Source organism: Mastigoproctus giganteus, chromosome 5 (genome assembly GCF_048544385.1).
Source record: "Mastigoproctus giganteus isolate SK-2022 chromosome 5, ASM4854438v1, whole genome shotgun sequence".
NCBI lineage: Eukaryota > Metazoa > Arthropoda > Arachnida > Uropygi > Thelyphonidae > Mastigoproctus > Mastigoproctus giganteus.
Window position 1 is genome coordinate 52,867,225 of NC_143579.1, and position 480,873 is coordinate 53,348,097.

Genomic DNA, 480,873 nt, shown 5'->3' on the forward strand with positions numbered 1-480,873 from the left:
GCCCCCTTACTATTTGGTCTGTACCGACAGTTTCTATCTATGACGGGGCTATTTATAACTTTCGGAGTAAGAGCCTAGTGGAAGGTGGATCAGCATATTGCAAGTTTTCGATTTTTCGTGGGAGGCGTGGTGGATATTCGAGGATAGACTAAAAGGTGCATATTTTTCTATTATGAACTTCGGGTATGACTTCGTGAGGTCGATGAATACGCGCGTAAATACGGTGTTATGATTTGCAATAAATGAAAAGTAGTGCAATATTTTACATTAGCACACAATTGAAATAATGATGATTGAATCTATTTCAAGTCTAACCTGCACTCAATGATTTACAGTTAATGAAACCAAATGGAAGGAAAGTTTTGCGACAAATACTGACGATATTGAGTACAACGCTTAGACAAGCCAACCGACATGAAGTAAGCAACAACCGTTGTATCAGAGAGCAGCTAATCTCTGATAATAGTGCTAACTTTATCTTTTTGTGCATTTAATTTTTTGGTAATTCATAATTTTTAAATTAAATGAGCAGCCAAACTGAAATTATATAAACCGGCAGGCCAATTCGCAGTAGTATTCAGTGTTTTAAACACGAAGAACAGCAATATTTGAAACGGAAAGGAAGTGTAACTTAATCCTATCTCAGGTTATTTTTTGTTTTTATCTTACAGAATTTAAAGACGAACTTAATGTTGAAGGCCAACCAATCACATTCAGTGTGCTTCTTTCAGTGTCTGGTTCATTGATCATTCCAAACTCCGATGGCGCGAGGCGTTATCTTTTATCAAGACGCACGATGCATCCCACACCATCTATCTTTGTATATTAAAGCAAAGCAAGTCGTTAGTCTTAAAAAGTTCACCGGCGATCAGATCAGTGACTTTTTCACCTTTCTACAGTTGCCGTGACGTTGCCATGGTTACTGTAGTGTACTTTCTATGATGCACTAGGTGACGTATCGCCTCCTTAATGAAATAAAACATTTAAATAAATAGAAAAGGCATTAGATTCTGATACTTTTTTCTTGCTAGAGACACGTAGGCTTTTAACAATCAAGAGGGTGGCCCAAAATGATTCTGTATTCTCGAAAACTTATTTCGCGTGAAGTACTATAAAGAAAAATATGTTGGCAGTAAGGATGTTGGTACTACAGTTTTGCTTTGAACTTTTCCTGTGAGCTACTATCCTTGATTACTGTTGCCTATAACTTAGGATAAAAGCCAATTATTATGCGCTTCGTGTATTTCTTAAGGCAGTTTATTTTTTTAATGTCTTGATTATTTTATATGAAAATATCCTTTTAAATTTCTCTACTCATCCATGGGACACTTTATTTATAATATGGTTAGAGTAGTAGTAGTAGTGGTAGAGGCGTGTGATGTAAGAGAGCAAGCTTATGTAGTATCAGCCAAAAAAAAAAAAAAAAAAGCATTTCACACATCCATTCCTTCTAAATATTTGTCCAGTTCCTTCTTGAATTTATTTAAGCTATCAACTTCCACAACAACAGATGGAAGTTTGTTCCAGCAATCAACTACTCGCTGGCTAAAGACAATTTCCGCACATCTGTTCTATAACTGTGGTTCCTCAATTTGAATTTATGCATCCTCAGGTTCGTAATCTGAGCAATAGGAAGAATCCCATCAGAATTGAGCCTGCTCAACCCATTAAAAGCCATATACACCTCAATCAGATCACCTCGCAGGTGCCTAGTCTCCAGATGCTGCAATTTTCAGAACTTAAGATTCCCTTGATATTTTTGTTGTTTATTCAGGTTTTTCAACCCGCACAAAAAGAAACGTGTTGCAGACATTGGTGCAATATGTCCTAATATGGCTTCAGTATATAGCGCTCTCCGTTCATCAACATTTATAGCGCAAAGCAGTTCACAAGATGTGAGTGATTTAGAGACAGCTTTAATTTCCATGTTTTGGAATTGTACTCGCACATAGTACAGTACTTCTAAATAAAAAAAAAAAAAAAAAAAAACAGCTCCTGAAAAAAATTTACCTCCTTCTAGCTGAAAAACTTGGGAATTTTTCTATATAAAATCCGTATCAGCAGAATCATTGCATGTACATGTATTGGATTCTACAACTTACATTCAGAACTGGTACGCTGCAGAACCCAATACAAGTACTGTACTGTACTGTACTGTACTGGTGCTATTATTACGGACTTAATATGTTTTGAAGTCGCTTAACCATATAATTGCATATGCAGTATCTCCGGTTTTACTTGCGGGAATAGCACGTAACTTGGTTGGCGTGCATATCTGAAGCTTAATGGCAGATGGCAGCACACGTCACGCGCTCGCGAAGTCACTCGCAAACTAACGCTATTTGCTTCCCGAGTAAGTATGACATTAACCCTACAACTGAGATGCATTATTGCAGAGCGATATTTCAAACTCAGTTCCTCTGTAGAAGTCACACAGGAATACAGACAATATTTCAAAGCACACAGGTGATCAAGTAAGTCAGCTTATGGGAGTTGATTAAAAAAAAATTCGTGTGATTGGCTGTACAGCCGACAAACCGTAAAGCGGTAGCGATAATTGTTGGTTCGTGCGTGTTTGGCACAAAATGGCAGACACTTCAAACAAGCCTTATCACTCATTGTGACCTTATACAACAGATCTACATGTCCACTAAATTATAGGTTCTAGCAAGTATAACGGGAGATAGCTACAATGTTATGAGCTTAAAAATATCTTACAAATATTTTCGGTAGTCGTACTGAAAATATTTAGAGGGGGGGCTCAAAATTGAATTGCGCCTGGGGACTCTCAAGTGCTAGTCCGCCACTGAGTATCAGTGCCCACAAGTTGCAGATATTCTGAACTCATCAGTTTTCCAAAATTTTTTCGGCATTTTACAATAATTAGCAAAGCTTCGCACAGTTGTAACTTCTTGATAACATGGAAGATGTTACACGCACCGTCAATTCGTGCTTGCATGTCTCCTCGTATCATGACTTTCTGAATGCTGAAAAACATACTCAATCCAGATCAGTGTCATAAAACTTGATCGTAAAACCCCAAGCCTGTCTATCTTAAGTTGAATTTGTGCTTTTGTTCAGCATTCAGGGTATTTTAAGTGAATCGGACTTTTACGGTACTACTAAAATTATTAAATCGAGATAAAGGTCACTTCACATGGACAAACGAGGCAAAATGAAGGTAGTTTGATGAACTACAGCATGTTCCTTCATACAGCAAGCTGGTTGATAAAATTCAATGTTGGATTTAATATTAGAATTTAAAAAAAATACTTTCACTTTCAGTTTTTATATTTAGATCAATTTTTTAACAACGAGTAAATACTAATTTTAAAATCTAGGATTTTTCAAATGCCTTTCCCCAATCCTCTCTGGCCCACCCTCTGCCACCGCGGTTAGCACAGTGGTTATAATCACTATTTTTATCCGAGTGGAAAAGGCCTCGGTTCGAATCCCATTAATGACTCAAGGAATTTTTATCGGTTTTTTTCCCACAAGGTAGCTGAATGAGTTGGTCTCAGGCAATGGCTGCGGGTTGCTTTTTTTTGTTTTGTTTTTTTTTATTCCGGAAACTCGGGGTTTTCGTCCAACAAAACGACCGAAGAATACACCCAATAACAGCCAATATACTGACACCTCACAGGCTTAGTTGCCATGGTGCTCAACGCGTGCGCGCGCGCACACACACACACACACACACACACACACACACACACACACACACACACACACACACACACACACACACACACCTAACCTAATAGCTATTCCACTTTGTGCATCCTTCTCATGAAGGATGTTCTAAGCGCCATTTCAGATAGCATGTGAAATTTTCCTTTCACAGGTTTGAACACAAATAAAATTTTAACTAGTAAAACAAACAATGTAGACTTCAAATACTATTAATTTTTTGGATTTAGAAGACTAGAGTTTAATTTTATAATCTGGTTATAATCACGACATGTATTCCGCGCTTCCGTAGCCAGGTGGGCAGGAGCAGCAGTGCGTAGCACACGCTTCTTGATTAGATGGGGGTTGGAGCCTGTGACCACCAAATACGGAGGATGCGGAAAGGTCAGGGAATGACCACCGCATATTCCCGGAGCAATATGGCCTTAGTTGCTAATGCTCCTAAAAACCAAATAATAACAACATAACAACATGTATTCCGCATACAGTCATGAATTTAATAATTCTACACGTAATTTAAAACTGGCACTCTCATCCAGAGATTTAAAACTATAAACCTTGTTTATCAACAGAACACATACAGGAGTGCGTAAAATGAAAATGAGAATCTTTTTTTTTTTTTTTTTTTTTTTTGGTAAAACTCCAGATTATGGGTCACCTCCGGAGGAGGTGGCTTTTTTTGCTTGAATCCATCCCGAATTACTGGCGTAAACTAACCTAACCTTGTTTTCACTAGCCAAAAATGAAAGTCTATTAAAAAAAACCACACTTCTTTTACACGAATCCGTCCTGAATTTGGCCATGCCAGCAACGCGGTGACAAGGTGTACTGGAATTCAGTATATAGATTACCTTGTCAATGCGGGGACAAGGTAATCTGGAATTCAGTATATATATAGGGTGTCTCAAAAATACACGGCAAAACTTCAGGAATGAGTTCCTCATATGTAGACAATAAAAATATTTTATATCAACATAGTTCCGGAAATGCTTGGTTCCCGAGTTATTAACCGAAATGTCTTATCTCCCGCAGGTGATTTCCTTCATCACAAGGTACTGACAGAATCTGGTGGTTTTCCATTCCGACCATGTACTCAAATCAGGAGCAAGCGGATATGCACTTTATGTGCAGTTTGGCGGAAGGCAATGCTCTGGAAGCTCGTCGTTTGTATCACGAAAGGTTCCCAGAATGAAGATGTCCACAGAGGAAAACGTTTGAAGGTATCCACTGCCGCCTTTGTGAACATGGGACCTTTACACCTCGTGCTGCCGACAGAGGACGACCAAGACGATGCCAGGAATTTGGCATCGTCTTCGCGAGTCCATGAGACGTAGATGTGAGGCCTATATTCAGGCAGAAGGTGGACATTTTGAACAATTACTGCCATCCATGACACACACACACACATATATATATTATATATATATCATATCCATCTCCCTAGCTACATCATCAACTATAGCAAACCAATCCGGTGTGATGACGTCTGTGACAACCGTATGACCTTGTCCTGGGCGAGGGTCATCCTCCAAAGTTTTTCTTCTTTCACAGTAAGCCCTCATGGGCAGCAGTGGTTATATTCTTCACACAGCGTGCAAGAGGTCTGGGTTCGAATCGCTCAAAGAATGCGAGGAACTTTTATGGGCTTTTCTTACACTATGGCAAGAGCAACATATGTTATTTATTTTTCCCTGAATCTCAGATTTTTTCGTCCAGCATATAGGCAAACTGACCAGCGATTGTTTTCGGCTAACTTTTATGCACCCATTACCGTAAACGCCATATTGTCTCTGCTGCATTACTGTTCGGCAGAAGCATTAATGCCAACTCCAAATTTACACCCATGGCGACATAATAATTTAAATACGACGCGTAATTTAAATTTAGACAATAGAAATATCGTTTTCATTTTATTCACCCTCGTATATAAGGGTGAACAAAATGAAGGATCGGTGATGTTTCGTTTGATTATAGTTTGAGTATATTCGATGTTATGCAATTAGAACACAAAAACAGGCGCTAATTTAACTGTGTTGAAATCAGGTGCCGACTGGAGCCTTACACAGAAAATTGCAAGTGTGCTATAGAAATTAGTTGTTTCAGCTACTGTGAATGCGATCGACAGTAGAGAAGGCAAGGTTCTCACAGAAAGTGCTTGATAAATCGTGTAGGTCTCGAGAGGCGTTGGTGCCACGTTGTGAAATATTGCGGTGGTTCAGATCGATCAACTGGAGGTCCTGCAGAAGATTAGATGGATTTATTGTAAGCTGAGATAAGGAGTGTTGAAAGTAGTTTTTCTGTGTAGAGAGAAAAAAAGTTCTTGCATGCTTGCGTCAAAAAACATTACTATCTGATACTGGAATAGGTAAGAGAGTCAGAAAAGCTTCTAGTGATGAATAATCACTACGTTGACCTTCATGAATGCCTGCGAACTTCAAATGAAGTAATCCATTATTAGGTAACAGCGAATAAACAAAAACAATATGTATTTCATTATCGCTGATAATTTTCAACCGCTCTATAATTTGCTACTTAATATTTATTTGAAACGTTCACTTTACTTAATATATAAAATAATTAAGGATTATAAATCCTTGTCAAATATTCTGTAATAATAATAATCAATAATGAAATGTTTTTTATATATTTCTACTCACTTTTCAGTAGGAAATCGTAATGAAATTACTTACCTAATGTTAAATTATGCCGCAAAAACTAGTGCTGTTGCTTCAGAAGTTAGTAGAAAAAGCCTTCCTTAACAAACGTTAATAAAAACGAAAGCTTACAAATTTCGAGAGCAACTTTTATTTAAAAATAGATAAAAATACGGATAGAAATAAAAGCCATTTGCACCGAAAGTTAAAAGACACTTCTGGAATTTGTGACGTTTTCAGCCAAACGACAAAATAAAGGAAAGGTGAAGAAAGCCCACTGGTGGCGATATTACAAAATAACTTTCTAAATATCAAAAACACGAAAAATAATTATAAATAACACTAAAATAAAGCATAAGACCAAAATTAAAGCGATATGAAAAGTAGGATGGTATTTTAATAGAATTCCTAAATATGGGAGGTAGTACAGGCGTTGTACACTTATGAAATTTAATTTTATTTTATTAATTGCATTTCTTGAAACTTGGCTACCAAAACTTTTATATTTACTGCCTTCAATCTCATAATAAAAGTTATTCAAAATTCAATTTAGCAAATAAATTAAATTAAAGCAATTAAAATAAATTTCAATTATTTAAAAGTCAATCAAATCAATTTAATCGAAATCGAGCTATCACTTTAATATGAACTTATCCGCACAATAAGCTACGCCAATTATATTTATATCTGCTCCTCCTAATTTGCATATTCTTGGAAAGCTTTATTATATCAGTGTATTAATTACAATTAAAGTCATTAATTGAATTAATGACTTTTAAAAATAAAGGTGTATTTGCCTTGAGTGTCATCGCACAAATGGCGCATGAAGTGAATTCTGCTTTAAATAAATTCTGTGATTTCGGGTTAGAACTCATTTTAAAAAAAGTGAATGACTCGAAGAAAGGATGTTTCACAACTCTGCTGCTTGAAGCAGGTAAGATAACGCTTATAGCACTGAAAATTTTAATTTTTTTTTTCTCCTTGAATATATATTTTGTAAACGACTTTAGTATGATGTATGGTCCCCATTAACCACAAGACATGTTTCGTATTGATAGATCCCCTCATCATATTCGAGACATGTTTCGTGCCCTCGTGGATAGCGCAGTTGGTATAATCACCGTCATCTTCACACCGAATAGAAAAGACCTGAGTTCGAATCCCTTTCAACTACGCGAGGAATTTTTAGGGGTCTTTTTAACGACACAGCTAAGTTAGTTGGTCTGGGGAGGGGGAGTATGGTTTTTCTCCAAGAAACTCGGGTTTTTTGTCCAGCAAATTGACCACAGACACACGCAATTTATAGACATATTATATATGCCCTGAGTATGACTTTAGTTGCTGATGCGCTTGAAATCCTACAACAACAACAACCATGTTTCGTATCGATAATATCAAGTTATGGATGAGGAATCGATCGCTGTTCTTGTGTAAGTGCTGTTTCCACTGATTACTGGACAGTTCGGACGAGCTAAAATAGATCCTCTTAGGACATGAGATTGGGATTCACGTCGGAGGAGTAAAGTGACCATTCCATACAGACATACCTCCCTACCTTCCAAATATTGTTGATCAGTACTGCCCTATTGGGCTAAGCGTGTCATCTATCCGAACGAACTCTTAGCTTACTGCACCAGCATAAGGAATGACCTTGAATCGCACATCTCATCTCAGTACCAGAGCACAGTCAGGTATCCCTTTCCTGATGATCTAGACTAGAGGTCTGCGGAACCACAAAAACTAATGCCACCCTATATTAGCAATCCACCTCCACCGAACCGTCTTATATTCTTCTTTATACGCAGGGTTGTTGGTTTTAAGATTTACTTTTTCGTGTTACACTAGAACCTGACGAGAATCAGACTGCAAGCCGTACCTGGACTCATCTCTCACACAGCACAGCGCCATTTCTCGTCAATGCAGGTCTGGAGACCTCATTTTAGTGAAGAATGTGGATTTCTTGGAACAGATTACCAAGTAAAATTTGAGTTCTGAAAATTCAGGGCCTAATAAATAAACACTCCAAGAAGACCTGATTGAATTGTTTAAAGCTTTAAATAGATTGAGTAAACGAAATTTCAGTGGCATCCTTACTCTTTTTTCTGATGACACACATAAAGAGACAGATTTAAATTGAAAAAGGATGGCTGCAGGATAGATGTATAAAATTTTCTTTCAAATGGAACAAACTTCCATCTATTGCTGTGAAAGTGGGTAGTTAGTATAAATTTAAGGAAGTATTGGAGAAATTATATATTGTTAATTATATATTGTACATAATTATTAGAGGGATGGGCAAATGATGTGTTTTTTTTCTTTTGTTTTCGATCTGAATTAATTTGAGAACTTGGTTATTTACAGGTCACTCCATTATGACAGTAATGATGCTATCATTGTGGCCACAATGGATATTGATACGATAATTTCCAATAACCTGGCCAGAGATCCACGAATTGTTTTGACCAGTATTTACGATTCACTTCAACCCAAGAACACACTCAATTATTACAACTAAAGCTTCATTACCTCTTTCCCTGCTTCCTTTAATATAATTGAATACATATTGTCTAAGTGCTGTTTCCAGCTAATTGCAGAACAACCCGAGTTTCTTTTTAAACAAAAAAAGTCTCTTTTTATAATTCAATATGAAAAACGTCGGGAGTTTACATCTTCATTGTACCTGCATATGTCCCGATAAGCCAGCCCTGGTGAACAGTGGGCGGTACATTTTGTTGCTGTTGTAGTGTGTAAACTCTCTTCCCAGTGTTCACATATGCAAATAAATTTAGATTTAGGCGAGAATCAAATCTATGAATAGATTCCCGGCTACGAATTCCTCATAACTTTTTAGGAGAAGAACGTATCTGACTAATGTGATTGGCTACTGCGAATTTACTACAAAAGAATTTGACGTAAAGAATAGTTTTGACATAATTTATATAGATTTCAGTAAAGATTTTAATATATCATGAACAGTTGTATAAATTAGGACAGTGTAGTTAGGAACAAGTTGCTGAAATGAATAAAGGGATGTTTAAGTAATGTAAGACAAAGAGCAGTTACAAATCGTTGCTGCTGTTCATGAATTAATGTGACCAGTGAAGTTACCACAAAGTTCAATGTTAGGTTTCTTACCATTTCTAACATTTATTAATGATATTAATGTAGGTATTTCAAGTTTAATGTGTAAGTTTGCTGATGACACAACGTTTAGAAGGATAGTTAATGACAGTAATCAGTGTAGGTTAATTCAAGTTATTCGGCAGCTCGTGCATAACACTGGAAAACACAAGATCTTGTCCATGTCGATGTCTTGTACATTTTATATCATTAGCAGTAATTCTACAGTAACGTAATGAAAAGGACATGGTAGAAGGTAATATATATAGCCATATTTGAAGGTCTCTTAATAATGTAGACAGGCTTCTAAGTCAGCTTATATTCTATCAGTGATATACAGGAACTTAACTAACAGGGATGAAGAAATGACTATTCCCCAGCACAAAGTGTTTTTGAAAAGTTTCAATACACTTTAGACGCGTGTTCTATCGAGCACTGGAATAGAAAACAGTTCTTATAAACTATCAGTTATTATAGATAAAGGTTTCATTACTGTAACAGTTCCAGGAACTCTTCCTTTCCGAGTTATAGACTGTCTTTTTTTTTATTGGGTGAAAGTAAATAATCCTGTCAATTAGTAATGGATAGGTAAATATGAATCATTTGCATATCTGACGGTGCTATACCTGCATGCAAATTTGGAACGAATCTGTCTACTTTGGGAGAGGCAATTGTTCTTAAAGTGAATCGTCGGTTCTGTTTATCAGTTATCCTGAGGTTATTCTAAGTGAATAAATGTGCCTATTGTTATTTTCAATCCAAGTGTTATTTTCACTTTGACCATCAATAATCGGTATTCTCACGCTGAAATCGCAGACATTCATTTCATTCATACACGAGCGAACGGGAACAGCAGTGATGCTCAACATCTCTACTAGGAAACTTTTCCGGAACTGCGATGTCTAGCGGAGGATACTTTTGCAGCCATTCCGGCGTCTTCCAGAGAGAGGATTCTTTTCGTCCTTTATCGTTGACTGGGGAAGAACCAGAACCAGAATTGTCCGAACACTTGCTTCTGATAAACAGGCGGAGAACACTATCGAGGAGGATCCTAGGACTGGTACGAGAAATGTAGCAGCAGAATCAGGTGTTACACATTCAACTGTATGGAAAATTCGCAAGAAGTAACCATACTCGTATCACGTACAGTGCAAGCCCTCTCGTGCAAGATATTTTCATCCGCGATTAGTGGTTTGTCAATGGCATCTGCAGCATTGTATTGAACCTTCTTTTCTCCATTGTTTACTATTCACGGATGAATCACAATTCGCAACAGATGCCGTTATGAATTTTCACAACTACCACCAATGGCAGGGGTCAGCAACCTTTTCTGATTGAAGAGCCATTTTTGATCTAATTTTAAAAAAAAAGAATCCGAAGAGCCGCACCTTTGCTCAAGCTGGAGTGGGGGAGGGTTTAAGAAATGGAACAGAGTGGGAAGGTGTTTTATTAAAAATATATTTCTTGAAATATTATTTATTAATACTGAAAAAACGTAAAAAATATGCAATTAGGTACGAATTAATATGACTTTTTCTGCTGAACTTCTTGAGCGAATCTCTCAACATCAGGCCATTTATGCCATAATTTTCATCTGTTCGAAAATATTTGCCTGCAGGATACGTCGAACCAAACACTGAGAGTCCAAACGCAAATATTTTCAAATTTATATACATGTCCGGAAGCTTTTTCAACTCGTCTATCGCCGTCCGTTTGTGTAGAATTGCAAGGGCAGCCTTTTGCCTCTCCAAGTCCTCAATTTCAGTTGTAAGGCATTTTAGTCTTGCACTCCACACGTCCTTGATTTTTAAGTCCTCTAACTCCATTTCATATTGTGCTTCATGTGGGCTAAAAGTTAAAAGAGCCGCAGTTACATGCTCAAAAAGTAGCAGGTTGCCAACTCCTGACCTATGTGGAACGGGAGAACCTTCATGTTATCGCCTAGTGTCAGAATCAGCAGCAGTTTCACTGGAACATTCAGGCCGATATTATTGGTGACGATCCTTTGGTCCATTTTTCCTGCTACTACGCTGAATGGCAAAATTACTCGGAGGGGAACCTGCATTGCTGGAAGAAGTTCTATTACAAATAAAATTTGTAATAAATTGCAATGTTCATTGAAAAAAAATAGTGTCTCGAAACAAGAAATATGAGGGTTGATTTGGTTGAGGTGTTAAAGGTTTAAAAGAGTTTCGGTTTATAAACTCTGACGGCATCTTTATACTCAGACACGTGATATATGTAAACGGGCATTAATTTCAATTAAAAGAAGGTAATTTTAGAATCACTGTTGTTGTTGTAGGGTTTTAGGAGCATCAGCGACTAAAACCATATTACTCCGTGTATATTGTCTGTAAATTGCTTGTGTTCTGAGGTCGATTTTATGTTTACTGGACGAAAAATCTGAATTTCCCGCCTGAAACCGACTAACTCACCCACGTTGTGTAAGAGGCCCATAAATATTCCTCACATCATCCACGGGACTAGAACTCAGGTATTTTCCACCCGGTGGAGGAAGGACGGCGATCCTACCAACTGTACTACTCACGAGGGCTATAATCACTGTCCGAAAATATTCTGTTAAAACCTAGAATATATATAGGAACAGTGTTGTTGAGGGGGCCCATCTTCGGTAGTTCTTGACTAACAAAAGATCACTGCTCTTAGCTGCTACAACTTAGAACTGTACACACACACACAGGAAAGCAGGTACGGTAACATTTTCAGTTGTTAGGCTTATCAGGGAGTAACATAGAATGGCTGGGCAGGACTATTTTAGAATTAGCGCAAAGGAAACCCGGGACATGGGACTGGGCTCTGTTAAAAAAAAGCATCAATAAGTTCCTGACTTCATCGAATCCTGACCTTTAAAAACAAGTGGCAAATGATAAATCCATTCAGCGACTGGAGCTCGAAGGTAGAAAGAGTGGGAGAAGAAGACGAATAAGAAGAAAAGTTAAAAAATAAAGGAAGCGAAACATATCAACTTCTACAGCAAGTTGATTGGCAGATTGATTGACGGCACCGCAAGCACGTGCTGTTCTGTTATCGTTACATCTAATTGGATGTTATTTTTATTAAAGCTGTCACTGTTTTCATAGAGTATTTTTTATTATTATTATTTTTTTGTCTACAGCTCTTTGAATTAGTTAAATGATTAGAAATTTTAATTTGAATTAGCTGATTTGTAAGCGGTCAAAAAAAAACTGAAGTGGGCAGAAATTTCATTTGGAGATTTTCAAAATGTAGTGATGGAATTTTTAAATCAAGAGTTGTCAGTAACGGATCAATTTTTTTTTTTTAATTTTGTTTTTATGGTTCCTAATTTTTTTTTTCTTATTTTATATTTTCTTTTCTTTTGCTTTATGCTGATTACCGCAAAATATACTACCCCAAAATATATTGCCACAAAATGACTTGAAGGTGAAGTTTTTATTGGCTTCATGAATGAAAAAATTCGGATACTGAAAAATTACTTTAATTTTCAGTAATTTATTGATATTCAACTAGAGTTATAGATAGTGTAAACGTATAATTAGATGATTTTTAACGTATTTTTAGATTACATTTCACCGAAAGGTGGCGCTTAGCAGCCAAACACTGTATAGAATGATGCGGGTTTCGCTGTTGAGCCTTCATCTAAAGTTTAGAGTAGACTCTAAACTAGACCAATCCATCTTCTTAATTTACTAAAGTTCTCACTTTTCCTGTCCGTAACAGACATCCATCACTATTTTTTTTTTTAGATAGAAATTTCTTCTCGTTTTATGCTGACAGGTTATTTATAGAATACGCACGCCACTGACACATATAACTTACGTAGGGTAATAGCTAATACATATACGCATCCATTATTTCACTCAAAGAAAAAAGACTTTAAATGAAGCAATTTTCTTGTTGATATGTAATTATTCTCTCTAATATTTCAAAACCTTATAGATTCTTATCTTACATTTTATTTAACTTATATTACTTATGTTTTATTATCAATAATAAAAAATAAACTTTTTGTTTTTTTTTTTAATTGAAAATAAAATCTAATTCAGATGCAAAATAATAAATATTTATAATTTAAAAAAAAATCGTTTAAATATTTAAAAATCTATAAAAAATCAAAATAAATAAAAATCTCCATCTCTGCATTTCATAAACAATCGCTGTCCTCCCATGCTGTGTGTAAAAAGGCCTGGATTCGAATCCAGACAAGACAGCGGGTATTTTGATGGGCTTTTGCCTCTGTGGCTGAGTTAGTCGGTCTCTAGGGAGGATTCTACGATTCTTTCAACCTTCAGAGAAATCGGAATTTTCGTAGAGAAAAACAAGCAAATCAAGTACGGAATACGTAAACATAATATAATGAAACTTTATAGCCTTTGGAGAAGAAAAAACAAAACGGCATCATTTCATACATACATTAAAAAGATTATGGTAAAATTTACAAACTACACTTATACTCAAAAGTCAACGAATACACAAATACAATTTTAAATTATAATAAAAATACAACCAAATATTCATCATTCATTAAAAAATACAATCTCTCTATTTCGCTTTGTATCGCTGGCAGTGTCGATTTAAAGATAGCTATCATTTTGCAAATGAAACAAAGATGCCGTTTGGATGATTCTTAAATTGGAGAACAATAGGAAGAATGGAGACAGGACAAAGTCAAGACGAAGTGGCCCGGTGGCTGAATGTATCTTGCAGTGTTGCAAGAGCAAGATGTGCCTGAAGTCGTCCTCGTGTTACTTCCATGCAAGGTGGCCATTATCTTGCCCTAAATGTGAGACTTCATGGAGACTTACCAGCACGATAAATTGCTTCAAAGTTTACTGGATTTACAGGACGGCTTGGCTCTAGGCATGCTGTCTTCATAAGAGCCTTTATGAATAGCAAGTTTTCTGTATTATATCCCTATACAAAAAAAGTCCGTTTCAATTGGTAACGACAGCAGCATGTCAAATACATCTATGAGCAATAGGCACGATGTTATTCACTAATCTTGTCGCCATATGGCCCACTTCATAATATCGTATAATATTATGAAGTGGGCCATATGGAAATCTCGGCTTTCCCCTACACCAAGGACCACCCAGATGGCGGCAGCTCTCAACATGAGACGTCTTCCTGCCATCATTCGCGAGAGAAGACTCGTCTTTGCCATCAAAATGATGGTCGGCATTATTTCAGTACCAGATTTCTGGGCTAACTGCGGATGGAGGATCCCGGTCCCAAGCCTTAGGGCTAATCCAATCTTACAGGCCATTCCAAACCGGTTAAAGCTAACTGATCGGTTCCTACCAGTGCAAATGCTGCAAGACATACAGTCCTTCGACGGCGACCTCTACAAATTCGCAGTCGACAAGGAATATAGGCAGAAAGTACTCGGTCGACTTCCTTCCCAGGACCACGTCAGAGGACATTAGAACCTGCTCCCGGAGACCTATTCATCACTGCCTTGAATCCATCATCCCAGTGTTCAAACCTTTCAGGAGTCATACTGCTTTTTTCCCTTTTTTTTTGTGTTATTATGTTGTGTGATTTCTTTTATGTAAACCCCTGGCTTGTAGCCGTGAAGGGAGTTGTATACAGCAATGTGCTTTCTGTATATAATAAAGAGTTCTTCTTCTTCTTCTAATCAGTCCAGAAGCCTGTCTTTAATCCGATTCCTAAAGCACTTTCATCTGGAGGCAATGGGGAACCAAATTCCATCCAGCCAACAATGCGGAAAGATACATGCCTGGATATGGACTGGAATCATTATCAGTATCCGATTCGTAATATTAGGAGTTCGTATGCAAAAAAAATCGGCGCCCCAATCGCCAATTCTCCAACAAAAATTTTATATACTTACTTCGTTTGTGTGTTAAGGAAGAATATGAAAATTATATTTTTACAAATTAAATTACAAATGTATATAATTAAATTATTATTTATTAAATTACTCGAAAATGAGCATCATATAAATATTACAATATATGTATTACTAACGAGAAGAACCTATACATCGACCACGGACATCTAAGTCTAGCGCGCCCCTATCATGCTCGGCGCCCGTGAGCACTACACACGGGCGCCGAGCATGATAAGGGCGCGCCTTGGACCGGCAATGTCAGTGGCCGTGCAGATCTCAAAGTATTCTCGTGAAGAATTCTCTCGGCTGAAAGGTATCAAGACGAGATCCTTGATCCTTATATTCATCATTTTGTAGAAGTAACTGATCCAGACTTTCTTTTAATGGACTATAAAAGTCTTCAGAGAGTAGATGTGGAAGAGCATAGATTGCAAAATATCCAGCCTCACATTTCACTTCAATAGAGCATGTCTGCGAGCCTTTAGGAAGAAGGCTTTCCAGGCATAGGTCACCTCCAAAAAAACCTTACTGAGTTCTCTTACTCAATGAGAATTGATAAGTTTCACTAGTTAAACAAATAAGTTGTCAGTATAAGAAATCGATGTCACACACATTGTGATTTCCTTGCATAGCAAGGAAATCACAAACTTATTAGGTTATGTTTCCATGGGCTATTTTTGACTAGTAATGAACTCAATTGCATAACTAATTTAACTAAAACACACATTGGCGTGTCACAAAAAAAGCTTGTTGCATTCGTCGCTCTAGGTTCACCTTAGAATACACTGCTATGGTTGGTTATTTAAATTCAATGCTGGGACCAACGCTGAGGTGAAGGTGTCGGTAAAAATTTATATGTGGTGAAGGTGTCGGTATTAATATTTGAAAATTGCGTTCATTCTATGGTCGGTCGGTCTGCTTTGCTGGATGAGAAAGCAGTGTTTCCGGATGAAGAAACCATCAACCTTATCCCAGGGAGCTACAAACTCGCAACGGTGTGAAAAAATCCATAAAACTTTTCTCTCCATATCGATGGCATTCGAACTAGGCCTTTTTCACATGGTATGAAAGGGGACGGACAATAATCGTAACCAGTGTCCTAACCGCGGGAGCACCCATATGTGGCATTCCTGAATGAGAAGGCTGTGTTTCCGGATGGAGAAACCATCATTCGAATTAGGCTTTTTCCACGTGGTATGAAAGGGGACAACGATCGTAACCAGTGTCCTAACTACGGGGGAACCCATATGTGGAATAAAATTCTTTTCAGCGTCTTCTCACACAGGTTGAAGTCCACACAGAATTTGATGACTGTCATTCACCCTGCATGTCCACTGTTACAGAAGATGCCATTGAGTAAAAGTGCAACTGAGGATCATAACAGGTTAATGAAATTAAATGTTCACCATTGCTCATCCATTCTCTTACATCGACTGGCTACAGCGATGTCTTTATTCACGATAAGAATAAACTAGTCAAAACTTTGGCGAAAAATCAGTCTGGTAAAATTTTCTCCCCTTTTAATGAATTTAATTGAAGTGAAAATGAAATATTTAGGGTCGCATCTTTAATCTCACTTTGCTTCCTAAGACGCCGTTCTACATTTACACCAGTTCAGTACTCGTTATTTTCTGGTCCTTGGCTCTCTTTATATTTCTCTACCTACCACTTTCACTAATGAGAAACTACCAGTCTCCTTCCATTCTCCCAAGACGAAATTCGAAGTAGTGGGTTAACACACCAAAATATAATATTCAACATGGAGTGAACAATTTCGAACTTTAAACTTCCATAATTTTTTCAACAGTTTTTAGATAAGTTTTCCATTCACTTAGCACATCTCGTTAAGGAGGGTTCACTGAAAGCCTTACCATGTGACACTAATCATTGTTTTGCCAAGTGGCTTTCTGATAAACTCTTGACGCCAAACGTCTTCTTCCATGTCAGTTAGAACCACATAGAGGGAGTTGACGGACGGTCGCCCCGGCGGGAACTTGTTGCTTTAATGCTAGCTGTCACTCAGCCATCTTTCATCTGGCACTTCTTTCGTCTCGCATCGGAAAGGGAAGTCAAAACCCTATGCGAAAAGAACTGCTCCCGTTATAAATACGTCTGTCTTCTTACTAAGTTTATTAAAAAAATCCAGTGTTTATTTCTAAAGCTACAGTTAGAAGCATGGAACTTAGCTTCGTACTCGACAACCACTTGAGATTTAAAAACTGGTTACTAAGGATTCAATCAATCTCCGTGCAATCTCGAGTGAAAAACGGTTTCAGTCCGTCGTATTGTAACATCAGGATGAGATAAAAGGATGAGCGATACTCATATTTTTCATATACTGACAGTGGAAAGTGTTTGTTTATAATCATTCGCCACCTGGTGGCCACTTGTGTAGTTAAATGATATGCAGACATATCCTTTCAAAGAATGCGATGTAAAACAAGAATCATGTTACCGCTTCTCACTGGTGGATATGTTTATCCAAATCTGTAAACTGTTAACAGATAGGACAACTCTTTCTTTTGCTGACGTCACGCATTGAAATATAAGATTTGTAAGTACAAGGTAGAAAATAAGCAAGGAAGCTACTTATAAATTAAAATACAATATATGTAAACAATCAATAGGTAAGAAAACGTTACAAATTGGATGAATTGCAACAGAGTTGCTTGCTGTTCAGCACATGTGCATCATTTAAGTTGTTCTGATGGCTACTCTCAATCTAGAAATTCTCATTCCAATTGCTTTAAAGTGGTTGGTCCTAGGAGACTCGGATCTCCTTTCCCCACGAAGTTTTCTTGATATAATTGGCCAAAGATATTTTCTTGATCTTCCTTTTAGACTGCTGAAGTATGTATATACTCCCTACTAAAAGTATCCGGACGTCTCTTCCAATGTAGTGAACCATCAGAATGAATCGCAATGCAAACACAGGCAATAGTAGAGATATCACAAACAAGCAGAAACAAGTTTCATCATTGGATGTTATATCAGCAATTTGTCACTGTGGGCCACAGCCGTATGTTTGAACTCTGAAAAGTCAACTATAGCAGATGTAGTGAAAATATGGCGAAAAAAAAAAGTCTTATTCGATCCTCATCCATTCATTTGTGTTATGTCTATAAATTGCAGGTGTTCTCACGTCGGTTTGCCGTTTTGCTGAACGAAAAACCAGTTTCCAGCAGAATCTCGCCTAAGACTAACTAACTCAGCTACGTAGTTAAATAAAAGCCCATAAAAGATCCGGGGCCCTTGACGGAATTAATGAAAAGATGAAAAGACGAGGGTGTTGCAGAAACAAGTTCCTATGGCGCGAAGAGTCGCAATGATCGTCGTTGAATGCCTTCTTGAAGAGAAAAATACGTCGCCATATTGTTCACAGAAGAAAATCTGCAGCCATCGTCTCTTCCCTTGCATTGAATGTCCGATGATGGATTTAATAATAATAAGCATTTGAACACTGCTTATTATTATTAAATTCTTTATTGCATATTTCTATCTTTAAATAAAGACTGCTCAGGAGGAAGTATAGCAATATTACTAAATTTGTGGGCAGGGGTTCATATATACAGTATAACTAAACATTTACATACAGATAATAATAGAAATGAAGGACAACAGTCAAAGGATTACAGCTTGATACGCGGAAAGCAAAAGCAATTGCTGAGCAAGAGTTAAACGAATTGCAATAAAACAAAACAATGAAATTAATTAGGATACAAAAACATGAAACAAGGAAATAAATGAAAGAGTTTTACATAATTTATTCTTGTTTACCTCCTTCACTGAGCTCTCATGAAGATCTTGAGCGTCAGAGAAAAGATGGCTTCCTGGACCATTTGAAGCAATGAGTGTCATCATTGCATCTCTATTTACACAACAAATATTTATGTGTTTTATTTCATATTTAAACATTGATCTGAAGGCTTCCAAAAATGAGAATAACAAAAAGAAACACAGGTGATATTAAATACTAAAAATATAATTTCATTTTCATTGAAGTGTCGCATTTTGTTTACCAGTAGGGTGGCATGATACAGTCAGCTAAGGATATCTGCACAGTAACTGTGGTGAGATAAGAGTTCGTTGATGAGCTTCATCGTTGAGTTGATCGAGAATACATTTGCTATAGCTCGGCTCTTTGAAAAATATTACGAGATCAAAATCTAGTTGTTGGACTAAACTTAACATGAGCTGGGATGAACCTGTCTCTGAGATGCAGTCAGTATTTGTTACAGCACAGGGACGGGAATAGACATTATGTCATGGATAGGATGCCACAGTGGCAAATGTCCCAAGCTTTGGGAACATCAGTAGTACCAGCAAGGAGTTTCACAGCTGTTACTCTGCTGTCTCTGATTTTATTTGGCAGTCTACGAATTTTTATTCGGACTCAGTGCTTATAGGCATCCATCTCAGCAGCCAGAATTCCTCTACAAACAGGCACTTCAGTAGTAGGGTGACAGATCCAACCCCACAGCTCCATCCATATATAATGGGGGAGTAAATGTTGGTGTTAATGTAGCGTGCTTGTTTATGTAAAAGACATCGACACGTAGCAAATATTCCTCTGCCTTCCATTTCAGATTTTGCATTCGTGCTGTGATGAGATGTGTGAGCTTTCGGACAGAAACAACTTCTAAATCAGTGTGCTGTTCAGCTGGGGAGATGGGTATGTCATCTTGTGAGTGATAGAACTTAGTTTGGCATCGTCTCAGGCAGAAGACCACTGTAGTGATTTAGCTGTTTTTATCTACATTACATAGGGGCAATGTATTCTGGTAACTGGCTGAGCTCATGGTTAATTAGCTGGGTTGTGATTTGTAACTAAGAACTAATAACCACTAAGAATTTTCAAATTTGAAGGGGATGGAGCAGATCAAAATAATGGAGCATATATCAATAGAGGATAATAAACACTTTCAGATCATTTCTACATTAGATATTAAAGTGACATCTTGTTTTTGAATCCACTTATTTCAAAGTAATTTAATGTGAAGAAACTCGTGGTAGATTTAAAGTAATAGCCCAGTGGTCAGGAGCGAGAGTGCATCGCACGCGTTCCTTGAATGGACCGGGGTTCAAGCCCGTGACTACTAAATACGATAAATATTTGTATTTGACGATTTATTGTGAACTCTACTGACTTGGTTGTCGTGCCGGAGTATAAACAGAAAATTTATTTATTTATTTATTTAATTTAATGTGAAGAAAACCCGATGAGTCCAGATTTACGCTTTTCAACATCGCTGGAAGGTTGTATGTAAAGCGGTGGAGCCATCATATTGTCAGCTGATAGTATAGGCTGCTGGCCGAGAGAATCCAAACACCTGCACTGCCCAGCCAAATCCACAGATATCAATCACATTGTGTATCTGTCGGATAAAAGGGAAAGGCTTATTCGACTACGCAACGTTCTGCCCATATCACTCTAATTTTGTTACATGAGTGGCCCAAAATTCCTCGTGTGACTTTTCAAGTTTCATGCCACTTCGTATAACTCAGCTTAAAAATATGCTCCTATTTCTATGCGGTCGCGACTATCGAAAACCGAGGGGGTAAAATGGCATGGGTACGCCACTGCTGTCAGGATGATTGTATTCCCCATTGATTGGGGAATACAAGCACCCTGACAGCACTGGCGAAACTCCCATACCGACAGGTTTCCACCTGGATGGTTGGTTTGACGTGGTTGTTAAAGAGCACAGGGGCCCGTTCACCAACCCTACAAAAGGCCCAAAATATTTAGAGTCACTTTTGCCCTACAGCCACACAACCCTCACAACAAACCATAATGTTTACAATGTAGACGATAAGATCATAAAGTAATAAATCCCGTTCCTTTAGAAGACTAGATCTTAGTGCACGGAGGGTTCAGCAAGTCTTGTCCAAAATCGTTTCCCTAAAGTAACTTATACAAACTAAACAGGATTCAGCTCCAGAGATCTAGTTGACCATTCAATCTAAGGAATATCCTCACTTTAAAAGAGAGAGAGATTCATTTTTGTGGCCTTCCACAAAAATGAATCGTGGTTGCACCGGAGAATAGCACCATGTAGGGACTTGGAACAAAGGACCTTGTTTCTTCTTTAAAAGTTGTGGAGCTCTGAACCTGTTCATTAGACGACTATTGCGGGGAGTGGTTTGATTAGGCCAACATCGCAATAGCGATCCTCTATGTTATAGGGAAAAGAGTGAATTCTATTATGGCTACGAAAAAAAAAAAAAAAAAAAAAACACGTCGAGAATCGGTTTCAAGACTAGATTTCGACTCGTATGTAAAGAGAACTAATCTTGACTTTAGATACCCAGTTGCTGCATCGCAACAGATTCTCCAGACACATCCCCATGAGTTTTGCTTTGTCCACCTCTGACAATTGTCGGGGCAGTCAGCGGCAGCACACCTTTCGAAAGCCAAGGACATCGCGAATAATTTCGTGAACAGTCAACTTACTCACGTTCACTATTTGTGCAATTTCACTAGCCTGTTTTCAAGAATGATGCCCTTAATGCGCGAAATGTTGTCTTCTGTCTTACTCGATGAAGGCCTGCCCGCCCGATGTTGATCTTCAATGTCAACATGGCCCGCTTTAAATTCATAGCACCGAAAACACACTTGCTTCTTTGTCATACCTTTTTGCCACACACAGCAACCCATTCACGGTGAATGTCACTTGGTGAAGACCCTTTTGCTTGCAAAAAGCGAATAACTTCACGAACACTTGTTTTGGACCACACTCACAAGGTAGCCGCCAGTTGGCAACTGGAATCTGCTGTGAGGCGACAGTACCGCAACACTGCACTGATGGTCTTTTTGAACGTTATTAACGGGTCTATCTGTCCACCGCGTTTCATCTCATTCCCTTTCACCATTATTAAGAAAAAAAAATGTGTTACCTTACTTTTCGGAAACCTATCGTAGTATTTCTTATTGTATTAATACAGTAATCAATTTTCTATTAGGAAAAATGCACTGGTAAATTTGTAAGGAGCACCAAGATACGATGATGTTGTTGTAGTAGAGTTTGAGGAGCATCAGCGACTGAGTCCATATTACTCCTTGCACATTGTCTGTAAATTGTGTATGTTCTATTGTTGATTTTCTGTTTGCTGAATGAATAATTGGTTTTTCCTCCCTTTCCGGGAGAAAAAAATCAATCTATCCTCGCCCGACTAACTCAGCCACGTTGTGAAAAAGGCCCATAAAAAATTCCTCACGTCATCGACAGGACTCGAACTCAGGACTTTTCCGACCGGTGTGAGGAGAACGGCAATTCTACCAAATGTGATATCCACGAGGGGGAGACACGAGGACGTTATGCCGTGATTATGCTTGTATGCTGTGGCTTATTAACAGTCTGGGCATCTTAGCATAATAAAGTTTCCATAGTGATTAAAGATAAATGGAATTCAATGAAAGTACTTTCTTATAAACGCAAACTATTAATAGACGAGCCATAATTTGTAGTCAAACTTCCATCTAATTTACAGATTTCATGCAAAAGGGTCATTAGCGATTAAATGGTGCCAATTAAAGTAGCTACAGATATTAAACACTTTAAACCGATAGAGGTTCCACCAATGTAGCATCATCATCATGCTTCCTTCTCTTCCCCCTGACCAAACTCTATCCAGTTCTACTTAGCTAACTTGTGAATTCCTCTTATTTAAACTAGTTTCATTGCTCTGTTTTCACTCAACTAATGACAAAAACGAAAGTTGTTTGTTCTAGCTTGTGAACGATTTTCATCTTTTAATGCTCTCATCAATTTGCAGACGAAGCGTGATGAAGTGTGCAACTTTGAAATAAAGAACGGAGATTCGCATAATTAGTTATGTTATAAAAGTAATATTTCTCATTCTCCATCTGTTTAGTAAATGCTTTCCTGTCATTCTAGTACAATAGTTAGTTATCATGAGTTTAGAACATAAGTTGAGTCTAGTTAAAAATAATACAATTTTCGAAGTTAAAATTTCTATTGGAATTGTGTGATGCATATTACATACTTCTATTTACTGAATGGAAAGATATGAACAATATACGTCCAGTCAAAATCGCAGTATACGAGGTGCGACCAAAAAGTTCAAGGACTGAACTAATTTGCGAAATGATAAAACTCACTGGCTATTTTGATAGATATCCTTCGAAGTAGCAGCTCGACACTGCACACACCGATTTCAATGCCTTTGTAACTGCTGTAAGTATTCCTGATCGGCTTCTTTTTGAAATGCTAATAGTTCTTGTGTCTCGCTCTGAATGAAGCACGATAATTTCCTTAGTCGTTGCAAACATGTGACTTTTCAAGGAGGTTTTAAGCTTGCAGAAGTATGGCGGATGGGAGACCAACAGTGATAGTGCGTTTTGCAAGAAATCCTCAAATGTAAAGCGCGGCGTGTGCAGAGGCGTTGTTATGATGCAAACGCCATATCAAGAAAGCCTACGTTTCCGGCCATTTTCTCCGAACAGCACCGCACAATCACAATTGAATTGTTTTTGGTATACCCGGTTCACTGTTTGACCATGCAGGATAAATTCATAATGAATAATGTCTTGGGAGTCAAAAATTATGATAAGCATGATCTTCACATTTGATGGAAGTCGTCTTGATTTTTTGGGCCTTGGAAACGACAGAATCTTCCATGGAGAGCACTGGGCCTTTGTTTCCAGATCATAGCCATACACCCACAATTCGCCACCAGTAATGATAGAAAAAACAAAGTGTGAGTCAGCAGCAGCATGTTGACGAAGTTCCCGACATGGAAGGACTCGCGCTCACTGTGAATAGCAGTGGATGTGAGGCACGAACTTTGCTGAAACGCCTCGCATTCCCAGTGTAAAAATTGATTGGCATGTCCCATAAATACTGATTTCACTACCAACTTCGCGGGTAGTTAAATTCCTGATCTGATCAAGCGTGAACGCTGTTTAACACTTGATCAGATCACGAGTGATTGAATCATTAATTTTTGAAGCTGAAGGACGGCCAAAGTGAGGATCATCTTCGACAGCCAACCAGCCCTCTTGAAACTTTGCGAACGACTGAAAATCCTTCGGAAGACATATCATCTTTTCCGAAAGCTATTTTTAACATTTCGTGGATATTTCGCAATTTCCATAATTTGAAACAGAATTTTATGTAATTTGCTGCTCAGTAAAATCACCCATTTTAAAATGATACAAAACATATAAAACATCTTCAATTTCACGCGCGTGCCAATTTATACTGACTGTGTGTGTGTGTGTGTGTGTCGGAAGGGGGGGGTATTAATGCATTACTACGTATAGATGAGCTGATCGCACCTCGTACAAACATATCAAATACACCACAGTATCCTTCATATAACTATAGGAAATATACACAAGATGCTTTCTTTGCATATCCTTTGCAAACAGCGTAACTCTTGAAAAGTAGGAGAGCTTATTCTTCATTATGTATGAGATGAAAGAGATACGGGTGCTCATTTTTAACATTAAATAATGAAATTGCACAATCTTTGTGTTGACATAAACGTGAAGTTTGGACAGTGTGAGGAATCTGAATGGTTTATCATTCCATGTCATAATGAATGAACTGAAGGGTGTAAGATTATTCTTAAACCGAAAGCAGAAACAATGTGTACACTGAACGAAATCATAGCGACCTTGGTTTAGATAAAAAAGGTTAGAAGGCTCGTTGCAATAGCCCGTGTCTTGTATTCGTATTATTTAACGCTGACGATTAGTCTTATTTCATCACTGATTCTGTATTCGTATTGTTCAGACCATATGTATGATGATATATGGGGTGTGTAATTTAGCAGTGCTGAACACAGTTTGGTCAGGAAGTGGGTTAGCATAAACACTGACTAGACCGTGAGCCTCCTCCGAGGCCTGTATAGCGCGTCTCTTACGAGGTCCGAACACTCGGAATGTCGCAACATTTTTACGACTTTGAAAGCAGACGTTTTTACGAGAAGTTTCCGACTGGTTAGTCACAGTCCACAGCACAGAATACCTTCAGAAAAATAAGCAAAGCTGTCTCTGGCGATATATTTGGTGGCGAAATGGGTGAGCAGACAAGCGCACACTGCCCATCGGCAGCAATAAAAAGTGGGCTGCAATAAAAATGGACCCGAACGCTGAGAAACTTTACTGAAGGGGCCTGTAGTAATTCCAGTCAATGACATCCGGCCGTTACTGCAGCTCCTACACCAAACTTGGCATATGATCAGCACAAACATCGCTTGAAAGTACTGCTGTTGCAGGTGTGAGAATAAAAAAAAAAGGAGAGGGGGCAAAAACCATTTCGTAAAATATAAACTGTTAGTCCTAACCTTGATCTTATTACTTGTGCTGATAACACACATATATGGTTACAGCACGAATGTAGTAAAATGGGCGAAAAGAATGCCATGTTCGATGATTTACTGCAATATTTATATTTTTGCACAGATGGTGTCCCCATCTATTGGGAATATAGGCAACTATAATAAGATCAAAATAAGCAGTCGTTAACTAATTTCAAAAGAGAAAAAAATAATATGTAAATAAATTTAAAGTTTTCTTTAGAAAACTTTTTGACTTGTTCAAGAAAAAAATATCCATTTAATTTTCGAATTTTTATAAATCATAATATTATTTGTAATATTTCATAATATTTCAGAATCCATAATTCTGAAAAAATTTCAAACTACAATGAGCCAATTAAACAACTTCAAATATTTATCGGAATGGATTTTTGTTTTACATTACTAACAGGTTTATATTAATTTTTTTTTTCGGATTTGTGCTAATTGCATTATTAGCAATCAGTTCCTAACCACTTTCAAATCTAATTTTTTTAAACAAATATAAAACTTTTGAATTAAGACCCAGGTTCATGCAGAAATTTAGGCACCTGCCTATGGCATCAAATAAGTTCCACACCCCCACGACATTGCCTAGAAAATGCAAAGGATAACAATAAGGCACAAAGGCATTAAAGGGGGAGGGAGAACATAGTAATTGCATCCTGGAAATTTATAATTTATTACTTATCTCAGATAAAAAAAAAAAAGGTAAGGTAAGCAGCAGCCATTATCAATCCACTGTAGAATGGACGCCTCCTCAACAATTCATGTTGAGGGAAATGGACCATAGCTTGCCACACTGGTCCAGTGCAGATTGGCAAATCGACTGTATTTAGCAGTCAGGAGTCAATAATTATTCATGTTAGAGGTCAACTTCCCCCCCCCCCCCAAATTCCTGGCAACACCAACAGTTAAGTACGCCTCTTATAATTTTTCATATAGTGAATGCATATATCAGCCTAATATATCTAAAACACTTTATGGGGAAATTCCATTTGTCAATAATTAAACAGAAAAAATTCCATTCTGTAGACTGCTTTATATATATATATATATATATTTATATAATAAATATATATATATACACTGAGTGATCACTGAATTATGACTACCCCTATGAAAGCTAAATGCGACTCATTGACCACGTGAGGTATGAGAGTGTGGATTTAGTCGATCTATGTAGCATAGATAAGGTGTCGGTGGTTCAGTATATAGTTAAATTCTGAGCGTAATGGGTAAAAGGAAGGATTTAAAGGACTTTATATTATAGAGGTCAGATTGTGGGTGCTCGACAAGCTGGTGCCAAAATTACCAAACAGCTGAACTGGTGGGGTGTTCAAGAGCCGTTGTAGTTAAAGTGAACCAGGACTGGCGTCAAAATGGTCAAACTCGATGGCAAAACTGAAAAGGTCAGTGAAAGGTTGATATTATGGTTGAGCATCGGGTCCAATGACTTGTATAGGCGAACAGGTGCAGCACTGTTGAAGATTGACTACCTAATACAACATGAGCCAACCTGGAACATCTGGCATGACCATGCATTGCACACTCGCACATATGGGCTATACCAGCAGACAACCCCTACGGCATCCTCTCCTACCAAGCGTAAAAGACTCGCCTGGTGCAAAGAGCATGCAAGTTGGACATTAGAAGACTGGCAGAAGGTGTGCTGGTCAGATGAGTCACATTATTTACTCCACACCGTGGATGGCCGTGTATGTGGCTCTTCATCCATCATGCATGGTATCAAAAGTGCAGGCGGGTAGAGGCAGTTGTATGGTGTGGGGCATGTTTCACTGGCAGGAACTTGGACCCCTGGTGCATGTGGAACAACATATCAGTGGTCTCTGCTATCGTCAACTGCTTGCTGATTGTGTACGCCCTGCTATATTACACTTTTTCCTGAATGGCAATGGTGTCTTCCAAGATGACAATGTGCCTAGCCATCGGGCGCTTGTTGGGCAGAAATGGTTTGAGGAACATGGTTCTGACTTCCAGCATATCAATTGGCCTCCAAACTCCCCCAATATCAATCCCATAGAGCACTTGTGGGACACTATGGAAAGGCATATCAGGCATCTGGATACACCAATCACCTCCATACCTGCATTGCTGACCGCATTACACACAGCTTTGATGGCCTCCTGAACGCTTTCCAACATCTTGTCGAATCAATGCCACGTCGGATAGCTGCTGTACTAAGGGCAAAAGGAGGACCTATGCAGTATTAGGTAGGTGGTCATAATTCAGTGATCACTCAGTCTATATAATAAACTATTATATATTTCAGCTTCTAAATAAGTGTTCTCATTTAGTGCCTACGGAGACCAAAATCTTAAAATCTGCTCAAAACAAAAGAACAAAGTTTTAATATCCAGTACAGATTAAAGACTGTTTGGCATATGAACAATAGCAAATTAAGATCTTATATGTCTATTACTATCTGCAAACTGGAGAATTCCAGTTTTTGCTTTACTAAATTCTGTTTCTTTTTTACAGCTGGTCACGATCATAATCTTGACTGATATACACATGGATATCATTTTGTTAAAAAATTGTATGTGTGGCTGCCATGACAATGAAATAATAAACTTCTGTTGAATTTAGGTGGGTGGCTCAGAATATAAAGCTAAAAAAAAAAAAAAAAAAAAAAGAGAAATAAGGATGGATGAGAAGTATCAAAAAAATATTTACATAATCTGATTATGTAGTTAAAGCTTTGGAAGGGTTAAGCAAACTAAACATTGAAGCTATCTTTCCTCTTTCTTGGGCAACACACACATGCATGTGTGTGTGTGTGTGTGTGTGTGTGTGTGTGTGTGTGTGTGTGTGTGCGGGAACACTGCTTTAAATTAAGAAAAGATAACTGCAGGTTTAAGATGTAAGAAAATTTTGCCTTTAGCCTAAAAGATTACTAATGTCTCATCTAACTGCATGGAATTGAAAAGTTTATGCAATTTTAAAGAGTGGCTTTCACAGTACTCAGATGAAAGTGATAAAAGTGAAGTATATGTGGGTTACATAATACTTTTTTTTTTTTGACCGATGCTGCATAAGCTCATACACATGCTTTCTTGCATCACATGCCACTACTACTACTACTACTACTACTACATTTAACAGAATTTTTATTTATTTTGTTGCTACTGATACTCCATATGCTTTGTATCTTTAGGTCAATATTAATATGGGGTCATCAAAAAAAGGTGTCCATGATTTCTCTTTTTAATTATCTTCGAAAATATCTGATTGATTGCTGTGATCGTAACAGCAAACAGTGTGGTAACTCACTAAGTTTTATTTGACACCTCAACAATGACCTTGGCTGTGCTGTGAGTGTGCACAGAATGAATCTTATGCGCACTACCTCAGTCAGTGTCAGTAAATGGCCATACAACAGAAAGCACAGTGTGTGTTGTGACGTTTCACTGTTATGACAGATTTAAATTCAGCATACCACAAAACATACACACTGTGCTTTCTGTTGCACGGTCATCTTATTGACACTGACTGAGGTAGTATGCATAGGAGTCATTCTGTGCACACTCACAGCACAGCTAAGGTCATTGGTTGAGGTGTCAAATGAAACTTAGTGAGTTACCACACTGTTTGCTGTTACGATCTTAGCAATCGATCAAATATTTCTGAAGATAATTAAAAGGGAAATCATGGACACCTTTTTCGATGACGCTGTATATACACACACATAAAACCAATCTTAAGGTTTAAGCTGATTTTCTGTTAAATACAAATGAAAGGCATGTAGTCCCTGAAGTTACTAAAAAGTTATGAAAAAATTCAGTACTATGAAATAAAAAAACTTTCAAAAAATATTAACACTGTATTTTAATGTTTAAGCTTTTCTTTGCTCTTATGAATATCAGAAACTTTACTCCTCACGTATGTTAGCTTTCAATACACCAGAACTTATTATCAGAAACACTCAGATTTACATTTTTCTTATAGTAGTAGTAGTGGCATGTGATGCAAGAAAGCAAGTGTATGAGCTTATGCAGCATCAGGCAAAAAAAAAAAAAAAAAAAAAAATCCCACCATTCCCTCCAAATGCCTGTTCAGTTTCTCCTTAAATTTATTCAACCTATCAACTTCCACAACGACAGATGGAAGTTTGTTCCAGCTAAAGAATAATACATGTATTATTGATGCTTTCGCACTATACTTATGCATAGTCTAGACTTTTCCATAGCTTGAGGCTTACGCCCTAAATGCTTTATAGTCTAAATACATCACACACCAGGCATCTCTCATATTGTGGAGTTATACTTCATAACTGTTTTGCCATCATTGCATCACTCGGGTATCTACCCACCCACCGAAGAAGGGTCAAATAGCCCTGAAACGGCACCAGGGGGAACCTGATGATGTCCGGAGTTTCCAAGAATAGGTAACAACAGCCTTCTCCACTGGGGAAGCTTTGCCTATTTGAGGAGTTTATGAGTTTTTGAGTGGTGCGAGTTGAAGGAGTTACTGTCCCTTTCATTCTTCTACACCGTTTCTTTTCCTCTTCCACTCCTACTATTACTTTCCCTCTACCTTTTTTCTTTTCTAAGTCTAATAGGGACAAGTGGATAGTTGAGTTATTATCCCACACATATACAAAATAGCCCTGAAACGGTGCCGTCTGGGTGGTGGTATCCATCTGAGAATAAGTAACATTAGTCTTCTCCTCAGGTGAAGCGTTACTTATTTGAAGTAGTGCAATATCATGGCAACTCATTGTGAAGGTATTCACAATATGAGATATAACTTAAAATGATGCCGCTTTGCTAATATTCTGTTTATTCAGATTTGGCTATGTATTATTGATGCTTTCGCACTATACTTATACATAGGCCAGTGACTCCATTATTTTACCCGGAACAGAAGTTAAACTAACTGGTCTGTAATTACTCGTGTCACCCTTCGATCCCCATTTGTGAATTGGGGATACATTTGCACATTTCCAGTCCGTGGGGACCTCCCCCGAGTCCAAGGATGCTCTCATAATTATGGCTAAGGGTTTGCTAGTTGCTTTGCCACCTCCTTTAATATAACTGGATAGATCCTATCCACCCCATGTGCCTTTCTTATGTTTAACTTCAACAATTTCTCCTCCTTATTTCACTGCTTACTTGATTTGGCCATTCTGCTAATGTATTCTTAATTCATACATTTCAATTCTGGCAACTTGCAGTTGGCAATGTGTCATAGCCGTTGATGCTTGTCTTTTTTGCCCTTTCTTACTTTATTCTTTTCTTTATTATATTATTTATTCAAGTTATTTATTCAAAAATAATATATTATTTTTCAATTATATAATAGATAAAAGCTTGCTATCTCTTTGTAAGGAATAGTTATATAATATCTAAGTTTTTCAGCTGATTTGAAATGAGGAACTTCTGAAATGAGAAACTTCTGAAATGAAAGGTAACTGCACCAGGAAGAAAACTATGATTGGAAAATTACAAAAAAAAAAAAAAAAAAAGAGAGAAGAAGTTTAATGGGAACTGAGTAATTGATAAAACTTTAAAAAAAGCAGCTAAACACATAAGTACTGAACTTAGCAGCCCTTGCTGAATACAATGTTAATCACTATTCTTTGCTGCTGGATTCAAAACCGACTACAAATGTTAATTTAAATTTGATTTTGATAAAAAAAAAATCAGTGATAACAAAATGTTGGCAAAACATACTATGGATATATAAACAGTGATACAGTGATTATAATACTCTGATATCCTGATATCAATAATCATTGGAATAAGAATGGTGAGAGGATGCAGGTAAAATTTTATTATGTGTTAAGGCCATATTGCAATATGACAGCAGGAGTTGTTTCTTTAACACTTTTGAAAATGTTACTTTATATCATTATCTGAATATCTAGTGAAATCTAGCAATGACTTTATTGACTTTGCACATGCCTTGTTGTTTTGTTTGTTATTTGGTTTTTAGGAGCATTAGCAACTAAGGCCATATTGCTCTGAGGATATGCGGTGGTCATTCCCTGACCTTTCCGCATCCTCCGTATTTGGTGGTGATGGGCTTGAACCCCGGTCTAATCAAGAAGCATGTGCTACGCACTGCTGCTCCTTCCCACCTGGCTATGGAGGCGCCTGAGAAAAGAGTAAGGATACCATCAGCCTTTAGTTTATTCAATTTATTTAAACTAAATGGATTGAGTAAACGTCCCCCCACCCTTTGTGTAGAAATCAAATGCTCACCTATGCAGACTCACATATTCCTCTTGGTTTGATCTAATTTGCATTCATTGGAGTTGGGGGCACTCTATATGATAAATCACCCTGTTCTTCATTAAAAGCAGAAGGATAGTTTCATCTGTGAGACCACTGACAAGATATGGATTGGAAGTTGAATGTACCCAACACCTTCCACCCATAGAATCCATGAAATAATACAGGAAAAGCCTGTGTATAAAGGGATGAACTTGACCTGCATTCATAGCTAACAGCAACAAATGCAGGTCAAGTGGGAGGGAGGGAGGGGTGCTAAACTTGTCCTGTACTGTCTGAGGAAAGGCACATCTGCAGAGATTGTATTTTTTGAGATTGATCTCTTGTCTAAGTTTGGCTGTACTACAGTGGGACCAGGTGTGATGTAACAAGGCACAAGTGGTGGAAACCTTATGTGCATATGCATAAGCTGTGAGAAAGTATGTGAATTGACTTGCACAAATTGACTTCCTCTACACTAAGGTTTCAGTGCTGAAGCCCACATGCTTGATTAGTACATCTCAGAAGGGGGGGGGCAAAGAATTTACCTCCTCCAATATAAACTGAAGGCTTAGGGCAAATGTGTCACCCACATAACAGCAGCAGGAGGACAGGGACTTAGAGGGACAAGGTAAAATCTTAGTTTCAAGATCTTGCATTACTAAATCTGTCACTATAAAAGTGATGGTCAAACCTTAATTTGACAAAACATGCAATAGTAGTAGTAGTAGTAGTAGTGGCATGTGATACAAGAAAGCAAATGTATGAGCTTATGCAGCATCAGCCAAAAAAAAAAAAAAAAAAAAAATCACACCATTCCCTCCAAATGCCTGTCCAGTTCCTCCTTAAATTTATTCAACCTATCAACTTCCACAACGACAGATGGAAGTTTGTTCCAGCAATTAACCACCCGCTGGCTAAAGGCAAATTTCCGCACATCTATTGTACATCTGTCCTCTCTTAATTTGAATTTATGTCCCCTTAGGTTCGTAATCTGAACAAGTGGAAGGATCCCATCAGAATTCAGCGTGCTCAACCCATTCAAGGCCTTATACACCTCAATCAGATCACCGCGCAGGTGCCTAGTCTCCAGCCACTGCAATTTGCAGAACTTAAGCCTCTCTTGGTAAGAGGATCCCTTCATTCCCCTCGCCAATCTTGTTGCCCTTCTCTGTACACGCTCAAGTAAATCTACATCCTTCCTAAAATGAGGCCTCCAGACCTGTACGCAGTACTCAAGGCGTGGCCTGACCATTGCCTTATACAGAGGGATAATCACCTAATTTTCCCTGCTAGCAAAATTCCTATATATCATTGACAAAACCCCATGACCTGCCCTGGCAGCCTGTCTGCATTGCTCAGAAAACTTCATATCTGACACAATTACTCCCAGGTCTTTATCATTTTCTACCACCTTAAGTGTAGTACCACACAGTTGGTACGTTTCTCTGGGGTTACTTCTACCCATATGCAGTACTTTGCATTTGTCAAGGTTAAACTTCAGTTGCCACTTCTTAGCCCATCTGCCCAAATTATCTAGATCCTGTTGCAGTAGCACACCGCCATTACTGTCATTAACAACCCTGCCAACCTTTGCATCATCTGCAAACTTCGGCACTAAGTCTGATATACCTTCATCAATATCATTGATAAATATACAAAACAACAGTGGACCCAACACCAAACCCTGTGGGACTCCACTAATAACATTAGTCCAAGAAGAGCAGCACCCACTGATTACCACCCTCTGTCTTCTCGCACTTAACCATCCTTTTATCCATTGTAGCAACTTACCCTTAATATCATTCTGCTCCAATTTGTACAATAGTCTTCCATGCGCAACAGTGTCAAAAGCTTTCCTGAAATCCAAATATATGATATCAAAATTATTTTTTGCATCCAGTTTCTTTGTAACCACATCATAATAACCAATCAAATTTGTCAGACAAGACTTTCCCTTAACAAATCCATGCTGTGTCTGAATTATTGCTGCAGTCTTGTCTAGATGATCCTGCAATGCATCTTTAACCAGCGACTCCATTATTTTACCCGGAACAGAAGTTAAACTAACTGGTCTGTAATTACTCGTGTCACCCTTTGAACCCCCTTTGTGAATTGGAGATACATTTGCACATCTCCAGTCCGTGGGAACCTCCCCTGAGTCCAAGGATGCTCTCATAATTATGGCTAAGGGTTTCCTTAGTTGCTTTGCCGCCTCCTTTAATATAACTGGATAGATCCCATCCACCCCAGGTGCTTTTCTTACGTTTAACTTCAACAGTTTCTCTTTGCTTTGCTCTCAGTTATTACAAAATCATTAAGTATCCTGCTACAATTTGATAACCTTCTGCCATTTTCAAACCTTAATAATTCCTCATGTGTGAATGTAGATGCAAAATACTCATTCAGTTTGTTTGCTATCTGAGCAGGATCATCAACAGTCGAACCATCGATGTCAAGTGGACCAATCAGATTCATCCCCTTCCTTTTAGAGTTTATATAAGTAAAGAAATCCTTGCTGTTTTTCTTAGTATCTTTTGCCAAGGATTTCTCGTAATCTGCCTTCGCCTGCCGAACCTCCTTTGTGATCTGATTACAGATTAACTTATATCTGCCATAGGCTTCTGAGTCGCTTGATAATTTATATGCATCCCATGCATTTTTCTTCTCTGTTACGAGTCTCATTAGTTCATTTGACAACCATTTAGGCCTAAACCTTGAACAATATTTCTTAATAGGTATGAAACTTTTAGTAGCATCAACGATTAATTCCTTGAATGCTTCCCACTTAGAATTTACTGTTGGTAACATCGTCAGTTGATCCCACTGTACAGAATTTAAAAACTGTCGGAGACCACTGTACTCGCCTTTACGGAAGCAAAAACCCTTTCCTTTACCCCTGATTGTAATTAAATCTTTAAGTAAATCCCACATCAGTACACTGTGATCCCTGCCACCTAGTGGTTCTTTTATCTGCAAATTCCTAATACATGAATGATCATTGCTGATAACCAGATCAAGAGTATTACTTTCTCGGGTTGCCTCTCGAACATTCTGCTGCAGAAAACAATCATCCAATAAATCCACAAAAGTCTGACTAGTGTGTGAGTGCCCAACCCACAAGTTCCAGTCAATATCTGGGAAGTTAAAATCCTCCATTATAAGACATTCCGATTTACTAGCCCACTCTATTTCTCTGTACAATTGTTCATTGTACTCATTCGAGTCATTAGGCCTATAACACACTCCTACTCTTATTTTTGCTTTCTCAGTGCTTATGTCACACCAAACTGACTGAACAGTGCACTGTTCATCTATATCAACTGGATGCACTTCTTTTGATTTTATGTTTTTCTTAATTAACAGCATAACGCCTCCTCCCTTCCTATCCTGTCTACCTTTCTGTACACATTGTACTCCCCAAATTCCAGTTCGGCATTCCTTATATCAGTGTGACACCATGTCTCTGATATCCCAACAATATCCGCCTTTGATGTCTTGACCAACACTTCAAATTCATCAAATTTATTTACTATACTTCTAGCATTGGTATACATGCAAGTATACATGCTCCTACTCCTATTCCTAGTTACATTAACACATCCCACATACCCACCTGTTTCACGATGACTGCCACCCGTCCCTGAAACCCCCAACACCCCTCGCTCCAGGTCACTACTTATTCTAATAGAAGTTGTGCAAGAATCACCTTCACCTCTGCCTACGGCTACTGTTAAACTGTTAGTCCTTGTATCCCCCCAAACTATCAGTTTTCCGACCCACCCAACGCTGCCTCGATAGCATCAGCAAATATTCTTGCACCCTTTCTATTTAAGTGTATCCCATCCCTGTAGAAGCAGTCTCTCCTGTTAACAAGTACAGTCCAGGCTGAAAAAAATTCTATCCCTTGAGCCTTGCACAATCTTTCCAGGACCGAATTGATCGACAAGGCTCTCATCATATACTCCTTCCTATCGTGTCTGGGCAGAATTGCAGACACTTTCAAATTCACCCTAATTCACGGCTTTTTTTCATCAGTGACCTGTACTTGTTAAGTAATTCTGCTGGTCTCCTATTCTTGATATCATTAGTGCCAACATGTACAACTATATCACCTTTTGTGCCCTTAAAAGATGATATCCGCTCTACAACGTCATCAACCTTTGCCCCTGGCAGACATACCCTGGTCCTGTTCCACCTTTCCTTTTTACAAAGGATGTTTCCCGTTTCCCTGACAATAGAGTCACCAACAACTACTAGTTCCTGAGGGACCAGCGCATTCTGCCTTGGGGGTTGCTACTGTGTTGCATGATGACCAAGTGCAAGCTCTGGCGTTGATGTGGGCAGCTGAGAGCCTGATGGGCCCCTCAATTTAGATCTTTCGAGGGCATCCACCCTGTCCTTCAAACTCTCATATAGGCCCATAACAATGCTGAGTTGTCGTCTGATTTCCTTACACTCCTTACATCGCGCACACACAAAGACATCCCCCATGGCAATATCATGTTCCGTTCCAGATAGTTCGGCAAACATTTCACAAGTTGCACATTTTTTTAGGCTGTGATGCGTTGGAGAATCGTTCCCCTCAGTTCTCCCCCGAGTCACAGCACTCCTGCCACTTTGTGCCCTCGACTACTGCAATGTTACTGGCCAGATGAAGTTGAAAGCCCACACACATATCAGTAACTTATTAGATCTGAGCTAAGAGTGAAGTCATTCTGTAAAGCGTTTCTGGCATGTCTAATGGGCAGTTCTATGAGAATGGGTGTAATGTGGATACAACATCCGTTCATACCATGACATAATTCTTAGGAATATACAAGGCATGTGGTGCCTCCGTAGCCAGGTGGTCAGGAGCAGCAGTGCGTAACACACGCTTCTTGATTAGACTGGGGTTCGAGCCCATGCCCACCAAATACAGAGGATGCGGAAAGTTCAGGGAATGACCACCGCATATCCTCAGAGCAATATGGCCTTAGTTGCTAATGCTCCTAAAAACCAAATAACAAACAAAACAACAACAAGGCATGTGCAAAGTCAATAAAGTCATTGCTAGATTTCACTAGATATTCAGATAATGATATAAAGTAACATTTTCAAAAGTGTTAAAGAAACAGCTCCTGCTGTCATATTGCAATATGGCCTTAACACATAATAAAATTTTACCTTTAAAATTTCCCGGAGCAATATGGCCGTATTTTCTAATGCTCCTAAAAACCAAATAACTAACTAACTAACAAGTATCCTTACTCTTTCCTGAATGATGTGAGATGGTTGCAGGATAGATGTAAAAAAATGTGCTTTCAGCCAGAGAGTAGTGACTGTTGGAAGAAACTTCCATCTGGTGTTATTTATTTAAGATATAAGGAAGGATAATACAAATTATTAGAGGGGATGGACAGATGTGTGTGTAGTCTCCTTGAGGATGATGCTATATAAGCTTGCTTCCTTCCATCATATGTCACTACTAACAATGCACTGACAGAATTGCAGCGATAATTTATAAATCCCTTATATCTGTTTTAGAGTCTAAGAAATATCACATTCTAAAATATTTTAAGCTTACACTAAAAAGGACAGTGACTGATTGGTCAATTGCTGTGTTCCTTATCATAAAATTTAGTTTATGACATTTATAGATCTTTGAGGTTGTCTGTTGCCTTCACAATATTTCTCTAGTATCCACATGTTCTACTGTTGTCAGTCTACAGTTATATTCTGTTCTGAGAATTTCTATATCATTCTTAATGCAATATTCCTCTCCCTCTCTGCCCCTTTACAATTTCATCACAAGGATCCTCTATGGCCAGCCTAACTGAGTTTGTTGCTTTTGATATTGTTCAGAGATTTTTGGTACTTTTCAAGGATTTCTTTATTTTTAAAGGTGTGCAGCTTTTTTTCCCCTCTTTAAGAACCATTGTCTAGAGCAGCGTTTCCCAAACTTCTTTAGTCACGGAATTCTTTTCATCTCACAATATATTTACAGAACACTTACAAAACACAAGTTTAGCAGGAGCCAAAGAACTGTTTGCTAATATTTTATTGCATACACTGTGCATCAGGAGCATCTTTATTTCTCACACATGTAAAGCCGAAATTCAAATAACCGTAATCATACTTTTGTTTTGGTCTTTTATTAGTTGGTTCCTGTTTTTTCACTTTGGATTTTTGGGAATCAAAATGCTGCGATTGTTCATCCTCACTTTGAAGTGTGACAATATTGTGTTCGTTTTCATCGACCACAGCTGCACTACCAGAAGTATTTGATTTTAATTTTAAAGTTTGTTTTTTTTTTCAACCACAAATCCATGGTCATTTATTTTAATAATAATACAAAGGGTACTAGGAAAGTTTTGCAATACAGCTTTGTTTATTTAATTTTTTCAAAGTAATTTCCTCTACATTCAATACACCTCTCCATCCTCCGAAACCAATCTTTAAACCAGTTCTGCCAAGTTTCACTAGGGAGTAAAGCACACTCGTTGTCCCAAGCCCGTAGAAGGTCCTCATCACTGGAAAACCGCCTCCCTTTTAGCTTCATTTTCACATGCGGGAACAGTGCAAAGTCGCAGGGAGCAAGGTCTGAACTGTAGGGAGGGTGCTCAAGAAGTTTCAGTCCTGTCGTGGTCAAATATTCGGTGCAGGCTTTGGCACGGTGAGCTGGAGCATTTTCGTGATGGAGGTACCAGGTGTCCATTCTTGACTTTGGCCGCAGGTTCTTCATAGATCCAATGACTTTAGGCAGGCATTGTTCAGTATATCACTTAGCTGTGACTGTCTTCTGCGTGTCCAAAACGACACGTTCCACAATTCCACTCGATTTGAAAAATACAGCTATCATTTTCTTCTTTACAGATCGGGATTTTCTGACAATTACGGGTGTGTCGTCATCATCAAAGACCCAAACTTTGTTTTGAGCCTTGGTCGGCAGATCGTAATAGTACAGCCAAGTCTCGTCACCTGTCACGATGTTGTTCACATACTGAGATTGTCCCTTATCAAACTTTTTTAACATCTCCCGGCACCAAGTCACACGTCGTGTCATCTGCTCTTCAGTCAGTTGATGTGGCACGCAGAGAGAACAAAGTTTCTTCACGTGCAAATGATCTTGCAGAATCGAACGAATTGCTGGTGCATTTAGGCCCAAAGTATCCTCTATCTATTGGTAGGTCACTCGCCTGTTTTCGTCAAGAATTTTCCTCACAGCAGTAACGTTTTCCTCCGTAACTGACGTTCGTGGCCTTCCCGGCCTCTCAGAATCCTCCGGAGTGAAATTTCCCCTTTGGAATTCTCTATACCACCTGAATATCGTTGTACGATGTGGACAATCATCATCTAGTGCAAGAGTCATTTCTTTTAAGCACTGGTCTTTGGTTAAACCACGCACGAAATTATACCGCAAAACTGTCCTTATCTCATTTCGTGACCACGATGCCATCGCAAGCACTTTACACTCTCACTACTAATGAATAACTGAGCCCATCGACTTGACGCGGCGGCTACTATGCACGTATGAACATGTCTCAACATGCAGCAACAAGTAGCTTCCTGTGATTCATTGTTGCGTCATATTGCAAAACTTTCCTAGTACCCTTTGTATTTTGAAATACTGATAATTAGCAAAAAATATATATATACAAGGAAGTGACTTTAGTTATGATATCGGTTCACTTCCCCCTTTCCCTCAAGGAGAGGGGGAAGCGTTCCAACTAAAGTGTTCCAAGGTCTATTTGATTATTAGTCTATACCAGTATATTAATAACCAAAAAAAAAAAAAGTGAAAAATTATAATGATACAAAAATGGTGTATGCTACAAATATGCTAAATTTATTTATTTTATTATTATTTTTTTTATTTATTAATTACGATTTTTCACAGAACACTTTTTCACATCTCACAGAACACAGCTTGGGAAACACTGGTCTAGAGCAGTGCTTCTCAAACTATCTGTGGTGAAGGACCAGTTTCTTTTATTTCCAATTTGTCGCAGGATGGTACTTTTGTAAAATACAAATATCATGGAATGGTAATGGATGAATAGTTGAGGACCGGTAACATCCACGACCAATTTCCAACTCGGTGCCAGACCACACTTTGAGTATCACTGGTCTAGAGTGTTGATGATGGTTGAGTATAATTCTATTAATTTTTAAATTCAAACAAGTATAGAAATCTGTCCTGCAGCATTCTAGTTCAAATTTTATTATTGTTGATGATAAGATATGAAGTTCTCTGAGCAGTGCAGACGGGCTGCAAGAGTAGCTCATGGAGTATTGTCAATGATATACAGGAATTTTTCCAGCAGGGATAAGGAGGTGATTATTCCATTGTATAAGGCGATGGTCAGGCCACACCTAGAGTACTGTATACAGGTCTGGAGGCCTCATTTCAAGAAGGATGTAGAGCTGCTGGAACGAGTACAAAGAAGGGCAACAAGATTAGTGAATGGAACAAAGGGGTGCTCTTATGAAGAAAGGCTTAAGTTTTGCAAATTACAGTGTCTGGAGACTAGGCACCAGCGAAGTGATCTGATAGAGGTGTATAAAGCCTTGAATGGGTTGAGCATGCTCAACACTGATGGGATTCTTCCTCTAGCTCAGAATAATCACCTGAGAGGGCATAAATTCAAATTGAGGAAAGACAGATGTAGGATAGACGTGCGGAAATTTGCCTTTAGCCAGCGGGTGGTTGGTTGGTGGAACAGACTTCCATCCCTTGTGGTGGAGGTTGATAGCCTAAATAAGTTTAAGGCTCAGCTGGACAGGTATTTTGAACGAACAGAGGGGTGAAGTGGAAGTGGGGTTTTTTTTTTTTTTTTTTTTTTGGCTGATGCTGCATAAGCTTGCTTTCTTGCATCAAATGCCTCTACTAATGCTAATGCTAATGATAAAATGACTAACATAAAAAAAAACATTCAAAGAAAAATATTTAACACAATAATACAGGTGATATGTTTTAATCCAAACACATAAACAGCAAAATGTGGTCAAATATTTTGCAATATAAAGTTTCCAAAATAGCAAGCTCTCTAATCAGCTACTGTTATTGTATTTTTGGTGCATCAATATCTTAGGCCATATTGCACCATTATATTATGCTGTTAAAGTGTGCATCCAAAGATCAACCTGCATGTTACAAAGCTGATAAACCTGAATAACTCACTAAGAAACCAATCAACTCTACTTTCAAGAATTATTATATGGTTATAAATAATTCTGTAAAAACCTGAGTGTCACTAACACTTGCTGCAAAATTTACAAATTTAGAACATTAATGTTTTGTTGTTCAGTCTTAAACTCATAAATAAAAGACATTTAAAGATGTAAAAAAAAAAAAAAAAAAAAACGATAGGCAAAATATTTTCCACAAAAACCAAAGCATGATGTGAAACATTTCAGCATGTTCACTAAACATAATTTAAATAATCTTCTAGAAGAAACACATCAATGTTATTTATCAAATTAACACGAGTCTTAAAATTTAAACAGTTGCTAACCAGCCTGTGACTTTTCACATGTTTGCTTTGCTCAACAAAATTATTTTTAAGACTCAATTTAATATATAATGATTATTTAAATTAAGTATTAAAAACACTTACCATTACAATTTAGTTTTCATGGGAAATATCTTATCTACATTTATTTTGTCTTTTCACTTTTTTATTTCATTGGTTTAAGAATAAGTTTCTGGCTGAACAACAGATGTTAAGATATTGAGCATTAAGGTTATAAGTATGCTAAATTTCTAAATTCCACCAGTAAATGTGAGAGGTGCTCTAACTTCACAAGGTCATTTATAGTAATGTAATTAATTACTAATGTTATAAGGCATGTGTAAAATTGTTCAGCATACTTTGCAAATTAAAGAGAAGTTTAAAAACACAAATATTTTATTTTGACAAAACATACAAAAAGAAGAAAAAAAATATCTATTACATTTCTCCACACTGAGATATAATTACAGGAATTTTTGGCTTGTTATTTGGTCCAGTTGGCACATTCTCAATTTTCCTCATCACTAAAAGGCCATCTAATATACGACCTACAATTTAAAAATATTCAGTTATACTTTTATGCAAAGCAAAACAAATATTAAAATTTAGTCATTTCTCAATTTATGTAGTAGGTGCATCCCTGAAAAACTATGTGCAACTGAAGAGCTAATTTATTATAAAAAATAATAGACACACAGAAATTGCATGCAAGAGTTAATGTGCACATTAAATTTGGTTAACCCTCAAACGAAAGATAATTATACATTATAGATGTACTTATTTAAAATATGTGTCAAGTAGTATCAAAAATCATTTTTACAAACTGATTTTAAATTCATGCTGAACACAGAGATCTTTTTCATGTAATTTCAATCACTTATCACTGATGAAGTGTAACAGTGTCTCAGTATTGGTCCATAGTTACCCGACACATGCTCTGTTAAATCAAGGGTTCAAGTCTCTTAAATTGAGAAGCAACATATTGATTTTGTAAACTGAATATGTAAAATGAAATTTGTGTAAATCAAGAAATGACTATAGTTCTAAGGTAATAAGTATAAAAAAAAGTCAATATATGCAAAACAAGAGAAATACTAGTGAGCACAAATAAAAAATTTAAAAAAATATTCAGAATTAACAAAACTACAAAGAAACCTTCAAAATATTCTAAATGTTATCTCTCAATTTACTATAATTATTAATTTGTACTAAAGTACAGAATTTTCCAAAAAAACTTATGATGTAAAAAAGTTCTACATCATTTGAAATGATTGATAATATATACATAATGTAAACTCCCATTACGATGCTCCTGCTTATAATGCTAATTGGCTTTTAACAGTCTCTTCTTTTACCATATTACTCCTTTGAAGTGCAGGCTTTTTTAAATATCTCTAGTACTCACATTTAAAATGTTTTCCCAATTATACTGCCTTTTTACAAGAAGGAATAAATCCAGATATAACCAAATATCCTACAGAGTTCTGGTTTAGGGGAAAGACTAAATTATAGGAATCATTTCCAATGCAAGTAATATTTATTTCATATTCAACTCAAAGTGTTAAAGAAGGCAAGACCACATTTAAAATTAAGTGCCTTCCCATTTAATGGCACATTTGCACACTCTTCAGCTTTTTTTAAATTTAATTACACACACAACTCTCAATATCCTGTGTGTGAAAAAAAAATGAAAATAAAATAAATAAATAACAATAATAATAAAGGGGGTGTGTGCGATGGCCCACCCCCTTTATTATTAAGACACTGGACTACCAGCCTAATGGACCAGGATTTGAATCCCGCCTTGGTGGAAGTTACCGCGGCTCTATTATGCTTGGACACCAATATAGTAATAATAATAAAAAAAAAAAACATCATGAAAGTTGCTCCGAAGCCATCACTCCAATCTTGGGGAAGGTAAATCCTTCCTTCATTATCCTTTTCCTAAGAAAGGACTTATCTTCCTGAAGATAGTGGTGCCATCTGGTGTCACTTGCGAGAACTTTTAAAAATCTATGGAGGTGGATTTGTTTAGCTTCGGCTATAGATGGATGATGTCGCTGAGAAATATTAATCATACTGCATCGAGTGTGATGCAGGATAAAGTCACTCGCGTTCAGGCCTTAGGAGAGTGGTTGGCTCGAAAAATTGGAGACAGTCTCTCGAGCAAAAGACATCAATGCATGAAGTGCAGCATCAAAAAGAATACATACATCATATGAGCATACTATGAAATAACCAGGCTAGAGACTGATATCACAATGTAAGGTCGTGACTACATACCAAGTGGTTGGAACGATTCCTGGATATTCAGGTCACCGAACAGCGATTAGCAGACCAAAGAAGGACCATCATTAAGAAGAACCTAATAGTTCCTGCCATCTAGGAAAAAATCAAGCAGGATGTGAGCAATCAACTACAAAGAGTTGGTCAATATGGAATCAGAGGAGGAACAGCATACTGCAGAACCAGAGGAGGAAGAGCTAGAAGAAATACAGCCCAGAGTAGCTGAAGTTAAAAGAGACAAAGTCATGATATCCAGAGTGGAAGAAGGCCTAAGCAGAGGTAAAATAAAATTCTGTGGAGAGTAACAGACCAACACAATTGGCAAATAATACCACATTATCTTGACAACAATGGTGCAATGCTGGAGGCTATCCATTCAGCCGTATACTGTGCTGCCACTAGGATTAATGGAAAAGAAACAAGACCACCAGCAGAAGAACCGATAACAGAAGGACCTGTCAGTTTACGAGTCAAGATAGGTCAGCTGACCTAGTCCCAACAGGGTAATAGAAGAAACAAATTGATTGGAAAGGTGAATAGCATCCTCAAGAGAGACAGTTGTCCACAGCAAACATAAGCCTAGAAATCAGAGAATAGGAAAATACTTGGACACACTGAAGCAGAACCTCCTCGCAAGAGACTATGCCAGTACAAAGAGAGAAATTTTCCAGAGGAAAATAAACAACTGAATCTTCAATGAGGACGAAAGAGCCTTCTACAGGAAACTGGGAGAAGATGAGAAAGCAGGAAACAGACCACCCGAGAAGAAGATGATCGAGGAGTTCTGGGGAAATATCTGGAGCAGTGAAGTAAGACATAACAGAAAAGCCCCTTGGATAGAAGTAGAACGGAAGAAAACCAAGGTTGAGAGAGTGGGAGATTCGAGAAGAAGTAGTAAAACAGTCTATCAGGAACACCCACAACTGGGGAATCCCAGGAATTGATAACATCCACAATTACTGGTACAAGAAGCTCACTTGCATACACCCAAGCACATAGCAGAACAATTCACTCGAATGATAAGGCACCAAGAGACAATCCCAAAGTTTCTCACTGAAGGAGTCACATAGCTGAAGCGTAAAGATGAAGATACAAGAAACCCGGCGAAATACAGGCCAGTCACCTGCCTCCCAACGATGTACAAGATCCTGACTAGCTGCATAACCAAGAAGATATCAGACCACTTAGGGAGAACATAATGGCTGAACAGCAGAAAGGATGCAAGGAGCAATTAACCATAGATGCCACAGTTATGAAGCAAGCTTACAAGAAGCACTGCAATCTTTACACTGCCTACACCGCAAGGCCTTCGACTCTGTACCTCATAGCTGGCTAATAGAGACCCCAAAGATCTACAAGGTCAATCCACTAGTGACAAACTTCCTTGGAGCAACAATGGCAAAATGAAGTACTGCCATTAAGGTCGAGAACATCACAACCAGGCCAATCCCATCAATAGAGGAATCTTTCAGGGAGATGCTGAGCCCACTGAGGTTCTGTCTAGCACTCAACCCGCTATCCACGATGCTTAACGGCAGCAAGTATGGATATAACCCCAAAGAAGGAAGAAATAACCTGTACACCCTCACCCACCTGATGTATATGGATGACAACAAGCTCTATGCGGTAACCGAGAAGCAACTCCAGCAACTATTCTGGATCACCGAAGAATTCAGCAAGGACATCGGGATGGAATTTGGTCTAGACAAATGAAAGAAACGCTACACTAGGGAAAATTAGTCGGCCAGAACTACCAGCTGCTGACTGGTAAAGATATCAAAGCTATAACAGGAGAGACCTATAAATACCTATGGATGATGCAGGCTCAGCAGTTATAGCACAAAAAAATCAAGAAGTGCCTGACCGAAAAATATCATCAGAGACTCAGAAGCCTGCTGAAAGCAAAATTGAATGGAGGGAATGCAGTTAAAGCCATAAACACCTATACAGCTCCAGTACTAACATACTCCTTTGGGGTCATAGATTGGACTAACACAGAGCTAGAGGATATCATATGAAAGACATGAATAATGATGACCAAGAGCCGCCAACACCACCCGAAGTCAGCAGTGGAGAGATTAACAATTGCTCGAAAGCAATTTTTGATAGAGCAATAAAAAACAGCAATAGTTAACCTGAAAGATTACTTCGAGAACACAGCACCACTCTACTGGGCCATAAGGAAGATAGATAAGTGGTATACCCACTTAACACGGCCTACATCGATTACTGCAAGACCTTTGATTCCGTACCTCATAGCCCCCTCCAACCCAGATGGCACAACAAAAGAAGCTAGAAAAATGGGCAAAGAAGACACTCCATGGCAGACACTAACATTACTTCCAATGCATAGCTCACAAGCGAGATGCTCTTCCCCAAGACTGAAGGGTTCATGCTAGTCGAAAAATATCATCAGAGACTCAGGTAACCAACTCCAGAAACTATAGAAAACACATCGCAAAGGAGCCCGGAATGTCAGATGACACATGTCAACAATGCCACCTGGCCTCAGAAACGATTCAACACATCACGGTGGGGTACAAGGTGATCACCCAGACTGAGTACACTCATAGACACAACCAGGTAGCCAGGATAAAACATCAGAAGCTAGCAAGAAAATACCAGTTGACCAAAGAAAGTGTACCATACTACAAGTATGAACCCCAGGCAGTACTAGAGACCAGAACCCACAAGCTGTACTGGGACCGCGCCATAATAACGGATAAGACCATCCCGCACAACAGACTGGACATAACCCTTGTGGACAAGATGGAAAAGGCTACCTACCTGATTGACATAGCGGTGCCCAACACTAGCAATGTCCAGAAAACCCACGAGCAAAAAATTAGGAAGTACACGAACCTGAGACATGAGATCAAGGAGATGTGGCATATGCAAGAAGTAACCACCATTATGGTGGTTACTTCTTGCATATGGGTGGTCACCAAGTAACCACCAGTATGGTGCCAAAGACCCTACATAGCAATAGGTCTCCCAGAGAACATGTACAAGGAACTCCAGAAAGTTGTCATCCTGAACACCTGTAGGATAGTCAGAGAGTTCCTTGATATCTAATAATAACACCACACATTACAACCACCCTGTGTACTTGGTAACAGTACCCATCACAGAGTGGAATCCCCCAATCAGGGAGAAATAATATAAGAGTATCAACAATAATAATAATAATGCTGCCATAAATTTCATTAATGACAGCATTATCATTATTATATAAAAAATTCTTTATCTCCTTTATGGGATTTTTTACCCACTGGTACCAAGTGCATGGGGTAGGTGGCTATTTCCAGATATTATTATTATTATTACTGTTGGTTTAGGAGCTCTCTTACTATCTTACAGGTATTCAGGATTGTGGCTTTCTGGAGTTACATGAAACCGTTCTCTGGGAGGCCTATTGCTATGAGGTTCTTATGGAGGCTCTTTGACTCCATGCCCCATCACTGTGCTAGTGATTCGGATGGTCATTACTTGTTCCATGTGCCACACATTTCTTTAACTTTCTGTCTTAGGTCTGAATACTTCCTGATCTTTTCCTCATATATTTTCTGGAGGCTGCTGGTGTTGGGCATCACTATGTCAATCAGGTAGGTAGCCATTTCCTTCTTGTCGATGAGGGTTACATCTGGTTACATCAGGACTGTCTTGTCCATTATTATGGCACGGTCCCAGTATAGTTTGTGGGATCTCGTACTGCCTAAGATTCGTACTTGTAATAAGGTACACTTTCTTTGATCAGCTGGTGATTTTGCACTAGCTTCTGATGTATTATCCCGGCAACTTGGTCATGTCTGTGAGTATACTCTGTCTAGGTGATTACCCTGATGGCATCGTCAACATGTGTCATCTGTTACTCCAGGGTCCTTGTAGTTTTTTTTTTTTGGAAGACTGGTTGCCTAGGGACTTCGGGCATACAGAAATGATGGCGTAGGCTGATGATCTTGTGCTGCTCAATGAAGGAGATTCACAGTTTCACAGTTCAAGCAGGTTTTGCTTGAATTTAACTGGTGTGGGTTACATAAACTAACTGTATCAGGAACCAAAACAAGGACAATGGTCTTCAATGGTCATTTTTTGGGTAGAAGACCCCCAGTTGTGAGAAGGAAAATCGGCAATGCAATTAAAATATCTAGGCATTATGTTTGATGGATCTTTGACTTTCAACTCACGTTACACATCTATCAGAAAAGGTGAGGAAATTTATTGGGATGACTACTCGAATCACTAGGAATTGGCTGGGGAATAAAAGGTAAAGGCACTGAACTTGTTATATGAATGCGCATTTATCCCCATGGTAACATATGGTGCACCAATTTGGTTTGAACGTGTAAGTGGAAAAGTATTTACTAGAAAGTTCAGATCCATTCAAAAAGTAATGCTCCTTAGGATGTGCATGGCATGGAGAACTGTGTCGACCCCAGCTTTGCAGGTTGTGACTGGAAATTTGCCTATTGATCTGCATTTGGTGTATTGTGCATTGGCTTACTTCGTCCGCCATGGCATTCCCTGTTCTTTTCTGAATATAGAGGTGGATCTGGCAGATCCCAGGAAGGAAAAGGCAAGAATCTGGGATGCTCTGGTAAAAGGCTGGCAGGAGTGTTGGAGTATTTGTGATAAAGGGCAGATTACACTAAAATTTTTCCCAGACATAAGATATTCAGCCTCAATAAAGTTCAAATCATTTGCACCAAACTTACAAACTATGTTCTTATTGACTGGTAATGGTTCGATTAATGCAAAGTTGCATGATTTAGGAATCACTGAAAGATCTAGTTGCCATTATGGCAAAAGAGAATCATGGGAACATATTATCTACGAATTGAATTGGTATCTTGGATGAGTAATCTCAATCTTATGGCAGAAGGCTGCAAGATGATTCTAGTTGATAAACAGAACTTCTTGGCTTTTCAAGCCTTTGCAACTGCAATATTTCTTAGGCGGACGACTCTTCTGCATCTGGAAGCCATGGATTGGTAATGTGGTATGGTGTAGTGCTGAATTACCTAAAGTTCTGTGGAATCGTTCTGAAAGGCTTTGCTTTGGTGGAAGCATGTCTGCTATATCTAATGTAACCAGCTTCTTGTGCTGCTGGCATTCCAACAGACTAAACAGATGTAGCTCTTTGTGATGAAGTTTGGACTTTGTTTGAAATTTAATTATATGTATATTTATTTTTTATGTAATTTGAATATTCTCAGCTTTTTCATATCTGTTTTGGTCATGGCAGTTTTTCCCTTCCTGTACTTGGGAAACAGGAGAGGGAGTATATCAGAGTACTGCTAAATTATGTGTAACTGACAGCAGGGTTTCCATAGGCTGACTGGGACCGCTTTAATTAATAAAAAAAAATAAAATAAAATGTAGTTTCTGGTTTTCATTACCTGGTCTAGGATGGCAAACATGAATCCTTCGGTCTCAGGAAAGAGCCTTCCCTTCATGAGCCATGCTTTAGAAGCCATCTTATCTACACTGTGCTGCCACTTTATTAGTACACCTACCTAGTAGCATGTTGAGTCACATGATCACATGAATTTGTCTAAGCATGGATCGAACAAGATGTTGAAAACATTGTGCAGGAATAGAGTACCGTGCAGACGTGTGTCACGCAGTTCCTTGAGATTTGACAGAGATGTAGGCCTGCAGCGAACAGCCTTTCCAGCTCAATCCTACTGAACATCCCAAAGGTGTTCAATAGGATTGAGATCCATGGACTGAGTGGGCCACTGAAGCAAAGAAAAGTCATTGTCATGTTCCTGGAACCATTCCATAGTGATTCGGGCTTTGTGCACCGATAACCATCTGACTGAGGATAAACTGTTAACACGAACGGATGCACTTGGTCAGCAATGATGTTTAGGTACGATGTGGCATTCAGATGTGAAACTATGGGTATCAATGGACCCAACGTGTGCCAAGAAAACATTCCCCACATCATAACACTGCCCCCACCACCTTGCACAGTAGTTGTCAGACATGACGAGTCCATGGATTCATGTGGTTTTTGCCAAATTCTGAGCCTTCCATCCACATGATGCACCAGGAACTTTGACTCATCAGACCAAGAAACTGTTTTCCAATCCTCGATAGTCCAGTGCTGGTGTTGCTGTGCCCACAGGAGGCATGCTCTCTTGTTCTTCACTGATAACAAAGGTACGTGATGTGGCTGTCGGCTGTTGTAGCCCATTTGCGACAAAGTGCGACTGATGGTCCATTGCAATATTTTGTTCTGAGCACCAAGGTTATATTCTGACGTGGTGTGTGACATTGTGGCCCATCTGTTTGCTTGCACAATTCTAGCCATCCTCCTCTGACCTCTCTCATCAACAAGCGATTTTCTTCCACAGGAGTGCCATTGAGAGGATGTTTTCTGTTCGTTGCACCATTCTCAATACACCCTTGAACCTGTGGTGCATGAAAAGTTCAGAACTGCCGTTTCAGAGATGCTTTGTCCAGCACGTCTTGCACCTACTACCATGCCACGTTCGAAGTCCATTAGAAGAGTCACATGATCATAACTGTGGTCATGTGACTTGCAACGTTGTGGGACAAACCATTTGTGTGCCTAATAAAGTGGCAGCACAGTGTATGTAGTTTTGATGGAAGTCATTACTTCCATCAAGACTACATAGGCATTATGTTAATACTTTAATTTATAAAGTAATATTCATGATATATTTACTTTAATAAAATCTTCAAAATTTTCATTCTTTTTAACAGCATGCAAAAAAACAGTAGGTACCAAAAAGTAAGTGTAGTAACATCAAGTGTGCAGGTTTTCAACTTAGATATAAACTACTGTTTCATAAATACTAAAAAAACAAAAAGCTAAAAAATCAGTGTTATATAGCAAAATACTGATTACAAATGAAAAATAGCCTCCAAAAGAAAGGGGAGAATCCAGCTTTGTGCATGCAAGGTCTTTTCAAAAAGTTCCTGGAATTTCACTTGGTGAACAGTTGGGCTTACTACCCAATAATCTTCAAAATATCTTCCTTCTGTGCACGTGCATATACCTGCTCCGTCAACCTTCCCAATCTTTAAAACATTCTTTAAAATAGTGTTTTTTTAGCACATGTAGGGCAGTGTTAGCATTTTCTTTGATGTCATTCACTGCAGTGAAACAACAAACCTGATGCTCCAATTCAGTTTGGGGAAAAGCCATAAGTCAGATGTGCATGATCACTGGAGTAGGGAGACTGCTGTATGACTGATTTTTTTTAACAGCCAAGAAGTGCTGAACTGCCATTACCATGTGACTGAGTGCATTGTCTTGGTGCCAGATCTAGCTATCCTTCTATTTCTAAGGTTATCTTCATCTCACATTCTCAAGAAAACATCAAGACCTAGTAAGCAGCAGTACTGCTTCTCCCCCTAGTTACAAATTCATGGTGCACTATGCCCACATCGTCAAAAAAAGATCAGCATGACTTTGACATTGGATTCTGTTGCATGAGACTTTCTAGGCAGTGTGAACTTTTGTGCCATTCAAAGATTCCACCTTGATCTCAGGGATCATAGGCAAACACCCAACTCTGATCTCTAGGGACCACTTTTCATAAAAAGCACAGATTCTGTAGATTTTTCAAACTAATCACCTGCAATAGTTTTTCTGCAGTCTATTTGATCATCTGATAGTAAGTGTGGAACAAACTTTGCAAGCATGTGGCACATTCCTAAATCTTGCATTAGGATTGTGTGCACTGGGCCTACACACAGTTCAACTTCATGAGCAATCTCAACAACGGTCATTAGCCTATCATTTCACATGTGTGCTTTCATTTTTGCGATGATGGTGTCCACTGTGACGTTCATCTTCCAGTGTTTCTTTCTGGTTTTAAACTGATTCAACCACTCATAAACTGCTGTTTTCTTCAAAGCATCATCTCCACAAACTTTCTGTAATGGCTGCAGCATTTCTGTAGCACTTTTACAGTATAAAGAAGAACTTAATGTTAGCATGCTCTTCAAACTATGACATTCCACAATCAATCAGCTGTGGCACATGAGTGAAATGGCCAAACCAGTTCCCACTTGGCATGTGTGCACACCAAGGTTAATGTCAACGTCCCATGGAACCTTATGGCTTTAGCGCAAACTATTTAAATATCAGTGTGCGATTCCAGGAACTTCTTGAATGTACTATATGTATATATCTATAAGTATGCGTGTATATATCTCCCTATATTAATCTTCCTTTAGCTTTTTTTTAGGTGTTATTAAATTAATTGTCTAACTTTAGACGATGTCTTCTAAAAACTAAAATGACTTACCAAATACAACATGTTTTCCATCTAAAAAATCACACTTTGCACACGTTATGAAAAACTGACAACCATTCGTGTCCTTGCCACTATTTGCCTATATGGGAGATTATGGATATTAGTATTTATAAAAACATAACTACAGTTGAACTTAGTTATAATGAGCATCAAGGGACCGACAAAATTTCCTTGTTATAACCATTACTATATCAGTGGTGAGTTAAATCTAACTCCTATTTTTTTAAATTCTCAATAACTTGATAAAAAGATAGATTCAAAAAACAAAAGAAATACTAGAGAAAAAAATAAAAAATAATATTAGTATATACCTACATATCATTTGTATTAATATGCTTATATTCGGTCATAAATTGGTCCAGCTGACCGTCGTTACATGCAAAATTGTTGCCAATGCATTATTGTACAGTCCCCGTCCCCGAAAGGACAAGGTCATAAACTGGTTTCTAATCCGATATGAGTGGTCATAAAAGCCAAGTCACCCTTTTCATTTTTGTCTATTCCAAGAATTGAGTTTTTTTGACTACCCGAGCAATTAAGAATATTTGCATAGTTACCAAAATTTGTATGGTATATCAGTGTAGTACGCTCGTTATAACAGTGAGTGATTGCATGGGAATACATGTAAATTAAAATCATTATGGTATTTTTGCTCATTACAGCCGTGATCTCATTATTTCCATGCTCGTTATAACCAAGTTCGAGTGTAGTTCATTAAAAATTTGATTTCTGTGCAAGAATTTAATTGTAAATTAATATTTGTTTTAAGTTATTAATATGATATAATACAACAAGATTTATAGATATATATGTCTTGATACTCACGATAATTCGGAGTGAGTCTCAATACTCACAACAGTTAAGCTCACCTCAGAGTGAATTAAGTACACTTGTGTACTTAATTTACTCTGAGGCAAGTTGAACTTGATAATGCATATGACACTATAGAGAGGCATAGGATATATGGGTAAAATCTAAAAATCACACTTCAAAAAACTTCATGAATTAAAACAAAACACTTGATCCAGCAACTAACAGATAATTAAAAATATTAAGAATAAAGGAGGAAATATGACTGGCTATATATTTCATTAGTTTTCTGGTAAAATGGATAGCTGAATTAATCAGGCATTTCTGTTTGTCACTATATTTTTATTACTCTTGCTTATGGCAGAGTGGTAATAAATGAACATTGCTCTAGTGGACTAATGTTATTAGTCCACTAGACTGGGGACTCCACTAGTGGAGTCCCCAGGGTTCAGTGTTGGGCCCATTGTCGTTTTCTATATTTATCAATGATGAAGGTATGTCAGGCTTAATGTCCAAATTTGTAGATGATACAAAGGACAGCAGGGTGGTTAATGATAGGAATGACAGTATGCTACTACAACAGGATCGAGTCAGGCAGATGGGCTGAGAAATGGCAATTAAAGTTCAACATTGAAAAATGCAAATAACTGCATATGGGTAGCAGTAACACCAGAGTAATGTACCAACTATGTGGTACTATACTCAGGGTAGTAGAAAATTAAAAAGACCTGGGGGTAATTGTGCAATCAGATATGAAGTTCTCTGAGTAGTGCACACAGGCTGCAAGGACAGCTCATGGGGTTTTGTCAATGATATACAGGAATTTTGGTAACAAAGATAAAGAGGTGATTATCCCCTTGTATAAGGTAATGGTCATGCCACACCTTGAGTACTGCATATAGGTCTGGGGTCCTCATTTTAGGAAGGATGAACAGAGTAGGGCAAGGAAGTGAGTGGAACATAGGGTTGCTGTTACCAACAAAAGCTTAAGTTCTACAAATTACAGCATGTGGAGATTAGTTTGGAGGCACCTGTGAGGCGATCTAATTGAGGTGTATAAGGCCTTGAATGGCTTGAGCAAGCTCAATGCTGATGGAATTCTTCTTCTTGCTCAGATTACTCACCTGGGCAGACATAAATTCAAATTGAGGAAAGACAATTGTAGAATAGATGTGTGAAAATATGCCTTTAGCCAGCAGGTGGTTGATAGCACTGTTCAACAAAAAAATTATCTGAATTTGTTTCCTTTCTTAATATAGGCAAACTTTACTAATTTTGGGTTGAGAAAACGAATACGACTTCAGAAATTTTTTATTAGCTCTAGTTTTTGAGATACAGTACTTTCGCTATTGTCTAAAAATATAGTAATTTCAGTAGTAGTCGGAGTGAAAATTAATATTAAAACAATCTCATATTTACATTTTCTTGATACAACATAAATTACGGTTGTTTTTAATTAAAATGAAAAAAAAAAAAAAAAAACACACAAGAACACTGCACAGGAACTGAAAGTACTTTCTCAAAATGTGGCCTATTCATGACAGCACCTTCTTTTCGCTTGTATTTCACTTCCGGGGCATCTCTTGTTACTGTCCCCCAGTAGTCAGCAAGCATAGAAGCATTCCACCTACCCTGATATCTCTTTTCCATTGCTGAAATGGTGGAATGGTTCACCATGCTCGTCACTCACTGCACCACATTTGTCAGGGAAGAGGTCCAGATGAGAGTCAAGAAAGTGGATTTTCAGTGACATGTTGTAGCCTAATTGATGATACTTTTCTAGAAGGTTGTTCAGTCGCAACATAGTTTCCAGATCTTTGGTTACCCAGGAAGTCATGCACAACACTTTTAAAGGCTTCCCAAGCTGCATTACCACATTCTCATTACCCTGGAGGACTTGCACAAAGTTTTCATCTTTTAAAAGTTCACGAATTTGCGGACCAAGAAAGATTCCTTCCTTAACCTTAGCTTCACTCAACAATGGAAATTGTCCCTTCAGGTACCTGAAAGCTTCTCCAGCCTGGTTCATCTCCTTAACAAAGTCCTTCACGAGTCCCAGTTTGATGTGTAAAGGGAGCAGAAGAATTTTGCTTCAATCAACCGGAGGATTGTGCTAGACATTTTTTTCCCAGGGGTGCAGATTTTTCCTTAGAGGCCAGACTTTTCCCTTGTAGTGGAGGGCCTAGCCAGACTGTTCCACTCACACTGGAAACAGCAATACTTTGTGTATTCCAACTGCATGCCCAGCAGTATTGCAATCACCTTCAGGTCTCCACAGATCTGCCATTGGTGGTCTTTGTACTTCATTGCTCCCAGAATTAATTTCATATTCTCATGTCTCCTTCGTGTGAACATTTCCATTTATTTGTACACATAATTATTTACAACTTACAAACAAAACTTACAAAGAATATATATATACAATTTTGTATACATTAGCATTCTCATTATGCATTAAGATAAGGCGCCTCCGTAGCCAGCTGGGAAGGAGCAGCAGCGCGTAGCACACGCTTCTTGATTAGACCGGGGTTCGAGCCCGTCACCACCAAATACGGAGGATGCGTAAAGGTCAGGAATGACCACCGCATATCCCGGAGCAATATGGCCTTAGTTGCTAATGCTCCTAAAAACTAAATAACAAACATATGTAAGATACTATGTTATATGTGACCTCCTGTTTCTTTGTGTACGTGTATCCCAGAATCGATGGCGGCTCTAAGGCAAAAGCCCATCTCCACCTAGTTATTCTGTTCTGGCGTAGAACCAGTACGAAGAATTGAGGGGTGTTCGATGGTTGGAATCAATTTTTTTGCCAAAAATTACTTAATGTTGACGGCAGAATTTGCGGGTGCATTGTCATGCAACAACAACAACCAATTTTTGGAGTTGAACATTTCGTGTCTCGCCCGACAAATTCAATCCCAAACCTCTTCAACACCTCCTCACAGAACTTTTTCATGACTGTTTTCCCTCGAGGCACAAATTCTTGATGGACAATGCCCTTGATATCAAAGAAGACAATCAACATGGTTTTCACTCGCAATTTTTCTAACCGCACTTTTTTCTGTCAGGAAGAGGATAGCGAACCATTCTGAACTCTGACATTTTGTCTCAAAATCATACTGAAATACCCAACTCTCGTCACCGGTAATGATTCTACTCAAAAATGTTGGGTCGTTGTCAACACAAGCCATCAAATCGATGCAACACTCGACTTTCTTTTCTCGTTTTTTCAAAACTCAATGAATGTAGTACAAAACGGGAACAAATTTTTCTTACCCAGATCTTCTTTTAGAATTTCTCATACAAATTCCTTATTGCTACCGATCATCTCAGCAAGCAACCTTGTTGAAATTGATCTGTCTTCAGTCACAATTTTTCTAACCTTTGTGACAATCTCCGGTGTTCAAACAAGATCAGTTGGCCAGGCCGGGGATCATCCTCTAACAACTCACGTCCTTTACGAAAATGAGAAAACCATTCAAACATTCATCAGCATAAACTTTTTTAAATCGTCAAAAGTTTCCGGAGCACTTTTTCCAAATTTACAATAAAATCTGATAACTGCTCTTTGCTCCATTTTCAATTTTCTGATGCAATGCACAAAACTACTATTACTCTTTCTGTCGTAAATCACGAACTACTGACCGGACAAGTGTCAACTTGCACTAGTTGGAAAAGCACACTCTAGCACCACGGTCGCCAACCTTTCGGACCTCACGGACCACTAAACTCAAAATTTTGAATCCTGTGGACCATTACCACGATTTTTTCCATAAAAGTAACATTCTAAATATGAAATGGTACTTACACTTGTTTTTGCACTCCAAGTTATTTGCAAAAAATTGGATATCATTAATGTTAATATAATTAATAAAATGGCCTTATAATGATAAAAAAAAGTATAATAAATAAATGCAGATATATTCATTATGAAAAATGCAAAAAACATTTTAAATTTCACTTTATTAAAAAAGAATTAACAGAAACAATTAATATTAACAATTATCAAATATCGAGTGAACCTCGACATAGAGGTGTATAAAGGATTAATTATAGCAAAATAATCAGTGTGACATTTGTTGCTGCTTGTTTGAAATAAGCTGTTGGATTCTTGGCTCCAATGGTATTACTGCAACACAGAGCCATTTGTATTTCTAGCCGACAGCGGTACTTGTTTTTAATTGCCGTAACTGATGAAAATGTCTTTTCACACATATATGTAGTTGCAAATGGAATTAAAATTTTGATGGCCTTTTCACTCAGCATTCAATACCTACTTTTTACGGAAAGCCAAAAATGAGATCTTGTTAGGGACGAGTGGAATTTACCTTTGAGACTGTCGTCGGATGATAGATCGATTAGGCTTTCTTTTTCTTTCATGTTCAAATTACTATCCTCGATTTTTGCTGAAAATGGATTTATTATCCACGTATTTCCGTGTCTGGGGTCCTCTTCCTTTGGGTAATAACGACCAAAAGAGTCAGTGAGCGACTGTAAGTGCAATCGAACAAGAGTTATTACCTGTCGGTTGACATCCTCCTATTTCATATAATTATCAAAATTTGGGAACATTTGCAGATCTTCTTCAGCCAACCGCGTTTGCCACAGCAATATCTTCCTTTGAAATGCATCCATTTTGCCTCGCAGTGTGAACACGCCTGTAAGCTGTCCTTGCAAGGATGTGTTCAGCTCGTTTAACAGAGAAAAAAATATCTGCCAGGTATGCAAGCTTGGCTAGCCAATCATTGTCGGACAAGAGATCATGGAACCTCGAATTATTTTGCTGCTGGAAGAATAACTTGACTTCTTGGTGCAGGTCGAATAATCCAGTTAGTACTTTGCCCCTCGACAGCCATCTCACCTCAGCGTGAAGAAGAACATGAGTATGCTGAGAGCCCATTTCTTCACAAAGTGCCTCAAATATTCGAGAATTGAGCGCTTTGTGGCGAATTTCGTTTACAGTTTTAATTACATCAGAGAGTACTTTGTGCAGTTCTGGAGATAATCTTTTTGCCACAAGTTGCTCACGATGTATAATACAATGAGTAAACAAGATGTCTGGGTGTCCAATGTCTTTCACTTTTGCAACACCTCCTGAACGATGTCCAGTCATGCTTGCGGCACCGTCTGTGCATATCCCAACACATTTCTTCCATTCAATACTGTGTTTCAGGAAATAACCATTAAGTTCATTGAAAATTTCAGAGCCTGTTGTTCTACCCGACAAGATTAGCGAACAGAAGAGCTCTTCCTTTAATTCTCCTTGGCAATCAAACCTCACAAAACAAAGAACTGCCTTGTTAGTTATGTCTGTTGATTCATCAAGTTGAATTGAATAAAAAGTAGAATTCTTCACAAGTGCAATCACTTTATTTTCAATATCTTCGGCCATGTCTTCAATTCTGCGCTTCACAGTGTTAGCGGACATAGGAATTCCTTTCAGTTTCTGGACAGCCTGTTTCCCCAAAACCTCTTCACAGGCTTGTAACAAGCAAGGCTTAATTAATTCTTCTCCAATTGTATACGGTTGTATACGGCTGTTTACATCTTGTGATTTGAAGTGCTATCAAATAAGAAGATTTTACTAAGGACTTATCTTCAACAATCATCGTTGCTAATGAACTTTTTTGCTTTTGCAAATTTTCACGCATCCTTTGGAAGTATTCAACTGGCTTTTTAGCTAAATCTAGGTGTTTTGACTGCAAGTGCCTGCTGAGTTTCGAAGGTTTCATAACCTTTGAAAAAAACAAAGCGGTCGTGGATCCAGTTCACTTCCAGGTTCTTGAATAAATCCAAATTTCAAGTAGTCCGCATCATATTTTCTTGAAACTTTGAACTTTTTCTTCTCTCCGCCTTCAGTTCTAATGTCCTTCCTGATGATGCCTTGCGGTGGCTGCGGAGGCTCTGATTCATTAACCAACTCATGACAACGCGATGTATTACCTAAGAAGCGCAAAATGCTTGCTTGCTTTTTCTCACTCATTGGGGTTATTTTATTTGAATCTAAAACCAAACAAGGAAGCTCTTTGATGCCATTAAATATCACATTGTGCACAGTTAAAATTAAAATAGCACTGCTCACTTACCTAAGAACTGAGAACTGTGCCATGTCCAGGCTAGGCCATCGATAAGAAATAGAAATAGCTTTCTATATTTTTTTACAATAAAAGCATCGCTAATACCGAATATTGCACTGGGCCTTTTATAAACATACAATGTAATAAGGTGAAAATTGCAAAAAAAGTAGAATCAGAATATAATGAAACATTTTAATAAACACGAAAATTGCAAATATATTCAGATTACTCTGCGGACCACCAAAATTCTCTCGCGGGCCACTGCTCTAGTGGATCTAATCATGTACTATTATGGCCTCTTACATTAATACTAAATGCAGCCTCGCTATTTAATTGGTGCACTGTGTATTATCGAATTTCATTTGAAATAACTATATTGGCATACATGTAAAAATGATATTTTCATATATATGGTCTTTGAATTTCATAAAAACTGATAATGAAACCACGACTATTCTCACCATTGAAAGAAGTCCTGGCGCATCATGTTTTAATCTGAAATTTTCATCAACAAACGTACTTCCTCCATATATACTCATTACTCCTGTTCCATCTCCCTGGAAAGTAGTTATACCATATTATAATAAAAGAAATAAAAAATGTAATTAAAATACAGTAACTTTCAGAAAAAAACTCTAAATTAAAACCAATTCTAATATTATCTATTATTATTTTTAATTTTAGTTTAAAATCTAAGTGTCATGTACAACACACACCTGCATTTATTATTAAAATAAAATACACACTTAATAAATTGCGTGTGTACCCTGTATGCACAAAAGGTGTTTTATGTGTAAACATCTTTGATGACACCTACAAAATTTCAAACAGCTAGAACTGAAATTATGAACGATGTAATTTACACTCACACCCACTACTTACTCTACCAAATCAATGTTAGTGATAAATAGGACACGCACGCACACACACACATGCATGCACGTTGTTTACTCCACAGAATCAACGTTTGGAAGAGGATAGGCCAATAGCCTAATTACCCATTTGATTGTAGCCATTTGTTGTATAGTATGATTGCAACAATACAAATATTTGTATTGTTACAATCATACTATCATGTTGGATCTTGCAACTCTGTCATGCTTTGTTGCAAATTACACATACAGCGCTAACAAGATCTGCAAGAAATGACAGTATCCATGCATAATATGCTATCGAAACTATGACTTGGCTAAGGATCTCAACTAGTACAAGTGCGAGATGGTAATGCTGCACATTCCACTTCACAATGAGAAAACAGAGATACTGTCAAAGATGAAATATGTCAAGATCTACAACGACAATGAAGAGCTCACACTAGATTGTAAATTGGACATTCACAAAATGATTGAAATATGTAAGACGATGTGTCATGACAATGATGAGTGAGCCTGACAAAGCATGCAGTAATGACGTGCATAGCCTTGTAACGCAACTATTGCGAAGAGCTTCTAACGCGAGAAGAAGACCCCTTTCAAAACTTTTACAATCTAAAACTCAACGCACTCAGCACAATTGCAAAGAAATGCGAAAACTTGATGACCAACGAGGACTTCTGCAACTTAATGAGAATGGCCAATGACAAGCAAAAGATTCTATTCAAGCATATAATTTGGAGTCTGTTATCCCCCAATTGCAAACTGATTCAAATATTCTTGATTGGCCCAGCTGGTTGCGGAAAAACGTTTATGATTCGCCTCTTGATGTAAATATAAAACCATGTCAGTAATACAGACAGCACTGTAACGTCTACATTACATGTGCTTCAACTGGTAAGGCTGAAGTGCATGTAATGTAATGATCTTGGATGTGCTCAGAGCTGGTTTATGCCAGCTCTGAGCACATCCAAGATCACTGCCCTCAAGATATCCATTTCTCTAGTTACCAAAAGATTTCTGCCATGGGTAGCAATGGTTAGCCCAACGCCACCTCAGTGGCATACCCCAAATCATAAATGTTTTTCTGCAACTAGCTGGTTTATGCCAGCTCTGAGCTCATCCAAGATCACCTCCCATGGTTCTTTGTGTGATCTCCTCTCCTGACTCCATTTTTCTTTGTTATGAAACAGAAATGACATTTCCACGTTGCAAAATCGTGAAAAATTGATTTTACCACCGTCCAAAATTTAGTAGGTGTTGCCAAAGATGTTTACACATCAATAATATATGTAATTTCCATGGACCTGTTTAACAGCCAGGAGCTGTCATAGGATGGACTTAGGATGAACACCAGAAGTATGGCTAGTCATCGTAAAGTGTTTCAAAGTTAGTGTATATTTCAGCAGATAAGTTGACCTCTAAAGCACAAAAAAATTATCTAAAATTTTAAGGTTGACTTATATGCTGAGTATAAAATCCTGAATGTAAATTAAAGGCACATGCTTAGGTTAGAAAGATATGAATTAATACTAATATATTTACAATTTATTACATATATATTTTTACACAAATATACATGTAATATATTTACAATTTATTACATATATATTTTTACACAAATATACATTGTTGCTCACTCTTAAAACTCAAGGATCTGTTCATCTTCTTCGTCAGGTGTTCATCAGATTTGTTAGGGCTTATGCTTTCAAGTTTATTTTTCAAGAACTTGAAAAGTAAATTTTTGAGATTGTTAATTTCTCATAGCAAACATGTTTCCATATCGAAGCATAATTTACAGAGAAACCAATTTGCATTGTTTACAGTACAGTACTAAATAGGATGTCATAGGTGATGATGTCACATCATCATCACCTACGACTGTAGGTTTGGTTTCATGATCTTCCATATAAGAGAATACTGTACGTGCTTACTTACAACTTTCTTTAGTGTTTACTGTGGAGTAATAAAATGTGACAATGTAAATGTTTAATAGCAAAGGCAGAAATAATTAAATTAAAAAGTAAACACACAAAGTAGTACAGTGCTCTGTTCACTTTTTAATATGGGATAGTGGTGGACTCATAACTTGAACAACTCATTTTGTATGCAGCCCACAGCCATTTTTATAAATGTGAAGAAAATCTTTGTTCAAATTTTATAGAATCATAAGACTTGTGTACTAACTACAGTGGAAACCAGTTAATATGAAATGCACAGGACTTTCACAAATATTTCCTGTTAACCAAATTTCATGGTAAAATTTTTGATGACCAATTCCAAGTATGGAGAAAAATGGAGGGAAATGGGCATATAGGCGGGGATTGGTTCACAGGAAATAATTAGCTGACTGACAGGCACTGCAAAAATCCCATCACAGTCACAATAACAAGATGCACCTGCAAACCCTTCTCTTTCCAAACATTCTTTCATGAGAGAATGGTAGTGATATCACAGCATTAACCCGATATACAGCCCACCCACAATTCATATCATCATATTTTCATCAATATTAGCCAATAATGAAAAAGTTTGAAACCACTGCCATAGACTATGTCTTTTCACTGACAAGGCATATTTTATTCATCTGGTAATGTATATAATTAAAATTATTATAACTGGAGTTCTTTGATTCCCCACACTATTTTTGATGGACACTTGCACCTGATTTTAATCAGAGTATGCTATACCATAAAAGTGTAGCGCTGACCCAATGATTTTTGATGAAATATAATAAATGATGATGAATAATAAAGGAGACTGTCACACATTTTGTTGCTTTGATAGAAGATGAAAGATGTTGGTTCAACAAGACAGTGACACTTGCCATATGGCCAATTCAACTACAAGGAATTCCATTAGAATTTTTTGTTCAGCACAATATTTCAAAAGGTTTGTGGCCACCACATCTCCCAAATTGTAACCTCAGGATTCTCTTTTGTACAGAACACTAACAGAAAAAATATCCACAATCATTGGAGGAATTTAAACAGAACACTGACATTGTGACAGACCTTGTGACATTTTAGCAAGTGACGGGCAATATGATAAACAGAGCAGATGCATGTTTATGTGCACAAGATAGACATTTCCAACATTTATTGTGATTAATGTATACTTATATAAAATAATTATTATTAAATATGCCATTTCAAATTATTTAAAATTATATTATTTTAACTCTAAAATACATGGTTTAATTTTAAATAGTAATCTTGTATAATTTATAATAAATAATAACAGACTAGATTTTTAAATACCACAAATGCCCACACACTTTTAAATGACCCAGCTTTCAATAAGTACAAACTGACTGAAATACATTACAATATTGCCAATATAAACTTCAAAGAGATGCTACATATACAATACAATATGATAGAACAATTATGATATTTAAATTTATGTTATATAACTCATATATTTATGTGATATAATTAATCAATTAAGATATATAAATTTTAGGTAATTCAATAACACGATGAAATTACTTACATTTACAAAATCACCACCTTGAATCATAAAGTCTTTGATAACTCTAAGAAAAAAGAAATCAAGGTAAAGAATTTTTATTATATTAAAATTAGTAAATTAATAAGAGGAGTTTACCTCAATATAGTACGTAGAACACTTCCGTATGATACCCTCCAGAAATTAAAACGGAAAAAACGAAAAAATCGACAACTTACCGGTACATTAAAGTAAAATATAAATAATTAAATAATCAATTTAACACAATTCAAAATCAATTTAACACAATTGAAAGGAAGGAAAATTGTTTTGAATATTTTCGTTAGATTCTTTTAATTGCATTAATTTGAATTTTAATTGTGTTAAATTGATTTTGAATTGTGTTAAATTGATTATTTAATTATTTATATTTTACTTTAATGTACCGGTAAGTTGTCGATTTTTTCGTTTTTTCCGTTTTAATTTCTGTAGGGTATCATACGGAAGTGTTCTACGTACTATATCGAGGTAAACTCCTCTTATTAATTTACTAATATTATTATCAACGTAGAACATATTGAGTATTACAGCTCTGATTCATACTATCTAATTATATTAAAATATACTACAGTAGGATCTTGCCATTTGCAGAGATTAAGTCTCTGAAAATGTCTGCAACAGGTAAACAGTAAATCAGTAAACAGCAGGAGCGGATTAAGGTCGGTTGAGACCCCGGGCGCCGGAGAGAATATTGGGGCCTTTAAAAAAAAGAGAGAGACAGGGAAAATAAAAATACATGTTAACCATTTTTTTAAATAAATAAAAAATATTATGTACTATTAATGTTTTATTTCCAATAAAATTTGAATATAATATATGTATAATATAATTATAATAGCATAATAATAATCACAAAGTTTTGAACTAATAGTTGAACATATTAGTTTAACTATTAGTTGAACTAATATGTTCAACTAATTTGTTGGGGTTTTGCGTGGGCCCTTCAGAAGTCGGGGCCCAGGGCGCGCACGTCCGGTGCGCCTGCCGTTAAATCCGCCTCTGGTAAACAGCAAGGTTAAAGTCCCTTGAGAAAAAGGTTAGGCTTGCAAGATATGTTTGTATAAAATACAGGGTGTCTGTAAATTATTTACCTGATTATGAAGCTAGATTAAAATTTTATTGTAATAGGTACTGTAAAACAGTTTTCTGCACTTAATAAAGCAATTCAAAGAATTTCTTATCACACAAACGCTCTACAGTAAACCTCCACATGGGCACCTTTGGAAATATGTAGAACGTCAACATGGTAGCTGATTTCATTCCAAGTGTTTTGAAGCATCTCTTGAGAAATGGAAGTCACTGCCTGTTCATTCTGGTCTTTTAACTCTGTGACATTTTAAACTGTTTTGCATATATATCCTGTCCTTTAAGTAGCCCCATACAAAGAAATTTTTAGGTGTGATATCTGGAGAATGAAGAGAACGTTGAATAGGACCTTCCCAGCCAATCCACTGGTTAGGAAATTGCTCACATGCAAGGTCTAGTGTGGTGATGCCCCATCTTGCTGATAGAACACATGTGGCTGCATATCTTCTAGATGAGGTGCAGCATACAATTTGAGCATATCTAGGTAATTTGTGGAGTTCACAGTGTTTTCGTGGAAGATCAATGACCTTCACTTGACTGAAGGACAGTGCATACCACATGTTTACCTTGGGACTATCATGTTCGATTTCACAAACCGAGTGAGGATTTTCAGATCCATTTGTGACAATTGTGTCTGTTAACTTTACCAGACTGGTGGAATGTTGCTTCATTCCAGAAAGTGCCCATCTTTGTCCATACCGTTGAGAACGTGAACAGCGAATTCCTCTTATTGTGGTTTGCCATGAGACTTAATTTCCTGGACAATTTGCACTTTGTAAGCATAAAGTTTCAATCTCTCACAAACCACCCTATGCAATGTTGCTCATGAATATTTGTAGCTGCAGGCTTACCTAGCAGACAGATTTTGTAGGACTTTGGGTAAACACTTCTGAATTTTCAAAACTTTATCTGCAGATACACTAGGCATACCTGCTCCTTTCTGGTCCAGTAAACTGTTGGTTTCTTGAAACTGGTTTAGCTATTGCTTAACTGATTGTTCTGTAGATGAATCTTTTCGGAATTTCCATTGAAAATGTCTCTTTACAGTTATTGGAAATTTGGCATCCTACAGCTACAACATGCACATTGCTTTATCCTGCACTGTTGCAATGCTTGCTAGGATCAAAGCTGCCAACCAAATGAGGGAAAAAACTCATTGAATTGCTTTGACAACTACATTTTACAATAAAATTTTAATTAAGTTTTATAATGAGGTGAATAATTTATAGACAAACTGTATACTATATTACCATATTAATAAATTTTATGCATATTTGTGGTAAAAATTAATATACCCATACATGCAAACACTCTGTCAAAAACAAAAGTTAGACACCATACTTGCTTATAAGGAAGATAACCAAAGACTGTGTTCCAAATTTTAACCACCAGACCCACACATAGAAATAATTTAAAAGCCTTTTCTTCATGTGCTTATGTTATGCTTTTGTACTGCTGTCATGCTCTGCTAACTGAAAATTTGCATTTTTTATTGGTTGGAACAGTTGTACAGCTATTCTCAGATTTTAATTTTATATAAATAGATAATATTTACTTATTTTAATGATTTACACATTTGCCATCCATCACTGAACATATAAATTATCAGAATGCATGCCAAGCAAATAAAATCATTTGAGAAATTGACTGATTGATAAGCATTTCCAGGCCAATGAAGGAAGAGCTCCAGCAAGGTATCTTGTGGATGCATATTGCCAAGCAAGGTTCAGTGATGGAATGATGGGAAAAGCATGATAAAAGAACAAACTGGGAGTAGTAAAAGCAACTTCCTGTGATTCAAAATACAGGAACTTAGCTGTGAAGAGCAAATTTTTGAAAAAGGTACTCCTGTATAATGTAACATAATGGAAAAATACTTAAACACTAAAGCAGGCATAGTAAGCTAAAGAATTCTAAAAGCAAAAATGTTAAAATGATAAAATTTAATGTCAAATACTTAAAAATCTAACCTGTGAAATGTTGAGCCTTTATAACCAATAGGTACTCCATCCCTTTTATATTCACCAGTACAAAATAACCTGAAATATTTTAAAGAAAATAAAAATAATTTAAAAAGAAAGAAATTTTAATTTTCATAATTTTCTGTTTTTATAAGTACTGTTTTGTAGTCCTCCTCTTAACTTTAAAGACAAAACTATCACATAATAATAAACAGAATATACACAAACCTCCTTTACAAAACTAAAACATTATTGTGTGCATAGGATACACATGATACAAATCTAAAACCACTTACAGATCATGGAATTGAGGATAACTTCAAGTTTTTATTCATTAGTCAGAAAACATGCATACTGTAGTAGATGGCAGAATAATTGCAAAACTGTAATCATGGCAGAGTTTGCAAACAAAATTCTATCCCCTTGGTTTTATTGCTAATTAACAGTTTCTATGCAAGCTATAAATTGTATGTTTTCATTCTCAGATGGCAAGGTAATACGTCATACACTGTTGACCTTGGCATATTAAGCTCATGATTGTCATATGGATATCTTCTGGGCTTTGTGCAAAACTTAATCAAACCAGCTCCACTGTGCCCTTGCTGATTTTTGTTCGGCACTACCTTGGCCAAGATGATTGTACAAACAGCAGTCCTTTTTGGATTTTCCACACACTGCAGAATTGTAGGTCTACTTGGTGGATACTTTTTAAACTGTGTTTGAAATTTAAGCATAACAGCAGTGGCAGACTGCAGCTTGTTGAACTACACTGAATCTTCTCAGGTAAATTCCACAAGCTTGCTTAATCATACAATATAACACAAGATAAGAGAAGAGTAAACAAAAGTTTCACTTTTGGTCTATCACCAGAGATAAATCCAGGCAAATAATATATGTAGAAACCTCAAATTCAAATCTGTAGGTAGTGATAAATTTTAACTCTTCTTGGAATAATTCTCACCCTGCTTAACATCGACATAGTGCAAAAAACATTATGGGAATCCTATAGTATCAAAACTTTATTAGACATGTTGAACAGACAAAATGTGTAGTCGAGACCCGATAATTTTTGTAAAATTGGACAAATCTTAACTTATTTTGATTTTCTCTTGTAGAGGATCTGCATCCTCATTTTGAATTTAAACTAAACAGGATAGAGTGATAAACAGAATACAGAGGTTATTAAGAAATATTTTTGGAATATTAAATTTTAGAAATATATTTTAAGTCAGAAATTCTCTTACCTGAGATTTTTGTTCAGGAATGACTGCATCTGGGTAAGATGAATTTAGGGATGTATCCAGGTAATAGCATTGAAATAAAATCAACCTAATAGGAGGATGAAGGAATGAAAGCAAGCTTTAATCCTAAATCCACGCATGGGGCAATAATTAGAAATATAAAGGCAGATGAATTCCCGAAATTCCCAGGCACGTTCCGTTCCATTGCCATATTTCAAAAGTCTGGTGGTGGGATGTATGAGTAGGTGAAAGGAAGAGAAGACAGATAGAAGGAAAAATTCTCACCCCATATATTTCACTAATAGCTTGGGAATTTGAAAATTTTGAGATTTAGAACAGCTTAAAGGTTTTTTTGGAGAGAGGATATGAAAGTTTCTGCTCGGGAAATCTGGGTGCATGACTATCTGTCCCAGTTAAAATCCTGGATGGGGGGATTGTTACGTTTTGTTATTAAATTTGAACTTGTAGGGTAAAAGAAAAACCGTCTGCACTATATTCACAGAGTCAAAAATCGACTAAAATCACTTGTGAATGAGGACTTATGGAATACCTTCTTCCACCATCTACATGATAGAATCAAATTTCATACTGAAATACAGCAAGACTCGAGAAAAAATGGACCACAACCTGTGGGTATGCACCAAACAGATTCTGTGAATGGTGAATTCGTAGCCAACTTTTCCAACTATAACTTAGCAAAAGATGGACACAATCTCCTCCATAAAGGCCTCAATTACAGTGTGACCCCAAAAAATGCCACATACAACGAATATGTAATAAAAGTCCAAACAGGTTTAGATAGCCACAGCAATAGAAAAAAACCAATTAAGCAAATAAATAATGTAACAAATAAAAAAGCCAAATCTTACTCCTAGCCTTTCAAAAGAGGAATTTCAGTGCATCAAAAAATTAGCCACAAATAAAAACATCATCATTCAAAAGGCTGATAAAAGCGACTCAATAGTATTAATAAATAAATCATATTATGACAACAAACTGGCAAACCTCCTACAAGATACAAATACATACCAGAAACTAGATAAAAATCCTATCCCCACCATCAGATCAAAAATTGAAAAAGAACTAAAAAGATTACGCTCTAAAAAAAAGACTGCAAGCAATTTGTACACAGACCTCTTAGCCCATACAACATGTTCGCCCTACATATTTGGTATCATTAAGTTACATAAACCCAAAAACCATTAAGGTTCATAGTAAGTTTAAAAAATACATCAACAGCAAACTATTAGCAAAATTTGTAGTTGACTTACTAAAACCTCTAAAGAATTATTCCAAATATCGCATAAAAAATACAGACCACCTATTTTCATCAGTCAAAAATATAAAATTAGAACCCAATAACAAATTATATTTCTTTGATATAAAATCACTATACACGAACGTACACCCTCAAAAAGCAGTGAAGGCTACTCAGGATTTGTTATGCAATGATCGCACACCAAAAAATCGAACAAAATTAGAAATCATTGATATAGGACAAACTTACTAAAGATACTGTTATCCACCAATTATTTCACCCATGAAGGAGTTTTTTTACCAACAAGTATTTGAGATACCAATGGGTAGTTCCATAAGTGGACATCTCTCTGAATTTTACCTCCTGGAAATAGAAAACCACATCATTTTTAAGGAATATCCCCCATCCCTTAAATTTTATAGAAGGTTGTTTGGTTTTTAGGCGCATTAGCAACTAAGGCCATATTGCTCCGGGGATATGAGGTGGTCATTCCCTGACCTTTCCGCATCCTCCATATTTGGTGGGCACGGGTTCGAACCCCAGTCTAATCAAGAAGCGTGTGCTACGCACTCCTGCTTCTGCCCAGCTGGCTACGGAGGCGCCTTATAGAAGGTATGTAGATGATTGTCTGCTTATAGGCAAACCAGATACCATAAATACAATCATTCATGAGTTGAATAATGTACATGAATGGCTACAATTCACAATAGAAAATGAAGAAAACAACAGCACAAACATCCTTAACTCTAACATTAACAAGAGATGCCACCAAAATCAACACTAAAATATAACACAAACCTACAAATAAAGGAAATTATTTGCATTTTAACAGCTACAGACCCCTTTCTCACAGAAAATAGCCCAGTTTAATAGCCAGTTCTACAATGCTTTCAGGTACTCATCTATAGAGAATGATTGCAAACAAGAAATCGAATTACTTAAGGACAGATTCTCCAACCACGGTTACCCAAAATGGCTCATAAACAGTCCCTTAAATACTGCCGAAAGAAACAGTAAAGAAAAACCAAAATGAGAAATGATAAAAAAACAAATAATGGATTGGCCTTCCGTATATTGAAATGTACCAACAACTTTTGAAAAAAAATTTTTAGACTCCGGATTAAACTTAGCCTTCAACCGTTCGAAGAAATATGGGCATACCTTAAAATTTGACAAACAGTGAAAAAACAATAGATTTTAAACAACAAACAAACAGTTTATGCAATTCCTTGCACACCAGACTGCGATTGCAAATACAGGTTGTCTCAAAAATACAGGGCATAACTTCAGGAATGAGTTCCTCGTATGTAGACAATAAAAATATTTTATATCAACATAGTTCCGGAAATGCTTGGTTCCCGCGTTATTAAAAAGAATGTCTTATCTCCCACAGGTGATTTCGTTCATCACAAAGTACTGACAGAATCTGGTAGTTTTCCATTCCGACCATGATCTCAAATCAGGAGCAAGCAGATATGCACTTTATGTATGGTTTGCCGGATGGCAATGCTCTGGAGCCTTGTTGTTTGTGCCACAAAAGGTTCCCAGAATGAAGATGTCCAGACAGGAAAAGTTTGAAGGTATCCATCACCGCCTTTGTGAACATGGGACCTTTACACCTCATGCTGCCGACAGAGGATGATCAGCCGACTGGGCTAGCCGGGTGAGTAAAGTGCCTGCCTGGCAACCCAAAGGTCGCAGGTTTGAATCCCACCTTGGGCTTGGATCACAGTAGAAAATGCAAAAAACCTTGGAGGTGCAATATGGCCACAGAAGCTGATGCGCCAACAACTACCAAAAAAAAAAAAAAAAAAAAAAAAAGGAGGATGACCAAGATCTACGACTCCTGAAGTAGAGGGGTGGACCAACTGCCTGGCCTCCACACTCACTGATTTAAACCCACTAGGTTTCTTCTTGTGGGGCCACTTAAAGTCATTCGACTCCGGTAGCTGATGTGGAAACTCTCTACAATCGAATTGTGGCAGGTTGTGAGACAATACAAAAAATTCCAGGAATTTGGCATCGTCTTCGCGAGTCCATGAGACATCGATGTGAGGTCTGTATTCAGGCAGAAGGTGAACATTTTGAACAATTACTATAAGGTGATGTGAACAGTTAAGTGTCATAGACAGACCTTCAAAACTTGGAAACTAAGCATTTGCAGAACTATGTTGATATTATTTATTTTTTAGTTGGACCTTGTTAATAGAACAACCTTGGAGTTAAAAATGTACTATACTTTGCTGTAACATTTGGGAACAAACAGGTTTGTAGTTCTGTTAAGTTCGGGATACCTTGCAGGCTGCCATGATTTTATTAACTCATTAGGTAGTATAACAATAATGTGGCGATTTAGTTTACACGTATGCATTTTTTTATAGAAAGTAAAGAAAGTGATCAGAGAAAAGACCACCTCGAACTTAAAAAATATTGGCATGTTGTAAAGGAAAACCCATCAGATTTTACAGGATGGACATATTTATTGCAGTAAGTTGAACAGGAAGTAGGTAATCATTTAGCATTTTATTAAACTAGATACAGTGAAATTCTGATTTAATGTTTTTCCAATAAAAATTGGTTTGAATTTTAAAAAATTGAAAAACAAGGTTCATAATATGTTTAAATAAATGTAACATATTGCCGTTGTCAGTTTTTAATAATGTCAGATTTAACCACTTTTCTAGTTCAGGCATATTTAATATGATATTGTCTGCTCTGGAAGTAATTAAACTTCCAAAACAAACTGATGGCACAAGGTCGGAACTGTACGACAGATGTGGCAAAACAGTCCACCTGAATTCTGCAGTGGTCCGTTTTGTTAGGATGCTTGTATGGGGTCTGACATTGTGCTGAAGGAGAAATTTTTCTTTATTCTCTGGCCTCATTCTTACTCTGTCTGTTTGGAAGATGAAGGATAATCTCCTTTCTTTAACCACAAAACAGAACACATGATTTTTCCAATGAATAGCTGAGCTTTAAATTTCTTTATTGGTGAAACCTTGTGTAGCTACTCCATAGATTGCCGCTTTGATTTTGTTTTATAGTGGTGTACTGAAGTCATCTGTGACAATGCTGTCAAGAAAACTATCCATTATCTCATACCAGTCCAAAAGATTGGCACAAGCTAGTATTTTTGCTCTTTGAGATTTGGCAATAGCATGCCTGAATCCATCTGGCACAATTTCTCATATCCCAGATTGTCCAGAATTGTTTTCAACACATTTAAGTATACTACTACTACTCCTGTGTACATTTTTTGGATCTTAATGGGTTAGCCTTCATGAATCAGTTTATCCACATCCCCCTTATTTTCCATCATCACTTCAGTGTGAGGATGGCTTGACCTTGGTTGCATCCTTCAGCCCATCCTACCCTCATAACTGACACACCTAATCCACTGTCTAACTGTGCTTATGTTGGTCATGTTAGCACAGTTAATGGTTTGTTAGACCATTATGGCCCCATAAATATTCTTCCATTGTTAGTGAATCTCAGTGAGCACAGGATGACTGATCCCTTCATTTTCACATTATACAGACTTCCCGCCTGGCATGCATTATTAAAATGTGCAAGATTTTTAAATTTTCATTTGATACCATTACACCTTCTATTTGCATGGTGGTGGGAGGGGAGCTCAAGCCAGCCAGATAAGTGTGTTAAGAACTATGGGAGGTTCTTAATGAACAGATTTCATATAAAATTAAGTTATGAGTATATATACTTTTATAAATGAATGTATACTTCAATATATTTAATCTTTACAGATTGAAGTAAAATACAAACTCCCAAAAAACCAAATATCACCCCGGGGGCTCACATCTGGTGAGTAGGGACTTGGCACACCCAGGGTCCTGAGCTGGATATCATCATTCTTCTCTTTCTTGGTGATTCCCTTCTACTTTTCTCTCTCTCTTTCTCTCAGGGTAACTTGGGATTTTTTATTTTTTTTTTGGCTGGTGCAGCATAAGCCTCAGGCTTCCTTGTACCATATAGCTAATAATAATAATAATAATAATAATAATAATAAAATATTTTTATTGTCTACATATGAGGAACTTATTCCTGAAGTTATGCCATGTATTTCTGAGACACCCTGTATATAGGCAGCACGAGAACATCGTCACATACGAGAATCCGAAAGTACAAAAGCTTCAAATAATAAAGAAAAAATAGACTGGACAGAAAAAATTAGTTCTGAATTGGTAGCTCACCACTTAGACACAGGACATTACCCATCCTTTGAAAACACCCTAATAACAGACAAACAAGACACAAAATTTAAGTTAGATACCAGTGAGACTAGTAATAACCAACAACCAAATCAATAAACATACATATACCAATAATAATTTCTGAGGAGTGGTATCTAAAACAAATATCCTACAAGTTCAAATTTAATAACAAAACATTACCTCCCCCCCATATCCAGGACTTCACTAATGGGAACGATTAATCATGCACCCTGATTTCCAAATGGAAACTTTTATATCCTCTCTCCAAAAAAACCTTTAAGCTGTTCTAAATCTCTAAATTTTCAAATTCCCAAACTATTTGTGAAATATGAGGGGGTGGGAATTTTTCCTTCTATCCTTCTTCTCTTTCTTTTGCCTACTCAACCCCCACCATGCTTTTGGAAGTACAGCAATGGAACGTGCCCAGGCTATAAATATGGCCTTCGACACGTGTTCTTCGCATCCCCTTTGAAGAGATGATATAAATGAACAGACCCTATCAAGCTTCGGGAATTGATCTCACTCTATACTTCTAATTATTTCTCCGTACATGGATTTAGGATCAAAGCTTGCTTTCATTCCTTCATCCTCCTACTAGGTTTATTTTATTTCAATACTATTCTAAATACATCTTACATGGATGCAGTCATTCCTCAAAAAATCTCAGGTAAGAGAATTTCTGACTTTAAATATAATATTTCTAAAATTTAATATTCCAAAAATATTTCTTAATAACCTATACATTCTATTTATCATTCTATCCTATTTGGTTTAAATTCACACCATTGATTTCAAATTCAAAATGAAGGCAGATCTTCTAAAAGAGAAAATCACAATAAGTTAGCATTTGTCTGATTTAACAAAAATTTGCAGGTCTTGACTATACAGATTGTTTGTCCAACATGCCTGATTAACATGATGTGTTCATGACTCTCTTATCCTCTTCTTTGTTTTATTTACTCATTTTACATTATTATTTTTATTTTATTTATTTTTTGTGGGGGAATCTCCTTGGAGACATTTGCTTTGTTACTACCAGGATGGTAGTAAAAAATCTGAAACCATGTGATTGGGGGTTAAACTAAAACCACCATAATATTTACTGATTTATAATGGTATTTTACTGTTAGATATACAACAGCATTCACAGTTGATTAACAGATATCTAGATCTGAATGCTAACCATATATGTGAACCAATCTTTGTAATTCATTACACAAAAATTGCTACTTACCTCCCATGAAAAGCTGTAGAAATTAATTGAAATCTTAATATTTAACAGATCTTGTATTAGATCTCCACAGTAGCCATAATCACTGAAAGCAACTGATAGATCTACTCTTCCATTATTAACCGATAATAGAATGTAATTTGTTAGGAAATAATAAATGATGTATTTTTTGCAATCGTACCCTAAATAATTAGTTAACACAAAGATATAATTAGCAATCATTACCTAAAGTTTTCTGCAGTTTTTGGAACCACATCATTAAACAGCTCCATTTTCATCCTTCCTACTTCCTATTATAAATAAAAAATATTAAATATTAAAAGAAAGGAAATCCAGCAATCTAAGACCTCCAATGGAAAAACACTTTTAAGAAAGTATAAGGGGTGATCGGGATTATCAAAAGCAATAAATTACAAAATTCAGTTTTGTCTATATGGTAGTATTTTATCAAGTCAATTTGGCTTAATGAGACAATTCACAAAAGAAAATGAAGAAAACAACAGCATGAACTTCCGACCCATCTATTAGGTGGGTCGGAAAACTGCTAGCTTGGTGAGATACACAGACTAAAAGGTGGCCACGGTCAGAGGCAAAAGTGATTTTGCACTGCTTCTATTAGAATGAGCAGCAGCATGGAAAGAAAGGCAATGGAGATTTCCATGACTGTTGGAAATCATAGTGGAACAAATAAATACATGGGCTGTGTTTAGGTAACTAAGAGTAGAAACAGGTGCATGTATACTTGCATGTACACCAATGCTAGGAGTATAGTTAATAAATTTTATGAGCTTGAAGTGCTAGTCAAGACATCAGAGGCAGATATTGTTGGGATATCAGAGATGTGATGTCACACAGATATAAGCAGTGCCGAACTGGAATTTGGGGAGTACAATGTGTACAGAAAGGATAGACAGGACAGGAAGGGAAAAGGGGTTATGCTGTTAGTTAAGAAACACATAAAATCTAAGGAAGTACATCCAAATGATGTTGGTAGACAATGCAGTGTTGAGGCTGTTTGGTGTGACATAAGCACTGGGAAAGGAAACACGAGAGTAGGTGTGTGTTATAGGCATAATGAATCTGATGAGTATAATGAGCAATTCTGCAGAGAAATAGAGTGGACCAGTAAATCAGAATCTTATAATGGGGATTTTAACTTTCCAGATATTGACTGGAACTTGTGGATTGGTCACTCGTACACTAGCAAGATTTTGTGGATTTATTGGATGACTTTTCTACAGCAACATGTTCAAGAGGCAACTGGAGGGGGAGTAATACTCTTGATCTGATTATCAGATCAAGATTAATATTCATGCATTAAGAATTTGTAGGTAAAGGAACCACTGGGTGACAGTGATTACAATGTACTGATATGGAAATTACTTAGCAATAGCATTGGCATACAATGCAAGCTTATGCATCATCAGCAAAAAAAAAAAAAAAAAAAAACCCACTTCCATTTCACCCCTTCATTCGTTCCAAATACCTATCCAGCTCAGCCTTAAATTTATTTAGGCTATCAACTTCCACAACAAAAGATGGAAGTCTGTTCCACCAATCAACTACCCGCTAGCTAAAGGCAAACTTCTGCACATCTATCCTACAACTGTCTTTCCTCATTTTGAATTTATGCCCTCTCAGGAGATTATTCTGCGCAAGAGGAATAATCCCATCAACATTGGGCATGCTCAAACCATTCAAGGCTTAATACACCTCAATCAGATCACCTCGCAGGTGCCTGGTCTCCAGACACTAATTTGCAAAACTTAAGCCTTTCTTCGTAAGAGCAACCCTTTGTTCCATTCACTAATCTCCAACAGCTCTACATCCTTCTTAAAATGAGGCCTCCAGACCTGTATACAGTACTCAAGGTGTGGCATGATTACTGCCCTGTACAAGGGGATAATCACCTCCTTATCCCTGCTAGAAACATTCCTGTATATCATTGACAAGACACCATGAGCTACTCTTGCAGACTGTCTACACTGCTCAGAAAACTTCATATCTGCCTGCACAATTATCCTCAGGTCCTTTTCATTCTCTACCAATGTCATGGTAGTACCACAGAGTTGATACGTCACTCTGGGGTTACTGCTTCCCATATGTAGTATTTTTACATTTGTCAATGTTAAACTTCATTTGCCACCTCTCAGCCCATCTGTTCAACTTTTCTAAATCTTGTTGCAGCAGTGTACTGTCATTAGTGCCTGTAACAACCCTGCCAACCTTCGTATCATCTACAAACTTGGACATTAAGCTTGATATACCATCATCAATATCGTTTATAAATACAGAAAACAACAATAGACCTAACACTGAATCCTGAGGGACTCCACTAATAAATTAGTCCACAAAGAGCAGTGTCCATTGATTACCACTCCCTGTCTTCTAACACTCAACCATCCCTTTATCCATAGCAGCAATTCCTTGAATGCTTCCCACTTAGAATTTACTGTTTGTAACATTGTCAGTTGTCCTGTACAGAATTTAAAAACTGTCTGAGACCACTGTACTCCCCTTTACGGAAGCAAAAACCCTTCCCTTTACCCCTGATGGTAGTTACCTCTTTGAGCAAATCCCATTTCAGTACACTGTGATCACTGCAACCTAGTGGTTCCTTTATCTGCAGATTCTTAATGCATGAAGAATTACTACTGATAATCAGATCAAGAATATTACTCCCTCTAGTTGCCTCCCGAACATGGTGATGTAGAAAACAATCATCCAATAAATCCACAAAAGCCTTGATAGTGTGTGAGTGACCAACCCATAAATTCCAGTCAATATCCAGGAAATTAAAATCTCCCATTATAAGATTTTCTGATTTACTGGCCCACTCTATTTCCCTGTACAGTGTCTTATTATATTCATCAGAGTCATTAGGCCTATAACACACTCCTACTCCTACACTCCAATTTTGATCTCCCAGTGCCTATGTCACACCAAACTGATTCGACACTGCACTGTACAGCGATGTTGACTGGCTGCACTTCCTTGGATTTTATGTCTTTCTTAACTAATAGCATAACACCTCCTCCCTTCCTATCCTGTCTATTCTTCCTGTACACATACTGCCTAAATTCCAGTCCTGCATTCCTTATATCTGTGTGACACCATGTCTCTGACATCCCAACAATATCTGCCTTTGATGTTTTGACCAACACCTCAAATTCATTTGCCAAACTTCTAGAATTGGTGTATACGCAAGTATTATTATCTGTATAATATCGGTGTAGATACGCCATAGATAACTCTTAAGAAACTACGATGCTAGTGTGGGAGGCATCATTTGCTTTATATCTCATATTGTACTCTTCCTTCACAACGAGTTGCCATGGAATTGCACTACTACGAATAAGTAACGCTTCACTAATTGAGAAGACTATTGTTACTTATTCTCAGTCAGTACCACTACCCAGACGGCACCGTTTAAATAAACTCTTACTCTTAACGTATTATGCCTCGTGGATTTAGTTATTTTTAAATATTATCACAAACCTTTTGGCGTCTCTCATATTGTGTGAATATCTTCACAACTGGGTTGTCATGTCTGCAATACCAGGGTACCTACCCACCCACCGATGATAGGCCAATAGCTTTGAAACGGTGCCATCTGGGTGGTGGTTCTCACTGAGAATAAGTAACAATAGTCTTCTCTATTAGTGAAACTTTACTTATTCGAGGTAGTGCAATACCATGGCAACCGTTGTGAAGGAAGAGCACAATGCAAGTTACACAGAAAATGATGTCTCCCACATTTTTTTTATTTTTATGAAAACCCCAAACACAAGAGGTATTAGAACCTATAGTACTTAGTACTGTGCTTGGGTTGGAGGTTGAGAAGACGAAAGAAGGTATTTGTTGACATTAGACTTGAACTTCATTAGACTATAATTTTCAGGAAATATGTACAAAGGAAGATTATTCCAGGAAACGGCAGTTGAATGAATAAACGAGGAAGATGAAAAGTTGGTTCTGTGAGTTTGAAGTTGGACAGTAAATGGATGTTGCGGCACATGTTCGGACTGTTTTGAAGGAGAGAGCGGGAATTATAGAAGCCAATTCAGAAGGACAGTGGCCATGGAAGTATCTGTAGAAAAGGCATGCAGTAGAAACAGTATGTCTATGAGACAGCGAGTGGAGAGACTCTGTTAGAGAGGAGTCATTAATTAACCTAACTGCCCTCTTCTGAATGGAATCTAGAAGCCTGAGAGAAGTTTTGGGGGCATCGCCCCATATGTGGGAACAATATTCCATGGTAGGGCAGATTTGTGATTTGTACAGAGTGAAGAGCTGTTTGGAAGAAAAGTAATGTGGAGTGAAAGAGAAAACCAATTTTTTTAAATGCAGAGCAAGCAATATTTGTAATGTGCTTGTGCCAAGAGAGATAATCCCCAAAAGGGATATATCAACTTGCCTAGAAATTGGAGTGTCACCAAAGATAAGCATAGAAGCAGAAGAATCCTTTTTGCAAGATATGACAGGACTGAGTTTTAGAAGGATTGAAATCAACTAAGTTGTCTTTGTCCCACTGGAGAATTATCTGGACATCGGCATTTAAGGAACTGGTAGCGGATATTCGAGAAGTAACGGCCTCCGTAGCTGAGTGGGCAGGAGCGGGAGTGCAGTAGCACACACTCTTTGAGTAGACCGGGGTTCAAGCCCCTGACTGCTGAATATGGTCGCCAACCCGCACTGGACCAGCGTGGCAGATTATGGTCCATTTCCCTCAGCATGAATTGTTGAGGAGGCTTCCATCCTGCAGTGGATTGGAAATGGCTGCACTTTACTTTTTTTTTTTTATTTGAGAAGTTGAAGCTAATTGAACAGGGCAAGGTTTCTCAAAATGGAAAGTGGAATGCAATGTGCTATCATCGGCAAAACTATGGATAGGATTTGCAGTCAATGGAAGAAGGTCATTAATATACAAGAGGAAAAGGGTGAGGGGGGGAAAGAACTGAACCTTGGGGGACACCAGCATTAGTGGAAAAGTTAAAAGACAGAGAGCCATCTACCATAACCCTCAGTGAGCGATCAGACAGAAAACTGGATAACCAATTACAAAAAACAGTTGGCAAACCATAAGATGGAAGTTTGTTTAGGAGACCTTTATGCCAAACACGATCAAAAACCTTTGAGATGTCAAGAGCAACTGCTTGTGTTTCACTGCACTTTTCCATTGAATTTGTCCATAAATGGGTAATATAAGCCAGAATATTACCAGTGGATCAACAATGACGGAATCCATACTGGTGACCAGACGGAAGATTTCTAGGTAGTTTAAGAGTTGGTGGTTAATTGATTTCTCCATTACTTTAGAAAGAGTAGAAGTAATTGCAATGGGACGATAACTAGATGGGAGGGATTTGTCACCCCTTTAAGGCACTTTAATATAACTGGATAGATCGCTCACGGGATCTATCCAGTTATATTAAAGGAGGCAGCAAAGGAAGTAACCTAGCCCTTAGCCATAATTATGAGAGTTTCCTTGGACTCAGAGGAGGTCCCCATGGACTGGAGGTGTGCAAATGTATCACCAACTCACAAAGGGGATTCAAAAGGAGACACAAGTAACTATAGACTTGTTAGTTTAACTTGTGTTCTGGGGAAAATAATGGAGTCACTGGTTAAAGAAGCATTGCAGGATCATCTAGACAAGACTGCAGTAATAGGTAAAACACACCATGGGTTTGTTAAAGGGAGGTCTTGTCTGACCAAGTTGATTGGATACTATGATGTGGTAACAAAGGAACTGAATGTCAAAAATAATTTTGATATTCTATATTTGGATTTCAGGAAAGCTTTTGATACTGTTGCACATGGAAGAATGCTGTAAAAATTGGAGAGGTATGGCATTAAGGGTAAGTTGCTACAATGGATAAAGGGATGGTTGAGTGGGAGATGACAGAGAGTGGTAATCAATGGACACTGCTCTTCGTGGTGCTGGTCCCATTGTTGTTTTGTGTATTCATCAATGATATTGATGAAGGTATATCAGGACTACTCTCCAAGTTTGCAGATGATACTTCGTCACATGGCTTGGAGCCTCATCATATTTCAGATGAGGTCTCAATGATAGTTTCACTGCTGTCACTTAGACTAGTAACAACAGTCAAACTACCATTGTAGGGGAAGGTGGCTAGTCTAGCATGTTCAATTAAGATCATATGGACCATTAGGAAATTTCATAGGGGAACCCAATTTATAGTTTTACCTGTGGCTGGTGGATCATCCATATTAGTAAAATCAAAAGTTAAAAGCTCAGCTTCCTTACAGAGACAAGGAAGCTGGGCTTTTGCAGCATTCAGCCAAAAAAAAAAAAAAAATCTATAAAACTTGTCCTTTTTATCATACTCTTTCCACTACCAAAAGGTACTGGTCCAATTGCCCCTTAAATTTCATCAGACTGTCAACTTCAAGTACCCAAGAGGACAATTTATTCTAGTGGTTGGGAGCATGTTGACCAAATGTCAAGTGGTGCTGGTGGTACAAAAGCATCAGTTCCCTGAGCTTAGAGAGGGCCCAGTAGAAAAAGAGAAAAACAAAAGTTAGATGAAAATAAAATAAAATAATGTTGCATCAGGAACCATTTTTGTTACTTACATATGTGATGGATACAGACTCAGTTTTGAATATTACTGAAATGCTTATTGTATATATTTTCTTTCTTACTTGCTTTTTACAAATTCGAAAATTTACTCAATGTTTCAATTTTTTCTTTATTTCAGAAATTGTTTAGATTGCAATAAAAAAATAAGCACAGAACCACACTATGATAGTTAGCCATTTATTGTAATACACACTCAATCAATCACTCAAACACCATGATACAAACCATAACTTGCAAGATTTTAAAATAAATAAATAAATTATTTATTTATTAATCTTAACCAGACTTGCAAGCCAACATTATATACTTAACTCCTTGTTGTTCATTGCACTATTTTCTTGTCTCCCATATGGACACCATGGTCAAAGAATGCCCACATTGGGTCAAACTGAAGTTAAATTGTTGTATTAAGAAAGTTGTGCTGTGCATTTATTGAGGATTTATCAAAATTTCTTATAAATTTCATTGCAATCTTAATGTTACTTTCAACTGTTTAAATATTTTCAAGAATAATTTGAGAATTTTGAAAATATCTTCAGATGTTTTAATACACTTTTTACTATAATTAACCTTCTGTCACTCACATCCTCAATTTAACAAAAATGCTTGCATGGCATCTGTGGACCACTCATTTTTTTGTTTTAATTATAAAAAATTAATTTTTAATAAAGTGAGTATTGTATTACATTTTTTACTGAATTTAAAATGGTAACCTATTAATTATGATCTGATAAACTAAATTAAAAAAGATGGAATGAAAATAAATAAGAGCAACCAATAATAAAATTTTTTATCATATATTTTTAAGGTCTCATCTTCTGGACTGAAACAAACACTCTGTGGCATCTGATAAATGAAAAATGAACATTATTTTTTTCAGCTGTGTGCGTTTAGCTGGCAAAACACAAGCACTACAAAAAGATTAGATACTTGTTGCTGGCATCTCACAGATCCACATGGTAATGGGAGTTCTCTAAAAGAAAGATGCATTTTTTTCTCTGCTTCTTTTGCCTTTGTGAATCTGTTAAATGCCAAACAAAATAATGTCTTGTAATTCATAGTGGTAATAGTGGCAAATGATGTAAGAAAGCAGGCTTATATAGCATCAGCCAAAAAAAAAACTCCCTCCAAGAATTTGTTTAGTTCTTCCTTGAATTTATTCAAACCATCCACTTCCATAAAAAGGAAGAATGCCATTAACATTTAGCTTACTCAATCCACTCAAGGCCTTAAACATCTCAATCAGATCTCCCCATAGGTGCTCAGTCTCCAGATGCTGCAATTTACAGAACTGAAGCCTTTTTAAGTAAGAGCACCCTTTTGTTCCCTTCATCAACCTTGTTGCCATTCTTTCCGCCTGTTCCAGCAGATTTACATCCTAAAGAGAAGGCCTTCAGAGCTGTATACAGTACTCAAGATGTGGCTTAACCATGACCTTGTACAAAGGGATAATTTCCTCCTTTGCCCTAAAGGCAAAGTTTCTGTATATCATTGACAAAACTCCATGAGCTGTCCTAGCAGCATATCAGCACTGCTCAGAGAATTTCATATCTGACTGCACAATTATCTAGCATTACCATTAGCATTAGTACAGGCATTTGATGCAAGAAAGCAAGCTTATGCAGCATCAGCCAAAAAAAAAAAGAAAAAAAAAAAAAAAACCCACTTCCACTTCACCCCTCTGTTCGTTCAAAATACCTGTCCAGCTGAGCCTTAAACTTATTTAGGCTATCAACCTCCACGACAAGGGATGGAAGTCTGTTCCACCAACCAACCACCCGCTGGCTAAAGGCAAATTTCCGCACGTCTATCCTACATCTGTCTTTCCTCAATTTGAATTTATGCCCTCTCAGGTGATTATTCTGAGCTAGAGGAAGAATCCCATCAGCGTTGAGCATGCTCAACCCATTCAAGGCTTTATACACCTCTATCAGATCACCTCGCTGGTGCCTAGTCTCCAGACACTGTAATTTGCAAAACTTAAGCCTTTCTTCGTAAGAGCACCCCTTTGTTCCATTCACTAATCTTGTTGCCCTTCTCTGTACTCGTTCCAGCAGCTCTACATCCTTCTTGAAATGAGGCCTCCAGACCTGTATACAGTACTCTAGGTGTGGCCTGACCATTGCCTTATACAAGGGAATAATCACCTCCTTATCCCTGCTGGGAAAATTCCTGTATATCATTGACAATACTCCATGAGCTACTCTTGCAGCCCGTCTGCACTGCTCAGAGAACTTCATATCCGCCTGCACAACCACCCCCAAGTCCCTTTCATTCTCTACCACTGTCAGTGTAGTACCACAGAGTTGATACGTTGCTCTGGGGTTGCTGTTTCCCATGTGTAGTACTTTACATTTGTCAATGTTAAACTTCATTTGCCACCTCTCAGCCCATCTGCTCAACCTTTCCAGATCCTGTTGCAGCAGCATAGTGTCAGTAGTGTCCTTGACAACCCTGCCAACCTTTGTATCGTCTGCAAACTTGGACATTAAGCTTGATATACCATCATCAATATCATTTATAAATACAGAAAACAATAATGGACCCAACACTGAGCCCTGAGGGACTCCACTAATAACATTAGTCCACGATGAGCAGTGTCCATTGATTACCACTCTCTGTCTTCTCCCCCTCAACCACCCCTTTATCCATAGCAGCAATTTGCCTCCAATGTCACACTGCTCCAATTTGTGTAGCAGTCCTCCATGTGCAACAGTATCAAAAGCTTTTCTAAGATCCAAGTATATAATATCAAAGCTATTCCCTGCATCCAGTTCTTTTGTGACTGCATCATAGTATCCAATCAAATTGGTCAGGCAAGACTTCCCCTTAACAAAACCATGCTGTGTCCGAGCTATAACTGAAGTCTTGTCTAAATGATCCTGCAGTGCTTCTTTAACCAGTGCCTCCATTAATTTTCCTGGAACAGAAGTTAAGCTCACAGGTCTATAATTACTTGTGTCAGCCTTTGATCCTCCTTTGTGAATTGGGGTAACATTTGCACATTTCCAGTCTATGGGTACCTCCCCTGAGTCCAAGGAAGCTCTCATAATTATGGCTAAGGGTTTGCTTACTTCCTTTGCTGCCTCCTTTAATATAACTGGATAGATCCCATCCACCCCGGGTGCCTTTCTTGTGTTTATCTTCAACAATTTCTCCTCCACTTTACTCCCAGTTATTTCAAGATTCTGTAGCTTACTGCTAGAGTTGAATACACCTCTGGCTTTCCCCTCGCTGAATAACTCCTCATGTGTGAATGTCGATGCAAAATATTCATTTAGTTTGTTAGCTACCTGAGCAGGATCATCAACAGTTGACCCATCAATATCAAGTGGACCAATCTGATTCATCCCCTTCCTTCTAGAGTTTACATAAGTAAAGAACTCTTTGCTGTTTTTCTTTGCATCCCTTGCCAAGGATTTCTCGTAATCTGCCTTCACCTGCCTAACTTCCTTTGTAACTTGGTTGCATATCAACTTGTATCTATCATAGGCTTCTGTGTCATGTGTTAATTTGTAAGTATCCCATGCATTTTTCTTCTCTGCCATATGCCTCATTAGTTCATCTGACATCCATTTTGGCCTAAACCTTGAACAATATTTCTTAGTTGGTATGTAAAGCCTAGTAGCTTCCAAGATAAGTTCTTTGAATGCTTCCCATTTTGAATTTGCTGTTGGTAACATCATCAGTTGGTCCCACTGTATAGAATTTAAATACTGTCTCAGTCCATCGTAGTCGCCTTTACGGAAGCAATAACCCTTCCCTTTACCCCTAATGGTAGTTACCTCTTTGAGTAAATCCCACTTCAGCACACTGTGATCACTGCCACCTAGTGGTTCATTTATCTGCAGATTCTTAATGCATGAAGAATCACTACTGATAATCAAATCAAGAGTATTACTCCCTCTAGTTGCCTCCCGAACATGCTGATGTAGAAAACAATCATCCAATAAATCCACAAAAGCCCTGCTAGTGTGTGAGTGACCAGCCCCCAAATTCCAGTCAATATCTGGGAAATTAAAATCTCCCATTATAAGACTCTCTGATTTACTGGCCCACTCTATTTCCCTGTACAGTTTCTTATTATACTCATCAGAGTCATTAGGCCTATAGCACACTCCTACTCTCAATTTTGATCTCCCAATGCTTATGTCACACCAAACTGACTCAACACTGCACTGTCCAGCGATGTCGACTGGCTTCACTTCCTTGGTTTTTATGTGTTTCTTAACTAATAGCATAACCCCTCCCCCCTTCCTATCCTGTCTATTCTTTCTGTAGACGTTGTACTCCCCAAATTGCAGTTCTGCATCCCTTATATCTGTGTGATACCACGTCTCTGATATCCCAACAATATCTGCCTTTGATGTTTTGAGCAATACCTCAAATTCATCAAATTTGTTTACTAAACTCCTAGCATTGGTGTACACGCAAGTATACCTGCACCTGTTTCTATTCTTAGCTACCCTAACACAACCCATGTGTTTACTTGTACCGCAATGGCTCCCAGCAGTCTCTGAAATATCAAGCATCTTGTTTTTCAGGTTTCTGCTAATTCTAATAGAAGCAGTGCAAGAATCTCTTTCACTTCTGCCAGTGGCTACTGTCAATCTATTGGTCTTTGTCCCCCCCCCCCAAGCTAGCAGTTTTCCGACCCACCTAACACTGCCTCGATAGCATCAGCAAATAGTCTTGCACCCTTTCTATTTAAGTGTATCCCATCCCTGTAGAAGCAATCTCTCCTGTTAACAAGTACAGTCCAGGCTGAAAAAAATTCTACCCCCTGAGCCTTGCACAATCTTTCCAGGGCCGAATTGATCGACAAGGCACTCATCATATACTCCCTCCTATCGTGTCTGGGCAGAATTGCAGACACTTTAAAATTCAACCCTAATTCTCGGCTTTTGTTCAACAGTGACCTGTACTTGTTAAGTAATTCTGCCGGTCTTCTACTCTTAATATCATTAGTGCCAACGTGTACAACTATATCACCTTTTGTGTCCTTAAAAGATGATATTCGCTCTACAACTTCATCAACCTTTGCCCCTGGCAGACATACCCTGGTCCTGTTCCACCTATCCTTTTTACAAAGCATGTTCCCCGTTTCCCTGACAATAGAGTCACCAACAACTACTAGCTCCTTCGGGACCAGCGCATTCTGCCTTGGGGGTTGCCTCTGTGTCACGTGATGCCCAAGTGCAAGCTCTGCCGCTGATGTGGGCAGCTGAGAGCTTGATGGGCCCCTCAATTTAGTTTCTTCGAGGGCATCCACCCTGTCCTTCAAGCTCTCATATAGGCCCACAAGAACGCCGAGTTGTTGCCTGATATCGATACACTCCTTGCATCGCGCACACACAAAGACATCCCCCATGGCAGTATCATGTCCCGGTGTTTCAGGACAAGTCACTGCAATGGATAAGGGATGGTTAAGTGGTTAAGTGACAACTGTATGATACTACACTGCACTGAGTGTAGTATCATACAGTTGGTAAGTTACTCTGGGATTACAGTACCATTATTTGTTAATATTAAACTTCAACTGCCATTTTTCAGCCCATCAACCTAATTTTCCTACTAAGGTGAGCTACTGCAACAAATCTTGTTGCAGGTAGCCCATCCGGATTACTGTCATTACTCCCCTGCCAAACTTTGTATCATCTACAAACTTAGACATATAGCTTTATCAACATCATTAATAAATATTGAAAACAACGATGAGTCCAGCAGTGGACTCTGGGGACTCCACTAAAAACATTAGTCCATGAACAGCAGTTGTTGTTGTTGTTATTTGGTTTTTAGAAGCATTAGCAACTAAGGCCATATTGCTCCGGGATATGCGGTGGTCACTCCCTGACCTTTCCGCATCCTCCGTATTTCGTGGTGACGGGCTCGAACCGCGGTCTAATCAAGAAGCGTGTGCTACGCACTGCTGCTCCTTCCCACCTGGCTATGGAGGCACCATGAACAGCAGTGTCCGTTGATAACCATTCTCTGTGTTCTTCCACTTAACCATCCCTTATCCATTGCAGTGACTTGTCCTGAAAGCCACATTTCTCCAGTTTGTACAACAGTCTTTCATGCAACAGTATCAAAAGCCTTTGTGAAATCCAAGTATATGATATCAAAATTATTTTTTGCATCCAGTTCCTTGGTCACTGCATCATAGTAACCTATCATATTGGTTAGACAAGGCCACTCATTAACAAATCTATGCTGTGACTGCAATAGAACCTATCCAGAGGTCCTGCATTACTTCTTTAACTAGTGACTCCATTATTTTCCCTGGAACAGATCTTAAGCTAATAGGTATGTAATTACTGGTATCACCTTTTGATCTCCCTTTATGAATTGGGAATATATTCGCACATCTCCAGTCCATAGGGATCTTTCCTGAATCGAAAGATGTTCTCCTAATTATGGCTAGGGGTTTGCTTATTTCCTTTAATATAACTGGATGGATTCCATCTACCACAGACACCTTTTTTATGTTCAGCTTCAACAATTTCTTTTCCACTTTCCTTTCAGTTATTACAAAGTCATTTAGATTCCCATTTGAGTTTGATAAACTTCTGACATCCCCTCCCCTAAAGAATGTAGATGCAAAATGCCAATTCATTTTGTCAGAAAATGAATTGGCATTTTGTCAGAAAATGAATTGGCTAACTGTTGATGACTGAGCATGGTCATCAACAGTTAGCCCACTGACATCAAGTATATGGCCCAAGAGGCCCTTGTGCCAGAAAACCCAAATACAACGACATCAAGTATTCCCATCTAATGTGATTCAACTCCTTCCTTCTACTGTTAACATAAGCATAGAAATCTTTGCACCGTTCCTTTGCATTCTTTGCCAGAGACTTCCTATAATCTGCCTTAGCTTGCCTAACCTCCTGTGATTACTTGATTACAGACTAATTTATATATCCTATAAGCTTCTGTATCACCTGATAATTTATATGCATCCCATGCACTTTTCTTCTCTGCCACTTGTCAACAGTTCATCTGATATCCATTTAGGTCTAAGCCTTGAACAGTATGCCTTCTTTGATATGAAAAGGGTAGTAGATTCTATGGTTATTTTCCAAAATGCTTCCCATTTAGAATTTGCTGTTGGTAACATCATCAGTTTGTCCAACAGCATTGAATTTTAACTGTCTGAGACTTCTGTAAATACCCTTCCAAAAGCAGAAGCCCCTTCTCTTTACCCTTGACAGTAATTAAGTCTTTAAGAAAATCTCACATTAGTACACTGTGATCACTACCATTCGGTGGGTCTTTTAACTGAAAATTCTTATTGCATGAAGGATCACTGCTGATAACCAGACCAAGAGTACTGCTTCCTCTTGTTGCCCCTTTAACATGCTGCTATAGAAAACTGTCTTCTTAGTGTGTGTGTGTGTGTGACAAACCCACAAATTCCAGTCAATATCTGGAAAATTAAAATCACCCATTATAGGACATTCTCATTTACTAGCCCACTCTATTTCTCTATATAACTGGTTTGGTATACTCATCATAGTCATTAGGTTTATAACACATTCCTACTCTCAATTTTGTTTTCCCAGTGCTTACATCACACTAAACTGACTCAACATTGCACCTGTATGTCAATTGGATGCACTGCCTTAGATTTAATATGCTTTTTAATTAAGAGCATAACCCCTTCTGTCCTGTCTTGTCTGTCTTTCCTGTACACATTGTACTCCCCATATTTAAATTCAACATTGCTTATGTCTATGTTATACCATGTCTACTATTCCTACAATGTCTTCATTTGATGATTTAATTAGTACTTCGAATTCATCAAATTTATTTACAATCCTAGTATTAGTGTACATGTTCTTACTCTCAGCTACCATAACACAGCCCATGTATTTACTTGTTGCATGATGACCTACAGCAGGGCCTGAAATCCCAACATCTTGCTTTCTAGGCTGCTGCATGTTCCAATAGAAGCAGTGCAAGAATCACTTTCACCTCTGCCTGCAGCTCTAGTTAATCTATTAGTCTGTGTACCCCCAAGCTAGCTGTTTTCTGACCCACTTTGCAGCAGCAAAGTGGGTCATTCTTGCACCTCTTCTATTTAAGTGTATTCTATTAATATTTAAACAGTATAACATAATGAAAGCATAAAATGCTGTGTAACCAGTTAGAGAATATTGGTGGGCAAAGGTACACAGGAAAATTTGATTTAATTTACAAAAAAATAACAAAAACATTTTAAAAAGTGGCATCTGTCAGACACCATACTAGCAGAAGAAAGCTAATGAAATTAACACAAAAGAGGAATATACTGGAACTTTTCAAGTCATGACAGAAAAGAGATGATATCCATCCCAGTTATTCTTTAATGTAGATGATACAGCAATATTTTGGAAGCATATATATTTTCACCCTTTTCAAAATCAATTATATTGATGATGCATCTATCTCAGTGGCGGATTACCCATTAAGGCAATGAGGCACGTGCCTAAGGGGGCCCCCCAAGCCAAGACATTTTCTTATAGTGTTTTAAAATAGATTAATGTTTTCGGTAAACATCATAAAAATCTTGATTAATTTAAGCGAAAATTTAAGCAAAAAATTCAAAAGTACAAAATTTCATTTATTTGCCACCTAACTTTTATTTATTTTTTATTCTTTTTTTTATTATTATTATTTTTTTGGGGGGGGGACCCCAAATATAATTTGCCTAGGGGCCCCAACTATCCTTAATCCGCCACTGATCTATCTACCCGGTTATAGGAATGTGGCTATGACGCACAGCGAGGGCATAAGCCCATTATTTTCCAAAGGAAGATTTTCAGATTAAATAGTACTGCTTACCGTGGTTCCAATTGTGATATCAAAAAATACCACAGGATTATTGGGATGACGCAACTGTTGTTGAATCTGATTCCACGTAGACATAATTCTCTCTTTTCACCATGAAAAAATTCAAAAATGTAATTTGATTTCACGACAGTAAAAACCACAGCGCAGTTAGTTACTTTGTGGTATAAGAGCACATACAACAAATACACGTGGAAATACTCTCGGTTTGTTGTGGTAACCAAAGTTGCCAACTCATAACTATGTAGTAATATACCAGGCACCGAGGAAAAAAAACGCACCAGAAATTTCCAGATTTTCTTAAATGTAAATAAATAAATAAATAAAAATAAACAAACGAACACCTCTTTTTCCCAAAGATGTGTTTGTTTAAACACATGTGAAAGCTGCATAGACTATTTTGTTACCCTTTATACTGAAAGCCAAATGCACAACTTAGTCTGACAATATGCACATTACAGTTGATTGATTTTATGAAGTGGAAAAAACGTCAGAGATCAAAGGCTTTTAAAATGCATTGGGCAACTATAAGAATGCATAGGGAGACTATAGGAATGCATTGATCAAATTTCCTGCTTAACTACTTTTGGCAATTAATAGGAATAACATAATTTCTATTTTGTCTATAAACACACACACAGACAGACAGACACACACACACACACACGTTTCTTAATTCCTTGGCTATCGTTACACTAACTATCTCCTCTATATTCTTGTTCTTTCGGTGTGCTGAAATTTAAATGTCACAGAGTGTTATAAGAATCTTCATAAGTGTTGTGAGTCATTAGATCTCGTATTTTATGCAAGAGAGAAATACATAATATATATATATATATTTGTAATATACTTCTGTGCAAAACTTAAGGACCAACACTATTTATAAAGGTTACACACACAAAATCTTTTCTTAAGGTACTCTTTACTAATGAGAGTAGATTCAGTCTCAGCAGCGATGCTGGACGTCAGCTAATCTAGCGAGAGGTTGACACACGGTATCACCCCGCAAACATCACTAAAAGGGATCGATATGGCGGTCGAGGTGTTCTCGTCTGGGGAGGCGTTATCTTGGATGGATGTACACAACTCCAGACACTGGAAGATGGTACTGTAACCGGTGCACGCAACTGTACTGAAGTAATGCTTCTCCAGGTACGTCTGTTCCGAAGTGCCATTGGCCACAAGTTCGTGTTTATGGATGATAACGCCATACCTCATTGCCTGCAGCTGTTGATATGCTTTTGGAAAGTAAGGACATTGTTCGTATGGATTGGCCTGCCCGTTCCTGCCATCTTACCCCAAGGGTTCACATCTGGTGAGTATGGGCCTGGCACACCCAGGGTCCTGAGCTGGATATCATCATTCTTCTCTTTCTTGGCGATTCCCTTTTCTCTCTCTGGGTAACTCAGGAATTTTTTTTTTTTTTGGCTGGTGCAGCAAAAGCCTCAGGATTCCTTGCATCACATTACTAATAATGATAATCTAAATCTCATCGAACACATACCATGGGAGGTTCTGGGGAGACGTCTAGCGGCAAGTCCACACCCACTAGAAAATATTCACCAGCTGACGATGGCGCTGACAGAGGAATAGACGATGTTACCGCAAGAACTTATCATTATTATTATGATAATAATGATGTTACCGCAAGAACTTATCATTATCATTATTATTATGATAATAATGATAATGATAAGTTCTTGCGGTAACATCATTGTTCTAAGTATGGACATGCGGAGCAAAGCCTGCATCGACATTAGGGTTGGCCATATCTCCTACTGATGATCACCTCTTCCCTCTGTTCCATCTTTGGCAGTGTTGTGTCGGTATTGTTTCCTTCTTCATTTCTGTACCTCACGAGGTTCCTTTGGTATGCTTTTTCTATATCCAGGCCACTCCTATGAGAAGCTACAGGTGAAAACCTGACTGGTTCTTAAATTTTGCACACCAGTGTAATATAGGTGTACTCCCCGCTTGTGTAGCCAGTAACCACGTCTGGTCTAACTTATTGGCGCAGTTGGAGACATGATTTCAGGAATTCTCCCCCTTTTCCCACTGGGACCGTTTTTTTTTTTTTTTTTTTTTGTTGTTTTAGTCAGTTTCAGGTTAACAGTGACATCAATATCAAACTGATGTGTGACTGAGTATTATTTTTTGGAGGAGAGTTGATGACAGCTGACTGTACTGTGGAAAAAGTCTTCACCAGACATCGAACAAACTCGACAACGGTGTGGTACAATTCTGATGAAATACGAAGTAGAAGCAGTTAGAAACTGCTATATTAGGGCTACTCGAAAAGCAACTCATTGCCCATATGCAATATGTTCGTAAACTGCAAGTCTCTGGTGGATTTGCCTGGGTAAAAAAACCCAAGTTTCCGGGAAGGGAGAAAAATTCTGTCCACGCCTGAGACCATCTAACTCTGCAATGGGATGAAAAAATCCCATAAAAGTTCCTCGCATCATTGACGGGATTCTAACCTGTGGCTTTTCCAGCCGGTGTTGGGAGATCGGTGATTATAATCACCGTGGTAGCCACATTAAGTGGGCACCACAGGGCTGGCCACAAGCATATTCACCGGTTTTGTAGAACAGGGTCCCGCTCTCAAATGGCCTAAATAATAATATCATCTGCATCTTTTCCCCATTTCGATCAACGAACCGACCGCTGTCTAGTTACCCACATTATTGTCAATCCAAGAGCGCTTGCTCGAGTCGACTTGAAATGTAGAGCGTATACTTAATTCTTAATGTGTGTTTCGTTTGATATCGAACATAGAATGTTATTTAAAAATGTAATTTTTACGTTATACTCACTTTCATGGGCGCAGGCAGGATATTTTTCAAGGTGGTACATGTGAGAATAAATTTTTTGTGTACCAATTTTTCGAATACATGCAATATCTTAAGTATTATTATTATTGTTGTTGATCTTATATTTTTTCTCCCCGATTGGGGGGTTTCCACTCCGTGACGGGTACTGCTACCAAGTACACAGTGTGGTTGTAATGTCTGGTGTTACTGTCGGTCGAGGAAATCTCTGACTATCCTACAGGTGTTCAGGATTGCGACTTTCTGGAGTTCCTTGTAGGTGTTCTCTGGGAGATCTATTGCTGCTAGACTGCTATGTAGAGTCTCTGGTACCATACCGGTGGTTGACACGATGATTGGAATGGTTGATACTCCTTGCATATTATTATTATTATTATTATTATTATATTGCATGTATTCGAAAAATTAAGTTAAGATTGGCCGATTTACATGTAAAGGCGAGCCAACGTTTTGCGATCAATTGGAGAAAGTCCTTGTATTTTGAAAGAAAGAATTTGTATCGTTAAATGTTTCAATAAATTAATGAAAATATTAAAAATTGTGTATTACTTCGAAATCCAAAGCTAGTGCACTTGCACCATGCTGCCTGCTCATTTTCAGTAATATCTGTATAGTTTTTAACTTCTGCAGGTAAGAAAATAACAAACAGGGCTCCGCAAATTTTGGGGCCCGCTCTGCGGCCACATAGACACATACAAGCAGTTAAGAAGATAGAAGCAACTTGCCCAGCCAGGGAGGTCATAATATATTGTTGCCTCATAGCCTTAGTTGCTTTGTGCGCACGCTTGTACACACATATACACCCACACAGAACCAATTTCATTTCGGATCTGACCGATGATTAGTGAAAACTTTGAACTGCTAAATAGTAAGATCACTTTAAAACTAATATTTCCTTCTGCTAAATAGTAAGATCACTTTAAAACTAATATTTGGAGGTGGTAGATGACTTTCATCAACTGGTGAAATACCACCACTTTGCTTATTGGAGGCTTGAAGTGGTGAAACCCATGTTTAGTCTCTAGAGCAAAGTTTCCGACATCCCCCCCCCCCCCCCAATACTTCTCCTTCAACCCATGCACGGTACTAAGTACTATAGGTTTTGATACCTTTCGTGTTTGGGGTTTTCATAAAAAAAAAAAAAAAAAAAAATTTGCTTGAACCTATATCCTCATGGGTAGCACATTTTATATAATCACCGTTCTCCCCTCACCGGGTGGAAAAGACCTGAGCTCAAAGCCTGTGACACGGGGAAATTTTATGAGCGTTTTTCTCAACGTGGCTATTTAGTCGGTCTCAAGCGAGGGTATGTTTTTTTTCCCTCCCGGAAACTCGGGTTTTTCTTCCAGAAAACGGCGAATCAATACGGTGCAATATAGTCTATGTTGCTAATGCGCCTAAAATTATACAAAAACCAACCAACTTTGAATCTACCTGTGAGGACAATCGATGAGCAAAGCTTCAACAAAAAAAAAAAAAAAATAATAATAATAATAATAATTCTTTCTTATGGGAAAATGCGTATTCTGTTTCTGTGTTTACATTCGTGATCTGTGGAATTCCACAGATATGATAAATGCATATAAAGTTTCGAGGGAGCGTAGTAGTATATCTGCGGTGTCAGTACAGCTGTTTTCTGTGTGGATTTTTTGTAGTTTGCTAAACAGTGGAGCGTAATTATGATAGCTATTCGTTTTTTTTCTGTATTTTTTGTTTAGGGGTTGGTCAGAATTCTAAGATTCATGTATGAGCGTGTTATAAAAACAATTAACATTCACATAAAATGGACAGTGAGAAAAGTCAGATCGTTAATGCTTTACGCGGCAAACTATCAGAAGCTGAAAAATTACTATGTCAGTGCAAAAGTCTACCTGTAAAGGCAGGAAAAGAGAAACTACAAAAGAAAATCGAAGCAGAGTTACGATTTCTTCGAAAGGTAAGACACTGAAGTTTATTATTTTTTCCTTTCTTTTCTTTTTATAGTAACGCGAAAGATTACTTGATGCCAGAATTTACCTTGACAACCTCACGATAGCTGAAAGGTCGTATGGTTACGTAACCGATTATATAATGAGCGGATTGGATTTTCGCTTAATAACAAATTTTAGTTTTTGGCTGTGCATGAAATGATGACTTCATTTGAACAAAATCGGTTTTACCAGTCCGACGAAAAGTGCACGGTGTAGAGCCACTGACTCATGTTATGCAAACTAAGAGAACGTATCACTTGTAACACATACTCCTATGAAATGTTATGTAGTAAAATAAAATGAGTAGCATTAACCCTATTACAAAAAAAAAAAAAAAAAAAAAACCGGTACAAGATACTGATATATCTTAAAAGGTTGTAAACTTTTCAAAAATTTCTAAGGAAAACATTTATCAATTTCTCAAAATTTTAAGGAGTACCAACCAAAACAGCTTGAACACCCAAATCATTAATTTTTTTTGAGTGAACAAATAATATATTGTGAAATAATAATATATATTTTTCATAATAAAATTATATGAATGGTATTTAAATTCAGAGCCATACTTATGAACAGGCCTATGAGGCTCTAGCCTTGGGTCTCACCATAAAGTGATTTATTTGTTTAATGCCCTGATCTAAACTAGGGCCCACTTGTACCTACCATGTAAACAGAGACAGGTGAAAATTACTGAAAGTGTGGGTGGCTCATTTCTGAAAAAGAACAGATTAATTTCCAGAATAAAGGAAAATCACTCTCTCCTTATTCTCTACAAGGTGTAACAGTAGAACGCAGGTTGACCCTGGCATATTATCCGTGTTGGGAATATCTTTTCCACTGGATATGAACACAAGAAAGCAGTTGACCAGTGCAACTTCTCGGTACAGTACGTGGGAATCGATTGTAAATCTGTTATGGACACAAAAAATTGTGGAATGCCCCTTTAGTTCTTAATCCCATTATTTCTTAATTCATGCATTTACAGCAGCAGCTCTATTGCCTAAAGGCCAGAGGTGCGATCAATGAGTACCCAGGTCTCTCGAATTCCGTTCATTATATGGAAATTTTATTCGTTCTACAGAAACTGTTTTAATTGGACTGCTCATAGATTTCAAAATCTATATAAGCTGAGACCTGAAAACTGTGAAATTTAATTTAATTGAGCAGTAATGATGCAGCAAAAATATGAATCTGGAGCATCTAAATGAAAGAGGCAACGAGAAAAAGATCAAATTCGAAAACAAGTTCAGTGTTCTTTATGTGTCACAGTACTGCAATATTTGTGTGTAAACAAATCGTAAAAATGATTTGTTTTTTTCTGATTATGTTTATATATAAAGGTTTTTTTTTGGACTCTGGTATCTTTAAAGGGGACCTTGCAAGAGCTTAGTGCCTCGGGCCCTGAGAAGTGGAAGTACGGTCCTGTTTAAATTAGGTAATGCAGGTGGCCGGAAATTATAAATAAAACAAGCACAGAAAAAAAAAAACATTTCATAGAAGTCAACCATAACATTGACTGTTCTCTTTGAGAATAGTCAATGTTTCGTGATCAATGGGAGAAAGTCCAATTCTGCCTGTACACGTTAAAATATTTCTATTTGAGAAATATTTTAATGTGTACAGGCAGAATAGGTTTGATTTCTTCATTTATAATTTCAGTTTACCTGGATGCCAACAACACTTAAAGAACAAGGAATGTCATTTAACTGTAAAGTATCAACGGTATAATTTTGAACAAATTATCAAGTATTATTAGGATAGATAAACACTATGATACAGTGTAATTCAAAGCATATTCATAGAAAAAAAATAAAGAGAAAATATTATGTTGCTCAGTTGATAATGTTTTGAGAAATTTTTGTGAAATTATAAATCGTAAAATTATTAGCCATACACTGAATAATGGCCCAAAAATGGGAAAGTATGCAAATTCTTCCATATTGCAATGTTTGCTCCTAAACTTGATTGGCAGAGTGACATGTATGGTTTATCTTTGTTCATAGCAGTTTATGGTTAGTCAAATGGTATACCTTTATAGAAATTATTGTAACCTATTTTATAACATAATCCATTACTCTAATTGCAAAGTAACATCATGATTCAGTAACATAACCTGATGTGTCTGTTTAATGTGCTTAAAGCTTAACTTTTAACTTTAAAAAAATTCATAACTTTATCTGTTGTTTTTAAGGTAGATTACCTAAAATAGGATATTCATTATAATTAACTCTCAGAAATGACACAAAATTATAAGAATGACTGCAGCCAGTGGTGTAATTTTTGGGGATCCAACAGAAAATATATAAGAAAAACTTATGTATCACAATTTATTAAACTAAATTCAATTTTATAAGTTTTTTGCTTAAATAGACATTGAAGGCTGCTGTAGATGAGTGGTCAAGCATGAAGATACAGCAGCAACTGCATTTTAATGACTGTGGTTCAATCTTATGTGGCTACTAATTGTGATGTTCTTATATTCTCTATATTGTGAACTCCTCTGACCCAATGTGGTTGCCCTGAATAAAAAGTATAAACAGAAATTTATGATTAAAATTAAATTGAAGGAGATGCATTAAGCTTTGTTTAATTAAAATTAATTTCTGTATACTTGGAAGAACTTTGCAACTTCACATGAAAGCACTGTCAGAATGAACACTTGCTAGTAGCATGTATAGTTACTGATACTAATTCTGGGTTTGTTAACATGTGGATTGTTGCCAAAACTTTTAATAGTAAAGTGATTTTTATAAATAATTTATAGCCTGAGAAAGTGTTTGTTGGTTTTAAAGCCATTTTTTTGGTGAAAAATTAGTGGTTCTTGATAATAAATAAGAGTTTTGAAGGTGGAGGCACACAGCAGCCCAATATAGCTAAAGGATATTCCTTGAGCGGTATGGTGCATAGGTAAATTTTGTAATCTGAAGATAATAAAGCACTGAAACCTGCATTGGTTTAATTATGTTTATTTTCGAATTGGAAATATGTACATATTTTCTTACCACTTCTTCAGTAACAGCTGCCTTTCAATATCACTATTACAAAAGGTCACTTGGGTCACAAGAACTTGTTGTAAACTCTTGGAACTCATTCAACAAGTTCTTGTGACTTAGGTGACCATTTGTGATGGTGATATTGCAAAGACAGCTGTCACTGAAGGTGTAAGAAAATACCACGAAACATTTGACTCCATTATGTACATATTTCCAATTTTTATAAATAAACATAATTAAACCAATATAGGCTTGAGTGCTTTAAATTACCTAGAGGAATGCTGACAGTCATATTAAATTATACCTTAAAGGTCACCAATTTTAGGACACTTATACATATACTCTGACAAAGTAGCCAACATGAACATAGTATATCTATGGGTAAAAAATAGTAATTACAGTATACAGGGTGATTCACTACCAGTGCGACAAACTTGCAGGAGGTGTAGGGGGCACAAAGACGAATCGGAATCACATAGCATTGCAGGATCCGAAATGCCTTTGTCATGCGGTAGAGGACGTTGAACGGGAGGTCACGTGAACAGCGATCCCGCTGGAAGTCAGCATTTGCGAACCGGTTCCCGAGGCAGTAGGATGGACGAGTATTCAAACGTTGAACTGGCCGACATGCACCTCGTGTATGGAACTGCGGACTGTAATGGGTGCGCCGCTCTGCAATTGTACCAGGAACGTTTCCCGCACAGGCATGCTCCTCATCATGATTTTCGCACATGTGCACAGAAGGTTACGTGAGACTGGTTGTTTCACGAAAGGTACTATGAATCGAGAGCGAACGATGAGGACGCCAGACAATGAGGAGAATGTCCTATGTCTTGCAGAAGGCAATCCGAGTACGAGTACTTGAGCAATAGGCCAACGATTGGGTATTTTCCAATCCACTGTATGGAGGATACTGTCAACAACCCAAATGAGTTCATACCATCTGCAATGCATCCAATCATTGGAGCCTGCAGATTATCCACTCCGGAGGACTTTTGCTACTTGGTTTCTTCAACAGAGTGCAGCAGACAATGCATTTGCTGCGTCCGTATTGTTCACGGATGAAGCAAGTTTCACAAGAGAGGGAACCTTCAATCAACATAACGCCTATTTGTGGGTTTTGGAAAACTCCCATGGTACGCGAACACCAATGCTGTCCAAATGTAATGTTTAGGTGTTGATGGACGTCATTGATGTAATGTGGGGAAGCCCCATCATGCTGGAACCACATTGAGCGGCGCAACGACTGAGGAACATGTGGAGACTCAACGCCGTTTCTCTGTCAATGTTTGGGCCTGCATTGTTGGAGACCACTTCATTGGACCATACCTTCTGTCCCCTCGTCTGGACAGTAGGGCATACTTGATCTTCTACAGCAAGTCCTGCCTGAGCTTATTGAAGAAGCACATGTTCCTCAGTCGTTGCACCGCTCAATGTGGTTCCAGCATGATGGGGCTTCCTCACATTACACCAATGACGTCTGCCAACACCTAAACGTTACATTTGGATAGCATTGGATAGGTCGTGGTGGTCCAGTTCATTGGCCTGCTAGATCGCCAGATCTATCATGCCTGGACTTCTTCTGCTGGGGTCAAATGAAGAAATTGGTGTACAAGACCCCTGTTGATTCAGTTGAAGACCTCGTCGCTCGCATCTCTGTAGCTGCCGTGGAGATTCGAGACACGCCAGGAATCTTCCAGAACATTAGGGATTCCATGCGGCGGCGCTGTGAAGCCTGTGTGACTGCTTCTGGTTGAACTCTCAAACACCTTCTGTAGCATGGCTTTTTGCCAATGTAAAACTTGTCATTAAAATGATTTCTGTTACACTAACGAGTTGCTGTTCCTGTTCTTTTTCTTTGCTTCTTTGTTCACGCGACCTCCTGCATGACAAAGACATTTCGGACCCTGCAATGCTATGTGATTCCGATTCGTCTTTGTGCCCCCTACACCTCCTGCAAGTTTGTTGCACTGGTAGTGAATCTCCCTGTATATAAATATTAAAAATATATTCCACAAGTATAACATGTGGCCTTCTCCTTAAGGTTTTGCACAAGGCTCAGGATTTCTTTTTTCTGGAGGAGGACATCAACTATGGTTGCCAACTGCTTGAAAAGAAGACCATTTTTGGCCCAAATAAACACTAGCATATTTTGGGTACAAGAATATGGCATCAAGACACAGTAAATAAATAAATTTTCATTTATTCACAATGGCTGAGACCTGAAGAATTTACATATTTATTGTGACTGCATACATTTTGAATTAATTATTGAGTGCAGCCAGATTTTTTTTGGTGCCACAACCACAATGAGCCATGCATTTTTTTATTTTTTCTGGTAGTGCATGAACTTGAACCTGCATAGTATATGCAGTCACCTTACCTGTGACTGCGTATCCTAATTATGGAACCATGGCTAGCCCAAACGTTGTTACTATAATACAAGCGCCTCCGTAGCCAGGTGGGCAGGAGCAGCAGTGTGTAGCACACGCTTCTTGATTAGACCGCGGTTCAAGCCCGTGACCAACAAATACGGAGGATGCGGAAAGGTCAGGGAATGACCACCGCATGTCCCCAGAGCAATATGGCCTTAGTTGCTAATGCTCCTAAAAACCAAATAACAAACAAACAAACTATAATACATTACAATAGCCAATAAGCATGTAATATCACAAGACACTTTTCATGGTACAGATTCCTATTTTACGTATGGTTATTATTAAAGGTTCTGCCTGCCCATCAAACTGATTTTATTAATTATCTTTTCTCAATTTTTACTATTAAAGCTCTAATTTCATCAAGTAACAAAAATTACAGAAAGAAAGAAAATAAAAGATATTGAGAAATCATGCATGGATAATCCACAAAGCATATTGTTTAATGAATTGAAAATAACTTTATCGTGACAACTAGAATGCATTATATCTGCCTAATGCATTTTGATTTTCATGTTTGCAAACAGTGTTGAAACAGCTTTTGTTGATCTGTATTTGATTAAGAAAAAATAAAAATCTGAAGATTATTCATTTGCATTATACCAGATTGGGCCGAATGCACGATCTGAAAGCATCTGACGGTCTGGAATTTTTCAGCTGTGCATCCAGCTAACCAACTAGTGACCGACTCAAGGAAAATATATATCAGAAGTACCAACTCAATAGAAAAAATCAGAAACACCAGAATACTGAAGTGCCACCAACTGTCGGCTGGCGAACTAAATTTATGGATTGTGCCGACGTGGGAATTTCTCCCACCTTACCCCAGCCTGGCATACAAGCATACAGTGACAAAGTCAAAGCCCCAACCTATTCATTCTATCTCTTTTTCCTTCAATAGCAGTCGCGCACATAAGCTCAGTCCATATCTCTGTCTCTAAAACTATAAGCACCGTATTTACAACAAATACATAATTGAAATGTATTCGCGGGCCTTGTAAAATTGCTTCGGGGGCCGCCAGTTTGAGACCACTGCATTATACTATACAATGTATTAGGGTAGAATGAAAAAAATTCTTTCTGAAATTCAAATTTTGATGCTATGGAAAAGTTGCGCCATATAGTGTCCAGCTGCCGTTAAAATATCATTGAAATTTAAAAAAAAAAAAAAAAACCATGTTGTGGTGTCCCAATGTTCTTTAATGCAATGATATTCCATTATACAGATTTCCCATTTAATACTTTAACACTGAATATTAAAGTATTTGATTATTATCTTCTGGTTGATATAAGCTGCATAAGAACATATTGGTAAGTTGATAAATACCAAATAGGAATGGGGAATTAGTCACTGCTTGGTGGCTTGGCTGATTTTAACAAAATTTTCCTTTTTTCCAGTAGATTTTCAACATGTAAAGATAAATTAATTCAGTCACCTGCTGTAGTTTTCAATAATGCTATTGAATAAATGTTTATTTGACACAGCATTACATTGTTTTCGAAAAGTGTTCTGTTTATGCTCTAGCATGATCACAAGAAACAAAAACCTAGAATAAATGTGATGGTGATTAAACTGGTGAGAATGAAATGTTATCTGAATTTAATGCCAATAATGGTTTTGTTTTATCCAATTACTACTTGTGGCAAATTCTGGAAACTGGTGATGAATAATGACCTTCAATATCAAGAGACCAAACAAGCGCATCTCAGATGAGGCCACCATTAATAGCATTTTCAGGAGCCTGCAACAGGGATGCAGTCTGTTGACAGATAAGTAAGACAGCCACGACATAAACAATCTAAATTACAAAGAAAAAAGGCGCCTCCGTAGCCACGTGGGAAGGAGCAGCAGTGCATAGCACACGCTTCTTGATTAGACTGGGGTTCGAGCCCGTCACCACCAAATACGGAGGATGCGGAAAGGTCAGGGAATGACCACCGCATATCCCGGAGCAATATGGCCTTAGTTGCTAATGCTCCTAAAAACCAAATAACAAACAAACAAAGAAAAAAGTTACTACAAAGTAGAATTAGGCCCCCGACGTCTATTCTTCAATGGCCCAAAAAGACTAAACTCAGAACTCAGAAACAATAAAAAAAACAAAGCTTCCAGATATTATAAAACAACAGTTATGGAGGAACATTTGGCACTACTTGGGGAACCTAGATTAGAGCACTTGTTTGTGTATTTAGTATATACAGTACCTGCGTCTAGCATCACAGAATATTTAATGGAAAACAATACAAATATTAAAGAAATAGGAGATGTTGTTTTCAGTGAGTACTGGGCCAAGGGGAAATCCTCCAGCTACTAGAAAAAAAATTTATTAGTATTATTATTAGTAGTAGTGGCATATGATGCAAGACAGCAAGCTTATAAAGCATCAGCCAAAAAAAAAAAAAAAAAAAAAATTCTACATCACCTGTCCATCCCCTCCAATAATCTGCCTAGTTCTTCCTTAAATTTATTCAAACTGCACACTTCCACAACAACAGATTGATATTTGTTCCAGCAATCAACTACCCTCTGGCTGAAGGCCAACCTCCACACATTTATCCTACAACCATCCTTCCTCAATTTGAATTTATATCCCCTCGTGTGTAGTCTAAGCAATAGGAAGAATGCCATCAGTATTGAGCTTGCTCAATTCATTCAAAGCCTTAAACACCTCAATCAGATCACCTCGCAGGTGCCTAGTCTCCAGTTTCTATTTGCAGAACTGGATCCTTTCTTGGTAAGACCACCCTTTCATTCCCTTCACCAATCTCATTATCCTTCTCTGTACCCATTTCAGCAGATCTGGTCTGTAGACCTCATTTTATAAAACCATTGCAATGGCTATTATCCATGCCATGAAGAAATATTGCAGCATCTTTTGCAACAACTTGCAAAATGCAGACATGAGAGAGAGTCTTTATTGAAACAAAAGGAAGATATGTATATAGTTGATGTTACAAATGCCCTTCACTGCATCAAGGCCAGAGAATTCACATCAAGAGAATACAAGGGGTTAGTGTTATGAATAAAATAAACTTTCAAACCGTTTGATTTATAAGATTGCTTGTCATACTATGACAGAAATAGAGCTCTGCTGTAGGATAATTTGATCAGTTGATACAAACTGCTTGTCTAACAGGAAATACATAAATTGAAGAGAAAAGAAATACATGTACTGTGATAATACTTGTCATTATTATATTACTTGTGATTATTATATCATCACTTAGTGTGATAATATAATAATCGGTACAGTAATTAGGTTGGTGAGAACAAGAAAATCGACATTTAGAGAATTTACATAGGTAGTTACTAAATATAAGATTGTTTATTATTCACATTACTCAGTAAAGAGTTCTAGAGGACATTCATTTATCAAGCACCAATTTGATAATAACAACACAAGAAGGTGACAGTCATTTCAAAGTCTGCTGCAGGATAGGCTCTAACACACTGTTGGTGATAAATAAGAGGATCTCCCTCTTTTGTGGAGTATCAGTGTTGTAGTTGGCGTACCCTCTGGGTCATCAGGACTTTCAGTTAATTCAGGTTCTACTGGCAAAAGTTTGGTAGGTTGTGAATGTTACCTATAGATGTCTTTCAAAAAAAAAAAAAAAATTGAAGTTCATTTATTACCAGTTGATACCAGAGATTTAATTACAGATCAGCTCCCAAGCCATTGTAAGTGGGTAAAGTTCAATGAATTGCCCATAGAGCCTCGTAGGCTGGTTGATGTATGATCGAGAACAAATGCAGACTTCTTTGTGTGTACATATCAGCTGAAGAATTTTTAATGAACTTTCAAATTCTTGTTGCAATAAATAGTGTATGCATCTGTATGGTTTGCTGTCAAAGCCAATCCATCATGCATAGATGGTGCTAAACATCTGTGAAGACCAGTTCCCTTCTCCCACTATCTCAATGATGAGTACAAACATACAACAGATACAGATGGATGCCTTTTTTGTCACCTTGAAAACATTTGCTTAGCTATGATTACAGATGACTGACAATGCATCAGAAAGTTAGGGCTAAGAATAATCATGAAAACAAGTTAAGACAATTAAAAATACTTTCACTTGGGTTTGATGCAGATGATTATGTAAAATTAACTGGTTGGTAACATAGCACTTTCACAGAGCTACCTTTAACATTGAAACTTTCAGACAAAGATTTGGGCCTCTATTGAAATCAAAAGATATGCTGATTGTTAAAACGGCATGGTTTCCATGCCATATACAAGCTGCTAAAAACCATATTACACTTGTGACTGAATCATCAAGTGCTGTTTGTGGATAAAATTTAAGGTAAGTAAAGTAAAGTAAAGTAAAGTGCAGCCATTATCAACCCACTGCAGGATGGAAGCCTCCTCAACAATTCATGTTGAGGGAAATGGACCATAATCTGCCACGCTGATCCAGTGCGGGTTGGCAGATCGACCGTATTCAGCAGTCAGGGGCTTGAACTCCGGTCTACTCAAAGAGCGTGTGCTACTGCACTCACGCTCCTGCCCACTCGGCTACGGAGGCCGGCGCCTCCGTAGCCAAGTGGCTACGGAGGCGCCGGTTAATTAAATATTAAATATTTAATATTTAATTTTTAATTTTTAAATTTAATACTGTTACAGAAATTTAAGGTATGGAAATGTATCTACAAAGCTGTAATTCAAATAGTTGATGTTCCCCCCCCCCTGCCCCATATGAATTTAAAGGTGAATATTGTACCTCACTATAGACAAGACATATTGCTTACAAGTTTGGGCTGGATGTGCTGGGCATGGGAGGAACTCGATATGACGCCACCTCCTTCTGATCAGGTGTGGGTTGCTTCAAGAGATAATCATTGTTGAAACAAGCAAGAGTGCTACAAGAAAGGTGATGTAGTTCAATATAAATTATGTTTATTGCATATTTTAAGCTTCTTGGAGGACTGCAAGATAATTGCTGATGTCAATGAAACTCTTCAGTAATACTAAATGTCCTGTGTGGCAACTTTTCCACACTATTGAAAATCGATTCAGAAAAAAATATTTAATTTTTTTTCTGAATATAAAAAATTTGCTCTGCCCAGGTAGGGTATATCTTATGTGTGGCTTTTTGTATGTACAATGTTCATAATTTGAGGATTTAAGCCATAATTTACCTGTTTTGTTTTTTTTTTTATTTGTGTTTTTTCAGTCTATAGCAGTCTGCATTAGCCCAATGCATAAAAAACAAAATTTAATACTGTTTTAAATTTATGTCTATATTTTTCTTTTCTAATCAAGATAAAAGTAAATTTATTATATTATTTTTTGAAAATATTGATTATAAATAGTGTAAATAAAATTATACATAGCCAATAAACTTATGTTTAATTATTCCTTGAATTTATTCAGGCTACTCACTTTAACAACACCAGATGGGAGTTTGTTCCAACAATCAACTATCTGCTGGCTAAAGGCAAATTTCCACACATCAATCTTGCTTTTAAACTTCTTTGAAATTTGAGAAATAAAAAGATTTAAATTATCACAATAGGAACACACTAAATCCAACCTTTCTCCCATGTTGTCACCAAAAAAAGCTGTGTATGTACAGAGCCATACACCACTTCAGAAGGTTTACAGTTTTTTATTGTAGTTGTAGTTTTTATTGTAGTTGACTGCAGAAGCCACAATCATACAAATCTAGATACAAACTAGATTATCTTTTTTTTAATAAAGGCTTTTTTTTGTTTAAAAGTGTTTGTCATAAAACATTAAATACATTAAAAAATAAAAGAGATTTAAGAATTATTGTCTTGTCTTTTCTGTGATTTTTGTGAGAACATTGTATTTTTAGTTAAGTTGCCTGGAGATTAATATGTAGGTTAGTTCAAATGCATCATTTTAACATAGCTATCTACCAAAGTAGTTAAATTAATTAAATTGGCATCGTTTTGGTTATATCTCATATTGTGACTGCCTTCACAATGAGTTGCCATGGTATTGTACTACCTCGAATAAATAACACTTCACCAGTGGAGGAGACTATTGTTATTTATTCTCAGCGGATACCACCACCCGGACGGCACCGTTTCAAAGCTTGTTGGCTTCTCTTCGGTGGGTGGGCAGGTACCCTGGTGTTGCAATAGTCATTCTACCTCGTAGCATGAGGCCTTTGCCCTTAAATACTTTATTGTTGCTTGGGGAATAATTTTATTTAGCAATATGTGGCAAGAGTAAAGTCGTGGCACCTTTGATCATTGGCATAGACTGCAGTATAATTACATCTTTATTTTTTTTTAAGCAATCTGAAGTTATACAATTGCTCTTGCACCATCTCTAGAATTGTTTCTTAATGTTGCTAGAAAAGTTATTAATTGTTAGGTGTTTGCTTTTTATTGTAGTTGAGCACCAAACCAAATGCTGTCAAAGAAGAGCATCTCAGAAGTTCAAACCTGTTTCATTTGTCATCTATTGTTAATTGCTGCCATAGGATGAATGGAGTACTAGAGATTTTAAAACCATATATATTTCATACTAATTTAAATTCTGAATTGGAAGACTGCTCTCGACTTATTGTAGATGTGATTGCAGACTATGGAAAGACATGGGTAAAGGTTGTAGCTCGTAATCCACAAGCATTGCTTCAGTCATCATTGGGTGAGTGCCTTATGAATTTACACTTCATTCAGTACTAAAGTGTTGTTTTTTTCTTTTTCTTCCATATTCTTCAAGGGTGTAGAAAATTATACACGTATAGAAATCCTGGTTGCCAGGATTTTGTACCGCCTTGCATTCAACTTTTTTGTAAAATAGGTTTTCATAAGCACCTTCAGAACACTGCTTTTGATCAAACATAATTAGTCAGTTACACAATAATCGTGTATAAACATTAAAATGAAAGAGTTTCTACATGCTTTTCTTAGTAATGTTGGTAATGATTTAGAAATGCTACTTATACTGCTTTCCTGTGAATTTAGAATGTTTTGCCAAATGATCTTATAAATATAATGTGTTGACAAACATATATTTGAGAAAGAGATACAGGCATTAACTTAATGCTTCCATTTTTATGCTTGTATGAAGTAAGATTTAATTGACAATAGCTGTCAGTAATTATTAAATTTTAGTGATAGTAGAGAGAAACATCACACAGTTGATTGTTGCATAACTGAACCAGTCACATTTGAACAATAGCAAATCTTCCTATGAGACAATTTGTATACTTTTTTCCCAGTGATTCTTAGCAGTGGTTATGATCACCATTACTGAAAAATTATATATATTTTTTAATTATGAAATGTGTAGCAACAAAAGCAAAGTACAGAGAATGAAATAGCCTTCACTAATGAATTTCTTCACTGTTGCACTGTAAAAGAATTAGTCTGTTTATATGAGAATAACAAAATAGCCGGACAAACATGCAGTTAATTGCAACAGATCCAAAGGCAAAGAGACATAAGATATAAGTTTAAAGAAGAGTGGTGTATGAGATTGAAGTGGCTTAACTTTATTCACACTGCCAGTATATAAGGTTACCAAAAATGGTACACTTATACAAGTAACTCATTTAAGGCTGTTAACCAAACTGTAGAGTCCACTGATCCTTTAATCCCCTTATCCTTTTAATTACCTATGGAATGAATAGCATAGTAGTTTATCACATTAATATAAGTTAAAGTGAAAGTAATTCCTGGTTCATTCACTTTTTCATTTTTAAACAAGAGCATGGGGGATATATCTCTACCTCTTTCTGTCCCCCACAGAATTTTTTGGGTAACATTCACTATATTTGGAGCATGTAATATACAGTACTTCAGTCAGATATGGAAATTTTGAACTTTTACCAATTTGCCATGGTCAAAGTCTGAATTTCATGCTTTTTCATAGAATTTACCACAGTAAATCAGTAAATATTAGGATATACTGGATTTCGGGCTTTCACAGTAACATGCAAGTTTTTTCCATTTAGAAATAGTTGTATCCAGTAGCATTATACACTCTTGAATAGTGATCAGCACTCTGCTATTATGATTATAATATTTTAATATTATAGAACAAAGCAGTGCATTGAACAGACAAAAACAATTTTATGAGAAATATTAAAAACCTCCATGCTATTTAAGCATTTTAAGATGGAGTGGATTTCTATACCACAGTAACATTCATGTTAGAGAATTTCATGCTGACACTGATGGGTTATAAACTCATACCTTAGAATGAAGAAATATTTACATACTTTTATTTCCTTTTACAATACTGAATGGCAAATGTAGATAAAATCTTATCTTTTAGTATAACAAAGCTTATTTCCAGGGGCTCACATCTGGTGAGTATGGGCTTGGCACACCCAGGGTCCTGAGCATATCATCATTCTTCTCTTTCTTGGTGATTTCCCTTCTCTCTCTCTCTCTCTCTCTCTCTCTCTCTCTCTCTCTCTCTCTCTCTCTCTCTCTCTCTCTCTCTCTCTCTCTCTCTCTCTCTCTCTCTCTCAGAGTAACTCAAATTTTTTTTGACTGGTGCATCATAAGGATCAGGCTTCCTTGCACCATATGGCTAATAATAATAATATTTTTTTTTTTTTTAGGAGCTGGTAATTTTGGTAGACGGACACTACCAGAACAAGTGGAAGACCTCGTGTCATGTTCTTCTCAAAATCCATGGCTTTACGAGGTACCAAAAGTAAGAGTCTGGTTTGCTGCTGGAGTAACTTTTCATTTGAAAGACTTGTTGGAGCGAAAGGGAGTTGAAGTATGGGCTGATTCTGTAGAAGATGATCTTTATAAAAGCGATGAAGATTTATTAGAGGTTAGTTATCAAAATGAAGTTCTGTCTGAGAATAATGTGGATAAAACCTCCTCTCAAAGTGAATCCACAGTATATGAACCACTAATAGGTAGTGCATCAACATCTTCCCTTGATATGTCAGAAAATGAGAATTTAGAAGTAGTGACTCATCACTTGGAAGAAAGTTTTTCATCAGAGTTTTGGCAGAAAGATTTAGTTGCAGTTAGCAATCCAGATACTTTTCCTTTAGTTCCAAGGGATGCTGTGCTTAATTTAGATGTATCAACAATGATAGCATATGTCTCAGCATTAACTAATGGAAGCTGCCATTTTGTTTATCAGGAAGCTATTCTAACTCAGCAAGCTGAAAGGGAAAGGATAGCTCCTGTGAGTGTCATATTGCATCATCTGATTGGAGGTAAGTCAGGTGTTACTTAGAGCCTTATGTAATTATTGTAGCATAATTAATTGTATATCGATCAATAATACCAAAATCATATTTTAATTGCTTTATTCTGCAGAATAATTTTATAAAAGCTATGTTCTAAGTCCAGACAAACAGGAAAGTTAATATATCTACTGATGATAATTTACTTGTCACCAACATGTTTATTCAAAAGAGATGAATCAGTTGAACTTTGATAAGATGAGAAAGATTGAATTGACTTAATATTTCCTCATTAATGTCATGAATGTGCATTCCTTGGTATTACTACAAAAACAATTTTTTGACTTTGACTGTAACTTGGCAAGTATGTACAGACTTGCTGATTTAGTTCTGAAGCAAAGCTTGTAATAACTCTTGTAGTTGAAACTAGCAGAGGAAAACTGGAAATTTGCTGTATTGTTCCTGATTAATCCCCTCAGTCACAGGCACAGATTACTCATGATGAAAAGAACCAGATGTGTGAATGTCACTGTTGCAAAAGGCAGTCCATTAGTACTTGATATAAGTTTTCAGTATTTTGTGCTCTATTAGAAATGACTAGAAGTTATAATCAAGGTATTAACAAGTTAAGTGTAAGGATAAATAATTAGAAAGTAAGTAAAGAAAAATAAATTAGACATCAGGATATGCTGTGCAATCACAGCTGCATGCTGTTGGAATATAGAACGACAGTTTCTCAAACTGTGTTCCGTGAGATGTGAACAAGTGTTTTGTGAAAAATCGTAATTAATAATTAAAGAAATAAAATAAAATAAAATAAATTTTGCATATTTATAGCATACACCACTTTTCTATCATAATTTTTAACACTTTTTTTTTTTTTTTTTTTTCTATTATTAATATACTGGCATAGACTAATAATCAAATAGACTGCGTAACACTTTATTTTTACAGGCTTTTGCATAAAGAAGTATGCATGGAGGTAATGACATCTACGAAAAAGTAGCAATGTAGTGGTCTAATATGGCATTTGTATGTGATTTAGACTGGAGTACATGGGTTGAAGGAGAGGGGGAAGCGAGCCGATATCATAACTAAACTCACTTCCTTGTATAAATCTTTTTTTATAATTACCAGTATTTCAAAATACTATTATTAAAATAAATGACCATGGATTTGTGGTTTAAAAAAGGAACTTTAAAATGAGGATCAAGTACTTCTAGTAGTGCAACTGCGGTTGATGAAAACGAACACAATATTGTAACACTTCAAAGTGAGGATGAACAATCGCAGCCTTTTGTTCCCCAAAAATCTGAAGTGAAAAAACAGGAACCAACTAATAAAAGACCAAAATGAAAGTACGATGACAGTTATTTGAATTTCGGCTTTACATGTGTTGGAAATAAAGATGCTCCTGATGTGTGTTGTATGTAATAAAATGTTAGAAAACAGTTCTTTGGCTCCCGCTAAACTTGTGTTTCCTAAGTGTTCCATAAATATATTGTGAGATGAAAAGTGTTTCATAAATATATAAGTATTCTGTATATTGTGAGATGAAAAGTGTTCTGTGACTAAAAAAGTATGGGAAACACTGATATAGAGTAAATTAAAAGTTACTATATTTCCTGCCATACTAAGACACTTTTTATTTTTCAGAAATCTATCTCAAAAAATCACCCTACATCTTATAAGGTGACATGGCTATTATAAACAAGTATGTTTTTATGCCTTGTCTTGCCAATGATTTTAGAGTTTTTACAAATATACTAGTAATTTTAAGTAACTCTTCTAAAATGTTAAAAATGTCCAAATAAAAATTACCAGTAAATTTGACCTTTGGGAAGAAAACTTTGCTGGATGTGTTAAGGTACTGTAATGAATATTTTTATAGTGTAGCTGTAATGAATGTTCTCAGGTAGACGTAGTCACTGTGTGCACACCGCACACTTATTCAACTTTAACCATAAATTTCAGATTACCAATACCCTATTATGATAGCATTAACAAAGAAAAGGCTTGCTTACACAATTGGCTACAAATTACAGGTTAAGCAAAGAAACACAGAAACAGCTGAAAGACATTTTGAGCCATCGCCAATGTAGAAGATGATCTGGGAGAGGCAGCAAAAAGAGGTTAAACTCAGCATGGCAGTAAATAATACTCAGAATAATCGCCTGAGAGGGCATAAATTCAAATTGAGGAAAGACAGTTGTAGGATAGATGTGCGGAAATTTGCCATTAGCTAGTGGGTGGTTGATTGCTGGAATAAACTTCCATCTGTCGTAGAAGTTTATAGCTTAAATAGATTCAAGGCAGAACCAGACAAACATTTGGAGAGAGTGGATGGGTGAAATGAGAAGGGTTTTTTTTTTTTTTTTTTTTTTGGCTGATGCTATATAAGCTTGCTTTCTTGCATCATGTGCCTTTACTAATGCTAAAAGCAAGCATAATCTTTGTCGACCAATAGCAATATGGGTGAGACTTGAGAAAGAACTGAATAGCTGGGTAGTAGAGCAGAGAAACTTTGGTATATCTGTGTCAACAAAAATAATCATTTTTGAGGAAACAGTCAGGGCAGTGGCTAAGGAACATGATGATTTTGTTGGCACGACATTTGGTGTTACAAATTTATGAAGCAAAATGGCTTAGCTATGAGGAAACAAACATGGATAGCCCAGAAAATGCCAGAACAATATGAAAACCAAATCCTGGAATTTCACAGATTTATAATTAATGCTAGAAAGCACACAAACTACAAACTTGGACAAATTCGTAATATGGGTGAAATGCTTTTAGCATTTAATGTACCTTCAAATAGAAGTGTGGATGGTAAAGGTACAAAATCAATAATTGTGAAGACATCAGGCCATGAAAAAACACACTATAGTGCTGTTTTGGCTTGTTATGCTGATGGAATGAAACTTCCACCTCTTCTTGTATTAGGCGCCTCTGTAGCCAGGTGGGAAGAAGAAGCAGTGCGTAGCACATGCTTCTTGATTAGACCGGGGTTCGAGCCCGTCACCACCAAATACGGAGGATGCGGAAAGGTCAGGGAATGACCACCGCATATCCCGGAGCAATATGGCCTTAGTTGCTAATGCTCCTAAAAAAAAAAAAACCAAAAAAAAAAAAAAAAATCTTGTATTCAAGAGAAAAACTCTGTCAAAGGAAAAAATTCCACCAGGTACTTTTGTCCATGTTCATCCTAAGGGGTCAATGGAAAGATGGAGTCAAACTATGAACAGAAAAAGTGTGGTCACAGTGTTCTGGTGGCTTTCTCAAGAAATCAGCCCTAATGGTATGAGACCAATTTCATGCACATGAAACAGAGGCCACAAAGAGGAGGGTAGAAAAGTTAAAACACAACTTGCTGTAATTCCAGGTGGATTTACTGGCCAACTACAACCACTGGATGTTTCTATTAACAAACCTTTTAAAGCTTTATTGTAAGAAGAATGCACTAAATGGATGAAGGCACCTCAACACAGCCTAACACTTACTGGTCATATGAAGAGACCAACAATTTCTCAGGTGTGCCAGTGGGTAAAAAATTTTTTGGATGCAGTAGACTAAGAGAGCTGTGAAGTTATTTAAGAAGTGTGGCATCAGTAATGCCTTGGATGGCACAGAAGATGATATTCTGTTTGACAAGAATGACAGTTCGCTATCAGACAGCAGCAGCAGTGACTGAGGATGAGGAGTGTGATGATCATCATGATGGCGATGACAGCAGTGATGAATTTGTGAAGAGAAACAAAAACTTGCTTTTTTCTTATATTACCTCATTTTCTTATTGTTCTTTAAAGATGAATTAAAATAATATATTTTTGTATATCAATTTATAGATGATTAAAATATTTTGGGTTAACCATAGCATGTACAGTATTATAAAAATGTGTAATAAAATGTTTTTGTTTAAAAAGAATTAGTACTAATGTTATATGTGCAATAAAATAAATCAGTTTCTCAAAAATATGTCGAATGTTCCTTAAAAAGGTTATTTCCCAAATCTTTGCTAAATTATGGGTGTGGTTTATATGGTAAACAGAATGGCAAGGGTATGAGTATAACCAAAACAGGTATAAATAAAAGAAAGAAACAGAAGACAGAAAGGGGAGGAAGAGCCTAAATAGCAAAGGATATATAACAAACCAATTAAATTTAGCTAGTTCCATTGATTTCATAACAGCACCGAAAGTAAAAGTATCCAGTCAAGTGAAATGGATACTGTAGAACAGCAGTTCCCAACTGGTGGTTCGCGAACCCCCAAGGGTTTGCGAAAGTGTTCCAGGGGGTTTGCACTAAAAATTCTATGATGGCGTCTGCTTAGATTTACATAGGTATATTATTGTAAACTACAAAATATAACTAATAATAAACAATAAAGTAAAATCAAATTAAATAAAAAGTAAAGAATTGCCAAAGAAAGAAACCACTCTCCCACAACTCCTTATAATTAGTTTACTATCTTACAGTATATCATGTTAAATAAATGTTTTCCATACTAAATTTTTTTTTGATTCTCAAGTTCCATTGTTATGTATAGGTAATTTTTTTTTTTTTTTTAGAAATAGAATCTATAGTAATACCGTGCATAGGTTTAAAGAAGATACTTGTTGATATTAGACTTTCTGTTGATTGTAATTTTCAGGAAATACAAAAGAAGAATGGTTGTTCCAGAAAACATAAATTGAATGAATAAATGAGGAAGAAGAAAAGTTGGTTCTGTGAGTTTGAAGTTGGACAGTAAATGGATGTTGGCTGGTTGCGGCACATGTTTGAACTGCTTTGAAAGAGAAAGCGGAATTATAGAAGCCAATTCAGAAGAACAGTGTCCATGGAAGTATCTATATAAAGGTCTATGAGACAGAGTGGAGAGACTGTGTTAGAGATGAGACTGTTACGCGGGTAGCACAGTGGTATCGTCACAGTCCACCACACACCGCATGGAAAAGGCCCAGGTTCGAATCCCATCGATGACACGAATTTTAATGGGCTTTTTTCACTCCGTGGCTCAGTTAGTTGGTCTCAGACACAATAAATATATGGGTAGATGTAATTATTTACTGGTGAACCTAATATCATCATTTTTTTTTTTTTTTTTTTTGTAAGAGATAAGACATTAATTAACTTTTGAATGGAATCTAGAAGCCTGAAAGAGGTTTTGGGGGAAATTCGAGAAGTTGAAGCTGATTGAGCAGGGTGAGGTTTCTCAAACTGGAAGATGGAATGCAATGTGCTATCATCAGCAAAACTATGGATAGGATTTCTGGTCAATGGAAGGAGGTCATTAATATACAAGAAGAAAAGAGTGGGAGAAAGAACTGAATCTTGGGGAACACAAGCATTAGTGTAGACGTTAGAAGACAGAGAGCTGTATACCATTAACCAGTGAGCGGTCAGAGATAAAAATGGACCCAATTACAAAAAACAGCTGGTAAACCATAGGATGGAAGCTTATTTAGAAGACCTTTATGCAAAACACGATCGAAAGCCTTTGAGATGTCCAGAGCAACTGCTTGTGTTTCACCGAACTTTTCCATCGAATTACCATAAATGGGTAACATAAGCCAGAATATCACCAGTGAATCGACACTGATGGAATCCATACTGGGATCGTTGATCAGATGGAAGGATTCTGATAGTTTAAGAGTTGGTGGTTAATTGATTTCTGCACTACTTTAGAAAGAGTAGAAGTAATTGTAATGGGACGATTATTGGATGGGAGGGATTTATCATCCTTTTTAGGAACTGGCTGGATATGGGCAAATTTCCAAGCAGAAGAAATACCACCTTTGGTATAAGAAAATGAAAAAAACGGCAAAAAACAGGATTAAGTTCAGAAGCATAGATTTTGAGAACAAGAGGAGAAATACCATCAGGATCTGGAGCTTTTTTTAGCATCAAGATTCGTCAAAATCTTTCTGACATCCTTTTGGTGGAAGACCACAGGCGGCATTTAATAGAGCATGTTGTGAATGGTGGGAGATGTTTTACCAAGATCATTAATACATGAGTTGGAAGAAAAATGGGATGCTAGCAGGTCAGCTTTATCCTTGGCTGAAGTGACAATAGAACCAGATGGTTCTATTGTCACTTCATCTGGTTTTGACAGAAGTGGGAGCAGAGATGGGCAAAAATTGCAGCCAATAACATTCGAAAGAGACCAGAATGCTTGGCTACCATTAGGGCAAGAAGCAAGTTTTCTGCAATTAGCCTGTTCAAAATCTAGTTTAGTTGATTAATAACTGTAGGCAGAAAATGAAACTGAAGAATTGGAAACAAGCCAATTACGATATGCAACATTCTTCTCTTGAACAGCCTTAGCACAGCTATTGGAAAACCAAGGTTTAGATAAAGGACCAGATTTTAAAGTCGAGTGGAGTAAAGGATTCCATTCCTACAAGGATAATTTCACTGACGCGATCTGAGCAAACATTGACATCGGAGGTTTTGAAACAGTGATCCGACCAAGGAAATGAAGAAAAGAAATCTTGCAGGTCATCCAATTTTGCATTCTTGTAATGCCAAACAATGAGGTTGGGAATAGCCATGAGATAAAGGTTCCATTGGAGAAGAGACAGTCACCACATTGTGATCTGAAGTGCCTAATGGACCACTCACCTCGACTGTGTACTTAGAAGGGTTGTTTGTGAGAAAAAGATCAAGGATGTTGGCTGTATGGTTAGGATTGTCCGGTATTCTGGTAGGTAAATGTACAATCTGTGTGAGGTGATTAGTAATTGCAAAAGCCTCAGCATCATGACCACCTGGGTCAGTGTGACTAGAAAACGGAAGCCAGCTGGAGTTGTGAACATTAAAATCACCAAGAAAAATTACCTCACTTTTAGGAAAGTTGGACTGGAGAAAGTCAAGTTGCAAAGTGAGGAAGTCAAAGAGCTCCAAGTGATTAGTGGAGTTGGGAGAACAGTAGGGACAATGAGGTAGAGAGATTTTAAGCCAGAGAAGGTCAAAAAGGGGAGATTCCGAATTACCAAAGTCACTGACAGGGAATATTGGAATGGACATATGCACAAGTACCACTTTTGAGATGAAAGGAATCATACAGCGAATAATTTGGGCAATTGAGATGAGCAGTGGTTGAATCAACTGATAACTGAGATTTTGTCAGAAAAAGTACATGGGGTTCGGCAGACTGCAAGTGGAAATGGCCATTGTTGAGATTAGAACTGAGACCATGTATATTTGTGAAATGGACTAGGAAGTGTCTGCCATAATAATTTGCCCTTGGGTGCAATTATTCAGGCTGACAGGTCATATGAGACAATCACCAAAGAATATTGGTCCAATAACACTTGCACATACCTGAAGATTTTTTGTTTGTTACCACAGCAGAACATATTAGCAAGATGTTCTGAGGGCAGAAACGTTTCAAATGAGTGGGCAGCTAATGCTAGTGAAGGAAGCTTAAATAACTTTAAGGGGTGTGTCAGGGTAGTTAACTATACAAGAACACTTAAGTCTTAATTGTTTATACAGTAATGTCAGAAGTGTCGTCAATAAAATGAGTGAATTCGAACTGCTGGTTAGGGCAAGTAACGCTGGCATAATAGGACTTACAGAAATGTGGTGCCACCCTTAGATAGGGGATAGGTGAGTTTCAGTATGGTATGTGCAGTGTATTTAGGAAAGATAGGGAAGATAGAAAGGGTGATGGGATCATGCTTCTTATAAAAAAAACAGCATGAGCGCGACAAAAACTTTCCCGGATTCAGATGTTTCGCATGATAGTATAAAATCTGTATGGTGTGATATAGTTGGAAGCAATAGTATAATTTGAGTGGGAATTATATACAGGCGAGGTGATTGTGAAGAGTATGATGAGAGCCTCTACATGCAAATGAATGGGCAAGTAAGTATGAATTTCTTATTATGGTAATTTTAATTTGCCTCTAATTGATTGGAGCAAATGGGAAGGAAAAGCCTAATGGGGACAAAATTTTGAAATCAACTAGATCATTGCTATTTGTATCAACATGTCAGGGAAAGCACTAGGGGAAAAAATACTCTAGACCTCATCACCCATGAACTGGATGACATAATAGGCAGTACAGGAATCAGTAGCAAGGAGTTATCATGGAGTTCTACAGTGGATGATGAAGAGAGAGAGAGAGAGAGAGAGAGAGAGAGAGAGAGAGAGAGAGAGAGAGAGAGAGAGAGAGGTAGCAGTAGCTAAAGGCAAAGTAATAGGTTAGAATTTCAGAAGTTGAAGATTTTTTTTTTTTTATGAGAACCCCAAACACGAAAGGTATCAAAACCTATAGTACTTAGTACCGTGCATGGGTTGAAGGAGAAGTATGAGGAGAGGGGGATGCCGGAAACTTTGCTCTAGAGACTAAACATGGGTTTTGCCACTTCAAGCCTCCAATAAGCAAAGTGGTGGTATTTCACCGGTTGATGAAAGTCATCTACCACCTATGTTATGAGGAATATTGTTGCATCTGAAAGAGCAGGACTAAAATATTTAAAATACAGTATTTACAAATATACAATAGCATTAGTAGAGGCATTTGATGCAAGAAAGCAAGCTTATGCAGCATCAGCCAAAAAAAAAAAAAAAAAAAAAAAAAAATGTATTATGGAACCCGAAGCAAAAGGCCTTTTCCTAAGTGACCTATGTAAATGCAAGTAAATAATTACATAGTGATATTGGCTGAAGAACAGGTTAGTATACACTGGCATATACTTCGATTAAAGCAAGGAAGATGGTGATAATTGACAGGTGAAGGCACTTCCCATTTCTGGTTGTTTTATGTCATCGAGGAGGGGAGCTTAGCTTAGGTAGGGTGTTTATTCCTCCATCCCACTGTTTTAAAATGGGAAAACGAGTTCCCGATTTAAAAACAGCAGCAAATGTGGGGAAAACACCCTAGGCATATCAACCTAGAAGGACAGTGGGCAGGGAAAGCAGTGGCATCTGACAATCACTGCTTTGTTCCTGTCCATTTGTCGAAATATGGGAGTCACAACTTGTCAGTCACTGTTTTGCTTGATGCCATGTTGGAGGATGTACACCATTCTGAAGTTTTACTGTGATAATTATTTGACCTTGAGAATGCAGCACACTACAAATGCACAGGTAATAACTGATAATTACATAGGTCATTTCCTGATTAGATATCAACCAGCGCATTTTGACAGGTGTGTCTTTTACGTAGACAAGATTTAACTTACTCCATATGGCTGATGCTGTATAAGCTTGCTTTCTTGCATCATATGCCTTTATTAATGCTAATGCTAATATACCTCTACATTTCACGTAGAAAAGCGCGTGGGGATGGGTGAGCATGGGCAAAGCCCCCTAGTTTCCATTATTATTCTTTGTGTGATTTTTCTTAGACGTAGTATTGCAATTATCGTGCAAAAAAGAGACAAGCAAAATTTATAGTATGTATGATGATAAGTTTGAGAATGCCAAAAAATGACTAGAATTTTCTAACGGAATCCTGCTTATGTTGCAGTTTGATTCTTTGGACCCCCCCCCCCCCATTCATCACATTATAATGAGTTTCACCTATATTAGCAAGTACAGTAACATTTTCTACTGCACTTACTAATACTAAATATTACTGAAATGGCTGTCTGGGAAGGGGGTAGTTGTCACCACATTCAAATATATTAAATTTCAAATATAAGTAGTATTGTACCCCTCTTTTTGGGGAGTGCTGCTTATTTATAGTGTTAGCAGTTAAGGAAACTTGGGCAGTAAACTCATAATTTTAGAGATCTGTGTGCCATTTAAGACTATCTTTTTTTTTATAGCAAGCTCACTTTTATTCACCCATTTCATTAAGACGCACACACACACACACAAGTGCTGCTGTGTAAGAGCTGAAAAAAAAGATGAATATCTAAGTCATACATAAGGTTCTATGTATGTAACATTTTTTTAAATATAACTTTTCATAAATGTCATAATTTGGAAACTCATAACAATCCTGTAGAGTAATATTGCTGTAGAGTAATACTGGTATGGCCTATGAGTTGTTCTCTTAACTGTTAGTGAAATTGAATACAAAATTCATTTAACTGTAATAATACAATACTTTGGATTAATATAGGAACAAATCACACTTCATAAGGTTGCTACCTCTTTAACTTGAAGGTAACCAAGAGAATGAACTGTTTAAAGTAAAATGAGATGGGTGGCAGGTAGAAAAATAAACTGGTGTGGCCTATGATTGTTAAAGGCTAACTGAGGAAATAACTGATAAATGTTTCACTGTTATTATCTATTCCCTTAAGTTTGTGAAGGTGCTGTAGGTAAACATTATTAGAAGTAAAGTCGGGTAATTTTTGTATTCATTTTGCATAAATTACTAATGATATTTTCAGTTTTGAATGCTAATAGAGTTATGATGAAGTTTTAATTTACTACTACTCTGGTATGAGTTCCATTTCATATAGATGCAAATTACTGTTAATCCTTTCACAAGTGAGTTACCCAAATGTGTGGCCTCCCCGCGGTTATTTTTTGATAGAGGTGGGTTCTGTGGAGGAAGTTTCTTCGAGAATTTTTGAAGTTTTGTGTGCGAATGCTTTTAAATATTAATTTCTTCTTATTTTGACTTAGTTGCACTCAGCATTAGAGTGACATTATTCTCAAAAATCAAACCAGAATTTTTTTTTAAAATTGTAAAAATGGTTAAAAAAATAACCTCCTCATTTTATTTTTATTATTTTTTAGAGGATTAATATCCTCTACATCTGTTTAGGTATCACTTAATTTGATTCTATCGACTTCTAGATCCGAAGTCCAGAGAATTTTTTAAATTTAAGCTTTTGTGATCCAAAATCATATAACAAGGATTTAGAAGTGTGATGCAGTTTCGTGCTGCCATCTATTAATATTGTCTGCTATTAGTTAGAAGCACAGATAAGACATAGAAGTATATACTGGAAAAAATTCAAAATGATTCATATATAAACATACGCATTATTTAAAATGTATTTGGCCTTCAAAATAATGTAGATGCACATTCCTGGGAGCCTACACATGAAAAACATATATCTAAATATGTGCTTGTGAAAAGCTTAGTGAGGTAGAAAAAGTTTAATTTTAATTAGTTTTAATCATATTTAACCTTTGATTGTTTTTGATGAGTGCTTAAAAAACCAAATAAAAATATTTCCATTTCTAGGATATAAACTGTTATGTTCTGCCACAGCCTATAAAGATTTCCAGGATATATTGTGTACAGTGGGAGGAACACAAGAAAAAAAGAGAGCAGAGCAGCTGATTTCAAAAGTTACTTTTGTTTCTGATTGTCCTTCACAAAGAGCATTAAATCTTCAAGCTAGTTCAAAAATTCGGGCTCGTTCACAGGTATGTCGTTCTGACAGAATAAATTATAGCAGTTTCCTTATTTAAGAGTATTATACATTCCTTAAATAAATACAATATAAGTTAAAAGGACTACTAAAATACATATACTGCCCTACTATTAATATCCGGACACCTGCCTTTAGACCAAAAAAGAGCTCTTATTGTGTCATTTAATATTTTGTGCTGAAACCTTTTGCTTTTATGACAGCCTTCAATCTTCACGGCATACTCTCAACCAGCTTTTTATAAATGTCAGGTGATATGTTCCTCCACTAAGCCTTTAACGCAGCCACCAGTTCAGCCTTGTTCTTTGGGTGATCTCGACCTGCACGCACCTGGCGATACAATTCATCCCAAAGGTGCTCGATAGGATTGAGATTAGGACTCTGGGGTGGCCAATCCAACTTTTCCACACCCATGTCCTCAAACTACTCTGTTGTGACCGAAGCAGTATGGCATGGCATGTTGTCTTGCTGATACAGGTATGGGCTTTCCCTGAAGTATTGCCATAATGTTGGAAGTGCATAATTGTCCAGGATGTCCTGATATTGCATTCATGGTTTTGTCAATAATGACTAATGGGCCCAAGCCAAACCATGAAAAGCAGCCCCATACCATGGCACAGCATCCACTAAATTTCATTGTTGGGAGGATACAATCAGGAAGGAACTGTTCCCCTGGCATCCGCCACACCCATGAACGGCCATCAGACTCAGAGTGCAAACCTTGACTGTCCATAGAACTGTTTTCCACTGCTCTACAGTCCAGGATTTGCTCCCCTTACACCATGTTAATTGGCATCTAGCATTTGTTGAGGTGATCAATGGCTTGTGAACAGCTGCACGACCATTGTAACCCATATCATAGAGTGTCCTTCATATTGTACTAGTGTTGACATTAGTCACAATACTCTCATAGAGGGTTTGTGTGACTTGAGACAATGGCATATTATGATTTGGCACACAGTTCTTCGCAGAATTCTCTGTTAGTTTTTGGGGTTTACCAGGCTGTTTTTTGGCAGATTCAGTCCCATTCCTCTTCCATTTGCATATGATTTCACTAGCCATTGATCTAGGGATCCTCATAGTGACTGTCTCATACAGAATGCTTGCTTATGTGGCATCCTACTATTATTCCATGTTGGAAGTCTGTTAATTCCGTTGAATGTGTCATCTTGCACGCCCACTTTTGCAATTATCTGTTCAAAGCCCAGTGTGCATATTTATAGTAGGTTCTGTGACATGTTTTAGCATTAGTAGAGGCATTTGATGCAAGAAAGCAAGCTTATGCAGCATCAGCCAAAAAAAAAAAAAAAAAAAAAAAAAGCCCACTTCCACTTCACCCCTCTGTTCGTTCAAAATACCTGTCCAGCTGAGCTTTAAACTTATTTAGGCTATCAACCTCCACCACAAGGGATGGAAGTCTGTTCCACCAACCAACCACCCGCTGGCTAAAGGCAAATTTCCGCACGTCTATCCTATCCTACATCTGTCTTTCCTCAATTTGAATTTATGCCCTCTCAGGTGATTTTTCTGAGCTAGAGGAAGAATCCCATCAGCATTGAGCATGCTTAAACCATTCAAGGCTTTATACACCTCTATCAGATCACCTCGCTGGTGTCTAGTCTCCAGACACTGTAATTTGCAAAACTTAAGCCTTTCTTCGTAAGAGCACCCCTTTGTTCCATTCACTAATCTTGTTGCCCTTCTCTGTACTCTTTCCAGCAGCTCTACATCCTTCTTGAAATGAGGCCTCCAGACCTGTATACAGTACTCTAGGTGTGGCCTGACCATCGCCTTATACAATGGAATAATCACCTCCTTATCCCTGCTGGAAAAATTCCTGTATATCATTGACAATACTCCATGAGCTACTCTTGCAGCCCGTCTGCACTGCTCAGAGAACTTCATATCTGCCTGCACAACCACCCCTAAGTCCCTTTCATTCTCTACCACTGTCAGTGTAGTACCACAGAGTTGATACGTTGCTCTGGGGTTGCTGTTTCCCATGTGTAGTACTTTACATTTGTCAATGTTAAACTTCATTTGCCACCTCTCAGCCCATCTGCTCAACCTTTCCAGATCCTGTTGCAGCAGCATAGTGTCCGTAGTGTCCTTGACAACCCTGCCAACCTTTGTATCGTCTGCAAACTTGGACATTAAGTCCGATATACCATCATCAATATCATTTATAAATACAGAAAACAATAATGGACCCAACACTGAGCCCTGAGGGACTCCACTAATAACATCAGTCCACGATGAGCAGTGTCCATTGATTACCACTCTCTGTCTTCTCCCCCTCAACCACCCCTTTATCCATAGCAGCAATTTGCCTCCAATGTCACACTGCTCCAATTTGTGTAGCAGTCTTCCATGTGCAACAGTATCAAAAGCCTTTCTAAGATCCAAGTATATAATATCAAAGTTATTCCCTGCATCCAGTTCTTTTGTGACTGCATCATAGTATCCAATCAAGTTCGTCAGGCAAGACTTCCCCTTAACAAAACCATGCTGTGTCCGAGCTATAACTGAAGTCTTGTCTAAATGATCCTGTAGTGCTTCTTTAACCAGTGCCTCCATTAATTTTTCTGAAACAGAAGTTAAGCTCACAGGTCTATAATTACTTGTGTCAGCCTTTGATCCTCCTTTGTGAATTGGGGTCACATTTGCACATTTCCAGTCTATGGGTACCTCCCCTGAGTCCAAGGAAGCTCTCATAATTATGGCTAAGGGTTTGCTTACTTCCTTTGCTGCCTCCTTTAATATAACTGGATAGATCCCATCCACCCCAGGTGCCTTTCTTGTGTTTATCTTCAACAGTTTCTCCTCCACTTTACTCCCAGTTATTTCAAGATTCTGTAGCTTACTGCTAGAGTTGAATACACCTCTGGCATTCCCCTCGCTGAATAACTCCTCATGTGTGAATGTCGATGCAAAATATTCATTTAGTTTGTTGGCTACCTGAGCAGGATCATCAACACTTGACCCATCAATATCAAGTGGACCAATCTGATTCATCCCCTTCCTTCTAGAGTTTACATAAGTAAAGAACTCTTTGCTGTTTTTCTTTGCATCCCTTGCCAAGGATTTCTCGTAATCTGCCTTCGCCTGCCTAACCTCCTTTGTAACTTGGTTGCATATCAACTTGTATCTATCATAGGCTTCTGTGTCATGTGTTAATTTGTATGTATCCCATGCATTTTTCTTCTCTGCCATATGCCTCATTAGTTCATCTGACATCCATTTTGGCCTAAACCTTGAACAATATTTCTTAGTTGGTATGTAAAGCCTAGTAGCTTCCAAGATAAGTTCTTTGAATGCTTCCCATTTTGAATTTGCTGTTGGTAACATCATCAGTTGGTCCCACTGTATAGAATTTAAATGCTGTCTCAGTCCATCTTAGTTGCCTTTACGGAAGCAATAACCCTTCCCTTTACCCCTAATGGTAGTTACCTCTTTGAGTAAATCCCACTTCAGCACACTGTGATCACTGCCACCTAGTGGTTCATTTATCTGCAGATTCTTAATGCATGAAGAATCACTGCTGATAATCAAATCAAGAGTATTACTCCCTCTAGTTGCCTCCCGAACATGCTGATGTAGAAAACAATCATCCAATAAATCCACAAAAGCCCTGCTAGTGTGTGAGTGACCAGCCCCCAAATTCCAGTCAATATCTGGGAAATTAAAATCTCCCATTATAAGACACTCTGATTTACTGGCCCACTCTATTTCCCTGTACAGTTCCTTATTATACTCATCAGAGTCATTAGGCCTATAGCACACTCCTACTCTCAATTTTGATCTCCCAATGTTTATGTCACACCAAACTGACTCCACACTGCACTGTCCAGCGATGTCGACTGGCTTCACTTCCTTGGTTTTTATGTGTTTCTTAACTAATAGCATAACCCCCCCCCCCTTCCTATCCTGTCTATCCTTTCTGTAGACGTTGTACTCCCCAAATTGCAGTTCTGCATCCCTTATATCTGTGTGACACCACGTCTCTGATATCCCAACAATATCTGCCTTCGATGTTTTGAGCAATACCTCAAATTCATCAAATTTATTTACTAAACTCCTAGCATTGGTGTACACGCAAGTGTACCTGCACCTGTTTCTATTCTTAGCTACCCTAACACAACCCATGTGTTTACTTGTACTGCAATGGCTCCCAGCAGTCTCTGAAATACCATGCATCTTGTTTTTCAGGCTTCTGCTCATTCTAATAGAAGCAGTGCAAGAATCTCTTTCACCTCTGCCAGTGGCTACTGTCAATCTATTGGTCTTTGTTGGTCCTATGTTGCATACATAGGACCTGTTTCCCCATCCATGGAGGGCTGTCTGGATATTAATGGTAGGGCAGTGTATGAACAGTGGACATAGGGGGTTACTACAGAGAAAATGATCACAACATATCTAAGTAGTAATTTAAATGATTCAAAAACATATCCATTATATATATATAATGGATTCTTTCTGTATAGTAGCACACATCTACACTTATGCCAATACGATACAACTACGGCCTGTACTCCAAAATATCTCACATGTGCTTTTGACTTGCGCGGGCACACTAGGCTAATTCTGGAGGATTTTACTAGGTTTGAACTATTAATATGCGCTACTACACCATTAAGAATAACAAGATACTACGTCGGTTGCGTAGAATAAACTGTACCGCGGATTTCACTGGGGCTCTGGGTGATCCGACAATTTACTCCTAGCCACACAGCATCTAATGCTATTGGCCCTCAGGAGGTGCATGAGGCCAGCAATGTTACACACACACACACACGGATATGACTACAAAACCATAGGTTATATACTGTATTACTGAGCCAGACACAAAGAATAATCCTGTTAACAACCACCTAAAATTCAATATCTGCAACAACCAGCTTTGCCAGACTTGCCCACATATGAATACTAAACATCTCACAAATAATGTTCACGCTCCAGCATTCTGCCACACCAGTGGGGTGGTTTACCTCATTAACTGCGCAGAATGTGAAGCCAAATACATTGGACAAACAGGTGGTGAAATGTACATCAGAATTAATGTACATGGATCATTAATTAGAAAAAAATTTCATCAACTTAAAAGACATAGAACTACAACACTTCCAAACACACTGCTTTAATAATATCTCCATCACTATCCTAGCCATAGAGAATAACTATACCACTAGGCTAGAGACAGAAAATATCAGCATACTAAAATATAAAACGCTCTACCCTTATGGACTCAACAGTAAATTTAACGGACATTGCCATATCAATAATGTACAAGACACCTGTGTCTACAATCTATTTCAAATGGTTAAAAGTCCCACACATAAACCTAAAAAAGTAAATAGTAACAATAAAAAAACTCGCACCAATAATATAACTGGTAGCTTTACAGATATGCTTGTATCTTGGGATACACCTAATATACATATCAAACATATTCATAACATTATCTTTGGATTAAAACATAGCAAAATCAGAGCTTTAGCCAAATTCAACACTGCCTATAACCACAACAACTCACACCTTAACCACCTACTCAAGGACATCTTTAAATTCTTGATTGGTAAAAACACCACAGTCACCAACGAATATATTAGTATCAAATTCAGTAACGCTGCATTGGATCATATCTTCTTAAACAAACTCATCAATATATACAAAGATGACTTACCCATTAAAAACTCACACATTTGCACCAGGTTCTATTACAACAAACCATTCGAATTTACTGTTTGCAACTACAAGCAGACTGCCTGTAACCTAGATAACAGTGATACTGAGGCCGAATGTTTTTGTCATTTGCCTCAGTATCGTGCTTACGTGGATAAGCACCACAAACACATCATCACTGGAGATCTCAGTATCATAGATCACCCACAATTACGCAAATTGCTATCTTGCGGTTTCAAATTTAGACTTACTACCATCAGCAACATTAAAAAGATTAATAAACAATTACATGATGATCTAATGCATTTTTGCTCAAAATTATCATATAAACACCATATAACTTTCGGCACATTATAGCCTTAGTTGCTAATGCACCAATAAAACCCAACAACCAACCATATACCTTTAGAAGCATTCCGCATCTGGCTAACTCGCACATACCAAGCTATCGAAAAACAGATATTTTCAACTCACCACAAATTAATACCCACCAAATTTTTCGATTTAACCACAATTAAGCAACAATTAACTAAGCTACATAATAGGTTTATCATAACCACATTAGACAAAGCTGCCAACAACTACAGCTTTATATGTAAAAAAATTTTATACAGCTACACTGAACTAAATAATAGCAGCATCTCTCACAATTTTATAAAGGATGTGCCAATAAAAGTGGTTATAATACGTAGTGCATACAGATCATGGATGACCTATCCAAGGTCATCCAAGATCTGTATGCACTACGTATTATAACCACTTTTATTGGCTGACCTATCCAAGGTCATCCAAGATCTGTATGCACTACGTATTATAACCACTTTTATTGGCACATCCTTTATAAACTTATTAATGCAAAATTCATGGATGACCTATCCAAGGTCATCCAAGATCTGTATGCACTACGTATTATAACCACTTTTATTGGCACATCCTTTATAAACTTATTAATGCAAAATTCATATCTAAATTTGCTTTCACAGCACGTGGCAACCACACGTGCACAATAGCATACAGATCATGTCAGAAATAGAAGCAAGAACATTGCTGTCTTTTTCATAATTTTGGTGGATGACCTCTGATGATGACACTGAAATTGTGAGAGACACCGCAATGTTGGTCCATACACACCAGGGATTCTAGTTCTTGTCAGCAAAACATGCACCATATTAAGCAAATACCACCACCTGCCTGGATAGTGGGCACCGTGCACGATGGACCCATAGACTAGTGTTGCTTGCCCACACACACACACACACACACACACACACACACACACACACACACACACACACACACACACACACACACACACACACACACACACACACACACACACACACACACACAAGGCATCCATCAGTATGTTGCACCAGGTGTTTGGACTCATCCGACCAGCACACTAATTTCCAGTCCTCCAGTATCCAACCAGTGTGTTGTTGGCACCACAACATTTGCCATCGATGATGATCAGTAGTGAGGAGAGGGTCTCTTGAGTCATCTGCTATGGAACTCTGTACATCTGAGTGTGTGGCACTTCTTCATTTTGGATATTGTTCATGCTTTCTGCATATTGTATTGCAATGTAAATTGTTGCATAGTGATCTGTTGTTGAGGCCACACAACGTGCTGCACCCTTCATTTACCACAAACATTCACCTTTTGTAATCCTTTATAGTTCTGTCGACAGGAGATGGTTTGTTCTGTTTTTACCATAGTGGGCTGTGACAACTGACAAGACATGCTGTTTTGGAAGCACCTGATGCATTAGCTTCCACTATCAGTGCCTTTTTTTGAAACTCCATGATATCTTTACTATGCTCCATAACTTCTGCTTTATCATTTTGATTTCATGACCCGATGCAGATTACCACTGCTCTAGAGTAGGAAGCTGTTCAGCTTTTTATACTGTGAGCTATGCGACTTAGTCCATTATGGATGGGATGGTCATACTTCAGTGAGCACTGGGTGTATGTGCGTTATAGTAAAAATTAAGAGATACCCCAGAGGTAATAAAGACATGGCCAAATATAGCAATCAAGCATAGCATCACCAAGAGGCAACAGTTTTGAATGCTTTTTTGTTGTATTTCTACAATATTGGTGAGCTTAATATCTAATAAATGATCACTGTACATTCAAGACCATTCTCAGATGTCAGTTGAAGTTTACCATAACTGTAGTTAGTGTTTCTTCAGAGACTCTCTACTGCAGCTGCAATTTCATCTTTGACTTTTTCAGTGGCATGTGGATTATTCCTGTAGACATTGTCCTTTAGGAAAAAATTGCAGGGATTCAGGTTCAGCAAGTATGTTGATGAAGACAGTTTTTTATCCTATATCATCTAGGATTTCAATTTGGAAATGACCTCATCATTAAAATGTTCTTTTGGGAAATGAACTTGTTCACCATATATAATATGGCAAATAAGGTTCATGGTGCATGGGAGTAAACATAGGTGAAACAATGTTTCTTCCCATGCCTTGAAGAGTTGGAATGTCGTCTTGAAGGGTTCAGATAGCTTTCTGTATTAATTGATTAGTCAAAAAAAACTGGTCTGACAATTACACCTGATGAAATTATGTCACGTATTTTTTTAAGGATGCAAAGTGTCTTCATGGCTGCATGGGTGGGGGATCTCGTTGCCTTGTGCATATATTATATTCTGTTTATTTATAATATAGCCTCCTCTCTCCGAGATGCTGTTTAAATGCTTATTTGAATTTCTTATTGGTGGGACATGGACACTAGACATGATTAAGTCGACATGTGTCTGTTCTTAATTCCTTGTTTCCTTTTTTCTTTTCTTTGGCTTTTTTTGCTTGATCCTAGTCAAAATGAAGGGGAAAAAAAAACATAAAATTAACAATGATATAAAATTAAAATTAAGAATTTCAATGTTTTAAAAATATTTTTGACATATGTCTCTCTCACATCTTTGCTGCACAAGCTGATGTAAACAGCCCTTTACTGGATTCTAGTATTCCTGGAATACCCTTTCCCTTCTATTGTTTCCTTGATTGTTTCTCTGTTATATCTGTTTGGGGTTCCCTCCTATTTCTTATGCTGATGTGACTTTAAATAAGGGCATGAACCATTTTCCATACTTTAGAGGATGAGGAGGTCTCTACTAACAATTTAACTTTTATGGGAAGAGGTAGCCAGTGGTTATTTTTCAACTGTTAGACTTCAGATCAGTGCACAAAGTCTGCACATCTCATTTACTAAAAAGTAGGATCCTTTTTGTTTTTATTTCTCCATAGTAAATCTATTTCTTGTTTTGCAATTCACAAGGATTTTTCAGTTTATTTTGATAAGTTAAGACTTGTTTACAAAAAGCAAGGATTGTTTTCCCAAGAAAATGTGGATTTTTAAAACCTAGTTCATATTTATTGTACCAATCTTATTAGTTGTTCCTTATTCTTTTTCTTAGGTGGGTTAACCTTACATCAGATTTCATTATGCTCATTCAAGAATCTATTTGTATTATAATCTTAAGCATTTCCTAATCAAAATTGTATGGGTCAAATTGTTACTAACATTTTCCAAGCTTTTCAGTCAGATCTAGCTCACCCTGTCCATTTGGGCAAAAATTGCATTTTCCTTCTTTTACTCAGGAAAAGTAGTTCAGAGTTCTTAATCTTAATTGAAAACAGAATTACGTATTGACAATTTTTTTATATTTCCTTCACTTGTCCTCGCCAACCTTTCCCTGAGTGTGTTATGTACATATTTTTCATGTGTAGACTTAATGGAGTATGTATATGTTCATCTTGAAGGTTGTTTCATATGTCTGTCATTGGGCAAATTGTCTTGAAATCATCTATTATGTGCAGCTATATATTTCAGAATGCATCTCTATTTCATTTCAGAACGCATCTACATTCACACTTGAGGAGTTATTCAGGGAGGAGAATGCCAGAGGTGTATTAAACTCTGACAGTAAGCTAGATAATCTTGTAAGAGATAAGAAATCTTTATTGCAATAATAATAATGATGATAATACAATTCAATACATTGCAATGTTGTCCATCGCAGCCACCAGGCCAGGGGTTAACAGTAATAATACAATATAATAATAATATAGAGCATTGATATATAAAACATAGGAAATGCATATGTGGAAGCACAGCTCAAAATTCCAAGTATAATACAGTTATTTATAGAACAATATATAAAGAAGATATTAGCGGGAACAAATAATTTCATATACATTCTTTGCACTGAACAGAAGTAGTTAGTTCATCATTACTCACTGTCATACTGAAAAGTTAGTATGCCATCTTCACATCAGGTGGTACTGATGGCTTGCAGCATTAAGACGAGCTTCGAGGAGAAGGATCAGGGACAGGGAAGTACAATTCAATGATGAGACATCTGTATTCCCTGTCAGAAGCGAACTTATTAAGGTCAGCATCAAAGGACTGGGCACATGAAAGTAGCTGAAAAGGTAAGAGTCTATCGGATAGGTGGAGATAGCTGAGATGTGGGCATAGAGTTGGAGTTGCTCTGAGGGACTCTCCATGAGCACAGGTCCCAGAATGATGGTGCTGAAATCTCGCCAACCATCATTTTTATAGTCGTGGTAAGACTTTCACCCTAATCAGCGTGGGGAGTCTGTGAATTTGAATCAAGATGGCCATTTCAGTTGTCCTTAGCTGTGGTGGAAGTTTGTTTGTTTATGGCCCATTTTAAGAGCCAAAACTCAGCGGAAAAAAGTGGCCTGATTGTGCTAGTTGCAGCTGATGCCCATACCTCTGCAGCATATAAAAGCGGAGAGTATACTATGCTATGGTTTTTATATCTTTTCTAGTAGTTGTGACTTCATTGATATACTGTAAATGCTGTTTGGCAATCCATCGGAGTCAAGCTGCCAGGGTGAGGAGCTTGTCTATGTGGTAAGTGAAGCAGAGCTTGGGTTCAAACACAATCCCGAGATCAGTATGCTTATTAACGATGGAAACAGGAGTTATACAGAATTGGCTGAATATAAGAAGGAATTTTCTTTAAAGAGAATATCATAAATTCAGATTTTTCTGGGTTTATTTTTAATCCGAACTAGTTGAGGTAGTTTTCAATTTCTGTGAGTGTATTATTAATTGATCCTGTTATCATGAGAAGATCATTGTATGGAGAAAACAGTGTGAGGAGCTTTATATCATCTGCATAACATAAGATATCATACCTGGACTCAACAAGTGGAGAGATAAGTGCAAGAGCCCAGATAAGGGCCCAGAACAGGGAAGAACAAGAGCCCAGATAAGACACCACCCTGTGGCATGCCTGAAGAGATACGTCGCTTGTATATGTGCCAATGGATAGTAAGCTGGATTATTCTGTTTTGAAGTGACGTGAGGAACTGTAGAGTGTCTCCCTTGATCTGGTAGTGGTCTGAAAGTAGCTTCGCATTGCGGGAATGTTTATAGAGTTGAAAGCTGCTTCAACGTCTGCATAGGTGACTGCAAGCTCTGCTTGGGATTCAAATGCAGAGAGAGAGAGCGAGAGCGAGCGCGAGCTGGTCTTCTTCACCACATTGTTTGTGTGAAAACGATGACCTAAGCACCTTCTTCAGCAGGCCAAAAAGGACGTGGTATTCTTTTTTGGTTGGTTTGCTGAATGAAACATCCAGCAAAGCAGGCAGATATTGTAGAATACTCATTTTACAGACACTACACTGACTCCTCATGGTGCTAGTTGCTTTGGTGAGAAAAAAGAAACAAAACCACCACCATAAGTGGTCCACAGACCAAAGGTTGGATATACTGCTCTAATTAGTTACACTTATTTAATTTATATGTTACCAAATTAAGGTAAGAATTTAATTTTAAAAAAATATTATGAACTAATGAGTTTTGAATATAAGGCAAAAAACAAAAAAACAAATGCAACATATTTTTTTCTCTAGATAATTTTTGGAACAGGTGATTCCTTAAAAGCAATAACAGTAACAGCTAATGGAGGATTTTTGAGAGCAGCAGAATCACAGGTAGATTGGAAATATTTAAGTGTAACATAGATAAGCTTTCATAATTTTATTCAATTTTAGATTTTAGCTGAATTCTAAAACAAGAGCACAAAACGGAATCTTGGAATGAATGTGACATATTATTTGCATGTCAGTGAAAAATCTAAACACCTTGGGAATATTTTATGATTTATGAATTTTATATCTTTTCACTGTAATATTGTAGTAAGTTAATAAAAATTCAGTAGATATCTGTGATACATTTTCAATTTGCAATATCTCTCTCTCTCTCTCTCTCTCTCTCTCTCTCTCTCGTTAGTTTTCATTATGTAAGAGGAGAGGAGTTTTCAGTACATGAGAGGAGACCCTTTGTCGTTCAAGTTATGTCTAGCATCTTGCTAGCAGATTTGTGATTTTTGCATTTTGTTATTCCTTTTCCCACCAGTCATCTCCAAATGATTATGCAGCATAGATCACGTGAGGTTAACTGTTTAATAGATGCTATGCCATGTGAGTATATAATCTAATTTTGGAAGTATGTATAGACATAAAAATGAAATGTTCCAGAGTAAGTGGTTAAATACACGAAAAATATATCTTTGTATAATAGGCTATCTCAAATTGGGGCCTATTGTACCCATCATATGTAATTTTCTGTTTTTTTTTTCCCTCCCCATCCTGGAAACAGGTAGTTCAATTTTGAGAAATGCAAAATCCAGTGCATGTTAGTATTGGAAAAATGATGTAAGGAAGCAAAAGTAGGAAGTGTCAACAAATTAAAAGAAAAAAAAAAGTGAGAGAGGAAGTATCGTCAGATTAAAAGGGGGAAAAAAAAGTGAGAGAGGGAGAGAGAGAGAGGGAGAGAGAGAGAGAGAGAGAGAGAGAGAGAGATCAATTTTACTTTCCCTCATTTTTTCCAAGTATTTGTCCAATCCCTTTCTAAACTTAGACAAACTTCCAACCTTCACAAAAGTGGGCAAGAGGTTTGTTCAGAAAAGGAAAATTTTTGGAATTTATTCTACAATTATAACCTCTTAATTTAAATTTATGCTCCCTTGTGTATGTCACATGACTAAGTATAAGGCGCCTCCGTAGCCAGGTGGGCAGGAGCAGCAGTGCGTAGCACACGCTTCTTGATTAGACCGGGGTTCGAGCCCGTGACCACCAAATACGGAGGATGCGGAAAGGTCAGGGAATGACCACCGCATATCCCCGGAGCAATATGGCCTTAGTTGCTAATGCTCCTAAAATCCAAATAACAAACAAACAAACAAACTAAGTATAAAAATTTTCTGTGTTTTGTTTGCTCAACCCTTTTAAAGCTTTAAACACCTTGATCAAGATACCTTCTCTAACATGATCATATTTTTCTTAAAATCTTGCTTTTAGACCCTTATGCCATATTCAAGATATGGTGTAACCATTTCTTTTGTTATGGAATAATTACTTTTAATCTCTATTGGCAAAGTTCCTTTATATCATTGTCAGAACTTTGTGGATCTTCATAGTGTCTCTATATTGTTCAGAGAATGTTATATCAGATTGCATTGTTACTACCAGGTCATTTTCATTATCGAAAATCTTGAGTGTGGGATTCCCCAAATACTGGAGGTTTCTACGTAGCTTTGTAGCAGTGTAATCAATATCAGGAAAGGCTTATAAACTATAATTTATAGCACTACATAGGTGTTTTAATAATGGAACTTTATCACATAGTCCGTAATGTATGACATTAATATCCTTACTGATTTTAGTATCAGTGATTTGGAGTAGACATGATATCGCAAATAGGTCGCTTGATAGTTTGAATCACGTAGGTTGACAATAGAGAGTTAAATTTATTATCTACGATAACTACTGAGAATTTACAAACATAACACTGTAGAAGAATACATATAACTTAAACTTGATAGGAGATATGGAATTCATATCACAAACTTTGTAGGAGATATGAAATACATATACCGTAAGCTAGATATTGAAATATATATATATATTCAAGAACATAAACTTCATAGCATAACTGGTGCATAGTGTAATTGTTGCATTAGAATATAAGTTTAGTATAGTATTTTTAATTATTGAATTTGAACTGAAATCATGTCTCAGAGCAAAGCAAAAGGCTCAAGGTAGTGGGAGTACTGTGACTTGGAGGAGGACTGAGGTGGGTGGTTATCATCTGAATCACAGCCTTATAAAATGTGCTGCTTGTTTGATGTTTGTAGAACTATCAGGAATGGGATATGATATTTCATGGGGGGGGGGTGCCTTTGTGTGCTCGATGTAAGTATGAGGACATTAGGTGCCAACTCACTCTGTTATGGGCCTTTGTGAGAGCTTGAAGAACAGAATGGATGCCCTTGAAGGATTTAAATTGGAGATCCCATCAATGAGAGAGCTTGCATTAGGCAATGCAGTGGCAATCCCCAAGGCAGAATGTGCTGTTCTCACAGGAGCTAGTTGTTGTCGGTGACTATTGGCGAGGAAATGGGAAATGTATTGTGCAAAAAGGATAAGTGAAATAGGACCAGGGTATGTCTGCCAGGCACTAAAGTTGATGATGTTTTAGAGCAGGTATAATCTTTTAAGGGCACAAAAGGTGATATTGTGTACATGTTGACATTAAGAATAGATCTGTGGACTTATTAATAATTATAGGTTAACATTGATCCCACTGAAGTCTCCATGGTCAATGTTGAGCCTACAGTAGAAGAAGTGAAAGCAGCCATACAATCCCTAAAGAATGGCAGGGCACCAGGAGTGGACCAAGTCACCACAGAAGCGATCAAAGCTGGGGGAGATGTACTGCTTCGCCGACTACACTCACTGCTCAAAACCATCTGGTGCACTGAACAAATTCCGCTAACATGGAGGAAAGCCATTATTGTACCGATCCACAAGAAAGGTGATAACCGGGATTGCAAGAACTACCATGGCATCAGCCTCCTTTCCATCATCGGAAAGGTCTTTATGAAGATCATCCAGTCAAGGCTGCAAAAACATCGCGAGCAAACCAGTCGAGAAGAACAGGCGGGATTTAGACCCGGGCGAGGATGCTGTGATCAAATCTTTACCATCCATCAGCTGATGGAGGAGAGGATCTGGTGTGGACAGCGAACCGTCATTGTTTTCATTGACTTGAAGTCTGCTTTCGACTGTGTCCATCGGCCTGCCTTATGGAAACTACTAGAGGACGAACATGTACCTCGAAAAGTCATCACACTCCTCCAAACTGCATACAATGGTTTAACCAGCCAGGTGCGCATCCAGAACGATTTATCTGAGGAATTTACCATCCAAACTGGAGTCCGCCAAGGGGATGTAGCCTCCCCGTTGCTTTTCAACATTGTGGTCGACGCCATTATGAGGCAAGCATTCAGAAACAGACGGGGCATACAATATGACAAGGATCACTATGTGACTGACCTGATGTTTGCCGATGATAGTGCTATCTTTGCTGGTAACGATTCTGAAGCCACGGACATCCTCTACGACATTGCCCGCATTGCCCGGCCATACGGTTTGAAGATCAATGCTGATAAGACAAAGGCCCTGACAACAGATGGGTCGCAAGCCACCATCTATCTCGAAGGCCTCCAGATTGAGCAAGTGCAGGACTTTAAATACCTTGGGTCGCTGGTCCAGGAGAAGAAAGTTGCATCCACCATGGAAATCCACAGCAGAATTGGACAGGCGGCCACTGCGTTCGCCTCGCTCAAATGGTGTCTGTGGAAGAGGACCAACATTTCCTCAAAGACTAAAATCCGACTCTTCCGGACTTTGATCCTGCCCATTCTCCTTTACGGATTAGAAACATGGATTTGTCTCAAGCTAGATTTAAACAAACTTGAGGTATTCCAAATGCGATGCCTGCGGCAGATTTTGGGCATCTCACTTCGCATCACTAATGATACCATCCGCGCCAGATGCCAACAGCAACCAACCATTGCCGACCAAATCCAGAAGCGAAGGCTTAGATGGTTTGGCCACGTATGTAGAATGGGCATGAACAGAATACCATCCACACTCCTTTGGAGACAACGACCCACCCAATGGAGCATCCAACGGACCGCGCCTAGGAAAACGTGAGCCAAGCAAGTGGAAAATGACTTGAAGAGCCGACTTCTCGACCTTAACCAGGCCAGGACTGACGCCATGGATCGCAAAGTATGGAAGAACATCACAGAGCAAGTCAGAAACCCTGCGGCACCTACAGCAGCATACTGGTTGCGTGGCCAACCGCCTCCCCCAGCTGCCAGCTAAGGACCAAGAAGAAGAAGGTTAACATTGAAAAATGTTGCGAGTTAAGGTTAAATTTGAATGTGTCTGCAATTCTATCCAGTGATAGGAGGGAGTACATGGTGAGAAAAATTGCACATCCTGAGAACAATTGTACGTAGGTTTTTACTAGTCCTTAAATTTAGAAATTTTATGGATATCCCCCCCCCCCCCCGGACCATTATCCCTTTACTATTTTTTTTTTTTTTTTTTTTTGTTGTGCATGACTTTTTATTTAGCTTTAAAAACAAATTGAACGTAGATAAATAAAATAACAAAATAAATGTCTTCACAAACTTTATTTCAAGGATCTACAATAAAAAATAAATAAACATGTTATACTCTTCACAAAAATAGGCAAAACTGATGTAAAACCATACATTTGTATTTGAACACAAAAAAAAAAAAAAAGCCTTTTATACTCAACAAAATACTAAGTGGGTGTTAGAAATGTAAACTAGTTATATACAGAGTTCTTAAAATTAAAGCATCCCTATGTAGATGGCTCTGGAGTGAGTTCTAAGGCTTATACTGAAGAGACATTTGAACAACAGGTACAATAAAGAGCTCGCCATTTATTGGGAAAAAAAAATGGTTACAAAATTTGTCACTATATGGCGCTGTGGCAATACAAATCACTTTGAACAGCACTACAATTGTTCAATGTGTCCTCCATTTTGGTCAACAATAGTTTCCATTCGAAGAACAGCATATTCTACAGTAGAATGTAACATGTCAACTGGAATAGCCAGCACATGATGTCTAATGTCCTTCAGATCTGCCAGAATTTGACATCCTTCCCGATACACCTGGTTCTTCAAAAAACCGCACAACCAGAAGTTGCATGGGGTGAGTTCCGGTGATCAGGGTGGCCACCGGAAACAACGTCTGATGACCTGTTCATCTGTAAAGTGATGCCTTAGCAATCTTTGGATACAACAGTGGATGTGGGGTGGCGCACCATCTTGCATGAATATATTGTATCCCGAAGGCACCCACGTTATTGCAGCTCTGGTATTGCAAAATTTGCCAACATTTCATAATATGGTTTACATACGGTGGCACTCTCCCGCCGGGACAGCCTATTGGTGACCCAAATCCGCACTCTCTTGAGCGGATCTTTCTTTCCAAACTCCTGGGAAGGACAGGCTTGCCTCCCCAATTTTCTCACTCTGGTGGGGCATGGGCATGCCTCACTACCTGCAGGGGCCATCTACTCTGTTAGCCCCTTATTTCCAATTTCTTCTCCCAGTCTTCATCCTCCCCCCAAATTTTTTTCTTGCACAGCGTTTAGCCCTACATTTCAAAATCAAAAGAGAACATAAAAATTTTTGCCCAAACCTATTTGGTTTTTAAAACTCACTTTCACTGCACAGCTCCACATCGCATACTATTAATACTAACTTGTTAAGTATCACTAATATGAACCTTGATTTTTTTTTTTTTTTTTTTGGTCCTAGCCACTGAAATCCCAGGTAAGTAAGTGGCAAGACCAGCCAGGGTACAAATATTGGTAACACCTGGGCGGCCTCCCTGTGGCGGGTATTGGTAACGTCGGGTCTCACTAGGGGCCCGGCGGCTAACAGGCTGGACAAACAATGGGCACAACAAACTACATAGTACATATCCCACACACTTTTAAATCTCTGGCTTGTCCAATACAGAGAACATATGCGGAGGTGAGAGAAATCTCAGGTGCCGTCAGACCCCGAACATACCTAATATGGTTTACACCTGACGGAAAAATTTTCAACGCACAAGATAGATATGGCCGGAAGCGGAAGTAGAGTATCTCAAGCAGCAGTACCGAACGGCAAGAAATGAATACACAGCCCTGTTTAAAGAAAGGAAGAAGCGCTCCTGGGAGCACCTAGTCTCCACAGTTGGAAGTTCTGCTCCATGGGGAGTGGTCTACAGAGTAATCACAAACAAACTCCCCAGGGGAGAAGTCATCCCAGCCACCAAGATGCCACAAGGCACGTATACAAAAACATGGTCGAATCTATAAATAACATCCTTGACGCCATGTTCCATCAACACACGCCACCAAGCACCGCAGAGCAAATATACTATGTGAGGAAAACAGCACATACACCATGGCCCAAGTGGAAGACAGCTTCACCAAGGAAGAACTGGACACCACTGCAGCAAAAATAAAAAACAAGAAATCTCTAGGAGAAGATATGCTGGAGCCCGAGATCGTAAAGAAGGCTGTTGAAACCATCCCAAATGAGATCTTAAACCTCTTCAACCATTGCCTTGAAGAAGGCCATTTCCCAGCAGTATGGAAATCTGCAAAATTAAGGCTTATTCTCAAGAATCCGACAAAACCACAAGACCTTCCAGAGTCATACCAGCCCATTGCTCTTCTATCCACACTAAGCAAACTCCTAGAACATCTTCTAAGCAATAGAATAGAAATTCATTACTCCAAGGCTGGCCTTCACTCTGAAAACCAATACGGCTTTAGAAGCGGATGCTCCACGGTGGATGCCTTAGAGAATATCGTCAAAGCAGCTACCACTGCCAGCCATAAATACTTCTTTGTCATTTCAGTGGATTTTGCTGGGGTGTTTGACTCCCTCTGGTGGCCAAGCGTCCTCGGCAGACTGGAAAGCAAAACTACCAGCTAATTTGTATAATTGTATAAAAACCTATCTCGCAAACAGAACAATAACCGTCAGTGCTCCGTACTGTTCAGTCACACGACCAGTCTATAGAGGATGCCCACAAGGCTCAGTACTTAGCCCACTTCTCTGGAACATGGTGCTCGACAGCTTTCTAAACCTCGACCTTGGTGATGTGAGGTCACAGGCCTATGCAGATGACCCGATCCTGATGCTGGCGGCAGACTCAAGAACTCAACTAGAGATCTCTACAAACCATGCTATAAATATCCTACAAGACTGGACCACCAAAACCATTTAAAGATATCCCCAACAAAAACCTGCTCCATCCTACTTAAAGGTTCTCTCAATATCAGAAGGCCTCCCCAGATAAAGATTTAGGAAACAACAATTAAGCTTTCCACTGAACTTAAATATCTTGGTATTCTGCTGGATAAAAATCTGTCATTCACACCCCATCTTACTTACCTCTGAAGCAAAATCAAAAAATACTCTGCACTATACTAGTCACTCGTCATGACTGAGGGCTTAAGAAGAGGACCCTAGTCCTCTTCTATAAGGCAGTTTTCTTACCAGCAGTAACATACGCATCAGGAGTCTGGTTCCACAAGGCAGTAACAGCAGTAAACAAAAGGAAGCTAGAGACCATTCAACGTTCAGTCCTACTGACAATCTCGAGAGCCTGCTGTACTGTAAGCACCCACGCCCTCCAGGTCCTCTTGGGCGCTCTACCCCTGGACCTGGAGATCGTTCACTGTGGGTTGCTTTATCAACTATCCAAAGGCAGAGCAATCGCCTGCCTAGACTACACAACTGATCCGGCAAACGATCGTAAACTCGAGAAAAAACGCCTTCTCACCCACCTACAGCAGGCCTGGCAAACCTGCTGGACAACTTCAACAAAAGAGGAAGTCGCCCGAAGATTCATACCTGATAATCAACTAGTGTTTCTCAAAAGCCCAAACTGGTTTTCACCGGGACTGCTGGCATCTTACCTACTCATGGGACACGGTGCAATAAGAGCAAAACTCTCCAGTTTCATTTTGAGTGACACCCCTCTCTGCCACTGTGGACAGCCAGAGACGTGGGAGCACCTCATGCACCACTGCCAACTATACGAAGACCTCTGCTGCCTCTTAATAGCCAGAATACGTTTCTCATCCCAGAAATCGCCAATAAACCAAGAACAATATCCAGGAGATATTGTTCTTGGTTTATTGGCGAGGACAATTATAAAGCCTTAACGGAGTTTGCACAGGATCTTTTTACTAGAAGAACATACCCACAACCTTAGTAGGAATTTTCCTACAAACCAACCACTCGTCATCCATAATAAAGATCCTTAGATGTGTCAACCAAACAAAAACCTAACAGCTACAATCCGAAGAACAACTAATCATTAACTTAACCTGGATCTGACCACTGGCTTAAACTGGAGTCATTATCTGGACTTGACCACTCACACGGACGGGACAACATGTCCCAGGAATGGCATACGAAGACCTGACAAAGACATTATGCAGTTTGCTGCCGAAACATCATTAGGCGATCTGAACCGGGTACCCTCACTCGGTTCACTTCCCTTCCCTTGGCAGGGGGATGGATACTCTGTACCCTCCCCCTGCCATCCCCTATCTTCACTTGGTGAGGCATGGGCCTGCCCCACTGACTTTTGGGGTTATCTTCACTATTGACCCCATATTTCTGTCTTTTACCCCCCAGTCTCCCTTCCCTCTCTAGCTATCTTGTGACTAGCATTTGACCCTTGTCAAAACTACACAAGTTCCACACTAAAAAAAAATAATAATAACTCTACCCCGCATAACTTATTAACTCGAGTTAACTTATCTCTTTCGGCCTGACCCAATTTCTAGCGTTTCTCCTCCCCACACACTTTTTTTTATTTTTTTAGGTCCTAGCCACTGAAATCTTAGGAAATTAGGTGGCAGGACCTGCCAGAGTAAATAGTAAATCTCTAAAATACTGGTGTACCTGGTCTGCCTCCACGAGGTATAGTGTGGGCAACGGTGGGTCTCATTTGAGACCCAACGGCTAAAAGACCAGATGAACAACAGTACAAAACATTACACACCACAATATCCATACACTTTTAAACCTCTGGCCTCTACAGTGTTCTGTATCACACCACAATGTATACTACGTGGAGATGGGGGAAACCCCTGGTGCCGTTAGACCCTAAACACACTGTACACTATAATATCACTGTCCAGTGACGGAACAGGTGCAGGGTCCAGTCAGTGTTACCTGTTCAAAAAAATATGGCCCAATCATGAATGTGGCCATAAATCCACACCACACTGTCACTTTTGGAGAATGCAACAGGACCTCTTGGATAACTCGAGGGTTTTCTGTTGCCAAAATGTGACAGTTGTGCGTATTCACTTGTCCATTTAAGCAGAAATGGGCTTCACATCACTCCAAAGGATGTTTCATGGCTAAGTGATATCCACTGTCATTCGTGCCAGAAACTGAAGTGCGTATGTGAAACGAATATCTGCATCACCATGCTTTAGCTGCTGTAGCCTGTGCATCTTGTAAGGATAGTACCGCAACACCTGATGCCTTACAGTGGAATACAGCATGTCCACTTCACGAAAAACAGCTGGCACACTTGTACTACCACACGGAGATTGATTTGATAAATCCACGACGGCCATAGCCACATCTTCAACATGAGAGGAGTCCGCTCATTTTTGACCTCTACCTGGTTGAACACCAAGATGTCCTGTTGCTTCAAATTTCACAATCATTTTGCAGACAGCACAAAGTCATAGGTCCATGCCTTATGTGCTTCTTATGCCAGAATTCTCTGATAGCCGCAGCTGCATTGTTATTGTTCTGATAGTACAGCTTCACTAATAGCCTTTTCCTGCAATGTTGTTGGCATTGCTGCTGCTGTAGTGCAGGCAAACGTCTACTGTATTTTGAAGAGACTGCTTTGCTTTTATACAGAACAGTAGAGCTGAGTAGTGGCGCTGTGACAATTACTTACGATTATGCAAATAACGTAAGTTATTTGCCTAATCATAACTAAGATAGTTATGCGCCATACAGTGACAAATTTTGTAACTAATTTTTTTTTTATAGAAAAAATTTTTTTTCTATAAAAAAAAAAATTTTTTTTATAGAAAAAAGTTTCTGTTTTCTGATAATGCATTGACAATCTTCATTATTATTCTCTTTCGATAATGAAATTTAAAATTTTTAATAATGCCTTGGTCCATTGGCTGGAGTTTTGACGTTACGTTTGGTGGTAAAAACAACAACTTCAGGCGCCTCCGTAGCCAGGTGGGAAGGAGCAGCAGTGCGTAACACACGCTTCTTGATTTTTCTTAAAACCCTGGTCAATATCATAACAATCTTTGCTTTATCAGTAATACTTTAAACACTTTCTCTTCGACACTGTTTCTGCAATTCTAAAAATTCCTGGACTGCAGCTCTTGCCGATACATACACCGCAAACTTCGCTGCGCTGGCCATATAGTGAATTGTTAGTACTGCCTACTCAATGATGTTCACTCCAATTCAACAGTATCACGTGACCTTTCCTATCAGTCACTTTGAAGAAGTATACGACTTTGTGAATTTCTTTTATTCTGCTTTCATTCATATATAAATGAAAGAAAATTTATGGTTAATGTATGCTGTATGTTACTTTTCAGAAAAAAAAAAATACAAGAGCATATAGCCTATGTGATTGATGACAAATTGTTCTAAAAGAATGAAATAAAAAAAAAAAAAAATTCATGAAACCATCTACTGGGAGTCCAGTTAGATGAGAATGGACATATAATGATTGACAGGAAGGTCACGTGGTATGGTTGAGGTGAGAAGCAAATGTCACTCAGTAGGCATTACTAAAAACCTACTATGGTAGCATTCTATGTATTGCCGCCGCAGCATTCTAAAGGTTTGCCACAGCGAATTTCGTTTTCCCCTTAGCCAACATCAGTTAACAAATCTACCCTATTAGATTAGATGTAAAGTTTATGACCACTTTTAAGAAAACCTATTTGGTTTCATAACTGTAACAAAAAAAAAAAACTGTAACAAAGACCCTCCTACGGGCGTAGGAGGGTCTTTGTTACATTTGTGGTGTTACATTTACATTTTAGTGAACACTTGTGGTCATTGACGCTCCTATGGGCATCAATAGCCACAAGTGTTCACTAAAAGGATGATTATTTAATTCTAGATGCTAATGCGCAATTTCGGAGGGAAGGAGGCAGTATATTTGAGCGGCTGTTTAGCAGTAAATGCTTGAAAATCTTCAAAAATGCTTTTACTAATTTTTTTAAAAATTCATTATAGAGAGACTAACACTTCGTTATATGGGGTTAATTTTACATGTAATTTTGTTTCAAGATGCGATGTTTTGCGAAAACATTCGTAATATATATATTTTTTTTTTGGTAGTTGTTGGCGCATCGGCTTCTGTGGCCATAGTGCACCTCCCAAGGTTTTTGCAATACTTTGATCAAAGCCCGAGGTGGGATTCGAACCCGCGACCTTTGGGTTGCCAGGCAGGCACCTTACCAACTTGGCTAGCCCGGTCGGCCATTCGTAATATAGAGAACTTCATTAAATAGAAGTTTATAATAGAGAAGTTCCACTTTATATCTTTATTACATATTGCTAGATATTCTATGGCAGTCAGAGTATTTTGTAGTTTTTCAGCACATTCCTTCTTCCAGAGGTTATATTCAGAAATTAACATATTTTCGTTAACAAAGTTCTCACTATTTAAAAGGTCATCTGCATAAAACTAAAATAGTTTTCTTAAATTTTGAATATAGATATTTTCAGTAACATTACTTTTTGGAAGATAAAACATCCTTGTGTTAAAAAACGAGACTCGATCTGATTTAAGAAATTATCTAAAAATGGCACAAAAGTCGAGATCCGATAATAGTCCTCTGCATTATCGCATGGTATATTAGTGATTGGTGTGACGACCTGTAATTCGTGGTACCTTCAAACTTATTTAGTAATTTTTACATAAACCGTGAACTTCTAAAAAAAAAAAAAGATAATTGTTTGTCAGCATCTGATCTCATTTCTTGTAGTACTATTTTTAACAAATTAGCCAGTTCAGTTGCTTTCTTTAGATATTAATGGTTTATAAGTATTTACTCAAGCCAATACTATTGCTGAATACTTTTTTAATAATATATAAAGCAACCAAAATATTACCATTTGGATGGAATTGAGAAGTAATTGTGCATTTGTTGCTGTATCTTTATCTTCCCATGAGCTTATTACTGTTAATTCTGCAAATGTTGGTTCTAACAATTCAATGAATATAATTACAGATTCGTGCCTGTCCACCCATCTAGTGGGGCACATTTTTTGAGATGTTTTTTCTTGGAATTAGGACACAATTCTTCTATCTGTTCTATACCAACTGCCTCTTTTTATACTGAAAGAATGCGTAAACATTTTGAATGATTCCCATGCAATTTCGGATATCTTGCAAATCACATGAATCCAAAATTGCTAAATTTAAGCAATGAGATGTGCAGTGCATGTAGTGCTTTTGGGTTTCATTCTTGTATATGAGCCTGGACACCATTTTATTATGCCACTCATCAGCGCTGTCATATCCTTGTCTGTGGATATTTTTTATACATAGCCCAAATTTTTCAAGTTGATTAATTATTTCTTTCGCTATATTTTCACCACTTGCAGAAATTAGAGGGGCAAATGAAAGAAAATTTTCGCATATTTGAAAATGTTTTGTCTACGTATCTGACAAAGCGACATTTGTTAAAATGTCTCTAGTTTCATCAGCTAACACAGAAAAATATTTAGCTTTCTTCATTTTGTTCACAATATGTTTCTGAATTATAGAATCACAACATTCAATTATTTCGTTCTGGATGCCCATACTAGCGTATAATGAATTTTTACCGGCGGTTCTTAAGTGATTTTTCTAAAACAATGCCCCTGGCATCGACTTGTCCCCTTAACAAAGCTCAAATTTCTAATAAGTTAATGGGTCCACTGTCTCGATGACTTCTTAACGGTATTCCTTGTTTTTCCACAAAGAATCGTTTTAATTATTGGCACCAGTCTTTTCCGATTTTCCATTCATTCTTTGTATTTTGCTTTATCCAGCAATTCTTGTACGGATAAACATTTGCCACTAAGAACTTGGTGGAAATCATTAGCTTGACGTAAGGATATTCCATGATAGTGTATAGTAGTATGCAAGTTAAAATCTCTAGTGACATGTTTCCACTTATTATACCCAGTTTTAGTCTGATTATGACCTACATTTGTACTAGAAAACAGAACACAATATTTACAATATACAGCATTTTCTATTTTTGAGTAGGCTAACCAGTCGTATTTTCTCAACCAAGAAAATTGAAAACGTCTATTAAACTCTTCTGTTTTTTTATCGGTAGATCCAGGAAATTTATAGTCAGAATCGGGAACCCAAACACTACCTAAAGTCTTGATCCACGATAAACATTTTTTTGTCTTTAAGTAACGCGATGTTATTAACTTCACACTTTTCATTGATTTGAACTTTAATTTCCTCTGCATTTGCTGACTTCACATCCTGGACTTCAACAGAATTTTGATGCTCAGATGCACCATCATCACTCGTTTTGAATTTTTTTGCCCAAATTGCAACATTGAACTTTGTTTTTGTTTTTCCATTTTATCTAAAAAAAAAAAATTATAAAGTCAAGCGAAATTTTATATAGGAGTCCTCAAATTTGAGGCTAAGCACGAGGATCTCAGAAACAGAAATAGATGCAAGGTTGGTTAAATTGGTGTAAATTGCATAATTGGAGGCCTAATCTGTTGAAAAATAATTTTTTTTTTGTTTTTGAGAATTTCAAAAAAATGTGAAATTTTGAATTTTCGCCTTTAACTTCTGAGGAAGATTTGTTTATAGTTTTTCTGTCGAATAAAAATTGCACCACTGGTCAGATAGTTCTCAAATTTAATTCTCTAGTAAACTTCTCTATTCATTTTTCAACAGATCATTATTAGCACAAACTTTGGGATTGTAACTCTATGTATGAAGAAAAAAGTGAAATGTAATGTGGAACATTTACTTTTAATGAAAAAAGCTTATCTTTTATATTGAGTAATTTAGTATGCTGGTAAATTAAAGCCTAACAAAAGCAATTGTGAGAATCAACGAAATGAAATCTAAATTTTTTACAAATACTCAATATAAACTTTATACACCAATTTAAAATTTAATTACCTCCTTTCTGTTTTTTGCCTCTTGCAATTAAATTTATCCAAGAGTGGATTATAAATTTTCACAGAAACACAAATTGTAACTATACCAAAGAAACACTTACAAACTTACTTAAAAAGCTTACTTAAGCACTTACTTAAAAAGCTGCAAATCGCACTGATGTCACTTTACAACTAAGCCAAAAATCTTGTTAGGTATTAGCCTACCTACTTATTACGCATATTTACAGTTGAACCAGCTGAACAAAAACCCGCGAAAGTCAGATGCACGGTGGCAAAAGTATGTGGAGCTCGACCTGATAACTTCAGTACAGTAAGGGACATAGTTGAACTTTCATCTGTGGGGTGTTGTCAAATAGTAATTAAATTGAAATTGGAATAGTGTTTTCAAATATGGAAAATAGTAGTCATAGTAAAAATATCAGAGTAGAGTATAGGCTCTGAGGGGACTGCAGCCCCATCCTAGTTATGCCACTGCTGGGGTGGATGGTATCTATCCAGTTATATGAAGGGAGGCAGCAAAGGATGTAAGCAAACTTTTAGCCATAATTATGCAAGCATCCTTGGATTCAGGGGAGGACCCCATGGACTGGAGAAATGTGAATGTATCCTCAGTTGACAAATGGGGATTAAAGGATGACATGAGTAATTACAGACCTGTTAGTTTAACTTGTTCCAGGGAAATAATGGAGTCAGTGGTTACAGAAATAATGCAGGATCATATAGACAAGACTGCAATAATAGTTCAGACACAGCATGGGTTTGTTAAGGAGAAATTTTGTCTGACCAATTTGATTTTTTTTTTAATGAAGACCCCAAACACGAGAGGTATTAGAACCTATAGTACTTAGCACCATGGTTGGGTTGGAGCTTGAGAAGACGACAGAAGATATTTGTTGACATTAGACTTAAACTTCTGTAGACTGTAATTTTCAGGAAATACGTATGAAGGAAGGTTGTTCAAGAAAATGGCAGTTGAATGAATAAATGAGGAAGTTGAAAGGTTGGTTCTGTGAGTTTGAAGTTGAAAAGTAAATGGATGCTGGCTGGTGGCGGCATGTGTTCGGACTGTTTCGAAAGAGAGAGTGGGAATTATAGAAGCCAATTCAGAAGAAAAGTGCCCATGGAAGTATCTGTAGAAAAGGCATGCAGCAGAAACATTATGTCTATGAGACAGCGAGTGGAGAGACTCTATTAGAGATGAGTCATTAATTAACCTAACTGCCCTCTTCTGAATGGAATCTAGAAGCCTGAGAGAGGCTTTGGGGGTACCGCCCCAGATGTGGGAACAATATTCCATGGTATGGCAGATTTGCGATTTGTACAGAGTGAGCAGCTGTTTGGAAGAAAAGTAACGCTGAGAGTGAAAGAGAAAACAAAGTTTTTTAGATGCAGAGGAAGCAATATTTGTAATGTGCTTGTGCCAAGAGAGATTAGAAGTCAGGATAATCCCCAAAAGAGATATATCATCTTGCCTAGAAATCGGAGTGTCATCAAAGATAAAGATAAACATAGAAGCAGAAGAATCCTTTTCGCAAGATATAACAGGACTGACTTTTAGAAGGATTGGAATCAACTAAGTTGTCTTTGACCTACTGGAGAATTACCTGGAGATCGGAATTTAAGGAATTAGTAGCGGATATTCGAGAAGTTGAAGCTGATTGAACAGGGTGAGGTTTCTCAAACTGGAAAGTTAAATGCAATGTGCTATTTTCGACAAAACTATGGATTACAATTTCTGGTCAATGGGAGAAGGTCATTAATATACAAGAGGAAAAGAGTGGGGGAAAGAACTGAACTTTGAGGGACCCCAGCATTAGTGGAGAAGCTAGAAGACAAGAGGGCCATCTACCATTACCCTCGGTGAGCGGCCAATTACAAAAAACATTTGGCAAACCATAAGATGGAAGCTTGTTTAGAAGACCTTTATGCCAAATACGATTGAAAGCCTTTGAAATGTCAAGAGCAACTGCTTGTTTCACTGAACTTTTCGATTGAATTCGTCCATAAATGGGTAACATAAACCAGAATATCACCAGTGGATGGACACTGATGGAATTCATATTGGTGATCTTTGATCAGACGGAAGGTTTCTAGATAATTTAAGAGTTGGCGGTTAATTGATTTCTCCATTACTTTAGAAAGAGTAGAAGTAATTGTAATGGGATGATAAATGGATGGGATGGATTAGTCACCCTTTTTTGGAACTGGCTGGATATGAGCAAATTTCCAAGCGGAATGAAAAACACCTTTGGAAAAAGAAAATGAAAAAAGGCAGCAAAGAACAGGAATAAGTTCAGGAGCACAGGTTTTTAGAACAAGTCGAGAAATAATATCAGGACATGGAGCTTTCTTAGCATTAAGATTCGTCAAAATCCTTCTGACATCCTTTTGATGGAAGACCACAGGAGGCATTGAATGGAGTGGTGGAATACAAGGTGGAAGAAAAATGAGATGCTAGCAGGTTAGCTTTATCCTTGGCTGAAGTGATAATAGAACCATCTGGTTTTGACAGAGGTGGGAGCAGAGATGGGAAAAAGTTGCGGCCAATAGCTTTGGCAAGAGACCAGAATGCTCGGCTACCATTACAGCAAGAAGCAAGTTTTCTACACTTAGCCTGATATCTAGTTTGGACTGCTGATTAATAACTGCTTTAAAATTGCGAACTATAGTGTAGAAAGACAATGAAACTGAAGAATTGGAAACAAGCCAATTATGATATGCAACATTCTTTTCTTGAACAGCCTTAGCACATTTATTGGAAAACCAAGGTTTAGATAAAGGACGAGATTTTAAGGTGGAGTGTGGAATAAAAGATTCCGTTCCTACAAGAATAATTTCACTGACACGATCTGAGCAAACACTGACATCAGGAATTTTGAAACAGTAATCCAACCAAGGAAAAGAAATCTTGCAGGTCATCCCCTTTTGCATTCTTGTAATGCCAAACAGCAAGGTTGGGAATAGCCATGAGATAAAGGCTCCATTGGAGAAGAGACAGTCACCAAGTTGTAATCTGAGGTGCCTAAAGGATCACTTACTTCGACTGTGTACTTAGAAGGGTTGTTTGTGAGAAAAAGATCAAGCATGTTGGCTGTATGGTTAGGATTGTTCGGTATTCTTGAGGGTAAATGAACAATCTGTGAAAGGTCATTAGTAATTACAAAAGCCTCAGCATCATGACCAGCTGGGTCAGTGTGCCTAGAAAACGGAAGCCAGCTGGAGTTGTGAACATTAAAATCACCAAGGAAAATTACCTCACTCTGAGGAAAGTTGGACTGGAGAAAATCAATTGCAAAGAGAGGAAGTCAAAGAATTACAAATGATTAGTGGAGTTGGGAAAACAGTAGAGACAACAGATGAATTTGACAGAATGAGGTACTGAGATTTTATGCCAGAAGAGATCAAAAAGAAGAGATTCCAAATTACCAAGTCTCCGACAGAGAATATTGGAAAGGACATATGCACAAGTACTACCTTTGAGGTGAAAGGAATCATAGAGCAAATAATTTGGGCAATTGAGATGCATTCAATCAACTGATAACTGAGATTCTGTCAGAAAAAGTATGTGGGGTTTGGCAGATTTAAAGTGGAATGGACATTGCTGAGACCACGTATATTTGTGAAATAAACTTGGAAGTGTTTAGGAGGTTTAGATCTTTTCGCAGATAAGTTTATTCTTTTAATTTGACAATTTCATGATGTATTCAAGAGTAAGAAAAGGTGGCAAGGACATGCAGTATGAGGTAATGAAATTTTTGGATATGGCGTACACATGGTAAGAATGTCCTCAGATCCTTGACATACCATGGCCTCGACAATGCCCCCCCCCCCCCACATACACACTATGACTTCCTCCAGTCACCATCTGACAGAGTAGAGGTAACAAGATTATACACTAGCTGATCCGGAAGCCTCCTAGAGAGTTACCAATAGGTTCAGTCCAGTGTACTAACCAGTGGCCAGCCTGCGAATACTGTTTTAGAGCTGTACCCTTGAAATGTAAGAAAGTTTGGATCTCGTCAAGGTGTTCATCATAACCTGAAAGGACATCAGTCATGGAAGAGATGGGAGGGGTTGACTGGAACTATGCTCTGGTGACTAAACATGGGTTCCACCACTTGAAGCCTCCAATAAGGAAAGTGCTGGTATTGCACCAGTTGATGAGAGCCATCTACCACATAGTATTGCCTGGTAACACAGAGGGGTGGCATTCCTCCATGTGGTGTGGGCACAACACCTCGATCCCTGCTTACGTTGGTTCACACCTGGGTGCCCACAATGCACTTGCACATGGGGGTTATACCCGGATTACTAATAGTCTCATCATCATGAAGGTATAAGCAGAGGATTTGTCTGTCACAGGCTGTCCAGACTTCACCGAAATTAGGTCCACGTGATTTAAGTGTCACCCGAATATCAGCATTTTAGACTCCCAGGTAGCAAGCACGGCGTATCTGAGAGAATGTCTGCAACAGCCTCAAGGATTGGATACTGCGATGCGGTTGCAAAGGGACTGGATGCAAAAAATAATTTTGATATCATATACTTGGATTTCAGGAAAGCTTTTTATACTGTTGCACATGGAAGACTACTGTACATATTAGAGCAGTATGGCATTAAAGGCAAGTTGCTGCTATGGATAAAGGGATGGTTGAGGGGAAGAAGACAGAGTGGTATCAATAGAGTGATATCAAGGAAACTGCTGTTTGTGGACTAATGTTATTATTAGTGGAGTCCTCCATGGTTTGGTGTTGGGCCTATAGTTGTTTTCTATTTTTATTAGTGATATTGATGAAGGTATATCAGGCTTAATGTCCAAGCTTGCAGATGATACAAAGGTTATCAAGGATGTTAATGACGGTATGCTACTGCAACAGGATCTAGAAATGTTAGGCAGATGGGACAAAAAGTGGCAACTGAAGTTTAACATTGACATATGTAAAGTATTGGATATGGGTAGCAGTAACTGTAGGGTAACATACCAACTGTGTAGTACTACATTCAGGGTAGTGGAAAATGAAAATGATCTGAACATAATTGTGTAGTCAGATATGAAGTTTTCAGATCAGTGCAGACAGGTCAGCCAGAACAGCTCATGGGGTCTTGTCAGTGATATGCAGGAACTTCACTAGAAGGGATAAGAATGTGATTATCCCTTTGTATAAGGTAATGGTCCTGCCATGCCTTGAGTACTGCATACATGTATGGACGCCTCATTTCAGGAAGGATGTAGAACTGCTGAATGAGTACACAGAAGGGAAAGAGATTAGTGAAGGGAACAAAGGGATGCTCTTACCAAGAAACACTTAAGTTCTGCAAATTGTAGCATCTGGAGACTAGGCACCTGCCAGGGGATTTGATCGCGGTGTATAAGGCTATGTATGGTTTGAGCAAGCTCAGTGTTGATGAGATTCTTCCTCAGATTACACTCTAGAGGGGGCATAAATTCAAATTGAGGAAAGACGGTGGCAGAATAGTTGTGCAGAAATTTGCCTTTAGCCAGCCAGTGGTTGATTGCTGACTACAAACTTCCATCTGTCAATTTGATAGCTTAAATAAATTCAAGGAATAACTGGACAGTTTTGGAGCAAATGGATAGATGAAATGGAATTTTTTTTTTGTCTGATGCTATATAAGCTTGCTTTCTTGCATCATATACCACTTTATACGCTAATGCTTTGTACACTAATGCTAAGCTAAGATTACTGCTACCCAGATATTTCAGTGTTAAATCTCAGCCGATCCAAATAATATATGTAGATCTTGTTAAAGTAGCATACCCAGTTCTCATATGGAAATGTTTTGTAAATATGTAGTTTCTGTGCTGTTTTGCTTGAAAAAGAGAAGTATTCTCCAAGATTTTGTTTTAAATCTTGATCCGAAATAAGCATCTGTATAAAGATTAGAATGCAATGGTATATCATTAATTGAAGACTGGGCAATTTTACACCCCATAAATTATGGAATTCCTTTTGAATTATGGAATACCTTTAAAGCAAAAATCACTAAAGCCATGTATGCATTATACATACAATCAAGAAAATATTGCACGAGGAGAATGCCAAAATGGGTGAATGCAAAGCTGGCCAATCAAATAGAGCAGAAAAAGACAGCACGGGATAGTTATAGAATGACAAAATGTACCAAAGCCTACAAGGTACAAGTTGATCTGCAATAGTATCCCAAATAAGGTGAGAGATGCCAAGGCTGTGTATGAGAAGGCACTAGTAAGAGATTAAAGAATGGGGACAAGGAATTTTTCATGTATGTGAATAAGAAAAACGAAGAAGACGAATCAGATAGAATCCACGTGCACTGGGTGTGGGAAAGCCTTAAATAACCCAGCTGATGTGGATAAACTGAATAGGTACTTTGCATCTGTTTTTACTTATGAAAGACCCTTCATACAGAGAAAGAGCTGTGCAAGTGAAGCTGAGCCATATGAAATTAGTTATTTTGAAATTATGACTGTTTATTAAAAAATCTTTCAAGGATAAAGGTAAGGAAAGCTCCCAGAATAGAAAGCATATACCCAGTAATTTTGGGGGAGGCTGCCAGGGAGTGTATTGAACCACTGGGGTTAATTAAGGTTGCATCTTTGGGCTTGGGAGAAATTTCTTTTGAATTTGAGAAGTGCCAATGTATCACCAATACATAAAGGCTGTTCTAAGAGCGAGGTGAGTGGTAACTACAGACCAGTTAGTCTCACTTCAGTGGTAGGGAAAATCTTAGAAGCAATCTACAACATTTAGATAGATGTGACATTCTGAAGAACGTACAAGGTTTTGTTGAGGGAAATAGTAGTAGTAGTAGTAGTAGTAGTGGCACATGATGCAAGAAAGCAAGTGTAGGAGCTTATGCAGCATCAGCCAAAAAAAAAAAAAAAAAAATCACACCATTACCTCCAAATGCCTGTCCAGTTCCTCCTTAAATTTATTTAACCTATCAACTTCCACAACGACAGATGGAAGTTTGTTCCAGCAATTAACCACCCGCTGGCTAAAGGCAAATTTCCGCACATCTATTCTACATCTGTCCTTTCTTAATTTGAACTTATGTCCCCGTAGGTTGGTAATCTGAACAAGTGGAAGGATCCCATCAGAATTCAGCGTGCTCAACCCATTCAAGGCCTTATAGACCTCAATCAGATCACCGCGCAGGTGACTAGTCTCCAGCCACTGCAATTTGCAGAACTTACGCCTCTCTTGGTAAGAGAATCCCTTCATTCCCCTCACCAATCGTGTTGCTCTTCTCTGTACACGCTCAAGCAAATCTACATCCTTCCTAAAATGAGGCCTCCAGACCTGTACGCAGTACTCAAGGCGTGGCCTGACCATTGCCTTATACAGAGGGACAATCACCTCCTTTTCCCTGCTAGCAAAATTCCTATATATCATTGACAAAACCCCATTACCCGCCCTAGCAGCCTGTCTGCACTGCTCAGAAAACTTCATATCTGACTGCACAATTACTCCCAGGTCTTTTTCATTTTCTACCACCTTAAGTGTAGTACCACACAGTTGGTACGTTTCTCTGGGGTTACTTCTACCCATATGCAGTACAGTAATACCCCGAAGTTACGCGATAGGTGGGTCCGACGAAAATCGCGTAAGTCGAATTCGCGTAAGTCGGGGTACAACTTTGCATATAAATACATATAAATTTTGCTTAATTGGGACCAAGGACTAACAAAAAGACTAGTTTAGAAGAAAAATATTAATAAAATTGCAGTTCTTTATACATATTAATACAAAATATGTATTAAAAAAACAAATGACTTACGTAAAAAAGTTATTTCGATGTCGATGGCTTCATAAAATCTAACAAATTCGTCTGACGACACAGCGCGTTCTTTTTTTCACGCAGAATTTCTTCGTTGCAAGCTAATAATTTTTTTATTCCTTGCTTTGTAGCTATAATGCGTTCTTCGTTGGAGTCTATGTTTTCTAAAATTTTTAAGCCCTTTACAATTGAGCCCTTTTCAATTTTCAACCTGTCAAGTTTGCAATTGTCATGTGCTTTTCGCCGTTGCTTCATTTAGGCCTATAGCACGTGCAATATCACATGGTCTTTCATTTCGCTCAAAGCGTTTCACAATTTCATATTTTTTCTCTATCGACAGAGGTGGACTGGCCATAAGCCCTACCGGGGAAACCCCGGTGGGCCAGTGTGATTTTGGCCATAAACCATAGTATGAGGCCACTATAAATTTTCCCGGGTAAGAATTTTTGACCCAGTCCGCCTCTGTTTATCGATAATTGCTTTTCTTTTTCTCTCTGAATCTGCAGTGTCTTCACCAGGATGCTTCCTTTTCACACCTTTTAAGCATTTTACTCATTTTTAGGGAATAAAGCACAATTACAAAACGAGGAGGCACGCTTGATACGCATAAACAAAGCTGCGCGCGTGTAGCAACTGAATAAACAACACCATAAAGGCAGAGATACACTATTAACACCTCACATTTCTAGGGGTTACTACCATAAAACAATAAAAATCCAGTTGCGTTTCTGCTAGTGAACTCGATCTAATTGCAGTTGCGATTATACCGATAGCTGGAATTGTGTTGGTTTTTACGTTATTACGGTGAAATGTGTCATAAAAGCAGCAAAGTTGAATTTTGTTCATCTTTCGCTCTCATTCTCCGCCGTCGCACCGCATATCGATAACATATGAAAAACGACCTTGAAGATAGTGGGCGGCCAAACGAAAAAAATCAAGAACCGCGTAACTCCGAGTTCGCGTAAGTCGGGGTATTACTGTACTTTGCATTTGTCAAGGTAAATGTTTAACAAAGTAGGCTATTTTGACACAGTTATAAAGGTTAATTATATCACTCCATCCCTAGCTCAAAAAGTGCAATGGGAATAGATGGGGGAAGTATCAAACTGCACTAACTTGGCAATTGTGCCCAGTCACAAATATATATATGTTCCTGAAACATCATTTGAGATTTAAGTGTAATCACTGCTTTTTTTTTTAACAACATAAGTCAACCACATATGTTACTACTGATCTGAAAACCAACTTCTGTTGGGTGGGGACATTAGACAACGCCAAGATATTAAACCAAGATAATCACTGAACTTATGTCAGTTTATTGTAAAAGAATACCTTTCTGTAATTTTATGTATTTGTTCAGTTTGAGCTCTTTCTGAAATTTGGATGTGTTTTAGACTGACTGATTTTTGTAATGGTAGAAGTCAGAATCTTTCTTTTATAAATTGGTTGCTTCTTGTCCTTCCATTAACTGAATTCATAGAAATGAGACAAAAAATAAATAAATAAAATAAAATAAAAAATAATGAATTGTTTGCTTTTTGTTTTACAGGGGGTCAAGTTTGCTGCTTTTGTACACGAATCACGAGCTCTCACAGAGGCAAAGGAGAAAACTGCTATTCCAATAAATATACCAGTTATGTGAGTAATGCAAATGGTTTCAATTTTGGAGTTTTATTCCATGAAGGACTATTAATTAAAAGAAAAATTCACGAAATGCACATTTTGCGATGAAGAAAATTGGACAGCTAAGCCAATTTTTTTTTTTTTTTTTTTTCTCCATTCAAAACCATTTCGACTGTAAATATATTTTTGTATTTAAAGAAATAAAATCTGTTTGTTATTCTTAAGTAATCATTTATTCTTTAGCTGTACATTTTAAATAAAAACAGTCTCAGCCGATGAAGACTAGTAAAATGCAGGTTCAAATCAATTTCAGTTAAAAGCAAATGTTCTTCCCCTTATTTATATAATCATACAAGCATGTTGAAACTGTTGTACTTTCATATGATAGCTATTCATGAAGGTTGCTATGAATTAACTAACCTTTTATTTAAAAAGGTTAGGCCTCCGCCAACCAACACTTACAAATATTTTAAAGCTTTGCTGGTTTCTTGAAAGGTTTTGATAAAAAAAAATCTGCATAAAATACAAATGAAAGTGTGTTTTGGGTATTCAGGCATTACTTTAGAAGAAAAAGTTAGGTCAAGACCAGATTTTCAGCATATATTCTGTTGATTCCTGTGACAGTTTCAGACCCAATGCCAATTCTATAACGCTATCACCCACTCACATACAGTAATGCTGTAAATTTGGAACACTAGTTCCATTCCTATTCTTCTGTAGGCGCCTCTGTGGGCAGGAGCAGCAGTGCGTAGCACACGCTTCTTGATTAGACTGGGGTTCGAGCCTGTGACCACCAGATGCGGAAAGGTCAGGGAACGACCACCGCATATCTCCGGAGCAATATGGCCTTAGTTGCTAATGCTCCTAAAAACCAAATAACAAACAATATTCTTCTGTACCTATGCACCAGGTTTCATGTTGATAAAATGTACTGCTAGATGAGAACCCTCCTCTTCACATGAAGTTTTGGTGATCACTTTTTGAGTAAAGATGTTTTTAACCACCGGAGTACATCATTTGACAATACAGGTAAATGTTTTTCATCAGGGGAAAAAAAAAAAAAAAAAATGACCAGATAGCTCTTTGGATGCTGATTTCTCTAACATATAGTTTTTGTAATGAGATTGATTTTACTACTTAAATATTCACTCAGCTAATGAACGTAATTATTATACTAAAATACTTTTAGGGCTTAAAAGTATTTTAGTATAATAATTAGGCTGTGTGTGAATGTTAAACTGATGTTCAAGTTTGTGCAATAGCATCATGTTAGTATGCAGCAAACTCTAAAATAACTGAGAATGGCATCGTTTTAGGTGTATCTCATATTGTGAAACCTTCACAACAATTTGCCATCGTATTGCACTACCTATATTGTTGTAATGATTCCAGATGGCACCGTTACAGCAACATAAGTAACAATAGTCTTCTCCACTGGTGAAGTGTTACCACCAATATCATGGAAACTTGTGAAGGTATTCACAATATGAGATACACCTAAAACAATGCCGTTCTCAGCTATTTTAGAGTTTGCTGCTATTGCAAAAATTTGTATGTCATATAATTATTTATTTATACATTTATCATCATTCCTCAAACAAATTCACTACAATCACTTCAACAAATTCTGCTATGTGTGAATTTCTTTCTTAATAAATCTCTATTGCATACAATCATGATGGATATTCAGAAAATTTACCAGTTATACTTTCTTTGACTGTCCTCTAGATGACCAGAATAAGGAGTGGGCACCAGATGTTATTTGTACTGCTTATTCAAGTGGATTGTGACATTTGAACAAAAGGAAAAAGTGCATGCTATACCTATGATGGGAGCGAAAAGACCACAATAGTGAATGTAACTGGATTCTCAGTGAAGATTTAGCATAAGATTGTTTATCTGAAACTGGATTCAGTAATGAGACCAATCCCTTGTGATGACAAGATGTCAATTTTTGTATCCACACATCATGGACTAGATTCTTTAGAAGATGAAATGGAATGGGATGAAGGTGCAACTGGCAGAGATTTGAGAACTTCAGCTGATCCTGGGTACATACCCGACAAAGAAACATTGTAGCCAGTCAGAGCTGTACCCAATATGAGTTGAATGACCTCATTCCAGCTCTCTCAAAAGGCAAAGTCAAACGTCTCAAGACTAAAGTAGAAAAATTTGGCTAAGAAGAACATCAAAGCGTCTTGCTATCAGAAAAGAAACCAAGTTTTGGTGACATTCTTTATGGTGAACTGTCTGTTCTGCTACCAATGGAGTTTTTAGTGAATTGTTGCAAGTACACATTACATCTGAATAGTGCCACTTCACTGGCTCCTCACAGTGAAGTTAAAAGCTATTCTCTTACATAATGAGAACTTCAAGTTATCCATCCCCATTGCCCATTATGTTCATCTAAGGGAAATATACTATAACATAACACACTACTCAAAGCATTTCAATATAGCACTCATCAGAGGGATATCTGCATGAGCTTAAAGTCATTGGTATGTAAATGGACATGAATGGAGGGTTCACAAAAAATAGTTTCCTATGCTGTCAACTCATGGTCAGCCGTGGTTAGTACCTACTGAAAGTGGTCCGAGGACTGTTACAGCAGACGTGACTGGCCTCAAAGTATACACCGATAAACCAAAACATTATGACTGCCTACCTAATATGATGTTGGTCCTCCATGTGCAGCCAAAACAGCTCGTACCCAGCCAGGCATAGATGCTACAAGATTTCTAAATGTGTTTTGTGGTATCTGGTACAAACATGTAACCAGCAGTTCCTTTAACTCCTGTAAGGTCCGCGGTTGAGACGCGGCAGATTGGAGTTACTGTTCCAACACAAACCACAGATGCTCAATGGGATTGATGTCTGGGGAATTTGGAGGTCAGGGCAATACCTGGAAGTCTTCCTCGTGTTCTGCAAACCAGTCTTGAACAATCTGGGTGGTGTGGCATGGCGCATTATCATGCTGAAAGACGGCACTGTCAGAGGGAAGATTGTTGCCGTGACAGGGTGTACCTGGTCAGCAATGATGTTTAGGTAGGTGGTAGAGTGCCTGGCACATGGATGACTGGACCCAGGGTATCCCAGCAGAACATTGCCCAAAGCATAACACTGCCGTCACCAGCTTGTTTTCATTCCATGTTGCATCCAGGCACCATCACTTCTCCAGGTAAACAATGCACATGTACCCGGCCATCCACATGGTGCAACAGGAAATGTGATTCATCGGACCAGACAACCTTCTTCCAATCACTCAAGGTACAGTTTCGATGCTCACGTGCCCATTGCAGGTGCTGTCACTGGTGAACCATGGTTAGCGTGGGCACTTGGAGTGGCCTGCGACTATGCAGCCCCATTTTTAGCAGGGTTCGATGCACTGTGTATTGTGACACATTACTCCTGTCACCAGCATTCCAATTACCAGTGAGTTGTGCCACAGTTGCCCTTCTGTTGCCACATACCATCCGGGAGAGCCTTCACTCATCTTGAGCATCAATGAGCCGTGGTCATCCAACACCTCATCGGCAGTTCGTGGGTTCCCCCTCCCTAGACCTCTTTCAGTAGGTACTAACCACGGCTGACTGTGAGCATCCCATTTCGAATATGCTCTGACCCAGTCGTCTGGCCATTACAATTTGGCCTTTGTCAAACTCGCTTAAGTCTGCTGCCTTTCCCATCTGAAGAACAAGAGTAACACTGATTAATGGAGCTGAGTATCGGGTGTATTTTATACCATATCACAACCTGCGGCATAGTTCACCTGCAGTTGCTCCGTGCATAACTACTCGCTGGTCATAATGTTTTGGCTCATCGGTGTATATGAGCCAGTAATAAGTAACGTGCAGCATGTTCTATTAGTGAATCCAGTGACATTTTCCCTTCTACCTCTGCACATTAAACTTGGCCTAAAGAAAAGTTTTGTGAAAGTGATGGGCAAGATGAATTTGAGAGTATTTCACAAGCTAAAGATTTCCAAAGATCAGTGCCACAAAGATGAAAGGATGATCAGAAAGGCCAGAAGTCTGATCTATGTAATGAAGTAATACAAGAGTACACCATGAAAAACATGATTCTGATCTGTATGAATTTTCAACTGGAAATAAACAGATATTCTAATTTAGGTTAAAGTGCTTTATTCCTCTTTTGACAAGTTTTGCATTACCTATGTATCATTCCACTCAAGAAACATGTAATTCAATCTTCTCAAGATGTTTTCCTATATTAAGTACAGAACATTTTCTACCTTTGAAAACAACTGATGTAGACCACATCATATATTTCGTGAAAAATACCAATATACTACTACTACAGAGTGCCTCACAAAGATGGCACACATTTACACATATTTTTGGTGAAATTTGAGACAAACTGTATAAGACTGATAAGTAACAGATGAAAGTAGCTGGAAATATTAGTCACTAAAGGAATTTGACATGGACAGGTTATAGCTACAAATTTGTTTTACTGAAACAAAGTATCTTTTGTTTGAAAAAAAAAAAAAAAAAAAATTGTTACCAGTGCATGGGTTAAGTGTCTCCTCATTTATAATACTGTGAAAATCCCCACAAATGTCCTTTAGTAATTATACTGTAATAACAAAGATAATTGAAAATTTAAAGTAATTTTCTTGAAATATACTTGCCAAAATAAATATTTTTGACCTTGTAAGTTTTTTTTATTTGTGTTTGGCCAAAAAGACAATGGGTAGATACTAAGAATTATATATAAATAATCCCTCAGATAATTAAAAATAAGTCCCCCTGTGGAGCCAAGTAAGTGAAGCAAAGAATAGAACTCAATTCATTTTATTATGCATGATTTACATTATATGGTGTAGTATTTACATAGCTGAAATTTAATTTTTTTTTTTGAATCCATTTGGAACATGATGAACAAACGGAATAAAATCATATAGTAAAAGTCATATTGCACATTTACAGTTTTTAATAAAATTATATTCAGGTGTATATTCCAATCACTTCCACACCTTAACAACACCATCCATGGATGAAGACAAAAGGAAACATTGTGATGTTTGAAGTACTGCCAAATCACTGATGCAGTCATGATGTCCTACTGGAGGTACTTCTGGATAGCGACGAGGGGGATCTTCACTAGGTTGGGGTACAACTGCACTACGCATCTCCTGTATGACATCAGTGCCATCTATAAGACGTGACCTATAAAAATATTTAGAGTCAAAGTTTTCATATGTAGCTAATGCTTCTCTCTCACTCCAAAGTCACAACACTATTATTATTTCCTAAGCTTGTCAACTGGTATTTAAAATATATAAAAATGGCATCACATCATTGATTGCATGAATTATATTTTATACAGCAAACTTCAGAAACACATTATATAGCCCTATATAATGTGTTTGGCCCTATATAGAGCCAAACTTCTCAAATCAGGCAACCTTGGGACCTGATTCTTGCTGGATTTTGGATGGTTATATTATAATCAAAAAAATTTAAAAATAGTCTTTTAGGTGGAAAATATGAACAGATGAAAGTTGCTGTGAATGATTGTTTACATATTGTAAACATTTATTTGTATACAAACATTGTTTACAAATGATAAGCTGAAAACAATCTTCAAACAAACTGTTCTGAAAACAATCTCTAAGCAGTAAACATATTTAGTGAATCATTAATTTGTACTCAGAAACTGAATGTCACTGCTTATTAATCAGTTCCAAATCTTGTTCATGAATAGCTATCAGACAGTCCCATGATCTAAAAAATTTCTCAATGTAGCTAAAATGCAGTAAAAACTTATTTCTCTGAGGTGAAATCTCCACCCTGTACAATCAGCTGTGATGCTGGTTTGGCAAATCCAAGAATTTGCCTAATACTGCATAATAAAAATTTAGTTCTTTGTATGAGTATCTGCTAGTAGTGCTTGCAGTTAGGTCATGAAGAGAGACTGAAGTATCCTGTGTGAACAAGCAGTTAAATCACTGCTGCCCAAAATGAGCTGTTTCATTTGCAAAATAAAGTATTCGATGAAGCTCTGTATATTTGTTCCCATTAACAAGAGAAATGTCTTTTTGTCATAGACAGTCACATATGCAAAACTTTCTTCCCAATTATTAAATGTAAGGAACAAAAGTCATTGCAAAATGGGGATTGTAATTTAAGAAGCAAGTGGTAGATTTTTGAGAAGTTTTAGATCCTTGTGCAACTTAAGTTTTGCCAAACAGGGTTGCAGATGCCATGCATCTGCTATCAGCAAAAATTTGGATCACATATGCAGCTAATGTAACCCAGTGATTGATATATTAAAGGAAAAGAGTAGGTGAGAACATGAAACCTTTAAGTACTGATCAGCCATTAGCTAAGAGCTATCAGCATGCAGCGAGCCATATTTGGAAAAGGACAGAAGACAGCCTAACAGGTCTACACAAGACGATCCCTCTTAGAATCCCTTGTGCATGTGGCACAGCTATTTTCAGATTTCCAAACTTCTGGAACTTTACTACCTGAGCTTAAGGATACTTCCATTGTTACAGACAGGGTTTAATGATCCTCTTAGTCACTTCTTTCAGTACAACTGGATAGTTTTGATCATCTACTGTCTGTGTTTTTTTTTCTCAATTTTAAACGTGATAACTTCTCTTTCAGAGCTTTTTCATTTATTACATATTCATTTAATGCTAAATAATTGTTACCTGAACTAGTAGTCTTTTTGCAAAGTTTACTCTTTTGTTTACACAATAAGAGAGTAAACTTTGTAAAGTTTACTCTATTATTGTGTGAAAAGAACCTATTTATTTCATCAGACATCTACTTGGGGTTATCTACACTGATCTCATTGCTTCCTCATAGTGGTCAAATATGGTTTCTTTCTTTTCTTTTAGTGTTCGCATATGCAAAAAATCCTTTAGTATCTTACTTCGACCTTCTTTCAAAATCTGTCTTGCCCCATATCACCCCCTGATTACATACTTTATATGCTCCATATTAAATAGGTTCTCTTGATAAACTTTAGATATCCCAAGAAACCATTTTTTCTAATACAAATTTCATCAATTCTTTGATTATCAAAGAATTGATGAAACTTGTATTAGAAAAAATGGTTTCCACTTGTGTCATATTTTTTTAAAGGTATGAAATGTGTGTACTTTCTGAAACATTTAGTACATGTGTACCTTATTAATTTTTAAGGTACTCCCATTAAATTGAATTCAAATAATGTCTGTGGCCAACATAACCTTCCTTTTACATTTAATAGCTATGATTTTCTTGGATAATTCCTACACCAAAACATTCTGGTCACTGCCAAATAGCTGGTTCCTTAACTCAAAGAATTTTAGTAGCAGATGAATTGTTATAATGACGAAATCAAGAACACTGAGATCCCCTAGCGAAATCCCTAAAAGTCAATGTAGAAAGAAGTCATTTAGATGGTCCAAGAACTGACTGATGCTAGGCAAGGATGTGATCCAGAAGTCCCTATTAATGTCTGGATAGTTAACATCTCTTATAATGAGACAATTTATTCTGATTTGTTTGCCCATTTCTTGAATCTGTATAGCTGACCATCACACTCATTGCACCAATCAGAAAACATGTTGCACAACCAAACTCTCAGTTTTCTTCAGTGTTTATATAACACCAGGATGTTTCCTGTCCAATGGATAACAAAAAAGCACTTGCTATGAGAGCAAAGTACAGGGACAAGGAGTTTTTTTATGTATGTGAATACAAAAAGGAAAGAAACAAATCAAATCAGATCCTTGTATAATGGGTGTGGGAAAGTGTCAGATAACCCTACTGATGTTTCTCATCAAAATTTCATCGTAATTACAGGTGATTATTAGAAAAAAACTTTTGAGCCTAAAAACAATGAAGGCTCCTGGAGTTAAAGGCATACATCCAGTAATTTTGAAGGAATGCACTGAACCACTGAGGTTAATTATGAGGGCATCAATGGATTCAGGAGAGATTCCTTTGGACTGGAGAAGTGCTAATGTACTGCCAATATATTGGCAGTACTATCAGACTGGTCAGTCTGATTTCAGTGGTTGTGCAAATCTTGGAGGCAATAAGTGCAATTCAGGGATATATATATAGATAGTAATAGCATTCTGAAGAACGTACAACATAAGGAAAAATCATGTTTTTACTAACATGTTTTTATCTATTTTAACTATTTTATCTATTTTAAAGCATTTGACTCAGTCCGTCATGAGAGATTACTTCATAAACTGAAATGGGTGGGGATCAGAGATTCCAAAATGGGTTGCAGGATGGCTACATGGCAAAAGGCAGATAGTTGTGATTAATGGATATTCTTCTGATTGGTACAATGTCAGAAGTGGGATTCCTCAGGGCTCAGTTCTTGGACCACTGTTGCTTCAGATTTTCATAAAAGACATCAAGGGGATATAGGGCATGAAGTCAAATTTGCAGATGATATAAAGACTGGAGAGTGGTTAATGATCAGTGTCAAGCAGCACCCCTTCAGGATTTTCATAAAAGACATCAAGGGAATATAGGGCATGAAGTCAAATTTGCAGATGATATAAAGACTGGGAGAGTGGTTAATGATCAGTGTCAAGCAGCACCCCTTCAGGTAGACTTGAATAGGCTTCAGGCCTGGTAAGAAAGGTGGCAGCTATGTTTTAATGCAGAAAAATGCAAGGTACATTTGGTGGAACTGAATTAAAAACATTAGAGGAGGAAAGGGATCTTGGAATCATGATACGGGTAGATACGAAGTTCTCTGAGCAGAGTAGATAGGTGGCCAGGAAAGCTCATGGCGTCCTATCAAGGAGTTATCAATCAACAGCCCCTAGAGATAGGGAGGTTATAATCCCACTGTAGGCAATTGTAAGACTGCATTTGAAATACTGTGTCCAAGTATGGTGATATCTGTAAAAGGGTGACTGTATGGGGAAAGACTTCAATTATGTGGGCTACAGAAATTGGCAACTAGACAACTTAGAGGAGATCTAACTGAAGTCTATAAGGCTTTGAGAAAAACGAATAATGGTGAAATTTTCACTGTTATAAAAGATTCCAGGACTAGAGACCACAAATTCAAGTTACAGGGAAGGGGTTTAGGCTAGATTGCAGGAAGTTTTCATTTAGCTAGTGAGTTGGTAATTACTGGTTACTTCTACAGGTAGTTCAGGCTTGGAGAAATTCAAGTCAACTGCATAATTGACAAGAGGAGGGAAGCACAATAATTAGTCTATTTTCTCATCTACTTCTGATTTTCATAAGTATGTATTTTTATATATATACATATTTATGCTTTTTTATAATTTTTCTTTTATTTATCTTGTTTTATGTGTCAGTGCAGCAAAAAAGCCTGTGGCTTCTTTGCATTATATGGCTAACACTAATACTAATATCAGAATGACATCATGTTCCTGATATCCTATATTGGGATTTGTTGATGTAACTAGTATTAATTAAGCATTAGTATACAAAAATATAAAAAACAGTGAGAAATTGTATTTTTATATATTTTTTCCCTTTAACACATCCAATGTGTGGCGCCTCCGTAGCCAGGTGGGAAGGAGCAGCAGTGCGTAGCACACACTTCTTGATTAGACCGGGGTTCAAGCCCGTCACCACCAAATACGGAGAATGCGGAAAGGTCAGGGAATGACCACCGCATATCCCGGAGCAATATGGCCTTAAGTTGCTAATGCTCCTAAAAACCAAATAACAACAAACATCCAATGTAATTAAAGGTACAAAGAATGTAGTTGCTTATGGCAGTGCTTTCCTCCAGAAATTGTTAAAATGGATATTTGATTAGTTCCTGCATTTTCTGACCTCTTCAGTAATTTTCCATTATTTCCCTGTAGTCCTATAGTGTTATACAGCTAGTTCCAGCTCTTTGTAGTAGTATTATAAGAGCCGGAGGGAGATTCTATACTATCCCTTCTATTTTTACTCTACAACTGAGTAGGACACAGTTCAAAGTAACATAAGCATCTTGGTTGATGCAGGGCCGGACACAAGCATGTTCAACTGGTTCTGTCGAACAGGGCGCCATGCTCAAATGGTCTAAATAATAATATCATCTGCATCTTTTCTGCAATTCTATCAACGAGCCCACCGCCGTCTTAATGGCTAGTTATCCACATTATCATCATTCCAAGAGTGCTTGCGCAAGTTGACCTGAAAATTGCTAGAAGTAGAGCATATACTTCCTTCTCAATAGGTATGTTTCATTTGGTATTGAACATAGGATGTTATTTAAAAATGTAATTTTTATGTTATATTCACTTTCAATAATATTTGTATTGTTTTTAACTTCTTTTTAACAAACAGAACCCGCAAGTAATTCTTGAACAGAGCCCCCCCCCACAAATTTTGCCGCTGGCACTGGGTTGATGCTATTAACCTGTACCTTTTTTCAATGACCATTTCCCTCAATTAATGGTTTAGCAGAACTATTAAGATTAGAAAAAAGCCCTAAGCTTCGGGCTGCATATCACTATATACTTTTAGTAACGACCGACAGTTTGTTGGTTATTACTGAAAGCGTTGACTATTCACATGACTAACGTCAGTGCTCATGGCTTGAAGCACTGCACACAGTCAGCTGTAACATACCTCACCCCCATTATGAAGTTTGCGATATTGCAGTGCGATGAGCGTTGGTGTTCCTTATGCATGCATAATACTGTGTTACCAGCACCAGAGTTGTGATTCATGATCATGCCCAGTCTGCTTCTGAGCATGATCACAAATATTTTACCCAATGTATATATACTCAGTATTTGTAAAAGAATAAGAGTTTATCTCAATATGATACATAGAACACTTCTGTATGATACTCTCCAGAAATTAAAACGAAAACAATAAAAAATAGAAAATCTTACATTACAGTAAGAAATAATTAACAATAATTAAAAATCAATTTATTGCAATTAAAAATTAAGTTAAAAATTAATTTAACAAAAAAATTGCAAAATGATTTTCCTTCCTGAAGCCGACAATGCTTTTCAATTGTAAGTCGTGATCACAAGAATGAAAATTACTGAATAGGGGAGAGCATGGAGCTTAAATAGGGATTATTTGTCTTTGCACGTGCACGTAAAGAATCACGAGTCGGAGATTAGATATGGCCATTGAACAGTAACAGAATTATCGTGCAATTTAATTTCGACGGTTTCTGCAGTTAATAGTCTCGTATAATTACATTGGAGTATTTTGGCCTTGTTAAATAAAAGTGTTTTTCATTAACGGCATGAAAGGCTAATTCTGACACTGCTGAACGAGAAGCATGAACTGAGGCCGCATGTTGATTAACATGAAAATTCAGAGGAAACTGCATAGAACCCTGATAAGACGCAGTTTCCTCTGAATTTTCATATTAATCAACATGTGGCCTCATTTCATGCTTCTCGTTCAGCAGCGTCAGAATTAGCTTTTCATGCCATTAATCAAAAACATACTTTTTTATTTAACGAGGTCAAAATACTTAGTGTCCAATGTAATTATATGAGACTATTAATTGCAGAAACCGTCTAAATTAAATTACATGAGAATTCTGTTACTGTTCGACGGCCATATCTAATCTCTGACTCGTAGTCCTTTACGCGCAAACGCGAAGACAAATAATTCCTATTTAAGTTCCATGCTCTTCCCTATTCAGTAATTTTCATTCCTGTGATCACGACATATGGTCAAAAAGCACTGTCGGCTTCAGGAAGAAAAATCGCTTTGCAATTTTTTTTGTTAAATTAATTTTTTACTGTAATGTAAGATTTTTGATTTTTTAATTGTTTTCGTTTTAATTTCTGGAGAGTATCATATGGAAGTGTTCTGTGTATCATACTGAGATAAACTTCTCTTATTCTTTTACAAATACTGATATCAACGTTGAACGTATTGAGCATTATAGCTCTGGTTCATACTCAGTACACCATTCACCGACTGCTGATGAAGGGACACCTCACCCCAAAAGCTATTCTATTTTATTGCATTTTACTTATATATTTTACGCTTTTATGTATTTTATTGTTATTAACGTTTTTATTTTATATCTGTTTTAGTATTTTATTTGTGTATATATATATATATATCTTTATTTATTTTAATAAAGTTTAACTTAAAAACCAGTTCGCCAGTCATTACTGAAAGTATATAGTGAGAACCATTAAGGTCCCTTCTGTGACGTATTTGCAAAGACCCTTAAACCTCGCCTAAGTACAAGTGAATTCCATGTTGAGAAAAATTTTCTCCCCCATAACACTTGCATAATTCTAGACCCTCAAGTTCTAGAGTTAATTGACAAGGCTCTCACCATATAATTCTTCCTCATGTGTGGGCAGAATTGCAAACACAGTACCATTTTGGTCTATCATGTGACATTTTTCCAGCATCACCTAATTATACAATGTATCACCAAAGGTGTTCAGACACACAGGTAGTTGCAAAAAAGGCTTTTAATTCGAAAATGTAATAGAAAGTAGGTCCACTCTAGCCTATGTGATAGCCTCAATCATCCTGGGAACATTTTCTACAAACTTCTGGTAGCTATTGGTATGACAATTCTGGTAAGTATCAGAATTTGTTTCCATTCCTTCTAGAAAGTAGCTGCCACAATCAGTTTGGAAAATGGCTGTCTTGGCTACAGCCTAATCTGGAGTTCCAATTTGTTCCACAGGTACTCACTGGGATGGAGGTAAGTCCAACTTTTCAATGTCATTGTCCACAAACCAATCCTGTATGACACGTAGCATTGTCATGCTGACACTGACATGTTTCGTGGACCTTGTGGTTTCAGGCACCACCGCCAACAGACCAAGTCTGAACCAGCAGAAACAACCCCATACCATCAGACCAGTTCCACTAAACTTCATGGCCAATGCAATACACTCCAATAGAAAACATTCTCTAAACAATCTTTACACCCAAATTCATCCATAAAAATGAAACTGTGTAGATACTTAGATTACTGAACTGGGACACATTTTATAATTAAAATAAAGTAAAAGAGATCAGCATAAACTGGCAGCCTCCCAGTTTCTGCTCATCAGCTTAAGAGCTTACAACAACCACCCTCCACAAGCAAAAGCAGCCAATGTAGGTAACCTTTTTTGCTTATGATCCTGATTTTCCACTGCTTTTTTATTTTGTTATTTCCTTACAGCAGTTGGAATCTCTTCGCTTAGATTTAAATATTATTTTAGCAGCACGGTGTGCAGGTATATCAAGAATTGGAATTTGGTGAAATAATGAGCATTTAAATCTGCATGGAATGTAATATGCCTTTAATTTCTTAAAGAATTAGATTATTCTCAGACGTTTCATGGTACTTACTCTACCATGTCTTCAATGATTATAAAATATCAGTGGTATAGGAAGTGCCATGAAACATCTGAGAATAATCTATAATTCTTTAAAAAATTAAAGGCAGATTACACTTCACATGGGTTTAAGTGCTCATTATTTCTCTAATTTCCAATTCTCTTAGATTTATTAGAGATATACCATCAGAGGTAAAGGAAAGGGGTTTTGCTTTTGTAAAGGCGACTACGGAGGTCTGAGGCAGTATTTAAATTCTATATGGTGGGACCTACTGATGATTTTACCAACAGCAAATTCAAAGTGGGAAGCATTCAAAGAATTAATCTTGGAAGCAACTAGGCTTTTCATACCAACTAAGAAATATTGTTCAAGGTTTAGGATTAAATGGATGTCAGATGAACTAATGAGACATGTGGCAGAGAAGAAAAATGCATAGGATACATATAAATTAATTGGTGACATGGAAGCCTATGATAGATATAAGCTGGTCTGTAACCAAGTCACAAAGGAGGTTAGGCAGGCAAAGGCATATTATGAGAAATCCTTGGCAAAGGATGCAAAGAAAAACAATAAAGAGTTCTTTACCTATGTAAACTCTAGAAGGAAGGGGATGAATCATATTGGTCCACTGGATATCGATGGTTCAACTGTTGATGATCTTGCTCAGATAGCTAACAAACTAAATGAATATTTTGCATCTACATTCACCATGAGGAGTTATTCAGGGAGGGGAATGCCAGAGGTGAATTAAACTCTGGCAGTGAGCTGGATGATTTTGTAATAACTGAGAGCAAAGTGGAAGAGAAATTGTTGAAGATAAACATAACAAAGGCACCTAGGGTGGATGGGATCTATCCATTATATTAAAGGAGGCAGCAAAGGAGGTAAGCAAACCCTTAGCCATAATTATGAGAACTTCCTTGGACTCAGGGGAGGTACCCATGGACTGGTGATGTGCAAATGTGAGCCCAATTCACAAAGGAGGATCAAAGAGCGACATAGACCTGTTTGTTTCACTTCTGTTCCAGGAAAATTAATGGAGGCACTGCTTAAAGAAGCACTGCAGGATCATCTAGATAAGACTTCAGTTATAGCTCAGACACAGCATGTTTTTGTTAAGGGGAAGTATTTCTGACCAATTTGATTGGATACTATGATGTGGTCACAAAGGAACTGGATGCAGGGAATAACTTTGATATTATATATTTGGATCTTAGGAAAGCTTTTGATACTGTTGTACAAATTGGAGCATTTTGGCATTGGAGGCAAATTGCTGCTATGGATAAAGGGATGGTCTAGTGGTAGAAGACAGAGTGGTAATCAATGGACACTGCTCTTCATGGACTAATGTTATTAGTGGAGTCCCTCAGGGTTCAGTGCTGGGTCCATTGTTGTTTTCTGTATTTATTAATGATATTGATGATGGTATATCAGGCTTAATATCCAAGTTTGCAGATGATACTAGGTTGGCAGGGTTGTTAATGACACTAATAACAGTACGCTGCTGCAACAGGATCTAGAACAGTTGAGCAGATGGGCTGAGAGGTGGCAACTGAAGTTTAATATTGATAAATGTAAAGTACTGCATATGGAAAGCAGTAATCCCAGAGTAACGTATCAACCATGTGGTACTACACCGAGAGGTGTAGTACCACAGAGTTGACAAAGGACCTGGGGGTAATTGTGCAGGCAGATATGAAGTTTTCTGAATAGTGCAGACAGTCGGCAAGAGTAGCTTTATGGTGTCTTGTCAATGATATACAGGAATTTTTCTAGCAGGGAGAAGGAGGTGATTATCCCCTTGTATAAGGCAATGGTCGGGCTACAACTTGAGTACTGTATACAGGTCTGGAGGCCTCATTTTAGGAAGGATGTAGAGCTGCTGGAACGAGTGCAGAGAAAGGCAACAAGATTAGTGAATGGAACAAAGGGTTGCTCTTACGAAGAAAGGCATAAGTTTTGCAAATTACAGTGTCTGAAGACTAGGCACCTGTTAGGTGATCTGATTGAGGTGTATAAAGCCTTGAATGGTTTGAGCATGCTCAATGCTGAAGGGATTCTTCCTCTTGCTGAGAATAATCACCTGAGAGGGCATAAATTCAAATTGAGGAAAGACAGTTGTAATACAGATGTGCAGAAGTTTGCCTTTAGCCAGCATGTGGTTGATTTCTGGAAAAAACTTCCATCTGTTGTTGTAGAAGTTGATAGCGTAAACAGATTCAAGGCAGAACTAGACAAACGTCTAGAGCAAGTGGATGAATGAAATTAGATTTTTTTTTTTTTTTGGCTGATGCTATATAAGCTTTCTTTCTTGCATCCTGTGCCTTTACTAATGCTATTTGCCATTAGTTTTGTATTACCGATTTTTCCAATTTTAATAATTTATTTTATTTATTTTTTTTTTTGCTGCTTTTACATTTTGCTTCTATGCTTCTTAAATTTTCGTATCTTTTTCTTTTCACTATATTTTTCAACTTTAAAAAAATTATATTCATGATACTAAAAAAACAAAGTAGTAGTAATATGAAATCATTTATTAGATTAGTATTTACGCATTTAAATAAATTCACATTCATTAAGTATAAATGTTAAGAAATATATGTATTTCCTGAAAATTAATCTATATAAATTCAAGCTAACAAGTATCTTCTTTCATCTCCTCTACCTTCAACCCATGCACAGTACTAGTACTACAGGTTATAATACCTTTCATGCTTAGGGTTTTCAAAAAAAGGGGGGGGGGAAATACTTACAAAAAACTAATTGGAATCAATTTCAAAATCCAAAACTTTTTAAAAAAAAATTATCACACAATGAAAGGGCAAAAATACTGCTTATTAAAAACAAACTACACCAATTAAGTAGCATGATATTATGTCTCTAAGGAATAAAAATTAAAATATCCATGGAAGCAAGAACAATGAAGGTTTCAAAAACGCTATTTAGTAAAGTAAAAAACCTGAATTACAATACTAAAATACTGATAGAAACGATATTGCTATCTTATATGTATTTGCAAAAGCACATACTGGTAGGTGACTACAGAGGGACTGAGTGGGTCATTAGCTGCTCCTGCCACAATGTAAGAATTGGGAGGAGACTCTAAATCCCAGTAACGAATCCGCATGTCTGAACCAGCAGTCAATAAGAAGTTCCCACTTTTTACAGGACTCATGTACATGGAAAATACAGCAGCATGGTTAGAAACCTAAAAAAATGAAAAAAATTAAACACAATGTAATTTAAGTGGCCAAAGTAAAATCCTGATTATTTTGTAAATCTTCTGCAAATTGTGTATTAAATTGTAAATTGTATTTTGTAAATATTCTGTAAATTTTGTAATTCTGTTAATTTAAATGAAATTAATAACCTTAGTTTCACATAAAGGTGGAGATGCACTGGCCCACAGAGTTAATAATCTGGCTTGTGTTTCCATATCCCATAATGACACTTCATTGTTACCCTGGACTGCAGAAAATGCTGCTGACTGTTGATGAGAATGTAATAACAGTCGACGCACTCTAGCTCCTATAAATAATAAAAAAAAATTAGTATTACCAATATATCTAAAAGAAGTTACACATATACTACTTAATTAAGCTTCTAATACAGCTTAGTAAGAGTTTATAAAATGTTGCTAAATAATAATATAATACAATACAATACATCTTTATAGTTTCTGAAAAGCTACATCAAAGTAACTCATTACGGGAATAAAATTCTGTATTAACAAGTTATAAGTTAGGTTTTTCCATAGATAGTTAATCATAAATGAGTTACATGACAAAAATTTTAGAAGTTAATGCAATTAACAGGAATTTCTAAATCCCCCCCTCAAAAAAGGGTCTGATATAGCTGACTGGTCATGAGCGGCAGTGCAGTAGCACATGCTCTTTGAGTGGACTGAGGTTCAAGCCCATGACTGCTAAATACGATTAACATTTGTATTGACAATTTATTGTAAACTCCACTGACCTGGTGGTCATGCCGGAGTATAACAAGAACATTTTAACCTCTGGCAGCATGCCGTGATGGGTACACTGTATCGTACCTCTACGTACAATAAAGATTAATTAATTATATAAAAAAAAAAAGGATTATTTGGAATTATAAATTTCTCTATAAAAATATATATGAATATCATTCTTCCACACGATAACCTTCATTGTTATTATCAACAGGTAATAACAATGAAGGTTATGTGTCATTAAAGATGACACATAACCTTCTACAATTTAATCTGAGAAATAGGATGCGCTTATATTAAAAGTAATATTATATAATCCATTCAGGGAAGTAATGATAAAAGTTATTAATTTTTTATACTAACAAAGATTTAGACCTAAATGGATGTCAGATAGATGAACTGATGAGACTAGTGACAGAGAAGAAAAATGTATAGGATGATTATAAATTAGCAGGACACATGGAAATCTACAATAAATAAGTACAAACAAGCCTGGAATCAGTCACCAAGAGGGTTAAGCAAGCTAAGGCAGATTATGAGAAGTACTTGGCTAAGAATGCAAAGAAAAGAATTCTTTGCTTGTTAACACTAGAAGGAAAGGGATGAACAATTGGCCCACTCGATATGAACTGTGTAACTATTGATGATTCTGTTCAGGTTGCTGACAAACAATAAGTATTTTGTATCTACATTCATGTGTGAATTTTTTTAGGGATAGAAAAACCAGAACTATATCAAATTATAATTGGGAGCTCAATTACTTTGTGACAACTGAGAAGAAAGTGGAAGAGAAATCGATGAAGCAAAAAAAGTAAATAAAGCAGCTGGGGATGATGGGATCTACACAATTATATTAAAAGAGACAACAAAAGAGATAAGCAAACATTTGGCCACGAAAGCATCCTTGAATTCAGGGGAAGTTGCTATAGATTGGAAGTGTGTAAATGTCTCCTATTCACAAAGGGGGGACCAAATGGCAATATGAATAATTAGAGACCCATAAGACAGACTTCTGTTCCAGGGAACATAATGGAGTCAATGGTTAAAGAAGTATTGTATCATTTTAACAGGAATAGAATTATATGGAATCACAGCATGGGTTTGTTAAGGGATAGTGTCCTGTCTGATCAATCTGATTAGCTACTATGATGCCATAACAAAGTAACTGGATGCAAACAATAATTTGACATCATCAGATTTTAGTAAAGCTTATGACAGTCTTCCACACAAAAGACTACTGTACAAATCGGAGCAATGTGGCAATAGGGACAAGTTACTGGTATGGATAAAGGGACGGTTCAGTGGTAGAAGGCGAGGGTGATTATAAATAAGCACTGCTCTTCTTGAACTAATGTAATTAGTGGAGACTCTCAGGATTCAGTGTTAACAATATTTATTAATGATATTATTGTCAAGTTTTCAGATGATACAAAGGTTGGCAGGATGGTTAATGACAGGAATCAATGTGCAGGCTGGCCTCGATTAATGCGATTAATTCGTCCCGTGAGCGCATCGCGCAAAATGGAAACACGTTAATCGAATATAATAATCAATAGGAAAAATTATAATTGGTCCTTGACCTTCTGGAATGTCCATAAAGAATTTTAAAAATAACTTTTTAACTGTATACAATGTAAAAGATAATGAAAATAATTATGGAATTAAATGTTTATTGCATAAAACAGCGGTTCCCAAACTGTGCACCGCGGAATATTTTAAATTTTCGAGGGAAACACAGCGATACTCGACATCTGTCGGACACCGCGCGAACTACTAGCTCGAGGTAGTTTACAGTTTCAGCATTCCTTATTAAGTTGTTTGGACCTAACTACTAAACGGAACTGTTAGGTATTTCTTTTGGTCTGAGTGCACCTTGAAAAAATTACTGAGACACTAATTACTGTGAACCGAGAAAGTTTGGGTACCACTGACATAAAATACACAATGAAGAAATGACTGTTGCGGAAATATTTGAACAGTGTTGACTTTCTCTTTTCATTAATCAATTTCCGATAGCCAACAACAATCTTCTCTGGGCCCTGGCGAAATAAATATCGCAGAAAACCTCAAACCTTTTGTTTGAGGTTCTCTACGATATGAAAGATTTCATTTAATTCTTTTACCGTTATCTCCTTCGCGGTAACATTTTCATCTGGCTCATTTAAAAATTTGAATTTTTATGCAAGTGTGCATTGACTTTATTAGCAGGAGACAAACAAGTAACGTCTTCTTCCGATGGTTGATGGAACACACCGAGGCGGGCAGCAGGCAAACGTTTGTTTATTGACCGTATGACTCGCGGTAAGCTTAATGCGCAATTCAAATCTTTTTCAACTATCACATAAAAAAAAAAAAAAAAAAAAGATCGCGTTAACTGGAAATTTCCATTGTGTAAAATGAAAAGCGGTATAATTTTTCAAATAGCGTTAACTGAAAATCGCATTAATCGAACTCGCGTTATGCAAGGCCTAGCTGTATACTATTGCAGCAAGATCTAGAAAAATTAGGCAAATGGGCAAGAAGTGGCAATTCAGGTTTAACATTGGTAAATGCAAGGTACTACATATGGGCAGCAATAATCCCAGAATAACAAACCAAATAGGTGGTACCACAATTAAGGCAATGGAGAATGAAAAAGACTTATGGGTACAGTCCAACATAAAGTTCTCTTAGTAGTGCAGACAGGCATGAGGTTCTGTCATTGATATAAAAGGTAATGGTTAGGCCACATTTTGAGTACTACATACAGGTCTGGAAGCTTCATTTTAAGAAGGATGTGGATTTCATGGAACGAGTGCAGAGAAGAGCAACCAGATTAGTCAAGAACAAAAAGGAGTACTGTATTCTTACCATGGAAGACTTCAGTTTTCCAAACTGCACAGCTTGGAAAGTAGGCATTTGTGAGGAGATCTGATTGATGTGTTTAGAGCTTTAAATGAATTAAGTTGTTATTTCGTTTTTAGGAGCATTAGCAACTAAGGCCATATTGCTCTGGGGATATGTGGCGGCCATTTGTTTACCTTTCCGCATCCTCCGTATTTGGTGGTCACAGGCTTGAACCCAGTCTAATCAAGAAGCATGTGCTATGCACTGCTGCTCCTGCCCACCTGGCTATGGAGGCGCCATGAATTAAGTAAACTTGATGATGGTATTCTTACTCTTTCTTGGACAATACACACAAGGGGACATAAATATATAAATTGAAAAATATATTTGCAGGATAAATGTGCAGAAATTTGCTTTCAGAGTAATCGATTGTTGGAAAAAACTACTGAGAAGTGGGTAGAACAGTTTTTTTTAAATGTATAAGCTTGTTTCTTGCATCATTTGCCACTACTACTACTACTACTGATAATAATAATGTAGTTTAACAATGAAAAATATGCCTTTCTCCATATTTATTAAAAACAGGTGGATGATCAAAATAAATTACTTATGCATTCCTGAAATATATGGACGTTTTAAAGAAATTTCCCATTCTCTCAATAAATTAAACTTATAGGTTTTCCCACACACACACACACACACACACAAAAGATATTTCACTTTTTAATCAGAAAAAAAAAAACAAGGTTATATTTCAACAAAAAAAAATTTCTTTACTGCTTATAATCGGTTTTAAAAAAAGGGAGAAGTAGATATCTATATATATTCATTCTTATATAGCAAGTGTATTGAAAGTAGAATATAAAATACATGCATTCATCTGATATTAATACAAACATGCCTTCGATAATAAAATGTGGGCACGTAGTTTACGCACATCATCTCTCTATCTCACAGTGAAATGAGACAAACAATTGTGCAGAATTAAGTATTAGTTCAAATAGTACTGATGAAAAATTTTGATGTATCCACTGCATAGTCCAGAACCTGCTCCTTAGATTACCATCTCTTTGGGCCATTAAAATGAAGAAAAGTCAAGCGAAATACTTGAAAGCAAGCTTATGTAGCATCAGTTAAAGGGGAAAAAAAAAAAACCACTACAGACTTCATCCATCCATACCCTCCAAGAATTTGTCTAGTTCTTTCCTGAACCAGATAAATGGCTTGGCTATTATCCCCTGAACTTGATTTTTTTGCAGCAGGTATTTATGCAGCTGTTCACCAGTGTGACAAGAGCGAGCCTAAATTGTGGTGGTGGTGATCATACAGAAAAATAGTTATAATATTCATGAAGCTTTTAAATTCATGAAGGCTTTTTAAGCCTAAATCCTAACTCATTATACCTTGAAACGCCTGGAACCCAGTGGCCTCCGATGATCAAGGCACTAAACCCTGAAGTGGATTTAAAGTCAAATCAATGAGAAATTATTCTATAACCAACAGTGACGCAAATACCACATGGATGGAAAATAACACAAGAAAGACCCCACAAATGCCAACAAGCAAACCCAGGCCTTTTGACTGTAAAGACTGCAGAACGGACGGGAACCATACCATGAACGATCACGCTTCGGTCCGATCTCTGCTGGGAATGGACTAGAACCACCAGCAGTTCTGCTGCCAAATACTATATGGCAATCTAAATGGGATACCCTAACCCTATTCATCTTTAATTCCCTATCCCTGGCAGGAGGGAGAGGAGACATGCTCTGTTTCCTCCCTCCCCTGCCAACCCATCTCTTCACCTGGTGAGGCATGGCCTGTCTCGCTGACCACCTGGGGTCGCCTTCTCTATCGTCCCCATACTTCTGCCTTTCAGCCTCCCCCCGACTCTACCTGTATACTCTATCCACGGCAGGGGGAGATAACTTTTCTTCGTCTCCCCTACCTGCCATCCAAACTTCCCTCTGGTGTGGCATGGGCATGCCACACTACCTAACAGGGGTGATCTCCTCTTTCGACCCCTTACTTCTACTTCTACCCCCAGTCTTCAGCCTCCCCTCCCTCCCACTATTATCTTTCATCTAGCATATAGCACACACGTCTAAATTTAATAACAACAAAATTTTGCCTGACCTATTAGGTTTTTTAACACATCTCTCTAGCGTTCAACCCCAACCAGCGATTTCCAAACAGCAATCGAATTAACGTCAAATGCGTGGATTTTTTTTTTTTTTTTTAGGTCCTAGCCACTGAAATCCCAGGAAACTAGGTGGCAGGACCGTGCCAGAGCAACTTGCCATGAATCTGGATACACCTGGCTAGCCTCCACGTGGCGAGGTATGGGCAATGTAGGGCCCCATTGGGGCCTGGCAGACAATAAGCCGGGCAAACAATGGGCACAACACATCACACTGCACAGACATGGCCCACACACTTTCAAGTGTACTGTCCTTGACAGTACACTTGAAAGTGTGACAGTGTACTGTCCTCAATACAGCGAACACACGTAGAGATGGGAGAAATCCCAGGTGCCGTCTGACACGAACATACCTTATATACCTCGAAAAGTATGAGTTGGGCAACTTGAGAAGGAATTCACAATACGAGATGTTATGTTATGTTATGTTATGATGCTAATGCACTAACTTATATGACAGTATCGTACGTTGGCATTCAAGGTGAGCGGACGCGCTTAGACAGGGCTCCTCAGTTAAGTGGTTTACTTTTGGATAGTGCTTTTAAATATTTGATTTATTTAAATATTGTTGGATTATTTTGTTATAGGTTTTCCTGTAACTGTTTGATTTTAATAATATTATAGATATAATTTTTTAAAGTTACTTTCATTGATATTTATTTAATTTTATAATGGTTGTTACGAGATCTGCCTTAAACACGTCACAGGGTATCGTGAGTCACACGGAAATAGCAGATGGCGATTTACGGGTGAGTCATGATTTAATCCATTGTGGAACCTGTGGAATGTTTTCCAAGGTCGACCTGGTGACTAATCCTACCTCACCTGGGGATTCTTTTCTTTGTGATCGATGTAAGGAGTGCACCGATCTTAAATTACAATTTGGTGCACTGATGGAACAATTTGAGTCCCTGAAAAAACGAGTGCTTGCCCTTGAAAATAATGCTTCTGGGAGCTCGTCAGGGACTCAAAACTCCAGCAATCTACCAAGTGATGCACACCCGATTCGAGCCTCAAAACAGAAAAACCAAGTGCAAACTACCCTGGTTAGAAAGGACATTGTTTTATTAGGAGACTCCATTGTCAGGGAAACGGGGAATATTTTTTGTAATAAAGATAGGTGGAGCAGAACCAGGGTATGTATGCCGGGAGCAACTATTGATGATGTCACCAACAGACTGTCAGATTTTAAAGGGAGTAAAGAAAATATTATTATTCATGTGGGGACAAACGATATTAAACGTACACGATCTGACGATTTGTTGGAAAAATACAGGACCATGCTGAGGAAATGTCGCGAGCTAGGCCATAATATCTATGTGTCTGCAATTCTGCCCAGACACGATAGGAGGGATTATATGTTAAGAGCCTTGTGGATTAACTCAAGACTTGAAGGAATCTGCAAGGCTTTAGGGGGTAAATTTCTATCAGCATGGCCCACACTTGTAGGTAGAAGGAATTTGTTTTGTAGAGACGGGATACACTTAAACAAAGGTGGTGCAAAAGTTTTTGCCAGTATTATTGAGGATACCTTAAAGGCTCAGGGAAACTGCTAGTTAGGGGGAATGTGGGTAATACTGACACGCGTTTATCTGATAATATTGGTCAATGTAACTCTTGCACATACCTTAAGAGTTCTTATCTGTTACCCCAACTGGACGTATTATCTAGATGTTCTGGGGGCAAAGACGTTTCACGTGAGCAGGTAGCTAATATCAGGGAAGAGAGCCTAAAAAACTTCAAGGGTTGTGTTAGGGTTGTTAAATATACAAGAACAGTAAATCTTAATTGTTTATACAGTAACGTTAGAAGTGTCGTCAATAAAATGAGCGAATTCGAACTGCTGGTTAAAACAAGTAACGCGGACATAATAGGGCTTACGGAGACGTGGTGCCACCCGGAAATTGGGGATGATGAGTTTCAGTACGGCTTGTATAATGTATTTAGGAAGGATAGAGTAGATAGAAGGGGTGGTGGGGTAATGCTTCTTATCAGAAGCAGCCTGAGTGCGACGATAGCTTTCCCAGATTCAGACATTTCACATGCTAGTATAGAGTCTGTATGGTGTGAGATAGTTGGAAACAAAGGTACAATGCGAGTAGGCATAATCTACAGACCAGGTGATTGTCAAGACTATGACAAAAGCCTCTACATGCAAATGGAATGGGCAAGTAAGCGTCAATGCCTTATTATGGGTGATTTCAATTTGCCTCTAATTGATTGGAGTAAATGGGAAGGAAACTCGACATGAGGAACAAAATTTTTAAATCAACTAGATGACTGTTATTTGTATCAACATGTCAGGGAAAGTACTAGAGAAAAGAATATCCTAGACCTCATCATCACACATGAATCAGATGACATAACAGGGCTGACAGTAGAGGAACCAGTAGCAGGAAGTGATCACGGAGTTCTACGGTGGATGATGACGAGAGAGGTAGCAGAAGTAAAAGGCAAAGGAATGGGTTTTAATTTCAGAAAAGGAAATTACGATGCCTTAAGGTACTACATGGCCTCTATTAACTGGGTAGATATCGCGCAGAGAATGAATACAATTGAACTGTGGTACGCTTTTAAAACATTAATCACAGATGCCTTGAATGCGTATATACCATTAAAAAAATTCTCCACGAGAAGGGTTCCAAGTTGGATGAATAGTGAAGTTGCCACATTACTTGAGCAGAAAAAGGTGGCATGGAAACGTTACAGAGCAATAAAAAGTACTGAAGCCTATAACAGCTACAAGGTGATCTGTAATAGAGCCACAGAAAAGGTTCGACAGGCAAAGGCAGTTTATGAGAAATCACTAGCAAACAGAGCAAAGAGGGGGGATAAAGAATTCTTCACATATATAAATGCCAAGAAGAGCAGGACAAACCAGATCGGACCTTTACGTAAGGGAAAGGGGATAGTAATAAATACACCAGCTGCCGTTGCAGATGAACTCAACAGTTATTTTGCATCGATATTTACAAATGAAAAGCCTTTTGTGGCAATGGGAAATTGTGGGAGCGAAGTTAAAAAATATGTAATTAATGATATTGAAATTTCGCAAGATTATTTAATGAAAAAACTTTCAAGCCTACAGACTAGTAAGGCTCCTGGAGTTGATGGAATATACCCTATAATCTTGAGAGAGGCGGCAAGCGAGTGCATTGAACCACTGAGGCTGGTTATGCGAGCATCACTAGACTCTGGGGAGATTCCCTTGGATTGGAAAAGTGCAAATGTATCTCCCATACATAAGGGTGGCTCTAAAAGTGAAGTGGGAAATTATCGACCTGTCAGTCTGACTTCAGTAGTAGGGAAAATCATGGAGGCATTGATCAAGGGTGGAATTCAGGATCATTTGGATCGAATTGAAATTCTCAAGGATACTCAGCATGGTTTTGTAAAGGGAAAATCATGTTTAACAAATCTGGTTCGCTATTTTGAAAGGGTCACTCACGAGCTGGATTTAGGGAATAATTTCGACATTGTTTATTTAGATTTCAGCAAAGCTTTTGACTCAGTCCCACATGAGCGGTTGCTTTATAAGCTGGAACAGGTTGGAATCACTGGGAAAATCCTTAGATGGATAGAAGGATGGCTTCAGGGCAGGAGGCAGAGGGTTGTGATAAATGGCTATTCCTCAGATTGGGTTGATGTAAGAAGTGGGGTTCCCCAAGGATCAGTATTAGGACCACTGTTGTTTTTAATTTTCATAAACGACATTGATGAAGGGATAGAGGGCGTGATGTCTAAATTTGCAGATGATGTTAAAATTGGTAGAGTAGTTAATGATCACTGTCAAGCTGAGCTTCTTCAGAGAGACCTAGATAGACTTCAAGAATGGTCAGAAAAATGGCAGCTGTGCTTTAATCCAACAAAGTGTAAGGTATTACACCTGGGAAACAGTAATCCCAAAATAACTTATTCACTTGGTGGAGTTCAACTAAACCCAGTACTGGAGGAAAGGGACTTGGGTGTTACGATACGGTCAGACATGAAATTCTCTGAGCATTGTAAACAGGTTGCAAGGAAGGCCCATGGTGTCCTATCGATGATCTATCGAACTTTTGCAAGTAGAGATAGGGACGTGATAATCCCATTATATAAGGCCTATGTTAGACCACACTTGGAATACTGTGTTCAAGTATGGAGACCGCACCTAAAGAAAGACATCGAGCTTCTTGAAAGGGTGCAAAGAAGGGTAACTCGCCTAGTGAGATCGGCAAAAGGGCGTCCTTATGAAGAAAGACTTCGAATATGTGGGTTGCAGAGTTTGGAAACTAGACACCTTAGAGGAGATTTGATTGAGATGTTTAAGGCTCTGAGAGGCATCAGTAAAATGAATGAGGACAAAATTTTCAAGATTATAAATGATGCTAGAACTAGGGGACATAAATTCAAGTTACGCGGGGAAATGTTTAGATTGGACTGCAGGAAGTTTTATTTTAGCCAGCGAGTTATAAATTACTGGAATAAGTTGCCTTCATGGGTGGTAGAGGCCGACAGTTTGGGGAAATTCAAAGGTCATCTGGATAGTACTTTCGGGTAAGGGAAGCGCATAGGATGATAGGATTAATTTCCTTTTTATTTAATTTTTAATTTCATTTTATTATTTTTATTTATTTATTAATTATTATTATTTATTTATTTAATTTTTGTTTTTATCATTGTTTTGTTCGGATTTTTTTTTTTTTTTTGGCTGGTGCAGCATAAGCCATAGGCTTTCTTGCACCATACGGCCGTTACTAATACTAATACTAATACTAATACTAATCTCTATTTTATTATGCACACTATTGTATCAATGTGTCAATAAATGAATCAACGTAGCAGTCTTGAATATCTTAGTTTTGGGACATCCTGATAAAGTCAACAGAAACAAAAAAGGCATGCAAAAGCCTGTGACTGCAATATGAGAGCGGACCGAAAAGTAATGCATCTTATCGCATAACTTTTGAAGTAAAAGAGATAAATAAAAATAAATAAATGCACTTATAGATAAAAAAAAAGGTTATCTCTAATTTGATGTATCAATTTTATACATATGCTCTGCTCAATACACTTCATCCAGTTCATACACTTCATTCAAGCAAAATTCTTTTGGCTGAGAGGCGAGACACTGCTTTAACTTTTTTATTGGAGTCATATCTGTTGCCTTGAAGATGTTCCTTAAACTTTGGGAATAAAAAAAAAAAAAAAGAGTCGCTTTAGGAAAATATGGGATTATAGAGGATAAAGAACAACTTCAAATTCTAGCAACAAAATTATTACCAGTGTTGCATAGCTGCAGTGAAGTGTTGTTGTGCTGAAGCAATCTTGCTTGTCCCAAAAAAAAAAAGAATCAAGGAATGCACTGGACTGAACTGATTTTGTGGTTTCTATGATAGGTTTAATCTAGAGTCTTCATTCTTATTAATATCAGGTCTATTTCATATATAAATAGCCTTGTTTTCAAAAATTTGATGTGGATAATACAAAATAACAGCCAAAAACTGCATGGTGCTTGAACCAAGCATTCAAAAATGCTTCCATTTAAAACAGTGTAATTTGTAAATGAAAAACTGATAAAGCTAATGCTTTCTAGTTAGTATGTGCAGAGTACAGCTACTGTGTATGTACTAACTATTTTTTTTTTATTATTATTTTTTTTTATGTGTACCCCAAACACGAGAGGTATTAGAACCTATAGTACTTAGTACCGTGCTTGGGTTTGAGGTTAAGAAGATGAAAGAAGATATTTGTTGACATTGGACTTTGTCAAAATTATCCTTTGCTTCTAGTTACATAATGGATATTTCAATATTAGGCACCTGCAAGGTGATCTGATTGAGATGTTTAAGGCTTTGAATATATTGAGCAAGCTCAATACTGATGGTATTTTTCCTCTTGCCTACACACAGGCGGGGCATAAATTTGAATTGAGGAAAGATGATTGCAAGATAGAGTGCAATCATTAGCAGAAGGCAGTGGGAGGGTGGGCCTTCTGGATAAATTACCCTCCCCAACTGCAGTTGTGTTGTGGGAATTGGCTCCTGTCTAGTACAGGCACTCCCTGGCTTACATAACACTCAACTTATGGATATTTGACTTTATGTAAGTGTTTGCCGGCTGGTGCAAACTTAAAAAAATCATGGAAAGTATTTTGCATCCCATAGGAATAAATGGTTGTTGTTATTTGGTTTTTAGGAGCATTGGCAACTAAAGCCATATTGCTCCGGGATATGCGGTGGTCATTTGCTGACCTTTCCGCATACTCCGTATTTGGTGGCGACGGGCTCGAACCCCGGTCTAATCAAGAAGCGTGTGCTATGCACTGCTGCTCCTGCCCACCTGGCTACAGAGGGGCCAGGAATAAATGGAGGTATTGTGAAAATATCATAATGTGGACCCAATAACACATTGTTTTTTTTTTTTTTGGTAATTCGTTCCAAGGCCTTGGAAGTTGAAATTTTCGCTATACGGGCAGTTCTCTCTTTACGAGTTCCCAGGTTTACAAGTTTTTTTGTTTTTTTTTCAAAGTATCAAGTATCAACAAAATTGAAAATATGAACATTAATTGCAAACAAACCAACGAGTGCTGAGCCAATAATAAGTGATCAACGAGTGTGCATTTAGTTGATGATGAAGAATAAACATTCTTTAAAATTTGCAAGTCATAAATAATTTCTTTATTATTATAATTTGCTTGATTTTACATGCTATGTTTTAATTTCTTTTGATAAATCAATCATTTGTTAAACATAAACTAATTAGCTAACTAATTTCACTGTTGAGAACGTAACCCCTATTTTTAACATTATGTCTATGGGATTTAATTCCTGCAGTACGAGCGTGTGCTAGGAACAAATAACTCGTAAAGTTGAGAACTACCTGTATAACTAAGCTATTTATCTCTCTAAAAGGTCATTTTTATAATGGAAATTGCACTACACTTTCACTGTTATCATATGTTCTGTTATAAGAATCAATTTTGAATGATTTTGTGATATTTTTCAAAAACACATTACTGGAGGTAACTACCATAAAACAATAAAAACAATTTGCAATTTTGGGTTTATTGGCTTTTCTGTTAGTGCAATCTATTATAAATGGGTAGTAAACTTGATCTTATTGCATTTGTGATAATACCAATAACTGGAATTCTATGGGTTTTTATGTTACTGTATTATGGTGAAATGAGTTCCCCTTCACTGAAATCTTCAATCATATAAAAAACATTAATAAATTTTCAGAATCTTCTCTTCATTCCTATTTACTTATTACAATGGTGGAAGGAAAGCAACCAACAGAATGTGCAAGTGGTGGCAGGGCTAGGAAACGCAACAAAATTGATTTAGAAATGAAGATGATTAAGAAGTACAAAGCAGGATAAAGTTTTTCATCTATTGCACAGGAATTACGCCTCACTGCTTCAACAGTAAATACTATTTCAAAGGACAGCGGGTGTATAAAAGAACATGTTAAAGGATCAACGCATTTAAGATCAACAGTGATCACAAAGCAGCATTCAGGTGCTATATCAAAGATGGAAAAGTTATTAATAATATGGATGGAAAATCAGATTCAGAAGCAAGCAAAAGCAAGAAGTATTTATGAAGACATTAAGGATAAGTACAGCAAACCCAAGTCAAGTCTGTGGTAAGCAATGAGTGTTTTAATAGGTTCAAGCATCGTGCTGGTTTCCAAAAAATTAAAAAGTATGCAGTGAAGTCGCCAGTGCCAATTCTGCCGCAGCAGCAGAGAAATTTTGTGATGTGTTGGAAAAAAAACCTCTTCTAAATTTCACGGCCCTCAATCTCCGCAGTGGCATACTTATCAGCTGGAGATGTTGATTCTGGCAACAATGTTCGAAAGGTAAAACTTGCTGATGTCCCCTTCCTTTTTTTTGTAATTTTGTACACTTTTGTAATTTTTCCTGCGCAATGAGATAAAAAATATTGAATAAATAATTCTATTTACATGTTCGTCAAACATTTCTTTTTTGCTTCAATCAAATTCAGCACGCATAGTTGCGAGTGCTGCATAAGCATTTAGGAAAATTCTGACTTATGTAGAGTTCCGTGGAACGCAACTCTTACATAAGTCAGGGAGTTCCTGTACTAGGACACAACACATTCACACAGCCATACACTCTGAATATGAGACATCACATTACATACACTTAAAAAAAAAAAAAAAAAAAAGTCACACCACACTCATTTGGCATTGCAAAGTTTACACACATGACTAATTCATTCACACAAGGTACACACCTTAACCTATAGTAAGAGTATTTTTTTTTTTTATATAAATACATATCAAGAGTGCACATTCATGATGTTTAATAGAAAAGGACATTCCCATTCACCCATACATTTACTCACACGCCGACCGGGCTAGCCGAGTGGGTAAAGTACCTGCCCGACAACCCAAAGGTCGCGGGTTCGATTCCCGCCTCGGGCTTGGATCACTGTACTGCAAAAAAAACCTTTGGAGGTGCAATATGGCCACAGAAGCCGATGCGCCAACAACTACCAAATCAAAAAAAAAAAAAAAAAAAAAAATTTACTCACACACTCAATTTCTCTTGTCACAGCACTCTGAACAACAACACACACTTCTCTTTTTTTGTGCAAGCTAAGTAGTTCCACTCTTGCACTCAGAACATATTTATGCATAAACTACTCAGGTCAACTTGCACACATACATTCATTTACCCATACTCACTCATACATGCACCCAGTCATAAAGACACTCTTACACATCAAATGCAGTCACTCAATGCATTCAAAAACAGGCCCACATTCAGTCATTTCATACAAACTTAGGGCAATCTCACACACACACACACACACACACACACACACACACACACACACACACACACACACCCCCCCCTTGGGTCAGTTCAGGAAAAAAATGTTATATCCTAGCTCACATCAGTTTAGCCTGGGTGTCAAAATTAGTCAGGCTGGGTTTCCTAGCGTGTATAAGCAAGTAGATTGTATTCATTTGAGTGGTGGTGAGGGGCAGAGCCAGCCCATCCACACACCAGTCAAGTTCGGAAGTAAAGTGTTTCTTGTGGTCATTATTGATATAGCCCAGGGTATCCATTAGCTCCTTGGGAAGTATTTTGCTACCAGTGATCAACAGGGAGGATGGGACCAACATGTGAGATGTTTCACAATGTAAGGAATAGGTAGTCATTTACTTTTAATGCTGGGGCTAGTGTTACATTATTATTCATGGCCTGGCATTGGGTTGTTCTGCATAGTTCAAAACAGATTTTGAATATTCTATTTATGCCTTGTAGTAGACTTCAGTTTTTGGATAACCATTCTCATATAATGTTCAGTCATACATATTCCAAATACTTATTTAAAATATTGCTTTTCAATGTCCTTGATGCTGTGGTCTGCCGATGTAGATATCTTCAAAATAATCAGTTATGGAGAACACAGTGAGTGGTAATACCTCAGACACCTCCTGAAAATCTGCAATTTCATTATGTGAAGGAACAAAAATAAGTGCTGCAATCATTCTCATTTTAAGTGAAAATCCTATATCATCTTGGTATTGTGTTGTTTTTGTATCAATGTAACTTAATATTTCTATATACAGTCTGTCCTCGTATAGCACGATAGTTGCGTTCCTAGAAACCCTCATGCAATGCAAAATCGTGCAATATAAACAACAGCCCCTATGGGAAAAGTAGGGTTAGGTTCCGACCACCCAAGATTGAACACACATTTGGAACCAAAACATTACCAAACACAATAAATAATCGGATAATTTTAATCGTTATAAAATACTTACGTATTTTATAACGATTAAAATACGTAATAAAAATAATATTATATTATAATAAAGTATTTTTTACGGATAAAATATGTATTTTATTCGTAAAAAATTTATTATATTAAATAAAATAGTCGTAATAAAATACTTACGTATTTTATAATACGTAAGTATAAATTATAATACGTAAGTCGTAATAAAATATTGCTAATGCTTTTGCTTCTATCGTAAGCAAACTTGTTTTTTGTTTGATTTTCTATCCAAAGAGATGACAGCCGTTCCATCTCTTCCAATTCTTTGTGTCTTAATCTAATGGATTTTAATTACACTTTAAGTTGTTCCCGCTATGAAAGTTGTTTTTATTTTCTCTGCATTCTTTGTAATTCTCCGCATTGCCTCATTTAGGTCTGTAGCACGTGCAATATCACATGGTCTTTCATTTCGCTCAAAGCGTTTCACAATTTCATATTTTTTCTCTATAGACAGAAGCGGATTGGCCATAAGCCTTACGGGAGAAACCACGGTGGGCCGGAGGTCGGTGTGATTTTGGCCATAAACCGTAGTATGAGGCCACTACAAATTTTCCCGGGTAAGAATTTTTGACCCAGTCCGCCTCTGTTTATCGATATTGCTTCTTTTTTTTTTTTCTCTCTGAATCTGCAGTGTCTTAGCCAGGACGCTTCCTTTTCACACCTTTTAAGTATTTTACTCGTTTTTAGGGAATAAAGCACAATTACAAAACGAGGAGGCATGCTTGATACACATAAACAAAGCTGCGCGCGTATAGCAACTGAATAAACAACACCGTAAAGGCCGAGATACACTATTAACACCTCACATTTTACTAAAGCACATTTCTGGGGGTTACTACCATAAAACAATAAAAACAATTTCCAGTTGCGTTTCTGCTAGTGGAATCTGTTATAAACTGGTAGTAAACTCCATCTAATTGCATTTGCGATTATATCGATAGCTGGAATTGTGTTGGTTTTTACGTTATTATGGTGAAATGTGTTTCCCCTTCACTGATATAAAACACATAAATACATTTTCAGAATCTTCTTCGTTCCTATCGTGTTGCGTTCAGTTGGGGTGATTCCGCATTCGACTGCCATTTCTTGTAAACACAAAGGCGAATCGTGTATAAGCGAATTCGGTTCGTGTTATATAAGATAACGTTCCCCTATTTATAAATCGTGTATGATCGAATTCGTGTAATGCAAACACGTGTTATACGAGGACCGTCTGTATATTTTTGTTAGGGAAAAAAAAAAAAAACACTCATAACAGATAACAGTTTCAGGAGAAAGATATTTCGTGCTATTAAAAATGGATTTTTCACAAACAACCATTATACTAATCAGTGTTTCATATTAATAATGAAATTCATAATTACCTGCTCAAGCAGAGCAAATTGCTTCAGTCTGATCTGTCAGAAAAGAATATATGCAAAGAATGCCATACCAACTGACAAAGGCATTTATTGTAAAGAGTTGACAAAACATATAAGGTGTGGTTTTAAATGTTCTATCAAGGAACCGTTAGAAACACTCTAAATAACTTGCACTTTTATGGGTTCGAAAAACTGAGATTCTTTTACATGCAGGTGTGGAGAATCATATAAAAGGAATTCTGGGCCATTCTTGTAGTCTTGAATGATCAGGTATAGCAAGATCTTCATCTTGTAATGGCACAAAGAGATGGAGTACATGCATGTCGTCTTTAACATCTAATATCATGTTGTAAATGGTGATGGAAAGTAATTTAAACATTGAATCTTCAGTTACTATTGAAATGTGTATATTGTGTGTCTATTTGTTGCAATACTTCTTGCATATTAACAGTAGACATCTATATTTTTTGTAAAACAGTAATAATTTCCCTTCTAGACAAACCCATGGCATGGGTATGGTTATGCCAACACCCAATGCAACATTTTTTTTTGTTTAATATACAGAATATAAATCCTACAAAATTATAAGCTTATCTTTTTCAGCTCCCACAAATTCCATTATGCTTTAGGATGGAAATCTGAACTGTTTTAGAATAGGGAAATTCATAAAATTAAGCAAACTGTAAAATGTAAAACTGCCCTAAGAATCTATCAAATAGAATATTTTCAGAAATGAATAGGTTGACTTGCACAACTAAGCATGTTGCAAAATATAATCCTGCATTGCAGCTACCATCCTAATGCTAATACCTTTGATTTGTATAATAGAATATTCCAACTCAAATGTCTTTAAAGGGAAGCTATCAGAATTTCACTCTAAATCTAAAAGAATATGATAATTTAAAATCTGCTATCTATCTTTATTATATTTTCAACCTCCATAATTACCTATATATATATATATTTTTTTTTTTTTTCATATTTTAATACTTACCTTTTGGATGGGAGACAGTTGTGATAGGTAGCTGAAACCTCATATCCCAACATATCAGGTTTCCTTTAGCTGTTCCTACTACAAGCCAACTTAAGTGGGGATCCACAGAGAAAGTTGTTATTAATCCTAAAAATAAAAAATAATAATAACATAAAAATAGAATAAAATGGTATATACTGTATGTATTAATTTTTACATTATTAAGTGTCACAGTTGTATTACTTCTTTTTTTGGAAAACCCTGTATTTTCACTGATGCCATAAACTGATTAGAAAGTGTTCCACGAAGAATATGAGCAATATTACAAGTCAGAGGAGGCCCCTATTCCATATCAAAATCTGATTTGTAAACTTCCAAATGCTGCAGTACAGTATATAACAATTGCTAACATTCATAAAATTGTCTTTCCTTTTAGTGTCCCAGAGCTTTTGGTAATAAAATGTAGTTTACATTTTGTTATAATGATATAGTTTTTAGTGGATAAAAACTGCATCATGAAAATTTGTACGCTAGGCTAGTTAATACTGAAGATAGCTAGCACATAATAACATTTTAACTAATCACATTTGCTTAATGACAAATTAACTAATCACATTAACTACACTTAATATTAGATTTCCTTTTAGCTTTACAAGTGGCATATTGCTTTAAACAACTAGTTATGACAAATACTGGAATGACGAAGTGAGATTTAGAATCACTTATCTATAGTTTACAATACTTTTACCATAAATTTACTTTTTTTATAGTAGGATAACACTGTTTCATGATATTTTGACATTTTCACACTCCTTACCATGATGTGCATCATTCTGCAATTTCCAAGCTCTACTTTGTGAGCGCAGATCCAATCCAATAATACTCCCATGAACTGTTGCATAAGTTAAAACAGACTGCATACCTAAGGAATGTAAAAATATCACTTTGAAATAGATGTTGAAGTTAAGATTAATACAGGTATTCCTTGAATTATACAACAGTTATGTTCACAGAAACTCTTATTTATATTTAAATCATGTAAATTCTGTTTCACTATAAACTTACTATATTAGAATGGGGATGTGTTCTTTATACTCAATCTTTTGAAAACAAAAATAAAAATAGAAGTACAACATACAGAAACTATGTAGAAATAAATGTTTACATTAACAATAAATACAAATTCTTCTTCTTCTTTATGTTCGCCTTCCTCCCACGTTTATATGGGGTCAGCATTTCCGTCCTTAATTCTTTCCCTCCATTCCTCCCTATCCTGGGCCTCTCTCCTCCATCCTCTCTCTTTTAAACCCTCTGCCACCTTGTCCTTCCATCTCAGCTTAGGTCTCCCCCATTTCCTCTTCCCTATCACCTCCAACTTTTCACACCTCTTCCCCACATACTCCTCACTTCTTCGTTCCACATGTCCAAGCCACCTCAACCTAGATTGCTGCATTTTTTTACTCAGAGGCCCACCTTAACCGTACCTCTGATGTAGTCGTTTCTTATCCTGTCCTTACTCGTCACACCACACATTCATCTTAGCATCCTCATCTCTGCCACTTCCATCTTTTTCTCCTGGGCCCTTGTAATCGGCCATGTCTCAGTACCGTACATCAATGCGGGTCTAATCATAGTTTTATACACTCTTCCCTTCATTTTACAATTTACTTTCTTATCACACAGCACCCCACTCATCTTTCTCCAGTTCAACCATCCACATTGCACTCTATGCTGTATTTCTGCACTCAGTCCTCCATCCCTCTCAACGTTCGATCCCAGATACTTAAATTTCGAAACTGATGGTAGCTTTTCCTCCTGCAGTTTTATAGAGCTCTCATACAATAACAATAGTAATTACAATAAATACAAATTATTAATTACTATTAACAATTATAAATTAATCCAATCTAGCTTTAACTGTGTAGCAGTTTGCAGGTATTAAAATGGCAGAATAATACAAGAAAGCAAAGCTTAATAGTGACTTTAGTCAAATAAATAAATAAAAATGAAATAAAGACAACCAAACTCTTGGATCAAATAGTTTGGATGAGTTTTCTAATCTGGAAAATGCATGAATACATTCCACATTAGGACCATTCTCTGCAAAAATTTTGTTGGCTTCCTTGAGAAGGGAGAATGAATCAAAAAGCCGTTTGATGGATGGGTTGTTGTTTGTAGGTTTATTGGTTGAAGCATTACTTTGACCATATTGTGCCACTATTGGGGGGGGGGGGCTGATATTATTTCTTCAACATCTTTTTCAGATTCCCATTTTTGTTGCATTTGTGCTGACATTTAACAGACCTTCTAAATTAAGCTAGCAGTTTTTTGACATCATCATCTACGATAGCCTTCAAGGAAACTGCATCATGTCTAAAAAAAAATTAAAATATTAAAACAAAGTTATGCATACATCTTATATCAGATATTTCTCAAACAAGCATGCATGCATATATGATGCAGTATTAACAGTTATTACATCATCTGGCGTGTAGCTATAAAAGTAATTCTAAGTAGCCTAGTATGTTTGTGCTAATGCTGAAATGGGAAGGTATGTGAAATTAACACCATACAAAAAAGAGTGTGGCTGTTCATTGGGTAAAGAAGAATTTTTCTGTACATGAAATAACTATTTTCATCTGCACTGTAATTAATCTACAATTTTGTAGCTACTTAGAAAGCAGCCACAAAATGAAATGAGCTATGTTTCTAGGAGAAAAGGTAATAAGAGAGTAAGAAGGTTTATAGCATTCCAACACAGAGTACTAGTGTTTGGACCCCAGAAACCAAATTTTTTTATTTGTAAACCTAAAAACAAAATGGGAAGAGCATACTGGAGTAGTAAAGGACAATTCTGTGACTATTAGATGAAAATACCAAAATGCAAGGAAATACCAATGGTGGTTCCAAAAGTTCAGGTCTACAGTTCAGCTGATGAAACATATTCAATTCAGTGATGACATACTGACAGCCATACTTCAATAATCCTAGTGTAACTGTTGCAGAGTTGAAGAACTTACCCAGGAAACTCAAATTGATCCATTCCACCATTTATCACCACTTGCAACAGGTGGGAAAATTGGCAAAACTTGGAAAGCAAATTCCACATATGTCTCCATATAATCATTTACCAGAGAGCACCCATTTTTCATACTACTGGGAATGAAAAATGGGTGCTTATCACAATATTAAGTATTGGTGATAGTGGGTTAGTGCCAGAGAATCTGCTACACTACAGTGAAGCAGTGGTTCACCTCAACTAGGCTTTTATGTGTGTGTATGGTAAGATATTTAGAACACAGTTTATTTTGAACTGTAACAGTCCAATAAAATTATTACCAAAGTCAACTGCCAGTAATTCCAAAGTCATTAAAAGTCATTACATTACATGATAAATGTCTTTCTCTAATGCAAGAGTTTTTGTGTTCCATCAGGTCAATGAATATTAAACAACCACGTAGAACCCTACAATAGTATCCCAGTGGAAAAGGACTTAAAAGTTCTATAGCTGTCAAAAGTGCTTCATAATTCTTCAAAGAAAAAGAATTTTACAAACATGGTATTGAAATGCTTTCAGGAAGATGGCAGATGGTCACAGAAGACAGAAAAATACATATTTGATTAAAACTTGATTATAGTAATATCTATAACAATATAGTTTCATTTTTATTTTAAAAAGGGGAAAAAACATTACTTATGGGATGACTTTATATAAGAATATATGCACAGTTTTTAAACTTTAATATGCAAAATTATTCATTTTCTACAATTACTGATATATCTAAGTTATGCTTGGTCATATCTAAAGGATGATTTTGATATATTTTATTTGTTTCCATGGATTTATGCTCATTAATAAGACAATTTTCAATTACTAAAATTGTAAATTCTATTTTTCCTTAGGGGGGGGGGTTATTGATTATAATAACATGCATCATTTTTTTTCCCATCTGGCTACATTTTATTTGATTTATTATTAGTCATTAGACTAATAATAAATAATTTGGTCATTTATTTAGAGGATGTCTAACATCTTTCATGATTCACAAAAGCTTTCATGCTCTGTTTTTCAACTTTCTGAAAAACAGAGCATAAACATAAAACAAGGGATTCCCACCATTTTAAGACAATATGGTGGAAGAAAGTTTAGCAATTGATGGATGTTATGCTTGAAGTTAAAAATGATTTCTTCAACAAGTTAAAAATGGCAATATACTGTTATCTGTTATAGTATTTTAAGATAGCTGTTTAACAATTGAAGCTGTATTATATAATGTGAAATGAATATTGCTAAACATAAAAGAATAATAGTACTATACTAATGATAAAAAGAGAAGTATATTTATGATAGTCATTTTTGCTCAAGTTTTAATCCTCTAAATATGCACACTTATTGTAAAAAGCAAATATGCTCTCATTGCAATGAAACTAATCAAGCTGTGTGTGTGTGTGTGTGTGTGTGTGTGTGTGTGTGTGTGTGTGTGTGTGTGTGTGTGTGAGTGAGTGAGTGAGTGAGTGAGTGAGTGAGTGAGTGAGTGAGTGAGTGAGAGAGAGAGAGAGAGAGAGAGAGAGAGAGAGAGAGAGAGAGAGAGAGAGAGAGAGAGAGAGAGAATGTGATTGTGACTAGAGCAATATCATGGTTTTGATGCCAAAAGAAAAGAGTATGGAAAGATTATGGAGTAACTTTAACTAGAGAAGTGTAAATAAAAGCTGTATGGAAAACAGCTGTGGTGAATTTGTCAAAATTCATTATTTGATTTTTTTGTGTTGAAAATTTATTTTTAAATTATGTTTGCAATGTTTATGTTTAAATTATATTAATTATGTCATGGAAGATGGAAAAATATGAACCAAATGCTAATGAATTGCAGTAAATTTGAAGCAATGTTGATTGTTCAAATGAAACTTATACCAGCATCTTATACTTATACCTTATACAAAGTAACAATATACATTTGAATGAAGTCATTCTCTTATGAAGGAACCTTAATTCTTGCCAATGACACTGAAAATTCTGATTTTAGCCAATTTCCTTGCTGTAAGAACTGATGCAATTTGCGAGCTTGTATTCTTTTGAGCTTGAGGTGCATGTTGTTAATATGCTGGTTGTTCATACAAGATGTATGAACAATCAGTTCAAGCTTTTGTAAATTGTAGTGTCTCGAGATTGGCACCTATGAGAAGATCTTATTGAGATGTTTAAGGCCTTGAATGAATTGAGTAAGCTCAATGCTGATGACATTCTTCCTCTTGCTCAGACTACACACAATGAGGGGACATAAATCCAAATTGAGGAAGGATGATTGTAGGATAGATATGTGGAAGTTTCCCCTTCAGCCAGTAGGTTTGTTATTTGTTTTTTTTTTTAGGAGCATTAGCAACTAAGGCCATATTGCTTCGTGAATATGCGGTAGTCATTCCTGACCTTTCCGCATCCTCTGTATTTGGTGGTGACGGGTTCGAACTCCGGTCTAATCAAGAAGCGTGTGCTACACACTGCTGCTCCTTCTCACCTGGCTACGGAGGCGCCTCAGCCAGTAGGTGGTTGATTGCTTTGTGGAAGTGGGCAGTTTGAATAAATCCAAGGAAGAGCCATACAAATTACTGGAGAAGATGGACAGGTTGTGTGGCAATTTTTTTTTTTTTTTTTTTGGGCTGATGCTTTATAAGATTGCTTTCTTGCCTCATTTGCCACTACTAATACTGATACTGATATTTACAAAAGTAAAAAGTTCTCTTGTGATATTGAGTTCTTTATTCTATGTTAAGATGGAATCACCTGAGTAATGGAAACAATGGTTATATAAACAGTAAAAATATATACATCTTTAGAAATAATAAACAGTCTTTTTCTTTTTTAATAATCTTTCAAGTGTTTCAGTTTAGCTAATACTGGTTGGCACCAATTTCCTCCCTGAAATAATTTCGACACTTCTCGTAGGAAATATGTTCAAAAACTCAGATATGCGCTTAAAAAGTTCTCATCACTCAAATGTAGATTAATGACTGAAAACCAAGACCTGCAGTTGGTTTAATCATCTTTTCCATCTATTTTATCTATTTATTATTTTTTCCCCTATAACATTCAGAGATTTCTAGAGCATTCAGGAGCTTCTACAATGTTCAAGATGGTTCCAGAACATTCTAGAATATTATTACGTGCAGAAGAAAGGTAGAGATGTTTTTAGAAGGTTATAGAACTTTTATTGGAGTTCTTTAGAAAAATTGTAACCCTTCTAGAAACTTCACTATGGGTATACACAGCGCGCCAATTAAATAAAAAGACTGCATGCACTCTGAGTTTAGTATTAATGGTAGAGGCCAAAATAGTACACGATTAGATCCGCTACAGTGTGCTCTTTCCAACGAGTGCATGTTGAAACTTGTCTGGTCAGTAGTTCATGATTTATGATGGAAAGGGTAATAGTAGTTTTGTACATGTCATCAGAAAATTGAAAATGGAGCAAAGAGCAGTTATCAAATTTTATTGTAAATTGGGAAAAAGTGCTACAGAAACTTTTGATGATTTAAAAAAAGTTTATACTGATGAATGTTTGTCATGATCAAGAGTGTTTGAATGGCTTTCTTGTTTTCATAAAGGACGTGAGTCATTAGAGGATGATCCCCGACCTGGCCGACTGATCTCTGTTCGAACACTGTAGATTGTCACAAAGGTTAGGAAAATTGAGACTGAAGACAGATCAATTTCAAAGAGGTTGCTTGCTGAGATGATCGGTAGCAATAAGGAATCTGTACAAGAAATTCTAAAGATATGGGTAAGAGAAAAATTTGTTCCTGTTTTGTACGGCATTCGTTGAGCTGATTCAAGCAATGAGAAAAGAGAGTCGAGTGTTGCATCGAGTGTTTTTGGAAAAAAATCAATTCCAGGCATTGAATACCACCATATTCTGTGGATTTGGCTCCCACAGATTACTTTTTGTTCCCCAAAATCAAAACAGCCACGAAAGGAATGCGATACAGGACGATGAGGACATCCAGGCTGCAGTGATTGTCCAGCTGAAAGCGGTACCAGAAGGAGTTCTAGAAGCATTTTCAAAACTTGTATAAAAGATGTAACAGTGTGTACACATCAGAGGGGATTACAGCCAGGCCTCGCATAACATGAGTTCGATTAACGCAATTTTCAGTTAACGCTATTTGAAAAATTATACCACTTTTCACTTTACACGATGCAAATTTCCAGTTAACGCGATCTTTTTTTTTTTTTTGATGCGATAGTTGAAAAAGATTTGAATCGCGCGTTAAGCTTACCGTGAGTCATACGGTCAATAAACAAACGTTTGCCTGCTGCCCGTTTCGGTGTGTTCCATCAACCATTGGAAGAAGACGTGTTACTTGTTTGTCTCCTGCTAATAAAGTTAATGCACACTTGCATAAAAATTCAAATTTTTAAATGAGCCAGATGAAAATGTTACCGCAAAGGAGATAACGGTAAAAGAATTAGATGAAATCTTTCGTATCGTAGAGAACCTCCAACAAAAGGTTTGAGGTTTTCTGCGATATTTATTTCGCCAGGGCCCAGAGAAGATTGTTGTCAGCTATCGGAAATTGATTGATGAAAAGAGAAAGTCAACGTTGTTCAAATATTTCCGCAACAGTCATTTCTTCATTGTGTATTTTATGTCAGAGGTTCCCAAACTTTCTCGGTTCACGGCGCCCTTAGTGTCTCAGTAATTTTTTTCAAGGCGCACCCAGACCAAAAGAAATACCTAACAGTTCCGTTTAGTAGTTAGGTCCAAACAACTTAATAAGAAATGTTGAAACTGTGAACTACCTCGAGCTAGTAGTTTGCGAGGTGTCCGACAGATGTCAAGTATCACTGTGTTTCCCTCGAAAATTTAAAATATTCCACGGCACACAATTTGGGAACCGTTGTTTTATGCAATAAACATTTAATTCCATAATTATTTTCATTATCTTTTACATTGTATACAGTTAAAAAGTTATTTTTAAAATTCTTTATGGACATTCCAGAAGGTCAAGGACCAATTATAATTTTTCCTATTGATTATCATATTCGATTAACGCGTTTCCATTTTGCGCGATGCGCTTGTGGGACGAATTAATCGCGTTAATCGAGGCCAGCCTGTACTTAGAAAATATATAACCTTACTTTGTCGTTAGTGTTATTCTCTTTTTTTGTAGTAGCATCAGTCTTGTTATTTAATTGGCATACTGTATACATGAGTGGGTTCAGTACCAAGCAAGCATTTTTTTTTGTTTGTTTTTCCAAGTGTATTTTTTAAACTGTGTGAGTGTATTTCAGGAAAAATGGTGAAACTTAGTATTGGTAAGGACCATATGGTGCAAGGAAGCCTAAGGCTTATGCTGCATCAGCCAACAAAAAAAAAAAAAAAAGAAAAAGAAAAAATAATATTAATAAAAAATAAATTAAATAAAAAAATAGACAACCTATGTGTTTCCCTCCTCCCACAGGTAACTATCCAGCTGATCTTTGAATTTTCCCAAACTGTCAGCGTCTACCACCCACGTAGGTGACTTATTCCAGCAATTTAAAACTCACTAGCTAAAATCAAACTTCCTGCAATTCAGTCTAAACATCTCTCCCCGTAACTTTAATTAATGGCCCCTAGTTCTAGAATTATTTATAACCGTAACAATTTTGTCCTCGTTCATTTTACTTATGCCTCTCAGAGCCTTAAACACCTCAATCAAGTATCCTCTAAGGTGCCTAGTTTCCAAGTGATGGAACTCACATATTCAAAGTCTTTCAATGAAGTCTTTCTTTCCTCATATGGATGCCCTTTTGCCGATCTCACCAGGCAAGTTACCAGTCTTTGGACATTTTCAAGAAGCTCAATGTCTTTCTTTAGGTGCACACAGTATTTCAAGTAGTCTAACAATAGCCTTATATAATGGGATTATGACGCCCTTGACTCTACTAGCAAATGTTCGATAAGTCATCGATAGGACACCATGGGCCTTCCTTGCAATCTGCCTACAATGCTCAGCAAACTTCATGTCTGACCATATCATCATACCCAAGTCCCTTTCCTCCACTACCAGCTTTAGTTCAACTCCATCAAGTATATAAGTTATTTTGGGGTTGCTGTTCTCCAGATGTAAGACCTTACACATAACTGGATTAAAGCTTAGCTGCCACTTTTCTGACCATCCCCGAAGTCTATTTAGGTCACTCTGAAGAAACTCTGCTGCTTGGAGGTGATCATTAACTACTCTACGAATCTTTACATCATCTGCAAATTTAGATATCACACCCTCTATCCCTTCTTCGATGTCATTTATGAAAATCAAAAACAAAACAGTGGTCACAAGAATGATCCTTGGGGAATCCCACTTCTTACATTAACCCAATCTGAGGAATAACCATTTATTACCAACCTCTGCCTTTTGCCCTTAAGCCACCCTGCTGTCCATCTAAAGATTTTCCCTGTGATTCCAACCTGTTCCAGCTTATAAAGTAACTGCCCATGTGGGACTGAGTCAAATGCTTTGCTGAAACCTAAATAAACAGTGCCAAAATTATTCTCTAAATCCAGCTCATGAGTAATCCTGTCAAAATAGCTAACCAGATTTGTTAAACATGATTTTCCCTTTACAAAACTATGCTGTGTATCCTTCAAAATTCATTTCTGTCTAAATGATCCTGAATTCTACCCTTGATCATTATCTCCATGATTTTCCCTACTACTGAAGTTAGATTGACAGGTCAGTAATTTCCCACTTCAATCTTAGAACCGCCCTTCTGTATTGGAGATACACTGGCACTTTTCCAATTTCAACTTTATCTCCCCTGAGTCTAGTTATGCTCTCATAATTAGCTTCAATGGTTCAATGCACTCACATGCTGCCCCCCCACTTAAGATTATAGGGTATATGCCATCAACCCTAGGAGCCTTACTGGCATGTAGGCTCGAAAGTTTTTTCATTAAATAATCATGTGAAATTTCAATATCATTAATTAGATATTTTTCAACTTCACTCCCATAATTTCTCTTTGCCATAAAGGCTTTTTTCTTCTGTAAATATTGATGCAAAGTAATTGTTGAGTTCATCTGCAACATCAGCTGGGGTATCTAATACTGTCTCACAGTATGTCACAGACATTGTACTTGCTACCTGAGAGTCTAAAACGCTGATGGAACTGATATTTGGGTGACACTCAAGTCAAGTGGACCCAATTTCGGCGAAGTCCGGATGGTCTGTGACAGGCAAATCCTCTGCTTGCACCTTCACGATGGTGGGACTGTTAGTAATTCTGGGTATAACCTCCATACACAAGTACATGGTGGATGACCACCCAGGAAGGTAGTAGGTGGGTCACCACCCAGTAAAATGGAAGTAGAATGTACATTGCATTCTACTTCCATTTTGAGAAACCTTGCCCTGCTCAATCAGCTTCAACTTCTCGAAAATCTGGTACCAATTCCTTAAATGCCGATCTTCAGATAATTCTCCAGTGGGGCAAAGACAACTTAGTTGATTTCAACCCTTCTACAACTCAGTCTTGTCTTATATCTCGCAAAAAGGATTCTTCTGCTTCTATGTTTATCTTTAGTAACACTCCGATTTCTAGGCAAAATGATATATCTCTTTTGGAGATTACACTGACTTGTAATCTCTCTTGGCACAAGCACATTACAAATGCAATTCCTCTGCATCTAAAAAAACTTGATTTTCTCTTTCGTTTCTCGGCGTTACTTTTCTTCCAAACAGCTGCTCACTCTGTATAAATTGCAAATCCGCCCTGCCATGGAATATTATTCCCACATCTGGGGTGGTGCTCCCAAAACCTCTCTCAGGCTTCTTGATTCCATTCAGAAGAGGGCAGTTAGGTTAATTAATGATTCATCTCTAACAGAGTCTCTCCACTCGCTGTCTCATAGACATACTGTTTCTGCTGCATGCCTCTTCTACAGATACTTCCATGGGCACTGTTCTTCTGAAATTGGCTTCTATAATTCCCGCTCTCTTTCAAAACAGTCCGAACACGTGCCGCCACCAGCCAACATCCATTTACTGTCCAACTTCAAACTCACAGAACCAACTTTTCATCTTGCTCGTTTATTCATTCAACTGCCGTTTTCTAGAACAACCTTCCTTTATACGTATTTCCAGTCTACAGAAGTTAAAGTCCAATGTCAACAAATATCTTCTTTCGTCTTCTCAACCTCCAACCCAAGCAAGGTACTAAGTACTATAGGTTCTAATACCTCTCGTGTTTGGGGTTTACATAAAAACATCCATTACATAAGTGTCCAATCTAGTTTGTCCGCCTGTTCTTTGCATTTATGTGAAGAATTCCTTATCCCCATTCTTTGCCAGAGATTTCTCATAATCTGTCTTTCCCAGCCTAACCTTTTCTGTGGCACTATTACAGATCAATTTGTAGCTGTTATAGGCTTCAGTACTTTTTATTGCTCTGTATAAAGTATTTCAAAAAATGTATGTGTTTCAGAGAGCGAGTGGTGAACAAAGTGAACCACTCGCTCTCTGAAAAGTGAAGTTTAGGGAATTAGCGCTTGTACAAAAATATGCAATTTTTTTACAAATAAAAATCCACAATTTATTAATTGTGTTCTTATGTGATTGTACCTCAAATGTACATGAAACATGTTGCGTTCTTTCTGAAATAAGCCTGAGAGCTTTTGCTGCATTTGCAGAGAAGTGGTATTAAAATCGCAGCCGAAGCCTTTTGGATGTAAAGTCAGAGATCAAGATAAAGCATGGGCTCCAGATATTTCCTGTAGGTCATGTTCAAGGATATTAACAGGCTGGATGAGAGGTAGTCATAAATTGATGGCATTTGCTGTTCCAGTGAAATGGCGGGAATCTCAAGATTACATAAACGATTGTTACTTTTGCATGACCAATATTTCTGGTTTTGTTGGGAAATCCAAGCATAAAGTAGAGTATCCCAACATACCCTCTACGCTAAAACTGGTTCCTCACAATGATATAATGCCAGTGCCAAAGCCACTAGAAACTTATGGACTTGACTTTCATTCAGGATCAGAAAAGGCATCTCCAGAAGATGCAGAACCCAGAACAAGTACAGATCCAGACTTTACAACTTTTGATACTGCAAAGCCACATGTAATCACTCAGGTAGAACTGAGGGATTTTGACCTCTCCAAAACCAAGGCTTAATTACTAGGATCATGGTTTCAGCAGTAGAATCTTCTTGAAAAGGGTGTCAAGATGTCTTTTTATAGGAAGGGGCAATCTAGCATAATAACCTATTACTCCGTGGATGGTGCTTTGGTTTACAATGTCCAAATGAAAGTTACATCTGGAGCACATCCCTGAGCAGTGGAGGCTTTTCACTGATTCATCCAAGGTTAGTTTGAAAGCAGTTTTAATCCATAATGGAAATAAGTATCCAGCTATACCATTGGCCCATGCAGTTCACATGAAGGAAATATATATATGAGAACTTACAGGTTCTTTTGCAAAAAATATGCTATCAAGAATACAAATGAAATATCTGTGCCAACCTAAAAGTGGTAGCTTTGTTGCAAGGTGGATACACTGTACTGCTGCTTTTTATGTGAGTGGGACAGCCGAGCGAAGGATTCCACTACAGGGTAAAAAAAATGGACAGACCGTTCAGAAACTACACCAGGCCAAAAAAATGTAGCACATTGGTGGATAAGTCAAAAATCTATTTACTTCCATTGTACATCAAGCTAGGTTTGATAAAAAATTTGTGAAAGCGATGGACAAAAAAGGAGAATGATTTTCCTGTTTGAGACAAAAGTTTCCCTGAATCAGTGAGGCCAAGATAAAAGAGGAAATTTGTGTTGGTCCTCAAATCAAACTCCAATTGAAACTCAAATTCCAAGATGAGGAATTCACTAAAAAATTAAATGCTAAAGAAATAAGAGCCTGGAAGACATTCGAAAACATCTGCTGGAACTTTTTAGGCAATGAGAAATTACAAAATTACAGTGAAATTGTGGGTGAGCTAATTTTAGCATAGAGAGTTAGGATGCAACATGTTAAAGCTTTGTTTCCTACATTCCCATTTAGACTTTTTCCCGAAAACTTGGAAGTGGTCTCCGATGAACCCAGCGAAAGGTTTCACCAAAATATTTCTCAAATGGAAAAAAATACAGGAAAAATGGAGTCCAAATAAGTTGGCAGCAGACTACTTTTGGAATCTTGTACAGGAGACACCAATGGACAACTATAAAAGACGAAAATGATAAAATAAGTGTTTTGTTATCAGATAAACATTTTCTTAAAATACAATAAGGTTACCAGTTCTATTGTTCAATATTTAGTACTGTATGTAACATTTTCTTAAAATATCTGAAATCTTTTTTATTATAAACTTAGTTTTTTATTTTAATCCCTTCTCCCTTAAAATTGGTGGGAGGTCTGTTTAAGACTCAGTATTCAGAGAATGTACTGTGGTGTGCCGTACTTGGCACACCTTGACTGTGACACAGTCGGAAACGATTGTGGGGTGATGCCAGAGGGCAATCGTGGACTGTTGTGAATGCTACCTGGTTGATCCTGCCAGTAGTCATATGCTTGTTTCAAAGATTAAGCCATGCATGTCTAAGTACATGCCTAAGCAAAGTGAAACCATGCGGCAATACAGTTGCCAGATTTGAATTCTGCAATGTCAAATCTACAAGAATCACCCTGAATTTTAACAGGGAGCAAAAAAAAAAAAAAAAAAAATTTTTTTTTTTCAACCAGTGTAATTCAAGGATCTGAATAATGCAGATTAGGCCAATAGGTTTCTTAGTGGTTTGCATGTTCTTAGTTTGTTACTGTGCCCCTGAGGGTAAACAAAATGTAGAACACATCCATTACATTATATGTCTTAAAATGTTAAAGTGGCACCATATTCTTAAAGTTATCCCATGTTCAATGTTGTGCTGTGAGTTTAATAATTTATGTAAAGATAAATAAGGATGAAGCTTTTAACATATAATGCTAGATGAACTCTGACTGAAACAAGAAATATTACTTTCAAATGTGAAGCAGATAATGTGCAAAAAGTAACCGTGAATGATTGCATAAACTGTTCTGAGATTATATAGTAAAACTTTCATAATGATTAATAATAAACAGTAAACATTTTACCTGTATCAAAGTGATTCATATCCACAATATGACCATCTTCCTGAATATTTAATTTTGTAGCAAACAAGGTATTGGACTTCACAGAACTATATTCTATTCTGAAGGAGGGGGGGGGGGAAGAAAAAACATTTACACAATTCATATAAAAAGAAAGTTGTTTTTCAGGAAAGATTTGTCAAAATTATACTTATATCAATTATAACCTACTAAAGAAAGAAAAAACAAAACACCAGATCAAATCTTTTTTCTCTTTGCATACCTAATTACCTGGAGACTACCACTGTCAGATGCTGCAGCTAAAGATTGAAGGTTCTGACAAACTGTTAAACAATTGACAGGCCCATCTGGAAATAAAGGAAAAATATATATATATATATATATTTTTTTTTTTCTTTTTTTAATTAAATAGCTCCTATATTTTTTCTAAACTACAGTTTTATGGGAGAGGTGAAACTATATTACGCTATGAACAACATTCTTGTTGAAGAATGCTGTTTGTAGTGACTTAAAAATCACTGAAAAGACAGGAAAAAATTTTGATTTTAAAATTTTTTAAAACAGTAAAACAAAGTCTGCTTATACAGAAAAAAAGAACAACAGGAAAAGAAGGATAATGCAAAAGCCAGTGAAAGAGTAAAATTACATGTCTCCTTGACTAGCTAAAGCTGTCACAGACTGAAACGAAAATATCTGAAAAAGAACGGAGGAGGAATTTGCCTGTCAATGCCTCATCTTTTCAAGGGGAAGACACAAGGCACTTCAGCAGGTGAAGGATGAATGTAGCATTTAAATAATCCCTCGACCCAGAAGGACACAACCAACAAACATATTGTTGGTTGTGCCCCCCCCCCCCCCACACACACACATGCACAGACTCCCTCAAAACACAACTGGCAGAGTAGAGATTACTACTGACTATAAGTTGTAGCAGCAACCGATGAAATGAGGTAAAAGTTGGAGGGTGGGATGTGTAAACAGATGAAAATTTTAAATACACAGCTCCTTAATATAACATATTGTTGGTTGTGTCCCCCCCCCATGCACAGACTCCCTCAAAACAAAACTGGCAGAGTAGAGATTACCACTGGCTATAAGTTGTAGCAGCACTTTCTAGGAGACATTTGTTTTAGTTAAAAACAGCTTTTCTGACATAATGAACACACTCAATGTTAAGGTGGGTGAGGGGATGTGTTTAACAGTGAACATATTTCAAACTATACTACACTGTGCTAAAATCAGAAAGAATTTTGGAAGACAGTTATGAAGGTACACAAGGTTTACTGAGATATTCTCATCTCTCCAGCTGGTGCTTTTTAATGATGTAAAATTTTTAAAAAATCCGATACCAAAATAATCAAATAAAACAGAAAAGAAATGAAATATAAAGAAGGCATCTGCTGGGGCCTCATCTCATCAGGAAGCACAAGGCATCAGTGAATGACAAAATCTAAAGGATACAGCATTTTTATAACCCCTAAATTCTGCCATAGGCCTGGGCTGAGTGGCTATGGTTCTATGATCTGACAAGTCAGATTGCTATGCTTAACAAGACAACTAAGACTAAAGGAAGTAGAGAGAAGCTTTTGAACCAGGCTGTTAAATACCATCAGTAGTACCTTCTCAATGGTTGTTGTTGTTATTTTTGGAGCAAGGGCTGCTCAGGCCATATTGCGTCTATCAGCGATGTGAAAGATACTCATGATGACTCCTCAGTCAGAAACGATCATATAAGTTTATCCGTATGATAAATGAGAAAAATTCTGTGAGGTTGGCATCGTTACCTACGATATTACAGAGCTTCAAAGATTCTTTAAGATTAGGAAGAAAACTGAAAGAGAGTTGCCTGGCATGTGAGTATAAGGTGCATTCAACAAGAATGTGCTTCATTGTGAGTGGAGTATTGCAGTGTGTACACTGAGGAGGATCATTACCTGTGAGGAGAAATAGATGGGTAATGTGACTGTGACCAATTCTTGCTCTGGCTAGGACTACTTCTTCCTTTCTGTTTTCCCGGAAGCTGGAGGCCCATAACTGCGGATCTGGTTTTATTTGAAAGAGTTTATTATCTGTATTAGTTTGCCATATAAGTGTCCATTGTTCCTTATACATTCTTTGTATATTGGATTTGTAGTCAGCATATGGAACGAGAGCACATGATGAATCTGAATTAGAAGGATGTTTGGCAGCATAGTCTGCACATTCATTTACAGATATCCCAGTGTGGCCTGGGATCCAGCAAAAGATAACTACTAACTGGCATTTCTGAGTATGTATCAACATACATCTTATAGTTTTTATTAAAGGATTCTTTGGTGAGGAGGTGTTTTGTAAGACTATAAGTGTACTCTGCAAGTCCATATATATACTCTTTTTGATGGACAGATGGAGAATATTTTCTAGGGCAAGCTTGATGGCAAATAACTCAGCTGCAGCACCATCTATGTGATACAGAGATGGTGCTGCAGCACCTACTCCACTATCAGACTTTGATCCATCGGTATATATTTATGTAAAAAAGAGGATAATTTTCTCTGTGAGCAGTATGGAGTTGTATATTGATATTTGAAAGGGAATGTTTCCCCAGTTTAGGAAGTAATTGTCGCAGGATGGTTTAATATAGGCCCACGGGGCGACTGAACAGGTTGGATCTTGGAGGACTTTTTCGAGATGCACATTCCAAGTTTCTGATAGTGCCTGTAATCTGATACCAGTAGGCTGAACTGCACTGGGTTTATTTCTATAGAAAATTTTAAACTGTGGATCACTAAGTATAGGCCAAATTGGGTGGATAGGCACGCTTTGAATTTTAGCTGCATAATTCAGAAGTAACACCTTTCTTCTGAGACAGAGTGGAACTTCACGGGCTTCAATATAAAGGCTTTGTACTGGTGATGTCCTATATGCTCCTGTAGCAATTCTGAGGGCAGAATGTTGAATAGGTGCAAGGCGTGTTAGCACGCTTTCCCTGGCAGAGTCATAGACTGGGGCACCATAATCAAGACGAGACCTAATTAAAGTTCTATACAAATGAAGCAGGGTATAGTGGTCTGCACCCCATGTTGTTGAAGAAAGAACTCTGAGTATATTCATTTTTTTTCTGGCAAGTAGTCCGCAGATATCTGACATGTTCTAAGAAATTAATCTTACCATCAAAAATCAGGCTGAGGAGGCGAATACTTTTCATGACTAATATAGGATGATTCGGTAAGTGAAGCTCTGGTTCAGGATGCATCTTTCATTTGTTACAAAAATGAATGACACTATATTTCTGTTGTGATAGTCAGTATCCATTCTGTGTCACCCATAGTTCAATACTGTTAAGAGAGATTTGTAGTTGCCTTTCGATGAAGTTCATATTCTGTGAACTGGAAATAGTCAGGTCATCGGCATAGAGATATGTATTTACAGGGTCGGGTATGCATTTGGTTATGTTATTTATTCTTATTGCAAAGGTAGAACTCAGAACTGAGCCTTGTGGGACTCCTTCTTGAATACAGATTTGCGAGAGGACTTGCTGATAGCGAACTTGAAAAGTTCTATGCTGAAAGAAGTTTTGTATGAAATATGGTAAGTGGCCTCTGAGGTCAAGGGAATGAAGATCTTTCAAGATGCCAAAATGCCAAGTGGTGTCAAAGGCCTTCTCTATGTCAAGGCATACCATAATGAGATGCTCGTTTCGGATAAACGCATTCCTGATGTTCGTTTCAGCTTTGACCATGAGATCCAGGGATGATGGATTTCTCCTGAAACCAAATTGGCTCTCAGAGATTAGATATTTGGAGTCAAGATACCAGGTCAGTCGGCAGTGTATCATTTTTTCCAGGGTTTTACTCAAGCAGCTGGTAAGAGAAATAGGTCTATAGTTGTGAGGAAAAGAGTGATCTTTCCCTAGTTTGGGAAGTGCCAGTACATAGAAGTGATGCCAGCATGAGGGGAATGAATGTTCAGTGAAAATACAATTGTAAAAAGTCAGCAGCAAGGATAGTGCTTTGTTATCTAAGTGTTTAAGCATTATATAATACACTCCGTCTGGACCAGCAGCACTGTTCTTTGAGGTATATATAGTTTCTTGAAGTTCAATCATAGTAAGAGGCCAATTGTATGATAGACATGATTTGGTTTTGAAGTTCAATCGAGATTTTTCAGCTGAAGCTTTAATCTTCTGAAATGACTGATCATATGCAGTCGACGCAGACCACTATGAGAATACAGAGCCTAAAACATTTGCAAATTCTGCAGGAGTACACAGCTCCTGTCCATTACAGTTGAAAATTGGGGAGGATAGAGGAGGAAATATGCCATTTAGTTGTTTTATTTTTCTCCATATTATTCTAGAATCTGTATTTTTATTAACTGAATTTGCAAATCGGACCCAGGAGTCTCTTTTTGCTTTCTTCCTGATATGGTGAGTCTTGGCTCTGAGTTTTTTATAATTTATAAGATTATTGGTAGTAGGATGTTTGTGGAATATATTCCAGGCTCGGTTTTTTTCTTTTTTGGCACTCTTAGTCCTCATTCCACCAATTTATGGATCTACGGAAGCTTGACTGTGACTGTGGGATGGCAATAGACACAGCTGCTAGGATTTGTTTAGTGATATGGTTGGTGACTATGTCAATTAAACAAGATTCAATGATCTGATTATGAAAGGATACATGATAAGTATATTTTGCCCAATCAGCCTTGGAAAATTTCCATTTCATGCAGTTTTCTGAAGTCACAGAGTGTCAAGTTTGAATTTTACAGATTAGTGGATAGTGGTCACCGTTGAACGGATCATCCAGAGCTGTCCACTCAATACAAGGAAAGAGGATCGGAGAGCAGATAGATAGATCTATTGAGGACACAGTTCCTGTTGGGAGATGGATGTAAGTTGGTGAACCAGTATTTAAAATGGTTAAATTCTGCCATTTTAAATGTCAATGAGCATTTCAATAAGTTGTCCCCATCCATCTGCATTGGGAGGGCCCTTCAATGGATGGTGTCCATTGAAGTCGCCTAATAAACAGAAAGGGGTTGGCAACTGTAGAATTAAATCTTCAAGTTCATGAATAGTGCAAGGCTGATTGGGTGGCAGATAGATAGAAACAAGTGTTATAGTGACTCTATTGAAGCTGTTGCTATTCGCATAGCAACAGCTTCAATAGAGGTCTGCAAAGGAATACATCTGCAAGGGACTCACGAATCTATGAGAATAGCTGTTGTTGTTGTTATTTGGTTTTTAGGAGCATTAGCAACTAAGGCCATATTGCTCCAGGATATGCGATGGTCATTCCCTGACCATTCTGCATCCTCCGTATTTGGTGGTTACGGGCTCGAACCCCGATCTAATCAAGAAGCGTGTGCTATGCACTGCTGCTCCTGCCCACCTGGCTATGGAGGCGCCTATGAGAATAGGAACCCCACCATGAGCTTTATTTGTAACCAGTCTATCTTCTCTGAAAAGAGTATAATTTTTGATCGAGAGAGATACCTTAGGAGTTAAATGTCTCCTGTAAACAGATGCCAACTGGATTATGAAATTTAATTATTTCCTGGATGTCATCAATATTGCTACGCAAGCCTCTGCAATTCCATTGGACTACGTTGTTCATTGCTTAGATTTAGATGGAGGAGCTGAGTCTGTCTGTTTGACGCAGTCACTTTTAATTTTATCTCTTTTTGAGAAAACTGATCTTGTGTCTATTGCATCCTCTGGATGGATCTCCAGAATGGTTTTTGTTTCATCTTGACTGGGGATTTTATTGGCATCGATAAAGATGGAGTCTACTGGCTGTTTGCTAACGGGATCTGCATGGGCAGCAGGTGGTATGGTGACTGGCGTGTTGTTAGCCCTGCTAAATACGTTGCTTTGATGACTGTGGTACAGAAGAGAGCAAGGATCAAGCCCATTCAGAAATGGGGATGTTTGGTGGAATTGATGTATCAGTTTGGATTGATACCGAATGAGATTTTTTAGAGGCTTCGGCATATGTACGTCTAAGCATCTGTAGTTGCAATTGCTTTCGTGCTTCTGGGAATGAGACTTTCTTTTATAATTTGTATTTCTGGATTTTTTTCTCGTATTTCCACTGTTCACAATTTTTGGAGAAGACTGGATGGTTGCCTTTACAGTTGGAACAAAGCGAAGACTGGGCATTACAGTCAGCTTGTGTATGCTCTTTCGATCCACAGTTTGGACATACTGAGTCACCTCGACAGACTGTTTGTGATTGTCCAAATTTCTGACACGTATAACATCTTATTGGGTTTGGAATATATGGGCGAATGCGACAATGCAAATACCCTGCTTTCAATGACGAAGGTAGGTTGGGTGAGCTGAATGTTAGTATGATGCTCCGAGTTGGAACTAGCTCACCATCTTTTTTCATCATGATTATTTTGGCCTGTGTGACTTTCTGATCCTCCAGTTTCTGAAAAATTTCTTCCTCTGAGACATTCATTAGGTCCCATTCTGAAATTATGCCTTTGGATGTATTTAGTGTGGCATGTGGGGGACACCTTGACTAGAATTCCACCACATGAGTTGAGTCTAAGTAGAAACTCAGAGTGTTTAGAGCTGGTGGTCTCTACAAGCAGGTCGCCAAATTTTAGTCATCTCATCATTTTCGGGGAACCAGCTAAGTTCTCAAGACATTTTTGAATGAGAAATGGTGATAGATTGCCTAAGGGCTGGTTTGTCAGTGAATGAAAAATCAGAAAACTTGGGTGTTCAATTCAAGGAGCATCCGTCTTCAGTTTCTTTGGATTGGTAGAGTTAATATCAGGTTGATGCAAATCCGTATGATTTGGATTTGCAGTCTTAATCAGGAGGAAATTGTCATATTCCATGTTTTGCTCCTTTTAGTCCTGGGGGTTTGCTTTACCACCCAGATTTCCGGCCCCGCCACGGGGAGACAGGAGAAGTGCCACTAGGTGACCAAGCGGCTGAGTTATTTGGTTAGTACTGTTAGAAATAGAAACAGAAAGGTGGCCTTCCTTTCTGGGCTTTTGCCTACTTCTTGTAGTGTGAAAATGCTACAGTAATTTATAAATAAAGAGAACGGTAGTTGGAACGGCAGTTGGATATAACGCTTTTTGGAACGCACAGAAATCGCTTGGTCACAGAATGCTTGGCACCCGGGGCCTTTATCAATGGAAATACAATCATAATGTTAAAATAATGTTTGTCAGAAAGAACAAATGGAGGGAAAAAAAAAAAATAAATAAATTAAAAAATGGAAATAAAACTGCTTGTGTTGGGCATGAGTTAAACCTGAAAATCCTTTAAATCCACCTAGATGCAAACTGAATGTTTAGAAATGAAGAAATCTTAGATTGTGAAACAAACAACCAAAAAAAAAAAAAAAACTGAAGACAATAAACTGATTCCTTTTAAATCTTTGATCAACAGAGGAAGAAATAAAACACAATGAATGATATGGAAATGTTTGCCGTATTTTTCTGACATTTATTTCACTGTGCAATAATTACTTATTAAATTGGATGAATTAATTCATTAAAAATTTACAGATTTGTAGTACGGTATGCAGAACTAATTACCTAATTTAAATGTGTGTCTAGACCGATTAGCTACATTGCGGCCTTCCATCCTTCCACAATCCCATACCTTCACAGTTTTATCAGATGAGCATGTAGCAAATAAAGTAGTTTCAGGAATAACTTGCATCCTAGGAATAAAGGAAAATTAAATAGTTACTCATAATTCAACTTAAAAAGTTTTATTTATAACCATGAGGAGTTATTAAGGGAGGAAAATGCAAGAAGTTTATCAAACTGTAACAGGGTGCTTAATGATTTTGTAATCACTGAGAGCAAAGTGGAGGAGAAATTGTTGAAGTTAAACATAAGAAAAGCTCCTGGGTGGATGGGATCTATCCAGTTATATTAAAGGATGCAGCAAAGCAACTAAGCAAACCCTTAGCCACAATTATGAGAGCATCCTTGGACTCAGGGGAAGTCCCCATGGACTGGAGATTGCAAATGTGTCCCCAATTCACAAAGGGGGAACGAAGGGTGACACGAGTAATTACAGACCAGTTAGTTTAACTTCTGTTCTAGGTAAAATAATGGAGTCAATGGTTAAACATGCATTGCAGGATCATCTAGACAAGACTGCAGCAATAATTCAGACACAGCATGGGTTTGCTAAGGGAAAGTCTTGTCTGATAAATTTGATTGGATACTATGATGTGGTTACAAAGGAACTGGATGCAAAAATTAATTTTGATATCACATAATTTCGATTTCAGGAAAGCTTTTGACACTTGTACATGGAAGACTACTGTAGAAATTGGAGAAGAATGGTATTAAGGATAAGTTGCTACAATGGATAAAAGGGTGGTTGAGTGGGAGAACACAGAGAGTGGTAATCAATGGATACTGCTCTTCGTAGACTAATGTTATTAGTTGAGTCCCACAGGGTTCAGTGTTGGGCCGGCTGTTGTTTTGTATATTTATCAATGATATTGATGAAGGTATATCATGCTTAGTGTCGAAGTTTGCAGATGATACAAAGGTTGGCAGGGTTGTTAATGACAGTAATGGCAGTGTGCTACTGCAACAGGATCTAGATAATTTGGGTAGATGGGCTGAGAAGTGGCAACTGAAGTTTAACATTGACAAATGCAAAGTACTGCATATGGGTAGAAGTAACCAGAGAGAAACGTACCAACTGTGTGGCACTACACTTAGGGTGGTAGAAAATGAAAAAGACCTGGGAGTAATTGTGCAATCGAATATGAAGTTTTCTGAGCAATGCAACCAGGCTGCCAGAGGAGGTCATGGGGTTTTGTCAATAATATACAGGAATTTTGCTAGCAAGGAAAAGGAGGTTATTATCCCTTTGTATAAAGCAGGAGTGGCCAATTTAATATGTGACGCAATACACTTTTTCCTTCAAAATGCACCACGATCTACTATTTCAAAAATTTCATTGCCCAAGGTGCACAAATCGAGGGATGACTGTATATTTAAAATTCGTCGTGATAAACTGAAATTAAATCCGCAATCGACTCGTTGGCCACCCCTGGTATAAAGCAATGGTCAGGCCATGCTTTGAGTACTGCATACAGGTCTGGAGGCCTCATTTTAGGAAGGATGTAGATTTGCTTGAGAGTGTACAGAAAAGGGCAACAAGATTGGTGAGGAGAATGAAGGGGTCATCTTACTAAGAGAGGCTTAAGTTCTGCAAACTGCAAAGGCTGGAGACTAGCCACCTGTGAGATGATCTGATTGAGGTGTATAAGGCCTTGAATGGGTTGAGTACACTGAATTCTGATGGGATTCTTCTGCTTGCTCACATTACAAACCTAAGGGGCATAAATTCAAATTGAGGAAAGACAGCTGTAGAATATATGTGTAGAAATTTGTCTTTAGCCAGCGGGTTGTTAATTGCTGGAACAAACTTCTATCTGTCGTTGAAGTTGATAGCTTAAATAAATTTAAGGAGGAACTGGACAAACTTTTAGAGGGAATGGTTGTGTGAATTTTTTTTTTTTTTGGTTAATGCTACATAAGCTCCTATGCTTGCTTTCTTGCATCACATGCCTCTATTACTATTACTATCATGCTTATATATTTCTGTCATTTTTTTTTTTGCTAATAAAGAAATAAAAAGAACAAAATAAATAGTCCATAAAACCACTACAGCCAGTGAACCAGGAAAGACAATTTCCAATAGTTTAAAAGGGATAATACTGATAATACATAAAGTTGGCGGGGAGGGAGGAATCATAGCAACTTAATCATGTGTGCATGCACACTGCTCGAGTTTTTCCTGACTTAAAATTACTATCCACCAATGATCCTTACACAGATTCTATACATAAACAATATCAACAATATCAAACATAAAAAATATCAATTGTGCTACTAGGAGTTTAGGCAAAGCAATATACTACAGAATATTTTAAAGTTGACAAATCCAGTCAATTGCATATATCTTCATTTATACTTGTGGGAACAATATATAATTTTGCCGATATGTACATCAGAAGCTGAGCAATAGAGGACAATACATATAATGTACATGCAAAGTGTCTTGTGGAGTAATGCCATTCACTTTATGAGTAATCCATGACATTAATGTTGTAGTATCACTACAATAGAGAAGAACCCAAGCTAGTAGGAGGATTTATTCTAGTTCTGTTATGGGATGTTAGCTCTTCCCAAATTTTGACAAATGGTTTGCTGATATTTGTGGTTTAATCAATCAGGGGTGATTTGGATGTTTCTGATTTTAAATCTGGACAATTAAGCATTCTGTCCAAGGTGTTCTGTGATGGAAAAAAAAAAAAAAAAAAAGATGATTAACTTGCTATTGGACAGATCGGCAATTTTGAGTGGGAGGAAGATCTTATTTTGAATGCTTGCTTTAAGGTGACTAGTTATTTTTTGTCATCTTGATCTACTGGGTAATTCCTGTTCCTTAGAAATATAACAGTAAGTTGGTTTCAAATTTCCACCCTTAGCTATTTCTTCACCATTTCTTTAAGTACTGGAAAAACTATTATTGCTGTGGTTAGTTAGACAGGTTTTTGTTGACAGAGTACCCACAGTTCATTAGATAGTCATGTAAATTAACAATCACTTGTTTTAATCAATTTATTACTCATATCCATTTTGCATGGGAGCAAAGATTGAATTTGCATGTTCATTTCTTGATGTTAGCACTGCTTTTGATTCAGTACAAGTTTGGAACTGAATCAAAAGCAGTTATTTGTCTTGGAGTCATATTTCTGTATTACTGGAATTGTTCTCGATAAAAGGTAAAGTGCAGCCATTATCAACCCACTGCAGGATGGAAGCCTCCTCAACAATTCATGCTGAGGGAAATGGACCATAATCTGCCACGCTGGTCTAGTGCAGGTTGGCAGATTGACCGTATTCAGCAGTTAGGGGCTTGAACCCCAGTCTACTCAAAGAGCGTGTGCTACTGCACTCCCGCTCCTGACCACTCGGCTATGGAGGCCGTTTACTAAAATTAATACTAACTTGGGTCTTAGAGATGGGTTTTGTTTCAGGACACTCCTGAATCACATATTTATGAAGTAAAAACTGGTATTGCTCCAGGGAATTCATTCTCCACTATTTCATTCTCTGCAATTCTGGTTCCATTCTTTTTTAGTTCATAATATGAATACTGTGTTTAAGTATGGAGACCTCATCTTAAAAAAGACACTGAGCTTCTTGAAAGGGTCCAAAGACAGGCAACTAGCATGGTGAGATCAGCAAAAGGGCAACCATATGAGGAAAGACTGATTATGTGGAATACAGAGCTTGGGAACCAGGCACCTCAGAGGTGACCTCATAGAGGTTTTAGCAAAATGAATGAAGGTGGAATTTTCAACATTACAGAGAATTCCAGAACTTAGGGGAATAAATTCAAATTACAGGGAAAGAGGTTTAGACTAGATTGTAGGACGTTTTCTTTAATCTAGTCTAAACCTCCTTTGTTTTTTTTTTTTGTTTTTTTTTTTTTAATCAGAAACTGGAGGTATTATGTATACATGTTTAAGTGCTTTTGGATTATTCATCAACTGAAAGAAGTCCTATATAAATTTTTCTCTTGTGAATAATCCTGGCTTTTTAATATATTTTTGAATACCGAAGTCATAAAGACTGTTCCAGTTGTAAAATATTTTGATGTTACTTTAGATTTGACACTTAACTTTGTATAAATGTACAGATAGCTTATGAAGGCAGATTAGTTACTCAAGACAGATCTAATTTTATTTTTTATTTTTTTTATGAAAAACCCAAACACAAGAGTAAAGATGCTAGCAACGTTTAGCTTACTCAATCCATTCAAAGTCTTAAACACATTGATCAAGTCTTCTCAATATGTAAGTTTCCACTGCAATTTGTCAAACTAAAGTTTTTCTTGTACCCTTTTGTTCCCCTCATTAATCTTAGGATTGACGTAGCTGAGTGCAGTAGCACAACCGTGGTCCACTCTTTGAGTGGACCGGGGTTCAAGCCTGTGACTGCTAAATTCGATTAGCATTTGTACTGATTGATTTATTGTAAACTCCACTGACCCGGTAGTCGTGTCAGAGTATAAACAAGAACATTTATTGCCCTTCTCCATTCCTATTCCAGCAGCTCTACATCCTTCCTAAAATAAGACCTCCAGACCTGTATGCAGTACTAAAATGAGGACTAACCATTGCCTTGTACAATGGGATAATCACCTCCTTATCCCTACTAAAAAAGTTCCTGTATATCATTGACAAAACCCCATGAGCTGTACAGCTCATGGAGTTTTGTCAATGATATACAGGAACTTTTTAGCAGCCTATCTACACTGCTCAGAGAACTTCATATCCGACTGCATAATTACCCACAGGTTTTTTTCATTTTCCACTATGCTGAGTGTAGTACCACACAGTATGTTAATCTGGGATTACATACTGTGTGGTACTACATTTATGAAGTTCCTTGCATTTGTTCATTTATGAAGTTCCTTGCATATGCAGTTCCTTGTATTTGTCAATGTTAAATTTCACCTGTCATTTCTCAGCTCATCTGCCTAAGGTTTCTAGATCTTGTTATAGTAGCTTACCTTGATTTCTGCCATTAACCACCCTGCCAACCTTTGCATCATCTGCAAACTTACACTTTAAGCCTGATATACCTTCAGCAATATCATTAATAAATACTGAAAACAACAGTGGGTCCAGCACTGAACTGCCTTCCACCATATGGTGGCTATGACCATCCTAAATTGGGTCCTGTATTTTTGGAATGGCAGTAACCCATGGTGTTTCCATTGCATGGACTCCTGTTTTGCTTCTAGATCCCAGTGATGAATCCTGTGTTTTCCTCTGGGTTGATTACTTTAAATGCCTTCTGTTATTCCATACTTGGAATAACAGAACTGGACCTGTGCAAATTACACCAGTACTGAAGTGGACCTGTGCAAATAAAATAAAGACATTGATGAATATATGATAAAACTACAGTTTTCCATAAGCATATTAATAGTCAAAGTAGTAGCTTGTTGATTGCTCATTGTACTACCACTACTGCTATTGTCAGGTAACATTCATATCAAACAAATACTACTTATTAGTAAATTTCTTATTAATTTTTTATTAGTTTCTTATTAGTAAGTTTCTCCACCAACCTATTGACAGCTCCATGGTGCTCACAAAGATGAGCAACCAAGGTTCCACGAGGACGCCACTTGGTTGGTGGAGGCCGATCATCTCTATTAGCATTCCGACTTGCTTCTCTTAAAACATCGTTTCTAGCTAGTTCATCTAGCTTTTTCAGAATAAGACAGTGAAGCTCTTCTTGGCAAGGCAGACAATGATCTGAAAATTACTGATAGATGAGAGAGATAAATAGGAAGGGGAGAACTGAAGTCTAAACTAGCAATGAAATAATAATCACATGTACCAATAATGAACAGCAAGAAACTATTACAGTAAAAACAAACAAAAAAAAAAAAATTAACAAATACCATTAGCAATTAATTACTTTAATACTAGGAAGTAACGATCTGTTCCTTATAAAATGTGGGGTACACATGCACAGTACTCACCCTGTTATAAGGCACATCCTTTTTTAATTAAAATTTATATGATGCATGGTACCACCCTTTTTCACAGTAACCATTCCGGGAGGTGCTGTTAGCATAACATCTCTGACCTTTACTCCCAATTAGCTGTTGAGCAAACAGGCAGATGGGCCTTTTAAAACAATTTTCAAAAATAGTAATGAATGACCAACCAACTATAGACTTTTATAGCTGCCAAGAAACTTTTCAAAACAGCCCTAATTCATTCTTAAAATACTGTATTTACATGTGACAGGCTAATATACATTTGACAAATGTCTTTAGTTCTAACTGTTTGATAACAGCGAGAACTTATTCCACAAAAAAAAAGCTATTTGCTATATCCCTCACCCAAGTCTGTTTCTAGCCTTTCCTTTAAACAAACATCTGCAACTGATGAAGTTACAATTGGAATACAACATGGAACATTAAAGCTACTAACCAAACTAGTTGGTTGTTGCTTGCAACCTGTTAGCCTACTGGACAATCCCTCAGATCTCCTCTCAGTCATTTCAATTCTCCTGTGTCAGGTGATCAATCACATGATTGTGTTGTTGTTGTGGGACTTACTGATGCAAGGACTGCTATGGCCAAACTGCACCTATTACTTTGGAATGTTCATCAATACATTAGGGATGGATCTAGAAGTGGTTGTATACACTGATCATTTTTAGATAAATAAACAGTTCTGACAAATTGGCATCATCTCCAAGTATATGGCTTAGTTGCAGAGGTTTTTGTCAGTTTAGTAGAGATCTGAAACATGCAATCCTAACTGAATGATAATGTGCACAGTCGATGATAATATGCTTCATGGTAAGTATGGAATTACAATGTGAGCAGAGTGGAGGATCTTCTCCTAGCAGTAAAAATAGGTGTGTTAGATGCATATTGCCAATTCATGCTCTTCAAGTACAACCACTTCCTGCCTGTTTAATCGGGAACTGGATCTCCATAGCTGTGGATTCTGTTTTATTTGAAGAAGCTTGTTATCTGTTTGGTTATGACATATTTCGGACCATAGCTCAGTGCATATTTGCCGCATGATTGGTTTGTAGTCAGAATAAGGAACAGAGATACAATCGAAGCAAGCAAGCAGGGTGTTTTGCTGCTTCATCTGCACACTCATTTCCTGGTCCAGCATGGCTGGGTATCCAGCAAAACATGACAGTCTGCTTATTTTCATTGAGGTGACATAACTGAGATCTGATTTATGGGAGAAGTGGATGGAAATTTTGTGATTTATTCTGTAGGGCATTCACAGCACTTAAAGAGTCTGTATATATTATGATCTGGGTGTTTAGAGTATCATTAAGGACATTTAAAGCCATTTTGATTGCACACTGCAATAGGACTGATTACTGCAGCTCCCACGGATATATCAGTTTTGGAGTCATCTGTATATATCTGAAGACTGCAAACATGATTGTTTGGATGCTCAGTATATTTGTTTGCTTCTAATAAATCACTTTTGTGTAGTTACACCAATCAGCTATTACTTCCTGAAACGCACCCTCAAAATATTCATTTTAATGTATATCTTGGGCTCTGTTTTTCATTAACTAAAATGAAAGTTCATGGACAAGAGTGCTGGCCACAAATTTCAACTGTTTGCTAGATTACTGAGGTAAGGACATTCTAATCAAATGCACCTGGTACACACACACATGGCATTTGATTTAAATAACCTTATCTTAATGGCACAGAACTTTAAACTTTGTTCTTTATTTCATTAAGTACCAGATTCTACTTCCAAACATAGTTACAAGTAAATAAATTTCTATCTAAAGTTTTTGCTATCTTTTTATATAGGCGTTTGTAACCCTTATAATGTACATAAGTTATACAGTGGTGCTAAAAAAAATTGCATTGTCTTATTTTTTAAGCTCTTTGTCCTTATACTGCCAGCTAATCTTTTAAAAATATCTGAAAGAACATCAATAAGTAATAATAACAATACACATATGAAACTATTAATTGTAAAAAAAATGGACCAGATGAACCAGAACTCTGTCTTGTGCTGCAGAAGATACTTGTGAATATCCATTTCCTTTCTTTCTGTTTAGATTGCCTTTCTTTCTGTTTAGATTGTTTAGATAATTGTCTTAATAAAAGTGCCACTGTTGACTGACTAGAGTAAATCCTTTAACTATTTCATGCAAAGAATGTCCCTCTGCATTTAATGCAGCAACAAAAATTTTCCTATGTGGTGTTAATTGTGAGAACTTAGCCATTACAATAGCACAGAATAGTGGGCTCATGGCATATACACTGCATTTATATTGCAGCTAGGGTGATACAATCATGTATGGCACATGACATCATCTAAGATAACTTGCTAGAGATGGATGATACAACACAGTAATACTATTACAAAACATATATGATATATTGCCAAATTTCACAGAAATTTAGTGAAATCTGCAAGTGATGCAATTTTTTGAGCATCACTGCACACATGCGCGCGCGCGTTGTAGTAAGAAACATTAATACAGGGTCTGCAAAGATGGATACGAGAAGTACACTAGTGCCTGAAATAAATGGGGGTAAAGGATAGCAGAAAAAAGAAATGAAGTAGTAATGAAAAGGTGAAAGAATGTTAAAATCCTAGTACAATTATGAATTAAGATTATTATTAACAAGCCAATAGGAAGAAATGGAACTGTGGAAAAAGAAAATAAATAAAATAAATTACAATGGGAAATACAAAAATTACAAAGGGGTTTACAAAATAAATTATAAAGGGAATAGATTATAACTCTATTCAGATTTGCCTGGCCATGTATCAATTTTTCTTTTTAACTGTCTTCAGATTTTGTATATTTGCCATCCCTATATTCAACCTTCTTTCTAAAATTGCCCACCCTTATCTGAATACAGTTATAACCCTTTACGGTTTATTTTGTAAATAAACCCCTTTGTAATTTATTTTGTAAACCCCTTTGAAGAAAAATGCATGGGATGCATATAAATTATCAGGCAACACAGAAGCCTATGGCAAGTATAAGCTAGTCTGTAATCAAGTCACAAAGGAGGTTAGGCAGGTGAAGGCAGATTAAGAGAAATCTTTGGCTAAGGATGCTAAGGAAAACAGCAAGGATTTCTTTACTTATATAAACTCTAAAAGGAAGGGGATGATCACATTGGTCCACTTGATATCAATGGTTCGACTGTTGATGATTCTGCTCAGATAGCAAACAAACTGAATGAGTATTTTGCATCTACATTCACACGTGAGGAGTAATTAAGGATTAAAAATGCCAGAAGGTTATCAAATTGTAGCAGGGTACTTAATGATTTTGTAATAACTGAGAGCAAAGTGGAGGAGAAATTGTTGAAATTAAACATAAAGGCACCTGGGGTGGATGGGATCTATCCAGTTATATTAAAGGAGGTGGCAAAGCAACTAAGCAAACCCTTAGCCATAATTATCAGAGCATCCTTGGACTCAGGGGAAGTCCCCACAGACTGGAGATGTGCAAATGTATCTACAATTCACAAAGGGGGGGGGATCAAAGGGTGACATGAGTAATTACAGACCAGTTAGTTTAACTTCTATTCCAGGTAAAATAATGGAGTCGCTGGTTAAAGATGCATTGTAAGATCATCTAGACAAGACTGCAGCAATAATTCAGACACAGCATGGGTTTGATAAGGGAAAGTCATGTCTGACAAATTTGATTGGATATTATGATGTGGTTACAAAGGAACTGGATGCAAAAAATAATTTTGATATCACATACTTGGATTTCAGGAAAGCTTTTGACACTGTTGAACATGGAAGACTACTGTACAAATTGAAGCAGAATGGTATTAAGGGTAAGTTGCTACAATGGATAAAAGGATGGTTGAGTGGGAGAAGACAGAGGGTGGTAATCAATGGGCGCTGCTCTTCGTAGACTAATATTATCAGTGGAGTCCCACAGGGATCAGTGTTGGGTACACTGTTGTTTTGTATATTTATCAATGATATTGATGAAGGTATATCAGGTTTAGTGTCGAAGTTTGCAGATGATACAAAGGTTGGCAGGGTTGTTAATAACAGTAATGGCAGTGTGTTACTGCAACAGGATCTAGATAATTTGGGCAGATGAGCTAAGAAGTGGCAACTGAAGTTTAACCTTGACAAATGCAAAGTATTGCATATGGGTAGAAGTAACCCCAGAGGAACGTACCAACTGTTTGGTACTACACTTAGGGTGGTAGAAAATGAAAAAGACCTGGGAATAACTGTGCAGTCAGATATGAAGTTTTCTGAACAATGCAGACAGGCTGCCAGGGCAGGTCATGGGGTTTTGTCAATGATATACAGGAATTTTGCTAGCAGGAAAAAGGAGGTGACTGTCCCTCTGTATAAGGCAATGGTCAGGCCACGTCTTGAGTACTGCGTACAGGTCTGGAGGCCTCATTGTAGGAAGCATGTAGATTTGCTTGAGCGTGTACAGAGAAGGGCAACAAGATTGGTGAGGGGAATGAAGGGATCCTGTTTCCAAGAGAGGCTTAAGTTCTGCAAATTGCAGCACCTGGAGACTAGGCACCTGTGAGGTGATCTGATTGAGGTGTATAAGGCCTTGAGTGGGTTGAGCACGCTGAATTCTGATAGGATTCTTCCACTTGTTCAGATTACTAACCTAAGGGGGCATAAATTCAAATTTAGGAAAGACAGCTGTACAACAGTTGTGAGGAAATTTGCCTTTAGCCAGCGGGTGGTTAATTGCTGGAACAAACTTCCATCTTTGGTTGTGGAAGTTGATGGTTAAATAAATTTAAGGAGGAACTGGAGAAACATTTAGAGGGAATGGTTGTGTGAATTTTTTTTTTTTTTTTTTTTTGGCTGATGCTACATAAGCTCACACGCTTACTTTCTTGCATCACATGCCACGATTACTACTATTACTATTAATACAGGTTCATCCTGATAGGATTAAGGTATCCTTAATGCATCACAACATGGGTTTGTGAAGGGGAAGTCCTGCCTGACCAATCTATTTATTTATTTATTATAATGAAGTCAGAAAACATGGATGCAAAAGAAACAACTCTGATACTGTTTTCTCTGACTTCAGTAAAGCTTTCAATATCATTCTCCAAGAAAGACTATTGCTTAAACTGAAGAAATCTGGAAGAGGATCTGGCAAGATCCTCTGTTGGATCAGTGACTAGTTAAAAGATAGGCGACAAAGACTAATCCTAAATGGGTATACCTAAGGGCGGACTGGTATAGCAAGCAGAAGCCCTCAGGGAACATTGTAGAAGCTATTTCTGTTTTTTGATGTGAAAACATCTACGGTGGCACTGGAGTAAAACCGACTGGTAACAAAATTTTCTTACAGAAATGATGCAAATGAGGTCATTTCTTATTAGGTGACTGATAGATTTTAAACGATGCAAATGACGTCACTTCTTAAATGGCACTAACAATGCTATGCTAACTCAGTCACTAACGTTGATTCAATAGAGCAAGTAGCAGGCATGAGAATAAAACCATTTAAAAATTTAAACAGTTTTAATTCAAGAACACAACAATAAAACAATCACTTCTTGCAGTAGTTTTTGGTTATGACATCACACTAAACTACAAATGGATTTCTCTAACTACTAAATTATAAAAACTACCAAATCTTATTTCAGTTAACAACCTATAAGAGTATTTCGAAAATGGCTAAAACTCCAGCTGAGCAAAATCAAGAGAAGTATGCAAGAATAAAAGCTTCAAATCCACCGAAGCAGCCTCCCATGTTGACAAAAGAACAAGTTCAAAACAATAGAGGAAAAAAAAAAAAAAATGCAGAGTTTAATAAATTCTGCCTCTCAAGATTTTGAGAAGCAGATTTTATTAAACACTGAAGAATACAGTTGGGGCCCGTTACCTCTAGAATTTCCAACTGCACACGTAACAACTATGAAAGCTTGTAATACTTGTCGAGCATCTCTCAAAAATTATTCCAGTCCAATATTTTTGAAGAGCAACAGTTTCATTAATCCTACTATTCCACCTCATCTGCCTTGATTGGATTTAGTGACAGAAGGGCTCATTTCTCCTCGTATACCATTCGTGCAAATTCAAAGACTAAGACATGGTTTCGGCCAGTACGGAATTTTTGGCCAAATTATAAAAGTTCCTGTAAATGTTAATTCGATTGTTTGTTTGTTTGTTTGAGAATTTTTTAGGTGCATGGGCATCTATGGCCATAGTGTGCCATGTTAATTCAATGATTGATTATTTGCCTTTGAGAATAGATGACAATTATTGTGTTAATGTGTAGGAGAATTCTTCAATGAAAACATGGAACAAGACGATGCTCCTACACGTGATGAAATGAGTGAAGCTATACCCATTGAAGAACATTTAGTTTCTCAACAACAAACTCTAGTGTGGAGTGATGACAAATATTTATGAATAGCTTCTGGTGAACAAAATGTTCCACAAAGTTTACTTTTTGACGAACATGACGAAGAACTGTCCTTTCCTAGCATTTACCTTGGTCAGTAGTGAGAGTTTACAGATAATTTAAAAGTTACACTGTTTATGATGGCATTGAGTGAACTTCGTTGTTCAGATCGGCGTGGAGTGACGCCTTATCATCTTCTTTATATGGCCATGGAAACAACGAGACTAAGAACTCGAGATTCGTTAACAGTTACTTTTAAATATGTTGGAAAAGACACTAAACTCACCAAAGAACAAATCCAATCTCGAGAATATGTCAATAACTGCATTGAAAATAATTTTAGTGTTTTTGAAATTGACTCCTAATTCAACTTATTACTGGACACAATGTAAAAGAGATCTGTTTGCAATGATCAGACAATTGGGTAAACCTACGTTCTTAACATTGAGTGCAAACAAAATCGGTTGGCCTAAATTGCTAAATATTTTATAAAAATTAAAACACAACAGTTTGGATATCCCTGATGAGAGAGCAAAAACTCTTCATTTTATGGAAGAGGTGACATTAGTTAATGAAGATGCTGTAACGTGTGAAATTCATTTTAATATAAACTTATGGATTGTATTTTAACTTTACTTCAGTCTAAGCGTTTCAGTTCATTTCAACAATATTACATTGTCAACTATTTTAAACGGATCGAATTTCAATATCGTGGCAGTCCACATGCTCACATTCTTTTGTGGCTTAATAATGGTTCTAAAGAACTTATGGGAAACAGTATGAATGCAATGATAGCTATGATAAATCAGCTTGTGTCCATTTCTAATGCAAAGGCCTCTGGTAAACTCAAATTCATAAACATAGTTTTACTTGTTAAGGAGTTTGGAGTTTTGAAGCTCCATTTATGCCATTGTAGATCGTGATGTGCCATCACGATCTACAATGATTTTAATTCCCATACCAAAAGCAGACGCTCGACGATCAAAAATAATGTTGAATATAAGAAATTGTGGAAGAATCTAGAGGACAACGAATATACTAGCATCAATCACTTCTTTAAAGAAAATCGCATTAGTTCTGAATCATATTATATTGATTTACTTCGAGTTGGTATTACTCGGCCAAGTCTTTCTGAAATGAGAACCTCATCAAAAATGGCATAACCCCTTCAATCCTTTTGCATTTAACATTTTCAAGGCTTGTGCTGCTTATGTTGTTGAATACATAAATAAGACCAATCACGGAATAGCAATTTACGTTAAATTATTGAGATTATGAATGGGTATCCTGAGTTTGGCATCACTGAAATTACAAGAAAATTAACCATTGATATGCTCAATTCTGTCAAAATTACTAGTCAAGAGACTAGTAATTTGTTTCGTTAACCCATGTCTTAGAGTTCAATTGTTGTAACTTATATACCTACCATGTCAGCTATCGAGCAACAGCATAATAGAAAATTGAATGCAAAAATGGAAAGAGAAAACATGGGTAACAATTCTGTCGACATTTGGAAAGAGAACTGGTTTGATACGTATGAGAAAAGGATGACGAGGAACAAGTTGAAACAGGCTGGAATTGATAACATCTTTGACCTTCCATTGGTAAGTTCGGGCTCACGCCCTCTACTTATTTTATGAAATAAACATTAGTGACCACATTGACATAATTTAGAAAGTGATGTAACTGACGTCATTTCTGTTTCACATTTTTGTCAAAGATGTTTTCACATAAAATATCTTTTGTGCACACAGGGTACACACAGGCTTTTTGTTTATCTTCCCTAATAACATCCGTGAGATAGTGCAGGGGAGGTTGTCAAAGTCTGCTGATGGTTTAAAGGTAGGGAGATTAATGACTAGAACCAGGCATTTTGCTTCAAAATGATTTAAATCAGTTGAACAAATGGTCTGAAAAATGACAACTGAACTTTATGCTTATAAAAGTAAGATTTTGCATTTAGGGAATAGAAATTCAGGAGTTAATTTATATGTTAGGGGAAATGGAGTTAAAAGTGGTTCAGGATGAAATAGATTTTTGAAGGTTATGATTTATTTCCTAGTCAAACATGAAATTTTTCCAAACAGTGTAAACAGGCAGGTAGGAAGGCCATGATGCCCTGTCCATGATATATACAACCTACGTGAGATGGGAAAAGGATGTCACTGTCCCCTCATATCAGAAAATGGTGAGAAAACAATAGCAATATATTTTTTCACTTGCAAATAGTTACTTTTCTTAATTATTTGCTAATAATATATAATTTTATATATTATTAGCCCATTATTAGCAAAGTATTATTATCAAGCAGTCTCTTGACTAGTAATTTCAACAGAGTTGAGCATATCAATGCTTAATTTTCTTGTAATTTCAATGATGCCAAACTCATGATACCCATTATCAATCTCAATTATTTGCTAAAAATATATAATAATAATATATTTTCAGTGGGAGAAAAAAGAAAAACTACAAAGCACAAATACAAAATTTTGGTTAGTAATAGAAGGCAGAATCTCATGAAGTTTACTTTTGGGCAGTGTGTTGTGAATCACTGGAATGTACTGCCTGCCAAAGTGGTCAAGGGAGATAGTTTGGTAAAGTTCAAAGCAGATTTGAATGGACATTTTTTGGGAATAAAGGAAGAATCAATGACAGAAAATTGCTTTTTTTTTGGCAGATACAGAAAAAAAGTCTGCTTCCTTGCATCATTTAGCCAGTTTAATACAAGCTTGTTTGGAAAGCAAGATTCATAAATGAAACTTTTTTAAATTTGAATGTTAAAGAAACACAATCTTATGAATTTTACAACGGATATAAATTCTCTCTCCTTGGGAAATACTAACTTGCATCTATCAGATTTTGTATATAAATTGACTGGTATCAAACATAGCTAGCATTAACACAACTGTTCAGAAGTGCAAAAAGAGAATGCCATCTAATAATGTACGATTTAACAAACTATTTGATTGTGACATTAAGAAGATCTTGAACACGAAGGACAACAATTGAAGAAAAATGTACTGAATGAAAAATAAATAACACTCACCACCTATAAAATTAGACTTTCCTCCCTCCTGCAGAAGTATCTGCTAGTTGATGCAATCAGCGAAAACAATAATCAGAGAAAAGGTAAATCACCAGGCAAGCTGCACATTTACAAAAATATTTTTAAAAGCAAATAATTAAGAAAAAGTAACTAATTACAAGTGAAAAAATACCATACAAATGCTGATACCACTACTGTCCAAGAGAGAGACTCTGAAAGCATATTCTTTGTTCTAAACAAGGGAAGAGCTATGCAATAAGTTCACACTGACAAACAAAACTTAATGCATACGTATTTGCATATTGGAAAAATGTTAAAAAAAACAAAAAAAAAAAAAAAAAAAAAAAAAATTGACTAAAATCTGACAGAAAAGTAAACTTATCAGAAAACCTAAAAGACACATAAAATGCTGGAAATTTCTGGAAAAAGTGAAAAATTCAATGCATGCCTTCATCACTATTCAATGCCTTCACTTTCAGAATGAGACATGAGACATCATGGAGCAAGGACCCTTCGGAAAGGAGATTATGCTTCATATTAGTATCCTTCTCTAACTGATATTTATTGACCAATAAAATACTGATAAATTTTTATATAAATCTCTATATATCTGATTCATATCACAGCAGATTTTATAAATATTAATAAAAAAAATATCACATGTATTCTGAAATATGTTTTATGTATTTGTTTCTTAATTTTGGACACCAATGTTGTAAACAGAAGGCATAAAAAAAAGTTCATACTGGATTTAGAAATTTTTTCTTCAGGTAACAGCTGCTGATTAGATGACATTTTTGCTGCTGGTGGTGTAAGCTGTTTCTGATCAGTGTGGATTCCTTCAATAGGTGCTGAGATGCCTTTACTTATCTGTGATTTTATTGACAAGGGGGTTGGGTCAGATAAATGATGATGCATTTTAGGAGAGGATGGAGCTCTATTTTCAGCAGATCCAAACATATGCTGCCATTCTTCATTCTGGACATTTAAATAAAGAAAAATAATAAAGATAAAAATATTTCTAAAGTTTTTCTTAGAAGCAAGCATAAATAACAAATATTTACTTGTATTATCATTTAGGATTGTCGGTTGATAGTTTTCTCTGGAGCAATGTTCACTACCTCAAGCTTACCATTACTATCATCACACAATTTTAAGCTACAGTGTTTACTGCTTACTACGCAGTCACAGCAAAATTTGCATTTCTGATGTTATATTGAGATTGAAATAGTACATCAGTATTTTTGCTTTAGAGATAGACTTTTCTCAAAAATTTTTACCAGTACAGTTGATCAGTATTAATTAGAACAAAAAAAGAGTTATTATAGAATAATACTTCATATTATGAAGAATGCTGGATCAATTAATAGAATTCCCTATTTTCTATCATATATATTAGTGTTTCTTAACCTGTAATCAGCGGGCACTTATCAGTTACCTGTACACTGATCACAGATCAGCAAATTGAGCCTATTTTTTTAAAAAAGAGACAGATAATTTATTTATTTTTATAAGCATCATAGTTCCTTTGTTGATATCTGTCCAAATTCATGCTAGTAATACTTCCATAATAATAAAGAATATGTCTATTATTTTAATAAAATAAAAATCATGAAAAAGATATTGGCACAGACTTCATAAAACTTGAAAAGGTCCAAAGATATGGTGAGCCATAGTGTTGAAAAGGTAAAGAATCACTGATTTATATCATCAATGCATGGGTTCATGCACACACATCATTTATACTATCAAGGTAGTTTTAATGCATCCTTTTGATTATATCTCATATTGTGAATACCTTCACAAAGAGTTGCCATAGTATTGCACTACCTCAAATAAGATGGCAGCACAATGCAGTATGTCACACTGATTGCAGCATCCTAAACAGTATACTTTGTTTATAATAATTAAAATGGTGTCCTACACTCATCAGGAAGACACACTTAAAGAAACAATCATGTGAACTTGTGTGAAGCAATGCTCACTTGAGATGTTGCCCTAAATCGATCTTTGTTTTTCTCAATTGTCATGATGGATGAGATGTGGGTTAGTGCAGAGAAAATGATGATTGCTATTTCTAGGATACTGATGAAATAATCCATACATATTGTATGGATTAAGTCCTTTGGGTACATTGATTACGTACCCAAAGGACTTTACTGTGACAGGAAACTCATATGAAGAAGATCTGAAGAAAAAGTTCCTCCCAGCACTTCAGAAAAAATGTGTACACAGACTGAATCATATTCATTTCCATCAAGACAATGCTTCACTCTGTTGTTCTGGAAGTGTATAAATTTTTTTTAAAGAAAATGCTGAGGTTATCCCACATCCTCCATACTTGCCTGACTTTGCAGCTAGTGACTTCTAGTCGTTCCGCATGCTTAGGGATGCTCTTCATGGCAGATTTCCTAGCTCACAAGCAGCTGCTACTGCCATTTACCTGTGGGCCAAACATACTTCCAAAGAAAGCTTTGCTGCAGCCTTCACAGCTTAGAAGAATATGTGTGAAAAATGTGTGCAGCTTCTAGGAAACTACGTAAAAAAGAGGAAAGTGTCACTTCTGTATCTTGTGTACTTTATGAGAAATAAATTGGAAACCTCATATAACGTAAATACACCTTGTAATTAATTAATTAATTAATTTGCACCTAATGACTTTTGGTTTTTCCTAATGATTAGGGATGCTCTTCATGGCAGATTTCCTAGCTAGAAATCTCCTTCATGGTAGATTTCAAAGTAGTTCATATGATATACTAACAGTCTTTGTAAAAATGCTGAAATTATTTAAAATTGTATATTATATAGTATATCTTATAAAATATTGTAATTAAGACTCATAATAATGTTGAATGTTATTAAATTACCCTCTGAACACAAAGTTGAAACCAAGCAACTGTAACCCCATTGGTAACCTTACAACTTTAATTAATTATTTAACATAATTAGATTATTAATAGAATTTTGTAAAACTTTCTAGAAAATTGTACCTCAAACCAACATTCTAACCCCAAATAGTGAGTTCTCAAAACATAGCTAGAGTTGTTTAAGTGTTTGGCACTGAGGTGTTTCAGTAGTTTTCAAATTGTAGCATTTAAATAATAAATCTACCATGTGATATAATAGTGTAGTGTCAATTAATTAATTATCTCTCACTACTAGTAAATGCAATGTATTATATTATGAGTAAAACATTGCTGATCAATAAAAAAATTATTCAACTAAAAATCTTTGCTAGCAGGTGTATTATAAAATGCCTGTAAATGTTGAGATATGAAAGTCAGCCAGTGGAACTATTTAGTTTTCAAACGACTATTGGTGTTATGCATTTAATATTTTATTACTGGACTGTCAATGGTGTTGTTCATACTAGGAAAAGCAGAATAATGAAAATTTAAATTTCAAAATTTGAATTTTTTTTCCAAAATATTTTGAAAAAGTTTAGTCCAAATTTTTAAATTTGGGCTCAAAATTGAACATATACCACCTTTCAAAATAAAACAAATATTATACTATTTTTATGTACTCATAAGATATTTCCTTATTAACCCAAGTTTTAATACACCTCATTTAGAATTGTTTGGAATTTTCATTTAAAACTGACAGATAGGCAAGCAAATAAAATAACATCATAAATAAAACAGTTTCTAGTATGTAATCATTAAACACTTGTTTCTTTCTCACCACTTTTTCACAAACTGAGCCAGATTAGACAAGACTTACATTACTATTGAAAAACATGAAATGAATTCTATCTTATAAATCAATTATGAAATAGCCAAGGGCATTTTTATGTACTCTCCTTATCAAACTGCAGAATATAATGCTTATAAAGCCTTATGGTAAAACAACTGGAGTATGATGTGATAAATGTATAAAGAAAACAGTACTTAAGAGGATTAAAAAGTAAACAAAAATTATCCTCCTTTTTATCAAAAAAGTGCACACCTTTTCTTTATATGGTTCATCAATAAATGATAAAATAATGAAAAGTGTTAAAATTGTTAAGAGCTGAAATTTTCATAACAATCTTCAAATAATAATTAGAAGATGGTATACACATGAAGGAAGTTTAAATCAGAACAAATGGCATGTTGGATAGGTGATATGGAAAAAAAAAAAAAAAAAAAAGGGTGAAAAAATGCCATACTGGTGAGATATTTATCAATGTAAAAATGTCTGTCATTAAAAAAGTTGGGGTCATTTTTGATGTCAATGAATATACGGTCCTTGAGGTTGTCACAGACATTCTCTCAGATATGCCAGACAAGCTGTACTTGCTACCTGGGAGTCTAAAACGCTGATGGAACTGATATTCGGGTGACACTCAAGTCAAGTGGACCAAATTTCGGCAAAGTCCGGACGGTCTGTAAGAGCCAAATCCTCTGCTTGCACCTTCATGATGGTGGGACTGTTAACAATCCTAGGTATAACTCCCATGCACATGCACACTGTGGGTGACCACCCAGATGTAAACCAACTTAAGCAGGGGGTTGAGGTGTGGCACCTACTTCACATGGAGGAATGCCACCCCTCTGTGTTACCAGACAATATTAGGTGGTAGATGACTATCATCAGCTGGTGCAATACAACCAATTTTGCTTATTGGAGGCTTGAAGTAGTGGAACCCATGTTTAGTCTCCAGAGCTAAGTTTCGGTCAACCCTTCCCCATCTCTTCCATCATGCAGTATGACTGATGACTTTTGAGGTTATGATGGACATCATGGCGAGATCCAATCTTCTTCACATTACAGTTCTAAAACAGTGTTCGCAGGCTGGCCACCAGTTAGTACACCAGATCAAACCTACTGGTAACGCTTTAGAAGGCTCCTGGATCAGCTAGTGTATAATCTTGCTACCTCTACTCTGCCAGACAGTGACTGGAGGGAGTCCGAGTAGTGTGTATGCGGGGGGCATTGTCGAGGTCATGTCATGTCAAGGATCTGGGTATATTCTTACCACGTGTACGCCATATCCAAAAATTTCGCTACTTCATACAGCATGTTCCCCCCCCCCCCATTTTTCTTACTATTGAATATACCATGAATTGCCAAACTAATAGAGTAAGCTTATCTGTGAAAAGATCTAAACCTCCCAAACACTTCCTAGTTCATTTCACAAATATATGTGGTCTCAGTTCTAATCACAATGATGTCCATTTCCACTTGCAGTCTGCCAAACCCCATGTACTTTTTTTTGACAGAATCTCAGTTATCAGTTGATTCAACTACTGCTCATCTCAGTTGCCCAAATAATTCGCCATATGATTTCTTTCGCCTCAAATGTGGTACTTGTGCATAAGTCCATTCTGATATTCCCTATCGGAGATTTGGTAATTTGGAATCTTCTCTTTTCAATCTTCTCTGGCTTAAAATCTCTCTACCGTTCTCCCAACTCCACTAATCACTTGGAGCTCTTTGACTTCCTCTCTTTGCAACTTGGCTTTCTCCAGTTCAATTTTCCTAACAGTGAGGTAATTTTCCTTGGTGATTTTAATGCTCAAAACTCCAGCTGGCTTCTGTTTTCTAGTCACACTAACCCAGCTGTTTGAGATGCTGAGGCTTTTGCACTTACTAATGACCTTCCACAGATTGTTCATTTACCTACTAGAATACTGAACAATCCTAACCATACAGCCAACACACTTGATCTTTTTGTCACAAACAACCCTTTTAAGTACATGGTCCTTTAGGCACCTCAAATCACAACTTGGTGATTGTCTCTTCTCCAATGGAGCCTTTATCTCATGGCTATTCCCAACCTCGTGTTGTTTGGCATTACAAAAATGCAAAATGGGATGAACTGTGAGATTTATTTTCTTTGGTCGGATTACTGTTTCATAACTTCTGATGTCAATATTTGCTCAGATTGTGTCAGAGAAATTATTCTTGTAGGAATGGAATCCTTTATCCCACACTCCACTTTAAAATCTCATCCTTTGTCTAAACTTTGATGTCCCAATAAATGTGCTAAGGCTGTTCAAGAGAAGAATGTTGCATATTGTAATTGGCTTGTTTCCAATTCTTCAGTTTCATTTTCTGCCTACACCAAAGCTCACAACAATTGAAAAGCAATTATAAAATCAGTCCAAACTAGATTTTGAACAGGCTAAGAGTAGAAAACTTGCTTCTTGCACTAATGGTAGCCGAGCATTCTGTTCTCTTGCCAAAGCTATTGGCTGCAACTTTTGACCATCTCTGCTCCCACCTCTGTCAAAACCAGATGGTTCTGTTGTCACTTCAGCTAAGGATAAAGCTGACCTGCTAGCATTCCATTTTTCTTCCAACTCTTATATTAATGATCTTGGTAAAACATCTCCCACCATTCCCAACATGCTCCATCTGATCAACGATAGCCAGTATGGATTCCATCAATGTCAATCCACTGGTGATATTCTGGCTTATGTCACCCATTTATTGACAAATTCAATGGAAAAGTTCGGTGAAACACAGGCAGTTGCTCTTGACAACTCAAAGGCTTTCAATCATGCTTTGCATAAAGGTCTTCTAAACAAGCTTCCATTTTATGGTTTGCCAACTGTTTTTCGTAATTGGTTATCCAGTTTTCTCTCTGATCGCTCACTGAGGGTGATGGTAGATGGCTCTCCGTCTTCTAACTTCTCCACTAATGCTAGTGTCCCCCAAGGTTCAGTTCTTTCCCGCACTCTTTTCCTCTTTTATATTAATGACCTGCTTCCATTGACTGGAAATCCTATCCATAGTTTTGCCGACAACAGCACATTGCAGTCCATTTTCCATTTTGAGAAACCTTGCCCTGCTCAATTAGCTTCAACTTCTCGAATATCCGCTACCAATTCCTTAAATGCTGATCTCCAGGGGCAAAGACAACTTAGTTGATCTATGTTGATCCTTCTAAAATTCAGTCTTGTCTTATATCTTGCAAAAAAGGATTCTTCCGCTCCTATGCTTATCTTTGGTGACACTCTGATTTCTGGGAAAGTTGTTTATATCTGTTTTGGGGATTACCCTAACTTCGAATCTCTCTTGGCACAAGCACATTACAAATATTGCTTCCTCTGCATCTAAAAAACTCTGTTTTCTCTTTCGCTCCTGGCATTACTTTTCTTCCAAACAGCTGTACACTCTGTACAAATCGAAAATCCGCCTACCATAGAATACTGTTCCCACATCTGGAGTGGTGCCCCCAAAACTTCTCTCTCTCAGGCTTCTAGATTCCATTCAGAAGAGGGCAGTTAGGTTAATTAATGACTCATCTCTAATAGAGTCTCTCCACTCGCTGTCTCATAGACATACTGTTTCTGCTGCATGCCTTTTCTATAGCTACTTCCATGGTCACTGTTCTTCTGAATTGGCTTCTATAATTCCCGCTCTCTCTTTCAAAACAGTCCGAACATGTGCCGCCACCAGCCAACATCCATTTACTGTCCAACTTCAAACTCACAGAACCAACTTTTCATCTTCCTCGTTTATTCATTCAACTGCCGTTTTTTGGAACAACCTTCCTTCATACGTATTTCCCGAAAATTACAGTCTACAGAAGTTCAAGTCTAATGTCAACAAATATCTTCTCTTGTCTTCTCAACTTCCAATCCAAGCACGGTACTAAGTATTATAGGTTCTAATACCTCTCGTGTTTGGGGTTTTCATAAAAAAAATAATAATAATAAAATATCAATAAGGTATTATTTTAAGCTCAGAATAGATATTTTAATTTTATGAAGTGGCTTCTCTAAAATAAAAAAAAAAAAAAAAAAAAAAGATCGATTACTCTATCTTAAACTAATATTAAGCTTGCAAGTAGGTAACAAACTAAAGAATTTAAAACTTTACCATTGTAACTGTAGGTGATTCTAAGCTGGTTCCTTTCTTTTTTGCCAGTTTTCTATGAAAGAAAAAACATACACCAGAAATATCATAAATGTATTATTTTACTTTCAGAACAACTAGTAATTATACTTTATGTTAGAAGTCTCTGTCTCTCTCTCTCTCTCTCACTAAAATATAAAAAACAAAATTTGTTAAAGTTAATAATAGTGGGAGCTAAAGTGAGAGATATGTTATCATTAACCTTTTAATGTAATTGTTTTAGGACCATAATTAAAAAGTGCATATAGTAAATATGAAATAACACTTAATGAAGGTGATAAACAATCACTTCCAAATGTAGATGGTAACAACACAACTGACCATATATTAATGCAGTATAAAAAGTAATACAGCAGACTCTCGAGTTACCAGAATCAGATTAACGAGGAAGAAGATTAACCGGGACAGTTCAAGTTTCCAAATTAAAAAAAAAAAAAAAAAAACTCAGCCAGAAATCATAAAATTCAAGTAATAACTATAATAGGAATAAACAGATGTTTTGCAGTAAAGTCGTAAACAAGGGAAAAGAAGCGGTGTTATAAGTCGGCATTGGGAGATTTGTGTGCCTATTATCTTGCAACCCCCGCTGTCTTCACACCCGTCCCTCAAAAAAAGGAGACCAAATGTTTAGTTTGTTTTAGTGTGTCGCGTCGATTGTTGTGTTCTGTTGCACTGCAAAAGGACAAATTTTGTTTCGTTATTTATGTCAGGAATGTTGGAATTTTTTTTTGTTTAGAAATCGTGAAAATGATGGGCAAATGCAAGAGTTGTGCTTTCAATTAAACAAAAAGCCTCTGTAGCCAGGTGGGCAGGAGCAGCAGTTTGTAGCACACACTTCTTGATTAGACCGGGGTTCGAGCCCATGACCACCAAATACGGAGGATGTGGAAAGGTCAGGGAATGACCACCGCATATCCCCGGAGCTATATGGCCTTAGTTGCTAATGATCCTAAAAACCAAATAACAAACAAACAACAACAACAAAAACTTGAAATTATTCAAAAGTTTGAAAACAGTAGTGCCTGGTAAGTTTTTTTTGTTTTTTATCTATAGCCATACTTTTTACATAGGTTGCTGAACATCTTTTGATACAGTAAGTCCCCGACTTACGTAGCTTCAGACTTACATTACGCTATTTATATTTTTTTATGACAAGATTTCAGTGAAGGGGACACACATTTCACCATAATAACGTGAGAACCCACAGAATTCCAGCTATCAGTAGCATCACAAATGCAAGAAGATTGAGTTTATTACCCGTTTATAATGAATTGCATTAACAACAACCCGGAAAGTGGAAATTGTTTTTATTGTTTTATGGCAGTGACCTCCAGAAAAGTGCTTTAGTAAAATGTGAGCTTGTGTGGAGTGATAATAGTGAGTTTTTGTCTTAACCCTGTGAAGTTCTTTTCAGAAAGTTTAATTTTGACTGTTATCGTGGTGCCGACTAAGAGAATAAGTGGCAGCGGTACTAGTAAATCTACCAAGAAAAGGAAAGCGATTGATTTGGATCAGAAAATTAAAATAATAAGGATGTATGAAAATGGCCAAACATTAACAAGTATCGCACAGAATTCAGATTTGTCAGTGGCAACGGTGAACACAATAAAGAAGAAAGACAGAATACGAGAAGCGGTGAAGCGATCGGCACCAATGAAGTCAACTAGAATAACCAAGACTACGAAATACAAATCAGTTTTTACAGTATAAAAAATATATAATATTGGTGTAAAAACACCATAGACAAAAGACAGTACAAAATCATGCTTTTCTCCATTTTATGTTTTTTTTTCTTAGGTACCACTCTGGCTACTTCACCACTGTCCCCAGATACAAAGTTTTTAATTGAACTAATTAAAAATATATAATTATTTTTCTTCTGAGGATATTATGTGGTTTTTAAATTTTGGCATATCAGAGATATAGTAGCAATACTTTATTTGTCATTCCTGAGTTACGTAAAACTCGACTATGTAAGAATTCCTGAATTGCGTATGTCGGGGATTTACTGTATTTTTGGATTAACCGGGAAATCGATTATCCGGGAATTTTTTTTTACCATCTATCCCGGAAAATCAAGAGTCTACTGTAATACTTTCGCTGATGCTTCACAAAAAAAAAAAAAAAAAAAAAGAGCAATAACATGCATCATTATTACAGGCATCTCCTGCTTAGCACTCTTAATTGGGGATGGATCATATAAAACAGTGCTAAGTAAATCTGTGTTAAGTGGGGGAGAATTTAAATGGGTTAAGTGGGGTAATAATGTAAATAATTTTAACTAGTTGGCATGACTAGTGTTTCTGGCTGATTTTTAAGAGCTATTTCTCTTTATAACAACATTAACTGTAGCAGAAACATTTAAATATAAACTTTAAATACAAAATTTATACAATAAAACATAAATACAGTATATGTTCAAGAAAACTACCTTAAAAATTATAGAACCTTGTATGTATGCCGCATTTACATTAAATTTTTCTGTTTATACTCTGGGACACCATATAAGGTCAGAGTAATTCACAAGATAAAGAGAATACAAGAATATTATTGTATTTAGTAGATTAATAAAGTAAATTTAACAGATTCACTCAAGATTGAACCATGGTCACTCAAGGAAATGTACTTATGTACCCTCATGCTTGGCTAAGGCACCCACAGCTTGTGACACTGTTCATTTTCAAATCATTCAAAACCACTACATGTAGTATAAATCTAATGCTTTCCTTAATACAATCTTTTACAGAATGTCCAATTAGTATCCAATGACAAGTGCTTGATAGTTTCTACCTTCTATGCACTACTCTACTAGCACTGCTAATTCATATGATCTCTCTCTGTAGCCATTTAAAAATATATAAAAAAAAAAAAGAAATCAAAACTACCTACATGGTACACCAAAGTCAATCATGTGGCTAAGGCACCCACAGCTTGTGACACTGTTCATTTTCAAATCATTCAAAACCACTACATGTAGTATAAATCTAGTGCTTTCCTGAATACAATCTTTTACAGAATGTCCAATTAGTATCCAATGACAAGTGCTTGATAGTTTCTACCTTCTATGCACTACTCTACTAGCACTGCTAATTCATATGATCTCTCTCTGTAGCCATTTAAAAATATATATAAAAAAAAAGAAATCAAAACTACCTACATGGTACACCAAAGTCAATCATGTGGACACAAAGTGCACATAAACAATATGTAAACTAGAACTGATTGAAAACTAAAACTAAACTGAAAACAACATTGCTGAGTAGCTTATTGTTGAGTTTTGGATTCCAGTCATTAAAGTTGTTTATAACTGGAATTTGGATTCCAGTTATAAACAACACTTCAATAAACTTCAATTAATTAGAACCCACAAGGGTTCTAATTAATTGAAGAAACTTTCCCTTAACAAACCCATGCTGTGTCTGAATTATTGCTGCAGTCTTGTCTAGATGATCCTTGACAAATGCAAAGTACTGCATATGGGTAGAAGTAACCCAAGAGAAACGTACCAACTGTGTGGTACTACACTTAAGGTGGTAGAAAATGAAAAAGACCTGGGAGTAATTGTGCAGTCAGATATGAAGTTCTCTGAGCAATGTAGACAGGCTGCCAGGGCAGGTCATGGGGTTTTGTCAATGATATACAGTGGTACCTTGGTTTGCGAGCATAATTCGTTCCGGAAACGTGCTCGTAATCCAAAGCACTCGTATATCAAAGCGAATTTCCCCATAAGAAATAATGGAAACCCAGATGATTTGTTCCAAAACTCAAAAATATTCATATACTGTAAAATGATTAATACAAAATACATACCTTTTTATATTTTTAATATTTAAATTTAATATACATAAAGCAATCGAATTTATTAATTATTGGGTAGGACGACTTTCACTGTCTCTAACGGAATCACTGCTATCTGTTGATTTTTTCTTTTTGTGCGACTTTAACAAGGAATCTTTCCAATGACACTTGCTTTTGCCTCCTTTTCAGGATTTCACGGAAATCAGATTCATCGCTCGCACTATTACAAAACGACGAGGCACGCTTGATACACATAAACAAAGCTGCACGCGTGTAGCCCGGTGGGCCGGAGGCCGTTGTGATTTTGGCCATAAACCATAGTATGAGGCCACTATAAATTTTCCCGGGTAAGAATTTTTGACCCATCCGCCTCTGTTTATCGATATTGTTTTTTTTTTCTCTCTGAATCTGCAGTGTCTTCGCCAGGATGCTTCCTTTTCACACCTTTTAATTATTTTACTCATTTTTAGGGAATAAAGCACAATTACAAAACGAGGAGGCCCGCTTGATACACATAAACAAAGCTGCGCGTGTAGCAACTGAATAAACAACACCGTAAAGGCAGAGACAACTCTATTAACACCTCACATTTCACTAAAGCACATTTCTAGGGGTTACTACCATAAAACAATAAAAACAATTTCTAGTTTCTTGCGAGTGGAATCTGTTATAAACTGGTAGTAAACTCCATCTAATTGCATTTGCGATTATACCGATAGCTGGAATTGTGTTGGTTTTTACGTTATTATGGTGAAATGTGTTTCCCCTTCACTGATATAAAAAACCATAAATACATTTTCAAAATCTTCTCTTCATTCCTATCGGGTTGCGTTCGGTTGGGGTGATTCTGCGTTCGACTGCCATTTCTTGTAAACACAAAGGCGCTTCGTGCATAAGCGAATTCGGTTCGTGTTATATAAGATATCGTTCCCATATTTATAAATCGTGTATGATCGAATTCGTGTAGTGTAAACACGTGTTATACGAGGACTGACTGTACTCGTATTGCAAGACCTCGCTCGTTTATCAAGTTAAAATTTATTAAAAATTTTTGCTCGTCTTGCAAAACACTCGCATACCAAGTTACTCGTAATCCAAGGTACCACTGTATAGGAATTTTGCTAGCAGGGAAAAGGAGGTGATTATCCCTCTGTATAAGGCAATGGTCAGGCCATGCCTTGAGTACTGCGTACAGGTCTGGAGGCCTTTTAGGAAGGATGCAGATTTACTTGAGCGTGTACAGAGAAGGGCAACAAGATTGGTGAGGGGAATGAAGGGATCCTCTTACCAAGAGAGGCTTAAGTTCTGCAAATTGCAGTGGCTGGAGACTAGGCACCTGCGCGGTGATCTGATTGAGGTATATAAGGCCTTGAATGGGTTGAGCATGCTGAATTCTGATGGGATCCTTCCACTTGTTCAGATTACGAACCTAAGGGGGCATAAATTCAAATTAAGAAAAGACAGATGTAGAATAGATGTACGGAAATTTGCCTTTAGCCAGCGGGTGGTTAATTGCTGGAACAAACTTCCATCTGTCGTTGTGGAAGTTGATAGGTTGAATAAATTTAAGGAGGAACTGGACAGGCATTTGGAGGGAATGGTGTGATTTTTTTTTTTTTTTTTTTTGGCTGATGCTGCATAAGCTCATACATTTGCTTTCTTGCATCACATGCCACTCTACTACTACTACTACTACTACAAGCAAGCACTCCCCCTCCCATAACACCAATGGGCAATAGGATGTATAAAGTGCATGCAAGAAATTGTACATGTGACCTTTTTTTAATATATTTTTCCTCTTCTAGTATCAAATGACCATAGTGTGTTACAGCAATCAATACAAGAAACTTGTGCTCTTACAAACAACTTCATAAAATTAACACAGATTTGAATTACTCATGAGCACAAAAATATAACCTTTGGAGCAATTAAACAGGCACCTTTTAAAATTTCTCTTTGCCATAAATTGGAAATACTTTGCAGCATTTCAGCCATTTTCTTGTTAATTACAGTATCAGTTAAAAGTAAACTTTTAATAGTGAAATCAAAGAACACACTTTTGAAGGCATGGACTGTAAATTGCAGTTTATTGGAAAATTGGACTGAAGAGAATATTTTTTTTTTTTTTTTTTGACAGAGCCTAATACCTGCTAATGAGTAACTCCTCCAAAAGTGTTTCGAGTAAATGGCATTATTCTGGAGAATAGAGTACAACTCAGGTGGGGGTATCAAAAAAATACAGTGCTATAGTGAACAAGCACTGAGCGAACTAAATCTATAAGTAACCATAACTTTTGTACACTATTTTTAATTTTTCCATATACTCCAACCATAAGTTAAAATGAACATACACCCAAGCACAGGCCTATCATTAACCACTGCCCTGATTCAGTGGCTGCAATAAAGCAGTTACAATGAAGCTGGGAACTCCTCTAATCTCTTGAGGGACTGGAGCACAGTATAAATGAATTTTTTATAAAGTAAATAATAACGTGTTAATATTCCATATAATTATGATCATCACTATGGTTGCTTCTATTTTTTATTTCATTTTAATTGGCAACCATTAGGGTAGTGTACAACCATTTTCATTAATGGAGGTAAATCTCAACTTCAATTCTTTGAATGAGAAGAGATCAATATAATATCAGTACCTCTAAAAATTTACCACAAACAGCAAGCAACTGGAAATGGAATGGTGGATGACAAAAATATTACTGTGAATGGACTGTTTATTAACTGTTTGGACTATTTAAGCTTATGTAAGGCTTGAGCTGTAGAATTAACAATCTGGCTTCATGGATGCTATCTCATATTTCATCTGTATTGCCTTTAAAGCAGGGATGTATACTGCAATGTTAAAGAAACCAATTTATTTTATATTTGCATGTGTATGGCTCAAATGGGGCTTAGAGGGGAACAGGTATCCTGTGTGTTATCAGACACTCAGCCTAAAACACTGATGGATCCAATATCTCTCTATTACAGAAGATTTAGGAGAAGTCCGGTTGGCCCGCCTCCCTAAAATCCACTCATGCACACCTTCTCGATGGTAAGCCCTGTTACGTCACTTAGGTGGCAACGAACGTGTAGAGTGGTTCTCTTCAAGATGCCTGGTCAGCGTGAAGAGGAAAAGACCAAACCCTCCAGCAATGAGAGCACAACAATACAAATGGCCCTCAGTCCCCAGCAGCTTTCACTCTCCCTCTTACGGCAGCGAGAGGATCAGAGTGGAAGCAGAGGGTGCTAAGAATCTCTGGGTATGACCAGGCTGCCATGCACGGAAATTGAACTTGGCCTGTTATAACATACGATCACTCATCGGTGAAGACAGGATATTAGAGCTGGAAAAGGAATTAGAAAATGTGAATTGGAATATCATCGGTTTGGCTGAAACAAGAAGAAGAAATGAATCACTTATAAGTTTATCAAGTGGAAATCTGCTGTACACCAATGGAAACAGTGAAAGGAGTGAAGGTGGAGTTGGGTTTCTGGTCCATAAAGATTTTAAAAACAACATTTTGGAATTCAAAAGTACATCACCAAGGGTGTCAAGACTAATACTCAAGATTTCTAAGAGGTACAAGCTAAAGATTATAATGATTTATGCACCAACATCGAGCCATGATGATGAAGAGGTTGAAGAAATGTACACTGAAATTGAGAGTCTTCTAGATGAGCAGAAAACCCACTACACTATTATTATGGGGGACTTCAATGCTAAGGTCGGAAAAAGGCAAAACAGTGCAGAAAGAGGAACTATAGGAAATTTTGGAATTGGTGAAAGAAATAAAAGAGGTGAAAGACTTGTGGAATTTGCAGAATCTCAAGGAATGTCAGTAATGAACACTTTTTTCAAGAAAAGGGTGAACAGAAAGTGGACATGGAAGAGTCCAAATGGATTAACAACTAATGAAATCGACTTCATCCTCACTAACAGAAGATATATTGTGAATGATGTTACCGTCCTGAATAAGGTAAATGTTGGAAGTGATCACAGAATGGTAAGATGTACACTTGATATAGATGTAGGAAAGGAAAAAACTGACTCGAGTAAATAATACAAAGGTCTTTGAAATAACAGAGGAGGAGAAAAAGCAGTATGTACTGGAACTTAAGAACAAGTTTGAGCTTCTGCAGACTGCTCAGGACCAAGATATCGACGAGGAATATTACAACTTTCTGAAAGTGATAAAGCCCAAGAAACCTATAGGGAAACAGAAATCCAAAGAAGAAAAAATTAGTCAAGAAACACTTGTCATGATGAACCAAAGACGACAAATGAAGAGCAAGAAAAACACTGACAGGGAGAAAATTGAGTATACTGAGTTATGCAAAGCCATTAGAAAGAGACTCAGAGAGGACATAAGAAGATTTAACACAAGAAAAGTAGAACAAGCATTAAGGGAAAACAAAGGATTTAAATCAGCAGCCATGAGCAGTAATACAGAAAGACAAATGATACTGAAACTGAAGAATAGCGATGGTGTACTTATAAACAGCAGAGAAGGCATAATTCAAATAGCAGAATACTACTATAGAGAATTATACAAGGAGCAAGGGAATGATACCAGCAGTGGGGAAGATGGATTGCAAAGTAGCAACACATACGACATACCCGATATTCTTCCTGATGAGGTAGAACATGCATTGAAGAAAATGAAGAATCGGAAAGCCCCGGGGGAAGATGAAGTTACTGTAGAGTTGTTAAAATTGGGAGGAAGAGACATAACACAAAAACTGGCAAGGCTCTTCACAAAGTGCATTAGAAAAGGTGTGATGCCTAAGCAGTGGAATAATGCAATCATAGTTTTGCAGCGTAAGAAAGGAGATAAATCAGAAATTGGAAATTATAGACCAATTAGCTTGTTATCCCATATCTACAGGTTTGTTCACAAGGGTCATTACTAACAGATTAGAAAGAATACTTGATGAGAATCAACCGAAAGAGCAAGCTGGCTTTAAGACAGGATTCTCAACTATGGATCACCTTCACGTATTATCACAGCTAATGGAGAAAGCAAATGAATATAAAACACCATTATGCATGGCATTTGTGGATTATGAAAAGGCATTTGACTCCATACAGCATAAGGCAATGTTTCGGGCACTGGAAAGACAAGGCATAGATACTCCATATATTATGATTTTGAAGAAAATATATGAGAGTGCTACATTCTTTATTAGACTAGACAAAGACAGTAGCAAATTTAAAATCGAGAAAGGAGTTCGACAAGGAGACACAATATCTCCGAAGCTGTTTACTGCTGCCCTTGAGGAAGCTTTCAGAAGATTAGACTGGTCGCAGAAAGGAGTCAATGTGAACGGAGAGTACCTAAACCATTTACGATTTGCAGATGACATTGTGGTCATAAGCCACGATCCCAAAGAATTAGAGGAAAACCTTAATCAGTTATGCACAGTTAGTAAGGATTTTGGACTAAAGATGAATATGGCTAAAACAAAAGTAATGATGAACAAGTATGCCACGGAAAGGGAAATAATGATTGAAGGAGCAGTAATTGAAAAGGTGGAGTTATATACTTATCTGGGACAAGTTAGCTGTAATAATGAGAAATGGCTGGAAGTCAAGAGAAGAATAAATTTTGGATGGATAGCATTCAGGAAATATAGTCACATACTGAAGAACAATATCCCAGTTTGTCTGAAACGTAAAATAATGAATCAATGTATACTCCCCACCATGACTTATGGAAGTGAAACTTGGGCACTCACCAAAAGAATGGAAGAGAAGCTAAGAACTACACAGCAAAGAATGGAACGAATTATATTGGGAATCAGACTGTTAGATAAGAAGAGAAACACATGGATTAGGCAGCAAACTCAAGTAAAGGACATTCTTATCAAAACTAAAGAACTAAAATGGTCTTGGGCAGGACACATAGCTCGAAGACATGGTGACAGATGGACTAAGAAAATAACAGAATGGTACCCAAGAGGAGCTAGAAGAAAATCTGGAAGACAAAGGCGGAGATGGATAGATGACATTCATGAGTTTGTGAGTAGTAAATGGATGGCCAGTGCTCAAAACAGAAGGAACTGGAAAGTTGCTGGAGAGGCCTTCATCCTGCAGTGGATTGAAAATGGCTGATGATGATGATGGCTCAAATTAGCCTGTGTAGGGGCAGTGAGAATACAAGTATAGAAATTGTCCAGCATGTGTGTACTTTCTGTGAGTACAAGTTTTTTAATGCCTGGTCCTAGAAGATTGTAATTCCAAGTATATTTACGGGCAGTCTTTCCACTGCATGAATTCAATTACCTCTGTTATCAGAGCATACTCCTAATTTCAGTTTCAACAGTAATTACGAAAAGAAAGAATTTAGTTTCCATACATACAATTCAAGACTATGTGTTGATAATGCATTAATTATGGTAAAACTCATCTCTAATCACAAATTACATGAAATGAATCTCTGGCTAAATTAAATTATTCTAGCAGAAATGGTCAAACTTGCTGATCACATATAATCAGCTTCTGAGAAATGCTATGCATCTCCTCCACATAAATTGTTTAATCCCAGATGCACTTTCTCCTTGGTGCCTCCGTAGCCGGGTGGGCAGGAGCGGCAGTGCGTAGCACACGCTTCTTGATTAGACCGGGGTTTGAGCCCGTCACCACCAAATAAGGAGGATGTGGAAAGGTCAGGGAATGATCACCGAATATCCCGGAGCAATATGGCATTAGTTGCTAATGCTCCTAAAAAAAAAAAAAACCAAACCAAACTTTCTCCTTCTCTAATAGTTGCTGATATTCATATAGTGCAAAAAGCCTAACCACACTTCTTAGCTTCTATTTTTTTATTTTAATTGGCAACCATTGGGGTAGTGTACACCATTTTCATTAATGGAGGTACAGCTTAACTTCAATGCTTTTAATTTCACTTCCTTCATCTTTTAGTTTCAAGCATACATTAAAATCTTAGAGGGCAGTTTCATATATGTATATATTAAGTTTTTGTTAATTGATACTGATTATTTCCACTTCACACTATTGTTCTTTCATAATGACTATTCTTCAAATTATGAAGTATTTTGATCCCCATTCCCCATTGCCAGCCACTAGAATATCCCACATTAAACACAGGGTAAGTAGCCATTTCCCCCCACCCTTTAGTATAACATATTTAAATTATTAAATCATTATTATTATTAAAATTATTTTTTTAATTATTTTTAAATCATAAATAATCATTATTTTAAAATCATTATCATTATTAAATTTAGTACAGCTATTTCAATGAATACATAAATTTCACTGTAAAGCTGAAGACTATGAAAGAAATAAATGACAACCATCAAAACTGTGACTGTTATACAATATCTCAGATAGATTTAATATCAATGAAATGTGTGTATGTGTAAGTGAGATTATGTATAAAATTATTTCAATTTTGTAGTAACTTGAAAATTTTTTTATTATATACTGTATTTTCAACTCTTAACATTACATTTTATCAGACAGGTAATTAAACATGTATGAAAATGATGTGATAACAGATACTATGATAAGAGTCTTAAACAATTAATGTATACCCTCTCACCCATCTCACTAGCCCCACCAGATATTCTTGTACCTGATAAATTTTAATAACTTAATGCTAGTAGCTAAATATTCATAAACCTTACCCTGATTCTGTATTCTTTTCATAATTGTTTCTTGACACCTGATGTACTGATGAATTCAGACAGGATATATTTATAATACCTTGCAGTTCCTTCCCAGGAGAACTTCTAGAGTCTGTAGAACTTTAATATATTTTTAATTAGAAAGGCCTTATAATAAAATCAAATTTAAGTCAGAGCTTTTAAATCAGAACTGCAAAATACTATGGAATTGAGAGGATATTTAACAATTGAAATAAGTGACCATTTTAGTAATGTTTTTAATTTTGAAAAGGGAATTAAAATGGAGAACATGGCATATGCTTTCATTCTATTATGTTCTGTGTTTAGTTTCACAGTCCTTTTGAGATTTTGCTAGTTCTCACTAGTCTATTATGAGCACTGAGAATGACTGGAATAATAATACCGAGATCACCAATAATCTCATTATTAAATGCATTTAGTCAAAATAATACAATAGGATAAAAACAAGAACTAAATCCTTAATTAGTCTTAACAAAGACTATGGTTAAAGAAAGCATAATTTGTTATTTAGCATAGCCAACATTGCAGATTTCAGTAATAATCACAAAACAATTATTAATACTTGATATAAATAACTTATATTAAATAACTCTAAAAAAAAAAGACTTCTGTGTACACACAACACACACACACACACAGTGGATTTTGGGCCACTCATCCCTCAAGACTGTTAAGTTCAGAAATTGGACATTTCAATCACTCCAGTCCATCCTGAAAGTGTTCAATTTAGTAAGACCAGAACTCCAGACTGGTCGAAATAAGTTTCCATGGCACTGTTCTCAAACCTCAGTTTTACTGAATCAGCTGTGCAACATGGAAACTTTGTCATGTTGATGCAGATCACCCTTTTGTAAAGATGGGTGCATCTGTATTACATTCTTAACTAAGTCTTCTGCATGCATTACATCCTTAACTAAGGACTCTACATGTAATATGTCCTTAATTAAGCACTCCACAATCTTTCCTGGCTTATAAAACAAACTCTCAGATTTGTCTTCTGTGTCATATAACACAAATGTAATTCCTATTCAGATTTCTGTATAGGAGACACATTTGTGCACCTTTAATATAGGGACTTTGCCCAGGTCCAACAATACTCTTATCATAACAGAAAAAAGGCTTGATGACTTCTTTTTAATTGGATAGATTGATTCATTCAATTCTTCTACCACAATGCAAGTAGAATAAATGTTTGGAGTAGCAGAGTAGGCATCAGCATTCATGATCTCATGCACAACAATCAACAGCCCTAGGTTAAATGAGGTGAAATAGACCCAGACCATTATGCTACTACCACCAAAACTTTACTGTGCAAAGGTGCACAGCATAGTATCCCAACATATGCTATACCTTTTTTGAGGGTAGTTGGTCCAACAGTTTTTCCCATCCTCTCCCATGTTTCTTTTTTTCTTTTGTTGGCAAACTTCACAAGAATAGCTTTGCATTTCCTGTCACATGTTTTAGCTGTCGGTGAATTCTGGAGAATCATTAATGGTCAGCTAGTAGGCATTCGAATAAACGTTAGTATTACCCTCTATTTACCAAATAATCTTTTCAACAGATGAACTGGGACCATTGCTATCTAATGAATGGAAATATCTGAAATATGGCACCTAACTATAACAATATATAGACTTCTTTTGAAGAGATCTACACATTTTCTTCGTCCCAAGGTATATAATTCTGATAATCACTTTTGATAATCACTTTTGCCATTCACTTACCATTTTCCAGCAGGATAGGCCACTATTTTCGCAAGCTTGAAATGTCCAAATACATACAACAGAATAATAAATGCTTAGATATTATGTGTTGGAAAACCACTCGTTTCACTTTATGAAAAGTGAAAACAAAAGAGTGGTTAAATGAGAATAAAATCCACTGTCAAATGAAAGTTTCTGTTTCTTTTTAATAATTTAAGATAATCTTGAATTTCTTCTTGTTCCATATATCCTTTTTATTGTTTATAGCGGACAATAAAAACACACCATTTCATAATCTGTAATAAAATTGGTTAAATTAAATAAAGTAATTAGTAATACGTTTGCTACTTTGATATCTAAAATCTGGTTTATATTATTCAAACTAGATTTTACATATCAAAGAGTTCAAATATGCTTTACGTTATTCTACCAAAACATAGAATATAAACTGTGACAGTAGCTTTTATAGATAGTGACACTTTTGATATGACAATTTTTTTTAAAATATAATTTTCAAATGCAAACAATTATAACCAAATAGGATGAATTGTTATGCTAGATTTCAAAAATAATTCTCAAAATGTCACATAACATTACAATTTCTATATATACAGGTTTTTGTGTTTATCTATAATACATATCTCTTACTATAATTTAAGGAAGTAGATACAATACTGATCTATTGTATTAACTGAAAACAATAATGTTTGCATGTGATCATAGATGGCAGTAATGGTGGGGAAGGATTAATATATTCTACTTTGCCTACTGCTTCCCAGCAGTATATCTACTGCATATCGTTTGTTTCTTCAGTGTTTTGCTTAACTGTTTAACTGTTTAAGTTTAAGCAGAGGCAAAGAAAGTGTCTAAATCACCCTGACAATTTCTGCTATAAATTCTTCAAAAGAAAATCTATCTACAATATCACTAAATGCACATATTATTTGTACTTTGGTTGTAAGATTGGTGATCAGGACAAAACTTGGGCTCCACATACTGTGCTGTATTATATGCACCACAAAACAGAAAATTCTGCAGTTAACTGGAAAAATCCATGGCTAACTGGGAAAATTAAAAGTATGCCTTTTGTTGTTCTTATGTAGGGTGAGAACCATGCAACCACATTGACAATTTGTATATCTGCATGATGAAAACATTTTCAATGTCCAGAAAAAGCAAGCACAGCAGTGAATATCCTAACATCATCTGCAATAAGGCCTGTTCCATATAATGAGCACCTGCCGATAGTAGATACTCCAAAATCATGGGATAAAGGAAACAGTCATGAAAAAAGTGAGGATTCTTGTTCTGTTCTGTTGTTTTTTTTTTTTTTCCTTGTTTCTTTTGTTCTTGTTGCAGACTTTGAGGGACTGTCCACTTCAACAGATTTGGACTACTAACCAGAAAATTATAACATACTGCACTTAATTAAGCAAGAGGTGTTAAATGATTTAGTCCATGATTTCAACTTATTTAAAGAGCAAGCAAATTCTTGAAGCAGGACCCAAAATTACAGTATATCAAAAATGTTACTAGGTGCTTTTGAAATATAATTTTGTTACTGAAGATGGTATGTGTTTCTGTAAAGATATTAGCAGTCTTCTGAATGAGCTGGGCATTAAACACACCCCTAATGAATGATGTATATTTACTGATGCCTCAAAATTAAGTTTAAAAGCAGTTTTGCAACACAATGAAAATGCATTCCCATCAGTTCCTCTACTTCATGCTGGGGGCTTGAAAAAAAAAAAAAAAAAAAAAAAAAGAACATATGAAAGTATGTCCAAGATTCTTAGTGAATAAAATACCAAGCTTAGAATGTCTGTGATGATCTTAAGTAATTGGATTACCACTAGTCTGCAGGTAGGTTTCACAAAATACTCTTGTTTTCTATGTTTGTGAGAGAGTTGTGCAAGAGAAAAACATTATGTTGTGCAGCAATGTAATGTTTTTCTGTTGTTAGTGTGAAAAAAGGAGGAATTTTTCCCAGGAAGAATATAAAATATGTTCCACTAATTGAACCAAAAAAGTTCTTTTTCCACCTTTGCATATAAAGCTTGGATTAAAAGAATTTTTTTTGTTAAGACTTTTGTTAAAGAAGAAAGTGGATTTTGCTACCTAAGGGAAGTGTTTCCCAATACAAAACTGAAAGAAGGAATTTTCACTGGGTCTCGGGTCTCAAATAAAGAAACTTTTCAAGGATGATGTATTTGAAACAAAGCTACACAATATTGACTAGTAGTTTGGCAATAATTTATTTAAAGCAGTTGTGCATGGATTTCTAGGAAGAAGTAAAGACAATAATTATGATTCTCTAGTGTCAACTTTACTGCAACATTATAAAGATATGGGCTGCCGAATGCCTTTGAAGATTAATTTTCTTCATTTCCATCACAGATTTTGCCTCAAAATTGGAGATGTAAGTGATGAGCAAGGTCACTGGATGGATACTACTATGATGGGAGATTACTGCTGGTTTTTTAAGATGGAAAGCAAAATGGACTAAGAAAAACTCTCTGAATGGCAATGAATTCTGAGAAAATAAAATGTATTTGTCTTGTTTGTGGTTATTCAGTCTCTATTAGCTAGTGCAGGTTTCAGGGACTTCTTCCATTAAAAAAAAACAGCGTATTATGCTAATGTGGTTAGACACTTTGCTACTCAGAAACATGCATTGCATCATTTGTCAGGTAATGTTTACAAGGTTTAAAGTAAAAGCATTCATTAATTTCACATTCAAATAATTCTTACTAGTTCTGCACATGCAAAATTAAAAAAAAAAAAAAAAAAGAAAGAAAGAAAATTATGTTCATAACTCTTATTTGACATAGGAGGATATTATCCATTTCTCCATAAAAACTACCCTACCTTTAGTCTTTATGAAACTGTACTCACATTAGAAGTGATTTTGATTGTCAATCAATATGAATCTGGTACAGGTCGACCATCACTAATCCGGCAGTGTTGGGACCTGTAGGGTGCCGGATCACCGGTGGTTATTTTAGCACATACAGTTTACCCAACAGCTAACCACCTCATCCTACTTTTAACACCTTGACTGCAGAAAAAAATTCCCCAGTGGCCAAAAAATATTTAGCAAATAATTTGATCAGTAATTCTAAAATAAATATTGTAATGTCAGTGTTGTCGTTTTTTCGCAATATCACAATATCAAAAAAAAGTCTCTCTTTTTGTTTTGCATATATGTGGCTGACGTGGCCCAGTAGGTTACTTTATTTCTTGAGAAGCCGTGTTGGCCACATACGTGTGACAGTATTATGGCATACATATGAAGATCGCTTGTGATTAGTTTATTGCACGTGTCGTGAGCACTGCAATAAAACTAATTGCGATAAAATAAACTCTCAAACATCATAATAAGTTTGTCAGTATTGTTAGAGATTTTGTGAAAACAAGTACGTTAGAGCACTGCATTATCCATCATACTGTGTTGTGTTTTTCTGCAAGTTTGTAAAAGTGTGTTGTAAAAAAAAAAAAAAAGTCTAAAAAGGAATGGCTAAAAGAAAATTACTAAAATAAGAGGAACTGGGCAAAATTCCTGGAATTTACAACTAAGCAGTGTTAAACTTCACACAGACACACCGCTGTCGGTTTTTTTCAGAAGTTCAATTTTATCTGTTATGGACAATGAATGGTATTTGCACTTTACACCACGAGAGGCACTTCCTTTATGCATTGGAACCATGGCTGGGGCTAAATGTGAGCAGGTTATAATAATAAATGCAGAAAAACAAGTTGGAATGGTTTGCCAGTGTTTACAAATTCGTGCCAACAGCTGATGCTGCAACCAACACCACAAAAACAGTAGCGGCAGGAGGGTGCGCCAACCTGGGAAATTTGAAATTACGTTCGCGGAAATTATGTCTGAATTACCGGTGGAACTGGATTACCAGTGGCCGGATTAGTGATGGTGGACCTGTATATGAATAATACCTCTACAGTTGGTAGCAGACTGGATTGAGATTATTGCTATATTTAATCTGTATTTAGTCCTTCCCTAACTATATTAGACTGGATCGAGTTCTTTTGGAATAAGCCCAGATGCAGCTATGACCATGAGGTATCAGTATGTTGTGTCTGTAAAATAGGTTTCTTCTATGATCAATATGCTTGTGTGACAAGTGAAAATCCAGAGTTGCCAGAAAAAAATTAGCTGCTTTGTTAATAACAACTAAGAGGGGAACGAAGGGGTCCTCTTAACAAGAAAGGCTTAAGTTCTGCAAATTGCAGCATCTGGAGGCTAGGCACCTGTGAGGTGATCTGATTGAGATGTATAAGGCCTTGAATGGGTTGAGCAAACTCAATGCTGATGGGATTCTTCCTATTGCTCAGATTACAAACCCGACGAGCATAAATTCAAATTGAGGAAAGGCAGTTGTAGAATAGTAGTAGTAGTAGTAGTAGTGGCATCTGATGCAAGAAAGCAAGTGTATGAGCTTATGCAGCATCAGCCAAAAAAAAAAAAAAAAATCACACCATTCCCTCCAAATGCCTGTCCAGTTCCTCCTTAAATTTATTTAACCTGTCAACTTCCACAATGACAGATGGAAGTTTGTTCCAGCAATTAACCACCCGCTGGCTAAAGGCAAATTTCTGCACATCTATTCTACATCTGTCTTTTCTTAATTTGAATTTATGCCCCCTTAGGTTCGTAATCTGAAAAAGTGGAAGGATCCCATCAGAATTCAGCATGCTCAACCCATTCAAGGCCTTATATACCTCAATCAGATCACCGCGCAGGTGCCTAGTCTCCAGCCACGAACTTAAGCCTCTCTTCATTCCTTCATTCCCCTCACCAATCTTGTTGCCCTTCTCTGTACACACTCAAGTAAATCTACATCCTTCCTAAAATGAGGCCTCCAGACCTGTACGCAGTACTCAAGGCGTGGCCTGACCATTGCCTTATACAGAGGGACAATTACTTCCTTCTCCCTGCTAGCAAAATTCCTATATATCATTGACAAAACCCCATGACCTGCCCTGGCAGCCTGTCTGCATTGCTCAGAAAACTTCATATCTGACTGCACAATTACTCCCAGGTCTTTTTCATTTTCTACCACCTTAAGTGTAGTACCACACAGTTGGTACGTTTCTCTGGGGTTACTTCTACCCATATGCAGTACTTTGCATTTGTCAAAGTTAAACTTCAGTTGCCACTTCTTAGCCCATCTGCCCAAATTATCTAGATCCTGTTGCAGTAGCAAACTGCCATTACTGTCATTAACAACCCTGCCAACCTTTGTATCATCTGCAAACATCGACACTAAACCTGTATACCTTCATCAATATCATTGATAAATATACAAAACAACAGTGTACCCAACACTGATCCCTGTGGGACTCCACTAATAACATTAGTCCATGAAGAGCAGCACCCATTGATTACCATCCTCTGTCTTCTCCCACTTAACCATCCTTTTTTCCATTGTAGCAACTTACCCTTAATACCATTCTGCTCCAATTTGTACAATAGTCTTCCATGTGCAACAGTGTCAAAAGCTTTCCTGAAATCCAAATATATGATATCAAAATTATTTTTTGCATCCAGTTCCTTTGTAACCATATCATAATAACCAATCAAATTTGTCAGACAAGACTTTCCCTTAACAAACTCACGCTGTGTCTGAATTATTGCTGCAGTCTTGTCTAGATGATCCTGCAATGCATCTTTAACCAGTGACTCCATTATTTTACCCGGAACAGAAGTTAAACTAACTGGTCTGTAATTACTCGTGTCACCCTTCGATCCCCCTTTGTGAATTGGGATACATTTGCACATCTCCAGTCCGTGGGAACCTCCCCTGAGTCCAAGGATGCTCTCATAATTATGGCTAAGGGTTTGCTTACTTCCTTTGCCGCCTCCTTTAATATAACTGGATAGATCCCATCCACCCCAGGTGCTTTTCTTATGTTTAACTTCAACAATTTCTCCTCCACTTTGCTCTCAGTTATTACAAAATCATTAAGTACCCTGCTACAATTTGATAACCTTCTGGCATTTTCAAACCTTAATAATTCCTCATGTGTGAATGTAGATGCAATGCAAAATACTCATTCAGTTTGTTTGCTATCTGATATCAAAATGAGCAGGATCATCAACAGTCGAACCATCAACGTCAAGTGGACCAATCAGATTCATCCCCTTCCTTTTAGAGTTTATATAAGTAAAGAAATCTTTGCTGTTTTTCTTCGCATCTTTTGCCAAGATGCTAAGAAATGAAGGTGAACAAATCTTCAAAAAATGCTAACTTAATATGGTTTTAAGTAAGGTATAAGGTATAGTGAAGCAATATTAATGTTCGCAATAGAAATGTATACCACTCTTTTAGGAAAACAAATCAGAATTTCTTAAGTATTTTGTTAAAAAGATTATCTGTAAATTTTAACTAATAATTTAGAAAACATATAACTGATTATAAACATAAAGCAAAATTTTTATATTTTTTACCTTGCTTTGTTTTCATGTATTTTAAGGAGATGATCTTTCATTGCCTATAAAATAATGCATAATTCATTAGTGAAATTAAAAAATAATAATAAATAAATAAATAAAATAAAGTCTTATGGTTCTCCACTTCATAGAGACTTTAATAGATTATTACAGTGTTCCCAGACAAAATTTCATTACATGCAGATTGAAAAACCAATAGGAGATTTTTTGGCAAAAACTGGCAAAAACTGGCAAAAAACAAGGAGGTTTGTATAAAGTCTAAACTATACTAGAAATTGAATTTCACTGACTTTTATATTAAAATGCAGTCACAAGATTGTTAACTAATACAGTATGCTTCTAAATATTAGCTTATCTATCATTTTTCTGCCTTTGGATTTCGGTCTGGATTGTCTTTTAGACATCAACTGACTATGGCTTTTTCCAAAAAAAAAAAATCAAAATTTTTTTAAATTTTATTTATAACAGTAGCACTGCTGTTCAAACTTGGCAGCTGTCAAGAGCAGTTCCAAAACTGCATCAAAGAGAGAAGATCTAAATTCGGTTTGTTTTTTCAGCTGAATATTAATGAATATTAGTTGATACTCAGCATTGCTATGAAAAATTATTAAAATGACTTAGGATAATTTGTTATATTTCATGCTTCCATGTGCACTGATAAGTGTACATGGAATTTAACTTAATGCTTCTGATAACTCATTCAAGCAACTTGCTATCTGTGAATTCTGTTTGGACACTCAACTGTTGTAAGAAAACATGTTTTGATCTTAGGAACTGATGATAGAAAGTTACTAGCCACCAAACTAAGTCAGAAATTTACCAAATTAATTTGTAAAGTCACTGCTTCTGCTATGAGTGTATTAAAAATTTGAAAAGTTGCAACACTTCACTAGAGATCATGTCATCATACAAATCATCTCTGTAGTACAAAATACAAACCTGCACCAACTTTTTTTAATTGTGTGTATAAAACATCTTATGGTAAAGTTTTATTGCACCACCCTGTTTTGATGTTTGACACACGTTCTCTCTATACTTGTCTTTCATTGGCCTTTTGTAACTGTGGTTGACAAAGAAGGTGACTTTTACTAATTTATTGATGGGTGGGTAGTGTTTTGGATTGCATTTGTAGACAATATTAGTAACATGAGTTAGAAATTGAAAATTCATAATTTATTTTTTGATATTAAATCTTTAATTACTCATATATCACTTTTTAATAAACTTTATATTTAATCTCATTATGTTTTTTTATTATTAATCTTATTACTTTCTAAATTGAATGAGAGTATCATTCCTGGGCCATTACTGTATGTGATGCATTGGAAATGAAAAGCTCCTGCAGAATAAAGTTTGCTTCTTTTTTTTTTTTAATGGGTAACTCAATAATTATTATGGGATGAACTCTTCTCAGGTATTTATCATAGCTGTATTGTTAACAAAAGCAACTAAAAATTACAGAATTTTTAAAAATTATGATTTTAATGCTGTTTTGCTTTTTTTTTATGAAAAGAAAAAAAAAAAAAAAAAGGAGAAAAACAGTATTTTTGCAAAAATATGAAGAAACTCTATAGTACCAACTATAGCTGGGGTGGGCAACAGCCGGCCGGTGGGCCACATCCGGCCTGCGACGATGTTGAATCCGGCCCCCTCGGTAAATGCATAAATATAGAAAATCCATACCTGACTACACTCGCCATAAACATTCGGCTTAATTCGGTTCAATCGGGAATCGCGGCCAGTACAACAGTAACCAAGTGATTCTACGCAGCGTCAAAGAGTTATTTCCTAATTATTATTGTAGCATCGATCGAATGAAGTTCCTTTGGGTTTGACTTCTTATTGAAAAAAATAATATTGGTGCGAGATATTTTATATTTTATGCCTTTTCTAATTATTACAATTTTTAATTTAATATAATTTATAGCCCATAAAATGAGCCAATTAAAAAAAAAAAGAAAAATTGATGCCGAATGCCGCATTTTCAATGATAATTGGACATTCAGATATTTTTTTTAAAAATACATTAATAATTTGGTAATTCAAGTAATATAACATTTTTTAGGTTCTGATTTTTTTTATTAAATAGTTCAATCTATTCCGGCCCGCATCATGATGCGAAAATTTCATTCAGCCTGCTGACGAAAAAAGTTGCCAACCCCTGAACTATAGTATGATAGAGAGACAGAGAAGGGATCAAATCAAGTCAATAAAGGCAGATTTGCCATCATAAATCCAGAACTGCTGGTAGTTATGCTACTCTCCCTGTCTGAGATCAACTAACTACAGCCTTGACTGAAAAGGCCTTTAAAGAATTCACTCAGTCTCCAACAGGATTTGAACCCAGACTTTTCCATATGAGTGATATGCGAAACCAGTATATATACTGTCACAAAGGATTAATTAGTAACTGAAATTTTTTCATTCACATTTACACAAATTAATGCTATATCTAACATCACATATACATAAGTATTTAGTATTTCTGAACTTACTAAGCTACGTGATTATAAAAGTTGCCTTTTAGTTGTTCAATTGGCCTTGGATTATTACTGTATATCTTAGTCTCCCCTCAATGTATTGATTTGAATCTAGTTTTAGCCAGTTATTTCTTCTCTGAATGCTTTTGTGTACATATATAAGTGATATCTCTTATCACTCTTCTCTATAACCTCTCCAATATTTCCATCTTTCCTAACTGGAATTTTCAAGGTGGTACATAGTAAAAAGTTTTGGCTTAACCTCTGCTTTAAATAATGGAATAATCAGCTCTTTGAATCCACTAGAAAAGTTCTTGTACCAGGTGGTTATAAAATAAGTTTCCCTATTCAGGAGACCCTAGTGTCAAAACAGTTAGAAATAGAAATAGTGGTAGACATTTTAACTAATATTTTTTCTTCTGCAAATCGCCTCCCCATACCCTAAATGATATACCCACCGATTTTCACAATGCTAATTCTAACTGTTTTGACACTAGCGTCTCCTGAATAGGGAAACTTATTTTATAACTACCCAGTATAACACAGAAAAAAAACCTATAAGCTGTCTTAGCAGTCTATAATATATATAGTCTGATACGAAATTCAGGCAACTTCATGTCAGAGTGCAAAGTTACTCTAAACTTTGCACTCTGTCTTCTCGCACTTAATCATCCTTTTATCCATTGTAGACAGCTACAATGGATAAAAGGATGGTTAAGTGCGAGAAGACAGAGGGTGGTAATCAATGGGTGCTGCTCTTCTTGGACTAATGTTATTAGTGGAGTCCCACAGGGTTCGGTGTTAGGTCCATTGTTGTTTTGTATATTTATCAATGATATTGATGAAGGTATATCAGGCTTAATGTCGAAGTTTGCAGATGATACAAAGGTTGGCAGGGTTGTTAATGACAGTAATGGCAGTGTGCTACTGCAACAGGATCTGGATAATTTGGGCAGATGGGCTAAGAAGTGGCAACTGAAGTTTAACCTTGACAAATGCAAAGTACTGCATATGGGTAGAAGTAACCCCAGAGAAACGTACCAACTGTGTGGTACTACACTTAAGGTGGTAGAAAATGAAAAAGACCTGGGAGTAATTGTGCAGGCAGATATGAAGTTTTCTGAGCAATGCAGACAGGCTGCCAGGGCAGGTCATGGGGTTTTGTCAATGATATATAGGAATTTTGCTAGCAGGGAAAAGGAGGTGATTATCCCTCTGTATAAGGCAATGGTCAGGCCTTGAGTACTGCGTACAGGTCTGGAGGCCTCATTTTAGGAAGGATGTAGATTTACTTGAGCGTGTACAGAGAAGAGCAACAAGATGGGTGAGGGGAATGAAGGGATCCTCTTACCAAGAGAGGCTTAAGTTCTGCAAATTGCAGTGGCTGGAGACTAGGCACCTGCACGGTGATCTGATTGATGTATATAAGGCCTTGAATGGGTTGAGCACGCTGAATTCTGATGGGATCCTTCCACTTGTTCAGATTACGAACCTAAGGGGGCATAAATTCAAATTAAGAAAAGACAGATGTAGAATAGATGTACGGAAATTTGCCTTTAGCCAGTGGGTGGTTAATTGCTGGAACAAACTTCCATCTGTCGTTGTGGAAGTTGATAGGTTGAATAAATTTAAGGAGGAACTGGACAGGCATTTGGAGGAAATGGTGTGATTTTTTTTTTTTGGCTGATGCTGCATAAGCTCATACATTTGCTTTCTTGCATCACATGCCACTACTACTATATACACGTAACCATCATTAATAAATATCAAAAACAGCAAGGAACCCAGCACTGAGCCTTGTGGGGCTCTATTTATAATATTAGTCTATGAAGAGAAGTAACCACTTATATCTACTCTCTCTCTCTCTCTCTCTCTCTCTGTTTTCTACCACTGTCACCCCATTATCAAAATTAGTAACTTTCCCATAGTGCCACATTGCTCCAACTTATGCAACAATTGTTCATATGGAACTGTATCAAAAGCTTTGCTGAAATCTAAGAAAACATTGTTAAAATTCTTTGCATTCAGTTCTTCTGTGATGACATCATAGCAGCAATGAGATTATTTAGACATGATCTATCTATTAACATAGTTGTGCTGTGATTCCTTTATCATGCCATTCCTATCCAGATGATGCTGTATTATGTCCTTAATTAAGGATTCCACAGCCTTTCTTGGCACATAAGACAAATTTACAGGTTTGTTTTCTGTGCCAGGTAACAGAAATGTATCACTTATTCAGATGGAATCTGAATAGGAGACACACTTGTGCATCTCCAATCTATAGGGACTTTGTACAAGTCTGAATTATTTGCTCATAATATAACAGATAATCATCTTCATCTAAGAAGATTTTATACTCACTGAACAAAAGATTGTGTACTGATTATACAATGTATACTTTTTCATTTAATTTATTTATAATTAAAGTTTTTTTGGTTTTCTAAAACTTCATTTTTTGTTGACTGTTTTTCCTTCAGTAAACTTATGAATATATGAAGCAGAAAAAGCACACTGGATAATCAGTGCACATACCTTTGTTATTAAAAATTAACTTAATGTAATATTTTAGGAAAACACAATATTGATTTTGTTGTGAAATCAGGTATCAACTATGTCGATTGATAACTCAGTCTAGTCATGCATTACACAGCATAATGCATGACTAGGCTGAATTATAGACTAAGTATGTTTATTACAAAAAAAAAAAAAAAAAACCCTGTACTTTAATTTTAGTCATAAGAAGGAAAAAGTTAAAACTAACCAGAATTTTTTCTTCCACTTCCTCAGTCATTCCATCTGATTGCAATCTTCGATATGCCTAAAAGTCAAAAACCTAGATTGCTTTACAAGTTTTCAATAAGGAAACTGAAAAACCAACATTTTTTTACATTATACTAGGATTGTTAGAGAAAATTTTGCATAATACATTTCTAGAATTTGCACAAACACCATTGTGTGTAACGCGTTTGTTTACATGCAGTGGTGTTTCTGCTGATGTTTTCAAGATCGTCAGGCATATTAATTAATCATGAATAAAGGTCTGCATCATATTTTTTATTATTTTTTTATTATTATTTGACGAAACTCTACTTTGTTAAGTGTTGTTGGAGATTATAGAAACAGCACAATGCCTAAGCTCAAGTTTGATTTGAAACACTTTGTTGTATAAATACTTTTCTAAAAAGAAAAGAGAAATAAATCCCTACAGCAAATGCTTTGTGAATGATGATCATATTATAATGCATAAATTAATAGTATATTCTGTTATTTCAAATGAAACATTCAAGCAATAATTTCATTCCGCCTTCACAAGTCATGTGGCTGTGGCTGCTGGATTTTGCTTGTTAATTTCTGAAGAAATATAAATATGAATTGCCAGTTGCTTAACTTAGACAGTGGAAGATTCGATGCAAAGTATCATTATTTTGTATAAAATTCTCTATTTGTCTTGTTGCTTCATTAAAAATGAAGTAATACAAGAAGTGGATTACAAATTTGTTACAAATATAAAGTTGCTTCATTACAAATGAAGTTGAATCACCTATCATTATGACTTGGAAAAAGAAAAAACAGATACACATGGCAAATACCTACGTTGAAAAAAAAAAAAAAAAATCCTGACTCCACTGGCTGTAAATATACTGATCAAAAATTTTCTTTCATTATTTAGAAATCTTGTACATACTACAGCAATAGGCAACTATCATAAGCATTCTCTGACCAGCCTTCTGGATCACACAATATACAAGAAGGCATTTCCCAAAATAGCTGGTAGTTACAGAATAAGAATGTATGCCCGCTTGTCATAAATGTGATTGATAGCATTCATTAAAAAATATATCACAACATGACCTCTATTACTACCACTCATGATTTGGATTTAAAGCAGTGCAAATGACTACCATGTTTCTCCTAAGGAATTCTACCTACTGCACAAAGCTAATTCAGATATGTAATCTGTTACCATTTTCATATTTATTACAATTTATTATACTTTAATGAAATATTGCAAGTCATCTCATTTTGCTTCAGCCTTTCCCTTCCTCTCAAACAAAATGAATAGCAAATACCCATGTATAATCTCTCTCTCTCTCTCTCTCTCTCTCTCTCTCTCTACAATTTAACATAAAATTCTGTTGCTGTTCACAGTAATACTGATTGTGAATAACCAAATTTAAACTTGGCAGGGTGATGGCCTTGATGTAAAAGTTTAGCCTTTCAACTTCAAAAATCACTTATACCACATGAGGAGGAAAAACCACTATTACAAAACTCCACAGTAGCTTTCTTCTTGAGAGTAGCCATACACTACAATTATTAAAAAAAAAAAAAAAAAAAAATACACAATACTAACTAATGAACGTTCAGTGTAGATACACAATATTTTGTTCATGGTGAATTCGAAAGTAGTTGACTAATGAATGTTCAGTGTGTATCTACACTGAATGTTCATTAGTGAATTTCTAATTTGTAGTCCTATGCTTTACACACATATCTACTTAAGTATATACTTATGCACACCATTAGGCATCTCTCATGTTGTGAAAATATACTTTGCAATTGGATTGTTATGATTGTAACACAAGGGTACCTACCTGCCCACCAATGATAGGCCAACAAGCTTTGAAACAGTGCCGTCTGGATGGTGGTATCTGCCGAGAATTAGTAACAATGTCTTTTCTATTAGTGATGGCAACTCAATGTGAAGGTAGTCACAATATGAGATACAATTAAATCAATGCCATTTCAACTACTTTTGAGTTCACTATGAACAAAATATTGTGTATCTACACTGAACGTTCATTAGTGAATTTTTAATTCGTAGTCTTATGCTTCACGCATATATCTACTTAAGTATACAACAATACTAACATATAACATTAATATAAAATAGGATTAATGTTTTTTATTTTAATAAACAATTATCACTACCATTCTAATAACAGAGATACAACAGAATGATTGCATGGGTTCACTGTTTCTGTATCACTACATTTTAAGTATTCATTCATATTTTTTTTTTCATATTTTATTTCATGTTTAATTTTCATATTATTTATTTCATACTTTATACTTACAATATTACATTTTAATAAAATGTAAAATAATAAACTGAAATTTTTTTTAAAGTGAATAAAGAAATTATATTAATCTCTTTTGATTTATAAATATTAGCACAAAAAAAATATTCCTCACAGATTTAAGTGTGCCATCTATTTCACCATAAGCTGGATGATGACCTGGGCGGGTATTATGTCGAAACATTTGTCTTTCACGTAAACTTTCCAAAAGCGTAGGCAACTGAATAAATTTTACAAGATAGTCAAAGAGACTTCGAGGAAGGGGAGGCTGAACTGCATTCAAAAGCACAACCTAAAATGCAAAATGTATGACAATAAGATATATTTAACAGGTTATTAATTTAATTTGTAACATGATCTATTTAATAAAACCATTAATCATGTAGGATAATATAAGAAAAAAGGAAAAGAAAAGAAAACATGACGTTGGCCCAATTTATTAATATTAAACTAAAAAGTGTGATTATAAAATTTTAGAGGAATTTATAAAACTATAAAAAGATAAAATTATAATTTTTGCATAAAATTATATGGAATCTACATCCATAAACAGCCAGCATGTCACTATCACACAGTGACCAGGTGTACACATGGCAAATACCTACGTTGAAAAAAAAAAAAAAAAAAAAAAAAAAACAATTGAATCAACTCTTAAATCAATTGAAAAAAATTCAATTGATTTAAGAAATCTAGAGGTTAATATGATGACATAACGGAGTTAAGAATTGAGATATTCTCAATACATGCTGATATTTTGCATCTCACTACATGCTGAAAGTTGAGAGATGTTATTGCTTTCATTGACTGCGGGATGCATTCAGAGATCTTCAGGAGTATGTAACAGCACCACAGATGAAGCCTTTGTGTGTGTTAGAAAAGAGATTGACAAAGTGAAGTGAAATTTTGATGTACGAGACCAAGTGCCTGGCAAAAAGAAATGATACCCACTACATCCAAGGAGTCCTTATTAAAGTGTTAAAGCTTTAAATGGATTGGGTATACTAAATGATGATGGCATCCCTAACCTTGTTTGGATGACACATATAAGGAGACAAATTTAGACTGAAAAATATTGGTTGCAAGGCAGATGTGTGAACATTTACTATACACTATCTAGTGCTGTGAAAGTGGATAGTTTGAAGAAATTTAATGAAGGATTAGGTGATGTGGTAATGATTTTTTTAAAATTTTTTGGTGGATGCTGTATAAGCTTGCTACCTTGCATCCTTTGCCATTAAAAATGTTAAATTCATAGGTATACTTGGCTGGATTTTTGCACTGCCTTGAACAGTTCTATTGGGACATATTCTGTATTTTCCTTACTGATTTCCAAATACAGAGCCTACTTGGGTTTCTTACAACGCTAATGCAGTAAGAATTAGCTGTAAGGCTATGGGAGTGTGGGAAAGTAATGGGGAATTATCGAACATTTATGCAAAGAGTGTTAAAAGTAACCTAATATCCAAATGAAACTTAATGTAACTAACCTAATATTCAACAGAAAAATTCTTGCCATATGCAAGTGCATGGAGTCACAGTGGCATAAACAAGTTAGGTAACATATGCAAAGATTTAATTTCAGGTGTATTTGGTTTTATTTCTTAAATCAATTGAATTTTTTTCTTTTTCTGTGATTAATAGAATTGAAAAGTAAATAATTAATTATCTTGTTATAAATTAATTACTAATTAATTAACGGAACATACTAACCAAACCTCACAACGTAATATTCACTCAACATTTTGTAATACTTTACTTATTTCTGTCTGGATTTTTAATAAAAATTTAAATGCAACACGTCTTTCATGGATGTTTTATTATTTAATAAAATAAAAACAATAGCAACATGAACCTCAATTTGTAGTATGTAGTGTCAACATTTTTGTAATATACTTTACTTATTTCCTCTTGGATTTTAATGACAATTGAAATATAATACATATTTCATGTTTTTACTCTGATTAATATAATAAGCAAATAACAATAATTCCCAATTTATATATTTAGCAAACTGATAACAAAAAAATTATCTCTTCAGAAAGCAATGAGGGTACAGCTCTAAAACGGTTTTCGCAGGCCGGCCGCTCATTTCGAGGGTACAGCTCTAAAACGGTTTTCGCAGGCCGGCCGCTAGTTAGTACACCGGACCGAACCTATTGGTAACTCTCTAGGAGGCTTCCGGATCAGCTAGTGTATAATCTTGCTACCTCTACTCTGCCAGATAGTGACTGGAGGGAGTCCGAGTAGTGTGTATGCGGGGAGCATTGTCGAGGCTACGTTATGTCAAGGATCTGGGTATATTCTTACCACATGTACGCCATATCCAAAAATTTCATTACTTCATACAGCATGTCCCACCCACTTTTTCTTACTATTGAATACACCATGAATTGTCAAACTAATAGAACAAGCTTATCTGCGAAAAGATCTAAACCTCCCAAGGATTTCCTAATTCATTTCACAAATATACGTGGTCTCAATTCTAATCTCAACGATGTCCATTTCCACTTGCAGTCTGCCAAACCCCATGTACTTTTTCTGACAGAATCTCAGTTATCGGTTGATTCAACTACTGCTCATCTCAGATGCCCAAATTATTCACTGTATGATTCCTTTCGCCTCAAAGGTGGTACTTGTGCATATGTCCGTTCTGATATTCCCTGTCAGAGACTTGGCAATTTGGAATCTCCTCTCTTTGATCTTCTCTGGCTTAAAATCTCTCTACCTCATTGTGTCAAATTCACCTGTTGTCTCTACCGTTCTCCCAACTCCACTAATCACTTGGAGCTCTTTGACTTCCTCTCGTTGCAACTTGACTTTCTCCAGTCCAACTTTCCTAACAGTGAGGTAATTTTCCTTGGTGATTTTAATGTTCACAACTCCAGCTGGCTTCCGTTTTCTAGTCACACCGACCCAGCAGGTCGAGATGCTGAGGCTTTTGCAATTACTAATGACCTAGCACAGATTGTTCATTTACCTACAAGAATACCGGACAATCCGAATCATACAGCCAATACGCTTGATCTTTTTCTCACAAACAACCCTTCTAAGTACACGGTCGAAGTGAGAGGTCCTTTAGGCACTTCAGATCACAACTTGGTGATTGTCTCTTCTCCAATGGAACCTTTATCTCATGGCTATTCCCAACCTCGTGCTGTTTGGCATTACAAGAATGCAAAATGGGATGACCTGCGAGACTTCTTTTCCTTGGTCGGATTACTGTTTCAAAACTCCTGATGTCAACGTTTGCTCAGATCGTGTCAGTGAAATTATTCTTGCAGGAATGGAATCCTTTATCCCACACTCCACTTTAAAATCTCGTCCTTTATCTAAACCTTGGTTTTCCAATAAATGTGCTAAGACTGTTCAAGAGAAGAATGTTGCATATCGTAATTGGCTTGTTTCTAATTCTTCAGTTTCATTTTCTGCCTACACCAAAGCTCGCAACAATTGTAAAGCAGTTATTAATCAGTCCAAACTAGAGTTTGAACAGGCTAAGAGTAGAAAACTTGCTTCTTGCCCTAATGGTAGCCGAGCATTCTGGTCTCTTGCCAAAGCTATTGGCCGCAACTTTTGCCCATCTCTGCTTCCACCTCTGTCCAAGCCAGATGGTTCTGTTGTCACTTCAGCCAAGGATAAAGCTGACCTGCTAGCATCCCATTTTTCTTCCAGCTCATGTATTAATGAACTTGGTAAAACACCTCCCACCATTCCCAACACGGTCCATTCAATGCCTCCTGTGGTCTTCCGTCAAAAGGATATCAGAAGGATTTTGATGAATCTTGATGCTAAGAAAGCTCCAGGTCCTGATGGTATTTCTCCACTTGTTCTCAAAATCTGTGCTCCTGAACTTACTCCTATTCTTTGCCGCCTTTTTTCACTTTCTTTTTCCAAAGGTGTTTTTCCTTCTGCTTGGAAATTTGCTCATATCCAGCCAGTTCCTAAAAAGGGTGACAAATCCCTCCCATCCAATTATCGTCCTATTGCAATTACTTCTACTCTTTCTAAAGTAATGGAGAAATCAATTAACCGCCAACTCTTAAACTACCTAGAAACCTTCCGTCTGATCAACGATCGCCAGTATGGATTCCGTCAGTGTCGATCCACTGGTGATATTCTGGCTTATGTTACCCATTTATGGACTACTTCAATGGAAAGGTTCGGTGAAACACAAGTAGTTGCTCATGACATCTCAAAGGCTTTCGATCATGTTTGGCATAAAGGTCTTCTAAACAAGCTTCCATCTTATGGTTTGCCAACTGTTTTTAGTAATTGGTTATCCAGTTTTCTCTCTGATCGCTCACTGAGGGTGATGGTAGATGGCTCTCTGTCTTCTAACTTCTCCACTAATGCCGGTGTCCCCCAAGGTTCAGTTCTTTCCCCCACTCTTTTCCTCTTGTATATCAATGACCTTCTTCCATTGACTGGAAATCCTATCCATAGTTTTGCCGATGATAGCACATTGCATTCAACTTTCCATTTTGAGAAACCTTGCCCTGCTCAATCAGCTTCAACTTCTCGAAAATCTGCTACCAATTCCTTAAATGCCGATCTTCAGGTAATTCTCCAGTGGGGCAAAGACAACTTAGTTGATTTCAACCCTTCTAAAACTCAGTCTTGTCTTATATCTCGCAAAAAGGATTCTTCTGCTCCTATGCTTATCTTTAGTGACACTCCAATTTCTAGGCAAAAGGATATATCTCTTTTGGGGATTACCCTGACTTCCAATCTCTCTTGGCACAAGCACATTACAAATATTGCTTCCTCTGCATCTAAAAAACTTGGTTTTCTCTTTCGCTCTCGGCGTTACTTTTCTTCCAAACAGCTGCTCACTCTGTATAAATCACAAATCCGCCCTGCCATGGAATATTGTTCCCACATTTGGGGTGGTGCCCCCAAAACCTCTCTCAGGCTTCTTGATTCCATTCAGAAGAGGGCAGTTAGGTTAATTAATGATTCATCTCTAACAGAGTCTCTCCACTCGCTTTCTCATAGACGTACTGTTTCTGCTGCATGCCTCTTCTACAGATATTTCCATGGGCACTGTTCTCCTGAATTGGCTTCTATAATTCCCGCTCTCTCTTTCAAAACAGTCCGAACACGTGCCGCCACCAGCCAACATCCATTTACTGTCCAACTTCAAACCCACAGAACCAACTTTTCATCTTCCTCCTTTATTCATTCAACTGCCGTTATCTGGAACAACCTTCCTTCATACGTATTTCCTGAAAATTACAATCTACAGAAGTTCAAGTCCAATGTCAACAAATATCTTCTTTCGTCTTCTCAACCTCCAACCCAAGCACGGTACTAAGTACTATAGGTTCTAATACCTCTCGTGTTTGGGGTTCACATAAAAAAAAAAAAAAAAAAAAATGACTTTCATATGTCCAAAATGAGAACCAAAAACATTTCTTTTCTGCACATCTGCCATATCGCCATTCATTTCCTTAATCAGCACATGGCAACAAATACAATATTTAGTACTTCAGCTACAATATACAATGTAAATATAATATGTACAAAAAATAATAATAATAATAACTGCTGGATTTCTATTTGTCTGATATTAGTCAATTTCAGATGGCTCAACAAATCTTTCTAAGGAGCTAAATATAAAATTTCATAAAAATCCATCCACTTGGAGTGAAGTTATTAGATGTGAGTTGATGGACAGACACGGTGAAAATAACACATGCTTTATGCATGTTCAAATGCACTTAAGAAAGAAACTCGCTCATATACTAATGCTAGGAGCGTAGTTTATAAGTTTGAAGAATCAGAAATAATAGTTAAGTCAACAAATATTCAAAACTTAATTCTAAGTTAGCTGTAGATACAAGATGGACAAATTGGCATGTAATACAGATATGCTATGACAACAAAATTTATAAAAATTATTTTGATGGGATAAGAAATAGAGCTGAGGTTTAAAACTGAAAAATGCAAGGTCTTGCATTTGCGTAGCTGCAATCTGAGAAAAAGAACCACTTGAGTAGCCCCAAACTCAAGACAGCTGATACTGAAAAATATTTAGGAATAACTATATAATAATATATAGGAACTTTGCCAGTAGTGAAAAAGAGGTGATTATTCCATTATATAAAGTAACAGTTAGGTCACTGTTTGGAAACCAGGCACCTTCACAGAGTGACCTGATCAAGGTGTCCAAGGCCTTAAAAAAAAAATAATAATTAATTAATTAAATTTCAGGAGAATTTTTACACCCTACTCATATGACAGTGTCTGCAATTCTGCCCAAGCATGATAAGGACTTTGCAAAGCTTTTGGGAGCAATTTTTATTACTATGGCCACACTAATAGATAGAAGGAATCTATTTTGTACAGGTGACATACACTTGAACAAAGGTTGTGCAAGGGTTTTTGCCAGCCTTCACTCAAGTTACCCTAAGGGTTCAGAGAAACTGCTAGTTAGAGGGGACAGGAGTAATACGGACAAGGTTTTATCTGATGATATGGGTCAAAGTAACACTTGCACACATCTCAAGAATTCTTGTTTGTTGCCACTATATTGGTAAGATGTTTGCATGGTAGTGATTTTTCAAATGAGTGGGAAGTTCATGCAGGAGAAACAAGCTTAAATAACTTCAAGGGGTGTGTCATCAGTGTAGTAAACTATACAAGAACACTTAGTCTTAACTGTTATACAATAATGACCGAAGTGTTGTCAATAAAACAAGTGAATTTGAACTCCTGGTAAGGACAATTAATGCAGACATAATAGGGCTAACAGAAATGTGGTGCTACCCAAAAATAGGAGATGACTAGTTTCACTATAGTATGTACAATGTATTTAGGAAGAATAGGGAGAATAGGAACAGGTGTTGGCGATCATGCTTCTTATCAAAAGCAGCCTGAGTGCAACAAAAATTGTCTGGTTTCAGAAGTTATGTATGCTAGTAGAGAATCTTGTGGTGCGAGTTAGCTGGAAGCAAGGGTATAATGAGAGTAGGAGTAGTGTACAAATCAGAAGATTGTGAAGATTATGATGAGAGCTTCTACATGCAAATGGAAAGGGCAAACAAGTGTGAATGTCTTATTAGGTAATTTCAATTTGCCCCTAATTTATTTGAGTAAGCAAGAGGGAAACTCACCATGGTAAACAAAATTTTTAAATCAACTAAATGATTGTTATTTATATCAGCATTTCAGGGAACGTACTGAGGGAAAAAATATTCTAGAACTGATCATTTTCCATGAACCAGATGGCATCACAGGGCTGAGAGTACAGGAACCATTATCAGGGAGTGATTACAGAGTTCCAGTTGAATGATGAGGAGAGAGGTAGCATTTGTTTAAGGCAAAGGAATGGGTTTCAATTTCAGGAAAAAAGATTATGGCAACTTAAAGTGCTACATGGTCTCTATTAACTAGAGAGAAAACTCTCTCTCTAGTTATATAATTATAGTCTTGTTATATAATTTCAAAGCTATAGTCAGAGAGGCCTTGAAAGTGAATATACATTAAGAAAGTATAGAAGGAGGAGGATTTCTGAGATAGATGAATAATTAACTAGCCAGACTATGTATATCTTAGTGCACTTGCATCATTGTTTAAATTACATCTCATATTGTGAATACCTTCACGACGAGTTGCCACGACATTGCACTACTTCGAATAAGTAACGCTTCAACTGAAGGAGAAGACTGTTGTTACTTATTCTCAGTGGATACCACCACACAGATGACACCGTTTTGAAATATGGTATGGGATAAAGTTCTCGGTTATCCTCATACTATCCCTATTAGACTTAGAAAAGAGAATAGATGTAGGAAGGTGATAGAAAGAGAGGTGGAGGAAGGAAATGCCGTAGAAGGAAGAAAGGGGCAGTTGCTCCTTCAACTCACACTCAAAGCTCATATATTCCTCGAATAGGCAACGCTTACCCAGATGACACCATTCCAGGGCTATTTTGTATTTGTGTGGGATAATAACTTGACTATCCAGTTGTCCCTATTAGACTTAGAAAAGCAGAAAGGTAGAGGGAAAGTAATAGTAGGAGTGGAAGAGGAAAAGAAACGGTGTAGAAGAATGAAAGGGACAGTAACTCCTTCAACTCACACCACTCAAAAACTCATAAACTCCTCGAATAGGCAACGCTTCCCCAGTGGAGAAAGCTGTTATTACCTATTCTTGGAAACTCCGGACATCATCAGGCACCCCCTGGTGCCGTTTCAGAGCTATTTGGCCCTTCTTTTCGGTACCCGTTTCAGGGCTATTTGGCCCTTCTTCGATGGGTGGGTAGGTAGGTACCCAAGCGATGTAATGATGACAAAACAGTTGTAAAGTATATCTCCACAATATGAGATATGCCTGATGGTGTATGATATAAGTTAGGACTCTAATGCATTAAGGGCTTTTGCCTCAAGCTGCAAAAGAGTTAGACTATGTATATCTTAGTGCACTTGCATCATTTATACACAGCCAATTATAGATTAGCAAATTTACAACAGCGGCATCATTTAAGTTACATCTCATATTGTGAATACCTTCGCGACGAGTTGCCATGACATTGCACTACTTCGAATAAGTAATGCTTCACCCGAAGGAGAAGACTGTTGTTACTTATTCTCAGTGGATACACCATCAGGCATCTCGCATATTGTGGAGATATACTTCACGACTGTTTTGTCATCATTACATCACTTGGGTACCTACCCACCCACTGAAGAAGGGCCAAATAGCCCTGAAACGGTGTCGTCTGGGTGGTGGTATCCACTGAGAACAAGTAACAACAGTCTTCTCCCTTGGGTGAAGCGTTACTTATTCAAAGTAGTGCAATGTCGTGGCAACTCGTCGTGAAGGTATTCACAATATGAGATGTAACTTAAATGGTGCTGCTATTGCAAATTTGCTAATCTATAATTGGCTGTGTATAAATGATGCAAGTGCACTAAGATATACATAGTCTAACTCTTTTGCAGCTTGAGGCAAAAGCCCTTAATGCATTAGAGTCTTAACTAGCCAGATTAATAGGGCAGAAAAAGATGGCAGAAAAACTGATACAGAGTGACAAAAAGTACTGCAGATATCTACAAATTGATCTGTAAAAAAGCCACAGAAAAAGTTAGGCCAGCAAAGGCAAATTATGAGAACCTGCTGGTTAACAGAACAAAGAACAGTGTCAAGAGCTTTCCTTGTGTGTGAATAGATCAGACTCTTGCATAATGGATGCAGAAAAGTTACAGATAACCCTGCTGATAATGCAGATGAACTGAACAGGTACTTCACATCAACATTTACAAAAGATGCTTCTTGGTGAGGGAAACCATGCAAGAGAAGTTAGAAAGCAAGAAATTAGTAATACTTAAATTTCAGAAGATTATTTATTAGAAAAACTTTCAAGCCTAAAGGCAAGTAAGGCTCTTGGAGCTGATGGCATACACCCAGTAATTTTGAGGGAGGCAGAAAGGGAGTTCATTGAACCACATGAATTTAATTATAAGGTCATCACTAGACTTAGGAGTTATTCCCTTGGATTGGAGAAGTGCCAATGTATTGCCAATACATAAAGACGGCTCTAAGAGTCAAGTGGGTAACTACCAACTGGTCAGTCAAATGAATTTCACTGTAATTCTCTCTTTATCGTTCCCTCCATGATCTTCCCTCCCTTCATTGGTAGAGAAAGTCATGGAGTGAATGATAAAGAGTGAATTACAGTATCATTCAGATAGAAATGGAAATCTGAAGGAAACACAGGATGGTTTTGTAAACAGAAAATAATGTTTAACCAACCTGGTTTGCTATTTTGGCAAAGTCACTCATGAACTGAGTGTAGGAATAATTTTGACGTTTATTAGATTTCAGCAAAGAATTTGATGCAGTCTCGTACGAAGTTACTATGTAAGCTGGAATATGTTGGAACCACAAGGAGAACCCATGATTGTATAGACCCTGATTGTATAGACAGGCAGCAAGGAGAATCCATGGTATCCTGTTGATGATTTATCAAATATTTGCTTCTAAAGACAGGGAGATCATAATACCACTGTATAAGGCAACTGTCAGACTGTCAGACCACACTTGGAATATTGTGTCCAGGTATGGAAACTGCACCTAAAAAAAGGCATTGAGCTTCTTTAATGGGCCCAAAGATGGGCAATGACCCCAGTGAGATTGGCAAGAGGAGTCAATACAGGAAAGACTTTGAATATGTGGACTGCAGAACTTGGAAACTAGACATCTAGAGGAGGTTTAAGTGATGTGTATAAGGCTCTGAGAGATGAAAGTAAAATGAATGAGTGAAATTTTCATTGTTATAAATAATTCCAGAACTATGGGTCATAAATTCAAATTATGGGGGAGGGATTAAATTGGATTGCAAGACTAGACATCTAGAAGAGGTTTAAGTGATGTGTAGGAAGTTTTCCTTTTGGCCAGCAAGTTGTTAATTACTGGAATAAGTTGTCTCCATGTGGGTGACAGGATGAGAGCTTGGATAAGCTCAACTATGTAAGGAGGGAGCCAAATAGGTGGTTTATTAATTTATTATTATTATTTTTTGTGCAGTGCAGCAAAAGTGAAGGCCTTCCTTGTACTATACAGCTAATATTCCATTATACATTTCAAAACACACCAAACACTTCCTAGTTCAATTCACAAATATACGTGCTCTCAATTCTAATCTCAAAGATGTCCATTTCCACTAACAGTCTGCCAAACCCCATGTACTTTTTCTGACAGAATCTCAGTTATTGGTTGATTCAACTACTGCTCATCTCAGTTGCCCAAATTATTCACTGTATGATTCCTTTCGCCTCAAGGTAGTACTTGTGCATATGTCTGTTCCGATATTCCCTGTCAGAGACTTGATAATTTGGAATCTCCTCTTTTCGATCTTCTCTGGCTTAAAATCTCTCTACCTCATTCTGTCAAATTCATTTGTTGTCTCTACAATCCTTCCAATTCCACTAATCACTTGGAGCTCTTTGACTTCCTCTCTTTGCAACTTGACTTTCTTCAGTCCAACTTTCCTAACAGTGAGGTCATTTTCCTTGGTGATTTTAATGTTCACGACTCCAGCTGGATTCCGTTTTCTAGTCACACTGACCGAGTTGGTCGAGATGCTGAGACTTTTCCACAGATTGTTCATTTACCCTCAAGAATACCGGACAATCCTAACCATACAGCCAACATGCTTGATCTCTTTCTCACAAACAACCCTTCTAAGTACACGGTCAAAGTGAGTGGTCCTTTAGGCATCTCAGATCACAACTTGGTGATTCTCTTCTCCAATGGAGCCTTTATCTCATGACTATTCCCAACCTCATGTTGTTTGGCATTACAACAATGCAAAATGGGATGACCTGAGAGATTTCTTTTCTTCTTTTTCTTGGTCAGATTACTGTTTCAAAACTCCTGATGTCAGCGTTTGCTTAGATCGTGTCAGTGAAATTATTCTTGTAGGAATGGAATCCTTTATTCCACACTCCACCTTAAAATCTCGTCCTTTATCTAAATCTTGGTTTTCCAATAAATGTGCTAAGACTGTTCAAGAAAAGAACATTGCATATCGTAATTGGCTTGTTTCCAATTCTTCAGTTTCATTTTCTGCTTACACCAAAGCTAGCAACAATTGTAAAGCAGTTATTAATCAGTCCAAACTAGATTTTCAACAGGCTAAGAGTAGAAAACTTGCTTCTTGTGCTAACGGGAGCAGAGCATTCTGGTCTCATGCCAAAGCTATTGGCTGCAACTTTTGTCCATCTCTGCTCCCACCTCTGTCAAAACCAGATGGTTCTGTTGTCACTTCAGCCAACGATAAAGCTGACCTGTTAGCATCCCATTTTTCTTTCAACTCATGTATGAATGATCTTGGTAAAAACACCTCCCACCATTCCCAACATGCTTCATTCAATGCTTCCTGTAGTCTTCCGTCAAAAGGATGTCAGAAAGACTGACAAATCTTGATGTTAAGAAAGCTCCAGGTCCCGATGGTATTTCTCAACTTGTTCTGAAAACCTGTGCTCCTGAACTTACTCCTGTTCTTTGCCACCTTTTTTCACTTTCTTATTCCAAAGGTGTTTTTCCTTCTGCTTGAAAATTTGCTCATATCCAGCCAGTTTAAAAGGGTGACAAATCTCTCCCATCCAATTATCGTCCCATTGCAATTACTTCTACTCTTTCTAAAGTAATGGAGAAATCAATTAACTGCCAATTCTTAAACTACCTAGAAACCTTCCATTTGATCAATTATCGCCGAAAAAAAAAACTAAATAAAAATACTACCCACTTTCATTTGCTCATCCTTTTTAATAATTTGTCCAATGCTCCTTTAAATTCAAACTACCAACTTCCACAACCAAGATGGAAGGTTGTTCAAACAATCAATTACTCTCTGACTGAAAGCAAACTTTTGCACATCTATTTTGCAACCATTCTTTTCCAGTTCAAATTTATGACCCCTTATGAGTGTCATCAGAGAAAGAGTAAAGATGTGACCATCATTTAGTTTAGTCAAACCACTTAAAGCCTTAAACACTTCAATCAGGTCTTCTCACATGTGCCTAGTTTCCAGATGCTGCAATTTACAGAACTCAAGTCTTTCTTTGTTAGAGTACCTTTCATAACCCTGAAGAGCAAAATGATTATCTTGTTGCTCTTCTTTGTACCTGTTTCACAAGATTTACATCCTTCTTAAAATGAGGCTTTCAAACCTGTATTCAGTACTTCAGATGTAACCTAACCATAGCTTTGACACAATGGAATAATCACCTTTGTTCATCGTGGCAAAATTCCTGTTATGTTATTGTCTGAACCACCAATGAGCTTTACTAGCAGCCTATTTTCAATACTCAGAGAACTTCATGTCAGACTGTACATTATCTCTACGTCTTTTTCATTCTTCACTACTTTGAGTGTAATACCATCCGATTAGTATGCAAAAATGAGTAGGCCCACTGCAAGGAATTTAAAAATTGTCTGAGACTACTGTAGACACATTTCTGAAAGCAAAAGCCCTTCCTTTTGCCCTTAACAGCAGTTACATCTTTAAGTAGATCACATATTGATATCTGTGATCACTGCCACCTACTAGTTTTTTTTTTTTATTTGCAGATTCTTAATGCATGGAGAGTCATTGCTAATAATCAGATTATGAGTACTGCTTTCTCTTGCTGCTTCTCTAACATGCTGGAGTAGAAAACAATCGTCCAATAAATTCACAAAAGTCTTACTACTATGTCAATGACCAATCCATGAGTTATAGTCAATGTCAGGAAAGTTAAAATTCCCATTTAAGACATTCTGATTTATTGGGCCTACTCTTATTTGTCTGCATAGATGTTTGTTATACTCATCATTGGCCTATATCACACTCCTACTCTCATTTTTGTTTTCCTAATGCTTATGTCGCACTAAACTGAATCAACATTAACACTAGCTACCCAAGTCAACTGTATGCACTGCCCTAGATTTTGTTGTGTGGCTTAACTAAGAGCATAACTATATCCCCTTCTGTCCTTTCTGTACACACTGCACTCCTTATATTCAAATTCTGCATCACTTATGTCTGAGTGAAACCATGTCTCCAGTATCCCTACAATCTGCATTTTATGACTTAACTAGTACTTCAAATTCATCAAATTTGTTCATAAAACACATGTATTTGCTTGTTGCATGATGATCACCCCCTCCCCAGCGCACCTTGCTTTTCAAGCTGCTGCATGTTCTACAAGGCAGGTTTGAGATTTGTACAGTCAACTGCTGTTTAAAAGAAATTTAATGTTAAGAGTGGAAAGAAAGTCTAGGTTTTTTGAAGCAGAGGAAGCAATATTTGTGATATGCAGAGTTATCCCCAAGAAAGATATATGATCTTGGCTAGAAATCTCAGTGTTATTAACAATGAGCACTGGAGCAGATAATCCTTCAGTCCTTCAAAAAATCAGTCAGGACTGATTTTTCGAAAGACTGAAGTTAAGTAAACTTTCACTCATTACCAATCCAACTCTACTGGCCACAGAAACAAAAGAGAGGACAATATAGTCCTACCTTTCATCATTTTGAAAAGACCAAAACAGTGTATTAGCTATTTCCAGTAAAAAAGAAAGATCAATTTAAGGATAAAAATTGCTGTCTTTTCATCCCCCCAACTTCTTTGGAGAATTTTTTAATTACTATTACATCAAAAATGACAAAGTATAGAGAAAGTAATACCTGCCTCTGTCTGTACAGAATAAATTATTTAATGCAAGTAATTATACAACAAAAAACATCTATCTCTAAATACATAGGAAGAGAAAAAAAAACAATAATTCAAAGTTAAAATTCACATAAAATTGATATTTTATTTGCAAATTACATCCACATTCACATATAATTACTGTGTAGCAAGCTGACTCAGCAGTTAAGTATTGAAAAAATGTATATTACCTCTTGATCAACTTGGATAACAGACTGTTTCAAAAATGGCTGTAACAGAGGTAGCAATCTACACTGAACATCTGCAAGGTTTAAGGATCTTGCAACCTCACATATAAATCCCACTGTTCCTTGACGAATCCACAGATTCTTAAAAAATAAATGTAAATATAAATGTAATAGAAATGAAATCATAGTGTAAAAATGACTTTCTCAAACATCTCTATATGGACAGCATATCTATAATTTGAATAATGTGAAATCGATAAACAAAAAAGTCAAAATCACAAAAATCACATATTCTAAATGTGATTTTTGTGATTTTAAAAGATTAAATTTTTACTTTAAAAACCTTTTTTTGTTCCTTGTTATTTCTTTTTATACTCAAGTTGACTGTGGAATTTTTTCATGGCAAATTAAGTTAATATTTTAATGTTTTTAGCAACAAATCATAAACTTATAATTTTTTCTTTGACATGCAATTTAAAATTTACCAGCACAAAATTCAAATTCAGGTTTTCGGAATAATGAATGCTTACATTCAGTTACAAAAGAAAAGTAGAATAATAATAAAGTTTGACCCTGGCATTCTACCCAATGAAATGTATTCAAATCTAATTCTTTTATTAAAAAAACACCAAGTTCTCATAATATCTATTACTTTTCTTATCTGTTATTCATATATATTCTCCTTTATGGTTTCATTAAAAATTACATAAATCATAATGAACAGGAAGAAGTGAGAAAATATAGAAAAAACTTAATAATGAACTTGAATTGTAATTCTCAGGATATATATATACAATAATACCCCGAAGTTAGGTGGGTCTGACGAAAATCGCTTACGTCGAATTCGCGTAAGTCAGGGTACAACTTTGCACACATATATATATACATATAAATTTTGTTTAATTGGAACCAAGGACTAACAAAAACACTAGTTTAGAAGAAAAATATTTAATAAAATTGCAGTTCTTTATACATATATCTAACAGCACAGCACCTTCTTTTTTTCACGCAGAATTTCTTCGTAGCAAGCTAATAATTTTTTTATTCCTTGCTTTGTAGCTATAATGCGTTCTTCGTTGGAGTCTATGTTTTCTAAAATTTTTAAGCCCTTTTCAATCGAGCTGAGACCTTCTGTCAGGCTTGCAATTGTCATGTGCTTTTCTGGTGGAACTGGGTCTGAAGTGTCGGATACTTCAGTGACGTTTTGCTCACACATCTCTATGAGCTCATTCATTGTCAGCTCCTGACTATGTGAATCCAACAGCTCATTGACATCATCACCATTGACTTCCAAATCTAATTGCCTGGCAAGATTAACAACTTTGTCTATCACATGAGCGACATGATCAGTTTCTGGCGTTGTTTTCGTCTCGTTTTTGAAAAAAAAAAATGGACAAAGTTTCTTCCAGACACTATTCAATGTTTTTTTGTGAATTTCATCCCAAGATTCTTCAATGATTCTTACGGCATCTAAAACATTGAATTGTTTCCAAAAGTCTTTAACAGAAATTTCACTATTTTGTCTCATAGCTTCATTCAGACGTGCAAACGAATGCCTCGTTTTTTTTTTTTAGGAGCATTAGCAACTAAGGCCATATTGCTCCGGGATATGCGGTGGGCATTCCCTGACCTTTCCGCATCCTCCGTATTTGGTGGTGACGGGCTCGAACCTCGGTCTAATCAAGAAGCGTGTGCTATGCACTACTGCTCCTTTCCACCTGGCTACGGAGGCATGCCTCGTGTAGTAAGCCTTGAATGTTTTGATAACTCCCTGGTCCATCGGTTGAAGCAAGCTGGTTGTGTTTGGAGACAAAAACACAACTTTCACACGTGGGTCGAAATTAATTAGGGTGGCAGGAGGGTGACCGGGTGCATTATCAATAAGAAGCATCACTTTAAATGGAATCTGTTTAGACTTGCAATAACGTTAGACTTCGGGTATGAAGTGGTGACCAAACCAGTCCTCAAAAACGGAAGCTGTCACCCAAGCTTTATGATTTGACTTCCAAATCACTGGTAAGCTAATTTTAGATATACACCAAATGAAAAAAATCAAGAACCGCATAACTCCGAGTTCACGTAAGTCGGGGTATTACTGTATATATATATGACAGCCAGTTGCTAAACAAAATAGAAGAACAGAGGGGGTGATGAAGAGGAAGAAACAGTTCAGAAAGTTTAAACCTTGAACTGTGAATGGATGATGGCTGGTTACAACTGATATTCTAATATTTAAGGCCGCCGTAGCCTAGTGGTCAGGCGCGCGGGTGCATAAGTACACGTGCCTTGAGTGACCGGGGTTCAAGCCCGTGACTGCTGAATACGGTGCTGTTTCTTGTATTCTGTGTATCTTGTACACTCCTCTGATCGTTTGGTCATCCTGGAGTATAAACAGAAAATTTATTTTATTTTATTTAAGAAGAACAGAGCAGAATCATAAGTTGATAATATGAATGAACAATGCCCAAAGTAATATTTGTAAAAAAGAAATTGAACATTTAGGTACTAGAGTGAATCTGTATTAGAATGACTGATTAAACTGTCTTTTGACAGAACAGAATCAAGAAATTATTAGGGAGCTGTTAAGAGCACTACCTCAGATGGGGAAGAAATAGTATTCTAGTGTAGCAGATTTATGATTTGTATAGGATTTGACAGTTATTTTTAAAAAATTGCATCAGGAGAAAAAGAGAAAACCTAGTTTTCTGTATGCAGAGAAGACTACATATGTATGTGCAAAATAAACATATAGAAATATAAAAACACATAAAAAATATATAAAAGAACTTCAAATAACCTTAGCCTCTTAAGTAAGAGGCTAAGGTTATTTGAAGCAAAGAAATATAGATATCTTTGGTTAGTTCACATGAATTTTTTTTAGTAAGAAATAAGACAAGAATAATTTTTACTTGAATTGAAATTAATTCACCATTTTCTGCCATCGACGGAATTGCAAATAAGACTAGTAGCTATTTAAGGAGTTTTACTTGTTTGAATCATCAATGAAAACAATTCATTGAAGTACAGAAAGAAAGAAAAAGGCAAATGAAAGTAAAAACACTAGGATGGTTAAGAATGACTTGCTGAATATCAGATGCTCAAGTTTCTTTCAATTTCCTTTGGAAAAAAATCAAAGGAAACAGATTCAATATGGCAGTAATTAGAGGAGGAAAGCTGGGATGTGAGCAGGTTAGCTTTGAAAAATATCTGTGTTCAAAAAGATAAAGGCAAGGAAGAACCAGCAAGTTGTGATAAATGTTGTTATATGGGACAAGAAAGCAGGACTGTCCCCCTTTGATAAATTTCATCCAGTAAGACCAGGACTGGTCCTAATGGATAAAATCTGCCCCCCCCCCCATTTGAGCATGAGGCAGATTTTACACTTTAGAACTTGGCAAAATAAAGTTTGAATTTAACAACAACTTGTCTGATACTACACTGCTTGACAAAATTAACAGAAAAAAATGTTTTTCATAAATATTTTATTGTGAACAGTATTGAATATTGTGAACAGTGGTGAATATTTTTATTGTGAACAGTGGTGAATATTCGATATAACAGGCATCCTGGCATGCAAATTACAAGTATCCAATAGAAATTGACTTAACATCTTACAGAGTTGCTTATTATGAAAATTATTTATGCCTATAAAAACACGGGTTGCAACTACATCACTTCATTCCTGTTTTCTAGCTTGCTCAGTAGGATAGCTACTATTGTACAAATTGGAGCAGAATGGTATTAAGGGTAAGTTGCTACAATGGATAAAAGGATGGTTAAGTGGGAGAAGACAGAGGGTAGTAATCAATGGGTGCTGCTCTTCTTGGACTAATGTTATTAGTGGAGTCCCACAGGGTTCGGTGTTGGGTCCATTGTTGTTTTGCATATTTATCAATGATATTGATGAAGGTATATCAGGCTTAGTGTCGAAGTTTGCAGATGATACAAAGGTTGGCAGGGTTGTTAATGACAGTAATGGCAGTGTGCTACTGCAACAGGATCTAGATAATTTGGGCAGATGGGCTAAGAAGTGGCAACTGAAGTTTAACCTTGACAAATGCAAAGTACTGCATATGGGTAGAAGTAACCCCAGAGAAACGTACCAACTGTGTGGTACTACACTTAAGGTGGTAGAAAATGAAAAAGACCTGGGAGTAATTGTGCAGGCAGATATGAAGTTTTCTGAGCAATGCAGACAGGTGCCAGGGCAGGTCATGGGGTTTTGTCAATGATATATAGGAATTTTGCTAGCAGGGAAAACGAGGTGATTATCCCTCTGTATAAGGCAATGGTCAGGCCACGCCTTGAGTACTGCGTACAGGTCTGGAGGCCTCATTTTAGGAAGGATGTAGATTTGCTTGAGCGTGTACAGAGAAGGGCAACAATATTGGTGAGAGGAATGAAGGGATCCTCTTATCAAGAGAGGCTTAAGTTCTGCAAATTGCAGTGGCTGGAGACTAGGCACCTGCACGGTGATCTGATTGAGGTGTATAAGGCCTTGAATGGGTTCAACACGCTGAATTCTGATGGGATCCTTCCACTTGTTCAGATTACGAACCTACGGGGACATAAATTCAAATTAAGAAAAGACAGATGTAGATTGGACGTGTGGAAATTTGCCTTTAGCCAGTGGGTGGTTAATTGCTGGAACAAACTTCCATCTGTTCTTGTGGAAGTTGATAGGTTGAATAAATTTAAGGAGGAACTGGACAGGCATTTGGAGGGAATGGTGTGATTTTTTTTTTTTTTTTTTGGCTGATGCTGCATAAGCTCATATATTTGCTTTCTTGCATCACATGCCACTACTACTACTACTGCTACCTCCAGTACTCAGGATGGCAAGCCATCATCATTTAGATGATTCTTTGAGATGGGAGGCTGTTGGACAACTTGAAGCCAGGCAGTTGCTATTTTTTTTTCTTTCTTTCTTTCTTTTTTTTTTTTTTTTTTAGGAGCATTAGCAACTAAGGCCATATTGCTCCAGGGACATGCGGTGGTCATTCTCTGACCTTTCTGCATCCTCCGTATTTGGTGGTCACGGGCTTGAACCCCGGTCTAATCAAGAAGCATGTGTGCTACGCACTGCCACTCCTGCCCACCTGGCTACGGAGGCGCCCCACCCCGGGAAGTTGCAGGAGGTAGCATGTTGTCATGCAGTGTCATCTCGGCAAAATGGAAGCAGTTTCAGGAGACAGAAACCATTACAAGAGCTGGTCAAGGTTGCCCGAGGGCTACATTAACCAGAACAGACTGCTACCTGGCTCTAACAGCAAGACAGAATCCTACAATGCCCTGTTATCATCTGTCTGTTGAGGTTGCTGGGGCCATAGTGGAAAACATTTCCAACTGGACTGTGTTAAGAAGGCTTAATTCAAATGGACTCTACACAAGGTAGCCAGTAGTTTGTATCCCATTAATACAAAACTACCACAGAACTCATCGAAACTGGTGCCATGAACATGGCGCCTCCGTAGCCAGGTGGGCAGGAGCAGCAGTGCATAGCACATGCTTCTTGATTAGACCGGGGTTCGAGACCATGACCACCAAATATGGAGGATGCGGAAAGGTCAGGGAATGACCACCGCATATCCCCAGAGCAATATGGCCTTAACTGCTAATGCTCCTAAAAACCAAATAACAAACAAACAAACAAACAGCTATGAACATGGGACTTGGAGCCCTGAGAGATACAGCAGGATTGTTTTCTGATGAGTCCCGTTTTAGCCTAAACAGATTATAGATGCTATTTCATCTGGAGACAATTAGGAATGCAGTATAACATCAGAGGAAGGGACAATTACAGTAGAGGCAGTGTTCTGTGTTCTTGTGTGGAGCAGAATAATGATCAATGGCCGCACCCATCTTCATGTTTTTGATTGGGGAACCGCGAACCTTATGTGTGACTTTTTAGGGGTGCGGTTTTCCCAGATTTTCTTTTCATGTATGACAATGCCACTGCACATAGAGCTCAAGTGGTAGAGGAATATTTTATAACTGAAGATATCCAATGACTGCCATGGCCAGTTCGATCACCAGACTTATCTGATCGAACATGTGTGAGATGCCCTTGGATGTTGCATTGCACACCCGACAGCCAACTCCTTGGTCACTTGGCGAACTAAGGTCTGGCAAACTAAGGCGAACTACATACTGCTGCTCCTGCCCAGGTGGGCAGGAGCAGCAGTGCGTAGCACATGCTTCTTGATTAGACCAGGGTTCGAGACCATGACCACCAAATACGGAGGATGCGGAAAGGTCAGGGAATGACCACCTGGTTCCCCAATCAAACCAGTTATGGTACCCCAATCAAAAACATGAAGACAGGTGCGGCCATTGTGGTGGTGGAAGAATGGGATTTGTTGCCACAGAATCTTATAGACACCCTTATATCGAGCACTGTTCAGCGCTGTCGGGCCTGTTTAGCTCTTGGAGGGGATCATAAGGTGTCCTGATGTCATATGACCATATTTTCGAGCATCTTGTATAGACTTCTATAATTCTGTACAACCCCTATAAACGTCCCTTATACCTGTCTGAAGTTTCTCCTGTCTCCTCATTTTATTGTTATTCTATGGTACACCATCATATCAAATTTTGTTCTGCTTCACTGCAAGATGCACAAGTTACACCTCGTTTTCTAGGTGTTTTTTTTAATTTTATCAAGCAATGTATTATAAAAAGTTTTATCACAGGCAGAAGAGGAAGCTGAGGTTTGCAATGCAAGACAGTTATGATATGCTTTATTCTATCACAAAGAACATTAGCTTATTTGCTGGAAAACTAAGGTTAAGATAACCCTTCAATCATTTAACATAGAAAAACCTATATCTGGAACCTATATTTAATACAGTAGAAACAATTCAAATAAAGGATGATAGTATCTATTCGAATGAGAATGATTTCAGCAATGCAAGTCAGGGTAGTTAGAAGGTTAAAAATCAAGGAAAACACATGAATATGTAAACTTCCATCTGGAATTATTATAATGGCAAATAATACAAGGATGAAAATGGGTATAGGTGACACATTCCATGGAAAAAAGAGTTGATTAATTAGAGTTAGAATTACCAAATGATATAAGGAATCTTGATTTTTGCTGCATCTGCCAAAAAATTCACTATTGTTATCATGCATTTGTGAATTACAACATGCATTATTATCTATCAATAAGTACCTGTCCAATTCCTCTTTAAATTTCCCTAACCTTTCAACCTTAGTAACCCTGGGGACTGGGGAAGGGGAGTTTATTTATTCATTTGTTGGCCAAAAGTATATTTCCTAAGATTTTATCTATTGACACTTACCTACTAATCCTTCAGTTTACATTCTGGTACTTGTCTCTTCTAAAGCAAGAATTTGCCACCCACATTTGTCCCTCATCCTATCAGACCCCTGCACCTGAACACAAATACCTTAACATGTCATCTCACCACTGTCTTATATAATGGAATCATAAAACCTCTTCACTACATGTGAAGGAGTAAATTACTGACAAGACACCAAAAAAGTACTTATGGCTTTCCATTGTTGTTTTTGTGGGTTTATTGGTACATTAGCAACTACAGCCATAATATGCTACTTTCTAGTGTAGACCCTTTCCAGGGTCTACACTAAATCCTGTAGACAGTCTATACTAAGCAATCCTGTAGACAAGTCCATTTATTAGTCAAGTGGCTACTTTGGGTATACTGATTACCTTGGTCACTAATTACTTTGGTATGCTAATAAAACAACACAATTTCTGTTTGATCCATAAACAAAGTTTTGCTCAACCTGATACAACATACAAATCAGACCTGTATTTTTGCATTGACCACTCATATTATCAATTTGAAGATAGTCATCATTTTGAAAATGTTACAAAACTACTGGTCAGGTGACTATTTGAAGTGAAGAGAAACAGCAAAGAGCAACCTGCAGCATTGCAAGCAGATGTGGAACCAGCTTCAAAACATGCAAACTCTCTCTCAAAGACCTATACAAGATTATCCATCACTTCAATCTTAGATGACCATTACCTGGCCCTAATAGAGATGTGAGTCTTGGAATATGAAATCTCTAGGTGCTATAGAGATTTCAGAACAGGGAAACTTGCTTTAGTTTGCTGAATCTTCAGGAGAACTTGTATTCATATATATCATCTACAGAAAGTTTCATAAGAAGGATCTTTATGCATGATGACCAACTAGTAGATAGGATGGACAGATGATTTAGGTAGTAGATTTTTTTTGGATGATACTGTATAAGCTTGTTTTCTTGCATCATTTGCCACTATTAATACTAATACTGCCTTTGTTCCCTTGATCCACTGTACACAAAAGACCCAACTGGCACCAACAGTATTTCAACTGGACCAAAAGCAAAGGACCATAATTGATTGTGCTCATCATTGATGAAATGAAATATAGTCCTCAATCTGATTCTCAATGCACCTTCATCAAGATGGAATAAAATTCTGTTCTATCAGCAATCACAGAAAGAAATTTGGAAATTTAATATTTTGTGCTGGGATCACTGTTAATGGTTATAAAAATCTCCCTGTATTTTGTGTTTCCCTGAGGAACTCTCACAGCTGTAAGTTACTGAGATGAGATCCTTGAGATCTCACACTTCATCAGGGCAGGTTTCCATGGTTAATCAGAATGCTATTTTTGGATGCTCATGAACTCATTTACATAACTCTGTAATTTTAAGTTGAAATTTGTCCAGTTTCTGTACATTATTAAAGTGCATTAAAACGAACCACTGGCTGTGAAAAGATAGAAAATATAACCAGATAAGGTTTGTTTGTTTGTTTGTTTTATGGCGCATTAGCATCTAAGGCTATAATGTACCAAGTCAAAAAGATGTAGAATATAAAATTTAAATTATTTGTATCTTATTTTAAAAGAATATACGATTTAAAATGTTCATGTATATAAAACGATAAAAATATTTTAGATTGAATTATTTAGATTAATAAGTTGTAAAAACTTAAAAATAGCTGACATATTGTCATTGTCGTTTAAAACCTGTTGAGTGTATAAGGTTCAGACAGATGGCTAAAACATAAACGGCGGTCAGTATAAAAGGACGGACATTCAATTAAAATATGACGGACTGTTAAAATGGTGTCACAATTTCTACACATAGGACGATCGTCTGCCCTCAGCAGATAGCAATGTGTCAAGTGACAATGTCCTATGAGGAGCCGAGATAGAACAACTTCCTCTTTTCGGTTCCTGCGCAGACTAGACTGCCAATGTTCAATTACAGGCTTAATCTCATATAACTTGTTTGTAGTCTGTCCATGCCAAGAGTGTTGCCATTGGGATATTAGTTTCTTTCGAATTACTTGCCTGTAGTCTGTATAGGGGACTAACAGCAAGACTTAAATAGGTTCGCTGATTTGGCTGCAGAGTCTGCCAAATCATTTCCTGAGATCCCAATGTGGCCTGGGATCCAGCAGAAACGAACGTCAAATTTGAATTCTGCTAGGGAATGCAGCTTCTGCTGTATCCGGGTCAGGACAGGATGAGGGTTGAACCTCATCGATGATAAAGCCTGCAATGAACTCAGAGAATCGGTATATATAATATATTTTTTGTGGTGGGTGGTTTGTATACGATCTAAGGCTAGCTCAACCGCATGCAGCTCTGCAGTGAACACACTGCACTCATTGGAGATCTGCTCAGATACCGTGGTGTCTGGAAAAACAGCTGCAGATCCGACAGACATATCTGACCTCGAGCCATCTGTGTAGATGGGCAAGAAGTCAGCATGTTCCGAGCGCTCAGCTAAAAAGAGCTGCAGGTAGATGTTGGATGATGTATCACTCTTTCTCCAGTTGTTAAGGGAGAAGTTGCAGTTTGGGACACGAGCATGCCAGGGTGGAAAAGGTTGCCCTGGTGATGGGGCAACATTGTCTAATGTGATGTTCAAATCATTGAGTAGCCTTTGGATAAGAATACCGAATGGTTGATTGGCAGTCTGGCGAATGTTGTACAGATTTTCCCAACGTGGCTCAAAAACGGGTGTCCACGTTGGATGGTCTGGCAGGGATTTCAATTTCAAAGCATACTGTAGAGAGAACTGTTTCCTGTGAAGCGATAACGAGGGCTCATTCGCTTCGACATAGAGGCTATGGACAGGAGAAGTTCGAAATGCTCCAGTGGCAATACGGATCGCCTGATGGTGGATGGGATCCAGCCATCGGAGTACGCTGAGTCTAGAGGATGCGTATACCTGGCACCCGTAATCTAACTTAGATCGTACGAGTGCACGATACAGGCGCAAAAGGGTACATCGGTCAGCGCCCCAGGAATGTGAGGAGATGGCACGTAGGATGTTCAAACCTCTCATGCACTTCGCACATAGTTGACGGATGTGTTCTAGAAAGGTCAGCTTTTTATCAAATATAAGCCCCAAAAATCTAGTCTCAGGTACTACTGGGATAGCATTTCGTCCAAGCCTCAGTTCAGGTTCAGGGTGAAGATTGCGCTTTCTGCAAAAATGCATGCAAACTGTCTTTTGTGCAGAGAACCTGAACCCGTTATTCGCTGCCCATGAGTTCAAATGGTCAATGGCACGTTGCAGTTGTCTCTCAATTACCCTCATGTTGCAGGAATGACAGAATATGCTGAAATCGTCAACATAGAGGGCACAGTTTACAGTTGGAGGAAGTTGTTCTGTGACGGAATTCATTTTAATGGCAAAAAGCGTAACACTTAAAACGGATCCTTGAGGTACTCCCTCCTCTTGGCTAAAAGAGCGAGAGAGAGTAGATCCTACACGGACTTGGAAAGATCGGCGACATAAAAAGTTTTTAATAAAATTGGGGAGATTACCTCTAAGGCCGATGCTGTAGAGGTCTTTCAAAATTCCAAATCTCCAAGTTGTGTCATACGCTTTTTCCATATCAAAGAACACTGACACCAGGTGTTCTCGTTTTAAAAAGGCATCTCAAATGGAAGTTTCGAGCCTGATTAAGTGGTCCAAAGTTGACCTATTCCTACGGAAGCCGCACTGAAATCTGGAGAGAAACCCATTAGCCTCCAAATACCAGATAAGGCGGGCATTGACTATTCTCTCCAGAATTTTGCACAGACAGCTAGTCAGAGCAATAGGATGGTAGTTCGTTGGGATTTTGGGATCCTTTCCTGGTTTAGGAAAGGCAAGCACGATTGCCTTATGCCAGGAATCCGGAAACTGCTCTTCTTGAAATATTCTGTTATATAGAAAAAGCAGTTGGTCCATGGATTTTGCAGATGTTTGATCATATCATAATGGATAAGATCTGGTCCGGCAGCACTTGCCTTGGTAAGAGTTAGAGCTGTTTCTAACTCTTCCGTGGTAAAGGGCCCGTTATAGGGATGAGATCTCCTTGATTTAAAGTTAATTGGCTGTTTTTCACATTTATCTTTCCAGACCAGAAATTTTGGGGAGTAAGCAGATGTTGACGAGATGGCAGAAAAAGTCTCCCCAAGTGCATTGGCTATTGCAGTTGGATCTGCAATAATGCATCCATTATACTCCAGGACCGATGAAGGGTGCGATGTATATTTACCCTTCATTTTCCGGATTTTGTCCCATATAGCTTTACTGCTGGTTGACTGGGTAATGGTGGATGTAAAACGGACCCAAGATTCCTTTTGGCTCTGACGACGAATATATCACGCTTTCGCGCGTGCACGTTTGAAGGCTAAGAGATTGGCTGTGGTAGGATATCGTCGGAATATCCCCCAAGCTTTATTTTGTGCCTTTTTTGCTGCTTTGCATTCAGTATTCCACCAAGGTTTTGGAAATGGCGGAAACCGGGTAGATGTTTTCGGAATTGTAGCTGCAGCTGCATGGACAATGCTTTCTGTGATGTACGCCACTGCATCATTGATAGGCTCCCGACTGACTGTACTGACGTTAAAGTCTACCAGGTGTTGAAAGGTGTTCCAGTCAGCCTGATCAATCTTCCATCGTGGTAACCTAAAAGGTGAACATGGCGTCACTTTAAGTAGGCTGGTTATCACGGGGAAGTGATCACTCCCATAAAGATTCTCCTCTACCTCCCAAGTGATTGAAGGAAGGAGAGAGGGGGAACATATAGAGAGGTCAATAGCAGAGAACGTACGGGTAGGCATGTGAAAAAAGGTGTTAGTTCCCACATTTAGAAGGGATAGGTCATTGTCATTGAGCACATGCTCTATGACACGTCCCCTTCCATTAACGTTTGCACTACCCCACAGGGTGTTATGTCCATTGAAGTCGCCCAGGAGTAAGATAGGCGTAGGCAGCTGCACAATGAGATCATCAAGGTCTCTCTGGGAGATATCAGCCCCAGGTGGCACATATACTGAGCAGACTGTTATTAAGAACCCTACCGTAAGGCGAACCGCTACCGCTTCTATGTTGGTGGTGAGCGCAATAGTTTGATATCGGGTGTGGTTGCCCAGAATTATAGCAACACCCCCATGAGCAGGTCCATCGCCAGTTCTGTCCTTTCGAATGATACTAGTGTTACGAAGTGAAGGGTTTTCATTTGGCTTCAGGTATGTCTCTTGTAAGCAAAAGCAGACAGGCTCATGCTTTTGCAGAAGGGCCTTGATGTCATCATTGTTTCGCCGGAATCCACGACAGTTCCACTGTAGGAATTTAGCCATTATTTTGGCTTGGTGGGTCCATCAGGCGGCTTCCGAGGTGCTGAGGGCTTACCTTTTTCAGTCTTGGATTTATCCTTCCTGGGGAAGTACGGACGCTGTCCAGTGTCCATTTCCTCTTCAGCAAAGAGCTCCAAGACTGAGTCTTCTTGTACCTCCTTCTGCTCTACATCCATCTTTTCTTGGGTTGTAGGTGGTATTTCACCTTTCTTATTCTTTTCTTTCGTGATTGCTTTTGTTATTTGTGGAGCATTAGGAGGTACTGATATAGGAGTGGCAGCTGATTGGTCCTTCTATGCAGGTTTTTGGGAGCTTAAGAGATAACGTGCGATGGGAGTAAATGATTCTTTTGGAGGGATGGACATGTCCGTCTGAGTTCCAATGGAACACCTCCCTGCTACCTTCTGGGCGTAGGTAGGTTTTTTGATGTTGAGAGGTTTCACTGCTTTCCTTGCCTCCTGGTATGATATGTTTAGCTCTGCCTTCAGCCGTTGAATTTCTTTTTCTTCTTTCCACCTCTGACATGCTCGTGAATAGGCCGGGTGTTCGCCTTCACAATTAATACAGGTGGGTTTTGCGGCTGAACATGCTGTTGTTTCGTGGTCCTTTGCACCACATCGAGCGCATGCAAGGACTCCACAGCAGGCCATTTGAGAATGTCCATATTTCTGCCATTTAAAACACCGTAAAGGGTTTGGAACATATGGACGCACTGGGCAGTTGATGTAGCCAGCTTTAATCTCATCAGGAGGTTTGGGAGAGTTAAAAGTCAGGATAACACTCCTGGTTTTAACAAGTTTCCCATCCCTATGCGCACTAATTCTCTTGACGGCTATAACTCCCTGAGGTTTCAGTTCCAAGCAGATTTCCTCCTCGGTTACGTCGAGAAGGTCCCATTCCGAAATGACACCTCTCGATGAGTTTAGTGTTCTATGTGGTGTTACTGTTATGGGTATTCCTCCGATTGATGTTGCACGGAGTAGCTGCTCAGACTGCCTGTCAGTTTTGGTTTCAATTAAGAGGTCTCCAGAACGGAGCCTCTTAACTGACTTGGGTGAACCTGCTAACCCATCTAACCCTTTCTGTATGAAGAAGGGCAACATTTTGCCAATCGGTTTTTCTGTGGTAGAATGAATTATTAAAAATCTTGGAACAGGCCCTGATGATATTTCTGTTCGCTGCCTCTTTGTAGCAATAATGCTATCTGCTTCATTGTCTAAATTTTCAGATAGGGACCGGGTTGGGGCCCCTGAAGGAGTAAGTTTATCAGGATTCATAGAGATTATTTAGTTGTTCAGTGCCCGGGCTCCCCACCCACCACGGAGCCCAAAGGGACGCCCACTACCCGGCATGCAATAAATGCGCTCGGGAGTGGGACGCCAGGGCTACCCAGACACTATACCCGCACCGCCGCCAGCCTGAATCCTGTCCCTCGGACCACGAGGGTAGGGGCGTGGCATTGACACGGTTGACCCTCGCAGGCGAGCCTACTAGCCGATTGATCCTAGCCGGGCCTTCCAGGACCACCCGTCTTGTCAAAGCAGGGGCCAAAGTGGTGTATTGAAGCTGGGCCCCTCAACCACCAGGATCCCCCTTTCCGAATTTCCACGGGTCGCAGCGCACGGCAAACATGCTGGATTCCATTGATGTAAGCCTGGAACCTGGGCTGTGGGCGTTGGATCCCAGTGATGCTAGTCTGGAAGTCCAGCAGCGTCACTGGGAGGCCCCCTCACCACGTACAGGTGCCCACGTCGAGGGGCCCAGATAAGGAGGTGAGTGTCTCGTTGTATAAGGCAATGGTTAGGCCACATCTTTTGTACTGTATATAAGTCTGGAAGTCTCATTTTAGGAAAGATGTGGCTCTATTGGAACAAGTGCAGAGAAGAGCAACAATATTAATGAGGTGAACAAAAAGGTATTCTTACCAAGAAAGGCTTCAGTTTTGCACAAATTGCAGCATCTGGAAACTAGGTACCTGGGTGGAGATCTGATCTGAAGTTATTTAAATGAATTGAGTAAGCTCAACACTGATGACACCCTATCTTTTGCTCAGTCTACACAAATGAGGGGCATAAATTCAAACTGAGGAAGATTGGCTACAGGCAGAGCTGGTACTAGCATTTGTGGTGCCTGAGCCAAAATCTTGTAACAGCACCTAATTCATACTGTATCTTAACACACATATATATGTAGAAGCACATCTAGCAGCGCCTATTTTAGGCAGCGGCTGTGGCAAGTGCCTCCCTTGCCCACCCCTAGCACTGGGCCTGGCTGCAGGAGAGACATTTAGAAATTTCCGTTCAATGAGTGGGTAGTTGATTGTTTTTTTATTTACATTAAACCTTGCACCAGTTGCAAGCAGGTTTTTATATTCCATTCAAAATCTCCTTTGATCTCTGACAGAAAGATAGAACTGTGAACAATTTTCACACCAAGAATTCTTGTTGTGACTATCTGTCTATGCTAATGTCCTTCCTTTTAGGTAATCCCGTCCAAAATATCCAGCTCTGCGCGTGTGTGTGTGTGTGTTTAATGGCTCCTTCCATGGAAATTTTATAATTACTCCAGCTTTTACAGTCAATGCTATATTTGACGGATGCACAAAATGACTTTCAATGAAAAGTAAAGTTTTCATAGCTGAACGGTCAAGTGCAAGGGTAGTATAATAGAACAAGCATGAAACCATTTTATACTAATTCTTAGTGTCTAGCAGGAATTCACTCATCGTTCCTTTTAAGTGAGATTACTCTAGTTCTATTTTTATTATTTATAATTTAATGATGTATTTTTATTTTTATAATTGAAATAATTTAAATAGAGATAATTATCTTTATTTCAATTATTAATTTTTATTAACGATTTTTTTATTAATGAATTTTTATTTTTATTAACTTTAACGTGTATTTTTATTAACTTTTATTTATATATTGTATTTTATTTATTGCTATTTTTATTTTTAATCTTTTATTTAATATTTATTTTTTTTATTTTAATATTCTATAAATTATTACATTTTTCTAAAAAAATTTTGGCTAAGAGCAACAGCGAAAAGCAATGGCTTCCTTGTCCTTTATGGCTAATGTCAAACACATTTTGGTTGAAAAGCGATAGCTGTAGCAAATTTATCACATTGTGAAATGTGAACAGATGTTCAGAGGTCACTGTTAATAATTACATTCTAATCTTCACAGTGATTGATATCCATCAAATATTGGTTCATTATTCGTCGATACCTTTCATGCTTTGGATTCTGTTAAATGCAATATGCTCATCTTTAAACTTTGCTCTTGTGGGTAGTACAGTTGGTAGAATTGCCGTCTTCCACCCACTGGGTGTGAAAAGACCTCAGTTGATTCCCGTCGATCACGTGAGGAATTTTTATTGGCCTTTTCACAACTTGGCTTAGTTAGTCGGTCTCAAGCAAGGGTAGTGTACTTTTTTCCTCCACACAATTTGGGGTTTTCATTAAGAAAATCGACAGCAGAACGCTCGCAATTTACAGACAGTATACACAGAGTGATATGGTCTTAGTCATGATGCTCCTAAAACCTGATAACAACAGTGGATATCTGAGAAGTGTAACTAGTGCTGAACTGGACTTATCAAAGTGGATGGTTGGGAGGTGGAATCCACACAATTATGGACAACATTTTCAGTGAGTGGAAGAAGATCAGTAGAATTGGAAGATCAGTAGCATTAGTTGAAGTCTGAGGAAGATCATTATTTGGAATAGCAAGAAGATCAAACTTTTTAATGACAAAAATTGAAATATCTATCACCAGAAGATCAATACTGATGGAACTCATATTGGCGATTTTTTTTTTCCTTTAGTTTAGAGACTGAAATTTTGGACTTTGAGTCAGAGATATAGGGAAGTAGGCAAATACAGTTGATGGTTAACGGATTTCTGCATTAATTTGGAGGGGAAAGTAAGAGAGAAATCAATTTAAGGTTACAGCAATGGGATTGACAACTGTAAAAAAAAGGGTCTTGTCTTTTTTCTAAATTGACTGGCTATGAACAAATTTTTATATTGAATTAAAAACTTGTGGAACAAGAATTTCTAAAAATGGGACACAAACTGGAATTCAGCTCTGACAGATTTTAATAACAAGAAGAGAAAATGCCATCACGACGTGGAGACTTCTTAGCATGAAAATTGTTCACAGTTCTATCTTCCTGTCGGAGATCACGGGAGACAGTGAATGGAATATATTTTGGTGCGGTTGGAGATTTACCAGTGTTAGAAGAATATAACATCCATATAATTTTTCCAGAAATCAGAAGTCAAGATTAACATATGGACAAGAATCAAGATTTGAAAGAACTTGCTTGCAACTGGTGTAAGCTTCAGTGTGAATAGAATAATTTTGGAGTTTTGGATAAAAGCCAAATGCAGGCATTAAATTTTTTTATTTTGAGAGTTGATCTGTGCAAATATAGAGGGAGGAAGATATATAGCAGTAGACCAACCAAGGAAAAGAGGAATATACGAGTCATGCAGTTTATCCAATTTTGTATTCTTCATATACCACACAAGACGAGACAGAGAATGGCCATGAGCAAGAGATAACTGGGCTACCCAAGATGGTAGCCCAAGATGGCACATATCTAGGGTTTCAATATCAAGATGCATTACTTAAGTACTTGTGCATCATAATGACGTGATAACATTTTCAATCTGTGATACACCATAAGAAGCATAAGCAGGTTGCTATTCTTGGTCCGCCTGGTAAGCAATTTAGGTTTGGTAACAAATGTGTGCACCTCTTTTTAAAAACCGTTTCAGCAGATACAGTGCGGTGTTCATATATAAGTAGAAGGAGTTCGGTGTTGCAGCAATTATTCTATATCTTGGAGATAAATCTGCATTTCTGATCTTCGCATTCTGGCCATTGGTACATCATGTGATTCCAGCACTCCACTTTGCTGCAGAAGAGTCTGTGCAGGTAGCACAGTGGTATCTACATAGAACACATGAAATTCACGTACATAATACAGAATGAACAGCAGATGAATTTAATTATTCGGGTGGCCTAAAAAAATTAATAGAGAGTCTGTCTGTCATTGGTAGTTGATTGTTGGAACAAACCTCATCTGGTGTTGTGGAAGTGGATAGAGAAGGTAATACGGAAAGTGTTTTTTTCCCTTTTTTTTTTAATAATAACTTTTGAATATGTGAAATGATGAGAACCAGAAGGACTTGTATGATTCTGATGGAATTATCTCTATCTAAATGTATAAAGTAGGAAGTGAAGTGTCTGAAGTATGAACTATGCAAACAAATAACTTACTCAGCAGAAAAAATCCATTTAAATCCTATATTAAAAAAAATTCTCTTAGAAAATAAAAAATAAATAATAATTGCATGGTTTCTTACAGGAGACAAATGCAATAATGATATGAAGCAAGCAACTCATGCAGAAAGCACTTGCCTATATGTTCAAGCGTATCTGTTAATTCTGCTTTCCACCACGGTTTGTGATGCTGTCCCAATTTTCGATAAAATGTAAATTATACGTGGTGTAATCAACTAATGATTTATAAAATTAAACACTTATTATGCTATGTTAAATGAACTGTTGCAAATTGCAACATGTAATGCTGAAGAGGTGCCAACTGCCAGCTTCATGGCAGAAAAAATTAAAAATCATACTACTAAATAAAAATAAAAGTAAAAATACAGAACAGATAAGAGGACTACACTCACTCAGGTAAGCATAGAGAGGCATAGTCCCCTGCATAAAGGTGGCGTAACTGCTGCTGAAAACAAGCAAGGAAATCCTCCACTGCACCAAACCCAATGAGTGAATGAAAACACCTACTTAAGAAAAATATGCTAACACATTCACACACACACAAAGGAAGGAGAGTTTCTGGGAAACACAGTGAACACTTTTTCACAATGGCATCAGTCCTGTGAAAAGTCCCAAAACACTTAAATTTCTGTCATGGCCTGCTAACACCAGCAAAAGAACCATGGATTCCCCTATGCAAGCAATTGAGACAGATATAACAGAAAATAAGTCATAAATGTGGTTATCCTGGTGACTTTAAAGCAACTCAAACAAACTGAAAATAAGAAATGTAAATTTCCATGTTGGCCAAAACTAATTGATAGGCCAAAACAAAATGCAAATATTCAGAAGACAATGCCTCTATGCTTACCTGGATGAGTGTCGGCTCCCTACTTATCTATTCGGTATTTTTAATTTTTGCTGGCATGAGGGTGGCAGGTTACAACTCTTCAGCATTACTTGTTGCCATATGCTGCTATATTATAAAATTTTCTCCAAACAAAAATATAAATAAATAAATGATGTACTTACAGGGTGGCACATCAGTGGGATAGTTTCAGCTACTAACTCATAGAGCATCTGTTTCTGTATTAAGCCTAACTTTGCCAGATCAGTCATTGTATGAAGTGCTTTACTGATCACAAATTCTTCTGGATCAGCTAAACCCTAGTAAAAAATAAAAATTTTGTGTTTCACAAGTATATATAAAAAATTCTGAAACATATTTTAAGACCCAAAATAAGTTTAAAAAAAAGTGTTTACAAGATTATGGCTAATTTAATTTAAAATAATAATTAAATATTTTATTTTATTTTATTGGCTATTTCAAAATTATGGCAAAAAATGGCAAAAAAAATAATAAGAATAAAGATACATACATAGTATTTATAAAAATTTTACTAGGTACATGTCTTCTTATTTATATTTATATTAGTATCCACAATAAATAAATAAAATAAATAATTAAATTTAAAAAGTAATAAGGTAACCAATGTCACTTTTTCTCTTTTTGTGTAGCTATTTCTTTCAAATATTTATCCAACTCCTCCTTGAATTTAGATAAATTTCCAACCTTCACAAGAGTGGGTAGAAGTTTATTCCAGTAGGTAATCACTTTTTTTTACTAGTGATTGCCCTGCTGGAATAAATAAAGTCTATATTTCAATTTATCTTTAATTATTCAATTTATTAGTAAAGTCTGCCCTTTCAATTTAAAATTATGACTTCTTGTGTGTGTCAATGTGATCAAAATAAAAATTCCCTTGGCATTTACTTCACTTAAACCTTTTAGGGCCTTAAACACCTCAATTCCACTGACCTGCAGATACCTGGTCAGCTTAGAAAACTCAAGTCTATCTTGATAAGAATACTCCTTTTTTGCCCTTAACCAATCCCATCACTCTTCTTTATACCTTTTCCAATGGGTTTATGGGTCTTTCCTAAAATAAAGTCTTCAAGCTTGCATGCAATTACTCAAGATGTAGAGATGTGGCTTAACCATTCTTTACATAATGGAATAATAACCTCTTCAACTCTACTGGCAAAATATCTTTATATCAATGACAAACTGACTTCAATATTTTCTATTCATCCATTTCATCCTCAGAAGGATGAAATGGATGAATAGTAAGTTCATAAATAAATCACAAATTGTTTCGTCTGAACACCCTTTGAGCCACCTTTTTGTATGTTCATCACTGTCACAACTGGTATTATTAGAGGGTCATACAACTCTTCCATCACAGCAACTTTTCTCCAATATTCTTCTTCCAAATTTGATACACAAGCACAATATTTTTTCCAAGCTTCTTTGTCAATCGAAGTTAGGTCATAAATAGTTAATTCTAATAATCTATCCATTGATATATCCCCAGTAATATTAAAATTTCTAATAAAAATTTTTAAATCTGTCCATACATATTCAATGGCATTAATATCACAGCGATATGGCAGCAATCTTAAAACTAGAATCCTTTTTGTTCAAGCATGGAATCAAATTTATTTATTTTATTTTGAGAACAGCATTTTGCCAATTTAAAAGCTCAAATTTTATAAGATCATCACAGAAAGCAATATTATTCCAGGAAAGCCAATCCATTATTTCCTGTTTTCTGAATGATGAGTTAAGAGATTTGTTTAACTGTATGGAATGACAGGATGCACTGTTTATAATTACAACAGCTTTTTTCAAGTATCATGGGTAACAGTTTATCTGATGCCCATTTTTCAAAAATTGCTGAATTCATCTGGCTGTGATGATCTTCTATTGTTGTATTTGCTTTGTACACTAACATTTGAATTAGGAATGTATCCCATTTCTCCACTTGCACATAAAACAATGTAATTTTGAACCATTTCCTGATTGATAGATGCTGCAAATATTCAATTTGATTTTTCCAGCATTCACTAAACATTAAATTGCTATCAATCTGAGTTTCGTCAATATAAATGATAGGCCTACTTTCTCTTCTAAGTTGCATTATTTGTCACAAATATTGTGTCCTTTTAAGTATAATTTAATTTTTTTCCATTAAAAGCTTTCTTTTACTTTGGGATTTTTTCCAATAAAATCCAATTTCATGAAGAATTTTTCATAGAGATTCTCTTTTAAAAGTAAAATTTATTTTCTCTTTAAGAAATTAAATTAATTTAGGTATGTTGGAACTATTTTCTCATTTAGCCTTACAGATTCTCGATCGAATCTGTCCACAGAAGAAATGCCACAACTTGTTTTAGTTTGCTTTTTCGGAGATTTAAAAGTGGGATTCTTGTTATCTTTCCCTTCCCTCCTAATTTTTTTAATGACTGTTTCCAAAAATCCCATGCCGACACTTGCAAACTTTGTTGCTTGTTTAATTGGCAAGCTTGGAACTGCATTTAGTGCTTCCTTATCAAAATAATTAACATTAAATATAATGTTTTTACCTTGACTATGTAAACTTTTCCCTCTTGCATTGTTTGACTTAGATCAGTGGCATCCAACCTATGGCCTGCAGGCCATATCTGGCATATGAATAATTTTTATATGGCCCACACAGAAAGTGAACTAAAACAGCATTTTAAATTTTGTTAATTATTTCAAGAACCATGTACATTCGATGCTAAAATAAGTGGAAATAAATGAATTTAAAAGACTGTACTGCTCGTACAGCAGCGAATATGTGAGAGGGTTGAAGTTAGGAAGCTACGTGTTGGTGTCATGAATTCTGTTTCTTTTATCTATGTTTTGTATCGAATATGCGCATGCCTGACCAGAAGCATGTGTATATAGGAGGTGCTATCAAAATGTTCTGGGATTCCAATTATGGCATGCCTTCTGCTTGACCTTGGTGGCTGTGCAGAAGTGTATCACTAATTTTTCTTAAATCACCCAGTGTGGCCCGCGAAACAAATCTAACTTTGAATATGACCCCTGTACGGGGAAACGGTTGGACACCACTGATGCAGCTAGTAGTATGTTCATTCTTTCTTTGTTAACAAAACTCATAACCTTGAATGAACTATTAAACTATGCAGTCGTTGTGAGAAATGTCAACAGTGTTTACCAATTCCTCATCTAAGTCATACTGTTGTGCTATCTATACTTGAAATGGAATCATCCTGGCATAGTCACATTTTTCATGGTTGGACAGTACCAATTAGTAAGCTTGACCAGTGGTAATCTCAATTTTGACAACTTTCTCAGATACAAATATTTATGTAAAATATTTATTCAGCTTATTAGCAGACAGTTCAGGATCATCAATGGTGTTACCACAGGTATAAAGCAGACCAATATGATTGATTCCATTCCTTTCATGCTGTCATAAATGAAGAGATCCATGTTACTGTCCTTTGCAATCTTAGCATTCATACAGACCAATTTATATATACTGAAGGATTCAGGGTCTGCTCATCTTATGCATCTTTCTTCTATGCCAAGGACAGCAGTTCTTTTATTATCCATTTTAGTTTATACCTTGAAAAATATCCTTTTTGGTATTTAAAAAACCTATCAGCTTCTTCAAATATTTCTCATTTAGCATTTGTACTTGTGACAGAAAAGAACTTATATGATGTCAAAGTCCATTGTAAACTCCCTTGTGCACTGTGATCACTGCTTTCCAGTGGTTCCATTATTCAAAAATCCTTAATTTGACAAATCTTTAGCATAGAGTGATGTCGCAAGGCACTTGTAGAATTCCACAGTGTGTCTGCCAATATTTCTGTTGATGTGATATGATCTCACATTCTATAGATATTTTTGGAATGTGCTCAGTACTTTTAAATGTGTGCACCAGTTAATGTTGCATCAATGCAAAATATGTTGCTAAGTTTGAGCAGTTTCTGTAATTGTTGAACATGGTGAAAGAGCACTTAAAATCCTTCATTAAAGAGAGCTAATTACACTCACTCTTTTTGTTCCTCAGAGCACATCTATTAAAAATGTTTTTATACCTATGACTTTCAAACCCATAAAACAGGCAACTCAGGATGGAAGCTTTCCAGAATTTTTTTTTTTTTTTTGGTGCATATAAATTACCCCTATAATTTTATTGGCATAATTTAGAAAAGCTCTGTATACATGTGCACGCACGCCCACATGCACGTGTGTGTAATGTAAATTGAATTACATATGTAAGTTAAATAGGTCAGCAGAATGGATAAGCCCTGTGAGAAGTACAGACATTTATATCTAACTTCAATTATTTCCATTTCCATTAACTACCGTATTTCCCCATGTATAAGACGCACCTTTTTTCGAAAAATTTGGGGTCTAAAAACCGGGTGCGTCTTATACAGCGTGAAAAAGCGGAAACATTTCCCGCTTTTTCACGCTTGTTGTCTTTGTGCTCATTGTTTCCCACTTGTTACTGGTATATTAGGTTACGTTTTGCCACGTTCTGTCCAGAAATGGCTCAGAAAAGATTTTCGTACAGTGTTGAATTCAAGTTAAAAGTGATCCAGTTTGCAAAAGTGAATGGAAATCGTGCTGCTGAACGTAAGTTTGGTCCTCCTCCAACTGAGAAAACAATCTGAGAAAACAATCCGAGACTGGCTACGGGAAGAAGAAACCCTACTGAAAACACCACGGCAGAAGAAGGTCATTAGAGGCAAGTCAGCAAAATGGCCTGATTTAGAGAGGGAATTGAAGATATGGATTGAGGAGCAAAGGGCAATTGGAATTCCTGTGTCCACAAAGATGGTTCAGCATGAGGCAAGAAGAATTGCTGATGAAAAAGAAGAAGTTACTGATTTCAAAAGAGGACACAATTGGTGCTTCAGGTTCATGAAACAGAATGGACTAAGCATGCATACACGCACCAGACTTGTCCAAAAGATGCCTGAAAGCTATGAGCAGAAGGTCCTTGAATTTCATCATTTTGTCATTCAATGTCAGAAGACACATCAGTTTGAGTTGGGACAGATTGCAAATATGGACAAAGTCCCCCTTCAATTTGATGTCCCAAGTAACAGAACTGTTGATAAGAAGGGGTTGAAAACTGTAACTGTGAAGACAAGTGGACATGAAAAGAGCCATTATACAGTTGTTCTAGCTTGTTGTGCCAACGGAACCAAGCTGCCTCCTATGCTGATTTTCAAACGCAAAACAATGCCAAAAGAAGACATTCCTCGAGGAGTGATTGTCCAATGACAAGGGTTGGATGGATCAGGATGGGATGAAGATCTGGTTTGAGAAAGTTTGGAGCAGGAGACCAGGTGGGCTCTTACGCAAACCTGCCCTATTGGTGCTTGATCAGTTCAGGGCACACACAACAAAAAATACAAATAAGATTGCTGCAGAGCAAAAAACAAAACTTGCCGTCATACCTGGAGGCTTGACATCCCAGCTCCAACCACTTAATGTCAGCATTAACAAACCCTTCAAAGCTGCCATGAGTGACGAATGGAACCAATGGATGAAGTCTTCTGGGGACAATTTGACACCAGCAGGAAGAGTGAAGAAGCCAACTATAGGAGAAGTTTGTACCTGGGTGAAAAGATCCTGGGATAATATCAAGATTGAGATCATTGTCAAGTCATTTAAGAAGTATGGCATTTCAAATGCCATAGATGGAACTGAGGATGAGGCAATATATGACACAGACACAGATGAGGACAAGCTAATGGATGGGAGTTTTGACAGTGATGAGTTGTATGAATAAAACTTGAGTTCAATAACTTTATGTAATACATTTTTTTTTCAAATTTTGGGGCCCAAAATTAAGGTGCGTCTCATACATGGGAGCGTCTTTTACATGGGGAAATATGGTATACGCATCCCAATTCATAAGAAAATGCATCGAAAGGATTTATGTTAAATTTTAATTATTATTACCTGCTGTATCAAAGGCTTCAATATAGGACAGCACTGCCAACCTACATATGCAGCCACACCTACTATTCCATCAAAGAAAGCTCCACGGAGATGACGATCTTCCTGAATAAAATAAAAGGAATCATATAAGGATGCATTATACATTAAATAATATCACATAATTACAATATAATACTCTAATATATATCAAATTTTCTTATCTATCAGATATATTTCTTTTTTGTAAAGCATACAGATATGTGTCATTGCATACATTGCATACAGATATGTGCCAAGTCTGCATTATTCAAACAGAAATGAAATGTACCATTTAAAAACAACAATTGTATTATATATTTATAGGTATTTATGTTTTTTCACATTTGCCAAATCTCTTTTAGTAATGTGTAATTTATTTTTTTTTAACTAAAAGTAAAATTTTAAAAGTTTTTTTTTAAAGTAAAATTTTACTTTTAAAATAACAAGTTTATATACAAGTTAATTTCCCTCAACATAACTAAGCTTATCATTAATTTATAAAATATAAAAAGTTCCATAAGATTTTTTGTTAAGCATACAAGGTGATTCATAACTCTGCTACAAAACTTCAAGAGTATGATGTAAATATGTTATATTCATGGAACCAAAAAACACCTACCTAATGAACTAAAGCTTCTTGAAAGTTTTCAAAAAAAAAAAAAAAAAAAAAACCATAGATAAGTTTAAATTGGTATGTATTTGCTGCTTGATATGTATTTGCATCAAGCAGTAGCAGCAAATGTGTCAAAGAAACAAATAAACTAAGTGCAAAGCCTGGTTAAATATAACGTTCATGTAATTAAGTGGTATGGGATATCAGAGGAAGAACTGTATGTAGACTCGAGGAGGTGTGCATCAGTTTATATATAAACATGAGAAAGATAGTGTTGGTCAATTTTTTTTTTATTTTGACGAGACTGATCCCACCTCTAAATCATCACTATAGTATTAGCTTGTTAATATTATTAACAATGAGAACATCTGTGGCTTATAAAATAAAAATATAATAAATACCCATTTACTGAGTTCATACAGCTACATTATGATGCACAATAAATGCTCTGGGTTGTATACTCAGGGTGAATATAATGAAAACCATCCTCTAAAGTGTCATATTTGCCCCAAGTTGTATGCTCAGGGTGAATTATGATGTTTTTTTTCATGATTACAGAAGAAAGTGGTAACTAAAATAAATTTAATAAGTTTTTAATATGACAAAGAAGCTTTCAGGGTAACAAACCCCTTCCTTAGCAAGAAAGGTACATACATACAGAAATGCAAACATAACATAAAATGTTAGGAATGGAATTAACTAAACTAAATAGGCTGTGGTGCTCAGATGACTGGGAGAGTGCATACATGAACGCAAGAGTGTTCATGTCACTTACTAGACCAGATCAAGTGATTTTTGTTGGTACATGGTGTGCATATGGGATTACTGCCAGCGTTTGTCATGCTTCAAAACTACTGACTCGAAAATTGGGTGTAGCCTTGTACCTCTACTGCGATTTAAAACTTTGTGACAGCTGGATATATTTAGGGACTCTAACCATAAGCGGTGATAGTAGTATCGAGATTGGTCAATCTCACCTCACTATCGTGCCTGTGGTTGAGGCCACGCTGAGTTGACCAAAAATGCTCTGAGATTGCAGAGTGCTCAGAGTCACCCAGGCGGATGGAACTGTCATGTTCCATGAGGCAGTCCTGAAGACAGCTGGAGCTTTCCCCTACATAGCAGCTGCCACAATCATGGAAAGTGATCCAGTGTACAATGTCGCTGCATAAAAGAAGGGTGATGGGCATTTTTACTCTCGAGACCAGAGATCATAAACCCCTACCAGGAAGTTGTATGCATTTCACGCGGTACTCACAGAAGATCTTAGAAATATGGTCTGAGGTGACCGGGTAATATGGAATATAAACAGTAGGTACTGTGTCACTGTCACGAAGGGGATGAGGGCTTCAGGTGAGCTGTAAGCTCTTGTGCCTGTAGTAAGCACCTGTCTAACACACGGGCTGGGTATCCACAATTGGTGAGGTCAGCTTTTACTCTAGAAACCTTGGTGTATCTGGCTTCCTCTGAGCTGGAATGACTCCAAGCTCGAGAGAGTAGAGCATGTGCGGTGCTGTTCAGGTGACATGGGCTGACCTGTAGTTCGTGAATTGCCCGCAGCACATTGGTTTCCAGTATACTGAGGTTCCAGACAAGTGCCCACCCACCTCACCAGGACATCTAGGAAAGGAAGGGTCCCATTCGCTTCCAATTCTAAAGTGAACTGGATGAAGGGGGATAGGGAGTTGAGTACTGCCTCGCGGAACATGACAGGTCCATCTGCCTGGATGACTCTGAGCACTCTGCAATCACAGAGCATTTTTGGTTAACTCAGCATGACTTCAACCCCAAGCACGATAGTGAGGTGATCGACCAATCTTGACACTACTATCCCCACCTATGGTTAGAGTCCCTAAATATATCCAGCTGTCACAAAGTTTTAAATCGCAGTAGAGGTACAAGGCTACACTCAATTTTCGAGTCAGTACTTTTGAAGCATGACAAACGCTGGCAGCAATCTTTATTTTTTGCCATATGCACACCGTGTACCAACAACAATCACTGATATGGCCTAGTAAGTGACTGAATACTCTTGCATTCATGTATGCGCTCTCCCAGTCATCTGAGCATGCATAGCCTATTTAGTTTAGTTAATCATTTATGTTTGCATTTCTGTATGTATGTACCTTTCTTGCTAAGGAAGGGGTTCGTTACCCTGAAAGCTTCTTCATTGTATTAAAAATTTATTAAATTTATTTTAGTTACTGCTTCCACTAGCTCTACTGTATTTTCTTCTTCTACACTATGGAAACTAGTACCACAGGCCCATTTTCTTTTATGATTACAGAGTTGTTCAACAGATAAAAAACATCAAATTTATCAATGTAATATAAGCAAACAACAGTTTGTTAAGTAAACAACAAACTGTTAAATCATTAGCTAGTTATATACACATTGAAGATTTGATTCCTGTAAAAAGTATTTGATACAAACAGTCAAATTTATTGGTGATATTAATCAATGGAATTGGGAAGATTCTATCCTGTGAATGACTTCTGGAAGACAGAAGAACCATTAATATTTCAATATTTATGGGAACTGTTAATATTTTATCCCAATTTTATTTCAAAGTGGTAGAACTGACACTTTATTACAAAATATTTTTATAAAGTTTAATAAAATATTTAACATAATATACAGGGCACATATACAGTCTATCACATCATAATAGCAGATTTATATTAAAACCATAGATATTATAGTTATAAATATAATAATACAAACATTAAATAATATAGATAATACATTATTAAGCTATAACACAAAATGCAATGCAGTAAATTCCTGTTATAATGCTCCTGTTTTTAGCACTCTTTTTTCATAGTCTTACAATCAATCTTGTAAAGTTGGGGGGGGGGGGGGTCACACTTACAGCACCCACTTGGAGCTGTTATAACAGTTTCCCCTTCAAAAGTGCTATTTATCTGGCTACTTTTGCATTAGCCAGATAAATCCCAAGATTTCTTGAGATTTTATTACGCCTGGCAGCAGATGACTGGCTTTCATTTTACTTATATTGAACAACAATGTCAGAACAGTAGCGCACATTTCTATATGCCCCCAGTAATAAAAATAAAATAAATGCTGAATACTGATAAGCGTTAACAAATTAGAAAACAATATTGAAAAATATTTCAGTGCCCAACTGCCAGCCATAAGCGACGCTTACCTCGCCTATCCACTTGTGGCGGCCGTGTGTCAGAATGTAGCTAGTTCACGATTATTGCTTGTGCGTTCTACTTGATTTTTTAAAATTTATTTATATAATGAGTAGTGAAGAAGAAGAGATTAGTGATGATTCATATAGTGAATTGGAAAATTCTGGTGAATCTGATTCTGATGAAGAAATTTGGTGATGTCAATGTTTTAGATGATGGAGAGTGGTGCAAAATTTACTGCACTAAAGGCCTACCCCCGCCACCCAAGATTTCCATTTGCTGCACAGCCAGGTTTGCGCATTGAAAGCAATATAGATGAAATGACTTTTTTGCTTTATTTTTTGATGAAGAACTAATCAATCTAGTGTGTTCTGACACTAATAAATTTGCAGAACAAAGTGGTGCTCGTGATTCTAGTTGGACTCCAGTGAAGTATGCTGAATTGAGAGTATTTTTTGCTCTGAAAATGCTGCAAGGTATTGTGAGAAAGCCTGAAGAATATATGCACTGGTCAAAAAAGCCATTACTTGAGACACCAGTGTTTGGAACTGCGATAGCCCTTAGGAGTTATAAAAAGATAAAACAATACCTTAATTTCTCAGATAATGAGTCATATGATACAAATACACACCCAAATCCAAAACCAAATCCAAGATTTATGATGTCTATTGCTTCTTAGAAAATAAATTTAGAAGTCTCCATGTTCCTAAAAGAAACATAACAATAGATGAAAGCTTGATGTTGTACAAAGGAAGACTCAGTTGGGAGTAGTACGTGCCATTGAAGCACTCAAGGTTTGGCATAAAGTATTATATGCTGCGTGAATCCGAAAGTGGCTATGTTTGGACTTTCATAATATATGTAGGTTGTTATTTTGGTTTTTAGGAGCATTAGCAACTAAGGCCATATTGCTCCGAGATATGCGGTGGTCATTCCCTGACCTTTCCGCATCCTCCATATTTGGTGGTGACAGGCTCGAACCCCGGTCTAATCAAGGAGCGTGTGCTACACACTGCTGCTCCTTCCCACCTGGCTACGGAGGCGCCTAATATATGTAGGAAAAGGCACAGAAATGCATCCAGACTTTATTGGTCTTCCAATGTCCACGCAAGTGGTTTTGACTCTCATAAAGCCTCTGTTTGGAAAAGGATATTGCCTCACAATTGACAATTATTATATCAGTCCCCAATTAGCCGATATCCTCATCACAAAGAAAATTGATGTTTATGGTACAGTGAGACTAAACAGAAAGGAAATGCCCAAAATGCTGAAGAAGGAAAAGCTGAAAAGGCAAGAGATTGCTGATTTTCAAAGAGGGAAAGTCATGGCCTTATGTTGGAAAGATAAAAAAGATAGTGTTGTTATCTACGGTCCATAATCCTTCTCAGGAAGAAACAGAAACTTGAACAGGAGTAGTGAAGAGACCCAAAGTAGTTTGTGACTATAACTTTTCCATGGGAGGTGTAGATAAAGTTGACCAGCATTTGGCAAACTATCCCCTGCCCAGGAAACAGATTAAAAAATATTGCAGGAAGGTTTTCTTTCACCTAATGGGCCTAGCTGTGTGGAATTTATTTCTACTGTATAAAGCCACGATTTCAGATGGCCAAAAAGCTCTTTCACCCTTGAATTTCAGATTGGACCTGATTGATGAAATTATCGAGAAATATCACCTGCAAATTCCACCAGTTAGAAAGAGAAGACCGTCCTCAACAAAACACCCAACTCACTATTCACCAGGCCATTGATATTCCACCAACCGAGAAGAAGAAGTTTCCAATTAGAACTTGTCGGGTATGCTCCAAAAAAGCGGAACAGAGATGGCAAGAAAATTTGAAAGGAGACACACTACAAGTGTGAAATATGTGAAATTGGCATTTGCATCACTCCTTGCTTCAAGACCTAGCACACCAAGTAAAATTACTGTTTGTTTTCATGAAATGCCATTTTTTTTACAGAATGCCTTTTTTTATGGAATTCAATTTGTCTGTCAGGGAATAAAGTTAAGTTTGCATTTTTTTGTGTTTTTCTGTTCCTTTCTTTTAGCACAAGTGCTAATTTATTAAAAAAATCTGTATAACTTGCACACTTTTTGGCATACACGAGATTTTCCCATGCTCAGTGAAATTTTTTTGCACGCTAATTTAATTGCAGTACAGTGACTTGTTACGTAGTTCCCAGTTCAACATTTTAAAAAATTATCAACTATTTTGCTTGTAATATTTGCGTTATGTGCATTTATCCGAAGCCTAGTCATCACTCAGTACAGTATTAGACATCGTGCATAACGGACATTTACTCAAACGTTGTATCATAATTAATGCAACCAATGCAGTTACATTTTTGAAGAGTTAATAATGGCGGATAAGAATGAAAAAGCAACAATGTCTGGATGCAGTACGAAGACTATAAATATAAGAAAAAGACTGAATTTGAAAATTAAATTAGACATTTTGAAGCAAATCGATTCCTGTTAATGACAAGCAGATGTGTGCCATAATTTAGGACTGGCAAGTTTAACTGTAAGAACCACAAAGTAGTATTACTCTGTGGTAAGAACAATTATAAAAAATAAAGAATTAATTTTAGCAGCGGGAAAGACAGCTGTTCCACTGCAAGCAACTTGGGCTAGGCCATCTATTAGGATTGAAATGGAGAAACTTTAACTAATTTTATTGAATATAATATCCAAAGACATTAAATATCCATTTAAATGTGGAACCATTTAAAACTAGTAAGGGCTGTTAAAATCCAGATTTTAAAATTTAAAATCCAGGGAGAAGCCACAAGTGCAGATCAAGGAGCTGAAATTTTCAAAAAAGAACTTGTTAAAATTATTGATGAGGGGTATTATGTGTTATACTTCTCAACATGTTTTTAACATAGGTGAAGCAGGACTTTTTTGGAAACGAATGCCTAAAAGAAGTTTCACATTGAAAGAAGAAAAAAACATGCCAGGTTTCAAAGCGGCAAAGGATCGGTTGACTTTATTGTTGGGTGGTAACGCTATGGGGGATTTAAAATTAAAACCCCTTTTAGTTTACCAGGAAAGTACAACCCAAAATCGACACATTTTTCATGATTAAATTAAATCAATTAAAATCAATTTAGATCAATTAAACTCATGATTTTAATTGGAATTTTAAGTTTAATTTTGATACATAAGTAGTTACCACATAATTATATACATATGTAATGCAGAATATTTTATTTGTACAAATATTTGAATATTAAATATTTTGACCGACGTTTGTGCATCTTTTCACTACCGTTTATTATTGGTTAGGAAATATCCTATGGCACCGACCGCAACTCACAAATACATATGTTACCTTATGGGAATGTGGCGCTTGCTTAGCACGGATTCACTTAGCGCTCTGTTTTTCGGGAACGAATTATCAGCGTTAAGCGGGGGTCACCTGTAATCTGTAAAATAAAAAAAGTCGATCCATTATGGCACATTTTCAGGAAAAAAATGTTCCGGGAAGGGGTTAAATACTTTGACAATGTCAAGTTCAATGGGCTGGTCCTGAAAAAAAAAAAAAAAAAAACATACTTAGGATTTTAATCCTATTAGCAAGCACTACCAAGAGAGGGTACAGACCTGGTATTCCAAGGAGGAACCTACCAGCCAATTCTGCTCCAAATGCAAGGTCCACTCCTGGTTACATTATTTAGTGAAGGAAGATAAAAACCCCTAATTCCAGAAACAACTTCTCTTCTGGAGGTCATTTAAACTAAACCAGATTTAAGATTAGTTCGTTTTAGGAGCTGATACTCTACTGCTAGAAGGGTTCTTCATATTTGAATAAGAAACACAAGACCAAACTTCAGAGCCATATAGAATGGAAGAGTAAACACCTTAATAAATTTTAGAATAATAACTGAATTATTAATATGAATCATGCTGTCTTAATAGCTACGTTTTTAAGAGAGGATGATTTAAGTTTTTGGAGATGTATATTAAAGATGAATTTTTTGACAAAATTAATTCCCAAGTCTTTTATGCACAAGAATCTTTGAAATTATTTGGTCAGCAATATTTTGGAAAATTAGAAAGGGAACCTTTTTTTTCTGATGGCAAGGTAACACCACTTTTGTGACTTGGCCAAGTTTGTTTTTTTTTGTAATTACACACCAATGAATGAATAACTAAAAAGTTAGATGATTTTAGTTGATAAGGCAGCCTATACTTCAGACCCATAAATCACTAAAGGGAAAAGATGAACTGAAATGTATATTAAAATGATATTATAATCACACACATGTATTGGCCATTGTCTGTTTAACCAAAATTTTTAATGTGAAATCCACAAAAAAATTTTTATTTATTTTTATGACATGTGGCTATTAAATAACGAGATTGCACATCAAGTGCCACCTGTGAAACAAAGGCACAGCAGTTAACCTTAAACCTTTTTCTAGTTGTTTGCCAAGTCACATTCCAAAAACACGCTCATTCACTTTGCAGTGAGAAATATTTTCATTACCTTGTATTTTTGTAGTTTGCCAGAAAAATGAGAGACAAAAGAATTGAACAACGAATCAACCTCAAATTTTTAAAAAACTAAAGAAAACACCAATGAGTTGTTAAATGAAGTTTATGGGGAAGATACTATACCAAGAATGTGAATGTTTGAATGCCATAAAAGATTTTTAGAAGGAAGAAAGAATGCAGAAGATTATGAATGACCAGGCCATCCAGTATCCATGAAAAAGGATGAAAATATGGACCAGGTGAAGACACTAATTAGAAGTGATCTTCATTTAAGCATTAGAATGGTTGAATCGGAACTCAATATGGACAAAGAAACAGACAAATTTTAACTAAAATTTAGGTATGAGAAAAGTGTGCCAAGATGGTGCCAAAAATTTTGACTGAAAATCAAAGAATGAAAAGACTCCAAATTTCTGAAGATGTTTTGAAAAAAAAACTGAAGATCCAGACATTCTGAATACTGTAATTACTTGCAATGAAAGTTTTCTGTTCCAGTATGACCCAGAAACTAAAAGACAGTCAATGCAATGCAAGACAAAACAATATCCAGGCCAAAAAAAAAGCAAGAATATCAAAAATGAAAACCATGCTTCTTGTTTTCTTCAATATGAAATGAATTATTGTACAAGTTAGTGCATTTGCATCATTTCTGTACATAGCCAACCACATAAGTAGTTATAAATTGGCATCAAGTATATCTCATATTGTGAATACCTTCACGAGTTTCCATGATATTGCAATACCATGAATAAATAACGCTTCACCATAGGAGAAGACTATAGTTACTTATTCTCAGCGGATACCATCACCCATATGGCACCATTTCGGAGCTTATTGGCTCCTCATCAGTGGGTAGGCCGGTACCTTGGTGTTGCAATGAGGACAACCCAGTTGCGAAGTTTGGATTTATACTTCGCAACTGAGTTGTCATCATTGCACATCAAGTGCCACCTGTGAAAGTATTCACAATATGAGATATACTTAATGATGCCGATGTATAACTACTTATGTAGTTGGCTATGTACAGAAATGATGCAAATGCACTAACTTGTACATTAGTTAAACTATTTACATAACCCGAGGCTTTAGCTCTAAACTATACCGAAATGAATTATTATAACTGAATATGTCCAACCAAATGAGACTGTAAGTCAAATATACTACATTGAAGTTCTGACAAGGCTTCATGAAAAAATTCGAAGGAAGAGACTTGAATTGTGGAAGGATGGTTGGATGCTCCATCAAGACAATGTACTCTGTGTTCACCAGTTTCTAGCCAAAAACAAAAATCCTTGAGTGTGAACCATGAATCCTACTCATGGTTCACATGAGTAGGATCATGGCCCTTGTGACTTTTTTCTCTTTCCTAAACTGAAAAGTGTATTTAAAGGAACCCATTTTCAGTGTATTGAAGACATTCAGAAAAGAAAAAGAAAAAAAAAAGCTGAAGTGTTAAAAGCACTTACAGAAGATGATTGATTTCCAGAAATGTTTCTGTGCTTAGAAGAAATGTATGGAACAGTGTGTGCAGGCCCAAGGAAATTTTGAAAGGGATAACATATAAGGAAAAAAATATTTCATTGCAGTCTCATTATTTAGTAGCCATACCTTGTATACTTCAAGGTCCTTCATAACCAAACTGATCTGGTACCCTAATTTTCAATGAAGTGATGCAAAAAGTATATATCTACAGCAATACCCCACATAGCACTGATAATTGGTACCGAAACTGTTCCGTGTTATTTGAAACCGTGCTGATTGAGGTATAATTATAATGGGTTTTAATTGAATGCGTACCAGAGAAACAGTCTATAAACAAATTATAATAAATGTATAAACAATTTACGCTTGATAGCCAATTAAAAAAATTTGAAATAAAAAATATTGCAAAAATTTTATTAATGAAAAGGTAACATTATGAGAGATGAGAAAAAAGCTTTATTATTTATTTAGGTATTTCAATAATAGCCCGGTGAAGTCGTCTATTCTTTTTCTCGGTGTACAAGTCTTTGTGGCATCGAATCCCATCTTGTAAAATTTTCCGTATCTTGATGCTACGTTCAACAACCGGATCTCCATTCATAATCACCTCGCAGGCCATGTCAACTCCCCGAAAAACTTTCTCTCTTCAATTCTTCTGTTGAAAATTCTTTTGGTGCCACTTCAGTGTTATCCACTTCAGAATTGTTTCCCTCTTCTTCACATGTAGTTTGCTTGTCAGGTTCAGGAGAGTTGCATCATCTAAGTCATTTGCATGTGAGTCAGTGCAGTCACGTATATTGGCAGTGTACAAAGTTTCAAATCCTGAGTCTTTTCCAACCTTCACAGTGTTTTCGGCAATTGTCTGAATTTGCAATTCAAAACCAGTGAAATCATTTGCCAAAATGGACAGAACATGTTGCCAAACAGAACATATATTGTTGGCAGTGATTTCTGGCCAAGATGAAAATATACTTTCAATCGTATTTAAAGGGGTAAAAAATAAACTGTGAAATGAAAAGTTTGAAAAGCTATCATGTCATCTCGTCAGGATGGAATTAATAATACTGAATGCTGTTGTACGTTGCTGCTGACTGCCCGATGGGAGCTATTGATACATGTGCATGTGAGACAATAGTTGGCACTGCAGCATATACACTGTGCTGCCACTTTATTAGGTACACCTATCTAGTAGTGTGTTGTGCCTCCTTTAGCCTTCAAAACAGCCTGAATTAGTCTAGCCATGGATTGAACAAGATGCTGAAAACGTTGTGCAGGAATGAAGTACCATGCAGTTCCTTGAGATTCGACAGAGGTGTAGGCCTGCAGCGAACAGCCCTTTCCAGCTCATCCCAAAGATGTTCAATAGGATTGAGATCCGTGAACTGAGCGGGCCATTGCAGCAAAGAAAAGTCATTGTCATGTTCCTGGAACCATTCCATAGTGATTCGGGTTTTGTGAACCGGCACATTATCCTGCTGGAAGTAACCATCTGACTGAGGATAAACTGTCAACATGAATGGATGCACTTGGTCAGCAACGATGTTTAGGTACGATGTGGCATTCAGACGTGAATCTATGGGTATCAATGAACCCAACTTGTGCCAAGAAAACATTCCCCACACCATAACACTGCCCCATCACCTTGCACAGCAGTCGTCAGACACGACGGGTCTATGGATTCATTTTGTTTTCGCCAAATTCTGAGCCTTCCATCAACATGATGCACCAGGAACTTTGACTTGTCAGACCAAGCAATGTTTTACAATCCTTGATAGTCCAGTGCTGTGCTGTGACCATTGCTGTGCCCACAGGAGGCATGCTCTCTTGTTCTTCATTAATAACAAAGGTACGCGATGTGGCCGTTGGCTGTTATAGCCCATTCACGACAAGGTGCGACTAGTGGTCCGTTGCGGTATTTTTTCTGTACACCAAGGTTGTATTCTGACGTGATGTGCGACATTGTGGCCTGTCTGTCTGCTTGCACAATTCTAGCCATCCTCCTCTGACCTCTCTCTCATCAACAAGCAATTTTCTTCCACAGGAGTGCCATTGAGAGGATGTTTTCTGTTTGTTGCACCATACTCAATACACCCTTGAACCTGTGGTGCATGAAAAGTTCAGAACTGCCGTTTCAGAGATGCTTTGTCCAGCACGTCTTGCACCTACTACCATGCCACATTTGACGTCCATTAGATCACTCCTTTTCCCCATTCTTGCTACGGTTTGTACACTTAACTGATACTAGAAAGGTTGTTCTGCTGCATTTATATCCACAACTGTGGTCAAGTGACTTGCAACGTTGTGGGACTAACCATTTGTGTGCACAGCAGGGGTGTACCTAATAAAGTGGCAGCACAGTGTATGTACACATACCTAGACTACAACAATGCAGCTTATATGCAGAGTACTTGTCTAGGCTATTGAATGAGTTTTAATATGTAGAGTAAATTTTTTACTTGAAATGAATTGAAAACCATGTTATAGTGAAACCCGTGCTGTTTGAAGCCGTGCTAAGTGAGGTATTGTTGTATATTTTTTTTGATGATTAAGTGTCCAGACTCAGACAAGTCATCACAAAAAACATAACAGAAAGAGAGCTTCATTCATAAAAATGTTATTACTAACACCAACGGGCGCCTCCATAGCCAGGTGGGCAGGCGCAGTAGTGCGTAGCACGTGCTTCTTGATTATACCGGGTTTCGAGCCCGTGCCCACCAAATACGGAGGATGCGGAAAGGTCAGGGAATGACCACCGCATATCCCCGGAGCAATATGGCCTTAGTTGCTAATGCTCCAAAAAAACAACAACAACTAACACCATCATATTGGATGATTGAAATGGCACATGGTTTCAAGTAATCTGTGTAGGAAAGTAATAGGCTCTGTTTATCAACAGCAGAAGTTTGAGCTACACAACAGAGCTGAGAAAATACCATCCTCAGCTATCCCAATTGATAAACTGCTACAAAACATGTTATTATTATGATTAAAAAATATATTTAGAAGTGATGCTTTAATGAAACAGAAATAAAATCACCACTAATCGAGTAGAATGACTGAAGATCTATAAGCATAGGTTGAATTGTGTTCAAAGCTGATTCCAGGTCTAAATAAATTAGATTTAACCGACCGACTAGTTGGAAGCTGAATTTCAAATCCTGCATTATCGGCTCAGAGACCTCAATCTACAAATGTAATCTAACCTTATCAACTGTTTGGCTTAACATGTGATGAACTGCTGCTGCTGCTGCTGCTACCAGAATGTAGAAATTTCTTACAACTGTGAGTTTTCTGACCAAAATATTTTCAATTTTATTCTTCTTGCTTTATTCTTCTTTTATTTCAATACTAATGCTAATACATATTTTCATTTACATATACAGACAACTTGAGATATGTACGAAAAGAAAAAGTTGGATTTCTGTTTGTTTAATTTTAATGAAATCTTAACAACTAATAATTTGTGGTACTTATTCTGGTATCTTATTTAATCAAATTTTTTTTTTTTTTTTTTTTAGATAGTTTAATTTTGTATTTTGGTAGTATTCAGGTAGCAGTTTTCACTTCTTCAGCATTACTTGTTACAGTTTGCAACAATTTTAATTATGGTGCAAAAGTGTGTGTGTGTAAATCATTATCAAAATTTGAGATGGCTTGAGAAATTTGTCTAAGAGTCAATTATAAAATTTCATTAGCATTAGTAGAGGCATACGATGCAAGAAAGCAAGCTTATGCAGCATCAGCCAAAAAAACCTAACGTTTCACCCCTCCATTCGTTCCAAATGCCTGTCCAGTTCAGACTTAAATTTATTTAGGCGATCAACTTCCACAACAAAATATGGAAGTCTGTTCCACCAATCAACTACCGACTGGCTAAAGGTAAATTTCCCCACATCTATCCTACAACTGTCTTTCCTCAATTTGAATCTATGCTCCCTCAAGTTCTTAATCTGAGCAAGAGGAAGAATCCCATCAGCATTCAGCTTGCTCATCCCATTCAAGGTCTTATACACCTTAATCAGATCACCTCGCAGTTGCCTACTCTCCAGACACTGCAGTTTGCAGAACTTAAGCACCCCTTTGTTCCTCTCACCAATCTTGTTAAACCTTTTTTTGTACTCATTCCAACAGCTCTACATCCTTCCTAAAATGAGGCCTCCAGACCTGTACATAGTACTCTAGGTGTGGCCTGACCATTGCCTTGTATATTATCATTGTCTTGTATAATACATTATCATTAGCATTAGCATTAGTAGAGGCATTTGATGCAAGAAAGCAAGCTTATGCAGCATCAGCCAAAAAAAAAAAAAAAAAAAACCCACTTCCACTTCACCTCTCTGTTCGTTCGAAATACCTGTCCAGCTGAGCTTTAAACTTATTTAGGCTATCAACTTCCACGACAAGGGATGGAAGTCTGTTCCACCAACCAACCACCCACTCGCTAAAGGCAAATTTCCACACGTCTACCCTACATCTGTCTTTCCTCAATTTCAATTTATGCCCTCTCAGGTGATTATTTTGAGCAACAGGTTGAATCCCATCAGCACTGAGCATGCTCAAACCATTCAAGGCTTTATACACCTCTATCAGATCACCTCGCTGGTGCCTAGTCTCCAGACACTGTAATTTGCAAAACTTAAGCCTTTCTTCGTAAGAGCACCCCTTTGTTCCATTCACTAATCTTGTTGCCTTTCACTGTACTCGTCCAGCAGCTCTACATCCTTCTTGAAATGAGGCCTCCAGACCTGTGTACAGTACTCTAGGTGTGGCCTGACCATTGCTTTATACAAGGGAATAATCACCTCCTTATCCCTGCTAGAAAAATTCCTATATATCATTGACAACGCACCATGTGCTACTCTTGTAGCCCGTCTGCACTGCTCAGAGAACTTCATATCTGCCTGCACAACCACCCCCAGGTCCCTTTCATTCTCTACCACTGTCAGTGTAGTACCACAGAGTTGATACGTTGCTCTGGGGTTGTTGTTTCCCATATGTAGTACTTTACATTTGTCAATGTTAAACTTCATTTGCCACCTCTCAGCCCATCTGCTCAACATTTCCAGATCCTGTTGCAGTAGCATAGTGTCAGAAGTGTCCTTGACAACCCTGCCAACCTTTGTATCGTCTGCAAACTTGGACATTAAGCTTGATATACCATCATCAATATCATTTATAAATACAGAAAACAATAATGGACCCAACACTGAACCCTGAGGGACTCCACTAATAACATTAGTCCACAATGAGCAGTGTCCATTGATTACCACTCTCTGTCTTCTCCCCCTCAACCACCCCTTTATCTATAGCAGCAATTTGCCTCCAATGTCACTCTGCTCCAATTTGTGCAGCAGTATCAAAAGCCTTTCTAAGATCCAAGTATATAATATCAAAGTTATTCCCTGCATCCAGTTCTTTTGTGACTGCATCATAGTATCCAATCAAATTGGTCGGCAAGACTTGCCCTTAACAAAACCATGCTGTGTCCAAGCTATAACTGAAGTCTTTTCTAGATGATCCTGCAGTGCTTCTTTAACCAGTGCCTCCATTAATTTTCCTGGAACAGAAGTTAAACGCACATGTCTATAATTACTTGTGTCAGCTTTTGATCCTCCTTTGTGAATTGGGGTCACATTTGCACATCTCCAGTCTGTGGGTACCTCCCCTGAGTCCAAGGAAGCTCTCGTAATTATGGCTAAGGGTTTGCTTACTTCCTTTGCTCCCTCCTTTAATATAACTGGATAGATCCCATCCACTCCAGGTGCCTTTCTTGTGTTTATCTTCAACAATTTCTCCTCCACTTTACTCTCAGTTATTACAAGATTCTCTAGCTTACTGCCAGAGTTGAATACACCTCTAACATTCCCCTTGTTGAATAACTCATGTGTGAATGTCGATGCAACATATTAATTTAGTTTGTTAGCTACCTGAGCAGGATCATCAACAGTTGACCCATTGATATCAAGTGGACCAATCTGATTCATCCCCCTCCTTGTAGAGTTTACATAAGTAAACAACTCTTTGCTGTTTTTCTTTGCATCCCTTGCCCAAGATTTCTCGTAATCTGCCTTTGCCTGCCTAACCTCCTTTGTGAATTGGTTACAGATCAACTTATATCTATCATAGGCTTCTGTGTCACGTGTTAATTTATATGTATCCCATGCATTTTTCTTCTCTGCCATATGTCTCATTAGTTCATCTGACATCCATTTAGGCCTAAACCTTGAACAATATTTCTTAGTTGGTATGTAAAGCCTAGTAGCTTCCAAGATAAGTTCTTTGAATGCTTCCCATTTTGAATTCGCTGTTGGTAACATCATCAGTTGGTCCCACTGTATAGAATTTAAATACTGTCTCAGTCCATCGTAGTCACCTTTAAGAAAGCAATAACCCTTCCCTTTACTCCTAATGGTAGTTACCTCTTTGAGTAAATCCCAATTCAGCACACTATGATCACTGCCACCTAGTGGTTCATTTATCTGCAGATTCTTAATGCATGAAGAATCACTACTGATAATCAAATCAAGAGTATTACTCCCTCTAGTTGCCTCCTGAACATGTTGATGTAGAAAATTATCATCCAATAAATCGACAAAAGCCTTGCTAGTGTGTGAGTGACCATCCCCCAAATTCCAGTCAATATCTGGGAAATTAAAATCTCCCATTATAAGACTCTCTGATTTACTGGCCCACTCTATTTCCCTGTACAGTTTCTTATTATCCTCATCAGAGTCATTAGGCCTATAGCACACTCCTACTCTCAATTTTAATCTCCCAATGCTCACCAAACTGACTCGACACTGCACTTCCAGCTATGTCGACTGGCTTCACTTCCTTGGATTTTATGTGTTTCTTAACTAATAGCATAACCCCCTCCTCCCTTCCTATCCTGTCTATTCCTTTCTGTAGACGTTGTACTGCCCAAATTCCAGTTCTGCATTCCTTATATCTGTGTGACACCACATCTCTGATATTCCAATAATATCTGCCTTTGATGTTTTGAGCAATACCTCAAATTCATCAAATTTATTTAATAAACTCCTAGCATTAGTGTACACGCCAGTATACATGCACCTGTTTGTATTCTTAGCTACCCTAACACAACCCATGTGTTTACTTGTACCGCAATGACTCCCAGCAGTCTCTGAAATATCCTGCATCTTGTTTTTCAGGCTTCTGCTCATTCCAATAGAAGCAGTGGAAGAATCTCTTTCACCTCTGCCAGTGGCTACTGTTAATCTATTAGTCTTTGTCTCCCCCCAAGCTAGCAGTTTTCCGACCCACCTAACACTGCCTCGATAGCATCAGTAAATATTCTTGCACCCTTTCTATTTACGTGTATCCCATTCCTGTAGAAGCAGTCTCTCCTGTTAACAAGTACAGATCAGGCTGAAAAAAATTCTACCCCTTGAGCCTTGCACAATCTTTCCATGGCCGAATTGATCGACAAGGTTCTCATCATATACTCCCTCCTATTGTGTTTGGACAGAATTGCAGACACTTTCAAATTCAACCCTAATTCACATTTTTTTTTAACAGTGACCTGTACTTGTTAAGTAATTCTGCCGGTCTCCTACTCTTGATATCATTAGTACCAATGTGTACAACTATATCACCTTTTGTGTCCTTCAAAAGATGATATCAGCTTTACAACGTCATCAACCTTTGCCCCTGGCAGACATACCCTAGTCCTGTTCCACCTCTCCTTTTTACAAAGCATATTAGCATTAGTAGAGGCATATGAGGCAAGAAAGCAAGCTTATTCAGCATCAGCCAAAAAAAAAAAAACACACACCACTCCCATTTCACCCCTCCGTTCGTTCGAAATACCTGTCCAGTTGAGCTTTAAATTTGTTTAGGCTATCAACTTCAACAACAAGTGATGGAAGTCGGTTCCACCAACCAACCACCCGCTGGCCAAAGGCAAATTTCCGCACATCTATCCGACATCCGTCCTTCCTCAATTTGAATTTATGCCCTCTGAGGTGATTATTCTGAGCAAGATGAAGAATCCCATTGGCATTGAGCATGCTCAAACCATTCAAAAACTCAATGACTTTAGAAATTAAAGTCATTTAGAGTTGTTACATGTGTACAGAAAAATATACTGAAGTACAGGTACTTTATGCATTTCCAAATGCATCTAAAAAAATTTCTAAAAAGATATTTAACAGCAACTTACCTTATCATTCAAAAATGTTATCATGTGAGACAGAATGATATCATTACCTAAGAAAGAAATTAACTGTCAATAATACTTTGCCTCAGTTTATTTGAAATAAATATAAAACATAAAATTTATATGAAGTTCTCATTTCAAAGTGCTACTAACAATTATTTTTCGAAATGAAAAATATTCCCTACTTAAGGTTTGGGTGAAGGGTCTTTTCATATCTAAAGACCACAAAATGATTTTAAGATGATTTTAATGTGAGCCACATAGAAATATGTCTCCTGATTCTTTTACCATAGACCAGGTTCATCAGTATGTGTAGGTGGATGAGTCTCTCAAATGAACTTAGGATAATATAACAATCACTAGTTGTTAATTTCCATCTTCTTTGGGAATTTAAACTAGAAATATGCAATATAAAAGGGGATAAAAGTGTAAACACTGCCTTGCTAACTACTACAGTTAAATTAGTCATTCTAGATTATTAGCTTTCCATTCACTATTGTCCTCCATACTGTCCTAAGTACAGATTATATTACATTTTTAGCCCCAACCAGAATAACTGATAATCACCATAAAAAAACAAACTTAAATAAATAAAAACACTCAGCAAATTCAGTGCTGTCTTGCAAACTTCATTTGTATTTAGATCTGTACTTACTTGTCCTTAATCCCTAGGCTGTGTTCTATCCAAATGCACACCTTTTACTACACTCACTCACCAAAACTATCACATTATACTGTTTCACTCTCTACATTGCTCAACTTTTACTTGCCGCTTTACTTCCCTCTGCACATATGGTGTTCTTCTTTATCACTTCTGATCATCCTTTTGGGATGTTAAACTATTACTTTTCCAGCAGATTATTCTCAGGTGCTTGTCAGCAACCAACTTTTTGTTACTTTGTCAACCACATACATTATCTATTTGTACACATATTATTTACATAATTATGAAATTATCTACATAATTTCTCTACACCTTCAAATATGATTATTAAAATAGACTCGATACTCTAATAAACTTTTAATTTTCTGAGATAGCTACAAAATATTATATCCTGCTATATGTGTAGGCACAGAGTTTCTGAACCTGCATATGTACCTCACTAAGATACATTTCATATCGTTAATATTCCATTCACATATTCTTTCTTTTATACTATGCTTGACATTACTTACAGAAACTGCACTGTTTGTCAGAATTAACGGTACAGGGTCAATCAAGTATTCTTAATTCCTTTTATTGCATCATTTACATGGTGCAATAAACGGAATTAAGAATAACTGATTGAATAAATGAAGTAGAATTAGGTAATTTAGATGAAATAATAGTGTTCATTTTGTACCAATGATTAATTAATAGATAACAGCGCTGCAAAGGCTTTTGGGGTTGGGCTTGGGATCCACAGGCCTCCGATTCCGTGGTGCGTTGGATCACTGATTTTGTCTACAAGGGTGTGGAATACATGTAAATTATTTGTATAGTTATTCAACAACAGAGAGCATCAACACTGAAATGTTCTACAAGATATCATAGAGGTAATTCCTCCATTTCTTAACTAATTGATATATAACATACAATGCGTTGAGCCTTTACAGTTCTGTTATCTATTAATTAAATAATTTCCTATAAATTCCTTTTGACAATTCCACAAGCTTCGCTTACTCTCCACTCATATCCTTTCGACCTTGCAAGCATGGGAGATTTCTTGCATACAGAAATCTCCCTTTCTTGCATACAGAAATACACAAAATTAACACTTAGATATTAGGCTCAGGATCACCATATAACATTCCTAAAATACTGCCTCAAACAAAACATTACTCTGAAATTTGCTATTGTCAAATTCAACCAAAATTTACCGGGCATAAACAAACTAGCTTACACCATATCATGTAGTATCATTAACCTCACCCTGAGATCTCGTTATTCTATCATGCAACAATATCTGCATCAAGTCAAACAAATCTGTAATAAATTAAGAAAATACTTTCACCCTAATGATTGGTCAACCTTGAAAACCACTTTGCTATGAAAATTAATTTGTTGCGAAGCACTAGCTTCGAAAATTAGAGACCATCACAGAAATAAACTAAACAGGCTATCCTGGATATCTGAAAACCCACACGCTAATTACCCCGAACCACCACTCAGCTTGCGGCACAGCTTCCCAGTCCCCCCATGTCACTAATCTCTAAAAACTCCCAAACCCGTGACCAAATTTCGCTTCTGTCCAAAGGCTTAAATTACAATTTACCTCCCTGTAATTTGTCTAAGAAACAACTTATAGACATCAAATTTGGACTTTGGAATGTCCCACAGAAAGACATAATCATTCAACAGATAAACCAGATAGTGAATAACCCTAAAAGCCTGCAACTTCCCAAATTAAATAGTAAAGAAACCTCAGTGCTGAGTGATCTTCAAAAAAACACAAAGATATCATGATACAAAAAGCAGGCAAAGGCAATACAGTTATAGTTTTAGACAAGCAAGCAAGATTATATCAACAAATTAAATTCCATAGTATCAGATACTTCTACATACCAAGAAGCCAATCCAGACCTTTTTTCCAATTTAGTCAACTAATATAATAAGACATTAATGACATACCAGAAAAAAATTTACATTACAATGGCTCAGTTAAAACAATTGAAAGCTAGGATGTACAATATACCCACGCTTTTTGGCCAGGTTAAACTACACAAGACAGGTTTTCCCATTCATCCCATACAAGCATTCAGCATTCTCAGTGTTAGCTTCCACATATAACATAGTAAAACCGTTCAGACAAACCATAAAGTTTGGGATCAAAAACAACAATTTGCTATTTAACATCCTAAAAGATAAATCACTTAATGATAATAACAACCTATTTTCCCTAGATGCCACCTCTTTATGTACCAACACAAACGTCGAAATACATCTTGGACATTGTCTGGGACATGCTAATCAATAACTCCTTACCAATTAACCATACTAAACTTCCGATTACAGCTATTTTCAATCTGATAAAACTTTTAACTGAAGCCAATTATATCACTTTCCAAGGTAAAGTTTTCAAACAGTTTTATGGCCTACCCATAGAGTTAAATTTAAGTGATTTACCAGCAGAAATATACCTTACCACTATTGAAATAATACATTTAACACCCTTTCTTCCGTGAGTCACCTAATATGGTAGATATCTGGATGATATACTTTGCATCACAGATGTGGGGACCATACAGGAAAGTCTATTTTGTAAAAGGATAAGAGAAGTTTACCTCAATATGATACATAGAACACTTCCGTTGATACTCTCCAGATACTCTCTGGAGAGTATCATATGGAAGTGTTCTACATATCATATTGAGATAAACTTCTCTTATTCTTTTACAAATATTGATATCAATGTAGAATGTATTGAGCATTAGAGCTCTGGTTCATACTAGGAAATTCTACAAAACTTTAATAATATCCATGCAAGATTAAGCTTTACACTAGAATCCAAAAATACTGAAACAAAATCATTACATTTTTTAAATTTCACCCTCACACGGGTTATGAACAAAATTCAATTCAGCATATACAGAAAGGCCACCAACACTGGAATGCTTCTTCATTAGAATAGCTACCACCCCTTCACCTATAAAAGATCCATTATCCTAAATCAATTTCTCAATGCCTACAAATACTCAACATCTGAATCAGCCCTAAACACAGAAATACAAACACTAAGAAACAGATTTCAAAATAGAGGTTACCCCCTACCTATTATAAAGGAAGTAAAGTTACAAGCAAAAAACAGATTACATAATACCAACCCAGTTATTATCAATAATAGCATAAAAAAATATTTTATTGCTTTACTGTATATTGAACAATGGTTCAAACAACTAAATAGAATTTTTAAAGATACACAATTCAAAATCATAGCCAAACCCACAACAAAACTACATGCTGCCCTTAAAAACCATGAAGTCAAATCCTCTTCCATGTTCCAAATAAATAATTGGCGAAGGTAAAGAAAGCCTGCACAGAAGCATGCAAAAGTTCGATGAAATTTACTGGTAAAAAGTACTTGGCCGTAACGGCATTTGTATTGTTGTTCGCTCAGTAAACATACAATGGGTGTTATTGGTCAGGAGTAGAAATTTAATCCCATGGGAAATTGAAACCTTCCCGAAGTGGAGGGGGTAACATGACCTTTTTTTTCTTCTTTAGAATCACTAGTGGATAAATTGTTTATTAAGAAGAAAAAAAAGAGGCAAAGGAAGCACGGCAAACTTCGAAAAAGTTTACCGGTGAAACTATGTTACGAACATTTTTTACGACGCCAGAACTTCCAATATGACTCTGTTCGTGATTCTAAAGAAAAAAGGTCAGGTTACCCCCCCTCCACTTCGGGAGGGTTTCAAGCCCCCATGGGATTCAACTTCTACTCCAGACTGATAACACCCACCGTCTGTTTACCGAGCAAGCAACAATACAAATGCCATTACGGCAAAGTACTTTTACCAGTAAATTTCATTGAACTTTTGCATGCTTTTCGTGCAGGCTTTCTTTACCTTAGCCAAGTAATTTAGTCTACAACATGTCTTGCAAAGGTTGAAACTCCTCATACCAGGGATCCACTCTCTGTATACTCAATACAAGAATGAGACACCATTCAACATCCATCCTGTCATCCTGTTCCTCGACTTCGGAATTTGCATTCCATGCGACTAGTGAAGGCCACACCTTTCTATTCAACGAAGCAAAAACTCTAAGCATCCAACATGATTACACCAAACTATTCATTTCAGAGATGCTTGAAATAAAATTTCATCAAAACTCAGTCAATGTACATCATCGCCCCATCCCATCTCAGATTCATGGTCCTTCATGAGCATGCTCCAAGATTGCAACTAATCTCCATGCTATAAAATTCCGTTGCATTACCCGCGGTTTCACTTTCCTGTGATCATGACCCTGATCGAAAAGCCCCATCTGCTTCAGGGAAATAACAAAATTCTTTAGTTTCTTAATGTTTCAGAGGATTCTAAAAATGTTTTTTATGTTTTAATATTTGTTTTCAAAGTTTTAAAAGTATAGATTCATTATTTATTTGGTTTCAAAACATTTAAATTGTTTTTAAAATATAGACATATTGTATTCTCTCACTCAAAGATTAGGGATGGCAATTCGATGTATTTTGGGGCCGGGCTTGGGATCCGCGGGCCTCCAATTCCATTGATTTCGCGGGCCTCCAATTCCTCGTAGACAAAATCATTGATTTTGTCTACGAGGATGTGAAATATGTGTAAACTATTTGTATAGTTATTCAACAAAGGAGAGTATCGGCACTGAAGTGTTCTACAAGACATCATAGAGGTAATTCCTCTATTAACTAATTGTACCAATGATTAGCAAACACCAAACAAAATAAAATGACTACAGATCAATTATGCTACACAATGAGAAGAAAGGATGGTGCTATCTTACCAGTGGATTTTCCACTGCAGACCACCACTAAGTGAATTGCAAATGGCACAGCAAATAACAAAATTTTGGACAGGAAAACTTTATCCCAGACTGATAGTTGAGAAACACTACTTAAATTACTCTAAATGTAAAATCTTTCATCTTTGTATGGCTGTCCCCAGAGTATAAACAAAAAAATCCTTAATTTATGTTAAGACGCTCAGGTTCATACATTTTACAAGCTCCATCTTTAATTTGGTGCTTTCAACTCACTGCCTCCCACACCATTGGAAGGAAAACCTTGTGAGACCAGTTCCTAAAGTACAGGCCAATTTCTAACTCATCAAACCTGCTGAAGTTGCTTGAAAACGTACTGCTGTCTATCCTCAGTAGACAGATACTGCCAGATAATCCTCTCCAAATTCATTATGCACTCCTAAATGGTTCAACAGTAACCAACCATCTGGCCACCACTAACAAAATCCTTAGAGAATTTGAAAACAGTAAAGAACTGGCAATCACCTACCTTGATGCTGAATCAGCATTCAATGCTGTGAACCTTCCTTCTCTACTCAAGCTGCTTCAGGACCACTAGCTACTAGGAGTAACACCTTGGCTTTCCTATCATCTCTACTTCATAATTGCCAATTTGGAGTTTCACAAGGTGCCATATTATCTGGCCACCTGTTCACAGCCATCATTACACCACTAGTTATGCAGGATACCTTGATGTATGCCGAGGACTTGAAGATTCTCATACCAGCCAGCCAATCAACACCCCCAATAAGTCATACAAGCACCCAATGCTTTCCTGATTGACTGACTGAATGTCTCTCCCCAGTACTGTATGCAGCAGAAGTATGGACACTGGCACCTCTAAGTAGTGGCCTCTCAAATGGGTTTTACACAGGCACAAGTTACCACTCAACTCTAGGCCATAGCCACAGCTAACATTAACAATATTCTAAGGCTCTCGCAGCCCACTGAAGAGAAGAACTCCTAATAACAGTTTAACTTCTGGCTGGGCACATTTCCTCTCCCTCTTTCTGGGATAGCTCTACCTGGATAATTCCAGTGTCTCATCTTCAGTGAACTCTGCGGCTGTTCTCTAATCATGCACGGCTTCATATGTCCAACCAATTTCTACCACAGCAGATGCTTTCACACGTCCAGGATCTAGATGTTGACCTGAAAATGTTTGCCTAAGATTGCGTATACAAATGAAGAATACTCCTTGACAGACAGCTGAGACCACTACAGATTTCTGCTGCTGCCTAACAAGTTATATACATAACCTCTATCTTTTATATTTTTATTTATATTGTATTTAACTTTTCTAATTAATTTATGCAGGTTTCATAGCATGTCTCTTTCTTTTTATTCTCAGTTATAGGATTTTCGCATATTTTATTGTTAACCCCTGGCCAAAGTGCTATGATAAACTATTATATATATTTCATGTATGTATTCCATGCTCCCTTACACATTACTATAAAGATTAACCTATGAGATTATTCAAAAAGATGCATAAGCTGCTGAGAAATATGGAAAATCTGAAGTGGAATTGGCTGACAATATCCAAGGTACCTGTACACTTTGGACAATCATTGCCAAAGATGATTAATGAAATTATCATCACTAAATGAGGAACAGCATTATTAATTGCATTCAACATTATTTTGGTAAGGCACACAAACTTGCAGTCAAATCTCTCTAAAATTTTGTATCATATGACTCACCCTTCTGTCTTCCAAAGAAAACACACAAGCGAGTAATGCTTTTTTCCAATAAAGTTTGCTTCACTATATTGTCTGGATCACTAAGTAAAGTTGTAACACTCTGCTGAATCATCTCCTGTAAGGCTTGAAGTTCGGTATCATAGGATGCCTGCAAAAATGCATGTGAAATATCCACTTTGTTTTAGTTCTTATTCTTTCTTGTACATTTTATAATAAAGCACGTATGTTTATTCATTACTCATATAAATTATTATTCTAATGCTTATTAAGCTTTCTAAAAATTATTAAAGTATACATTATAAGAAAGGAAAGGTTGCGTACCTTAACAATCTGCTATAAAAAATTTTGAACAAGTAAATTTCATCTGATAAAAATATAAAAGTAAAAAAATAATAGTTCCACATCTGCACTTGACATACTAGGTATGAAATATGGAAAATTTTCATTATAATGCATAATATCATTATACAAGTAGTGTATAAATAAATGATTGTCTATTTGAGAATTTATAAAAAATATTAGCAAGCAAGAAAATAAAAAATATATATATAATTTGGGATGAAGACAGCTTTGAATTAAACTTTAGGTAAAAAAGCTATAATTCTGTTGAAATATTTTTATTGAAAATTAGTTTTGTTGAATTTTAATTTCTTTTAGTTTCAATAAAAAGTGATCACATTAGCTAGAATGGAATTATACAGAGGTTGTTTTTTTTTATTTTTTTTTTGATTTGGTAGTTGTTGGCGCATCGGCTTCTGTGGCCATATTGCACCTCCCAAGGTTTTTGCAGTACTTTGATCCAAGCCTGAGGCGGGAATCGAACCCGCGACCTTTGGGTTGCCAGGCAGGTACTTTACCCACTCGGCTAGCCCGGTCGGCAATACAGAGGTTGTCACTTTGGCTGATTTTACTGTACCTTATTCATAAAATAATATACAGGTTACTTACTTGATTATGTGTTTGTATATCCACAGTATCAGATGCTGTGTCTATAGGTTCTGCATCTACTTGTGTTATCTCTAGAAACCTGTACATTATAAAAAATAAATTAAAATATGAAAAATTTGCTGTTACTAAACAATTTTAATTATCAAATACATTTCAACAGAATTTTTATAACATTTGACATAATTTAATTACATGGACTAGTTTTATATTACAACATTCATAATAATAATTATAAAATTTAGTTAAGTAACAAGCAGATTAATCTGTTTTTGAAGTAACTTTAAGTATACTTATAAATAAAAATTTGGATAAGTGTTTTATAAATTAAATTTTTAATTTTTTTTGTAAAGTATATATATTTCTTAAATTTTTATCTGATTTGTGGAATAGTTATTTAATACATATCTCTGCAGATGACATTTAAAAAAGTTGCTATAACTCTTTTAGTTTGTTTGTTATTTGGTTTTTAGGAGCATTAGCAACTAAGGCCATATTGTTCCGGGATATGCGGTGGTCATTCCCTGACCTTTCCGCATCCTCCGTATTTGGTGGTGACGGGCTTGAACCTCGGTCTAATCAAGAAGCGTGTGCTGCACACTGCTGCTCCTTCCTACCTGGCTATGGAAGCGCCTTTTATCTTAGTAAAAATGATGCAGATTTTGAGTTTTGTATTTATCAACCACTGCATTCTTTTCCTATGATCACTAAATTTCCTCTAAATAATACCAAATAATAATTCCAACCCCTCTGTCTTATTAGGCATGTTAGCATATATGTGTAATGTGCCTATTCACTATGTCTGTCAGCATATAATAAATTGGCTCCTAGTTGAAGGATTTCCATGATTTATATTTGGGCTCTTTAGAGAATTTCAATAAAATTGGATCAATAAAAATTGAACAATTGTTATTCTTTGTCTGTCCATCCACGTGTAATAATTAGATTCCCAGTGGATGGATTTTCATGAAATTTTATAATGTGCTCTTTTAGAATAATTTTTGAAGCATTCCAAAATGTGATTAAAAAATTCAAACAAATAAAAATTTGGCAATTATTATTATTATTTTTCATATAGGGGGTCCCTGATATCTGAGTATTTATTATCTGAGTCTCTGCAGTTACGAGGTTACAAATAATACATAAAAAAAAAAAAAAAGCGAAAATATAATAGTATCTAAGTAAAGCACACGGCACACACAAATTGGAACTAACACGACATGCGCAAGTGATATACAGAGGTGTAAAAAGTTTATGAAGTTTATTTAATGTTTTTATATGATTGAAGATTTCAGTGAAAGGGAAACAAATTTCACCATAATAATGAAAAAACACATTGAATTCCAGCTATCGGTATTATTGTAAATGCAATACGATCAAGTTCACTACCCGTTTATACATTGTACAACAAATTGTATCAAAAAAAAAAAAAAAAAAAAAGAGCCCAATAAACCGAAAACTGCAAATTGTTTTTACTGTTTTATGGTGGTGACCTCCAGAAATGTGCTTTAAAAAAATATCACAGAGGCGTTCATATCTGAAGCACCTGCATCCTGTTGACTCAACTCCGTCTACCTATGGTCAGTTTCTCATTTACTGTTGCTTGTAGTAGTTGCATCTGATATTTTTGATAATTTTTATGTTAAGCAAATTCTTAGTTTTTTTATTTTTATTAAACATGAGTTCAAAGCAAAGTGTTGAGGATAAAACATCATGATAAAAAAGACAATGCAAAAGTTATGGTTTAGATGTTAAATTAGAAGTTATATGTCGTAAAAGAAGTGGAGAACAAGTAATCGATATAGTTCATTCCCTTGAGGTCCCAGAAACAACAATTCACACCATCCTAAATAATGAAGGAGATATCGAAAGCAGAGCAAAGAATATGATTTGGAGTAATGTATTAGAGATTATGAAAAGACGACTAGCTATCTGGATAGAAGACCTTTATCAACAACACACCCCTGTAAGCTTAAGCGCTTATACAAGAAAAGGCCTTAAGCTTATATGAGGATATACAAAAAGAGAATGGAGAGAATGCAGTTGAAAATTCCAAAAAATTTGTAGCTTCTAAAGGTTGATTTCATCAATTCCAAAAATGGTACGGATTCAAAAATGTCAAAATTCAAGAAGCTGCCAGTGCATATTCTAAAGCTGCAGAATCTTATCCTTTAGAATTTAAAAGATTCATTGAGGAGGAACAATTTTTCAAAACAAATTTTTAATGTTGATGAAAACAGATTAAATTGGAAGCGAATGCCATCAAGGATGTACATATTAATCAAAGAAAAGGCAGCACTTGGTTTCAAGGCGTCTAGAGATCGCATAACTTACTTGTTGGTGGAAATGCAAATGGCAACAAAAAACTAAGGCCATTACTTGTCTACAGGTGTGAAAATCCGAGTTTTAATAAACATGCCAAAACGTTTGCTATCAGTGATATGGAAGTCCAACGAAAAACGTGGATTATGAAAGAAGTATTCCATGATTGGTTTATTTGTTTCTTTGTACCTTAAGTAAAAAAATATTGCAAGGATTCAATTATACAGTTCAAGGTCCTTCTTATTGTAGACAATGCCACAGCTCATAACATTGAAGCTGACAATGACTTGTGCCCTAATGTTAAAATTATATTTTTACTGCCACAAATGACATCAGTAATGCAATCCATGGACCAAGGAGTTACTACTGTTTTGAAGGCTTATTACCTTCGACTCACATTTAGAAAATTAATTTCTAAAACCGATACAAGTAATGAAAATAACATGGATGATTTTTGGAAAAGTTTTAATATTCTGCACAGTATGAAAATGATTGGAGAAGCTTGGAAATAAATTTCACGTAGATTAATGAATAGCTCATGGAAAAAGTTATACCCTGACGCTGTTCGTGAATATGAAGAATGCAATGTGGCCGGTTACAAAATGAAATTGCAAATCTTGCAAAAGTAGGATTCCACGGAGTTGATGATGGAGATATTGCACAACTGCTTGAATCAAGTGCAAAACCACTTACAAATGAGGAGCTAGCAGAATTAGACCAACTACCCGCAGTAGAAGAGGAAGCCAAAAATGATAACACGATTGAATCACCAAAGAATAAAGATTTGAAAATTAAAGAATTAAAGGAAGCCATTGAAAAAATTGACCAAGCACTTGAACATTTTGTGAGAACAACCCTCTTCATGATTGTGCAGCAAAAGTTAAGCGTGAAGTTAAAGACATAACTAAATGCTACGACATAATTTTATCTGAAAAAATACGGCAAAATAAACAAACAACTCTGGATTCATTCTTTATTAATAAAACTGAAAATAGTATAACTTCAATAAATTTTAATTAACTTTACAATGTTGTTGTTGTTTGTTATTTGGTTTTTAGGAGCATTAGCCATATTGCTCCGGGATATGCGGTGGTCATTCCCTGACCTTTCCGCATCCTCCGTATTTGGTGGTGATGGGCTTGAACCCCGGTCTAATCAAGAGGCACCTAATAAAAAAATGTCGAATAAAATAATTTTCATTTTTCGGTTCCAATAAAAAATGTCTTTTTCAGTTCCTTCAATCCATTTTTTACTATGTACAAGTACATAATACACATTATGAAAAATTGGTCCCCCCCCATTTTAAGTGGAATTTTCTGGAACCAATTATCCTTGGATAACGAGGAACCCCCTGTATATCAGATATATCCATATACTATAGCTGAAAAACTGGCTAGAGGAATGGATGGTCAATGTGCCGGATACACAGAAATGACATGTTCTTGGTTGCACAAAAAAGATATTACTTTGTGGGTTCCTTTTTTTTTTTTTTAATCATGAATCGTTACTATTTGCTAACACAAATGTAACTGAAATGTAACACACTGTGTACATTCACTAACTTCTACCTTATTATTATTCTAGCAAAGGTTGATCATTTTGCTCACTAGTTTCCATTTTTTTTCTGAATTACAAATCATAAAAAGATGGCTGACTCATTTATTCTATCAGATTATTATGAGGGCATATTTGGGCTATCTGTTCAGTATAATAAATTAATAATGAATAGATGGGTTCTAATAGTGCATCTTAATCACTCCATATACACTGTGCTGCCACTTTATTAGGTACACATACCCAGTAGCGTGTTGAGCTTCCTTTAGCCTTCAAAACAGCCTGAATTTATCTAGGCATGGATTGAACAAGATGCTGAAAACGTTGTGCAGAAATGGAGTACCATGCAGACATGAGTGTGTCACACAGTTCCTTGAGATTTGACGGAGGAGTAGGCCTGCAGCAAACAGCCCTTGCCAACTCATCCCAAAGATGTTCAATAGGATTGAGATCCGTGGACTGAGCGGGCCACTGCAGCAAAGAAAAGTCATTGTCATATTCCTGGAACCATTCCATAGTGATTCGGGCTTTGTGAACTGGCGCATTATCCTACTGGAAGTAACCATCTGACCAAGGATAAACTGTCAATATGAACGGATGCACTTGGTCAGCAACGATGTTAAGGTACGATGTGGCATTCAGACGTGAATCTATGGGTATCAATGGACCCAACGTGTGTCAAGAAAACATTCCCCACACCATAACACTGCCAAAAAAATTATTGATGAAGGCGGCTATTCAACACAGCAAATTTTTAATGTTGACGAGACTGCTCTGTATTGGAAAGAAATGCTGGATCGAACATACATTGTCAAAGAGGAAAACACAATGCCAGGTTTCAAGGCATCAAAAGACAGGGCCATGCTCTTGATTGGGGCTAATGCAGCAGGAGATTACAGATTAAAACCACTGCTTGAGTACAATTCTGGAAATCCTCGTGCATTTAAGGGTATCAATAAATCCACCCTACCCGTGCATTTTCAATCGAACCAGAGAGCATGGATAACAATATCTCTCTTTGAGGACTGGTTTAAATGCTGCTTCATTCCCAAGATTAAAGAATATTGTAAAGACAACGACTTCCTTTCAAGATTTTGCTTCTATTAGATAATGCTCCTGGATACCCTACGCATCTAGATGATTTCAATTCGAATGTGAGAGTCATATTTTTGTACTGCCAAACACGACTTCACTCATGTGACCTATGGATCAGGGTGCAATTTCGAATTTAAAAGCATACTATTTAAGCACATCATTTGCTCAGGCATTGTCTGCAGTAGACAATGAGAAAAATTTTATGTTAAGAGACTTTTGTAAATCTTACAACATTTACCATGCCATCTTAAACATTAATAAGGCCTGGGTGGAAATTACTAAAAGTTGTTTAAATGGCGCATGGAAGAAAATATGCCCACGGCACATAAAAGGCTTTGAAGGGTTTGAAAAAGACAAAACATATGAAGAGGTTACAGATAAGATTGTAAATTACAGATAAGATTGCAGCGACAGCGAAAGAAGAAAATGCTGATGAAGCTCAAGATAAACCAAATGAGCAGCCGAGAAGCTTCATCACCAAAGAGATGGCAATGGCATTTCGTGAAATTGCATCGGCAATGCACAAGTTTGAGAAGATGGATCCTGACAGCGAAAGATTCTTAAAAGTTAACAGAGGGGTGAATTATATGCTTGCTTGCTACAAAGAAATCTACAATGAAAAGAAAAAAGCCACTGTCCAGTCATCCATTAATATGTTCTTTCGTAAGGTTCAGCGGCCGACCCCTTCTAAATCTCCACAGCCCTCAACCTCTGCAGCAGCGTACTTATCAGCTGAAGACATCGATTCTGGCAACAATGCTCGAGAGGTAAAACTTACTGACATTATGCCTGTCTCCTCTATTTTTTTGTAATTTTATAATTTTGAAATTTTTTTTAAATTGCACGCTTTTGCAATTTTTTTGCAAAATTTATTGCAATTATTAATTGCAATAAATTTTTTGCAATTATTAATTAAACATTAATAAGGCCTGGGTGGAAATTACTAAAAGTTGTTTAAATGGCGCATGGAAGAAAATATGCCCACGGCACATAAAAGGCTTTGAAGGGTTTGAAAAAGACAAAACATATGAAGAGGTTACAGATAAGACTGTAAATTACAGATAAGATTGCAGCGACAGCGAAAGAAGAAAATGCTGATGAAGCTCAAGATAAACCAAATGAGCAGCCGAGAAGCTTCATCACCAAAGAGATGGCAATGGCATTTCGTGAAATTGCATCGGCAATGCACAAGTTTGAGAAGATGGATCCTGACAGCGAAAGATTCTTAAAAGTTAACAGAGGGGTGAATTATATGCTTGCTTGCTACAAAGAAATCTACAATGAAAAGAAAAAAGCCACTGTCCAGTCATCCATTAATATGTTCTTTCGTAAGGTTCAGCGGCCGACCCCTTCTAAATCTCCACAGCCCTCAACCTCTGCAGCAGCGTACTTATCAGCTGAAGACATCGATTCTGGCAACAATGCTCGAGAGGTAAAACTTACTGACATTATGCCTGTCTCCTCTCTTTTTTTGTAATTTTATAATTTTGAAATTTTTTTTAAATTGCACGCTTTTGCAATTTTTCCTGCACATGAAATAAAAAATTGAATAAATACAATAAATAATTCTATTTACATGTTAGTTGAATGTTTCTTTTTTGATTCAATCAATTCAGCGAGCACAGTTGCGAGTGCTGCACAAGCACGGGGGAAATTCCGACTTACGTAGCGTTCTGCAGAATGCACACAACCCTTACGTAAGTCGGGGAGTTCCTGTATTTCATTATGGTTGCTGGGTATTTCTGCTATAACTAGTAGTGTCCCGGATCCATAATCTGATTTAATAAATTAATAATTTTTTCATTCTTTTTTAGCCGTTCAGTTTTATCACTACATCCTATTATTTTTATTTATATTATGCATGCATGCACCAGAAATAATTAGAAGCAATTACCGTAGAGCAGTTTCTGCCAAAACAGCAATATTCTCTGCATAAGCCATTCGTACAATAACAGCTTCATCTTGTGTAACATGTGCCTTAAAAAGAAAACCAAGCCTTATTACTCACAATAAATATAACTCATTTGTTTTATTTATCACACTATTAACAATTAAGACAAATAATAACAATATATACCTGCTTTTAATCAAAAGTAGCTCTTGACAGATAATGATAATCTCAAATTGATCACTCATTAATGATGAGTCTCATCATTAGTGATCACTATAATTGGATATCCACTATTTAATCCAGTAATATTAAAAAAACATAATGACTGTTGTTATTACTATCATTAATATTATTACGTGGGTCACATTAATAGTGTTTTATATTCATGGCAGAATGAGCATGAAAAAATTACAAATATTTATTTTTTAATATTAGCAGCTTTTACAGCTGCATAGTTAAATGGGGGTGATTCAAAGTTCACTGATTTTTTTTTTTTATAAAGTGTTGCACCAAAATGACACAGTACCCTTTGAGACAAATGGTGGAAATACCATTCTCAGTCCCTGAAACAACCCATTTTCTCCACACATGCACATCAGCAGTATTACAAGGTATTGTCACTTCAAGTGTAGAACAACACTATACCATAAAATTTTTGTTAAGAGAGAAAGTGAAGCCAGCTGAAATACTCCATGAGTTAAGTGCACAGCCATATTTCTTTGTGGAGAGATCACATGAGCAAGTGCGTGTGTGTCTGTGTGACTGATGCGACAAGCTTTCAAAAGGTGTGAAGAAATTGCTAAACAACCATATCCCCATATTCAAACTGTCACAAATATGAAAATCAAGGAGCTGATCATGGATATGAAAATCACAGATATGTCACATCAAGGAGCTAGTTTGGAAAAACCAACAAGTACAGTGTGTGATATTACATAAAGAGATGGCGTAAGTGTTAGCATTAGTAGAGGCATATGATGCAAGAAAGAAAGTAAGATAAGAAAAGAAAAAAAAAAAAAAAAAACTTCCCTTTTCACTCATTCATTTGTTCCAAAAGTTTGTCCAGTTCTTCCTTGAATTTATTTAAGCTATCAACTTCCACAACGACAGATGGAAATTTGTTCCAGCAATCAACCACCTGTTGACTAAAGGCAAAAGGCAAATTTCCACACATCTATTCTACAGCTGTCTTTCCTCAATTTGAATTTATGCCCCCTCAGGAACATAAATTACAGGTATAGAGGTATATGAATTAGAGTTTAGAGGTAGGAAGACAATTATTCATGAATACATCATTCAAGAAAGTGTGTGCACTGTGGGCCCAAAAGGTAAGAATACTTTGTGGTGTTATTCTGGTATGCAACGACACACATGACCCCACATAGGATTTCCACATGCCAAACAATTCAAGGTGCAGCTTTTACTGGTAAGAGCAAAGCAAGTGTATTTTTGGGATTCAGAAGCACATAGCTGCCAACGTTTGAAAAACTGGAGATTGGGTAACTGTAAAGAGGAGAGGGGCTTAGAGGGGAACAGGCATTCTGTGTGTTATCAGACACTCAGTCTAAAACACTGATGGATCCAATATCTTTCTATTTTAGAAGATTTAAGAGAAATATGGTTGGCCTCCCTCCCTAAAATCCACTCATGCGCACCTTCTCGATGGTAAGCCCTGTTACGTCACTTTAGTGGTAACGAACATGTAGAGCAGTTCTCTTCAAGATGCCTGGTCAGCGTGAAGAGGAAAAGAGCAAACCCTCCAGAAAATGACAACATGACGAAACAGACGGCCCTCAGTCCCCAGCAGCTTTCACTCCCCCTCTTATGGCAGGAAGAGGATCAGAGTGGAAGCAGAGGGTGCTAAGAATCTCTGTGTATGACCTGGCTGCCATGCACGGAAACTGAACTTGGCCTGTTACAACGTAAGATCGCTCGTCGATGAAGATAGGATACTGGAACTGGAAAAGAAATTACAAAATGTGAATTCGAATATCATCAGCATGGCTGAAACAAGAAGAAATGAATCATAAGTTTATCAAATGGAAATTTGCTGTAAACCAATGGAAACAGTGAAAAGAGCGAAGGTGGAGTTGGCTCTCTGGTCCATAAAGATAAAAAAAACAACATTTTGGAATTCAAAAGTACATCAACAAGGGTGTCAAGACTACTACTCAGGATTTCTAAGAGTACAAACTGAAGGTTATAATGATATATGCACCAACATCGAGCCATGATGATGAAGAGGTTGAAGAAATGTACACCGAAATTGAGAGACTTCCAGATGAACAGAAAACTCACTACGCTATTATTATGGGGGACTTCGATGCTAAGGTTGGAAAGAGACAAAATAGTGCAGAAAGGGAAACTATACGAAATTTTGGAATTGGTGAAAGAAATGAAAGAGGTGAAAGCCTTCTGGAATTTGCAGAATCTTGAGGAACGTTAGTAACGAACACTTTCTTCAAGAAAAGGGTGAACAGAAAGTGGACATGGAAGAGCCCAAATAGATTAACAACTAATGAAATTGACTTCATCCTCACTAACAGAAGATATAGTGTGAAAGATGTTACTGTTCTGAACAAGGTAAATGTTGGAAGTGATCACAAGCATAGGAGCATGTATGCTTGCATGTATACCAATGCTAGAAGTATAGTAAATAAATTTGATGAATTTGAAGTGTTGGTCAAGACATCAAAGGCGGATATTGTTGGGATAGCAGAGACGTGGTGTCACAAAGATATAAGGAATGCAGAACTGGAATTTGGGGAGTACAATGTGTACAGAAAGGATAGACAGGACAGAAAGGGAGGGGGTATTATGCTGTTCATTAAGAAAAACATAAAATCAAAGGAATGCACCCAGTTAATATAGATGAACAGTGCTCTGTTGAGTCAGTTTGGTGTGACATAAGCACTGCGAAAGCAAAAATAAGAGTAGGAGTGTGTTACAGGCCTAATGACTTGAATGAGTACAATGAACAATTGTACAGAGAAATAGAGTGGGCCAGTAAATCAGAATGTCTTATAATGGGGGATTTTAACTTCCCAGATATTGACTGGAACTTGTGGGTTGGTCACTCACACACTAGTCAGACGTTTGTGGATTTATTGGATGATTGTTTTCTGCAGCAGCATGTTCGAGAGGCAACCAGAGAAAGTAACACTCTTGATCTGGTTATCAGCAGTGATCATTCGTGTATTAAGAATTTGCAGATAAAGGAACCACTAGGTGGCAGTGATCACAGTGTGCTGAAGTGGGATTTACTCAAAGAGGTAACTACCGTCAGGGGTAAAGGAAAGGGTTTTTGCTTCCATAAAGGGGAGTACAGTGGTCTCAGACAGTTTTTAAATTCTGTACAGGACAACTGACAATGTTACAAACAGTAAATTCTAAGTGGGAAGCATTCAAGGAATTAATCGTGGAAGCTACTAGACTTTTCATACCAATTAAGAAATATTGTTCAAGGTTTAGGCCTAAATGGTTATAAAATGAACTAATGAGACTCGTGACAGAGAAGAAAAATGCATGGGATGCATATATATTATCAGGCAACGCAGAAGCCTGTGGCAGATATAAGCTAGTCTGTAATCAGGTCACAAAGGAGGTTCGGCAGGCGAAGGCGGATTACGAGAAATCTTTGGCAAAAGATGCTAAGAAAAACAGCAAGGATTTCTTTACTTATATAAACTCTAAAGGAAGGGGATGAATACGATTGGTCCACTTGACATCGATGGTTCGACTGTTGATGATCCTGCTCAGATAGCAAACAAACTGAATGAGTATTTTGCATCTACATTCACACGTGAGGAATTATTACAGTTTGAAAGTGGAAGAAGGTTATCAAATTGTAGCAGTGTGCTTAATGATTTTGTAATAACTGAGAGTAAAGTGGAGGAGAAATTGTTGAAGTTAAACATAAGAAAGGCACCTGGGGTGGATGGGATCTATCCAGTTATTTTAAAGGAGGCGGCAAAGCAACTAAGCAAACCCTAAGCCATAATTATGAGAGCATCCTTGGACTCAGGGGAGGTTCCCACGGACTGGAGATGTGCAAATGTATCCCCAATTCACAAAGGTGGATCGAAGGGTGACACGAGTAATTACAGACCAGTTAGTTTAACTTCTGTTCCGGGTAAAATAATGGAGTCACTGGTTAAAGATGCATTGCAGGATCATCTAGACAAGACTGCAGCAATAATTCAGACACAGCATGGGTTTGTTAAGGGAAAGTCTTGTCTGACAAATTTGATTGGTTATTATTGGTTATGTGGTCACAAAGGAACTGGATGCAAAAAATAATTTTGATATCATATACTTGGATTTCAGGAAAGCTTTTGACACTGTTGCGCATGGAAGACTATTGTACAAATTGGAGCAGATTAGTATTAAGGGTAAGTTGCTACAATGGACAAAAGGATGGTTAAGTGGGAGAAGACAGAGGGTGGTAATCAATGGGTGCTGCTCTTCGGGGACTAATGTTATTAGTGGAGTTCCACAGGGTTCGGTGTTGGGTCCACTGTTGTTTTGTGTATTTATCAATGATATTGATGAAGGTATATCAGGCTTAATGTCGAAGTTTGCAGATGACACAAAGGTTGGCAGGGTTGTTAATGACAGTAATGGCAGTGTGCTACTGCAACAGGATCTAGATAATTTGGGCAGATGGGCTAAGAAGTGGCAACTGAAGTTTAACCTTGACAAATGCAAAGTACTGCATATGGGTAGACGTAACCCCAGAGAAACGTACCAACCGTGTGGTACTACACGTAAGGTGGTAGAAAATGAAAAAGATCTGGGAGTAATTGTGCAGTCAGATATGAAGTTTTCTGAGCAATGCAGACAGGCTGCTAGGGCAGGTCATGGGGTTTTGTCAATCATATATAGGAATTTTGCTAGCAGGGAAAAGGAGGTGATTGTCCCTCTGTATAAGGCAATGGTCAGGCCACGCCTTGAGTACTGCGTACAGGTCTGGAGGCCTCATTTTAGGAAGGATGTAGATTTGCTTGAGCGTGTACAGAGAAGAGCAACACGATTGGTGAGGGGAATGAAGGGATCCTCTTACCAAGAGAGGCTTAAGTTCTGCAAATTGCAGTGGCTGGAGACTAGGCACCTGCACGGTGATCTGATTGAGGTCTATAAGGCCTTGAATGGGTTGAGCACGCTGAATTCTGATGGGATCCTTCCACTTGTTCAGATTACGAACCTACGGGGACATAAGTTCAAATTAAGAAAGGACAGATGTAGAACAGATGTGCGGAAATTTGCCTTTAGCCAGCGGGTGGTTAATTGCTGGAACAAACTTCCATCTGTCGTTGTGGAAGTTGATAGGTTAAATAAATTTAAGGAGTAACTGGACAGGCATTTGGAGGGAATGGTGTGTTTTTTTTTTTTTTTTTTTGGCTGATGCTGCATAAGCTCATACACTTGCTTTCTTGCATCACGTGCCACTACTACTACTACAATGGTAAGAGGCACACTTGATATAGATTCAAGAAAAGAAAGGAAAAAACTGACTCGAATAAATAATGCAATGGTTTTTGAGATAACAGAAGAGGAAAAAAAGCAGTATGTACTGGAACTGGAACTTAAGAACAAGTTTGAGCTTCTGAAGAACTTACAGGACCAAGATATCGACGGGGAATACAATAATTTTCTGAAAGTGATAAAGTCTGAGAAACCTATAGGTAAAAAGAAATCCAAAGAAAGAAGAAAAAATTAGTCAAGAAACACTTGTCATGATGAACTGAAGATAACAAATGAAGAGCAAGATAAACACTGACAAGGACAAAATTGAGTATACTGAGTTGTGCAAGGCCATTAGAAAGAGATTCAGAGAGGACATAAGGAGATTTAACACAAGAAAAGTAGAACATTAAAGGAAAACAAAGGACTTAAATCAGCAGTCATGAGCAGTAATACAGAAAGACAAATGATACTGAAATTGAAGAATAGTGATGGTGTACTTATAAATAGCAGAAAACTACTACTATAAAAAATTATATAAGGAGCGAGGAAATGATGCAAGCAGTGAGGAAAATGGATCACAAATTAGCAACACATATGACATACCCGATATCCTTCTTAATGAGGTAGAACATGCATTGAATAAATGAAGCATCAGAAAGCCCCGAGTGAAGATGAAGTTACTGTTCAGTTATTAAAATTGGGGGGAAGAGACATGACACAGAAACTGGCAAGACTCTAATAAATGGGAAAGGCATTATCGATTTAGCGATCAGTTTAGTGATCGGTTTAATCGATTTAGCGGCAATCTACATACCCCCAGCTCCAGATATTGCAACAATTGACAATGCTACCGACTGGATAATGAGTAAGTTATACTCTTCTGCTACTCACATTCTCTGCGGCAATTTTAACCTTCCACCCCCATCTCAGCCCTCTCCTTCAGTGACTAATGAACAATCTCTGTCCATTAAAGTTTACGATTATCAATGAGGAGCCAACGAGAGGCACCAATTGCCTCGACTTGATTCTATATTCTGGAATTTGCAGAGTCAACATTCCATCAGAAACGTCCTTCAAATCAGATCACGACCCAATTGCATTACTTCTTGTTCTGCCTATGTCCAACTTCAATTGCCATAATACTGTTGAAAAGAAAATCATATTTTCTCTGACTTTTCTGAATCCCAAAAAGTGCCTTGAGGCAGCAGTCTATTCCGTGGCATATGATTGATGGATATGACCCAATCCTCGCAGTTGATCTAATCACAAGATGGATAAATACAGTCACCCTCTATGCGTCAGTCAAAACCGTTCACATTTCTCCAAGAACTAGAGATTGGTAAACCAAAGATCTAGCGTGCAGTTTCCACAACAAGCAGTACGGCAGTGGAAAATCTCTGGCACAACCCAAGATCGAATCCTATACTCCAGAGCAAGAGCTATTTTCAACAGACTCAAGGCATCAGCAATAAAGAGATACACTGATGCTGCCTTGTCTAAAGGAAAAGCGCCATACTCATCCAGACACAGTCTCATTAATTCAAATCTTGATCTAGATAACTGGATGGACTACATTTCAAGATACAAAGCCAATTCTGCTTCTGCTGAAATTCCTCTCCAAAACTCTCAATTTGCTCCTACTGATGATCTTTCCATAATTTCCATCACACGACAGCAACTGATATATGCTATTAACTCCGTGCGTCCATCTAGTACCGCAGGCCAAGATAAGATACCTCATTTCATAATTAATTCCCTGCTCAATGGAATGAATACTCTGTGAGGCCACTGCCTAAAGTTAAAGTGACAACAAGCCTAAAAGATTTCAGACCAATCTCAACTTCTTCCACCCTCCTCAAACTTCTTGAAAAGGTACTCCTTCCAGCATTAAACAAACAGCTGATGCCACAGAAGCCGAAACAGTTCCATTTCAGTCGCAAATAGATCCACCATAACAAACCTCATGGCTGCACAGACATCAATTCTTCAAGCCTTCGAAACTAAATCCCAATTAGCTATTGCGTACGCCGATATTGAAGCTGCTTTTGACAGCCTAGACGTCACAGCCCTTCTGCAATTCTTCTTCAGGATTAATGGAGACCTACTAGCTTTCTTCACTGCCTTATTGAGGAATAGAAGTGTCCACCTCACAATGAAGAAGACCTACTTTACAAGAAAAATCAATGCAGGAGTCCCACAAGGTGGCATCCTGTCTGACCTTCTCTTCTCAGCCATTCTAATTCCTTTCATGAGTCCCCATGATGATGCTCTAATATATACTGATGATATAAAGATTCTTACCTTAATCCCACTGTCTGCAAACCCAATGGCAATTACGTCTTCAATCACAGAGAACTTGACCGCTCTTTCAACTTACTTGAAGATGTTTGGATTAAATCTTAACCCTTCAAAATCTGTAATAAAGATTTACTCATTGAAACAGCAACCAACAGTAATTCAACCATCAGTTTTGGGTGCTCTCATCCCAGTGGTTACCTGCCACAAGGATCTCGGTGTCTATTTTGATCCGAAGCTGAAATTTAATGTTCAGACAGAATATCTCCAGAAGCGATTTAACACTCTACGCTGGAGAGCAAAGCAACACTTACTTCATTCTAACGATGCCGCAACCACTACCAGATATCTTCAAACCACTGTTTATCCAGTTATTTTATATGCTGCTGAAATTTGGGCATCTGCATCGCCCTCACTTCAAAAACTGGTGTTCTCGTGTGAATACTGGACCCTGAAATGGGCCACAAATAAGCATCGCTGACCCCCTCAATTGAGAACAACTGACAATGCTGAGCAGCTAAATGTACCCAGGCTCCTGAGGTTAATTGACAGCAGGTGTTTAATGACTACATTAAAAATATACATAGGAGTCATAAACGCCCCAAACATCTGGGATTTCTGTCAGTGGCACAATCCTCTGCCATCCTTGAGGTCAGAGCCCACACTAATCCTCAAATACAACCGGTTAAACTGTGTAGTCAGTTCCTACCTGTCCAGACACTCCCCAAAATTCAGGAACTGCTCCATCTTGGAGTCAACCTACAGAAAATGCCTACTGACTACAAATACCGTCACGTGCTCCTCAAGTGGATTACATCTGTGGAACTGGGATAAATTCCTCCAAACTGGGTTACGACGTTCAGTTCCTCTTTATATTTTCCTATTATTATAATTTCATTTTTACATGTTTAATTTTGTGTAACCCATAATTTCCCATGTAACTGTAATTTTTGCCAATTTAATGACTATATAATGTAAAACTCCTGGCCATATGTTGCCGTGATGAGAATTATTGTCACTAGTAAATGTACCGTACTTAGCAGCAATAAAGAAGTTGAATTAATTAATTAATTAATGATGCATAAGGAGTGGAATAATGCAATAATAATTTTACTGCATAAGAAAGGAAATAAATCATAAATTGGAAATTATAGACCAATTATCTTGTTGACCCACATCTACAAGTTGTTCACAAGGGTCATTTGCTAACAGATAAGAGAGAATACTTGAGAATCAACCAAAAGGGCAAGCTGGCTTTAGGACATTATTCTCAACTATGGATCACCTTCATGTAATATAACACCTAATGGAGAAAGCAAATGAATATAAAACACCATTATGCCGGCATTTGTGGATTATGAAAAGGCATTTGATTCTATACAGCATAAGGCAATGTTTCAGGCACTGGAAAGGCAAGTCATACTATCCCATGCATTATGATTTTGAAGAAAATATATGAGAATGCTACTTTCTTTATTAGACTAGACAAAGACAGTAGTAAATTTAAAGTTGAGAAAGGAGTTCAAAAAAGGAGACACAAATCTCCAAAGTTGTTTACTGCTGTCCTTGAGGAAGCTTTCAGAAGATTGGACTGGTCGCAGGAGTCAATGTGAATGACTCCTACGACCAGGAGTCATTCACGACCAGGAATGACTCCATAAATGGTTTAGAGTACCTAAACCATTTATGATTTGCAGATGACATTGTGATCATAAGCCACGATCCCAAAGAATTAGAGGAAAATCTTAATCAGTTATGCAGAGTTAGTAAGGATTTCAGACTAAAGATGAATATGGCTAAAACAAAAGTAATGGTGAACTTAATAATTATCAAAGGAGCAGTAATTGAAAAGGTGGATTCATATACTTATTTGGGACAAGTCATTAGCTGTAATAATGATAAATGGCTGGAAGTCAAGAGAAGGATAAATTTTGGATGAATATCATTCAGGAAATATAGTCACATACTGAGGAGCAATATCCCAATTTGTTTGAAATGTAAGATAACCATCATGACTTATGGAAGTGAAATTTGGGTACTCACAAAAATAATGGAAGAGAAGCTGAAAACTACAAAGCTAAGAATGAAACGAATTATATTAGGAATAAGACTGTTAGATAAGAAAAGAAAAAAAAAGGATTAAGCAGCAAACACAAATAAAGGACATTCTTATCAAAACTAAAGAACTGAAATGGTCTTGGGCAGGACACAGCTGAAAGACATGATGACAGATGAATTAAGTAAATGCCGACCGGGCTAGCCAGGTAGGTAAAGTGCCTGCCTAGCAACCTAAAGGTCGCGGGTTCGATTCCCGCCTCGGGCTGGATATCACGATGGTGCCGAACCAACCGGTTGGTTGGATATCCCGGCCACGATACACGAAGGAAGCAAGAATAAACTGGTTCCTTCGTGTATTGATCACATCATACGAAATAAAAAAAAAAAAAAAAATTAAGTAAATAACAGAATCTTACCCAAGAGGAGCTAAAAGAAAATCTGGGAGACAACAGAGATGGACAGATGAAATTCATGTGTTTGTGATGTTGTTGTTGTTATTTGGTTTTTAGGAGCATTAGCAACTAAGGCCATATTGCTCCGGGAATATGTGGTGGTCATTCCCTGACCTTTCTGCATCCTCCGTATTTGGTGGTGATGGGCTCGAACCCCGGTCTAATCAAGAAGCGTGTGCTACGCACTGCTGCTCCTTCCCACCTGGCTACGGAGGCACCTGAGTTTGAGTTTGTGGGTAGTAAATGGATGGCCATTGCACAAAACAGAAAGAACTGAAAGTGGCTGGAGAGGCCATCATCCTGTAGTGGATTTAAAATAGCTGATGATGATGATGATGAAAGAGAGTAGAAGATTTTTGTGGGAAAAAATAAATAAAACAGGAAGAAAACAGGAGATTTATTAGAAAAATCTGGAGCAGGAGTTTCTTAAAGTTTAGGCTTTGGACTTAAAATTAAATTTCGCTGAAAACATACATATGCATTTTATATTAAAATACAGCTACAGGATATCTGTAGCTAATATCTGAAAACATACCAGTAAGTATGCTTTTAAATATTAGCTTACCTAGGATTTTTCAGCCTGTGGATTTCTGTTTAGATCATCTTTTTGTCTGATTATGACATCTTCAAGATATACCTCTAAATATACTTTGTCCTCTGTCATAATAATTAACAATTATTTTTGGGATTTGACCCTAGTTGGTCAAGTGTACATTGGCACTCATTCTCACATTGGCACAGCAGCTATATTATTATTGCCTATCAACCATTGCCCAAGAGGAAGGTTACTTTGTATGAAATAACTTGTGGACTTTTAAGAAGTACTTAGTTGTCAACAGAACTATGAACTTCTCAAAAATCTGCTACCGATTCCTTAAATACCGATCTTCAGGTAATTCTCCAGTGGGGCAAAGACAACAGTTGATTTCAACCCTTCTAAAACTCAGTCTTGTCTTATATCTCGCAAAAAGGATTCTTCTGCTCCTATGCTTATCTTTAATGACACTCGGATTTCTAGGCAAAATGATATATCTCTTTTGGGGATTACCCTGAATTCTAATCTCTCTTGGCACAAGCACATTACAAATATTGCTTCCTCTGCATCTAAAAAACTTGGTTTTCTCTTTTGTTCTCGGCGTTACTTTTCTTCCAAACAGCTGCTCACTCTGTATAAATCGCAAACCCGCCCTACCATGGAATATTGTTCCCACATCTGGGGTGGTGCCCCCAAAACCTCTCTCAGGCTTCTTGATTCCATTCAGAAGAGGGCAGTTAGGTTAATTAATGATTCATCTCTAACAGAGTCTCTCCACTCACTGTCTCATAGAAGTACTGTGCATGCCTCTTCTATAGATACTTCCATGGGCACTGTTCTTCTGAATTGGCTTCTATAATTCCCGCTCTCTCTTTCAAAATAGTTCAAACACATGCCGCCACCAGCCAACATCCATTTACTGTCCAACTTCAAACTCACAGAACCAACTTTTAATCTTCCTCGTTTATTCATTCAACTGCCGTTTTCTGGAACAACCTTCCTTCATACGTATTTCCTGAAAATTAGTCTACAGAAGTTCAAGTCCAATGTCAACAAATATCTTCTTTCGTCTTCTCAACCTCCAACCCAAGCACAGTACTAAGTACTATAGGTTCCAATACCTTTCATGTTTACATAAAAAAAAAAAAAAAAAAAAGTTTGGTGATATTGATATTCTGAATAGTGCAGATTTCAATTTTTATTCCTACTAATGCACTGAAAGAAATTTATTCTGAGTATTTTCTGTTCAGTTCTGAATACAGTACTTGGAAAGAATTTCTCACAATTCATCAGTTTTGCTTCATAAATTATAAAATATTTTTTATGCTATTTCTGAACTAATATTTGGTCCTAATATTTATAGAAGTAAAGTATTTTTATTTTTTTATAAATAATTACAGAAATGCATTAATAATATCAATAAAATTATTTTTTAAAAAAGTACAGCTATAGCTAAATTAAGATTTTGGAATGTCATTAATCAGATCAAAGATATTTCAAGATTTTATATTTATTATTCAACTAAAAAACAAGAAATAACCCCAAATAACAACATAACCTCAAAAGGTTCCTAACCATCACAGTCTTAGTTTAATGGAACCCCAAGATTTAAAAAAATATTAAAAGATTATATCATAGTTGTTATACTAATATATTTAAAGATTTATGTAATTTAGTGACCCATATTATAATAAAAAAAATAATAACACAACTTAATAGATTTGAATTAAAATAAGTTATATGAATTACTATACAAAATATTTAAAGAAAAACAGGCCACTAAAATGAACACTTTATTTTGAAAATTTTTTATTCAAGCACTTCTATGTATTGGCAAACAATCACCAGTATACAAAGACTCTTGAATTTATCATCATGTAATAAAATCATAAAAACACATGAATTATTTTATTTGTGACAAAAATAAAATTTATATTCTTAAATTCTTCAATGCTTACCAAATTGGGAAGTATATACTCTGGAAATATATTCCCATCACTGTTGAAAAAAATAAATAATAAATCATAAATAGCAATATGCTTTCACCAAACTAAAGCTTCAAACAAATAATATACACAGCACACATATTAGTTGAGAGATAACAAGAAAAAAAAATTATATGATAAAAAATTAAATAATACTAAGCAAAATGATACTGTCACAAAATGTACAACCTTGGTGTCATTTTCAAGAACCAATCATCAAGATTGCAAGTAAAAGTGACAATATCAAACCTTTGTCTCTGCTTTTGGATATAAAATACATGCCATTATGATTTAGGTTAAAACTATGAGATTTAAATCATTTTAAATTAATTAAGACCCAGGGGCTCACATCTGGTGAGTATGGACTTGGCACACCCAGGATCCTGAGATGGATATCATCATTCTTCTCTTTCTTGGTGATTCCCTTTTACTTCTGACTCTCTCTCTCTCTCTCTCTCTCTCTCTCTCTCTCTCTCTCTCACACACACACACACACACAGGGAACTCAGAAATTTGTTTTTGGCTGGTGCAGCAAAAGCCTCTGGCTTCCTTTCACCATATGGCTAACAATAATAATAATAACCACATTAAGAAAATTAAAGCATAGCAGAAATTAACATCAAAATGAAAATAAAAAAGAGGGAATATGTATTAGGCATGTAGTAGTAGTAATTGTGGCATGTGATGCAAGAAAGCAAGCGTATGAGCTTATGTAGCATCAGCCAAAAAAAAAAAAATTTTAATTTCCTTTTCTGAACCAATTACTAGGGAGGTGATTATGTTCAAGGTGAACATGGTAACAGAATGAATTAGTGAGAAATAAGACAGAAGTGAAGTTAACTAAGTTTTCTTCATCCCATTTGAAAATTACCTGGAGATCAGCATTAAGGAATAAATGGTGGATATTTGAGAGATTGTAACTGTTTGTGAAGAGCAGGGTTTCTCAAATTGGAGAGTTAAATTATGTGTTAAATGATCAGAAAAACTATGGACAGAATTTGCAGTCACTGGAAGACTGTTATTAATGTACATTATTTTCGAATTCACCTAAGCATAATGGAAGCTTGTTTAGAAGACCTCCATGCCAAACATGATCAGAAGTCTTAGAAATGCCATCAGCAACTGCTTGGATTTCTCCAAAATAAATTTGTTCAACAATGAGTAACATAAGTCAATACATCAAAACTGGTAGAATCTGTGAGAGTGATTTCCAATCAGGTGGCAGATTCAAAGACAGTGTAAGAGCTGATATATTTCTTCACTACTTTGGAAAAAGATGAGAGAGGTGTGATGGGATATGAAAGGAAAGGATCTATTACCCTTTTCTGGAATTGGCTAGATACGAACCAATTTCTAATCGGAAGGGAAAAAAGTCAGTGAAATAAGAGTGATAATGTAGTAGTAGTAGTGGCATGTGATGCAAGAAAGCATGTGTATGAGCTTATGCAGCATCAGCCAAAAAAAAAAAAAAAAAATCACACCATTCCCTCCAAATGCCTGTCCATGTGATACAATATTGTAGTAAACCCTGGAGCAAAATAATTTTTATGAAAAATTCAGTACAATAATTATCTTTGAAGTCTACCTGTGTACAAAATGTATTGGTTTACAATGAAAGAAAAACTTTATGTGAAAATCATGAATGATACTGCATACTCCATATTGTAAAAACAGTTATTGGAGAATTCATTCATGAAATCTCTGCTCCATGCAGCCAATAAAAGGCAAAACTGTTGAATGTTCATTTTTTAATTTTTTTAATTGTGGCAATAGTTGGTTGGGGAAAAAAAAGTAGTTTTATTTATGAAGAAGTAAATTAGAGCAATACATGAAATAAGGTAGATATCTGCTGCTAGCTTCATTTGGTGAAACTAGCAGCAAACATTACTGCTAGACAATACTAGTCAGGATCCAAATAACAGAATATAGACAAATGTCATTTGAATAATAAATGAGAGTTAGATCTCCTTTCATGAATTTAACTTTAGAATAGTATTAGTATTACTAAATGATGTAAAGAAGCAATTTTTTATCCACCTGCAAAAAAAAAAAAAAAAACTATCCCAATAATTTATACTTTGCCCATTATCAAAAAATGACTTCCCAATTCTACTTTAAATTTTACCAAACTCTCTCTGCCTTTGCCACAGAATATAACATGAATATGATTTTTGGCATATTCATGTTATATTTTAATAAAATGAAAAATTCTATGATATAAACATTTCTTCATACTCTTTCTTCTATGAATCATGACTAAATAAAACCTCTAAAACATTTTTCATCTGTAGTGTGTGTGCAAAACTATGCTAATCTAAGATGGATTTCATTATTTACATCAAACAAGGTTAGGTTAGGTTAGTAATTCAAAAGTAAACTACATGATATCCAGCCTTCAGCTAATTGACTAAGATTTTATATTTGTGGCCCCTGATTTCTTGTCTCTCTTATCAGCAAGATTATACCACCATCATTTGTTTTACTAATCTCCCTTCAGGGTATTATACACCTCAATTAGGTTCTCCCCAATGTCTCAAGGTCCCCACCCAACATGTCTAGTTGCCAACTTCTACAGCCTACACCTTCTACATGGCAATAATTACAATTAATAAACATGCTTCCTTTACATTAATAATACAAACACTGCACAACAATCATTCATTATTATAAGCATTTTTTTTTTTTTGCAATATAGGATAAAATTTAATTATTTTATCTTTGCAAAAATATTTGAAACTTATTAGATAACTATCATTTTCTTCAAGAAATGTTTTTTTGTCATATTCATGTTTTTATATTAATAAAAAGAAAAATTCTGTGATATAAACATTTATTTATGCTCTTTCTTCTACCACTCAGTTTTGAAGAGCTCAACATTTTATCAAAACTTTTAATTAATGTATGCAACTGAAGTAATTCCAATTGCTATACACAGTGGTGAGCTATCATGAGCTCACAACAGCCCCCTATTTTTTTTTTTTTTTTTTGAAAATTTGTGAGCCCATTGTTGAAACAATTTATTTTAGAAATTAAATTCTGAATTCAATAATTGAGTATCTTCCATTTTCAAACAGACAGTGCTGCAAAAATGTCACTGAACATGCTGCATTTTGTGTAACCTATCTGAGCAGTTGTCATAAGCCATATGGTAGGGATAAGTGTGCAAGTGAGATAGGCCAATTTGTGTATGAGTGTAAATGCAACGGAGAAAGTAATCATTTGAGTTTTTTGTGCCGGGGGGGAAGTGTATTGTGTCTTGCTCATTATCAAGTATTTATCAAAATTGATGCATATAATTTTTAAAGCACTTTATAAAATTTATTAGCCATGAAAAAGCAGTCCAATTTATTAATTTTTTTGGAAAAGACAAAAAAAAAAAGAAATTACTTCTATGGATTCTGCCAGTGTAATGGAGAAAATTAATGTTCGCAGTGAAGTTATTTCACCAAATAATTCTATAAATATAAACAATGGTAATGAGGCTATTATAAATGAACAATTGTTAATTATGAAGTGGAACAGCAACTTCCTGATTGTTGGAATGAAAAACAAGCAATTTTATTTAAAATTCAGTACAAATGGCTATACATCCAAAATGGAAAATTAGGTTGTTCGTTTTGTGCTAAATATAAAAACTTGGGTGCTGAACAAGAAAAACATTGTCATGGTTCAAAGGAATGGATGGAAATTAACGTAGTTCTGAGGAGAAAGAATAAAAATAATTATGTTTTGTCATGTTATTTGGTTTTTAGGAGCATTAGCAACTAAGGCTATATTACTCCAGGGATATGTGGTGATCATTTCTGACCTTTCCGCACCCTCTGTATTTGGTGGTCACGGGCTCGAACCCCGATCTAATCAAGAAGCGTGTGCTACGCACTGCTGCTCCTACCCACCTGGCTATGGAGGCACCATAAAAAATAGATGACAGGCATCTTTACGCAAAAAACTAATCCTTCACGATGAGTCAGTGGCACATAAAAAATTCTCAAAAATAAACAAAGAATCACAAAGGCATGTGCTTTCAAATGTCATTGACAAGCTGAATGATAAAGAAATTCAAACTGCCATCATTTTTAATTCTGTGTATAGTCTCATAAAAAGTAATCAAACAATGTCTGACTTGCCAGCTGAATTGGAATTACAGAGTAAAAATTGTGTTGATATAGGAGTTTTGTTGCATTCAAGATTTTCAGGCATTAGAATCACTGAACATATTTCAAAAAAATAAAAAAGGAAATTTTTACTAAAGTAATATAAAAGAAGGCCAAAATCTACATAATAATCGATGAATAGACAACATTATCCAAACAAAGTGTCTTAATTCTTTACCTATGTGTTGAATTTTCTGAGCCATGATTTTTTTATAGATCTTATTGAACTAGGAAAGACAACTGCTGAATGCATATATGATAGCATAATTACGGTTCTAAAATTTTCTTTTAAATATTTTTCAGAAAAATATTCAAAAGAAAATCTTATTGGATTTTGTTCTGGTGGTGCTAGTGTAATGCTGTGGAAAAAGTCCAGTTTTTCAACCAGACTTTTACAACAATTTCCAAACATCATTATTTGGCATTGCCTGACTCGCTGTTTGAAATTAGCATTAGATGATTCTATTAAAAATATAAAAGATATGAATCATTTTGAAATATTTCTAGATAAACTATGCATTATATCACCAATCTCCAAAAATCCAGCGCAATTTAAGGATGATTGCTAAAGAACTTGATGTGGAAATTATAAATATTGGTTGTGTGTTGAGGCCACGATGGCCAGCTTGTAGCTTGTGGATGGCAGTTGCAGTTTGGAGGAATTATTCTGCTTGATACAAACACTTTGAATCAGAAGTTACATATTCAGGATTATTAAACTGACTTTTAAACCTGCAGTATCTTAAAAATTTAGCACTAATGATTGACATCCTGAAGGAGCTTTCTTACCTTTCAGAAGCTTTACAAAGTCACAGCATCACTATAGTAAAAGCAGATAAATTAATTATTCAAACTATCAGTGCTATTGATAATTTGAAAAATTTTGAAGGAAATTATGAAGCTAAAATTGAGAGCATGAAGAAGTCAAAAGAATTTGAAGGAATCAAAATCGAAAGTAAGAATGCATTTAAAAAATTACCTCATGAGAAGTTATTGAACTGCACTGTTTTATACTTAAAGGATAGGTTACTAATGCAACAGAGTAATTTTAAATTAAATAAAGAAAATAATGATATCATTGGCAATGAGGAACCAAAGCTATTGGCCGCAACTTTTGCCCATCTCTGCTCCCACCTCTGTCCAAACCAGATGGTTCTGTTGTCACTTTAGCCAAGGATAAAGCTGACCTGCTAGCATCCCATTTTTCTTCCAGCTCATGTATTAATGATCTTGGTAAAACACCTCCCACCATTCCCAACACGCTCCATTCAATGCCTCCTGTGGTCTTCCGTCAAAAGGATGTCAGAAGGATTTTGAAGAATCTTGATGCTAAGAAAGCTCCAGGTCCCGGTGGTATTTCTCCACTTGTTCTCAAAACTTGTGCTCCTGAACTTACTCCTATTCTTTGCCGCCTTTTTTCACTTTCTTATTCCAAAGGTGTTTTTTCTTCTGCTTGGAAATTTGCTCATATCCAGCCAGTTCCTAAAAAGGGTGACAAATCCCTCCCATCCAATTATCGTCCCATTGCAATTACTTCTACTCTTTCTAAAGTAATGGAGAAATCAATTAACCGCCAACTCTTAAACTACCTAGAAACCTTCCGTCTGATCAACGATCGCCAGTATGGATTCCGTCAGTGTCGATCCACTGGTGATATTCTGGCTTATGTTACCCATTTATGGACAAATTCAATGGAAAGGTTCAGGGAAACACAAGTAGTTGCTCTTGACATCTCAAAGGCTTTCGATCGTGTTTTTTTTTTTTTTTTTTTTTTTTATGTGAACCCCAAACACGAGAGGTATTAGAACGTATAGTACTTAGAACCGTGCTTGGGTTTGAGGTTAAGAAGACGAAAGAAGATATTTGTTGACATTGGATTTGAACTTCTGTAGATTGTAATTTTCAGGAAATACGAATGAAGGAAGGTTGTTCCAGAAAACAGCAGTTGAATGAATAAATGAGGAAGATGAAAAGTTGGTTCTGTAGGTTCGAAGTTGGACAGTAAATGGATGTTGGCTAGTGGCGGCACGTGTTCGGACTGTTTTGAAAGAGAGAGCAGGAATTATAGAAGCCAATTCAGAAGAACAGTGCCCATGGAAGTATCTGTAGAAGAGGCATGCAGCAGAAACAGTGCGTCTATGAGAAAGCGAGTGGAGAGACTCTCTTAGAGATGAATCATTAATTAACCTAACTGCCTTCTTCTGAATGGAATCAAGAAGCCTAAGAGAGGTTTTGGGGGCACCACCCCAGATGTGGGAACAATATTCCATGGCAGGGTGGATTTGGGATTTATACAGAGTGAGCAGCTGTTTGGAAGAAAAGTAACACCGAGAGCGAAAGAGAAAACCAAGTTTTTTAGATGCAGAGGAAGCAATATTTGTAATGTGCTTGTGCCAAGAGAGATTAGAAGTCAGGGTAATCCCCAAAAGAGATATATCATTTTGCCTAGAAATTGGAGTGTCACTAAAGATAAGCATAGGAGCAGAAGAATCCTTTTTGCGAGATATAAGACAAGACTGAGTTTTAGAAGGGTTGAAATCAACTAAGTTGTCTTTGCCCCACTGGAGAATTACCTGGAGATCAGCATTTAAGGAATTGGTAGCAGATTTTCGAGAAGTTGAAGCTGATTGAGCAGGACAAGGTTTCTCAAAATTGAAAGTTGAATGCAATGTGCTATCATCGGCAAAACTATGGATAGGATTTCCAGTCAATGGAAGAAGGGGTCATTGATATACAAGAGGAAAAGAGTGGGGGAAAGAACTGAACCTTGGGGAACACCGGCATTAGTGGAGAAGTTAGAAGACAGAGAGCCATCTACCATCACCTTCAGTGAGCGATCAGAGAGAAAATTGGATAACCAATTACTAAAAACAGTTGGCAAACCATAAGATGGAAGCTTGTTTAGAAGACCTTTATGCCAAACACGATCAAAAGCCTTTGAGATGTCAAGAGCAACTACTTGTGTTTCACCGAACCTTTCCATTGAATTAGTCCATAAATGGGTAACATAAGCCAGAATATCTCCAGTGGATCAACACTGACGGAATCCATACCGGCAATCGTTGATCAGACGGAAGGTTTCTAGGTAGTTTAAGAGTTGGCGGTTAATTGATTTCTCCATTACTTTAGAAAGAGTAGAAGTAATTGCAATGGGACGATAATTGGATGGGAGGGATTTGTCACCCTTTTTAGGAACTGGCTGGATATGAGCAAATTTCCAAGCAGAAGGAAAAACACCTTTGGAATAAGAAAGTGAAAAAAGGCGGCAAAGAATAGGAGTAAGTTCAGGAGCACAGGTTTTGAGAACAAGTGGAGAAATACCATCAGGACCTGGAGCTTTCTTAGCATCAAGATTCATCAAAATCCTTCTGATATCCTTTTGACGGAAGACCACAGGAGGCATTGAATGGAGCGTGTTGGGAATGGTGGGAAGTGTTTTACCAAGATCATTAATACATGAGCTGGAAGAAAAATGGGATGCTAGCAGGTCAGCTTTATCCTTGGCTGAAGTGACAACAGAACCATCTGGTTTGGACAGAGGTGGGAGAAAAGATGGGCAAAAGTTGCGGCCAATAGCTTTGGCAAGAGACCAGAATGCTCGGCTACCATTAGGGCAAGAAGCAAGTTTTCTACTCTTAGACTGTTCAAACTCTAGTTTGGACTGATTAATAACTGCTTTACAACTGTTGCGAGCTTTGGTGTAGGCAGAAAATGAAACTGAAGAATTAGAAACAAGCCAATTACGATATGCAACATTTTTCTCTTGGACAGCCTTAGCACATTTATTGGAAAACCAAGGTTTAGATAAAGGACGAGATTTTAAAGTGGAGTGTGGGATAAGGGATTCCATTCCAGCAAGAATAATTTCACTGACCCGATCTGAGCAAACGTTGATATCAGAAGTTTTGAAACAGTAATCCAACCAAGGAAAAGAAGAAAAGAAGTCTCGCAGGTCATCCCATTTTGCATTCTTGTAATGCCAAACAACAAGTGGTTCGGAATAGCCATGAGATAAAGGTTCCATTGGAGAAGAGACAATCACCAAGTTGTGATCTGAAGTGCCTAAAGGATCTCTCACTTCGACCATGTACTTAGAAGGGTGGTTTGTGAGAAAAAGATCAAGCGTATTGGCTGTATGATTAGGATTGTCTGGTATTCTTGTAGGTAAATGAACAATCTGTGCTAGGTCATTAGTAATTGCAAAAGCCTCAGCATCTTGACCTGCTGGGTCGGTGTGACTAGAAAACGGAAGCCAGCTGGAGTTGTGAACATTAAAATCACCAAGGAAAATTACTTCACTGTTAGGAAAGTTGGACTGGAGAAAGTCAAGCTGCAAAGAGAGGAAGTCAAAGAGCTCCAAGTGATTAGTGGAGTTGGGAGAGCGGTAGAGACAACAGATGAATTTGACACAATGAGGTAGAGAGATTTTAAGCCAGAGAAGGTCAAAGAGAGGAGATTCCAAATTGCTAAGTCTCTGACAGGGAATATCAGAACGGACATATGCACAAGTACCACCTTTCAGGCGAAAGGAATCATACGGCGAATAATTTGGGCATCTGAGATGAGCAGTAGTTGAATCAACCGATAACTGAGATTCTGTCAGAAAAAGTACATGGGGTTTGGCAGACTGCAAGTGGAAATGGACATCGTTGAGATTAGAATTGAGACCACGTATATTTGTGAAATGAATTAGGAAGTCAATGGGAGGTTTAGATCTTTTCGCAGATAAGCTTGCTCTATTAGTTTGACAATTCATGGTGTATTCAATAGTAAGAAAAAGTAGGTGGGACATGCTGTATGAAGTAATGAAATTTTTGGATATGGCGTACATGTGGTAAGAATATACCCAGATCCTTGACATAACGTGGCCTCGACAATGCTCCCCGCATACACACTACTCGGACTCCCTCCAGTCACTATCTGGCAGAGTAGAGGTAGCAAGATTATGCACTAGCTGATCCGGAAGCTTCCTAGAGCGTTACCAATAGGTTCAGTCCATTGTACTAACTAGCGGCCGGCCTGCGAACACCGTTTTAGAGCTGTACCCTCGAAATGTAAGGAATATTGGATCTCGACACGACGTTCATCATAACCTCAAAAGTCATCAATCCTACTGTATGATGGAAGAGATAGGAAGGGTTGACCGGAACTTAGCTCTAGAGACTAAACATGGGTTCCACCACTTCAAGCCTCCAATAAGCAAAGTGGTGGTATTTCACCGGTTGATGAGAGTCATCTACCACCTAGTACTGCCTGGTAACATAGAGGGGCGGCGTTCCTCCATTTGGTGTGGGTGCCACACCTCAACCCCTGCTTACATTGGTTCACACCTGGGTGGTCACCCACCATGTACTTGTGCATGGAGGTTAAACCCAGGATTACTAACAGTCCCACCATCGTGAAGGTGCAAGCAGAGGATTTGGCTGTCACAGACCGTCCGGACTTCCCTGAAATTGGGTCCACTTGACTTGAGCGTCACCCGAATATCAGTTCCATCAGCGTTTTAGACTCCCAGGTAGCAAGTACAGCTTGTCTGGCATATCTGAGAGAATGTCTGTGACAACCTCAAGGACCTCAAGTTTGGCATAAAGGTCTTCTAAACAAGCTTCCATGTTATGGTTTGCCAACTGTTTTTAGTAATTGGTTATCCAGTTTTCTCTGTGATCGCTCACTGAGGGTGATGGTAGATGGCTCTCTGTCTTCTAACTTCTCCACTAATGCCGGTGTTCCCCAAGGTTCAGTTCTTTCCCCCACTCTTTTACTCTTGTATATTAATGATCTTTTTCAATTGACTGGAAATCCTATCCATAGTTTTGCTGATGATAGCACATTGCATTCCACTTTCCATTTTGAGAAACCTTGTCCTACTCAATCAGCATCAATTTCTCGAAAATCTGCTACCAATTCCTTAAATGTCGATCTTCAGGTAATTCTCCAGTGGGGCAAAGACAACTTAGTTGATTTCAACAGTTCTAAAACTCAGTCTTGTCTTATATCTTGCAAAAAGGATTCTTCTGCTCCTCTGCTTACCTTTAGTGACACTACGATTTCTAGGCAAAATGATATATCTCTTTTGGGGATTACCCTGACTTCTAATCTCTCTTGGCACAAGCACATTACAAATATTGCTTCCTCTGCATCTAAAAAACTTGGTTTTCTCTTTCGCTCTCGGTGTTACTTTTCTTCCAAACAGCTGCTCACTCTGTATAAATCGCAAATCCGCCCTGCCATGGAATATTGTTCCCACATCTGGGGTGGTGCCCCCCCCAAAACCTCTCTCAGGCTTCTTGATTCCATTCAGAAGAGGGCAGTTAGGTTAATTAATGATTCATATCTAACAGAGTCTCTCCACTCACTCTCTCATAGACGTACTGTTTCTGCTGCATGCCTCTTCTACAGATACTTCCATGGGCACTGTTCTTCTGAATTGTCTTCTATAATTCCCGCTCTCTCTTTCAAAACAGTCCGAACACGTGCCGAAACCAGCCAACATCCATTTACTGTCCAACTTCAAACTCACAGAACCAACTTTTCATCTTCCTCGTTTATTCATTCAACTGCTGTTTTCTGGAACAACCTTCCTTCATATGTATTTCCTGAAAATTACAGTCTACAGAAGTTCAAGTCCAATGTCAACAAATATCTTCTTTCGTCTTCTCAACCTCCAACCCAAGCATGGTACTAAGTACTATAGGTTCTAATACCTCTCGTGTTTGGGGTTTACATAAAAAAAAAATAATAAAAAAAAAATTGAAAGAAACTTTAAACATATGCTAACCGGAAACATGGAATATGGAAGAACTTTTGTCTCCATGGTAAGAGGGTAAAAACGAATAATAAATTTAAGTTTTCTAATAAAATATGAAATAAAAATTTGTGATTTTAGAGGTTTCATTGAAGATAGTTTATCTTTATAATCGAGTGAAATTCCCTTTTCAATTAAAAAAGGCAGAAATATCCTTAAAATCACTGCAATTAGCAGTGCAAAATCTGAGTGAGCTTTCAGCATAATGAATAATATTGTAACAATAAAAAGAATATCTTTGACAATTAAACACATTGCAGATATGATGACCATAAATCTAAATGGAAAACCATTGCTTCAATTTGAACCAGATCATTAAGTCAAATCTTTCCTCTGTAAACATTGCTCAGATATTGAGCAAAGCAGAAGATCAACAACAAATATTAAGAAAGAAGTAAATTCTATATGGCAATTTTTAGAGTAAATTTATCTTTAATATTTGTGTGATAATTTTTTTCATGTAATCTGTTTTTTGTGTACCTTTTCTAGAATAGTTTGTTTTTTATGTAATATTTGTTTTTATATTCTAGACGGTTTTGTGATAGTTTCTTGTGTTATTTGTGATATGGGAGATATCACATGTTATTTTTATTTGCTATATTAAAATGATAGATATATAATAGACACATTTTTTTCATTATTATGAAAAAAATGTGTCTATTATATTTCCCTAGTTGTAAAAAAAAAGAATAAAAATCAGCAAAATGAGAGCCCATTATTAAAATATTCACAGCTCACCACTGGCTATACATATTAATTCTTATAATGGATATTTGACACCTACCTGCGTGGCACACTCTTCACAAGTTTTAAACAATCAGTCAGTGTCTGTATAGCAGCAACACGGACTCTAGGGAATCGATCATTAACTAGAAAGAGCTATATAATAAAAAACTTATTGATTATAATGTTTAAGCATATAAATCAAAAGATACTACTATTTATATGAACAATTCTAATTAGTTATTTATTTCATGAAATTCTTTTTTTTTATCTGTGGTATGCAAACTTATGCTAATCTAGAATGAATTTCATTATTTTTATTGCATGAGGGTTGGCAAAAGGTATGAGGCTATCTAGCCAGGGAGCTATCCAACATATCTTAACCTAGGCATGTACAGGTTTGAGGTCCTGGTCACTCACACATATTGTGGTGTAAGCTATTAGTGGGAAACCAGCTATACTGCTTAAAAAGATTTACACAGGAAATGTAAAAATTGGATCATTTGAATATAACAATTTATGAATAACTTAGATAAAAGTTGTAGACAATAAAATTAGTTGTTGTAAGCATGGAAATTAGTTTCACAAAAACAAAAGGTATGAAAGCTGGGAGACAAGGAAAATTTAGAGTGTGGACTAAATAACTAAAAATTGTGGTAAGTAATTTTGAATATCTAGGAATAGTCTTTAATAAAGATGGCCATGGAAATAAACAACAGAATAAGTAAAATAGAGAATATAGGAAGACATAAACAAATTCATTTTGAGCAAGAGTGAAATTAGCTGTTTATAACACAATTTTTAATCATACTTTAACACATGAAAGTGGATAATAAATGAAGGAACTGAACAAAAAATTAAAAAATGGTTTTAGAAAAATGAAGAAATGAAAGTTTTAAGAAAATAAATGGACTAACAGAATGGAGCAACTGTATGAGGAAATAAGAAAAAATCTTAGGGACAAGAGACCATTTTATATAATAATTCAAGATAAAGTGAATGGTACCAAACTTCTAGCAATAATGACATCCCATCCCTGAGTAAGAAATGTACTCATTACATTATGCTGAAACTGAAAATCAGCACACAGCAGAAGGTAAAAATAGTGATCCATAAAGTGATCCAAACATGATACTTGTGTTTATTTAATCCTACTATCAAATAATACATTCCAAAGGTCTGCTAATATCCCTATCATTATGTGAATATACAAAACCTTTGCCAGCAGGCACAAAGAGATCATTATCCTATTATTAAGCAATCATTAGGAATTAGTATTGGGCAGAACAAATTATTTAGCTGATTTGACTCAGTTGAGCCATTACAGAAAAGTGAATCAAGTAAACAACTTAAATAATCATCGAGACACTTCTAAATAAGTCATTATGAATCACCAATCCAAGTCATCCAATACCCACCCTGTCAGAGGGAAATGACAAGCACCATATATTCAAGTGTATAGTCAATTACCCCCTTTTTAACAGTCATATTTTGCATCTTGTGTAGTGATATAATACACTAAATCCTACATTGAGAATGTGTCTACTTTTTAATTCAATTATTTTTATTTATTTTAAAAGTTTACACTCACATTTTATTACCCTGAATAAAACAAAAACTTTGCAGGCCATAAAACAAAACCTTGCAGGCATAGGTGACAACATGACATCATTGTTATTGATGTTATTGGTATATAAAGGGTGGTTCTGGTTATGTAACTGAGCTATTTCTTGTTGCCTGTTTAGTACCGTACTGCAATTTGATTTTTATAAAACAAAGTCTCAATATGGAAGTGCTTTCCTTTTAAGAAACTGATAATCTTAAGCGTTTACTTTTAGTAAACAGTACTGTTGTTTAAAATCAGATTATTGCAGACAAAACAGGATGTTAAAAATAGTGTCTGGTAATTTTTGTTTATTTTCACAAGCAAGGTTGGATGGATCAAAGAATAGACCTTAAGTTTTGTACCCAGAGTAGAAGTCAGCTAATGGTTTTATAGGTAATCTTGAAAAAGTAGACCATGAATAACTTGGATAAGGGTTATAGGTATGAAAATAATCATCCAGATATTAAGTATACTATTAACTCACCATGCACATCAAGTAATGAGAACAATCAAATGAAAATTATTGAATTATTTGGTTGTTTCTGAAACAGTCAAATGAATAGGTGAATCAAGCAGAATTCCTTAGTGCATTCTGTAAGTCAACTGGAAAAAGAAAAAGAGAAAAAAAAAAAAAAGAAAAATCACGAAGTTTGGCTCTACCCTAGAGAATACAGTATGCTTGCTTCAGTTGTAATGTTCCAAGTACAGCCTACAGCTGAGAGAAGTATACAGAAGTCAGTGGTAGTGATTAGCACAAGTGACCAAATGATCATTCTACAATTATTCTAAACAATCAAATATTGTTTGGTTGCTTTACTACTGCTAACTTCTATAGACTTCTCTCAGCTATGGGCTATTATTGGCGCATTAAACTCAGAGCAAGCATACTGTATTCTCAACGGCAGATCCAAACCATGTTTTGTTTTTTTTTTTGGAGGTAGGGTAGTTGGAGGGGAAGCAATATGTGGCTATTTATTTTATTGAAATGAACTAAAATAAGTGACACTAATCTCCCACATGAAAGATTAAGCTGTTTTATGAAATGCTGAAGTTATTAATCCATTTCAATAAAGACAATTAAGCAGTTTGGTGATGTTTCAAAAAGTTGTTTTTTTTTTTTTTCATCAGGCCTTTTTAACTGGTTCCTGGGTTGCTACTGACTGAACTAGTTTCAGCAGTTCAGCCCACATAATACAATTTTCTATCTGGACAAGAAGTGCCACAGCAGAATCAAATTCCTGTCAAATCAAATTGAATTTGTTTGCAGAATTTTGAGCTTGGGATGATATGTTAGTTGGATTTGCCATTTTGTTACTATAACTGGAGTTTGTATATTATCTTTTGATATCAGAGCAGTATAGCTCTGCTCAATGATGTGTCATTAGATTATTGATGACCTGAGTCACTGGCTCCCTATCCATCACCATTAGGAATGCTTGAACACTGCATACATTTGGAAACCTCATTTTAGGATGGTTGTAGATATGTTGAAAAGGGTGCAGAGAAAAAAAATGATATCAGCTTTGGTCATAAAAGTATTGTTCCCAAGAATATCTTAGAAAGACTGCAGGCATCTGGACATTAGGCATCAATGTGGTGGCCTAACTGATGTGTTCAAGGCTCTAAAAGGGCTGAGTGAACTAAATTTCAATGGCATTTTCACTCTTTCCCATATGCAAAGGATGGTTTACAGAATGGATGTAGGGAAATCTGCCTTTAGCCAGAGAGTAAATGATTGTTGAATAACATTGAAGTGGGTAGTAGTAGAGACATGTGGTGCAAGAAAGCAAAAAAAAAAAAAAAACATTTCACACATCCATTCCCTCTCAAAGTTTGTCCAGTCCCTCCTTGAATTTATTTAAGCTATCAACTTTCACAATGACATATGCAAGTTTGTTCCAGCAATAAACTACCCACTGGCTAAAGGCAAACTTTCACACATCTATTCTACAACTGTCTTTCCACAATTTGAATTTATGCTCCCTCAGGTTCATAATCCAAGCAAGAGGAAGAATCTCATCATCATTGAGCTTGCTCAACCCATTCAAGGCCTTATACACCTCAATCAGATCACCTGGCAGGTGACTAGCCTCCAGATGCTGCAATTTGCAGAACTTAAGCCTTTCTTAAGAGGACCCCTTCGTCCCCCCTCACCAATCTTGTAGCCCTTCTCTGTATTCATTCTAGCAACACTTCATCCTTCCTAAAATGAGGCATCTAGACCTGTACACAGTACTCAAGGTGTGGCCTGACCATTGCCTTATACAAAGGGATAATCACTTCCTTTTCCCTACTAGCAAAAATTCCTGTATATCATTGACAACACCCCATGACCTGCTCTGGCAGCCAGCCTGCACTGCTCAGAAAACTTCATATCTGACTGCACAATTACTCCCAAGTCTTTTTCATTTTTTATCACCCTGCAGACCTGTACACAGTACTCAAGGTGTGGCCTGACCATTGCCTTATACAAAGGGATAATCACTTCCTTTTCCCTACTAGCAAAATTCCTGTATATCATTAACAACACCCCATGACCTGCTCTGGCAGCCAGCCTGCACTGCTCAGAAAACTTCATATCTGACTGCACAATTACTCCCAAGTCTTTTTCATTTTTTATCACCCTGCATGTAATACCACACAGTTCATATGTTTCTCTGAGGATACTTCTACCCATATGCAGTACTTTGCATTTGTCAATGTTAAACTTCAGTTGCCACTTCTCAGCCCATCTGCCCAACTTTTCTAGATCCTGTTGCAGTAGCACACTGTCAATACTGTCATTAACAACTGCCAACCTTAGTATCAACTGCAAACTTGGATATTAAGCCTTCATCAATATCATTGATAAATATAAAAAACAAAAGTGGGCTGAACGCCAAACCCTGTGAAACTCCTCTAATAACATTAATCCACGAAAAGCAGCATCCATTGATTACCACTCTCTGTCTTCAATCACCCTTTTATCCATTGTAGCAACTTACCCTTAATACCATACTGCTCCAATTTGTACAGTAGTCTTCCATGTGCAACAGTATCAAAATCTTTCCTGAAATCCAAGTATATGATATCAAAATTATTTTTTGTATCCAGTTCCTTTGTAACCACATCATAGTATCCAATCAAATTTGTCAGACAAGACTTTCCCTTAACAAACCTGGCAAACCTGAATTATTATTGAAGTCTTGTCTAGATGATCCTTTAATGGGTATTTTGATATATTTAAAGAAGGGCACAAATTAAAGGGAATAAGCAGTTAACCTTTTCAGGAATGAGTCCCTGTACATGTCTTTGCCCCAAGTGAGTTTTTTTTGGAATCAAAAGTGATGAGTTTTGCCATGAAATTTTTAAAATTCTTAAATATGAAAACTTTGTACATAAATGCTTTTAAATATTAACATGTTCTTATTTTGCATTCAGTACTCAACATTCGACTGAAATTATTTCAAAAATCAAATCAGAAATTTTTTAAAAAGTGCCAGAAAAAAAAAAAAAAAACTTAAAATAAATTATTAAAATCACAAAAATTCACTGTTACCTTTTTGATGCAATACTATTTTCTATATCTGTTTATTTCTTACTGTATTTAATTTTATTGACTTCTGGATCTGAATTTGGCTTATAAAAGCTGGAATTCCAAAAGAATTCCATCTCTGGTAGGCCAAAACCAGACAATAGCTGAAAGGCACAATTTCCTCTTTCTCCTTCCCTGATTTTAAAAATCTATTTTTGTTCTACCATCTATTATAGACTATGTGTACAATTACCCAGAAACACTGATAAGAGGCAGCAGCAGCACTCACATGAAGATTTCAAAACAATTTAAGCATAGATGAACACATTCTCGGAAACACGTTTGAAACACTCTTGAAAAATGTGTATATATATATATATATATATATATGTACTCTGGGAAAAGGTTAAGTAGGTAAAAAATTTTCCCATAATTCTAATATAAAATGTTCTGATTTGTCTTTCTGTATAAACAAAAATTTAATTAAAAATTTACTCAAAAATGAAAAATTTCTTCTTTTGATTTTTCTTTTTCACTTTCAAAATAATATAAAGGAAACAGATTACAAGACAAGAAAAATCAAAGAATTTTAAATTAGAAAAGCGAACAAAAAAAAAAAAAAAAAATATATATACAGTGCATTCCGGTTATCTGGGCCACCGGTTAAAAGGGGCAGCCGTTTATTTGGGGCAAATCTTAAAAAACAGAACCCAATCGAGAAAATAGCCAGGGTTTACTTCGCTTAATTGGGACAAAATGCCGTTTAATCGGGGCAGGAGAAAGCAGCACTGAAGATTACCCTACGATTGTCTCTGACCGTACCACATAGTTGGTCGGATTTCTGGAGGTCACAACCACAAAACAATAAAAAACAATTAGCAGTCACCTGTTTATTGGGCTTTTGTGTTAGTGAAATCTATCATAAACTCGATCTTATTGAATTTGTGATAATACCGACAGCTGAATTCTGTGGGTTGTTAAGGTAAAATGTGTTTACACTTCTATGGAATCTTCAGTCATATAAAAAAAATAATTTTCAGAATCTTCTCTTCATTCCTATTTTTAAAGCTTCGTAATTTGTTACTCCGTTCTCACTTGCGCATATCGTGTTACTTGCAATTTGTGTGCCGTGTTCTTTGTTATTGATTGCTTATCTTTTTACTGTTTAAAATTTTAACCCCCACCCACAAACAACAGTGAACAGAAATGTCAACTAGTTTGGTTAGTATGCACATATTACAGTACATATTAATTCTTCCGATTATCATGTATATTCTTCCGAATTTCACATATCATTTAATTTTTTAATTGGTAAGGTAATAAAGGGTAAATTTGTACTTAATATATCTTTACTTTTATAGCCTATGGATAATATTCCTCCTATTTTCACTAATTAGAATCGCTGTTTAATTGAATTAAAATTCAATTCACAAACGTGATCACTGTGACCGGCACTTATTACACATTGTATAGTGAATGGTACTTTACAATGGTGACTCCATCGTAACGTGATCTGATTGTACAGTGAACCAATTGTAAAGGGGGGGGGGCATTGTATTTTTAACTATTTACGTGAAACTTCGGATAATTGGGGCAGCCGCTTAATCGGGTCAAAATTGCACTAGTCCCGATGTGTTCCAAATAACCAGAATCGACTGTATATAGTAGATATATAATCAGCCTTTGGAAAAGATTATTTGGCAATATGATTTGATTATATAAATATATTAACATATTACTAGACTGTGGGATATTAAGGTTGGAAACTAAATAGCAGCAATGACTAGAATTATGACATCATTCTACCAGGAGACAGACAGCAGTTTTTAACTATATAGATAAACACCAATTAAAAACTGCTTTCTATAAACACCAAGACTGCTAACTGCAAACACCAAAGTACTGAAAAAAATACTTCAACATTATGCTAAAAAATAAATTTATTTATTGTAGTGTAATAACTTTGTTGTAAGTTTCATTTCTAGAAGTAGAAAATGCTAAGCACAATATTGTTCCAGATTAAAGTTTAAAATGTTCATTGCAATTAACATTTTGTAATTTGAATAACTGTTTACTGAATAAATGTTTTCATTGTGTCAAGTGTGTGTATTCTGATACATAAGTGGCATGAAAAATAAAAATTTAATAATAAGTAATTACCATATATGGAAGAAGACGATCTAAAATTATTTCTGAACTAAGATAAGAGGCCATAGTTAGGACAATCTCCAAAGCATGTAGCTTTGCAGTGCAATGTTTTAGAGCTCGCAAACAAGATGTCAGAAGAGGCACCATAATAATTAATCCTTCATTTTCTTGGCCAGATTGTTGTTCCTGTTCTTCTTCACTAGCTGGCTTGCCATTAGTAAGTGTAACAATAATTCTTCCAATATCTTTCTTTAACCTAAAAAATATAATTTTTTTTAAAATCATATATTAGAGACTATATTCAGTTTTCTATTATTATGTCTTAATATAATGTCAATGTTATATTAAATATATTTAAACAAATGTAATACAGAAAATAAAAATTAAATTACAGCATTATAAAAATTCTACCGCAAAGGTATTTGGGTTGCAAATTACGACATTATGAACAGATTATTTGTTGGTTCCGAAGTGCTCTGAAGTGTATGTCTTTCATTCACACACACAGCAATGTTGCAGGATGATAAAATATAAAGAGACAAGAATTCCCTAGTTTAAAAAAAATCTCTAAAAGAATGTTGAGTAAGGGTATAAATAAGACATGAAAAGTGAATTGGAAAGCATGTCTTAAAATAAAAACTTCATAGGATTATTCAACTAAGACCAACATAAAACATGTACAAGAAAATTAAAAAAAAAAAAAAAAAAAATATATATATATATATATATATATCTCTATACATTTAAAAAGTTTTCCTCCTAGTGATATTTATTCAAGCCAATGGGAGAAGACAGCAGGGCAATTACGTCACTTATTCGAGCCAATGGGAGAAGAGGGAGGTGCAATTAAGTCACTACAAATGCACAGGTAAATAATAACGTAGGTCATTTCCTAATTATATTTCAATAAGTGCGTTAGTATATTAGTATAATGTTATTATTATTATTATACAATACAAACCTATATAAGGTTTGTATTGTATAATAACAATACAATACAAACATTTACAATAAACTAAAATATTTGTAAAATATTAAACTATTAACAAGCATACCTCGATATTGGTGAATGTTACATGAAAGGAACACAAAAATGGTTACTGGATAGAATAAAACACTTGGTGTTGACAATGTAGAGCACGTACGTGGGACGAATGCCAATGTGGGACGAATGCCAATGTTCATTGCATTGAAAGAAAACTGCCCTCATAACGTACACCAATCTCATGCACAAGTTGGTGAACATTATGGCATAACTTGATGTTCTATTGTAATATTAGATGATGAAGGGACCCAATATAGTTTGTATATTTGTAAATAGAATACTGTTGCATCTGAAAGAGCAGGACTAAAATATTTAACTAAAATATTTACAAACTATACAAATATTTAAAATTTTTACAAAATACTAAACTATTTTAGACATCAGTGTGTCACTTAGGAAAAGGCTTTTTGCTTTATGGAACTTGAAGCAAAAGGCCTTTTCCTAAGTGACCTATGTAAACGAAGGTAAATAATTACATAGTGATATTTATTCCATGTTGAGAATGTAGTGTGGTGGGGGTAGCCAATGGGAGAAGAGTGATGCAGGTCATGTGGTACAAGTGGGTGGGGTAATTATGTCACTAAAAATGCACAGGAAAATAATTACATAGGTAATTTCCTGACGAGATATCAATCAGTGTGTTTCGACAGGAGTGTCTTTTATGTAGAAAAGATTTTACTTACTACGTATAGCATTAGTAGAGGCATATGATGCAAGAAAGCAAGCTTATGCAGCATCAGCCAAAAAAAAAAAAAACTGCTCCCATTTCACCCCTCCATTCGTTCCAAATACCTGTCCAGCTCAGCCTTACATTTATTTAGGCTATCAACTTCCACAACAAAAGATGGAAGTCTGTTCCACCAACCAACTACCCACTGGCTAAAGGCAAACTTCCGCACATCTATCCTACATCTGTCTTTCCTCAATTTGAATTTATGCCCTCTCAGGTGATTATTCTGAGCAAGACGAAGAATTCCATCAGCAATGAGCATGCTCAAAGCATTCAAGGCTTTATATACCTCAATCAGGTCCTAGTCTCCAGACATTAATTTGCAAAACTTAAGCCTTTCTTCATAAGAGCAACTCTTTGTTCCATTCACTAATCTTGTTGCCCTTCTCTGTACTCGTTCCCAACAGTTCTACATCCTTCTTAAAAGGAGGCCTCCAGACCTGTATACAGCACTCAAGGTGAGGACTGACCATTGCCTTATACAAGGGGATAATCACCTCCTTATCTCTGATAGAAAAATTCCTGTATATCATTGACAAGACACTATGAGCTACTCTTGCAGACTGTCTGCACTGCTCAGAAAACTTCATATCTGCCTGCACAATTACCCCCCAGGTCCTTTTCGTTCTCTACCACTCTCAGGGTGGTACCTCAGAGTTGATACGTCACTCTTGGGGTTACTGCTTCCCATATGTAGTACTTTACATTTGTCAATGTTAAACTTCATTTGCCACCTCTCAGCCCAACTTTTCTAGATCCTGTTGCAGCAGTGTACTGTCATTAGTGTCCTTAACAACCTTGCCAACTTTTGTATTATCTGCAAACTGGTATAACAGGCATTAAGCCTGTTATACCATCATCAATATCATTTATAAATACAGAAAACAACAATGGACCCAACGCTGAACCCTGAGGGACTCCACTAATAACATTAGTCCATGAAGAGTCCATTGATTACCACTCTGTCTTCTCCCACTCAACCATCCCTTTATCCACAGCAGCAATTTGCCTCCAATGCCAAAATGCTCCAATTTGTGCAAGTCTTTCATGTGCAACAGTATCAAAAGCCTTTCTAAGATCCAAATATATGATATCAAAGTTATTCCCTGCATCCAGTTTCTTTGTGACCACATCATAGTATCCAATCTCATATTTTAAATTGGTCAGGCAAGACTCTCCCTTAACAAAAACCATGCTGTGTCCGAGCTATAACTGAAGTCTTGTCTAGATGATCCTGCAGTGCTTCTTTAACCAGTGCCTCCAATAATTTTCCTGGAACAGAAGTTAAACTAACAGGTCTATAATTACTTGTGTTGCCATTTGATCCTCCTTTGTGAATTGGGGTCACATTTGCACATGGGTACCTCCCCTGAGTCCAAAGAAGCTCTCATAATTATGGCTAAGGGTTTGCCTACCTCCTTTGCCGCCTCCCTTAACACAACTAGATACCTCACAGAGTATACCTCTACATTTTATGTAGAAAAACATGCACAGGGGTGGGTGAGCAAAGCAAGCAGGGGGAAAAGCCCCCTAGTATCTATTAATTTAATAGATACTAGGGGGTCTAGTATCTATTAATTTAATTGTAGTAGCCTTTGATCCAGAGGAGAAATATAACTCAGTTTCCCTCCACTCTCTTTACTTTCTTTTTCTTTCTTATACAAGATGTGTGTGTGTGTCTCAGGTAAAAATATCCCATGAAAGTTCCCTTTGCCTAGAGCAGTGATTCCTAAACTTTTTCCCTCACAGAGCATCAAACTTATTTAATATATTTCATGGCATACCATCTTTCATTACTGACATATTTACACACAGATAATACACACACACACACACACACACACACACACACACACACACACACACAGATGATAGGTCCTCTGGAAACAGCTGTAATTTTCTGAAAGTATAAATGACTAGCTTACTTTTTTGTTTGTCTTCTCTGTCATTTGATTTACCTTAATTTTTTGTAATACGCTTCTTCCACCTTCAACAATGATTTCAACTTCTCCTGCAGAGTTCATCAGCTTTTATTTTTCTATTAACAAACTTACTCATTTCGATATCATCAATGCCTCTGCTAAAATATTTTATAAGATGATTATGCAGAAATGAGGCATTGCTGTATCTTTTAATAGTAAGGTAGACAAAATGGTTAATAATTCTTAATGTCTAAGCAATTTTAAGATGCTCGATGGAGACTGCCTGCTTTCGGTAGAGTTATAACTGTTACTCAATTTTCTATCGTCCTAGTCCATATTAACTTATACAAAGCAAAAAATATAATTACTAATAATTTTGGTACACTTCAGATAAAGACATATCTGGAAACTTTTACAAACTGGAAGTCAGAAAACTTTTAATAGTGATCTTCTCCAGCTGGAACATAGTCAAATAGTGTTTGAGAATGATTCTTCCAAAGTAATAATAAGTAATTAATATGTATGTCACAAAATTCAGTAGGAAAATTATTCACAAAATATAATAAATCATATTTTAAAATTATTTTCTTCATTTATATGTTCTAAAAATACTGTATTTTATCCTCATGACCAATCCATTTTGTTCAATTGCAGAGTACTGGCTATTGAAAATTTTTGAGGTCCAGAACACTTTTCCATAAAGGGAAAAAAACATTGTAAATATACATCCCCTACCAATTTATTAGAGAATTAAGCTTCCTGACATCTGCACATCTCCTATTGCGGAAGCAGCACGACATGTTGAGTCATGTCATGTGCTGCTTGTTGTTGAGCCATGTCACAGGTCTGGTACAACAGACCTTCATTGAAAGAGCCACAATGGCTATTCTCATTCTCATGCGCCATGGGAATGGCAGAAAACACCAGCAGTTCACAAGACAGCATGAGCACAGGTGCTTGTGCAGCTGGAATATCATTACAAGAACTAACAGAGTTTGCACATGTAGCAACACAGACAGTATTTATGGTATTCAACCAGTGGTTACTATAGGACAAAGCTAGTAACAAGAAGAACAATTCCAAATGAAAGAAGATATCAATAACTGGGATCATACACCATGTATACAAAATATTAGAAGAAAACATTACAGCAATCACCAAAGCCTTCAACAATGGATGACAGGAACCCATTTCCACCAAGGCAGTCTATAAACCCCTCATGTGGATTGCAACAACAGCAATGGTCTGTCTTGACATTTTTTCCCATAACAAACGACAAGCACACTTTACTTGCCATCAATGTCCACTTTAAAAAAAAACAGCATCTATATCAGTACCTTAAAAAATTCTGTATTCAATCAATAAAATCTTCCAACATCACTGTAGTGACTTTTTATCATTATACTTTTTGTTCAAGGTACACTGGTAACCACTGCACTGATGAAAACATTATAAAAGTTGGAAGCTACATATAGAATTTGCAGTTGTGATATTTAGTGCCATTATTCTATGATTTTGGGGATTGAAAAAACTGCTTCATGGTGAACATTTCCTCACCTAAAGTGAAAAAAAAAAAAAAAAAAAAAAAACGATTTTTCAGTGAGTTTGATTTAATGAAAAGTTAAAAAAGTGCTTTTACTTTTTTGAGCCAAATAGTAACATTATTACATTTGTAAACAAGTGCATTTTTAAGTTTCTAACACTTGAAATGAAGGACATGTCTAGTAATATGGCAGATTGTTTCAATTGGCACTGTTTGCTGCTCAATGATTAACAATTGTTTCAGATTAATCACTGTTTAGTTTTGCGGTGTTTTGAGAAAATGTTCACGGGCATGTGTGTTGTGGACAACTTGAAGATGAACTGATTTCTTGAAATTACTTCATTAAGTATTTTTGATATCTTGTACTAATGTATTCCAAAACTGAACAGTTGGACAACAACTTCTTGCTTGCCAAACATAGTCAAAACTATGGTTTAAGGAAACCAAATCAGTAACAAAATCAGAAAATAACAGCCTATAAAACAAAAGAAAATAATAAAATACAATATCTTTTAAAATAAAAAAGTAGTGCTAATTTAAATTTTTCATACAAAATTTTGTTGGGCTAATAAACATTAAAGCACTTAAACATGGGTAACATTATGATTCCACCAAGGTCATGGTACTCACATAAAACTAAGACCGAAAGATAGCTACTGATCATTATTTACTTTTTTTATAAAATCATAATTTTGTGCAAATAAGAAGCAGGTATTTTATATCTTACCTTTCTATTTTTTCATCAGGGGTAAGAATTGGTGTTGCAGCAAAACTCTGAAAGTATTCTTGAAGAAATGTATAAAAATATTCTGGAAAGGCTTGATTCCTCTGTTGTTCTAGGTACTCTTCAGCTTTCAAACGATAAGCTGGATCTTTTTGCATCATATGAAGAACTAATTCCTATAAAAAAAGTGTCAGCAGCAAATGAAATCATTTCTGTTATGCTAGAATAAAAGATGAAGCAAAATATTTTGTCATTACAAGATATTTAAAAATTAGGCAATAACTGACATAAAGAACATTTTAAATATGAATGATTTGTATTTATTAGTTAAGAAACACATAAAATCCAAGGAAGTATAGCCAGTCAACATGGCTGGACAGTGCAGTGTTGAGTCAGTTTGGTGTGACATAAGCACTGGGAAAGCAAAATTGAGAGTAGGAGTGTGTTATAGGCCTAATGATAAGTTGTTTATTATACTCTGATGAGTATAATAAACAACTGTACAGAGAAATAGAGTGGGCCAGTAAATCAGAGTGTCTTATAATGGGGGATTTTAATTTCCCAGATATTGAATGGAATTTATGGGTTGGTCACTCACACACTAGCAAAGCTTTTGTGAATTTATTGGATGATTATTTTCTACAGCAGCATGTTTGGGAGGCAACTAGAGGGAGTAATACTCTTGATCTGATTATCAGTAGTGATTCTTCGTGCATTAAGAATCTGCAGATAAAGGAACCACTAGATGGCAGTGATCAGTGTGCCAAAGTGAGATTGACTCAAAGAGGTAACTACCATCAAGAGTAAAGGGAACGGTTTTGCTTTCGTAAGGGTGACTACGGTGGTCTAAGACAGTATTTAAATTCTATACGGTGGGACCAACTGATGATGTTACCAACAGCAAATTCAAAATGGGAAGCATTCAAAGACTTAATCTTGGAAGCTACTAGGCTTTTAATACCAACTAAGAAATATTGTTCAAGGTTTAGGCCTAAATGGATGTCAGATGAACTAATGAGACATGTGGCAGAGAAGAAAAATGCATGGGATACATATAAATTAACAGGTGACATGGAAGCCTACGATAGATATAAGCTGGTCTGTAACCAAGTCACAAAGGAGGTTAGGCAGATTACGAGAAATCTTTGGCAAAGGATGCAAAGAAAAACAGCAAAGAGTTCTTTACTTACGTAAATTCTAGAAGGAAGGGGATGAATCAGATTGGTCCACTTGATATCGATGGTTCAACTGTTGATGATCCTAATCAGGTAGCCAACAAACTAAATGAGTATTTTGCATCTACATACACACATGAGAGGTTATTCAGGGAGGTGAATGCCAGAGTTGAATTAAACTCTGGCAGTGAACTAGATGATTTTGTAATAACTGAGAGCAAAGTGGAGAAGAAATTGTTGAAGATAAACATAAGAAAGGCACCTGGGGTGGATGGGATCTATCGTTATATTAAAGGAGGCAGCAAAGGAAGTAAGCAAACCCTTAGCCATAATTATGAGAGCTTCCTTGGACTCAGGGGAGGTACCCATGGACTGGAGATGTGCAAATGTGACCCCAATTCACAAAGGAGGATCAAAAGGCAACACAAGTAATTACAGACCTGTTAGCTAGCATTAGCATTAGCAAAGGCACATGATGCAAGAAAGCAAGCTTATACAGGGTGTCTCAAAAATATTGGTACAAACGTTTAGGGGAGGTAGGTAACATCTAAAGGAATATGAATCGCATAGGAACCCATAACCAGAAACGTCATGGGAAAGTAGTAGCAGAGGCACAAGAAGCAGAAATGACACAAGACAGTAATTAGTGGCAAACATTTATTTGACATAATATTAACAATGGAGTACCAGATGGATGCATTTCATGATGTTACAACAGATGCTCGAAGGTTCCACCATGAGACACGATACATGTGTGACACCGACTCAGCATGGATTGGTGGACACGGTCGAACACACCTGGAGTTTCTTTGACAGTAGCAGCAGTACAGACGAGTCTTGCCACGAGATCCATTTCTGTCTCCACAGGCGATTCATACGCGATAGATTTGAGGGTCCCCCAAAGAAAGAAATCAAGGCTCGATAAATCGACGCCCAAAACGCCTGTTCAAATGGTCACGAACACACCTTCCATAATGGGCAGGCACCCTGTCATGTTGAAACCAAATGTTGCATCTCACATTTGCTGGAACATTGTCAAGTAACCCGGGTAGAACTTGTTCAAGAAAGATCCGATATTTAGCAGAGTTCGTGTGGGATGGTAACAGGTATGGGCCGACTAAGCAATCACCGACCATACCTGCTCACACATTTATTGCGAAGCGATGTTGTGCCGCATAGGGGCGCACAACGTTGTGGGCCCTCTGCTAATCCTACACTAGGTACATGTCTGCCAGCTCATAGTTTGTATATCGATGCATGCTCTTCTTGCAGTGACTACTGCTTGAATGAGTAAACTAGAAATTTTCCCTCTCGCGAACTGATGAATAGTGCCGTCAACCGACTTAAGGTGACGTTTCCGGTTATGGGTTCCTATGAGATTCACATTCCTTTAGATGTTACCTACCTCCCCTAAACGTTTATGCCAATATTTTTGAGACATCCTGTATAGCATCGGCCAAAAAAAAAAAAAAAAACCCTTATTTCACCCATCCACTCGCTCCAAATGTTTGTCAAGTTCTGCCTTGAATCTATTTAAGCTATAAACTTCTACGACGACAGATGGAAGTTTGTTCCAGCAATCAACCACCCACTGGCTAAAGGCAAACTTCAGCACATCTATCCTACAACTGTCTTTCCTCAATTTGAATTTATGCCCTTTCAGGCAATTATTCTGAGCAAGAGGAAGAATCCCATTAGCATTGAGCATGCTCAAACCATTCAAGGCTTTATACACCTCAATCAGATCACCTTGCAAGTGCCTAGTCTCCAGACACTGTAATTTGCAAAATTTATGCCTTTCTTCATAAGAGCAACCCTTTGTTCCATTCACTAATCTTTTTGCCTTCTCTGTACTCGTTCCAACAGCTCTACATCCTTCTTAAAATGAGGCCTCCAGACCTGTATACAGTACTTAAGGTGTGGTCTGACCATTGCCTTATACAAGGGGATAAGCACCTCCTTATCCCTGCTAGAAAAATTCCTGTATATCATTGACAAGATACCACGAGCTACTCTTGCAGACTGTCTGCACTGCTCAGAACACTTCATATCTGCCTGCACAATTACCCCCAGGTCCTTTTCATTCTCTACTGCTGTCAGTGTGGTACCACAGAGTTGATACATTACTCTGGGATTACTGCTTCCCATATGTAGTACTTTACATTTGTCAATGTTAAACTTCATATGCCACCTCTCAGCCCATCTGCTCAACTTTTCTAGATCCTGTTGCAGCAGTGTACTGTCATTAGCAACCCTGCCAACCTTCGTATTGTCTGCAAACTTGAACATTAAGCCTGTTATACCATCATCAATACCATTTATAAATACAGAAAACAACAATGGACCCAACACTGAACCCTGAGGGACTCCACTAATAACGTTGGTCCACAAAGAGCAGTGTCCATTGATTACCACTCTCTGTCCTCTCACACTCAACCATCCCTCCATCCACAGCAGCAGTTTAACTTCTGTTCCATGGAAATTAATGGAGGCACTGGTGAAAGAAGCACTGCAGGATTATCTACACAAGACTTCAGTTATAGTTTGAACACAACATGGGTTTGTTAAGGGGAAGTCTTGTCTGACCAATTTGACTGGATATTATGATGTGGTCACAAAGGAACTGAATGCCAAAAATACTTTTGATATCATATACTTGGATTTCAGGAAAGCGTTTGATACTGTTGCACATGGAAGACTGCTGTTCAAATTGGAAGGTATGGCATTAAGGGTAAGTTGCTACAATGGATAAAGTGATGGTTGAGTGGGAGATGAGAGGGAATGGTAATCAATGGACACTGCTCTTTGTGGACTAATGTTATTAGGAGTCCCCCAGGGTTCAGTGTTGGGTCCATTGTTGTTTTCTGTATTTATTAATGATATTGATGATGGTACATCAAGCTTAATGTCCAAGTTTGCAGATGATATGAAGGTCGGCAGGGTTGTTAATGACACTAATGACAGTATGCTGCTGCTGCAACAGAGAGAGCAGAGAGGTGGCAACTGAAGTTTAACATTCACAAATGTAAAGTGCTGTATATGGGAAGCAGTAACCCCAGAGTAACATATCAACTGTGTGGTACCACACTGACAGTGGTAGAGAATGAAAAGGACCTGGGTAATTGTGCAGGCAGATATGAAGTTTTCTGAGCACTGCAGATGGTCTGCAAAAGTAGCTCATGGTGTCTTGTCAATGATATAGAGGAATTTTTCTAGAAGGAATAAGGATTTGATTATCCCTCTATAAGACAATGGTCAGGCCACACCTTGAGCACTGTATACAGGTCTTGAGGCCTCATTTTAAGAAGGATGTAGAGCTGCTGGAACGAGTACAGAGAAGGGTAACAAGATTATTGAATGGAACAAAGGGTTGCTCTTACGAAGAAAGGCTTAAGTTTTGAAAATTAGTGTCTGGAGACTAGGCACCTGCGAGGTGATCTGATTGAGGTGTATAAAGGCTTGAATGGTTTGAGCATGCTCAATGCTGATGGGATTCTTCCTCTTTTGCAAAAATTTGCAAAAGTATGGAACATGCTTTTATGGCTCATTCTCATTATACTTCAGATCATTCCAAACAGCTCTGGTGCTCTGGTTCAAACCCCCCCCCAAAAAAGGGGACTGCAGTCGAATCTCATCAATACAAAGTTCAAGGGACCTAAATTTTCACATTTTGTATTAACTACGTTTGTAGTAATGAAGACTCCCAAGTGTCAAAATTTTACAGTTTTTTTTTTTTTTGTACATACTATATATCTAATAATAATAATAATAATAATAATAATAATATCAAATATAAATTAATTTAAATTAATAAAATAATAAAATTTAAAAATAATGAAAATAAAAGCCTTGTCTAACAATATAGTAATAGGAATAACACATTTTATTTTATTTGTAAGATGAACTAAGAGAAAAGCAATTAACAGAAATGAAAATATACAATACTTTAGTATCACAGTAAAAAGTATTACAATCTTAATATAAAAGGCGACACAAAACATTACTTTTTTAATAATTTAATCTAATTTAAAGAAAGAATCCAATGTTGTTTGCACAGTTTTAAATGCATTTTTAACTACAGCAGAGACATTATCAAATGTAACAGTTGTTTCTTTATGAATGTTACTGCAGGCCAACACATTCTCTATTATGCTCAATGAAGTTTGGGCATCTTTTTTAAATGGCAGTTTGTGTGTTTCTTTACTTTCACTGTTGCTGGTAACAAAAACATCATTGTTTTGCTTAGTGCTTAGCAGTCTTCTGGTGTTGGCATGGGATCCAGAAAAGTGGCCCCTTGCATTTCGCCTCCCACATTTCGCCCCCAGCACATTTCGCCTCTGTAGATATTGAGTAGGCTACAGAAATCTAAATGATACACCTAATTTTTTAAAAATTCTAATTCATTTTGTTTTAATAGAATAAATGCACATTATTATTGTTTAAAACTTGAAGTTGTATGCAATGCCTCTAAGTTGTATGCAATGCCTCATTATGATTTTGAAAATCTTGGACTATTCTTTTGATTCTAGCAGAAATTGCAGCATACTTCTTGTTTCTTTGATTGCCTGAATTACCGGCAATTAGTTGTGTAATTTTGAAATTGTGTAGCCCTTGTTGTTTCTTTAAAGAATCAATGAATCGGCAAATATTTGGGAATAAAGTAGCACAAGTTTCCTGAAATCCCCTGTGCCACCCTTCCACGCCGTTGTTGGTACGTTGCTGATCATTCAGTGTTCGTGTGTAAACATTCCACAATTTGATGGCAAAAATGGGTAATTGCTGGCCTCTCCACTGTCTTCTTCCAATATATGTATCTTCAAATCTTGCAATCACTATAGCTTCAATGGGGAAAGTCATCAGCTTCAACTAAATCTTCAAATGCTTGAATAACGTTAGCAGGAGGAATAAATACCAATGCCGGAATCATTCGGATCCAACGAGCAAATTCATGGTCTTGTTCATATCGGGCTTTTAAATCTTCATTCTATACCTTTCGCCAAACGCCTTGGGAAAGATGAAAAAAAAAACAACCAGTATTTACAATACCAGGAAATACTTGTTGGAAGGCTTGCATGGCACTTTGTTCAAAATCTGTAATAAGTCGCTGGGGTTGGAGACCCGGTTGTAGATTTTTAACTTCTTGAAGCAACTTGATGTATGTGGCACGAGTTTTGTTTGGCAGAAGCACGTAGACCACTGTTGTTGTTGTGTGGTTTTTAGGAGCATTAGTAACTAAGGCCATATTGCTCCGGGATATGCGGTAGTCATTCCCTGACCTTTCCACATCTTCCGTATTTCGTGGTGACGGGCTCGAACCCCAGTCTAATCAAGAAGCGTATGCTACGCACTGCTGCTCCTTCCCACCTGGCTACGGAGGCGCCTGTAGACCACTGGAATAACTGCATTGAATTGAACCACGTGAATTGTATAAAGCTGCTGGAAATGCGTGGGTACTGTGCTAAAAGTTTCATTAGAAAACCACTCCTGGCTACGCACCAATAACTGAAGATTGTTATTAGTGGAAAAAATAAGCATGCGATCCGGGAGCAGTTCATCAAAAACTGTTGTACATTGCCATCGATGATAATTTCTTGATAATTTAGTGGAATTACTAGGTCCTGGAGATTGCTCGGTAAAGCAGGAGTACCATTGTTGCATCGAACATGACGAATGGTTCATTTAAGTGAATCCTTTTTAGGAAGTAATGCCGTTGACATTGGCACGAGCCTCTGCAATTACTGATGCAACAATTTGCTGTGGCCGTTCGTTCATGATTGTTGCATGTTGCCGTATTTGACCAATCAATTGCAATGCTTCTGACCCTGCAGCTTGAGTTGCATGGTTAAGTTTAGTTACAAATTTCACAACTGGGCCTTCCAAACCCTCTGTCCAAACACGTCTTTTGCAGTCGAACGTTTTTCACAAACCCAGATTCCATGTTTTTCATCTAGAGTTCTCTTTGAAAACATGTAAATGTGGTTGTCATCATCTAACAATTTTCTTTTGCCTCTTATTGACGAAACACTTTTTGCCATTGTACACACAGGATTAATCAATCAAGATGCAAAAATAATATGCAGATATTGCACTGCCTGCGATGCTCAGCTTGTTCACGCGATGCACTGCCAATAATGAGGCGGCGAAAACAGTAAATGCACACTGTCCACTGCACCAGAAAATGTGAGGAGAGCCACAGGAACTTTTATTTGAATTTAGACAAATCAGAACAAGATTCACTTGTTACTGAAAAGACTCCTATAAGATTAGTCACTGTTCCCTCCCCCCATGTCCGTCACTAACCACGTGACTCTCGTCCTCGTGGTCGAGTATGTATTCTTGCCATTGTGAAATGAATAACTGGAACTGTTAATCCTATCACAATGGAAAGAGAACCCTGAAGACATACAAAAGGGGAGAAATTAGTTTAAAGGCTACATGACAATTTGTACACGAATGTAATTTTGAAAATTTGTTCAGAAAAGTTAGAGTTATCGGAAGTTCAGTTCGAGTAATCGAGAGAGTTTAACATTGAATCTCCACTAAAGGGACTGGGACTTCAATAAAAATTCAAGTTATCGAGAATTAACTGTATTTACATTTTTGTAACCTACTCATTATCTACTGGGGGTGAAATGTGCTGGGGGTCGAGATGTGGGAGGCGAGATGTGGGGGGCGAAATGCGAGGGGCCACTTTTCCGTAAAGCGTTGGCATTGCCGTGGTAGGTAGCAACTTCATCATCTACCTTCACATATTCTTCAAATTCGCCAGCAAAATCCATATGCTCCTTCAAATTCCTCCATTCCTCAATATTGCTATCACATTCGTCTGCTGGACCATGTTTTTCGATGGTATTCTCTCCAAAGCCACTCTTTTTGAAGTAGTTGATTATTACACTTGATGCAATACTGTCCCAAGCAACAACAAGATGATTATGGATAGCATTCAAGACATTCCAATTTGGCTGTAAATTGTTCCCTCTTTCTATGTTGTGGATCAAGTACCTTATCAGGCAGGCTCTATATGCTCTCTTGAGGTTATAAATAATGCCTTGATCCAGTGACTGCATAAAACTAGTGGTATTGGGAGGTAAAAACAACAGCCATATATTTGTCAACTGAAGTGTCTTGGCAGAATGTGCTGTACAACGATCTAGAATCATCAAAATGTTCCTTTTTTCTGAAGCCATTCTTCTATACATTTTTGATAACCAAGAGTCAAAAATTTTGGCCCCATAAGCTAAGCACTTCTATTGACCTCATAATCACAGGGAAGTTGGTTAACTTGTTTAAAACATCTTGGCTTGGAAAACTTACCAATCACAAGTGGGCACAGTTTTGTATTGCCATCTGAATTTCAGCATAACTAACAGTGAGTCTTTGCTTAATTTTCCGCCATGACAAGACAAGACTCTCCTCGAATAACAAATGTTTTGTTTGGCAACAAATTATAAAATAAACCTGTCTCGTCAAGATTAAAAACATCCTTTGCCTCAAATATTTGAAGGATGAACATGATCAGTCTGTAGCCTTTTCTTTGTCGACTAATCCAGACTTACAGCAAACATTTTGTGAAACCAAGTTATTTCTGTCTTTAAATCTTTGGAGCCAGCAGTGGCTGGCTCCAAAGCTGCTGCATTTGAAGTTGCTAATTCCATGTTTCTGAGCTAGATAATTTGCCTTATCTTGCAAAATCAGACCTGTTTGTTTGTATTGAAGTTTAGTGGCGCATGGACTATGTGGGTCATAGATCAGACCTGATATTGGCAAATTATAAGCACACATTTGTTAGTACCACTCGAAAAGTTAAGTTTTGTTTCAAGTTCATGTTTTGCACCACGAATTCGTTTCCTGTTTTTATCCACTGCTCCAGTGCCACACACTTCAAGTTTGTTTTTTTTTTTTTTTGATTTTTCAGTATTGTAGATGAAGTAGGTAAAGGGATGTTGTATTCCTTTGCAATGTCCATTTTGCTTCTTTCCATCCTATCAGCCTCTTGTATAATTTTCAGTTTAATTTCTAGGCTTAATTCAGTCCATTTAAGTTTTGTTGCATAACACTGCTATATTAGATTTATTATAAACAAACCTTAAATTAATTTAAAAATATGCAAGTTCCAAAAAAGACAGCTCAGATAAAATGGCACAAAAAAAAAGATTATACTGTAGCAAAAGACTTTGAACTGGTGTAACAATTGCAACTGATGTTAATCCCGTGGTTGCTTGGTTGATTTAGAGATTTCTTAGGCGCATCGGCAACTATGGCCATAGTGCACCATACATATGGTAGTTAATCCTGTGGAGGGCGAGGGAGTGTATGTAAACAACTTAAAAAAAAATGTTTTCATTCTTTTGTTAATTTAGCAGTTGATCCTTCACAATGATGTTTTTCAGAGTGCACTTACATTGTAGTTATCATAAATTGGTTTTGTTTACACAAAAGTAAATTCTAACAAGTCAGTGCCATCCTTTAGGAAGCAGATAACTGGATGGTCAGAGGCAATAATAGGGGCAATAATTGGACAACTGTGCCAAATTTCTATTAAACATACAAAATAACAATATTTATTTCTTGCAGGATCTATGAACTTTGTAATATATATTAACCAAATTTTGTAATAAAAAAATATATTTAGTAGAAAAGCCTATCCTTTCACAGGGGAATGGTATGTGCTTCATATAAACGAATCCTTTGTATAAACCGAGTTTGTATTAATGAGATTTTACTGTAGTTACACAATCTTTTTGAGAGTGTGCAACCGTATGCAAAAAATAAACAAATAATCTATCTTTGTACTGCATGTACAAAATAACTGAATCAAATCTCATGACAATGTAAGGAAGTAGTGCAGGAGTTATTGTATTTTTTTTCTATTAATGCCTCTTAATTTTTTTTTGAAAAAAAAAAAAAAATAATAATACTTTTTCTTTTTAGTAAAAAATAAAAAGTATTCTTATTTTTTTTATTATGCAATAAGTTCAAGCCACATTATGAGGTAAAAATACTGGTATTTACTTTGCTTGTTATTAATAAATTAATAAATATTAATAAATTCATATAATGCCAACATCCCAGAGAAGCAACTATCAATCAACTGCACAGTATGGTACTGGATAGTCTGTTCATAATTAAACTCTATGATAATTAAAAGCTTTTAAGAATTTATTTATATGATTAACTTTTATCTATATGTTAAATTAATTATTATAAATAATACAGGGTGTCTCAAAAATACACGGCATAACTTCAGGAATGAATTCCTCACATATGTAGACAATAAAAATATTTTATATCAACATAGTTCCGGAAATGCTTGGTTCCCGAGTTATTAACTGGAATGTCTTATCTCCCTCAGGTGACTGACCAGATTCTGTCAAGGTACTGTCAGAATCTGGTGGTTTTCCATTCCGACCATGTACTCAAATCAGGAGCAAGCGGATATGCACTTTATGTACGGTTTCGCGGACGGCAATGCTCTGGTTTGTTTGTTTTTGGTTTTTAGGAGCATTAGCAACTAAGGCCATATTGCTCCAGGAATATGCGGTGGTCATTCCCTGACCTTTCTGCATCCTCCGTATTTGGTGGTGAAGGGCTCGAACCCCGGTCTAATCAAGAAGCGTGTGCTACGCACTGTTGCTCCTTCCCACCTGGCTACGGAGGCGCCTCAATGCTCTGGAGGCTTGTCGTTTGTACCATGAAAGGTTCCTAGAACGAAGGTAGTCCAGACAGGAAAACGTTTGAAGGTATACATCACCGCCTTTGTGAACATGGGACTTTTACACCTCGTGCTGCCGACAGAGAACAACCAAGATCTATGACTCCTGAATTAGAGTGGTGGACCAACTGCCTGGCTGCCAAGCTTAACTGATTTAAACCCACTACATTTCTTCTTGTGGGCCATTTAGAGTCATTGGTGTATTTGACTACGGTAGCTGATGTGGAAACTCTCCGCAATCAAATTGTGGCAGGTTGTGAGATAATACGAAACATGCTAGGAATTTGGCACTGTCTTCGTGAGTCCATGAGATGTCGATGTGAGGCCTGTATTCAGGCAAAAGGTGGACATTTTGAACAATTACTATAAGGTGGTGTGAACAGTTAAGTGTCATAGACAGACCTTCAAAACTCGAAAACAAAGCATTTCCGGAACTATGTTGATATAAAATATTTTTATTGTCTACATATGAGGAACTCATTCCTGAAGTTATGCCGTGTATTTTTGAGACACCCTGTATAATAGATAATTATAAATAATATAATACCAGTATACTGAGCAATACAAATAAAAAAAAAAAAAAAACAGATATGTTAAATTACTCAGCCTTTCCTCACACCAAGTTACAAAACACCTGAATTAAGCCATCATGCACATGAATGAAGCTCCATAAAATAAATGGTATGTTTTTGTGAATGAACCTTTGAAATTTTATTTTTCTCCTGATAAATTAAAAATAATACAGTTCACTATATTTATGTTGAAAAGGAAATAATTATGAAATAATCTCCAGGTAACTTTAATTTTTACACTATCATAATAAATCTGAATATAACTTACTGGGTTATTATTTTCTGTTATGCTCCTTCAACTAAGGAATATGACAAAGAAAATAATTCTGTTGATAATTTATTGTCCGTACTAGGAATCCACCATACTGTACCTTTATCCAAAATCATGCCAATGCTTGCAAGATATACACTGAGTGACCACTGAATTATGACCACCTACCTAATACTTCATAGGTCCTATTGCCCTCAGTACAGCAGCTATCTGACGTGGCATTGATTCAACAAGGTATCGGAAGCGTTCGGGAGGTATGGCCAACCAAGATGTGTGTAATGCAGTCAGCAATGCAGGTACATCGTCATAAAAGACGAGTCTTTTATGACGATGGTGTAACCAGACGCCTGATATGCCTTTCCATAGTGTCCCACATGGGACTGATATTGGGGGAGGGCAGAGGCCAATCGATATGCTGCAAGTCAGAACTGTGTTCCTTAAACCATTCCTACAACACGTGCCCGATGGCTGTGCATTGTCATCTTGGAAGGCATTCCATTGCCATTAGGGAAAAAGTGTAACATAGCAGAGTGTACACAGTCAGCAAGCAGTTGATGATAGCAGAGACCACTGATACATTGTTCCACATGCACCAGGGGGTCCAAGTTCCTGCCAGTGAAACATGCCCCACACCATACAACCACCTCCACCGGCCTGCACTTTTGATACCATGCATGATGGATCAAGAGCCTCATGTTATGAGCCAAATCCATAGATGACTATCCACGGTGTGGAGTAAATAACGTGATTCATCTGACTAGCACACTTTCTTCCAGTCTTCTAACGTTCAACTTGCATGCTCTTTGCACCAGACGAGTCTTTTATGACGATGAACCTTGGTTAGGAGAGGATGCTATAGGGGTCATCTGCTGCTGCTGGTATAGCCCACATGTGCGAGCGTGCAACGCATGGTCATACCAGATATTGTTCCGGGTTGTCCCATGTTATTATATTGGGTAGTCACTCTTCAACAGTGCTGCACCTGTTCGTCTGTATGAGTCGTCGGACCTGGCGCTCACCTCTAATATCAACCTATCGCTGACCTTTGCAGTTTTGCCGTTGGGTCATTGTTTGACCATTTTGACACCATTCCTGGTACACTTTAACTATAGCGGCTCTCAAACACCCCACCAGTTCAGCCATTTGGGAAATCGAGGACCAGTTCATCAAGCACCCACAATCTATCCTTTACCAAAGTCCGATAAATCCTTCCTTTTACCCATCACGGTCGGAATTTTACTACCTACTGAATCACTGACACTTTATCTATGCTACGTAGGTTGACTAACTTCGCACTCTCATACCTCACTTGGTCAACGGGTCGCATTCAGTTTTCATAGGAGTGGTCATAATTCAGTGATCACTCAGTGTATAAAGCATTCTAATCAGAAAGTAAAGAACTGGCAGTTCAATCTAAAAGCTGCTAGACTGACTGACCTGTCAAATACTAGTTGCCAAGCCAGATTTCTTGGTCACCATGATGATCCTATTGATGAGTCCTGTTCATAATAATATGAAGCCAAACAAAAACATTATAATTTATGTATATTCAAAAGTATTTGTGGAATATACACAAAAATCACAAAAAGTGAAAATGTTCAATTATTCCTTCCAAATATGATCATATAGTAAAACCAATGCCAAAACTGTACTCAGCACACCAAAATTATGAGTCACAAAAACAGCTACACAAATTTTTGTGTAGCTGTTCACTGATTATGATATTTGTTTTTTGAATGCAAAATTTTTCTTGTCTCTTTTGCTTCTACATGGTTTCATTTGTTCAGCAAATAAATAAAATAAAATAAAAGCAAGAACTTCTTGCAGCATGTACTTCTATTACATTACCAATGTTCTTATGTCATTGAAGCTGTTATCTTGCTTTTAACAGCTTTGATGACATAAAATTAAATTAGTGTGCTCTGCACTGTTTTTTTTTTGCATGCACAATACATACATTTACTCAGTGGCATTTTCATAAGTAACAATATTAATCGATATTAATTTTTTTTAAACTTCTTACTCTCATATAACTGTCATCAATTTTTTCTAAAACTTTCCAGGGATTATATTCTCCACTGCGGTAAGTTAAAAGCTGAGAGAAGTCAAATGGAGTGTGCCCTTCTGTAAACAGCTCTGTCAGTGCACAACTAGAAACAATATAAAAATGACTATTGCATAATATGAACACATCAGGGTAAAGTTCATTTTCAATTTAATAAAATTCCTTCTATAATTTGTTAAATTCTATATTTTAGGATTCAGAGCAAAAAACAATAGCAATTTGTAAAGAATATACTAAATTATTCATTATACCAAACAAAAATCCTTACACTTTATTATAAAAAAAAATAAATAAATAAATCACAAAATCCAGCACATTAGACTATCCTTGAGAATGAGACATTTACTGGTCCCTGAGGACATTTTTCCATTACAAATAGCTATGGCTGCCAGTAACAGAATACATTTTCAGGTTCTGCTTATAACCATGTATAACTGAATTCTGGTAAAGTCTGATCGTTCTGTTAAAACCAAATCCATAGCTTGCACCTTCATGATAATGGATTTGCAAGTAACTCTGGATTTATTACCCGTGTGCGATTTTTTTTTTTTTTTTTTTTGATTTGGTAGTTGTTGGTGCATCGGCTTCTGTGGCCATATTGCACCTCCCAAGGTTTTTGCAGTACTTTGATCCAAGCCCGAGGCAGGAATCGAACCTGCGACCTTTGGGTTGCCGGGCAGGTACTTTACCCACTCGGCTAGCCCGGTCGGCCCCGTGTGCGAGGTCTAAAAATACTTTGAATTTCTAGTATGCTAAAGGGTAACAACCTGGGTGTGAACCAACAAAAGAAAAGGTTGAGATGCTCACATCAAACAGAAGAACAAGCCTCTGTGGCACTATGTGGTAGAAAGTTCTCGTTACAGTGTAATATTACTACTCTGTTAAGCAATGTGGTGGTACTACCAGCATAATACTACTACACTGTTCACCTTATCACCAGACAATACACTACACCAATGTTCTTGAATCCTATTAAGTAATAAACAGAACTGAGTTGTCAAACCAGATCCCTGTAATCCATGATGCCCTTTGACATAGAAGTTTTAAATTCTATTATGCAATGAGTCATCTCTTTTGAGGTTATGATAGGTTATGTAGAAAGATCAAATATTCCTTACATTTCAAAAGTCATTTTAAAATGGTTTCATGGGCACAGCTTAAGGGTTGGCCCCCATCAGAAAATCCCAATTCCTCAGAGTTATAATTACTGCAACAATAGGTTATAGTCATAATTCTGAGAAATTGGAGCATTCCAAAGGGGGTGCTCCATCAGATATACCACACGAACTTCTCTAGACTCCACCCATGCATCACATGAAGCAAACAAGCATAAACAAAATAGAAGATGAACAAAGGTTTCTGGTCTCACCAGAGGTGAACAGGGTATACTTGTTGCCAGACACTACAATCATACTCTTGGATTGTACTATGTAGCACACAACACTGAGATCCCTGCGACAAATTTAGACAGCCAATTTATAGTGCTTTTGAGAAAGAAGTTTTAAAAATCCATTTATCAGTGACTAAACATATGGGCTAGCAATACACAGGTTTGTATACTCTGAACAGTGGTCAGAGGGATTTCACAATGATTGCACTGCCTTTCACATGTTGCTGAAAATGGTAAAAATATTTTTTATAGACACCACAAAACAGGCATTCTTCAAGTTCTCATTGATATTAGAAGAATTTTATGCATTACTGATGAGGAATCCAAGAGTTCAGAAATGAAAAAATCAGGCTCTCTATCAACAACTTTCAATATTATCTGATTAGAAAAATCATAGATAGAATCACATGCTGGCATAATTTTGACTACCAAAAGCAGGAAAAACATTCTCCAGTATACAGCTCCATTTTCCAAAGAGTTTGCTCATAATAAGAGGAAGCACAATGTCTGGAAATTTTTCACATCCATTTTCTAACTGAAGGTCAAACTAATTCATCCAGTGAACACTAACAACACCAGAAATAGAAATACTGTTTTACATCACCTACAAATATAACGTGATACAAAGCAATTGTATTGTTCATAATGGGCTACAATCAGAGATTACAAAAGTATAACTGGCATCTTAGCAAACTGGCGAGAAATGAATGGCTTCCTATAGTTGAGCATCTCACCTCTACATACACCTACCATGGCTACTAAAAGAAGTATAGCAGATGCTGCATTGTGCCAATCCAAAGATTCTTGCGGTTTCACATCACATCAGGTATCACATTTTGTTCAACATAATACCTACTGAATCACATTGTGCTTTTCAGCCAAATCCACTTCACAACCAACCAAACTTTCCAATTAACCAAAATAGCACCTCAGATATATCCTTATATGGGTCTCCACTTGCATCAGGTCTGGACCAATGGTGCAGTCTTAAGTGAGAAGAGCAAGTTATTTTCTGTCCTGGTGATTTTTACTTATTTTCTTTTCTTCTTAAAAAACTTTATACTTTGAATTCTTTTCATCTTACTTTAGGGATTTAATATTTCAGTAAACTTCACACCAATTTCACTTTATTCATTTCACTATGCATTATTTTATTTTAGGTAAAAACAAAGTTAATGTACGCTGCCTGGTCGCTTCATGAATTAATAACAAGATGGACTGCCATTAGCCCAAATCACTACTACAACAGGACATAGAATGGAGTCAACAAGGCATTGAAAAGCGACACTAAGAATACAGGACCATTTATACATCAAAAGTGTTCTCATTTCCTGGAGCAAGATGGGCAGAGGATTGTGCTGATGACATGATTTTGTACAGTTTATCCCATAGATACTCAATGGGATTGAAATCTGAGGGTTGGTTAACCAGGACAGATCTTGAAGTCTGCCTCTTCTTCTTTTCCCAGAAAGCATTATGCTTGTTGGTCTGTCTCGTGTCCCTCTTTCAGATATTTGGATAAATGCATCATCATTCACCCAAATGACAAATTGAAAGTATCCAGTCCAAATCAGTAAACACAAAATTGCCTATTTGATTTGCAATAATGATCAGAAATGCCCTTGGCACAAGTACCGTCCAGTGGGATCAGGGGACCAGAATATCACACAAAAACATGTCCCACGCCATTACATCTCTTCCAATGACCTGAATTGTCTCATGTAGTTTTCATAGGGTCACTGAGCCTCAATGGGCTAGATGATTCTCGGCCTCTGGTGTCCATTCTTTGCATTCTAGGCACTAAACCAGCTATATTGTCTGCTGGTGTCTGAAATCATTAGCTTTTGTGAAGGTCTTGTGCAGCTTTAATCCAATCTTTGTAGGATTAAAGTTTATGATGGCATCTTAACAGTTAAGGTTCTTTGCACAGTTTGGTCCTATGGTGCCCTATAGTGTCTTGACATTAAATGCAGAAATTAATGACATATGGTGTTCTGACATAAATGCAGAGATTAACTGTTCCATTATTTTGCAAAAAATGTTCATGAATGTTTTTTCATTCATTAAATCATAATATGTATTCATTTTGCTATATACCGAGTGGTTATAAAATAAGTTTCCCTATCCAGGAGATCCTAGTGTCAAAACGGTTAGAGTTAGCACTGTGAAAATCAGTGGGTATGTCATTTAGGGTATGGGTAAGTGATTTGTAAAAGAAAAAAAATTAGTTAAAATTTCCGTCACAAGGGGAAAAACAGCACTGCACAAATTGTAAAAGTTGTCATTTATTTCGAGACCTGCTGCTTACGCAAATGACATCCTGTTAGATAAAAGCAGAAAGGCCAACGCCACCGTCAATAACCATTATGGCTCTTACAAAAAAGGAACGTGCTCTTTTAGTAAGTGTTCTACCAGAATAATAGTAATGCTAATGCAGCACTACATGAATATTGGAAATTTAAAGTTTGCGTAAAGGAACTTTGACATCAGTGGGGCTTCGAAAACTAATAAAGAAATTTGAAGCGACCGGGGAGTTAACTGTAATTGCAGGCTGGGGACAACCACGTATCGGAACGGAGGTAGTGGATGAAGTGGCGGTTGCAATGGTCTCCAGGTCAGAATGCGAAACACTACCAGTGAATGAGGTGTGTCAAGAGACTTGAACCTTCCTTGGTCTACTGTACGTAAAAGTGCTTCAAATAATTTTACACTGGTTCCCGTACAAGATTCACGTAGTGCAAGAACTAGTCTTGTGATTAGCAACAACGAATAGCCTTTGCTCTATGATTTCTGGCTCGTATGGAACTTGGCGATACACGGGCTCAAATGATCTTGTGGTCTGATGAGGCACATTTCATTCTTCATGGGGCTGTAAATGCACAAAACTGCCAAATATGGGGAACTTCTCGTCCATCTGCTGTGCATGAAAGACCACTACAAAGTCCATATGTTACAGTATGGTGTGGATTCACAGCAGAGTTTATAATCGGACCATTTTTCTTTGAAGAGTCTACACCTCATGCCCCCCTGTAAGGTGTACGGTAACTAGTGCACGGTACTGTGCTCTTCTAAGAGATCACATTATTTCCACTCTGCAAGAAAGGCAATGCTTGGAGACCATAGTGTTCATGCAAGGTGGTGCCCCTCCCAAAATTGGTCGATAAGTGAAGGAACTGCTCCGTTCAACATTCGGAAATGATCACATCGTTTCTAGAGACTTTCTGCAATTCTGGCCAGCCCAATCAACAGATCTCAATCCCTGTGATTTCTGGCTATGGGGGATACCTGAAAGACAGAGTTTACCATGGCAGCATACAGATGCTTGTCAATTTAAAAGCAAGCATTAAACAGCATGTAGTCAACATCCCCAATGAGAGGCTACATGAAACTGTGTCACATGCAGTCCTCAGTTTTCCAAATGTAATCTGAAGTGAAGGAAAACACATAGAACAATATCTGTATATTTCTAAGTTCTGATATTAAAATCTAATCCTAAGTTAAGTATTCCATTTCATGTTTACATTACCAATTTTACCAGTTCAGAGGTGGGGAAAATTTGAATTAATTTTTCTTCTACAAATCGCTTCCCCATACTCTAAATGACATACTCACTGATTTTCACAGCACTATCCTAACTGTTTTGACACTAGGGTCTCCTGAATAGGGAGACCCTAGTGTCAAAACAGTACATATAGCAGAATGAATGCATATATAGAATTAAGTATACAATAATCATATGCAAATGGCATATGATTGTGCATATAGCTCAAACTTCCATATTTCTAATAAAGTGTCTAAGCAGTGTATATCCAAGCCTACAGGACACTGGAATTCCATCATCAGCATTCAACATTGCTTTGACATAAACAACCATCCAATGTTGGCAGTCAGGTTAATTTTAAATATAAGTAGAGTGCTTTCACCTAAACACCAATTTTTCTATATCATTTGCTTACTAAGCCCATGCAAGAATTAAATCAGTAACAAGATTAGAGTTGTAATTTTAGCAAAAATGTTCTATATCTTTATATTTCTGTAAGTTAATGTGGAATTCAAAGAAATTTAACTGTGGAAATGTTAGTAATACCCACAAATGTAGCATAAATTTATTAAAAAACAAAAATAAAATCTGTTAGAAAAGTATAAGAAATATAACTGTAGCAATAATGATTGCATATCAAACATCACAACTCTAACAACTGCTGGTATATTACAGCTGTGATAAAAAAATTTCAACCATTTCAGATTAATTTGCAATAATTCAAGGGCTTAGTGTCAAGACAATGTTAACTACAAAATTGCATTTTTGTTTTGAGAGAATTTTAGTTTAACTTTATACAAATAACAATACACATTATGTCATAGAAATGTATTTCTCTAGTAGTTTACAAGTTAGCTTGGGCTATAAGCACATTTCCCATAAACCAAGAAAATGTCAAATGACATTTTCTTTAATTACAAAAACGCTTGTCTGACACTAAATCTTCAAACTGAAAGATAATCTAACTGACCCTAGTGAGAATATATCCATAGCTGGAGTTAAGTCGCCTTTCTTAATTTCTTCATCTGGAAGAACTAAGTTACTTGTGTGAACAGCCTCAGGATTAAGAGTCTTTACAAATCGTTCAGGCGCAATGTAGCATGTACGTCGTCTTGAGGTATCAAAGAAAAAGGAGAAGTCGGCTGGATTGTTCTAGATATTAATAATAATTTATTTAAGTCATACAATAATCAAAAATGTAAAATTTTTAAACAGTTATTTTAAACAGAAATACAGTAATTTTTTTTTTAAATCCAGCACCTCACAATATCTGAGGGATTGAGAGGTGTCAGATTTTAAAATTTTCTGGTTTTTAGAGGGTTAAGCCTAGTAGTTGAGCAATTTACACAGGAGGCACATTTCAACAAATATTAAGTACAAACACAGCAGAACTTATTTACATGTATAAATATTCATAATGACCATCTTGCCCTTTCATCTGTTATTATGGGCAGCAGGATATAAACTACAGGGATAACACAATGGTCTTAATTCACACACCAGAACAAACCTGCCTTTGTAATGATTTGCCCTGGTACTGCACTTTAGATAACTTTAGTTATTTTCACAAATTTGAAAACCGATTTCACATGCTACATGGTAGCTCACATCGAACAACTTCTTTACAACTGTTTTGTCTTTGTAGGGTTGTCAGGTTTTCCTAAAAAAAAAAAAAAAAGGAAGATTTTTGTAGATAAAATTAGTTTTAAAAAATACAAGAAAATTCAAATTGTCTGATATTTTAATTATACTTATTTTGACATTTTGCCCTTTTTAACAATTGTTTATCCTGTTCTACATACTAAAGGAATTCTACATGTAAAAGAGAAATTCGTTGTAATTTTCAACTCTGCCTCGATTAATTCTCAGTGACTTCTGTTTCTGACATTTGTACACTTCAATTTCATTAACAAAAACACCCTTTCTACTACAGCATTTGAGCCAGGAATACTTAACAAATATCCTACTATTCTACTGATATTGGGTACATTTTCTTTAGCAACTTTGGAAAAAAAAAAAAAAAAATCAAGCCACTTGTGCACATCACTTCCTGTACACTTTCCAGCAACTTCAACCTATTTTCACAAAACTCTTCATACAACTCGTCCAGATTTACACATTCTTGGAGATGAAAAATATCAATTGCCATTTCAAAATCTTGATACTTAATTTCTTGTTTCCAGAGAAAAGTTTATTAACTTAGAACACTTATTTTTAAAACTGAAGTCAGTTTTTTTCTAGGTATTGCAATAGATTTGAATAAAAATCACAACATTCATCAACAATCTTTTTCTGTTTGCATTGGGATAATTTTTTCAAAAATTGCTTTTCAGAATTTCCGAAGTGATAAACACTTTCCAGCAACTTCAACCTATTTTCACAAAACTCTTCAAACAACTCATCCAGATTTACACATTCTTGGAGTTGAAAAATATCAATTGCCATTTCAAAATCTTGATACTTAATTTCTTGTTTCCAGAGAAAAGTTTATTAACTTAAAACACTTATTTTTAAAACTGAAGTCAGTTTTTTTCTAGGTATTGCAATAGATTTGAATAAAAATCACAACATTCATCAACAATCTTTTTCTGTTTGCATTGGGATAACTTTTTCAAAAATTGCTTTTTGGAATTTCCGAAGTGATAAACACGTGAGAAACTACATTGCATCCTTCTCCCACATGATGGACAATGAAAGTGAAAGAAAAATATGTTCTGCGACTTCTTCTGCCTTTCTCATGGTAGGCAACTGTTGAAAATATGTATTTGCCAACAGTTTTTGAATAGTTGCAGCATCATCTGATGGTTGTGTTAGCAACCAACTTTTAACTATATTTACTGGGACGTTTAAAACATGATTTCATCGTAAAAAGAAAAAAAAAAGGAAGAAACCCACTTACAGGCAAATTAAAAATGTAAACGGTAAAATCAACCAAAAAAACATAAAGCTTATGGGAAAAGCGTAGGACCTGGCAACCCTATTGAGTTGTCACTAGAGGTTACCTGCTATCTAATGAGAAACAACTTAGTCCTAAAAGAGGCTGTCATAGCAGTCTCAACTTTTAAATAAATGGCCATTTAACTTTTTGGAGAATCCATCTGTCTAAAAGTGGTACATACCAGGGAAAGTTGTTGCAAAGGCAAGTTTGTTCTGCTGTGTGGATTAAGACCATTGCATTATTCATGGAGTTTAAGTCCTTATGGCTGTTAAAACAGATTAAACAAGAAAAAAAAAAGGATTAAAGGAAATAAACACTTTTCAGATAAATATTTATAGAAACGTTTTTTCTTATTTTTAGATGTAGAATATGCTCCTTCATTTGTTCCATGTAATTCTGAAACACCCTGTTTCAGAATTACATAGAACAAATGTAGATAAATAAGATATATCTGTGCTGAGAAGTCTGTGGATGGGGCAATAGTTAATAACACAAATAGTTCTCCCAATCTCTTAATGAAGCAAGGTTAAATATTTCAGCATACACTTCTTTCCAACATATATTGGGATTACATCATGGTAACGTTGTTGGCATTGGGGTTAACGACACAAGGGCTACTAAGGCCAAATTGTGTCTGTTCATTGTTTATTCACAAGAAGCATATCGTTAGAGATGTTAAATTGTATGCTTCTGTATGTATTATATGTTCTTCAATATTTGCTTCATTTCCTAAGATAGGCGCCTCCGTAGCCAGATGGGAAGGAGCAGCAGTGCGTAGCACATGCTTCTTGATTAGACCGGGGTTCGAGCCCGTCACCACCAAATACGGAGGATGCGGAAAGGTCAGGGAATGACTACCGCATATCCTGGAGCAATATGGCCTTAGTTGCTAATGCTCCTAAATAACAAACAAACAACAACAACATTTCCTAAGAAATTAGATAAATCAGGTGATATATTCAATGTGGAGAGAGACTGAAAAGTGTTTGACCGGATGGTTGAATGTAAGGGACAATCAACTAGAAAATGACAGACCGTAAGTTGCATCTGACAGGATGAGCACTGAGGTGGGTTTTCTCCCAATAATAGGAAGAGATAAATATGATGAATATATCCAATTCTGAGTCTTGCCAGTACTGCTTCTGCTCGTCTGTTTCATCAGAAGCCAGAGAGCCACAGCATTGGATCTTCTTTTAACTGGTAAAGTTTGTTGTTGGTGCTACTTTTCCAGATCTGTGCCCATTTATCATTGCATGCTTTGCATACTGACTTATAGTCAGTATAAGGAAACTGAGGCCATTGTGAGAGAACAGGTTGAGGATGTTTAGGGGCAAAGTCAGCACTTTCATTTCCAGGAATGCCAGGGTTCTAGCAAAAACTGATTGGACACACTGCAGGAGAATAGCTGGGAATGAATCTGTTTCAAAGTTGGATGAGAAATTCTTCCCTATGGCAGAGACAGCACTGAGGGAGTCTGTGTGAATTATGGCAGATGAGATGGAAATCTCAATAATCTTATTAAGCGCTAACTTAATGGCATATAATTCAGCTGTGAAGATGCTGCAAGCTAGCGGTAGTGTGGCTAAAATTGTTGTTGTTGTTTGTTATTTGGTTTTTAGGAGCATTAGCAACTAAGGCCATATTGCTCGGGGATATGTGGTGGTCATTCCCTGACCTTTCCGCATTCTCTGTATTTGGTGGTGAAGGGCTCGAACCCCGGTCTAATCAAGAAGCGTGTGCTACACACTGCTGCTCCTTCCCACCTGGCTACGGAGGTGCCTGCTAAAATTTTACATAAAGGAAAAACTGCCACAGCAACTACCATACTGTCAGTTTTGGAACCATCTGTATAAATTTTACAGGCATGGTTGTTCATAGTAGCATGAGCTGAATGTAGCTGTCTGATATTGCAGGAGGTATAATATTTCCCCCCCCACTAGAGAAAGTGTATATCTTGAGAGACAGACACATATGTCCAAGGTAGAACAGGTGCAGTTGTGTTTTTAAAAATTTCATTTAAATTGACATTCCAACTCTGAACAAGCTCTTTTATCCTGAACGAGGCAGGTCTATTTTCATTTGGCTTGCTCTCATAGAAGGATTCCCGCCAAGTATTATAAAGATACTCCCAACTTGGGTGTGATGGTAGACTCTGGATTTTAGCAGCATAGTGGAGCAGTAGTATTTTTTCTACACAGGTGTAATGGGGATCACACGCTTCAATATAAAGACTTTGGATCGGAGAAGTCCTAAAAGCTCCAAGTGCCTCAGAGCATTGTGATGGATCAAATTTAGCCATTTTAAAGTAGTGCTCCTGGCAGACCTCATATACTGGACAACCATAATCTAGCCACGAATGGATGAAACTTCTATAAAGATGAAGCAAAGTAAACTGATCTGCTCCCTGTGACATCAATGAGACCGATCAAAGTATATTCAAATGCTTTATACAAGAAGTTCTCAAATAAGTTGACGTGTGCTTGGAAGTTTAGTTTGCAGTCTAATATTAGTCCAAGAAATTTAACAGTATTAATAAGCGGGATTGGAGTATTGTTTATTTGTAGTTCAGGTTCGGGATGGAGAGCTCGTTTCTTGCAAAAGTGAATGACAATGCATTTCTTTTCTAATAGTCAGTAGCCATTGCATGAAGTCCAGGATTCTATTTTGGTTATGGCAAGTTGGAGCTGCCATTAGATGGTATTCATACCTTGAGATTGACAGGAAATGGTAAGGTCATCTGCATACATATAAGTTTGAACAGTTTTTGGGATATCTCGTGTCATGCTGCTAACTCGGATTGAAAACAGTGTTGGACTAAGTACTGATCCCTGCGGGACTCCTTCTTTCTGAATGTGAGATGTAGAGAGTATGTTTTTATATCAGACCTGAAAAAGAACGCAATTGCAGGAAATTTTGAATTAGTTCCAGCAAATGGCCTCTAACCCCCAGATGATAAAGGTCCATAATAATACCATGACGCTAGGGCTCACAATACCAGTCAAAACCTTAATACCGGTATTTCGGTATTTTTAATTTATGAAACCAGGATACTGGTATTCCAAAAAAAAACATTTTTCGCAATAAATTTTGATGACAATTAGGTGCAATAAAGTAAGGAAAAACAAGTAATTACTTGAATTCACGTTTTAAATCAAACTTTTATTACAATAATAAATATTCTAGCAAAAATTATTAAATATACAGTTAATCTAAAAACAAAAAATAAGTATCCATGCTACCTGTCCGAATAAAGTGAACTCTTAAGAAACTCAATAGCGTTATCATTTAAACTGGATCTAATTTTGGTACATATTTAATTAGCGGCAGAAAACATCCTTTTGGATTCTGTGCTGGTTGGTGCTTTATACTGAGATAGTCGTAGACGAGTTGCAGTTTAACCCCCCTTATTCCCTCATCTTCAAAAAATCTTATTTCCTTTTTATCAAAAATAAAAAATATTTCCTTTTTGACTTTTTTATGGCACTATATCTGTATTAACGAAAGAAAGGGACTGACGGTTAAGCTTGGTGAGGAAACCAAATCTAAGTTGTGAGGGGGGGGGGTTATTTATTCATTTATTAATTTTCATTTCCATGTATCGTAGTATTGCCGTCAGTGACTATTGTTAGGATTTTCATACAGCAGCTCCCCTCAAACACTAAGCCCCGCAAGCTACCTGACTGCGTTAAAAAATGAGAATTTCCAGGAGCTGGGGGGATATCCCCTCCACACACAGCTTGGCAAAAACCCAGGGTCATGAGCTGGATATCATCATTCTTCTCTTTCTTGGTGATTCCTTCTACTTCTCTCTCTCTCTCTCTCTCTCTCTCTCGGGGTAATGCGGGAATTTTTTTTTTTTTGGCTGGTACAGCATAAGCCACAGGCTTCCTTGCACCATATGGCTAATAATAATAATAATATATGTGAGGTGTCAGTTTCTCAAGAGCAATGACACAAATATAAAACAAAAGTCATTTATCATACAAATCTATTTACAATACATAACTGGTGTTCATTTACATCTAATCTATTCATTTTTCTCATTTAATCTGTTAATACATGCTAACATTTCCATAAAATTTCTCTCAATTAACAATCTCAACTCTCTTTCTTTCTTTTCTTTCTCCTTGTTAGTTGTTGGCGCATCAGCTTCTATGGCCATAATGCACCTCCCAAAGTTTTTACATTTTACTGTGATCCAAGCCCGAGGCGGGAATCGAACTCGCGACCTTTGGGTTGCCAGGCAGGCACTTTACCTACCTGGCTAGCCCGGTCGGCCTCAACTCTTTCTACAGATTCAAACACTAAGCTAATTCAACCTTAATCACTTCCTCACATTTCTCTTACTCACCAATATCAATTCTCTTCACAACAGCAATCCATAAGTTAATCCAGCAATCCAAACTTAATGCTAACAATTCCATGTAATCTCTCTTAATTTAGCAATATCAATTTTCTTTACAACTTCAACCAATAAACCAACTCAATACTAAACATTTCCTTATTTCTCGTGTTTCTTCAACTTCAACCTTACTCTAAAATAATCTCCCACTTTATCTAAGTACCATTTCCAATACAACACAGTTCAGAGGACTTACCTTCCATCTCTTTCATGGTGGGATTCCTTTGTGCAGGTTCCTTCCATGGAGTGTGGTGATGTCTGTCTCTCTCTCTCTCTCTCTCTCTCTCTTCTTAGTTGAACTCTGCATCTCTGCTGTATAGCTCTTCCAGTACTGTCTTATTCGGGATTGCGAGAACAGTTCTCTGTTAATACTGAAGGAAATTGCCAAAGCAGTAGTAGAAACCAGGGCACTATCTGACTGGCTTGTTATTCCACTTCCGGATTAACTTCTAGCACAGGAACATGCCCGGTGGAACCCATCACTATATAGCTCAACACTCCCAGAACTGGACCCAAACTAAACTCAGAACTACCACTCGAAGTCTGCAACCCCTCCCACAAACCACCCTTTTGATGCGAGCACCTTATTTATTTCCTTCTCGTTTATTTATTTATTGAATTGATTGCAAGTTACAATCGTCCCTTGTACTACTTTTTTTATACACAAGCTTATATGCAAACCCCAGAAGGGTTTGCATGCATTTACATATCTCCCCCTATCTAATTTAAACCTGACCCAATCACGGTGTTATTCTTTAAACTCACTCTTCCTTTGGTGGGAAAAACAGAATATTTTTCCCACACAACAAAATGCTTTCATCTTTTACCTCTAGATCACCTTTTCACAATAACTTTGAACTGCTCCATACCGACACCCTTTCCCAAAATGCACTAAATGTTGCATCCTCAAGTAGAGGTGTAATAGAGGGATTAAACTATTGTTCAGAAGCTTTTAATTTTAACTCTTCCGCACCTGCCATACCATTGTTCACCATATTCCTTAATTGCACTACCAGGCCTACTGCCACTAATGGAAATGTTTCCATAATTCCTTAAGTGCTTTACTTCCACACTATACTTACTAAGAGAAATATATTTGTAAGATTTTGTCTTACAGTTTCATGACGCTTTCAAGTTTCCGTTGCATTTGTACTGTGTATAACAATCCCTCATTTGCAAATTCAGCAGTATTAATGATTTACTGTTGTCGATTGTATAACCTTTATGTGAATAAATCATAGATAATTATTTTTTTAAATTAGTACCGAAAAACTGGTATTTTTGTATAAATACCGGGATTTGAAAACTGGAAAAAAATGACCAGGATCCTGGAATCTCGGTATTGTAAGCCCTACGTGACGCCATGTAGTATCAAATGTCTTTTTAAATCTAAATTGACTATGACTAGATGTTGTTTCATGACAAAGGCATTGCGGATATGAGATTCGGCTTTGATAAGCACTCCTAATATTGATCTATTCTTTCAAAAGCCATACTGTTGTTCTGGAAGGAGATTCTCTGACTCTAGAATGTAAATGGGCCTAGTATGAACCATCCTTTCCATGTACCAACTGCAATGTAAGCTGCCACAGCTTCCAGGGTAGTTCTCAATCGGATCAGCCTGAATGGAATGTTAGTGTTAACAAGAATAGCTAATCCTCCATGTTCAAGTGATTCTGAGTTCCTATCTCATCTGCACATGATATAATTTGAATATTTTGGCAAAACTTGAGGTGACAAGAATGTTTCCTATAAGCATACACCTATAGGATTGAACAGCCATTAAATCTCTTAAGTCATCAGAATGACTGCTTAGTCCTCTGCAATTCCACTGTATGATGTTATGCATTATTCAGGTTTACCTGAGGATCATGATAATGTAAAAATATTATATCCTGGACAATTTGACCCAACTTGTAATAATTCTATGGAGATGGATTCTGTCTACATCAGAATGACAATAACCCAAGTCACACAGCTGTCAATAATGCAGCAGTTTGAGAACAATAGTCATGAGAAACCTGTCTTGGCCAGCTCAGAGCCCTGATCTTCAGTAAACTGAAAACCTTGAAAATTTTTTGAAGCAGTGATTGGAAATGAGATTTTAATACTCAACTTCTGTGAATGAACTGATCATTGTCTTGAGGGAAGAGTAAATCTTGTTGAGAGTGTACCTAGGACTTCTTGTGATCATTTAAATCCAGAAGGATCACACTAAACTTAAAGTTTGCTTTCTAAAACCAAAGTCATTGTTCCTCTCAATATCTCCTAACATATCAGAGGCTGGGATATGTAACGGTGCATCTGTTTCTGGGAGAGATGTACTGTTTTTGTAACATATCTGGATATTAGCAGTAACACAATGAAATATATGTAGCTATGAATAGTTTTTAACTAATCCATTATACAACCCTATTTCATAAAAGGGAAATGGAGAATTTCTTCACTTTAATATGCTTTAATTGCTAGTTTTACATGTTTTATACACATTTCAGATGATAGTCTGCAACACTTCAGTAGCTGGCAAGGTCTATGAAATCAATGGCTCTCCACTAAAGACTAGCCCCCCCCCTCAGGAACTCAGTTATATATATATATATATTTTTTTTTTTTTCCCCTTCCCAACCTTGTTAAAGTTCACAAGTTTCTGTGTCCTGGAATACTAATGTGCCTGCAACTTCTGAAAAAATGCATAGCAATTGCCAACTGAGTACTTGTGTGGCTACTGGAAAAACAATAAAATTGCTCTTTCCACTGGGTGGTTATTCTCAAATAACAGGTCATCCCATAACCAATGTTTTTTTGCATGGCCAAAATTGCATCTTATTCGTGTGTGTTCTGTGCCATCAGTGCTTGAAAGTTTTAATTAATTAATTTTTAAAAATTTTTTCCTAATGTGTTTTTCTGACATATCCATCTTGTTAAAAAAGAAGCAGATATATCAGAAGAATGCATTAGACATATAGCATTGGACAAATTTTAAACTTTTCATTTTTTTTAAATCCTAAAATATGGTACATCTCATGGATTTTGATGAGTTTAATTCAAATCTGAAGTCATATAATACCTAGCACTCCCAGATTTAGGGAGGAATGTAAGTTATGATCATTAAAATTTTTAGTGAAATTTTAACAAGTGTTAAAATTATACATGGCACATAAAAATATACTCAGTTCTTTTTCTTTTGTAATAATTGGGAGCCTCTCTGATCAATGTCTAGCAGCAGTCTGCAGGCATACTAAGCTTCTGCTTTCACCTTCCTTTATAATGTTTCTCCATTATTTTCATCAATATCTCGATGAAAACAATCACCATATTCATCAACAACATGAATGTGTCCAAAGTTATCTGGGGTAGGTGGTTAAAAAAAAACAAAATGAGTGAATGGAGGAAAGTGTACTTTTAAAACAATATTGCAAGTGAGATTTTGGTATGCTTGTAATAAATTCTCAATAAAGATTTTATAATTGCTCTATTGTTGCCCAAAAAATGTTCACAAATTTCCTCGAAGAATTTCCAAGCTTACAGTTCCTCATATAGGCTGCACTAATTGTGCAGCATTTACGAGGAACATTTTAAAAGCATGTTCAACTGTAATTGGCACCAAACATTTTAATTCAATTGCAGCTGACACCAAAAACTATAAAAGGAGAAAAGTTTATAATATGTAAAAGTGTTAATTACACTTTTACATATTACACATAACTTCAATTGATTGCCCTATTTAAGAGGTTTGCTTTATATATTCATGTAACACGCAAGAAGTGGGTGGTGGTAGAATAGTCTAGAAATTCCAGAACTGACCACTGCTGCAGCAACATCTAGAAATCTTCTGATTCCAGAACTTCTCAGTCATCCAACTAATATGAACAGACAGACCAAAATCTAGGCAAGTGAAAACTAAAATATAAAATATCTTGTGAACTGAGAGTGCCAGGAAAAACAGACTGAACATTTGAAGTCGGCATTAAACAATACACTAAGTTCAGTATAATTCCATTAAAAATATTTATCCCTTATACAGGAAAAAAGAATAAATTCCTTTGTGAATTTACAAAAGGGAATAACGCAACTGCAACCACAAAAAACATTCATGATGTGTATGGTGAGGAAACACAGTGTGATAAAATGCCAAAGGTAGTAGAGAAGTTTAGGTCTGGTGACAACAACTTAACTAATAAAGTGTGGTTAAGCTGACCTATTCAGTTTGATGAACTGTTGATAGCCATACTTTACGATGAACCTGCTGTAACTGGTAACAACTCCACCAAAAAAAAACTGAATTTTACTCAGTCCACCACTCACCAACCTTTGCAATGAAACATCACAACTTGAAGAGAGGGAAAGCATGCAATCTTAGAATTTAGGTAAACATTTATACTTTAATGTCCTCTTGTAAACTTCAAATGCTATTTTTGAATTGACCCAATTACTAGGGATTAACAATGGGTGCTTTATCACAATAAGCATCACTGCCAATGGAGAATATGCCATGCCACAGTCAAGAATTTATTTTGAACCATTGTTGCACAGTAAAACCATCATGGTCAAAGTCCACTGTCAGCAACAACAAATTCTGAATACTGCACTGCAAGAAAAGCATCCTCCTTTGAAGAACTCAACTACAAGGATGTTGGTGTTTTCATAAATGTGGCATTGAAATGCTTGCTTGTTTGTTTGTTTGTTTGTTTATTTTAAGGCGCATTAGCATATAAGGCTATAATGTGCCATAAAATGGTTGCAAGAAGGTGGCAGAAATCCAGAGAGCAAAGGAAAACATATAATTGATTAAAACTTGATCTATTGTAGTGTTATTTTCAAAATAAAAGAGAAAATAATATACAGGTAACCCTTGTATAACATGGTAGTTACATTCCTATAAAATCTGGTGTAGTGTGACACCATGTTATACGGGACTAAGAACCAGTACATTGTTATTTTGGTTTTTTTTAGGAGCATTAGCAACTAAGGCCATATTGCTCAGGGGATATGCGGTGGTCATTCCGACCTTTCCACATCCTCCGTATTTGGTGGTCAAGGGCTTGAACCCCGGTCTAATCAAGAAGCGTGTGCTGCTCACTGTTGCTCCTTCCCACCTGGCTACGGAAACGACAGAACCAGTACAAAAATGGGGGGGGGGGGAGTTACATTCCAAGAGGTAACAAAAATACACCATTTCGTTAACAAAACTGACAAAAACACACCATTCGAGATTTCACGTATCTTCTGCTCTCTTTAAAAAATCATTAATCTGGGTTTGTTTGGTTTTGCTTGATAGATCTTTGTAATTTCATCATATGGAACTAAGCATTTTTGAAGCTCCCTTTTGAACTTTGGGCTCCTTTCAGTCGAAGAATCTGAATTGAAAAAATAAGATTCTAATTGCTCATCTAACTTTATGCCTTTCTGTATACTTTTTAGTGTAAAATTTGGAAGGTTAGAATTTTCATCTGCACATTTTCATCCTCTAAATTGATTTGATTTGCCTCCGATGCCATTTCCACCAAATCTGCTTCACCAGCCTCTTTTTCTACTAGTATTCTTGAACATCTTCAGTAAAGTAATCATTTTTTTTTTTTTTTTTTTTTTTGGAAGCTGCAGCAACTAAGCTATTTTTCTCTGTGTTCAAATAGGTCGATTTTCTATTTTTCTGGATAAAAAACCAGAGTATTGGGGAAGAAAAAACCATACTACCCTCGCCTGAGATTGACTAACTTTCCACCAAATCTGCTTCACCAGCCTCTTTTTCCTGTAACGGACAAGGACAGGCAATCTGCACTGTTTCGTTTAGATTAGCACTTAATTTCATCTCCCCATAACGGACAGACAGCGGGCGAGCTTACGGACCTTTTTATAGGAACTTTTCTTCCACGTATTGCCTCAATCGTGTGTTTATTTTCTATTTCCGATTCTCTGAATTTTATCAAGGTTTACCTTGATAAAATTCAGAGAATGAATTTTATCGTGGTTCTAAACCCTTTTTCCAGAATTTTAAGGCACGTGTAAAACTTCTGATGAATTCGGTGTGTGCAGGGGAGGGGGGGGAGATATGATTGGCCTTTCGTCTTTTCAGTTTCAGTTTTCAGTTTTGTTCAGTGTCGTGTGAAGTACACAATGTCTTTTCGTAAACATTTAACTTTAAAAGATAAAGTCGAACTCATTAATGCGTATGATCGGCAAAAAAAGTGTTCGCAATCTCGCTGCAAAATTCAAAATCGGGAAGATGCAGGTAAGCGACATCCTAAAGGAAAAAAATGAACTGCTCAAACAATTTTGGCAACACGGAAATGATCAGGTTCAAAAATCATTCCCGAAAACTGTTGGACTTCAAATTGACAATGTTACGTATGAGTGGTTTTGTCGCGAACGTGCTAAAAAAAAGTCCCATTAATTGGCCTATTATTAGGGAAAAGGCTTTGGAGGTTGCGAAATCTATGGGAGTAAATGAGTTCAAAGCTTCTGTGACAAGTTCAAAGAACTAGACAAAGGCTAGTTCAAAGGCTAGACAAGTTCAAAACTCGGCATAAAATTTCTTGGAAAACCGTAAGTGGTAAAGGTGGATCTGTTGATACTGGGGTTGTAACAGAGTGGACTGTCAAATTGAAGATTTATGTCGTGATTTTGAAGCTAAGGATATTTACAACTGTGACGAAACAGGGTTGTTTTTTAAAGCTCTTCCTGAGAAAACAATGAGTCTAAAAAACGAAAAGTGCCAGTGCGGAAAATTTCTATGGAACGCTTGACTGTACTATTGTGTACAAATATGCTGGGAGACTTTGAACAACCTCTTGTTATAGGAAAACCACAAAATCCTCGTTGTTTCAAGGGCATAAAGTTGAATCTTTTGAATGTTGACTGGAAGTCTAATAAAAAAGCGTGGATGACACGAGATATCATGAGCGAATGGATAAGTCACTTTAACCAAAACATGATTCGTCAAAACAGAAAAATTATTCTTTTCATGGATAATGCTGCATCTCACCCGCACATTGAATTCTCCAACATTCAAATCGTTTTTCTGCCACCAAACACATCTGCAGAGTGTCAGCCCTTGGATCAAGGGATAATAAAAAATTTTAAACTTCACTACAGAAAACGTGTTTTAAGACATCTCATTGCAACCATGAACGATGTAACATGTGCGAGTGACCTTGCAAAGAAAATCAGCATCCTACATGCGATTCAATGGATTTCCTCTTCAGTAAACGCAATTAGAAAACAAACTCTCGTGAACTGTTTTGTAAAGCCTGGCTTCTCAAACGCAAAAATTGAAGTTGTGAACAGCAATGTGGAGCACCAAGAAGAACAAGAACTTCAACATCTATTGATAATGTACGATACTTCAGCTACAAGTGACCCTGGCTACAAAGATATAGACTCGAACCTCACTACAGAAGATGGTGCTATAGATATCAACGACATTATCATCGATATTTTTCAAGAAGTTCCTCATGAGGATAAAGAAATGGAAGGAGGTCATTCTGTCGAAGAACACATTAATGACGAACCACTGATGAAAATAGAAGAAGCGCTCATACAAATCAATCTTTTAAAAATGTTTTTCACCACTGAAGAAGATACTGAAGGACTTTCGATGGTTTCTTCACTCCAAACAAATGTTGAAAACAAAATTATCATCCGGAAGAAGGTGCAGAAGAAAATAAGTGATTACTGTATATATTTTTCTTAAGATAAAGTCATAATATGCATAGCACAATTGTATGCATATTATTTACAAAATATTGTGCAAAATCTGTATATAATTTTATTTAATTTTACATTAAATGTTTAACGATTTTTCTTTATCTCTTGTGTATGTAATTGTATATTATTTACAAAAATATTGTTCAAAATCCGTATATATTTTAATTTAATTTTACATTAAACGTTTAACGATTTTTCTTTCTTTCTTTTTTTTTTCTCCCTCAGACTTCTTGTTAGAGGACACTTCTCTCTAACGGACACATTTTCGTTCCCCATGGCTGTCCGTTAAAGGGAAGTTTCACTGTATGTATGTATATATATATATATATATATATATAATCCAATTAATCCAAAATTAAATAGAAAGATAAAAAGTAATCAAAATATATATTAAAAATAAGAAAAAAATAGTAGGCAAGCTAACATCAGTAGCAGCAAAAAAGCACAATCCACTACATGTTGCTTATTATAATAAGCTAAAATAGGATATTTGCCAGCAGCATGGCAAACCATCAGAGTGAAAAAGAACTCAACCAAATAAAATAACAATAACAGAAACATATGGGGAGGAATAAAGAAGAAGAATAGTGTTGAAGCAACGTTCCTAAAATAATTTAGAAAATTAAGCCAATTAAAAGAAATTTAGCGGGCGCCCCCTCGATGGCACCCGTTTCCGAATTGTGTGAAATCTCACTAAGGTGGAAACGTAAACTAACAACATTAAGTGACCAAATAAATTGAAAATAATAATTAATAAAATGAAATGAAATAAAATAGACTGACCATTATGCCCCATCTCGACAGAGGACTACGAGGCCAATAATAGTCAGGGAATCACTGAATTTCGAACACTAAACAAATCTATGCAACAACAGAATGATACTAAGATCAGATCGCCGATGCAATAGATTTGCATAGTGGTGACCCTTATGCAGCAAAAATTATAAAACAGAAAGTCTAGTACTTGCATGGCCAAACCACACCACTGACAAAACAATAGTTGAACTGAAAATATATAGAAACAAATTAGGCTATAGATGGTGGAATTAATCCAAAATAAAATGTTTTGCTGCCACTGATGTTAGCTGTCCTACTATTTTTTCTTATTTATTTTAATATATAAATTTTTTCTTATTTTTAATATATATTTTGTGATTACTTTTTATCTTTCTATTTAATTTTGGATTAATTGGATTATATTTACATGGGGGGTAGGGTGACGATGTGCTAACACTACGTTCGTACTGCCATCTATAGCCTAATTTGTTTCTATATATTTTCAGTTCAACTATTGTTTTGTCAGTGGTGTAGTTTGGCCATGCGAGTACTAGGCTTTCTGTTTTATTATTTTTTGCTGCATAAGGACCACCGCCATGCAAATCTATTGCATCGGCGATCTGATCTTAGTACCATCTATCTTTGCATGGATTTGTTTAGCGTTCAAAATGCAGTGATTCCCTGACTATTATTGGCCTCGTGGCCCTCTGTCGAGATGGGGCATAATGGTCTGTCTATTTCATTTCATTTCATTTTGGTAATTTTATTTTCAATTTATTTGGTCACATAAAGTTGTTAGTTTACGTTTTCACCTTAGTGGGATTTCACATAATTCGGAAACGGGTGTCATCGAGCTGCTAAATTTCTTTTAATTGGCTTAATTTTCTAAATTATTTTAGGAATGTTGCTTCAACACTCCCCTCTTCTTCTTTACCCCCCCATATATGTTTCTGTTATTGTTATTTTTGTTATTTTATTTGGTTGAGTTCTTTTTCACTCTGATGGTTTGCCATGCTGCTGGCAAGTATCGTATTTTAGCTTATATATATATAAATGTGTAGTAAGAAATGTGTGTGTGTGTGTGTGTGTGTGTGTGTGTGTGTGTGTGTGTGTGTGTGTGTGTGTGTGTGTGTGTGTGTGTGTGTGTGTGTGTAGACACACACCAGTGTAGACACTGGTAACAGTCATAATGCAAACTTTATTAAATTATTATTAAGCATTAAGCATGTATTAAATGATCACGATAATCATTTAATACATGCTTAATGCAATGGCAGCCTAATATATAAGGTTTGACAAATAAGTTATAGAAAGAAAACTATATGTTAGAATGAAAAAAAGTTTTTAATACTTTTCAAAATAGTCATCTTGAGCAGCTACATATTTGTGAGATTACTTGTTGAAAACATTTTTTAAATGCATTTCAACCAAACACCAATTCCTTTGTTACATTTCATTTTATGCTTTTTACACCATCATTTAACTGTCTTTTCATCATGGCTTTGACTTTGGGGGAAAAGTAAGCAATTTGTGCAAAGTAATCGTAGGAATAAGGGTTGGTTTAGCTTTACAATCCCACATTTTGCCATAAACTACTTGATAATAAGTGGAAAATGCAGCTTAGTGTTGTCATGCAACATGAACAAGTTTCCTTTTTATCAAAGCTGAGGCCTCACTCTTTTAACTCTTTTCTTAGTGAGTGCACCAAATGCATGTGTGGGTCCACAGAGCCAGCCATAGTGAGATTTTCACTATGGCTGACTCTGTGGATGCAGTGTGAATTTTTTAAAAATTTGTACCTAAAGCAATTGAATATTAATTTTTCCTTATTTTGACCCAAATGCACAAAATTAAAATGAAATTAATGCCAAAAATCAAAGTAGAAAATTTTTTAAAGGTTGTAAAAAAATTCAAAAATTATTTAAAAATTTTCCAGTATGGCAATGCATACTAGAAAATTTCAAAACGATTTGTGCATTTAATGGATAACAATATGTGAAACAATTTTGGAAAACAAATTTATTTTTGTACTCCCCAGAGCCCAAGTACATCATCATAATCATCAGGTGCAGTCTCTGAGTCAAAGGTTCACAGTTATGATTAGCCAGATTTACAATCCCAAGATGGGATTGTAAAGCTCTGGTGAATCCTTTTGTTATGTCTTGGGCAAGTCTCTTCAGTTCAAAGTACTTCTTCAAGTTGGACCATTGCTTTAAATCATCTAGCCATTCTCTTGGACTCCCTTGTCATTTCTCTCTCTCTCTCTCTCTCTCTCCATCAATCCGTCTAATGCTGTAACTAGTCTGTTTCCAGAGGACCTTGTCATAATATGTCCAGCATACATCCATTTGCTTTTACAATCACTTCTTTCAATAAGCTGTAATCACTTTCCATTTTTCTCCAAACTTCTTCGTTCCTCAATTTATCAGTCCATTTAATTTTCAACATTTTTCTAGCACACCACATATCAAGAGCATTCATCTTATCTTTGCTTTCATTTGTCAGTTTAGGTTTTGCACCTGTATAGGAAGACAGACCAAACTAACATTTCAACATTGTTAGTTTTATTTTCCTGCTTACATTCCTTCTCATCAGCTGTTCGTGTTTCCAAAAAGCTGTCTTTGCCATTCAAATTCTTGAATGAATCTCTTTGGTGCTCTTTCCATCTACTATTGTTAAACTTCTGTGGTATCTAAATTCTCTCATTTGTTCTACTAACTTTCCATTTATTCTAATTTTACATTCTAAATTTTTGTTTTCACTGAATACCATTATTTTTATTTTGCTCACATTTAATCTTTTCTCCCCTTGTATGAATTTTGTTAAGTAGTCTATTTAGTTCTGATGTATTTGCAGTAACTATAACAGTGTCATCTGCACATCTAATCCTATTCTTATTCCTCTAATGTCATCTAAGGATTCTGATAATATTTGCCCACTGTATAAGTTGAAGGAGGGAGACCACAAACACCTTGTCTTATGCTGCACTTGACCTCAAACCAATCTGACATTTTGGTGTTTATTCTGAAAGCTGCCTTTTGATCTTGATATAAATTTTTTATAATTCTCAAATCCTTTCCCTCCACTCCTATTTTCTTAAGCATATTGAGCATTCTCCCATGGATAATTCTGTCAAAAGCCTTTTCGAAATCCACAAATCCAATGAACAATGTTTTGTGGTCCTTTATTATCCTCTGAGCAATGGTATTTATTTCATTATTCTATCACTTGTTCCTCTATTCACTCTGAGCATCTTCTACACATTCTTAAATTCTTCTCTTTATCCTCCTCAATATCATATCACACCTAATAGAATTTTAGAGGCATGTGTTATGATGCTTATTGTTCTGTAGTTGCTGCATTCTAGGCTATTTTTCATCTTGGGTATGGCAATCATAATTGTTTGCTTTATAATCTTCCAGCAGCTCTCCTGTCATGTAAATATCATTCAAAAGTTCTGTGAATGTCTCCAGGGCATCTTTCTTCGTATTCTTGTAATTAAGTATATAATATTGGTGTAGATACACGGTAGTTTACCCATAAATTTGAAATACGTATGTAGTGTAAAGGCATCATTTTAATTGTATCTCATATTGTGGGTGCCTTCACAACTTCAAATAAATAGTGCTTCTTAAGTTATTTACTTAAGAAGTGGTATTATTTATTTTCAGTGGATACCACCACCCAGATGATCGTTTCGAAACTAGTTGGCTTCATCAACAGTGGGTGGGCATGTACTCTGGTAATGCAACATGTCATCACAGTTGTGAAGTTATTTCCACAATATGAGAGATGCCAAATGGTGTATAAATAATAATGTATTAGAAGACAAAATTCACAAGGCATAATTTCTTATGGGTTTAGGTAATTAACTATATAATGTCGGTGTAGATACACCATAGTTTATCCATAAATTTGAACTATGTATGTAGTGTAAAGGCATCGTTTTAATTGTATCTCATATTGTGGGTGCCTTCACAACCAGCTATCTCATTGTGAAGGCACCCACAATATGAGATACAATTAAAACCATGCCTTTACACTACATACAAATTTATGGGTAAACTATGGTGTATCTACACCAATATTATATAGTTAATTACCTAAACCCATAAGAAATTATGCCTTGTGCATTTCATCTTCTAAATCATATTCTTGTAGAAATCTTGCAGAGCCCACATATGCAAAATAAATATATATTTTTGTAGATACTATTGAACAGGTTAACTAAATGATCCAAAACTTGCACATAGTATTCTTTATTCACTATCTTTTCTGGTGGAACAAATTCCTTTTGAATGTGCCTTGCTGTAAAAGAAAGTAATTAGCATCACTTTGGTTTTTGATTTTTGAAAATAAAATTTGTTGTGTCTTGGAGAGCTTATTGAATCACCAATCCATGCTTTGTCTCTTTGCTTGTGGATCATACTGAAAATACCACAACTCATCACCTGCTTTGATCAAGGAAGGAACATCATTCAACATCTCAAATGAGCTTTAAGCATATTTCAAGTCTGAGCAGCCTTTGTTCAGTCAAACAATCAAACAAAGCAGAATAAACTTAGTGCACACTTTCCTTTTGTTCAAATTTTCCATCAGAAGTGTATGAACTGTTTCTCTGTTACTGTGAAGGAATCCTTCCAAGCATTTGATAATCAGTTGCAATCAATGTGCAAACTTTTTTTTACTATAATCTGGTACTAAACGTGCTGTTGGATATCCCAGAACTCGTCATCTTCCAGATTTTCACAGCCAACCCAAAAACTCTGCAAACTAGTGAAAAACATGTGAGGTAGAGCAAGAGATAGAATCATTACTATACACTTGTTTTAATAATTTGTAGGTTTCAATTGCACTAAAGGGATGCAGCCATGTGGGCTGGTTGGCATGGCATGTTGCATCATAGTCCTAAGTGCTTTAATCATAGACCTTGATTGTTATATCTTGTAATTACACAAATAAATATTTTAATTATTTTTAAATGTGTTAAATAGCAAAACAAAGTAGTATCTGTCATACATACTTCTGGTAAATAAGTAGGCTTAAAGCTAGCAAAGTCTGTCAGCATTACCCAGTTCCATCCTGTTACCATTATATTCTCTAATTTTATATCACCATGGCAGACCTAAATCAGAAATAAAACAAAATGAGTTTCAGACTTTTCAGTCGATTAAACAAAGCTAAAACTGGTGAATAACTCAATATGTACTGAGCAAAAGTCAGTATTTTTTTTTTTTTTTTTTTTATGTTATTATTGAGTTTACAGTGCATCATAGGCCCTATTGTGCCCGTGTATTATGTCTGTAAGCATGTATGTTCATGGGCTGATCTGCATATGTTATGTGGGCTAAAAATCCCCATAGTATCATGTGGGTGTTGGGAGCATCCCAAATGAATGAGCCTTTAAAAATTTCTCGAGCATAGATTTATCCAAGCAAGTGACAAGTAGTGAAACCACTATACCATCACAGAAGTCTTTTCATTTTTTTTTTTTTTATGTATCTTCATTGTTTTTATAGTATATGGTATTTTCTTAATTGTCTAGTGCCACATTGCAGTACCCAAACAACAAAAAATAAAATTAAAATATCTATCTATTATACTTATTAAAATTATATGAGTATGAATTTTAGTATTCCCAACTAAAAAAAGTAAATAAATAAATAAATTCTGTTTATTCTCAACATGGCTGAGGCCAGAGTAGTTTACATATTCACTATGACTGTAAACACACTGAATTATTAGGGGCAGCCAGGTTTCAGCACCATAGTTCATAACAGGCCACACATTTTTTGTAGCAGTATACAGGCTCAAATCACCTTCAAGCTAATACCAACTGGCCCAGTTCTTTGTTTCAATCTACATTACTGATTATTTTTGAATTGGACAAATATAACCATAAAACTTTTCCCAGTGTTCATGCAAAAAAAAAAAAAAAATGTATGGCATGCCAGCACCTGGGCTAATTTTTCACAGGTTTTGTTTTAATTTTGATTCTACTCACTTTCATGGCTTCAAGAATTGGCCATAAAGTAATTGATAGGGTTTTTTTTTTTTGGAAAATAAGACTGCTGATAGTGGTGGTACTGTTTGCTCTTATTATTCAATTAGTCAGAATGAAAAATAAAATTTTGAAGTGCACCATTTTCAAATTATTTAAAATTTTTAAATTAATTAATAAAAAAAAAAATGTATGGCATGCCAGCACCTGGGCTAATTTTTCACAGGTTTTGTTTTAATTTTAATTCTACTCACTTTCATGGCTTCAAGAATTGGCCATAAAGTAATTGACAGGTTTTTTTTTTTTTTTGGAAAATAAGACTGCTGATAGTGGTGATACTGTTTGCTCTTATTATTCAATACAGTGTCAGAATGAAAAATAAAATTATGAAGTGCACCATTTTCAAATTATTTTACCCCCCCCCCCACTACACACGCACAAAGTTGTTCAGTGACCAGTGTACTATAATGCATCTGCAGGCATAACTTTGATGAATCCCTTTAATCAAAAGCACTAATATAAAATATTTAAACTGCTATAAAATTAGTTAATATTCCTAATAAAAAAAAAAATCATACCCCTAGCTTGTGACACTGGTTTAAGCAGTGAAGTAACTGGAATGCAATCCATCTCTTTTCAATACTGTTGAGAAAGGGCCTGGTACTAATTCGATCATACAGGTTATCTTTAACATATTGTCTTACTAATATGCCAGCTTTTTCTGTCAGCTAAAAAGAAATATTATTATAAAACTTCAATAAATGCATAAGTAATATGTTCTAATAGGACAAATACTACCAAAAACATTAGAAATTTCTGGCATAGATGTAGCGTGTTTTACATATGATTATATTGTAACCTAATGTAACCTATGGTTAGGTTATGTTATATAACCCTGACCTCTGTAGCCTGTGTGACAAAGTGCAGCTATGCATAGGATAATTAATGCATTAGCTCGCTATGCATAGGATAATTAATGCGCTATGCATAGGGCAATTCATGCACTAGACAGGATAATTAATGAACTATTAATTTAAAGACAAGAGAGAAGAAAGTTCTACTTATGTTATGTGACAATATAATCCATACCATAATCACCAGGAAAAAAACATGCAAGTATACATGATGGGTGGCCGACCGGGCTAGCCGAGTGGGTAAAGTGCCTCCCTGGCAACCCAAAGGTCGCGGGTTCGAATTCTGCCTCGGGCTTAAAAACCTTGGGAGGTGCATTATGGCCACAGAAGCCGATGCGCCAACTACCAAAAAAAAAAAACATGTTGGGTGGGGAACAGGAAGAAATCTACCCTTGGAAATATTTTGGTACATCAGTGGATAATATCTTCACTGTGTTCCTTGACCAACGTTCCTTGAATGCATGGTGTGGGCTTGATGACACACCACATTATCATCTTGAAAGATCCCATTTCTCTCTGGGAAAAAATGCAACATGGCAGGGTGCACATGGTTTCCTAAGAGCTGCTGTAGGCCCTGCCAATGAAATATTGATTCATATAAACCAGGGATCATAGTTCTTGCCAGCAAAACATGCCCCATATTAAGCAACCCCTGCCACCTACCTGGATAGTGAGCACCAATGTTCCCTCTAATTTTTCTTATAGCTATGGTGCAGAAATGAATCTGAGTAAAAAATTTTCAGACAAGATTAAATATGTGCAATTTACAAATTGTTTTAATTATAAGTAGGGACATACATAATAATAAAATAAATGTTAACAATCAATTTACACTTTACAGTTAATTATTTATTTTTCTTGAAATGTTTCTCTTCTGTTCTTTGTAGAAGTCCATACTTTGTAGACATCATCTACATTTATTGTTGGACCATTAGCTAAATGCAATTTAATACTCATAAGGTCACTTAAATGATCTTCATGTATTCTATTTCGATTTTTTGTTTTAATTGAATTCATAGTGCTAAATCTTCACTCGCAGTCTGCACTTGATGCTTGAAATGTTCCCATAATATCATAGAGAATGGATATGTTACAAAACTCTAAATTTGTAAGTACGAAATTTAAAGTGTCACTGAAAGTTTTAAATGTTCCAGTTTTAGTTATTTCGGCATTTATAAATTTTAATTCAAATATTTAAAGACAGTATGTTTAATATAGAATTTAATACTGTCTTTAAAGAATTCATACCGTATGAGAGTATTTAAATTCTATATGGTGGGACCAACCATATAGAATTTAATTGATATTGTTACCAACAGCAATTTCAAAATGGGAAGCATTCAAAGAATTTATCTTGAAAGCTACTAGGCTTTACATACCAACTAAGAAATATTGTTCAAGGTTTAGGCCTAAATAGATGTCAGATGAACTAATGAGACATATGGCAGAGAAGAAAAATGCATGGGATACATATAAATTAATGGGTGACATGGAAGCCTACGATAGATATAAGCTGGTCTGTAACCAAGTCACAAAGGAGATTAGGCAGGCAAAGGCAGATTATGAGAAATCCTTGGTAAAGGATGCAAAGAAAAACAGCAAAGAGTTCTTTACCTATGTAAACTCTAGAAGGAAAGGGATGAATCAGATTGGTCCACTGGATATTGATGGTTCAACTGTTGATGATCTTGCTCAGGTGGCTAACAAATTAAATGAGTATTTTGCATCTACATTCACCCATGAGGAATTATTCAGGGAGGGGAATGCCAGAGGTGAGATAAACTGGCAGTGAGCTAGATGATTTTGTAATAACTGGGACGAAAGTGGAGGAGAAATTGTTGAAGATAAACATAAAAAAGGCACCTGGACTGGAAGGGATCTATCCAGTTATATTAAATGAGACAGAAAAGGAAGTAAGCAAACCCTTAGCCATAATTATGAGAGCTTTTTTGGACTCATGGGAGGTACCCATGGACTGGAGATGTGCAAATATGACCCCAATTCACAAAGGAGGATGAAAGGGCGATACAAGTAATTATAGACCTGTTCGTTTAACTTCTGTTCCAGGAAAATTAATAGAGGCACTGCAGGATCATCTACACAAGACTTCAGTTATAGCTCGGACACAGCCTGACCAATTTGATTGGTCGGGCAAGACTTTATAGTATCCAATTTGACTGGATACTATGATGTGGTCACAAAGGAACTGGATGAAGGGAATAACTTTGATATCATATATTTGGATCTTAGAAAGGCTTTTGATACTGTTGCACATGGAAGATTGCTGCACAAATTGGAGCAGTGTGGCACTGGAGGCAAATTGCTGCTATGGATAAAAGGATGGTTGAGTGGGAGAAGACAGAGTGGTAATCAATGGACACTGCTCATTGTGGATTAATGTTATTAGTGGAGTTCCTCAGAGTTCAGTGTTGGGTCCATTGTTGTTTTCTGTATTTATAAATGATATTGATGATGGTATATCAAGCTTAATGTCCAAGTTAGCAGATGATACGAAGGTTGGCAGGGTTGTTAAGGACACTAATGACAGTACGCAGCTGAAACAGGATCTAGAAAAGTTGAGCAGATGGGCTGAGAGGTGGCAAATGAAGTTTAACATTGACAAATGTAAAGTACTACATATGGGAAGCAGTAACCCCAGAGTGACGTATCAACTCTGTGGTACTACACTGACAGTGGTAGAGAACGAAAAGGACCTGGGGGTAATTGTGCAGGCAGATATGAAATTTTCTGAGCAGTGCAGACGGTCTGCAAGAGTAGCTCATAGTGTCAATGATATACAGGAATTTTTCTAGCAGGGATAAGGAGGTGAATATCCCCTTGTATAAGGCAATGGTTAGGCCACACCTTGAGTACTGTATACAGGTCTGGAGGCCTCATTTTAAGAAGGATGTAGAGCTGTTGGAACGAGTACAGAGAAGGGCAACAAGATTAGTGAATGTAACAAAGGGTTGCTCTTACAAAGAAAGGCTTAAATTTTGCAAATTACAGTGTCTGGAGACTAGGCAGCTGCGAGGTGATCTGACTGAGGTGTATAAAGCCTTGAATGGTTTGAGCATGCTCAATGCTGATGGGATTCTGCCTCTTGGTCAAAATAATCACCTGAGAGGCATAAATTCAAATTGAGGAAAGACAGATGTAGGATAGATGTGCGGAAGTTTGCCTTTAGCCAGCGGGTGGTTGGTTGGTGGAACAGACTTCCATCCCTTGTTGTGGAAGTTGATAGCCTAAATAAATTTAAGGCTGAGCTGGACAGATATTTGAAAAGAACGGAGGGGTGAAATGGGAGTGTTTTTTTTTTTTTTTTTCTTTTGGCTGATGCTGCATAAGCTTGCTTTCTTGCATCATATGCCTCTACTAATGCTAATGCTATTCTTCTGATTAGAAATAACATCACTTTCGTTATTTGTAATAAATCTGAGTATTTTTTTTGCAAGGCGTATCACATTAAGTTTCCCAAAGTCAAAATTATTGCTTTCATTTGTGATAGCATTAATATCAAATACTTTCCAATCATTTAATTCATCATCAGGAAATCTGTTATCTAAGTGATCACATACAAGTTTGATAAAGTGAATTATAGCTGCTGTGCTGCAGTGCCAACATCACTTTGAATTTTTGATAATACTTCTTTCACATTTTCACTCCAGAAAATATTTTTTCCAAGATATTGGCTTCTTAATTTGTTTATTTTAGCTTTAACATATTGATGTGCATCAATAATCTTTAAACAACTTTTTTTGTAGATATTTGCAAAGCGATGCAAGCTCTCCAAATACATCATTGAGTGCAATTAATGTCACATGATATTGTGAATTTGTCAAAATTTGTAAACAGTATTTACTAATAGGATCATTACATTTGTTAACCTGCTCATTGCAATATTCGATTAATATTTCAATCAACTGCAAAATGTCTGGATACCCATCTCACTTCATTTAATGAACTAAAAGATACAACATCGCGTTCTGTAACCTTGGCTAGTTCTAATTTTCCTTTTTTTTATGCTAGACCTGATAAACATTGTGTATACATTTCTAAGCAACATCTCTATATCTTGCATAATAGATACATTTTCCATGCATTGTCCACTCCTAAATCTTCTCAGTGTGCAACACAATGTTGTTCAGATAGATGTAATATTTCCTTTTTGAGAATTGCTGCTACTCCATTTTTCCTTCCAAGTATAACACTTGCTCCATCTGATGTGAACATTACCATATTTTTAATATCAAGATTATATTCGTCGTAAAAAAATTTTACTTTTTCTAAAATGGACATACTGTCACAGTTTGTAAGTTTTAAAATACAAAATTAATACTTTTTGTACTGAAATATCAGTACTTTCATCTACAATTAATGTGTAGAAAGTAGATTCTCTTATTTCGTTCAGGATATTTTGTATGAGAACAGAATTTATACATTCAACAAATTCAAATGAATAATTTTTGCTTCTCCAATTTTTAGGTATATCTATAAATTTTTCCATGTGTTCATGAATGTCTTGTATAGAGTTCATTGATGCATGAATTTTTTTAGATAATCTCACATCATTAATTAAAACCTTAACCATATCAAAATTTGATTTCAACTGTTTACTTCTTTCCTTTTTTATGTTAAGTACTTCTATGGTTTCCGTCAAAATACTTAAAATTCCACCTTTTTTCAGATTACGTAACTTGGTAACTGTGTCTATACATATCTTCTGGCTTAGATGCCGTTTTAAATAATCTAGTTTCCATTCTTCCCATTTTCTTCCTGTACTAAATACTCCTGCAACTTTTGCTTGTGCACAAAAAGTACACAAGACACCATTTTCTTCATTGTATTGAAAAATATCTCCTAGTTTTAGGCTTTGCTTTTTGTTTTATGATGGAATTTCAGCATCAATTTGTTTTAAAAACAAATTCCTTTATAAATGTTTTGCAAGTTTTTTTATTTATCGTATTTATGTCTTACTTTCTTTTGGACAGTTTTTCTTTTGGACATTTTTTATCTGAAAAATTTTAAAATTAAAGAATTTTATTAATTCACTGATTTTGTAAATGAAGTTATTATAAAATATTAGGAAAAATCACAAATTTTTAACACATTATTAAAATAGTTTATAAAAATTTTAATTTTTCATATTTTACCTTCTTTGATAAGATATTAAGTAATACTAAACGTTTTTGGTTATACATAAAAAAAAAATCCGGATCAGTAGATCCGCCAACATTTCACCCATATATTTTTATGTATTAATTAGTAAAAATTAATACATAAACTCGACTTTGAAAAATTTCACAATCACAATACATTCCTTATACACTCTACTCCCACACGTACTGTGTATGTGTGTGGTTGAGTGGACGGAATGTAAAAATGCTGACCTTCCCTATTATATGGTATTTATATTATTTTTATAAGAATAAACTCACCTTAAAAACATACAATAGAAACTACAACCGCTACAGTCCTTTATGTATTCATAATGTAATAATTTTTTTCATATAAATAAAAATCAACACAACTTTTCACTATGCACTATGTATTTGAAAATAAAAGATGTGGGAACATGTCATGCAATAGCGAATCTTATGGCATGAGCTATCCCCCCTTCCTATATCCATTCTTCCACTAATACTCCTGTCACCATCTAGTATGTCGGCTGTGTGCACAAGAAGTAAAAGCACCTGTGCAACTTCATAGAAATCAGTGCACGGCTGCACATGTGTGCAGCTTAGAGGGAACCGTGGTGGGCAAATGCAAGATGGGTCCTCATGTTGCTGGTGTCACACATGAAGGTATCCATCGGCGTGTTTCAACAGGTATTTGGACTCATCTGACAAGCACACTCATTTCCAGTCCTCCAGTGTCCAGCCAGCATTTTGTTGACACCAGAGTATTTGCCATTGACAATGATCAGCAGTGAGGAGAGTTTGTTTCTTGGGTTGTCTACTGTGGAATCCCATACATTTGAGTGTGTGGCACATCATCATTTGGAATATTGTTCTTGTATTTCCATATTGTATTGTAATTTCAACTGTCACATAGTGACATGCTGTTGAGCCTGTACAATGTGCTGTACCCTTGAATATGAATATCCACTTTGCATAATCCGTTACAATTCTGTCGGCAGGAGGTTATTTGACCCATTCAACACCATTCTTACACCTTAACCACAGTGGGCCACAAGCAACTAACAAGATGTACCATTTCCGATATGGAATCACCTGATGCACAAGCTTCCACAATTATGCTGTTTAGAAACTGTGATATCTTTACTACGTACCATAACTGAGACTTTATCACTTTGACTTGTACAACCAGATGCAAATTACTACTGTTCTAGTGTAGGAAGCTGTTCAACTTTTTATACTGCAAGTTATGTGGCATAGTCCACATAGTTCGCAGTATAAAAAGTGGATTAAAAATATTTATTATTGAATTTTATTTATTATCATTATTAAATAGAGGAAAAACTTGTTTACTGCTTTAAGCAGAAGTCAGAAAACAGCTGTAATTTTAAATTAAAAAGGAGAAATAGATATGGTTTAAAGTTATAAATAAAGATCACAGCACACAAATACACAGTCCAGGAGCTTTAGTTAAAGGAATTAAAGCAGAAGTCAGTTTTAATTCAATTATTAATTTAACTGTAGGTATCATCATCAGCCATTTTCAATCCACTGCAGGATGAAGGCCTCTCCAGCAAATTTCCAGTTCCTTCTGTTTTGAGCAGTGGCCATCCATTTACTACCCAAAAACTCATGAATTTCATCTATCCATCTCCGCCTTTGTCTTCCAGGTTTTCTTCTAGCTCCTCTTGGGTATCATTCTGTTATTTTCTTAGTCCATCTGCCATCATGTCTTCGAGCTATGTGTCCTGCCCAAGACCATTTTAGTTCTTTAGTTTTGATAAGAATGTCCTTCACTTGAGTTTGCTGCCTAATCCATGTGTTTCTCTTCTTATCTAACAGTCTGATTCCCAATATAATTCGTTCCATTCTTCGCTGTGTAGTTCTCAGCTTCTCTTCCATTCTTTTGGTGAGTGCCCAAGTTTCACTTCCATAAGTCATGGTGGGAAGTATACATTGATTCATTATTTTACGTTTCAGACAAACTGGGATATTGCTCTTCACTATGTGACTATATTTCCTGAATGCTATCCATCCAAAATTTATTCTTCTCTTGACTTCCAGCCATTTATCATTATTACAGCTGATAACTTGTCCCAGATAAGTATATGACTCCACCTTTTCAATTACTGCTCCTTCAATCATTATTTCCCTTTCTGTGGCATACTTGTTCATCATTACTTTTGTTTTAGCCATATTCATCTTTAGTCCAAAATCCTTACTAACTGCGCATAACTGATTAAGATTTTCCTCTAATTCTTTGGGATCGTGGCTTATGACCACAATGTCATCTGCAAATCGTAAATGGTTTAGGTACTCTCCGTTCACATTGACTCCTTTCTGCAACCAGTCTAATCTTCTGAAAGCTTCCTCAAGGGCAGCAGTAAACAGCTTCGGAGATATTGTGTCTCCTTGTCGAACTCCTTTCTCGATTTTAAATTTGCTACTGTCTTTGTCTAGTCTAATAAAGGAGGTAGCACTCTCATATATTTTCTTCAAAATCATAATATATGGAGTATCTATGCCTTGTCTTTCCAGTGCCCGAAACATTGCCTTATGCTGTATGGAGTCAAATGCCTTTTCATAATCCACAAATGCCAAGCATAATGGTGTTTTCTTTTCATTTGCTTTCTCCGTTAGCTGTGATATTACGTGAAGGTGATCCATAGTTGAGAATCTTGTCCTAAAGCCAGCTTGCTCTTTTGGTTGATTCTCATCAAGTATTCTTTCTAATCTGTTAGTAATGACCCTTGCGAACAACTTGTAGATGTGGGATAACAAGCTAATTGGTCTATAATTTCCAATTTCTGATTTATCTCCTTTCTTATGCAGCAAAACTATGATTGCATTATTCCACTGCTTAGGCATCACACTTTTTCTAATGCACTTTGTGAAGAGCCTTGCCAGTTTTTGTGTTATGTCTCTTCCTCCCAATTTTAACAACTCTACAGTAACTTCATCTTCCCCCGGGTCTTTCCGATTCTTCATTTTCTTCGATACATGTTCTACCTCATCAGGAAGAATATCGGGTATGTCGTATGTGTTGCTACTTTGCAATCCATCTTCCCCACTGCTGGTATCATTCCCTTGCTCCTTGTATAATTCTCTATAGCAGTCTTCTGCTATTTGAATTATGCCTTCTCTGCTGTTTATAAATACACCATCGCTATTCTTCAGTTTCAGTATCATTTGTCTTTCTGTATTACTGCTCATGGCTGCTGATTTAAATCCTTTGTTTTCCCTTAATGCTTGTTCTACTTTTCTTGTGTTAAATCTTCTTATGTCCTCTCTGAGTCTCTTTCTAGTAGGTAACTGAAATTAAATACTGTAGAAAACAGAGATATTTCGATTTTCTTAAAGTTATTTAAGAAAAACAAAAACAGTAGTAAAAAAACTATTTTGGAACTGCCTTAAAACAGAGAAAAAGAATTAGGAGAAGCTTTGGAACTAAATTTGTGTACTTTATGCTATTAAGAGAATTTTCAAAATAAATTTTTAAAAATTATTATGTAAAATAGCAAGAATATCTGTATCTAGCTATTGCTCTGATGATTTAAGCATCCCAAACATGCTCAATCAGATTCAGGTCCAGTAATATATACAGTAAAACCACTGTATTTCTATTTTTCTAGAGGTTGGCAAAAAAAAAAAAAAAAAGATGAAAAAACGCAGGAAAGTGTAAAATATTAAATAACTTATTTAATATTTTACTATATAAATAAAATACTGTACATTGAATTCACAATACATGCAGAGTGTATGTATTTGAATCTTACAAAAAAAAAAAAAAAAAAAAAAGGACTTATATGAAGTTAAGAGGCATGACTTGTCCTTTTTAAGTTTTTTTGCAGCCAGCACAATTCCAACCTGCGCAGTTAATACACAATGGGCTTATTGCACATAGCAAAGCAAACTCTGCCTTCTCAATAAAAGTTGTCTCGATATTGCATTACCTTTAACAAACTGCAAAAGGTAATCTGCTATTTATTTAAAGAATGACCGATACTATTATGTGAGACTTTTAATTTAGGGGCAAAAAAAGCACAAAATCTCAAAAATGCCTCTGACTGAGAGTATAAGATGGCAGAAAGTTTGCAGACAGGAAAGGAAATAGGCATGAGACAAAAGATAGCTATCCAAAATAGAATACATTGCCATGATATGGAAATAATATTTTAAGTACAGGCTGATCTCAATTAACGCGATTAATTCATCACATGAGTGCATCGTGCAAAACGGAAACACGTTAATAGAATATAATAATCAATAGGAAAATTTATAATTGGTCCTTGACCTTCAGGAATGCCCTTAAAGAATTTTAAAAATACCTTTTAAATAACTTTTTAACTGTATACCAAGTAAAAGATAATGAAAATAATTATGGAATAAATGTTTATTGCATAAAACAGCGGTTCCCAAACTGTGTGCCACGGAATATTTAAAATTTTTGAGTGGAAACAGCGATACTCGACATCTGTCAGACACGGTGCGAACTACTAGCTCGAGGTAATTCAGTTTCAGCATTTGTTATTAAGTTGTTTGGACCTAAATACATAATAAATGGAACTAGTAGTAGTAGTGGCATGTGATGCAAGAAAGCAAGTGTATGAGCTTATACAGCATCAGCCAAAAAAAAAAAAAAAAAAAATCACACCATTCCCTCCAAATGCCTGTCCAGTTCCTCCTTAAATTTATTCAACCTATCAATTTCCACAACGACAGATGGAAGTTTGTTCCAGCAATTAACCACCCGCTGGCTAAAGGCAAATTTATGCACATCTATTCTACATCTGTCCTTTCTTAATTTCAATTTATGCCCCCTTAGGTTCGTAATCTGAACAAGTGGAAGGATCCCATTAGAATTCAGTGTGCTCAACTCATTCAAGGCCTTATACACCTCAATCAATCAGATCACCGTGCAGGTGTCTAGTCTCCAGCCACTGCAATTTGCAGAACTTAAACCTCTCTTGGTAAGAGGATCCCTTCATTCCCCTCACCAATCTTGTTGCCCTTCTCTGTACACGCTCAAGCAAATCTACATCCTTCCTAAAATGAGGCCTCCAGACCTGTACGCAGTACTCAAGGCGTGGCCTGACCATTGCCTTATACAGAGGGACAATCACCTCCTTTTCCCTGCTAGCAAAATTCCTATATATCCTTGACAAAACTCCATGACCTGCCCTGGCAGCCTGTCTGCATTGCTCAGAAAACTTCATATCTGACTGCACAATTACTCCCAGGTCTTTTTCATTTTCTACCACCTTAAATGTAGTACCACACAGTTGGTACATTTCTCTGGGGTTACTTCTACCCATATGCAGTACTTTGCATTTGTCAAGGTTAAACTTCAGTTGCCACTTCTTAGCCCTTCTGCCCAAATTATCTAGATCCTGTTGTAGTAGCACACTGCCATTAATAACCCTGACAACCTTTGTATCATCTGCAAACTTCAACATTAAGCCTGGTATACCTTCATCAATATCATTGATAAATATACAAAACAACAGTGGACCCAACACCGAACCCTGTGGGACTTCACTAATTTCATTAGTCCACGAAGAGCAGCACCCATTGATTACCACCCTCTGTCTTCTCCCACTTAACCATCCTTTTATCCATTGTAGCAACTTACCCTTAATACCATTCTGCTCCAATTTGTACAATAGTCTTTCATGCGCAACAGTGTCAAAAGCTTTCCTGAAATCCAAATATATGATATCAAAATTATTTTTTGCATCCAGTTCCTTTGTAACCACATCATAATATCCTATCAAAATTGTCAGACAAGACTTTCCCTTAACAAACCCATGCTGTATCTGAATTATTGCTGCAGTCTTGTCTAGATGATCCTGCAATGCATCTTTAACCAGTGACTCCATTATTTTACCGGGAACAGAAGTTAAACTAACTGGTCTGTAATTACTTGTGTCACCCTTCGATCCCCCTTTGTGAATTGGAGATACATTTGCACATCTCCAGTCCGTGGGAACCTCCCCTGAGTCCAAGGATACTCTGATAATCATAGCTAAGGATTTGCTTAGTTGCTTTGCCGCCTCCTTTAATATAATTGGGTAGATCCCATCCACCCCAGGTGCCTTTATGTTTAACTTCAACAATTTCTCCTTCACTTTGCTCTCAGTTATTACAAAATCATTAAGTAAGGTAAAAAAAAAAAAAATCATTAAGTATCCTGCTACAATTTGATAACCTTCTGCCATTTTCAAACCTTAATAATTCCTCATTTGTGAATGTAGATGCAACTGTTAGGTATTTCTTTTGGTCTAGGTGCACTGTGAAAAAATTACTGAGACACTAAGGGCACCGTGAATGGAGAAAGTTTGGGAACCTCTGACATAAAATACACAATGAAGAAAACAATCGCTTACGGAAATATTTGAACAGAATTGTTGGAACATTGTTGACTTTCTCTTTTCATCAATCAATTTCTGATCGCTGACAACAATCTTCTCTGGGCTCTGGCGAAATAAATATCGCAAAGAACCTCAAACCTTTTGTTTGAGGTTCTCTGCGTTAAGAAAGATTTCATCTAGTTCTTTCACCGTTATTTCCTTTGTGGTAACATTTTCATCTGGCTTATTTAAAAATTAGAATTTTTAAATGCAAGTCTGCATTGACTTTATTAACAGGAGACAAACAAGTAACACGTCTTCTTTCAACGGTTGATGGAACACACTGAGGCGAGCAGCAGGCAAACGTTTGTTTATTGCCTGTCTGGCACGCGGTAAGCTTAACGCGCGATTCTAATCTTTTTCAACGATCACATAAAAAAAAAAAAATTGCAGTAACTGAAAATTTGCATCATGTAAAGTGAAAAGTGGTATAATTTTTTTAAATAGTCGTAACTGAGAAACGTGTTAATCGAACTCGCATTACATGAGGATTGGCTGTAAATAGCAGATTAATCTTTTGAAGATGTTATTTTTTTGAAAGTAGTGAAATACTCAAAAATAACTTCATCAAAATGTTAATCTGTCATTTACCTAAAGGATTTGCTTGATGGTTGTGCTGTATAAAGGCATCTCATGAAGGAGCTGCGAGTGATAAAACCATTCCATTAACTACACAATTAAATCCTGCTGGCTGCAAACAAACATGAAAGGGGAAGTCAGCCCTCCTAATTTCCTGTAATTTCAATTTCAATAATAATTTAAAACTTATAAAAAAGCTAATGCTATTTTATAATTTGGAAAGCTTTAAAAAATTTGTGTTGCATTTCAATTGTGTTTGCAAAGCAATAAAAGTATATTAATACAAAAACAATAGATTCAACATCTATACAAACTGATTAATTTTTATTACACCTAGGCTGTAGTTGTGTATTAAAGATGACGAAATAAATATGCACAATATGTATACATGATATACAAAATATGTATAATATATGATAACCAAAATATGCATGTGTACAAGGTCACAAGAAAGTCACTAGCTATTTCAGTTCATTCACCAACAGAAATTTTAACAAAAAAAAAAAAAAAAAATTAATAGCAAGAAAGTTAGTACAATATAATTCCGTTAGCACCTTACAAAATTTCTCTGTACATTCATAGGCTGATTTGCAGACTGAAATCCCAGAATAAAATAATTATGTTGGGAAACTACTTCCTCTGCCTGAGATCAGATAATTGCAGCCTGTCTAACTTGGTGTCATGGACACCAAGTTATATGGGCTCAAACCTACTAATGTGGAATTTACTTAAAGACAATTACTGTCAAGGGTAAAGGGAAAAGCTTTTGTTTTCATAAGCTAAACTGCAGTGGCCTCAGACAGTTTTTAAATTACATGCAGTGAGACCAACTGATGATGATATGATATGATACGATATGATATTGTTGTTGTTGTTTGTTATTTAGGAGCATTAGCAACTAAGGCCATATTGCTCTGGGAATATGCGGTGGTCATTCCCTTGACCTTTCCGCATCCTCCATATTTGGTGGTGACGGGCTCGAACCCTGGTCTAATCAAGAAGCGTGTGCTACGCACTGCTGCTCCTTCCCACATGGCTACGGAGGCGCCCATGATATGATATGATATGATATGATCAGCAAATTCTAAATAGGAAACATTCAAGGAATAGTCAAAGAAGCACTAGGCTTTTCATACCAATGAAGAAATACTCTTCAAGGCTTAGACCTAAATGGATGTCAGATGAACTAGTGAGACAAGTGGCAGGGAAGAAAAGTGCATGGGATGCACATAAATTATCAGGTGGTACAGAAGTCTACAGTAGATATAAAGTAGTCTGTATTCAAGTAACAAAAGTCTCTGACGAAGAAAAACAGCAAAGACTTCTATGCCTATATTAATAGTAGAAGGGGTTGAATCACACTGAGCTACTTGATGTCAATGGGTTACCTGTTGAAGACCCAGCTAAGATTGCTGACAAATTGAATAGATATTTTGCATCTACATTCACACATAAGGAATTCTTTATGGAAGAGAATGTCAGAAGTTCATCAAACACCAATGGGGAGCTAAAGGACTTTGTAATAACTGAAAGGAATGTGGAAGAGAAATTGTTGAAGCTGAACATAAAAAAGGCACCTTGGGGTGGATGGGATCTATTCAATCATATTAAAGGAGGCAACAAAGGAGGTGAGCAAACCCTTAGCCATAATTAGCATTAGCATTAATTGAGGCATATGAGGCAAGAAAGTAAGCTTATACAGCATCAGCTAAAAGAAAAAAAAAAAAAAAACTTCCCATTTCACCCATCCGGTCACTCCAAATGTTTGTCTAGTTCAGCCTTAAATTTATTTAAGCTATCAGCTTCCACAACAAATGGAAGTCTGTTCCAGCAATCAACTACCTGTTGGCTAAAGGCAAACTTCTGCACATCTATTCTACAACTGTATTTCCTCGATTTGAATCTATGTCCCCACAGGTTCTTAGTCTGAGAAAGCAGAAGTATCCCGTCAGCATTGAGCCTGCTCAAACCATTCAAGGCCTTATACGCCTTAATCCTAGTCTTCAGATGCTGCAACTTGCAGAACTTAAGCCTTTCTTCATAAGAGCACCCCTTTGTTCCTCTCATCAATCTTGTTGCCCTTCTCTGTACTCATTCTAGAAACTCTACATCCTTCCTAAAATGAGGCTTCCAGACCTGTATACAGTATTCAAAGTTGTGGCCTGACCATTGCCTTATACAAAGGGATAATCGCCTCCTTGTCTCTGCTAGCAAGATTCCTATATATCATTGACAATACTCCACGACCTGCTCTGGCAGCCTGTTTGCACTGCTCAATTATCTCCAGGTCTTTTTCATTTTCTACCTCCCTGAGTGTAGTATCACAGAGTTGGTACATTTCTCTTGGGTTACTGCATTTGTCAATGAACTTCAGTTGCCACTCCTCAGCCCATCTGCCTAACTTTTCTAGATCCTGTTGCAGTAGCATACTGTATTTAGTGTCATTAACAACCCTGCCAACCTTTGTATCATCTGCAAACTTGGACATCAAGCCTGATATACTACCTTCATCGATATCATTGATAAATACACAAAACAACAATGGGCCCAGCACCGACTTTTTCATTTTCTACTAATTATGCAAGTAATTATACTAGACTAATTATGCAAGCATTCTTGGATTCAGGAGAGGTCCCTATGGATTGGAGATGTGCGAATGTATCCCCAATTCATAAAGGGGGATCAAAAGGTGACATAAGTAATTACAGATCTGTTAGCTTAATGTCTGTTCCAGAGAAAATAATGGAGTAGCTGGTTAAGGAAGTAATGCAGGACCATCTGTACAGGAATACAATTATAATGCGGTCACAGCATGGATTTGTTAAGCGACAGTCTTGTCTAACCAATCTGATAGGTTACTATGATGCAGTGACCAAGCAACTGGACGCGAAAAATACTTCTGCTATTATAAACTTGGATTTCAGAAAGGATTTTGATACTGTTGTACATAAAAGACTGCTGTATAAACTGGAGCAATCTGGCATTAAGGGAAAGTTACTGCTATTGATAAAGGGGTGGTTAATAGGCACTACTCTTCATGGTCAAATGTTATTAGCATTAGCATTAGTAGAGGCATATGATGCAAGAAAGCATGCTTATGCAGCATCAGCCAAAAAAAAAAAAAAAAAAACTCCCATTTCACCCCTCTGTTCATTCCAAGTACCTGTCCAGCTCAGCCTTAAATTTATTTAAGCTATCAACTTCCACAACAGAGGATGGAAGTCTGTTCCACCAACCAACCACCCGCTGGCTAAAGGCAAACTTCCGCACATCTATCCTACATCTGCCTTTCCTCAATTTGAATTTATGCCCTCTCAATTGATTATTCTGAGCTAGAGGAAGAATTCAATCAGTATTGTGCATGCGCAAACCATTCAAGGGTTTATACACCTCAATCAGATCACCTCGCAGGTGCCTAGTCTCCAAACACTGTAATTTGCAAAATTTAAGCCTTTCTTCGTAAGAGCAACCCTTTGTTCCATTCACTAATCTTGTTGACCTTCTCTGTACTCGTTCCAACAGCTCTACATCCTTCTTAAAATGAGGCCTCCAGACCTGTATAAAGTACTCAAGGTGTGGTCTGACCATTGCCTTATATAAGGGGATAATCACCTCACCTCCTGCTAGAAAAATTCCTGTATATCATTGACAAGACACTATGAGCTACTCTTGCAGACTGTCTGCACTGCTCAGAAAACTTCATATCTGCCTGCACAATTAACCCCAGGTCCTTTTCGTTCTCTACCACTGTCAATGTATTACCACAGATTTGATACGTCACTCTGGGGTTGCTACTTCCCATATGTAGTACTTTACATTTGTCAATGTTAAACTTCATTTGCCACCTCTCAGCCCATCTGCTCAATTTTTCTAGATCCTGTTGCCGCAGTGTATTATCATTAGTGTCCTTAACAACCCTGTCAACCTTCGTATCGTCTGCATACTTGGACATTAAGCTTGATATACCATAATCAATATCATTTATAAATACAGAAAACAACAATGGACCCAATAAACCCTGAGGGATTCCACTAATAACATTAGTCCACAATGAGCAGTGTCCATTGATTACCACTCTCTGTCTTCTCCCACTCAACCATCCCTTTATCCATAGCAGCAATTTGCCTCCAATGCCACAACTGTTCCAATTTCTGCAGAAGTCTTCAATGTGAAACAGTATCAAAAGCCTTTCTAAGATCAAAATATATGATATCAAAGTTATTCCCTGCATCCAGTTCCTTTGTGACCACATCATAGTATCCAATCAAATTGGTCAGACAAGACTTTTCCTTAACAAAACCATGCTGTGTCAGAGCTATAACTGAATTCTTGTGTAGATGATCCTGCAGTGCTTCTTTAACCAGTGCCTCCATTAATTTTCCTGGAACCGAAGTTAAACTAACAGGTCTATAATTACTTGTGTTGCCCTTTGATCCTCCTTTGTGAATTGGGGTCACATTTGCACATCTCCAGTCCATGGGTACCCCCCCCCCCCGAGTCCAAGGAAGCTCTCATAATTATGGCTAAGGGTTTGCTTACTTCCTTTGCTGCCTCCTTTAATATAACTGGATAGATCCCATCCACCCCAGGTGCCATTTTTATGTTTATCTTCAACAATTTCTCCTCCACTTTTCTCTCAGTTATTACAAAATCATCCAGCTCACTGCCAGAGTTTAACAAACTCATTTAGTTTGTTAGCCACCTGAGCAGGATCATCAACTGTTGAACCATCAATATCCAGTGAACCAATCTGATTCATCCCTTACACAGGTAAAGAATTCTTTGTTGTTTTTCTTTGCATCCTTTGCCAAGGATTTCTCATAATCTGCCTTTGCATGCCTAATCTCCTTTGTGACTTGGTTACAGACCAGCTTATATCTATCATAGGTTTCCATGTCACTGATTAATTTAATTTATATGTATCCCATGCATTTTTCTTCTCTGCCATATGTCTCATTAGTTCATCTGACATCCATTTAGACCTAAACCTTGAACAATATTTCTTAGTTGGTATGTAAAGCCTAGTAGCTTCCAAGATAATTTCTTTGAATGCTTCCCATTTTTAATTTGCTGTTGGTAACATCATCAGTTGGTCCCACCGTATAGAATTTAAATACTGTCTCAGACCACCATAGTCACCTTTACGAAAGCAAAAACCCTTCCCTTTACTCTTGTTTTTTGTTTGTTATTTGGTTTTTAGGAGCATTAGCAACTAAGGCCATATTGCTCTGGGAATATGCGGTGGTCATTCCCTGACCTTTTCGCATCCTCCGTATTTGGTGGTGACAGGCTCGAACCCCGGTTTAATCAAGAAGCGTGTGCTACGCACTGCTGCTCCTTCCCACCTGGCTACGGAGGAGCGCGCCCCCTTTACCCCTGATGGTAGTTACCTCTTTGAGTAAATCATACTTAAGCACACTGTGATCACTGCCACTTAGTGGTTCATTTATTTGCAGATTCTTAATGCATGAAGAATCACTACTGATAATCAGATCAAGAGTATTACTCCCTCTATTTGCCTCCCGAACATGCTGATGTACAAAATAATCATCCAATAAATCCACAAATGCCTTGCTAGTGTGTGAGTGACCAACCCACAAATTCCAGTCAATATCTGGGAAATTAAAATCCCCCATTATAAGACTCTCTGATTTACTGGCCCACTCTATTTCTCTGTACAGGTCCTTATTATACTCATCAGAGTCATTAGGCCTATAACACACTCCTACTTTCAATTTTGATCTCCCAATGCTTATGTCACACCAAACTGACTCGACACTGCACTGTCCAGCGATGTCGACTAGCTTCACTTCCTTGGATTTTATGTGTTTCTTAACTAACAGTATAACCCCTCCTCCCTTCCTATCTTGTCTATCCTTCCTGTACACATTGTACTCCCCAAATTCCAGTTCTACATTCCTTATATCTGTGTGACACCATGTCTCTGATATCCCAACAATATCTGCCTTTGATGTTCTGAGCAATCCCTCAAATTCATCAAATTTATTTACCAAACTCCTAGCATTGGTGTACATGCAAGTATACATGCACCTGTTCCTATTCTTAGATACCCTAACACAACCCATGTGTTTCCTTGTACGACAATGACTCCTAGCAGTCTCTGAAATATCCTGCATCTTGCTTTTCAGGCTTCTGCTCATTCCAATAGAAGAAGTGCAAGAATCACTTTCACCTCTGCCAGTGGCTACTGTTAATCTATTAGTCCTTGTATCCCCCCCAAGCTAGCAGTTTTCCAACCCACCTAACACTGCCTCGATAGCATCAGCAAATATTCTTGCACCCTTTCTATTTAAGTGTATCCCATCCCTGTAGAAGCAGTCTCTCCTGTAAACAAGTACAGACCAGGCTGAAAAAAATTCTACCCCTTGAGCCTTGCACAGTCTTTCCAGGGCCGAATTGATCGACAAGGCTCTCATCATATACTCCCTCCTATTGTGTCTGGGCAGAATTGCAGACACTTTCAAATTCAACCCTAATTCATGGCTTTTTTTCAACAGTGACCTGTACTTGTTAAGCAATTCTGCCGGTCTCCTGCTATTAATATGATTAGTAACTCTTAATATTGCTCTTAATATTATTAGTGGAGTTCTCCAGATTGCAGTGCTAGGCATTTGCAGATGATACAAAGGTTAGCAGGATGTTAACAACAGTAATGATGGTATGCTACTGCAACAAGATTTAAAAAATTAGGTAAATGGGCTGAGAAATGGTAGTTGAAGTTTAACATTGGTAACTTCAACTAAAAATGGTAGTTGAAGTTTAACAAGGTACTGCATATGAGTTGCAGTAATTTCAGAGTAACTTATCAATTGTGTAGAACTACACTCAGGGTAGTAGAAAATGAAAAGGTCCTGGGGTAATTGTGCAGTCAGATATCAAATTTTCTGAGCAGTGTAGAAATGTTGCCAGGACAGCTCATGGGCTTTTGTCATTGATATACAAAAACTTTGCTTTGATTAGGCAGCAACTTGAGTATTGTGTACAGGTCTGGAGGCATCACTTTAGGAAAGAAGTAGATCTGCTTGAACAGGTGCAGAGAAGGGCAACCAGATTGAGTAAGGGATAAAAGGGTACTCTTACCCAGAAAAGCTTCATTTCGGCAAATTGCAGCATCTGTAGACTAGGCACCTGCAAGGTCACCTGCGTGAAGTGTTTAAGGCCTTGAATGGATTGAGTAAGCTGAATGTGAATGGAATTCTTTCTCTTGCTGGGACTACATACATGAGTGGGCATAAATTTAAATTGAGGAAGGTTGGTTGCAGGATAGATGTACAGAAGTTTGCGTTCAGCCAGTGAGTGGTTGATTATTGGAATAGACTTTCATCTGTTGTTGTGGAAGTGGATGGTTTGAATAAATTCGAGGAACTAGACAAATTGTTGGAGGGTAAGGATGGGTGAAGTGTGTGTGGGTTTTTTTATTTTTTATTTTTTTCTGATGCAATATAAGCTCGCTTTCTTGCATCACTACTTTTACATATACTACTTTTACATATACTACTTTTACTATAAGAGAAATATGAATAAGATAGATAATATCTGTACAGTTTTAAATGTACAAATTTATTGAAAATTCCAAAAGAGAAAGAGGATTCAAGAAATTTTCACTAACCTAAATGCTGAATTGTTTTTCAACCATGTTTAATCAACACTAAATTTTATCTATTTAGTTAATCACTGAATATGGCAAGTAACTGTATTCAAGTTTAGAGTCTAATAAGAATCTCTGCCACAGTTTCCTTAATTACGTTTCCAAAAAATTGCCTTGATTTTTACACTTCTATTTCACTTGAGGTGGCTATATTAAAATGTTAGTGCTCTATTGCTCTATCAATTAGTAATCAATCATAAAATGATATTTTACTGATAAACCTGTTTTTTGTTTTTTTTTCCTTATTCTCAATCCCATTAGCTGTAATGGCTTATCATTTTAATTCTTATAAGGTATCCTGCATTGCACCAAATTTGATTCATAAGCTACAGTAAAATTTGCTAAACTTTTAGTAAAGAAAAGATTTAAATAATAAACAAATTCTGTTGATAACTTACCATGGACTTCTGGAATGGTAAACAATTAGGAACATCAGCCAACTTTAATCTGATATCTGAAATTCATTAAAAGAAAAGGATCAACTTAATCATTTTTTGCCCTTGGTATATACAAGGGTCAGTCCATAAGCCTCTCTGGCCATACAGAATAAAAACAACAAAGTTTAAATTCATATAATTCATTAAACAAACATTAGGAAGCATATATACACTATTCTGATTATCCACCTTGTTTATCGATACATTTTTGCCATAATTCTTTCCAATTCACATATGCACTGTGGTAAAAGGAGAAGAACTGCCTGTCACTGGCTTTTGCAACTCTACTCAAAAAAGTGTTTTCCAAAAAGATATATCTCTCTCTTTACCCTCAGTTTGCAATTTTTATCTAAGTCATATGGGCAGTGTGTGGCTTGGCATTATCATGGAGTAATGTGATTTGGGAGCCTTGTTAGAGACTTCTTTTTTTGCTTTATAGCCTTGGGCATTTGAGGTTTTTTCTTCACTGGAGATGATGGATGCATCCATTACATAGACTGGCAGTAAGAATAGGGGTCATAATGGAAGATCCAGGTCTCATCACCTGATAGCAGGCCTTGAACAAAAACCTCCTTGAAAGTTACTGCATTCCTGCAGCAGGTCTTAGTATATCATCTGCCTGGAGAATTTCATTTCACATGATAAAAGCTTGGATTCCCATTTGCAGCATATTTTTCCTGTAATATAATGTGTCTAAAATGGCTTCTCTTTGAATACTCTAGTGCTTGCATCATTGCATATTGGTTACTGTCCTGTCTTTTGAATAATTTCATTCAAACTCAATTTTTTCAATACAGAAAGATTTTGGTTGTCTGCTCCTCGGCTGGTCACAAATGTCAGTGACTCCTAATTTAAAATGTGCAAGCTATCTATTAACACTGCTTGAAGATTAAATGCACAAGGCATAATATGATATGGGTTTAAATTAACTATATAATATTGGTGTAGCTACACCATCGTTTACCCATAAATTAAACTATGTATGTAGTGTGAAAGGCATCGTTTTTTATTATATCTCGTATTGTGGCTACCTTCATGAGATACCAGGTATTGCACTACTTCGAATAAGTAATGCTTCTCTAGTAGAGAAGACTAATGTTATTTATTCTCAGTGGATACCACCACCCAGACGGCATTGTTTCAAAGCCTATCATCGGTGGGTGGGCAGGTACCAAGATAATGCAAACATGCCATCACAGTTGCGAAGTGGTTCCACAATATGAGGGATGCCAAATAGTGTACAGAATAATATAAATTTTTAGTAGTTTACACCAACCTTGCGTTGAAATAATAAAACAAAAAACAAAATTAATAGTTTAATAACTGGTATTACTAATTTACAATAAATTACTATTTACAAAAAGCATATAAAAAGAAAAAGAATACCATAAAATACAATAAAATATACAGAATTAAAAGTGCTAAAATCTGAAGCTTTTGAAGGATCTGCCTTCTTTCACAACAGTACGCTTTAATTTTTCAGTGCAATCTAAAATACCTGCAGGTTCACGGCACATGTCACGTGATTCAATGACACATGCATTGTTCTCATGTGTAACGGAACCGGAAGTGGCTCGGAAGCACGTCAGGTGAAATCATTCATCCCCTCCAAGAATCACTATCTCAAAGAGGGGATGAATCCGCATACCCCTATCTCTATTAATGTTGCTCCCAATAGAACTAATCCGCAAGCCTTCGTGTGCTACCCCAGATGATCCTTTAAACGCCGTTTTGTTTCCCCCACATAACATTCCCCACAATCCGGGCACTTAATGCTATAAACAATTTTATGCTATAAATAATGCTATAAACAATTGTTCATAGCACTTAATGCTATAAACAATTTTATAGCATTAAGTGCCCGGATTGTGGGGAATGTTATGTGGGGGAAACAAAACGGCGTTTAAAGGATCGTCTGGGGGAGCACACAAAAGCGATAAGGAATGCAGATTATGGGAAATCAGCCATGATGGAGCATTATTGGGAGAAGCAACATCAAATCTCCCCGACGAAGCTACTATCATCGACCAGGCGCATAGGTTTTGGGATCGTAAGTGGCTCGAGAGCTTGCGGATTAGCTCCATTGGGAGCAACATTAATAGAGATAGGGGTATGCGGATTCATCCCCTCTTTGAGATAGTGATTCTTGGAGGGGATGAATGATTTCACCTGACGTGCTTCCGAGCCACTTCCGGTTCCGTTACACATGAGAACAATGCATGTGTCATTGAACCACGTGACATGTGCCGTGAAACCTGCAGGTATTTAAGATTGCACTGCAAAAATAAAGCCTACTGTTGAGAAAGAAGGCAGAGCCCTCAAAAGCTTCAGATTTTAGCACTTTTAATTCTGTATATTTTATGGTATTCTTTTTCTTTTTATATGCTTTTTGTAAATAGTAATTTATTGTAAATTAGTAATACCAGCTATTAAACTATTAATTTTGTTTTTTGTTTTATTATTTCAATGCAAGGTTGGTGTAAACTACTAAAAATTTATATTATGAATATGCCCAACCCCAGAGGCCTATTTCAAGAAGTGTACAGAATGATACAATATTTGAAGATTAAATGCACAAGGCATAATATGATATGGGTTTAAATTAACTATATAATATCGGTGTAGATACACCATAGTTTACCCATAAATTAAACTATGTATGTGAAAGGCACCATTTTTTATTGTATCTCATATTGTGGCTACCTTCACGAGATACCAGGTATTACACTACGAATAAGTAATGCTTCTTTAGTAGAAAAGACTAATGTTATTTATTCTCAGTGGATACCACCACCCATCTGTTTTTTGGACATTCAAGGAATGGTTTACCAGCATGTTGTTTGTTATTTGGTTTTTAGGAGCATTAGCAATCAAGGCCATATTGCTCCGGGGATATGCAGTGGTCATTCCCTGACCTTTCTGCATTCTCCGTATTTGGTGGGCATGGGCTCGAACCCAGGTCTAATCAAGAAGCGTGCTATGCACTGCTACTCCTGCCCACCTGGCTATGGAGGCACCCAGCATGTTGTGCCATGTCATATAACTGTTAGAGGACCTTACTACAGAACTGTACTGCACACTTTGTGGGATCATATTCATTGCAAATGACCACAACTGCACACAGGTAGGTGGATGCTGTATCACGATAATGTGAGACCTCACTTGTTCATACTATCAAGTACTTAACCAGAATTAACGTCAATGTTTTCCTCATGTGTTCTACAGTCCTAACCTTGTAACCTGCAATATTTTTTTATTTTCAAAGTTAAAGAAGGCAGTGCACAGAAGGCGTTACCAGTCATCAGAAAAAGTTGTAAAGACATCAGAGGCAATACTCAAATGCATGTCAAAAAATAGCTTCCATCATGTTTCTGAAGAACAGAATGGCAGAAACATTGAAATAAGTGCATTTCATCAAATAGGGATTACTTTGAAAGGAACATCAAATTAAGGATGAGTAATAAAAGTACGTTGTGGAAAAAAAAACTATGACCAGACCATTCTTTACTGAACAGCCCTTGTAAATACCTTTCCCACATATATATATATTATTTGTCTATATTGGTATCTATTATTCTGCCACTTTTTTCCCTAAATCTATTATAACATTGGCAGGAACATCATGGCTGAACAATAAATTCTGTGAATTAAATTTTATTTCTCATTATTCAAGCTCTGTGATTCAATTTTTTCAAATAACCACTTTTCATATATATTTTCAGAAAATTAGAAATTTAAGACCAATGTTAATAAGTTTCTTTTCTGTTCACAATACAGGCTGGCCTTGATTAATGTGATTAATTCATCATGCGAGCACATTGCACAAAATGGAAACGCATTAATCAAATATAATAATCAATAGGAAAAATTATAATTGGTCTGTGACCTTCAGGAATGTCCATAAAGAATTTTAAAAATACCTTTTATATAACTTTTTAACCATATACCATGTAAAAGATAATAAAAATAATTATAGAATTAAATGTTTATTGCATAAAATACATAATTAAGAAACTAACTATCTGCTACAGAAATATTTGAACAGTCGTTTGAACAGTTTTGGCTTTCTTTTTTTCATCATACAATTTCTGATAGCCAACAACGAGCTTCTCTAGGCCCTGCAAAAATAACATGCTTCTTTTGATGTTAGGATCAACATCCATTACCTTTTGTTTAATGTTCTCTGTGATACAAAAGATTTTGCCTAATTCTTTTACCGTTATCTCCTTTGCGGTAACATTTTCATCTAGTTCACACTCTTTTTCTTCAGCTCCTTTGTACGCATGCTGTTCCTCTATTTGAAGGAGATGGTTGTCACTTAGCTGTTCTGAATGCAAATTCAGTGAGTCTCAAACATTAGCCGTATCCAAGCCTTTGAAACCAAGGTCATTACCAATATTACCAATATCTTCAATAACATTTTGAACTGCATCTTTGAAGCCAGTAAAATTGTTTGCGCAATAAGGTAAAAGATGCTTCCAAACTGCTCCCACATTGCTGGCTGTTACTTCTTCCCATGCTGCACGAATGTTTTCATTGGCCACTCGTATGTTATATTTTTTCCAAAATTCTGTTATAGAAATTGCATTGTCTCCTGTTGTAGCTTCAAGTGCCTGTGCAAATGTTCTACAGAGATAGTAAGCCTTGAAGTTGCAATCGTCCCTTGGTCATTGGGATGCAATAACAAAGTCGTATTTGCTGGTAAAAAACAACTTTCACATTTTCATTTAAGTCACCAAGTGCAGAAGGATGTCCAGGTGCATTATCTAAAAGCAACAGAGCTTTAAAAGTAAGATTATTTTTCTTAAAATAGGCTTCAACTGTTGGACAGAAATAAGACATAAGTCTTCAAATAGGGCTTTGGTCATCCATGCTTTTGTATTTGAATGCAAAATGACTGGAAGGGTTCAATGGCTGTATCCTTTTAAAGCCCTAGGATTTTGTGTACAGTACACAAGAATAGGCTTCAATTTAAAATCACCTTCAGAAGCATCACAACGTGATGCTTCATTTGCAGCCAAATAAGTTTTAGTTGGCATCCATTTCCAAAATAGGCCTGTTTCGTCTACATTAAATATTTGCCGATTGTTATATTTACTTTGCCATCCTGAATGATTTTTTGCAATTCTGCAGGAAATTTGGCTGCAGCATCTTCATCAGCACTAGCAGCTTCCCCTGTTATTTTAACATTATGCAGTCCTGCTCTATTTTTGAAATATTCAAACCACCCTGAACTAGCAACAAATGTTTCAGTCTTCCCTTGATATTTTGTTTCTTTGAACTTAGTGAAAATGTTAATAGCTTTGCTCTGAATATTTTCCTCAGATAATAGAATTATTTTTTGATTGAAATCTTCTATCCAAATTGATAAAAGGCTTTCCATTTCAATCACTATTGGAGTCCCGTTTCTGGTATTTCATAAAACAAAAGAAGTTGATGAAACTTTACCTTTCTCTTTATATTAGTCCTTACGGCTCAAGAATGGTAGACTCACTGTATCCTAGACCTCTTACGATTTTCGCATGGTTTGCACCACCTTCATATTTTTTAATAACTTCAATTTTTTCAGCTAAAGCATTAACTTTTCATTTTTTTATTGCAATCACATTGTTTTTCATTCTTTCTTTTATTCATAAAAAACAAGGGTAGAAAATTAGAATTTTTAAATGCATCTGCATGTGACTTTATTAGCAGGAGACAAAAAAGTAACACATCTACTTCTGATGGTTGATGGAACACACTGAGGCAGGCAGCGGGCAAACGCTTGTTTATTGGCCGTCAGACACTTAGCACGCAATTCAAATATTTTTCAACAATCGCATAAAAAAGATCACGTTAACTGGAAATTTGCATCATGCAAAGTAAAAAGTGGTATAATTTTTTCAAATCGCAGTAACCGAAAAATGCGTTACTCAAACTCATGTTATGTGAGGCCTGGCTTATGTAGTACTAGAATACTACATGTTCAACAACCTTCCATGTCTGGATTACCATAAAAATATTACAAACAAACCAATTAAAATTAATGATAATTTGTACTTTGATTGTTAAAAATCTTATTTGAAAAAAGTTCAAAATATGTGACAGGTTATGAACAATAGCTTGAATTAAATAAACTAATACTACTGTTTACATAAATGTAATAAACAAGTAAATCACATTCCTGGCATTCTGACAGGGAGGTTGGTTATAGACTGCAAGCAGTATTTCAGACAAATTCAGCCTAGCATTTTTGCACAATTTATTTGCTAAAATAAGTGTATTTCAGGTTCAGTGTTTAATTTATTTAATCTGAAGCTTTATTCTCAGTGATAAGCTTTCCCATTTACACCTGTAATAACTTCTCTTCATGTTTTGATCCCAAAGAGGAGGGAAAAAAATAAAACAAGTTTCATAGTGGGAGTTGATCCTATATACCAGAGGTGACCAATTAGCAGACCAGTCTAGATGCAGCCAGCAAAAAATTTTTTGCGAACTGCGGGGTAAATGAACCTAAATCATTAATTTAAATATACAGTCAGGCCTCTGTTTAACAAACTTCTTTATAGAAATTTTTTCTGCTTAGCAAACCTTTTTGAATTTTCCTTGGTAATTACATTTAAAATAGTTTCTGTAAAATTTCCATATCACAAATGCATTATGAGAGAGTTATGGATACTCATTATTTGCACTGATGGCCTTAGGCAATTAGAAAACACAAATTAAGAGTTAAAGGGATTACTGTTCTGCAATTTAGTGCTACCTGTATCTATAGTAATTACATAAAAAATAGAAATATTTTTTTAGACGATTTATTAATTTTATTTTAATTTCAAGAATGCAGACCATGATAAAATTTTTTTTCTAATACACACTCCGATGAAAACTAATTGGTGACCCCTGCTATAGACTAATAAATAAATGGTGGTATGTATGCAACAAACTTGTTGATCCATGCATTACATTACAGAAAATGTTACTAAAATGGTTAAAAAACTCATTGTAATCTATTGCCATAATACTCAAGTCACTGATTTGCAGAACTCTTTAAAAATGAGTGCATGTATCATTCAAGTGCATAACTTCATAATTAAAAATGTTTACTTGATTCTGTTTATTATCATACACTGAATTCCTCATCAAGACCTTTTGAATGGTATATGACTTCTCTTTGTAGATTCTGCACTGAAGGGTGAGATTGTGAGTAAACATATATTCTTATTTTTCCGATTTATAATAATGATATATGTTCCATGTCCTGCTTAAAGCTTATACATCTAAATCTATTTGTGTTATCAAAATTTTCTTCATTTTTTGTTTTACAGGATAATAAAAAAAAACGCAAAAAGTTATTTGGAATTAAACCATGCAAAAATTAATACACAAGTGGGTGCACATTGCACTTTATACACTATATTTCTATAATTAAAAAATATTTAGTGATGTAATAAAATTAAATGAAAATAAAATAATAAAATAGACATTTTAATTTTTAAGCGATTCTTTTTTTTTTTTTTTGTTGTTGTTGTATGAAGTCAACTAACGTGTACACTACAGGGACAAATGCATTTCTGACAACTTATGTTTAAGTATTAGTAATCTTTTTTCTGCTAAATGCTTGCAAAAATTCAGTATAAAATAATTAACAGGTGTTGAAGAATATTAATATTTTAAATTACCTTCAAGGCAGTCTTTGTGGGCTGTCAATGGCAATGTAGGATCATGTATAGCAAATACTTTAACTACTGTTAATCCCTCCCTGAAATAAGGAAAACAGCAGCTAAGATTCTTTATTTAAGCATGTTTGTTTGGAAGTCAATAATTAAGTACTATTAGTCACTAAGAAGGGAAAATGAATAATAACTTTCTGACAACTTATTTTATTACATTACAAAAATTAAATTTTTTGTAAAGTAATTAAATTAGTAATTTAACACTTTTTTAATTAATTAATAAAATGTTCAATTCAAGAGCTAAAAATGTCTATTTTTAATATTTAAAAATAATCTATATTAAAAATTATACAGACATACAGCACATTTCATATTGTGTATGTGTAAAATTTTACAGTATATTAAATTTATATATAAATATAATGGAATAAATTAATTTTAAAATATCACAAGCTTCAAAAATTAAATATCTTAGTCTGCTCATGTAAATTTGGAACAGAGGCTTGTCATGTGCAAACTATAAAACATCACTATAAACAAGTTGGCAAAACCACAGTTTACCCTTAATTATGTAAACAGCTAGGAGCAAACTGTTTGCATATGATGTATCAATCTCATATTGTGAAGCAAGTCCACTAATGTTATTAATGGAGTCCCCAGAGTTCAGTGTTGGGTCCATTGTTCTTTTCTGTATTTATTAATGATATTGATGAAGGTATATCAAGCTTAATGTCTAAGTTTTCAGATGATATGAATGTTGGTAAGGTTGTTAATGACACTAATTACAGTATGCTACTGCAAAAGGATCTAGAAACGTTGAGCAGATGGGCTGAGAGGTGGAAACTGAAGTTTAATGTTGTCAAATATAAAGTACTGCATATGGGTAGCAGTAACCCCAGAGTAACATATCAACTGTGTGGTACTACACTGATAGTGGTAGAGAATGAAAAGGACCTGGGGGTAATTGTGTAGGCAGATATGAAGTTTTCTGAACAGTGAAGACAGTCTGCAAGAGTAGCTCGTGGTGTCTTGTCAATGATATACAAGAATTTTTCTAGCAGGAATAAGGAGGTGACTATCCCCTTGTATTAGGCAATGGTCAGGCCACACTTTGAGTACTGTACACAGGTCTGGAGGCTTCATTTTAGAAAGGATGTAGAGCTGTTGGAATGAGTACAGAGAAGGGTAATAAGATCAGTGAATGGAACAAAGGGTTGCTCTTATGAAGAAAGGCTTAAGATTTGCAAATTACAGTGTCTGGTGACTAGGCACCTGCGAGGTGATCTGATTGTAGTGTATAAGGTCTTGAATGGTTTGAGCAAGCTCGATGCTGATGGGATTCTTCCTCTTGCCCAGATTAATTGCCTGAGGGGACATAATTCAAATTGTGGAAAGACAGTTGTAGAATAGATGTGTGGAAATTTGCCTTTAGCCAGCATGTGGTTGATTGCTGGAACAAACTTCCATCTGTTGTCGTAGAAGTTGACAGCTTAAATAAATTCATGGCAGAACTAAACAAACATTTGGTGAGAATGGATGGGTGAAATGGGAAGGGTTTTTTTTTTTTTTTTTTGGCTGATGCTGTATAAACTTGCTTCTTGCATCATATGCCTCTACTAATGCTAAGTCTTCCTTTTACATTTGAAATATGCAGCTGCTCGTAAAGTAGATACAGGTGATGCTTCTGCAACCTTCATTCATAAGATTGTGGACTCTCTCGACATTACCTTCAGTTTGAATGGAAACCAGTTGTCCCAGTCTGAGGTTTTCCTCAACTGACTTGCATCCATCATGAATGAAGATTCATCACTCTCACACACACACACACACACACACACACACACACACACACACACACACACACACACACACACACACACACACACACACACACACACACAGGATAGACACTCATCTCCATCTCCATAAACTTTTTTCAGTCTTCATTCACTTCTGTCACACTTTTACCCAACTTATTAAAATTTAATTGTGGAACGTTGTTTCATTCTTCAAATTTTTGACACAGCACACCACCAATGTCTTGAGACAACTGCCACAACTTGAGAACTACTGAAGTGATGCTCACAAACATGAGCTGTATTGAAAGAGCACACTCCAGTGGTTGAAATGGTGCATTTTTTTTAAATGTAGCATTCATGAGGCAGACAGGAAAAATCAGTCCCATTATTTAATTGACAGACTATGTATGCTGCTATTTTGTAATGCATGCCATTACCCAGGCAGCCATTTCAGAGGATACTGTCGCTACATCAGTGAGTAACTAGGCTGACCACTCAGGGATGAAAAGTTTAACAGTATGTAAAAAAAAAAAGTAAAATGCAGCCATTATCAACCCACCGCAGGATGGAAGCCTCCTCAACAATTCATGCTGATGGAAACAGACCATAATCTGCCATGCTGGTCCAGTGCAGGTTGGCAGATCGACTGTATTTAGCAGTTAGGAGCTTGAACCCCCAATCTACTCAAAGCGCATGTGTTACTGCACTCCCGCTCCTGACACTCGGCTATGGAGGCCTTCACAGTATGAGAGATGCCAATAATTTATTGACAACATTTGTAAGAGGTGTCAAGTAAATTCACAATGACAGCTTCAGGTATGTAGTAGCTATAAAACAGTAGTTTATAGATAAGTTGGTAAAGCTGCATTTTTGAACATACCTAAGTTTGCTGAAAGATGCGTCAACCTCATATTGGATAATGAAATACATTAAAAATAAACAATAATATACTTTTCCTTGGGGATTAGTGATATCTGTTTGAAGTAAAATATCAAGGTAACTTATGATAACTTATTTCACAATTTGAGATTGAATCTTTTAGAAAACTTAGTTTTCTCTCAATTATATACACAGCTGAGATTTTTTGCCAACTCATGTACAAGCAATATTTTATAGGATGCAAAACCACAGGAACTAAAATGAAAGAAGCATAAAATGTAAAACCATGGTATTCTTTGAAAAAGTGACAAATACCAATATAAAAAAGTAGTGCAGAAATAACTCCCTTGGGTTAACCCAATGTTAGCTATTCTCCAAAAATTATTACCATGCATCTCAAAGAACATAGACATCTGTGGCAACACTGCCTGAACAAAACTAACAAGTGATCCAGTAATTAAGAAATATTTCTGCAATAATTCAACAAGTGATTGTAAGAACATGGTATACTATAAATTATGAAAACTTACATTCAAAAACCAAGAACACCTTCAAATTAAATGATTTATATAGGTAGATTTTACCAAGGATTACATACCACAGATGATATATGATGATTTCATTAAAATGAAAATATTTTGGATCCCAGATGACTTCCCTTATTATTGGTGATTTGCAGTCTCACTTGAATGAAATAGTTTTGGTTTTGATACACAATTTTTTTTCAAAATCTACCTGTGCCTAAAATATATTGGTTTACAACAAATGAACTTTATAGAAATTTATGAATGGGATTGTGCAATTCATATTACAAATACTGATATGAGTGCATATGCTTTAAGGGGTGGGGGGGGGTTTAAAAAGACATGGAAAAGAATTTAATATCACACCCTCTACTACCTTTCAAATAATTATGCTCTGTATGACTGATAAGCCATACAGAGCATAAAAAAAACAAACTAGATGATATATGTGATAAAATTGGATACCAGTAAAACCACAGATGATATGCGATGACAATTTTTTTTTTTTTTTTTTTGTAAAAGAAATTAATACAATGTTCAAATCAAAGAAAAACATAATGAACAACAGAAAAGAATGAAAGAAGCCTCATTTTCTTTATTTTAAGTCTTTCACTACAGAAATATTCCTGTAAACAGTTCACTCAATCAAAAGAAACAATGTCAGAATTAGTAATAGAATTCAACTCAGTGCTATCTGAACCCACACATTTCTGATTGTGCTAAAGCTGAACTTTTGTATTAATGCAGGGGGAAATAAAAGTCAAACATTAAAATACAAAAATTAACTTTAATATGTAAAATGTAAAAATAAAATATACTTACAAAATTATGCTTTTAACAAAATATTTTTACTTTTCTAGTACAGGCTGGCCTCGATTAACGCGATTAATTCGTCCCGCGAGTGCATCGTGCAAAACGGAAACAAGTTAATCGAATATAATAATCAATAGGAAAAATTATAATTGGTCATTGACCTTCTGGAATGTCTATAAAGAATTTTAAAAATACCTTTTAAATAACTTTTTAACTGTATACAATGTAAAATATAATGAAAATAATTATGGAATTAAATGTTTATTGCATAAAACAGTGGTTCCCAAACTGTGTGCTGCGGAATATTTTAAATTTTCGAGGGAAACAGTGATACTCGACATCTGTCGGACACCACACAAACTACTAGATTGAGGTAGTTTGCAGTTTCAACATTTCTTATTAAGTTGTTTGGACCTAACTACTAAACGGAACTGTTAGATATTTCTTTTGGTCTAGGTGCACCGTGAAAAAATTACTGAGACACTAAGGGCGCCATGAACCGAGAAAGTTTGGGAACCTCTGACGTAAAATACACAATGAAGAAATGACTGTTGCGGAAATATTTGAACAGTGTTGACTTTCTCTTTTCATCAATCAATTTCCGATAGCCGATAACAATCTTCTCTAGGCCCTGGCGAAATAAATATCACAGAGAACCTCAAACCTTTTGTTTGAGGTTCTCTGCAATACGAAAGAATTCATCTAGTTCTTTTACCGTTATCTCCTTCGCGGTAACATTTTCATCAGGCTCATTTAAAAATTTGAATTTTTAAATGCAAGTCTGCATTGACTTTATTAGCAGGAGACAAACAAGTAACACGTCTTTTTCCGATGGTTGATGGAACAGACCGAGGCGGGCAGCAGGCAAACATTTGTTTATTGCCTGTCCAATGCGCGGTAAGCTTAAAGCGGGATTCAAATCTTTTTCAACTATTGCATAAAAAAAAAAAAAAAGATCGTGTTAACTGGAAATCTGCATTGTGTAAAGTGAAAAGTGGTATAATTTTTTCAAATAGCGGTAACTGAAACACGCGTTAATCGAACTCGCATTACGCGAGGCCTGGTTGTATATGTATTTAGTCATTTTATTTATTATTCACTGAAACACGCGTTAATCGAACTCGCATTACGCGAGGCCTGGTTGTATATGTATTTAGTCATTTTATTTATTATTCATTTTAAAGCAAATTTTTAAGTAAAATAAATCAGAAATTACTATTTCTATATAACAGAAAAGTGCAACAAATTTATTTGAATAAATGGGGATTTTTTAAAAAAAATTTACAGAAACACTTCTTAGAATGAAATTTCTGTGGATGAAATGATTTGCATCCCCAAGAAGTTTGTTTTAACAGGATTTTACTGTACAGACTACTTTCTCAATGAATAACAGATAATAAAATTACTATTTTTACTAATTACAAATAGACAGTGCTCTAATACCTTTTTTGCCAGCTTGGCCTGTTACCTTTATGAACCGAATTCAAAAATTACAGAATTGAATCAATTTAGATCGGTGAGGGAAGAGACACTTTTGAGCTGTCTTCTCACTTTGGTTGAATTAGTCAGCTGCTGGAAAAGGTGACATAACAAAAAATATCTAGTTTTTCTTCTGCCAAATCAGAAGAAAATTAAAGTCAGGTGATTTTTCATTCAAGTGTATTAAAAACCCCATGATACACATAGGCATCAACATTCAGTTAAGGCATATGTGTTAAGGCATATTTGAAAAGTTAACAGTTTTGGTTTTTGTAAATACAATGTTCAACATAATAACCTATATTCAGCATTATTACAAAACAGACACTGATCTATATCATAGGAATTAAACAATGTAATCATATCAGCAGAAAATGCTGTTTTAAAAAAATTCAGTTTTTAGCTTTTAAAAATGAAAATTTTATTTCTTAAATCTTAAAAAATAATACTGGTGAGCAAATAAGCAATAGTAAAGACACAAACTGCAAGACTCTTGTATAACATTCTGAATGAGGAGGCCAAGAAGCTAAAAAAAAAGTGATATTTACTGATAGTTTTCACCAGTTTACAATCTACAATTAACTGTATTACTGGTGAGGAAGGCTATCTGTATTACTGGTGAAGGTGGTGGGAATTCCCTCCAGAAGCCTGAAGGTGGGGTTCAATGGAATCTACACTTGATACATAGTCAACCTGTATCAAGTGTAGATTCATGTGGTAAAACTTCAATAAACATCATAAAATAAATTCTCATGTGGTAAACAAGTGTCTTGTATTTTTATTTAACTTCTAATAATGGCCAATCCTCCTTTCAAACAATTAAAAGGATTTTGCCATAAGCAACCAGAGCATTAAAGAAAACTGTCACACTCACCTTAAAAATATTATTAATTAAACTAACTTATACTTTAAGCTGCATTATACTATCTTTGTTGCTATTTCTATACTTCATTACCTATGTTTTGCTCGGGCAACTTTAAAAAATCTTGTGCTTCCCAGACTGCAAAGAAATAAGTGTATATTTTAAATAAATATATTATAAACTTCAAATTAAGATTAAAAAATATTTATTTTATTTCATTTCAGTAATAAACCAGCTGATCTAAAAATGTTTTGAAGTCAATTTTAAAATTATCTACTTCTAGTGGAAAATTTTAAAATCGACTTTGAAACTGCCTTCAAAACATTCCCAACATGACTTAGAACCAGAAATAACTTATTTATAAAGATGGCATCCCCTTATAAGATTGCACTGAGATTAAACAGCACCCAGTATAGTTTTTTTGGTAATGTAATTTGATTAAAAGTAATGCAGCTTGAGATTACTCAAACTGCATTATTACTTTTAATCAATTATTAATTTTAATCATTATTAAATTTTAATCAATTTTTCATATTTATTAATTTTTCTTTTCCTTTAAATGAGTGCTAGTAGACAGATAGTAGACACAGTAATTGTTTTATTAACATCCAGTTTTTGAAAAATTTTGCTAATAAATGTGACATAAATACAGTGCAACCTCAATATAGTGTGTCTCTTCATACTGTGGTTTGGATATACCATGGGTATGACATGTTCCCCCCACCACCAAAAAGAATTATGAAAAAAATCAGTGTGTTCAAAGAACTAGCAATTTTATATTGGAAATCAGAAAAAGTGAATACTGCATATACTTGTATCTACTGTACATCCTACTACTGTATTTCCAGGAGGGGAAATTAGCTAAAAATTGGCTCTATATTCACTTCAATATAGTATTCAGTTGCAGAATAACAACAGGATTCATCAAAGACTAATTACTATAGGCAACCAGTTTTTCCCCTCAGCTACAGATGCATTAAAAGTGTATATCACTGGAATGTTAATTACAAACAGCTATCTCCGTCAAGTGCATTACATTAGTCACAAAGTAAATTTTTGTAAACAGCACATCCTTTCTTCAACTAGAAGTTACACTTAGGATAGCAAAAACTGCTAAGAGATAGACTAAACAAAAGTATACATGAACTGACATGTTCTTTCTGGAGAAATCACGTGATTCCACTTTGGCCAAACGGTTTTAGTTTTCTCAAAACACGGTAAACTCTAGGGCATTAGAAATAAATACATGGCAAAATTAATAAATCAGTAAGACTGAAGTAATGGCCTCCAAAGGAAAAAATTATACAGTTGAAGAAAAATTAAGAGTATCAAAAGAGTTAAGAGTGGTGAAACAAAAGGTTGTATATTTCACAAGTTTAGAATTCCAGAAGGAACAATCTACAGTTAGAAAAAAAGAGTAATAATGTGTTCATTCATAGACTCCATTGAAGGTGAAGTAGGCTTCAAAAGAAAGAAAACCAGACCTTGTGAAAAGAGTTATGTGGACCAATACTTATACAAGTGGTTTCTACAGAAGCATAGAAGGAGTACTGATAAATGGGGTAATTCTGAAAGCAGAGAGACTTAAATTTTATAAGCTACTTGGTGGAGATGACACAAAAGGCACCCAAAAAACAAAACTAAAAAAGAGAGAATTACTGTGTCACTTGTGCAAACAAGACTGGAAATCATTAAGCTAAAGCTATTGTGCATCAGTAAAAATCGAAGTCCCCAATGTTCTAAGCACATCAACATGAAATCTATACCTGTGATTTATAAAAATATCTCCAACACTTGGAGATATGGTGAGTGATATTTTTGCTTCATGGTTTGAAAGTGAGTTTTTACCATGGTGAGATGCCACTTGCCTTCCAAAAAAATGTAAAGAAAAGGCTCTGTTATTGTTGGAACACTACCTGGCTCATCCTCCAGCTGATGTCCTGAAATCGAAAAATGGCAAGATCAGAGTTGTTTTTGCCAAGTAACAAAACTGCACTAATTCAGCCCATAGATCAGGGCATTATTCAAGCCTTCAAAGCCTACTATCATGGTGAGCTACTTGCTGGTGTTGTCATCTCAGAAATTCAAGTTCTAGAATTCCTGAAAACATTAACACAGAAAGACATTGCATACAATATTGAATTAGCCTGGGAAAATTGGAAGAGATGAGATCACTAACATCAACCTTGAATTATCAGCATTTTTAGAGCAAATTTGTTTTCTGATAAAATGTGAAATAAAAATTAATGATTTTAGAGATTTTGTCAAAGACAGTTTATCTTTAAAATCGAGTGAAATTCCCTCTTCAATTAAGAAAGCCAGAAATATCTGAAACCATAGCGAGTGCTCAGCTGCAGCACTGCAGTTGAGCAAGCTTTCAGTGTAATGAATAATATTGTGTGAATGAATGAATAATGTTGACAATTAAACATGTTGCAGATTATGATGACCATACATCTAAATGGAAAACCATTGCTTGAATTTGATCCAGATCGTTACGTCAAATCATTCCTCTGTAATCATCGCTCAGCTATTGAACAAAGCAGAAGATCGACAGTAAATATTAATAAAGAAGTAAATTGCATATGGCAGTTTTTAGAATAAATTTTTCTTGAATATTTGTGTAATAATTTTTTTCATGTAATCTGTGATTTGTGTGTACCTTTTTCTAGACCAGTTTGTTTTTTATGTAATATTTGTTTTTATATTGTGGAATGTTTTGTGATAGTTTTTATTTGTGATATAGGAAATATTATGTTATTTTTTATTCACAATATTAAAATTTTATCATGAAAAAAATGTATCTATTATATTTCCCTAGTTGTAAAAAAAAAATAAAAAAAAGTCACTGAGCACGTTTTATGTGAAACATCCTTCGCATTTCTTTTAGATATTTTGATTACGAAATAGAACTTTTTTATTGTAAATATTTTATTAATTATTCACAAATTTCCATAATTTCTGGAAGACAAGATACAATGGATTTATGATAACTATAGTAAAAAAAAAAGTAAAGTGCAGCCATTATCAACCCACTGCAGGATGGAAGCCTCCTCAACAATTTATGCTGAGGGAAATGGACCATAATCTGCCACGCTGGTCCAGTGCGGGTTGGCAGATCGACCGTATTCAGCAGTCAGGGGCTTGAACCCCCGGTCTACTCAAAGAGCGTGTGCTACTGCACTCCCGCTCCTGCCCACTCGGCTACGGAGGCAAGCATATGATAACTATAGTAAGAGATGTATACTTGCGATTTGCGATTGCAAGTCTCTGAAAACAACGTCAATTGAGGTACCTGATCTCTTAGTTGAAATGACATACGCAGCTGTTATGCGAACAGCTGCATATGCAAAAATGCAAGATGAAAAAAGAAATTGTTGACAAATCTTTGTATTGTTGCAGTCATATGACAAATACTTGTAATCATACTTACTGCAGTGTAACTGCAGGAATTATGATAGTGAGGTCATACTATTCAAAAATTCTAAAAAGTTAGAAATCGAGATATCGTAGTGGTCACGAAAAATGCGTCACGTGCTCTAATCATACTACTAGTGAGTGCTCCGCACAGACTAGTGGTGTGAGAGTGGGAAGCGCCTTTGGCATACTCCTAAGATGACATCACTTCCGTGACCGATCAGATTTACTCAGTAGGTACCCACCCCTTTAAAGGATGTTTCACATCAAAAAGTCGGCAAAAGTGCGAGCTCATTGTTAAAATATTCACAGCTCACCACTGGAGGGCAGTCTTATGAAAGTTTGCACACAGGCAGCTGACACCCACGCAGCAGCCCTGGGTCCAATAAAAAGAACAAAGTGAAGGAGTGCAAAATGAATTTCCATTTTATTCCAAGTAATCAGTAATCACTACCTGATTGAATGCACTTATTACACCATTCTAAGTTTCTGAAAAGAATCAGCGAAAGTGTCCAAAGGGATGATACTCAATTTGGTGATTACATTTTTCTTTATGGCCTCAACATCCTGAAATCTCTTTCCTTTGAGGGCAGTTTTCACCTCAGGAAAGAGGAAGAAGTCTGCTGGTGCTAGATCAGGAGAGTACAGTGGATAGGTGACCTGTACAATACCATGTTTCATCAGAAATGTCTTCCCAAGAAGAAGAGTGGGTGGGAGCATTGTTGTGCAACAAGAACCAGCTGCCTTTCTCTCAAAACTGTGGCCTCACCCAGGAAATGTGTTTCAATAAGTCTTTGAAGCACTTACACACAAAACACAGCATTGACTCTATCCCTTTCAGGTACAAATTCCTTGTAAATCACACCCAGTTTGTCAAAAAGCATAATCAGCATTGTCTTGATCCTGGATTTCTGTAAACAAAACTTCTGGGGCCTTGGTGATGATTTTGAACATGCCCTGACACTTCATCTTTGGGTTGTACTGAAACACCCAACACTCATCTCCAGTGACAATACAATCAAGGAAATTAGGATTGTCTTGACAAGGCTGTACAAAGTCTACACATGACAACATTGGTATGACTTAACATTTCTTCACCATACATAATTTTTAACGTTTCATACATTTCTATTACAGCTCTTCCTACTTTAAAGCTTTGCTGCTTCTGGCTGTGGAGCACAAATTTTGCACAGACCTCCCTTTCCCCTAAATCTTCATGCAGAATTTGACAAATCATCTCCTTATTCATATCTAACTCATCGGTCATTATTCTAAGAGTTAAATGACGATCTCTTGCCACAATTTCCCGAACTTTTATAACTCTGTCGTCATTTCAAGAAGTTGATGAACAGATGGTCACGATGGTGCACTCCTTGGGTCATCGTGATCATCACATCCATCTTTGAACCTTTCATACCATTCAAACACACTGTTATGATTTAACATTTCTTCACCATACATAATTTTTAACATTTCATACATTTCTATTACAGATCTTCCTAGTTTAAAGCAAAATCATGTTGGAAGTTCGAACTGCAACATACCACTTCCATTTATTTTCAAACTCACTGAACATGACTGTAAGAGCACTAGTACAGGAACTTTATTGCCACACCGCGTATGTCTTCATTTATTGACCCCCAACCAAAACAGGCATAATTAATTTATAAACTCATTAAATGCACATGGCATTGAAAACATTTTCGCACCTCATATCATATTGAAAATCTGGTAGATCAGTTAAGTAATATTCCACAGGAAAGATCTGAGATGGGGCAACACCAGCCAGCTGGTTTCCCATGATGAACTTCTGTTTCCTTCCAAGTAAACTCTACAAAAAATTTTATTTTATAAATTTCATTTGTAAATACATTGATTTTTAATAAATAAATATTAATTTTTATATTAGCTCTTACAATTCTTATAGCATTAATAAACAAGTCAATGTAAATAATAATTTTTTAAGTTAATTTATAAAATCAAATTTATTTATTTATTTCATGTCGGAAATGTACAAAAAAGCAAATATAGAAATATTCAAATATTACGTAACATATATAATCCAAGCTAAAAAAAAAAAAGCCAATAAACAAAATTGCTAAATATCATAAACATACACAGCAACACAAAATAAAATGTCTTGATAAAGTTCTTTACACAATTTCTGCTCAGAAATGGGTCACTTCAATAGTGTTCTCCATCGCCTCCAAGAGGTCAAACATGTTGCAAGTTGTAGGAGCAAGGGGGCAGCTGTTAAGATGTTTTGTCATTTGTTCAGCTCCATATTCAGAGTTGAAATTTGGGGTTGAATACCCCATTTCTTCAGGTTGTCCCTGGATCTACCCACACCAGTTCTAAGACGGTTGAGTGACCGCCAAACTTTCCATCTGTACAGATTCCAGGGGTAATTTTTCTTGTGGGGGGCTATCCAATCTTGAGTTTGTACACTTCTGGCTCTCCAATTGACAATGCGGGCCAAGGATGGCATAGTAAACAGATTATTTGTCGTCGTGAGAAATTCTCTTCATGATTTCAGTCTTTGAACAGAATGCTGTTGTTCAAACATTGGGCGTAATGGATTCTCCATCACTTTTTGTAGTTCGGTGCTTGCCTGTATCTCCCTTCTCACATCCAGTGGGGCAATTCCAGCAAGGGTGTATAGCTTCTCGACTGGAGTAGCATAAAACACATTAATTTGTTTATATCATTTAGAAGAAAATACATTCCTTAATCAGAGCTGTACTACTCAATCTTGTAAAATATCACTTAATCCTGTAAAATACTTAATCTTGTAAAATATCACTTTTAATTAATTACACAAATACTCCATAATAAACTAATTTATTTTAAAAGTATAATGTTCTGAAGCCTCTACTGGTTCCTTGTCACACGCAAGAAACTAAAGAAATTTTAAAAGTATAAAATTTTAAAAGTCCAAGAAATCTCCATTATATGCTGTTTATTATGATGACATCATTAGAGCCAAGAAATCAGTGAGTAATACTTCTTGGAAAGAATGTGCCACATGTAGCTTTCTATTGGTTACATTTGATTTCTGAAAACATCAACTCATGAATTTTATACACATCTTTATGTAAGTTAAGTTTCTGTTTAATATTCTATTGCTAAAAGCTGAGCCATTCAGAATAGTGGTGCAATGGCTGATTAGAATCAGAATAAGTGAATTTACCTTGATGCTAACTCTGCCATAGCTGGTTCCAAGCCCAGTTGAGAAAGGAGGAGGAGGGGACTGAGTCACGGCGGTATAACTGTTCCAACAGTAGTGGAGGAAATGCCAACTGCATAATGTCTGTCTGTCTGGAGACTTGGGTAGCAAACGTACCACCAGACTAGCTATCAATGGGGTGGTAACCCATTATAGTGAATCTTTCATTACGCGAAAACTCTCAAGAATAATAGGACTGTCTTAAATGGAAACAACCTGGATAATGGAAAAGGACTAATGAGATTGAATATCATAACATAGAATATAAGAAGAATGACAAATAAAGTAGAAGAATTAGTTAAAGAACTAGATGATTGAAAAGTTGATATCGCCAAAATATCAGAAACAAAGAAGAAAAATAAGGGATCTATAGATTTAGGTTCATACGCTTTGATCCATTCGGGAGTACCAAGCAATAAGTGGGCATCTTCAGGAGTGGCAATTTTGATCAGAAAACAATGGAAGAAAAAAAAGCATAGGCTACACGTGGATTTCACCAAGGATCATACAAATTAAACTTAAAATTCTCAGATACAATTTTAATATAATTGGAACTTATGCACCAGTTGAAGGAAAACAGGAAGAAACAGAACAATTTTAAGTAGAACTACAGGGTGTTTTGGAAAAATCAAGTAAAAATGAATGTACAATCATAGCAAGTGATTTTAATGCCAGAGTAGAAAATCAACCAATTACAGAATGCAATGGACCGGAGGGAGAACCTATTATGAACAATAATGGACAATCAATAATAGGCTTTTGCATATTCAATAAACTTAAGATTACTAATACATTCTTCAGGCATAAAATATTCACAAATACACATGGGAAGCAAATCGATAATTGATATATTCTTATTAACAGCACATTGAATGCGTACGTTAGAGACTCCAGAATACAGAGGGGAAATGAAATTTACAGTAATCATTACTTATTACAAAGTAAATTTGAAATCCCTCATAAAAAGATTATAAAACATAACAGAAAGAAGAACAAAGATTATGACAGAAAATTTTTTAAAACACACTTGTTGGAACAAGACAGTATCAGATATCTGTACGAAAAAAGGTTAGAAGAGAAAATTAAACCTAGCACAAATAATAATGAAAACGATTGGCAAAATATAAAAGAAGCAATATTGACAGCAGCAGAGGAAAGCATTGGATATAAATCTTTAAAGAAAAAGAATTGGCTGAGGAGCTTGAACAAAGAAATTCAAAATATCATAGAAAATAAAAAAAAAAACAAGCATATAAAAATACATTCACAAAGCAGAAGTGTGGATGACTACATAAACTATAAAAAACTAGGAGCAGAAGTTCAAAAACTATCACGAACCATAAAAAGACAAGATTGGGATAAATTTGTTAAATCTTTAGAATATGATATAACTGGTGCAGAAAGAATGGGATTCAAGATACAGTGGATTCCGGTTATTTGGGCTACCGGTTAATCGGGACAGCCGTTTATTTAGGGCAAATCTTAAAGAACAGAACCCAATCGAGAAAATAGCCAGGGTTTACTTCCCTTAATTGGGACAACACGCTGTTTAATCGGGGTAGGAGACCGCAGCACTGGAGATTACCCTATGATTGTCTCTGACCATACATGGTTCGGTCAGATTTCTGGAGGTCACAACCATAAAACAATTAGCAGTTACCTGTTTATTGGACTTTTCTGTTAGTGCAATCTATCATAAACTCAATCTTATTGAATTTGTGATAATACTGACAGCTGGAATTCTCTGGGTTATTATGGTGAAATGTGTTCACACTTCCATGGAATCTTCAATCATATAAAAAAATTAATTTTCAGAATCTTCTCTTCACTCCTATTTTTACAGCTTCGTAATTCGTTACTCTGTTCTCACTTACGCGTATCGTGTTACTTGCAATTTGTGTGCCCTGTTCTTTGTTATTGATTGCTTATCTTTTTACTGTTTTAAATTTTAACCCCCACCCACAAATTTCAGTGAACAGAAATGTCAACTAGTTCGTATGTACATATTACAGTACGTATTAATTATTCCGATTATCACGTATATTTTTCAGTGATCATTTAATATATCATTTAATTTTTTAATTGGTAAGGTAATAAAAGATAAATTTGTGCTTAATATATCTTTACTTTGATAGCCTGTGGATAAATTTCCTCCTATTTTTGCTAATTAGAATCGCTGTTTAAGAGAATTAAAATTCGATTCACAAACGTGATCACAATGACGGCGCTTACTACACATCATATAGTGAACGGTACTTTAATATGGTGAGTCTGTCGTAACGTGATTTGATTGTACAGTGAATCAAATGTAAAGCGGGGATCCATTGTATTTTTAACTATTTACGTGAAACTTCGGATAATTGGGGCAGCCGCTTAATCAGGCCAAAATGCACTAGTCCTGATGTGTCCCAAATAACCGGAACCGACTGTATTTAAAAAATTACAAATGGAAGAAAATTACAAATTGAGGATTAATTTAATTAAAGCAGAAACATGGAGAAAACATTACCCTTCACTATGAAACTCAGAAAAAACAGGAGAAGATAGTAGGGCTATCTCCCTAGAAGAGGAAATCAAGGAAACTATTGACGCAATAAATCTAAAAGAACTACAATATGTCATTCAGAAGTCTAAGAACAGGAAGAATCCAGGACTAGATAAAATATGTGTATAACTGTTTAAATATGGTGGAAAACTAATTCATGAAAGTAGACTACTCACATTATTTAATAATATATCGAAATCTAAACAAATACCAAATGATTGGTATATAGGACTGGTAATCAGCATACATAAAAAAAACCAAAAAATAACTGTGGGAATTACAGAGGAATAACATTATCAACAGCATGAAAACTATATGCAAATATATTAAAGAACAAACTGAACGAATACACAGAAGAATACTTCAAAGAAGAAAGAACAGCGTGAATTCAGAAAAGGAAGAGGGTGCACAGATGCAATATTCATTCTGCAACAAATAATTGAAAAGAGAAGAGAACAAAATTTACCAATATACTTATTATTTATTGATTATGAAAAAGCATACAATAGTTTGAATCGAGAAAGACTATGGACAATTTTAGAAAATGATAACAACCCCCAGGAACTAATAAATGCAATAATAAGTATATACAAAGACACAAATATTGCATAAAATACATGAAGGGAACATTTCAGAAATGTTTACCCTTATCAACAAATAAGGGTGTAAGATGAGGTTGTAGATTATCACCAATGCTATTCAATATTTATATTAACAAAATATTGCAGGAATGGAAAAAAACTTATAATAGTTGAAATTCAGTTATCCAACAATAGCAAAATTAACACAATTCTATATGCTGATGATCAAGTACTTTTGGCCAAATCAGAGGATGAATTACAGATATTAACACATCGTTTAAATATGATAGCAAAGAACTATAATTTAAAAATATCAGCTTTAAAAACAAAATCAATGGCAATGTGTGGTAATGACATCAGATGAGTAAAGATAGCAATAGATGGAAACATCATTGAACAAGTAACTGAATTTAAATGTTTAGGAAATAGGATTTCAGAATTTAAAAAAAGATATGGAATACAAATTACAAACTTACAATATAATGAAGGGAATAATAAAAAAAAAAAAGTTTGGCAAACAAATGAAAATACAAACAAAATTGCAAATACATAACATAACATCAAAGACAGCACTTAAATATGGTAGTGAAGTATGGACACTTGGGAAGAGGGATAAACGTTTGGAAGCAGCCCAAATGAAATTTCTCCGACTGCTATTGGGATTAACAAGACTAGATCACTAAAGAAACACAGATATAAGAGAAAGACTAAACACCTCCAACATAATAGAAGAAATACAAAATTATCAGTTAAAATGGAAAGAACACGTAGAGAGAATGAGCAGGAAGAGACTACCAAAATTGGAAATCAACCTACTGCAAATAGAAACAGAGGGCATACGAGAAAGAGATGGATCAAACGGTTCTTTGAAGAGAGATAATGGTACAGACTTCATAAGCCTAAAATCCACTAAGTACAAGAAAAAGAAGAAGACCCTGATGCTAAAGGCAAACACCAAATTAAAAAAAAAAAGAAAAAAAAAAAGAAAAAAAAAAGACAAATTTGGAATAGTAAGAGATTTGCAATGATTGCCACACTTTAATTTACAGATATGGATATTTACGGTATTATGAATATAGTAAAAGCTCCCTGAAAATTCAAATGAAATCAAATTACGTGTGAAATACATTTTAAACTCTCTCTCTGGAAGCAAAAAGATTATTGTGGCTTACAATGTATCGGATAACCAAATGAGCAGAAGTCTGAAAAACAAGATGCAGGATATTTCAGAGACTGCTGGTAGTCATTGCGGTACAAGTAAACACATGGGTTGTGTTAGGGTAGCTAAGAATAGAAACAGGTGCATGTATACCTGCGTGTACACCAATGCTAGGAGTTTGGTAAATAAATTTGATGAATTTGAGGTATTGCTCAAAACATCAAAGGCAGATATTGTTGGGATATCAGAGACGTGGTGTCACACAGATATAAGTAATGCGGAACTGGAATTTGGGGAATACAATGTGTATAGAAAGGATAGACAGGACGGGGGGGAGGAGGGGTTATGCTATTAATTAAGAAACACATAAAGTCCAAGGAAGTGAAGCCAGTCGACATCGATGGACAGGGCAGCGTCGAGTCAGTTTGGTGTGACATAAGCATAGGGAAATCAAAATTGAGAGTAGGAGTGTGCTATAGGCCTAATGACTCTGATGAGTATAATAAGATATTGTACAGGGAAATAGAGTGGGCCAGTAAATCAGAGAGTCTTATAATGGGGGACTTTAATTTCCCAGATATTGACTGGAATTTGTGGGTTGGTCACTCGCACACTAGCAAGGCTTTTGTGGATTTATTGGATGATTGTTTTCTACATCAGCATGTTCGTGAGGCAACAAGAGGGAGCAATACTCTTGATCTGATTATCAGTAGTGATTCTTCATGCATTAAGAACCTGCAGATAAATGAACCACTAGGTGGCAGTGATCGCAGTGTGTTGAAGTGGGATTTACTCAAGGAGGAAACTACCATCAGAGGTAAAGGGAAGGGTTTTTGTTTTCGTAAAGGTGACTATGATGGTCTGAGACAGTATTTAAATTCTATACAGTGGGACCAACTGATGACGTTACCAACAGCAAACTCAAAATGGGAAGCATTCAAGGAACTAATCTTGGAGGCTACCAGGCTTTACATACCAACTAAGAAATATTGTTCAAGGTTTAGGCCTAAATGGTTGTCAGATGAACTAATGAGACATGTGGCAGAGAAGAAAAATGCATGGGATACATACAAATTAATGGGTGACATGGAAGCCTATGATAGATATAAGTTGGTCTGTAACCAAGTCACAAAGGAGATTAGGCAGGCAAAGGCAGACTATGAAAAATCCTTGGCAAAGGATGCAAAGAAAAACAGAAAAGAGTTCTTTACATACTTGAACTCGAAAAGGAAAGGGATGAATCAGATTGGTCCACTGGATATTGATGGTTCAACAGTTGAGGATCCTGCTCAGGTGGCTAACAATCTAAACGAGTATTTTGCATCTACATTCATGCATGAGGAGTTATTCAGGAAGGAGAATGATGTAGGTAAAGTAAACATTGGCAGTGAGCTGGATGATTTTGTAATAACTGAGAGGAAAGTGGAGGAGAGATTGTTGAGGATAAACATAAAAAAGGCACCTGGGGTGGATGGGATCTATCCAGTTATATTAAAGGAGGCAGCAAAGGAAGTATGCAAACCCCTAGCCATAATTATGAGAGCTTCTTTGGACTCAGGGGAGGTACCCATAGACTGGAGATGTGCAAATGTAACCCCAATTCACAAAGGAGGATCAAAGGCTGACACAAGTAATTATAGACCTGTTAGTTTAACTTCTGTTCCAGGTAAATTAATGGAGGCACTGGTTAAAGAAGCACTGCAGGATCATCTAGACAAGAATTCAGTTATAGCTCAGACGCAGCATGGTTTTGTTAAGGGCAGATCTTGCCTGACCAATTTGATTGGATACTATGATGTAGTCACAAAAGAACTGGATGCAGGGAATAACTTTGATATTATATATTTGGATCTTAGAAAGGCTTTTGATACTGTTGCACATGGAAGACTGCTGCACAAATTGCAGCAGTGTGGCATTGGAGGCAAATTGCTGCTATGGATAAGGGGATGGTTGAGTGGCAGAAGACAGAGAGTGGTAATCAATGGACACTGCTCAACGTGGACTAATGTTATTAGTGGAGTTCCTCAAGGTTCAGTGTTGGGTCCGTTGTTGTTTTCGGTGTTTATGAATGATATTGATGATGGGATATCAAGTTTAATGTCCAAGTTTGCAGATGATACAAAGGTTGGCAGGGTCGTTAAGGACAATACTGACGCTATGCTGCTGCAACAGGATCTGGAAAGGTTGAGCAGATGGGCTGAGAGGTGGCAAATGAGGTTTAACATCGACAAATGTAAAGTGCTGCATATGGGAAACAGTAACCCCAGAGCAACGTATCAACTCTGCGGTACTACATTGACAGTGGTGGAGAATGAAAAGGACCTGGGGGTAATTGTGCAGGCAGATATGAAGTTCTCTGAGCAGTGCAGACGAGCTGCAAGAGTAGCTCATGGTGTCTTGTCAATGATATACAGGAATTTTTCTAGCAGGGATAAGGAGGTGATTATTCCCTTGTATAAGGCAATGGTAAGGCCACATCTTGAGTACTGTATACAGGTCTGGAGGCCTCATTTCAAGAAGGATGTAGAGCTGCTGGAACGGGCACAGAGAAGGGCAACAAGATTAGTAAATGGAACAAAGGGTTGCGCTTACGAAGAAAGGCTTAAGTTTTGCAAATTACAGAGTCTGGAGACTAGGCACCGGCGAGGTGATCTGATAGAGGTGTATAAGGCTTTGAATGGTTTGAGCATGCTCAATGCCAATGGGATTTTTCATCTTTCTCAGAATAATCACCTCAGAGGGCATAAATTCAAATTGAGGAAGGACGGATGTCGGATAGATGTGCGGAAATTTGCCTTTGGCCAGCGGGTGGTTGGTTGGTGGAACCGACTTCCATCACTTGTTGTTGAAGTTGATAGCCTAAACAAATTTAAAGCTCAACTGGACAGGTATTTCGAACGAACGGATGGGTGAAATGGGAGTGGGTTTTTTTTTTTTTTTTTTGGCTGATGCTGAATAAGCTTGCTTTCTTGCATCATATGCCTCTGCTAATGCTAAAGCTAATGCTAACTCCCATGCCGACCGGGCTAGCCGGGTGGGTAAAGTGCCTGCCTGGCAACCCAAAAGTCGCGGGTTTGAATCCCGCCTCGGGCTTGGATCAAAGTACTGCAAAAACCTTGGGAGGTGCATTATGGCCACAGAAGCCGATGTGCCAACAATTACAAAAAAAAAAAAAAAAAACCAGCTCCCATATTGCAAAATATTTAGAATGAATTATTTCATGGTTAACCATTTGAGTCACTATTTATCAGTTGTTAGTTAATACACAGACAGCCTCAGATATACAGGTTGATTCAAAATTGCATGTCACAAATTCTACAGTTTGTTACTAATGATAAACAGAATGAAAAATATTCTTAATCATTTTCTTGAAAATGGTATAGTATGAAGAAAAATTTTTCTTTTCTTTCCTTGATTTGATGTTAAAGTTTTGTGTTGTCACTTTCATTATCAAATGGATGCAAAATGACAATTATACTGGAATACAGTAAATGGCATAAAACACACAATACAATCCCCATGAATTCAGAAAATATTATTTATTAAAATAACATTAAGTACCTGTTGATTTTATTGGATATCACTTCCCACATTTAGTCTGCAGGATGGCAGTGAAAGACTCAGCCAAAACTAATGTTGTGTGATAATGCAATTATTATTTAAAATAAATGTTGAATACAACTGCCATTTGTTGCAACACATCCATATGCACATTGTACAAGTGAGGAAGCATACATTCTCCAGAATGTACAGCATATTTCTAATGGCATCCTGAACATACTACCATAGTTCCTGACATGTGGTTATTTCTATAGTGTACACCATGCCTTTGATATGATCCCACAGATAGAAATCAGATTCAGATCTGGTGATTTAATACAAGTCACTGAAGCAGCATGATCACAACTCATCCAATGCCCAAATAATGGTTGCTGAAGAAGCATTATAAAAAATGGATAAAGCATGCAAACTACCATGCATGAACCAACATGTATCCAATATATTTTCTTCTAAAGGCACATTTAAAACAAGAGTGTAAATGTCCAAATCTCATTTATGGATGATAATCGTGCCCCTCAAATTGTGGTTGATGGACAAACAGCCATGGTAGTATTTAATATATATATGGCATGCAGGTTGTTGTTGTTTGGTTTTTAGGAGCATTAGCAACTAAGGCCATATTGTTCCGGGATATGTGGTGGTCATTCCTGACCTTTCCGCATCCTCCGTATTTGGTGGTGACGGGCTCAAACCCCGGTCTAATCAAGAAGCGTGTGCTACGCACTGCTGCTCCTTCCTACCTGGCTACAGAGGCACCTATGCAGGTTGTCTTGCCTAATTAAGGAACACAGGGGTTCGAGCCCGTGACCACCAAATACGGAGGATGCGGAAAGGTCAGGAAATGACTACTGCATATCCCGGAGCAATATGGCCTTAGTTGCTAATGCTCCTAAAAGCCAAATAACAACAACAAGGAACATAGGATCCTCTGCACACTTCTGTAGTACCCGCCATACAGTAGGCTCTCTGCAGTGGAAAGTCCATAAGTAGCAGTGTACGGATTGTAGAATTTTACCCTGGTTTCCTCCTGTGACAGACAATGTTTTCCTTTTCATTTGTTACTTATAGGCTATGGTACATTCAATAAAGGTTTAAATATAATAATCGGTCAGTCAGTGACCAAAAAACATAGGGGATGGGGGAGAAACCTTTAACAAAATTTTATCTAAGTTTCTACTCTCCCACCCACACCATTTGACCAAATGATAGCCAGAATATTATATGTACATTACATCAGACCTCACAAAGGGCTTTTTATGATTTAATTCATAAATTCTTAACAGTGAATTTTGCAACTAACTGTAACTTCTTTTATTAAGGGCCTCACCAGCAAGCTTCACAGAACTTAAATGGAAAAATTAATATTTCTAGCATCTGAGATGATACAAGCAATGCTTTACTGGAAGTAGGTGGAATTGGTGACACCCTAGGTTATTTGAGGTAAAGAACATTAATATACAAAAAAAAAATAATAATAATAATTCAAGGCAGCTATTAGGCAGATACTATAAAACATGAATTTGACATATGGATTGCTTAATTATTTTTTTATTTATTATTTTTTCAGTGATCTGTTTCCATCAGTGCAATATGATAATAACTGCAACTTATTATAATTCCAAGTTTTTTTAACAAATAAATATTTGCAGTTTTGTAATGTGACAGCATAATAACTTCATAATACTGAGATTAACTTTCATAACTCAACAGTTATTTTGCATCGATATTTACAAATGAAAAGCCTTTTGTGGCAATGGGAAATTGTGGGAGCGAAGTTAAAAAATATGTAATTAATGATATTGAAATTTCGCAAGATTATTTAATGAAAAAACTTTCAAGCCTACAGACTAGTAAGGCTCCTGGAGTTGATGGAATATACCCTATAATCTTGAGAGAGGCGGCAAGCGAGTGCATTGAACCACTGAGGCTGGTTATGCGAGCATCACTAGACTCTGGGGAGATTCCCTTGGATTGGAAAAGTGCAAATGTATCTCCCATACATAAGGGTGGCTCTAAAAGTGAAGTGGGAAATTATCGACCTGTCAGTCCGACTTCAGTAGTAGGGAAAATCATGGAGGCATTAATCAAGGGTGGAATTCAGGATCATTTGGATCGAATTGAAATTCTCAAGGATACTCAGCGTGGTTTTGTAAAGGGAAAATCATGTTTAACAAATCTGGTTCGCTATTTCGAAAGGGTCACTCACGAGCTGGATTTAGGGAATAATTTCGACATTGTTTATTTAGATTTCAGCAAAGTTTTTGACTCAGTCCCACATGAGCGGTTGCTTTATAAGCTGGAACAGGTTGGAATCACTGGGAAAATCAGAGGGTTGTAATAAATGGCTATTCCTCAGATTGGGTTGATGTAAGAAGTGGGGTTTCCCAAGGATCAGTATTAGGACCACTGTTGTTTTTAATTTTCATAAACGACATTGATGAAGGGATAGAGGGCGTGATGTCTAAATTTGCAGATGATGTTAAAATTGGTAGAGTAGTTAATGATCACTGTCAAGCTGAGCTTCTTCAGAGAGACCTAGATAGACTTCAAGAATGGTCAGAAAAATGGCAGCTGTGCTTTAATCCAAAAAAGTGTAAGGTATTACACCTGGGAAACAGTAATCCCAAAATAACTTATTCACTTGGTGGAGTTCAACTAAACCCAGTACTGGAGGAAAGGGACTTGGGTGTTACGATACGGTCAGACATGAAATTCTCTGAGCATTGTAAACAGGTTGCAAGGAAGGCCCATGGTGTCCTATCGATGATCTATCGAACTTTTGCAGGTAGAGATAGGGACGTGATAATCCCATTATATAAGGCCTATGTTAGACCACACTTGGAATACTGTGTTCAAGTATGGAGACCGCACCTAAAGAAAGACATCGAGCTTCTTGAAAGGGTGCAAAGAAGGGTAACTCGCCTGGTGAGATCGGCAAAAGGGCGTCCTTATGAAGAAAGACTTCGAATATGTGGGTTGCAGAGTTTGGAAACTAGACACCTTAGAGGAGATTTGATTGAGGTGTTTAAGGCTCTGAGAGGCATCAGTAAAATGAATGAGGACAAAATTTTCAAGATTATAAATGATGCTAGAACTAGGGGACATAAATTCAAGTTACGCGGGGAAATGTTTAGATTGGACTGCAGGAAGTTTTATTTTAGCCAGCGAGTTATAAATTACTGGAATAAGTTGCCTTCATGGGTGGTAGAGGCCGACAGTTTGGAGAAATTCAAAGGTCATCTGGATAGTACTTTCGGGTAAGGGAAGCGCATAGGATGATAGGATTAATTTCCTTTTTATTTAATTTTTAATTTCATTTTATTATTTTTATTTATTTATTAATTATTATTATTTATTTATTTAATTTTTGTTTTTATCATTGTTTTGTTCGGATTTTTTTTTTTTTTTGGCTGGTGCAGCATAAGCCATAGGCTTTCTTGCACCATACGGCCGTTACTAATACTAATACTAATAAGCTTAAGTTATACTTTCAAATCTTCTTGTGAGAAGAAAAAATTATATTCAGTTTAGATCCATACAGAAGTCTCCTTTTATCATGGAGCAGCAAGAAATCATGTGCTGCTTAGCAGGTGATATGGGCAACATGTAGTTTGCTTGGTATTTTGTTGTATCGCATTTAATTTTTTCTAAATTCATTTTGCTTACCTTACTTTTAAGATGGTATTAAAAGTGGTGACCTTCAACTTTCAGGTATTCTTAACATCCTCTGAAAATGCTCTGCCAAATACATGATTGATTCCTTCACGTGTGATTCTTCAGATAAATTCCTATAGAAAGAGCTTTACACTAGGGACCTGCAATAAGAAAAAAACACACTTTCAACCCAGGAAAATGAGAACAGTATCAACTTTATAACAAAATCATAAATTTCCAAATGCAAGATACAAGAAAATTTAAACTGCTTAAAAAAAAAACTTCACGCATATACACACACACACAGTGATCAGGCATTGTGACCACCTATCTAATACCATGTTGAGCCACCGACATGCAGCCACTATTCACCTAGGCATTGAGTCCACTAGATGCCTGGAGATATCTATAGGGAACTGATCACATGGATCTGTAGCCATGCTGCTGCCTGAAAGGCTTTCCACAGTGTTGGAATAGATGATGGCTGCATGTCCATATGCCTCACTTTCCACTCTAAAACATCCCAGAGGTGTTCAATTGGAATGAGGTCAGATGAACTTGGAGGCCAACCAAGACGGGTGATATCTTCACTGTTTTCCTTGACTCACTTGTGCACAGTACAGGCCTGACAGCATACTACATTATTGTATTTGAAGATCCCATTTTTTTCTGGGAAAAATGTAACGTGACAAAGTGCCTATGATCTCCTAAGAGCTGCCAGTAGACCTCAGCAGTGAAACACTGGTCCATACACAACAGGGGTCCTGGTCCTTGCCTGCAAAACATGCCCCATATTAAGCAACCACTGCAACCTGCCTGGATAGGGAGAACCATGCACAATAGGTCCATGGACTCATGTTATTTGTGCCAAACATGAAGTTGTCTGTTGCCATGTTGCGCCAGTATTTGTTATTATTGTTAGCCATATGGTGCAAGGAAGCCTGAGGCTTATGCTGCACCAGCTAAAAAAAAAATAATTTGAGTTACCAAGAGAGAGAGAGAGAGAGAGAGAGAGCACGTTAGCAGTAGAAGGAAATCACCAAGAAAGAGAAGAATGATGATATCCAGCTCAGGACCCTGGGTGTGCCAAGCCCATACTCACCAGATGTGAGCCCCTGGGGCTGGACTCATTCAACCAGCATGCTCATTTCCAGTCCTCAAGTGTCCAACCGATACATTGTTGACATCACAGCATTTGCCATTGATAATGATCAGCAGTGAGGAGATGGTGTTTCTTGGGTCATCTTCTGTGAAACCCATACGTCTGAGTGTGCAATCAATGCATCGTCATTTGGTGAGTACAAGAATACTGTTCTTGTACTCACCATACTGTATTGCGATGTCAACTGTCGTACAGTAACCTGCTGTTGAGCCTGTACAATGTGCCGCACCCTTCATTCACCACAAACATTCCCTTTGCATAATTCTTTACAATTCTGTTGGTGAGAGGTGGTTCGACACCGGTCTTTATATACCTTAACCATAGTGGGCCATGATAAACCAACAAGAAGTGCCATTTCTGATATGGAAGCACCAGTTGCATGAGCTCCCACAATCATCCCTTTTGAAACTCTGTGATATTTATACTAAGTCCCATGACTGATACTTTATCACTGACTGCATGACCAGATGCAACTTACCAGTATTCTAGCATATGAAGCTGTCTGGCTTTTTATACTGCAAGGTATGCAACACAGTCCATTATGGATGGGGTAATCACAATTCTGTGTTCACTGAGTGTATATATACAAAGGATACTAGGAAAGTTTTGCAATATGACGCAACAATGAATTAGCATTAGCATTAGTAGAGGCATATGATGCAAGAAAGCAAGCTTATTCAGCATCAGCCAAAAAAAAAAAAAAAAAAAAAAAACCCTCTCCCATTTCACCCCTCCGTTCGTTCGAAATACCTGTCCAGTTGAGCTTTAAATTTGTTTAGGCTATCAACTTCAACAACAAGTGATGGAAGTCGGTTCCACCAACCAACCACCCGCTGGCCAAAGGCAAATTTCCACACATCTATCCGACATCCGTCCTTCCTCAATTTGAATTTATGCCCTCTGAGGTGATTATTCTGAGAAAGATGAAGAATCCCATTGGCATTGAGCATGCTCAAACCATTCAAAGCCTTATACACCTCTATCAGATCACCTCAGAATCACAGGAAGCTGCTTGTTGCTGCATGTTGAGACATGTTCATACATGCATAGTAGCCGCCGCGCCAAGTCGATGGGCTCAGTTATTCATTAGTAGTGAGAGTGTAAAGTGCTTGCGATGGCATCGTGGTCACGAAATGAGATAAGGACAGTTTTGCGGTATAATTTCGTGCGTGGTTTAACCATAGACCAGTGCTTAGAAGAAATGACTCTTGCACTAGATGATGATTGTCCACATCGTACAACGATATTCAGGTGGTATAGAGAATTTCAAAGGGCAAATTGCACTCTGGAGGATTCTGAGAGGCCGGGAAGGCCACGAACGTCAGTTACGGAGGAAAACGTTACTGCTGTGAGGAAAATGCTTGACGAAAACAGGCGAGTGACCTACCAACAGATAGAGGATATTTGGGCCTAAATGCACCAGCAATTCATTCGATTCTGCAAAATCATTTGCACGTGAAGAAACTTTGTTCTCTCTGGGTGCCACATCAACTGACTGAAGAGCAGATGACACGACGTGTGACTTGGTGCCGGGAGATGTTAAAAAAGTTTGATAAGGGACAATCTCGGTATGTGAACAACATCGTGACAGGTGATGAGACTTGGCTGTACTATTACGATCTGCCGACCAAGGCTCAAAACAAAGTTTGGGTCTTTGATGATGACGACACACCCGTAATTGTCAGAAAATCCCGATCTGTAAAGAAGAAAATGATAGCTGTATTTTTCAAATCATGTGGAATTGTGGAACATGTCGTTTTGGACACACAGAAGACAGTCACAGCTAAGTGGTATACTGAACAATGCCTGCCTAAAGTCATTGGATCTATGAAGAACCTGCGGCCAAAGTCAAGAATGGACACCTGGTACCTCCATCACGAAAATGCTCCAGCTCACCGCGCCAAAGCCTGCACCGAATATTTGACCACGACAGGACTGAAACTTCTCGAGCACCCTCCCTACAGTTCAGACCTTGCTCCCTGCGACTTTGCACTGTTCCCGCATGTGAAAATGAAGCTAAAAGGGAGGCGGTTTTCCAGTGATGAGGACCTTCTACGGGCTTGGGACAACGAGTGTGCTTTACTCCCTAGTGAAACTTGGCAGAACTGGTTTAAAGATTGGTTTCGGAGGATGGAGAGGTGTATTGAATGTAGAGGAAATTACTTTGAAAAAATTAAATAAACAAAGCTGTATTGCAAAACTTTCCTAGTACCCTTTGTATATGGAGGGGGGGGTGATATCTTGAATGTGAAAGATCTGCAAAACACAGTGTTGCTAACCATAAAAATAAATCAAATGCCTACTAGATTTAGATCTAAATATAATGGGCATATATAACTGAAATGCTGTATGGCAAAAGTTATTATTGATGAAAATGTAAGGGCATTTCCTTATGCCCATTGCACTTAGGTTATATACTCCAAATGATCTATCAAACAATAAAACTGTGGTTTTTGCTTTTTCATTTGGATAATACTGATTACCATTGGGTATAGCAATTTTATTTTACTAGAGTCCTGTTTAGCCAAATGCCATACTCAAAGTGCTTTTATTTCCTCTATCTCTTATATCCCAAACCAAAATTCAGTAACACACTCACAAAATTGATCACCAAAAATTAAGTTAAAAGAGAGCCTCCAATATACACTGCCCTACCATTAATATCTGGACACCTGCCTTTAGGCAAAAAAAGAGCTTTTATTGTGTTGTTTAATTTTTTGGGCTGAAACCTTTTTACTTTTATGACGGTCTTCAATCTTCATGGCATACTCTCAAACAGCTTTTTATAAATGAGGTGATATGTTCCTCCACTTGGCCTTTAACACAACCACCAGTTCAGCCTTGTTCTTTGGGCAATCTCAATGTGCACATACCCAATGATCCAATACATCCCAAAGATGATCAATAGGGTTCAGTTCAGGACTCGGCTGGCCAATCCAACTTTTCCACACCCATGTCCTCAAACCACTATGTTACGACCCAAGCAGTATGGCATGGCACATTGTGTTGCTGATACAGGTATGGGCCTTCCCCGAAGTATTGTCATAATGTTGGAAGTGCATAATTGTCCATGTTGTCCTGGTATTGCATAGCATTCGTGGTTTTGTCAATAATGAAACTTTGGGCAAAACCATGAAAAGCAGCCTCCACCAAATTTCATTGCTGGGAGCAGGAGTTGCAAACTATGGCATGCGTTCCCAAAGTGGCACGCATACAAATTTTTTGGGCACTTGGAATTCAGAGTGTACCAAAAAATTTCCAACTTCGAAACATCACTTGAGGAAACCATCCTGAGTCATGATCTATGCACGATTGTTCTCTCTGCCAGACATGTAGTGATGTGCCACCATTCAGCAAATAGTTGTATTCCTGCAATGATTTTTTTGAAGTAGGAGTGGTCAGAAGATTACTTCCGAAGGGCACGTGAAAAATTCTTAGGAGCACGCAAGGGTAGTTTTTTAAAAGATTTAGTCAATTTTGGCACACACCTTTAAAAAAGTTCATCCCCCTGGCTGGGAGGATAAAATCAGGAAAGAACTGTTTCTCCTAGCATTTGCCACACCCAGGAGCAGGCATCAGACTGGTAGAGTGCGAACCTTGACTCGTCTGTCTATAGAATTGTTTTCCACTGCTCTACAGTCCAGGATTCCCACTCCTAACACCATGTTAATTGGTGTCTAGCATTTGTTGAGGTGATCAATGGCTTATAAACAGCTGCATGACCATTGTAACCCATATCGTGGAGTGTCCTTCATATTGTACTAGTGCTGACATTAGTCCCAATACTCTCACAGAGGGTTTGTGTGATTTGAGACAAAGGCAAATTATGATTTGTGCACAGAGTTCACAGAATTCTCTTGTCCCGTTTTGTTAGTTTTTGGGGTTTACCAGGCCAATTTTTCACAGACTCAGTCCCATTCCTCTCCATTTGCATATGATGTCACTAACTGAGTGACTGCGATATCTCGTCTGTTAATTCTGTTGAACATGTCATCTTGCATGCCCACTTTTTCAATTGTCTGTTCAAAGCCCAGTGTCCATATTTGTAGCAGGTTCAGTGACATGTTGCATGCGTAGGACCTGTTTCCCTATCCATGGAGGGGTGCGCAGATATTAATAGTAGGGCAGTGCATGTATATATATATATATATATATATATATATATATATATATATATATGTGCGCACGCGCGCGTGTGTGTGTGCACATTTATATGTGAGTGTAACGGCAGTTTCATGTGCTATAATTAAACTTACTGGCAATACAAAGTGTCTGATAAATTTAACATATAAATATTTTAACATATCAACTTAGAAAGAATGACATCTCAATCAAGAATTTTTATACTTTTCATTCCTTTTTATGATCTTACTGAATCAACTCAATCCCAAAGTTCTGATTTTTATCTTACTGAATGCTGCAATGCATGAGGTGTTCAAATGTCAGCATATCCTCTTTGAGAAGCAGAGCACAAAAAATAATATACTCTTGTTTTCTCTCATTTCATAATAAACCTGAATATACAAACAGTTTCTGATGATCAAGATCAGTACAAGCAGAGGTCATAATATAAAAGTTTGCACATATCCTTGTACTTGTGAGTGTGCAGAAAAAGCAGTTTAAGAAAAAGTAAATACAATTGGCTAAACTATATGTAATACTGTAATAGAGAGGTAAATGAAACACACACAATGATTCCTCCATGAGGGTACATTTTTTTTTATGTTCCCTGAGAAAATACAAAATAAAGTGTAATACAAATCACTCATTGAAAATTATTCTAGGTTATACTCCAGAGGAAGTGGTTTCTTTTGCTTGAATTTGTCCTGAATTATTGGCGTAAACTAACCTAACTTTATTGCACTAGCCAAAAATGAAAGTCTATTAAAAAACCCACACTTCTTTTTCTTGAATCCGTCCTGAATTTGGCCATGCCTGCAAGGTGGTCGCCGACCGGGCTAGCTATTTGTTATTTGGTTTTTAGGAGCATTAGCAACTAAGGCCATATTGCTCCGGGATATGCGGTGGTCATTCCCTGACCTTTCCACATCCTCCGTATTTGGTGGTGACGGGCTCGAACCCCGTTCTAATCAAGAAGCGTGTGCTACGCACTGCTGCTCCTTCCCACCTGGCTACGGAGGCGCCACCGGGCTAGCCAGGTGGGTAAAGTGCCTACCTGGCAACCCAAAGGTCGCGGGTTCAATTCCCGCCTCGGGCTTGGCAAGGTGGTCATAAGGTGTACCCATAATCTGAAATGTCATGAAAATGATTGCACACTGGCACTACATGCTATTAGTGAATCGGCACTAAACAAATAAAAGAGTAGTTAAATGACAAGAAACAATGGGGTGCCTCCGTAGCCAGGTGGGCAGGAGCAGCACACGCTTTTTGATTAGACTGGTGTTTGAGCCCATGACCACCAAATACGGAGGATGCGGAAAGGTCAGGGAATGACCACCGCATATCCCCGGAGCAATATGGCCTTAGTTGCTAATGCTCCTAAAAACCAAATAACAAACAAACAGAAACAATGGGTAAATATAAATGACTGTTATGTTGAACTGGAATCTCAACTGTACTTCCACAGGGTTCAATACTAAGTCCCCTGTGTTTGTGATATTTGTTAATAACAGGATGAAAGTATAACAGGTTTGATGTCAAAGTCTGCTGATGATACTCTTCAATAACACCTAGATAGATCATTCAGTTAAAGTATGTAACTTTGTTTATAATATGGTTTAAAGAAAAGTGAAACAATAAACATATGGCAATTGATAATGAAAAAGACTCAATAGTAATAATTTCCTTAGTAGAGACAGAGATAATTATTTAATTACAAAGCCTTGATCAAGCCACACCTTAAAATAATCTATTCAGATTGAGAACCCCCATTTCAGAAAGGATGTATATACCTGTTTAAAAGCTGTAAAAAAAAAATTGTGCAGCCATTATCAACCCACTGCAGGATGGAAACCTCCTCAGAAATTCATGTTGAGGAAAATGAACTGTAATCTGCCATGTTGGTTGGCATATCGACTGTATTTAACAGTCAATCTGCCAAATACAGTCAATCTGTCAACTTTTGAACCCTGATCTACTCAGAGCGTGCGCTACTGCACTCAAATGAACTAATGAGACTCGTAACAGAGAAGAAAAATGCATGGGATGCATATATATTATTATGCGACTCAGAAGCCTATGGCAGATATAAGCTAGTCTGTAATCAGGTCACAAAGGAGGTTAGGCAGGCAAAGGCAGATTACGAGAAATGCTTGGCAAAAGATGCTAAGAAAAACAGCAAGGATTTCTTTACTTATATAAACTCTAAAAGGAAGGGGATGAATCTGATTGGTCCACTTGACATCGATGGTTCGACTGTTGATGATCCTGCTCAGATAGCAAACAAACTGAATGTGTATTTTGCATCTACATTCACACTTCAGGAATTATTAAGGTTTGAAAATGACAGAAGGTTATCAAATTGTAGAAGGATACCTAATGATTTTGTAATAACTGAGAGCAAAGTGAAGGAGAAATTGTTGAAGTTAAACATAAGAAAAGCACCTGGGGTGGATGGGATCTATCTAGTTATATTAAAGGAGGCAGCAAAGCAACTAAGCAAATCCTTAGCCATAATTATGAGAGCATCCTTGGAATCAGGGGAGGTTCCCACAGACTCGAGATGTGCAAGTGTATCCCCAATTCACAAAGGGGGATCGAAGGGTGACACGAGTAATTACATACCAGTTACTCTAACTTCTGTTCAGGGTAAAATAATGGAGTCACTGGTTAAAGATGCATTGCAGGATCATCTAGACAAGACTGCAGCAATAATTCAGACACAGCATGGGTTTGTTAAGGGAAAGTCTTGTCTGACAAATTTGATACGATATTATGATGTGGTTACAAAGGAACTGGATGCAAAATATAATTTTGATATCATATATTTGGATTTCAGGAAAGCTTTTGACACTGTTGCGCATGAAAGACTATTGTACAAATTGGAGCACAATGGTATTACGGGTAAGTTGCTACAATGGATAAAAGTGGGAGAAGACAGAGGGAGGTAATCAATGGGTGCTGCTCTTCATGGACTAATGTTATTAGTGGAGTCCCACAGGGTTCGGTGTTGGGTCCACTGTTGTTTTGTATATTTATCAATGATATTGATGAAGGTAAAAAAAAAAATTAAAGTGCAGCCATTATCAACCCACTGCAGGATGGAAGCCTCCTCAACAATTCATGCTGAGGGAAATGGACCCTAATCTGCCACGCTGGTCCAGTGCGGGTTGGCAGATCGACCGTATTCAGCAGTCACGCGCTTGAACCCCAGTCTACTCAAAGAGCGTGTGCTACTGCACTCCCGCTCCTGCCCACTCGGCTATGGAGGCAGGTATATCAGACTTAATGTCGAAGTTTGCAGATGGGCTAAGAAGTGGCAACTGAAATTTAACCTTGACAAATGCAAAGCACTACATATGGGTAGAAGTAACCCCAGAGAAACGTACCAACTCTGTGGTACTACACTTAAGGTGGTAGAAAACAAAAAAGACCTGGGAGTAATTGTGCAGGCAGATATGAAGTTTTCTGAGCAATGTAGATAGGCTGCCAGGGCAGGTCATGGGGTTTTGTCAATGATATATAGGAATTTTGCTAGCAGGGAAAAGGAGGTGATTATCCGTCTGTATAAGGCAATGGTCAGGCCACGCCTTGAGTACTGCATACAGGTCTGGAAGCCTCATTTTAGGAAGGATGTAGATTTGCTTGAGTGTGTACAGAGAAGGGCAACAAGATTGGTGAGGGGAATGAAGGGATCCTCTTACCAAGAGAGGCTTAAGTTCTGCAAATTGCAATGGCTGGAGACTAGGTACCTGCGCGGTGATCTGATTGAGGTGTATAAGGCCTTCAATGGGTTGAGCATGCTGAATTCTGATGGGATCCTTCCACTTGTTCAGATTATGAACTTAAGGGGGCATAAATTCAAATTAAGAAAAGTCAGAGGTAGAATAGATGTGCGGAAATTTGCCAGCAGGTGGTTAATTGCTGGAACAAACTTCCATCTGTCGTTCTGCAAGTTGATAGGTTGAATAAATTTAAGGAGGAACTGGACAGGCATTTGGAGGGAATGGTGTGATTTTTTTTTTTTTTTTTGGCTGATGCTGCATAAGCTCATACACATGCTTTCTTGCATCACGTGCCACTACTATTACTACTACTCCTGCTCCTGACCACTTGGCTATGGAGGCATTGAAGAATAACAAAATCAGTCAGTGATATCAAGCATTCCTATTGAAAGAACTTCAGTTTTGTGGGTTGAAATGTCTTGAGTCCAGACATCTGTGTGGGGGTTTACCTAAGTATTCAAGGCTTGAGTGAATGAAATAAAGATAACCTTTTTTGTTTGTAGGCACATATGATGTTTAATGAATGATATAGTAGTAGTAGTAGTAGTAGTGGCATGTGATGCAAGAAAGCAAGTGGATGAGCTTATGCAGTATCAGCCAAAAAAAAAAAAAATCACACTATTCCCTCTAAATGCCTGTCCAGTTCCTTCTTAAATTTAATTTAACCTATTTAACCTATTTAATTTTATTTAACCTATCAACTACAAAGACGGATGGAAGTTTGTTCCAGCAATTAACCACCCACTGGCTAAAGGCAAATTTCCGCACATCTATTCCACATCTGTCTTTCCTTAATTTGAATTTATGCCCCCTTAGGTTCGTAATCTGAACAAGTGGAAGGATCCCATCAGAATTCAGCGTGCTCAACCCAGTCAAGGCCTTATACACCTCAATCAGATCACCGCGCGGGTGCCTAGTCTCCAGCCACTGCAATTTGCAGAAATTAAGCCTCTCTTGGTAAGAGGATCCCTTCATTCCCCTCACCAATCTTGTTGCCCTTCTCTGTACACGCTCAAGCAAATCTACATCCTTCCTAAAATGAGGCCTCCAGACCTGTACACAGTACTCAAGGCGTGGCCCGACCATTGCCTTTACAGAGGGACAATCACCTCCTTTTCCCTGCTAGCAAAATTCCTATATATCATTGACAAAACCCCATGACCTGCTCTTGCAGCCTGTCTGCATTGCTTGGAAAACACCATAACTCACTGCACAATTACTTCCAGGTCTTTTTCATTTTCTACCACCCTAAGTATAGTACCACACAGTTGGTACGTTCCTACGGGGTTATTTCTACCTATATGCAGTACTTTGCATTTGTCAAGGTTAAACTTCAGTTGCCACTTCTTAGCCCATCTGCCCAAATTATCTAGATCCTGTTGCAGTAGCACACTGCTATTACTGTCATTAACAACCTTGCCAACCTTTGTATCATCTGCAAACTTCGACACTAAGCCTGATATACCTTCATCAATATCATTGATAAATATACAAAACAACAGAGGACCCAACACTGAACCCTGTGGGACTCCACTAATAACATTAGTCCATGAAGAGCCTCTTTCAGTTGTTTTGAAAAGTCTCTTTCAGTCAAAGGGTATTTAAATGAGAAAAATCACCACTTAACCTTGCAGAACTAGAGAGCTCATGTAAATTCAAGGAAGGGTTGGGCAGATACCAGCAAGAAACCAAATAACTTTTATTTTATTATTTATTAGTTTTACGGCTGATGACAAATAATCTTGGCTTCCTTGCATCGACCTACTTTTACTAACGTAATAATCAGTTGATCTGGAATGTTTTAGTCCCAGAATTAATATAGCCATGTGTAAACATACATTAACCCCGGGGGCTCACATCTGGTGAGTATGGGCTTGGCACACCCAGGGTCCTCAGCTGGATATCATCATTCTTCTCTTTCTTGGTGATTCCCTTCTATTTTTGACTTTCTCTCTCTCTCTCACAGGGTTACTTGGGAACTTTTTTTTTTTCCTGGTGCAGCATAAGCCTCAGGCTTCCTTGCATCATATGGATATTAATAATAATAATAATAATAATAGATAACATAACATAATTTACCCCGAGGGGCTCACATCTGGTGAGTATGGGTTTGGCACACCCAGGGTCCTGAGCTGGATATCATCATTCTTCTCTTTCTTGGTGTTTTCCATCTCTCTCTCTCAGGGTAATTCAGAATTTTTTTTTTATGCCTGGTGCAGCATAAGCCTTCCTTGCGCCATATGGCTGATGATGATAATAATAATAATACACACACATACACACAAGAAAAAAAGATAAATTCTGTAAATTTATTATGTTTTTACCGAAAATACAAATCTCATTTATACACCGATAATAGATATACGAAGTATTCCGTCCAGTCAATGAAAACCCATTATACAACATATACAGAGATACATGTTAAACATTTCTATTTATGTTTATTATTTTGTAATAAGTACACTCTGCGTACCGAAATTCTATACATACTACCTGCTGTTCAGAAAAGTCAAAACTTCACTGTTTACGGAAAACACCACCTTTCAAAGACGCCTCCGTGTGTACAAAGTTTCGAAAATTAAACACAAAGAGAAAAATATTACAGTTATTATATAATTATGATTACTATATATTAAATAATGGCTTCATATAAATATTCCAATAAACAACTGTTTGGCAAGGCACATCACTCAGTTATCAAATGCACAGTGAGAGGATGTGATGAGCAATTACCGAATAGTGCAATGCTTGCTTGACAAACATTGCCCTGGTGAAATACCTGGCCATGCACTGTTCGGATTGTTTGAGTTGGGTTACAAGGCAATGACGCGACGGTAACTCGTATCTGTAAGTTGGATGAATCTTCGGGGAGGGATATAATGCCCAATCCGTGTGCCCTTTTAACAAACACATATTTTGTCATTATGTTTTAAGTTAGGTGTGTACGTGCGTGTGTGTGTATGTGTCTGTGTGCATGTAATAGTAATATTATTATTAGTAACACTAAGAGTAATAGAGGCATATGATGCAAAAAAGCAAGCTTATGTAGCATCAGCCAAAAAAAAAAATAATAATAATAATAATAATTAATAATAATCCACACAACCATTCCCTCTAAATGTTTGTCCAGTTCCTCCTTGAATTTATATAAGCTCTCAACTTCCACAACGACAGATGGATGTTTGTACCAGCAATTAACCAAACACTGGCTAAAGGCAAATTTCCACATATACATTCTACAACTGTCTTTCCTCAAATTGAATTTATGCCCCCTTAGGTTCGTAATCTGAGCAAGTGGAAGAATCCCATCAAAATTGGAGCAGTGTGACATTGGAGGCAAATTGCTGCTATGGATAAAGGGGTGGTTGAGAGGGAGAAGACAGAGAGTGGTAATCAATGGACACTGCTCATCGTGGACTAATGTTATTAGTGGAGTCCCTCAGGGCTCAGTGTTGGGTCCATTATTGTTTTCTGTATTTATAAATGATATTGATGATGGTATATCAAGCTTAATGTCCAAGTTTGCAGATGATACAAAGGTTGGCAGGGTTGTCAAGGACACTACTGACACTATGCTGCTGCAACAGGATCTGGAAAGGTTGAGCAGATGGGCTGAGAGGTGGCAAATGAAGTTTAACATTGACAAATGTAAAGTACTACACATGGGAAACAGCAACCCCAGAGCAACGTATCAACTCTGTGGTACTACACTGACAGTGGTAGAGAATGAAAGGGACTTGGGGGTGGTTGTGCAGGCAGATATGAAGTTCTCTGAGCAGTGCAGACGGTCTGCAAGAGTAGCTCATGGAGTATTGTCAATGATATACAGGAATTTTTCCAGCAGGGATAAGGAGGTGATTATTCCATTGTTTAAGGCAATGGTCAGGCCACACCTAGAGTACTGTATACAGGTCTGGAGGCCTCATTTCAAGAAGGATGTAGAGCTGCTGGAACGAGTACAGAGAAGGGCAACAAGATTAGTGAATGGAACAAAGGGGTGCTCTTACGAAGAAAGGCTTAAGTTTTGCAAATTACAGTGTCTGGAGACTAGGCACCAGCGAGGTGATCTGATAGAGGTGTATAAAGCCTTGAATGGTTTAAGCATGCTCAATGCTGATGGGATTCTTCCTCTAGCTCAGAAAAATCACCTGAGAGGGCATAAATTCAAATTGAGGAAAGACAGATGTAGGATAGACGTGCGGAAATTTGCCTTTAGCCAGCGGGTGGTTGGTTGGTGGAACAGACTGCCATCCCTTGTGGTGGAGGTTGATAACCTAAATAGGTTTAAGGCTCAGCTGGACAGGTATTTTGAACGAACAGAGGAATGAAGTGGAAGTGGGGTTTTTTTTTTTTTTTTTTTGGCTGATGCTGCATAAGCTTGCTTTCTTGCATCAAATGCCTTTACTAATGCTAATGCTAATGCTAATGCTAATTCAGCGTGCTCAGATTTGTACACTTGATATCGATGGTTCGATACTGCTCAGATAGCAAACAAACTGAATGAATATTTTGCATCTACAAAGGGTACTAGGAAAGTTTTGCAATACAGCTTTGTTTATTTAATTTTTTCAAAGTAATTTCCTCTACATTCAATACACCTCTCCATCCTCCGAAACCAATCTTTAAACCAGTTCTGCCAAGTTTCACTAGGGAGTAAAGCACACTCGTTGTCCCAAGCCCGTAGAAGGTCCTCATCACTGGAAAACCGCCTCCCTTTTAGCTTCATTTTCACATGCGAGAACAGTGCAAAGTCGCAGGGAGCAAGGTCTGAACTGTAGGGAGGGTGCTCGAGAAGTTTCAGTCCTGTCGTGGTCAAATATTCGGTTCAGGCTTTGGCGCGGTGAGCTGGAGCATTTTCGTGATGGAGGTACCAGGTGTCCATTCTTGACTTTGGCCGCAGGTTCTTCATAGATCCAATGACTTTAGGCAGGCATTGTTCAGTATACCACTTAGCTGTGACTGCCTTCTGCGTGTCCAAAACGACACGTTCCACAATTCCACTCGATTTGAAAAATACAGCTATCATTTTCTTTTTTACAGATCGGGATTTTCTGACAATTACGGGTGTGTCGTCATCATCAAAGACCCAAACTTTGTTTTGAGCCTTGGTCGGCAGATCGTAATAGTACAGCCAAGTCTCATCACCTGTCACGATGTTGTTCACATACCGAGATTGTCCCTTATAAAATTTTTTTAACATCTCCCGGCACCAAGTCACACGTCGTGTCATCTGCTCTTCAGTCAGTTTATGCGGCACCCAGAGAGAACAAAGTTTCTTCACGTGCAAATGATCTTGCAGAATCGAACGAATTGCTGGTGCATTTAGGCCCAAATATCCTCTATCTGTTGGTAGGTCACTCGCCTGTTTTCGTCAAGCATTTTCCTCACAGCAGTAACGATTTCCTCCGTAACTGACGTTCGTGGCCTTCCCGGCCTCTCAGAATCCTCCAGAGTGCAATTTGCCCTTTGGAATTCTCTATACCACCTGAATATCGTTGTACGATGTGGACAATCATCATCTAGTGCAAGAGTCATTTCTTCTAAGCACTGGTCTATGGTTAAACCACGCACGAAATTATACCGCAAAACTGTCCTTATCTCATTTCGTGACCACGATGCCATCGCAAGCACTTTACATTCCCACTACTAATGAATAACTGAGCCCATCGACTTGGCGCCGCGGCTACTATGCACGTATGAACATGTCTCAACATGCAGCAACAAGCAGCTTCCTGTGATTCATTGTTGCGTCATATTGCAAAACTTTCCTAGTACCATTTGTACATTCACACATGAGGAGTCATTAAGGATTAAAAATGCCAGAAGGTTACCAATTGTAGCAGAGTGCTTAAGGATTTTGTAATAACTGAGAGCAAAGTGCAGGAGACATTGTTGAAGTTAAACATAAGAAAGGAGGCAGCAAAGGAACCAAGCAAACCCTTAGAACTAATTATGAGAGCATCTTTGAATTCAGGGGAAGTCTCCACGGACTGGAGATGTG

At 36.8% G+C, this 480,873-nt stretch overlaps 3 protein-coding genes across 3 annotated transcripts; 1 reads left to right on the top strand and 2 right to left on the bottom strand.

The window, feature by feature from the left end:
* Positions 1-41,812: 41,812 nt before the first annotated feature.
* On the bottom strand, positions 41,813-89,867 carry LOC150085394 (peptidyl-prolyl cis-trans isomerase H). The gene is made up of 7 exons (XM_090373198.1): positions 89,675-89,867; positions 74,464-74,528; positions 66,286-66,354; positions 63,215-63,257; positions 59,309-59,404; positions 51,949-52,036; positions 41,813-41,922 (listed from the first exon to the last, which is right to left on the bottom strand). Exons 1-7 carry the CDS (start codon positions 89,756-89,758, stop codon positions 41,813-41,815), a joined length of 555 nt encoding a protein of 184 aa, XP_090229324.1. The 5' UTR covers positions 89,759-89,867.
* A 4,256-nt stretch (positions 89,868-94,123) lies between these two features.
* Positions 94,124-155,652, top strand: LOC150085395 (UPF0415 protein C7orf25 homolog). Its single transcript, XM_090373200.1, has 6 exons — positions 94,124-94,447; positions 106,277-106,532; positions 108,460-109,077; positions 120,210-120,394; positions 131,987-132,067; positions 155,531-155,652. Exons 1-6 carry the CDS (start codon positions 94,295-94,297, stop codon positions 155,621-155,623), a joined length of 1,386 nt encoding a protein of 461 aa, XP_090229326.1. The 5' UTR covers positions 94,124-94,294; the 3' UTR covers positions 155,624-155,652.
* Positions 155,653-160,452: 4,800 nt separating this feature from the next.
* Positions 160,453-477,381, bottom strand: Vps15 (vacuolar protein sorting 15). Its single transcript, XM_090374029.1, has 36 exons — positions 477,346-477,381; positions 465,819-465,967; positions 452,790-452,911; positions 447,757-447,801; positions 441,314-441,393; positions 433,617-433,672; positions 413,087-413,236; positions 411,531-411,632; positions 391,657-391,838; positions 385,714-385,840; positions 371,964-372,136; positions 366,009-366,252; positions 358,790-358,884; positions 347,020-347,059; positions 334,259-334,341; positions 327,397-327,475; positions 326,449-326,596; positions 319,270-319,316; positions 301,319-301,420; positions 295,531-295,665; positions 276,576-276,713; positions 262,300-262,476; positions 259,865-259,921; positions 254,618-254,661; positions 246,425-246,544; positions 234,941-234,992; positions 227,875-228,106; positions 217,256-217,445; positions 211,669-211,796; positions 204,386-204,470; positions 204,127-204,224; positions 190,841-190,945; positions 190,045-190,170; positions 172,267-172,424; positions 171,926-172,104; positions 160,453-160,793 (listed from the first exon to the last, which is right to left on the bottom strand). Exons 3-36 carry the CDS (start codon positions 452,879-452,881, stop codon positions 160,589-160,591), a joined length of 4,074 nt encoding a protein of 1,357 aa, XP_090230155.1. The 5' UTR covers positions 452,882-452,911; positions 465,819-465,967; positions 477,346-477,381; the 3' UTR covers positions 160,453-160,588.
* Positions 477,382-480,873: the final 3,492 nt, after the last annotated feature.

What these genes read in the sequence shown, in the direction of transcription:
- LOC150085394 (XM_090373198.1), bottom strand. Translation starts at nt 89,758, where the DNA reads ATGTCTACGTGGAATCAGATTCAACAACAGTTGCGTCATCCCAATAAT. An exon ending in AAAACTGCAGAAAACTTTAG is followed by an intron (nt 66,355 to 74,463) that starts GTAATGATTGCT and finishes AAAATATTTCAG; the next exon opens with GTTATTTTGTACTGGTGAAT. An exon ending in TGGAAAACATGTTGTATTTG is followed by an intron (nt 41,923 to 51,948) that starts GTAAGTCATTTT and finishes TTTAAATTGTAG; the next exon opens with GTCGTATATTAGATGGCCTT.
- Vps15 (XM_090374029.1), bottom strand. Translation starts at nt 452,881, where the DNA reads ATGGGAAACCAGCTGGCTGGTGTTGCCCCATCTCAGATCTTTCCTGTG. An exon ending in CCTGATGAAAAAATAGAAAG is followed by an intron (nt 366,253 to 371,963) that starts GTAAGATATAAA and finishes TATATTTTTTAG; the next exon opens with GTTAAAGAAAGATATTGGAA. An exon ending in TAGACACACATTTAAATTAG is followed by an intron (nt 204,471 to 211,668) that starts GTAATTAGTTCT and finishes CTTTATTTCCAG; the next exon opens with ATGGGCCTGTCAATTGTTTA.
- LOC150085395 (XM_090373200.1), top strand. Translation starts at nt 94,295, where the DNA reads ATGGACAGTGAGAAAAGTCAGATCGTTAATGCTTTACGCGGCAAACTA. An exon ending in ATTGCTTCAGTCATCATTGG is followed by an intron (nt 106,533 to 108,459) that starts GTGAGTGCCTTA and finishes TTTTTTTTTTAG; the next exon opens with GAGCTGGTAATTTTGGTAGA. An exon ending in AAATTCGGGCTCGTTCACAG is followed by an intron (nt 120,395 to 131,986) that starts GTATGTCGTTCT and finishes TTTTTTCTCTAG; the next exon opens with ATAATTTTTGGAACAGGTGA.